General features: G+C 46.5%; 1 protein-coding gene across 2 annotated transcripts; it reads left to right on the top strand.

The window, feature by feature from the left end:
- The first annotated feature begins 165026 nt into the window (after nt 1–165026).
- Nucleotides 165027–430776, top strand: LOC119170038 (uncharacterized). 2 transcript variants are annotated; one of them, XM_075880854.1, is made up of 6 exons: nt 165027–165499; nt 338446–338626; nt 423408–423694; nt 424912–425364; nt 425952–426202; nt 429814–430776. In XM_075880854.1, the coding sequence occupies exons 3-6, from the start codon at nt 423479–423481 to the stop codon at nt 430688–430690; spliced, it is 1797 nt and encodes a 598-aa protein (XP_075736969.1). In that variant the 5' UTR covers nt 165027–165499; nt 338446–338626; nt 423408–423478; the 3' UTR covers nt 430691–430776. The 2 variants fall into 2 exon arrangements, with proteins under 2 accessions (XP_075736969.1, XP_037276961.2); XM_037421064.2 differs by having other exon boundaries at nt 165218–165499; nt 338461–338626.
- The last annotated feature ends 31724 nt before the right edge of the window (nt 430777–462500 follow it).

A 462500-nucleotide genomic window follows, 5' to 3' on the forward strand; every position in this document is an offset into this window, starting at 1 on the left:
AAAGAGAAAGGAAGGAGGGGCATTAAAATAAGGCGACAAGAATGAGGAGGAGGTGGAAGGAAAAACGGAAGTGCGCTTCCGATGCTTCACTCGCGCCGTCGAAGCATTGTTCTTTTCGAAGCGCTTCTGGGGCGCAACGTCAACAGTGTTCGTTTTAAGCCGAATCTCGTGTGTTTCTCAAACGGTATCAGTTTTTTGTTTTAAATTGTTTTTTCTTTCGAATGGATAAACGCCTTTATCTCGGCATTGCGAGTGCCTCCTCGCCTGCGCGTTGTTGCGTTTTGTTTTTGACCCATTTAACGCATTCGCCATATAGCGACAGTAGAAAAAACACAAACACATAGAAAGTGCCGTGTAGTCTGGCCGACTGATCTCGTGATGTTGCCTGTTTCGAATAGAGAGCGGGATACCATAAAGAGAATGGCTGAAAAAGAAAAAAAAAAACCTGTGGACCAAAAGCTTAGCAGCGCATTTAGTCGAACTTTGTTCGGTCCCTCTGCTCCTTTTTTCTTTACGTTTATTTTTTCGTTAACGACGTAAGTACCCTGTGTTTTGAGCGACGTTAATGGCCCGTAACACTGTTTTGCAGGCCGTGCCATGGTTTTATTGATTGAAGACACAGCGGCACATTTCCGAGAACAATATCAATAGAAAAAACATAACTTGGAAAGTAGGACGTGTCTATAGAGCTATACACAGGCAGTACTGAAAAAAAAAAGTAGCGGAACCCCTTTGAAGTTGAAGACCAGGCGTCAGGGCACGCTCACGTGTGAGCTGGTGATTTTCGCTGGTTCACTATTTAGACCCAAACCTCCCCACATCACAAGTAATTGACAAAAATTCTTGGAATAGTCGAAATGTGAACAACTTCAAAGATTGTCGGAACGCCACGCGCGCGGAAATTAGCACGAATTAAAACCCTAATTCTTTGTAAAGTCTTTTGAGACAGTTATACTTTTTCTTCCAATTTTTTTTCAAAGCGGCAGTGAAACTGTTAGTTTTGAAATGATCTGCGTGCAAGAATTTTCGATCTGTTTCGATGGATACCAAGTTCATATCGAATTAAGCGCAGCACTGTTGCGACTTGCAAGCGATACGACTACATCTATTAGTGCGTAGCTATGACTGCATGCTGTTTACCTCCTTTGTCTCGCATTTGTGGTAAGGTTCCTATGAAAATTTATAATCGTAGTCGTTCCGTAATTAATTTTAGTAATGTAACCAATGACCCATCGGAAGCGTCACAACATGGGTCTGGTTCTGGTAAGCTCTTCATCTGAAACGTTGTACCATAATGTTTTTTTACTTACATTAAGCCGGTAGTAGCGGTCACTGAAGTAACGTTGTTGTTATGTCACAACAATGGCGCAAGACTCGCTTGTTGTATACCGTTACGTTAGTATTATTACTATTTTTTTCTGTACGCTTTGTCGTCTTTTCCAATTTGAGAAACGAGGCTATTATAATGGAACTTTGGCCCATGTCGTGAATAATGGAGTGCATGCAAGAGCCGACGAATCGCTACTGACCGCTTTAAAACGTAGGTTGGCGCGCACAACAAATTGCGGGCGACTTCGAACAGAGAATTTGATTCTGTTATCACTGATCTCGTTCTGAGCTATTACAATTCATCAAAACATTGCTTTACTTCGTGAACACAAGTTCACCGAACACAGAATTATCTGATAAGGCAACCTGACTGGGATATTTATATGATAAAATGATTTAACGTGTAAAACGTTTAAGCTTTGATAACATGAACACGGATTAGCCTCTGCGCGATAACTAACGTTCGAAATACTACTGGATACGTAACGGAATACGTTACTCTAAGATACATGCTTCTGTTCCACTTTTACTGGATCACAATAATGTTGAAAAGCATGGATTTGTTTCAGCATGATCTGAGATGTTTTGGGGTCTCTGCTCTTGCCTGCCGAAAGCAAAAAAAAAAAAAATCAGAAGGGACATGTTTGGACTTCTACGGAATATCTGCTCCACATTCATGAGTTATCTGTTTAGTCCTAGTTATAAACATAGATAGTAAAAAAAAAGAGCGCTAGCAACAATGTCAGTTGCCCTCCTTGGAGTATAGTCACATTTTGCTTCATTTAAGTACATTTCTATGTGTGTGTGGAGTAGCTTGTTTTGTACTCACTTATATTGCCGAAACAAAAGTTTCTTGCTGTTCCCTCTTTGAATGCGGCTTCGTTACTCACCCACACCGATTCGGATTTTCTAAATTGATCTATTTTTATGTACTCTACGATCGACGAATTTTCGCAGTGGCTACGTAAATGTTCACATTCGACAATTTGATCGTTGCATCTCGTCATGCGCAAGACGTAAAACCGTACCGCTACTGCCTTCTTCAGGAACATTGACAGTTATAATTGATTTGTGGGGTTTAACGTCCCAAAACCACCATATGATTATGAGAGAAGCCGTAGTGGAGGGCTCCGGAAATTCCGACCACCTGGGGTACTTTAACGTGTACCCAAATTTGAGCACACGGGCCCCCAACATTTCCGCCTCCATCAGAAATGCAGCCGCCGCAGCCGGGATTCGAACCCACACCCTGCGGGTCAGCAGCCGAGTACCTGAGCCACTAGACCACCGCGGCGGGGCATTGACAGTTATAACGTACTCGAAGAATTTATCAAGGTCGATGGTGAAGCGCATTTTTGAAACTTTTATTTCAAAGATAAAGAACGGAACTAAGCTGCGGTTGTGGGGAAGAAAGCAAAATGGTCTGTGTCTAGTCAATCGTCGGGTGAAAAGCATCTTTCTATCATTGTTCTCACTTCTGACACATGCATTACATTGTACTTGTTCCCCATGCCACCGTTTAATAAGGGCTGGATATTTAATCTCTGTTGTAAGAAAAAAAAAGAAGAAAAAACGGATGAGCTGTACTCGGGGAAATTAAAAGAGGCCGATCTGGTTAGCTTTCCGACTTGTTGCGGCTGCTGTGCAACAAAATCCTACTACGCGCCTAAAACGACACTAGGAACACTGGCATGCTTTGCGGAAGCGAACCAACTATCACTTTAACTCACTTTCACTTTTAATTCACTATTACTTTAATATTAAATATGTTAATATTGTTAGTTGATGTTTGACATTCCCAAATCAGGATATCAATACAACGAACACCATAATGAATGGTTTCAGATATTTCTACCGCCAGCGTTTCTTTAACGTGCCTTCAAATCTAAACACAGGAACCTCGAGAATTTTCGCCTACATTGAAACTATTACCACTGCAGCTGGGAGTCGGCCCCACGACCATTGAGCTAGCGGCAGTCGAGCACAATATCCACTAGACCACTGAAACGGGTGTTCAGCATAAGGATGCGGACATCTGTCCACAGTGGCCGCATTTTGATAGTACCGAAACGCAAATAAAAAATAAGAAAACAAAAAGGCCTGTTATGAGCACATACAAATATCAGGATGTGAAAATTGAGCAGGAGTCTTTGACTACGTCCTGCCTCACAATCGCATATTGGTTTCATAATGTGAAATTTCTGATTCAATTTTTTTCTCGCGCTGCAGTTACGTCTGGGTGTGGCTTCTCAGCTTCAGTTTCACCTAGAAGATCACGTACAAATATTGTCTTAAAACTGGACCACACCTGAACGTATATGCCCGTAACTGGCGACTTAGCCCCACGATAATGTTCAGGTGAGGCCGGGACTATGCATTTCTCATGACCATGCCGGGGTCTAAATTTTCAGCGCTCTTGCTTTGTTTTATCTCTGTTCGCTTTTATTTTGTCTGAAAGAACCCAACATAGCAGAATAAAAACAAAACAAAAACTCGTGGTGGAGTTTGAAGCATTCATATCTAGCCTGTGAGTTTTTCGACGTAGCGTTTTGAATAATCTGTGTCGTGGCAGCACCATCGTGGTATTGTGATATTTATCTTTTACTGAATGTAATCATGTCTACCAAATACAGTCAACAAAAAAAGGAAGAAAAAGCATCCTTGGTTTTATTGAGCATGTACTACCCTCCTGTTATGAGGCGTAGCGTGGTGGAGGGATTTAGGCTCCTGCTTTACCGGGTGGGGTTCCTATAACCTGCCCCCCTGGTTAGGTTAACAGATCAATGTAGTTTCATAACCTCTATTAAGCGGCCTCAGTGGGTACGATCACTGAGAGTGCACTTCTCGTGGCACGTTGTGAGGGGCAACCGTGCGATCGCAGAACGCACATCTTACGAGTCTCGTACGGCACCTTTAAAAGTCGTAGATTAGTGTGATGAGAATTTCTGATCGAGTAGACATATAATAAATAATTAAAATAAGACGTATTTGGAAAAGAAAACAACAAGATTGGGACATCGCAAAAAAAAGAATTACTTCAATTACTGTTTTCTTTTTATTTTCTTTTGAAAAAAAAACATTTCATTAGAAACGTAGCGTTTCATGTAATCGACCGCAGAACTTTGACAGTACAAGTGCTTTTATGGTAATTCACGTATTTCGTCTCCCTACACCACGATGGGTGTTGACACGTGCAGCACTACCATGCCGTCAATGGTGTGACGCTGAAAAAAATAACAAATGGAAACTTTAAAAAACACATGTGGTGACAGAGCCATAACGTGAATGTACGATGAGCTTTAATACACATGTAGTACGTGGTTTCAAACCAAGGAATGAAAGTTCCATCGGTTTACAAATACGGTAGCACTGGCTGAGCAATCGATGCCGCAGATTTCACTCTGATAGCTTTGTACAGAACTTTATGCGCTTGGTTATTTTCCGGAAGAAGCGAAGGTCTTTATTGAAGCGTCGTATCTGTACTGAACGACTTTCAAGATCAAGAAAGCCAATACGGGAATCCTTTAATGCACCAGTGAGTATGGTCTCTCAGCAGCGCTTGCACGTCTACGGGCCTACACCGTTTTCCAATTTCCTACATTTTATCCTCGCTGCGATCGAAATTAGGCCACGAGGAAGCTCTTTGAAAGAAGACGTTTTAGTCATTTCAACTCATTCATTCACTCTCGTCTACATGCCTGTCCTACAAGTTTCGTGATAGCATAGTTCGAAAATAGAAATGTTTCAAATATATCGATCCTGCTTGTACAGGAAAATGCCCGCGCTTTAGAAGTTTCCGGACATCTCCCACATTGTGTGGGCATGCCAGTCAACCCCTCGCCTAACCCCAAAGCTGAACGCCACCCAGAAGAACTGGGAGGCAACCCTGCTCGGCTGCTCCAACCTGGCGAGCCAGAAGCCCTGGTCAGTCTAGTCGCGTTGGACGCCAAAGAGATTCTACAATGAGGAGCCCAGCTATTGTTTGTGAGGGGTGGCTCGCACCTGGCCACCTCCCACCTACTCCCTGTACATAGATAGAATGAACCTTTTTTCTCTCTCTTTCTCTCTCTCTCTCTCTCTCTCTTGCGTAACCACGTTACCGTTTTTATCGAAAACTGCATTTGCCACTTTGGCAAGAGCTCGTTGAGGTTCCCCTTTTATAGTGCGTTTATGCTCTTGGAAAACATTCCCTATAGATGTTTCCTCTACATCGCGTTTCCGACTTTCTTGATGGCTAAAATTTGCAATCTGTTAGATAAGTGCCAAAGTAAGCATTCTCCTGGCCTATCTTGGTGTTACATGTAACTATCTTTTTTTTTTCGCTGCTAAGTACTTCGTGACTCAAGCGTTCTGCTAGATGGACGTGTTGTCTTATATACGTATGTATATTAGTTGCACGTGTAATTTCTCTCCTTCTTCCTTTCTTTTTGGGGGGCAGGCTGGGAACGGCCCAGTGGTTACATTTGGTGTGCATTAGTGTCGATTTTTCAGATACCATGGGCAGCGTGCTGGAACTTTTGGGAGCATTTCATAAAGAAAATGTAAATTTGGGTAAGTTTCGGGCTGCACTAGGCGCCAGCTCCAGCCGACAGCTTCGTCCTTCACGAGCTTCTTGTGGGAAGATGAAGTGTAAACGCCTGAGTTCTTCACACTAATTTGGGATGACCGCATACTGACACGGGGCCGGTAGGGTTTCCTCCGAGACATGGTCATAGGGTGCTCGGTCTGCTCTCGCCGCCCCCCTCCCTGTTTGCATCCTGGTTTCCTTTTCAGTCGTATGTGACCCTGCGTTAATATTATCCAGGGCCAGTGTGTAGCGGTGAGAGTAGTTGCTTGCCAGATATAGCCTTGACGATCAGATCAGTTTGATCTACAGGGCCCACAGGGTGGCACCTACCTGTGCCACCATGGAGTACCTGCCACTGGCGGCACAGTTCGTGGGGCTGAAGAGCTATCTGCCCCGTACCAATGAACAACTTACCGTTAATAGATGCTTTCCTTCCTTCCTTCCTTCCTTCCTTCCTTCCTTCCTTCCTTCCTTCCTTCCTTCCTTCCTTCCTTCCTTCCTTCCTTCCTTCCTTCCTTCCTTCCTTCCTTCCTTCCTTCCTTCCTTCCTTCCTTCCTTCCTTCCTTCTTTCTTTCTTTCTTTCTTTCTTTCTTTCTTTCTTTCTTTCTTTCTTTCTTCCTTCCTTCCTTCCTTCCGTGCCCAATGTAGTGTAGCAAACCAGGTACAACATTGTTTACTTCCCTGCAATTTCCATGAATTTTTCTCTCTCTCTTTAAAGCACATCGAACTTTTTGAACATTTCATTATGTCCGCGTTGTTCGGTCGCACGCACTCTAAACACTCTAAACTTGCTTTCGTTGATATGATCGAAGAAAATGACAGAGCTCGCAACTTCTCGGCAGATTGGAGAGGCTTCTTGTTTGCCTCAGACAAGAATAGGGTGTAAAAAAAAAGAAAAATAACGCGGCGTTACTTATTTGCGAAGCGTTCCGATGGTCATTGAAAAGGCCGCCAAATCTGCATATTTCTCAGAAGGCCCGCCCTGGTGACGAGCTTAAGCGAAATGGATTTGGAAGAAGTGTTTTCGGGGAGCCGCTATCAACCGGGCCACGTTCGCAGGGAGTTTGGCGCCCAGTACAAACAGAGCAACAGTATATAAGCGCCTCGGCCCCTGCTTCCAAAGCGGGCGCCCACATCCATCGAGGGCCGCTGAAACACTTCTCGCACTCAATTCATGTTTCGGTAAATTGAACCGGGGTGCGCGCGGAGGAGGTGCTGCACACTGGAATATAATTCTAGCGCTTTAGACGGGCCTTCTCTCTTCGCGAAGAAGGCGCAGTTTTACTCTGAATTTGTGGGCGTTGCTTTCAGCTGCTGTGTTCCTTTGTTTCTGTCTTTCATTTCGGTTTTCAGTCTCTCGATTGTTTAACGCAGAACATTAGCCCGCCGCTCCTCGGAAGAAAGTTGCCTAGGCGGCCCTGGAAAGTCAATGACCCCGCGAATGCCCCAGGGATCGTGCTGTTACGTGGCTTATGGCAGCGAGGCTAGCCTATGATGATGGTGCGCACTCTGCGAGCGAGCGCGAGCTCTCTCTCTCTCTCTCACTATTTTTTTCTTGTTTCCGAAGACTAGCTGATAAGACGGCGAGCTCCACCTCTCCGGAAATGAAGGAAAGTAACTCGAGTTCCGCCACTTCCGAGACGGATGACCCAGCACGGAGTTCTAGCTTGCTGCAAGCGAATCGCTGGAGCTAGGGGAACGCAGAGGTGCACGAGCGCACCACGGACCAGTCGCGTTAACGGCTCGCGCCCTGAGCTCTCACTGCCCAAAATGTTTCCCCGTGCTCCTAGACCCATGCTCCACCAACGTGACTGGGAAAATTGGGGAGGTGGACTGGGGCAGGAGATGCACAGATCCCCGCCTGTGTACGGGCGTGGACTCGCGCCTCTCTCTCTCTCTCTCTCTCTCATCTGAGCCTCCCGAGTCCGCTCCCTCCCAGCTTCTCGATAGCGTGGTCACCGAGGCAGTGTTTACTGCGTCGATGCACCGTGTCCGCCCCTCAGGTGATGAAGGACCGTGGGGATCGGCGCCCGATAATGGTTTTCGTACGCCCCCCGACCTTTTTATCCCGCTGCTTTTGTTTCGACCCCTTGTGTTGCGCTTCCGACTAATCTGCATTTTTGTTTTATGTACGTCACGCGCACGCAATCCTGTGACGCCTCTTTGTTGCAGGAGTTTCATTTTGTTGCAGTGTTTTTTTTTCTGTAAATTGACACACTCATTGTAGATGCACACACACGCGCACGCATGTACGCACGCACGCAAAGCGCAAGTAAAGTACTTTGCAGTGCTTAACTTTGTACATATATTCACTGGCATTCTAGATCACACCATAGGGCTCTCGCTACGCCCATATTAAATTTAAAATTTGCATTTTTTTCTCGTACTTCGAGATTTCTCTTAGTACTTCGAAAGAGATAAATTTGGCATCAATGAAAATCGCAGTGGGTCCAAGCTTGAAAAAAAAAGGTGATGACGAAGACACAGGGGTGCTAACTCATCTTCACTGCTAGAGTTACTCCGTGATGGCGGATCACTTTGACACCCTGGTTTCCCTCTGGAGTCAGGGTGTCGAAGTGATCAGCCATCTTTGGCTCTGCAGATACGTGGTAAAGCCAAACCCAATATGCCATGAGCCAAGCTCAAGTATAGTCCTGTGAGAAGCGCGTTCTTCATGAGACTTTCTATATTTTTTTATTGATCTGTGGATAAACTTCGATCGTTAATGTCATGTTGACGCGGCCTATTTACGTGCATGCATGTCTTCTAAGTAACGCTTGAAATTTACAGTACAACAAACACACATATCGAGGCACACTGGCAACGTTTGGGAGCTTTTGATAATTATATGCAAAGCATTGGATATGATAGTAACTTTACATAGAGTATAGCTACGATGGTCATTGCACGCGTCATGTCTCGCTGGAATCCTGAGACGTTAGTACGCTTATTTAAAATGAGCGCAGTCGCATCTAACATTCAGTAATTGCTTTGAAAGATAAATTTGATTCAGTTTAATTACGCAATAAATTTGTGGGGCACAAATTCGTTTATTTTAACCATTCCAATGTGATCGCCTTTCATACGTCATAGAGCGATTGGCCCAATGTACGGGTCACATGTAAATCTCAACAGGCACATGCATAGGCGAGCACTTCATCGTTTAGGTATTAATTGCATGTTTATAACGAATTCCTTTAAGCAGCTTATTCGACAAAGAAGCAACCGAGAAAAAACCACAGGGTTTCTTGGGCGTTCGGCTAAGACAACTCGAGGGTGAAAGTTACCTTTCTTTTTTCTGAGTTGATGTACTTATTCCCTTCCCCATCCAAAAGGTTTCTGCGTCTAAAGTAGTTTTGTTCTGTCTTCGGAATTCGAGGCATCACAAGTTTTTCGCAAGCTGTGATCGACTTCTTTTTTGACTAAAAAGCAATATCAAGTGATTACGTCATCATGTGACGTTATGATAACAAGGCGACAGTGTCAAAAGTTGTCATATGGTGATGTTATCAGAACTTTGGTGCTTTTTTATGTCACTCGTGTTTGTGCACACGCCGCACGACGCCGATGACGCCGATGGTCAATTATTACGGCTGATGAAGCAACTGAGGCTTCCATTTTGAATTATTATGGTTCTGTTTCTGTTTAGCTGGTCGGATCTAGAGAAGTGTAGCCGTCACTACTAAAGTCAAGTGTTAGCTTCTGTGCTCGACGTGCGATACCACTGGAATCCCAGGAGTGGTGCGAGAAGTACATGGCGCACAGCTGCGAAACATGTGTGCTCTTGACACCACCAATTTTTATGACTAAAAGCAGGCTTTCGAAAAAAAAGCTTCTCCTTCTAGAGAAGCATATCGATTAAAATCGGCAAAGCGCCATTTCGATGAGTTCGACGCTTTTACCAGCAATCCGTTTTTAAATGTTTGTCTTCTCCGCACTACGATAGTCTTTGTGACAGAGCACGCTTTACAGAAACACATAAAAGTAAAAAATGGCGCGGAAAGTCTTGCGACCACCGGACTCGAGCAGGAAGCATTTTAGTGGCGCGAGCACTGATCGATCGCAGTAATGTGTTCCTTCGGCAATCATAATAGAGTACCTTCTTTCTTCTTATTATTTGTAAATGGTCTTCTAAAGAGAGAGAAAGAGAAAGACAAGATGAGGCGAGGTTGGGTGGGTAGCCAGGTTGGACCCAGTTTGCTACTCTACAAGGGGAAGGGAAAAGGGGAAAAATAATAAAGAAGGAGTCTTCTAAAATTGGAAATGATTAGTTCTGATTAAAATTAAAGGTTATACGGGATAATATGATACCGGAACACAACTTTACTTATGTTAACGGCAAAATAGCTCTGAGTAGAATTTATGAAAGCTGAATGATCCAATTCACTGAAAGGTTTAGAGAAGCTGGGGTTGTTGCCGCACCTGGCAAAGCTGGCGTCAGCCACGTCCTTCTTTTTGTGTGGCCTCTGAGATCAGTTTTGGCAGCGCACGAAGCACAATGGGTTGTTCCTAAAGGAACAACTCAAGGTACGCGAACTCCAAAGTGCGAGTGCCGCTACCAGACAAAGTCAATGATTAGAGTCGCCTCTGGACTTGAAATGCGAACTGAGACACACATCCCAACATACTTCGCTCCTCCCAGTTTTTTTACCTTTCTTTCTTTTATACTTTTTTAAGAGGGTCACCTTCACTAGCCTCGCACAAAGCTTCCGATTCACCTAAATCATATGCAGAAACATTTTCCAACTAAGAAAATGTGGCCGATTCCACCTACCTTGGGAATCGACGTTATGAGAAGCATGGAGAGGGAAGGTGACCGTGTTGTATTTTTTTATGAAGGCACGTTATGAAATGACGCTAAATGTATGTACAAACGTTGCACGCACCAACATATGTTGAGCAGTCGCAGATGTTTATATAGCCAGTTGTTTTCGCTTGCGCAACGATGCTAACAGGATTATTAGTTTTAGCAGCACCAGAAGCAATAAGCTGATAAGAGGTGCTGGTGCTTGCGAGGATGGTAGCCATGGACGCTGCTACATAAATCAACTTCAATGCATAGTACCTAACAACAATGGACGTTATCAGGACATGACGGCTGTACTATAAGAGTACATATGTAATGTTAAAAAAATAAATAGCCAGCATTTCAACCACAATTGACGTTTCACAAACACTGGGGTCTATTTGAAAAGTAGTTCAGAGATCTGGCGTAGCTCTGTGGTAGAATGCCTAATATCCACGCAGAAAGCTAGGGTTATATGCATGCTGGTACCCTGACATTTATTTTATGCATTTGTCAGGTCAGCGTGGCCATTGTCACATTTTCTAACGCTCGCACGTTAAAATTACCCATGTGCGTTCTCGCCGTTCCTGGGTAGATACTAAGTGCCAATCACCTGTAGCACATACCCGCATACCAGTGGCAAATACCTGCCCGAGGGTATGTGTCACTGTTCAGCGCGAAGTGTATGATGATGTACGTGTTGGGATTCTGTCCTCATTGGTGTCTTTACCAGCACGTCATATTCGTGAAACCATCTGACCCTCCCATACTAATTCTAATTCACGCCAAGTTAAGGGGGTGATTACGAGAGCATCTAATCATAAGCGGTTAGATAGATAGATAGATAGATAGATAGATAGATAGATAGATAGATAGATAGATAGATAGATAGATAGATAGATAGATAGATAGATAGATAGATAGATAGATAGATAGATAGATAGATAGATAGATAGATAGATAGATAGATAGATAGATAGATAGATAGATAGATAGATAGATAGATAGATAGATGCTAAAATGCTTCACCTTTTATATGCTTGGTCAGCTGGCAAGTGAGCCTCGTTACCATTGCAGTTTCGCTATTGCACTTTTTTTTTTCACTAGTCAGATTGGTGTGGTGCTTTTCTCGTTGTAAATGTGGGCCGACATCACCACTCAGTGCGTTTTCTCTCGTTTTTTAAGGTAAACGGCAAGACAGTCGTCAAACGCTTTCTGTCAAGATCCTGCGCATAACGCTTCATCTGAATGCGACAGCGTGGGGTATGTGGAGGACGCCTTCTGCGAGATGCCTCCACGTGCCGCTTCCTTTCCTTATATCGTCGACAGGGGAGCCACTTGCCCGCTAGTCGGGGGAATCCCGGGCGAGCGACAGCGTTTAGGGGGACAGAAAAAAATAACAAAGATGCTCCTGTGCAGAGGGACACTTAGAAAAAAAGGAAGAGTTAGAAAGCGAATGAATTCAGGGGTGAATAAGCAGATAGCCAAGAGAAAGCGGTAGTGAAGGGGGAGAATCTACCGCATTTATTGGAGTGTGTGCATCGGTGCGAGAAAAGCCGGAGCCGCCAACACAAGGAGGCGTCGCTCAAGTGAATGCTCGTGCGAGCGGTGAAGCGCGATTGGCGCCTCGCTGACGAGCACTCGAAGCGTTCCAGCTTTTTTGTGCCAAGGCTTTCTCTTTGTCAGTCACTGCCTTCCACGTTTTTTTCTCTCCCTCTTCCTTCCTGCTGAACTCTTCTTTTCCTCGTCCCCTCACTAGAGAAAACGATCCCGGCGAATCCGTTCTGGCGTCGGCTCGTTTACGTAGAGTCGCTCTCGTGTTCCGAGAACCGACGCGAGCTTCGAGGTGTCACAAAAGTTGGGTGCAGATCTGCATGCGCTGGGGCCGAAGTTGAGTCCGGGGACCAATGAAAACATCAGCGCAAATGTCTTGCCTGTAGGTTTTTCCTTTGTTATTATTTTGAGTGCGCCTACGAGCTCTGCAGCCCTTACCCAGAGCGTGTATATTGTGACCATTTGTTTTGGCATGGTACTATACCGCCCTTATCGCCAATAGAGCTGGCTTTGGCGATAATGCAGACTGGACGCAAGCTCTGGCCAACTAGGGAATAGAAGAAATTGAAGCAATAATGTTTGACTCTGCCGGTTTTATCATATGAGCTAGTATTACTCGAAGCGTGGTAATATCATAAGTATACTCACAGAATTTTCCACTGTACACGACTTTTGCTTCATATTGCGAACGTACAAGACTATTCATAATGACATGTTTTGGCCGCAAATAACAAACACACGAAGTAAAGGAACACTCAATGACAAGCACAAGCGGTTGAGTGTTCTTTTACTTTGTGTGTGTGTTATTTGCAGCCAAAGCATGTCATTAAGCAAGTACCAACTAGGCCAACAATCAATATTGTTACAAGACTATTCACGAGGGTCTCCATTCTCGTATTCTTCTACCGCCTTTTTTTTCTTTCCAAATCGTCGCAGCACTTGCACCAATTACCACGCACTACGTGAGTTAAGACTGGGCAGCGTACAGTCTCAATTCTCAGGTATACAAGAAGACAGCTAAGCCATTTTACATAACAAATATTATATTTTTCGACCGCTACAGCAGCTATTATCGTATCGACGTTGAGGCATTGTTTTACACTCTTTGTTCAGAATAATGGTTTTGAAAACATATTTGGTTCAGTGCACATTTTATACGAAGATGTGGCTGGTGAGCAATATCACGTTGGCAGGTTTTTTTATATACATGTACACTTCTAGAACTGCAAAAATGTGTGATAGTTACACACCTTCAAGGCAATAAATACCTGATCTGACAGCTTTTTTTCTAGGTTAAACAGCACTGACATATTTCAATCAACGCAGACACTTGTCTACCTGCCTGGTTTGGCAAAATGCGGCACAAGTTCCGCACAATATCCCATCTCAACGTGCACTGAACAGCCAAATGTATGACCGAACAACCAACCATGACGTCCAAATAGGCATAGCTTGGATGAAAAAAAAAAACAGATGGAGTGAATACGACTATGTGGGATATGAACATAGAGAAGTGGTGAGATAGTTTTAAACACGAAGGCGTAGAGAAAAAAAATCATGGCATATCCACGCAGTGAATGATGATTGGCGGGGTGAAGCGTCCATCAGTCCTTCCGTGCTTCCGTCCACCCATTCGTTCTTGCTTCCATCCGTTCATGCGTTCATCCGTGAGTCCGTACGTGTGTCCGGCCATCCATGTGACCATCGCTGCGCCCGTCCGTGCATACGTTCATGCGTCTGTTCATACGTCCAGAATGGACGTATGAACAGTTCCTTCTGTCAGTTCGTCGTCTGTCAGTTTGTCCGTCCGTCCGAGCGTATGTTCGTGTGGCCGTTCCTCTGTCTGTCCATCCGTCCGTCCGTGCGTGCGCGCGTCCGCTGTCTGTTTGTCTGTCCGTCCACGTGCCCATCAGTCCGTCCGTATGCCTGTCTTCTGAGTCAACACTCCAAGTACAGCCATATCAGATCTTTTCATCATGTATTCATCATATACAAGTGGTGCCATCCAGCAAACATTCGAAAGAAAGCTCTTTCGAGTATGTGCCACCGGTGGTTACGCACTACAACGAGGGACGCACAAACCACGCCATAAAGAGCTTCGCCTCTAAAAAAAGAGAGAATTTATGGTTATGGACAGTGTCACGAATTTGCTAGAAGTGCGCAGCTTGCACAAGAAGTGCAATGCTATAGTCTTCGGCCAAGCCAAGTTTATCTAGTGAAGCCAAGCTTTTGCTACAGATGCTAAGTTTTTGCTGAAAAACGGCAGGAAGGGGAAACTGGAAGCTTGCGATGAGAAATCCGTTAACAGGGGTTGTGTCAAGCCGATGTTTCGACATGCGGACTTGTCTTCCTCTAGGCTAGAACGGGACTGATTTCTTTACCACAGGCGTGTCTATTTTTCTTACCCTCTCCTCCATCCTAGCAAAGAAGGGGGAGGGGCAACATTAGATACGTGGATGTGAGAGAGTGGGGGGAGAGAGGGGGGGGGGTGGTATCAGTGAAGAAGCAACAGGCGTTCCGGTTCGACTACCGGGATTGAGCGACTTGTGTACATCCTCATCTTCCCACCACTTCCTTATTTTTGTTATTCACGGAACACCTGTTCCTTCGTCACTCATACAATTCGTCACAGCAACCCCAACCCCCGCTCTCTCACACCCGCGTATCCTATTTTGCCTGTTGAAATGTAGACACGCTAGCAGAAATCAGTTCTGTTCTAGCCTTGAGAAATACAAGTCTGCTGGTCGAAACGTAGGCTCGACACAACTCTTAATTTTTTTGCTAGTATCACTAAGTACGGCTAGACTTGGCCTTAAAAGTAACGTCACTAACTGTTGCGCAGGTTTTCGGCAGGAAAGTATCACGTGACCAGCAATTACGCGATGTTGCGTGAATTTAGTGACGTGATTGACTCTTACGTGCTTATCTAGTCTCGTGGCTTAAGGTTACGTGATGTCAAGTGATTTTTGCCCACGCGAGTAGTTACGTGATGCTACATGATTATAGCCACGGAACTAGTTAGGTGATTATAGTCAAGTGAATAGTTCATATGCGATTTTTAGCCGTGTGACGAGTTATTATGTGACGTCACGAGATCTCTGTTTCGTGACTGGTTGTTACGTGGAGCTACCTGATTTTTAGTCGCGTAACAGACTGGCCCATAATAGCTGTTGATTTCAACGCCGGAAAAGTCGGTGCACGTGTTTGAGAGCGAAGAAGAAGAGGACGAAGCCGATGCGTGCTGGTTTATGATGACGATAATTACTCTGTATAATGCCCAGCGCAAATAAAAGCATCAAGAGCTCTGTTCTTGAAGATTACCTGTGAAATGAACAGAGAGATACGTACATTGTAATGATCTGTTGCACTGTGCTGCACTGATGAGTGCACCAGAAAAACATGCGTGCGCTAGGATGTCTTCACACCTCTTATAAAAAAAAAACGTACACAACTCAGTGATTGGATTGATATTAAACAAGCATAATGTCACTGTTGTAATATCGAATGGACTATATTAGCAGACACTAGCCTCTCTACTGGCACTATCTAAAATGTTTACATTTACCCAATATTAGTCATCCCCAACCATCATTTAGAAATATAGCCAAAATTTTCCAATAGAAAGTCAACACCAAACGCGTTAAATTTAACCATATTGTTTCGCAGAGAATAACTTTACTGGAAAAAATACAGAATGGACTCGGGGCGGTCTAGATGCGTCCAGCTCGCTCGTAGAGACAGCCCACGTCGTCTTTTTTCCTGTCCTCTTCCTTGTTTTCGTCCGCCCGTTACACATTTTCCCCGGTGGCTGGAGCACCGACCCGGTGCTAATCAGGAGGCACTGGAGTGATATGGCTTGAGTCGCGTAACGTGTACCATGTCAGTGCGTGGGCGAGTGATGGCGGGGTCCGTAGGGGCGATATCGTAATTGACGTCAGTTACTTGGCGTAAGATGCGGTAGGGGCCTGAATAGCGTGGTAGTAACTTCTCCGAAAGTCCAAGGCGGCGCGAGGGGAACCAAAGCAGAACAAGATAGCCGGGTGTGAAGTAAACATCACGATGGCGGGTGTCATATACGCTCTTCTGGTTGTCCTGGGAGTCCAGTAGTCATCGTCGAGCAATTTGGCATGCCACTTGGGCCTTCATTACTGCATCCCGAGCGTACTCGGATGTGTCATTTAGTCCAGTCGGCAGAAGCGTATCGAGAGGTAGCGCAGGGTCACGGCCGAACAACATGAAAAAATGAGAGAACCCAGCGGTGTCGTGTCTAGGGGAATTGTACGCGAATGTTACAACCGGTAACGTAGTGTCCCAGTCACGGTGATCGGTGGAGACATACATGGAGATCATGTCTGTGAGATTGTGCTTGGGGCGCTGCGTTAGACCATTTGTTTATGAATGGTAAGCAGTCGAAAGCTTGTGTTCAGTTGCGCAAGAGCGGAGGAGGTCATCAACCACTTTGGAAGGGAAGTAGCTGCCTTGGTCGGTAAGGAGTTGCCGAGGAGCGCCGTGGTGTAGGGTGGCTGTCACAAAACGAGTGCTCAAAAAGGGCGCGCCGCCAAATTTTCGCGACAAGGCGCCGGAAGGATGCCTCGAAGTCAACAATAGAAAAAGAAAACAAGCATCCAAACACTCCCCGGGCGCGCGTCCCTCTCCCCTCGGAAGCGTGGGTTCGCCGACGAACCTCCTCTCATCGGCGACCGAGCAAGCCCTGGAACGTTCTCGATGGAAAGGGGCGTGGTGATGCAGGGTTGCGTCATCCGTCGCAGACGGCCCTCGTACCGTCTCGCCCTTTCCCCAGCCTTCGCTGCGTATCGCGCCGACGAAATTATGAGAACTTTCTGGAATCTCGCGCGGAACGTATTTAACCGAGCAGCGGAGATGGGAGATCAGGAGAAGAAGGAAGTTAGCGCCAGAGTGCGTAGGGTATCCCGCCGCGTCTGTCGTTGAAGGTTTTGTCCTTAGTGACAAAGCAGGAGAGGAAGAAAGTATGCGCCAGAGTGCGTAGGGTGTTCCGCTTTGTGGGCGGAGCCTTTTGTCTTCCGTGACAAAGGAGGAGAAGAAGAGGATTTCCACCTGAGGGGTGAAGACTCGAGCTACAGGCAAGAGTGTGTGTCTAGCGCTATCGAGCGAGGACGCGTGGCAACAGCTGCGTGTGTGAAGCCGACGTGTTTCCGGCGAAGAAGTTTGGAGCCTGGAGAGCGGCCAATTGAAGACGCGAGGTTTCCTGGAATAGAAATTTCGGGGGCAGCGGTGCGACAACAACGCTGGACTTTGAGTGAGTGATTCTCGGAAGAGTATCATCCAGACTTGTGTTCCGAGAACTTTGGACTGAATAAGTTTTCTAACTCCTTAGTCTTCAAGTGTCTTGGTGGTTCAATGCATGCGACTGCATTGTAGTGCGTATTGTTGTCTGTGTCAGTTGTTTCGAGTGTGGCTGATTGTACTGTGTAGCACATTGTTTGATTGGTGACATATTGTATTCAACTATTGTCGAGTGTGCATACTCGTGTATCGTTTTGATCTGCCATAAATGAGAATATAATTTTGTTTTGTTTATCTACTCTCGGCTCTGACTTGTTCTTTGGCCCACAGCCGGCGTCCGCTGGCGCGCCAAATAGGACCACTTCTAAATTGTCCACGCTTTCGTGGTGCGGTTCGGGGGGCCGATACTTCGGCCCTCGGAATTAGCCTGGCGATCGCCTCCCCAATTAACGGTACCTGTGACAGTGGCGTCTGCCAAAATGAAATCACCCACATCAGTTCCACAGGTGGCTGGAAGAGCCCGTGTGACCACGTATCGGGTAATATAATCGGTTGCTCCAGCAATCCACCGATTAGCCGCAGCTGACGTAGGAAAAGGGCCAAGCAGGTCCACGCCAACATGGTAGAATGGGTCTCTTGCGATGTCCAGTGGCTGAAGACGTCCGGCAGGAGGGGCATTTGGTTTTTTCCGTCGTCGACAAGGGTCGCAAGCTGCAACATAAGGGCAGACATCGTGGTACATGCCAGGCCAGAAGAAGCGCCGGTGAACTCTGTCATAATTCCATCACACGCCGAGGTGGCCGGCTATCGGTGCATCATGAAGCTGGGTGAGAACAGTCTGACGCAATTGGAGGGGAACGACGAGAAGTCTTTCGAAGTTCTCAGGACGCATATTGCTATGGTACAATACACCATCATGTCACTCAAACATTCGAAGAGAAGGGTTGGGCGTCACCGATGTTAGCCTTCGGATAATGTCGTCCAAGAAAGCATCCCGTCGCTGCTCGATTCCAATGTCATTAAATGCGAATAGAGAAAGAACGTCGGCAGGAAGGGTGGTTGTAGAGGAGTCATCGTCTGGAGGGTCGACAGGATATCGGGACAAGCAGTCGGCATGTTGATGCAAGTGGCCGGTTTTGTACAGGACTGAGTAGTCCAATTCATGAAGGCGCAGCGCCCAACGGCCAAGATGGTCTGAAGGGTCTTTCAGAGACGAAAGCCAGCACAAGGCCTGCTGATCAGTGATGATCGTCAATGGCCGACCATACAAATAGGGACAAAATTTGCCGACTGCCCAAATAAGTGCCAAACATTCGCGTTCAGTTATCGAATATTTTCTCTCAGCAGGCGAAAGAAGGCGGCTGGCATAGGCAACAAACAGGGTCTCGTCCTTGTTGCTTCTGGGCCAGGACTGCACGGATGCCATAGCCACTTTCGTCTGTACGAACTTCTGTTGGAGCTGAGACGTCATAGTGAGCGAGGATAGGAGGAGAAGTAAGCAGCCACACTAGGTTTCGGAACGCATCTCTTTGCTCGGGGCCCCAGATGAAGCCAGCATCTTTTTTGAGGAGTTGAGTGAGAGGGCGTGTGACGTCAGCGAAGTTTTTAACAAAGCGGCGGCAGTAAGAACATAGGTCAACAAAACTTTGAATGTCTTTGGTACAGATTGGTACAGGGAAATATTTTACTGACCGTATTTTATCTTGATCAGTGCAAACGCCTACAGAATCAACGAGATGTCCGAGCACGGAAATTTCATGACGGCCGAAGTGGCACTTTGCCGAATTGAGTTGCAATCCCGCCGTATGAAAGACAGACAAGATCCGCACGAGTTCAACATTTAGCAGACATTAGCTAACACCAACGACAATTTAGCCAGTGTTAGTCACCATTCGGACAGTATTTTAGTTCACGTTAACGGTAACTGCATTAAACTAGACAACTCGTAGCACCAGACGGTGGAGTGGGTCAGTCTTTACTAACGACTTTGTTGGTGCAACAGCATGTTAGTTTGGCTTTATCTAACAAAAAAAAACGAGACACTAAAAAAAATTCCCGTTTTCAGCATATATGTGTTGTCTAGTATATAACGCTAGGAAGATAAACCGATCGCACTAAATTGCTCAAGAAAATGCCCTACTGCAGTGAATATTAGCCACTGCCAAAGAATGCTGGTAGTGTGCATGAGGTGAGAGCAGATGCGACGCGATTCGTTAGCAGTGCACATAACTGCACAACCTTTACACACGGGGACGAGCAGACTGTGAGCAGGGGGGATCGTATTCGACAACGAAGCCGCGAGCACTGCGAGGCCGCGGACGGGCATCGCAGTGTCTGTGCCGAGGGCCGCGTTCACCTTGTGGTGTCGAGCAGCTGCGGTGTCGGTGCGACGAGGCCCTCTGTTTCCGAGCAGCGATGGTAGCCCGAAGAAGCGGAAAAAGAACGGAAGATCGATGAGTCCCGCGCAAGGACCGGCACCGGTGAAGAGCGTTGGGATACCCGGGCTGTTGGTGCTGCTGCAAAACGATGAACGAGGCAGTCGAAAAAGGAGCAAGAGAAACGAGGCGACGAACACAGGGAGCCCACCGTGCCGGTGGAAACAGGAGCAGTGCAGCCCTGATGCGATGGCGTGCGCGTCTCTTTATTGCGTTGTTGCTTTGTTTGCTTGCCTTGCTCGGCTTACTTGCTTGTTGGCCGCTCGCGCGACTTTGCTCGCCGTCGGCGGTAGCGAGGGACAGGCGTCGGGGATATGTGAAGCGGGTTGGGTTGACGAAACGGGAAGCGGTGATTTGTCAACGGCGTCGTCATCGTCACCGGCGTTTGAAATTCAAATGGCGCGCATTTTGAGTCGTTGTGGCGTCGTCGACGCTGCTACTGCGGCTGCTAAAGGGGAGAACGAGCCGACCGAATACTGAGTGCCCCACTTTGTCGCACCCAACCACCGGTTTTTCTTCCTGCTTTTGTTCTTTTCTTCGGGTTAGCCGGCCTGTGAATGTAGGTGGGATGAGAGGAGAATGCTGACTTAGGAGGGGGAGCGATGCTTGTCTTTTACGTGCTCTGATTCTTCTGAATGCTTCTCTACTCGCTTCCCGACTCGGATATTTTTTTATAAGTACCGAGGTGCGGTTTGGCTGGCAGTCGGGGCGTCTGCTGTTGGCCAGGGCTTAGCTTCTCGGTGTTCGAAAGGGTGCTCATCCCAGCCTTACTCTTTTGTCTTCTCGATCTGTCGCAGTTTGTTTTGAGAACATTTCATGTATGGTTAATGTTTAGTTCTGCATGTATCCCCTCTTGTGTCTTCGTCTAATTTTGGCGCTACCGAACTGAATTTACTTTTGCTCCTACGGATATACGTGCCTAGAGCGGAGTTGTCTCTTTCGACCCTGTGCCACCACCGCCATTACTACTGTTACTGCAGCAACAAAAATAACTATTACCAATACGTGTACTAGCAGTATTCGTAGTAGTAGTAGTAGTAGTAGTAAAAGGAGGATCAATAGTAGAAATAGCCGTCACACAGCCCGCTTGAACAGATGGGGGAGCGAATAATGAAATAGGTACAACAAAATGATAATAATAATGATGACGATGACGATGATGGCCTTTAGCATAGAAAGTCATCATCGTTGTCATCATCATTATTACAACTTCGCTGCGCTGCGGCTTTCAGGGCATTAGACGGGCTGAGTGTTTTATTGCGATAGCAAGTGTATGGACACTCTTTGCCCACGCCGTCATGTTCCGGATATAAATATATATTTATATATATATATATATATATACATATATATATATATATATATATATATATATATACATATACGTGTGTGTGTGTGTAGCGAAACATAATAATAAGTATGCACTTGGCGGTTGAAGGGTGCACTAGGGGCCGGATTTTGCTATCGCGTTCAACTCTTAAAGGCGAAACTTATTGGTCCCCCAATTTGTTTCCCTTACCTCGTTGAAGCTTTGCTTCTAATGCAAAAAGTAGATCCACATTGGTGCAGCAATCTTGTTATAAGCAAACAATTGTAGCATGCCAGAGGGAGCTGTATTACTATAACGTTAAGGTACTTGCCACAACAGGAAATCTGTAGGTCGTTGTAATCGCCGACAAGTATCAGTGAAATTTGTCGTTCTCCAGGTAAAGTCTTATCCTTTCACCACAAAACTGTTTGACCACTTTGTATACTTTAGCCTTCTATTCCGCTCCAGAAGTGTCTATATATGGTGATGTCAAAGAGTTAATTTTTAATATTTAGAGTGAATGCATATGCTGGCTATAAGAAATAGCATAAAGGAACGCATCGGGCATCGGGGTTTAGACATGTTCCCGTTTTTATCTGGCGAAATTAATGCGCGTTTCAACTGCACACACACACACACACACACACACACACACACACACACACACACACACACGCACACGCACGCACGCACGCACGCGCGCGGCTGTTATCACTCGGTATCACTCGGTTAATGGCGACGATTCATTGAGGTTTTTCGCTAATCTCCGGTTACGTCTGTTCAAAAATATCATTCGTTGTTTTGCGCCCGTGTGTTCCCTTGCTCAGTTTAAGGGTACCATTGGTGAGTAGAGGAGCTTGCCTGATTTCACGGCACGTGCGCGCCAGAAGTATTCGTGTGCGTAGGACAGACACATTTTGTTTTTGTTTTTCGCCATATGCAGCTTCGCTATCAAACAACTCACTCGCCAACAGTTCGCCAATCTTTACGAACTGCGAATCTTTAGCCTGGGTTTAAGTTAGCTACGGTGGCCCTGGGTTTAAGTTAGCTAATCACGGCGAATGCCGTTCCGGAAGCGCACTTGTTTTTGGGGCCCACATTCTATGCGCTCTCCAACCGGCCTTTCGTAACGCACACCATTCCGAAAGCCCCGGTAATGCGCACCTTGTATGCATACACGCCTGCCGCAAATGGTCCATCGACAGCTCTTCCGTAAATAGCGCGGTACAAGTGGCAGCACACGTGGCGAAACTCCCTTATTGCTTCCTTGCGTATAGAAGCAAACGCGTCCGACAGTGTAAAGGGACACTCAGGGTCAACGCAAAGGATGCTGTTATTACCCTGCACGTCGTTCTCTGTAGAACGGGTTATGCGAGGAGTGGAGCCTACAAAACTGTACGCGTCCGATACGTTTGTATCGTCTCATCGGCGCGCATTAGTTGCATTCTATGTTTGAGAAACCGGAACCTTCGCTGTATTCAGTATATGCTTGTTTTGTGCATCAAGGGGAACTGCATGAACTTAATAAATGTGAAGCATTTTTTAGCGAACTTCAGCAACTTTGAGCGTATCTATCTATCTATCTATCTATCTATCTATCTATCTATCTATCTATCTATCTATCTATCTATCTATCTATCTATCTATCTATCTATCTATCTATCTATCTATCTATCTATCTATCTATCTATCTATCTATCTACGGCTTTTGGCTTTGCAGGCCGCCTCGATAATGGTATCAATACCGAATTTGGTATGCCATATTATGACTGTATGAAGAACACGGTTGACTAGTCATAACATGAAAATAATGACATGTGTGTCATGAATGTCATGATATACATTTCATGGTCCTGCAGTCCTTGCGTTGGTTTCGTTCAAACGGCATGTTGCAAAACTGGTAGGAAATCACAAGATTGCATGGCAAACACAAGCGACGGACCCTCATGAAAATCATGACATGCGTGACATGTAACAACATGAGTTCACGCAACGCTCATGATGCGCTCGCGGCCGTTTTGCTAGCGTCACATATACCAAATTTGGTATTGCAGGACGTGAATGGATGACGAAGGTATGATACTGCTGCAAACGTGATAAACATGAGATGCGTGTCATGTATCGACATGACTGCATGCTACCCTCAGGAAGCGCTCGCGGTTGTTTCGCTAGCTTCATTATCATCATCATCATCATCATCATCATCATCATCATCATCATCATCATCATCATCATCATCATCAGCCTGACTACGTCCACTGCTGGACAAAGGCCTCTCCCTTGTTCCGCCAGTTAACTCGGTCCTGCGCTTGCTGCTGCCAATTTATAACCGAAAAGTTCTAAATCTCATCTGCCCACCTAACCTTCTCTCTCCCTCTAACCAGCTTGTCTTCTCGGCCGTTTCGCTAGCGTGACATATGCCAAATTTCTTATTACGTGACGTCAATAAATGACGAAGGTATGTGACTGGTGCAAACATGATAATCATGAGATGTGTGTCTTGTGAAAACATGGCTACATGCCACAGTCAAGGCGCCAATACATTTCGACGTGACGTGGTGCGCGTGCTCACCGGCTTCGTCGGGTCACGCCGGCGTTGCCACACCAGGCACCAGTCCTGCCATATACTCGAAGGCGCGCGCCGCGCTGCGTTGCTTTTACGCATGCACGTTTCTGCGCGTCCGGCGTCCCTCCGTCACGAAAAGAGGGAGACGCAGTGTTGTCTGGGTAACGCATCGGCGCGAAATGCAGCATGTCGCAGTTCGCGCCGGTTGTCGTCGGGCCGCGCCTACGGACACTGGTCGCGCCGGTCGCGCCTGGCGTCGGACTATAGAGTGTTCGCATTTTGCTAACGTAGCGTCACTGTGCCCAGCGTGTGCGCGCGTGAACGCTACATTGGAGTATATTGGGCCCTATATAATGAACTCGCGGCCGTTTTGCCAGTTTCACATATACCAAATGTGGTGTTACGTTACGTCATTAATGACGAAAGTATATGATTGGTGCAAACATGGTGCAAGCCGCCGTGGTTGCTTAGTAGTAGAGCATCGAACGCGTTATTCAAAGGTCGCAGGTTCGGTTCCTGCCCACGGCAAGTTAGCTTTCCATGCACTTTTCTTTCTTCACACTTACATTGCAATTCGGTCTAATACCTTCCCTTAAACTTTCGTTGGCATTATTTTCTGTTAGATCTCAATAATATTGTTACGTAAAAATGACACGAGGTGTGTCTATTTAAAATCTATATTCAAAATGATGCGTATGGCGTCGACTAAGATGGAAGCCGCACGCGCAACCCACAGACCACTTCCTCGTTGTCGTCTTCTGACCCCTGATATGTCAGCTACGCAGCATTAGTCCTCCCGGCGGTAAAAGCGCCGTCTCGGTGCACATTAACTACGGTCTTCAGTAGGCAGGTGGTAAGGTTTTAGCCTGCTGACGTGCACAACATCACTGGGTGTGGTTGCAGGCAGGCTTGTGGTCTCAGATGCAGGAATGATCTCATAGGTGACGTCGGTTACCTGGCGGATGATACGGTAAGGACCCATGTAGCGAGACAATAACTTCTCTGATAAGCCAACTCGACGAACTGGGCACCACAGGAGAACAAGAGATCCGGGTGAGAAGTGAACGTCAGCATGCCGGCTGTCGTAGATGGCTTTCTGGGCGGCTTGCGAAGCCGAAAGTCTAGAGCGGGCGATCTGACATGCGTGGTCGGCACGAGAAATAGCGTCGCGTACATATTCGGTTGACGGTGTTGTAGTGGTTGGAAGTAAGGTGTCGAGTGGTAACGTCGGATCACGGCCATAAAGCAAATAAAAGGGTGAATAACCAGTGGTGTCGTGGCGCGAAGAATTGTACGCAAAGGTCACGTGAGGTAGCGCCAGGTCCCAGTCATGGTGATCGGAGGACACATACATCGCGAGCATGTCTGTTAGGGTCCGATTTAGCCGTTCGGTAAGGTCATTTGTTTGGGGATGGTAGGAAGTGGTCAGCTTGTGGTGCGTGGAGGAAGAGCGCAGAAGATCGTCGATCACACGGGACAAAAATGCGCGGCCACGATCTGTGAGTAATTGGCGAGGAGCGCCATGCTGTAGGATGACGTCGTGGAGCAAAAAGTCCGCAACATCCGTAGCGGTGCTGGTGGGGAGCGCTCGAGTGATGGCATACCTAGTCGCGTAGTCTATAGCAACAGCGACCCACTTGTTGGCCGATTTCGACTCGGGAAAAGGACCGAGAAGATCTATACCAACACGGAAGAAAGGTTCGGTTGGGATGGAGATTGGTTGAATAAGTCCAGCCGGGGGCGCAGTAGATCGCTTCCTACGTTGGCATTTATCGCAGGAGGACACGTAACGGCGAACGGACCGGGCGAGACCGCGCCAAAAGAAGCGGCGACGCACGCGGTCGTACGTCCGAGATACACCCAGATGACCAGCAGTTGGTTCATCGTGAAGCTCGTGCAGCACGGTTGAACGCTAATTTTTCGGCACGACAAGAAGGAGCTCAGGGCCATCTGGCTGGAGGCTACGACGGTACAGCGTGCCACTCAGGAGGACGTACATGCGAAGTGACGTGTCGTTCGGAGCAGATTCGAGACGGTCAATAAGTTGTCGCAGAGAAGCATCACGACGTTGTTCATCACCAATCTGAAGAAACTGGGACATTGACATGACGCTGAGGCTAGGTTCGATGTCTGGTTCATCGGGCTGATCAACAGGGTAGCGGGATAAGCAGTCGGCGTCCAGATGGAGACGTCCAGACTTATAAGCAATCGAGTAGGAATACTCCTGTAGGCGTAATGCCCAACGACCAAGTCGCCCAGTGGGGTCCTTCAGAGAAGAAAGCCAACACAGCGCGTGGTGATCTGTGATGACACGGAAAGGGCGGCCATACAAGTAAGGACGGAATTTCGAAACCGCCCAAACAAGAGCGAGACATTCCCGTTCTGTTATAGAATAATTGCGTTCAGACTTAGAAAGCAGACGGCTCGCGTACGCGATTACACGGTCGTTACCCCGCTGAATTTGCGCCAAAACTGCACCAATTCTGTGACTACTCGCGTCTGTTCGCACTTCTGTGGGAGCATCGGGGTCGAAATGTGCAAGAATAGGAGGTGTCGTTAGAGCGGTGATTAGCTGAGAGAAGGCGTCAGCTTGAGGAGGGCCCAAAGAAAATGGGACGTCTTGTTTGAGAAGGTCGGTGAGTGGCCGTGCGAGTGCCGCAAAGTTTTTCACGAACCGGCGAAAGTAGGAGCAGAGGCCCACAAAACTGCGAACATCATGGACAGAGCGTGGGACTGGGAAGTTTGTTACAGCGCGTACTTTCGCCGGGTCTGGCCGTACGCCGGCAGCGTCAACAAGGTGACCCAATACGGTAATCTGACGAAGACCGAAGCGGCACTTGGAGGAATTGAGCTGCAGGCCGGCCCGCCGAAATATGGATAGAATGGTCGAAAGGCGTTCAAGGTGGGTTGCAAAGGTAGGTGAGAGAATGATCACGTCGTCCAGGTAACACAAACATGTCGACCATTTAAATCCTTGTAGGAGCGTGTCCATCATTCTCTCGAAGGTCGCTGGAGCGTTGCAGAGCCCGAACGGCATGACCTTGAATTGGTAGAGGCCGTCAGAGGTAACGAAGGCGGTCTTTTCTCGGTCCATGTCATCTACAGCAATTTGCCAGTAGCCAGATCGGAGGTCGAGAGATGAAAAGAAGGTGGCGCCATGGAGGCAATCAAGGGCATCGTCAATGCGTGGTAGAGGGTACACGTCTTTTTTGGTAATTTTATTGAGGTGGCGATAATCAACGCAGAAACGCCATGAGCCGTCTTTATTTTTTACTAATACCACGGGAGATGCCCAAGGGCTCGTTGATGGTTCGATTACGTTTTTCGTAAGCATTTTGGCCACTTCTTTCTGAATCACTTCTCGCTCAGATGCTGACACGTGGTACGGCCGACGGTGAATGGGCGCAGAGTCACCAGTGTTGATTCGGTGAGTGACAACTTTAGTCTGGCAAAAGGGACGATCGTCGGTGTCGAAAATGTCACTGTATGAGGCCAAAACTTGGCAGAGAGCGTCGGCCTGGTGAGGCGACAGCTCCAATCCAATCATTTTTCGAAACATACCATCGTCTGAGCTGGGTGACCGTGAGACTGCGCTTCGATCAGGAGCAGATACAACGACAGTACTGACATCGTCCTCTGTTATGACAGTTAGCTGAGCTAGAGACATCTGGCAGGGCAACACTTGAGGGGTGAAACCAAAGTTAAGGAGCGGAAGTAACACACAGTTATCCGCTATGGTCGCGATGGTATAGGGCACAGTAACACTGCGCGTCAGCCAAACGTCAGTAATTGGCGTAACGATATAATCGCCGTCAGGAACGGGAGGGGTCGATGACAAAGACACGTACGTGACGGCTCGAGGTGGCAGGCGAACGAAAGTGGTTGGGCTCAAGCGGCTGGTGGGCTTTGCAGAGTAGTCGGCAAAGATTGGTAGATCAAGGCTGAGGGTACCAGACGAACAATCAATTAAGGCCGAGTGTGCCGAAAGGAAATCAAGGCCAAGTATGAGGTCATGAGGGCAGCAGGCTAGCACGGCAAAAAGGACCACGGCGTGACGACCGGCAATGCTGACACGAGCAGTGCACATTCCGATTACTGGTACAGTACCGCCATCGGCAACACGTATTGCCTGCGTCGTAGATGGCGTCATAATCTTTTGTAAGCGGCAGCGAAGAGAAGCGCTCATAATAGACAGGTGCGCACCTGTGTCAATGAGGGCGGTCACATGAACATGGTCGACTTGTAGTTCAAGCAGGCTATGGTGCGTGGGAAGCGTCAGTAGAGGATTTTCGGTCGTCATTGGTATTGCAGCTTCACCTCTATAAGCTGCAATATCTAGTTTTCCTGCTGCGGTCGTCCAGAGAAGCTCGGCGAGGAAAAGCGCCGAGGTGGCGGAGAGCGGGATTGGTGACGTAGCGGCGACGGGGAGCGAGAGCTGCGGCGACCGGACGAAGGGGCGTCAGGGTAGCGGCGACCGGGCAAAGGGGCGTCAGTGGAAGGCTCGTAAGATGACGACGAATAGAAATTGAAGGGTGTGGCGTCTGAACGTCGAGGGCTCGTCGGATGCATGAGCGCCGAGGTAGAGAAAGTCTGACGTGGTTGGTTTGACCAACGGCGGCGGCAATAGCGAGAAACGTGCCCAGGCTGGTGGCAGGAAAAACAAATAGGTCGGTCATCGGGTGTTCGCCATTCCGAAGGGTTACGGAAGGGCATTGTTGGAGGTGAACGGCGAGCATGTCCTCGGGAGTAGGACGGGGCTTCAGGGCGAGGCAAGGGACATGCTGAGGGAAGTCCGAGGTTCGCAAACTCCTGCCTCACCACAGCTTGTATTAACGCCACTGACGGCTGTTGTTGGTCAGAGGCGAGCGTTGCGAAAACGGGTGGCTGAAGAGGAGCCGGACAGGCGGTTTCGATTTCCCGACGAACAATACGTGTGACGTTGTCATACGTGGGGGACTGGCGGGCGGCTTCACACGATGAGGTCGCGGCCGTGTTGGGCAGCCGGGTGAATCGCTGAGTAATACGGCGGCTCTTGGCTGCTTCGAACCGCCAGCACTCTTTAATGATGGCGTCGACGGTGGCAACGTTGTTGTAAACTAGTAGATTAAATGCGTCGTCTGCTATGCCTTTCAGCGCATGGGCCACTTTCTCCGACTCACTCATGTGCTCGTCAATCTGGCGGCATAGGGCGATGACGTCGTGAATGTACGCGACGTACGACTCCGTCGACGTCTGTGCACGGGCCGCCAGTTGATTCCGCGCTGTGATCTGCCGCCCAACGGTGTCGCCAAAAAGGTCGCGGATCTTCTCTTTAAAGGAGTCCAAGCTCGTAATCTCCGCTTCGTGCGTCTCGAACCACACGCGCGGTGGGCCATCGAGGTAAAAAAGCACATTGGCAAGCATTAGAGTCGGGTCCCACCTATAGCTTGCGCTGACCCGTTCGTACCGGTTGATCCATTTGTCAACGTCAACGCCATCCTGACCGGAAAAGACACCGGGATCACGAGCAGGAGGTAGAACGACGTATGTAAAAGTCACGGTAGGGGTAGGTGGCGAAGACGATGGTTGTTCAACCTGTGACATGGTTGGACCTATGATGATGCGGCCGTTGCGGAGCTTCGTGATGAAGACCCGGAAGTACCCAGCACGTCCACCACAAATATGTTACGTAAAAATGACACGAGGTGTGTCTATTTAAAATCTATATTCGAAATGATGCGTATGGCGTCGACTAAGATGGAAGCAGCACGCGCAACCCACAGACCACTTCCTCGTTGTCGTCTTTTCACCGCTGATACGTCAGCTACGGAGCAATATTGTGTTAAAACACAGAAAAACTAGCCCTGAAATCTTCTTTCCACATATATATATATATATATATATATATATATATATATATATATATATATATATATATATATATATATATATATATAACCTGCCTTTTTTTTTCTCTCCTTCTAACCTCAATTAATGTTCACCTTTATCGAGCAGTGTTCATTTCGCGGCTGCGAGGGGGAATCTGGGTGTGAAATCCGGCGAGTAAGGCTGAGCCCTTTCTGCCACGGCGCCAAGTGTCCGTGATCCGTGGAGCACGCGGTTATTAACGTTCGCCGGACGGCAAATCCGTTCGCGTGTTTACTTAACGACGGAGGCGCAAATTGTGGTTGCCTCCGCTCCACACAATTTGACGGAAGCCTGAGCCGTGTTTGCACTGCAGCTGCACCGTTTAGCGCGTGCACGTACGTGGGAACTATGGCCTCGATTTTTTTTGGGAAGGGGATAAGAGAGAGAGGAGGAGGGAGGACGCTTTAAACGTGGGGCTTAACGCTGAGACCTTCGGATAACATTTAAACCCTCACTACTTCTTCCCTTGAAAGAAGCCGTCCTTAAGATATGTCTGTTTTCTCAGGTGGAGGGTACCGTTCGCAGAAGCTACCAGGGTGGGATGGAGGGGAGGGCATTGTGAAATAAGTAAAGGTGAGATCATTAGGGATAATTTAGAATTAAAGTGCGTTTTAATACGCGGCTCTCCTTCATACGCAGGCGTGTACAGGCAGAAAGAAATAGGAATTTCTGAAAATTCCGTCTCCTGGAATGACAACGCGTTTCCCTGTCGCGGAAACTGAGATGGAAATGCTGTGAATCTTTCATTTGTTTTATTATCAGTTAAAGTGACCGTAATTAAAGCCACTTGCAATAATAGGCGATCGACGGTAACTGAGAAGTGGCTCAGCAAACAACGCAGTGTGTCTGTTTCTTTTGTCGGTCATCCTCTGTCGCATAGTACGCGGTTGTATTTTGAACAAAAAGTATAACAAAGCGAATGTTGGAGTGACACGCTGTAAAATTAAGTAACAGAATAAAAAAAATAACTGACAAGCTTGAAAAAAGTATGCTTAAAAAATATCCGCTTTTACGTGGTTTGGACACCGCAGAAGTTATGAATGGCTTGGCAGAGCAATTAAGTTCGGCATCGTTCCTAACTAAATTGTCAAGCACATAACGATAGCATTATTAATATAATGCATACGTCATCGGCCCAACACCTCCTCATTCATGTTAATTAGAACGATTACAGCGCCGTCATTAGCCGTTTACGCTCGTGTGCTTTCGAGTTGGCGGTCCTATTTTAGCTACATAAATATGGAAACTAGACTGTTGCTACTTTTTCTTCTTTTCGTGTTGCAATCTTCGATGTGGAAGAACAGAGGCCAAAAACAAAACATGAACTCGACACGTGTATTACTTATATCTCACCGCATCGATTAATTTGACATAACGTAACATAGCCAGATTACGAATATCGGAAGCAAAAAGCAGTGGAGCTGCAGAAATAAAAAAAGAGAGAGAACACCGTTTCGCTCGTTCCCGTTGATCACGTCGGCTTGCTCACTCCATCTTTCTATGAATCAGCCGCCACTCAAAACTGATGACACCCCCTCCCCCCGCCCCCCACAACTTCTACTCCACCAATTCAGATCACTAATACTAATCTACGTTCAGCACATTTGTTAAAATGTACTCTGCCAAAGACTGCTCCAACACCTATTTGCATCGAAAGGCTTTTGCAAAGTCTCGTCGGCACGAAAAACATGTGCCCTGTTGCATAGGCTCAATAATCCGTCGATGTAGGTTTTCGTTTTCGCGCGTTGTTCTATAACTGTCTGTGTATGTAAATTTTATATTTCATGTCTTCGCAACGTCGTGCTTAACATGTTACATTAGACGACGACAGTTCTTTTTCTTTCCTCCTCCTCTTCTCTTGATGGGACCAAAGTGGCCATTATTTTCCGGCCATCTGAGTTGATTGAATTATATCCATTTCTTTTTTTCGACGATCGTAACGACACGCTTTCGCAAACTGAATTTTCTTTCTCGATCTCGCGGAGCCGCCGTTTCCACCCGAACCAGATAAACGATAAAAAGACAGGCAGTTTTTATCCTACCAAAAAAAAAATAAGCTAAGAGCAACAAAGGAGGCGCACCGGAATAGCTCGGACGGCGTTCAAAGTTGTTACGACATCGCAGAACCGGCAGTCAAGACAATGACTCAAAAGCAGATTGGTTTCGAGATGGGAACGATACACAAAGAGCGAACAAGAAAAAAAAAAGAGGCTTTACGGCGTGGTGGTGGTCCGAGCACGGGAAGTAATGCGCGCTCTACCCAGCGGTGTCACGGAGACCATTATTTTAAATTCTGCGAATGACGCATGGAGGTTGGTCCTCTCGTTGTCTGGCGGCAAAAATCTTGCGCCTCTACACGTGGGCTCCTCGCTTCGTGTTCGTTGTCTGTCGGTTCGCCCTTCTTGCCGTGAAAACAAATTCCTCGGGCGGGCCTCGCTTGGCGCATGCAAGTTTACGAGGCCCGCTGCAAATTTTGAGAGATTTCAGTAGCCTCGGTTGCGGTAAAGCCTTCTCACGTCCATTGTGAAGGCTTTCTTGTGGGAGTGCGTTAGTGGAGGCTTTCCGGTGCTCACTTAGTGTGAGGCAGCCCCGAAGCTACCTTCTAACTTCAACACACACACTATAAAAGGGTTCTTCAGTATCCTTTCTTGTTTCTATAAAAGACGGGGGCATCACGGTAATGTTTGACCGAGTGATGCTTGTCAGAGCCACCGCAACGCCTTTCTGCCAGCTGATTGCATGGTGGGACACAAGGATATGATGTTGGTGGAGGTATAAAGCTATAATTATAGAGAGATTTGAGCAATGGCGGCCGCGTGTTTTGGAGGATGATGCCGCTCTCAACGCAAGCTGTGGACGTCAAGTGAGGGCCAAACAGACAAAGAGATACTCGGGGAAGCTAATCAAACTAAACACAGTTTTCTGCTTTGTGCACAGTCAGGGGCATGACAGCATTCTTTTTTAAAAGTGTGATGCAGCGGATCTACAGTTCACGGCCTTTGAGATGGTTCTGCAATACCCTTGCCCCACACGTCCGCTAATTTCGAGATGACGTTCAGCTAAAACAGGCTGTCTAGTTCGACCTGTAGTGAGGAGAAATTGAGAGCATATCTGAGGAACCGGCGCACAACTCTCACCAGTACTTGGCGTCCGAAAAATTACTGTAAAAACGCGCGAAGCAAACGCGACTGCGAGAAGTGCGAGAAACGCGAAACACGGCAGCCCCGTTGCAAGCTTTGTTGGGCTTCGCCAGATGTTGTGGCATTGAGTACGTTAGCGTTGAAATGGAATAAGAACAGATAAGTAGCGGGTATCTCACTAATCCACGGAAAGGTGAATAATGGCGTAGCAGGTGCTGTCCTGCGTCATAAAAATTATGATTTGTGGCGTAATCGCTCCCTTGCAGTAAGCCAAAACTTCAAACATAAAGATGCGCTCAGAATTAGCACTAGGTAGTATTGTATTCATAGGTGCTTGTGCCCCTATCCTCTATAATATATTGTATGTATGTTCAGTGTATCGCAAATAAATAAAAATTGACAGTGTAGTGATGTTGTCTTCAACCAGTTTTATACACATTTGCTGACTTTCAAATACGTTTTATGAGTCAGTGGATGTCGCTCATTTCTTGACGTCATAACAGCGGGAATTGAGGGGCATGCTGAATAAAGACGTCAAAAGCTAAAATTGCGTACGTCATAATACGAGTCGTATACCACACGCTACGTCGTAAAGGACACCGAAACTTATCGACTTCGACTCAATGCTGTCGCAATGCAGAGACAACATGAGGTGGTCCATGCAGAATTTTTTTTTCTTTCTTCCCTTAGGACCTTGCGCTGCAGTGAGGTATAAAACTTTAGCCATTGCAATGCTGTGGTGATGTGAGAACTAAGTAGCGAATATTTTAAACATCAGTCGTCAGCATCTTGAGGGCCCTGTTATATGCGAAAAAACACTGCTGTGAATATGACCTCTGCACCTAATGGATGAAGAAGGAATCGATCAATAACCTAAAATAAAAACATTGATTGTGCGCGCATTGATTGTGGTTGCGTCTATTAAGATAAACAATGCCCTTCTTCAGTTCTTGGCCCATCGGGTCTTGTACTTATGATGAAAATCGATTTGACCGAGCTCGCGCAGTTTTTACGAGCACCGGCGCTGCTAAACCGGAAAGAAAGCCGACCCCGAGTTGTTCCTTCCTGCCTTATTTCACCATAAATCATCCGTGCTGATGACCTCGTAGCCCTTTTTACCTAACGTCGCCAACGTTGTACAAGACCACATTTCACTTCGATCCTCTCCCCCTACAAAACAAACAATAAAACGTCCTGTTAAAGTTGACAGAGATGTGAAATACAGTGAACCGGGGAGCTAACGATTCATCGTTGCCAATTTGAGCAACAACAAAAACAAAAACAAAAACGTGCCGCCTTCAGCTAGTTGACAAAATGTTGTAGTCGTAATGATCGTTTCGGTTTTAACGACCGGAAAAAATAGTGCGGTTATGAGAGACGCCGTAGATGAGGTGTTCGGAAAGTTCGACCACGTGGAGCTCTTTAACGCGCACCTTAATCAAAGTGCATGGGCGTCAACCATTGTCAACTGCAGCGAAAATGTGGCCGCCGTGGTCAGCATTTGATCCGGTGACCTTCTGATCAGCAGTTGAGCACCAACCCACCCCCCACTCCCCTAGACCACCGTGGCGGGTCAGGTTTGTAGTCATTGACAAAGCGAAGGTGAGAGAGCATTCAGGTCGGTTTCGGGACCCATGAAATGTCAGGGTGCTCTTGAGTCTGTTTCCTACGTTCCATAACTACTCGATACGTGACATGCAGATCATGTTGTTCGCTAAATCACATCGTTATTTCTTTTTGAGTGACAATCGGTTCACGTTGCCGTTTCTCGTTGGGGCCTGGATAAAAATGCATGATCGTCTTCGTTGTTGCTTGTGGCAGCTGAAGTGTTGCGCTGCCTAGCAAGTGCACTGTCACCAACTATTTTCGAAGAATACCCTGAGTCATAGTCACGATTACCCTATGTTACCCCGCAGAACTTTTTTCGTTACACTACAAGTTAACCTACGCCTAAAAGTAGCGTAGTATAATAACAATGGAGTACACATTATGCTTCACTGCATGTCATCCAAAAGTTTAGTGGTCGGAAGCAACTTCAACAATTTGGAAATTAGTTTTGGAGAGAGCAAGAGAGAGAGAGAAAGCATTTCGGTACATGCAGGGGAAGCGGGTTGGCTCAGAGTTAAAAAGGAGAAGAACTAGAAGACTCATCAGCAAGTGTACGGCTGACAGTGTCAGCGATATGGCAACAAAGAGCGTTAAGCGAAACATCACGAAGGCGGAAAAGATGTATCAGATAGCAGCGATGCAGAGAAAACCGGCTCCTGAGTAACTTCCGGAAGGGTGCAGGCGAGATATGCAACGATGCAACGACGAGATATGCAACGTGTGGTTATAAATTGAGTTTAATTAAGGAACACGGCATTTGCGTAGGGCAAATGTTTTGATCGAATGTAGAGGTTGTACGTTTGGGCACTAGCATGCAAGAATAATTGCGTTTTGTGTACAACGTGTGGAAGGTAAACATGTCGGGGATATAACTAAGCAAAATACGAGTAGAGAATTCACGGCGGAAAAGTAGGCAGACAGCAAAAACATGAAACATCATTCGGAGTAACCTCGAATAAAGCGAACAAAGCTGGTCTGTCAATTTATTAGGTTTTTTTATGGAACGAGAACTTTCATTCAACCCGACAACATTAGGCCATAACAGAGTTTTTGAATAGGGATCCGAAAAGTATGGGGCCCCAATTAAATAGCGTCGAGGCCACTGCAAATGCACAAAACTCAAACTCCATTTGAGTTTTTGGTTGCGGACGCTATTTCTCGAATTTAGCGGGAGCCCCAAAGCCTGCCTCAAAAGCTTTGCGTCGGACAAACGTGACGGCATCCGCGGAAGTGACGGGTGTCGTCCACTACTAGAGTGACCCAGAATTGGGTGGGTGTCCAAAGCGTTAAGACCCTATTCGAAAACTATTCGGTCCTGCTTGAGCCAAAGCATGCATATGCAAAGGACTTTGGGACTCCTGTTGGAAAACTCCCTAATATATTAATATTCACGCGAAGGAGAAGAAAATATTGTGCTTGGTGGAGTGCAGGTTGCCACCCCGTTTAAAAGGGGTTCTCTTTCACCCATCCAATCACTGTATTAAAACAGTAAAAACAAACACGCATTTTCGCATGCTTTCTTATGTTTTCTCCAAATATGTCTGGAAGGCGAACGCCATTTACTTTTCTTCTTTTCAGTCGATTGCATTGACCAGTCGAATGTTTGACAAAGCATTCAAGGCTGTCGCTTGAAAGACTGGAACCAACCGCCGTCGCAAAACGAGAATGCTGGCACAAGAATGTGTGACGTATTATCCTTAGTCTTGGCCCTATGCTGGCGGCATCTGATTTTATTCGAAGAAAGATTTCGTTTCTGGATTTTTTTTTTTAGGAAAGTAACCCTCGAATATCTCGTGTGGATCGCCTAAATTTTTCGCTGATTGATGACGAGTGACAACTGAAAATCGACCTGCGTTTTATAAGTAATTCGTAGTACCACCCTACACACCACGCTGGCCAAAAAATTTCGAATATACCCTACAAGTAGGGCAATTACCCTACAGTTGGCAACCCTAACCACGTGGTCGAAAGTCGAATTTCCAGCATGATGCTAATGAATAGTTAACAGAGAGCATTGCGCAAAGCTGCCCCGCCGCGGTGGTCTAGTGGCTAAGGTACTCGGCTGCTGACCCGCAAGTCGCGGGTTCGATTCGCGGCTGCAGCGGCTGCATTTCCGATGGAGGCGGAAATGTTGTAGGCCCGTGTGCTGAGATTTGGATGCACGTTAAAGAAACCCAGGTGGTCGGAATTTCCGGAGCCCTCCACTACGGCGTCTCTCATAATCATATGGTGGTTTTGGGACGTTAAACCCCACAAATCAATCAATTGCGCAAAGCTGTAGAAAGAAATAAAGAAGGGAAAAGGAAGGAGAGAAGAAAGAGGAAGGGAGGAAATTGGAGGGAAAGAAGAAAGGAAACAAAAAAGGCGGGAAGGAAGGAGAAAAAAAAGAAAGGGGGAATGACTGAGGCAAAAAAAGAAGGAAACAAAGAAAAGAAGGAAGGATGGAAGAAGAGAGAGATGGAAGAATGGGGAGGAAGTAGGGAATGAAAGAAATGAAGAAAGATGGAAAGAAAGGCAAGGGCAAGGAATGGGGAAAGAAAGAAGGAAAGAAATAAACATAGAAGGAGTGGGAGAAATAAAGAAAGGGAAGGAAGGATGAAAGAAAGAAACAAAAAAAGAAACAAAAAGAAGTAAGGAAGGACAAAATAAATAAGTAAATAAATAAATAAATAACAATAATACGTAAGGCACGCACGCACCAAGCTTCGCCCTCCCCCATTTTTTTCGAAATAAAAGGACTTCTGAGTGACTTTTTTGTTCAGGATGAGCTGATTTCTGATTATTGGTACGATTGAACTTCTCAATAATGAAAGCCCTCAAGAACAAAATTCTTGCGACAGTTAATAAGCGTTGAGTCCTCCGTCAACGTTCATAGCGTTCAATGCATTTGCTCTCTTTCGACAGTGAAGAGATTTTAAAATAGCACTCCCGAAATAACAAAACTTCCGGGTAATTAGTCCGCAATTTTTTTTCAGCCCGTCAGCTAGGTAGGAGCTCAAAAGTTTCAAAACTGCAGCACCACTCATTCAAAAAGTCCGGCACATAAAATTCTGCCAACAAGCATCGGCGCGACCGTTGCTGCTTACACTAGTTCGGATGTTGATGATAACAATGAGACTGATTCAGGCGATGCTGACACACGTTCAACAATATGCTGTTTAACTGCTTGAATTTTGGTGCCTGAGATAACTGCAAATTGGGCTAGTTGGTGGGAGCTCATTGTGGGCGTAGTGCCACAAACAAAGGAGGGAGAAAAAATAACTACACTGGACAGGCGTGTCGCTGCCTTAGGCCGGTTCAGCACAATATGGTGTACTTATGCCGACCAGTTCTTGCACGAATAGTTCAGTGACGATGATTTATCATCTTAAGTGCGCTATGATTATGAGATTTACGGCTGGAGTGAAAAATTTAACCAAAAAAAAACGTAGAAAAGGCAAGTAAGTCCACGCCGAATACTTCATGCGTTTAAAATCACTCGCTATTTTCTCGGCGCCCACGGTTTCGAGCCCTGAAGTTCTTTCAAAGCAACGCGAAACGGAGCACGCGACTTCTTTGAATGAATTTGGCGGTGCAATGTGATTGGTTAGCATAGTTTTCTGCTTTCTCGACAATTAAATTCTCACAACAACGAATAAAACTCGCTTCCCCGGTGGTTTCGTTTCGGAGGGGTTCGACAGTAATCACGTTTTTCAACAACTGTCTCCGACGGTGTCTGTTTGTTTGGCCGTCTAAGAGCGACATTTGATTGCACTAAAATACGGCCTACTCACAAATAACGGGTCAGATATCAAAGGCAACCACGTGAGGCCGCAAATGTCGTTGTTAATTAGGGGAGGATAAATTTCACGTTGCAATATAGGATGGGCGAATCAGTAAAAATGTATGCGATGAAAGGGAGCGAGACAAAAGCAAACAAGATTTGTGATACTCGATGTTATATACTGACGCACCGTATTTTGACCATTCGACTTGCAGTACGACACATCAGCATTTCTCATTCCTTCGTATTGCATAGTTCGCTGTACATCGCCCCAAATGACACAAGAACTTCGCCTCTACTAAAGTTGTTTGCACCGTGTCACTTGACGGTGAGACAGTCAGATGTATCGTTACATTTCAATGTGATAGCGTTTTGCCTAATGACAGCAGTACAGAATACACACGAGATAAATAGGAAACAAATGAATGAAAAAGTAGCGGTAAAATAAAAAAATGAGCTAGTGAAGCTCGCTATCATGGTTGTTTGTTCTGGTCAGTGTGTTTACAAATGGCGAGTGGAGTCCGTGACAACGCAATGTGTCAACTTGTTTGCAGCAAACAGCAGTCGGTGACAAGATGAGGACAGTTCGCTTACTGCTCTGGGCGAAGTTTGTTCTGTTCCACGCTAGTTGCTTGTGCTGTCATCGAAAGGCCTCGGCGACGTCTCCTCAACAGGTCTTTGCTGCTGAGAAATTTATGAGCTGTTGCTGAATCAAAGTTTGGGGCTTATCGCCACGTCGCGGTCGTTTGCTGTCATGTCATTTACTCAGTGCTATACCCTTATCTGTAATGAAAAAAGAGACAGGTCATGTTCTAGCACCAAGTTCGCAGGGCTAATCTAACACACACGAACAGCGGATTGCTGGTGATGTCTTAATTGCCAAAAAACTAAAATGGAGGGGAAGTAGAAGGTACGCACTCCGGTGTTGACAACGTATTGATATCGATACACGGTCCCGTATGCAAAGGGGCGAAATGCAAACAAATATTTCGCACTTAGATCGGTTGCAGAACAATGATTAGAGGTGAGTGCGCCATAGCGGAGGCAAGTAAGGCACTGCGCCAAACCTTGCTCGCGCAAGAGCTGCAGTTTATGCCATCTCGTGCTCCTCCTCAAAACTTATCGATTACGTTCCTTCAATACATGGGGCTGATTAACGCCTGGTGACAACACCCCTGTGGTCGAGGCGCGATATTTTCATGCGTAACAATCGTCGACTAGGTATGCTCGCTGACTAACATCGATTATAGTGCCACTACCTCCAAGACCACCGAAAACCACAAGACGCCAACGAAGTATACAAGTACAAGTGCAATTGTATACCTGTCTCATGTCGTTCGCGATTCAGGCGCAGAACCTTGGGTACATGACCACTAGTTGTACATCGTAACGTTTTGAACTCTGTGCTGGACCCGAAAGGTCTGGGTTCGACCCCGACATTTCGACGGAGAATTTCGCGTTTCGACGGAGGCGGAATGCTGGAGACCCGTGCATGCTGTGCGATGGCAGTCCACGTTAGAGGACCCCAGCTAGTCGAATGGATGTAAGGCCGCAGAAACTGTTAGTTCGCGTGACACTATTCCTTGCGACAAGAAGCCAGTGCCGCGCACGAGCGTATTCCTCTACTATCAAATCATGTCAGTAATGACACGAACTGTCAGTAATGAACTAAAATGATAAAGAAGTTACTGTCACATAAACCGGCCGCCAAAGCTTTGTTCTTTTTAGTGTGCGTAGGTAAGAACTCTATGAAGAAACGCCCGCGGGTGTGTCATAAAAGAAAAGCAGTATGCCCCTTGTCTTTCTGCTATAATACGAGAAACAATATTTGTTGGTGCATAACGTCTCGAAACCGCAAAATGATCACGAGGAACGCCGTAGTGGAGGGCTCCGAAAATCTCGCTCATCTGCGATTCTGGAACGCGCACCCACATTTAAGTACACGAGCCTCGTAAATTTTTGTCTCCATCGAAAGTACGGCCGCTACGGCCGAGATTAGGGGATTTGATATCGCGACCTTTGGATCAGTGGTCGAGCCCCATAACTGCTAGAACACCCTGGCTTTTCTGACGCAGCTCTGAGACACCCGTTCCTGTGTTTAGCGGCGTCAACTTCAGTGGCCTAGCCACGCAAACTAGTGCGTGCCAAAGGAATTGGGCCAGCCCAGAACAGCGTACAGAAGGCGCGAGTGTCAAACGAAAACGAAGTATGTGCCGCAGGGATTGGGCAAGCAAAGTTGGGCAATGGCTGCATCGTTGGCTGTGTACTTCTCGCACACCGCGCTTACCAAATAAGTCGTGCTCTTTCTGTGCCTCGTGTTAACCGCACACGGACCTGCAGAAAGGTTGTTGTGGCTGACCTTAACATATTTTTTTTTTTCACAATGTAACGATTTTTCCCTTTCCTTCTTTCAGGAAGGTTTTTACGTAGTTGTCTTGATTCCCTTTTATTTTTCACTTCCTTTCTATGATTGTAGCCTTGTCTTTTTAATCTGATCATTTCGCGCTGATTTATTTTTCTGTGTACTTTCACGTTTTATTTGAATTTTGAGAAGAGTGTCTGTATTGTATTATTAATTTGTATTGGTTTATTTATTGTTTAATTTTGCGTGCGGCAGCACTAAGACCTCATGGTTCTTCCAGGGTGCGTTTAATAATAATAATAATAATAATAATAATAATAATAATAATAATAATAATAATAATAATAATAATAATAATAATAATAATAATAATAATAATAATAATAATAATAATAATAATAATTATTATTATTATTATTATTATTATTATTATTATTATTATTATTATTATTATTATTATTATTATTATTATTTCGTTTTCGCCGGCATAATGACCTTATGGCTGTCGTTTTCACAATAAATTAACGATTGATTATTTGATTCTTTGATTGTTAGAAAACACGTGTGACTACGAAAGCCGTTCAAGAAAAGAAACAACACTGTCCGAGAGTCTTGGTGTAGGCTTCGTCTTCAAGTAGTTCTCTTCTTCTCACGCACTAAATTACTGTGACAAAGCACGCTTTACAGGCGCATTATTCTAGATTGATGCATTCAGTTTTGCAGATGACGCCGGGTTGCAAACGCATTTGCACACACACTCTTCATCTGTCATGCTTCTTGTAACTATGTTTTAGGTTACATAATTTAGAGGACACAAAAACAACAGAGATAGAGTTCAACAAAGCAATAAAACCAATATGCGCCTGCAAATTGACATAGCTAGATGGATCTTTAGTTGTTTGAGGCGTAAAGCTTCGCTACCGGTGAAACAAAAAAAAGTATATGCGATATATGTAGCAGTGACAAAGCCATCACGCCATTGAAAAAAGGTCTGAGTTAGCTGTCTAGTGGCTCATATATATTATGTGTATATAATAGAGACTATATACGCTGCACTTCGACTTTGCAGGTAAGACGAAAACTCACCCATTGAAAGATAAGGCAAAACTGAAATCCAGTGACCACATAAAAAATCGACAGCTTTGCCTTAAAGGCGAAGCAATGGATGCGATAGCAACAAATTGGAATGTGGCGTGAAGAATGGAAATCAGATAGCAACTGGCCCCACATAGCTCACGCACAAATGGCGTTCGAAACGTACTCGCAGGTACGGATGAACGTGAATAAGTGTCGCAGTTGTTACTTAGCTGTGTCGGAGAAACGCGCCATTTTTTGCAAACGGAGACTGTGCAGTGAGTGCAGTGACCTTTGTGCACCCGGTAACTACAACAGAACCGTTACAGTGAAAACTAAAGGCGTACCACTTCCCAATGCGAGATAAGCACGCGCCCGCGTGAGCGTATACCTATCCCACCCTCCAAGGGGCAAAAGACGAGTGAGAGATCAACGCATGAGCGCGCGTCACCGCGCCGTGATGATCTGGCGACACGCACTCATTGCGCCGTCTGCTGAAAACACGATAGTTCCCCCCGAGATCGGCTCCGCGTGCGGTAACTAATACAAATAAATAGCTTGCAGTTTTAAATTTAAAGGACGTGCTCTTTCGTGGCTTAGTAGCTAATGCCACGCACTCACAAGCAAGACATATATATATATATATATATATATATATATATATATATATATATATATATATATATATATATATATATATATATATATATATATATATATATATATATCCGTATGGGGAAGAAGACGCACGTACGAAGTGATTTTATTGACGTTTCGGCCACGGGTCTGGCCTTCATCAGAAGGCCGGACCCGCGGCCGAAACGTCAATAAAATCACTTCGTACGTGCGTCTTCTTCCCTATACGGATAATCTTACCCGGACCCAGCATCACTTTTGTTTTCGATATATATATATATATATATATATATATATATATATATATATATATATATATATATATATATATATATATATATATATATATATATATATATATATATATATATATATATATATATATATATATATATATACGGGGAACGACGGTGGTCACCGACGCTGACGACGACGGCAAAATCCAGGCGTGTGCATATAATTAGTATCGCAATAATACTTCAGAGCACACGACGTATAGGATACTGACTCGTTATTTGTAAATGTTGCAAAGGAACCGGTGTGTATGTATGGACCTTTTTTACGGAGAGGAGGATTTCCTCCTTTCTGGGCTGTTGCACGAGAGTACGAAAGCCAACGTCACAGCCTAGGCAGTGCATTTCCGAGTCACGCGCCTCAACAACAGCCTAGAGAGGACTACGTCGGCGCCCAGAACGCCTTGAGTGAAAAGGTCTATTGGGCAACGACGGAGGCGTAAGGGCATACCGAAGTACAAAGGTATAAGACATGATGATGATGCGTTTACTGTATATATGCTGCGTTCACTGTATAACGAGATATGTTTTGGCATAATATACAACCCGCGCCCTAAATACTATGCTAATGTTAAGGTCACGTTAATGTGACCTTAATATCGACATAAAGCCAAACAAGTCCTTCTACCACTTATGCTCGAGAATATCCCGTTCACCTCCATCGTCACTCATCTCATTGACATACATACATACATACATACATACATACATACATACATACATACATACATACATACATACATACATACATACATACATACATACATACATACATACATACATACATACATACATACATACATACATACATACATACATACATACATAAAACACCCGAAAAGTAGTGCTTCGAATTCGCAGTTGGAAGTATCGTAATCATTGGTGATTTTTTTGTTTCTTTATTGCAGTAGACCATCGTGGCGGGTAAACCGCATACTTACTCGTCCCTATAGCTACAGTGAAGCGATTTTACTGTGAATATTGCATTTATTTTTCTTTTGAAAGCAGCTTGCCGTGTGTAAATGTCAGCAAATCGTAGACAAGAATTCTCAACAGCTTCTTTCTATTCACACTAGACGGCTCCTCCTGCGAATCGCACTGACTCGGCTGAATCTCTCGCAGAAAAACTACACAGTAAACAGCAATCGTGACGTCATCTTGGCTGGCTCTTCAAAGCTGAGAGCATGCAGGGTCCCTGTGACATTTGAAGTTGTCACGGTTGACACGCCTGAGCCTGTCAACTTTAAGCAGTCGCTTTTGTTTCTTTCTCGGTTTAGTTAAAACCACCTTTCTTTTTTCGGGAATTATTCTTTGAGGGTTGGGAAACGTCCACCCACCCCTCGCGTGGCGATCTTCTTTGTCATCTTGGCTCGAAGCGCAGCAACTATTACACAGAACACTCAACACAAGCACTTTTGTCCCGACGCTTCGGCAGGGTGCTGACCGAAAGTCAAAGACCTTGGTATTTTTTAAACTTCTTTTTATAGCATTCAGCAGACAGTGACGAGTATTGTTGAGTATTGACGAGTTTGCGAGCGTATTTGCACTTATTGTTGATATAATATAAATTGTTTCATGTCGCCAAAGTTTTTTTTTCGGTATAAACGATACTCCAGGCTAGTTTCTTCGGTATTAATACGCAGCTCAAAGCAGCTTTGCTCTGATCGAGAGTGTATGCTGTAGAAGCCCGTTTTGTGGCCATAAAAAATGACTAAAGACGTACACCGGCCAATTGAAACTTAAAAACAAGAGGAACAAGTGTCGGCTTTAATATATCCGTCTTCCGTTTAATCCCACGAAAGTTCATTCATTGCGGGGTTTTGTAAAAGCAGACTTGATGCCTTAGGTATATTGTGCGTGAGTTTATTCGTCACCTTTCAGCGTGTAATGACATCTCGGGCTAACGACGCCTGCTGCCAAGAAAAAGAGAGTTTTGCCGCAAAGGCGAGGCAATGAATTCGCGTTATCAAGAAATTGGAATGTCACAGGAAGAGCGACAAGCAGCTCGACCCTTTCAGCGCGTCGCTTAAGCACAAAGGGTGCTCGAAAAGAATGCACAGGTGTACACAGGACTAGCGGTGACTAAGAACTTTCACAGTTAATACGCCTTTGTGTCTGAGCAACAGGCTGCAAATGTCGACAATGCAGAACCCAAAGCTTATTCATATTAGCTTTTGTTTTAAACTATACAGCGAGTGGAGTTACTCTCTGCGTCTCCCGCCAAGCGGTGGCGTCTGACACAAGCTGTTGCCGGTGTTTTTTTTTTTTTCATTTTTAAAGGCGAATTTCAATTCTCGTACAAAAATCCGCCGAGAGTGCCCATACAAATGCTCTTGCCATGAAAAAAAGTGTTCCAGACTCGCCGCTATAACTGCCAGGGGCACTGTCTAACACTCTTAGATTTATTTGAGCTTCAATACCCGGCACAAAGAATGGTTACGCTACCACCACCGTAGCTCGATTCGCAGAGCATGGTACGCGTTATATAAAGTTTGTAAGTTCGAAATACACTTTACGACAGGTTGGTTCTTGCTGCATTTTAATTCTTCTTTGTTTATGTCTCAGTTAAGACCCCGCAATTAAAAACTGCAAATTGTGATGCACTGATTCGGGTCACACGAATCCGACCAGGTGAAGACGATGACGACGCACAACGAACGAGACGATTGCACCTGTTCTGGTTTGCATCTACCATAAATGTACTCAGACAAAAATATACAGTTTGTCGCCTCACAGCATCGACACCTGTCAGCCTGTTTCCACAGAATAATTCTCCTCTACATTCATCACCTTCATTATCTGTTGGTCTTCTTTAGATTGTGTGTAACAAAGAAATGAGCCCTCGATCGATCCCACATCTTTCTTTACTTCACAATCAGTATCTTCGCGGTAGCGAGTAGGTAAGGGTCTTCTTTCCGCCTTTTTTTTTCAGCAGTCATAATCGAGTCTCGGTGACCGTGCACGTACAAGCTGTATCCAATCAACTATTGTTCATACACTCTCAGTTCTTTTCCCGATACAAGTAATAATGAAGCGGCACCTGGGCTGTTTTAATACTGTACTATCCGGTGGTGTCGTCGTGTTGGGGTCGCAGCTGCTAGCCCGAAACTCCGGTTAAAGGCACGAGTAACTAAAGGTACTCACGGCATTTCAGTGTCATTTAGAGGCGCAGATGTATATTGGAAATACCCGAAGATAAACAAGATATTCTCCAATTTCACGTGCATCTTTTTTAGCGAAGACTTATCGCATAAGCAGTTGAAGCATGTCTCTCAGATATGAAAATAAAGGAAATTCTTACTGACCTATGCTAAACGCTTCACAATCAAGGCTAAAATGCATGTTGTCTGGCGTCATCTTATGTTTCTTTCGGTGTTTATCTCTACACCTCCTTCACAACACCGTCCAATGTATCTGCATTTTACTTTTTTTCTCCACCGCTGTGTTTGCGCTGCGTGTTTCACGCAATGCGAGCGGCACTCGTTCACTCGAAGACCTAGTTGCTGTTACGCGAGTCCCAACCAATGAGTCCCGACCTTTGGCGGCCACCACGAAAAGGGTGTGTGTATATATAGTGCCTTCACTTGTTCGCTTTATTACCTCATTCAACCTCATTGAAGGCTCGGAGGAAACTTTATATCTGCAAAGTCGAAGGCAGAGTTTTCGAAGCATATAGCATGAGTCCTTGTTGTTTTATATCTTCGTTTCTTTTTTCACTCGTTGAACTTGAGAGTGCAACTCGTTTCCTTTTACGCACCCGATACTTGACCCTATAACTTAAATTGCCCTTCTCTTCTTTCTCCTTCTTTATTTCAAGCTGCTTGGCCACATGAAATCCACAACGGGCTTCTATATTTCGCTTTCTTTCTTTTCTTACCGCTATACTTCGTCTCGCGTGAGGCAGCAGCCCTGCTTAGTGAGGATAATGGGCGCTATGGGACGCATATGGGAAGCCCTACAAGGGGTTTGCCGCCTGTCGCGGCCGATCCCGCCGTTGAAGAGTGGGACTGGGAAGGAAGAGAAGAAAGGCGATAGGGTTCAAGAGGGGAAGCTGCGTTTATGTAAAGGGATGCGTGTTTTCCCGCGAGATGGAGGAAAAAGGGATGCAAGGCCTTCCCTCCTTTCTGGCTCCGAAGCTATAGGCTGCGTCCCCTGAGAAACGTTTGCCGGCGACGAAGCCTCAGGCAGGCAACAAGGGCCCAGCTTTGCACGGACGAGAGAAGATCCAACAGCCGGTGCTCGAAGAGGCTTCACGCCGAAGCTTCACACCAGCGCGACGATGAACGACGCTGGTGGTTCACGCTAGGATTGTGCAGGCCTGTAAAGATGGTGGGTGGGGCGTTGCACTGTAGAAAGTATGATGCGATAACGAAAAAGGAAAGAAGTCACGTATTGCGCTTGTTCTAGAATTGAGACATCGTAAACAGCGATAAAAGGCCACAGATACGAAACGAGAGCGACCTGAAGAGTGCACTGTGTATCTGTGTGCAGGGTCTTTAAGTCATCTTGCGCGTGGATTAAGCTGGTCAGGATAGCCAGAAAATATGCAGCGTTGAAGCGTTGTGTTACCGTGCGTCACACAAGTTCGTTTGCCCCGTCGAATGTTGTCGAGAAAAAGCACGTGACTTGGACGGTCTGCGTCAGCCAAAGTCAACAAAACGTGCACTGTTAAAAAGCATGGCGCTATCTCTGTGTATTCGTTTTTTTACAGGCTATAAAAACATAATCTCTAAAGGTTACGAGTTCTCCATTCTGACGGGAGAGTTGCAGGAACTGTTCGCACCTTCTATGATGATTGATTGATTGATTTGTGGAGTTTAACATCCCAAAACCACCATATGATTATGAGAGACGCCGTAGTGGAGGGCTCCGAAAATTTCGACCACCTGGGGCTCTTTAACGTGCACCCAAATCTGAGTACACGGGCCTACAACATTTCCACCTCCATTGTAAATGCAGCCGCCACAGCCGGTATTTGATCCCGTGACCTGCGGATCAGCAACCGTGTACCTTAGCCACTAGATCACCGTGACGGGGCTGCATCTTCTACGAGGCAGTGGGTCCGAGCATCGGTATTTCTGTGGTTTGTCACATATTTCCGAAAAGGCCGAGGTTATGCGGTGCTGGAGTAAGTGAGATTAGCCTAGTCAGCATCAAACATTTCCTTCTTCTTTTGTTCGTTATATGAAAATAAGAGGAGGAGAACGGGACAGTGCGTGCTCGTGAAGTTTTTCATACAGAACGCTGTGGGGTTTTCTTACGTTGAAAAGCACAGCAGTGGTTCTTCCAGTCGCCGTAACATGCTCCAGCGCCAGTTGTTCTGCGCTGGAGCGTCATCTATGACGTCACACCACCGAGAAAATCTGAATGAAAGGGACCAGTTCTGCATGGCTTTATCTTGCTCCCTGTAAGCATGAAAAATGAAAATCGAAACATGCGCTTTGAACAAAAAAAAACAGTTATAGAATAATACTGCAAATGTAAGCTCTGTAAGTACAAATATCATTTACTTCATAGAAAAAAAATTGCCCCGTATCTGCATGTTTCACTGCGAATTTCGTTGAAAGGCGACAGCCTTACGTCTGAAGAGAAGGAATAAAATATTTACTTGATGTAGGTAAAAGCAGCACTGCGAAGGTAAAAACAAGAAGAAAGCTGGACTGGAAAAATTGTATCTAACAAATAAATTGATTGAAACGGAAAAAGCGAGAAGGGGGTGGGGTGACGTACAAAAAAGAGGGAGCTGACGGCATACGCCGCATGATCTTACTGGGGTGCTACCTATGATGTAAAACACGTGATTTTATTCGATATTATCGTTTTCCTTGCTTTGTACGTGTGTCGAAGATAGCACAAGTGTCTAAAAACATTATATTCGCCTTTCTAAACGTGCTACTTGTCTACGTGTGAGTTCTACTGAACATGTGATAGTGCATGTGCACGATAGTGCATGCGCCAAACTCGGACTCGCTCGCTGGATTCTGTGCCTACCGGTTGTGCCCTCGCGACCTCCGACTACAGCGCAGCTCTGGCCGACCGGGTTGGTCCTACGCCAACTCCTGACGCCGGTCTTCGTCAGCGACGACAGCGTGGCTTTGGCCGACTTGATTAGCCCTGCACTGGCTTTTGTTGCTGACAAGAGCTCCCGCCAGCGGTGCCCCGTCCTCGGACTCGTGCGACCGCGAGTTTCCATCTTTCCTATCTTCTCCTCATTTACGTCGCAGCTGTCCTCCTTCCTTTCTCTCGCTCGCTGCTTCCTCTCTCTCTATCTTCCTATCTCTCTACCTTTTAATCCTATCCTTTTATTTGCTTCTCTACCCCTATTCCTCGTGAGCTACTGTTGAGGTGTCCACCCCCTGAGAGACAGTTACAGGGCTCACTTTTCTCTTCTTTACATTTAAAATCATTTCACTTCCCCCCATGAACCAAACTTCACAGACATCACAAAGTATGCTTCAATAATTGCTCTTCTGAATTTGTCTTTGCTGTTCGCCAAAAGAGCAGATTCCCTGAAGTTTGGGTGACATTTGCAATTAAAGCAATGCTAAAGAATATTCCCTTATGATTGCAAGCCTACTAAATAGATTCTTGTGTTTCTTTCGGTTTTCTGCACTATAAAATTGGTGAATGCAACTCTGGAGGCGCTGCTTGAGACGTTAGCGCCATCTGGCAGCTAGAGATCTTGGAAAACAAAGTAATGGCCTTCAATATAGCGAGCGCGCAGCCTGCGCGCGCAGTCTTGGAGGCCATAATTTGTAAAATGTAAGGCCATGGGTGGGCGGCCGCAACGTATCGTCTTATTGAAGCCTAGGAAACATCCACCTTCTCGTGCATAGCGTCGCATTGTCAGCGCAGCGTAGCAAACGCTACAGTCCGTAGAATTACTCAAGTATTCATTTTCTAGTGTAAACAAACACACCAAAAATACTGACGTGATGATATTGTGCCTCAGATATGCGGGATATTTCTTTTTAATCGACAATGCGTACAAGTATGAACGCAGTACCTAGATCAAGGTTTGTGGGCGTTGAGGAAGTGGTTGAACTTTAGCCGTTTCGGTTCGCAGACAGACAAGTCGACCGACCGACAGACTAAAATTTTTGCGTTGAAGTATACCAAGAATGACTATCGTCTTTGATATACACAGTAGTGCTGCTATAATGCCACCGCGAGTCAGTTTATTGACGCGATGAAACAAAGATCAGCCCACTGTGCTATGGATTTAAAAAAATATACGCATCCATGGATACTTATTTATGTGACCGCACGTCTCGCTGACCATTTCAGTGTTGAAAAAAAATAAGCAAAGAAAACACGAACAAGCCTCCATGCAGCACTTCATTGTGCTAGAACAGAACGGTGACAAAGAGACAAGAAGGACACGAAGGACACTTATTGTCCTATTGCCTTTGTTCTGTTCTCGCGATATAACTATCGTCATGTGATACCAACTAGCCCAAACTGCCACACTCCTAAGCTAGGTCAAGGTCCACTCCACGCTGTTTTCACGGACGGAACTACACTCAGCTGGCCCCGAGTGCTCCCGCTCGAAGAAAGTTGACACCTTGCTGATAACAGCTGTGACCTTTATTTAGTATGCACCACGTACGTTTACATAAACTTGCGGCAGTGATGAAAGGGTCCAGTGAGAGAGTGAAGCTTATTGGAGGAAACCTTCTAATGTCCTGTGGTTGTTTGACGAACTGTCACCGTCCGTACTGAAAGCTGACAAATCTAAGTCACCTTCCGTGTCTGTGTTGCTACCATGAACCAGAGATTGATGTTCAGATGAACACGTCAGATTTCGGCGTTTACGTGTAGCACCCACTAGAGTGGTCGACGCCACAACTGAAACCACGATTTCACATTTTCCCGACTGCGAAGGAGCTTTAAAGATACTCCCGCGTCGAAAAAGTTATTAGCGAAACTGTATAATAGTGCCTATTTTACCCTTTAATTGGCGTTAGCATTCCAAACACGCTCAGAGCACCAATGTATAAACTTTGTCATTGTTAACATACTAAGGGTCAGAATGGGCGGGGACACGAAAGTGTTAAAGAGGCCCTGCAACACCTTTTCAGCGTGGTCAGGAAGCACTGCCAATCAGTAGTCAATGTTCCTGAGAACGCGTGAGCCAAGCATTCGAAGGCAGCACGTGGCCAGAAATTCAAAATGTATGCTCAAAATCTGTTATAAATCGCTCCCCCTTTTCTCTACATGATGTCATATGCCCAAATCGCTGCGCTATACATTGAAATCTACGGCCATTGACTGATTTCAGCATCATGACCTCCATAGTTACCGCGCCCGCCACCAGACGCCGCGACCTGCCTGCGTGCCTCAGGAAACGTGAGAGGACAGCGCCCCGCGCCAATGAGATCCTTGACTAAGGATCTCACAAACCGATCTACTCTAGCAGAAAATCTTATTAAACATTTTATTCCCTCTCTCTCTCTTCCTCTACCAAACTTAAAGTAAGCCACGTGTTCAAAAAAGAAATGAAAGTGCTCAAGGTCATTGCGCACTGACAAAAGGACGAATCCTCTTGCTCCCTTGTCATCCGCTTCCCTGCATAGCTTTCAGCGCGCTCACCGGTACGAGAGGAGAAAAAAAGCGGGTCAGGCGTGCAACACACCCATGTAGCTCCGCTAGTACTTGACGAATTCTAAAAAAAAGTTGTCTTAGCAGTCGATTTATTGAAGCCACTTGATTATTACTTGAAAACGTGTCACAACACCCCTTTAAGTGACGACGTGTTCAGTTGTAAGGCAAAACATCGTGGCCCGTCATCTCGTTACTGATATTGCTTTCTTCAGCCGCTTCACCTGTTTTTTTTTTTTTACCAGAGCGAAGTGGCAACGTACTCTCAAAGAAAAGAAAAAAAAAAGCCTTTTGACTCTCTTTTGAAAGTCTAGACTTGCCACATATTTGACTTTCTATGAGGAGAAACGTTAACTCCATTTTGTGATTTAGACTCTCTGAAGAGAGTATAATAATGATCTTCAAAGTTTGCATGCCTTTTTAAGGAGTAGTGCATGTGCCAAGTTAGAATTCACGCAAAACAAAAAAAAAAGACTCAAAGGACACTTTTTTATTTTTTGAGCGGGTCTAAAAAGCTACTAGTAAGAATTTTGAACTGATTTTACACCTTTAATTATGTTTCAGAACATCGTCAGCTACTTCTACTTTTTATCAGACGAACTTTCTCGCAGCACAAAAACAAAAAAAAAGTCATTGTATTTGTGGTGTCATGCGTCTCCGGATGATACTGGCATTACTTCCTGCCTAATGTTTACGATTCTACCCGGAGCTCATCTTATTAGGCAGTCTGCTTCTTTCCTTTGAGAAAAATAAAAGACTGCCTGTTAATGTGCCCGCGATTCACGAAAAATATAAAACAAAAATTATGTGGTACGGAGCGAAGCAATAAGGGGAATGGTCTCAACGGGAAACACCTATTATAATTCGCCTTGCACAGAAATCTGAAAGTCAGTTGACATTTGGTTGAAACGTTTTTCGTGCGCGTATTTTATTAGCTCTGTGCAGCGTAGCCAAGCACCTGCAAGCGCCAGTAGAAAAGATGAGCCCACATTCATTATACATCGTGTTTGATTTGCGCGAAACCGGTGAGTGAAATGAATGTTAAATATGAATCACTCGGTGGGGTTCTTCTCTCCCGACTCACTGGTGCGATAGGTTTTTCATTCTGAGCGCGTTCTCGCAAAAGCTCACCTTCGTTAAAGATGCATCGCAGCCGTGATTGGATGTTCTTTGTTGATTGAAAGGAAAATGATAATAAAGAAAGTGCCTACACGTTCGTCACGTGCTTTCTCTTTTTCTTTCTATGTCGTTCTCGTGTTATTATTTTATTGTTTCGCTAACAGTTTTCATGGAGACCGCGTATGGAAAACTGCATTTCTATATCGAATGCTGAGAGGGCTTGTTGCTCGTGACAAAAAAAAATCTTGATTTCTTTTCTATTCCCGGCTCGAGTATTCAACAGCCTCGATATCAAAATTGCATTTGGATCTCGCTGTTTAGAAGCATCTGTCGGCCTGCGATCTCGTTTTGAAACCCACTTTACTCACAGAGCTTCGTACCTTTCTACCTTTTTCCTCAAGCACATTCCTATCAATCGAATCCTGAAGAGCCTGTCGCGAGTTCCCGCGTACGTGCGCGACACACGAATATTGATGCAAGCCACTCCGAGCTAAGGAACGCAAAGGAACGTTTGCCGGAAGTTTGATTCACGTCACCCAGAAGTTTGAATATGACGCGGACTTTCACTTCCTAATGCTTTTTCTTCACTTCCTCCTTGATTCGCTTTGTTGCGTGGCGAATTTAGGCACGAACTTGAAACTGAGATGAGGGGGATGAGGTGAAAAGAATGGTAAGTGGTTTGCGGACCGGAACAAGAAAGTCCGAAGTCTCAGGATACAAACCTTTGTTACAACGCATGTAGCCTATTCGAGCTATGTACTGTGCGAGCCCTGACCCGTGCTACGTTTATACATGTTTCACACTGACGATGACAGATGTGATACAGTGATCCAGGAGTCGAGGCCGCTTCTTCAACTCTCTCTATGCCTTTCCCTCCCTTTCTCATTCGCGCTCACCGAGGCAAGTCAGAACCCACGAAGGGCAAAGCTTTACGTCTTCCGGAATGTTATAGCAGCATGCGTTCTCCATGACCCGCAAAAAAGAGCAGCTTCACTCGTCCGAACCTGTCCTTCGTATTTGCTTTTTTTTTCTTCTTTTATTCACGCCTCGATGCGCGGAGAGAGTGGCCTTGCTGCTTTAGTGCTTCCTCTCTTATATTTTTTTCGGCAAGCCGGCGTTGCCATTGCTGCTGCCGCTGGCCTTGGCAGCTGCCTAACGGTGTGTGCTTATCAATAATTTGGGCCGCACCGTCGGGAAGAAGAGGCGCCGGGAAAGCTCTCACCTCGTACAATCTTCGGAAGCAACTAAGGGCGAGCTGTCAAGTTCGGCCATGACGAATGCTCGGTTACTTTCGCCGCATGTTCGGTGGCTGGCTTCTCCTGCACTGCTCCGATTTTGTTACCCTCTTTTCCTAACATTGTAACCTTTTCTTCCTTCTTTTTTTTTCTGCTCTTCGTGTTTCGTATGTCTCGTCTTATGACTGTGTATATACATTCAGCTTGTTTTTTTTTTTGTAGCACTTCGTTATTCACAGGGGAGATCTCCTCACTTTCGAGCTTTCTCTTTTACGTCTTTCCAGAGCCTCGCATGATAAAGTGAGGAGCAGCGGACGGCTATTTTAGTTTTCAACGCGGAGTTGAAGAGGAGCGAACAATGAACATTCGTGTGCGAAAATGTTCTCACGATAGCATGGAGCCAATCCTGGCATTCTTGATCTGTATCGAAAATGGCCGCCTAATTATTGATACTGATCTTTACGTTGTGGCACAAGTCTGCACGTTTTACTTCTACTTAATAAGGTGGAGGAAAGCTTTAGGTGCCTCATCAATCACGAAAAAAAAACCGTCGGCGGCTTCGGCATACACGAAGTGATGGAAACATGTGAGATCGTAATTATGTGACGTAATAGTGTCGTCACATATCGCCGAAACTTGTCATCGCATTACGACGCCATCATGGCGCCTACACACGACATCGTCAATTGGTCAAAGGTGCGCCTATAACGGAGGCTGTGAAACACCAGGTGAGGTGCAGAAGCCTTTCAACGCCTCCGATATTGAAGGCAATGTTAAACTACGTTAGGTGCAGCAAGCTCTGGAAGGTGGGGGAGGGCGGTTACAGTTGACCGAGAAAGGAAAGCGAAGAACAACAATTTGACAGATCCCGTGTACCTTGGGAATCAACGTTATGCGAAGCATGTGGTGGGAAGGTGACTGCGATGTTAATTTTTTTTAATCGAGCACAACATTACGAAATGACGCTGTAGATATGTACAAACGTTGTACGCACAAACGTACGTTGAGTACGCACATATTTTAACGCTATAGCGGTTAAGAGCTTGTTTCGCAGGACTAAGGTGTCAGTGTCGGCATCGTTGGTGATGAGCGAAAAATTATCACTATATGCGTGACTATATAAAAGAGAAGGATGCAATAGAAAGTACTGGAGCAGAATGGGAGCCGAACCAGGGTTGTTTGGGCCCAAGTGGGGATAGAACCCGGGTCGTTTGCGTGGCAAGTTGGTCTTCTACTACATGGCTGCGCCTGTTTTTTTTTTTCATGGTATTTAATCAAGTATTTTCGTAATAAAGACAAAATCAAGCGAACAAAAGTACAATCAAATCGGGAAAGTAAGCGCTCAAACGTTACTCATAAACACCCAATGGCTAACACAGTGTGAGTTCCTGACATGGAGAGTTCTTCACATGGTGTTATGCAAACAAAAAAAAGGGTGAGGTCAAACAGCTCTCTAAGGAGTACCAGTCCGGTCTAATGTCTAGCTCATCGTAAATGTCTTTGAGGTGGATAGCCATTTGAATGAAGTGTGTGCTTCAAGAGGTGGTGGGTTCTGCATTGCGGTCTTGCATTCGTGTCTTCCACAAGTTGAATGTGCATACCCACGAGGAAAAACATATCATACGGTACTTCATCAAACGCTACTGGTAGAAGATAACGCCTTTTGTGAGAATTGATGAAGACACGTTTTTTTTTAGTGCTCGCTGAAGGACACCCCAAAACAGTATGGCATCTTTGCAGCTTGCAAAGCAGTGTTCAATCGTTTGCGGCACATCACATAGACGGTAGTTAACAGACGGAATGAAAATACCCTTTCTTTTTAATCATGTGTTTACCGCCAATGTTTCAGAGTGGAGTTTATAGAAGAATGCTTTTGAATTCGGTGGAATGTATATTTTGCGCATTCGCTTCAACACATCGTGGCCTGGAAGATTGGAGTACAGTAAGCGGTACACCGGAGGTGGGAAGAGTGTACTCAGTAGATCCTTATACAGCACCTTGCGCGATATTGTGTACAGGTAATCTTGAATATATTATCATGACGCATGGACTCAAATGTCAAAGACCATATAAAAGTAGCGAAAATCTGATGAAAGCGTCTGCCGGGAAAACATTGCAAAACACTTCATCTGCTTGAAAATGCAGTGAAAGTAGCTTTGATGCTTCACAAACACACGCGTTTGGTATACATGCTTCACAATGAAACATGAAATATTGCAGTAATAATACGTGTTACAAGCGTTCAGTGCCGATGGGCGTCAAAATATGTGCTTCTCATAATGGCTCTGTGGTTGATTGAAAGTTGGTATTCCTCTACAAAAGGCACACACGCAACTGTACCTGTTGCCTTAAGGTCACGTAGTGGGTGCATTGGAAATTAAAAAAAAAAAGTTTCATGCACCAAGTGTTTGAAGTACACACTAGAAACAGAATGTCACTATTGAATTCAACTCCTAAATGCGAAGCTTTAGGGTCCCCTAACTTTTCGATAAGCAGTTGTCAGTTGCGTAAACAATGCCAGCCGCAACATGGGTATAATAACAGCAGAAGCAGTAAGCGGATATGTATCGCTTGTGCTTGCGAGGATGACCGAAGCGGCTAGTGTTACGTAGACCAAGTTCAGGGAATGCCGCTTAAGTATACAATTGACGTAACTCGATGTGACGCCTGTATCGTAGCAGCGCATATATGTAGTTTAGGAAGTTAGCCAGCACTGCTCCTGCATTCGACGTTTAACGAACGTTACCAACATTCCTTCTGCCTAGTGTCTTACTTAAAGCATTTTAGAGGCCAGGGAGTAATAGCACAAATGGCCTAGTATTTTTTTTCGTTTGCTTATTACTATTTAGAGCAGTATAAATGGGGAAGCCGGACGGTTACTATTTATCTGTCGTGTAGCTCATATTAGCGTGTAAGATTGTATAAAAATTAGATTGATTTACTATATAATTTGAGATAAAGATGGCACATTTGTGGCGCTATATCACTTGTGACACACGTACGGCTTCAACATGAGCATCGAAATTTTTTTCAATGTAACACCTTCAAACTCACGGGCCATTACGCTTCCCGAGACATCGCCCAAGTCGTTCCACTCTAAATGGTGCTCGAAAATCTCTTTCGTATTATGTGGCGTAATTATAATATTACACAAATCATAGCCCCCGAAACAAATGGGATACAATCAGAGGATGCTAGAAAGTTTGAATTTTTACTTAATAGGAGAGAGATAGGGAGAAATCTTTTTATGTGATGCTGGAGATGTTAGCCAGGCTATTCGAAGCAACTTCAGAATTTGGGAAATGATCTTGATATACATCGTGATGAACACAAAAAAAAAGGAATAACATATAATAAACAAGGCAGGTGACCTTGTTTTGCTTTTTGGCTTGATGTTCTGAAAACTTTCTCTTCGTTTTTTTTTTTCACTTCCTTTCTAGACAGCGCGATTCAGGCATTTTGATAACGCGCGTTAATAAGACACAAAGCATTTCGCAATAAAAATCTAACATTTTTTTACCTCGTTATTTCAAGCTCGTCTTTCTCCGAAATTCGCGATTGCAGTCTCTGTCTTTTAAGTCCAGACTACTTTTTGCACGCGTACATTTGGCTCTGTTTCTCTCTCGCTTTTATCCCTTGTGATGGTGGAATTCTCTTCCTTGTGGTTAAGTCTTAGGACTAGTAATTTGCGTGACGAAGAGCGTCGTCAACCCAGTATTACAGGGCGCTTAAAGTTTTGCGCTCGGCGCGTTTCGCTCTGCCGTTTTCCCCTGCGGGATTTTATTTACTTTAAGAAGAATTCAGACGCGCAGAGCGGAGAACACAAGAGGTGTGCGGTGCATTTTTTTTTCTTTCTGTCACCGGATTACATCGCGATCTGGCGAGACATTGCGCTTCTTAAATTGCGCAAGTAGTGCCGTGAGGAGGTGCAAGAATAGAGGGATACGATAGTCTCTCAAACATCACTTCGCTAAGAAGGTTAGCTGTTCTAATCTTTAAAACTTGCAAACTTGCAAACTTGCAACACACACTGGAGAAAGGACGGCGTATTCTTTCTGTTTTTGTTGTCTGAGTGAAAGAGCTGGGGGCAGAGAAGTGCAATAAAGGAAAGCTAGCATCTTGAGTGGTGTTTGATTTTTAGGCTTTCGTGGCAAAGGAATTTTGAAAGGGTTACCTACAGTAAGTACCTGGGAAATAATACAAAAAGAACGATGATTGAGAAAGCGGCTTGAGCAAACATCGTGTCTCGATTTTTAGATCACGCTATCGGTGAGCACGGACAGTGTGGGTTGAGAGAAGAAACGCCTGTTTATTGACACGACTGCGCAGAGTTTTCATGAACTTCTTTTTTTTTTCGATTTTTGAGAACCGAAGGTTTCTCACCTGGCTGCCGTTTCTACTGTGCAATAGAGTTGACTTTAACTTCAAGGACAATGTGGCATTGCATGTGACATATGGCGGCAAAAGACACAGGAGGCCTACGGCAAGATTCGGAAACTGTGCTTGCTTTCAAGCAAGAACTTAGGGTAAAATTGCACAAAAACGATGTCGTAGAGTACGCGGCTGCCTGATCTTGCTTTTGTGTTTCTGGTCTATGGCCCATTAAATGTACCGGTCATGAGTATTTCAGCTAAACCGCGTGCCTAGTACACAGAGACTATTGAACAGTTAAATATTTTTAATCATCTGAAACATCAATTAAAGTGCGTTAAGGGCTAGTTTAATATTTAAACTAAATAATAATATTTTAATAATGGCTTTAATAAGTTTAATATTTAAACTGAATGAAGACTGCGCTCGTCCTGTCTGTTTTTCTATAGTTGTGTTTCGTCCTCTGCGCAGTTATAACTCAGATAAATTATTCGCGACATGTTAATTTGAGCAAAGTTCCTTGATATGGTGTTCTAAACTGAACTGTACGCTCTACAAAGCCAAGCTGCCATCGGACAAGTTCCTGTTTCGTTCTTAGAACGGGTCGCGTCGAGCGCAAATGTAAATGCAGTTGTCACATGTAATCACTAATAACAAGTGCTAAAAGATGGATTGTTAAGTGACTTATAATAATATTGAATTGACTGTTTAAAATATTGAAGTACAACAACTAGTTTTATGACACGTCCAGAAGTGAACCAGCTGTTGAGTGTGCGTGTGTGTGTGTGTCTGTGAAGGAGTGAACTTCTGCTGTGCTCTTGCTGCAGTGCCCCTTTAGACATCTTAAAAGTGGGTTAGCCAATGGCAATGGCTCGATACACTGCCTTTTCTTGCAATCTTTGTTTCCACGTCTCTACCTGGTCCTTCAATGATAACAGGCTTGCTCTTCGCACTGGTCAAAAGCAGTTAGACGCATATTTTCTGTAGGCTTGTAGCCTCACATATCGCAGCCACTGAGAAGGCCTCAGAATCGTCACCATGCTTCATAATGCCAGCTGGATTGCGTGACAGTCTGTGAGAAAGCACTCAAAAAATTTGAATATGTGGACAAGTTCGGCACAAAAACATTTCTGACTTCATTTGCTTTTTTCTTGTAGTAACCTCTCTCTTTTCCACGGCGAAACTAGCTGGACACAACGTTCGTCAACTTCCTCGGCTGTCATTTGTATTTTTCTCTCTCTGGCTCTTTTCTTTTATAATCATATTTACATGACAACCAATCGAGCTCTTCGTACAACCACAGTAGTAGAGACGAAGTTAGTGGTTATCAGAACAGGATGGAAACATCCTTTCCGATCGAGCACACAGAGTGATTAGTGTGATTAAATATTTTTTCAGTGTGTTAAATGTGGAGACAAGATTAACGATCATTGCCGGAGCGAAACGGATGTTTTTGTGCGTCCATTCTTATTTTTTACCTAATGATCGTGATGCTGTCTTAATAGCTAATCTGTTGTACCTGATTACCGAAAGTTGCAATAGATTTTTTTCTGCGCACAATTGAACCTAACGATACGTCAGGAAATAAATTTCGTGAAAGTTGATCGTAACATACACACTATATAATTATACCCCAAAGAGCAGTTATAGGTTACCTTTCAAGGGGTCTCGCGGTTTGAACTCTTCCCAACTTGCTAAATTTACATAGTGCCTGAAAACAACCATCAACACACCTGCGTCATTGTAAGTCGAACACTAAGCGCCGAGAGACAAGACCGAGGAAAGAGCAAATGACCCAAGAGAAGTCGTTAGGTACGCAGCAGTTAAGAAATGAACAGTGCCACGCATTTCGATGCAAGAACAAACTGAAATGGAAGGACCCTGCTTCTAGAAGGCACTTTGGAGAGTAATCAGCGAATTCTAAGGCTCTCGTTCTTCCCGTTTGGCTCGCTACCCTTTTTTCTTCCCCACGGGGAGACAACGCCAGCTGACCGATTCCGTGCCAGCCCCGGTGCACTCTGGAAAGAAAAGAAATCCCAGCAGCTCCACCGAAAACGAGCACCGCTGCGATAACTGCTTGCAATGCGATCCTCCGAGGCGAACCAACAAAAGCCCGAACGGCCCCGAAGAAAAGGAGAAGCCGAAAGTAAGGTAATGGGAAGCGAGGGGGCGGCTTCAACAAAAGCTTCGCATAACGGATCACCGCGGGATTAAAGGATTATCCGGCCGTGCCCCTCACATCTCTTCCTAGTGTCCCCGCGGACCCAGACGGCGGGACCCAGCCGCGCCGTGGCGGAAGTCTTTGGTTTCGCCTGTACGGCGGCTGCTCGTTAGCGGCCGGACCGTTCTTTTGCCTCCCCCCCCCCCCCGCCGGTCTGTCCGCATTAGCGCAGTCAACTGACCTCGGGCTCCACAACTCTCCTCTCGGGGTTTTCAGGGCCCTAATGGAGGAGCCGCGTGTTGGCGAGCGAGCGCGCGCAACTCTGTGTGTATGGAGCTGTGCGTTTGGCTGCGTGTGTGTTTGCGGTGTTCGTGTCTTGCGTGCGTTTTTACCGCTCGGCTGCTTGTTTCTTTACGCAATGTGTACGCGTCGCTGGAAGAGCCGAGTGGAGAGAGGGCGCGTTCGGGAGAAGTGTGTGTGGGAAAAGACGCGAGGAGGATCTAAGGGAAGGAGAACGAGACAGGAAGTGGAGAGAAAGGAAGAGGAGCGCTGGGACCCTTCTGACCGGCTCGTCCGGTCTTCCCCATGGGACCTCCCTGAATGGCTGCCCAGAAAAGCAGCGGGGGCTGAGGTCCGGGGTCGGTCGTGCGCCGTGGTTGCGGCAGGCGGCAAGTCGTGCAGCAACATCACCAACAACATCCAATAGACGCAGTCACTGGGCACCGCTGCACGACGCTGTTGCGAAAAGCCACCCCGTTGCCTACACCACTCCTCTCCTTACAGCCGGAGCTCATCTCAACCCTGGCTCGTCTCCTCGCCTTCGGGCGTATCCCCAGCGGGAGTGCCCAGCGCCTTTTGAGTTAACGTCTCTCCTGGCGGCGCGTGGCTTTGGGCTTTGCTGTGGACGCGGCTCGCGGAGTGGACGACCCCGTGGCCAAGTCTGTGTGGAGTGAGCGGACCCTGGTGTCCGGTTCCGCTTGCCTCGTTAGACTTCCAGCTCGCACGAAATGAGAAGACTGGCTGTTGCGCAGGAAGTGGTGGTTCAATGCTGGATTTAAGTTAATGCGAAAGCTGAAAGGGGAAGCGAGCCTTCTGCTCTTTTATTTGTTTCGTTTGTTTTTGTTGTTGTCAGCGCTAGGCGACGAAGGAAATCGCTGGGAAGCCGTCAGACGAGAGCGCGCCTGGCTGTTAAGTGGAGTCGTCGTTGTTTTTAATTGGATAGATTCAAGTACGGAGGAAATGGCTATACCGAGAACCGACCCAGCAGGCATAGATGTACAATAGAACCGCCAAAACTTATCGAAGCAGTAATAACTTGCTTTAATGAGTGATAAGAACCGAAGAAAACGATAGGGGAGTACTAACATGCTCTTGACTTTATTCTTCCCAAACATCGGCACAGGGCCTATCAGGTGTAAGAACCAAACTTATCATCTACCGATGAGCACAAAGGCACTACAGATGCTGATAGCTCACCTAATGCTCTTCAGTGTGCATTCTGGTATTCATTTTTATTGCCGCGTTCGTTATTGTCTCAGCAGAAACTATTATTATCGAAGTCTTTAGTAGACATAAAAAAACTGTTTCATCCCCCAACATGGCTCTACACAGGACAACACGCGTATATCCAGTCAGTGTATGGTTAGAATAAATAGTAAAAACACTAGAAAATGTGCCTCACGCCAGTGTGATATGCTTCTGATTTACGTAACTAAAAAAGAAGAAGAAGCTCTGTAATTATCTTCACTGCAACAAATATGCTGCTTCAAGTTCATTTATTGCATGAGCCGAATTCATTTTTGCTTCCCCACTGTGCAAAATTCAAAAGTGAATATTTTTTCTTATATTATTTCACTCGTTTCATATCTATCTATCTATCTATCTATCTATCTATCTATCTATCTATCTATCTATCTATCTATCTATCTATCTATCTATCTATCTATCTATCTATCTATTTATCTATCTATCTATCTATCTATCTATCTATCTATCTATCTATCTATCTATCTATCTATCTATCTATCTATCTATCTATCTATCTATCTATCTGTCTATCTATCTGTCTGTCTGTCTGTCTGTCTGTCTGTCTGTCTGTCTGTCTGTCTATCTATCTATCTATCTATCTATCTATCTATCTATCTATCTATCTATCTATCTATCTATCTATCTATCTGTCTGTCTGTCTGTCTGTCTGTCTGTCTGTCTGTCTGTCTGTCTGTCTGCCTGCCTGTCTATCTATCTATCTATCTATCTATCTATCTATCTATCTATCTATCTATCTATCTATCTATCTATCTATCTATCTGTCTGTCTGTCTGTCTGTCTGTCTGTCTGTCTGTCTGTCTGTCTGTCTGTCTGTCTGTCTGTCTGTCTGTCTGTCTGTCTGTCTGTCTGTCTATCTACCTATCTATCTATCTATCTATCTATCTATCTATCTATCTATCTATCTATCTATCTATCTATCTATCTATCTATCTATCTATCTATCTATCTATCTATCTGTCTGTCTGTCTGTCTGTCTGTCTGTCTGTCTGTCTGTCTGTCTGTCTGTCTGTCTGTCTGTCTGTCTATCTATCTATCTATCTATCTATCTATCTATCTATCTATCTATCTATCTATCTATCTATCTATCTATCTATCCATCCGTCTATCCATCTGTCTATCTATCTATCTATCTATCTATCTATCTATCTATCTATCTATCTATCTATCTATCTATCTATCTAGTTGCGTTTTCAAGAAAGTAGCTCGCAGCACTCTAACTGCGTCTCCTGGGCCTGCTCGTATTTACAAGCGGCAGCTCATCTTTATTAGAGCTTGTCATGGAGGCCCCTGCGTTCATCACTTCAGTGCTCGACGAGGCCTGTCAGTGCTGTGCACTCGACGTGTTCGCAGCCATATTACACTGCGTGTGCGCAAAGCGACGTACGTTCTCTTGTTGTTTTTTTTCGGCGTGAGCACACAGGTCATTTGTCACTGTCAGCGACAGCAACATCGCGAACGTCACGCAAAATGGTTTTCCGCATTGCCGCTGTGCACTTCCACTCTAGCGCCCCGTTGCCTTGTATTAAATCTATATCTTCTCGGATCTCTAGTTTTGTCTTATATCGGGGAGCTACATCGAACGCGCAAACATAGCGTCCTTCACAACTGGTGACGTGAGCCCGATGCAACGCAGTGCACAAGCTGGTAGACCTTCTCTCCATCAAAAGCTAGAATAGAAGGTATAGCGTTGTTTGTCTCTGGTATTTGATCAGACTATACGGTACGAACGTGTGTTCGAACGGCTGCTCCTTATATAGCTGCAATGTGTAGATTGATTTTCAACGAGGGGCAGTTTTAGACAGATTTTCTATATAAACAATCACACCAGTCTCAGTCTGTTTTTAAAGTCGTGCCACTGTATTGATGATAGTTTGTGGCAGCTGTCGACTTGCTGACGTGAATACCTGTCGTCACAAACTGTAAGAATTAACGGTGCGCCCAATTGTTCACACCGGTGCTTCATCTCGTCGAAAACAGATGCTCCTACGTTTGTTCAACGTTCGTCAAGCGTACGTAGTCAGTGGACTGTGGTTGACGTAATATCATGTCTGTTTGAAAAAGAGGTCGAGTAGGTAACATTTATTAAAGGGGAAAGTGACGAGGTTGGTCTAAAGGGCGGGTCTATAGATTTCCATTCTTCATTGTTGTGCGGCGCGGATGGAGACATATAGGTATAAGGGGAGACACGATAGCAGGTGACCGGTGTGGCACGTAAAGCTACTTTGCACTTGTTAGGGCGAAATCCTTAGATGCTTCATCAAACGCGATAAATGACCGTTGGCGGTGTCAACACAAGTGGTGCAAAATGTTGTCATAATGTGATGAAGTAACATCACAATTTGTACCGTTATCACGACGTAATGATGGTGTAACGTCACGTGGCATCGCATGATGACGCCGTCAGATGACAGCGTCGCTTTGGGATAACGATGGGCCGATCACGGAGGCCCTACAAGACCCCAAGAAGTGCAGAAAACTTTGAATATCTCCGATAACAAAGGCAGTGAAATACCACGGCGAGTGCGGAAAGATTGCGGTCGGGCTCAATAGAATCGACTGACACGAGAAAGAATAAGATGGCAGGCATCTCCATGTCGTCTTAGGCAAATTCGTAAGGGAGCGTGTGACTCACTTTTTCTGTGCATTTGCTCTACGCGATACGCGCAGGTGTCATCGCATATCATGTGCTCTAGAGATGAGTTGCTGAGTCTTTATTTGCCGTGCTATGGTTACTTAAGAAGAGTTAGGATAATTCGGCTGACGTCACGATAATTTCTGGCGGTGAACGCAATGTTTTCTCGTATTGACTGAAACAGATGTGGAGCATATTGGTCTCTAGACACCAGGTTCTTTTCTCTAAGCCACGCACTTTGCGCTTTTCAACCTCTCGCGACGACGGTTCACGAAACACGATTACGAGACGCTCCACAGGTATGAAACGGCTGATGGAGACGATTAATCTGCGCATTTCGTCTCATACCCGAAACCGAAAGCAAGAGAAGAAATTAGGCGGCAAGAAAAATGAACACCGGTGCCTTCACTGAATCTTTGCGCGTAGTTTGTCTAGAAAAAAATGAAGCGGGCTGAAGACACGGAGGGACGAAATAAAATTCTGCCAACGTTATTTTCGTTACCGCCCCGCAAAGAATAAAAAAAAGCGTTAGAGAGAGTGGGAGACGACTGAGAAAAGAGTGTGGATAAAGAAAGCACTCTTGGCTGTTTCGTCTCAGTACATCTCGTGGAGAAGGCTCGTTTAATTTGAATTCCATTATCATCAGGGGAACAGCAAGGACGGCGTTGCCACACCGGAAGCAAAATGAGTAAAAGCAACGAAAAAAAAAAGAATAGCTCATAAATAAAAAAAAAATACGCTAAATTGAGGAAAAAAGGGCGATGAGCCTACGCGGGTGGTTCGTCGAGAGTGAGCTTCTTCGGCACCACCATGGGGCGTTATGTTCTTTTTCCCCGCTAGGGGCGCCTCTTGCCTCCCTGTGCAGCGGGAGAAGATGAGAGATGACGAATTTGCCTCCGTCACGCCAGCACCAGAAATATATCGTTTGTGACGTCATTAGCGGGGGCGTGGACGGAAGGCTTCGCTTTGTTTTGAGAGAAAACGTAACGGAATTAAGGGGAGGCCGGCCGCGGAGAAGACGTCCGACCCAACCCCGTTTCCTTTCGTTTTTATTTGTTTTCTGTTCATCTTTTTTCTTTTTTACTCGTTGTCAGTTTCCGTATCCACGTTCTTTCCCGCAGCCCACCCGTTCGACGTCCCGCTCTGGCTCTTGTATAAGAGGTTGTTCGCGACTTAAAGGTGCCTTTATTTTCGGGGTAATTACGTCTTCTGTCTGAGGCAGCAGAGAGAACGAAATAGAGGGAAGGCATACCCATTCCTTCGTGATTGTGGAGCGCCGCGCAATAACCGTTTCGTCCGCGGTTCTATTGGGGAGCAGGACAAAATAGGGAGGCCAAAGTACCTGCCTTAAGCGCCAACTGGTCGAACGATGTACAGAGCTTGAGAGAGTGCGTCTCTGTAGGTCTGAGGCACTCACGTTCTCGATGACGTGACAACGCTTCATTTCACCCATCGTTCTGGAAAAATATTTGAGTGTATTTCTTTCATTTTTCCGACCTCATACTCCATCTTAAGCAGTCATCAGCTTTTTGGAAGACCAGCAGAACTTTAGCATGGAGCGTCCCAATAATATCTAGAGGGCTGTTGGTCTTCGTGCATGACGTATAACGTTCATGTCTTATTAGGCGGCCGGGCGGAGAAGTATTTATAGACCACAGCAAGCTAGGTTACGAGGTTTTTGTCTATGTTCTCCAACATTGATTAGCTTATCATGTTTTTAAATGGCTCTTAAACAACCTTTGAGTATACAAAGAAAAAAGAGAAAAAAACGAGAGAGTTGTCTTTTGGCGTCTACCATCTTTTTGGCACAATTAGTGAAACCAGCATAGTGGAGTGTGTTCACGTGACGTCACGATGAAATCAACTCTCAATTGGTTTATATACGAGGGATATTACGTGTGAATTTCCCCCTACCTTACTATAACTTCTGCCATGCAGTCGCACACCTGTTCTGCCCTGTCTCTCATGAATGTCGTGCGCGATCAGCTGGTTCTGGGACTGATAACAGCACCTAGCTTAAAAGCACAAATTCTGGATTCTCGACGCCTATTTCTTACACTGCTCCCATATTTTATAAAGCAAGAGGATGAGAAAACGTCCCCAGGAAGGGCAGATAAGGCGAGAAAGAAACCCTTGAATTTATAGTGGCTTACCGACCCTTTATTGAGATCCACTGAATGCTGTGTGTGTGTGAGCAGGCTGCTGCCAAAACAGCAACCAAAGCTAAGGAGAGTGGGGAATGATAAGGCAGGAATGGGCATAATTACGCTGCCTTCTTGCGACTGGCTTTCAATGAAAACGATGCTTTTCCGCATGTTGATAATAGCCGTTATAATCGTAATCATCATTATCATTTATGTCCACAACAAAGAAGCAGCGGTCCGTTTCAGCAATTTTCATTACTTCTGCGGTGCGCCAGCCGACTTTATTGAAGTTATGCCGCCCGATTTCCCAATATGATCAAACCATGCCATCAGACCGCCTTAAGAGACTTACAACTGTACTAGTAAACACAGAAAGAAAACGAAATGAGACTGGTGTCCATGTAATCCTCTACTACCCCCAGCGTCAGATTCAATTAAGTATGTTTTTTTATTATAATTGAACAGCGTCGAAGTAATCCAAAGCTTAATATATTGCTTTGAGATTTATATAGCTTGTTACACTGTATTTACTTTTTATTGTATAGAACTAGAAGACTGGGTACCACATTTAGTGCGTAACACTCTCCACTGCCTTTTTTTAGGTATGCGCTTATCATTATTCATTCCATCTGGTTCGGCGTGTTCCTTCGTCTATAATCATTCTCCCCGGTGTTCTGGTTTCCATTTGTTAGAACAGGTAAATAAAAAATGATGTTTCGTATTTTATTGGTTTATGTCTCGAAGAATAAAAGGGAAGCTTCCGGTGGAGTTTCGGCCGATTGAAGTTGCAGCAAGCAGTGCAACGCATAAGCAGCAGATATCTGTCCGCTGGATTACACGTTTTCAAAGGGAATGAAAGTCTTACTGGTGGAACCAACGGTCCCTACAATAAAAGGTGCCGACAAGTGCGTGAAATCACCGTTCTATGCAAGTATGTACTGCATATGTACTATAGGAAGTACTCGCGAAATGTAAAAATTGTGTTATTATTTTTTTTCTCAGTCGATGTACCATCTCCCCACCCTTCAACCTCCCCCCTTTTTCGTCCAGAAAGCTTGGTGAACCTAATTAGGGTGGGTTGGAACTGTTTTCAGCGCCGTAGACATTTCAAGCTTTAAGCAGTCCTCAGGTTCCTGGAGGCAACAGACTTATGCCGGTGGTGATAGACTGTGACTGATATGATGACTGTGATGTGCGACTTTGTGTGCACGTGCTCTCTCTCTCTCTCTCTCTCTCTCTCTCTCTCTCTCTCTCTCTCTCTCTCTCTCTCTCTCTCTCTCGCTCTCTCTCTCTCTCTCCATCTTTCGAATCTCCTCATCCCTGTCCCCGGTGTAGGGTAGCATACCGGTCGTTCTAGACTGATTAACATCCCTGCCTTTCCTTTCCCCCGTGTTCCTTCTTTCCTGCACCTTAAGTGGTTTGGAACTTCCTCCGGGGAAAGAGCCATTTTGTGAAAAAGCGACGATGTCTTATGATGATCTCATCACGTGACGTCATGATTACTTCCCAGGCTTTAGCGTTCTTTAACGTTACCATCACGGCACGTGGTTACGTGATCGTGTGACGATTATTTTTTGCATCGCTTGTGCTGAGGACGACGCCGACGATAAATTTTCGTGTTTGATTAGGTATGTAAGGCTTTCGCCCTATAGCGTCTTCAGTATACCAGCGTCCTAGTTGGTGGACGGGATTTCTTAAGCAAACTGTACTACAGTGAACGATCCGGCATCATTGAAAACTGGCACCGTTGTAAGAATGGGTGTTACTTACCCGTTCTTCAAGAGCGAGCAGCAGAAGTCAACATTATCGCCCGGTGTTTCGAACAAAACAAAATGTGTCTGACGAATCACGCAGCCTACAACTTCTTAGGCTATACCTGCTTAAAGGTTAGCAATTAATATTTTCTTCGTGTACGAAGAAGTGCGAACAGAAATTATGCTACTGGCCTTTGAGAAATCATTTCAAACAAATCTGAATCACTTGAATCCTGGATTCGCGTTTTGTTGGCAGTGTTTCTTGTTATATTGCAGTGAGATTCCTCATCAAAGGACACTCCTTGTACCCCTTAAATTTAATTACAAATTTCCGTCACAGTGTTTGCTTTTTCCTGGCACTTGTGGAACCCAATGTGAAAGGATAATTTCCAAAACAGCATCTCCTTTTCTTGCCTGCATATTTGTTTGATCATGGAGATGTTGATATAGAAACAGTCAGCTAGCAACAGAGCTAGATGGAGAGAGAGATAGAAAGAGAGAGAAACCAGATATAGAGAGTGCTCTCCTTCGTTTGACGCCAGAAGGAGTGCCCTAATACTCCCGAGCTGTCCCTGAATCGCGGCACGAAATTGAATATGAAGGCATATAACCGACCGTACACAAAAGAATCGCACGTCGATTTTTCTTCTCGGGAGGTCCTTGGTGCATGTCTGTCTGAAGATAGAACATTGTTCCTCCTTGTTCTCCTGAACACGTGCGACGATCACGCACGGTTGCACCACCAGCGAACGTGCACCCGCCTTCACTCGCTTCGTCGCAGAAAACATTCGCTTCTCTTACGCCCGTTATCCAAAACAGCCGACGCGGTATTCAGCCTCCCCCCGAAAATTGATCTTGAATCGCGACCGCACACGGCTTAATACGCTCGACTCACGAAAAAGTGAGCTCGCCTGTTTCTTCTGGTGCCGTAACGCGTCAGAATAAAACACCAGTAAAACACCGCCTGCATCGAAAGAAAAAGAGCTAAGAGTGCAAGGCCTAAGCAGCCGACTGCAATTCGTGAATTTGTGATTATTAATATCACTTGTTTATCTTTAGTTTTTTTGTTACAACGGGAAATGACGGAAAGCGCACGACGACTCTTGGAGCTTTCAAACCAGATTGGATTTTGGCACTGTTCACTGCAGAAGCACGCCTGGAGAGATGACAAAGAGACCCAACGGAAGGATGAAGTAAACAAAAAGCTCCGGCTTGTTGTTTTCTCTACGGAATCTGTGCGTGTTCATCGACCGCTTCGGGCGGTTAATAAACGGACGGCGCCCAATGGGCGGTGGCAAAACATGGAGGCTATTTTTTCCAATTTATCGTCTGCTCTCAGTCACAGCGAACTCGTATTTTTATAAATTCCCTTCTTTTCGTACTCTCATGTATCAACACGCCACGAACGACGCTGCCGGTAGTTCTGTTTTTATACGAAGACACATCTATACCTTTCTGCCCCCTCCCTCTCCTATATTCTTTCGTTATCCTCTGAGTGAATTATAAATCGGCCTGATGCGATCTGTGTCGTCGACGTTGTTGAGCGGAGTTCTCTGCGTTTGATACGTCGTTTGTCAAAGCGACTAGAGGGGGTGCTGCAGTGACTGGAGCTTTGGGCGCTGTTTTTTTTTCTTATGATATAAACCAAAATATCTGCGACTCTGCAGGCGTATAGTTCGGTTCCTGCAGACGTTTTGAAGTCATGTCGCCACCGCAGTCTTTTCTTTGCCGTCGCCTCGTGATGGTTCTAATGTTTGAAATGAGTAGCTTATAATAAAAAACCCACTGTTGAAGGTTGTATGCACAAATACTTAGAAAACACTGTGCACCCACTGCATTTGTGTACGCCTAAAAGTGCACCAAACGTGACTACGTCACTACTCGCTAACAACAATCCGATTCATAGCTGAAAAATACGTAATCAAACCCATCTTCAAATTGGTGCCTACGAAGAGAGTACTTTTGTGTAATGCGATATTTAAAACGTGTGGCGATGAAATATGCAGGTTTCTCATTTCCCATAACGCTCGAAAATACTTGACACAGCCTTAATGTTGTTGCAGCCTTGAAAAAAATATCCAATTACCGAAATTTTGGCTCCATGGACACACCGTGTTCATGCATTTTTCATCTCTTCGATCTTCCAAATTTCATTGAACTTATGCCTTATCTTTGCATAGGCATGATACAGTCTATTAAATCAACGGATAGTTGATTCAAGGAGAGCATAGATTACTCTTTTTTTCGCTTATTTAAGATAGAGAGATAATACATTGAGAGCAAGGCAGGGAGGTTAACCATCCGGTCCGCTACTCTGTAGCATCCGGTCTGCTACCCTGTACTAAGGGGAGAGGGAATGGGGAAGAAAGATCAAAAGGAAAGTGAAGAGAAAAGTAGACAATAAAAAAAATACAACTACAAAAGCAGGGGTGTCATAGCCTATTCAAAAGGCCAATACGACGCGAAAAGTTGTATGAGGCCTTGACTGATTTCTTTACTGACTGATTTCTTTACTTACTGACAACCTCAACCGCACAGTGAAACGTTTATGATCTAAATTGAAAAGAATCAGCTTGTGCGAAAAAACAAATTGGCAGCTGATCTCACGTACAGTGGGAATCGATGATATGCGAAGCACGAATGAGAAATGTTTATATGTCACTTTAAAATCAGCACAACGTTACGAGGTGGATGTAAACGATGTCGTACATGACTTCTATGTCACAATTATTATGTTTGGATGTGTCGTTTGTTTTTGTCATCTATTCACGTTACGTGATACCAAATTTAGTATATGTAGAGCTAGCGAAACAGCCGCGAGCACGCTATAAGCGTGGTATGTTGTCATGTTCTTACATGACACACGTGTCAGGATTGTCATGCTTGTACCAGTCATATACTTCGTCATCCATTGACGTCACGTAACGCCAAATGTGGTGTATGTGAAGCTAGCAAAACGGCCGCGAGCGCGTCATGAAGGCCCCAATATACTCCAATGTAGCGCTGACGCGCGCGCACGCTGGGCACAGCAACGCTACGTTAGCAAAACGCGATTACTATATAGTCTGACGCCAGGCGCGACGAGAGTCCGTCGGCACGGCCCTACGGCAACCGGCGCGAAAAGCGAAATGCTGAATTTCGCACCGATGCGTTACCCAGACAACACTGCGTCTCCCTCTTTTCGTGACGTAGGGACGCCGGACGCGCTGAAACGCGCATGCGTCAAAGCAACGCAGCCCGGCGCGCGCCTGCGAGCATATGGCAGGACCAGCGCCTGGCGTTGCAACGCCGGCGTGACGCGACGAAATGATTGCCGGCGAGCACGCACGCGCCCCGCGTCACGTCGAAATATACTGGCGCCTTGACTGTGGCCTGTAGTCATGTTCTCACATGACACGCATATCATGATTATCATGTTTGCACCAATCACATACCTTCGTCATCAATTGGCGACTCGTAATACCAAATTTGACATATGTGAAGCTAGCGAAACGGCCGCGGGTGCATCATCAGTGTGGCATGTAGTCATGTTGTTACATGACACGCATGTCATGATTACCATATTTGGATGTGTCACTTACCTATGTCGTCCATTCGCTTTGCGTAACACCGAGTTTGGTACATGTGAAGCTAGCGAAACGGCTGCGAGCTTATCATGAGCGTAGCATGTAGTCATGTTGTTACATGACATGCATATCATGTTTATCATATTGGCACCAGTATCATACCTTCGTCATCCCTTCACGTCCCGTAATACCAAATTAGGTATAAGTGACGCTAGCAAAACGGCCGCCAGTGCATCATGACCGGGGCATGTAGTCATGTTGTTACATGACACGCATGTCACGATTATCATGTTAGGGTCTGTCGCTTGTGTTTTTCATGCAATCATGCCGTACCATACAGTTTTGCAACATGACATGTGAACGAAACCACCGCGAGAGCTGCAGGACCATGAAATGTTGTAGATCATGACATTCATGCCATACATGTCATGATTTTCGTGTCACAACTAGTTGAATATGTTCGTCATACAGTCATCTTATGCCATACCAAGTTTGGTATTGATACCATTATCAAAACTGCCAGGAGAGCTAAAAGTCGTAGGCGGCTGATAGATAGATAGATTGATTGATTGATTGATTGATTGATTGATTGATAGGTAGATAGATAGATAGATAGATAGATAGATAGATAGATAGATAGATATATAGATAGATAGATAGATAGATAGATAGATAGATAGATAGATAGATAGATAGATAGGTAGATAGATAGATAGATAGATAGATAGATAGATAGATAGATAGATAGATAGATAGATAGATAGATAGATAGATAGATAGATAGATAGATAGATAGATAGATAGATAGATAGATAGATAGATAGATAGATAGATAGATAGATAGATAGATAGATTGATTGATTGATAGATAGATACGCTCAATGTTGCCAAAGTTCTCTAAGAAATGCTTCGCATTCAACACTTTTTCCGTTGATAGAGAAAAGAAGTGTAGCAAGAAGGGTTCGTTTTCTTCGACGCTTCCACGTTTAATTCACATATACACCAAAATAAGGTGTATTGGAGGATAGCCGCCATAATAGCTCAGTGGTGTAGGCTCAAGCTCTCTGTGTGGTTTCATAGGCAAGTACAGAAAAGATAAAACAGCGCGATATACCAGTACAGGTTGGCCAATAAGCACATTTTCGCCGAAGGCTTCCTAGACGCCGCCATCATACCCTCTGGGCTGTGGTAATTGGTAGGCTTTTTCCCAAATACGCACTTCCTGGGCAGGGACGTCAGCTTTTTTCTGCAGCGCCACCATCCAGAAAGCAAGTGTTTTTACTCTCGTGTGAAAAGGTCTATGTTCGTATGTGCCTATAATGTTGTTAATTTCACAAGCTTTACTGCCACTTCAGTTGACGCCTTTATTCACGTGTCGTCGACGCTTTATATGATTCAGTCACTTATGGCGGGGCGTAGCCATCACACCGACTTGGTAGTCAGTCGTAATAGAAATGACTGGCAGCTCCACGTGCGACTCAAATGTCAAAAGTCTCGCGAATTGTGACGCATCGCCCCCGTTTAAAATGCAGCCGCCGCAGCCGGTATTCAATCCCGGAACCTTTGGGTCAGCAGCTGAGTACCTTAGCCACAAGACCACAACGGCGGGGCTGTGATGAAAAGGAAAAACACCTCCACATGCAATGAGCCAATTTGAACTTGTTGAAGGTCAATAGTAAAAAAAAAATAGGCTTTTCGTAGCGCTTACATCGGTGGAAAGAAAAGGTAAACACTACTATATAAACGTCAGTCGATTCCACATGGCATTCCGTGGCTTTCTTTGCTACCGCTAATTAAAACACGCAACCACCGCGTTGTTTTCGAGCACACCCTGCTGGGATTTCATTACACATAAAATAAAAACTGTAGTTGTACTTTCGCTGCCCTTGCTCGAGGATTCTGAACTGTTACGTGCGCTCTTTTACGTGCGCTTTGACAAGTGAAATAGCTCTCCGAGAGTAAAAACTCCCATAGTCCTTCATGCCTAAGCCTACCCGAAGTCCACGTGAAAGCCACCTTGCCGTCGATGCATTGATCTCCCGCGAAACGTGGTTTTTCACTATATCCGGGATCGGACAGCACTGGCAGGTTTCTGCACTGAGCGTTGCTTTACAATGCATCCAGGATCGGCGCGCCTTCGACCGAGCGACAATGTCACGTGAAGGTGTCATCATGTGAGGTTGTGACATCACGGTGACGTCACGATAATGGCACGAGCTTTAACAACCCGTGATGTCATTTTATGATGGTGATTTCTTTCGTCACTCATGTGGACACCATCGCCTCTGCCATCGATAGACACTTTTCGCGTTTTGATTAGACATAGCGGTCTTTCTCCTTATAAAAAATAAAAGGAACCGCCTCGAAGAAAAATCTCGTGTTTCTGTTCACCGATGTTTCGGGGTCAACGGCATCTCGCGTCTGCTGCACACCATCGCAACAGCGGTTATATCCGGATCGAGCCCTCGTGCGATTTCACTCTTCTTCTCGGATTCTTCTTCCGGAAAGAACGGTGGAGCCTATTTTTGGTATATAGGTATAGGCTGCTGCCGAGACTCGGTCATCTTCCCTTCAACTTTGCCACTCAAAAGTTTTCACCCTGCGTTTTGTGAAGCTCTTTTTTCCCCTGTCTCTCTATCTCTCCATTTCATCATCCTTCGCCCCGAGCCATTAGTCCGCAATAAATCTGCGGCACCTCGATACGGCGGCGGCCATCTCATCACTCTCCTTCAATATCGAGCGGACTTCTCTCCGGGACGGTCGAAGCCGATCGAACCACTTCGCTTCCAAGCTGCGTCGAAGAGAGCCTCACACACTGCGCTTCTGGAATGGGCCCTTGCTTTATCTTACACGTTTTTTTTCTTTCTGTTCTGCTTATTTTTAGTTTTTTTTTGCTCCTTGATGTGTCTGTATCTGAGGAAAAGAAAAACAAAATAGCGCGACGACGAAGGCGCCAAGAAAAACTCGCTGGCACAGCGCTGTTACAGGAACGACGGCACGTGTATATTGCACTCGGAGCTGAGGTTTGCACCCCAGGTTGGGACGCTGCCAGCCGGAAGAACATCGAGCTGCTTCTCTTCCAGCTGTTCTACGCAGCTCGTGTCTGTACGCGTAATCTTGTAGGTTGTGCGCGACGGCACTATTTTCTCTGTCACGTCGCCTCGGATGCGGGCTGTACAGTTAGATCGCTACTGCGCACAGTGTAGCTGACGCGTAATAATTAATATCTGTTCGAGTTTTATGACCCAAAACGACGACATGAAAATGAGAGACACCGCATAAATAGCTTGCACGTGATCTCATAGACGCTCCTTCATAATGTACCAGTCCTCCAACATGGCGGCTTTGATGACGTAAAGGCAGCATAATCACGTTGCGGTTAGCCTGTTTTCAATATGAGAACAATGTGGCGATTAAGTTATTGGGCTCTGTGTGTCTATAAGAAAAGAACTTGCAAGTAATGTAATGATATGCAATAACGCGACGTCATAGACCATGCGACCCTGGATAGGGTTTCCTAAAATTAACCAGAGAGGGCACTGCCACTGCGATTGTTCAGCGATCATGGGAGTAATGGGTATAGTACACATATATGCCTAGTCTTCATGTTTGTGGGCTTTGAACACACTTGTGTTTTTTGTTTATTGTTGTGTTTTGGCTTTGTTTCGAATAAAAAAAGGCACTGTGGTGAACTTCGTGAGCCGGTTAAATTTAGTGAGCCTAACATAAAGTCAAAGCGATGAAGCGTAACTGCTGAAACTTTGCCAAACTTAGTCTTGTGGCGAAGCAAATTCAGGCGCCACGAAACCAGACGGGGCTGACAAAACGAAGATTAGACAAATCCTTCTATTGCCCATTATTACCATGCTGGTTGAAGCGATGTGCGTTGCCACTCCCATAGACACTAGCGACAGAGTCACCTCTAGTGTATTTCAGTGACGTAAGAACAAGCCACTTCTAGGAGGACTGCGAAAATGTATTTATGTGATTAGTGTTCTTTAACGTGCACCTGAATTTAGGCACACGGGCCAATGGTGTTTTACCTCCATCGAAATGTGGTCAGGATTTGATCCCGCTACCTTCTCGGCAGCTGCCAAGCTCCATAATTATTAGACCACAGTGGTGAGCAATGTAGCTAACAAGAAATGCCAGAACAAAAATATTGACCGGCTACATCGGACAACGTAACCCTGTGCTATACATAAGATGAACTGAAGATGTTAGACGGTAAGATTATCATATACAAGTTAGAGAAAAAAACGATTGCGGCAGAAATTGAGAATATTCAATGGTCAATGCGAGTAGCATAGTGGCGGCGAGACTTCATCGACGTTGTGAAAACCTATAGAAGCGCGGTGGTTTGGGCTAATTGGTAGGTCATGGTGATTGTTACAGCGCGAGCTCAGAACGACGACGAAAGGACAAGATGGCGACTGCCTGTCTTCTTGTCCTTTTGTCGTCGTCCTTAGCTCTCGCTGTAACAATTGTTGTGAAAACGCTTGCTTACACAAGGGGGATTTTCAAAGGCGTCCTGTTCAGCTTGATGAGGCTTGCGCCTAGGGAAAAAAGTCTGTGGTCAGGGCACTGGGCTGCGGTACTGTAGACAAAGAGCTCAAATTCTGCCATTATCACATTTCGAACATCTCGTTTCATGTTCATTTATTTGCGTCCGGCATGGATACTTGTTCTGAACAACCACTGCTGGCGGCTGCATGAAAGAGGAGGACGAGGACGTCGCTCGGGTTGTCCTTGGGCAGTCGCCTTGTTGTGCACAGTGTGCTGTGTGAGACTATAAAGACTACATAGTGTATAAACAGTTGTGTGAATAAGCAAATCTTTTTTTTTACTCTGCCACCTTTATTCTATGTTCGCGCGTTGTGAAACATGCCATCATAAGTGAGTGACTCGTATCATTTTGCTGGTAGGGACGTCATGAAACTGCGTGTGGTGGCAACGTGCTGCGCAACTGTCACTCCTGATTAGACGACGTCACCCACGTCTGTTTGAGGGTAGCGTTGAACAGGAACATTGGTCATCCAAGCATCTGGAATCTGTGGTGCTATCCAAAGGGATGCTACCCGCATATCGAATGTAGAAACGATTGTACACCTCACGTCTACGTGACGCTTACAAAGATGCCCATATGAATTGACGACAATATCGCGACGTAGGTAGACGACGCTGGCGTGCCGACACTGGCATGATTGCGATTGTGAAAGGGTGTCTAAAATACCAAGGTTGGTGGGTTGGCGAATTCAGCCAATCCAAAAAAGACGAATAGGCAGACGAGAGCTTCGCATTGGATTGCATCGCCTTGCTTCTTTGCTGCTTCCAGTGTCATCTATCAGGCTGCTTTATTTATGGCAGCTCAATAAGATAGAGGTTCTCTGGAATAGAGTTGTTCCTTATAGGCCGTAACGCGTTGTACCGATCAAAGTACAGATATACAGTTTAGCATATTCGATTAAGTTACTGCATTAAGTAGTCTGCTTGCGGTCACGGTATCGATTTGTTTACCAGCGGACTCATTCTCTATCACAGTTCATAGATACGACCTGCAGATACCGTATAAAAAATAACAAGTATAACTGCCTTGATGCTGTACTAGAATAACATGTCCAGATATGGCTTGTAGCCAATGTGGTCAATCTTTCAAATGACAGAACGATCACACGTAGAGTCTATTTTTGTAAGCAGCATTAGAGATATATATTATAAAAAGAAACAAGAACGGCTGCAAGGAAAGCAAGCTCCGGTCTTTCTAATAGGCGCGCACTTCGTCAAATTACTCGCAATGCTAGGAATCTAAGCTAAAATCGCAGAAACGGTGGTTCTAAAAAACTAGAACGAGTCACGTCTGCGCGGCTAATTGCTGTCCTTCTATTTCTGACAAAGAGTGCTGTTGGGAGTCGCTTGTGTGTCGTTATGCGAGTGGAAGGTGTTTCAGGCGAACTAATAACGTTGTTGGCTATTTGTTGGAACAACCATTGCCCTTTTCATTTTTAGTTGGCTGGTGGCAAGTATAGCGGGATTTAACCAATACTTTTGGCGCATAACCCTTGTTGCGACAAACCATGACAGTATGACCCGAAGACAATCCGACACCTTAAAGCGGTCCGCCCCTAAAACTATGGCAGCTTCGTACTAGTGGTGCCAACACTGAAGGAAGATCGGAGCAGAGCGACCTTTTGTGTCTCTTTTTTGGTATTCCTTGATTATTTTTCTTTCTTCCTCTTTCTTGTATAGATGTTTTGTATGTGTTTACTCTTATTGCTTTCTTTCTCTCTCTCTCTCTCCTTCTCTCTTTCTACAATTTTTTATTTTCCGTTCTTTCTTCTTTCTATATCTGCCTTTTACTCTTTCGTTTATTGTTCCTCTGTCCTTTTCTCTTTCTTTCTTTCTTTCTTTCTTTCTTTCTTTCTTTCTTTCTTTCTTTTTTGTTGATTCCTTTTTTCCTTTCTTCTTTCTTTCTCTCGCTTTTTGTCTTCCTCTTTCCATTTTTTTCATGTTTTTCACGTCTTGGTTTTCGTTCGCTACACGTACTTGAGAAACACGGTAGTGGGGCTTGACCAATTCCTGCGGCACATACATATCTCAGCAGTTCTTGCTCGACGGAACACAAGGTACCGATAGCTTAAACAGCTTCACCGCTAAATTCGGAAAATAAAAGCTCCCACGATCTACTACGTTCACGTTATGCTAAACCGAGAGAAATAGAGACGAAAAAGTAAAAAAAAAAGTTTGATGAAGGTTGCTCTAAGCTGCGTGATGCCTCGTCGCGGTGGTCTAGTGGCTAAGGTACTCGGCTGCTGACCCACAGGTCACGGGATCGAATCCCGGCTGCGGTGGCTGCATTTCTGAGGGAGGCGGAAACGCTGTAGGCCCATGTGCTCAGCTTTGGGTGCACGTCAAAGAACCCCAGGTGGTCGAAATTTCCAGAGCCCTCCCCAACGGCGTCGCTCATAATCATGTGGTGGTTTTGGGACGTTAAATCCCACATATCAATCTATCAATCTAAGCCACGCAACGCTTGAAACAGCGAAGATGGACGATTATAAAGACTAATCTGGTTGCTTCTAGGTTCTTTTTCGGGCCTTAGCTATAGGAAGGGCAGGTCCTCGCTTGCTTCTGGGATGTTGCAAAGTTTTAGCTAGATGATGCGAAGTTTTTTTCTACTTAGGGTCTAGGCACAAAGTGCTTCGTGTTAAACCATGCACAGACAGACACGGCATGTTTGCTCGAACTCCAAGAAACAGGAACTCGTGCTGAAATCAAGCGTTCGCGTCTCTCGTAGATATGCGGTCAGTTCGTAGTTGGCATAGGCTTTCCATCGCTTCGGGGTCCTGTCACCGCTGCCATCGCCTTTGACGTTCCCTGGTATTCTCTCGTGTGTAGGTACTCGAGGTCCCCGGCTCAGCGCCGTCACATACTCTTATGGCTCATACCAACTCTGGGAGATCGGACAAGAATTGAGTGGGAATCTTGCGATAAGCCCAAGATTGCAAGTGCAGAAAAGAAGACTTGTACTCGGTGCCCAGATTTGTTCGACGAAAATACACGCAAAGTTCAAAGATTCCTTCGTGATACAGTTACGAACCAACCTGTAAGACATATCACTTGAACTTGGAAGACAGAAAACAATGACCTTTAGGAACGTTTTGAAGCGAAATATGGGAATTAAAAAATCACAGCATATCCACGGAGTGAATGATGATGAGTGGGGCGAAGCGTCCGTCAGCCCATCCATGCTTCCGTCCGTCCGTTCGTTATTGCTTCCGTCTGCCCGTGATACCATCTGTGCGTCCATCTATGCAGCCGTCCATCTGTCCATGCATCCGTCCGTGAGTCCGTCCATCCATATGTCTGTCTCTCTGTTCGTGCGTCCATCTGTCCGTACGTCCACGCGTCTATTCATCCGTCCATCTGTCTGCTAGCCTGCCTGTCCGTCCATCCGTGCGTCCATCTAGTGAACACTCCAAGTACTGCCATCTCCCATCTCGCATCCCCTATGGCACATACCTGCTCTAGAGCGGGTATGTGCCACCGGTGGCTACATACTACTGCATACATACATACAAGGGATAGACAGACCCACGCCTAGAGCGGGTATGTGCCACCGGTGGCTACGTACTACTGCATACATACATACAAGGGATGGACAGACCCACGCCTTAAGGAGCTTTGCCCCTGAATTTCTGTAAAAATTTGCCGACATTCTTACGTTCTTGTTAGAATAGATGCACAAACTTTTGCAAAAGAGCAACTGGGCTCTTAAAGCGATGCTGACAACCCGCGAAGCACGCTTGTTAGAGCATCTGATTTCGGCAAACGCGAGTAATTTGATCCACGAATTTGGAGTTCACGTTGAATTGTTGCATGTCTTGCAAGGGTGTTGCGAAAATTTCACTCTCATCTTAGCGGAATTTCTTTGCTTTGTGGGGTTTAACGTCCCAAAACCACCATATGATTATGAGAGACACCGTAGTGGAGGGCTCCGGAAATTTCTACCACCTGGGGTTCTTTAACATGCACCCAAATCTGAGCACATGGGCCTACAACACTTCCGCCTCCATCGGAAATGCAGCCGCCGCAGCCGGGATTCGAACCCGCGACCTGCGGGTCAGCAGCCGAGTAGCGGAATTTCGCCGCAGAGATTTCTACGAAGCATTACAAAGGACCTTTATCCCGTTTAGCTATACTTTTAGGTGCAGTTGTCAGTGTTGCCAGATTTATACTTCAGATTGGTGAAACCATGCAATGCTCAATTATTTTTCTGAGAAACTGGCGGTTTACTACATGCTCATTGGCAGCATCGTATGTCAGTTCCAATTTTTTTCTTCTACATGCGAGAGGGCCTAATAAAAGTAAGTGCCGTTGTTAGAAAAAAAAAAACATTCTCCATTACCAAGTACTCAGATGGGTGCTTCTGATATAAAGCTCGCTTTTTGCGTCACTAATGCTTGCTAATAATTATTGCTGGGTTTTTACGTTTCAACAATGCTTACTCCTGAAATTATATTCACAGAGGAAAATAAGCAGGAAAGGCGTGTTTGGAGGCTTAGTGTCTTTATTTGTTACAAAGCTACGCAGTCCGCCACCTCGACTCGACCTTGCTCGAACTGCGATAGCTATTTTATTCATTATGAGGTGCGGGTCGAACTCTGCGAGTTGGACCTAACCAGCTTTGAAAGGAACAAGTAGTTTCACTCGCCTAACACGCTTGACGAAGTGCGCTTGAACGTTGAAGCACCGAAGCTGGTATTTCTCTAATCTAACCCTATAGAGCACTGAGTTACGAAGCCGCAGAAAACGCCATGCAACTCGCCGGTGCCGTGCGTGGCGCTGCGGGGCCCTTACATAACATCATTTGCAGTATATGCCAGACTGGTTAACATCCCCGCCTTTCATCTCTTACATTTTCTTTCCTGCTTTCATTTGCAGCACGTATTTGGTCATAGATTAAGGTTTCGTAACGAAACGGTGGAAAAAGATGCTAAAAAAGAGGGAAATCGTTGATGTCGTTCCTGTAACTGCTTAGCTCAGTGGGCACATACTGCCCAAGTTACGTTATTGCGGTTGGTTATGTAAGTGTGGAAGCGAGAGAGCTAAGTACAGACTGTAGAATTTCAGTAGGTGATTAGGAAAAAGTGGTCAATAGTTTATGAAAGCGGTGTTTGCAACGTGATTCCAGAGGCGTAGTTAGCGGCCCTAGCGATGTTGACTAGTTAGGTTTTCTGATAGGCGTTATGGATCAGCGGTAAATTTTGTACAGTTATAAAAAGGTCGTAATAAACTCTTGAAAAAGAGAAAAGGTGGTTAATTGACAACTTACAGAGAGAGCAGATAAAAATTAGGGCAGCTTCGCCCCAATGGTGCCAAGCCTGAAAGAAGTGCTGAGCTGGGTGGTCTGGTCTATTTAATTTGTTTGTTTGTTTTTCCTGCAATACATGGCACGTCCTCACTCTGGAGGATTGGCCAATAATGTGACGTTGAGAATTTGAAATTTTGTTTCTCTTTAGTGTTCTCTTTCTTTTCTCCTTTTTTTCCTCTTGCATTTTCGAGTGCATTTGTTTTCTGTTTTTCGCTCTTCATTTCTATTCATTTAAATTTTTCTTGGAAACTTGCATTATTCTTGTTCTTTTCTAGCTTTCGCTCGCTTCCTCTTTCAATTCTTTAGAAGCTGTTTGTGTTGCGTGTTTCTCTAGCCGTAGTAGTAATGCCCGCACTTTAGGTCATTTTCAAGGTGACTGAAAAATAAGGAAGAGAAGACTTATCATTGGCGTGAATGCGCTCTGAACATTTCATTGTTTGCGGTGATATATTTGGTTCTGCCTAACAACGACGGCAGCATAAGAGTGGCTATTCGGGCTGGTCGGTATTGCATTCCTAAAAGAAATATACTTCCTTAGTGCGCAGGGAACGTTTCAGAAGGAAGGGAGCATACGTCCGCCTGTCCCTCAAAAGTGATCCGCTCTCAAAATACTGGCTTTTCAAATTATGCGCTCACGTACTCGTGAGGGCAGTGTTTCGAAATGCACGGCGTGCAGCGCTCCGCCGGTGCCTCCAAGAATCACAGGCTGAGCTGCTCGTCTACCGGATGCAGTCAGCATGTTTCACAAGCTCTCTTGATCTGACCGTCTACGATGATGCGTCAGCTGGCTCGCACATGCGCTCGCACGTGGTGCAACGAGTGCCCACAGCTGCGACCCCAACTATCGCGTTTCAATCGCCGACCTGTGCACGGAGATGCGCGTGATAGCTTTCACCGTTGCCCAATTGGTGGCGCGCGCTACACATGATTCGGAGGCTGCGGATTCGTCTTCCACCAGCGTCGAGTCGTTCTCTCGTCCATCTTAAACTTATCCAATCCTTTAGTTGCTACGCTTCAATTGAAAGCAGCCAATAACGCCACCGATCGATGATTTGCTGGCTTTATTATTAGTTAATGCCCGATGATTGTGTCTTCGGACAGAGCCCTCAGTTGCCTTCGATCAATTTCGCTTATTTTTCATCAAGGATGACTTTGAACAGTAAATCGTGGTACCAAACAAGTTTTTGAAGTAGTTGTCTTGTTTGTACGTACATTGTCCTTGAAATAGCGAAGAAACATGTTATCCAAAGCGTATCTTTAATAAAGAGAAAGCACTCTATATTAGCCGGCCTTGCGCAATTTGGGAAACCACGTTCTTTTCCCCGATAAAACCGAACCAGATCTACACTGACTCAAGTTGTACGCACTATCGACCCACACTAAGTGAAGTTCGGCCCGATTTCTGCTACATCCGGTACACCTCGTTTCCAGCGTCCAAAATGAGCTCTCATTGTTGGTTCTTTATTATTTATTTTTTATTTTGGCCTAGGCGTCCGACGAGGCGTCAATTCAACGATATTCCCAACCTACAAAATTTGCCGAACCTTTGCGGATTAGCTTGAAATTATATGAAAAGAAAAACTGGTCGGGTTGACACGAACAACTTAAACAAAATGTCCCACGTGTGTTTTAAAGGCAAGCAAACTACGACGAGCTATTTACATTGTCGTGGCAACATGTCAAGTGCAAAATAACGGTTCGTCGATTCTTCTGCAATTCTTGCATGATGCTCATTCGGATGTGTTTCTTTGAGTTACATTTCCAAAATATACAAAGCAGAAATCGTAGAAACTCCGTACTTGGGAATCGTCAGCTGACGCGTCAAGATTACATGTGATTATGGAGATGGCCCATGAAGCTATAGTTCCCTATTTTCCTTGTACGTCCTTCGTATTGCAAGGTTAACCTGCCGGGTCAACTGTACTGTCCTGCTTTGCTTTTTCTTTCGTGCCAGCTGCATGATATAACTTGGTTACTTCTTGCGGAAACTCCAGTGACAACGTGCTTTCACAGTATATACTCTGCGGCATGGTTACTTGACGAGGCAGAACTGTAGCAGCCTACTTTGTTTGTGCGCTAACATTACAATATATTTCCTTCCTCTGGCTACCACTCTTTCCTGCTTTTTCAGCTTAGAGGACACTTTTTGTATATTTTAGTAAAATCAATACTAACTAGAATAAAAAAAACCATTTAGTCATTTTCGGTCAATATTAGCGAATGCCAACCAACACCGGATATTAGCTGTATATTATAGTTACTTTAGGAGTAATTACCCCTTACTTTTGAGAAATCAAGCGTATGATTTGTTTACTTATTGCGGCAAAGCTGGAGCATTTTAAACTCTTTCTGCACCAGGTCACTGTTATAGTCAGTAAACAAAAAGCATAGGTAACTGTATTACCCTGGTTTTCTTTTGCACTGTGTGTTGCTGCACCTGTGTGTGTTGTATACGCCTTTCTAAGAAAAAAAACTGATATATGTTGTGCGGTTCATGTTGTCATTTCCTTAGAAAACAACTTTGATGTGCCAAAAAGCAAGAACGCAAGAAAAAGAAGGGACACGAAGAGCGTTACTCTTCATCTGCCGTACTTGTTATTTTTTTTTGGCGCTTCAAAGTCATTTCCTTATGTTTTACAAACTAGCCCACGCTTGCGTGCTTCTAGGCACCTCCTTGTTTCAATGCGAAGGCGTTCTACGGCGACATCCCTCGAAAAAAGCAAATGTCTGTGACGAAACATGTTCCAGTGCGTAGAAGTAAATTGGATTTTATGCATCTGTATACGACAATGCCGTGTGACTACCGTCTACTACTAAATTAATAAAGGCAAGTAGTCGTAAATAGATATTGTTCCCTGGCTATTTCGATAGTTCACGTATTTCTATGACACGTAACGCGCTACCTTAGAAAGAGAAGGGGCAGGCGGTTGTTTCCATAGCTATATAAGCACGTATTTTTTTCACTTCATTAGGTGCGAGCGCATAAACTTTTATTCGGCACATACTACAGAGCAGCCAGGACAATTATCCGGAACTAGCTATGTATATGAGAGTTAAATCAGGCTGCACGAGCTAATGCGCTAATTTAATGGCGCACATTATAACTCTCACTTTTCGCTCTTACAACTACAGTGAGAAGCAGAAAAACTATTTTATTACGGCGAACCATATTCTAATGGTGGGTTATTTCTTTTTTTCTTTGCCAGCCGTCATTTTTCAAACACAAGGTCCGTGCTACGTTCCAGATTACTTGTTGCAAAACGTGTGCGCTTTACTATCGGCGGCGGTACTAAACCCCTGCTTTCGTTTTCTCCCAAAGTGGAGCCTCGGCAGATGCGGACCAACGAATCGGAACAAAAGGGTGTGCGCCCTGCGCGTTTACGACGCCTCGGAGAAAAATTCTCTCGCGCGCCAGATCACGTGAATCTTCGAAGATACTTTGAAGCGCCCGAAAGCGATAACGTCGCGCTGCAAGGTCTCGTCCGGCAATCACCTACAACACACGCTCGTGCAACGTCTCCGAAACAAAATGGGGCAAAACAAAATTAAACTTGTACATCGGGAGAGAACGGAGGCAGGCGCGAAGCACCTTTATGAGGTTCACTGAGCTGCTCCTTTCGCAAGGGGTCATTTCGAAACTGCCCCGGCCCCTTGTTGCCTAAACTAAGAGAGAGGCCACGGCCCTTTAGGAAAGAACGACGGGCGCCAGGATGAAGCCGAGGTCTTCGCGACCGTTTCATCACGCGCGCTCAGGTTGATGAGCAAGGTGGAAGGGAGTTGGCCGGTGGGACCTTCGGGGGAGCACACGCCAACATCTACTCGACGCGTACTGTGTATGTACCGCCTCCCTCTCATCTCAACACCTTCCCCTCTCCTTCACCCCCCCCCCCTAGACAAAACTGATCTGGAGATCTCTAGCACACTCCGTGTCCCGAGGCAGAGATTCTATTCACCCTCTCTTCCCCGAAGTATGACAGCGCGGTCCCGCCAGAAGCGAAGGTGAAGGGTGGCCAGCACGGGGGCCGGACAACGCAGACTTGAGCCCTCGGGACTTCTTTTGATCCCGTACCACCGCGGCCGCTAAGAGAAGATGCGAAGACACCCGCCTTCTTCCCCCAGCGAACAACGAAAGGCCGAGAGCAGTGTGTGGGCTGCCGCCGGCGAAGCTTTTCTGTCTCTACGTGTGACCGCGCTATACGATGACGGACTCCGGATTATCGGCGCGGCAGGCGCTCCTGCGCAGTTATGGTAGAGTCGCCCCGACCCGTGCACGCCGACGAAGCCCGCTCCCCTGATGACTGCTCATCACGAAGGCTCTGAAATTAATCAGGCCGCTTACGCCCGCCCGGCAGTTGCAAAACAAAAAAGAACAGAGAAAGAAAAGATAAACAATGGTGTTGCGCGGAGGAGGGGGGGGGGGCACCATAAGCCCAAAGTGACGCTTTCCCGCGGCCCTTGCTTCTCTTTTGGTGGCCGTGGGAGCGCGCCCAGTTGCCTCCCGACGGCTCCCTGATTGCAATGTGAGGGTCTTCGAGCAGCCAGCCCGAGGTGCCTATCTTGCTCCCGCCCTCCCTTATTTCGTGAATTCAGCTTTGTTTTCTTCGTTTATGTCATACGCACGAATATGGGAGTAAACTCGTGCTCGCGAACGCGAACGAAAGTGTGGCCTCGGGCTTCAGCACGGTCACTAAATCAACGCGTCTGGCAATGAATTTTAGGCAGATGGGGCAGGCTGCATAGACCTTGTAGGCGGACTGTATAGAGATTGCTGTTTGTGTAAGTGGTGAAAGCATTTGTGCCCGTCGTTATTTTATGAGGACGTATAGCAAGTGCTCTCCGAACATGTCGGTATTGTTCGTCCGCTTCCTTGTAGATTGTGTACAATGAATAGGAGTCGACAAGCGTTGCTGTGGTTGGCTTAAGAGAACGAAACTGGTAAATGGACACGAACGACACAAAACAGAAAATTAACCTTCATGTACAAGTTAATTTCGCAACGAAACTGACAGTGCAACCATCCGTCACTTCAAAATTCCTCGGTTTAGACAGTGATAGCTCTATGGCATGGTATACCGTTTATAAACATATTTATTCACTCCTAGGTAAATTTTCACTATTTTGGCAAGTGCTTGCTTGCTACATGTAACGTTCTTTTTAAAGTACATCTTAACCCTCTCGTAAAAGCACATCTTAACCCTCTCGTAAAAGCACATGATAAGGCACATTAACTCTTGTTGTTTGCGGGACTCAGAAGAGGTTATAATGAGTGTCAAAAAAGGGACAACGTTTATTTTTAAAGATATTTAAATGTATAGCAAATTATGACTTTTTAGTGTTGGGGTCGTTATGTCAGGACAAGAAAATCACCTAATTTCTGAGGTCACAAAAGCAGACAGTGATATGGACAAGGTGCCTGGTCTGTGCTACCTGTCAAGTATACCAGCATTACTCGACATATAATATACAGATATTTTTGCTCACAGACTGACCAATTTCTTAAAAAAAGAAAAAAACACCGAATTACATTGGGTTATGTGATAATTGTACACTACTGTACATTCGTCGACAATATTTAGGACTGTAGTGGGGAATTCGCGAGGCAATGACTAGTGGGACCATCGTTGAGTGCGAAGCGCGAGCGGGTGCACGAGCTGTAGACGCTGAACTGTCCGAACATTTGTTTCTGTACCGGCTGTCTACCTTTTACCTGGTGTCGCTATTAAACCCCCTTGCAAAGTGGTGGAAGTGTGCCAGATACGCAAACCTGGAATTTCGAAGCCGGAAGCTGCCCACTGCATCAGCAATGCCTGATCAGACGACCGAGCAAGGCACCACCCAGCAAAGCACGGCCCAATCTAAACTGGTCATCGTGCCTACCACCCTGCGCCAACGAGATCCCCCCTTCTTCAGCGGCACCGAGGACCAAGATGTGGAGGACTGGTTGCAGCTGTTTGAAAAGGTGAGCGCCGCCAAGAAGTGGGACGACCCCTCGAAATTGGAGTATGTCCCATTTTATCTCAAAGACGTCGCCAGCCTGTGGTTCACAAACCACCGTACTGAATTTATCACTTGGGCCGGTTTCAAGACCACCCTCGCAGCTGTGTCCGATCGCCCCGCAGTGCTCAAGCTGCGTGCTGAGCAGCGCCTTCGCGGACGTTGTTCGGACTCCGGGTCCTGCCGGTCTCGTTTTCGGTAGCTGGCCCCGTCGCAGGATCCATCGTCCGACAATTCAGCGAGAAGAAGCGCCCGAACGAACGACAGAGATTTATTTACATGTTGAGAAGTGATCAACTGATCCAAAGAGAGAAGAGAGAGATACAAAACGTCTTCGGCATTTTATAGCGCCGCGTTGCCAACACCGGGCACATTGTCCGCATCGTCAGCCAATACGGTGGCCCCGGCACCTCGGCCACGAGGGAGGGGAAATACAACACATGGAGAGGCACAACCTAACACGATGCCCAAATATGGTCACGACGCCCTAAAAATGCCCAAACATGGTCAGGAACGCACAGCAGATTTCGGAATTTTCCCGGCGAGAGGGAGGAGCCTGAATGGGGAGGTGGGGGTCGACGACACAGTCGGTCAAGCACCGGTTCTCCCCGCAACTCCTCTTGCTTGGTCCCCTAGCTCAAAACCAGTGCGTTGACCTTTGTTTTCGCTTGGCTGCAAGGCCCTCTCAGGTGCAGGCTATCCCGGGAATGCGTCGACGATCTCCCAGAGGGGTTCGCAAACCTTCGGAGAATCCCAACGCTGGGGCCGGTCGTAACAGTCTCTCGCGCGGGGGGGGGGGAAGGGGGGTAAAGATCTCGATGGGCTGAGGTTTGCAGCCACTGTCCGGAGAGATCAGCGCCGGCAGTTGGTTTTGTGACGACCGTCTTTGATGAAGTAGAGGGCACCACCTGCTTCATTGTGGGCTCAACAGACATCACATACGCACATGAAAACACAACTACTCAGCCGGTGAGCGCCGGACAATTCTGCCAAACTCTACCAGGCAATTTTCCCCTTTAACTGATATTAAAAGAAATACACAATTGATTCAAAATGTTACTCATACGTTAAGGTGACACACCGAACCCGAAACCCTGGATGGCCGTGTCTTCAACGTTTTCAAACAAGTACACCTAAAAGAGTAAAAAAAACAATCAATAGGCCTTGTCTAGGTCAGGAAAAAAATGCCAGAGTTCTCGAGACATCCTCTCGCGTCAGGGCATCGACTTAAGCCATCAGCGTTGCCACGGAGTACACCCTTTTTGTAGCGTATTTCAAACGTATATTGTTGCAAAACGAGGCTCCAACGCAGCAGGCGGCCGTTCTTAGAGGACATGGTCTGTAGCCAGGTGAGAGGACAATGGTCCACTTCCACATTGAACTTGCTTCCGGCAATATAACAAGCCAGTTTCTGGACTGCCCAAACCAAGCACGCACATTCCTTTTCGCTAGCGCTGTAAACCTGCTCGCGAAGGGTCAGTTTCCGGCTAACATAGAGGACGGGATGCTCTTCATCCCCCTCACCCCTTTGACTAAGAACTGCCCCCATGCCTCTATCACTAGCGTCGCATTGGACTATGAAAGGCCTCGAGTAGTCCGGTGAACTAAGCAAAGGTTGGCTCGACAAGGCCGCTTTCAAAACGCGGAAAGCCTTTTGTTTCTCCTCATCCCAGTCGACCATTTGGGGCTCGGTCTTGCGCAACGCGCCAGTAAGAGTGCTGGCAATGTCAGAATATCTAGGATTGTACCTACGATAGTAAGCAGCTATTCCAAGAAAAGCCCGAATATCGGTTGGGGCTGGGGAAAGTCTCGGATACCTGCCACTTTCATTTAAGAGGGGCGGCGATGCCCTCGACCGATAACATGCCCGAGATAGAGTACCTCTGCTTGTGCTAGCTGACACTTGGGCGCCTTTACCGTTAAACCTGCTTCGCGTAGGCGTGTCCGTACCGCTCTCAAATGCGCCAAGTGTTGTGGCCAGGACGAGGAAAACACGGCGACGTCGTCCAAGTAAGGCAATGCGAAGTCCTCTTGACCCCGAAAAACCTTATCCATTAAGTTGGAAAAACAGTAAGGCGCGTTCTTTAGGCTGAAACTCAACACTTTAGGGTGGAATGTCCCCATTCGTGAAATAAATGCAGCATACCGGCTCGCCCTCTCGGTGAGCGGCCCCTGCCAGTAACCTCTCACTAGGTCTAGCGTTGATATAAATTCCGCGCTGCTTACCCTCTCGACGCGTTCCTTAATGTGGGGAGTTGGGTATGTCTGATCCTTGGTGATGAGGTTTAACTTACGATAGTCTACGCAAGGACGCGGATCTTTGCCGGGTACCTCCACAAGAATTAACGGGGAAGTGTAATCACTTTCACACGGCTCAATCACGCCCAATTCCAGCATCCTGTTAACCTCTGCTTTTATTAGCTCAAGCCGGCAAAGTGACACCCAATACGTCTTAGATCTTACCGGTTCCGACGAGGTAAGCTCTATGTCATGAGTGAGGACGGATGTCCGGCCTGGCTCGCTTACAAATCTGTCCTGAAACTCTGTCAAAAGACCACGCAATTCCTGCTTCTGCTTCATTGTCAGCTGTGACTGATACTAAATCCTCAACTCTTTTCTCGATCGGGACTTCGCCCGATTCGGGAGCTAATTCAGGAATTTCTGCCGGAACCTCTTCCGGAACATTTAAATTCATGTTCACGATGGCTTCCCTCTCTTTATAGGGCTTGAGTAAGTTGCTATGATACAGAGTCAGAGTCAGAGTCAGAGTCAGAAATGATTTTATTATGACATCAGGAGCATTACAAATTATTAGTATACAGAAGGAGGTCCCATAGTCAAAGACTGAATCGGGACCTCCTACAGTAATGAATATAGAAAAAAAATATATTGAAATAGCAAACAGCAGTAAAAAAAGAAGCAAAAAAATACAATGCAAGCTGAAAGAAGGATAAATTAAAAATACCAAGTGAACGCAAAAAAAAAAAGAAAAAAAAAAAAAGCCAGAAGCAGACAACATACAAAATAAGAATAAATCAATTCTCCTATATGTAGAAAAAATTGCAAAATCAGTCAACATAACAAAGAAAGGTAAAGCAGTGCCTCTAAAATTTTACAAAAAATTCCCAATGAGGTCAAGATAAAAAAATAAGGTAGTTAGGCACATCAATACATCTTTCAGGACAATTCAGTTAAAAAAAAAGAAAAACATTGGAATACATAATGAACAGAAGATCAATGTCACATCTGTTTCAGCAATGAATGGTGATGAAACGATGTTTACACCTATGTTCTGAGATGGTATGAATAGGAAGGAGATTAACGGAAGTGACGAAAGCTACCCGGATCATGAATGTGATGAGAGGAACGTCTTCAGTTCTTTTTTGAATTTGCCAATGGATTGCGATGTTTTGATTGCAGGAGGTATATTATTCCAGAAATGGATTCCATTGAAGTAAATTGTTTGTTTCCCATAATTATTCTGAACCCTTGGTAAGATTAAATTCCGATTGTGGGCAAATCTTGTCAGGTTAGTATTCACTAGATTAGATGGAGGGATAATGGACACAGGAAGCAGATTGTTGATTTGCTTGTACAGTAATATTCCTAGTTTGTATTTGAAAGTATCACAGACCGTGAGGATGTTGTTGGCTTGTAGGAGTGCTATAGCATTACAGCGATGGTGACTATGGGTAAGTATTCTAATAGATTGATTTTGCATAGTTTGGAGGAAAACAAGATGACTACTGTAAGTATTGCCCCAGGATGTGATACAGTAATTAAGGTGAGAATGAATGAAAGCGTAGTACAATGAAAGTAATGTAGGTTGGGAAAATATATCACGGGCTTTAAGCAGAACACGTATGCCGTAAGCCATTTTTCGTCGTAGGAGAGCAATGTGCGAGAGAAATTTCAAGTTGCGGTCAAGTTGTATACCCAAGAAAGTGGCCTCCTCATCAGCTTCAATTGCAAATTGATTTATAAATATTGGCGGGATATGATTATGTTCACGTTGGTGAGAGTGAAAAACAACGAACTTAGTTTTGGTGGGATTGATTTGTAGCTTATTATGGAAACACCAAGCAGTCAAGCTTGAAAGATCATTATTTAATTTCTGTGTCAGAGATCGGAGGCATTTATCAGTGTTAATAATTGTTGTGTCATCTGCGTAAAGTAAGGACTCTGAAGTGGTAAGCGAAGTTGGTAGGTCATTGATATAGATTATGAAGAGAAGTGGGCCGAGGATAGAACCTTGAGGGACTCCAATATTTGTTACCTTCGGTGTAGATTGAAAACCTGACAGACTTACAACTTGACTTCTATTGAGTAGGTAATTTTTTATTAACATTAGTGCAGGACCAGTTACGCCAATGGCTTCAAGCTTCAAGAAAAGAATGTAGTGGTTGATAGTGTCGAATGCTTTGGTAAAATCAATGAAAACAGAACCTGCATATAAGCCCTTATCTATTGCTCTCTTTAGCTTTTCGGTTAAAGATAACAGAGCGAGTTCAGTAGAATAGTCTTGACGAAAACCAAATTGCGAAAGTGAAAGAACCTGAAATTTATGGAGGTATTTGGACAGGCGATTTTCGAGCAATTTTTCGAATACTTTGCTAAAGAAAGGTATGATGCAAATGGGTCGATAATTAAATATTTGTGTACGGTCCCCTTTTTTAAGCACAGGAACAACTTTGCCACTTTTCAATTCTACAGGGAAAATACCAGTTTTGAAAGCTAAGTTAATTATGGATGATAAAATATCAGAAACAGCATGTGCAATTATTTTTACGTTTGTTGGGGAAATACCATCAGGGCCAGCACTTGTTGTGTTCAGGTTTCGAATGACATCATGTACTTCCTGACATGTGGTAGGAAATAAGAAGAATGATTGTGGCAGACGAGAAAGGGGAAGTTGATAATCAGCATCAGGGATGACGTCAGTGTTAAAGAAGTAGTCACTGAAAGCTTCAGCAATCTCTAACGGGCTATCATGCTTAACATTTTTATAATTAATGGTGGTGATGCTAGAGAGACAGCCCTTCCTGTTCAAAAAAGAGTTGACAATTTCCCACTTTTTCTTTATGTTTGAACCAGCTTCATTAACCTTTCGTTCATAATATTGTTTTTTAGCATTTTTCAGTTGTAATGTAAGGGTGTTGCAAAGTCTTTTGTAACGTGCAATCAGGTTTGTATTAAAAGGTTTTCGTTTTGTTTTTCTATAAAGGTTCTCTTTGGCTCTTAGCTGCTTCAATAACTTTTCAGTAATCCAAGGGTTCTGAGGACTGGCGTAAACTTTTTTACATTTATAAACCTGAGTATGGCGCTGAATATAGGACAATAATATGGATGAAAATTCTGTGTAGGCCATTTGTGGATCATCTAAGCATATTAGTGAGGACCAGTCAGTGGACATAACATCGTGAATGAACGACTCCCTGTCTAGAAGTTGCCTAATGAAAAATATGCTAGTTGGCGTAGCGTGGCTGTTGAAGCGCACGAAAATCGGGTAATGGTCACTGATGTCGACCTTAAGAACCCCTGCATCCGGTGCTACAGATAAGTTAGAGAGTGCATGATCGATCAGGGTACTTCCGTTATTGATGCAGCGCGTGGGAATGGATATTAAACATTCGTAGCCAAAACTCTGGTAAACACCGGAGTAGTTCAAAGAACTAGGAGAAGAAAGGTCAAGCAAATTAATATTAAAGTCACCCATGATCACTACATTTGCGTGATTGAGAGCCAATGTGTGCATTACGTTTTGGAGGGCTTCACAGAAATTTTTCACTGATGAAGATGGGGATCGATAAATGCACCCAAAGATGAAGCTCTTGTTGTCAAGTTTAAGAAAATCGTAGTTAAGTTGAACCCAAACACTTTCGCAATCAATGACATCTAACTCTATGTCGTATCGTCGATTATAGTGTACGTTCGACTTGATATAAACAGCAACGCCACCATGATTGTTGTTTGCTCTATGCGAATATTCAGACTTATACGAAGGAAGATCAAATAGATTTTTGTCGTCATCGTTAAGCCAGGTTTCAGAGATACCGATAAGTGAAAAAGGGTTGTCAAGAGCGGATAAAAGAAGTTGTATATCGTCGAAATGCTTCCGGATGCTTCTTGCATTAATATGAATTGCTGAGTGGAACGTAGGCGAAAGAAACCTGTTAAGATTGTCTGTAGAAAAATAAGCAGCCATAGGTGAATCGACCTAAGTGACACAAAGGAGTAAATCAGAATTTATAGTGAATTTCTAACAGATTTTGGATAGGTCGGCTTCACAAGTGATGCGGAGCACCTTACTCTCTGTAGTCCGTCTGGCCTTTATCTGACAGTTGTCTGTCCACAAGAACTTCCAGTTGTTGGACTTCTTTAGAACTAGTGCCTGAGAAAATAGCGCCTTATTTTCGGGGGTGAGATGATCGTTAATGTAGATTGGTTTGTTGGTGACTCCAGATAATACAATATCATTCAGGTGCAGTTTGGCCTTCCGAGCCTTGCTTAGGAATTCTGATTTCTTCGTACGAGAGTTGAAGCGGGCTAGCAAATTCTTTGCGCCAGCTTTCACGGTCGAGACACGGTGAACAACGTCGAGATCAGTGGGTGCCAGTTTACAATCAATCTTATCACCTATAGCTTGCATAATCGCAACGCAGTTTTCACCTCCTGTCACCGGGATTCCCTTGATCTCGACGTTATTAATCCTGGAATATTGCTCCATTTGTGAGACTTTCAGAGATAATGCCGCATTTTGTGCTTTTAACGCCTTGTTCTCAGCAATCAGAGAGGCGTTATCTCTCTGCAAACTTTCTACGACACCATTCACGTACTCGGCAGTAGCTACCAGCTCACCTATTTGTTTATTGATGTCAGCGAAGTTCACACCTGATAGCTGTGCTTTGACGATGAACTTGTTAAAGATGGCATCAACCAAATTATCAGGACATTCGTTCAGTCTAGCCTCAAGATCAAGAATTTTTTTGCTCAGCTCAGCAGTAGTAGGCATTGCCCAAAATCGAGCAAGGCAGTACAGATATGTGCAACACGATTAGACGCAGAAGATGATAAGCGAAAATTATGGCAGCGACGACAGTACAACGGCAGTGCAGACGCAAGGAAAGTGGGTTATTATTACTAACCTGCGTGTACCTTACGACTTCCTAGTAATTTTACCACATAGTTGGTGTCAGACAATTTTCGAGTAATCTCGGCCGGGCCGAGCCATTGCACTTCAAGCTTATTCTTTTGAGAGGGCCTCAACAACATGACCCTGTCTCCTACAGCAAAGTGTCGCACTTTAGCTGTTCGATCGTTGTAAAGCTTAGCCTTCTGCTGTGCTTTGGCCATCGCACTCTCGGTCAGTTCTTGGGCTTTTGTTAGACGATCCAAGAAGGTGAGGACATATTCCACTACTACAGGATCATCACCCTGACCCTCCCACGACTCTCTCTGCATACGAAGAGGAGATCGCAGTCTGCGGCCGTAAACAAGTTCCGCTGGCGTAAACCCTGTTGTCTCACGTGGTGCAGTTCTTAGTGCAAACATCGTTGCAGGTAAGCACATTTCCCAGTCAGTTTTTCGTTCAAAACATAAGGCTCTTAACACTTGCTTCATAACGGAGTGAAGCTTCTCTATCGAATTCGACTGCGAATGGTAGACTGAACTATGCAATAGTTTCACGCCACACCGCTCTAGAAAGGTTGTCGTTAAGGCACTCGTGAAAATGGTGCCCTGGTCTGATTGTATCTCGGCAGGAAAGCCTACCCGGGCAAACACAGACAGAAGTGCGTTCACTACTTCCACGGAACTTAGCTCTTTTAGCGGGACCACCTCTGGAAATTTAGTAGCTGAGCAGATTAAGGTCAGGATGTGACGGTAGCCTGAAGTTGTCTTGGGCAAAGGACCTACTGTGTCAGTTACCAACCGACGAAAAGGCTCCGTGATTACGGGTACCAGCTTCATTGGAAATTTTGCTTTATCTCCCGGCTTACCCACTCGCTGACACACATCGCAAGAATTTACAAACCTCTCTACATCTTTAAAGCATCCAGGCCAGTAGCATTCCTGTAAAAGACAATTTTTCGTCTTCTTTACGCCTATGTGGCCTGACCATGATCCTCCATGCACCAAACTAAGCAAATCCTGACGATACGCCTGAGGTACGACTACCTGGTCAAACTCTACTCCTCGCCTATCTAGATATTTTCGATAGAGTATGCCACTCCTCTCTTGGAATCTCACATTTCGTTTGGCGATTCCCTCTTTTGAACTGTCCTGGAATTGCCTAAGCGTCGGGTCACCCTTTTGTTCGGTTATTAATGAAGCGGGGCTCACCTGCAGCAGCCGACTGAAATTATCCGAAGTTGGCATGGCACACAACTCTTTTGTAGTTCCTAGTACCTGGAATATGTCACCCTCTGTGCTATCCTCTGTACTACCAGGAATCAGCTTAGGAGCAACGGCATTTTCTATTTGCTCGGTCAACGAGGCGTCATTGACCCCTTCCAATTCGGGAGGAGGTTCATCGTCGCCTTTAGGCATGGCTGCCTCCGCGACTACGGCTTCTGCAGCCTGTTTTCGCACAAGTCGATTTGTGACCGTGCTGTCCAGCTCGCAACCAGGTCCGTTGACGATTTGAGGCTTGTTTGCCTCAGTGAATGTTGCTCTCGCAGCCAGCGCACGTGCCTTCGATCTTGTCAGTGCCTGCACTATGCCTTCTCCCAACGTTAGGCCTTTCTCCTTCAGCATTTGATATGACTTATTTGAAAATAAGTAAGGATACTGAGGGGGTAGATATGGCGATACCGCGGCTTCCGTTTCCAACGTACCAAATGCGCCTTTAAGGACAACTTTAGCTACGGGAAGGCACTGACTGTTTGCTTCTACGGCTTGTCTAATCCAGGCACAGTCTCCTGAATACTGTCCGGACTGAACAAAGGACGGATGAACTACGTCCATAGTGGCTGCGGAGTCTCTAAGAACCCGACACTGCTTGCCGTTCACGGTAAGGTCGTACATATAGGGCTCTAACAACTTCATGTTCTCGTCGGCTTCATTTATAGATAAAAAGGACACCTTTTCTTTCGGGCAATGTATCGCGAAGTGCCCTGTTTCGTGGCAATTGAAACAAGCCGCCGGTTTTTTCGCCTCAAATTTTCTTTTGCTTGCCTCTGCCGACGCTCCATGGTTAGATGCCTTGTTTTCCCAACCCTTTTGTGCGAGACTTGTCGGTTGTTTTCTAAACGGCGCCTTATTCGGTAGTAGGAATTTTTCCCTTTTTGGCTCGCTACTTGCCCCGAGGGCGCGGCGCGTAACGAATTCTTCAGCGAGCTCTGCGGCTTTCGTTACGGTGTTCACGTCTGGTCTATCCTGCACCCAGAACCTCACCTTTTCTGGTAACCTTTGATAGAATTGTTCCAGACCGATACACTCGAGCACCTTGTCATGATTCCCATACGCCTTTGCCTCTTTGAGCCACTCCCCCATGTTGGCCATTAACTTGTAAGCTAACTCCAGGTATGAATCATTGTTCTCTTTTACGGCGTTGCGAAATTTTTGTCTGAAACCTTCCGCTGACAACCTGTATTTCTTGAGAAGGCTCCACTTTACCTCACTGTACTCGTCAGCCTCCTCTTTCGTGAGGCACGCGATTACTTCTGAGGCCTCCCCTGGAAGTAGGGACAACAAGCGTTGAGGCCATTTATCCTGGCTGAAACCTTGCCTTCACAAGTTCTCTCAAAGTTGACGAGGAACAGCCCAATGTCCTCCCCTAGCTTGTACGATCTCATTAGGTCCATCATTTTGAACCTGACCCGCTCTGCGGTATCGGATGCCTCGCTGCCTCCTGCTCTACTATTATGGCTAATCTCTAGCTCGAGGCGCTTCATTTCAAGCTCGTGCTTTCGTATCTTATCTGCCTCGGCTTCTGCCGCTTTCCTTTCGGCCTCCGCCGCCTTCCTTTCGGCCTCGGCCGCTTGCCTCTCCTGAATCTCCTCGACACATTCTGACAGCTCGTCATCCTCCGCCCACAATGCGGGAATCGTCTCTATCAGCTCTGGCTTTCTTTGAGAGTCCGACACCTCCAGATTCAACTCCCTTGCAAGTAGCAACAACATCGACTTTCGCAGGGATTTCAGATTCATGGCTGCCTCCAGTACCGCTGTCTCTGTTCCAGAAAGATTCCTGTCCTGCAACTAATTAACCTTGATGGCAACGACAGCTCTAGATTCCTGCCTTGCCTCAAGTTTTCGGTTAACTTAGTCTACAATTAAAGCTTCAAAAAGCTCTTACACGGAATCCTGCCCTATCACTGTTAACCTTGGTGCCACTGACAGAAAGAGCTTAACCAAGCTATCTCACAATTTCTGCCTGACGCAAGTTACCTGTTAACCCAATGACCAAGACAGCCCCTCTCTACCAGCTTTTACTTAACACATAGAGTAAATGCCTGGTAAAATTTAACAGAGAAAGCCGGCACTCACCCAGTTCACAGTCATGTCTCCGGCGTCGTGCCTCTCAGAAGTGCCGTTCGATTCCCTCTGGAAGTCGATGAGCTCGTGTCATCCTTCTCCTGTCGTCCCGTTGTTGGACTTCGGGCTAGCTCCGTCCAGTGGTCGCTTTCGTGGTTATCGGCATCCCGCCGCTGCCATCTAGTTGTTGGGACTCCTGGTCCTGCCGGTATCGTTTTCGGTAGCTGGCCCCGTCGCAGGATCCATCGTCCGACAATTCAGCGAGAAGAAGCGCCCGAACGAACGACAGAGATTTATTTACATGTTGAGAAGTGATCAACTGATCCAAAGAGAGAAGAGAGAGAGAGATACAAAACGTCTTCGGCATTTTATAGCGCCGCGTTGCCAACACTGGGCGCATTGTCCGCATCGTCAGCCAATACGGTGGCCCCGGCACCCCGGCCACGAGGGAGGGGAAATACAACACGTGGAGAGGCACAACCTAACACGATGCCCAAATATGGTCACGACGCCCTAAAAATGCCCAAACATGGTCAGGAACGCACAGCAGATTCCAGAATTCTCCCGGCGAGAGGGAGGAGCCTGAATGGGGAGGTGGGGGTCGACGACACAGTCGGTCAAAAACCGGTTCTCCCCGCAACTCTTCTTGCTTGGTTCCCTAGCGCAAAACCAGTGCGTTTACCTTTGTTATCGCTTGGCTGCAAGGCCGTTTCAGGTGCAGGCTATCCCGGGAATGCGTCGACGATTTCCCAGAGAGGTTCGCAAACCTTCGGATAATCCCAACGCTGGGACCGGTCCTAACAACGTGCACAAAGGCAGGGCGAAAACTTCACTATAGCTATATTGAAGATGTAATCAATTTATGCCGATGCTTTAACCCTGAGATGACCGAACATGACAAGATCAGGCATATCTTGAAAGGAATAGACGATGATGCCTTTCAAATGTTGCTGGCAAAGGGCCCAAGTACCGTATCCGAACTTGTGATGTTGTGCCAGAGCTTGAAAGAGATTCGGAAACAACGTGCAGCAGTTCGGAGGTTGACAACAGCAGACGACTCTCTCGCTGCCCTGGCCGTCGGTGGTGACAGCTCCCTGCTGGAGCAGATAAAAGAATATGTACGCGAAGAGGTCGCACGACAGCTTTCGTGTCTCTCGTATCTGCCGACCACCGAAGCACCAACGAACCGCCTAACGCCGACAATCAGACAGGCTATTCAGGAGCAGGTCTCCGAGACGTTGCCATTACCTACGTCTGCCTCTCCACCAACGCCTGTTGCCGCGCCACTGACTTATGCTGCCGTCGCGGCAATGCCGCCATCTCGTCTGCCAATGTATACGCCACAACCTGTGCGACCGTCCACCGCGCCGTTTCCAGCTACACAGCAGCACGCCGGAAATCCTTGGCGCACTGCTGACAACCGGCCCATATGTTACTTTTTGCGGAATTCCAGGTCACGTTGCACGTCTATGTCGTCGGCGCTTCACAGTTAACGTACCAAGATATCCTGACTATTCGTTTCGGCCTCCATACCAAGCACCTCCACCACTTCGCAAGGGGGTTTAAAAGCGACGCCAGATAATAGGCAGACAGCTGGTACGGAAACAAATGCTCGGGCAATTCAGCGTCTACAGCTCGTGCACCCGCTCGCACTTCGCACTCAGTGATGGTCCCACTAGTCATTGCCAGTTTTTCATTGTCAGTTTCTCTTAGTACTGCGAGCGCCCAACAAATTGAGCCCGTCGCGGCATGTACAGCAAAAGTGGTTATTCGATACGTATTGTACACCATTGAATTTCGCGTGTTGGCTTTATGTTCCCACGATGTCATCCTAGGATGTGATTTCTTATCACGTCATCACGCCGTCGTGGACTGCGCTCGGGCCGAAGTGGAGCTGTTACCGTTTCGTGATGCGCCTTCTGTTGATGCGGCCGTATCTAGTGTGGCTAACCTTGCCGTCACGACGGACATAGACCTTCCTCCTTTCAGCGCCCAGTTTGTCCCTGCCTGCTGTGCTTCACTTTCTGACGCTACCGTCCTATTCACGCCCTCTGACATCTTCGGTAGCCGCCACCACACATCGCTGCCATTCGACGTTCTTGAGTTTTGTCAAGACACTACCGGGATATTTATTTCCAATCCCAACTCGTGCCCCCTCGGTTTGCGCCGCAACGAGACGCTCGGCCACATTCAGCTTATTGATGAAGGTACTATCGTGCCTGCCGATTTCTTCGACACCAAGCCGAATATGGAGCTGAACGCGTTGGTTCCTCACTTTGCGTCGAACAGCGTGTCTACCGATGCATTTCACCGTTCTATTGACAGCCATTTCGCCCCGACTCAACGAGAGCAGCTTGTTACCCTGTTGCACGAATTCAAGCGTTCGTTTGACTTTCCCCAAGCCGTGCTAGGAAGAACGAACACCTTTGTGCACACAATTGACACATAAAAGAGTACTCCTTTGCGCCAGTGCCCTTATCGTGTGTCACCGGCGGAGCGTCGGGTAATTGCAGAACAAGTAGACGACATGCTACAGCGTGGAGTCATCAAGCCTTCTTGTAGTCCTTGGTCTTCTCCAGTTGTACTCGTCAAAAAAAAGGATGGTTCAGTCCGGTTCTGCGTAGACTACAGGCGCCTAAACAACATTACGAGGAAAGATGTGTACCCTCTTCCCCGCATAGACGACGCTCTCGATTGTCTCCAAGGTGCAGAATTCTTTTCCTCGCTTGACCTTCGCTCGGGTTATTGGCAGGTCCCAATGGCTGAGTCTGATCGTCCAAAAACGGCGTTTGTCACACCGGATGGCCTCTATGAATTTACCGTAATGCCATTCGGACTCTGCAATGCGCCTGCCACATTCGAGCGAATGATGGACAGCATTTTACGCGGTCTCAAATGGAACATGTGCTTGTGCTATCTTGATGACGTTGTGGTTTTTCACCCGATTTCACTTCGTCTCTCACTCGTCTGCGTAAGATTCTGCAGTGCCTTACGTACGCCAGGCTTCAGGTTATTCTGAAGAAATGTCACTTCGGGGCTAAACAACTCACCATACTTGGTCATGTCGTCTCGAAAGCCGGCATCTTTCCCGACCCTGACAAGCTTCGTGCTGTTGCCGAATTTCCTAAGCCGACTACTGTTAAAGAACTACGGAGTTTTGTGGGCCTGTGCTCCTATTTTCGTCGCTTTGTCCGGAACTTTGTCTCCATCAACACTCCACTCACCAAACTTCTTGCTGGCCCCGCAGATCTTTCGAATTGAACAGCAGCCTGTGACGAATCCTTCGCAACACTGCGCCAACTCCTTACCTCACCACTCGTACTGCGCCATTACGACCCTACTGCGCCTACCGAAGTACACACGGATGCAAGTGGCGTCGGCCTTGGTGCAGTACTCGCGCAACGCAAACCAGGTTTTACGGAGTATGTGGTCGCCTATGCCGGCCGCGCCCTCACTAAGGCAGAAGCCAACTATTCTGTTACAGAAAAAGAGTGCCTCGCGATTGCGTGGGCGTTAAACAAGTTTCGCCCCTATTTGTACGGCCAAACTTTTGATGTGGTAACTGACCATCACGCACTCTGTTGGTTGGCTTCACTGAAAGATCCTTCTGGCCGCCTCGGACGTTGGGCACTACGCCTCCAGGAATTGGACATACGCGTCGTCTACCTATCGGGGCGAAAATTACTCTGACGCAGATGCACTTTCATGATCACCCGTGAAATGTGATGATACGGACATATCAGCCCTTGACCTTCCCCTCTCTGCCGTCAGCGTAACAGACATGCCATCCGAACAGCGGAAGGACCCTTGGATTGTCTCGCTCTTGAATATGCTTTCTGACGCATCAACTTCCGGTTATCCGCGTGCTCTTCGCCGCCAAGCAACGCATTTCGCCATACGGGATGGCCTGTTATACCGTCGCAACTATCAAGTGGCGGGTCGTAAATGGCTGCTAGTCATACCCAGCCATATGCGCTCTGATATATGCGAATATTTTCATGCTGAGCCGCAACACGCACACACCGGTGCGCTAAAGACTTATGAGCGGATCCGCCAACGTTACTACTGGCGGAGTATGGACACGTTTGTACGCAAACACATTCGCTCATGTTCCCAGTGTCAGCAGCGTAAGACATTCCCTCATTCACCCGGTCAACTGCAGCCTTTGCCATGTACTACACGCTCATTAGACCGTGTTGGGATTGACCTATACGGCCCGCTACCGTGCTTTGTTGGTGGTAATCGATGGGTGATTGTGGCTGCCGCCCATCTGACAAGGTACGCCGAAACGGCAGCGCTACCTTCGGCTGGCGCTCGTGACGTTGCAACCTTCATCTTGCACCGGTTTTTTCTTCGTCATGGTGCACCACGGGAGCTCCTGAGTGACAGAGGTCGCGTATTTTTGTCCGAAGTTCTGCAGCAGCTCCTACATTCATGCCGTACGGTACACCGCACATCAACAGCCTACCACCCTCAGACGAACGGTCTAACGGAACGTTTCAACAGAACCCTCGGAGACATGCTCGCTATGTATATTGATTCCGACCACTCCAACTGGGACGTTGTTCTTCCTTTCGTGACGTACGCCTACAATACGGCGATTCAATCAACAACAGGCTTTTTTCCATTTTTTATTTTATATGGTCGTGACCCATGCAACACACTCGACACAATTCTGCCATACAATCCTGATGCCTCTGAGTTCAGCCCAGTTTCTGAAATGGCCGAACATGCCGAAGAGTGTCATCAGCTTGCACGGTCCTTCACAGCCGATAACCAAGCCCTCCAAAAAGATCGCCACGACCATGATCTTGTTCAGAATACCTTCCCCGTTGGTTCTCTCGTGTGGCTCCGACTGCCTTTCCGCTCTCCTGGACTGACTCCCAAGTTTGCACCAAAGTATACGGGCCCTTACCGCGTCATACAGCACCCTTCTTCTGTCACATATGTGACTGAACCGCTCAAGCCGTCCACGGACAAGTGCCGCCTTGGTCGTGAGACGGTCCACGTCAGTCGCCTCAAGCCCTGTTACGACCCTCCTGTTCTCTCTTCACCTTGAGTCACCAGGATGGCTCGTCTTCGTCGCCGGGGCATTGTAGTGGAGAATTCGCAAGGCAATGACTAGTGGGACCATCGCTGAGTGCGAAGCGCGAGCGGGTACACGAGCTGTAGACGCTGAACTGCCCGAGCATTTGTTTCCGTACCGGCTGTCTACCTATTACTTGGCGTCACTATTAAACCCCCTTGCAAAGACCTCTAATATCCCTCTGCACACCTCCTGTCGAACGCTTAGGTCATAAGGGTGCCTTATGCGGGAAAATCCACGCAACAAACGATAAAATTGACCGTCGCGTGGCGGATAGGTCGCTTGGACGATCGGTTTTGGAAATTAAGAAACAGTCGCTTGTTGCCCGGAAGCGAAAATTAGGGGACCCTAAAGCTTCTCCTTAAGGAGTTAAACGTGATAGCGACATTCTGTTCCCAGTGCATACATCAAACACTTCGTGCATGAAACCTTTTTGATTTGCTATGCACCCACTACGTGGACTTAAGGGAATAGGTGCAGTAACGTGTGTGCCTTTTGTAGTGGGGCACCAGCCTTCCACCATGGAGCCGTTATGATAATCGCATATTCTGACGCCCGCTGGCAATGGGTGCTTGTGCCACGCATTATTACTACAATATTTCTTGTTCAATTGAGGAGCATGTATAGAGGACACGTGTGTTCGTAAAGCATGAAAGCTACTTTCACTTCATTTCCAAGGAGAGGAAGTTCTTTTCATTATTTTCACAAGCAGAGGCGTGGCTGTGTGGTAGCACACGAGAACATCCGCTTGCCACAGAAGCGACCAGGGTTCGATCCCCACTTGGACACAAACAGCCCTGGTTCGGTCCCCACTCTGCTGCAGGATTTTTTATCATTTATTTATTTTTTTTCATCGTTCTTGATTTTTCGGTCACGCGTAGGATGATGATTATACGCTCACAATCGCCGACGCCGACACCAAAGTCGACGCAAGAATTTCTGCGAAATGAGCTCTTCAACACCATCGCGTAAATACGACCACTTTATGAAAAGCAACGAGCTCCAACAAGTCGTACGTGCGTGACGTAGTACGGGCTGTCATTCATGCGCAAATGAACAAACAGCCGAGTGGGTGTGCACATTAGGAAAAAAAAAGCTTATGCAATTCTTTTCAAACTATTTATGTCGCTTTGTACAACTAAACGTATTGCGTTACATTATATGCCGCTGTAATCGCGCCAATGTTGTCACAGAGTGGCCGCTCTCACGTCATCAACGGGGAATATTCGTCATCGAAGTCACCGAAAAAGTCGCGTGCGTGTAGTTTGGCTTTGCAGCAACAGCTTGAGTGAAGGTGATCTTCGCCAAGCAGCACGTCTCTGCCCCGTGTATTTTCGCGCAGGTGCAATTTGGGCTCTATGATGCTGCCTACAATAATATCTGACCGAACCTAACAACCACATTTGAACGAACGCTACCAGTACTTACTAATTCTGGCTAACATTGGCTAAAGGGTGTTCAGGATTGGCTAATTTTTGTCAACTACTGAATTACGCTGCTTGCTGTTGCGAACCAAGTGTTGGAACTGTAAAGGTGTCTATTTGACATTACTCAGTGATAATACGCAATGGCGACAATCAAGGCTGAGCACGGACTCCCAGCATGAGCGGTGCTCTTCCAAAAAGGAGCCGAAGAAGACGACGCACTAGAAGGCACTGAAGAGGACTACCGATTACAGCGTTGCGTCAATTCGTTGCGCAATGTAAATCGCCTTAACGTAATGTCGATCCAATGATCGAGCTATGCATGTACAAAACTTTCGTGGAGCGTCACCTTCAGTTACCGATCGTCATCCTTTAGTGAGCTCCTTTGTATCAACTCCCTACTCAACAAGGAAGCTTGAAATTCCAGCATAACCGTCTGAACGGCGTGTTATGGAAGCCAAGCTCTCTCAACTGGATTCACGACCACTTACAAAAATGAAAATCCTGGGACCACGGCTGACGATTTCACATACGCGCACAGCTACGAAAGCTCTCTTGTGCTTTTTAGGACCACCGGACTTCACGAGCACTAGTGAAAGAACAGTGTGAGACCATGCCGTGTAGTCTAGAGGTGACTATTTATCCATCTCTTTCTTACTCTTCTTCATTCTTCTCTATTTCTTTTTTTTACTATTATTCCCCTTTCCTCCACCCCAAGTGTAGAGTAGCCAACCGAGCCAAGCTTGGTTAACCTCCCTACCTTTCCTCTCTATTTCTCTCTCTCTTCAAGCTCCATCAAGCCTGTCCCACCATGACGCAACATTGCTTTGCCGCTTGTAGTTGAGAGTAGCTTTCACAAACGCGTACTATTTTCGCATATAAATGAAAAACACCTCCAGATGCTACTCATGCAACAGTGACGAAACGATGGGTTACATACTGTGTTTATGCCCCGCCGCGGTGGTCTAGTGGCTAAGGTACTCGGCTACTGACCCGCAGGTCGCGGGTTCGAATCCCGGCTGCGGCGGCTGCATTTTCGATGGAGGCGGAAATGTTGTAGGCCCGTGTGCTCAGATTTGGGTGCACGTTAAAGAACCCCAGGTGGTCTAAATTTCCGGAGCCCTCCACTACGGCGTCTCTCATAATCATATGGTGGTTTTGGGACGTTAAACCCCACACATCTATCATTACATACTGTGTTTGTGTGCTCGTTTTGTAATCTAACGCGACGTTGTACGCAATGCGCTGAACGATTTCGCTGAAAAAATTCGACGACAGACCATTTTCCGAAGAGAAGGTTTTCGGATCATGGTTCTATGCGTCGCAGGGTAACAGAGCGACGCGAGCACTGCTACTGTTTTATAAAGTCAACCGAGTTAAGCAACCACTTGTGGGCTTGGGATGGACAGGCGCACAGATTCACTGACGGTGCTTTCTACCCTCTTTCTTTTTCTCTTTTAAACCCGTTATCCATTCTCGAAGTCTATAGGGTAGCGAACCAGGCGCGCGTCTGGTTTATCTCCCTGGCTTTCCTTCCGCCTCCTGCTCTCCCTCTTTCAATTTTTTTTAAATTTTCTCTTACATCTAGTATTGTATAACACATCGAATGCTCTTCCGATAGACCTCGCTCTTCTTGAGCCGTAGTCTCAGATGCAATAACCTTTCTTCCTTGAACACATGCAGCAGCATTCTCCTGTCCATCCGAAGCCAAAATCAAGGGCGGAATAGCAAAAGCTACTTGGATTTGTCTCCCCCATTAGAAGGAAGCGTGCGATCTATTCACTGATAAATACGGTACATCCCGCAGATCGAGCAGTCCCTGAATTCATGGCACGAAGGTTCTGATTTGCCCAAACCTTATACCTTCCAATCGTACTCTCCATCCAAGCTGATTGGCGTCCAATTTCTCCGAGCAGTTCAGTCCCCTTTTCTCCCGAATTTGCCGCCCTTTTCTATAAGTTTACCTGTTCGGCATCGCACACGTGTATGTGCGCTTTTCTTTTGTTCCTTGTAACGTGAGTTGCATTCTCCAGGCTGCTCACGCTTTGACGCGCTGCGTATAGACCAACGGACAGGCTCAACTCGTTCTGGGCTCGAGGGCCAGGCAGTGGCTTTACGATCTTCATAGCTTCTAACTGCCTACCATAAAAGCCTTCCGAAGCGCGTAGCAGCTTCGTGAGACATATTGGACACGAACGCAAATACATGCCAAGTTAGATCAGAGAACTGCATCGCCTTTGACAGAGACCGGCGTAAAGTGCGCGTGCATGATAGAGACAGAGAGAGAATGAATGAGTGAGAAGTTGAGGGGAAAGGAGTTCAGTGAGCATATTTTGCTTTTGATGTGGGCAACACAGAGCGAGGTGCTCGGTGCAATTCTACTCGCGCCGTTGGTCGGGGTGCCCTTGCGATGGAGGCGGGGTCGGGGTCGTATAACTCTTTCGTTTCGTTGCTCGCCATTTTCCGCCGCTATGTGGCACTTCGTTTCATCCTCTAGGTCTCTCTCTATTTTTTTTTCATACACCCGCAGGGTCGTAAAGGCACTTGCGAAATGTGCCTTTCATCTTGCGAAGAAATGGGGGAAAAAATCCATACAAGATTAAGTGTCCCATATTTTTGAGAAAAATTTGTGGTCTGTCTCCTGACTCCGTGTTAATAGGCTCTCTTTTATACTGGACTTCCAGGCAAATTGCCCTGGGGGTTGTATGAAGTGTATTCATCTCTGCTGGGCACTTTTTTGATTAACGCGTATTCAGTGCAAGAAGTGGCAGACGGAGTCGTACGATTGCTCTATACTGTTCTGCTTCATTTTAAAGAAGAAAGTAGAGACTGTCGAGGTGAATACTTTTCGTTTAGAAGTGATGCATGGTGAAAGAGGTGCAAGTATGTTTCTTTTCGTTGAGTATTAGCAGCACTTCAAAAAAGGTTTTTTTTTTTTGCCTCTCTTGTTACTTAAGGTAGACCTGACAGGCTGGAGCTGTTGAGTTTCTTGCTCCTCATCATGTTGTATGAACGCTCTTTGTTCGCTAGCAATTCTATCATCTTTCGCTTACAGTCTTACGCAGATGTAGTTACATTTTAGGTAGGTGTCACATATGAAGTTGCATGTTACATAGTTAAATAAGAACATACAACAGGTAATATGAAACTAAACAGAGCGCTAAATATGGGGCATCAGGCGCGCACGAGAAAACACTCTCGTTAAATATTTTTTTCTCGTTATTCTAGAGATTACAACGAATACGGAGAGAATGAAAAGTCACATTTACACAACGGTTTTCAAATCACAACTAGTTTCGCTGTTTGAATAGAACGGGAACCACGGGTCACAATGTTTGCTTTTCATGTATTGCAGGGAACTTAAGAAGATAATAACTGAAGCACGTATAGGTTGCTCAGTACTAATTGAGGCGTATGTACGTTAACATAAGAATGCATTGAAATTTTGAAACCCTGAACTGCCTAATTATAGCCGTGATCAAGTTAACAGAAGCAGAAGTACAGAGCTTGCTCTTTAAGGCTGCGATATCGAAACAAACTCTTATCGCCTTGCGTCCTCAATGTAGAATAGGCGTAACAGAGTTTTCGATTGTTTGGTTTGTCGAATGAGAAAAAGAAAAAAAAGGAGGGAGAGGTATTTGAATAAAAAAAGCACTGTGCGAACTACAGGAACGCAACGCTACATGAAACGTATCGTGGTACATAACCAGCAAAGCTAATTAGAGGCTTCTAAGAAAAACAGAGGGAGAAGGAGGAACGAAGGGCGAAGACAAGAAGCTTGACCTAGCTTGAATTCGTTCGGCTACCTTACTTTTGAGGTGCACAAAATGGAGAGTAATAGATAATATAGAGAAAAAAGAACACGGGTAATAAAAAGAAGAATGAACAGTAAATTTGAATGCACACGACACAAGCTCGCGTGAGTAGTTCACAGGTACTTGTGAAGTCCGGCCATTTCAACGTAGCACAATAGGACTTTCAGAGCCTTGGGCATGCACAAAACCATGGACCAACGTCCCGGCATCTCCATTTCTGATGGTGCTCTTGCATCGCGACGATGGTGTTTGGTTTCCATACTATTTCGTTGAGTCTGGTACGATGAGCAGTGGCATGAAATGTGCTCGGTCGTTTCTGCGCAATCACGTCAGTTGCATGTCGCACTGCTGGCTATTCCAGGGAGATAATAATACGCATTAGTAAATGCTACACCGAACCACATGTGCCACAGCAAAGTTGCATCGCGTCGTAAGAGCGCGGATTGACAACGAAGCTGCATTACAGAGTTACTTTACGAGGATAGAAACGGCAGTGGCCTGTATAGATGAACTCTGCATCGTGCCTGTTGTCTACGCATAGGCGATTCGGACGTCGGGTGCTCTTTTACGGTGTGAATACGCTGCAGGGGCCTATTACGTGGTTCATTTATCTATTTCATTTAACTACGCGTCAATATCATATTCTTAGATATTCAATGAGAGGCCTAGTACGTTAAGCTCATTCAACGAAAGATGGTGTGAAAATTTGCGATTACAATTTGCGAAACTACACGTTTTGCGTATCTCGCACATAGGTTCATGTAAGTGCATTCTATGGGCAATGAACGTGTTGAACGCTCAAGACTGAAACATAGGCAAAAAAAAAAAACGCTCTAAAACGGGCCATCATCCTTTTCCGTTTTGCACACCTTTCAACTATACTCAGCGCCGACTACCAGCATAACACGAGAAATGTTGTAAGGTGATTTATAAACGTAGTCACCAGACGTTTCCCATTCTGCCACCATGGGAGCCGAGTGAAGGAATATATCATGGCAAGTAGACGTGCACTCGTGCGTTGGATGCTCTAGTAGCCGAAGCAGGTAATAACCGTGCGGAGAACACCCACAGGACTCGGACAGTCTCATTACCTGTCAAGTTTTTTAGTTAGGCACTCGGGCTGTCGCGTTATTTTTAGTAATCGCCTAGGCGAATGATAGACTAAGTTTGCTTAGTATAAAATTTGTTCTATTTATTATTTGACCATGAAAGCGAAATAAGTATAACACACACCGAAAGCTGTTTTTTTTTCGCGTTGATTTCTGCGGCCACTTCGCTTCGAAAACGCGAATGCGGCCTGCCGTATGTATCATATTTTATGGCGTTCACACAAAACCACAAAAAGAAAAAAAACCCACCTTCCTAATAAATTTTCTGAACCGGTTTGATGCTCACGCCATGTTCGCGGCCTTGAGACTTGATGTAGAAGCCATTTTTATTTTACGCCCCCATCAAACACTCATAAGAAAAAAAAAAACGGACGCCAAGCACATTCGCTATGAGGTGATCCCGTCCCGATGAAAAGTTTTTCCTTCTTTTCCCAGTTTCGAGCCAACCGTCTTAGTGTGCAGACTTCGTTTTTTGCAAGTTTTTTTTGTTTTTCCTGCTTTTTTCGATAGCAAAGCTTGTTCCTAGCTAAGTGCTAGGAAGGGAACCCATTTTGCCGTCGTGGGCATCATGAGCATAAAGATGGAGTGATTTCACGTTCCCGAATGATGCAGACCAACGATGCCTGACGTGCCGCATATATCTGTTCTTCTCTCTTGTTGTATGTATATGTCTGCGCATGTAAAAGTTTTTAAGGAGGCATATATTTTTTTCGCCGTCTTTAGCGGGTCTCACTCTCGTCAAGGTCTCTTTTTCACATTTGCTTTTCTTCTCAGGCCTTGTGACAGCTCGGAAACATTTATGTCCTCCGCTCACCACATATACGCTCTCCCCTCTTCTCCACCCCCTACAACCTTTTTCCCGACAGTCCTCGGCACACATTTTCTCGCGGCGGTGCCTAATAAGTAGCGTTCGCACCGAGTCTGACGTGATGGATTTCGGGGTCGGCCCGCCAAGCGATGCCGCGAGTTAAGTCAAAGCCGGCGGAGGGTGCGGGAAAAGTCGCAAGCCCCGCAACGTGAGAAACCTGTCCCGAGCGCCCTATCGAAAGAACGGAGCTCCGGTCTCGAGCCAGGATCGAGACCGTTACCGAACCGCATATAGATTGGCCCTGTTTTCGGGATTCCTGCGCAACGCCAAGTCGAAGGCTCGCTTGGCTGACCTCGCTTCGCTGCTGGATACAACCGTGTCACTGGTGGATATTATGGCGTTTCGAGCGGCCGCCGCCGCAATGTACCAGCGGCGAAACACCAATCAGGGACTGCTCCCAGAAAAACGGCTGCTGAAGAAGAAAAAAAATCGCTATGCGATCAAATGTCCAAGAAGGCGCCTGATGCAATAAGCAGGAATGGTGGCGCCGTATGCCCGGCCGAAGTGTAGGCGCCTGCTCTTCGCTCCCGTTAGGGACTGCCGTGAAGGATGGCCGCCGAGTTCGAGTCGAGATCGTGTCTGCCGGGCCGTGACGATCGCCGAAAAAACTTTGTGGAGAAGAAGAAATGGGGAGAGAGAGTGAGAGAAAAGATGAGGAAGATTGGTGTGACGCAAGGTGCGGCATGGTTTCTCTTTCCTAGGCCTGTCTCATTTGAGAGCGGAACGCAAAGTGTTCCGTTTTGTGTAGATGGGGTGCGAGAGATGGTTAATTTTTCAATTCACTCCACCCGCTACTTTTGACGGCGGTTTATAAATTTACCTCTTTGGAAATTAGGCGCTCGCTCCGAGAAATCGACTCATAATATGGCTCCGCCAACTTTCAGTGTCGGGGTCGTTGCTTACAATTTATGCATGAAGGATATCTGCCTTTGTAAAGTGAAATTTATGTCACAAAATTGCAGATGATTGTCGGAAGTTGTGACGAAAGCTCTTGTAGCGCCGCCTATCCCATGACTACAACGTACCTGCAATAATAACTTGTTTGCGAATATCGCCGTCGCAGTTCTTATACGTTCACTGTGCATGCCAGGTGTGCTTCACTTCACAAAAAGGCTAGTCTTAAAGACAAGCTTAAGATAGAGAGCCAGAGGCAAAATGTGGAAAAGACAGGAAGGACAGTCAGATTTATAACACTCTGTTCACTGCCCTACACTAAAGGGAAGAGGAAAGAAAGATGAAATCAAAACAGGAGATAAGAAATGAAAGAACAGACCATTATGAGCGGTATGCATGCATATGCTACAAACGATATTTGAAGTATGACAGGCCATGCCTACCGTCTTCAGACTATGGGACCCTAGTCTGTAAAACGTTTCCTTCATTTTATGTATCGTTACTTTGATAATAATGATAAACTTTGAACTTGATAAACTTTATACAGAGCCACAAAAAAGGTGCAGAACGAAAGAGCAGTTTTCTAGCTGACCTACCATTTCGACTGCAGTGTCTCAAGTAAATGTGTTGGCACTTTCAAATTTCCAACTCAAAAATACAAATTTGATGTAAATTCTTGCTTTAGTTCCTTATGGATCTCTAATAATTTTCTCTAGCTTGTCATTACTGAAGAAGCACCTATGAAAGGTCCCTATATTAAGAATAGCTGATTTCAGGAAATTATGGCTTTGTCAAGGTTCACGCTCACAATTTCTGTATTCCTTGTGCTCGAATTATATTTCCTGTGCCTGAGAATACTCGAGAAGGCTTGGCCCGAAGTCTGAAATTTGTACCTTATCGCTCTCTTTCAATGGTTCCTTCTAATAAATCAGGGCACAGAAGTATACTGAGTCATTGAGCAGCGATAGCGTACTCGGGGTCGAGATTGTCTTTAAAATAAAGTTGACTGACTTATATTAGCGCATGTTTGTCGCTTTGAATTTTTCTCTAGAAGCCGCGTAGAGCGCAATAAGAACCAAATGCACCAGGAGTCCATTACATGGACGCACAGAGAGGCCAACGCACCGACGTCGACAAGCTCAGCACGCCGCACGTTTTGGCGAGGAGCGTAGTAACTGCAGCATGTCACCGTTAACGATGCTTAGCGAACAGTCGCGGCGCGTAACGTGAGAGGACAAAGTGCCTCACATTCTTCGTTCAAGCAGAGCGAGTAAATTAAAAACAATACACTTACACGTGTGCTACGCATGGCTCATACAACATTCGCCTCGTAGATATACAGTGCGGCTGCTAATGTGTTGGGATTTTAATGCAGAATGAGGAACACCAGGTGCTAAAAGTTGTTCCGGAATGATACGTTTTTAAAGGTCTACCAGTACGATGAGCGAGAAACATCTGGAACACGAACACTTCTAGACATACCATTTAATATATATATTTTACTCATTTCTGCCCAAAATAAATTCTGAGACAACACATACTAACGCTTCGCATGTAGATCTGTAATTGACTGCGCTACCGTAAAACAGCAGTGTAGAAATTAGTGTCAAAAAAGCGGGGGAAAACACTGACTGCATTCAGCAGAAACGTTAGTCGTTAAGTATTTGCGATAAACACCTAACACCAGTGTCATAGAACAAGCGCGCTGAACTTGACTGTACACTAAAGTCTGATTGCATGGGAACAAATTACGAAAAAAAAATCTAGTCAGTACTACGCCATAACCACCACGAGACAGCGGAGTTGGGCCGTGATAAGCACCTGTCTTTGTAAGCTCGTGTAGACACTGCCGACACGGCCAGCCGAGTCGTGACCGTTCCTCTCCTTGCCAGCGTTAGACGACTTGGACTGCACCATGGCCGTTCAACGAACATGAGAATGTCCCAGCGACCACCTTGGTTTTTTTGAACGTGCACCCAAATCTGAGCACGTGGGTCTACAACATTTCCGCGTCCATCGGAAATGCAGCCGCCGCAGCCGGGATTTGATCCCGTGACCTGCGGGTCAGCAGGCGAGTACCTTAGCCACTAGACCTTCGCGGCTAGGCTCCTTTATTCTTCTTACTGAACTGTTTCGCATGTCATTCAAATAATTCCATATGTTTTCTAAGATTCTTACTCCATAAGCTTACATATGGAACTATTGTAACGGCATACGATACTTTTTACTAGCGTAATCGCATTTATATGCTCCCCCCATATTTCCCTTGTGCAAGCGTAGTTTGTAGCCAAGTGGTTATGATGATTGTGTTTCGAGCCTGACGACCTAGGTTCAAACTTCGACTCGCCGAGGACCTCTCCGGGCTCAATCGCGTGAACGTCTTTCCTTTCCCCTTTCAGGAGGCTCCTCGTTCTTCCTGATCACGTGACCTGATTTTAAAACAATGCCGATAATGCCCCAGTGTTCAGATAGGCACCATCGCAGTAGAAAAGAAAGCTACAGTGAAGAAGGGGAGATAATTGCTACTATTTTGGAAATTCGCAGTCTTATGAGATAGGCTACAGCACCAACTCACTTTCGATTCATCTATGCAGCCAGCCCACCCCCTAACTCCCTCTCTCTTGCATACGGTAAGCGTTTAAAGTTTCCACTCTAAATTTATATGGATCTACTCACTATTTCCGTTTCCTCGTAACAACTCCACGTGATTGGAAAAAAATTTTATCTGTTACTGTAAAGCGTGCTCTGCCTCATGATGAGTTTGCTTGAGGAAAAAGCTGCTGGTGCGATCTTCTTCAACGTGAACGGCAATGAATGTTCCGATTAGGCATTATGCAGCCGTACTATTGCCAGTAAATTAAAAAATATTTTGTTTAATAATGAAATAATTGAAAAAGATATGGACCAAAGCAAATTATTGTTTGAACTTGAAGGGGTGCATCATTGAGTTAGCTGTCTGCTTCATTATGTCTCGAAACAGGTATTGTCGAATAAAAAGTAGCGACTGCCCCTCTCCCTTTTTTGCTCTACCTCCAAAAAGGGCAATAGAGAGGTCGAGAGAGGTGATTCTAGCTTGAATTAGTAGAATTGGAATGAATTCCGTGCGTACTTGCGTTTTAAGACTTCTTTTTACTTGTGCACTTGCGATGTCGGCACGACATAGGCCATTGAGCCATTTCACAACCATATCATTGTTTCAAACCGTTCATGCATTGATCACTCATCGCATTCTAAGGAGGTGAGAACCGTAGAAAACATGCAGTTTTTTAAGAGGATACTCATAGTATCGCGTGAATAGTCACTTGCGATTGTTTCCACAGCGTGTACAGCGTACGTTAGTCCCACTGCTACACACGTAGCTTTCCAAGAGTAGCGTGCGTATCCAACCAACTCAAAGCTTGTAGGCCCACTTTTCAAACTCATAAAGACGATTCGTTTCAGACATAGATAATTAGTGATAGAGAGAGAGAGAGAAAGGTTAAGTGAAAGGCAGGCATGTTAGTGAGAAGAAATTTTTCCGGTTTGCTACCTTGCACTGGAGAATCAGCACTACCATTTAATTATTGGTGTTGATGCTCGAGGCTAAATTTGTGGGGTTGACACCGTCCGCGTAGGGGTAGGCTGAAACGCCGTCATCTGCCCTGCTTCCCGTATTTTAAGTATCATCAGTGCAAAATTTAGCTTCGTAGTAGCCAGCGTAAAAGGATGCACATTATATGCATCAACGAAAGCGGTGCCTTTTAGATGCGGAAGCATCTTATACTCGCGCCTTGTAGTGCGCCGTCCGCGCCGTCCGCACCGCTTCTCGAACATTCGACAGCTGACGCGCGCGCATGCGCCGTCGCGCCGTCGCCCACTCTTCCACCATCTGTGCATCCCTTCCTCCTCTACACACCGCGCGCGCTTCACTCCTCCACCATCTGTGCACCCTTCCTCCTCTACACACCGCGTTCGACATCTACAATTCTCCTGATTCTCCAGTGGACGCGCATGTGGCGTCGCGCTTCGAGAACATTCAACAGCTGACAGTGCATGCACCGTCGCGCTGTATATATACTCAAGGTCGGCGCTCGCTCGCTCAGTTGCCGCTCGTCGGTTGGTTTGTATGGCGCGTCGACGTCCAAGGTCGCGGTGAAATGAATTCCAGCGAATCCACAAACACAATGATCGACGTCCCTTCGACCAGCGCCGCCCTTTCGCATACGTGTGTACGTGTTCACTCATTTAACACCCCCTCCTACAACCACGTTAACCAATTTAGCCATCGACCCAAGTAAGTCGCAATTTAACACCCCATTTCACAACCACGTTAACCAATTTAGCCATCGACCCAACTAAGTCGCACTTTAACACCCCGTTAACCAATTATATGCTCCGCATCCTCCTCAGTGTTCCCCCGAGGGAAGCTGCGGGCAATTTTTTTCTCTGCGCTCGCAAATATGACCATTTTGCACATCGGATGAGCTCTAGATGAGCAAGAATCTGTCACTGATATACGCAAATGGCGCAAAAAATGCAATGGTAAAGCATTCTTCAAGTGAAAAATAAGCTGTGCATAATTTATGTTTACAAAGCTAACGTTCTGCGAATGATTGGAAAGACGTATACACTAGTCTAAAATCTCGGGAGAGGAATAGAAAAATCGCGTGTTTAAGCTATGAAAAATCCATTAACGATCTCTTCCTGAGCGTCGTTTTTCTCTCTAGACAAGCCTACAAATCATGCGTGCCCTCAAAAGAGTGCTATCGACAGCGCAAGCTAAGAGATAAAAGACATAAAGTACTACATGTCAGAAACTGGTAAAGAACGACCAGGATCCTCGGGAGCCAGTCTGTCCAGGACAATTTGTTATTTTCTTTTAATTTACAGCGGTGGAGAGTCATTCCCCCAAGGAAGAGGGCGTCCGTGAATCACAATGGAAATTCCAAACATTGCCGAAATGGCGGGGCTTGGAGACGTTGATTGAAGCAAAGCGCGAACCCCGGGTCCAAGAGAGCCAGGAGAGTTTGAAAGTAAAGGAAGTTAAACGAAGAAGAAGTAAAATTGGGGCAAATATGACGACGACGGGGGCGCTTTTCCTCGGCTTCTTCTCAGCCTCCTCGCGTGTCCCTATTCGTTTCATTTATAAATGTCGCGGGCATTATTGTGCGCGAGTCCTCGTAGTTAGTTCTCTTCCCCCGAGGGTGGAGGGTGAGGGGCAGCTCAATTTATGTTCATAAACTGGCATGCGTAGTTGGAACTGAAAGAGTGGGCAAAACATAATGTACAGCTATTCGAATGAAGTGCCCAGAACGTCTGTCTAGCAGAATTCGTCCGCAGTTCAATGTACCACCGAGAGATGTCTGTCTCTCTTTCCCTCTCTCTTTTTTTTTATCGCGCGCATTCGGTGGGATGGTTGGCACAATGGGAAGCTCTTCTCACACAAAGCGTAGTTCGTGTTGTCTGAAAGAGCGACGCCGCCGGAAACCGATTCACCGGGGCCAGAAAAGGCGGCGTTTCGAAGCGTGAACGCTAATCGACGTGTGCACATTACGGGCGCCTCACGCCTCGTCTATCGATATCGCGCAGAAAAATCTTCAAATGCACCGGTTATACGCCTCTATTGGTCTATTTTTTATCTATAATTCTTGCCTTGGGTAGAAAAAATTGAAGCCTTTGCGGTTTCGCGACAACGTACTTGATAGGGCAAGCAGATAGAGGCGGTGGTGCTGTCTGTAGAGAAAAGGAGCTTTCTATTTGTAATGCAACTTGCGGTGCGAAACTGTGCAACACTGTGTGATGTGCTTGACATAAAACAAGCGTTTCGCTATGCTTTTTGCATTTTTGTTCGCATTTTTGTTCGTTTTCGTGTTATTGTCGTTTTATTAAGCCTGGATTGTGTAAGGTTCTTATGCTAAGCAACTGGTCTCTTTTTCTTCTCAAGAAGCTATTTTTTTGTTAACAAGAGCGCTCTCACACTTGTCTCATAGAGACAACGGCAAGTCAATCAGAACCGTCATTGCTGACACTTTTCTGATTCCCGTCACTTTTCACTTTCGTTACTTTTTTTACTTTGCCACTTCTTTTCTTCATCATATGAAAGAACTCATGTCAGGCACGCCTTCCTTTTCTTCCTCACTTATTCATCGTAAAGCCGAAGACACAGGTAAACTGTGAACTCGCTTGCAGCAATTGAGGCTAGTTTGACTAACGTAGGTCTGTTTCTCAAAAAAAAAACCTCAGAAGTTATAGCTTTATTTAGCGCGCCCAAAACACAATATAACAAAGAGACAGACGAACGTTAACTCACTACTAATTTATTTTGGAAAAATTCAAGGCATATACGTACCTGGTAACCAGCGCAGAGCATTCACAAGTCATGTGACACGCGAACATAAAGAGATAAAGCTAAGCAGAATTAAAAAAAAACAGTACTTCCTATCTGTAGAGCCACCGAAGATTTACTTATGCATTTATTTGTACATCTATTTCTTTGGAAGGCTTCCGTAAGTTTACGTGTTAGTTTAGCTTTACCTGCGAACAAAATATCTGTCTCATGAAAGATGGGATCACAATGGCGAGATTTACAAACATCAGACAAGTCTGAAATGTTTTTTTACCTATGTGAGTTTACAGGCTCTTTTAGACGTTTATTGATGTATTACAAATCTTGCCATTGAGATCCCGTGTTTCATGATACAGATATTTTGTTCGCACATAAAGACAGACTAACACGTGAAGTTACGGAAACCTTTCATATATATAGGCGTACAAATAAATACATCAGTCAACGTTCAGTGGCTCTAACAGATAGGGAGTACAGTTCTCTAAATTATTCTTAGTTCTCTATCATTATGTTCGCGTGTCACATGACTTGCGCATGAGCCATGCTGGTGCCCAGGTACTTATATGCCTTGTTCTTTTCCAAAATAATTTAGTTGAGAGTTAGCGCTCGTCGGTATCTTTCTTGTATTGTGTTTTGTGCGCGCTAAGGAAAGTTATAATATGAATACGTGCCAACTATTCATCTCTAAATTTTACCACCTCAATAGTTGCTTAGTTACCCCCAGAGGCAAAAACTTCCGAGGCAGAGTGACTGCCTGTGATATCCAGTTAATCTCCTTGCTATTCTCCCCTAAACTTTTTTTTCGTCTTCTCCCTCTCTTCCTTGCCTTTTCCCTTTTTTTACTGCCTCAAAACACGTCTTCAACGTTAAACTTGGCCGTGGCGCTTTTACAACGCGTTAGCGGCAAGATTGTGAGAACATACGGGACAACCAGTTCAGTCTCTCGCGAGAATCTCGGCCTTCGGGTCTAAGAATATTATGTACAAGAAGACTAGGATACTTGGCTCGAAGCTTTACGCTTAAGCTCTTCGGTGAAGCAGCTTACTCCTTCCCATCCCGTTCTGTCCTGTGGGCCCTCTTTTCTCCCAATGCAGCAGTCGGAATAGAGACGGGCTAAGGGTCTGCAGAATGCGGGACAGGATTTCTTAGTCGCTGGTGGCGTCGTCGTTTGCCGGACGAGCTGCATGGGCGAGCTTTCTTCCGTCATCTGCTTCCGGCCCGAGGCGCATCTTCCCCGCGAGTAGCAGCCAGGGCCAGCAAGGCAAGGCAGCTTCGGCAGCTCGCGCCATAATCGACTGTCCGCGCGAAGCTGAGCGCGAGGATTCATTCCGTCGAGAGAATGCGGGGTGTTCCGAGCGTGTGGGGTTGTGAGATCGGCAGAAGAAGAAGAAGAAGTAGTAGTCATGCCTGCCCGCCCTGTGGGCATCCGGTCTCGGTTCATCTCGAGGCCGGTGATAAACTGAGGTATGTACGCGTCCGGCTGTGGACCCCGGCTACTGCAGCTCCCCCTGCAAGCACGCCCGTCAGCCACCCCAAACCCTCGTGCTCTCCGCACTTGCCTGAACGCCGCGCGCTTTCCTTCTATAGCCATACTATGCCTTGCTCTCACCGGGGCAGAGCACTGCTGTCCTCACTGGGCGACATCTATCTCCCGGACTGGGATATATGGCGCGCGCCACTATCCCTAGGCTATAGTGGGGCTCTTTTTTAATATCAACCATTCGGCGCCTACCCCCGCCTCAAGAGAAAAGACGCCCTGACCCGTGACGCTGCGAGGGAAGTGCGTGGCTGTTCCAGGTTCGCGTCCCATATAACGATAACCGGGCACTGTTCACGACATTTGGTACCTGCCTTCTAGCGTTGTCCTTCTTCGTTTCGAGAATGTTTTTTATTTGGTTGTTTCGCAGTGTGACGGCAGTTAACATGCCCAGCTTTCAATACGAGGTATTGGGAATGTCAGTGCGACACCCGCGGCGTTGTTTGCCGCAGAGCTATGGGTTTTCGACCAGGCTGACAGTGAAGCCAAGGCAGCCCTTAACAAAAGGCTGTTTATAGCGGCTACATTTCATCGCCTTGATACGTGAGTGAGTGAGTGAGTTAGTAAGCGAGCTAATACAGGTAATATAATGGTAGCGCTAGAGACTAGCTGAAAGCCATTCGTCGCACATGCCACTTTTAGTTACAGCAGTGTACGATGAACAGGTAGAGGCCCACGACTGCAAATACTAGCAATCAGAACGAGAACTCATTTGCTCGAAGTAATCATGCCTCTGCTTGATTGAATGTCTTTCATACTCTTCCAACACTCTCGTCTTATTTACCAAGATCGTCAAAGATCGAATGTTACTTAAAAAGTCTGTTCCACGTATGATCTGGTGTGTGTCCATCCGTCAGCACATCCTCAATAGTGCACTTATAGTTTCACCAATTCGCGTAAGAACTACTTATGAATGTACACGATAGGGAGAAAGCACAAGCGCTGTGTTAAATTTCCCGCATACCATTTCAGCTAGGTCAGCAATGATTGATTGCCAGTCTATTTGCAGAGTAGGGCAGGCAGCGGTGTTCCACAACAGTCAAGCGCAATCAACAGCGTCGGAACAGCTCCGCCATGAAAGTCCCGCCGCTACACCACTCAAACTGACGTTGGCCGCCGCACTTAAGGCAACGAAACTCCGTCAAATACTGCGGAAGTGTAGAAATGGGCTTCCCAAATGGTGTGGGGGTGCACTACAAAGAGGAATTCGCCGAGAAACACAAGTAGGCAAGAACGAGCCGCCGGGCAATCCAACTTTCTATGCGAGCAACTGCTTCAATGCATCGGAACAGCGTTCCCGCTGAATCCCTTCTGCGACCCTAGGCTCACCCCAGCCCCTTCCTCCCGTCCCTCTCTCCCACGCTCGAATCGTCGTCGACGACTGAGTGAGCACGCCCGCTCGGTTGCGAAGAGCTCGCGTCGCTGGCGGGCCATGTAAGAGGAGGGAGAAGGGCGGCGTTGTCGAGCGTGCCATGTCTCTCTGCCACGCGTTGTTTCTTCGCCCCGGGCTCGTGTTCGAGGGAGGTGCGGGGCGAGGGAAGGACAACTGAGGGAAGGCAGACGGTCTATAGAAGGAGGAAAGTTGCGAGAGTGGCACGGTGGAGATGGTGGCACCAGAGTAATGCGATCCGACTCGCGCGCGCTCTGCCTGCTGGCGCCGGTACTGCAGTGTGGTGGAGGGCCGCGGGGTCGCCGTTTATCTACGCCAATGAATGGTCCGCGAACATCCAAACCCCGGGACCGGATTCGGATGGCGCCGTCGCTTGAGCCCTGGCTGCCTGCCCGGTTGACTGCAGCCGCGAGCGACAACGACTGTCACGTTAGGTGTTCCCGGGCACTCGATTGCAGCGCATCGCTGGCTCCGCCGCATCAACTTCTGCGGCAACGAAGAGGGCGAGGGGGATGGCACACCGCCATTGAATCGTCCGAGGGAGAGAGAGGGCCCTTCGACGTCGTCGTGATAAATTAGTGGGCGCTCTTGTAAAACACTGTGTGAGTCACGTCGACCGGGATCGTTCAACGTTCACCGCCTCTCGTTTCGTAACAATAGCACGCCGATATTGCGAAGGTGACGCCGTCTCTCCCGATCATCTTCACCGGTGCTGTCCTTTTCTTGGAGACGCAACTGAGTTGGCATGACGTCGCGAATGTTTGTGTAATTACATTCCTGCTGCTCGCAACCGTCTGTGTTCCGGGCAGGCGGCATCGATTATACTGCCTATCGGAGAGAAAAAAAAAAATCAGACCCGTTCTGTTTATATAAAACATACGCAGGCATTCAGCTCTTTTCATTGTAATTTTGGTGAGAAGCACTTGCAGTTAAATGTTTTAGTGAGAATAAATGTCTTATGAGTTTCATTGTAGGTGGTGAAATTATGACCGGCCCATTTTTTTTTTATTATGTCATGCAAGGGTATATAAAGCTCCACAGGTCAAAACGGGAAAAATTGACATTGAGAGCGAACAACACGTCATAGCTGCTTCTACGTACGCTACACTTTTCAACTCGTAGATGGTACGTGAACAAAATAGCCTCTCGTGTTCACCCTAAAGCGTCAATCACGGTCACAACTCCATAGTAGCTTAAATAGAATGAATGAAACTACGTTTATTGCACTTCGTTTGCATCGAGGGCGCTGTGGTGGACACGGACTGGGCACTATAGCAGAAAATGGGTTATATCTGCCTCCGTTTTAGTAAGGATTTCATGGAAACAGCTAAGTAGGGGCTGCTTGAATGGCTTGAATGAGTCTTGTGGCTGTCGCGGAGCGAATCGCCAACCGATGGTGCAGCCGGGTCCTGCAGGAAAAACATGAGTGCTTGCCAGAACACGATGGTGCGATCCGAGGCTAACGAGGGATCAGGGCAGGCCCAAGTCCACAGAAAAGAAGGCCAGGGTTCCCGTTGCCAGGGCACGAATCCTGGTTGAGATGTAGATAAGGCACCCCAAACACAAGTCGTCGAGATCAGCCCGGCAGTTGCACGTGGAGCAGAAACCTGTCACGGATGGTGATGCGTCACCTCCGTGGAAACGGTTCAGCAAGAAAGGAGTAAGGAGTGTTCCCGTATGAAGTATCCGAAGCCGTATATACTCTCGCCGTGTGAATGTCCTTGAAAGAAGCGACGGTATTGAGAGTAATTACCCACTACTGTGAGGTAGGCGGCATGACGTTCTTTGTTGATGTGTTTGTCTGCCGTGAGATCTGATGTGTTTGTCTGCCGTGAGGCGTCCTTACTCGCGACCAGCATTTGCTGACCGTGGAGCTTGGAGCTGGCCAACGCTTCCTTCGAAAGCTCGCTGGTGTGGTAAAGGTTGGGTGGCTTCACTTAAAGGGCCTCTGAACCACTTCGAGTTCAAACACGAGAGAGCGATTTTAGTAGCGAAGCTTCTCAAAGCCTCACGATATTCATCCGACTTCAATTCGTACTAGCGCCGTTTCATTTGACTTCAATTCGTCTGGGCGCCGTTTTATTTTTTGTTTCCAGTTCACTTAGTGGGCCAAATGTGCGAGTGTAGATGTTAGCCTCTTAGTACTGCCATATAAACACCTGTTATTTGCTAGTTCGAAAGCATTGAACTCTCATTCGGCCTGTTTGTGTGTGTGTGTGTGTGTGTGTGTGTGTGTGTGTGTGTGTGTGTGTGTGTGTGTGTGTGTGTGTGTGTGTGTGTGTGTGTGTGTGTGTGTGTGTGTGTGTGTGACTTGGTATTTTGTTAAACTCAACCTAACAAACAGCTCCCAGAAACAACCTATATCAACTTTGTTATTAGTGTGATTTTGGCTTCAAACGTTTTAAACGCACATGCGTTTTGTATATCTGTCACCTTTCTCTATTGTTACGTTATTTCGCCCTGCTTAAAAGACGAACACTTGAGATGAAAGACTAGATGGACACAAGCGTAACAATGAATAGCTACCAACCCGGACAAGCAAGTAAGCCTTCTCTATTTTAAAATTCTGAGCTGCCGTTTCGTTCATGCTGTGCTTTTAAATGAACTTTGTTTTTCACCAACTCAAGCGAGCAGCAAAAAAAAAATTGCCCGCAGCTTCCCTCAGGGGAACACTGAGGAGGATGCGGAGCATATAATTGGTTAACGGGGTGTTAAAGTGCGACTTACTTGGGTCGATGGCTAAATTGGTTAACGTGGTTGTAGGAGGGGGTGTTAAATGAGTGAACACGTACACACGTATGCGAAAGGGCGGCGCTGGTCGAAGGGACGTCGATCATTGTGTTTGTGGATTCGTTGGAATTCATTTCACCGCGACCTTGGACGTCGACGCGCCGTACAAACCAACCGACGAGCGGCAACTGAGCGAGCGAGCGCCGACCTTGAGTATATATACAGCGCGACGGCGCATGCACTGTCAGCTGTTGAATGTTCTCGAAGGAGAAGCGCGCGCGCGGCAAAGATGGCGACGGCGCGACGGCGCATGCGCTGTCAGCTGTCGAATGTTCTCGAAGGAGAAGCGCGCGCGGCACAGATGGTGGGCGACGGCGCGACGGCGCATGCGCGCGCGTCAGCTGTCGAATGTTCGAGAAGCGGTGCGGACGGCGCGGACAGCGTGGACGGCGCACTACAAGGCGCGTGTATAAGATGCTTCCGCATCTAAAACAAAAAAGTACAGTCTGTCAAACTTTATTACTGTATACTTCGTTATAACTTTCAGAAGCCAAACAAAAATGGTTTACTGCACGCAGTCCCATACCTAAACCTAAACCGAAAACAAAATATTACACGTCCGTTTCGTTTATACGGGAAGATATATGGCTCTATCCGTGGCATGGCGCTGACTCTCCCTTTTTATTCTAGAACTGTCTCGGAAACTTGTCAGGGGGAAACTATCGACATCGGAAGCGAAACGTATGGGCCGAAGAAAGGCATAACTTACTGTTGCAATATGCGTAGAGAAGCCGTGAGGCACTCTTTGATATGCGCCTTGAGGTCCAGGCAGTTCGCATGCTTTCGTCGGTCGTCTAGCTCAGAGGCCACCAGAGCGGCCGTTGACTTCCATTGCATTTACTTCTAAGGTGCCCTTTTTTTTTAGCTTTCACCATGCCATACCGGGGCCCTGGACGCTTACCTATATCATGAAAAAAATGTCTGCGCCCGGAATCAATAGTGTTCCATTACCGTTTCCATCTATACTGTCTTTCTGTTTTTTCTTCTTTTTTTGTTTGACGAGAGATTCTCTAGGAAGTGGATATGCTCACCTGTGGGTGCTCTCTCCCTCTCTCTCTCTTTTGCGAAGTCATTTCTCATTATTGCTTTTGCTTGTCAGACCTCTCGCTTTGAATCTTGATCCGCTTCCATCTGCATTGTCCGTTGCACTATAGCTCCTTTTCTACTTACCCGAACTTTCTTGTTTACCTGGACATCTCCGGCTGTTGTTTTCTTGATCTTATAGGCATATACTTCATACTACGGCTTGTTCGTACATGCTAAGTCTCCTAGGCGTTCTTTTTCTGCGCGGTGCACCAAATATCACTCTCCCTAGCACGGCCCTAATATTGCTTGGCGGCCTCGTCCTCTCTGCAAAATGGGTCGTGGCTGCTTCCATTTGGCAGGCAGCCCTGCCGGGGTGAAACCTCTTCCTTCGAAAGGAGCCCAATTCACTGCATGAAAGCGTCCTTCACACTCGTACCGAGCAAATGCGCGAATCTCAACGAGGTCGTCTTGTTGGGCCTTTTCTTTGAAGGCTCGGCTTCGGGCGAGCACTTACTCCCCTTTTCTGCCAGGTGACGTCATATGTGAGCAACGGCGTTTACTAACGATGCTTCATCTTACATTTGCGGTCAGAGAAGCGGGCTCGCAACCCTACGAAAACGCCCCGGCAGCCCGTAAGGGACGACGTTTACAAGAGATGCGCGGGACGCAGGAAGAAGAAGAAGTGGGAGGAATGGTAGAAAAAAAAAAAAGAAGGAAACAGAATGGGAGAATAAGGCTCGTAAACTGGAAAAGAGGCATTCCCTGCACGTGGCGGCGTTATAGAAAGGGAGCCATAGACTTCGGGGGGAAATGCGTCTAGGCTTTACTTTGGCAGTCTTTCCAACGAGATTGGCTGTCGTGAGATTGAAGCTGTGCTGAGCATACTGAGGGTGCTTAGTGCCGGTCGCATTCAGACTCGCGTCTCTATGCGAAAAGAGCACGAAAAGAGACTGGACACTTTCAGTGCTGCGTTCTGTTGCTAGCGGCTGTGAAGAGTGGGCGAGGGAAGAGGAGGAAGGGTGAACAACTTCTGGTAGTGATTTCCATTCATTTTGAGGGAAACGGAAGCAACGCTATTGCGATTTTGCGAAACAACGGCGCTCGCAAAAAGCCACGCACTGACCGTCCAATCGCTCTGTCGTCATCCGCGCGTTGTTTTCCGGATTTAGTATAAGCGTTGAATCAGTCTCGTGTACTTCGTTCCTGTTGAGCTTTCACAGTGTCCGGCCGTGTGTTTGTAACTTCAATCGCTTACGGAGTAATGTTCGATGATCTAGTTGTACATAAAAAAAGTGTCTAATAAGAGAATCTCGCATTTCTTTACGGAAACGAATCTGTACTTGATCGCGAATCGGTGATTTTAAGGGCATAAAGTTGAGTTGGTGGTTGATTATCATCAAGGAAGAAAAGCAAGACGTGCAGACATGGATACCAGAGAAGACAACCAGATGGCATATTTTTAATAAATAGATTACGCACCACAGCGCGTTTAGTGTTCTTAAAAACGGGCTGTGTGACGATCGAAGTGTTTATAAAAGGTCCTGAGTTATCGCAAATTTCACCACAGGTTGAGCCACGTGATGTGGTAGCTCGAACGTGTTCAGTAGACGACACCGAACGAGAAATACATTAGTTGAATCCGCCTCGATTAATGAAGGTATGCAGTTTGCCTTCGAAAGAGGAGGTTTTCATCGAAAGAGGAGGAAGACGAAGTGATTCGTTTACGGAACACATCTTGCTCGTCTTTGTGCTTTTCTGGATTTTTCGCCGCAGTTGTGGGGTCCATCGCCCCATATATCGTGGTGATGGATGTTCAACCTCACGGGGCACCGTCCGAGTCCGGTGCGACCGCTGGGACTGCTTCGAGGAAGCGAGGAAACGCGTCTAGTGAGAGTGAGGACACTGAGCTATACTCCGCATCAAGCGACGAGTCCTCGGACGACGGCTTCCAACCCGTCCTGTACCGCAAGGCTAAACGACGGATCGTCAATGCATCTTCGGCATCAAGCACGACTACCGTGAAAACTGCCCTTCAGCGATGGCCTCACTCTATCCTGTTTGTGCCACTAAAGGCTACCGACAGTCTACGCGAGCTGAACAGGCAAGCGCTCTCTGTGCATCTCGAGAATATTACGCCAAATCAGATCAAAGAAATACGTCTAAACGCAAGAAAGAACATCTTGGCAATCGATGTGCTGAACCCACGTGCGCTAAACGCGCTTCAGAAAGTAACGCAACTGGGTAACATCAATGTCAAGTATATAATACCAGCTGATAGCACCACTTCAACAGGAGTCATTTATGACATCGCCACTGAAATTCCAGACTCGGATCTTTCAGTGCTAATAAAACCGGCAAATGAAGATAACGTCATTGTGAATGTCAGCCGCCTTGGAAACACACATTGTGTGAGAATTACGTTCAAAGGGGACTGTCTCCCCTCCCATGGGAAGGTTGGCCACTTTCGTCACCAGGTCCGACCATTTATTCCAAAACATATGCGATGTCATAAGTGCCAGAAGATCGGCCATGTGCAGGGAGCGTGCAGGAACTCCGAAGTGTGCCCCCGATGCTCAGAACCACATACCGAGGACAAATGCAGCGCAACCATACTAAAGTGCCCTAATTTTCAAGGTGCCCACAGTGCATCTTCCAAAGACTGTCCACGCATAAAGAAGGAGTTTACTATTTTTAGACAAATGGTGCGAGACAGCTCTACCCACAAAGAGGCCGTGGAAAAAGTCCGGCGAAGACGACGACGTCACCGTCGAAGATCTTCGCGAAGAACGCAGCCAACTACAAGAAGTAAGCCAACGCATCTGGGAACGGCGCCCACTGCAGGGTACGCCGTGGTGAACGCAGACGATGGAAGACAGAAAACAAGTAGATCTCTCTCTACTGAAGATTGGCCGCCACTTACGCGCACGCAACTTGTGGAAGAACCACATCAGAAGCCGCATTCATCAGAGCAAGCTGCGACAACAGAGGAGCAGCGGAACTTGGATAAACAAGTGATTGCTCTTCTACGACCCATAATTAATGCCATTCGCACGGTGTTAAACAACATGCGCACAACGTCAGCAAAAAGTGCACCTCAAGTACTGGACGCTCTGAGTCCAGTACTGGCGGCTCTTGAATAGATAATGGTCCACCAGCCACTGTTTTTCACAGAAGAGGTCAAAAAAGCAACAATTTTTCAGTGGAATGCACGGGGACTGAAATCACGCATTGCAGATTTCCGTCGGTTCGTTTCCACCAATATGTTTCCCATCATCGTCATCTGCGAGCCAAATTTATCGAGCGCTATTAGACTCTCCGGATACGAATCCTTTATGTCGGCTTGTTATAGTGGAAACAGCAAGGTCCTTCTGTTTATTCGACGTGACCTGACCTACATTATTCAGCCTGTATCACCTGACAACGATAACCAATATATATGCTTAACAGTGAAGAAAAGGGGTCTTACTGTCACTGTTGTCGGTGCATACCTGTCGCCATCAAGTAGATTTGAACACAGAAGACTAGGACACATCCTATCATCCACTCCTGGCCCATGGGTGATCATCGGAGACTTCAACGCCCACCATACGCTATGGGAGAGCCCGAAGATCAGCGCAAAGGGTAGAAGTCTGATAACGTTTGCTTCAGACAACGAGCTGTGCTTGTTAAATGATGGCAGCCCAACATTTTTACGTGGGCCTGGATACAGCAGTTGCCTTGACTTGGCTTTTGTTTCTCGAGGTCTCGTCAGATGTGCCGGATGGTTTGCGGACATAGAAACACATGGGAACGACCACATTCCCACATATGTCAAGATCAGAGGATTATCACCTTGCAAGGTACGCGAAACTATCCAAAGAGTGGACTGGACCAAGTTTGAATCTCTCATGGAAGAACGCTGTCAAGAGAACACCTCATTTGACTTAGAAGAGGTGATCAAGTCCACAGTGCAAGACACAGTGTGCACCCTCACATGCTCTTCGAGAGTAACCGAATTTGATGTGGAATTAGAACGACTTCGGGCTTTCCGACGACGTGCGGAACGAAGGTACCGGCGCACGAAAGCAATCGACGATTTACGAATCGCTAGACGTCTTCAGAAGAAGATACAACGCCGCATAGACAAGCTAGAGTCACAACGTTGGGCAGCCTTCTGCGCTTCGTTAGACCCTCGCAAGACTTTATCACACTTTTGAGGACGATAAGAGGGCTCCGGACATCTCCCATTCAGCGGTCTCCATTCAAGGCTCTAGTCCTCTCTCAACAGAGATCGGAGATCAACGTTGCAGAAGAGTTCTGTGCCAACTTATCTGGTCAACTCGCAGATCCCAACATCTCCACACTCTCACGTGGTGGCACGACATCACACGATCACCACATGGACCAATTTTTTCTATTCATGAGCTTAAAGCAGCACTGGCTTTGTGTAGACGGACATCAGCACCCGGGCCTGATGTAATATCATACAGAGCCCTGTGTCACCTTGGTGAGTGTGCGAGGAGTGCCCTCCTCGAGATATACAACGACTCGTGGCGAGAGGGCACCCTCCCAGTTAACTGGAAGACCAGCCGCTTGGTTCCATTACTGAAGCCTGGTAAGTCACCATTGGTGCTCACATCATACCGCCCGATTGCACTGGCTAGTTGCTTGGGCAAGGTGATGGAGAGGATGGTACTTGGACGGCTAGAATGGTTTCTGGAGCATCACAACATCTACCCGGACGCTATGACAGGATTTCGCCGTGGGCGGTCATAAATTGATAGCGTCATAGACCTGGTCAGCTACGTGCAACACGAAAAAAGCCGTAAGCGTCTCTGTGCTTCTTTATTTCTTGATGTTAAAGGGGCGTACGATAACGTCACACATGAAGCTGTCCTCACCGCTCTCAAGGAGGTAGGAGTGGGTGGTCGGATGTTTCAGTGGCTACGCAGCTATCTGTCTGAGCGATCCTTTTTCGTGAGAACCGAGGATGGTGACACTTCGCTACATTACAGCCACCGTGGTGTTCCCCAGGGTGGCATACTTAGCCCTGTACTATTCAACCTGACGCTAATAGCTCTCAATGAGCATCTGCTAAGTACTGTCAAATTGTCAATGTACGCGGACGACATCTGCGTTTGGACATCTGCAGTAACGCGTCTACAGCTGCGAGCGTGAATTCAGAGAGCTGCCACTCAAGTTGCTATTTACCTCCGTCAACGAGGTCTGGAAATTTCCTCTGATAAATGTGCACTAGTGGCATTTACGCGCAAACCAATGCATAACTACAGCGTTCTGATAAACAGCGAAAGAATACGTCACCTCCGATTATACAAGTTCCTAGGTGTTATAATTGACAGAGACCTCTCATGGAACTCACATGTATCATACATGAAAAGGCGATTGACACGCATCTGTCATTTGTTCAAGTTCTTCGCTGGAAAGAACTGGGGAATGTCCACAACTGCTATGTTGCGACCAACGTTTTTAGAACAATTCAGTTTCACAGCTCCGCTCCTGAGGCGGCCGTGGTGGTGGTCACGCGAACTAGTGGCGCTGCAGTCACGCTTTTCTTCACTTGCTCCTGATCGGGCGCGCGGACAGGTGGGTGCTTTGGCGAGCGCGCGTCGTTCGAAGCGATTTCGTTCCCCACACGTGCGCCTGAATCTTCCGGTTTCCGAATGTTCGCTTTTTTGTTGTGAAAATGCCTTCGTGTTTTGCGCCGGGATGTACGAGTGGCTACAGAAATGACGCCGCAAATCATCATTTTTTTACCCCACCACGTAAGGCCACGGAGTTTAAACAATGGGAACACATGCTGCACTGCAAGGACAGGCGCCTCACGCAAAAGTCCAAGGTATGTGAGAGACATTTCGAAGAGCAAGACATTGTAAAGTATTTCAAGCATGTTGTAAAGGGCTAGGAGGTTTTAATTCCCCGTGGTAACTGGAAGTTAGTGCCAGGAGCGTTGCCGCGCCTCTTTCCTGGCTTGGCGGAGCACATATCTAAGCCAGGAAAGACGAAATGCTCGCGAAAATCACCGATAAAGTGGAACGAAATCGGCTTGGAAGCATCGGCGGAAAGTGCGTCTTGTTCGAGTGGCTCATGTGGAGAGGCCTCGTTGTCCTTAGGCGATTCGCTTGGAGCAGTGGGCATCACGCCACCACCTAGCACCTCAGCAACGAACTCCTCCGGTGTTTGTCTGAACGAACTGGTGACAGTGCCGTTACCTAGTAGGGACTGGAAGCTTGAACTCATCGTCGATGAATGTTCTGGGCAAACTTGCGGTGTTTTTTTCGACAGGCGACTTGTGGCAGGGGAGCTCAAAGTGAGCAAGGCCGTTATTGTGAAAAATGATGGTAGCCGTGTTGTGAACGGTTACAACAAGATGCACAAGCAACTGCATAAGACTGTAGACAGCACTGCTAGCGTCAAGCACCTGCTCAATGAGACAGATAGCTTGAAAATCTGTTCAGGCATTCAGGTAGCTCACACTGGTGTGACAGGAAAATTAGAAAATGTCCATCACAAGCTGTGTTCTGTCCTCACAACCCGACCTGTATGTGCTCGGTGCCTACGCCTCCAAAGGCAAATGCGAGCAAGAAAGCCAATGAAGGCAGCGGTGAACAAAAGCAAAAAAAAATGCGAAACTTGACCAAAAAAGTTTTCCGAGCTGCAGCTGCAAGGGAGAAGGGGAAGGAAGAAATCACACTGCTCAAACAGGAGCTTGCGAAGGCTTCCTACCAAGGAATAGAAGAAGCTTTAAGTGGCCTTCCTCACTTGCAACGCCTGGCATTCCTGACAGCACTGAAGTCACTCAAAGCAAAAGCTCCGTGTGGCATGCGGTATAATTCTGAGTGGATTTTGAACTGCTTGCTGCTGAGAATTTCAAGTCCACGGGCATACAAGCTGATTAGCGAGATGAAAATGTTGCCGCCGCCTTCTCTTAGCCGCTTGGCACAAATTTTGAAAGGCTTGCCGTGCAAGTACGGCTTCAACCCCGTTTGCCTGGAAGCTATACACAAGCAGTTTCATGGAAAAGCAGACGAGCAAAGGTTGGGGTCTTTGATCTTAGACGAGATCAAGTTGCGCCAGGCATATGACTTCAACAAATGCAGCTACAAGATGGACGGATTTGTTGATTATGGAGGCGTCACGAATGAAGGAACCAACCAGCTATCCGACCATGCGCTAGTATTGATGTTTATCCTCTGTTCAAATCCTGGGTACAGCCAATTGCAGCGTTCACGACAAAAGGTGCTGTTCCTGGCAAAATTTTGGCGGAACTAGTCCTGGAAGCAGTGGTGCGCCTTCACAAGCATAATGCTACAGTCATTTCCATTGTGAGCGATGGTGCGGGAAACAACCGGTCCATGTGGCAACAGCTAGGTGTTAGTGGCAGCATGGCAGCACCATGCCATAGGATTGCCCACCCGTGTCTCCCTGATTGGAAGTTTGTGCATTTCATTTGTGATGTACCACATGCCATCAAATGTGTGCGAAATCATCTGCTCAAGCACAAGTATGGCCAGGTGGGTGGCAGAACAATAATTTTCTTTTGTGTCGCCTTTTACCTTCGCATATATTAAAATCAGTTCTTTTTGCATTTCCAGGCTGGAGAGAACCGCATTGATTTCTCCCACTATCAGCTGCTTTACGAAACTGAAAAGAAGAAACATCTAAAAGTTGCCCACAAGCTAACTGAAGCTCATGTGCAGCCGACAAACTTCCAAAAAATGAACGTGAGACTTGCAGTTCAGGTGAGCACTAGTCAGTGATGAAAAACTTTGTAATGCTCTGATGGTGTTACTGTATTGGACAACTTCCTTGAAACGTAAAAAAAACTACTTTTATACTGCAGCTTTTTAGCTGGAGTACAGCCATTGGCCTCCGTGTCTACAGAGAAGAGGGCACTGATGGCTTTCAGGACACAGCTGAAACAGAGGCATTCACACAAATGATAAATGATGTATTCAATTCCTTGAATGCTAAGCTCCCTAAGGAAGGAATCAGAGCCAACTCGCCGAAAATCCAGGTGAGCAACACGTTTAAACCGTGGTTCATTCGCCTTTTCTTCAGGTTAAACTGTTTGGGCGGTATTATTTTCCTTGAGTTGATTCATTTTAATGATGTAGCATTCTGTATTTCTCTCAATTTTTCGCAGGTCATCAAGGATTTCCTTGTGTTGCTTGACACCACGGAATTTAACCACAATACGAAGAACACGCTCTTGTTCGCGTCGCGTCAAATCACGGAATCTCTGCGCGTGTCGTTGCTTTCTATCATCGACATAATTCATGAACTACACAAGGCCGGTGTTTCATATGTTCTCACAGCAAAGCTGAACCAAGATCCACTGGAGGTAATGTGCCCTGGGCCTTTGTACCATATGGAGTCGACTCAAATATTCGATGTCAAGAAATGTGCTAAAATGCTTTCTTTCACAAAGTGTGTGAATTTAGCGTCTTGCACTAAATACCATGGCGTCGGCAGGATTTTCCTGCCGTTGCATCGCAGAGTAAGGGGTAGAGGGCGGGAAGAGGGGAAGTGCTGGTGTGGCTTACGGTTAGGGAAAGGTGCCCCTCTTTTGCAATATACACGGGCCAATTCCCTTGTTTATACTGGGCATACGGAAATGTGCTTGATGCGAAGTTTTTTTGTGTGTGCAGATTCTTTTAGGAATCGTCTAATGGCATTTTAAATGCAGGGCATTTCAGTAACTCGCGATGTGACCCGCGTTGAGTAGCGTAGTCCGCAGCCAGGCCACTACACTATAAAAAAATAGCAGTTACCGGCGCCCGGTTTCGATCCCATGACCCTGCGGGCGGAACGCAAGGTGCATGGTGCTCTATCCACTGAGCCACAAAACCGACACAGAATCCAATGCTACGAACGAGCCTTATATCCTTGACTCATTCAAACTACGTCAAGAAGCTACTGATACAACGCATTCACTACCTGTAGGCGGAACGTGAGGTACATGGTGCTCTTCCCACTGCGCCGCAAAACGTTAACGCAATACACCCACCCCCTATGCGACGCATTTACTCAAGTCCCCCTCGCGGGGAGATGGGTGCATACCCACTTGGGGGATTGGCTAAGAAGAGCTGTGGTAGAAAAGAAAATGATGGTTAGGAATATAAAGCGGGTATCGGCGCTCTCTCGTCAGCAGTGTGGTTAGGGCTTCCTAAGGTTAAATGGTGATTGAGTGGGGAGAGATAGCAATGATATAACAACCAACAGAAACAAGTGCAACAACATTAACGTTACGCAAACTACTTAACGTCGTGCACCCCCGGAAATGCTCTGCATTTGATCGTGCCCCTCGCGAGGGGGATGTCTCTTTACATTTACACTGTGCTTACGTGGTCTTTAATTTCTTTTCTTGTCTGTAAACGATGCCCTTCAAAACATTTTTGCGCGATCGCGTTCTCTCTTACGCAAACATTGCTGCCGTTCCTTTGTCTTCTTTTTTATCCCTCAGCGATGTTTAAACGTCTTTCTTTTGCAGAGATTTTTCGGAATAGTCCGGTCATTCCACGGTGACGACGACCACCCCACAATTATTCAATTCAGCCAGATTTATCGCCTGCTGTCTCTTTTTACACCTGTGAGAAACGCCGTAAAGGGGAACTGCTCTGGACCGGCTGAGGGCGTCCTCGTTTCAATTCATGAAAGTCTTGCTGAAAAGGTGAAAGCGGCAGCTGAGCTAAAACTCGCCGTTGAAGCAAAGCTGGATAAGAAGCTTCTGGGGATGGTTTGTACCGAGGACGTTTGCTGTGACGAACGGGATCATGGGTACCAAAAAGCTGGAGCACATGAGATGGTGGTGTACTATCTAGCCGGTTATGTGCACAAGAAAATCACGAAAACAATAACGTGCGAAGAATGCTGTGCGTTGCTCACAGCTTCTCCCGATCAGTTCAACTCCGAGGAAACACAGCTCAACCAGAGGCGCCTGATAGAGTTGAGGTCATTCAAGCCAGGATGCCTTCGAGAGGCCTCATTTAGGCTGTACGCATTAATTAAGAAAGTAGAAGAGGTTGTGCACGATACGCTTGAAACGTCGGCAGTGTTGTGTTCGGGGATATTTTCTGGATGGTATTGGACAGGCTTCATGCGACTGCACTGCCTGCAATTGGTTGTAATGAGCACCATGAATTCCTCACCGCAAAGATCATCAAATGCTATTGTTTGATGTGCATGCACTTCTTCTCTCGAAAGAAGAACCGTAAACTGCTTGTCATGGAAAAAGTTCAAAATGCAAGAAAAAAAGCTAAGCTGCTTTGAGCTGCCTTTCTTGCTCAATGAACGATGCAATACTATTCTGTATGTGCAAGAAAATATATGTTCCTTCTGAATTTGCCATTTTTACTTTCTCAGTATTATTATTCTCACCATGTTATCTTCAAATAAGATGCACGGGAATAGGAAAGGAAAAAAACACCGAAATCAGATTGACGAGTCTGTTCGGTAAACGGCGCATGACTATGTGGCATCAGAAACGAGCACTATGCTTTTAAAAAGTTTTACTGCATCTACGTTTTCTTTGAAGGGTGTCTTTGTTTTTACAGTTATGCTCGCACGAGGCCGCCTATGCCCACATAAGAATGTACTGGCGACGGTAGCTATAGATGGAGCCCAGACACGTAATTCCACCAGATGAAAATGGGCGCAGCAACAATGAAATGCACGTATACGAAGAAACTACTGCTTTGGCACGAACTGTTCCGCCAGCAAAGCGAAACGCTTTGAAATGCGAGCGGTAACACGGCCGCGCCGCACCGCGTTTCCTCCGGTGTAGCAGACGACGCGCAGAGTGCGGAGCAAAGCATGCCTACAGCGCCCCTAGCGGCCGCGACACACTATGCGGCCACGCCGGATAGTGGGCGCCTATGGGAAGCTGTGAAACTGAAATGTTCTAAAAACGTTGGTTGCGACTATACAGGTTTCTTTTCCTTGGATTCCTTCGGTACAGCCTACCTGTGTTAACCAACGCAAGTAAAACAAGCCTACGAATGCTTCAAAGTGTCCAGGCTCAAGCACTCCGGATATGTTTAGGCTTGCCCCAAAGTGCGTCAACAGCGGCAACTATCGCCATCACAAGGGACAACCTCATCAAGACCCACATTAATGTGGAAGTGCTGAGGACACATATACGACACCTTGCTCGAACCCCTCGACATCCCCTGGCCTCTCTACCAGTGGTCCGACCATGCACATCTTACTGCAAAACAGTGACCGCACATGGTGAGTCGATCCCAACTTCGTTCTCTCCTGCCGCTAGACCTGTGACTCCGCCATGGTGCCTCGCTCAACCAATAAATAATATTAACATACCTGGCGTCGAGAAAAAGGCCAATTTGTCGTCACCGGCTCTTAAACAGCTCACACTACTTCTCTTGTATGAGAAATATCAAGACTCCACACATATCTACACTGACGGATTGGTTCAGCCGGACAGCTCTACAGGAGCAGTAGTGATACCAAGGTTGGCCACGACAATTAAATTCAAGACATCTAACGCAACAACACCAACGGCAGCAGAACTGGCAGCACTTCGTGCCGCGTTGCAATTTGTAGTTGATCAACCTACACGCAAGTGGACTATTTTCTGCGACTCGAAGGCGGCACTGCAGTCTCTACTATCAGCCTTACGCCGTGGACCACACGAGCAGCTGGTACTAGAGATAGCAGAGGTTATACACCACCTGACTGAGAAAGGGCACTAAATCACATTTCAGTGGTTGCCCAGTCACAGCGGAATCATCGGCAATGAACGGGCCGATCAAGCAGCCCGCTCAGCCCACACAGAAGATCATAAAATGCGACTACCACTTTCTAGGACGGATGCTGCACGAGAGCTCCGCAGACTTGCTCGACGGCAAACCACATCGCAATGGAATCAGCCGCACTTCAAGCATGCCCGACTGTACTCGTTTGACCCTACGCTAAGTCTTCAAGTCCCGTCGAGGCTTCGCCGAGCAGACCAGACCCTGTTATGTAGGCTGTGGTTGGGCGTTGCATTTACCAACGCCTACGCTTTCCGCATTGGGATGGCCGACACCGCAGCCTGTGGCCACTGTGGCAAGGAGGAAACAATTCAACATGCTCTTTGTGAGTGCCCAGCGTAAAGTAGGTGGCGACTATGCCTTCGCAAGGAACTCAACAAATTAGATGATCAGCCTCTGTCGGAGCAGGAAATTCTGCAGTATCGTCAGGATGCGACTTCACAGAAGAGGGCCCTGAAAGCTCTGCTGCACTTTTTGCGATTGACCGGCCTTGCTGAACGGTTGTAGCTGGGACACCCTTCCTGTGTGTGTTTTCGTTTTTTTTTTTATGAGTGCGCGTGCGTTTTTTTTTCCTCTATCTAATCCCTCTTTCTTGCCCCTACTTCCCCACCCCCAGTGCTAGGTAGCAAACCAGATGCCAATATCTGGTTAACCTCCCGGCCTTTCCGTTCTCACTCTCTCTGTTTTCATCATTGCCTTCGAACATGCAATGAACAGATGTCCTGCCATGTGCCCTCCCCCCCCCCCTTTTTTTTTCTGCTCTCGAAACTTCACCTCGAGTGATCGTCACGGATCTGCCGGGTCTGCTATTAGCGCTGCCTTTGATCGCGACTGACTGGTTCTTCGCACTGTCGACGCGGGAGGCGAAGGAGCATCGCAAGCGTTTCTATTTGTTTCTCATTGGCTGGAAGAACGAAGAAAGGGACGAGAGGGTTGTATCGTCACGGGCATCAGTCCTTCCCAAAGGGAGTGCGACAGCGCGAACGGCTACGCCACGTCGCGTGCTTGATGGCGAAGGACAAGAAGTGGTGCGCGTCCCACACTACGAGACGTCCACGACAAGAGAGCGGTTTCGCGTATGGCGTGTGGTCTCTCGCTGGAAAGGAGTGGCGCCCTACGGCTCGGCCCTGTCCGTATAGTTCGGACAACGGAAGACAGTGAGACACACACACAGATATCGATTGTAACGAAGGAAAGTACGAAAGTCCGCGTTATCCACGGCGTATGTCCGGCAAAACTGCGCTCCCTACCGAGTGCCTTCGCTCTCCTCTGTCCCTTCTTCCCAGTCCTCGTCGTTTTCGCCCGTGCCACGGCGGGAACAAAGCAGCGAGGACATTGCGGATGATAGATGGCCGTCTAAGGGGGTGGAACCACACACACGCGCACTTTTGGGAGGAAAACGTTCCCCGCCACACCGTGCACTCTCGGTGCTGGCACGCAGCCTGCAAACCCTCTCCTCCCTCGCCTGTGGCGCCGCGGCCTGCCTCTCCGTTTCGGGAAACGCTTAGCAGCCGCGCTATACGGGTCTGCCGCGCGATGTTGTACGTACGTGCCGACATGCCGCAATAGTAGCGGCGATGCGCGCCGCGCGCGACTGGGTCATCTCGGCACCCGTGTTCCGACGGACGTGAGCGGAGCTCTGAGAGAGACGGACGACCGGCCCGATCATTTTTCTGCAGTCGTCTCTGCGCGTGTTTGTCCTCGTTCTCCGCTTTTTTCCCCTTTTGCTCGTTCTGCCCACCAAAAGGAAAACCGACCGCGTTCCCACGCGGCAGGACTCGCGGCGTGACAGTGCACTGATTCGTGCTCGGCGCTGCCCCTTTTCTGGTCTGCTTCGAGTGTACAAAGGCGCAGCTTTCGTGCTCCATGTTCTCCTTCTCTAAGTAGGGTTGAAAGCTGGGCTTGTTTGTGATTCATTTCTATACTTTATTGACGCAGTAGTGCAATTTTGACGAGAGCAAAGGGGTCAAGAAAACTACGTGACTTGCTGTAAGTATGGAGTATAAGAAGTGTCGTGTCTGTATTGTATTTATAAGTTGTTCTCGACAAAAGTGTGCTACTTCACCTATAAGGTATGATGACTCCATCTCCTTCAACAGCGCGGTTGGTTTGTGAAGTTCCCACTCACCCATTGAAAACATTATCTGCCTCAACCGCACTGTGCGCTAGCCCTATACCACCCGCCGTGGTGGCCTTGTGGTTGTGGTGCTCTAATGATGATCAGAAGGTCGCGAAATCGAACGCAGGCCGCGGAGGCCACATTTCGATGGAGGAAACTTGCTGGAGGTCAGCTACACGTTGCAGAACCACAAGTGAAATTTCACTATCCCTCCGAAATGGCGCTTCGCGTAATCATGCCGTGGTTCAGGGATGCAAAACTCAAACAAAAATATTATTATTCCGGCTTTTATCATGGTGAGCACAACGATGTGGTAGCCTTGGTGTCAACTACGATACCAAACGGATACAGCTCGTTCGAATTACGTTTTTGACATTACATGTGCTGAAACAGGCACATATCGCCACCACTGGAATTAGCGAGCGTGCTCGCCCGCTCCTGGCATTACTAGATAGTCTAGAGTTGTGTCGTAATGTTGCGTTAGTTAATTTACGGCGGCACGTGTTAGTGCCACTGCTCTGTACGTGATCGGTCCGACAAACCACAGGAACCGTTCTACGGCACACACAGAGATGGTCACTGACTGCATATTGATTATACTCATTTTATGTATTATTTTACTCTAGCGAGTTCGGGGGCGGCAGTAATATTTGCTGTAGTACGCCAAAACACCACATAGGCAATCAAATTAGGCGATTATACAGCGTGCCATATACGCATTCTGAACGTTGAATTTCAAGAAGTACTCGAAATATTGGCAATAGGGCATGGGAATCTCAACATCGTACCGGGTAGTTACTATGGACGTGATAGGGCAGACTTTCCCGTGGCGCAGTGCGACGATGTGAAGAATAGCCTTGGCGCTCTTTGCCCTTAGTCGGCCTTGCGCCATTAAACTCTAAACATCATCATCATCATCATCATGAAGAATAGCCGAAAGTGATACGTGCGCAGTAACAGCGCTATGAAGTCCTACCGTATAGACTTTGCTCTCGTTATTTGGGGCTCCTTCAGCCAGTGAAGACACACGAAAGAAGTGGCGATGACGTTGACCTACGCAAATATGGTGCGTGAGTTGGTTTTGTTTGTGTTTTCAAAAAGGTTTGTGTCGTTGCCTTTGCCACTGGAAGAGTATGCCAAACACGAAAGTCGTTTCTCGCGTATACTGTCACTGAAGCTATATGAAAGTGCACGGCGCCAACTCGGTTCCCATGGTATAGAGCATCTCCTTGCTGCACGCATCGCGTGCTTTCCGTGGGACGGCGCCGGACCCTGCAGCAGATGCGGTCACTGGAGCGGCGAGGCGTGCCATCCATCACCATCGAAGCGTCCTTGTTTCGCGAGAGTCAGTCGACGATGACGACGACGGCGGCGGAGGAGGGAACTGCGTGGGACCTCTTGCTTTGGCCGGTTCATCCGACACCGCCTCGTATCCACAATCTCCTTTATATTGCGCCTCGTCGGGCGTTGCCATTTCGTGGCGCGGCGGTTATGTGAATTGCGCGGCACAAGCGGGCCACATTCCGAACGAACGTGAGAGAACATTTCGGATTGGCCGTTTCTCAGGAAAAAGACCTGGTGTCGTTAGATCTTGCTGGAGATTCGGTGGTCAGCATCTGACGGGCGGCTCCTACGTGCAGCAGTGAATTGATCAGCAGAGCATGGAAATGCCACAAGAGCGAGCGGGAAGATGAAAGAAAAAGGGAATACGACGAGGAGAAAGTTGAAGCATCTATATACATATCAATTGCATTTTCACCTTATTTTTCTAGTTCGGCGTACTTTCGTTATACATATATAGTTAAGGGGCACAGCCATGGTTATAATTTGTATCACTTTCAATAGATGAGGTCCACGACTCAATATAGACGTTTCTTCGCTTCGATGTTCGTTCCTCGCGTCTTTCTCCACCCTGCAAGGTAAGAAGACGACTGTGTAGGAGATGAACAATATAGTAATGACACCAGTAGACGAAGTGCATGCAGCTGAAGCACTTCTCTTGTTCACTCTCGTTACACCGCGTTCATCCCAGACCGAGTTGTGGCCCTGTGATATTACAAAGATGCACGAAACACAAGTAAATTATTTTAAGGGTTCTTTTAACTGTTGTACAAGACGGCCCACTGCCTATACAGCATTTTAAATAATCAAAGGCAGAGTGCAAGACGAAGGAATTAAACAACACTGTAAAACTGGAACAGCCTAGCTTGATTTCAACCAGAAATAGCCTCATGCCTATTTTAGGTGAAAAGAAAGAGCCAGTAGTGACTGCTAATTAACCGCCGTATAAAACGCGCTCGAGCAGAAGCAGCATCGTGTGTTTACGGACCGGGACCCGCTGTGCGTCCATCGACAAGCAGGGAGAAATGGCGATACTATTGTATACAGCGCGTGACTTGCGCTTTCTCTGCACACTACCTCGTTGTTTCGCCCATTTCGACGGCACGCAGTGGCGTCGTTCCCGGGGGTATCGCATCTTCCCAGCACAGCGCGGAGACCGTGCTCTCCGTCATTCGCGTACGTGACCCAAGCAGCGTTTTCTCGCAAACCCAACGCGTGGAGGAGCCCGGGCTCGGAGCGTCGTTTGGGGCCGTGGTGCGCCTTCTTGAACATCCCCCTCCCCTTGCGATGTTTCCGATGGCAAGTGAATCAGAAAGGGGGGGGGGGTGTTTGTGTGTGTTTACGTGCGTGGCCTCCTCTTTCTCTGCCTCGTACGAGGATGTGCGTCTGTGAACGTTCCCGTAAGTATGTCTGTGAGCGCGTGCGCCTAAGTGGGGGTGGGGGGTGGAGCAGAGCTGAGGGGATGTTACGATGTCTGGCTTCCGCACATCAAGTGCGAGCACGTCGTACGCGTCAGGTGCGCGTTCCCCTTCCCGTGTAGCACGGTTCTTTTCGTCTCGCTTGGCTGATCGATGAACAACGCCAGCCCTGTCGCCTGCCATCGCCCGACGCAGCTCTTTGCCGGCGGGTCTGCAGAGGTGGGTGGCCTCTGTGGGGCGCGTGAAGTCGACGCTTGCTGAGCGGGTTTCGATGCCTCTTGCCGTAATAAGCTCAGCCGGAGAAGGGGCGCCTAATGAGGGAACTTCGCGCGCGCGCGCGCTTCTCGACGGTAACGCCCTTTCGAGCCGAGCTAATCTGTAAGCGTCAAGCCAGACTCAATCGGATCGGCGGCGTTCGTCGGCCTCTATGTACGGGACCCTTCGCAGTCGCCGCTCTGTACGAACACCCCACCCTTGCTACAACGAGCTCCTTAACTGGGCTTGCTTCCTCTAAGCCGCCTGCGATGCTCTCCAGGATTGCTTGATTAGCACATCCTTTCCTCGAGAGTCTCGAATCGTTCTTGCCGTTGTATCTGTTCACTTTGCTTTTTCATGGGCGTCACCACTAACGAAGCGCTACGTAAAGTTTCTGGGTCGACACCTCACTTTATTATTAGTATCCGATGAAGAGACTAACTTGTAGCACTCTGTTCGAGCTTGACGAGCTCGTTTGTTGCGAGTAACTCGATAGTAAGCGAACGGCTGCGCAGTGGGAGAACTGCAGACGTGTTACGGCCTCTCGTTGGGGATGAAACGGCGAACGATAGAATCAGCTTAAGCGGTTTTTTTTTTCATGCATGAAAGAGACGAAAGTCCGAGAAACAATGAGACACACAGAAGCGCTATGCCAGGTAACTCGCACTATAGTATAAAATGAGGCGTTGCTGTAGCTATGACATCGCATTGTTCTGCGTCGTTTGTTATGTCGGATCGATGCCTCGACATCACGTTGAAGGCATCTTACTTTCAGATGAAGGAAGCAGTGTCACGTTCAACGCTCTATGTTCAGCTTAACATGCACACATCACCGTCACCGTGCGTCATCTTTCTTCTGCTTCGTGATAGTTCCTGTGCCTTTTACAAACTTCGGGTCATTGCAAATCTGAAGTCCGTTTTACAACTCTGTGCAGTGTTGTCCCATTAAAGAATGGAAGGTGAGTAGTACTGAAGTGCGCGCCCTCACACGTCATCCGGATGCAGTGTTGATGTTATACGGGGGAATTTGGTAATATTCACAAATCACGCACAGGCTCACTAGCTTTACACTACATTCCCTTTTTTTATTGACTTTATTTCAGGACATGTTGACGCACAAACAGGGCGCTGGCTACTCTTTTGCTCTTATAGGTGTCGAACATAACAGCCCTGTGGAACACACAGCATAAAACACGAGGGACATCATGGCACTATGAGATTTCAAAAACAAAAAAAATGCTGTCCCCTGATATGAAGGGCTGAAATCACATGTAATGTTGATGAATTAGCGCGTACAGACTCTCGAAACATCACCGTCGAAACATCACTGTCGAAACAACATATAGTCAATGATCTCACATTTGTATACACGGAGATGTTTAGAAAGAAACGTGACATAATAATGTTATGTGAACTGGTGAAGATGCAGCAGTCGCCTGTATTCTTTCGTTATCATACCGATATCGTACAAAGAAACGAAAACTGCCATCCTTGTAAAAAATTGTTCAGAGAATCAACAAGGAACGATGTTGGCCGACAACTTAGGGGAAGAAAAGATTGATTTGAGATGGCGTTTCCTAGAAAACTAACGATTTTTTTTCTATACCATTAAACGCGTCAACGAATCTATGACAATGTCGAATTCAGGACCAAATTTGTATCATGTTTAACATTCAGGGCATTCAAGACCCAATATTTCAGGAATTTCCGCCTTGCTACGCAGAAATCTTTTACTATAATGTTTACTTAACTTATGGTAATACCTTGTAAGTGTGTCTCTTGATAATTTACTTTTGCTTTATTTCGCGGTCTCATTGATTGAGCTATGGTCACATTGTACTTGGTCCCAACACTGAAAACCTGACACTATCTTTATTGCAACAAAATCAAGCATTCACACTAGCTTTTATCGTTGGTCATGCTCTTGAGTTTCTCGATTCGTTAGTCTGTGGTTACCGTGACCATACTAACTTGTCTTCACTTTTCTTATATATAAGAAGCTGAGCGCTTTGTACATGCTATTGCTGATGTGTAGATATTCGCGGTTCCTGCAGAGCGGTGTCTGCAGCGTTTTAATGAGCAGTCTAGTAACACGCTCATCTACATAATCTCGTACACCCTCCCCTCTCTTATGGAAGTATGCACGTCCAAGTGCGGAACACTTCAGCGTGGTACACTCCACGCCTAATAACTTGTTTTAGCAAACACGAAGTTCAACGTATTTTTTCCTCTACAAGGCACGTTAATTATATTCATGCCCTGACCACTGGCTCCGCAGACATTAATTACCAGCAAGTAATAACAAAAACCACGTCTATGTGAGAACACCTAGTGCTGCAAATTTTCCGCATTTAGGAAGATGCATTCATGGATCTTTTTTGTGCATGTAACTACTCTTATCTATGCTTGATGATAAAGACAACTGGTGCTTGAAGGCCCACGTGGTAATATTATGGTGGTCCGATGAAATAAGCGCGAATCATTCGAAAAGTTAATATTTTGAAAATGTTCCCTGTTCGAGTCGTCCCTCAATGCGGCTAGTCTATACTTTTTACTCTGACTGTTTATTACGACTCTCTTTCAAGAGACACGTTTACTACCCTGCAAGATGATTATACTATCGTCGAAGAGTTGTGACACATTGAAGAGAGTTGCCGTGTGTCTTTATATAGCCCTAGAGACAAGTCCGGACTCAAACAAAAAAACGTAACGCGTACATATTGTCATGTTTCTTCATATACAGTAAGCTAATGCATTAGGTGCCACTCTCTGTGTCGTCTATATCTCGACTCTAAAAGAAAGCGAGAGCAGCCCATTGTTTCTCGTTGTTATAAATGATACTGTGGACTATATTTGTCGTGCTTGTTGTGCGCACCGTTCGAGAAGAAATGGACACAGACGACGCGGTAAAAGACACCCATGACGCTTATGACAAACACGGAAAATTAACTTACAACACATAACAAGAAAAAAGTGTTGAAACAATTGAGGAACAAAGACTGTCTAACCTAATGAGGAAAGCAACGAACGCGAGTCCAAAGCAGATAGTTCGGGGACCTCACAGTGTGCGATGGTCAGCATGACGGACGCTGCAATACAGGAGCAGGAGGCGGCGACAGGCGATGTGGAGCGGGGAGCATCTCGATGTGCGCCGAGCCCTCATTCTCAGGGCCTGGGCTGTCGCAGAGGTTACCGTAGGAGTCCTGGAATAGGGACCCTCCTCGTTTTATTTGAACTTTCATAAAACGTTTTCATCATCATTGATGTGCGACGCTGCGGCATCGTTCACGCTTGACGGCGTGGGTGGGACTATATATATATGGAACAGTCAACCCGCACTAGAGACGCAGTGCTCCATGCAGGGAATGGCCATCCTGTTCAGTGAACAGCTTGCGTCGAGACGTGATGCTCAGCGCAATCGTGACCGTTATCCAGACCACGCTCGTCACTGTGCCGAACAGCTGACCACGAAGACGCCTCGCCGAAATCCGTGATGGCCCCGGCAAGGAATAGAACACCAGGCCAGACCGCTCCCAGAGATGTAGTACTCGTATCGCAGACTCCACCCCTGCTGGTGGTTGGACGGCAGCAACATGGTCGGCCGCTGCTTTGGCTCGTCCCCAGCCACGAAGCTTCTCGCCACGTAATCGCCACACGTAGCTCAATCTTAGCGCGCCACCTCTATGGGCCACCACAGGTCACCAGCTCATATGATGGCTTCACTTGCACAGCTGGTTAGAAAACTCACGCGCCCGGCACTTCACCTTTGCCGTCATTTTTGTTCACTCATTTCACACGTCATTAGCGACTCGGAAGATAATTGTCACTCTCGTACTCACGTTTAGAGCAAACATAAATAGTCTTGTCCACAGTTATCATCAATCGGAAATGTCGGCATTGTGGTTTGGGGTTTGATTCATCCTCTTCATCATCATCATCGTCACAATCAGCCTGACTACATCCACTGCAGGACAAATGCCTCTCCCGTGTTCTGCCAGTCAACTCATGTCCTGGGCTTGCTGCTGCCATTTTATACCCACAAACTTCTTAATCTCATCTGCCCGTCTAACTTTCTGTCTCCCCCTAATTCACTTGCCTTCTCTGGGAATCCAGTAAGTTATTCTTTATAACCAATGGTTACCCTGTCTACGCGCTACATGCCCGGCTCATGTATATTTCCTCTTCTTGATTTCAACTATTATATACTTAACCCCGGTTTGTTCCCTGATCCACTCTGCTCTCTTCTTGTATCTTAAGGTTACACCTACCATTTCACGCTGCGTCATCCTCAATTTAAGCTGAACCCTATTTGTAAGTCTACCAGTCTCTGCTCACTAGCTATATTACCGGCAAGATACTGCTGTTATATACCTTCCTCTTGAGGGATAGTGACAATCTGCCTGTCAAGATTTGAGAGGGCTTGCAAAATGTGTTCCACCCCATTCTTATTCTTCTATATAGTTACTTTAATTTTATGGTTCAGCTCCGTGTTTATTACCTGCCCTAAGTATACATAGTCTTTTACAACTTGAAGTGCACTATTACCTATCTCAAAGCGCTGTTCTCTTCCGAGGTTGTTGTACATTACTTTCGTTTTCTGCAGATTATTTTAAAAACTATCTTTCTGCTCTCCTTGTCAAACTCCGTCATCATGAGTTGCGATTCGTCCCCTGAGTCACTCAGCAATACAATGTCATCGGCGAAGCGCAGATTATTAAGGTACTCTTCATTAACTCTTATGCCTAACTCTTCCCATTCTAGGCCTCTGAAAACATCATTAAGGTCGCGATAAATAGCATTGGGGAGACTGTATCACACTGCCTTACACCCTTCTTGATTGGTATTGTGTTGCTTTCTTTTTGAAGTACTATGGTAGCAGTTAATTCCCTGAAGGTTTCTTCCAAGATGATTATATATGCTTCGTCGATGCCGATTCCACAGTGCTTGCATGACCGCTGATATTTCTACTGAATCCAACGCCTTCTTGTATAATCTTGAAGGCTATGTACAGTGGCTGGCTGTATTCTGAGCATTTTTCTATTACCTGATTGATAGTATGAATGTGGTCGATTGTTCAGTAGCCTGTTCAAAATCCTGCTGTTCGAAGTCCTGCTCCCACATGCATACATGTTTGGGTACGTTACAACTGATGGCGAGTGAACACTAGCGGTTAGCATGTGAATAAAAAAACAGGCCAGACGCTAGAACCTTCCCATCTGAACTGCAGCCCCAAACCGAAGATGGCTGCCCCCTGCAAGCGATAAAAGTTAATGATGTAAGGTTTTCCATCTCAAAACCAAGATATGATTATGAGAGACGCCGTAGAAGAGAAATCCGCAACTTTTGACCACCAAGTGTTTTTTAACGTGTACTGACTTCGCACAGTACACAGGCTTCCACCGTTTCGCCTCAATCAAAACGCGACCACCGCAGTCATGATCGAACATGGTGCCTCCTGGACAGCAGCCGAGAAGCGGTATTCAAAACGCCGGAAATCAAGAGGCTGAATCATCAGTATGCCGAAATTTAAAACACCGAAAAATCTAGACGCTGAAAACATAAAAAAGCCGAAACTGTAAAATGCCGAAAAATGAAAACACTGAAGCATCAAAACGCCGAAGCTGTCACAAAACGAGCGCTCAAAAAAGGGCGTGCCGCCGAATTCTCGCGACGAAGTGCCGAGAGGTCAACGATAAAAAAAAGAGAAAACAAGCATCCAAAGACTCCCCGGGTGCACGTCCCTCTCCCTTCGGAAGCGTAGGTTCACCAACGAACCTCCTCGCATCGGTGGCCGAGCAAGCCCTAGAGAGTTCTCGATGGAAAGGGGCGTGGTGATGCAGGGTTGCGTCATCTTTCGCGGACGGCCCTCGTACCATCTCGCCCTTTCCCCAGCCTTCTATGCGTATCGCGCCGACGAAATGATGAGAATTTTCTGGAATCTCGTGCGGAAAGTATTTAACCGAGAAGCAGAGACGGGAGATCAGGAGAAGAAGGAAGTTAGCGCCAGAGTGCGTAGGGTATCCCACCGCGTCTGTCGGTGAAGGTTTTGTCCTTAGTGACAAAGCAGGAGAGGAAGAAAGTATGCGCCAGAGTGCGTAGGGTGTTCCGCCTTGTGGGCGAAGCCTTTTGTCTTCCGTGACAAAGGAGGAAAAGAAGAGGATTTCCACCTGAGGGGTGAAGACTCGAGCTACAGGCAAGAGTGTGTGTCTACGGCTATCGAGCGAAGACGCGTGGCAACAGCTGCGTGTGTGAAGCCGACGTGTTTGGAGCCTGGAGAGCAGCCAATTGAAGACGCGAGGTTTCCTGGAAGAGAAACTTCGGGGGCAGTGGAACGACAACCACGCTGGACTTTGAGTGAGTGATTCTCGGAAAAGTGTCATCCATACTTTTGTTCCAAGAACATTGGACTGAATAAGTTTCCTAACTCTTTAGTCTTTAAGTGTCTTGGTTGTTCGATGCATGAGACTGCATTGTACTGCGTATTGTTGTCCGTGTCCGTTGTTTCGAATGTGTGGCTGATCGTACTCTGTAGTACATTGTTTGATTGGTGACGTATTGTGTTCAACTATTGTCGAGTGTGCATACTTGTGTATCGTTTTGATCTGCCATAACTGAGAATATAATTTTGTTTTGTTTATCAACTCTCGGCTCTGACTTGTTCTTTGGGCTACAGCTGACGTCCGCTGGCGCGCCAAATAGGACCACTTCTAAATTGTCCACGCTTTCGTGGTGCGGTTCGGGGGGCCGATACTTCGGCCCTTGGAATTAGCCCGGCGATCGCCTCCCGAATTAACGGGACCTGTGACAATAAATCTGGCGTCCGTGACAAGGACCGTTTGGTGCACAGTGTGTCCAAAGTAGTGAGAACGAGCCTCGAGTTGTGTATAGTAATATAGGAATAATTTTGTGTGTTGCTCGGTGTTCTCGTTAACGAGTGCAGAAGAGTGTTCCGATAGACTGATTTAGGCAGATGCTTTCTGCACGCGGCAAGATTTTATTTGCGAGACACCATGGATCTCGAAAAGTTAGTAGCTCTTGGTGAGAAGATGGGTCTTTCTGGCGCCGAACTACGGAAGTGGGTAAGCCAGAAGGAGAAAGAGGTGGTGGAGACAGAGAGGTTGGCAGCTGAGAGAGCCAAGGAAGAAAAAGCAGCTGAGTTGGAACAAGAGAGGTTGGCAGCTGAGAGAGCCAAGGAAGAAAAAGCAGCTGAGTTGGAACGAGAGAGGTTGGCAGCTGAAAGAGCCAAGGAAGAAAAAGCAGCTGAGTTGGAACGAGAGATGCTGGCAGCTGAGAGGGCCGAGGAAGAAAAAGCAGGTGAGTTGGAGAGAGAAAGGCTGGGTGTTGAAATGTCGAGAGAAGAAAGAGAGGCAAAGGAGCGACAGCTGAAAGAAGAAAGAGAGGAAAGGGAACGGCAGCGGCAGCACGAGATGGAACTCGAGCGGCTCCGTTTGCAAGAGCGAAGTAAAACTCCCGTCCAAGCTAGAGTTGAAAGCAGCGAACGGGAAGATCATGGCTTCCGCTTGAACCCAAGCAAGCTGCTCGTAGCGTTTGACGAAAGGAAGGACAACCTTGACGCGTACCTTCACAGAATTGAGACGATTGCAAGGAGCCAGAATGGGCCGGAACATCAATGGGCAACTGCTTTGAGTACTTGCTTGAGTGGTGAAGCGCTCAGTGTGTACGGTAGGCTGACGCCGACCGATGCAGCCAACTATGCAAAGGTGAAAGCTGCTTTGCTGAAGCGATTTAGATTTACTGTGGAAGGTTTCCGGTACAGATTTCGGACAGGAAAGCCAGCTGATGGTGAGACGGCTACGCAGTATGCTCCCGATTTTGCCATTATTTCGACAGATGGATTAAACTTTCAGGAACAGCGCAGGAGTACGATGAGCTTAGCTCATCGTACTCCTGCTCCTACTCTCCTAACCAGAGAACAATTTCTTACTAGTTGCCACCCAAGCCTGTCGCTGTACTTGAAAGAGAGGAGAGCTAAGTTACTTGAAGACATGCTTGAATTAGCTGATCAATTCTTGGAAGCACAAGGTGGCACAAAGTTGGCCAAAGTCAAGAAGGAGTGTCCCGAAGACTCGAAAAATTCGGCACCCGAACAAAAGAAGCGTGCACCGGAGAGTGTTCTGCGATGTTTTCTGTGTAACCGAGTGGGTCATCGCGCGAACAACTGTCGTACCAACTTTACGAGCCCTGCGGTAGTAAAATATTTCAAGTGCGGTCAGACTGGGCACAAAGCAGACGCTTGTCGTAACGGAGTGAGTCAAACTCACGAGGTATCCTGTGTGCTAGCAGCACCGAAATCCGATGGTGATGCCGTCACCAATGGATTCGTAGAGTTGAAAAATGGGGAGAAACCTCATATTGATGTGGGTGCTGTAATGACAAAACAGCCAACCGGTGTTACGAAGGGAATGCCAACGCTGCCTGGAAAAGTTGTGGGCAAGAAGGTTACGGTGTTAAGAGATACCGGCAGCTCCACTGTTATTGTGCGAAAAAAAATTGGTACGGGAAACTGAGTTATCAGGCCAAACGAAACCAGTTTGCCTAATTGACAGTATGGTTCAGATGCTTCCCGAAGCAGAAATTGAGGTTGAAACCCCATACTTCAGCGGGAAGGTTACTGCTCTATGCATGACGACCCCCCGGTACGACCTCGTCATCGGAAACATCGACGGGACGCGAGGGCCGAATGATCCAGAAAGATTGGGAGAAGACCCTAAGATAGAGCCCTCGCCAACCCAGTGACCGCGAGGTACAGTGGAGGAGCATCCCGTGACGGATCTCACTCGAGCCCAAGGTGAAGCCGCGGTACAAGAGACAGTGAATGAGAAGATGATCGTGTTGAATGAGTTCACGTGCTGGGCAGCTGGACTTACGTCGGCACGACCTCAACCGACCGACAGTGTAAAGGTGACGGAGTCGGCCAGCCAGGCCAAATGTTGTGACATGAAAAAGCGGGTGAATAACCGGGCAGGATAGGTTGAGTGTCATGACCCGGTAACAGTGTCGGAAGTGACAACGATGGCTGAGACGCCGCCTCAGACACCGTCGTTGGAAGGGGCTCGCCGGAACAAAACGAGGAAAAACAATAAGAAGAGATGTAGACAGCACTGCAAGAAAGGGCGCAAGCGCCGCTCGAAATGCACAGGATAGGGGTCGAGGTCGATTCGGAATGTGTTTGACAGTGCTATATGCTAAGCTAATGTGGTTGTTATCCTGTGTCACAACTGTATGTCGAGATAGTCAAAATGTTTGTTACGGTGATGTGATTGTACAATTGTTGTAATGAGAGAACTTTGTACATTTGTATTGTCTCGAATCTGTGATGGAGTGTTGTACTCATGCACCTGTGGTTATATTTCATGTGTTGTGAGATTGAATTACAATGTACAATTGTATTGAGTGATCTATTGTGAATTTGACGTGTCATGAGTGACGGACTATGTTACAATCTCTGAGAGTGTGGGGACTGTTCGCGCTCGTTTGTGTGGTTTTGAATATTATGAGAAAATATTCTTAAAGTGGGGGGCAGTGTCACAAAACCAGCGCTCAAAAAAGGGCGCGCCGCCAAATTCTCGCGACGAAGCGCCGAGAGGTCAACGATAAAAAAAAAGAAAACAAGCATTCAAGGACTCCCCGGGCGCGCGTCCCTCTCCCCTCGGAAGCGCAGGTTCGCTAACGAACCTCGTCGCATCGGCGGCCGAGCAAGCCCTAGAGAGTTCTCGATGGAAAGGGGCGTGGTGAGCAGGGTTGCGTCATCTTTCGCGGACGGCCCTCGTACCGTCTCGCCCTTTCCCCAGCCTTCGCTGCGTATCGCGCCGACGAAATGATGAGAATTTTCTGGAATCTCGCGCGGAAGGTATTTAACCGAGCAGCAGAGATGGGAGATCAGGAGAAGAAGGAAGTTAGCGCCAGAGTGCGTAGGTTATTCCACCGCGTCTGTCGGTGAAGGATTTGTCTTTAGTGACAAAGCAGGAAAAAAAGAATGTATGCGCCAGAGTGCGTAGGGCGTTCCGCCTTGTGAGGGAAGCCTTTTGTCTTCCGTGACAAAGGAGGAGAAGAAGAGGATTTCCACCTGAGGGGTGAAGACTCGAGCTACAGGCAAGAGTGTGTGTCTACCGCTATCGAGCGAAGACGCGTGGCAACAGCTGCGTTTGTGAAGCCGACGTGTTTCCGGGGAAGAAGTTTGGAGCCTGGAGAGCGGCCAATTGAAGACGTGGGGTTTCCTGGAAGAGAAACTTCAGGGTCAGCAGAACGACAACGCTGGACTTCGAGTGGGTGATTCTCGGAAGAGTGTCATCCAGACTTTTGTTCTAAGAACTTTAGACTGAATAAGTTTCCTAACTTTTTAGTCTTTAAGTGTCTTGGTTGTTCGATGCATGCGACTGCATTGTAGTGCGTATTGTTGTCCGTGTCCGTTGTTTCGAATGTGTGGCTGATTGTACTGGGTAGTACGTTGTTTGATTGGGGACGTATTGTATTCAACTATTGTCGAGTGTGCATACTTGTGTATCGTTTTAATCTGCCATAACTGAGAATATAATTTTGTTTTGTTTATCAACTCTCGGCTCTGACTTGTTCTTTGGGCCACAGCCGGTGTCCGCTGGCGCGCCAAATAGGACCACTTCTAAATTGTCCACGCTTTCGTGGTGCGGTTGGGGGGGCCGATACTTCGGCCCTTGAAATTAGCCCGGCGATCGCCTCCCGAATTAACGGGACCTGTGACAGAAGCATGAAAATGCCGACATCGCCCAGAAATTGTAGAAAATAACGTATCGTACCAAAATTAAAGTTCCGCCGGGTTTGTACGAGATGCATGCACTTTCACCCTCGTTTCCAATAGCCATCTTCCCATCGCATGTGGTTCAGCCCTTTGGTCGTAGAGTCATTAAAGTAAACAAAAGATAACACATGACCATCAAGATACATGAAGATAACCTTGATTTTTGTAAAACTGTTCCAAGAGTGGCGACACAGTCTTAAATGTTCCATCCATGAGACACGTTGGTGCGTCGTTCAGTTTCCACATGTTTTGTTCGTGAAATAAATGAGGGGTTAAGCTTCATCTGCGCTGGTGCACTCCCGTCGCAGAAATTCACGGCCATCTAAGGTTGTTCGGTACTCGCCCTCGATAACAGTCGGCCCATGTGGAAAGTCCGTTTTCCTTTTCCTTCTTAAAAGCTGGCTCAAGGCTTCATCACTCGAAAGGCGTTGCCTTGAAGACGTTTGTAGTACATCTGCCGTAACTTGAGCTTCACGGGGGCCTTACACGAGGCCATCGCCACAGCTTTGATCCGATCTTCAGTGCGAAGAACTGTCACTCTATAGACATCCGGAGCATGGCTTGCGTGGACTACTTTCTTTCGAGAGGACTTTGTGAGTACCTTGTCTATAATTGTAAGAAATCAGATTGCATTACATTCGCCTCGCCTCGCCTCTCGCACCTCCAGTGGTGTCTAGAATGTACTTTTTGTCAAGCACGTACACATAACCGCCTTTCAATTGAAGTTTTTTTTTTCATTCTGGGAGCACGCCACAACAGCGTATTCTTCCATTTCCATTGAAATGACAACTCTCTTACGTTGCTGCTGCTTTTGCACTCCGAACGCTGGACAGCACTGCTATTTTTTTTTTCTGCTTACCCGTGAGAGCCACCCTGTCCAACTGATATACCTATAGCTTCACAACAGATAATAAGCCGATATTCGTACATTTGAAGAACAAGGTAAACAGCTAGGTCAGGGGACAGTGACACGGTCGAAAACGAACAAGTGGTTGTCGCAAAGAGCGTCATTTATTTTTCACGTGGTTCAATTTGTTGCCATGTGGTTTCGGCGTTGTCTCTTCGGGGTATTGGTTTTTTGTCAATTTTTGATTTTTCAGGGAGCAGGTTTGGGTGCACGTTAAAGAACCCCAGGTGGTCGAAATTTCCGGTGCCCTCCACTACGGCGTCTCTCTTAATCATATGGTGGTTTTGGGACGTTAAACCCCACATATCAATCATCGATTTTTCAGGGAGTTTCATTCAACCGGCCTGTCCAAATGAGTGTGATCAGAACTCCCTGAATGTGTGCGCATGTGGTTTTTTTTTCTAATTTATTTTTTATCTCTCTATATCTATCCTCTTTTCGACCTTTTCCCCCACTCCCGTACAGGGTAGCAAACCAGTTCGTCTAGGTTAACCTCCCTGTCTCTTCCTTTTATTTATTTCTCTCTCTATCTTTGATTTTTCGCCATTTCAATTTTTTGTCGTTCTGACTTTCGGCCTTTTCATAGTTTGGCTTTTTGATTTTCGCCGTTTTGATAGCCGAGCACCCGCAGCCGGGCACTATAACCACTGACCCACCGAGGCGGGCAAGCGATGAAAGTTCGGGACTATCGATAAGCCTAAACTCGAGTCCTTCGGTTGCATTGCACCGGCAAGATGGCGCTGGAGATGACTTTGTTGATCACACCAGGGTTGCCAACGCCGATCATTAGAAGAGCGATGAAAGTGAGATTGCATGCCTCATACTAGCAACATGTGCCTTATTGCTCGTCTATTCGTTACACGCCTTGCTTTGCCAAGCTCCAGAAGATGTACGCCGCTCTTATTTAGATTGTTAACACGTTCGAATTAGGCGTATTCTGATAGCCTCGCTCAGTGTAAACTGTTTTCTTAGGCTTACATGACCTGAGGTGTCGTGTGGGGACGTGTGCGCGTTTGTTTTTGTGTGGTATAAATATATATATATATATATATATATATATATATATATATATATATATATATATATATATATTTATATATATATATATATCGTGTACAGTTATGCGCCCCTGGCACGCCCGCTTCACAATACTGTGAATATAATAGTGTTTCGAAATATCGGCTTCTTTTGTTGCCAGGGGTATAGTTCGAGGCAAGAATCGAATAAATAACAAGAAAGTTATGACACATGGCGCACCGACACGTCGAGAGGGACGAAGCAGCGCGTCCGGTAGACGCAACACTTGCATGCTCGCGCTCGACAAGGTGCCCCGAGGGAGAAGGCCGTGTCACAATATCCTCCCTAGCTGCCTCGCTTGTTTGCACGCCAGCAACGGCGGCGCTACGCGAGATGAAGACGAACTTCTTCCCGCGTTTCCTCTTTTTTTTTTCTCTTTCTTCGGCTTGTTTCCTTTCAAGAAAACTCCACTTCTTTTTTCTCCAAAAGCACAAGCGAGAGGCGCTTCGCTCGGAAGGGCCGCATTTTTCACGTCCGATAGCATCTGCAAGGTGCCAGTGTTCGAAGGGAAGGGCGGCCATCTTGTTACCGCGCTCTACACGCTACAAGCGGATGGGAGAAACGAGATCTTACAAACTCGGGGCCGCCGCGCGGCTGCTCGCTCGCCGACGTGAAGCGTGACACCTCGCTCGCTTAGAAAGCACGGGGGGCCCCTTGGCCGCCGCCTTCATCGTCGACGCAAACTTGTAAATGGACCGGCGCGCCCGTAACGTGCCGATAAGGGAAGCGGCGCAGCCGCCGTCCGACGTGTATAGCGAACGACGCGGTGAGGAGCGCCGCCGCACGACGCCAGCGGGAACGACGGAGATCTTCCCCTCCTCTCGGAACGCGCGGTTAACGTCGCCATCGCGCGTCTGAACGCACAAAAGCAGTAGCGCGCCAGAAGCTTCGGCGGCCGTGTTTGGCGTTGCGGGTGGGGCTTTGGTGGGAAGGAAGATGAGGCGATGGAGGACTGCTTCTGGAGAAGCTGGCTGCACACGAATCTGGCGCTGCAGCGAGCCGGCGCCTGTTAAAAGAATCACGCCGCTCTCACGCTAAAAGCCTCACTCGAGCCGGCTGCGCCGCATGCAGTGGCCATCACTGCACGCGTTGCGCGAGGGTGTTGCGAGATGCGGCGCGTGTTGCACGCTGAATCGGCCACAAAAGCTCGCCACTATTCGAGTCGAAACCTGTGTGTCTCTCCTCCTCTTTCCCAGCACGCAGGCGCGCTTTGTGGCTAGCCACGAAATGCCGATTCAAGCGCAACAGCTTACTTACTCGCCAACTGCACTCGTTGCTGCTTTCGCGAGTCGCCTCGTCAGCTCGCTTTTAAAGTCTTGCGCTACAAGACAGCGGTGAGGTCGCAGTCGTGAAACTTCCTGCGCCGTCCCGCCGGCCATGGCCGCAGAAGCGCAACGAACGCAAGCTGGCGTGTGTAGTTCTCGTGTGCCGTCGTATTGCAACTCCGTTTTACTTGACCACAGGCTCAAATTTTTTTCTTCATATTCTTCTTTCCGTTTTTCTTTCCTTATGCGACTTGTGGCAGACCATAGCTGCACTCAACACAGACGCTAATACTAGTAACAGCCACTGCAAGAAAAAAAAGTGTGGTTGAGAAATAGCCGCACACTGCGTGCCAACGATTCTGTTTTATATTGGTGGAAATGATACACGTGTATTTAAGATGGCGAAAATACAGACAACTGTGCTAAAGAAGTTTTCTGAGCTAGCTATATTAATTTGATGTAATCTATACAGGCCTTGCTGGTCATCTTTCTTGATTATTACGTATAAGCCGAGGTACCACACCTTTTGCGTAAACGTAAACTAGGTTATGTGCCATATCTTGCCATGTAACAAGCTATTTGCAAGTTTGAGATAAACTGCCACTTTTTATACTTTGCTCAAAGTTGCATATTTGGCGGGTTGATGTAGTACATTGTAGGATGATGCCTGGTTATTGCGCTCTAGAAGTGCGATGCGACGAGCAATTTACCATGCCGCAACAGGAGCTTCTCTGAAGAGTGGCAGTGCCAACGGCATACAATGATATTGGTGGTGTGCCGAGTATGCATCTCTGTTGGTGCTGTATAGTTGCCGAAAACTCCACGTCTATTTGGCAAAAAAAAAAAGGCATGGATTCAGAACGACCAGGGAAATGTACTTCATTACGACTTATTTTGCCATTTAGCCAACCACCAATATGAATTGTGTGGGCAGTAGTAGACTAGGATCAAATAAGATTGATCTATCTGAGAGTGTGAATACGACATAACATTGCGCTTGGTTTCTTTAGTCCACATGGACGAAAGCAAATTAACTACAATCTTATCGCAATAAGTATACGGTTGCTAAAAGCGTCTCTACAAAGTGAAGGTGTGGTCCTTGGCGTCAGAGTTACCTACTCCTTTAAGCGTGCGCATAATACGTCCCACAACAATGTCTATACAGTGCGACTCACGAGAACGGTCAGACTACGTGCTAGTCATTAGACGTAGTCCTACGATGACGCCATTGTAGACACTATCGGTGTAGCCCGCAATGACCGCTAATGTAGTCCCACATTTCAGTCCTACATTGCCTACACGCACGTAGTACTACACTGCATGATGTAGCCTAACAATGACTACTACGTTGATGTCCAGAGTGTGTCCTATGCGCACGTCCGTAATTTTGAGAGAGACGCTTTCTGACAGGCGTTCTAGTCTCTGACAAAAAACCTCGGTGAACTTGTTGCGTAAGGCTGCCCTACAAGGTCGTAATTTAGTTTACGCGATAGTATAAACGAAAGCCGTATTCAGTGTTGTGGCAGCTGGCAGCCCGCCTAACTTATCACAAAGCGAAATAGACGTTCGTGGCGTACATGGAGCTCTGGAAGGGAAGCGTTCAGCACTTCGGCAATCTGACTTTGCCGTCGCACCAGGCGCAGCATCATTTCCGACTCGGTCGTGAGGAGGTGATGCCATCCCAGCGCATCCAACAAGCCCTCCGCACCGAATTCCGCTAGCTAAGCGCTGCTGCCTCTGCTGGTTTCCTCATTTACGCCCTCAGTTTGGCGAGTACAAAGGGGGACGCAATGAAAACGCGCTGTGTATGGGAGGATTTTCGGTGGCAGCTTGCCGTTCTTCGTCGTGTGCTGATTGCGAATTCCAGTACGAGGCCGCGCGTTCTGTTTTAGCGTGCTGGCATCACTCTAGAAGCCTTTGCATCATTTTGAAGCGCTCACTATACACACACAACCAGCGCAGCGAGCACATTTGCATGCGTGCGTGCGAGTTGTGCAGTCTGAGCTAGGAGACGAGGAACTTATTACGTTGCTGCTGAAGGCTGCGTGACAGGAGGGTTCAGCGGCCACGATTCTGTTGGCAGGCGAGCGAGCGTTGGTGGAACGAACCTCTCGTGCTTGTATACTCTGAAATCCTGTCACCACTGCTCAAGTCTACGTAGATATATGAAAGGAGACGTGGTTTCGCCATCGTTAAACTTTAGCTCGGAGCCTAACCTGAAGACTGCACCGTTGCACGTGGAAGGCTTGTCACCATGCTTGCACAATAAAAATAATACACCTGTGTGCTCCACCAGATGAAGTACAACACTGAATCATAAGAAAAATCTACGCATCTCCACGAGTGGGCGAAGCACTGGAAATCGTCCTTACCGTGAATCACCCGTGACATTGTCCACTAGCGCATGTAAGTGAGTGACAACGCGTGTGTACACCACGTAGAGTGTGGTTTCGCCGTTGAGCTGCCACTTCCCGTGCCTTGTACTACGGAGTAGCAGTTTGCTGTCGGCGTTTTCGTTGAGCCACTGCTTTCTGAGCTTTCGCCCACATGGGTAGCTTGCTGTCTGCGTCGGCGTTGCCTTTCGGGGGTGAAATCAGGTTCCCGTTCATTTTCACCCTAGTCAGAAAGAGAATGGTTGGTTGGTTGGTTGGTTCCTCAACACCTTGGCGCAGCCCACCTAGGGTGATAGGCCATGATTGGGACGGTGCCTTGCTTTTCAAATTAATTCACTTCTTGACAGGGACGGTTGGAATAATTAGGTAATATAGGTAATATTTTAAAGGTGTTAGATTTCTAAACAAACAAAAACCTCAAAAAGACAATGGGTGGCATGAAACACTTATTCTTCATCGACTTCAACGTCGTCGGCATGGCGTATAGCGGATGCCATGCATCGTCATCAGCGTCACTGTCACCGTGAGCATGGACAATACACAACAACGAACAAGCCCATCGGCGTCATCGTGAGGGGCCATAGTGGGTGCCTTGCAGCGTCACCTGCGTCATCATCGTCGTCACCGGGAGTACGGAAAACGCACAACGTACAAGCATAGACTCTAAGGAGCTTCGCCTCTAAAGCGCAGCTTACACTATAGTGGCATAAGACTAACCAACATTGCAGCTAGTGTTCGACCTAGCTTTTGAATTATTATTATTATTATTATTATTATTATTATTATTATTATTATATAACCTTCTAAAAGTTTGTGCTAGGGAAGCCATGTTGTTCCTGTGACGTTTTTGCTATTAGTACTAAGGGTGGTTAGGCTTAGCTATCCTCCGCTTCCGATCGGTTCCTCACACTACACGCGCGTCACGTGGTTTCAATGGCAACATGTCTCGAGACTAGCTGTTACTTGAGATTTTACGTTGGAATTTTAATCACGTGACAAGCTGTTACGCGGCTCTTGTCGGGAGCATGTCGCGTGATCAGGTGTTAGGTGGATTCAGGGCCGTGACAAGCTGTTACACGATGTTACGTGGCTTTGAGTAACGTGACAAGATTTCTCGTCACGTTGGGTGACTTCAGTCACATGATTTGGCGGCGCATTATTTTTGTAGGAACATGTAACGTGACTAGTTGTCATGTGATTCATGCCAGGAAACCTCCCACCCCGACGATAGCTGTTACCTGATGTTACGTAATTCTATAGTGTCACAAACGAGTGCTGGAACCACCCTCAAAAGAACGCGTCAAAAAACACGGCGCCAGCCAGCCGATCACGCGCCGCAATTCAAGGCGCGCGCAACCGTCGCTTCTCCACAGCGTGCACCCCTTCAGCTCCTCCACAGAAAACGCGTGCCGTGAAAGCGAACACCGGGACACAATGAGACAAAGGCGTTGATTCAGAGAATTCGAGATGCCAACATTTCTGGCAACCGGTGCGCGTTCATCTGCACAGTAGAACATACTAGAACGAGTAGTATGGGTTCCTTGGATTTCGAAGTGCTCCTGCGCACACGTAACGGTGTGGAACATTCTCGAACTCGGCCGTGGCGGCGACGGAGAGTCAGCCGGTCGGTGGGAGCCCTCGGAATCATCCCGGCGATTGCCTTCCCAATCATGGGATTAGTGACACTTGACCTCGTGATGTTACGTACGTTACGTGATATTAGAGAGTTTTAGTACTGCGGAATGGTGCTACGTATGCATCACGCAAGCGCCTTGCGTTACGTGGCGTCGTTTGCCACTAATCGGCTTTTAGTACGCCGTAGTACCCGCGTACGTAACGAGCGTGAAGCGTGTTGCGTCATCTGGTAGATCAAAATAGAAGCACGTGTTGTTGACAGCCCAAGTGAGCCAATCCAAGTGTTATAGCCAGATTATGGCCATATTTTAAGCCACAGAGCCGGTCGGTGCTTGCCTTCGATGCCGCCATTTTGCAAAACAAAGTCTCGCGCTGTCGCGAACTTGTTCGAGAGCGGCGCGATCAGCTCTACGTACGCACGCACGCATCTCATGCGTGCGTACGTAGCGGCTGCGTACGTAACGCGATACGTGCGCGTTGCGGTCTGCGCATGTGCACTACGCAGAACGTGGCGTCCTTACGTACGCAACGCCGCCACGTACGCAGCGTACGCAGTACTAAAACTCTCTATTTAGTTACGGGATTCGTAACGCGAAGTTGCGTGATTTTTGATACGTGATAGATGTTACAGGATTTCGGTCACGCGAGTAGTCGTTTCGCAATGCTTTGAGATTTTAGTCGCGTGAGCAGCAGTCACGTGATGTCAGGCGATTTTTAATCACCTAACATACTCACCCGGAATCACAGCCATTTCATTCAACGGCCGGACCAATCGGCGACGTGTTGTGAGAGTGAAGCAGAAGGCGAAGAAGAGGACGAAGCGAGTGCATGCCAGTTCATTTTTGTTCGCATTACACGTACGGCGCAACGAATTGTTGGAATTTGATGCAAAGTTTTATGAACACGGAAGACACCTCCAGATGTGACTCGTGCAACATTGACGGAACGGTATAGTATCTATACTGTGTTTCTGTGACCGTTTAGTGAGCGAACGCAATGTTATTCGTGCCGCGGTGAACCATAAGAGGCTTTGATCGAACAAACTAGATAATTAACAGACTGTCTCGGAAGAGCTCTTCGGGTTGTGGCCATACACGTCGTATAGGCCACCGAAGGGACGCGGTCATTGGTGCTTTCCTAAAATAGACTAGGGGAGGCATGGAATGGACAAGCGAATATGTACTCTCACAGTATTATCTTCTTCCTTCTTCTTTCTCCTAATATCTTCATCCCTTCTCACAGTATAGAAAACCGCAGTGCAGCAGTGAGGCAGGGTAGCAAACCGAAGGCGTTGTCTGAATTAGCTCCCTCCTCCTCGGTGCACGTGGCGAAAAACTTACAGAAAATGCATTATAATAGGGAGTTTTAGCTTGTACGTATACTTCTTTACGTTAACGTGTTACCGGATACCGTTTCGCGTTTACCGTCTTACCGGAACGGATATCTTTCAACGTGTTAGCTCCTCATACGTAAATTTTCACGTACGTACGTAAACGCGTATACCTTTACGTTTTCGCAAACCATAAATGGTGATGCTAACTGCATATAAACTGCATTCACCTTACATATGATTAAATCACCATTGTGGTGAAATCACGAGACGTTCTTTTATTGCGTACAGCATCCTCATATGCGCGAAAGAGTGAAAAATACAAGGCTAATGCAACGATGGTGTCGACATCTTGTGACACTTCGTGCAACCACATTCATGAACACGTTCTTACGCGTAATGTTTTTGAGGTGAAAATGATTAAAAAGGTAACTCATTTGTAATAACGGCGCTGCGCGTTTTTTGCATCAGACGTGCAATGCTCAATGTTTCTGCAATAACAATTTTGTGATTACCTGGTTCACTATCGCCCCGCTAGATGGCACCACCTATCCAGCTTCTCTGGAATTCGCACGTTTACTGCATTTATGTCCTAGACCATTCTAGCTTCGGTAATCCGGCTGAAACAATGTAATGGCCATTGGCGCTCGCACTTCAGCTACTTCTGCTTATAGCAACTCGATGGTTCGAGTCCCCGCAATGCGCATACCACGAGTTTCTACGAACGAAGGCGTATTTGCGAGATAAGGTTGTCTATATGGCAGGAAACGTAAACCTTTAAACCAGATCCGGAGGGAAACGTAAAGGTTTACGTTCCGTAAAGACCCGCGCATGCGCAGATTCTATCCGGTATCCGGTAGCACGGTAACGTAAAGAAGTGTACGTACAAGCTAAAACTCCCTAATAAGACGGCGATAGGTGCTAGTTTGTACGTCTCCCCGCCTGTGATGCGCTGCAAGGAATTGAAAACGGTAAACAACACAGGGTGATACGCTAACTAACAACTACTAAGGGAGAAGCGGCAACATTGCGACTATTCACAGTGGAGGACGACATATATATATAGCTGCGTTTACCAATTTTGATCTTACTGAACACCCATTAACGTTACTCAGGACGGAAACATTCTTACTGGAACTGTCGGTCAGCATAGGTAGATTACATAATCACGCTTGTATTTGGATTCAGTGCACATATGATCTTCCATGTGCATACCTTAATAAATACATCTTCTGGAAGGAAGTTATCGAAAGGACAGCGTAGTCGTCTGTGCAGTTATCTTTTTTTTTTTGTTTTGATTTTTATCACCTTTTGTTACTATATTGATTTTGTTCTTCAGTATATGTGTACATATATGTATACAGCAACCAATCTGTATCCTTCTGAACCCACTCCTGTAAGAGCCCGTGAAGGCTTACAGTATGAATAAATAAATAAATGAATAGATAAATAATAAATTTTAACCAGGCACATGTTCAGGACTGTCTTGAAAAATAGATAAGAGGAATAGAAAGGGGCGAAAAAGGGGAGCGAAGAAAAGAAAGGGAAGAATCAACCCTCGTAGCTAACTGCAGTAACGCCATAACCAAATCCTAAGCTTCTGCGGGGGAATAAAGCCTCGATTTTAGGGTTCTCGGCATTTTACGTTGCAGACCGCACAATTGAGGAGTCCTTCTTGAGGTCGGAGAGAGCGCGATGACGGTCAAGGACACGACTTGTAAGTTATTTGAAGAAGCAACTGTATGGTTTACTACATTTCCAGTATGAATAGAGTAAGGGAGATCAATAGCGGTAAAAAAATAGAGATAGTGAACGCAACGTTCTCGCAAAGAGATGTTCAGACCATAGAGTTTTCTAAAATACACTAGAGGGCACTATGGCGCTGTGATCGTTCAGTGACCATGGGAATGATGGGTAGCACACACATTTGCCTAGTCTTCGTACTTGCGCCCGGCGAATGGTACTTGCGGCTTCGTTTATTGCTGTGTTTCGGTTTTGTTTTGAAAGAAAGATTGAACCCTTTTGAACTTCGTGAGCTGATTTGGAAAGTAAGTCTAAAAAAAAATAAAATGGTGAAGCGCAACCGCTGAACATTTGCTAATACTTGCTTCGTAAGAAAACAGCTCCAAGCCACACGAACACACACGGAGCCAAAAGCAGGCCCGAAGTACGAATATTAGACAAATGTGTGTACTACCCATCATTCCCATGCTCGCTGAAGCGTGGTGCGTTGCAGCTCCCTTAGACACTTGCGCCAGAGTTCCCTCCAGTGTATATTAGGAAACTCTATGATTCAAACCGTCACTCAAGATCATACACTTAACATTGTGGGAATGTTCAATGAACCCTTTCCATAATTCGCAAGTGTGCTTCTCGGCGCTGCATATTCGCCCAAGTAATGACGCCACCTGTCGTGCTTCAAGTGGAGATGCGGTTCCAGTTAACTGTGTTCGGTCTGGTCTATTATGAGTGCTTAAATCACGAGGGCCCGCTACACATTTTCCACGTCATTGTGCAAGCAAACAGCGTTTGAACAGGCTATATATTTGCAGTAAGTGACTATAGCCGCCATTAGTAGTTTAAACTTCGTAGCAGGAAAGCTAACATTAAAATTTTGAAAAAGGGTCTACTTGCTTGCTTCTGCTGTCCGCTGTGAATATAGGATTGCCGAAGATGGCTATTTCGCGCCAAAATGACTACTTTACGACCTGGTCTGGAGATGAAAACTTTGGTTTGCGTCTGTGTCTCCTCTCCGGATACTTTGATCATCTGTCACGACGCATTAACTATACCAAGTTTTCTTATTATTTGCATATAGAGCGTCAAGATAGCATAAAGGCTGTTCGTTGTTTTCAAGCTTTTTCGACTTGTGTTAGCAGACGCAGGCGTTTGTTTTCCCCATACGTGCGGGATAGTGTGCTTGGCTGTATCACAAGGCTGTTTGCGAATAATTTTGCAGGGTCCGTGTGTCAATGATGGGGAGAGAGGGCAGAACGAATGGCGTACAGATGTTTTGTTGGTTCCAGTTCACATCAAAAGCCGATTCAAGAACTCACTTTTTGGCTTCGAGCTGTGATTTACGCAGAATTTTGATGGCGGTGGGGGAAAGCGGGTGGTTATTGCCCGCACAGCTTCTTAAAATTAACAAGAGGGGACGCTTGCGCTGCGATTTTTCAGCGACCATAGGAATGAAGGGTAGTACGCGAATTTGCCTATAGCTTTCGTTCTGGCGGGCCTCGGACGCACTTTCGGATTTGTTTCTTGCCTGCGTTTTGGTTTTGTTTCGAATGAAAGAAGGGACGCTTATTGACATCATGACCGAATTTGAATTGGTGAACCTAAAAGATCATGGTAATGAAGTGAAACTGCAGAACATTTGGTGATTTGTGTTTCGTGACAACGTAGCGAGCTCCAAGCCATGCGAAGCCAAATAGTGTCGAAAGTACGAAGATTAGACAAATCCATGCTGGCTTATCATTCGCATGCTGACTGAAGCGCCATGATTTACAGCTCCCATAGAAACTAGCGGCAGAGTTCCCTATAGTGTACCCATAGGAAACTCTATGATTATCCGTACGTATGTAGATGATCTGATCTGTTGCGGATTTTGTGTGTGCGTGTGTTTAAGTTTGTGCGTGCGTGCGGCGGGGAGTGAGTGTTAGAGGGTTAAGGGGGTTCTGTGCGTATATATTTGGCTTAGAGCTGGTCTCGCAAGAAAACAACTTATCGATATAGACCCCAAGAGAAAAGGAAATGAAAACGTGGCACGCGATTCACCAACAGGTCTCGTCAAGCTGCGCCGCGGGTGTTTCAACGTTCTGCCACGGGGCAACAGGGGGGCTTCGCTGTCGGGATGGTTGGCGGAGGGAGGATGTCATCCACCGCGAAGAATGAAAGAACGAACAAAACGGGATGAAGCAAAGGGGAAATAGGGAAAGAACGCACAACGTTTACGGGGGGGGGGGGGGGGGGCGTTAGACTGGTGCAGAGAGGAGAAACAACAAAAAAAAAGAAAGTGTGCGGGAAAAGAATAGGGGGCATCGGGGAGGTGCTGCGGAGAAGAGATTTAGCGGATCCCGGGCGTCGTACAGTGATGAAAAAAATGTGCGAGAAAAAGCGGTGATCCGGTCGCAGGACAAAAGTCCCGCCGCGCCACCGACGTGCGAGAGAGAGGAGGAAGCGAACGCCACGCGCGCTGGCGCGCGCGCGCTCGCGAGGGTATATGCGCAGCTGAACCCCTCTTTCTTCTCTCTCGCTCAGGCTCCTCTCTCTCGCCTCTCATTGCCACGCGCATGCGCCGAGCGGCTCCTCAATGGAAGCCGGGATTCAGTGCGCCCCGGTCAGCGCAGCTCTGTGGATGTGGGCCGCAGCCGAAGGAGCCGAGTAGGGGGTGCAGCCGTGGAGAGCGGCGTTTTCCTCGTCACTGGGTCGTCCGACGGCCGCATCGCGTTGCGCGCGCGTGATCGGCGTTGTTCTTTCGTTTGTTCGCTTCCTCAGCGAAGGATGTTGTCGCCGTCTTGTGCTCGTCGACAGTGACCTCAGCCAGCGGTGTGCACCGTTTGGAACGCCGAGAGAAGGATTCCCCCGCCGACCCATGCACTTACTCTGAGGTGGGGGCCTGTTGTCAGCGGGACGGGCCGTTGTGTTTCCGTCCGGTGTCGGGATCGCGCGTACTTGTCGACGGCTCCGTGCGTCGGCCTCTTTTTCCCACGGGTTCGCCTTCCTGTCGCCGGCTCTTTCTGCAGCGGCTCCGTTCCTCGGATTATCTTTCCTGCATTTCCGGACGTACACTGCGGTGCATTCTGAAAGTGTCCCAAAGCATCGCTGGCTTCTCTCCTTCCTGTGCTCGTCTCGGCATCTTCCGGTGAGTATTTCCAATATGTGGTACTACTGAATGCACTTAGTTTCTTTATAAAGTTAGTCGCAAGTTTTAAGTTTATTTCACATATGTAAGCAAATGCAAAACGTGTATTAACGTTGTATGGCCCCTTAGCCGAAGGCTAGTTGTGTGTACCAACATACACAAATACAAATGTGTAATAGGTATTAAGAAGTCAAGGACACAAAATTACGGGTAGTGAGCACTGTAAAAAACAGCGCATATAAATCAGTTTCAATAAAATATACAGTGCATTTTCATGACACAGCATCTGGATATGTCTTGTAGAGTGTCGGTCACTATAACGCCAAAAGTTCTGTAGCTTTATGTCTGATTCAAGTTCCTTACAAGCAAAGTAACATTGTACGGGCAAGAAGATTGCACGCTAATTATTCACTCAAGAAACTAACGTGAACATGAATGCGTAGCATTTTTTTTAAAGCAAGCTGAGCAGAAAGTTTCTAGTTTCGCTATAAATTCACAAAATCAATTTCGACGCCTAAACTCAGCTGCGTAACTTTAGAAATACGGAGTTCAGGTCAAAGCAACCTTTTCTAGCTTTTTGATCAAACTCTTTGCATACCAGTATTCCACTATAACATTTAAATAACAAACATTTTTTTTAGATGCAATTCAGCTCGTGTTCACCATCTTCGTACCAAAACGCGCAAGAAATTTTCCGGTACATGTTTTCTTGTTAATGCGATGACGTCATGCCCATCAATCGTGCCATGAGCGTAGCATGTATACGTCATCGGCAATTCATGTGTCACCTGGCAAGTTCAATCAGTATATTTGATAGGCGAGAAGTGAGAATCGGGAAGTCGTGCTTGACACTTAGCCGCGTGTTGATATACCAATCTTGTCTTATGCTTTCTTTAACCCTCGACACTCTACTTGCGTCACAAAGGCGCACAATTGGTGACGGGGTAGAAGATAACTACATTATTTATCTGGGAAAGCGAATTTACCTTGCTTATTAAACTGACGAAACGGGTAAAAAAAAAACGCCAGATCAAAATAAGGTTTTTATGTGAATGTGGTTCTTGGATTTTTTTCTCCGTAAGTCAACCGACCCGTTGATCTGACCCCCAGAATTGAGACACGAAACATTCAAGCCGGCATCAAAGTTCAGCTCGAAAAATAGAGCTGAACGCTGTTCCGGGAGAAACATCATTTCTGACCAGTGCCACCACAATTTTATTGGCAAAAACTTTTTATGAAGTTAGTTTTTAATGTAGTTAACAATTCATGACGTGGTAGATGGGTGAAAGAGAAATATATAAAGAACTCCCTTTATATTAGTGTGTCTTCGCGGCCCTATGTCGTGGATTGATTGATATGTGGGGTTTAACGTCCCAAAACCACCATATGATTATGCGAGACGCCGTAGTGGAGGGCTCCGGAAATTTCGACTACCCGGGGTTCTTTAACGTGCACCCAAATCTGAGCACACGGGCCTACAGCATTTCCACCTCCATCGGAAATGCAGCCGGGATTCAAACCCGCGACCTGCGGGTCAGCAGCCGAGTCACTAGACCACCGCGGCGGGGCTGCCCTAAGTCGTTATGTATTACGATTAAAAAACTGTCCTTATTACCTCAAGTCGAAGTTTTAAGCTGCAGTAATAATAGGTATGTTAACATTTCGCAACGCCTGTTCTTCGTGGCGAGTATAAGCCAGGTGTCCGCCAGTCCTGCGAGACAAGTGCTGCAGCAGTTACGATGAGCGAAGTTCTGTGTAAAGGGTACGCAAATAGGAACTTTTTGTGCCGCATTGAATGTGTCTGCGAATCGAATACTTCTTGAAGTCAGTCCCTTGCCGTATAGCGGTTCCGGTTCTCGGCTGCTGATCCACAGGTCGCGGGTTCGATGTCCGCAGCGGCGGTCCCATTTCAATGGAGGCGAAACGATAAAGAGGCCTGTGTACTGTGAGATGACAGTGCACGTCAAAGAACACCAGACGGTCCTAATTTCGGGAGCCCTCATTTCACAACAACACGCCCACATTGCAAGTCTCGTTCAACACGGCGTCTTTCACATTCATATTGTGGTTTCAGGACGTATATACAACCCCAGAAATTGCCACTTAATACTTTTTTTATTGTATTTGGAGTGTCGAACAGCCGTTTTTACGGTCAATACGAAATCATCTTCCCGCCTATGTATTCAATATTTTTTTTTTAGAATGGAAGCACCAAAGTGGCAGCGAGAACAACTAAGATTATTCGCTTGCGTAAAACGCTTCACGAATCCCGAAAAATCGTAGTACAGCCAGTAAAGTATGGCTTTTCCAGCGACGTGCAGCCGGCCGGCTGCCCGTCACTGCAGGGAAAAACCGGGATTTGTCGCCTGTATAACGATAATTCGAGATTTCTGACGCGTTTGGTGCGCGCGGAAGCATGACGTGTGGGCGCCCATGTTTTATTTTTATGCTATCCTGCGTAAAATAAATTTATGGCGGTTTTCCTGGAGCCTCGTGGTTTCTTAGGCGCACTTGACGTACTAAAATATTCTTGACTTTCTCACGTCAATATTTGTGTATAGGAACAGCGTTTAATCGATAAGAAGGTTCAATTGAGTAGAACACATTCTGATCATATTTCCGAATCATTCGAACACCCGTAAGACGAAACGCTACACGCGCGGCTGAGTATGTGCGACAGGAAACAAGAAGCATTCCGAACGTTCCTTTGCATTTACACGTGTGTGCAAGAGAAAGCTCGGTGTAATCAAACTGGATGTTAGCCTAAGATAACAAACAGCAACAGAACAAAAAACAAACACCAGAAGTCGCGTGCCACACCGAAGATATCACCATTCCTTTCGCAACAGCTTGAGCGGGACGCTTTCTTGCCGCTGGCGAGTTTACTTCAAACACGCTCCACCAACGCACTCCTAGAGCAGGAGCAAGTCTTAATTAAACTGGAAAGCCCGCCTCCCCCGGGCTCCTTCGGTTCAGCAATCCTATTCACAGAACGAACGCCGGACGGATTTCGCGAGGTTCTTTGCCGCCGGAGGCGTTATGCAAGAGCGAATTCTCTAATTGGCCCGGAGCCGAGTCCAAACTATAGAGCTGCCGGCTATATATGTATACGGAGAGCTGCACGCTTAATCTCGTTACTTTTATTATTCTCTAGAGAATCAGCGAGTCTATAGCGCTGTAGCTTGTGCGAGAGCGCATAGCTGCTGGTCCTGTCCCAAGGGGTGGACAAGGTGCGTTGGCCGTCGGCCGTGACCGTTTCGGTAGCGCTGCCATTTAGTTAGTAAAGGGGTTGGTCCAGCTGATGCTCAACTCCACAGAACGTTCGGAGCTCTTTGGGACTTGACTGTAGCTGCCGAGGGTGCCACAAATCTGTTTTGATGGTCCAGTGGGGCTTGTGGCGTGGGCTGTTGATTACGAAACCGCGCTCGGACAACATTTGCTGCTGCGTCGAATAAATGAGCTCTTCATTAGCAAAGAGGAAGAAAACTTGCATGTGACCCAGTCTGACGGGCACGGTCGCTTCACGAGATGTCCCTCCCTAAAGGTCAGGGTAACTTATCTCAACAATTCTGAGGATGCCGGCATCCCAGATGAACAAGCCGTATTGTGTTAGACTACTGAGCGGACAGTCTATTTCGGGGCACGCTGACTGGATGAAACTCTATACATTCGATGGACTCGATTGGCGCCGCCTCTCGAGCATTGTGTGCACGATCGATGCGCTTTGAAAGACACGTCCCTTCAGTCGACCACTGAATATGGAGTACTCCTTGTGGTTCTTAAATTAAAGGGGGAAAGAATTTCGCTTCGTGCTGAGCAGGCTTCAAGACGCATGCTCGTATGTGAGCACTGTGCCGTTTCTCCCAAAGGTTTTCGGGTTATCTATAAACCGTTGGAACAGCTGAGCCGTCATATTTAAACCTTTTCAACTGATAAGCAGAACGATATGCAGTGGCACGCACTTTGATCTTCTCCTAGCACCACGATGAGAGTCCCATGGTAGATTAGGACTCACATATTCAGGAATCGATTTTTAGATGGCGTGGAAACTTTTTGAAGTATCTCTGTGACTTGATTAGCTCTTTGTGTTGTTTATTTGTGTAGTTTTCGTCTTCGGCTTCAGATTCGTCGCTTCTTTACGTTCGTGGTCTACATAATATGTTCAATGATTCATAAGGCATCGAGCTTTATCGACACACGCAACTGAACATCCCTATAAATGCACCAGTTACAACACCATACAACGTACATAAGGTATAGGAAAACAGACGCTTACCTCCTCAAAATAAGCTTGCTGTGCAAAGTAAGAGCACATAACCATTATTTATTGCTTGTTTATTTATCAGTTTATTAAGTATGTTTGAGTACATGGTGCCGTGGGCTAAGACTATGTCGCGCTTTGTCATTGACAGAGTAGCATGGTGCAAATGCTGCAAGCGCTGATAAGAGAAAAGAATAAACATGATGACATCAGTTCGAAAGCCTACTCACGCAGTGCACAGAATAAGGGGTACGGCCCTGGGAAGACAACAACGTAAATATGTTCCTGTCTTTTTTTTACGTCTTCTTGTTCGTTGAATTATATATGTTCGTCTAAACAAAAACAACTATGTCGTTCTTTTTTTTTTCTCCTGAGACGAAAGACAACTCCGAAGGTCAATAATGGCTCCACATGATTTGTCTGTACACGAGGTTCCCTTCGAGGTAGTATAGCCTTGCGTTGAAGTATGAATAGATCGATAACACTGAAAAATGCAAGGAGTTCGTGATCTTAGCAGAGTTTCAGAAGTCACCATTCTGCAGCAGTTAGCGAGGCTGTATACACACGGGATATTGACTGAAAGCGCTGCTGCGCGCCACCATAAGCTTTCGTCGCAACAAAGCAGCGCAGTAAACTGTCAATGGGACATCTGAAAAACCGAAATCTTGAATTGGGGCTGTCACGTTCAGTACGAACTATTCTGAACATGGACTCTGTCGAGCCTTACGGCTTCGCAAATGTTTTCCCTTCGTTCGCGTTAAATCAGGTTAAGCTCGAAGAAAAGATCACTAACTGCAATAGGAACGTATGTTCTCATCTTGCAATGTTCTTATGAGTCTCGCTAACCAAAGTGTAAGCAGGCTTTCCACACGCCATCACCTGCGAAAATAAGAAGAAGATACTCTTAACAAGCCAGGCGAGTGGAGATGCTCCTCCGTGGTGAGGGAAGGCACTGGAAAAGGAAAGAGCAGTTTTACGACAAAAAAAAGAGGAGAGTTTACGAGGTGTTTATATGCTTCTTTGCGGCAGAGTTGTGCTTGTGCGAATGTACACGCTTAAACGCGCGTTGCGGACGTGTCGTAAAAACGAAAAAAAAAAAACGCGAGAAATCACATGGCTCACGAATGCATGTTTTATGATTGCTGCGAGCGAGTTTATTCCCATTGATTGATATGTGGTGTTTAACGTCCCAAAACCACTATATGATTATGAGAGACGCCGTAGTGGAGGGCTCCGGAAATTTAGACCACCTGGGGTTCTTTAACGTGCACCCAAATCTGAGCACACGGGCCTACAACATTTCCGCCTCCATCGGAAATGCAGCCGCCGCAGCCGGGATTCGAACCCGCGCCCTGCGGGTCAGCAGTCGAGTACCTTAGCCACTAGACCACCGCGGCGAGGTCTGAATTTCGACTCTGAATTTTCGACTTCGCACAAGTAGACAAAAGAAATTTGGGGAACTGAAACCGAACGACCGCCCCAACCGCAGCGCACACGTTGCCTGTACAGTTTTGGAACGCGGGTTTGAAAAATTAATGCAAATGTTCTCGCACCGGGTGTTTTATCGATCTTTTGAGCATGGTTAGTAATCAATTCTTTTTAACTACAAAGCAAACTATAACCGATACTGCGAAAGTATAGGCCCTCCTGCTGACTTTGGTTAAGCGGCTTTTATTGTCAGACGTATCTAACGGATAAAAAAAAAAACCTTTTTACGTTTTCTTCCCCTTTTTCTTGTATCAGGTTTCGCTTTATTTGCGGGCGGTCCACATTTTGTCAAAACTACGCGCTGCAGCAGATTTGCAGATCAGGGCTCCTCGTCTTATATTACATCTAGCGTAAGCACGTGATAGCATAATGAGATAATAAAACTATGAGCTGATAGCCGTTATTTCGTTTTGTTTACTCAGCGTAATCTACTCCCCGGCTGAAATTCGTAATGAAAATAAATTCGCCGTCCGTATAGTTATATATGACAGTTAGCGAAGGCAAAGGTGTGTTGCTACCCTATAATATTTGCCTGCGCAGCGAGTTGAGCACTCTTCTGAAGCGATTATGTTTTTTGTGTGTCTTTGTCATTATTACGTGCTTGAACTGTTAGCTCTGACTACGCTTACATTATCCAGTGAGCTGAAAAAAGACTCGCTGATAGTGGTGTTTATTTTCCTTACTAGTTTTTTTTTTTGTGCACTGTTATCATTAGTTTGATTTTTAGTGAGAGATTTGGATGAACCGCAGGCAGTTGCGTAACTATTTTTCGCCTGGATCTCATTTTCTCCTCTCAACATGGCGACATGGGATTCGGTTGCGCTTGTGAACTCGACTAATAAACTGCTTTTTAATTGCATAGTTAACAAATATACTATTCTACGCTTAACACATCTGAAGTAGAAGTATTGATTTTATTTTTTCCGTTAGACAGCTTCTCGCAATAGACCACGTACGATATAAAAAAAAAACTGAAAGTAGAGGTATAAATGAAGTTTGCGAGGTGCCGCTTCTCCTCTCTCAGTAGCAGTACTGTCTCTAACACCACACCAAGTAAGGCTGGAGGGGAGCTTGCATTGCATTATTGCCGATCATTACATCCGCATCAACTTCGCTAGCGATTGGCTGACTTGGTATATACCGGTTCTTGGTCTATACGGGTGATTATGTTATGTGGAGAGAAAAATATTCTCACTCCAAATAACATATTCGATTCCTCACAGGTGTATTGACAGAGTGTGCTCTATTGGCGTAAAGAGGGAGCCATTCTTTTTACTTATAAATATTAAATTTATAACGCACAAATAATAAAATATGCTCGAGTCCGACAGCTTTCATCTTTTTTGTCGGGGGCTCATTACGATAACGTGCACACTCAGTTACCGCTAATCTACTGGTAGGCAGACAAAAAAAATCTTCCTTTTCCCCAGTTCCCACCGTCCCGCCTTTTTTATTTGTGATAATAATTCCTGCTAACAAGCTTCCGTAATGGTTTAGTCTCGGCTTTCTGTAACTACGATGCAAGCTTTTTAAAAGCGACCCGGCTATGCAGGCGAGGTGTTTAAAAATAAATTTAATACTGCACGGTATTACTGCTTGTTTACAATACCTGAAAGATGATTAATGAGTCGGCTGAATATCGGTGTTTTGTAGACTGATTAGTTCGAACGGCCATTCTGCGGAAGGCCAGTTTCATATCAGCTTTTGCATGTGGCCAAGCGCGCTTTATTATGCTTATTTTTTAAATACTGGAATAGGCGGATGATTTCTGCCTAGAGTAAAAATTGTGCTAAACGGCCGCAAGATTGACCTATCAAACATGGAGCGAATCACTCAATATTTACATCAGCGTGCTGCTTGCCTCTTGTCTCCTGATTGAGAACAGCCTGTTGGAGCTACTGATCGGGATTAGCGCATTAACAGCCGAACTGGGAAGTTGATAGGTATAAATTACAGAGGCAACCTGTCTTTTTCTTCATTTCGATATTGTAGTTAATGAATGATAATAGGTAAAATTGCAGCGTTGCGATCGTGCTGTCACGCTTTTTCAGTTGCACCAGAGTTTCTGTACAAGTTAAAAAAGTTAAGTGCAAGCGTAGTGTAACTTCACAGCTATCTGTTTTTTTAGTGTAGTTATGATAAAAACTCTGCTCGTTTTTTTTTTTGTGTAGCATTTCATAGCAACGTTTTAGTATTTTCTTCCATAAATGGTCAACTCGAGAAATGTTGGCCGTAAATCTCAATTTAATTTAACAGGTGAAGCTGTAACAACAACTTGATGGCTTTCGGATGATATAGATGAATTAATGAAGTTCAAGCTGTTACTGTAACTATTACAACCCGACCAAATAACGTGCTCGTTTATCCTCGGTATACACAAACCAGAGCAATTCGGCAAACTTGACTATTATTTATTTGATTCAGACATCGCGAATTGGATCGAAATGTAAATTCGTTTTGTCAGTCGAAATTTCCCAGTCTGCACTTCCCTAAAGCCTGTTGCATGAGCGAACCCAAAGAGAGAATAAAAAAGTCACAAGAAGAAAAGGAATATCGAAGCCAAGAAAGCAAAGGCCATACTGCAACGCTGCCTGTTCCATGCACGTCACAAGATCGAGGAGGCAAACATGAAGTGCCGGCATTTTCGAAACCCTTTTAAGCAGGCGTTTACTGAGAGAGGATGGCAAGCTAGAGCACATTAACTCTAGTTTCTATTCCAAGCATATCGGGTCGAGCACGGACTTCCTGTTACCCGAATATTCAAAAAAAGTCTTCTAAAAATATAAATTGATAGTCCTTGTTAAAGTTTGGAGTTGTATGGAAATATGATATGGGGGTAGCACTTCACTTAAAACAGTGGCAATTACATGTCAGCAAAAATGAATAAAGCTAATTGAGTTCATTGAAAACATTGTGAGCAGCCTAGGGGAGGCAATCAGGCGCACACCCGAGGACTCCCTAGAGCAGCTGCGATTGTTGCGGCACCTGGCGGAGCCGACCTCAACCATGCGCTTCCTTCTAAGTGGCCTCTGGGATCTGCTCAGGTGGCGCGCTTAACAGAAATCCAAGGAATACATCAGGACATACGTATACGTAAACGTGCGAGTACCACCCCAGACACCTAGAATTAGTGTCTTCTCCATATTTTATTACTACTATTATTATTATTATTAATATTTTAAGTTCAGAATTATGCACCGAGTAAGTGTCGTCTCCACTTTTCTACTTGTACTAAGTCTGAAGGTTGTTCGAAGCGAACTAAATAATTTATACTAAGGTGGTGTGGATTCCGCCTCCCCCCCCCCCCTCATAGCCGCGAGCAGTGAGACATATTATGAAAAGTAATGCACGGTGATGTAAAGCGCGTACCTTTACGTCTCATTCTAGCCGCGTATGCAATCTGCCCATTCAAACGAGGCGAATCCTTACTGACGTTTAATATAGAAGTGTGACGTTTGGAGGTGCTGAAGTGACGGGCACACTGCACGTACCATATAAAAAAATTGCGATAAGAGAAAAAAAAATTCTTACTTTTACGTGGAAGAAAAGTAGTAGACTGCGATTTGATATTCTGTTAGAATCGAGAACGTAAACGGGAGTCAAAATTTAGAACATTGATGTGTACTGCGTTTTGAACGATGCGTTACCCTTTTCGTTTTGCTTATTTTATCGCTCGGTGCTGACTCGCCGAGTCTGTGGACTGTAGTATACGTAACTACACAGATGTCCCGTGCAAGTTCACATCGGGAGTGCTGTCACTTAGTGCTTCAGAAGAGAGCCAGATGCGGATGAATTCGTAGGTGTCACGCGACGAATCCGCATATATATTGTCAATTTCCATTTTAAAACTGAGGAACAGCGCAGTATATAGCCGCAGGAAGGACGGGCCTTCGAATGCGACATGTGCGTGACAGGGACATGCTCGACTGCTTCACTTTGTAGTGTATATACACGTATCTATATATCGAACCTGTGATGACCAATACCATCTCTTCTTCCTTTTTTTTCTTTCTGCCAATTTAATTTTATTGTGTCCGAGTTACTCTTTTCGACCAAACGCACGCCTTCATCTCACGATCTTCCTTCCCTACTGGCTTGACTTCATAGCGATGTATGGCGGGAAGTTTTGGCATGGTGGGTTTGGAAGCATATAAAAGGCCGTTTCCGCAGCGCACAAGTAAATATACATGTTTCAACAGACAATCTACCCCCGTTCATCAAGAGGTTATAAGGTGCATTACGAAAATTTCACAACACTACTACGAAAATTTCACAACACTACTGTCTTAAGGGCCGTTATATTGAACTAGTTTAGTTAAGTTTCGTTTTTAATGAAATAAAAAGTGCTGTTTAAACGTAAGCGAATAAGTTGCCTTTCGTTTGTTCCGTTCCAATGTCACTTTTCTCGGCGCAGTTGCCTTGCAACTGAAACGTTTCACATAGGACATCCGGAAACTTGTCTTGAACCCTATTGGGCGTGTGTAACCAGTGGCGATGTTTCAGCATTGCGCGGAGGGAAGACGAATTCGACAAGAACAGCGGCCGTCATTCTAAACATTAGATCGCATATGCGCTCACAAGCACCACATGGAACTTCTTCAAACTGACGTGTTCCAAACTTTGCAACCTTCCGTCACGCAGCAAGCGAACCAAGATGAAAGAGAGGCGAGTGATATAAACGAAACAATAAAAACAAATGGAATCTCATTTTAGGAGTGTATACAGTATACGTATATAAAGTGCTCCCGATGGAGAGATGCTTTAAAGCCGGCAACGGGGGAAGTATCCGCGGCCATAAAGCGGGCCCTTTTAGAGAGTTTGGGGGAGGCGATGTCGGCAGATGCGATGACTGTTTTACACAGAGCCTGTCATTTCGGTGGCGCGCTTACGGGTAGGCGGGTAACGACGCTAATGCTGCCAGCCGCTTCGGGGGCTTCAGTTTTGATAGAGCTGCGTGCGACGCCGTCGACGTCGCCTCTATATACGCGCCGTAATGCACTCTGGCTAATTGTTCACCACCCAATATGAGCACGGCATGCTCGTATGGTCTTACGCAGTGATAAGACCAGCGCCGTGTTTTCACGTTTTTGTGTGTTTTTCAATTTTTGTCTAGATGTTGCGTATAGTTGCGGTTTTGTTAGTGCGTCCCTTTCCTTCCATAAGCTGTGATTGATCGGTGTTTGACTCCCTGCTTGGTTTCGTAGTTTCACCGCAAGGCGTGCGTTAGGGAAGAGCATCTGCGGAAGACTCGCGAGAGAAGACGTCTGAGGAGCTCTCCGGCGTCTTTAGCGCGGCCGTCCGCTCCGCCCCTCCTCCCCTGAAAAATGGTTCCGCCGCGTCGGCTTGCGGTGGCGTCGGCGGCCAAAGCCTGCCGCCGATTAACTCGAAAAATTAGTATTCACGTCACTCCTCCGCACACCCGTCAGCGTGCGACGCGAGCCCCGAGCTTTATATATACTATACGCGCTCTTAACTTGCTTCACCCCATCTCCTAGTCATGCCTCGGGCGTGAAGGCGTTCGCGGTGCTGTGGCTAAAGTCATCATCCTTCTCAGATGCCGCGCTCCGGGCGAGGAGAGTTTGGTGTATTATGTATACACGCAGCGGCGGGCGAATAGGCGGTGCCTCGGCGTGTTTCGTAATTGCGCCGTTAATTGAAAGCGCGGGGCCCAAGGAGTTCGTATATAGAGTGCCGTTTTCTTTATCCTGTTTTTCTTCGAGGTGCGATATGTTTTTATATAAAAATAACCTTGAAACAAAATGTTTTTTTACGCTGAAAACTCCTCAATTTCTGTAATAAACGTAAAAATTGTTTGTGTATTTTGTACAGCTGGAAATTACGCTCTACTTCGGCTGCTTCTTGGTGCCTCGACGACTTCGTTTTCAGATGTAGATATTAAACACGATTCTTCAGAAGACATCACAGCAGTTCACAGAGAAAGTCAGCTGCTAGAATATTTTGTGCGCACTTACGGGGACCAATCGCGTAGGATTCCCTGCAAATCCCACCGAAGCACACGAAATGGTTCGTGATCCGCTGATCAAGTTGGCTGTCCACTGGAAATGCTGAACGAACTGGCTATTCGAGTATATATACGCCTTAAACACGAGCGTGTGCAGGGTTTCCTTTCAGGAGGAGGTTCGTCTCGGCGTCCTCCCCTTATTAAGTCAATCTGTGAGCCCACCCCGCCCTATTATGTGACTGAGGGGGAGGGGTTGGCTGCCCCCTCCTCCCACAGTGTGCACGCATAAGTCCTTAGGATGAGTTATAAGTTAATCGCGACAATTAAAGTGTAACGTAATGAGTAAGTCGTGATACGGCACGTCTATTGCAGATGAATGAATGCCTCGTGCAAATTTTGCAACTCCACGACATACTCTGCGCATTCGTAGCGCTATTGATCCGGTGGGAATTGCGCCTTCCTGGCAATATTGACCCACAACGTCTGTTTAGACGCAGGAAATAGTCTGCCGCGCGTGCTTGACCCGGCGGGGGTCGTTACGAGACCGCAGGGAGAAGGGTTGCTGCTGCGGCCTCCACAAGGCTCCACTCTTTTTTTTTAACTCGAATATGCGGCGACTGGGAAACCACAAGAGGTGGGCGCTTGCAGTCACGAGACGCGACAAGGCGTAGTACGTACACACTACGTACGCCGCTTCAAACACCATCACGACGCATTATAGGTGAAAAACAAAGCGTAGCTACGATAATAGCCACCTCTTCTTCTTTTTTATCATGTGTGTTCTTAGTAGGTGGCTCGAAACCGGTGGTCATCTCATCAGGAACTAGGCATTTACGGGCGTGTCTGTCTCCTCCACTTTTTCTTTTCTCTTTTTTTTTTTTGCTGGCTGCTGATAACAAGCGTAGAGGAGTGCGTGACCGCGACATCGCCTCGATGTGCTTACAAAGGGGGGGGGGGGGGGGTCCTTAAGACGACGCCGCGTGTGCCGTCCGCTTAAACAATGGGAGAAGCGAGGCGCTCAGGTAACGACGAAACGAAAAAGGCGGAACCAGCCTAAAGCGTCGCCGGCTCCCTTTGCCACCAAATGTCTTTTTCATTGCGACGCCGGCCCGAGTCTCGAATAACGTCTCGGACGCGTACATGGCAGCAGCAGCTTCGCAACTGCGGTCTTCGGCCACGTTGGCAATCTCGCGGCGTGTGGCCAATGATGGCTGTGATGTTTGCTAAAGAAGGAAAAAAAAGAAAAAAAGTAAGAAACGAGAAGAATAAAGGAGGAAGCATATATGCAAGCCGGCAGGCCGGTTCGGGTACGGCACTCCGCGAGAAGAGTTCAACTGCGCGCCTGGTTCGTACAGCCGCGCCCACACGCCGCCCTCTAGTGCTGGCGGCGAGCGCTTCAGTCTCCGCGTGCCTACGCGCTTTGAGGCCCCCTCTCTCTCATCCGGATGCGCCGAGTCTTTGTATGCCTCGTGGTGTACCGCAGCGAGACTGGTCTCACTCTCCCTCTAGAAGAGAATGAAGGCCCTTGTGTATCTGCCTTCGGTCTCTCTCTCCCACTCTTGACGTGGGTGTGTATCTACTCTTCTCTCTTGTTTCCTCTGTGTGCTTCGTGTTGCGAAATTCACCCAACCAAAGGCAAAGTGAAGAACCAGCAACAGAGCCACCATCAGTAATGTTGGCTCAGTCGCAATTTTTCGCTGGTCCGCTTTTGAGGCGAAAGTTCACGGGTTCGTCTCCCTCTGGGACCGTACTCGTGAATAGATAAACAATGCAGAAAAATAGGCAATGACGAAATCGTTAGCTAGTCCTCATCTTTGGTTAGCGAAAGCTAAAACTGCCAACAACAATCACCAACAAAACAGTTCATAAGATTGGCCGCCCGAGTTATAGAGTGTCTGCTGAGTTACAGAGCGGGCGCATCCTCAAAATTCGGTATCCATCGATATTCGTTACGATGCTTTACTATTGTTATTCTGTTCGGGCCTGTTACTTGTGAATAGCTATATATGGTTCGTGTGTTTTGGCGCAATTGTTCACAAATATACCCCTCCCATTTTTTTGATCATCTCAAATGCACCATATTAAAAAAAAAACACAAAAGCACTGTGCGCACTGCGGATTGTCTGTCGTTTGTTTAGAGTCAGGCGTACATACCATTTTGGCGTGTGTGCTTACGCTGTGATGATAACTATGTCGACGGCTCTAATAGGGCGTCTGCAGCAGCTTCAATGGCGATCTGCGTCCGCAGGTCTGCTGCGAAAGCTCAACTGCAACTGTCCAGTAATAGAGAAAAAGCCACGAATGACCGTGTTCTAAACGCTCGCACTTAGTAAGGATATAATGTACAGAAACTGTAAATCGAAGCGCGCCACTTTTGGACTGCATCCTTGAGGAGTACCTCGGCCGTGCGACCTTCGCCGTCCTACGCGGCCGCCGACGCACCAAGTGAAGGGCGACCAAGTCAGCGAGCGGGAATGAGGCGCAAACTCCGGCGCTGTCCGTGCGAATAACCGTCTACGGAGACTATTAGCGCAGAGGGGGAGAGCCTAGAGAAAGAAGCGAGCTGTGCAGCAGCTCCAGGATCAAGCTGCGAACGGAAGCAGTAACAAGAAATATTCGGGTGCACACTCTGCACCAATTGTAAAGGCGAAAATGAAGAGTGAAGTAATGAGCCACACTCACGCATACTTTTCACATGTGAACTTGTCGGGTGGACTCAGCATGGCTCGTTGAAGTGGTTTAGGCGCTGGAACGAGAAATGTTGCAGGCTTTCGAACACTGAAGCCGCATTCACAAAATTTCGTTTTCGTAAGTGTGTTTCGCTATGACCCACGGGATTGAATGAAATATGCGAAAATTTTTTTTGCGTGAGATGTTTTTGTGTGTACAAGCCCTGGTATTTACCTTGTCATACTAGTTAGGTTGTGCCGCAATACTCGCACGTACGTTGCAATGTTTAGAAATTAAGCCAAGAAAATCGTGGTCACCTTGGCTATTGACAAGCATCAACAGTAGTTGAAATTTGTTCTTACGGACAATGCATTGTAACAAGCTTTATTTTGTCAGTTCGAGGATTTTCTTTTAACGCTTATTTTTGGCCTCGCAAAAAAGTTACAACCTTGAGGTCGTAATTAGTAGTTATTCGCCTTCACATATGAGAGTTCAGGGTCTAATAAGCTATCTTAAACAGCATATACATGCTGCCATATCAGGTGTTGTATGGCCTTATGTGGACCCTTATGTGGTATTATGTAGTATACTTTCATACGTGCTAGTAAATGACATTATATGCCTACCCTTATATATACCCTTATATATGGCCATATATAACGCATATAAGAGCCATCTACAGACTCTTCATCAGGACGTACACACAGGAGAAATAGCTTTACTTACCGGATTTCTTTCTTGGGCTATTTTACAGGCTATTTTACAGAATATAGTTATCATACTTACGTGGTGGATCAAAAGGAAGAGGTATTTGCTTAAAAGAGGAAGACAGCAATGTGAAACATGTCTGCACAAATTGTCTGCACAAACATGTCTGCACAAATGCACAAATTACCACTCGATATAACCCACCATATGTGCGCAATGCAACAACAAAATGATTGCCCATGGTACCACTACAAGACAAATAATAAAAGTAATATACTATAATCTGGGTTTTCACCTCCCAAAAGCACGATATGATTAGGAGAGACGCCGTATTGGAGGGCTTCGGAAATTTCGACCACTTGCACCGTGCACCGATATCTAAGTACACTGGCCTAAAACATTTTCACCTCTATCGAAAATGCAGCCGCCGCAGTGGAGATTCCATTCGATGACCTTCGGGATAGTAGTCAAATGCCATAACTACTAGACCACCGCAGCGGGACCAAATAGTAATAGTTACAGGGAAAAGAAACGAACATGAAATCGTTAGCTTAAACCCGGAGGGTTGCGAGGAATACTTCAGTTAACCTCCTGCGTTATGGCGCCATTAGGAACCCTTACTCAGACTTGATGAGGTCACTTTGTTTTCGTTCCCGAGTTTATCGATCCATGAATGTTTATGGGGGCACCTTGATAGTTTCGCAATAGGGAGAATGGTGCATCCAAGGATCGTTGTGGGCGCCCTCTCACCCACTCGCCGCTTTTCTCCGCGTAAACAAACTCGCCATCCTTGCGCCATCCCCCGTTCTCTCTGCAAACTGTTCGAATCGCGAAGCCCTTAAGGTGAAGCAGTCAGAGCGGCCTGCTTCCTCTATTGGGTAGGCTTAAAACCAAGGTGAAAATGCGAAAAAATGCCAGTATGTGCTCTGGTCAGGTGCATATACCATATACGCGCGTACTGTACTTTGCCATTGGGATAAAATAACATATATATATATATATATATATATATATATATATATATATATAGACTTGGTGCCTCTAGGTTATATACGGGGGACTATTGGTCAGCTGCCAGTTAGTAATAAGTTCACGTGCTACGTGACGCCAAACAGGCTCATAAAGAGTGTGCCACACTCGCCGCCATGGCTACTAGTGGCGCTGACTGACGCTCACACGTTTAAATTGACATAGATACCCAATAAAGTGGCTGGGGGGATAGCTGTCGTGGTAGCTCAGTGGCAGAGCATCGAACGCGTTATTCGAAGGTCGCAGGATGGGATCTTGCCCACGGCAAGTTATCTTTTCACCCACTTTTCTTTCTTCTTATTTACATTACAATTGGCCTAATAACTTCCCCTATACCTTCCTTGGCATTATTGTCTGTTCGATCTAATTAATATTGTGTAAAACACAATATTAATTCCCCTGTACATTCCTTCCCCTGTACATTCCTTGGCATTACTGTCTGTTAGATCTCATTAATATTGTGTTAAAACACGGAAAAACGAGCCCTTAGGTATACACTTCTTTATATATATATATATTGTTACACGCAAGAAGTACACGAAAAGGTTGAAAAACAGGCGAGCCTGGATGGTTCGCGTTTACTTCCACAAGGGGTCTCGAGACAGCACACCCAACGTCGTCTTCCTTCTTCACCTTTTTTCTGAATGTTCATTCGCGCTGTATGCGCCGTGCATTGCAACCGCTCGTGACATTTCCCCGTTGGCAGACGAAGCCCGCCGGGCGAGTCACTCAGTGGTTCGTGCATTGCATAGCTTCATGCGAGCGACGTGCGCCACTTCTGTTTTAGCCGAGCGCCGTCCAGTGCTTGTGAGCCGTGCTATGCGGTAGTTGACCTCACTGAGGCGTTCGAGGATAACGTAGGGCCCGACATAGTGAGCGAGAAATTTCTGGTACAGGCCACGTTTCCGTAAAGGCGTCCAGAGCCACACCTGATCTCCAGGATTGAAGTGAACATGTCGGTGACGGTCGTCATAGCGGATCTTTGACCGGTCTTGCGAGGTGACGGTGCGTAGCCGAGCGAGGCGTCGCGCTTCTTCTGCTCTACAGAGAATCTCGTTGATCGGCTCACTGTGATGAGCAGAGTAGGGAAGCATAGTGTCAAGATTATAGCGTGGTGGACGAGCATAAAGGAGAAAGAAAGGTGAGTAACCAGTGGTCTCATGTCTTGCGGTGTTGAAAGCATAGGTGATGAAAGGCAAAATTGTGTCCCAGTTTTTGTGCGCGGAGTCGATGTACATGGACAGCATGTTGGCAAGCGTTCGGTTCGTGCGTTCCACTAGACCATTAGTCTGTGGATGGTATGGAGTGGAATGGCGGAAGCTTGATGAGCACAGACGAAGGGTCTCTTCGACAACATCCGCGGTAAATTGCCGCCCACGGTCGCTGATTACGATGCGAGGAGGTCCGTGTCTGAGGATAACTTGAAACAGCAAGAAGATGGAAACGTCTTTTGCTGTGGCCGACGGCAGTGCTGCCGTCTCACAATAACGGGTTAAGTGGTCTACGCAAACGATGACCCAACGATTGCCGTCTGTGGATCGCGGAAAAGGGCCCAGAAGATCTATACCAACTTGCTCAAAGGGGGTGCTAGGAGGCGAAACAGGCTGAAGGCGACCAGACGGCGCGTCAGTTGGTCGCTTGTAACGCTGACATTGGGTGCAGCTGGCGACGTACCGTTCGGTATCATTGCGCATCCGGGGCCAATAAAAGCGTTCCTGAGCACGGTAGAGTGTTCTTGTGCATCCAAGATGTCCGGAAGTTGGTTCGTCGTGCATGGCAGATAATACGTGACTGCGAAGGCTCTTGGGGACAACCAAAAGGTAGCGCGCACCGGTAGCCGAGAAGTTCGTCTTATATAGGGCGCCGTCACGTAAGCGAAAACGATTGTCTGCAGCGGACTCCCGCGCGGCCGCGAATAGCGGCTGTAAGCTGTCGTCTTTCCTCTGCTCTGATATGAAGGTATCCATATCCGGAAATCCCGTGGACACAAAAGCGATGTATTCATCAAAGTTGTCCGCGTCACATTCAGTCGTTGGGAGTGGCAGGCGAGAGAGACAATCAGCATCAGCGTGTCGCCGGCCGCTCTTGTAGGAAACAACGAAATCATACTCCTGCAGACGGAGCGCCCAGCGTGCTAGTCGACCAGAGGGATCCCGAAGATTCACAAGCCAGCATAGAGAGTGATGATCCGTGACGACAGTAAAGGGGCGCCCGTAGAGATACGATCGAAACCGTTGCACAGCGAAGACGACCGCCAGACACTCTTGTTCGGTGACAGTGTAGTTGCGCTCGGGGCGACTCAATGAGCGGCTAGCGTACGATATCACATGCTCGCTGTCGCCGACACGCTGAACTAGTACGGCGCCAATGCCAACACCACTAGCATCGGTATGAACTTCTGTCGGTGATGACGGATTGAAGTGGCGAAGAATAGGCTGGGACGTCAACAGTAGCTTTAGCTGCCGAAACGATGAGTCGCATTCCGAGCTCCACTCGAAAGGAACACCTTTTTGGAGAAGGCATGTGAGCGGATGAGCTATGTCAGCAAATTTGGGAATGAAACGGCGAAAGTAGGAGCATAACCCTAAAAAACTTCGTAGCTGCTTCACAGAGCGAGGTGCCTCGAATGCCTCCACAGCTGTTGTCTTTTGTGGATCTGGTCGTATACCTTCTTTGTCGATCAGGTGTCCCAGCACAAGTGTCTGTCGTTCACCAAAATGGCACTTTTTAGAATTAAGCACAAGGCCGGCCTTCCTCAAGCAGTTCAGTACCAAGTCCAGGCGCTCGTTATGCTCACGAAATGTTCGGCCGAAGATCACAACGTCGTCTAGGTAGCACATACAAACTTCCCACTTCAAACCGCGAAGTATAGTGTCCATGAACCTTTCAAACGTTGCGGGGGCGTTACAAAGCCCGAAAGGCATCACGTTGAATTCAAATAGTCCATCGGGCGTTACAAAAGCGGTCTTCTCTCTGTCATCCGGGTGCATAGGGATTTGCCAGTAACCTGATCGTAAATCCACAGAAGAGAAGTAAGAAGCCGCAAAGAGGCAATCGATGGCGTCGTCAATTCGTGGGAGTGGGTATACGTCTTTCCTAGTAACGGCATTTAGGCGACGGTAATCGACACAGAATCGCCACGTGCCGTCTTTCTTCTTCACCAGTATCACTGGAGCTGCCCAAGGGCTAGACGATTCCCGAATTACTCCTTTACCCATCATTTCTTCGACTTGAGCGCTGATGATCTTTCGCTCCGCAGAGGACACACGATATGGTTTTTGACGAATCGGTTCAGCGGATCCTGTGTTGATGCGATGGCGAGTACGGGATGCAGGAATCGATGTGGGGCCGTCGTGCTGTGCAAAGTCGAATATTGAAGAGTGTTTCGAGAGCAGGGCCATCAAAACACGACGTTCATGGTCACTGAGCGATGTAGCTACCATTCCGAGCATGTGTTCGTTTGCGGTGTGCGAGACACTGGTTTGTGCTGTATCCGGTAGTTCTGTAAGCACTGCCATAGGTATAAATGACTCTCCCTGAAACGTAGCAAGTTTTAGGCCTTGAGACAGCACTACGGCTTCAGTGGAGCAATTTAGCGTCCATAGCCCTGCGCATCCATCGGTAACTGAAACCATACAATACGGAACCAACACATTTTTCTTAAGACAGTTTCTATGGACCGGTTCCACCGCAACATCGAACGAAGTACTAACAGAAGACGAACAAACAACAGGAACGCGCATCGCGGATAAAGCGGGCACAACAGTGTCTTCAGAAACACAAAACACACTCTCTTGCTGGGATGATTCTTCTAAGAGCGCAGAGGACACACTTCCGCAAATACTGAGTTCTCCTGTTCGGCAGTCAACATTGGCGCCACACAATTTCAAAAAGTCAATGCCGAGAATTACATCGTGTGTGGAACGCGGAAGCACGGTAAACTCAGTGTTAAAGGTTTGACCACCCAAGGAGACATCCACGTTACACACACCAACCGGGTATAATGAGTCCCCACTCACTCCACGAAAGCTTGTGCTGTGGTCCCAATGAAACATAACCTTGCGTCCCAGCAGATTTTTGAACACCACACTCATGACAGAAACAGTTGCTCCCGTGTCGACTAAAGCCATGGTAGAAACGTCATCAATAAGTACATTAACCTTATTCTTCAGCATGAAGATAGGTGGAGGTATCCGAGTCGGCAGCAAAGATTTTCCAGCGACCTCACCTCCATCGGCCGCGCTGGCTAGTTTCCCGGCGGTGGTGACGCGAAGCGGCGTCGAGGAGATGATGACGTCACACGCCGTCTGGGAGATGGAGATCGAGACGCTCGGAAAGCTGGTGGTGGTGTCAGAGTACGTTCGGAGGCAGGAGAGCGGTAACGGTTTCGATACCTTTCTTGTTCTCCAGAGTAGCTGTCCAGAGGGAAGTGACGGCTTCTTTCTTCTCGGAAGTAGCCTTCAAAAGTGGTGTTTCCTGGCCTATTAGTGTCCATTGCACGACCACCGTGTTGCATAAACGATCCCGACTGTCCATTGCTGAATGCCCGACGTCGGTTACAATACCTAGCTATGTGGCCAGGCGTGCCACAGTTGTAACACACGGGCAGAGGGCGAACTTCCGGACGCTGATTGAAATATTCCACAGCGGCCACAGGCTGAGAGTAACTCATCCCCTCCCCTTGGATGTCGTAGGCAGTGCTGGGTCTTCGTGGGCGAACGTCGCGTGGATGCTGATCAAAACGCCGATCAATCGAGTCGTAATGGCGTTGTTCGGTCTGGCCATAATGCGGGTCGTGTCGGTAGCTGTTACAATCCGCAGCATTCACCGAATGCTGCCAAGTAGCCGGAGGAGATGCGCAGACGGCGTCTCGGAAAGCGACGGAGGCGCAACGCGGCACCGCATAACGCGTTTGTTCTTCGTGCCGCAGGAGCTCCTCACGGACAATCTGCCGAATGGTAGCTGAGAGGTCTGTCTGCGGACTCGCGTCAACGCTGGCCACAGTCGTGACATTGGCTAGCCGTCCAAACTTCGGCGTGATTCGGCGAGTTTTCAGCGCCTCGAATGTGCGGCAGTGCCGAATCACGTCTGATACGGTGTTCAGGTTGTCTTTTCCAATGAGGAAGTTATAGACGTCTTCCGCAATACCTTTTAAAAGGTGTCCCACTTTATCTTCCTCGGGCATTCGAGAGTCGATGGTCTTACACAGCTTGAGAACTTCTTCAATATATGTCGTGCAAGTCTCGCCGATCACCTGAGCTCTCTGAGCTAAAGCTGTTTCCGCTCGTTTCTTCTTAGTGTCCGAGTCGCTAAAGCACTTCTTCATTTCTTCAATAAGACTGCTCCATGTAGTAAGCGTGTCGGCGTGGTTTTCATACCAAACCAGGGCCGTGTCCGTCAAATAAAAAACGACATGCCTGAGCTGGCTGGCCGGGTTCCAGTTGTTGCATTGGCTTACCCTTTCGTAATGGGTCAGCCATTCATCGAAGTCTTCCCCTGGCTTTGCTGAGAACGGCCGTGGCTCTCGGTAATGCTGATATAGCGGTGGTCTTGCCGAGGCATTGCTGAGGGGGTCATTTTGCTCCAGAGACATGTCGGGGCGCGATGGCGAAAGTCCGGCAAGGCGACGGCTTCTACGAAGTTCTGGTGCTGACGGCTCCGTCGTAGGTCGTGGGAGGTACCCAGCACAGCTCCACCAAATGTTACACGCAAGAAGTACACGAAAAGGTTGAAAAACAGGCGAGCCTGGATGGTTCGCGTTTACTTCCACAAGGGGTCTCGAGACAGCACACCCAACGTCGTCTTCCTTCTTCACCTTTTTTCTGAATGTTCATTCGCGCTGTATGCGCCGTGCATTGCAACCGCTCGTGACAATATATATATATATATATATATATATATATATATATATATATATATATATATATATATACTACGAAAGAAAGACGCAGATGTTTCAGCCAGCCTTCATCAGGCAGAAAAAAAAACAGTAGGTCAGAGTTTTTTTATCTGTTTCTTTCCTGATGAAGGCTGATTCCCGGCTGAAACGTCAAAAAAAAAATGCAAACTTTTTGTTCTGCACGTCCTCTGCCTCATAGTATATATATACGTACCAATATAAAGGCATTCCCGCGTCGGCGCATGTTTGTTCAGGAAGCCCGGCGCTGTGTACACACTGGCTTCTCTCGTGTTTGCCATTTCACGTTCGCAAGGACTTGATTACGGTAACGGATTGCCCTCGAATCTCGGGCACGCACCCGCCCCTGTAACAAAACGAAAGTCGTTTGGGTAACCAGAAACAACTGGTGCGTGTTTTCGACCGCGCAGCTCGATCCGCACGGTCTCTCTCTCTCTCTCTCTCTCTCTCTCTCTCTCTCTCTCTCTCTCTCTCTCTCTCTCTCTCTCTCTCTCTCTCTCTCTCTCTCTCTCTCTCTCTCTCTTTCTCTCTCTCTTACTCTCTCTCTCTCTCTCTCTCCTAGCAGCGAACGTACTCTGATTTCCCGAAGTTCTTTCTTTCTTTAATCGTTTAGCTTGCTTGCTTTCTTTCTCCGTGGCCTCGGCCAGCGAGCTGTTGTGTAGCCGCGCGCTGCACCGTTGGGGAAGGAGAGAAATGAGGGGGGGCCTAATGGTCACTAGGGCGCAAAATTGGTCACGGCTCACGGTACGTCGAGGCGCTCACACACATATATAAGGCGCGGGTCACGGCTGCCGCCGCCAACAGCCGCGCTCTGCGACGCGGCCGTGAAAAAAAGCGCGTATAATCTGGCTCGTGTTAAAGTCGACGGGCACACGCGAGCACGCCTGGCCCCCATGCGGCCGCCCCGTTCGCAACGACAGCGCAGCGCCCGCATGAATGAATGAATGAAACCATGTTTATTCCACTTTGTTCGCGCCGAAGGCGCTGCGGTGGACAGTCAGGGCACTATAGCAGGGGGGGGGGGGGGGGGTGGAGCTGCCTCCGTTTTATTACCGGACGTCATGGAGGCAGCTAAGTGGGGGCCGCTTGAATGGCTTGAATCTTGTGGCTGTCGCGGAGCCGGTCGCCAACCGGTGGCGCGGCCGGGTCCTGGAGGAACATGATGAGTGCTCGCCAGAACTCGATGGCGCGATCAGGGGGCGAAGGCTCCGGGCAGGCCCATGTCCGGAGAGAAGAAGGCCAGGGTCCCCGTTTTATGGTGGCCAGGGCACGGAGCCTAGGCGGGTTGTACACAGGGCACTCCCAGCACAAGTGGTTGAGATCAGCCCGGCAGTTGCACGTGGAGCAGAGACCTGTCACGGGTGGTGGCGTGTCACCCCTGTGGAAACGGTTCAGCAAGAAAGGGGTAAGGAGTGTTCCTGCCTGAATTCTCCGAAGCAGGACAGACTCTCTCCGTGTGAATACCTTCGAAGGAAGCAATGGTATCGAGAGTGGATTACCCACTGCTGTGAGGTAGGCGGCGCGACGTTGTTTGGTAATGTGCTTATCTGCTATCGGATCTGCTAGCTCGGGTGGGGTAGCCAGAAAAGTGGAAGGAGTATCGGAAGCTCTGGCTAGCGCGGTGAGGAGATGAGCGCGCGCTAATCTGTGAGCCTTCTCGTTTCCGGGGATACCGCAATGCCCGGGGACCCAGTGGATGGTAACGTCATGACCACATTCGCGGAGCAGGCGCGTCTGGTGTCGGATCTTCTGGAGTACAGGATCTGTGTAAAGAACATTAGCGCATGCCCGATGGGCAGCCTGGGAATCAGTGTACACACGATGGTGAACAGGGTCAGTTTGAGGTGACATTTCGAGGGCCCACTCCAAATAATCTAAGATGCCCACTAGCTCTGCTCGAGTGCTATACATCGCATCTGCTGAAGCATGATAACGTCGGCTCTGATTTCTGTTTGTCTGGTCGTACCACGCAGTGGCATAACAAGTGTTACTGGTACCGTCTGCAGGAAGTGCAGCGTCAGTGTATACGACGCGTTCAGTCATGGGGAGTGAACTCGTGGCCCTAGCATGTCTCTTGGCGTAGTTAAGGCGCCGTGCTCGCTGATTAGGGTCCATATTCAACGGAAGTGGCTTGCCGTCGGTGAGTACCGTGATTTCCCAAGGCGGCGTTTTGTTAGGCAGCATGGGCAGTGTGTTGATGTCATACCCGAGAAGCATAAGCGTGTATCGCCCGGCATTTGTTGCGCGAAGCCTCGTTTCCTGTGTGTGGATGTGCATGTCGATGAGCTCGGTCAGATTATTGAGCTTGCTGCAGCTCTTGAGCGCATCCAGGCGTGTGTACCTTGGTAGTCCGGTAACCATGCGTTTGGCCTCGTTAAGCAGCCGGTCGAGTTTGATTATCTGCGTACGGTTGACCGGATGATACGGCAGTCCATACATGATACGTGAGACGAGAAAAGCTTGAACAAACTGCCGCATTTCGCGTTCGTTTACTCCACGAGTGCGATTAGAGATTCTGCGTAAAGCATGAAGGATTTGTTTGCTAGTCTTCGTAACGCGTTGGAACCAAGTGCTCGCTGTGCAATTCTCGTCTAAGTGCATTCCTAATATTCGGATAGTGGATTTCCTCATTATAGGTTGATTGCCAATGTGAAGTTTAAAACACTTCTTTTCTTCCTGCTTGGCAAACGTGGTTCGGCCACCATGAATGACGACAAACTCTGTTTTGTCTGGAGCGGTGTGTAAACCTGCTTCCATTGCGTAGTCGTGAATAATGTTGAGGGCTCGTTGTAAGACATCCTCCTGCTCACCGACGGATCCTTGATGCGTCCACACGGTTACATCATCTGCATACACCGCGTGTTTCAGGCCCGGTACGTTCGCAAGGCGTCTTGGTAGCTGGTACATGGCTATGTTAAAGAGGGTGGGTGAAATCACCGAGCCCTGGGGAACACCTACGTGGTTGGTTCGTACGGTACTGGCGTCTTGGCCGATTTCGACTTGGTAGCTTCGCCCTTCGAGGAAGCCCGCTATGAAGTTATACATTTTCCCTTTAATCCCAAGGGCACGTGCTTTCGTCATGATGGTACTGTGTGGTACGCCATCGAATGCTTTGCGTATGTCCACTGCTACAACAGCCCGTGGGTGCACCGAGTTAGAGTCGAGGACGTCTTCTTTTAGGCGAAGGAGTACATCTTGAGTTGATAGGCCCGCGCGGAATCCGTACATTGTAGGGGCCAAAAGGTCGCGATCTTCAAGGTACCACATCAAGCGTGTGTTAACCATGCTCTCCATGACTTTGCAGACACACGAGGTTAAAGAGATCGGGCGGAGGTTGGATAAGGTATGGGGTGGTTTACCAGGCTTCGGTATGGGCTTGACTACCGAAAACTTCCATGTGGAGGGCAGTATTCCGGTATCCCAGACTGTATTAAACTCTTTGAGGAGAGCGTGTTTGTACTCAAGAGGCATATTGCGTAAATGAGCAACGCATACTCCATCGGCTCCTGGAGCACTACGTGTGTTAGCATGTTGCAAGGCATACTCCAGCTCGAGCATGGTGAAAGGGCTATTAAATGGCTCAGTGTCTTCAGAGCTTGCATCCTTCCGGTACGTATTGGCTGTGGGGCGAGATGTCTGCGGGAAAAACACTTCAGCAGCTTGTTCGGCGAGCTCCTGTGTGCTGATGCCCTCCCGGAGGGCCACACGAGCCGCGCCATTGTAGGTCTTGCGTTGGCCGAGGAGAGAGCGCAGGATGGTCCAGACCTTTGACGTGTGGGTCTGCCCATTCATGGTTTCACAAATTGCCATCCAGCGGTCTGACGCTAACGTGGTCGTATATGTCTCAATAGAACGCTGTATTTTGCGCAACCGTGCTTTGTGATGCGCAGCGTGGCGAGACCGCCTGTACTGGGCCAGAATACGTAGCCTTCTATTCCACAGAGTGAGAAGATGCCTATCAGGTTCTGGGTGGTCAAAAGGAACCCGTAGGTTCTTGGTGGCTTGCCGTTTCGCTGCGCATAGCTGAGAAAGCAGATGGTCAATATTCTTGGCTGGAGGCTGTTGCTGTAGTAAATCGCGATATTTGTCCCAGTGTGTGATGTGGCTTAGCCGTGTGCTGGCGCGTGACTTCGTCTTCGTAATGGCGTCACCTGTGCGAAATCGTATAAGTATGGGGAAGTGGTCGCTTCCCATGCAATCATCCAGCACCTCCCACTGAAATAGCTGTGGGCGGGTGCTCCAGGTAAGGTCTGGGGATGTGTCTGCTTGGTGAACTGTCTGTCCCAGCCTCGTGTGTGTTTGGGGCGTATTGAGAAGCGTCAGCCCGTACGCCGAGGCATCCTGCATGATGCGCCTGCCACGCGGGCTGCATTTGTTGTATCCCCAGGCGACATGCTGAGAGTTGAAGTCTCCGCACAACAATATGACATCTTGTGGATAAATCTTCCTGAAGTGCGGTATGAAGCTGAGATCAACCGGCGCCTTATTGGCTTTGTTCCTGGTGCTTTCAGGAACCACGTAAACGCAGAAGACAAGAATTGTACGCTGAGGTGAGACTTCCAGCCGGCAACCGACAACACTAAGAGTAGTGCTGCACCACGGTTGCGTATCTAGCTGCACGTGCGTAGTTCCTCGTCGCACGTATAATGCTGTCTTCGTGGATGAATCTTGTTCTTCAGTCGGGGCGTAGCCATCATAGCCCATTATTTTCAGCACAGGGCCGTTGACTTCTTGAAGGGCAATGACCAATGGACTGGTATCGTCTGTCTTGCTGGAGAGCCAAGTGGTCATTTCAGCCCTCTTGCGACGAAGCGAACGGCAATTCCACTGCAGGACAGTTGTCCATGGCGATGATTTTGATAAGCTAGCCATGGTAAGGCTTTGTTGCATGAGGAGCGATAGAGTTTGACGGTACCAGAGGTGTACGCATCACAAGTGCTCCTGCGGTTGTCGTCGAAGTTGTGCCAAGAGGGAGCATGCCGGAAAGCATGATGCGCTCCATGGTGGTCTGGACGCATTTTTCAATGGCCCGAGTGATAAGCTGTTCAACTCTTTCATGAATGGATTTCTCTATTTGAGCCATACGGTGTTCTAGTCGCCGCTCGAGTTCTTGGAAAGTCGTTGGGGCGGGAGGACGTGAATGGTCACTGGTAAGCGGAAGCCCCGTTGACTGAGCTACGCCCCTTCGAGGATGCTTCGTCCCTCCACCCGAGGCGGGCTGCGGCGCGCAGGACCCCAGTGTTGAGTTTGATGGATGTGGTATACCATTACTAGAAGCAGTTAGCGGCACGTTCGCTGGTCGAACTACATCCGCGAAGGTGGTGCCCCCGGCGCCTTCTGACTGTGCAGCAGGTGGTGCTGGCGGCCCGGTGTAAAAACCCTGGCGTGTTGGTTTGAGCATGGGTCTTTGTAGGCCTTGTGTCGCGGAAGGGCGGCGCTGTTGCTCCTGCGTATTCACTCGCTTGCGTTGCCTTTTGGCAGCCGGCTTGCGTTTTTGTTCAATTTTCTTCTTTACTTCTCGTCTTTTTGGACAGTTCGTGGCTGTGGCCAGGTGAGACCCACCACAGCTGCGGCACTTTTGTTCTGTGTTCGGGCATTGCGTACCCTCTTCGTGTTGCCGCAGACCGCATGTCGAGCATCTAGCTGCCGAAATATTGGGGCATTGCTCCTTGCGATGCCCTATCTTGTGGCATATGTCACAAACGGTCACTCGTGCACGATACGGAAAAACACGGATCGTAAATGACCGCAGGCCAACCTTATAGGGTAAGCTGTTACCTTCAAATGTGACCATGGCAGTGCCTTTGTCACCAAGTGGGCGTGCCTGCAGGATTTTGCACTTGCGGCAATGTAATGAGTTCATTAGTTCCTCAGAGGTCATGTCTCCAGCATTGCGAATGATGCCTCTGATTTGATCGCGATTAACCGCTTCATATGCTTGAAAAGGTACTTCCTTTCCTCCGATTGGCAGAGACGCTATCGCGAGAAGGGCGTTGCACACCTCCGGTTCAGCCGCGTCGACTGCGAGCTGGTTGCTATAGCCTAAATAGCGAACCCGGAACTCTGGAAGTGGGTCTTCCTCAGGGATGTTGAGATGAGCCGAAATGCGGCGAGTTATTACTCTATCTAGTCGTATGAATTGCTCATCCATGATGCGGCATGGTTGCTTAGGCCGAAGAATGACGGTGTGCTGATAAGCGCGCGGGGCACCTGAGCTCGGCGTCACCGCGACCGCCGCATGGTTCTGCTGCTTTCGGCGATAGCTGACTGGTATCCAACCATCCTCTTCGTTTTGGTAACTAGCGGAAGCAAGGAGCGTGTGACGTGCACTTCTCATGTGGGAGTGATCCCTGGGTATGCTAGTGTGCTGTCGTTCGGGCGTCGGTATGAGCGAGCCTCGCGCACGTTTCTCTCCATTCGGTGCGGTAGAAATTATGCGAGCTTGATGAAAAGTATTTTCAGACTTGCCTTCAATGCTGTTCTGTTCCTCGAGCTCCCGGAGTGGGGCGAATGGGTTGGTGTCCGGCAGGAGCAGCACCCGTGAAGGCATGGTATCGGCAGCCGAATTGTTCGTTGAAGTCGGCGATGTCACCGAGGCAGTCAGGTCGTCTGAAGTCTGTAGGTCCATATCCTCAGGCAGCGGCACGTCGGCTGGGAGCACGCAGGACTCTGGAGAGGCCATGAAAGCTCGAAACCCGGCGGGTGATACTAGCGGCAATGGCCGCCGGCAGCTAGCCGGGCGGCGGTGCCGCCGACGAGCTCAGAAGGCAGCCTCCCAGTATCAGCTGCAGCCGGTAGATAACGAGCGAGCAAGCAGCTAGCGCAGCAACAGCTGCGGCGATGGCTTGGCAGCGAAGCGCCGGCCAAGTGTCGATATCGTCGGAGCGCGCTCGAAACACGTCCGTTCACATCGGACGCTCCCGAAGCCGCAGCGCCCGCATATAGCGTCGGCTGCAGCGTTGACCGAATTCCGTGTTCTAGCGCTTCTTTTCTTTTTTTCTTTTCTTGCTTTCCTGAGGCTCGCACTTCGTCTGTGCTATTTCGAGTCCTCCATTTCTTTTGCTGTGTATGTAATGTGTGTGTGTGTGTTTTTAATAATGTCTCTTTTCCTGGAATCCTTCCTGTTTCATTGAGCAGTGAGGCAACGCCAGCTAGGAGTTGCATGAACGAGAAGGCGTCTCGTTCATAAAATGATATAAAGAGAGAGAGAGAGAGAGAAATTATGAAAGAAAGAAAAAAAAATGTTCACAGGAAAGACACTGCACATAAAAGTCTCGAGCATTCCCCTTAACGGGTTTGCGGCCATTAGTTTGGGATGGGTTGTAAAGGAAAATAATGACCTTAACAGAACTAGAGATATGTCGTCCAGGGCTCTTCTGTGGCCACAATCCAAAAAAATAGATGCAGAAAACCAATCCAATAAGCTCTAAACAACCATTATTTTGTGCGACTTTGAGCATGCTCCGCCGATCGCTGGCCTTGGGCGCGCGTCAGCAGTAATAATTGATAACAGTCGGAGCTTAACGTCTCAAAACAGCTGCATGATTATCAGGGTGGCCATAGTTGAGGGCTCCGAAAACTTCGACCATTTTGTGTTCCTTAATGCACCTAATTCGATAGAAACGGGTCTCACGCCAAAATATTGCTCATCTGGACTCCGGAGCTCAGACTAAGGCTCACGGCTCTGACTCTGAGTGAGTCCGAGTGAGTAGATTCATGAGTGAGTTCGCTGACCTATGCCCTTCACCTTCGCCTCAGCATTCGAGCGCCGTAGTTACTATAAACAACCGTGGTGGGGGCGCATTTGCAGTGAAACCAATCAACACATTATTCAAGCTTCTGTGACTGACGTATGATACACCGCTGACTCGTAATCCAACATCTAGACGGGAGCCGACAGATGGAAACACGTAGTGGGATAGTCAGAGTGAACAGTGGAAGTGCCTTAGACACGCTGGCCGACGTGTCGATATGAGGACCTATCTTTGTCAAAGGCCTTTGACAAAGATAGGTTCTCGCATCGAAACGGGAAACGTCGGCCAGACTGTCTGAGGCACTTGCACTGTTCAGCCTGACTGTCCCACTGTTCACTCGTGTAAGATAAAATAATACAGTATTTACTTGCGTACCTTTCTTTGTTTGCTCACAGTACAGACGTGGCTATCGCTGTCGTATATGGGATACGTACGTTATCACCCGACTCATTTGATAGATGCCGCGAGAATTGGGCAACTTCGCATACGGACACATCGTGGTGCTATGTGCATTAAAAAAGCAAGTATATCAAGCATATCGCTTGCTGTTATTCCACTCATCCGTTCTATTCTTTCTCCTGATGCGTTTACCGTACGCTGCCGCTTCTAATTGTCACTTCGGAAGGCATTTCGCGCTTAGTGTTTCATACATGCACTGTTTGCTGTTTTAGGCTTATCCCCAAACACCGGCATCCATTCGTATTCAAGTTCGTCGAATAAATCAGCCTCGGGCTACTAAGCACCATCGCAAGGACGAAAAGCAGTGAGATAAGGCATTGCATTTTTATATACATACCCTGTTCGTAACGTGTGCGTGACTCTTCGGGTTCACCCCTTAATCCTGGCACACGAACGGCCGTGGAGGAAAAAAAGAAAAGGCTAACGGAAACGACACTGTGTCTGCAAATAAACTGGAGGAAAATCGTACGTGTCCGCCAAAAGCCACGCACGTTTCATGCTCCGATGGTCGCGTGGCCGTTGCCCGCTATACGACAATATAAACCGGGGCAAGCCCTAATGCATTTTTTCCGCAACCGTCGTAAAGTACTTAGCGACGAGTTTGCGCTCCAACGATGGCATGACCGTGCACCACCGAAAATTGCGGTTTGCCCGGTCCTTGGCAAACAAGTTATAACGCCGTCCACGCTGCCAATGCGGCGACAATAATACGCAACAGGAAACAACGCATTGCGGAGGAATAATACCAATATATGGCCCGATCACCCTCGAAGGAAAACGTGGTGCAACTCACGCAGGAACCGATGTGCACGCTATAGCATAATACAGAGCATTGATCGGGACCGTCTTTTGCAAAAGGGGAAACAATCGATTCCTGCGCGATCTATTTTCGAGTTCGACGGCTGTGCACGCTTCCATGTACGAGAGCCCCAAGCCGGGAGGCCCCAGCGAGCGGGCAGGCGTTCATGTTCGGCTGTCCAAAACGCATTTCGCGCCTTTATCGATCCCGGCGTTGAAGTGTGCGCGCGCTATAGTGTCACTTGTATTGCAAACACTTAAGCGTGTGTGTTCCGAGCGAGCTTCCGCTGTACGTGTCGCTAAATGTGTGCAGCGCATCGGAAATCTATTCGAACGGTGTGTCATCTTGTGAAAAAAAACGTTGCAGTCGCGTTATATAGACAACTTACAGACCTCTTATTGTATATACACTACACTCGTAGACTACAGGCAGGTTATGCTGATATACAGCGAAAAGTTAAACTACGTTTCTTGTGAAAAGAGCATATACTGCTCGGGCCCTAATAGAAAGCTTGTAGACGTCTTATTGTTGATTCCCAGTATAGACCATACCTATATGGATTCTCTGTACTCGCTTTATAAGTGCATCTCCACTTGCGGTTACGGGAAGCAGAAGTGTGCAGTGGTGCACTGTATACGTGCGTAAGGTCGTGAGTACATTCACGTAGTCTGAGGCGAATGGTACAAACTCGCACGCTCGTACAGTGGACAGTTACAACTTCCACCATTCTCTTTGGCATTTTCGTGCTATAGTTTCGCGATGTCGCAGGTATCATGTGCGCAGTCGCAGATGATGAACAATCTGTGGGTAGTCAGAGTGCATACATTTTGTAAACGTTGGTTTTAATCGGCCTTTATATGGTATGAATTAACTTCCATGTGATAACATCTCTATTATAGTTTCTGTGTGCTTATTTCCCAAAACACCATGAAAGCGTTCGTGTGCATTCAGTATTACCAGCGATAGACAGGTAAGGGCGGTACTTTTATCTTTCTTTCACTTACATAATCACTTAGAGAAAGTGTCCCCCCCCCTCCTTTTGTCTTTTTTTTTTTTGCACAACAGCTGTTCAGGCTTGCGTGCGAGTGCTCAAGAGGCCGGTACAATTGTCGGCACGTCAAACAGAAAGCGGGTAAACATATATAGGTGGATGACACGGATGCGAACCAACGAGATATAAACACAACGAGATCGGTGAGTGCTATACGGTATAACCGCTGACGAGCGCATTGGAGAACGAAATTCTGTTCCACATTTCGCTTGCTCCGAGTCGCTCATATGCGCCTATAAAGCGCCTATACTCGCTGCACAGCATTATTAGAGCGCATATTTTACAATGGTACATCAAAAGAGCAAACTGCAGTAGCAGTAGAGAGAGCTGCGTGGCTACGTTTATTGCTGATGCTCGTGCGTGATTATCCTCTTTCGGTCGCTGCAGTTGTGCGCGGAAGTATACGTGGCGCACTGCATGGGCGTGCCTGGTCCGCGTATAAAGCGCCCCCGAAAGCGAATCGGCGGTTGTTGTTCCGGCCCGAGTGCCTCGCACGCTTTCTGTTCCACGTACGGAGCATCACGCAACGAGACAGTGGAAGGCGGCAGATGCCACACGACACATTGCGAACTATGCGACGTGGACAGGAGGAGCTTCGTTTGTTGTGCACCCGCAAACAGAAGCATCGCATGAGCGAAGCACTGTTTAGAACAGAGTTTTTTAACACGCGGTCTGTGAACCTTTTGCTCCTCGGCTAAACAATAAGCTTTTGTCACTTTGATAAACTGTATTCGCGTTATTTTTTTTCTTGCCTATATCGATTAGTAACGCTTTGTTAGGGGGAGGTATACAAAGATTGGAGAGGCTGTCTATTTTTTTTCTGAGGCACGCCGTGTGTTCACTGGGTGTTGAAGCATCACCGTAGAAAAAAAAAGCTATATTGCAGGGTTTTAATCAATCAGCAGATTGGTGTCGATATATTTATTGAAACGCACGTGATATGTCCTGCAGATAAGACGCATATATGAGATCTGGGAAAGGAATCCTTTTAAATGGCAACGTTAGGGGACGTTTTGCTGAAATTTTCCTGCGCTCTGACTTTCTTCGCTCTACCGGCACGATCACTAAACTTTGGGGATGTGGCCCGAAAGATGAGGAGAGTAGACTTTTCGGTTTTACGGAATGAGGAAGTGTTTTTCTCAACGTTCCTCCAGAGTGATATGTATGCATGAGACTTATGGACGGATAGACATAATAAATGAAATTATTTATTTGTATAATTAATCTGTTGGTGGTATAAGGGCCCTTTAACATCATTGCGTGTTTGCGCCACGAAATTTTCTGACCGACAAGAGGTGCACAGCTTGGCTGTAAGAAAATAAATAAGAAAGAAAGAGAAAAGAAATAGCCGCTGTCTTTTTATGTATGCGTGCTGTGCAAACATTTATATCTGATTTATATCAGTGGCATATCTGCTGTGTCGTGTCTTCTGAACAAGAACGTTCTGACGAAACAGCAGTGCGGTACAGGTACACTTCAAAGTTTTGCCGGTCGCATTGTTTATCGCTCTAAGTGCATAAACGTAAAGCTTACCGGAAATTGCTTTTTGCTCTTTTTTTTTCTCGACTAAAACACCCGCCATTCAAATGGTAGGGGTTATTTATCGCACAGCTATTCCCGCTGTTGCCACCATTATTTTTGTGAACTTTGTATTGAAGACCCATGGGTCATTTCTCATGGTGTCTATAGCGACAGAACTTAATTAGCGCCATCATGTCTTTCGGCTTGACTCATTATTCGTGAATAAATCGCGTGTTGTGTCTGAAGCTTTCGCCATTAGTAGATCACTAGTAATCGCATTGTGATAAAGTGCGAACTTGAGACCGCAGGTGAATTCAAAAGCTTCCTGTCGTTTTCAGTCTACACTGCTTACCGTTCGTATACTTTCGCTGTCCCACACCCGATAGTAGGGTGTTCAGTTGTGGCTGCTATAAAAAGTTCGCTGTCTCATCGACCTGTGATTGAGGCTTGTAAGAGCCAGTCTTAGCCAAAATCTTGCGAAAACTCTGTACGTCTATTGTTCATCATCAGCTTTTGCGGCACACTATCTAACGGCCCCGCCGCGGTGGTCTAGTGGCTAAGGTACTCGGCTGCTTACCCACACGTCTCAGCCGAGTAACTTAGCAGCCGAAATCCCGGCTGCGGCGGCTGCATTTCCGATGGAGGCGGAAATGTTCTAGGCCCGCGTGCTCAGTTTTGGGTACACGTTAAAGGTGGTCGAAATTTCCGGAAACCTCCACTACGGCGTCTCTCATAATCATATGGTGGTTTTGGGACGTTAAACCCCACATATCAATCAACACTATCCATCGTCAAAAGCACGCCACACGGCATTTTTATCTTTCTTTTTCGCGCTTGCGTGGACGCACTTGAACTGCAGTTGGCGCGTTAGCATGACCGACAGCTGGAGGAACGAGCTTAAGTAGCTATATGTTCATGTATTGTTATAGATGATCTTTACACAAGAGAAAGGCAAATACGTGGAAAAGAAAAAAAAGTAAGTCTTCATTGGCTTTATTTGACCTTTTCGTCACCTGCTTCTTTCAATTCTACGTTTCCCATCAATTCTCCTGTTTTCGTGATTTGTCTTATCACTCTTCGTTTTGTGTGTGTTTTTAAAGAAGTGAGAGGGCACAGTCTGAGCGTTTTCATCGAACTTTCGAGGCCGGAGCACATTTGCGGGATTTCCCGGAGGCCCGTTGACAGGTTACAAAGCACCGCGATTGCAGCGCTGATGAGCCAGTCCGCGTGAGGTCGCCACCGCAGCTCTCACGGCGGGTGGCAGGAGGAGGCCGACCGCTCGTACGTGGGCGGTGCCTTTGGATTATGGATCGCGTCGTGTCTTATCGGAGGCTCACGAGAGTTCGCGACCGGACCTACTCCGTGTTGAATAGAAGAGACAAACATATAAATTGCATCGAATAACGAGCAAGAAGATGGTATGCAAAAAATTCTCTGCGGGTTTTGCTGGAAATCCAACAAAGTGTTCTTGCCCGAACGAAGTCGCTTTTATGGCGCTGAACCAGTGACTGGATATACTAAGCCACCTTATTTGTCACTTGCTTTTCCGCTTTTTCACGCGTAAGCATCAATAACGTATCTCGTTTTGATGAAATGGCTGAGAGTACAGCACACTATCAAAGTAGTATTAGTAGCAGTAGCTTTAATAATAATAATAATAATAATAATAATAATAATAATAATAATAATAATAATAATAATAATAATAATAATAATAATTCGCGATTGGTCGCACTTGTTAGAAGTCACGAACACAGTGACATGGAAGATGGTTGCTTTACAACATTAGGAAAACATGTCTAAAACCAGTACAACACCGAAAATTCCTGCTCGAATTTCGATATGACATCGTACATGTTATTCGGTTCACCCATAAAACTTCGAAATAAACGTGAATTCGGCCCCTGTATCTGAGACGGCCATTTGCTCTGGCACTGTGCGATGTAGGAGCAATTTCGGGAAATCAGTGCGTGTCTGTGTGTGCAGCGTCGGCATGTGTACGTGCGTTGGACGAAAACAAAAGAAAAATGCGCAAGCAGAAGCGAAGGAGGAGTCGAGTGCCTGACCTTAAGTGCGACGGGCGCGTGCCACAGCTCAATGCCGCTTCGGCGTCCCGGAAGGGTGGTGGACGTACATCGACTAGGCGTGGCTGTGATGGAGAGATGTTCTTCTCCCTTACACCCCCTTCTATTGATGATCGCCGAGGCGCGCCGCATCGGAACCCTCTCGCCTGCGGCAACGAGCCGGTGAACGGGATTCTTTTGCCGAAACGCCTACGACATTGCCAGCGGCAGCGCCAAACATCAAAAACGCTGCCAGCCGCCGCAGAAACCACCACGCAGCGACCGCGATAGAGCGCCGCCGGCTCGTTTTTTTTTTTTCTGTATTACTTCGTTAGCCATAACTGCTCGCAATTTTTTTTTCATCTCCCCGAGACTCCGTCCTTCCCAAGACTCGTTCTTTCGTGCGATGTTCGGCCGGCTCCGAAATCAAAATGGATGAAGGACAAATGGCGATCGCAATAGACCATGAAATGACGTTGTTTTTTCCGAGCCGACAAGAGAAACACGCCGTGTAAGCAGAGAAACTTCGGGCTTTGCCTTGTGCCGGGACTATAAGGTCTATAGTACCATTTTTTTTTTGAGTCCCTCGATGGAATCATCATTGAAGTCCTTAGCGAAATAGAGGTTCGGATGAGATACACTAAGTATTCTTCTCATAGTCCACTGTGGGTGTGTCGTTTCATTCCTCATGGTTATCTGTAACACCACAGACATGAGAAATGTTTGTGAGGGCTACAAGTACTCATATAACTGTTTAGTAACATGCCGACTGCAAATCTGCTAAGTCTACCTCTCTTGTTTTCATTGGGGCTAAGTATGATCTCTAGTCTTTTGTTGTTTTTTATTAGCGCGGGAAACCTTGATGATTAGCAGAGATTTTATATCAACCGTCCTTCCAGGAACGGAAAGTCGCTGAGAACAACAGGTCCACTGAGGAGCATACATCCTCGAACTGCTGCTTCTGCACGTTACATATTCGAGTTATATTAAGTCACACAGTAGCGAGATATTCAGTATATATGTATGCATAAACAAAATAAACCTATATATGTGGAGTATATGGCACCTAGCACTGAGGCTTTCCACTGCTGGCTTACAGATAACGTGACTTGGATTACCGTACATAAAAGTGCAAGTGAAGAGTAGCGATGAATATTCACAATTTCTCGTTATTTCGTTAGCCACAGGCTTTGAAAGCGTCCCAGATGCCTTGAGCTTCCTTCCGGGTGAACTTTCTCCGCGAGCTTACAGCCTTCCGAAGGAGTGGCCAGGCGTTGTGCCCCTGTATGCGAGAGTTGCCAGCGGGCTCCCTGTCTATTCCTTCTGTGTATTTGTGTTTTCGTGCATGGATGTCAAATACTAAAAGATGAGTAGAAAAAAAGAAAACGTGCAACATTGATCAACCTCAGTTTGGCAAAACCCGGAATGTAATGAGTGTAGATGTGATGAATAGTAAGCCGCTGGCATGCGATGAATAGTAAGTTGTTTCCCTACTGTCGACGTATCAGTAGAGAACCTGCCGCCACTGTGGCGTGATAGTTTAAAGGGTTGTCACGCCTTTTCCCCCATGCAAATAGAACGCCTGTACTTGTAGGTACAAGGTGGCTTACAAAGGTCGATGGTATACTCTGCGCGCAAATCGCGCGGTTATCTTTTCCTGAAACGGATTCGAGACTGGTTTGTCCTCTTCCTCCTTACTATACCGAGCCTTCCATTAGAGTAGTTTTCATTCCCCGGTATATTTTAGGCTCGTAGTTACGGTATACGTCGTTGGGGTCCGCTCTCCTTGGCTCGCATGTACAGCACTCGTGTCGCCTGCGCCAGTTTCGTACCTGCAGCGTTGTTCCAGCGGACTGGCGCTGGAGTTTCTAACGACCTACCGTCGTACGCGCCGCTGAGCTTCCTCCGAGAGCCGTTTGGCTTACCTGAAGGACAAGAAAGAAAAAAATAATAATGTCTGTGTGTGAGAGAGAGAGATAGAGAGACGCCTGGGACTTCGGCGCATGCCACTGCGGATCCAGCGAACACGGCAACCATTGAACAACGAGGCTGCGCGCTTCTTCCCCCGCACCTTTACCTCTCCTCCTCCGCCTCCCCCTTCCACTTTATGCGGGGGAGGACTGGCCGCGTCGTCCGGCGTTGCCTCCGCTAATGAGCCTCTAACGAGCGCCTGTCTCCGTAGCCGCTGTGTCCGCTCCATTTGTGTCCTGCCTCCTCTTTTGCCAAAGTGGAAGAGAGGAAGGAGGAGGGTGCTATCGCTCCATCTTTTCTGGACCGTCCCGCGTCGACTTTTGCGGTCTGTGCGGCACTGTTTTACCCTTCTTTCCCGCCCCTTGAAAACAAGCACGCTTGCTTCACGAAGTAGCCAGTAAGAAAAAAGAAAGAGAGAAAGGGTTAAGCAAAAGAAAGAGACTGGAGGAAACACAAGGAAGGGGGGGGGGTGGCATACAAAAGACGGCAACCAGCTCTAAGCGTCGTGTTTGTGCCCTTGTAACGGAAAGATAATTTGACCTTTTTTGGTCCGGGCCTCCTCTTGTCGCGCTGCGGCAAATAACCTTAGAACAATGCGACGGTGGCACGCTTTCTTCATATACCTACCGCTTTCGCTCTCCTCGTTGTTGCGGGGCTCCTTTTATTATCTTCTTTAGTGCAATCTGTCAAGGCAACTCATTTTCTTAATGTAAATACTGGCGTATAATACCCCTTTGTGCTGTAAATGGGGATGTTACTAGAGAATAAGGAAGACTTGCCGGCTGTGGTGTAGCGAGGGTGGTGGTTTGGATATCAATCCTACCTCCCCCTACCCCGAAATGTTCACACTTTGTATGTGTGAACACACATACTCGTAAACACGCACACACAAACACATAAAACACGCACTACAAACACGCACACACAAACACATAAAAATCGTAACCACCCCCCCCCCCCCCCCTAAAAAAAAATCTCTCTTATGTAAGTGTTGTCACGAAATAACTCATGGATTTGACGTTTCTTACGTGTTCACCGTCATTGAAGGCGCGTTCGCCGCGAGAATTATCTGATGATTCGCAGGAGCGGTCCGAGACACAAGTTAAAGTTATTAACTTCAATTGTGCGATGAAATCGTTTTTTTGTTTAACACTTTGCTTCATTCATATAAAATATAATTGCAAATTCAATGTTGTTATACCGCATATAATAAGAAACACTTAACTCTCGTGGTCTTCATTCAACGGTGGGGTTTCCAGTCGTTTACTCCATCACTTTTATTCGAAAAGCTGATTTGGTAGAGCTGTGGGACTAAAGTAACTTGTTAACTTCTCGAATTACTCACATCCAAACTACCCTCGTCCACGGCCTGCATCATTTTGTTCGTTATAGAATTATTCAGCATAGCACAGGTAGCTGAGTGTAGTGCTCGTGATATTCTTTATTATAATGCATCTTATTCATTACAATAAAAGCGTACTCTAAAATTTTGCGATTGCGGAAAGTCAGTTGCGTAGAAGCTTTAGAGCTGATTGTTGGAAAGTTCATCAATGGAAAAATAAACTATGGATCCGTTTATAGCACGAGTTAACAGAGGAATTCCGTAGGCATCCATCAGCAAGAAACTTTTTTTAGCTAAAGAGAAATTCGTGCTGGCCCGCAGACCGACAGACCATCTTTTGTGAACATTGATATTTTCTTTCTAAGCAAATCGAATAGATTTATTTCGTTTTTTTGTAACACCCATATGCTGCCGGTGGAACAGGGGTGATGCTGCTCGGCCTGACCCGAAAAATGTGGGTTCAATTCCGGCTGCGGTGGTCGAATTTCAATGAATGCAAAATTCTAGAGGGCCGTGCACTGTTTCATGTAAGTGCAACTTAAAGAACACTAGGTGGCCGAAATTTCCGGAGCTTTCCGTTTCGGCGTGCCTCGTAATCATATCGTGGACTTTGCACGCGAAACACCTTACGGTTATTATTAAGGCGACCGCATTAGAAGCCTCACGATAGCCTTAGATGAAAAGCGACCAGCGTCCCGCGTCGGCGGCGTCAACACGAGTGATGCAGAAAATCATCATCACGGGATGACGGCCCAATATGACGTCAGGAGGATGTTACAGCTCACTGGAATTTACTGTCATTATGACGCCATAATGACGTCGAGTGATATGACAAGTCATCACATGGAATTGCAGCTTGGGAAATGGAGGTCCGATCACGGGGTCAGTGCAAAACCAAATCAGGTACCTTCGATCTTGGAGGCAGTGCAAAACCACCTAGAATGCTTTTAAGAGCTTGCTCGCCAAGTTTCTGATGCCCGCACCTCGTCCATCGCGCCGTATCCGCTAGTTCTCATCGCTCCCGCTGAAGGCGCAGATGTACTCCCTCCGGGTGATTCAAGCGCGCTCACTAGGTGGCGTGCCGCCGGACACTGGGCGCGTGTTCGCGTTAAATAGGTGACCGCTATCATGTATGGTGCTATCAAGCACGCCACCGTGAAGCTTTCCTTCGTGATCCTAGTCATGACCATGTACTTGGCAGCGAACCTGTCCGAAGGAAATGCCACAAAACAAATCGAGAAGGTGATGCATCGATACAGAACCAGTATGTAGTGTGTATATATAAAACAACAGGGTTGCGTGCTTACATGACGGTCGAGGAAAGGAGGAGGAGGACGAAAGAAATAAGCGGAAGGACAGAGAGGTTAGGAAGCTCGAGGAATTTGTACGAAGGATTAACAGGTTACCCGATCATCTAAGAGCAAGCTCCTCTAACATCATTCACTTCGGAGATATGGCGTAATTTTGATAAGGGGGAGGTGCAGCATGAATGCGCCGAATGAGAAAAAATAAATAAAGAGTGCTTCCAGCTTTGTACGTACGTGAATGCGTAAGAAATATATATATATATATATATATATATATATATATATATATATATATAGATATATATATATATGGTTACCTGCGCTGCGCTTTTTGATTCTCTAATCTTGGAACTTCCTATTCTTCCGTCCGAAGGCAGTCGAACGCGCTTTGTTTGGGTTCACCTTTTTCGTTCTGCCTGTCGAGCTCGTCGCTTTCATTAAGTTCCTCTATTCACGCATCCTACGTGTCGCCCACGTTCTCGGCCGAGCTATACTCGAGTGTTTGTTGCCGGGGATTGAGCCAACCTTTGTTCTCACGTCCGACAGTACTCTTCGCACGCAAAGCATACGCGCTTGCAACGGCGGCTGCTCGTTGCTTACGCAGCATGGAGGAACATTTTCCGCACACAAACTACTTCTTTGGTGGGTGTATCTACTCATCAGTGCGCCTTCACTTCGTGCTATCAGACTTACATAATGGAACTGTCACTCGTGAACATTTTTGCAAACAATACGTTGTCGGTGAAAAAAAAACTTGCGTGCACTGCCAAGGAAAACAAGTTTTCCGTAACTACGCCCATGTACATAGCCGTGAAGAACAGCGATGGCATGCACGTTAATTGACTAGGGTGTTTTGTTGATATCCGGAAGACGTGCGCCTGCTGTTTCAATAGATCGTTGTTTGAACTATAGTTTCGGCAAAGTAAGGAAAGGAGGCGGGTGTGTGTGAGGTGGAAAGCCGTCGATTGACTATATAGTAATGTCTCCTATGATGAAAATACAACGTTATTCATACGTAGGCAGAGGTACAACAGCGTACACAAGCCACAAAGCTTATGCGAACTATATATGCATATTCATTTCTACCTAAACGAACATTCTATTTGACATGTTTGTGTACAATGATCAATATGAGTTAAGTGTAATGGTGTACACTCTTACCAAACGTAACAGTAAATGGCTATTCACAATTAGCAAGTTCAGTTCAAGAGAAAAGAAGAGAAAGAAAGAACATATTTATGGAATGAAAGGAAAATTACGAAGGTTAACAAGGCTGCATCTAGTTGGCTTACGAACGCTACTGTAACGCACGTGCCATAACTTTCGATCAGCTTCACTCAAATTCATATAAGATACCCCGAGACGACACGGGCATCAAGTCGTTTTGCTAAAAGCGAAATGAATATGAATAATGAATGTAACCGCAAAATAATTTTGGCCCATGACGCTTGATTGGTGTTTGTAGGTGTTTTTTTATACCAAACTGCGCTAGCATGACTTCATGGGCTAATCATCCTTTTATTTGATCGTCGAATTCACTGTTTAGAGGTGCATAGATGAACGAATTTTTATACATTCAGTGTCGCACAGATATTTAGAGTTGCACGCGTGAAACATTATCTGTTGCACATGCACATTGGGCAATTATTATTTTTTGTTGCAAGCATGGTCTTTTTTTTCACATTGAGGTGTTGGCAGGAGCAACTAGAGTTGCAATGTGGGCTTATTGAATGCAATTTAATGAATTTTTTTGTAACGCGAGGTGAAATCCATAAACACAAAGGGATAGGTGGACATGACAGGGAGCTTTGTTCCCTCTGTTTATCCCTTCGTGTTTCCGGATTTCGCCTCGCGATACAAAATATTCTTTCAAAGGTATAGGAGCAAATCATGAGTCCCGCGTAGGTCAAGTTGTTTCACACTGGCTTCCCTTGGATGAGCTGGTTCAGGAGCTCAGCTAAAGTGTTGAGTTAGTTGGCTTCGACCCATATGCCGTAAGCCGGTCAAACGCATCGGGCATGCCGGAAATCCGCGTATTACACAGCAACTGCTGCTTTATATGCCGCTCGTTCAGCCTCCGACGTCCAACGTGCACGTATGACGTTCATTGCTCGTTAACGCTCTCCGCTCAACTACAAGCATCGGCGGTGAGGCACGAGCTCGTCTTTGCCTAGTCGCCTAATTGGGTGTAGCTGGCTCGAATTACTTCAGGAACGAAATCGGACTGTCAGACTCACCATTTTGTGCACAATGTAACGTCGTAGAGAAGACATCAATCACGTCCCCGGTGAGTGCACGATATACGCATCAGAGCGACAGTCTCTGAAGATGGCCTTAAAAATACAACAGGACACAAGCTTGGAGTTGAAAAATATTCTAGGCCCATGGTAGAGCAGCTCCAGGGCGTTATACTCCACAAAAGCGCTACTGACATTCTTACGGGTCACAGGCTTGAACGAAACGTGGTTAATAGGGCAGTGCGTGTGAGTGACTGTATGTGTTATGTGACTATTATGCGTGTACGTAAATGTCTCTGTTGTGCGTTTATCATTGTATATATTATGGTCATCCCCCGGCACCAGGAGTATAACCTGTCAGGTGAAAAACCAGACAAACCTCTCCAGCTCACCATTAAAATGATTCTCTCTCTCTCTCTCTATTGGCGGTGAGTTGCGTCCATGGTCGCTCCTTCAGTGACCGCTCCGCGGTTGCAGCGATGAGGAGTAAGCTTCGCGCTGCCGGCCAAGCGCATCGCTCTGCGCGGCTGGTGCGTGCATACCGGCCCCACCATGGTGCCGTACGCGCCCTGTTCTCGCTGCGTGCAGCCGCGCCGCTCCTGATGGGGTTGCCCCTGCAGGGTCACGGACGGAGAACCAGTTTTTGGGAGCGGTCCGCGCTCCGGACCTCATTGCGGCCGATGGACTGACCGGCCCGCTTCACTCGGTGTCGGCCGGTGGCGGCCCGACGATCCAGCTCTTCGATGCTCCTCTACTCGACTTCGCGCTGCCGAGAGCAGCGGGGGGTTGGTTCTTCGAGTATACTGTCGGTACAGGCGCTCTCGCAGAGTAAAAGCGTGCAGCGCTGCGCAAGGTGCGGATTAGTCTCGAAGGAAAAGTTACAGGGCCAAGTTTCAGACAAAATATTGATCAATGGCTCGTTTCTTTTGTTAGATATACAATGCCTAATGAAACCGACAGACAAGGAGGCTAAGGGAAGTATAGGGGAGACTTGTTCTTTTGTTAGATGTGCTATACCTAATGAAACCTACAGACAACGAAGCTAAGGGAGGTATAGGGGAGATTACCTGTTTATTTAACTGTAATATGTACTGTAGGACACAACTATAAAGAAAGCATAGAGTTAACAAAAAAATCGACTTTCGGCAAGTAGGAACCGAACTTACGACCTCTGGATAACGCATCTGACGACCACCGGCACGTTGTCCGAACTTGTGAGTTTGGTTCCTACACGCGCGAAGTTCACGTTTTCATCCACTTGACTTCGTTTCTATTTGTGTCCTAATGAACAGTAAAGCAAACGGGTAGTCTGCCCATTTATCTTCCTCGGGGGCATTATGCGTCGGTTTCACTAGTGTAGTGCTTAATTTCAGTACTTCTTGGTAGCGCAGAGTAGGGCGCCCGAGTCGTCTACACGCAGTTCCCATCGAAGCAAGCGAAGGTATATATACTCGCGATGGCTATGGCACACGCTCGAATCCGTCCTGATTGGAACGATGGCTAGCCTCGGTAGCGCTGCACGGATTTAGCGAATCGCAGCTCACACGCATGCATCCAGGTAGGGGCCCCCTCCATCCTGAAGTTGCTGTCTGCGACGAGCCAATGAAAAGCGCAAAGGCGGCAGGAGCCAACGCACAAAGGCGCCAGCTCCTTTGTATGCTTGTTGGTTGATGCATCGACGAGCACCGACTCGCTCTTCTTGTTGTACGGGCATCTAGCGCGTGCGGTTCGGGCGTTGCTAGGATTCCCGGCGGTTTTCGGAATTCCGTGAGAACGGTGCCAGCTCTTGGCCTGCCGAGTGCGTGTGCGTTGCGTACGGCAGATGCAGTTTTCGCTCCTCGAAGCATACGTTGCCTGTATTGCGTGTTGCTCGGCATCTGGCTGCAGGAAGCCGTCTAATTAAGCGCTGGTTATTCTTGGAGCGAAAGTTTTGTTTTGCCGCGAGATTTCCGGCGTGGTTAGAGAGAGCGTGTCCGGAAGGAGAGAACTCGGAACCTAACTAGGCTTTTTCTGCAGTTTGCTACCTTCCACGAGGGGAGTCCCGCCGTGGTTGTCTATAGTGGCTAAGGTACTCGGCTGCCGACCCGCAGGTCGCGGGATCGAATCCCGGCGGCGGTGGCTGCATTTCCGATGGAGGCGGAAATGTTGTACGTCCGTGTGCTCAGATTTGGGTGCACGTTAAAGAACCCCAGGTGGTCGAAATTTTCCGAGCCCTCTGCTACGGCGTCTCTCATAATCATATGGTGGTTTTGGGACGTTAAACCACACACATCAATCAATCAATCCAAGAGGAGAGTGGTTGGTAGAGCGAAAAAAATTTCGGCGGGGTTATATGCGTTTGCGCGTCGAGGCGTAGGGAACGTCGCTTTATTGCTCCATGGTTATTCAGCAAAAACGTTCGCCCGTAGTGTTCACACTAATACACAACCACATAAGGAAAAAAAAAACTGCTGAAAAAGAAAGAGGTCCAGAGAGATGCTTTGAGGCTCGCGCAGCATCAGGCAATGAATTCACAGTTGGTTATGTCACCGCTATATGCAGCGGAAAGGGGCCTGCCAGTGTTATGTAAAATTTGGTTGAATGCATGTTAGGCCCAGAAAATTGCATATAATAGAAGTTGTTCAGTTGCTCTGCCGCACAAAACAATATAAACACGTGCGTGCCACTCACGTGCGTTGTGCTTTCTTTTGATTATAAATACTTCGTTTTATTTATCGCATCTATGTCAGTCGATGCCATGGTAAATGTGAGGTACATGATGAGGCAGATAGATGCATTATTGATTGAAGAGTGTGCCTTTTATTCTTGTTTCACAAAACGGAAAGATTATGATCCAGCCGACAAGAATCTGAAGCCATAAAAAGCAGCAGATGAGGGTTTCCTCAGAAACAGGAAGTCGCAGTTGGAGAAAAATTCGTCTCATGACCTGTCCCGGTGATCAAACGGGCAATCAACATCTCACCCAATGGACGTGGCTCTACCGTCTTATTTCACCAGAAGGCTAAACAACCACCGAAGGCAAAGCTGAGCTAAACGACAAATTTAATCTATGTCAGGCTAAACCCGCCAGTCCAGGTTTACGTGCTCGTGGGATTGAATGCCGGCCGCAGCAATCGAACTTTCATGACTACAAAATGCTAGATGCTTTTCTGCTTAAACTTAAATGGACGTCGAAGAACTCCAGGTGCGCGTAATTTCCGAAACCCACCACTTCGGCATTTCTCACAAGTCACACAGTGGCTTGGAAACGTAAAGCCCGAACAACTATTATTATTAATATTAGTTTAAATGTACACTAAAAAGGGGTTTGTGATAAGCATCTCACTCTTTGAAGGTGGTGTTGGCGAGCTTCATCTTTATACCCACTCTGCAATAATAACATTATTATTATCTGGGAATGTACGTCTCGAAACGTCGATGTAGTTATGAAGTACGCCATAGTGGAGGGTTCCGAAATACTATGCCCTCTCAGACCAACCCAATGTTCATACAAACCCAAAAATCCAGGTTCCTCACCTATGTAACCAGACTCGACTCGATATTGCCATGCTAATGCGAATATACACCTATAGTGCTCTCCCCGTTTAAGGTGAAGAAATAAGACGGTGTCCGGATCGGTGAGGAGGCGACCTTTCTCACCTCGACGATATCTGGAGCGTGCCGCAAACAGGAGGCGCGCAGCATCGACCCGTCTTCGGAAACGCCGTTGCGGCGCGGCTCGCGCCAGATCTAGAAATCGCGCTCGTTGCCCCCCGCAAAGCTATCGACAGCGGCATCGACGAGACCGGCGGTCCAGGACGACGGCAAGAGGTGCACATCGATTGCGCCTCCGCCCACTGTTCGTTAGTGGCTTTCCTCGCCGCTCCGCCAGTGCCCGAGTGCGTCTGTGTGCACAAAGGACGGCCGCTCGACGCCTGCTTCCGACACACGCCAGCGGTCGTCGCCCCATCGCCGCTGTTATGAACTCCTCCTTCCGTTCGAGCCTTCAGGTGTTGCGTTGCGCTCGAGCTAGACTTTGCGACCTTATACTGCGCTTCTCACCATTTCCGGGTTGCAGAAGGCCGGCTCAGTGGAAACGATGCTTGAAAGTGTTGGATATGCTTTGTATACCGGTTAACAGCTCGAGAGAGACGAGTTGAAAAATCGTTGGATACGAGACGGGCATTGCATGAACTCTCCCACCTCGCCTTTTAACTCAATTTACCTTGCGCTCTTGCTGAATAAATTCAGTACGGGTTTTATGTTCAAGAGAGAGAGAGAGAGAGAGAAGGAATGTAGGAAAGGTAGGGTGGTTAACTAGACTATGCGTCCAGTTTGCTACCCTACACATGGGGAGGGGAAGGGGGGAGTAAAAGAGAAAGAGAAGGATAGACACATGTCACATCACACACACAATGCCGAGTTTCACAGGCGGTCCCTCAATGAAGTTGCTGACAAGTATCTCAGGAGGGCTCGTGTGGCTTTCTGTGCTGATGTGCTGCGCGACCAGGCTCCTAAGATCTTTGCTTCATTAGATGGCCGGTCATCGAGTCTTTTCAAGGCACACTGGAGAGTCCGGCGATCTTCATCAAATTGGGCACAGTGGCAAAAGTTTGACAATGTTCAAAAGCCACAATACGATTGCGGGGCGGGAAATTGTAAGGGCTCCGGAAATTTCGACCACCTGGGATTGTTTAACAGGCACCTAAATATACGCGCACGGGCTCTAGCATTTCCCATCCATTGAAATGCCACCGCCACGGTCAGGACTTGAGCCAGCGATCTCTGGGTCAGCAGTAGAGCACCATTAGAAGAAAGAGACGGTTTAGCGTGCACGTCGAAGATGGAGGGATTACGCCGTTGTTTCAAATGCACCATGCAAGTCGAGGTAAATATACATACGACTGTTCGATTTAGCCTCGCACAGATAACTGAGAAGTTTTGCTCAGGGCACGTCGAGTGGATGGGTTCTCAAACTATTCCGCTGCTTTATACTCCTCTAACCTTGTTCTGTTCACCAGTCGCCCTCAAGGAGAGTACAAAAGAACGCAGAAGCTTGACTATGCAAGACAAGTCGCGCCACTAAAATCCTCTATTGCGGTCCTCGCTCATTTAAAGGTAACAATCTTCTCTATTCACATTTGGTGTACGAAATCATATTGATGTTCCACGTTCAGTCTCTTTAGATCACGCCGAACCTTCGTCATTTCCTATTAACTAATGTATTCTTTGAACCCTGCACATATATGTTGTTTAATATTTCTGTACGGTGGAAGGCAAGTGCTATTTATGAGCGCTATAATATTCCTCCCTGGTGTACGGACGTTAGTTATCACCTATTGTTATTACTTATCATGTAGAATCGGGGAACATTTTTTTTTCTACTTTCCTGGCTCTCGCCCTTGTACTTTCCCATCGGTTTCCTCCGTCGTTCTATATAGTTGCTCGCTGCACTGAACCCAATACCATGGCTTTTATGTTTCAACAACCTCTGCGACTCTCACCTACAAACGGAGTCTCATTCTTCTCACATGAAAGCGGAAGCATTTGGACCGGTTATATATAGTTCATGACTCGAGTGCCTTTTTCACTCCTTAGGAAGCGTATATTATTCTTATCGCAAAGATTTCGTTCCGTATATGTGACTAACACGCTTGCTCTTTTGCTGTTCTATTTGCAAAAGCAGCACAGTATGTTTATATGTGATATGTATATGCGTCGCCTGTACTATTCTTATGTCTTCTTCAACAGCAGTGCATCCAGCCGAACAGGAGGGAAACAAAAATTTGTCCGGAAGTGTATGGGTAACAGAGCGCGAAACATGCTCGTGTTGAAAGTCATGTCTTTGTAGACACGAGTTCCCGTTCTTGCCGGCATGCATACAAAATCGTGGACGTCTGATCCCGAGGCGCGTGTATATTTCTTTACGGCGTGTTGTTATACGGCGGCGGCTCGGAGCCGCTTTGAATGTGAAACGAAGTTCGCCACGGAGATCCGCCGATACGAGTTGAATTGCGAATCTGCGCCGAAACCTCTTCGACGCATTTTGGTTTCCGCAGTGTCGATCGTGTCGCGCCGATTTCAGAAGTCCATTGTAAAGGGTTCATATTGTGATTTGACGGCGGCGTACGCGTGTAGTATTCATCGTGAGATGCACGCACGTCCTCGACACGTGCACTGCATGCACTAAACACACGCGCACACAAGCGTATGCAGGCAAACGTGCGAGCGCCCTATTAAACTAGTAAAACGCACACGCGCAATCATATACGCACTCTAACGCGTGCGCAGAATCGCATTCGAACAGATGCATACATACGTAAACTTGGGGAAACATTCATTCGCACTCCAAATCGCGCATACACACGGACGCACACAAGCACGAGCGTCGTAATTAAAGCACGCAACGTTGTCAAGTACCCTCTAAGCCGAAATTCGGCAAAGTTGAACTAACTACAACCCTTAGGCCAACGGACGAACGGTTCGTCCAACAGGGACTAAATGCGTTACAGTGTGTGTCGTGCGCAAAACGCCTGGCAATGAAGGGACCAACGGAGGGAGTAACTGCGCGATCGCCTTCTGTCGATGCTGCACTGCAATGCTCGACGTGGTCGGCGGTCACGAAAACGAGTTATACCGGCTATAAGCCACTGTGTATAGCCGATATGGGTAGCCATTTTTTTGTTATTTGTCCAGATGGTTTAACTGTTAGTCCCACTGGAGCATTCTACTTAGACCAACATTTAAACCAAGTGGAGTAAGTGCTTGGGGGTAACAGTTGAACCCTTACACTTGCTCCCGCAGTTAGTCCAAAATTGGTTCGAAATCTGTGGCAACCCATTTAGTACCCAAGAGGACTAATGAAATACTCCCCTTTAGTCCTTTTCGGCTTAGAGTGATGCTGTGCTCGAAGTGCTCAAAGGGCCACTCACCACCCCGCGTTTAAAGACGAGAGGGTGATTTTCTCCTCTCCTTCATACACACGATGCATTCTCCTCGACCCTTAGTTCTTGAATGCACGTGAACAATATCAGCACTAAGCGCTAGAGCCTATCAGGATTTCGCGCTTCTCCGCTGCTGGCTGTTATCGCCGCTTGCGCAGTTTTAAACACAAAAAAATAAAGTTCCATCGGTTGATTGTGCCCGATATTCATTCGAGACAAAGAAGAACTGATGGGCGGCTGCATGGCAAAGCAGTGCAAGAGACAAATTACTTGCGATATTTCGCGTATATCAACGATTCGAGAGCATGTGCGCTGTAGACGTCACGGGAACTACTGTCTACGTCACAGTATGGCGCCACGAATGACGAGAAATATCAGGAAAGAATATAGCATGTTTCTGTTGCATTTTGGGAGCCTGGTGAGTGGCCCTTTAAAGGAAGCCCTCCAGTGCCTGAGCAGCCGGCCGTCCGCGCGACGGCATAGCAGGACACGGGTTTCGCATGCCTAATGCGCGAGTTGTGGCTCAAGCGCAGTGCGATCTCAGACACGATAAGCTGTTGTGTCTACGCATATGCGCCCATGTCTTCGCGCGCGATGTATATATACCGTACCACCCATAGCTCGTACGCCTTAGCCGTAATCGAACATTGCCTCGCGCTTGTGCCATGCGATGTATCTATTCATCCGAATGCATTTGCTCTCTCTCTCTCCCGTCCTCTTATACTGGCGCTGTGTTTGTTTGGTGGTGCTTTACTGTACTATCCTGTGCAGAATCTGCGCCGAGCTTTCCGCGATTCCGCTATTCTCAGTCGCCCTACATGTTGTATCTGCCATTACATCAGAGAAGCTACGACATCGCAGCCCGTGGCTGATGCTCTGCTCGCTGTCTTTAATTCGCCGTGGCATGGCGCGAAGGGGGGGCTGGGAACAGCGCAGGGCACTTTCTATCGGTGTTCGCTGAAAGCTATCGATCCTGTACGGTGGACAGATACAGGAAGCTCCACATCTGTTCGGGATCGATGGCCTGAGCGAGCGTCTCAGTGTCAATAACGGGCTGGCCAGGCTGCCTCGCTTCGTGCGTTGCCGCTGTAAGGACAAGGTGCGAGATCCAAAAGCGTTCTCTTATAACATAGCAGTGGTGCGCGTATGCGGTATATAAGAAGTGCACGCGTGTATGCAGCTCGAAGGAATCAACTATAGCTGCTCATGCTTGGGTGGAGATTCCGGTGCCTAACTAGTAAGTTTGTTTGATTAATAGCCAGTAACCCCTGTCACTACAAAATCTATCTATCTATCTATCTATCTATCTATCTATCTATCTATCTATCTATCTATCTATCTATCTATCTATCTATCTATCTATCTATCTGTCTGTCTGTCTGTCTGTCTGTCTGTCTGTCTGTCTGTCTGTCTGTCTGTCTGTCTGTCTGTCTGTCTGTCTATCTATCTATCTATCTATCTATCTATCTATCTATCTATCTATCTATCTATCTATCTATCTATCTATCTATCTATCTATCTATCTATCTATCTATCTATCTATCTATCTGTCTATCTATCTATCTATCTATCTATCTATCTATCTATCTATCTATCTATCTATCTATCTATCTATCTATCTATCTATCTATCTATCTATCTATCTATCTATCTATCTATCTATCTATCTATCTATCTATCTATCTATCTATCTATCTATCTATCTATCTATCTATCTATCTGTCTGTCTGTCTGTCTGTCTGTCTGTCTGTCTGTCTGTCTGTCTGTCTGTCTGTCTGTCTGTCTATCTATCTATCTATCTATCTATCTATCTATCTATCTATCTATCTATCTATCTATCTATCTATCTATCTATCTATCTATCTATCTATCTATCTATCTATCTATCTGTCTATCTGTCTGTCTGTCTGTCTGTCTGTCTGTCTGTCTGTCTGTCTGTCTGTCTGTCTGTCTGTCTGTCTGTCTGTCTGTCTGTCTATCTGTCTATCTATCTATCTATCTATCTATCTATCTATCTATCTATCTATCTATCTATCTATCTATCTATCTGTCTGTCTGTCTGTCTGTCTGTCTGTCTGTCTGTCTGTCTGTCTGTCTAATTGCCATCCCAGAAAAGTGGCTAATGCATGACTCTGTTTGCGCCGCCATTTTGTAAATGCGGAAGGTGGTAAGGGTCACGTTCTAGGCACATACAACTGTTGCGAACTGTTGCATTGGAAGCATTACCTTCATCATCAATTCACAATGTCAGAAAGCCGCTCGAAGGACGTTTCCCGCGTCATTGCCACGTGTAGTGACTATAGCCACAATTCTCACGCGCGTTGTATGAAACACCATGCTTGCCACCATAGCACAAACGCCGGGGCCATACTTTCCTGAAAAAATAGTTTTTGTGTGAAGATATGGCTTTCAGCTTTTAGTTTCCTTTTCGCAGCGTGTCTAACCAAACGTGTTGCGCAGCAGTGACGCGTTTACGCGAGGCGCTTTCGCCGCTCGGTTAACGCTCGCCATAACGCCATGGGCACTTCAGCGAATCGTGCCTTGTTCGCGACGAGCCTTATACGCACCTGAGCGGCGGCGGCTGTGCACGATGGCTCTTGGCGTGGCGGCCACTTGGGCGCCCTATTTAGGGGCCACCGCCCCTGTAGGCTGCTGCCGAGGCTTCTTTTGTACGCCTCGACTTTTTCGGCGCCCGGTGCTGGTCCCATGGGCAAAGGCTCGTCCCGCGAGGGCTTCTCCAGTGCAGACATCACGCACATGCAGGCGTGTACGCATAGGCCCGACGAACGCACGTTTCCGAGCCGTATACGCTTGCTCTACTGCGTTTATACTAAAACCGTGCAGTGCAGCCGAGTCTGTGAGGTCCTGCGCGCATGCCACTTTGGGAATCGTATATTCACGAGCTGAATGTATAGTTGCTAAATTCAAAAATAGAAAATGCCTTAGTTCTGTTTTACAGCGTATGGACTGCATACCGAGGCAATTGGCGTAATTGTATTTCAATACGCCTGACGGAGGCCCAACTTTCCTTAGGCAGTTCAGGCACTTGTTGCGACACGAATTTTACAAAAGTGTTACACAAGACAGTGAAGTGCGTAACGTAAAATGTATAGCAATTTATCGCATTGTATGAGGTCACTACACTGAATGAAAACATGTGCCATTATAAAAGGAACAATAACAAACACAATATGAGGTACACCACAGCACTCACATATACACACCAGTAGTTTAAAACATACCTTAATAATGACTGGCAAATGTTTATTAGACACAAAAGATCATGACAAGATTACCTCATGTAGGTGACAAGACGAGAATATTGAGTAATTTTACATTTCTTAAGCAAGAACAGGCTAATCGATGGACAGTATTCTGCTATTCAAAGGCGGCTCTACAATGTCTTTCCTCGCCACTTCGTCGCGGGTCGTACGAACAACTGGTGTAGGAGATCAGAGAAATGCTGCGCTATGCGACTGGAAAAGGACACAATTAAGGTTGTGTTCCAGTGGATAGCAAGTCGTTGCGGTAACTCCGGTAACGACCTCGCCGATGAAGCTGCTAGAAATGCCGCGTACAAACAAACCCTGTACATTTATCTAGGATTGACGTGGCTAGATAACTAAGTAAGCTGGCGCAGATCACGACACTCCAGATGTGGCTGTCATCACAGTTCGCACACCATCGATTGTATTTTTCCCGCCCATCTCTATGACTGCGGCTACCCTCTGGTCTTTCCCGGGAGGAAGGTACAGTGTTCGTGGCGTCTGCGTCTGAGCGTGGCCTTCACCGATGCATATACTCGGGTAAGATTGGGACGGCCGACATCGCGTAGTCCGACGACTGTGGTGTCGGTAAGACTATTGAACACCTTTTGTGTTCTCCTCTGCTACAGTAAAGGTAACGCCACAGGTAGCACGCAGTTACCTCCTTTCTGTAATTTTTAAAGTTATATTTACATTTATAGATTTCTTGAAACACCTTGTATAAGCATCCTTTAGCGACGATAATGCAGCCCGACTCTCGAAATCGTAACTCACTTACGTCGTGATTTACACGACGTTATTTCTGTATATAAAAGCTGTGAAACAAGTGGTGCAAGTATAAATTATCAGAAATGCGGCACATTGCAAAGCATGGCTTGAATAGTGCTTTTTTGTTTTTTTATTTTAAAACGAAGCCTTCAAGGTCTACTCTGTGCTGGTGCCGCCACCGTCATCGCAGTAGTAAGAGCAGTATTAGCAGTAGCAGTCAGCCTCATGCCGGTCGCATGATTATAGGGGAAGCGCAGTTCAGCTAAATGTAAGCCTTAGGGTTTCCAAATATACACTAGAGGGAACTCTGGCTCTAGTGTCTAATAAAGATTCAACGCACGGCGCTTCAGCGAGCATGGGAATGATGGGTAGTACACGTATTTGTCTAATCTTCGTACTTCTGGCCTGCTTCCGGCTCCGTGTGTGTTCATGTGGCTTGGAGTTTTTTTTTTTTCACGAAACAAAAATGAGCAAATGTTCAACGGTTGCGCTTCACCACCTTATTCTTTTAGGCTTACCATTTCAAATTGGGTCACGATGTTCAAGAGCGTTCGTCGTTTCCTTCGAAACAAAAGCGAAACACAGCCATAAACGAAGCGGCAACAAGGATTCGCCACCCTCAAGTACGAAGACTAGGCAAATGTGTGTACTACCCGTGATTTCAATGGTCGCTGAACGATCGCAGCGCCAGAGTGCCCTCTAGTTAATTTTATCAAACTCTGTGACGTAAGCGACGGTCAGCTTAATGTGCATATCAATGGGCGTTTTGGGCGAGTAAGCTGAATTAGTGGGCCGCGGCTGCACTGTAACGCTACCGCGTAGTTTACCAGAGCGGCCGTGAAATATAGCACATCATCGCGCCGGATCCATACGACTAAACCCGCCGAGCAAAAGAAACGACAAGGACATTTTCAATGAATACCGTGGCAAAAAATTAGCGGCGATATACAATGAATGACGACAGAGGTAACAGTTTTTCCCCCTCATGCTCGTAGCCCTGTTCGCCAGAGTACACGCTGCAAAGCTTTCCACAATGCTGCGAGGATCTAAAAGAAGAGACCGGGCGCATATATATATATATATATATATATATATATATATATATATATATATATATATATATATATATATATATATATATATCAGGGAAAGAGGTGTATACCTAAGGGCTCGTTTTTCCGTGTTTTGACACAATAATAATGAGATCTAACAGACAGTACTGCCAAGGAATGTATAGGGGAAGTTATTAGAACCAATGGAATGTAAATAAGAAGAAAGAAAAGTGGGTGAAGAAATAACCAGCCGTGAGCAGGAACCGGCTATATATATATATACATATATATATATATATATATATATATATATATATATATATATATATATATATATATATATATATATATATATATATATATATATATATATATATATTCAGTGGATTTTGAAAATGCATTGGACGGTTTTCTTTGTAGTGATGCGTGCTAAATTCTGTTGTCAGTTTATATTCGTTCATTTTTATGTGTGTAGTCACTGTTGTTTGTTTCTTATTTTTTATTGTTGGTTATTGATCTCGTATTTATATGCGCTTTTGAACTTTCCTTCTTTGTGCGAGCGTTATGTACTTTGTGACACCCTCCCTGTAATGACCACAAGCACGGGGTTGACAGTATCAAATAAATAAATAAATAAATAAATAAATAAATAAATAAATAAATAAAATATACGTATACTAGCTGTGCGTGAGCGAGCGCTCTCTCCGCGTGCGGGTGGGGCGTGGTTCGGTGCGACGAGTGGAGGCACGTAGCGCAAGTCTTGAGACCACCCTGCGGGAGCCTTTCACAACGTATTGGCGGTGACAACGCCACAGCAGGCGCTGTCACGCACGCCCGTGCTATGCAGTTTGCTTCGTCGGCCGCGTCTCTAAGGAATTCAACGCGCAGTGCTAACCCAGCAAAGTCACCGTACAAAGTGTTCGGAGTGATATCTAACCTGTTCGTCTCCGCATAGTATTATATTATATTATAGAGACCCTCTATTATATATAGTTCCGCTGGGGACGCATGCTAATTGTCTTCGCTTCGACCTAGTTGGCCGAGATTTGTGGTGTTGGTCGACGTTCGTTCTGTAGTAGTCGCGTTAAGGCGTACCGAACTGTTATAGATGGAACACTTGTTAATGTTTGAGGAAATGCTACACTCGACTATCCTATTTAGCATGGAACTTGACGGCTCACTTCGGAATATCGCGCCAGATGAGATGAAGTACATTTGCTTTTCCTGCTCACTTTTTCAGAGCTGTTCTTTCTGGGCTGATGTCAGACACGTCAATGTCGACAAAGTTCTTCTCTCGTTACATATTTTACACATTTCTCTCTCTTTCTCTCTTTTCTTTTTTTGGAAACTAGGGGATAGATCGTCAATGACTACAAGAAAGATAGCCTATACTTCATCTTCTTTTTTTGACAGATTGTTTTCAAGAACGCCCGTGCGAGTGCATTAAAAGCCAGCTTAGTATGAATAACTTAGTTTCGATATAACATAGTGTAGTCAAGTTTCATTGTACGCAACAGGCTTTGGGAGGATTGGCTGATTAGATGTTGGTAGATAACCTATTAAGTAGACGTCACGAATTTCTACAGTGAACCATGAGGGGCACCGCACCTTCAGGCTGATAATCCTCGCAACCGATATTTCTCGAACATAAGCTCGAAGCACATGACCATTCTTGCGGTCAGCCACTTTATGGAGGAACGCCACCGTTCCCTTGTTCAGAATTAAAACCACGACATTGTACTTTCCAGGAGGACGTCGTGGCCACTGAGACACTCCTGCAGATTCAGGACTGAGACACTCCTGCAGACTGCGTAGAAAAAGAGAAAGAAGGGCAAAATAGAAATAGAGAAAGGAATAATACACGCACTTTGCACAAAAGGACTCGACTAATTGAACTATTTAGGCCATTAAAGAAATTATATTCTGTATATATTCAGAAAAATATCGAATACATTGTCCCACTTTTAATAAAGAAAAAAGGCGTTTCTTTTTTTAACGCTAGTTTCATTTTAATCAACACATCCTTGATAGCCTTTCAAAACATATTTTCAATGGACAGCTGGTAAACAAACTAACCAATAAACAAAGGCAAATCGTAGGGAAGAGAAAGAAGATACGTTGGGGCATATCTTCTTTCTCCTCTTCACTACAATTTGCGGGAGGTGCGGGGATCGATACCCAGCACCTCCACCAAATGTAGTATGGCGATTTCTTTTATTGACGCGATGTGAGGAGCTGTTGAATACTTACTAATGAAGCGCAGTCAAAGTAGCGCCGGTCCAACAGGACCGCATATGACGTGCACAGTGACAGACGCCCGAGAGTGTCTTCTTTTCACTGTTCACTTCAAAAACAAACAAACAAACAAACAAGAAAGCTCGCCAATGGCACTTTCATGCATAGTCTTGAATGATAAAATACCAAAACAAATGATAAACTGTAACGTTCGATTTAGAAATCATATTTCACGTCCAGGAAGTATGTTAGTATGAGACTCGAAACGAACAAGGTCGCCAAGGTATTATCATGGAATTGGTCTGTGATTATCGATCTGACATTCTAAGTATACCTCTCTTCATAGTTGGGGCTATGGGGCTAACGTCTGATAGTTTAATTAGAAAACAAGAAAGAACTAATGATGAGGCAGAATGAGTATGGTTCGGCAGTAGCGTGCAGCTTCGCTCTCGTGTTTTAACCAGTCGCGTATACCTACTCGTAACTGGATTATCAGTAAACGCTCGGGCCTACATAATGTCATAATGTGTGCACGCTCCCGCCTAACTCGCAATCAAGGTAAGTAATAACGTTATTGTGTGCCTGCGACGGTACCGGCCGTTCATCTTCTTATTTCCCCTGGTGACCACAAGGCCGCGAAATGTTCCTTCTATAGCTAATAAAATCGGCCCGAGAATCATTGAACGGGCGCTCGATGAGTGCTTCGTTTCCGGGCGCGCGCACCTTTTCCCTAATGCTAAGAACAAGCGGTGTGCCCGCAGCTTCAATGCTCGGGAAATTCGATCGCTCTATATAGGGAACCACGCAACGCATTCGACTTCCTCCTTTTTTCCCTATACGCCTCTTTAGCGTCGACCGATTTCGATTCACCTTGCCGCTGGCCTATTTTATTATGCAGTGTGTGACTCCCAACATGATCTTGCCCCTGCTTCGCTAACTCGAGTGACCTTCACCAATCGCTACGGGAATTTATTTATTTATTTATTTATTTATTTATTTATTTATTTATTTATTTATTTATTTATTTATTTACCCTCAGGGTCAACAGACATTACTGAGGGGAGTGGTAAAAATGCAACAACGAAACAAGCTTGTAAGTACAAGAGCCAATGGTTATACAACAGCAGATTGAAACAACAACAAAAAATGGGAAATATCAAAATGGCATGTAAGAAAATAGAATGATACATTCTTGTACAGAAAAGATAAACATAACGTTTATAAGTATACGATGAGCGTTGTTACACTTCAGTGCAACATATAACAGATACAACAGGTAACAGTGAAATCTTAATTACAGAAATGTATAGGATGAATACTACTACCAGGCATTCAAGGAATTGCTAAATACAGTCACAAATGCGTCCCGATCTGAAATTTTTACAAACGAATCGGGAAGGCAATTCCAATCGCGTGATGTGCGTGGTACGTATGATTGTTGAAATGACTGTTTGAGACGATGGGATAAATGCGATCATAGAAATCAGTTTGCAGAAATTACGTCGCATATTTTATATAGTTCTATTGTGGTAGAGATGATCACGGGAACACTACGGGTGAACTTGCGTCGTCGTCGTCGTCATGATGGCCCACCTGAAGTTGCATGATGCTCTATCCTCCTCCTTCCGCTGAGGGTGCAAGTAAGACCGCGCGAAGGTGTTCCGACGAAGGTTGTTGATGGGTTAGCGCGCGTCGACGTCATAAAGTGTATTCTGCAGGAAGTAAAGGGGGCGGGGTGCTACACTTATACAAATGCGTGTAAGTGTATAGCACAGTTTCACTCGTCCATGCAAGATTTGCTAGAACCAGGACAATTGACGAAATTATCGCTAGAAGAGGAACTTGGGCGAGTGAATTGTGATTCATAATTGATTACTAGTACAGAAATTCTTTTATTTTGATAGCAAAGGCGAGCGAGGTATAATCGAGTCGTCTATCGTCCTCAGCTAGAGAAGAAAAAAAATTGCGATTCTCTAATGACAAGTTACCAGGTGACACTATTTTCGGCTGGCGTACGAGACTGTTCTCATCATTAGATGTTCTTGCTCGTCCTTGTTGTTGTTTTTTTTTCAAATACGTTGTTTTTGTTTCAACTGGCTTGTATCTGTCAGCTTGTTCTTCAACCCAATGCACGTTTGTGTTATCGCCATGCTGGCGTTTGCATATATTAAATATTTATCTTGTGCTTTCACTTACCTAACACCGAGTAGCAGGTCAGAAAATTGATTTAGGCTGGCCTCTCCGCTTTTCTCGCATAATAAACCTCTCTCTCTAACTTATAGTTGTGGGTAAGCGCTTGTGTCGTGATTCTCAATCTATATCATCGACCTTCAGTACTGTACCTGGCCAATCATGAATTAATAACACGGGGTGTCGCTTTCAAATTATACGCCGTCATACCATGCTTCTTATAAAGGAACTTGCTGAAGCACTGCCTTGAAGGCTTCCGCGTGAAATTCATGCAGCTTCTTTGAAAGTAAAAGGTGGCTATAAGGTTGGCTAAACCCAGTATAGTGTATATAACGTTTACGGCGCGAATTCGATTGAAATATTCAATCTCGTGAAGCCCGTATTCTATTCAGCCGTTTCGTCTCATTCATAATTCATATCCCTGAATAAGAGCAACGGGTACATATTATTGTCGGGTGTCCTGGGCGCTTAATTTACCTGTGCCGTGTGATATGAGGGGGAAAGAAGGGAGATGGAACACGTTTCAAGTGGTGTTAGAGGTTTTTGTTTCGTTTTTCAGTATTTCTTTCATGCTTGAATTCACAAATGCCTGGCGATATATATCGCGCGCTTTTTGATACTGCATGAAGACGCCCGTTTTCCCGGGGGTAGTGGGCATGTGTTCTAAGTAGAAAAACATCAATACTTCATAGACAAAGCGTTAGGAACTGCCTATTCGTACGTTTTACAAACTGATTTACATATTTTTGTATGGAATTTACGGCCCAGCTTCGTTGTTTCAAAAATAGGTAATTAATCTTACCTAATTAGGCAGAACACACACTCACACATACACTCAAGTGTGCGACTTACTTCATGCAGTAAATATCTGGTCGCGCCGTTTTAGCGTGCGTCCGCGTTTTTTTAAACTCTAAGTTGGGTTCATGGGCCACCCTGTGGTAATCAGAAAACCCTGGTATCGACTGAACGCTTCCAACGAAATGTAAGCGTAATACGCAGAAAGCGGGACCAGATTTTGTAAAAATATGCCGACACGACCAAATGCGTGTTGGTGACAACTGCGCGGAGCAAGTTCTGCTTGAATTAGGCAAGTTGTAAATCAATTTAAGAAACATTCGATTAGATACTTCCTAACCCTTTATTAGGTATTACTGTTTTTTTTTTTGCTTACACACCGGCGAACTGGAAAAGAATAGTATATTTTTTAAAGCTCTTCCTTAGTTAGCTGGGGCATCCTGTATAAAAAAGGCTGACAAAATGAGCGCGCAGTCTGCGTCTGACGTTGCCATTTATGTTTAAAATGAACCCACATTCACCAATACCCACGGCAATGCAAACGAACGCATGTAATACATGATGACCACATGCCAGGCCCGCAAACAAAAGGGTTGCGCTCCCACCCGTTCTGAAATTCGGGTGATTGGGGTGTTTTATCGAGAACGGTTAATCGAAATTGGGGCTTTTCAAGGCCTCCAACAATTGCTACCTCCTCCCCCCCCCCTCGCCGATTTACTCCGAAAAATGTTCTGCTGGCTCCGAGCCTGCCAAACGCACGCTTGTTTCGCTCACTCTTCAAGTATTGCCTTTATAAATGTTACGACAAAAAACGTCACTCTCGGCTTCGCTCTATACGGTCGCACTCTGCTCCTTCGCGCATGCGTACATGCCCTATAAGCCCCGGAAGCCAATCCAAGCGTAGCCAGGTCCTTCCAAGGCGGTGCACCACAGAGGAAAGAAGCGCCTGTTCTCTCGTATTCATGCATGCGCTCGTACAGATACGCAACATCTGCGTACGAGAGCTAAGAAAGAATAAAATGACGAAGGGAAGGCGCCTATCCGAAACCAAGAGTGCCCATTCGGCCCGCGCCTCCTCCGCGTCTTCCTGCGTCCAACCGCTGAGCCGTGAACCAGTTTCCTGTGTGCGATTAGCCACAGTCTCGCGCCAGTTCCCTCATTGTCTCTGGGTCTCGCAACGCGCGCTTTGGTTGCCTTCAAGGAGATCCGAGGTGGCACCGACAGTGTTGTCGAGTGTCCGGCCGCTTTTGACTTGCGAGGCGGTCTCTCCTTGCGTCTGTGCGTGCGTGTCTATTGTGGCGTGTTGTTGTACTAGCCGCATCTCACTCTCAGGAGCGCGCACACACACATACGAGAAGCGGCGGTCGCACTCGACTTGCCTCACTCCTCGGACTACGTCGCCACGGCTCCTCACGGTCACGCTTCGGCGAAGTAGGCCCGGAAATGGGCCTCGTGTTTCCTTCCTCGCGCGCCGAGCGTAACCAGCGGAGGCGAGAGAGAGAGAGGAGGGGCTTTCCTCTGAGCAAGAGAGAGGAGGGAATTTCCTCTGAACAAGAGACGACGCGTGCACACACCGTAGGCACTGCGCCGTGTCGCCTATAGGCAGACAGAAATTAGGTGCCTTCTTCCTTTTCCTTACGAACCACTACCACCACCACACACTGCGAGGAGCCCGCGGCCGGCCAGCACCATCTCGAGAGCTCGCGTACGGTTCGTGGGCGACTAATACGCGAGTGCGCAAGGGGACTGACTCCTTCTGTGCGGGCTCTCGGCCATCACACTGAAGATGCGCTCAAGCTCACTTCCTTCCCTTTCACGGAGTAGCTTGACGTACGCGATGGCCCGGTAGAATCAGCGGTGCCCGCAGCGCACTGGACGTCGACCGCGCCTCTCGCTTCGCTGGATATTGTTGTGTGCGGGGGAGGACGTGGTTAAAGTTTCTGGACGAGACGCTCTCATTCTTTTTTTCCCACGATGCCAATCTCCGTACCGTACGCGCGCCTTTCTCCGCTCCCTATATGTACTATACTACGTAAAGAAATGAAGGGGATCTTTTGTATGGTAATCGGAAGCCAATCCAAATATCGCGTGGGAGGGGGAGTGGGAAGGAAAGCAATCTACATAACAAGAAAGAAATAATGCCTTCCGGTAACGTTTCCCGTATAGCATCAACCATTTGCGTCTCTGTCGAGCGAGAGCGCGCTAATATGTTGTAGTTATTGGTGGACTAGTAAGTTTGTCGCTGTAAAGAGTTGGACCACTCTGTGAGCGAAATTGGCCCTGGATGGAATGCCAGTGCGAACTCTTGATTCTCGTTTTACTACGTAAAAGAAGTGGATGAAACATCAACAAGCTTTTCCGAGTTCTGGTGTGTGGGTGTGCCTATACAGGATAAAAGCATGGCTGGCACGTATGCCTAACGGTGTCTGAAATTAATATACTTCCTGTATATATTGACCCAGCGAAGCAGTTGATAGTTATTTTTTTTCTCTTAACATTCAATTTATAGTGAAAACAATCTCTGTACGTGCAAATGTAAAACAGAAAGAGAATGACAGAAATATCAGTAATCAGAGATGAAAGTGAGACGTAAGCCCTATTTACTGCGCTTGCTTGAGCTCTTCAACCAATTAAGAGGTGTAATGTTCTCATTTGTGATTGTGTTAGTCGCTCTCAGATTCGCACAATCGGCAGCCTTTTTTGGCAATTCTTCAGAGAAACAGGAACGATGTTCCTTTTGTAGCTTACTTCTTTCCTGCAGATATAGAGCCCGATACAGGCCTTTGAACTAGCTGCCTCTTCTATCTTTATCTCACCCGTACTGATTGAAATCAAGCGACGCACCGATTTCGCGTCACTTGCTCCAATCAGAAACGAAAAAGCAGTAATTATATCTCAGGTTTCGCCTGCTAAGACCACGATATGATTATGAGGATTGCTGTAGAAAAACCTTCGGAAATTTCGACCATATTGCGTTTTTAACGTAAAATGAAGTCGCACAATGCACAGACCTTCAACATTTTACCTCCAATGAAGCACGAGTGCCGCTGGCGGGCACGAACCCAGAATATTCAGGTTAGCAGCTCAGCGCCGTAACCGTGCACTGTACCTTCACAGCGGGGGGGAAAAAAAAGAAAGAAAAAACGTACAGAACGTAAGCGGTCCTTCCATCCAGTCCGTAGTACGAATGTTGTGTGCTGGCACATGCGAGGTATTCTAGCGTTGCGTAGAAAGCAACTATAAACCTAGGCATCGTCATAAGAGAGTTGCTTCTTACTACACGCATCTTTCTCAACGAAGAACGTTCAGATGTTTGATGAAAGATGCAGAGGATGTGTGAAATAGATAGGAAAAAAACGCATTTCCTGTTTCCGAATTTCGTATATTTCTGTTCTGTTCCGTCACCACTCCCCACCCCGATACTCCTTGTCTCGATGGTTTCCGTTTGCCGAGAGTCAAATCGAGTCTCGACGAGATTATACACCACGTCGCATCCGAAAGTGTTGGTGGTGCTGCAGCCGCTTCTACTATATATGCTTCTGTTGCGTGAGAGGTCGAAGTACGCACGAGGTTCCAGCCCCTTTTCCAGCCATAGGCACAATCCCCGGAGCCAACAATTGCGCGGTCGCGGTGCTCCTCCCTAGGAGCCCATAGCCGGGGCATGTCGGAGCGGAAACACTCCGGAAACTCACACCGAGATGACAGTTTTCTCCCCGCTAAACCTCATGCCTTCTTCTTTAACATTACGTACGTGTTTCCACTCAGTCGAGGAACGTCGTGCTCTTTTTATCTATTTCTGACTCTTTCTAGTCACCTTTTCTACCTTCCTCGTTTTTATAATCCGCTTTTTTGTCCCTTCTTTGCGTTATCCTGTGGACTTGTTTGTGCTTCCTTTTCGTGTTACCTTCGCATTTTTTTTCCCCTCAGTCATAGTCGGTTTTATTCTTTGCTGGCCTGCACCCTGCAGAGTTGTCACCCGAAGTGCTTTCCCAGATCGCTTTCTCGCGTCTGGCGTCAAAAAATAGAGCAGGCGCGCGCGCCACGCCACGTGCTCAAGTCAGGCGCTGCATGCGGTGCGTCAGGCGAGTGCTTCCTGACGAGAGACGATCACAGTGTACTGAAGGATGGAGATAAAGAAAACGGATACAAACAGGGACAGATAAAGAAAGCAGCTGAGAAAAAAGAAGGTGGAAGAAAGAGAGAACACAACTTTATTGTCGTCAGACTTAAGGAGGTAGGTGACCCGCCAGGCTGAGCTTGGTGGCCACCTCCTCTGCCCTTTGTACGGCCTGGAGCTGAACGGCCAGGCTGGTGGAGGTCAGAACTGCCTCCCACCCCTCTGGCGAGGGAGCGGCTAGGAGATCGAGAGAGGGGGGATCTTCCCTGCAGGCCCAGAGAATGTGATTAAGTGTGGCTATTGAGCCACAATGCGAGCAATGCGGATCAATCGAGTCGGGGTATATACGTGCATAAATGTATGGGCACGGAAATGAATGTGTTTGCAAGCGGCGCCAGATAACCTCCTGGCGCTTAGTTAGCTTATGGTGCGGGGGTGGTTTTGTCTGCCTCGAAAGACGGTAATATTGTGTGATGTCATGGTAGGATGTCAAGGCTTCACCAGGGTTTTCCAAATCAGAGGCGGGTACCACCGCTCGGCTGACGAATCCTCGAGCATATAGGTGGGCCGCCTCGTTCCCTGGGTTCCCCGCGTGAGCCGGCACCCATACCAGCGCAATGGAGGATAGTGCGTCTTCCTCAGCATCTGTAAGGAGACTGGGCAAGAGTAAACGCAGAGTTGTGGGGGCCACAATGCCACGTGCGAAGTTGGATATAGCAGCCTTTGAGTCACTGAGTATAGTGGTGAATCCGGATGCTGCTGCTAGCGCTATCGCCGCTTCCTCAGCTTCTGTCGTATTAAGCACACGGACAGAAGCAGCCGCTTTAATTTGAGGTGAATTGGCGTTGTTGCCGGGGAGAGTGATTACGCTTATTGCATATGCTTTAGTAAACTCTCGGTATTGGGCGGCGTCAACGTACGCAACGGTTGGGTTGGACGCGTAAGTTTTTTGCAAGAATTTGGCCCTCGCTTTCCTTCTACCGTCGTGATGGCTGGCCAACATGTTCTTTGGCAGTGGTTTTATGAGGAATTTCTTTCTGATGTTGGGGGGGATGACAGCCGGATCGTTACCCGTAGGAGATACCACATGGTCAATTTTAGCAAGGATCCAACGCCCCGTCCTGCTTCCCTGTAATCGGTGAATTTGCGCCGTAAGATGCGCTTCAAGAAGTTCTTCTAAGGTGTTATGCAGCCCAAGACTGAGGAGGTGCTCTGTCGATGTGTTTCGGGGGAGACCCAATGCCACCTTATACGCTTTGCGTATGAGCCGATTTAGTTGGGCTCGCTCAGATTGAAGGAGGTGCAAATAAGGAAGGGCGTACGTGAAGCGCGACAAAACGAAGGCTTGAATTATCTGTAGCAGTTCTTTCTCCTTCATGCCTCGATTGCGAGCGCTCACTCGAGATATAAGATGGGCCGTCTGGTTCACGGTTACGGTGAGACGGTCTAGCGTAATGTTGTTGTGGTGGTTTGTTTGCACAATGAGTCCGAGTACTCTCATGTGAGCCACCTGCTTAATTGGCGTGTCATTGACATACACGTTAATACTAGGAAGTGGAGTCTTAATTTTGCGGCGATCTGGAGGTCGCAGTAATAGTAGCTCCGATTTGCTCTGGGAACACTCCAAACCCGCTTCTGACACGTGCTGAACGACTACGTCGGTTGCTCTTTGAAGAGTCTCCTCGATTTGACCATCGGATCCCACCGTCGTCCAGAGCGTGATGTCATCTGCGTAGAGGGTGTATCGCAGGCCGGGTATCGTGTCAAGTTTGGGAGGTAGTGACCTCATAGCGAGGTTGAAAAGGAAAGGGGACAAAACAGCTCCCTGCGGGGTGCCGCGATCACCGAGTGTGATGAGCTTAGAACGAAGGTCACCCACTGAGAGTTCAACCGTTCGATTAGATAAGAAAGCACGGACGTAGTTAAATATGCGTTCCCCGGATCGTAGTTCGGACAGACTGCCTAAAATGGCACTATGCTTCACGTTGTCAAATGCTTTGTGAAGGTCCAGACCGAGCAAAGCCTTGGTACTAGTGCCACTCTCAGGTCGTAGGAGATCGTGATGCAACTGGATGAGCGCATCCTGAGTGGATAGATGGGCCCTGAAGCCCAGCATTGTGGGGGGAAGTAGGCGGTGCTCTTCCGCGAAATTTTGCAAGCGACAGAGGACAACATGCTCCATTAGTTTGCCCAGGCAGGAGGTCAACGAGATTGGACGAAGATTCTCCAGGTCGAGTTTCTTGCCCGGTTTCGGTATAAACGCGACCCTTGCGTGTTTCCATTCTGATGGCAAATGGCCGGACCTCCAGCACTCATTCATATATTCAGTAATGGCCCCTACCGACTTTGGATCGAGGTTGCGCAGCGTCTTATTTGTCACCCCGTCAGGACCGGGTGCCGATGTTGTACGCAGTTTATGTAGCGCTATGCAAACCTCACTTTCCGAAATGTCGGCGTCCAACTGTTCGTTGGCTGTTCCAGTGTATTCAGGCAACTGCTCTGTGCTGTTCTGTTTCTGAGATGTGTTGATGTAGCGGGTGATGAGCTCCTCCAGCAGCTCTTCGTTGGTGCCCGGGTATTGATGGACAATTCGCGCGAGCTGTTTGCGTGCGGCCGACTTGGAGCTACCAGGGTCCAGCAGGTGTCGCAGAAGATGCCACGTTTTCTTGCAGCCCATCTGGCCATTGAGGCTGCCGCAAAGTTGGCCCCACTGTTGGCGTGTTAGCACAGCGGTGTGGGCTTCTAATTCACGTTCGAGCCTCGAGATGCGGCGGCGGAGCCTTGTGTTGTGACGTTGGCGCCGCCACCTACGCATGAGGCTTTCATGCGCCTCCCACATATGTAGAAGGCGTGAATCTGTTGATGGCTGTTCCGGAGTTACGTCTGCTTGGTATGTTGTAGCGTCCACATCTCGACTCAAAGAAAGTATCCATTCGTTCAAGTCCAATACCGAATCGGGTGCCGTTTCTTTGCGCAGTTGGCGGAATTTATCCCAATCTGTAATGCGAGCTGTGGCTCGTTTTTTTACATTGCTTGTGGTTAACTCAATGGTTACCGCTAGAATGAAATGGTCACTTCCTACGGTGTGACCTGTGTTTTGCCAACGGGCACCCTCCGTGTTTTTGCAAAGGGAGAGGTCTGGGGTAGTATCTCGACATACGCTGTTCCCGATTCGCGTCGATTGCTCCGGATCATTGAGGATACTGAAACCTAGGTCGTGTATGATGCTCCATAATCGGCGACCCTTGGGGTTGGATTTCGGGTATCCCCATTCGGGATGTTTTGCGTTAAAATCGCCTAGTACGAGCAGCTTTGCATCCTTCGCCAGATTTGTTGCTTTCCGAAAGATGTAAGGTAGATCCGCAGCTGTATCTCTTGGAGGGCTGTATATATTTAAAATGAAGAGTGGCTTGTCTCCTCGTCTTTTTGGTATAATTTCCACCAGTGTGTGATGAATACTCGTACCCTCAATTTCATGTTGAATGGCTGTGACATTCTTGTGTACTAAGATGGCAGTGTGGCATTGTGCGCTCGCGGACATGCCTATTTTCTGATTATATGATGCGTATCCGGGCAGTTGAGCGGCAGTGTTCGTTTCTTGCAAAACTATGATGTCCGGCGAACATTCCCCATTTGGTGCATGGTTTTGAATATGCTGGATATGTTGCTGCAGATGGCCCTTCTTATTGCGGAAGCTCCTGCAGTTCCACTGCCAGACGGTGAGCGTGTGGAGAGCCGCCATGACTATGTTATTGGCGTAGGGGCCGGTGTTTGCCGGCTATTGGATGGTGTGCGGTGGATGGCCAACTGCACACTGAAGTCGGCCAGTGCAGCTTCGGTCGAGCTCTTTAACACGGCGAATGAGGTGGTTGTTTCCCGGATGGTTTGGTGGATCGCATTAAAGCGCGTTTCTATTTCAGCTTTCAGATGGGATTTCAGCGTTGAGATGGCTGCCGTGACTGCCGTCGTTACTTTTGTAGTGATGTCGGCGTCTGCGTGGAGTGAAGCTGTGGGTGTAGCTGCCTTGCGTTTATTAGCGTTCTGAAGTTGAGGAACTGGCGATAACGCCGGGTTTGGTGCCAGGGGGTTCAGATGTGCGTCTTGTGTTTCGGATGATGTGGGTGTAGTTTGTTTGTCGATACTGAGTGCTCTATCTATTTTGGCTTCTAGAGACTGGATGTAGCTAGTCAATTTAGCTATCTGGGACTGCTGGGCCGAGATTTGAGCCTTAAGGGCAGAATTCTCCTTTGCCAACTCCCTCACCTGTGAATCGGAAAATAGTAGTGATGCCGGGGCGCCCCGCTGCCAGGCCACCGACTTGGACGCTTCTCCGGGACCTCGACTGGATGAACGAGACACCGATGGGCTGCGCCTGGCTGATTTGGACCTTGAGTGAGATGAGGGCCTGCTGTCTCGTCGTTGGGCTGAGCGTGACCTCGGGCGCCTGCTGTGGGATCGACACCTGCTGCCACGTCGTTTAGCTGAACGAGACCCTGAGCGCCGGGTGTGGGATGGGGACCTGCTCTCTCGTCGCTGCTGCTGGTTGCTGCTGTTCCCGAGTGGTGGGAAAGATGCAGAATGGTCTCGAGGTGATGGTGAGCGTCTGCTGGAGGAGCCATTGTGAGATGGGTTGCAATGGATGTTCGACGAAGGTTCTTGCGCTTCTTGCTTCGATTGCGGGGTGGGTGGCGCCTTCTTGATAAAGCGATACTTGCAGTTTGAGCTGCCGGTGTTGTGTGCACCATTGCAGACGATGCAGCGTGGCGTGCATGCGGGTGTTTCGCCCTGTCCTGGTGTGGGGTGTTCCTCTCCGCAACGGCGGCACCGCTGCTTACGTGGCATCGGGCAAACATCCGTGCGGTGACCAACCTTGCGGCAGTTAAAACACGATTCCACCCTGTTGTAGAACGGGTACAGCCTGATGTCGGTTCCGTGGTAGAATATCCACTTTGGAAGGTTCGGCGTCATTAGTGCAACCACGACGTGCCTAGTTTGGCCCAAGCGTCTTCCACTCACGATAGGAATGTTGGGGTTGCTGGCTTGTAGGTCTGCCAATATCTCTTCGTCTGAGAAGTCATCGTATGCATGGAACATGATGCCTCGTATGGCGTCGTCTGGAGGGGGGGCGTAGACATGGAGCTCGATAGTAGCAGCGCCGATGGTAATCGACTTCACTCGAAGGTAGGCTTGGGCGCGTTGCGAGTCGATCACGCTCAAGGTAAAGGTATTATTGGTGGGGTGCGTCCGAAGGCGATCCCGACTTGCTGGTGGCTGATCTGGCAGTGAAGCTGCCTTGAGCAGGGCGTCGTGCAATTGCCACGGCGGCACTTTCGTCAAGTCGATGGGCGTTCTTGGACGTCCTACTATATGAATGGAGTCTTGCGGCAATCGGGGGAGTGGTGCCCGCCGACGTAACCGAGGCGGACGTGACTTGACCTGGGGTTGGCGTTCCGGCACAGCGGCGCGGGCATTCTCCGACGTACACGGGTGAAGAACGGGCTTGCCTTGGTTTTGAAGTTCCCGTCGGCGTCGTTCCTGGGCACGATAGCCGGGCGATTGCCAGGAATCGTCGGACCACTCCTCTTCAGAGATGGTATGACCTTCTACGACGCACTCCATTCCGGTGGGCGGCTGGGCACGACGATGTGAGTAGCGTGAGACGCTGCACCAAGCTTAGGCAAGGAGCCGGACGCGCGCTGAGCCAGCTAGGCTCAGAGCGGCGAGCGGCGTTGGTCGGGTCAGCAGATGCTCCTGGGAGAATCTTGATAAATCCAGTGCAGAGAGTGATATCCACGCGTTCCCAATAACCTCATGCACCCACTCATACATAAATTATTGGTCAGTAAGCACGCGTCGCAGCGAAAATGCCGAAAGGCTCGGGAGACGATGTACAGTGCGTCCTACTGCTCCGAGCGTCTCCCGGGATCCCCCAAGGTGGAAGAAAAGAACAGGGACGAAGAACACACGGCGCAGGCAGGCGTCTGCAGGCACGAAAAAAAGAGGCTGGCCTGGGTTTGCGTCTCTTCTTATCGTGTCACCCAAACGGGACGCGTATGGATGCGAGATGAGCACTAAGGCGAGGAAGACGAAGAAGCATAAAGCTGTGGGGGCTGAGTGTTGATGTCGAGGAGCCAGAGCTGGCGTCTTGCTCGCCACTCGATGGGTCAGTCCTCCCTGGCTGTTGTCCTCAGTTCGCAGCCGGCTGCAAGTATATATAGGTTTTAACGATGGCTTTCTTTCTTTTTTTCCTACGTGCTTCTTTTTCCGAATTTAAGCCCTAGAGACGTATGAGATACTTCGGATGCAACACTCAGCTAGTCTGTGACAGTCACCTCGGAGCAGGTATAACGCTAAAGCGAGAGTGCACTAAGGCATATAGCAGCGCAACTTTAGCATCACGAGATGAGTAGGGGGCGCTCTGGAGAGCAGCAGCGGAGGGGCGTGCCAGGCACGCCTGCGTGATAAACGGGAGTTATTCTGTCTGAATGGAGAAGGATTCGCGTCGTGATGCTATAAGCAGACGCCCAAACACTGCCGTCGCTGTAAACCAGGCAAAGAAAGTTCGACGGACTAAACTACATCTACAGCGATGCGTACTATAATGGAGGGCAAGATAAATACGTGAAAGGAGCTGTTGAACGATTCCGCTTTGTTCCACAATCGGCTAGCGTCATGCCGGCAGCCCATACTCCAAATAAGACTAAATACGAAGCTTTGTTTTTATTCAATTTCATTTCAGTGATCGAGCTGGTTATAGCTTATGTGTGTTAAAGTACAGGTGCTTACCTGCGTCAATGGAAGAAACCACCACATATTGCTTCTCAAGTGAAAGTTTTGTCCACCCCATACATAAGTCGAAGTTCAAAGCGAACAACGTCGCCATAGCACCCTAAGCGACCGTCACAACTGATTAATAAAAAAGAAAAGGAAAGGATGAACAGAAACCGAACGGGAGAGAAACGGCTGGCCTGAGCCATACCGGGGAGCGTTGGCCTGAGGAAACGCGTTGTGCCTCCAAAGCGGTCGCGTCGTTTTTCGAGGCAGGTCGAACCGGAGTCCAAACTCGCCTTCCACCCGCGAAGCAACGCAGTCCAAGAAAGGAGGCCTCGCTGTATGGCCGCCTTTCTTCCTTCCTTCGTTCCAGGGCGCGCGTGTGTGTATCGGCATCGGACTTTGATCAATTGGGCGTCACGCTAATGGACGCATCACGCGGGACGAGCGTTTCCTCGAGGCCCGTGGGCGACGCGCTGTGTTTGAAAAAGGGGGAACGCGCCGGGAAAAAAAGGCGGCCCAAGAAAATGATGGCCGAAGCTGGGTTCCTTCAGCACCCCTCAATTTCCGCCCATCGGCCGGTGATCGATGGCACGCCGGGCTATCGCTCTGCCATCCTTTGTTTCGGTCCGGAGACGTATACTTGTTTCCCCCTTCTCGCAGCTGAGTCCACAGGTGACTCAGCCGCAGAGTGGGCCTGTGGGTGCCACGAGTTGTGGTAGCCTTCCCATCGAATACGCCGTGCGCACCGAGTGCGGCTTCTTTCGTCTGTTGGCATTCGCGTTGGGTCATATATACACAGCACACCGTTGTTGACCACACACCGGAGGAACACTTGTGTTGGGAGTATGAAGGAGGTTGCTCTTGATTTAAACGATCATCGTTACTGTCGTTAATAAGGTTACGATGGTGATAGTAATAATCGTATTGCTACTTACGTCTACTGCAGGATTGATCACTTGTGTACCAGGTGAAATGATCTTGTCTGCATGCAAAATGTTTTCATTTCATTACAGAAAATTTTTTATTGTTTGTTTATTTTTAAATACTTTTGGCCGTCATGGCTGTTACAAGGTAGGTACAGTAAATTAGCGCTGAGCACTGAAACGAAGTAATTGGAACGTAGTATAATCAAAACAAAACTGTAGAAATATACACAACTTCAAAAAACATGAAACTGTGGAGAAAGAAACATAATACAGACATTGTGACGGTGGTAGGGTATGCAACATGAAGTACACGATGTATTTTCGAACAACATGACAATGTAAGTACACCACTAGCAACACTATGTTGTAACACTCGACATTATGTAAAACATCGCAACGTAAACAAGGACAGCTAGACACAAGACATTTCGCAATGACTACCAACTGCTTTGGTTTATCGGGGATACACACTCATATACCTTAAAAGTGTGGAAACATGGGAGGAAAAAATATAAACACATCTAGCGGCGCATGTTCCAAGTAAAAAAACTTGCTTAGTGAAAAAAAATATCAGTCAGACGTTCTTTGCTGTTGAGCCACACGAACTAGTGCATTTCAGGCCTAGAATCGCGATGTGCTTTCTCTAGTGACCTGTTGTGTAAACCAATCACCGCCTTTTATCCCTACTTATATTTAACAACATCATTCCTCCGTGTTAATTCCAACTAGATATCGGCTGCTTTGACCTGCTGTTTAATTCACGTGGTAATCTTCCTTTTCGAGTGAGGTTAAACGTGTAATAGACTGGCTATTCTTTGACCCAATAAAAGAAGCAAAGGAAAGCCGACGTGTTGTTGTTCTGTTACAAAACAGCTCTTCATTAAGCTTTCATTGCCGATGCAGTAGGTATTCTGCATCAAAGAGAAGTTTATTGACTTCCAACCAAGGATAAAGTACATGACAAAAACATCGAGCTTCACGACTACAAAGGGTGCATGTACAATCAGGAAAGCACCACTACCGAGGTACAATGTATGTAGGGGAATGTACCCCTCTATTTACTGTACAGCGCGTGGTGCTCCAGAAGGCTTAATCATGCGCGGCGGTAGGTCTTCTCAACACGCGGTGGGAACAAGTAGCGACTTAGCGCTGTACAACTCTAGGTATTATTTCTTTTTTGTCGCCTAAAACAATGCTGCTTTCGTACACAGTAAGTGCATGCCCGGAGGTATAAAAGAGGCCTTGAGGCTGGGGGGGGGGGTTACAAGGGAGTGGGGGGGGGGCGTGTCTCCCTCCAAATAAGGCATCAGCAACAATCTGCGCGTAAAAAAACTGACTGAAGGCGCCAATCAATGAAGAAGGCGCTGTACAAAATTTAACTCAAGTGTCGACCAGCACACTTTGCCCGAATCGATTACAAATAACAACGACAATGGGGTGATGAAATGAAAAAGGTGATACAGGTATACAGATATATATAGATATATATGTGCATACAAGTCCCCTTCTGTATGTGCTAGACAGCGGGAGGGGGGTCACCAGGTAGTGATTGGGGCGGCTAGCTTGCCATTCCTCACAAAAAAGAATTTGGTATGCCAGCGACGAAGGAAGTTTTCCTCGCCGCTGGCCTCGAGTTCGCCGGATAGGTGGGCCCATAGCAACCGCCGGATACGCGAGACTACCGGAAACGCGCTCCGGACAGGCTTTCTACGCGCCTCCGCTAGCGATCTCCTTTGCCAAATAGCCAGCATCGTGAAGATCAGCACAAGTTGGCCGAAGGCACCTTTGTTGCGCTTGTGGTAAGGAGGTGGGCGGATACCAAAGGAGCGGGCTACCATCCGCCACACGGGTTTCACCGCCACGCATTGGAACAACGCGTGATCCTGCGATTCAACTGCGTGACAGTTCGGACAACGTGCATCCGGGACTATTCCAAATTTATGCAGGCGTTGTCTGGTGGGGAGGACGGCCCAGGCCTTTTTCAGGAGGAAATCGTGTGCTTCACGGGGGGTGCCGCAACGGAGCGAGAGTAATTCGCGCTTCGCGCGCTCGGCTCGTTTTTGTTCAGTGTCGCTCAGCTGCTTCCGCGTGATGGCTTCAACGATGCGCGCTGGCTGGTCCTCATCTACATCGCCTTCGGGCACTTCTTGCCTCAACATGCGCCAGGTAGCCGACGCCGTTTTATAGAAGGGCGCAGGTGCCTCAGCAAAGGGCCCAATGTGGTGGCCTGCATCCAGCCAGTCGTGCTTCACTCCACTCCAGTAGAGGAGTAGGTTGCGCCCTACATAATCACTCGCGCGCGCGAGCATGCGGGCGGTTTTCAGGGCCAGGACTCTGCTCGTGGTCAACACATGTGGTAGGCCGAGGCCCCCTTCTGACACTGCCAGTTGTAGCAAGTTTTGCTTCAATGGTGGCGGTTTCCCATCCCAGAGGTATGCGTTAATGAGTTTGGTTAACTGGCTTGCTGTTCTTGTGGGCATCACCGCTACTCGGCTCGCATGCGAGGCTAGGGCGCAAATGCTTGTTTTGACGGCTACTGCTTTCTCGCAGAGCGTCAGGCCTTGTAGGCTGGCGCTCTCTGACACTTGTGCAGCCCTGTCCACGACTCGGGACCACGTAGAGGCCGCAACTCCCTCGCGGGAAAAGTATATACCGAGGACCTTAACAGCGGTGACCACCTCGAAGTTGCCGATCACGTGCGCCGGGAAATGGCCGAATAGGAGGGCTTTACACTTCCTCTCATTTAGCTGTGCACCGGATGATAGGGCGTATGACGCGAATACCTGGTGAAAGCGCTCGAGACTGCTTGGATCTCGCACAAAAAGGGAGATATCGTCAGCGTATGCGAGGACTTTCAGGTCCGCAGTTCCTGTGAGAGGAAGGCCCCGGATGTGCGCGTCGCTTGCCAGGGATGTAAGTAGCGGCTCTATCGCGAGTACAAAGAGGGTGGGGCCAAGCGGGCACCCCTGCCTGATCCCTCTCGTGTACTGAAAGGTGTCCGTCGTGGAGCGATTAACTACTACATGGCACCTGAGGTCTGAGTACAGGAGCCTTATCACTTGTACAAAGTTTGCCGGTAGGCCAAACTCTCGCAGGATTTGGAACAGGTAGGCGTGCCTGACCCTATCGAAAGCCTTGGCCTGATCAAGTGAAAAAAAGGCTCCAGTGACTCTTTTCTCTGAAGCGTACTGGAACACGTCCCTTGTCGTGGTCAGGTTGGTAAACATTGATCTGCCCGGGACTGCGCAAGCCTGGTGTGGAGCAATAATATCCGGCAGAAAGATCTTTAGTCGGCTGTTCAAGATTGACGCCACGATCTTGTAGTCTACATTTAACAACGTGATCGGGCGCCAAGAGGCAGGGTCGTTCGGCGGTGCACCTTCTTTAAGAATGAGGACTACGCGTCCCATGCCGAAGGAGGCAGGTTTCGCGTGTCCCTCTAGGACCGTGTTGACTATGGCTAGGAGCGGTTCACATAGGCTCTCGAAAAAGGTGGCGTAGAAGCCCGCAGTGAGGCCGTCCGCACCGGGAGCCGAGTTTGGTGGCATTGACTGGATAGCGGCCCTCAATTCTGATAACGTCGCTGCGCCGCACATAGTCAGGCATTCATCCTCTTCCAGACGATTAAGGAATTTACACAGCTCCGACAGGGATGCGGGCTCCGAGGCGATCATTGTGGCGTCCGGCTCGTGAAAGGCTGTCTCGAAGTGGTGCAAGAAAGTCGCCTCGATCTCGACCGGGTCTGTCGCTAGGGTACCATCTGGCCGCTTTACCTCTGCAATACGCACAGAGCCGTTTCCCCTTACTTCTCGCGAGACCACCTCTGGCCGCTCGCTCGAGGTGGCCCAAGTCGCGCGCTTTTCGCCAGTAGCTGCCCGAAGAAGCCGTTCGTACTGCACCTTGAGCGAGGCCAGGTAATCTCGTGTACAGGAGGTGAGGGTGTCAGCACTCTGAATGATACGCATTCTGCGCAGTAACTCGTTCATCTGCGACGTCAATCGCTTTTTCCTTTTACGGCCTTCGTCTTGGAGGAGGACCTTCCAGGCCTCCTTGAGGTCGTCCCAGGTAGTCGATGTTACGCGGGGGGATGCTCTAATCGAGGCCTCTATGAGAGTCTCGATCTGTGGTACAGACACCGGATCCTTTAGTAGTGCAGAATCCAGGCGCCACGATGCGTCGGCTGGTTTGGGGCCAGGCTTTGCACGGAGGGTTGTTCTGCAGTGTCTGCGAATAATCTTGACCTATCATTCCAAGCGAATTGGCCATGAAACATAGAAGGATGAAATTATGAGCGTAACATTTATATCCGGTTTAGCAGTTGTTGTTTTTGCAACTAAGTATGTTTAAGCAGTAGGGTGGTGCATATAGATGGGGCCCCGAATACTCCTCTTCTCCTGCATCAAGACAGTTGTCCATAATTGCAAAAGAATACAAAAATGATGCATAAATGGACATTCACAAACTTAATCCCTGTACTGCAATGCTTGCTGAATCGACCTTTGCGTACGATCAAAGCATAATTGTGCACGTAACAGGAATCTTCGCATTCCATAAGTGTTGCCGACACTAAAGAGGGAAAAAGAATTCGTTCTCCGAGGAATTTGTGTTAGAGGTAGACATTCGAATGAATTTTAATACCATCGTGAACTCAGCCGCACGTGCACTTGAAGAAGTTTAGGCGGTGCTGTTCCATCTGGATGCCGTGTGGTTTTTAAGTTAGTACATGTGGTAACTAAACCCAGTACTTTTGAAACTTAAGAACCACGGGTTATTCGTGCGTAATGGTTAAAGGTCAAGGTTTGCGACGAGCGACGCTGTATGCATTTGCACTGCTCGTAACTGCAGAATGACGTGCTTCGAACACTTACTAACCCACGAAACTAAGGTACACTTTCCGGTACTAGGTTTTCCATGTAGGCCGGGGAAATAAATAAATCTTGAAGAGCAACGTGTATCATTGCGTTCTTTCTGTTCAGTGCGAGTCTTATGACTTTGCCACACGCTCAGATGTCAGTGATTCCTGAGACAACCACGGCAGGACCACACTTATGCCTTGTGAAGACAACCCAGAGAAATTGATCCCGCAGCGTAGGGTTTCTGTAACTTCGTTGTGTAGTGTATACATATATATAGTGAACGAAATCGCTACTAAATATTCCGTACCTTTGCTACTCAGCGTCGCGCATTTCGCGAGCAGTTCTGTCATGGCAACTTTGCCGATCAATTATTCGGAGTTGCTTAATTCGCGAAACACATACAAAGCAAGGAGGAACAAACGAGACGGCCGGTAATGATGTGGAGTGCTGCAGTATAGTCGTCAATAGTTCCACGAATCAATGCGTGGCAAGCGAACGGCTCGCGTTCGCTTTTCAACGCACAAAGATAAATTAACACAAATACACGTATGCGTGCTAAAACTGTAAGCTATGTAATGAACGTGAACTAGAACCATTCAGCAGGGGAGAAACTCTGGCTCACTGGCTCGTTGCTGTGTTCTGCGTTTGACTCGACATCGTACTCGTTTAAGGGGAGGGGCTTCTATACTGCAGGCTTATCTGCATATTAATGCGTGCGATTCAACGACGCTCAAGTTGTGGGCATGCACGCATGCAAGTCCGAGCACGAGTCGCATGCCGCGTATTCAGGAGTGGAGTCCTTCAGCCCCAGCTTGATGAAGCGCAGAGGCTCGCCCCGCCTGATCTGATCAGCAGGATGTTTCAGGCCCACTCGTTATTGCGGTAGAAACAAATCAATGAACTGTCTAGCTCATCAATACAGCCCGTGGAGGGGCAGGAGAGTGACTTGTAGTGAAATTGCTTTTCTTTTACTGATTATAGCGCAGTGGCTGATTTATGATGAGATTGTTCTCTTTTTCATTGTACTGCTGTTCAAAGCTCAATCGAAACTGCTGTTTATATCCCGTCCGACCATGTACGCCTCCTGTAAACGACTTAACATGGAACGACGAGGAACATAGAATAGAGAAAGCAGGTTCCTACACGCAAAGAAAACAAAATAGGATGTGTGTTATTCGTCTCGTGTCTTCACACGTATATGACTGTTTTTTAGAGGCGTCAGATATTCTCGGAGATCATTATACTCCCGTGCGAGAGTCGTAAAACCCACAAGAGAGCTAACGTTTATCCTGAAAAAGAGACGTTACCCTACTTTTTCATTGACATGCCGACACTTCGTTTTTAACTCGCATGCCCTTTCTAAAACGTTAGGAGGAGAAACGATGCAGGCAGAAGAAGGTGGCGAGGCAGGGTAATTAACTAGTTGGAATAGCTGATGTGCTACCTGTCACTGGAGAAAGCAATTCGGAAGCAACAGGTGTGTTAAAAGAAAGAGAAAGAGACTTCAATAAGAACATAAATGAATGTATCCATATGGTAATCATGCAAGACAAGCATACGAGATAGCACTTGCACGTGCCCTTTCCCAGAATTATGAAGGTAAGCATTCCGAAGGTAATCTGAAATTTTCGCCTCTTAAGGCTAAATCTCAAATAAAGGAAAAGAAGCAATATCGATATTCGAGTCAGTTATTCCGTAGACACAAACTATAAAGCCAACAGTTATTGATACTAAGGTAAACGCAAGCGATCTTGTTTGTAGCTTGAATTAAAATCATAAAGGAAGTATAAATGAAGTGAAAGTGAATAAAGAGATCACCTTGCCGGCGTCTATTGGATCTATAAAAGGAGCTAGTTGGCGTTCATTCTTTCTTTTTTTTTTTGAACATGTGCGCATACTCGTATGGCATATCCCGTTGTCAGGGTCATGTTCTTGCATGTAATAAACAAGTTGGTATAGTTTGCGCTCAACGTCGCGCGTCCTGTATTTTTTCGTCCGGTGACGTGTCTTTGTTCTGTTAGCGCACATTTTAAGATGACCTTACCAATGGTGGGAGCTGAACACACAAGCGGCTGCCTACATGGCAATTTCTTCCTCGATAATTTCTTCGATAATTTCGCTAAGTAGAGCGTGGCTGGTAGGCCGTATTAAAGTGAGCGACACTTGGACAGCAATGCGTGCTAGGCCTTATCTAAAGTCGAAAAACTAAAGAAGTGACGTCCGAAGAGCAGCCCGAAACACGTTTGAGTGGGCGTGTGCTCGGCGACACGCAACCTTCGATCGCACGTTCTACATCTCGAGTCAACAGCGGCGAGATGGCTCACTGCGCGGTCCCCGAACTCCCAGTTGTACCACTGTCCACTCCGCTGGCCGAGCTCTCGCACGTTCCAGTTTTAATGAGGGCATCGCTGCGTGCTACACTGCGTCAACATGAGACGCGCCCACGCGGCGTTGTGCATAGTCGTCTGGCACTCACACTACACAGCTGTATCTTGCCGGTACTTAGCTACGGAGCAGAAACCTGGAGACTTACAAAGAGGGTTCAGCTTAAATTGAGGACGACGCAGCGAGCAATGGAAAGAAAAATGGTAGGTGTAACCTTAAGAGACAAGAAGAGAGCAGAGTGGATTAGGGGACAAACGGGGGTTAAGGATATCATAGTTGAAATAAAGAAGAGGAAATGGACATTGGCCGGGCATGTAGCGCGTAGACAGGATAACCGCTGGTCATTAAGGGTGATTCCCAGAAAAGGGAAGCGGTTTAGGGGGAGACAGAAGGTTAGGTGGGCAGATGAGATTAAGAAGTTTGCGGGTATAAATTGGCAGCAGCAAGCACAGGACCGAGTTAACTGGCGGAACATGGGAGAGGCCTTTGTCCTGCAGTGGAAGTAGTCAGGCTGATGATGATGATGATGACTCACACTACTGCTGACCACACAATAGGCGTTCGAAAGACGTTGACCTGTGCCTGAGATGAAACTGATGAGGAAAACTACGCATAATAACTGAGTTCTGAGAGCCCCGCCGAGGTGGTTTAGTGGCTAAGGTACTCGGCTGCTAACCGGCAGGTCGAGGGATCAAATCCCGGCTGTGGCGGCTGCATTTTCAGCGGAGGCGAAAAGGCTGTAGGCCCGTTTGGTCAGATTTGGGTGCACGTAAAAGAACCCCTGCAGGTGATCGAAATCTCCGGAGTCCTCCACTACGGCGTCTCTTATACTCATGGTGGTTTTTTGGACGTTAAACCCACCATATCAATCAAATCAATGTGAGCTCAGGGAACGGTTGGAAAGAGTTGAAAGGTTATCAAACACATCGTGTTCCTTTTTCCTGTTCTGATTTTTGTTCTCGCCTTTTTTTTTTCTATCTTTACAGACAGATCGGAAAACAGAAGGGAGAAAAGTGAGAGATCTGATAATCCATGTGTCTTTGCCGCATTAATAATTGTCGAGGTTTCGTCACTCAATACCATGATGTGATTATGAGGGGCCCGACATAGTGGAGCGATAGGGAAATTTTGACCACCTGGGATTTTTTAACGTGCATCTTAATCCTAATACATGGCATTTTGCTTCCGCCAAAACGAAATAGTATAGATGCACGCGTGTTCGATGATTTAGGGACACTGTGTCGTAATTGTAAGGGCAAAATTTATATAAGACAGAACATAAGGAATTGCCGAAAAATGAATGTTGTCTGGGTGAGTTCTCGCGTCAATAGGCAGCATGCGTACGCTGAATGTTTGTCCCGCAGTCAGTATGTTTCCAGGAAGCGAAGACACGGGGTGATCTTGGTTGGTGTGTTATAGGATCACGCATATAAAATTACCGCCTCAATTCGTCTTTCAAAGTCGCTGCAGTCCAAGTGTATAATTTTTTTCACGTTAATCTACGGTAAACTTTATGAAAAAAACAACAACAAAGCAACAGCAATAAAAACCCCGAATTTTAGAGTAGCATTGTGTTCAAGGAGAACGCTTGCACGACACGATGGTCCCTAAATAGCGTACTCGCACGCAATGCTGGTGCGTATGCGGTCAGAGTATTTCGCAGATATGATTTCGCAACTCACGCACGCACGCTGAACTCCCACGCTAAGGCTTTGCGTATGCGCGTGTGCGTCTATTGTGTGTTCGTGGAGTTCTTTGGAACACGCTCCAGTTTAATTTACGTAGCTGTATGATAAGTTCGTTAGTGACAGGAAAATAATAAATGCCTGCCACGTCGAAGTTAATGAGCAAAAAAAAATTTCTAGAAGTTCATTTCATGGGCCATGCTCCGACTGTAAGTTTTAAATTCTGAAAATCTAATTTGTTTGTTTTTGTTCACTTATTCACTGAGTACTTGTCTTTTCTTCCTTTTACACGTTCAGAATCAAGATATGCGCAATCTAACTCCTTGAAACACGCGGGACAGTGCCTTTTAAGATGCAGCATTGACATTGTGTATCTTAATAATCTGTGGATCGTCATCGACATAATAAACAGTGCACTATTATTTAATACAGAGTAACGCATTCGCTACTGAAAGGGCACCGTATTTAGTCTTGAGTTTGTTATTAAGGTATCGTCATTATTCTGAATGAATGAATATGTCGCTTCTCGTTTTAAAGCGAAAGTCGCATTCACGACTTTCTTTTTTCTCCTTGGCGCGGTACTCTCTCCGTAATAATACGGTAAACGCAATACTTTGCTTTTCCCGGTATGCAATAGCCACAGACGCTGCGCGTGAAGATTGCTTCACTGCATCAATTTCACGGGCACCCTCTAACCTCGATTCAACAAACAACTGCGCTTTATATGACCTTTTACGTAAAGTTAAACATAAAGATAAACAAATAAACAGTGAATAAACAAAAGAAAGAAACTGCACACGCTGTGTAGAGTTTCTCCGTATCACAAATGACGTCACACGGTCATGCCTATATATAGGGGAATCGTGGATGCGGTTTTTTTTTTTTTCTGTGTGGCAGCACTTTACCTCCGGTGTTCGCTTCGCCGGTTGTCTGGCGATTCGAGCCACTGGGACCGAGTGCGTTTGCATTGGCGGCGCTGCCAAAAGCAGGCACTCGTGCGCCTCCACCCGCATATTGTGTACCGTATATTTGACGTCTCGGCCGTATAAACCTCACACGTCTAGGCAGAGGCGAGTGCCCTTTTTTTTTGGCGGGCGTCGTCGAAATATGATGGAAAACGTATCGGCGCCCAGCCAGAACCGCAAACAACTTCGCCTGCCCTTTCATTGTGGCGCGTCGCACGCTTCCTTCCTTCTTCTTGGCCATTTCATCCGCCCACACAAACCTCGTTGCGCGAAAGGCCGATTTTCGAGAGAATAACGCGGCGCGCGATATCGACGCCCTCCTCCTCCTCTTCCTCCTCCTCCTCCTTCCCATCGCTGCGGGTCACCCTTCTTTTCAAAAAAAAAAAACAACTCTTTGGAAACCACCGCGGGGCCTCAATTCGATCTCTTCCCTCGATGTATATAAATATACAGCCCCCCAGTGAAGGCCTGCGTTGCCGCCGAGTAGGCGATTTTTGATGACGATGCCCTTGCTCCTCGACTTTGTTTTCTTCCCTCGTCAGTTTTCTTTTTCTTCCATTTGTTCTTGTTTCTCGACACCTTTTGTGACCCCCCTTTTTTTTCCCGAGGTCTTTGTCGCCGCTTTCTCAGGCTTCGCCTCGAGGTGTTCCTTTGCCATACTCTCTCTCCAGTGCTTTCTTATATTTTGGAGCACTGCCCGAGGCGCCGTGGTGTGATTTATACCCGACCCCGTTTCTCAGCCCCGGGCTTCAACTCCTGCGAACGAGGTGAATCCAAAAATTAAATCAATAACTGTTTTCGCTTTCTGGAAGGGGAGTGAAGGGGCTGGACGGGTGGTCGTGCACGTGGAAGTCTCCTGAAAAGGCGTACGCCTGCGGAAAATTTGATCTCGCGGCGAATCGCTTTTTTTCTCTCTTTCTCTCTCTCTCCCTCTTTGCAGCTGTTATTTGCTTCATTTGTTACTTCTTCGCAACTTTTACGCTACAAGGCCAGAATATATTTTTGTTCCTTCACGAATTTTTGTCTCTTTGCCCTTTTTTTTCCTGATGCCACAAGTGCATCAGAACGATCAGCCAATCTCCTTCCTGCAGGGGTCAAGCAAAGTTTGCAAATGATCTGGGCTAAACATGACCTTTCATTTTTTTTTTTACACCGTCTACTTGCGGAAGTACAACGGGACGATGGTGTTACGCGATGATTGGAAGACACCGATTCGATTTCACATTCCACGCTATAGAAGCGATTCCTCTGACTTTTCGTCAATGGTACATAGACGGCAGGGCGCGCTTACCGCATCAGCAGCATTCGCTTGCCGGTGAACTGAATCATGATGCGGGAATAGGATTCTGCGAAGAGATTGGTGTTGTTCGGGGTAAGACGATAAAGAGAGATCCAACCTTGGCCTGCATGGTTTCTTTCTTTCTTTCTTTCTTTCTTTCTTTCTTTCTTTCTTTCTTTCTTTCTTTCTTTCTTTCTTTCTTTCTTTCTTATTTATTTATTTATTTATTGTTTTGTGGCGTCCAGTTAGATTCATGTTGATGTTCGCGAATATGCATTTTCTCGTCCAGCGTCTTCCTGGTTAACCTCTTGGTCATTTCTTTGCCCTTTTCTCTCTTTTTCTCCCCTATCCCATGACGTCGATACGAAGATAGACTTAAACGAATGCTAATAGCTTAATCGCTGAAGTACATGCGATCCATGAACTCGAAGCTAGAGAAAATTAAAGGAAGTACATATATAAGAAAGGGTTGGATTTTTTTTACAGGACTCGTTCACAGCAAAAACTTTGAAACGTTTCATTATAGAAAGATATGCATCGTTCAGAGCAAGTCTTTGATACCTTCGCTCATAGAAATAGATGCAGCGTTGATGGAGGGTAAAAAAGAACACGCGCACAAAGAGCAAGAGAGTGATATAGAGAATCAACGTAGGAAAGTCAGGCAGCTTAACCAAGCTAGGCTCAGTCTACACATGGGCAGGGTAGTAAAGCTGTAAAAGAGGGGGAGATAGAAAAAAGAACTGCACTAGACCAAGAAAGCCTCTGGCCTATACCGGTGTCTACGTTGATGGAGCAACCCGCAGGTTTTGCCCTCTGGCCGTAGTTTCTCTGAACCATATTAAATTTCTTGCCATGTCATGTCATGCATGTGTGTGTTAAAGAAGATAAAATCTGTTCCAAGGCTCTCTTCAAAATATGCATACAGTGAAGCTTCGTCTCGTCTAAGACTTTCATCTAATGCTCTTATGTTCGACGCGACGTCTATTCCTATGACTGTCTTTCATCCACATATGATATTCACTACGTTGAGAGTCATTTCTTATTGAGCTTGTCGAAGAGGCGTTATGGGCTGTAACGGGAAGTTGAGAGGAGTCAAGAAGCGAAAATAACGGGCTTCTTGCTGACGTCATTTCCGTGATGTAAATGACGTCAGCCAGAAAGAATGCTGTCTTGGGATGTAATTTTCAACGCTGGTTCGATCAGTGGCACAAAACGAGGCACAAAAAGAAGACAGACAAGGACGTCTCTGTTCTAACAATTAGAGTGCATTTCTCTTTGTCCCTTATTTTCAGTTCCACTGGTCAGACCACCGTTAGCTATGAATGAGCAAGCTCTGTTGAATATTGTATTGCCGTCCCTTATTTGACGAAAATTGCGTCACAATATTGTTGGTGGGGTCTGGCGTAACACTTCAGTATCAAACTTTTGTAAAGTGTTTTAATGAAAAGAAGCACAGTGAAAGTCTACATGACTAGATGTCAGCGAAGAGACGCAAAGGCAAAATGCGTGACCGTGGACGCCGTGAAAGAGGACTAATGACGTAGAACTTTACCGTGCTTCGAGAGTCTTGTAGCAAAAGGAAAGCTTAGCGCCAACTATGTTGTAAGGTTAGTAAGGTACTAACGACTTGTTTACTCGGTTGCCTTCGGGCTACGCAATTCTTAGCTTCCTGGTTGCGTCGGTCCTCACAGTGGGTACTCTTGTTAGGTTGTAGTCCCAGCTGAATCGATCCCTGAAACAAGAGGAACTTTCCTTTTGAGCGAACCGCGTTCTTCCGTCGTTACACAGCGCATTAGAATTTCTAATGGACCCAAGTTTTCTCTTTCACAAAGAACGAACCGTAAACGAGAGCTGTATGGTGACAATTTACTTCAATTGTTTCATTTATCTTCTAGAATTTATTAACCGAGCCTACTGTGAAAGCGTATATTGCCAAAGCGTAGCGAAAACTTTTACAATCAAATAATAAGCGTCGTTGGGAAAACTTTGAGAAAAGTGATAAAGAGAGGAAGTAAAGCTTATTGCAGAATAAGGCTGAGGCATCTTCAATAAGATGAGGCATAAGACACAGTTTTTTTTCATTTGTTTCGGAGTAATTACATGGCGTTATGGAGTGGAGCAGGAGCCTGTAATGTTAAGCGTATATCCAAGTCAATAAGCCTTTTTTTTTTAGTGGTACAGGCACCAAGTGGCACTCTAGTTTCCCTTCCAAGCATGTCTGGTCGAGCACATACTTCTGGTTTTAGGAAATTATATTCGTACAAAACTCTTCCAAAAAATATGAGTGCATGATTCTTGTTCAAGCTAAGAGAGATGTTCGATGCATATGAAGTCGGACTATGCATTTACTTAAAATAGAGGCCAGTTACCTCTGATAATGTTAGATGAAAATACGGTGCATTGAAGGATTGCGAGGATCTGGGACCGTTGCGGCACCTGGCGGAGCAGATTTCAACCACGTACTTCTTTTAGGGGCGAAGCTCCTTAGGGCGTGGGCTGTGCGTCCCCTGTAGCCTGTATGTAGCCACCTCTAGTTTAGTTCTTGCAGTGGTCACTAGATGGCGGTACCATCCCCTGTATGTAGCCACCTCTAGTTTAGTTCTTGCAGTGTTCACTAGATGGCGGTACCGTCTCCTGTAAGTAGCCACCTCTCGTTTAGTTCTTGTAGTGTTTACTAGATGGTGGTACTTGTAGCTGATGATGAAAAGATGCAAGATGTTATAAACTAGAAAGCGGTACTTGTAGTTGATGAAAGACGCGAGATCTTATAAAATAGGAATGATGTCACATATGGCGCGTGTCATTGGTTGAAGGCAATCGTTCGATTTAGTGCGGCGACGTACGCTAGGGGGAGCGATGTAATAAAATCGAGTGGGCAAAATGTACAGAGGATTCATGGTTTACCAGGTTTACCTCCGGAGCTTCGCCCACTCATCATCATTCACTTCGTGGATATGGCGGGATTTTTTTGCATGACCTCTGAGATCCGCTTTGAGAGTACGTTAATCACGAGGAATACAACAGAGCATATATGCAGGCTCACATGAAAGTGCCACTATACCACACATCAAGGCGAAAATTTGGGTCTCTTCCAGTTCTTTTCTTTTCTTTTTTTTACTGTGGCCTTCGCAACACAATCTTCCATAAAACAACGCGTACGCGAATAGCCATTCTTCGAATGAAATGCGGCTTCCTATTTTGGTAAGTGCGTCACCGTGGAATCGATTGAATGCATGTATGCATACACAAAGTGAGGCAGTTAGAGAGGACAAACCAGGAGCCATTACCAAACGCGGAAAAATTCGATCCATGCAGGATCTCGAGGTACGCGTGGTTGTGTCACCGTCATTGCGCACAAAAGGTGGCCAAACCGTGGAACACTTGTTTCGTTACTCCCATAAAATATGCAGGTTGCATGTCTTGTGCGAGCTGTTCCATGATTGCGAAATTTCCCATCGTGTACCTATACGAATGCGGGAACAACAAACGAACGCGACACGCAAACGTTCGAAATCGAAAAGTCGCGCGAAAATATGACTCGTTCGCAAGCGACGACACAGGAACAAGCGCAAAAATTTGCGCTTGTCCCTGTGCACTCGCTTGTGAACGTGTCTTATTTTCGCGCAACGTTTTGATTTCAAGCACGTCAAACGCACCAGGCCAAGAACGAGTTTTACTAACACAAACGTTGATCTTGATATGTGGGGTTTAACGTCCCAAAACCACCGTATGAATATGAGAGACGCCGTAGTGGAGGGCTCCGGAAATTTCGACCACCTGTAGTTCTATAACGTGCACCCGAATCTCAGCCCATGGAGCCCTACAGCGTTTTCACCTCCATCGAAAATGCAGCCGCCGCAGTAACACAGTTTGTATTTTTGCCCAGGCGTAAGCGCGCTTTTTCTCGGCTGCAGTTAATTTGCGCACGTGTGCGTGTGTTTAAGGATGATGACTCACTGCGCACGCTGTAGTAAAGATCAAAACGACTTGTCCATTTCAAGGCCTATTGTGTCAAATCAAGTGTACAGAACACTCCTTAATTTTTTTTTGTTCTTTGTGCTTAGAAATGCGCTTGAACCCGCTTTTGTGTTGGCATTCTTTGTGCCTCCATTCTGTCACGATTACAGAATAAAACGCGAAACGCAATGAAAAGCGTGCCGACAGGCTCTTGTACTGCTTCCCTCCCCCCCTTTTTTTTTCATAGTTCAAGACATCTTCCTCTGACTTGTGATGCTCGATATAAGGTAAATGAACTGATTCATGTGGCCTGAACGCATCAAAACGTGCATAACGCGGGGATGGCAGTGATTTAAAGTATGCACATTTTGTAGCTAGTAAGCCCATTTATGAAGGGCCTCTATATAACGTGACGTAAACGTTGATTTATTATTTATGATTTTCTCTTTACCAACACGCAGGGTTACTAGGCCGCTATGGCGAAAAGACTCCTAGCTTGCACTTATGAATGTTGTTAGACACAACATTAATCAATAGAAACAGACAATAAGGCCAATAAAATTGTAGAGAGCACTATTTGTACTCGGTATTGTATTGAATATGACACAAAGGCATAGATTGTAAAGGAAACGAAAATAGAACTTGCCAGCGGCGGAGATCGAACTCGTGACCGTCAGAGTCAGGTCATTTATCAGGCACGGTTTTCAACGAGCACATTTTAGTCGTAACTTTGGCTAATAGAGTAAAAAAAGGCGAAAATGAGTCGAATTGTAATATTAGGCATCATTTACTATTGCGACCCATGTTTGCTGAAAACGCTTCTGCAAACCCGCACGTTATGTCATTCGTTGGCGCAGCAGTTGACACAACACGATATCTTTACCGGGGGATAGAGAGGAGGGGGCAGCACCCGCGACTTTCGTGTTCCTTGAGCGGGTGGGGTGGGGTGCCAATTTGTTCCACCGAAACCTCAACCCCCTGGCGAGGGGTTTAAGATTTTGGCACCTCTGCAAGTTTTTATGCGATTTTGCATGTTGATTTGTATATACGAGCACACATGAGCACACGCACGAACAAGGGTTAGTTGAAATACCCCGCCCTCGCCCTTCCGCGAAACATATTTTGTTGCCGAGTCCCCGATCTCATTATATCTCGCGAGTTCACGCGTCGACAGGAGGACACCTTCCCGGCGACAACGCGCATTCCTGAGCGAAGGCAAGAAAGAAGCGCGCAGATACGAATCAGCTCTACCGAGGGCGCTGGACGGGGGTCGAGGCGGCTAAAGGATGTGTGTCACTTCTTGCTTCGCCGTCGCACCCATTTTCGCTCCGCCCATTTGCGCCTGTCTCGACGAGTTTCCGTCTCCCCGGCAACGAAGACGACGCCTCCGCTGTCGGCACGCGCTCTTCTTTCTCAAGCCGCGGAAGGTGGCAACGCTCTTCTAACACTCCAGCCGCTGTTCCGAGAAAGGCGAGCTGGTTATAAGAAGAAGGCGTGTGTAAAGGGGAGAAAGAGAGTGTAAGAGAAAGAAAAAGGGTGGCTGCCTGTGCGCCCGGTGGCGAACACTGCATCATCGCTAATGACTTGGAAACCCAAGAATCATCGGAATGGATCCCGGATCCGGCAGACGCGAGAGTGCTACATAGATGTAGCCTGGCGGGGCAAGAAGTGCGAACGAGACGGCACAATTCGAGCAGCAGTGGCAGCAGCAAGTATACCCAGCAGTGGCAGCATCGGGAGCTATACCGGTCGACAGGTTCGTCGGAATGCACTACGCCGGGTGGTGCTGTTAAGAAAGGGAAAAACTTGAGGAAGGGAGGGAAGAAAAAGAGAACCGAGAAGTGATCCCGGATGGCTGGCTCTCTCCTATGGCGCGTTCTCATATCTTCGTGCCTGACGCTTCTGTTACCACTGCTTCCAGGCGTATGTAGTGCGGCAGAGAATGGATTCGATGTATCTTGTTACGCGAGAAAAATGGTGCGTCGGCAGATGAAACATCGCCGGAGTGCCAGAATGGGTGGCACGAAATGAAAAAAAAAAAAGAGAGAGAAAGAATGTGGGGGAAAGAAGGGGGTAAGAAAACAGGAGCTGTATTACACCGGAAGATGACGGCAAAAAGCACTATAGAGGGAGTGAACAACGCTGGCTCTACGAGAGGCGCGATTCCACGGTAAGAAATGCGCGCTGGTGCGTGAGCGACAATGGGGGAAACGGCCCGACGCCCGGTGTGATTCTCTTGTTCTCACTTCCGGAGAGCCCGACCGGCGGTGCAGCGCACGCCGCTTGCAAAGGACGCGCGTTTGCTAGCGGGCGTCCTAATGCACCGCCCCATGCATACCCGGCTCGCGCCTCCGAACGGTGGTCCATTAACGTGGCGTGTGCATATACTGATGCCACTGGAACCACGTTAGAAGCTAGTCGGTAGCCTTGATGGCTTTCTGTACCTATGCGGCGAAGGGGTGTACGGAGCAAGACAGATGCCTCTAAAGGAGGGTCTTGCTCACATTTCTGGAGGGAGTTGTGTCTCTACTTCTTTTTTTTTTTCTGTTTCACACAATTTCTACGTACACTGACTTCTAATTCACGCGTGAAGCGTCTGCGAATCCGTATTTAATTTATTTCACAATCCTGTCACATGGTGAAACTCTCGATAGTTATAGCGCGAGAACAAAACGACGACACAGAGACAAAAAGGACACGAAAGACGCTTCTTGTCTCTGTGTCGTCGCTCTGTGTCGTCGTTTTGTTCTCGCGCTATAACAATCGTCATGCCATACCGACTAGCCCAAGCTGCCACACTTCTATGTGAAACTCTCGTCTCGTGGTCACTGTAGATATTTGTATGAAGTGTTTGCAGGCTGTTTTTCTACGAGATTGTCTTCTCCAGCCTACATCTGTTTTTTTTTTCTCGTCACACTGTTTCGATTTCTCTTAGCTCCGCGTTTCGGCATTTGTCTATGCTGTGTGTTTTGTGCGTGCCGTGCCACTATAGGTGCATATATCACTCGCCAAAAGTGCTAGGAAGTGACTGTGGAGACAGGCCGCTAGGGAAAATTCGACGTATGCTTCGCTCAGCAAATCTTAAGACCGTTCAAAAGGCTGTTACTCGTATCAATTGAATGACAGATGCCATCCTTCCCAATGTTGTGAGTGAAGTGAGTGATGCCATCATTTAGATGAAAGCATAAATGGTGGCAATGACTGTGTCGCTGATATTACAAGCAAAATATTAATCACAAGCCGACATTTAGACAGGCTGACATGTCGTCTTCGAGGCTTGACAAGTCCGTTTGTTGAAATGTCGACTCTAGTTGCATCACGTGTTCGGAATTTTTTTCAGAACTTTTCGTTACCTAAATCTTCCATCTTCCTCTGAAATTCTGCCTTTGATGGGGCAGACGAAGAGGAGGATTTCCAGCAATTTAAGGGCTTTAAAATGATGTCATATAACGCATTGAGTCTGACGACAGTGACCAAAATGTACTTACGAAAATTAGTAAGCGAAACAACGTTTACTTGCTCAGCAAGATTCTAAAACAGCGCTGCAGAGCATCCACACTTTCCATAACACTTAATATTACAGTGTGGCTAGTCGAAACTCATTGCCAACGCCGTCGAAACGACGGTGTTATAGAACGTCCTTGCGAAGGCAGAGGTGCAAAATAATGCGTCGTTAACCTCGCCCGTCGACGCTCATTAATTCAGGTAGACGCTCGAAACGAGCCACTTTGTTCGCTTTCGTAATCGGAGGCGGCCTTGGGACGCCGGAAGGGCAACGCAGCGTGGAAACAATAACCAATGGGTGTTCCAGCGTACAAAACGGTGGCCGCCTAATCCTGTATGCCTATAAAAGCCGATCGAAACTAATCGATGCGACTGCTTTGGGCGGGTCGTTTTGAGCGCAGGGCGAGCGATTTTGCGGAGCCATAACGGCCAGGTACCAAAGTGCTGTTTGTAGCGCGCTCCGCACCAGCGCGGGCACAAAGGTTTGGTGTGCAGTGGTGCGTGAATCCTTAGAATACAGAGACGCAACATGAGCTATAAATGCATAGTAGAGGTTTCCACGTTTACTCGAACTATAAGGAATACCTATGGGTCGACCTACCGAAATGCTCGGCGATGATGCGTATTAAGAACGATGAAACGCAGAAAGGTCACAGGGAGCAACTTTCCTGCTCTATATTGGAACGAAAGGGGAAGATGCAATTAGAGATATTATTAAAAGATAGAGAAAGAAAGAGAACACCTACGAACAGAACCTGCTGTTCACAACGCAGGATAACAACTCGCTGTATTACGGTCAGCCTGGCAGATTTGTCTGTGAGAATTTACGCATTTCATTGTAAACAGTTCTGTGGAACGCCGTGAGGTGGCCGAAAATTAAGAAAGCGAAACTGACAACTTCTCGCTTTTGTTGCCAGACTACAAAGAAATCCATAGACGTTTTTTTTTTAATTACGCTTCTACTGGTTGCCGAAAAATACGACCCTGGTCCGGGGTTTGAACACGGCACCAACGCCTTCCTGGAGTGGTCCGTACGGTCCTTCTTTTTTTATTTCGTGATGTAAGAGGACTGATTGTCAGTTTCCCGTTCTTAATTTACACATTTGTAGCCCTCTGATGCGATGCTTTGTGAATACCGATTTTTATAATGGCGTCTTCCGACAGCGGCCTGTAATCAATAATCAATATGTGCTTGCGCAGCGGCGAGCACTTCTCTCCGCAACACTGCATCGAGGGCAGTCGTGCAAAGCACGTCCAAATGTCGCGATACAACTATTTCACGCAGTGTTGTGAGGTATTTCAGGGCTATGTGAAAGGTTGTGTAAGCTGACACAAACTCTGTACCCTTCTTTTTTTTCGTGGCTTATTCCGGCTTATTTCTGGCTTATTCTGGCTTATTTCGTGGCTTTTTCGTGGCTTATTTCGAATTACGATTGTTCAAGCGCGAAGCAATCCGACCCTGAAACACTTGACAATAAAACGATGTATCTAAATGCGAATTTCCGGAATTCAAGAACCACACGGGCAAGAGTTTGCTTAAGCCTAAATGTTCTCTTTACTGTCGACGTCCTTCTTGTTTACTTGTTTGTGTGTATATTGTTTTTACCCACGGTAAGATACGCGAAATAAAAAAAAAACGAACCCGAACGCATGTACCACTGGCCACGAAACACGTGTACTCTTCTCGATAGCCGCACTTCACCGCAAGGCGTATCTATAACACGCCAAGCACAAAGTGAGCACCCGCTGGCGCTCACTTTGCATTTGAGCTCTTCAACAAAACGGCAGTCACGTCCTGTGATGAAACGCACATTCGTAATATCAAACGAAACGCTCCATCATGGTCGTGTATAACTGGCTATATACAACACGGCTATATACGTCGCTACACAGAATGCGAGCAGCTCACCGTGTGCTCCGCGTACGACTTGCGGCCACCGTCTACGTTCTTTTTTTCTTTTTTTTTTGTATCTGTCTCGATGCTCGCATTCGCCGCTTCGTTTCTTCTCCGGGGAAGCAGAGATCCTCGTGACAAGATTTACCAAATCGATTTCGGTAGCCACGTATCTTGCTTCTGCGCTCAGCCGCCACCAACTCGCATGCGATGCTCCTTTTTTTCTCTCTCTCATCTCTCTCTCTCCCTCGACGTTCTCCTCCTTTCGTGTGCGTCCAAACGCAGTAATGCCGTTTGTAAGCGCCTGCGATCATCGAAAAAAAGCTAACTGCAGGCGCCGCGCGCAGACCCTGATGTTTCCTCGGTTGAGATCAAAGTAACAACTCGATGCAGGCGGCTTATTGGCAGTGTCGTCTGCCTCCCATCGCGCATCGTACCAGCTTCACCGCTCGATTGGAAGAAAAAAAGAACGAAAGAAAATTCGGAGGCAGTCGTTACAAATACGGCGTTGGTTATTTGTATAGATTTCAAAGTTTATTTTTTTTGCGTGGATTTGCCCCGGCTTTTGCAAAGAGGTCACGCACGCACAGTAGCACAAAGATTCGAAGCGATAGAACGTAGACGCGACGCATCCAGTTGACGTGCTGTTAGCGGCAGGCCTAGGAAAAAATAAAACGACATCTCAATCTCCGACGCAGACCATATACTTCTTTGGAAACGTGCGAATAGCAATTGCACGTAACGGAGCTTGGTGTGCAATGTAGTATGGTAATGTAGAATGAGAATTCGTTGATGCATAAGGTGGCATACGAATAATAATAATAATAATAATAATAATAATAATAATAATAATAATAATAATAATAATAATAATAATAATAATGTCCTACTTTTCATCAATAGTTTGATGAAGAACAGCTGCAGGTAAAAGCTGCTCTCCGACAGAGGCAGGCTTGACAAAGGCCCACAGCCACCTTTTAGCACGACAGCAGTGGAAAACAGTCAGCAATGTGAACTCAACAACAACAACAACAACAACAACAACAACAACAAATAAATGAATGAATAAATAAAAAAATAAATACAAAGTATGAAAAATCAAGCCCAAGTTCCAAAAATAAAAATAGCAACCATGATAACATAGCAACTGCAAAAAAAAATCTTAAAAACTAAACATATGTATATCGCGCAATTGAGTAAAAGGGAATTCATCGAAAGGCTCGTTTCTTTGTGAGATATCAACTAATGTAACCAACATACATTTAAACCAAAGGAATCACACAAGAGTTTATTTATTGTTTTCAACTGTAGTGCAGCGGTTGGGACCAAAGATAAACAGATATCAAAGTGGACGAAAAGGCTTATAAAAGGCAGAGGAAACGCGCACACGGAAGCACACGTGCGTGCTTAATCAGAACTATGCAGTGCTTCAACTACATTTTAGCGAACTCTGAAGGCATAACATCTTCACCAAACCGCAGTGTTTACTTAAGTTGCTGTCCTGTGTAATAATTTTTGTTTACATGCTTAATGGTGTGCTTCGTGAAAAATGAGCATGAACAGTTAAGAATATAAGCGCAGCATGTTGACTATACAGGTCGATATTCTGTTCTGTTTTAACTGTTTTGCTGTGGAGAGGTTGAGGTGCGTATTGCCTCGGCTACTCCATATCACAAAGTTCTGCAGCGAGAAATAAATTAATGATACAGAACGGTACCCAAAAATTAACGAAAAAAAAACATAATAGCACACTGAAACCAGTTCAAATATCATTCCAATACACAGCTTTCCTCGCGCAGTTCACGCAGTCATAAATACACGCACACCTTACTATTCTACTGTCAGTATATAAATGACCACATTTTATATATACCCATCTCTGGCTGTCTGTCATAGGCGCTTGTCCAGTCCGGTATCCACTAAAAAGTCTGTCAGGAAGATTATTGCCTTTTTCTGGAGATGCATCTCAGGCCATGGTCCAAGTAGTTTCTTTATTGTGAGGGGCCGTCTGTCCAAACTTGCTAATTTGTTCTTTAATTTTTCTCTTTCATTCGCGTATTTAACGCACTGCAAAATAATATGGCGAACATTTTCTTCTGCATGACCACAATGGCATTCCGGTGAGTTGGATCGATGTATCTTGTGCAGGAATCTGTTTGTGTATGCTACTTCGAATCGAAGACGGTGAATTAATGTCTCTAGGTGTCGTGGGAGGTCTGTAGCTATGGAAAATTTTCTGTGTGGATCAACTTCATAAAGTACCGTTTTCTTTGATTTAGGGCTCTCAAACCACTTCTCCATCGAACAATGGTTACCTCCTTGTGATATAAAATGTCGAATATCCAACCCTGACATAGGGATTGCGCAATCCCGTCCTTTCTTCAATGCTTTCTTCGCGAGACTATCAGCCTCTTCATTTCCCTTTATTCCAATGTGGCTGGGTATCCATTTTAATACGATGTTGTGACCCTGCGATGAGGCATATTCCACAGTTCCTGCAATACATTGTGTTATTTCACCATTTTTGCAAGGTGATCTCACACTTCTGATTAGCTGAAGAGCAGGTTTGCTATCAGTGCATATCACCCATTTTAGTGGCTCAGGATTCTCGCAGATAAGCTTAACTGCTTCAAAGATAGCCACCAATTCTGCTGTCGTCGATGAAGATTTGTGCGATAATTTGTACATCTTCTTTTTCTGAATTTCCGGTATAAAGACCGCACAGGCTGACGCTTCTTCAGTGCATGATCCGTCTGTATATATCTTCGTTTTTTCATTATGTCGATAAAAAATGTTTTACAGAAGTTGTCACAGGACATATGTTTTAGATGCGGAGCATCTAATACTCGAGGCTTGTAGTGCGGCGCCGTCCGCAAGCTTCCTCCTCCTTCTTCCAACATCTGTGCATCCCTTCCTCCTCTACACACCGCGCGCGCTTCACTCCTCCACCATCCGTGCGCCCTTCCTCCTCTGCACACCGCGTGCGCTTCTCCTCTTCACGAACATTCGCTAGCTGTATAATGTAGCGCGCATGCGCCGTCACGCTTCGAGAACATCGGCAGCTGACGCGCGCGCATGCGCCGTCGCGCTTCGAGAACATCGGCAGCTGACGCGCGCGCATGCGCCGTTGCGCTTCTCCCCCTTCTCGAACATTCGACAGCTGACAGTGCATGCGCCGTCGCGCTGTATATATACTCAAGGTCGGCGCTCGCTCGCTCAGTTGCCACTCGTCGGTTGGTTTGTACGGCGCGTCGACGTCCAAGGTCGCGGTGAAATGAATTCCAACGAATCCACAAACACAATGATCGACGTCCCTTCGACCAGCGCCGCCCTTTCGCATACGTGTGTACGTGTTCACTCATTTAACACCCCCTCCTACAACCACATTAACTAATTTAGCCATCGACCCAAGTAAGTCGCAATTTAACACCCCGTTAACCAATTATATGCTCCGCATCCTCCTCAGTGTTCCCCCGAGGGAAGCTGCGGGCAATTTTTGTGTGCTGGGTGATTTGATAGAAATTTTCTTAATTCGGTCTTGCATGTAATTAACAAGAATTTAAAAACCTGTAATCTTGGTGTTTTTTTTTTTGCATTAGCAATTCTGCATGATAGCGTTCCCAGGAACCGCATTTATCCGCGAAGAGTTCGTTTATTCTATGTTAAGGCGTTCTTGTTTGCCTCGTGCAAGCGTTATCGCACGTTGTCTACGCAGTTTCAATAGCCCACTAACCTGACGCTTCGCCCGACACATTTCTTTGAATATTGCCTTGGAACATTTCCCCGTTTATTAAGGTCAATTCATTTGTCCCGTTTATGTTTTCACGACAGTGTAGACACAGACAAAATGATCGCACAAACTGTTTTGCGGTCAGTGTTTCTTCTCACGCCATCTCCCTCCCTCTTCCATTTGCGTCGCGGATCGTATTTTCTGCCATTAGAATGGCCCGTCGAATCGCATAAGCTGTCCGCTCACCACGGCGTCGGCGATCCTCACATCAGCGCCAGCTCATTTGTGTATAGCAAACTCCACCCATTACCGCGATTCGCTACACGCGCGCTATAACCGAATTATGCCACCAGCAGTTGGAAGGAAGAGCGAGTTCCCTTTCGGTAGCTTTAACAGCAACGACGAAGAGTGAATCTAGTTAGGATGCGCGTGTTCCTGGTTATTTGATGTGAGTGACCAGCAGTATACAGTGTCGGCTGTGTCCTTAGATCCGGTATGGGAAACGCAAAAAAGAAGGTAAAATAATAGTGGTGAGGCACGAATCTCGTGACGTAGTGAGCCTGATAGGCACCGACGTCGCACTAAGCGAGGAGGAAGAGGAGGAGGTGGAGGAGGAAGAGGAGGAGGAAAAGGCGTTAATGCCTGATGGAACGGGGAACAAAATAAAAATAACAAATGGGGTGTACGGGGCCTCCATTAGGGCGCGTGGGCAGGAAACGTGGCACTGCATGCGCGTGCGCGCTCCTTCGCATTATGTGCGAGTCGGGGCCATGAACGGGAGATTGACCACAAGCAGTACGTGAAAAGGCCGCAGGAAAGAAAAAAAAAAGTGCGTGGCCTTTATATGCTATCCTGCAATGGCTCTTATGCGCGAGAAAAGAAATAAAGAAAATGTGAGACCTAAAAGGACGAAAAGCTAGAATAACGCGAAAGAGACGAATGAAAGCAACGACAAAAAAAAAAAAAACAAGAGGTGGCGCAGTATGCTGGAGGAGTACAATTCGTGACCATCGGAGACTCACGACCAAGCGTCTGATGCGGCCCACGCAGATCACTGTTTTCACCAGCGAACGCGGCTGCCTCCATCCTCTGGGCTTCTCGTTTCTTTCTTTTTATTTCGAAAATGGGACTCCCCTGTTATTACCATTATATATCTGCGCCCTTCTTTTTCGATTTTTAGCGCGCTTCGAATATATAGGACGGCCTCTTCCTTCGACGCCGCTGATTCTGTAAGGCACGAGGACGCAAAGCGGGCACTTGGATTCTTTTGGGTGTACGTGTTTTGTTAAACGCGTATAGGTGCCGGGTTTGGGAGCAGAAAAAAATAAACGACGAGTACACACGCTCGCACAGGAGGAGGCATGGAGCTGAGAGGGAAGCAGAGTGAAGCGGCGCGCGATTGCATGCGGAGTCGTGCAATTAAGGGACGGCTAATGCTAGGCCTATACGGCTCTCAACGGCGCCACCCACGCGAAAGAGAAAGAGGGAACGAGAGTCACGTGATTTACGGGTGAAGCCGTCTGCGGCGGCGGAGCCATCGTGCCACCCCTGAAAAAAAAAAGAAAAAAAAACGGAAGAGAAGAAAGAGAAAGCGAGCGCTGCATCGCAAAGGGGAGGCGTCGTTTCTCCGCGATTTCTCTGGTAACGTTGCGACTGGAGCGCGCCCCAGCGGCACCGTCCAGATCTGGGCGAGATGGCTCGTTCGGAGACGGTAGCGGGTACACATCGTCCCGACGCGACGCGGCTTCTGCTGCGCCCGACGAAATGCGCCCGTTCGCGTCGCGGTGGCGAGATTGGATTTGCACGACGACGTTGCATACGCGAACGCACACTCACAGACACACACACGCCACTATGGCTCGCTCACCCCCCTGCCAGGCGAGCAGCAAGGGGCCGGGGACCCGTCGTGTCGACGGTCGTCCTTCCTTGTTTATGCGACCGCGCTGGTTGCATTGCCACAGCTACTCTGAAAGCGTTGGTCGGGGGCCGATCTGGTTTTGATCTTTTTCTTTTTCCCCTTCGGTGCCCTGTGACGATGACGCCGTGGTCTCAATGGCGACGCGTGTGTAAGCGGCGACTGGAGCCTTGCTGCGAGGATGTAGTACGTGCGCGGCGTGATTTGGACGGACGTGCTTCCGGGTGCATAGCCTGCTCGCTGGCTCGCTTTGGATTTTGCATGCCAGACCACGCGTCAGCGAGCGTGGCGCTTGCTCGTGGCGAATGTTCGTATAGAGATATCACGCAGCCACGCCGTAAACGAGCCGTCTCTGGTTTCGTCTAGACTTTAGCGAGGCGCGTGCGAGATTTACGGCACGCGCGCGAGGGATTTTGCGGCCCGGGCGTCTCGACTGAGAGTTTCGATGTAGCTTTATTTATTTTTTGCGTAACCTGTTTGCGAACGTGCGATTTGAGCATTTTAGAAAGCACGGGGCTTACTTTCGCCTCAGTATAAATGTTCGGTGCAGTGGCAAAAGAGATATGGAAGCGGTCATAAGCCGTGTGTAGCAAATTGGCGGGCTAATCACGTTATATGACAGGAGTGTGTGCAGGATAAACTACGCATAATGTGCGACGAACACCACTGACGTCTTGCAACAGACTACCTCTATCGTCCAAGCGGTCGCGTCCACCTTTTTTTCGTCCTAACCGTTTTATATGCTTTATTACTCTTTTCTTGCGCCGAAATTCCATTTTTCCTGCCTTACAAAGTCATCGGACGCAGTTGCCACCGGACGCAGTTGCCACCGGACACGTGGCGTCCCCCTTTACCTTGTACCGTGACTGGCAATCACCACTTCATCTGAGGCAATCAGCACCACACCGGCGCTGCCATTGCTTACCGCTTCGACTGCTCATCGCTTGAGGGTGCTTCTAGCACCCTCAGTTCAGCCCCGCCGTAAAAAGGATCGCTCACGCCGACCGAGTGGGGATTTGCAGCCAAAGCCTCAAGCTAATAACGTGCTGTTTTCTAGGTCATCGGACGCAGTTGCCACCGGACGCAGTTGCCACCGGACACGTGGCGTCCCCCTTTACCTTGTACCGTGACTGGCAATCACCACTTCATCTGAGGCAATCAGCACCACACCGGCGCTGCCATTGCTTACCGCTTCGACTGCTCATCGCTTGAGGGTGCTTCTAGCACCCTCAGTTCAGCCCCGCCGTAAAAAGGATCGCTCACGCCGACCGAGTGGGGATTTGCAGCCAAAGCCTCAAGCTAATAACGTGCTGTTTTCTAGGTGAGTGTGTAGCTACTTGCTTGCCCTTGCTGAACTTCTAGCTGGCTGCATATCCCCAATTGCACACTGTCTATGTATGACTAAGTATGGGTATTGATTTGTGCACTTACCGCGCCCGCATCGGCTGTTTCACTCAGCCAAGAAAAAATACGGGTTCATGTAATCTTTTGTGGCTCCGTCCGTGTTCATTAGGTCGCCGTCACTTGCTGGGTGGACGCCTAGTGCTTGTGTTTTTTTCGCTTGCTCATTTGCTCATTTGTGCGGGCGACGTTGAGCTTAATCCAGGTCCTGACAAGGTTGACCAAGTGGTGGCACTGGTAAAGGAATTCACTGCTTCAAATGAACGTTTTCAAAAGGAAGTGACGAACAAGCTAAAAGACATTCACACTACTGTAACAGACCTCAAAAGGCGGCTCTCCAAAATAGAGGAGCGTCTTGAGAGCGTTGACAACTTAAGTGAAAGCGTCAAGGCTGTCGGCTCTGTTGTGCAAGAGTCTCAGGAACAGTTGAAAACCATTGAGCAAAAACAGACCCATCAAGCCAACCTTGTTGTAGATGACCTGAACAATCGAATGAGGCGCAATAATCTCGTGTTCAAGGGTGTTCCTGAGCAAGCCGCTGAAAAATGGAGCGATACAGAAAAACTCATTCATGAATTCGTCACGGAAAACTTGGGAATTCAACCAGGTGAAATTGAGCGAGCCCATCGGGTCGGGCAACGCAAACCCGATCGCACTCGACCTGTTGTTGTCAAATTCCTAAACTTCAAGGACAAAAGCAATATTCTGAAAAATGCGTTCAAGCTGAAAGACCTGGCAACCCCGCGAGTGTGGATCGAGGAGGATTTTTCACCTCGTGTGCAGCTAATTAGAAAAACGCTTCGTGATTTCGCGCGTGCGAAACGACAGAAAAATGAGAAGTATAAGTTGCAGTTTGACAAGCTTATAATGGGCAACGTAATTTTCACCGTCGATTCCTCGAGCAATAAAGTGGTCCCCATCCCGAGACAAGACGCTCCCGCGATTTATGAATGACGCCCCATTGCAACCGAAGTTAAAAAGCTATCTATTATTATAGCTAATTTTAGAAGTATTTTTCGAAAACAAGATCACCTTTGTGCGTTTGTCGAATCCTGCTCGGCAGACATCATAGTGGGAACTGAAACATGGCTGACGAGTGACGTGTGTAACCATGAATTGTCTTTTACTAAAAACTTTATCCTGTTTCGAAAGGACAGAACGGAAACACGAGGAGGTGGTGTTATGATTGCAGTAAAAAAAGAACTTCAAGCGCGTCTGCTTGATACGGGTTCCTGTATTGAAATTTTGTGGGTATTGGTCCAGCTTTCATGTGTAACTTGTGCCGTTGGGGTTTGTTACCGTCCGCCTGACTCAAAAGAAACCTTCGTTAATTGCCTAAACGAATCATTGAGCCTCGTATATGACAGATTTCCTGGCTCTCCTGTGATTCTCGCGGGCGACTTTAACTATCCTGGAATAAACTGGCGGACGGGCACAGCCGATAACGGCGCAAGGAAAGCTGAATGTAAGGACTTCCTTGACGTGATTTCGTCTTACGGTTTAAGCCAAATAGTTTCTATGCCAACACGGGGGGATGCTATCTTGGATCTTGTGCTTACCACCGAACCGTCAAACATGTCTGTTAATGTGTTAGACTGCATCAGTGACCATAATGTCATCCATTGTGAATTCGAGTTAACGCGTAAAGAAAGCGTGCATGAAAAGAAAACAATTTATGATTACGCACGTGCAGATGTTGAAATGATCTATAGCGAACTCTCGTCCTTTTGCGTAGAATTTTTCAACGGCATGCAGCATCGCGACAGCAATGAGAACTGGATGATCGTCTGTCACAAGCTAATCGAACTCAAAGAAAAATACATTCCAAAAATACACATATCTGTGTCTACAGGGAGCGCTTGGTTTACCTCCCACGTGAAGCGATGCATTAACAAGAAGAAGCGCTTTTATTCAAGAGCTAAAACCTTGCAATCTGACGATGCCTGGAAGGCTTATCGCGAACAGTCGCAGTTATGCAAAACCGAAATTGAGGCAGCAAAAGACAAATTTTTCAACCATGACATCTCCAACATGTTAACTGTCAACACAAAAAAATTCTGGAAAGTAATAAACCCCAAGCCGTCGTCTTCATGTTTCATATCGATAATGCAAGGCAACGAGTTCCTCCCGCCTTCTGAAGTCGCTACTGCGTTCAATTCCTTCTTTTGTTCTGTTTTTTCTCGTGAGCTTCCTATTACCGACAATATTCACCTCGGCTCCGTTACCTCCATCATGGAGGACATCGTGATCACTGAAAAGGGAATCGAAGCTGCTATTGATCGTCTTTCTAGCAGCTCTGCTCCTGGTCCAGATGGTATTTGTCCTAAACTGCTAAAGTTAACTAAACCTGTTATTTCTCCCATTTTTGCATGCCTTTTCCAGCAATCGATTCAGTCAGGATGCGTTCCTGACGGATGGAAAGTTTCTAAAATAGTGCCAATTTTTAAATCCGGAGACCCGTCATCTGTCACCAACTACAGACCAATCTCGCTGACCAGTATACCATGTAAATTATTAGAGCATATCATATCATCGGCAATCATGAAGTACCTAACAAAGCACAACCATCTTTTCAGCAACCAGCACGGCTTTCAACAGGGTCGCTCCTGCGAGACGCAGTTATTCGAGCTGGTCTCTGACATTTACGAAGCTGTTAATGACTCATCGCAAATAGATGCCATATTTATCGACTTCGCCAAGGCGTTCGATAAGGTAGCTCATAACCGTTTATTACAAAAACTTCGCTATTTTAATATACATAGTCAGGTTGTGAATTGGATAAGGAATTTCTTAACCGACAGGTACCAATTTGTAACTGCCAATGAATTTTCTTCCTCACGATCACTGGTCAAGTCAGGGGTGCCTCAGGGCTCTGTATTGGGGCCTATTTTATTCCTGTTGTATGTAAATGACATCAGCAATAGCATTTCATCTACAGTTCGATTATTCGCAGATGACTGCGTAATTTATAGACGAATAACTACCACCTCTGATAGTGACGCTTTGCAATCTGACCTTGCGAAAATTGCAGATTGGTGTGAACAGTGGCAAATGGAGATAAATACTTCGAAAACTAAGGCTGTAGCCTTCACTAGAGTGTCTAATCCTACGCTTACTCATTATTTGATAAATGACTCAGTCATCGCGCGTGCGCATACAATAAAATACTTGGGAGTTCATTTATCTTCTAACATTTCATGGAGTGACCACATCGAAGCAATCTGTAGCAGTGCATGCAAAACTCTTGGTTTTATCAGGCGTAACCTTTATTTGGCAAACAAGTCTACTAAATTATTGGCCTATGCGACGTTGGTTCGCGCAAAACTAGAATATGCATCTTTTATTTGGAACCCGCACCAGTCTTATCTCATCAACAAACTCGAAGCAATTCAAAATAAAGCAACCCGCTTCATTACCAAAGATTATTCACGAACATCAAGCATAACTAACCTAAAAAAATCTCTGAATCTAAGCACCCTAGAGAATAGAAGAATCATAGCACTTCTATCTCATTTCCACAAACTTTATCACTCATCATCATCGTTCCGCGCACGCCACATCACGGCCGCCCATCGTATCTTTCCGCGCCTGGATCACCCCTTTAAAGTACAACCCGTTTTTGCTCGAACAAACTTCTTAAGTAAATCCCCCCTCTTTCTCGCAATATATCACTGGAACAAGCTACCTGCCGACGTCGTTTCTTCCCAAAATCATGAAGATTTCATGAATAAACTTAAAAGTTATTTTAATGAAAGTTAATATTGTTCTTGTGCATATCTGTTTTGTTGTACTTGTCGTCGTTGTTCTTTGTACGCGGTATTTCAATGAACGTGAATTATCCTTTCTTTGCATCCTTTTGTTGTTTTGAACACTGCGAAAATTTTCCTTAGAGTTTTGTTGTCCTGTTCTTTTCTTTTTTTTTTGTTTCTTTTTTAGTAGTACTTTCTTTATTTCCTCCACGTAGCATCTCTGTTCTGTTAAGTAATAATATCTCTACATATGTATAGCGTATGTGCATATTTATATATAATTGTATCAATCGTTTGTATTTGTTATTCAATTTGTACACTGTAATTGTAACAGCTTTATTGTGCTACAACTCCCCTATGTAATGCCTACCCAGGCCTTTAGGGTACTTGAATAAAAAAAATATAGTCTAAATATGCCTTCGTGGATACAGAGCTCCATCTGTATCCACCAATATGCAATATGGTACACCAATACGCATAATATCGCAGCAGCAGCAGCAACAACAACGACGACAACGACGACGATGACGATGAAAAAGTCGCATTACATATTGTCTCATAGCACTCAGGAGTTAAAAAAAAAGTTAGAACCTAATACTACTTCTTTGGCGAGTTGAAGCCAAAAAGCCAAAAATAAAGTATATATATATATATATATATATATATATATATATATATATATATATATATATATATATATATATATATATATATATATATATATATATATATATATTATGTACAAACTGATCCTTCAGACACCCTTTTGCATTTAACGTTTTCTGTTTATACTACACTTTACTAAAACCCTTACTGCACGGGCAACCAACGGGACGTCTACCTCGATTAACCCGCCATCTTCCATTCTCAGTTTTCCCCTGACGAATGGGAGTTTGAAACTGACCGCTATATAAGCGCGCTGTCAATAAGAACCGCCCCCGCTATCGCGTGCTAGAGGTCCTGTGAACTTGTAAACCAGCTAGAAAACCTGCGCAGTCTTCATGAAGATCTTCGGAACTTTTGTGTTCAACTGGTAGTGCGCAACTAGTGCTCTAAGTAAAAAGTAAATAAATTAGGCTTCCCGAACATCCATCGAAAAATAATATGAGCCAGAAAGGCAAAAGCAATTCATCTGAGCTGGTCCTGCAGAAAGAAAAAAAAATACAGTAGGCAGCAACAAGGGCACAAAGTACGCGTATACTATAGAACTCGTTTGTTTATCACGATGGTCTGTGTGTGTCTGTATAGTGGACCGATCGAGATAGTGACACGACCGGATGTTGAATAGCTCCCGCCGCAAATGTGTAAATGACCCCTGTGTGAACTCGTCCTAAAACGTGCCTGGAATATCGCGTCCTGTATATAAACGAACCGCTCGCGCAGTTACACTGCAGCGTAGCGTCGCGCCTGCGACACGTACTTTTTGTTAACAGTTCTGAGCAGTGCACCATGTGACCGTGCGAGCTGCGTTTGTCTCGTTGGGCATCTGCGGTTTCCCGGGTGTTCTTTATCGTTGTATAACACACAGGGAGAGGAGCTTCGGGGCTTGTAAGGATGCTAACAAGTCCTTCGGCGTATACATTTGAATAAATATACGCGATGAAAACACGGTGGAAGGACGCGGAGGGAAAACGTTTAGAAGGTCTATAATTGGCGTGTTAGCCCTTGGTGCGATCGCTTTTTTTTTGTTCTCAACAAGCTCAGACAGATCCTCGACCATACAGCTTTTCTCGATGCGTGGGTCTATATAGCGCGTTCCCCGTTCGCTAATTGTTTTGCCTCGAAAGCCGTCGCGTAGCCGGGGTTTGACAACTCCTTCATCCTTCATCACTAGGCTTATATGTTTGCACCGGCATTTTGCGAACAAAAGATCTGATATATATATAGTATCCGCAGAACCTGCCATACTCATAGCTTGCATGCTCGCACGGACGTTCTCATGCAAACCATTCTCGAGACCTAGCTGCACGTGTAACTGATGAGACTGTGGCCGTGAGGGGACGAGAAACCAGTGAAGCGTGCCCGGCTGCTGCCGCATCTCCGGTGCGCGGAGACCCTTTGTCCCGGTGTGCAGGGCCGTGTCCAGGAACGGCGCTGTCCCACACGCTCCATGTCCACAGAGAGAGAGGCATGCACAGCCGCCCTGAAGTGTATCCTTTGGTGCAGCCGGAGTGTAAATGCGTATACACGTGTGTACCTAGCTGCTCTCGACCCTTGGCCTTGCGTGGAAACCACGTCTCTGTGGGGTTCTTTCGTTTACTTCGAGTCTTTTGTCCATGGCTCGGCCGACTTCTTGGGGACACGCACGTGGGAACCACCTATATAGACAAAGACAAAGACCAGCTCGCGTCTACGTTATCTTACTCATTTTGTTGTCCACATGTGTTGGCGCGGGGGATTGGCCGCGGTGCTAGTAGTGAAGTTGACTGCCGGACGCTTGATGCGGTCGCCGCCTTATAGAAGATCGGTCTGTGACGCGCTGAAGCGCGTCCGAGGAGATCCCCCTTTTGTGTTCGTTCAACTCTGCCTGTAAGTTCGTGGACCTTCGCCTTATACATAAATGAAGGCGAGTCCGTATAACGAAGAATTCGTTTCGTCCGTGCCGTCTTCTGGTCGAAATGAATGCCTAACTTTCCCGAGGGTGGCGGGGCAGATTCTATGAACTTATTAGAAGGCCATAGCTTTGTGATTCATTCGCACGATCACAAGTGCTTTGTATTATAGAAAATAATGAGTAGTTGAAGTCATGGGGAAGTAAGCCATCAAGTTTTAAGAAATTGAATCACAATGCTATCACATCTGCCTCAAAAAGATATTTGGCACTAATCGGTATCATGTGTGCTTTGAGTGGTTTGTGACTGAGATGTTGGTATGCGATAATTATTTCGCACTCAGTGCATAAGCTTGGTCTTACAGGACCTGGTTTTGCGTGACCTAACGGGCAACTGCACCTGGGGTCTACGAGATTATTCTATTCACTCAATAACCATGTCTCCGAATATTTGCTGCATTTTCGGCAGTGTCATACACTGCGTAGTAGGACCTGGTGGGCTATCATCTTGCGGAAATAAACTTCGTAGACACGAAATACAAAAGTAGGCAACTTAAGCAAGTCATTCCTCCCACTGTCGGTTACATTTGAAGCATATCTATAGATAATAAAATAGAAGCCTAATGACTTTCGTGGTTTTGAAATCTGTATACATATATCTGCATATACAGCTGTACTCAGTAGAACTTCAAGCTTTAGGATTTAACTACGCTTGTTAGGACTTCATACATAAACTGGTATACCCGAAATATAATAGTAACCCCGATCCAAGGCAGCAAAGTTGGCACATATCTGAGCCTGAAAACAGAAATGTGTTTGTGGGCTTTATTTTGCTGGAACATTAGTAAATTTCGCGAGAAAGTGTAGGTAGATCATTTTGAAGATATTCTTGCGCTATGAAGTCTGTCGTTCAATGTTCGTCGTAGAGTTGAGCTTATGCACCAGTCCGCACATACGGTCAAGCGATCAAAACTGCTGAGTCTCCTTCTCAGCTGTAAAATGTAGACAAAGAGAGAGAGAGAGAAAGGCCACGTATAGAAGAGATGCTACGTTACTACGTTGGTACCCGGTTTTCAGCCATTGTTAATCGCAGCGCACAAATGACACGTGAACATTGGCCAACATTCTAGATACTGCCAAGCCACCACTCAATCTTCCGGCCTCTTAACTCGTACGCTCCCTCAGAAGACGCGAGATACCTGTCTTTCATCGCCATATATATCACATGTTGACGTGAAGGCCGCCGTCTTGGTTGGTGAACGAAGTGCCTCCCACAACGAAAGCACTTAGCTCCTGCTCTGCACTCACTGCGTTTCTGGCTTTCTGCGACAATGACCGCTGCTTTACTGCGGTGGTGCGAAGATTGGGGGGGGGGGGGGGGTGCGCTGAAGTAAGCCTATAACGGAGAAAGCGAAGTACGCTCCGTGTTGACCGAAACCTTTGTTTTATGTCCGGAGATAGTTCCCGGCGCTCCGCTTTTGGACTCCAGAGTCATACTGCGGAGTACAGTGTCATGGTTTCGGTTCCCAGCTGCTTTGCTAACTCGTGCGTTTGGACCGAGGGACATCGTAAAGAGTTCAGGGTGGTGTCGTAACTCGGAACTCATGCTAGGATCTCGCTTTACTTGCTTGTGTCAAAATTATTACAGTTATGAAGCCAATTTTATGTCCAATACAAAGCGAGCGGCCTAAAAATAAACAAACAAAAGAAAGAAAAAAGCAACTACGATTATATCTGTGTTCAGCGAGCTAATTTAGTTTTCATTTTTGTAAGTTCCATAATTTTGTAACGCCCTGCATGATTCTCTACGTTTTTTATGGCGCTTCGAAGTAAAGCCTGTTCTTTTCAAGTTAGTAGACCACTGATTAGGATTTATATGGATTACAAGAACTACCCGACTCATTTTTTTCTCTTTTCAAATGTAAACTGTGTCATATTGGCTACCTTTGTTTGCTCGCTCATTCGCCATTTTAACTTCGCGTCTCTTAGCGTTAATTCTAACATGTTTCGTTCGATCTCTTGCTGCGTAAAACTTCAAGTTGCCGGCGAAGCTCAAGTGCCGGCATGCGTAAGTGCCGGCAAAGCGCAATGCGAACATAGGCGTGCGCACGAAGTGCCCCCCTTCCTGGTCACCTAAGGGGGGGGGGGGGTGCAAAGTTTGCTCCATACATTAACTTATATGGGGGGGGGGGGCTGCGACGAACCATTGCTTCCCCCTCCTGAAGGGCAACCCTGCGCACGCTTATGATACGATGTATATCGTAAATCAGCGAGTCCCCGTACGGGTTGATCAGCTTTACGGGCTTTGACGAATCTTTATTATTTTACTTCCTTCACTGAGCACCCAGTTCGACCAGGTCTGTATAGCAGATGCCTCGCGTGTGTAGAGCAATCAGATTGTTTCTCACCGATGGAGACGATTGTACACTGAGCTTTTCGGAGTTTGCGACAGGCAGCTTGGCACACCTTGCGTCGCGAGTCAGTGCTCCCGCTCTGCACGGAGCGGACGAAGTAGTTTATAACACGCCGGGTCTGAGTTCGTGGTGGATTCGCGCCACACACAGTGGCGGACAAAACGAAAACAGTTTTCTTTTTTTTTTGTTGGTTTCCGTCCCCACGGATAGTCGGGTCCGAGTATATGGGAGAGTCCGCCCAAGGAAAGAGAAAAAGGCAACAGGAGGTTGGAGAAATTGCTTCGACCTGTGCGGGAGGGGGTGTAATAGGGGTTCCTCACTCGGCACGCTTGAAAGAAGACCCCCCTCCCCTCTCCTGCTCTCTCTATTTGAGTCCTAGAGAGATGGGTCCGCAAGTTCCGTGGTCCTATTCGTCTCACTAGATGTACGCAGTGTAATGTATAGAGCAAGGTTAGCTTCAGCGAAGAATAAGTCCTCTAGTTCATAGAGGCGTGTTCTGTCTTTTGAATGGATTGCGGAGGCTTCAAGGTAAAGTAAGTTGGGCCAATTCATTTTACTGTCTTCTGTGACAAAGTGAAGAACACCATGAGAGGGCAAGGGATAGAGAGAGATGGAAGGAGCGAGGGGAGGGGCTTGTAAGGAAATGCGAGTAGTAGAGAAAATAAGAGTATGCCCAGATCTGCACGCTAACAAATAGCTGACATCTCAACCCATGCCGACACATATATGGCGAGTGCTTTCATGTGTGTAGCATGTAAAACGATCAGGAACCAAAGGTTTCGGATCGCTTTACATACTAACCGCATTAAATTTATGCTACGTTATAGTGCTACAGAAATTCTCTGTACAGCTGCTGTACATTTGTCGTTCTTTGTCATCATCTCTACACCGTGAGCGATTTCTTCAGACCATACCAGGCCCTTGCTACGCCCTTTTTCGGTGAATTATTCGAGTTAATCAAAATGGACTAAACCGACCAATCTATTTGCTAGCTCAGTCACTATATATCGTCTAATATTCGCAGCCACATTTTCCTCCGGTGCAGGATGCATCAGCGAGATTCGCGAGCTGGCCGACAATGAATTTTGATCTATTGGCGTATATATATATATATATATATATATATATATATATATATATATATATATATATATATATATATATATATATATATATATATATAATCAGTAAACAATTTTTTTCGAAATCAACACGGGTAGGCGCTGAGTTGCGCTGAACGACGCGAAGTTATCTTTTGTTGTTGTTGTTGGACCTGCTAATCAGCTTCTATTCGTCGGTCAAAAGGTAATAACATTTTCTTGCACGAATCGATACTTTCCGTATGAGGCGACCTCGCAGCGTCATTAAGAAACTTTGAAAACGTGCACTATCGAAAATGTTAATTGCGCTACAGTGTGCGCAATATAGAATATAGAGAGTGTGGACATAGGTTGGTTGGACTTCGACATGATAAAGCGCATGACTGACTTACAACATTACTCTTCTCGTGGAGCGCAGTCGGACGAACCTAGCAGTGTCACTGTTCCGCTACGCTGCACCGATTTAAGGAGCGGCAACAGTGTATATACGTCTCCCTGAGCTGGGCCCCATCTCGGGTAAGCGCCGTTGGTCTCGCGCCTGGCGTTGGTGAAAACAGCGAAAAGAAGAGGGGACGGAGGGGGGACGGCAGCGTTGCGTGTGTGTGCAAAACCGGTTTTCGCGGCTCACGATTGTTGTAGAACGACGGGATGATGCCGGCCGCGCGCCTTCGTCGAAGGTGTTCACCGTACCGCCGTCGACTGTTTCTCCCTTCTTTGCGTTTGTATGCCGCCGGTGCTCCAGCTCCTCCGATGCGTTGGAGTTGACCAGCGAAGAGAAAAGCGCGCCTTTGTGATGCAACTGCCGCCGGCGGCCCGTCAGCGGAGCCGTGGGGGACCTGGCGAATTCCGTATACGTCACAGAAGGCGAGCGGGCTTGAGCACGAGTAGAGTGCTGTCCAGGGAGGTTGGCTTGGGGTGGGGGAAAATGGATCTTTAGGGGGGGGGGGATCAGGTATGGGGCAGCGATGCCTCATCAGTGCGGCCGCCTAAATCCGGTATCGCATTTTTGCACCGTGGGAGTAGGAGGGGAATCACTCTGCGTGCACGCACGCTTGGATCACGTAACTCACGAGCTTTGCGTGTGATTGCCCATTTACAGGCGTTTGTAGCTTAAAAGATTTGGATGGCCCCGCCTTCATGCTACACCGCTATCTGTCGGGTCATGTCCTCACGGTGAAGTGTCGGGTATCGAATAATCGGCCTGACTGTCCGTTGCCTTTTGCACATTGTTGGACAGTGCGATACGTGCACAAGCTCTCGTTGTGGGGCTGTGTGCACAACGAGCTGTGCCTGGTGGCAAAAAAACTACTTCCCCAAATTCGAGAAACAAGACCAGTTCTTATAAAAGCGATCATATAGCAGCATAAATAGGCATTAATAATCCGTAAATGCGTGGAGGGTGTCGCTCAAGTCGCGCCTTATCCACTAAGTATAGACGGGCTGAAGTTGTCCCGGTTAAATGCTAATGAAGTGTATTCCTCAAATTTGAAGGACCACATGGCCGGGGTTAAAATAGCGTTGATACAGTCGACGGGATTTTTCATCTTCAACAGCAAGAAGCTTAGTTTCAGCACCCAACGATGGTTAACAGGCTATTTATTGAGGTCGCCGAAACTGTAGAATCTAATATACCCTATCTAATGATCAAGATTCGATATTACGTATTCGAAGGGTTATTTATTGCTTGTTTGATTGATTGATATGTGAGGTTTAACGTCCCAAAACCACCTTATGATTATGAGAGACGCCGTAGTGGAAGGCTCCGGAAATTTTCACCACCTGGGATTTCTTAACGTGCACCCGAATATGAGCACACGGGCCTACAACATTTCCGCCTCCATCGGAAATGCAGCCGCCACAGCCGGGATTCGATCCCGCGACCTGCGAGTCAGCGCACGAGTATCTTAGCCACGAGACCTTGCGGCTGGGCAGATTATTTATTGCTGATAATCAAGTAAGGCAGCTTCGATCAAACAGTCATTCTGCATCCATCAAAATAGAAGTGCCCCTGCCATCAATAATTCATTAGGCATCAGCACTTATTCAGTTCAAATTAATCTGTGGCTGTCCGCAGACATGATTCGACCTGAACGCAGTTCATCCGCGTGTGTCAGCCTTGTGCCGCCGGTATCCGGCACTATAATGCAGCACTGTAAAACTGTAAAAATTTCAAAGCAACGTAGTACGCATGCATATTTCCCAGGACCAGATTGCAGCGGAGAACACTTTAATATCACGAAGGTTAGCTAACGAAAAACAGAAAGGCATCTGATACTCCAGCGAGATGAAAAAGCGCGCACGCGGCAGCGACAGAAAAGCGTATCCAGTGACCCCGAAGTGCTCGGTGCATGGGGCCCACAGATGAATTCACAGGTGACAGCTTAATATATGGTCTGACCGAGGCGACCGCAAGTAAAGACAAAGAAATATACAAGCACTGAAAGGTCCCATCGCGCGCCGCTCCGTGGCTTTTTCGAGAGTATTACAAACAATTGCACTCGCAAGGATAAAAACGTAAGCCTCAATATTACCGCTCTCCGTTTGTTTCTTTTGTTCTTATTCTTCTCCACTGATTGCATACAAAAGAAGGTTACAGGAGAAAAAAAAGTAAAATAAAAGAAGTAGGAGCTTGGACTTCGTGTTTTCATCTGACGACGTGAAAGTGTGCGCACAGCCTTCTCTCTAAGCGCCAACCCTTTCCTTTTTTTTTCGATGGCGAAAGAATGAAGCCCCGTTTGCGCACGACACGCTTGTCCCACATGGCGTTTGCGCCAACGTCAGCAAAAACGAGTATGAGGAGAAGCAGACAGATTGTTCTTGCATTGTTCTACCTATAGCTGCTACCAGTGCGGTAGCCGTCGTCGATGCGTCGAGGCGAGGTAAATCTCCGGAGAATTCTTGGCATCCACCTTTTCTTTTTTTGTTTCTAAACAAGCCGTGCTGTGTTGGATGCAAGAACTCTTGCCTTCGACTATTCGAATCCCCCACTTTTCCTTTTTTTTCTCTTTAACCCAATTCTTTGTTGCTCTTCTTCGCCTTCTTCTTCTAGAGAAGTTTAACTCTTTTGTTTATTTTTTTATCGTTGCTCCTTCAATATTACTCGTCGGACGCGACACGGCGTGCGGGCTCACGACAGTCGATATTATGCAAATCAGTGTCCGAGCGGCGATTTCCATAAATCACCGGCAGGAGCGGCTCGCGCCCCTGCAGTCACTGCAGCTTCTATGCGGCGCGACTGGCAGCAACCACGCAGGGTTTCGTCCGTCGCGCACGTGCCTTCCTGAGGAGAGACAATTTACATATTGCCCTAAATCGATATTGATGGCCCTCGTCGCCTTTCGCGCCGATGAAAGGAAGAGGACAAAACAGTACACTGCTCTCCCTTGCCTGCGCCCTGCCCCACTTCCTTTTTTTCTGTGTGTGTGCGCGTGTGTGAGCTCGTCTCAAAGGTCTGTAGGAAGTGCAGTAAACGATGGTGCGCCTGATGCACTGCCAATGAACAACGAGAAGCTACGTGGGGCGCGTGTTCCGGGAGTTGCCTTACTTTGCAGCTCAGATTTTAGGGGGCTTGTGTACGATTAAAACGCGCTGTAACGGCAACAACACATAAAACACTCTCGCCGATAGTTTTGCAAAATGAAGAGATATCAGAGATGTGTACTGAAAGCATTGGAATATTTTGGGTGATGGGTTTTTACAGTCTCAGCGATGGACGGATGACCTAAATTTGATCACCGAGTCTTGCTAGACGATGCACTCATATCACAGAGCGGGGGTGCTCTATATAGTTTGCTGTCGCATTACACCTTTGCTAACACTTATGTAGAGGTGAAAAATTTGTCCGTTCACTTTGCGGTGCATGTAGAAAAACAGGAGCGTTGAGCACACATTCGCACATACACGCATTGCAGACTACTGCAGTTTTGAGCTCGTATTTCTTACCAAGGCATTAGAGTTTCGACGCGGTGTTTGAGTTGGCTTCGCCGTTCGTATAGGCACTTGGAGCCTTTCGTGCGAAGTTAACTGTAATTAAGTGGGACAGAATATTGGAATGAGCAAGGGCTTTGAAGCATATTCAAAGCAGCGTTGGGCAAGGGCACGTAGCGACATTTTCCCTATGTTGCGCCCACTACCGGCGGTAAAGATGGGAGGTTATTCATCCTAATAGCCTGCAGCCCCCAAAACCAGCAGCAAAACAAATGGAAACCCATTTCGTACTCGTTTTAGTTGTGATTATCGGACAGCAAGCATGGAACTCTCAGTATATAGCCTCTCTCCTTTTCAACTTTCCAGAGGTACGAAGCACACACTTCTTCATCACACGCAATAAAGCATTCATTTACGAGAGTATCGAGGAACGGGGTAAGGGAAATAAAACATTTGACTTCGACGCAACGCCTGCCGTGGCATGTGCCCTGGTCGTTCCGCCGCTTTGCGCCGGGATGCTTGCAAAGGTACGAGCGCGCACGGTCGGGCCTCCTTTCGGCATAGCTGGCGGCCGTCGCTCCGCACCGGATGCTGCAAAGGCGCAGATTTCCGCCAGCCAGTATTAAATGATGCGCGAGAGAGACCGACTCGCATCGCCTCCTTTTAGCATTAGTGCTTTGAGCGAAGGAGGAGAGTGCGAAGGGTTGGCCTGTGTGTCAGTGGGAGCGTGGAAAGCCTCGATTGAATGGGACGTAAGAGAGGAGCAGGTTCACTGGAAAAGGGTGTATTGGCTGCACCACCCACACCTTTTGGCGGAGCGCACGTGTCTACTATCTGCGGAATGCAGAGTCGCCCTGCCTGGAACGCTCGACGGCGCCAGTCGCATTCCTCGCCGCCTCTTCGTCGGCGACGCGAGACCGGCGAAGCCGCGAAGAACCAACATGCGAGAAGCACAGGAACTTCCTCCTTCCCATCGTTCTCCCTTTAGTGTATGTGCGCGGCACGGGTGGGTCTGGCAGTTTGGGCCGGAAATACAACGACGGCGTTGTTTTGGCGAACGGACCGCGGAGCGTTTATAGCAATCCCGGTACCTCACAGTTTGAGAGAGGGGTTTGAGGATAGTCGACGAGGATGGGGATGTGACTGCTTTGCTGGCTTGATGTATTTAGATGAATAGAGGCGGGACTAAGAATAGGTGCGAATTAGGGATGCTCTTAGCAACCACTTCTATAACTTTATGTATTACCACTTTTTTTTTTGTTAAAGCATGTTGGAAGCAATAAGGCAAGCTGCATGACTTACTGAAACCAACAGACTCCTCTAGCTGCGATGAAAGCACTTTCTCTACTTTCTCTGTGGCTTTCGCTTTCATTTTCACTTTCTCCAAATCTTTAATGTCAGGAACGAGTGGGCGAGTGTCAGATGGTCATCAATGAAAGCGTCTTTATTCGTGGCGCGCCAAAGAGATTTCGAAACGAAAATTCTTTCCTGAGTCCGGGCCTGGGTGCCATTAACGAATGTCTCCAATCCTGCGCTTCGCTACTGCCATTAACGAGGACGTTAGGGATAAGTGACATTTCTCAGTTTAAAACGAATATTCATTATTCAAACCAACCGAAATCTCCGAGAAACCGTAAAGGAAGAAGCATGCAAACATATGCAGACCACTCAGTCAAAATACAGCCCAGACAGTGCATACGACACCATTTAAAAGAAAAAAAAGAAGACTTGCAGTGTATTTGCGATGCATGGCGTATACGCACAAAAGACTTTCCTACGATTGACTTCGAGTTAACCGATGGTGCAATGTTCCAGACGTGCGCGAGAATCTCTTGAGACGTGCGCACACTTTTCTTAGGTTAACGGACGTATTGCTGCACGATCATTAACCAAACGCGTGGAGGCCATATAGGAACAGTTACGTTGCTACGGGGCTACTTAGTGCAGCAGAAAATAAGGAATAAAGAAAGCCTGGCATTTAAAGGGAACTATGCTTCTCGATGTTCTTGGTTCTTTTACCTGTGCTGCCTCCAAAGGCCTGACTACCCGGACATGGGATTTTGTTGATACCGCTTGGATAAAAGGCCTTTAGAATTTTTCTCGGATTAAAGCTGGATGCTCATTTTTAATGCGCCACTGTAGAGTCATTCTGGTTGCAATCCCCTATGTTTCTAGAACCTTGCACCATCCCACTTTCTCAGCCTTTTTAGACAAATAAATAGAAAAAAGGAAGCTTAAGAAATTATCTTCTCAATGCTGAGGCCGGGCCCTTTCAATCTATTCGCTGCGTCGAGGACCAATAACTTGGCGCACGTAAAAAAGAAGGTAGGCTTCCGAACGCCACACTGGCATCGATTTGTGAGAGTGACTTCGATTTGCCTCTGGCAGCAACAATGGCCGGCTCTTCAGAGCGTGAAATTGTCTGCTATCTCTCTTGGTGGCTCTCTTGTAATGCTGTCCCCTTTCCAGCCACTTTCCGTTCGAATCTCCCTTCTCCCCATTCAGCACTGCGGCGGGCCCTGTCGCCTTCTCCTGCCGCATCGATTTCACTCCTGCATTATCGCGTCGACTGGAAGCCATCTCCTGTAGTAAGGCGTCCCTTTTAAATCGTCCCGCGTAATGCGTCATCAATGCGTTTTCCGGGATCACCCTTTTCGACTGGAATCGGCGCCACGAGAATTTGGATTTTCGGCTGATAGGCAGTCCACTCAACCTGTTCATCGCGATTAGGTAATGGAAGGAGGTGCATCCAGGAATCACATGAAAGAGGGAAAGTGAAGACAAAAAAAATAACCTTTTATAGGCCCTTCGTTAAAGAGAATGAAAAAAAAAATCAATCGAAGAGGTATGAGGAATTGTGAATCTCACGTGCAGGGTGAGGTACAGGTGGGGTGCATACGTGGCGCACATAAATAACAAAATGTACATGTGGCGCTGCGCATATTCCTTGTTGTTATTGCGGAACGAAACAAGGGTAACAGATCGAAAGAAAGAACGACCACAATTAGGAAAACAGATATTGAGACCGACGAAAGTATTGGAGGCAGTAGTGGTAACAAATAAGCAATAGGAAAACGAAATGAAGTGGGTGAAAGAACCTCTCGTCGCAGATATGCATAGAGCCTTTTTTTTTCCTCCTTTGCTACGCATTGTGCACTTCGAAAGGTTTCCATGACATGTATTTATTTAAAAAGTAGATAAATCTCGTCATTGTATAATGTACAGCATGGGACCGTGCACACATCCCAGAAATTATATAAGCTAATTTACAAAGTGTACGCATGGACGAAATGGTACAGCCAACATTAGGGTATTCTATATATTTCACAGACATTCTACAATCTACGCACACGCGTCATTCTACGCATGCTTTGCTAATTTGTCCATTCTTCGCTTGCTACCATGCAGTGACAAAAAGTCGTCTACTTCCCGTCACATTACAAGTAAGCCCAGTGGAAGCCAAAGTTTCGAGTGTGTGTCGCCTTTTCTCGTACGAAACGGGTGACATTATCTTCGTGCTATGCCTTACGGCCACTCTGAGAACATCGACCACTCGTCGTTCAACTGACATTCGCATGATCTGCTGAGTCGAGTATTTCTCAGCGCTGTTCCGAGGATCGCACAATTGTCAGGCAAGCGAATAGTTGCAACGGCGTCCTTCACGCTCGTCGATCCACAGGGCCGTTGTTGTGCTTTAGCGCTTGTTACAAGCGACTGGCCTGTGAGGCTGTCATCGAAAGTGCCCAAAGACATTCGATTGCCGCATGTGCGCGCCTATATAGGCAGCGCGCTTTTTCCCCCCTCTCTTCTATCTTTTCCGCAGACTAGGCTCGCTAACGGTAGGTTACACATACTTGCACGGGTTATGTTTAATGACGAGACAACACAGCGGCCACGGCGCAAGTTGTTTTTTTTTTGTAGACTTCAGGATTTATTAGGCAGGGCGGAACACATCTTAGGTGAACGCATATCTAGTGTTCAAGCTGGTAAAACTGGAATATTTTTTTTTCCACTTTATGAAGGAAACATCCCTTATATGAGGTCAATAGGTGCAATATTAATTTCTCGAATGATGCATTAAGCTTAAATTTCTATGTGGTCTACACTACATACGAGGTGTTCACTTTAGACATGGATGACTCTGTACACATGAATTAACCGTTAGTTAATCAGTTGAGCAGAGACTGATATCGGCCAACCAGACGCCTTCGTGGTTGATACCCTGTCCATCTGTCTCGTTTTGTCAATCTCCAAGGCTCTTCGAAGGAAGGCACACCACGCTCAACGATTGTGGTTACCCGCGATCGCAGAACGTCGAGTCGTCTCCGCCTTTAGAAGAAAGGGTTCTAAAGTCAGAGCGCTCGCCTTTCCCGTACGTTCGACGTGTTTCGAGGTGGGGCGGGGGCGTGTTTGCTTGCACGAGGCCCCGTCCACCACGAAGGAACCGAGCAAAAAAATCACGGCCGTGCTCAAGCAGATCGATGTTGACAGCCGTGGTGGTGGACCGCTTTGTTGCGGCGTGAGCTCACATATTTGCGAGCCGGTGACGTCTAAGCTCGCACGTGCCCTCGCAAATTGGGCGCCATTGTTTCCGAGTGTCGACGCTGGCCGCACAATGGCAGCCGCCTTTCTCTTCCTTCTCCGCGGTCGAGTTGCTCCTATATAGCGTTGCCGCTTCGAGCCGCGTCGGCTTTCAGCGTTGGCGCCTGCGAAAAAGGTGGCGGCCGCAGTGCAAACAAGCAGCGTCGTGTAACCGGAGGGGACTTCCTTAGCGTTGCCAAAAGGAGCGTAGCTAGGGTAGACGCCTTGCTGTTTTTGTATATACATGTCGATTGATATGTGGGGTTGTAGTGGAGGGCTGTAGTGAAGAGACAGTGGAAGGCTGCGGAAATTTCGACCACCTGGTGTTCTTTACGCGTACCCATATGTATATACATGTCCTGCAAATATGGTGTGTGGCGGCGGGATTACACGCCGGCTTTCAAGCCAAAATCCGTGAAGCTGTGTGTGAGACACGTATACACGCACTCTTGCACATCCGCGACCTTTGCTAGAATCGCTAATCTGTATAAAAACGAGTATAATGAGGGTTTCGTGCTCCAGCTTTACATTTGCTTCTTCAATTTTGGATCGCAGCGGTGGTAACCCCAAATTTACGAACGTAGGCAATATCTCGGACTATTGCGTCACAGTGTGAATGGTCACAAGATCGCTATTTGGACTCCTTCTCTCGGTGACTGTCTGAATCATGTATAAGCGGGAACACTTGACTTAATCACGGCTAACGGTGTGACTAATATGGGTAAAAGAAGAGGCATACACGGCCCAGCGCGGTGTCGTGTATCCTTTTCTTTTCTTCACGATCGTTGTCACTGTGTTGTACACGACAGATTTACACAAACTGGCTCAGTATTCCACCCTACTTGACTTTATCTTTCCCTTAAACTTCGTACAAAACATCAGTGGAGGTATCAGCCATCCGTTAAAGTCCTGAACGTCTCTGTCTTTCTTTTTTAAATTTTCTTCCTTAAATTGTCTGTTAAAAGGAAAATTGGTTTACTGGACAACTCCTCTAGAGCCTTCTGAAGGTCGGAACGACAGCACACAGAGTTACGCTACGATAGTGCGCCGAACTCGACAGCAGTTGCACTGACGTACAACACAGAGGGCAAACTTTGCCCGCCAGGTGTGGGCGAGCATAGCGTGCACGGTCGCTGCGTCCGTTCCGTATCTGTTAATGGCACGGAGTCCTCGTCTTTCCGCTCTTCCAACGTTGGGAGCTTTTCACCACGGTGCGCGCGCGCTCGCGTTGGGGAACTTGCGCCCGAGTGGGGAAGAGCCGTGCCGTTAATTAGGGACTCATTGTGCGCCGGCGTAAAGTGCTGACTGTTTGTGTTCGGTCTCCCTTGCCGCACACTGAAGGAGAGGGGCACTGCGGCAGCACGCTTCACCAATAGCTGCGTTCAGTGCTGGCGGAAAGCGAAAGCAAACTACAAACTGTTAAAGAAATTCTCTCCCTCTTACTCGCTCGCCATTCTCGATGGTGGCGGTGAGGATCGGCTATGCTCTGCCTCAATACAAGAAAACAAGAGCATGCAAGTCTGTGGGAAGAGAGAGAGAGAGAAAAGCAGAAAAAGTAATAAAAAGGCAAAGTGGATCGCGTTAATTTGTTACCGGCGAAACGAACTGGGACCTTTCTAAAAAACGACGTATTCATTAGCAAAACGCGTTATGAGCGCGGTACTAATCGGCGCTTCGTTTCGTAATGTGGGTAACAAAGGAGTGTAAAGACAGAGAATGCGCGTGGTATACGATGGTTGTTACGACAGTTAGTTTACAGAGAAGAATGATATGCAAATTAGTATTCTCGCCATAATGGCGCAGTACCGCATACTCGCTCGCGCATTTCAGGTTCCGCAATTATTTTTTGTTTTGCATGTGTTTATCTAATGCCGCCTTGACTGCAACACAACGCTCCCTATACCGTATACGGTAGACAAACGGACGCTTTTCCAGTTAGCCCCCTGCCAATCTGATTTGTTCCTTTTGATGACGCAAGTGTTATGGAGCGCGCCCCGGGTAATTTTACTCCTCTGAGCTGAAATAGAACGATACGCATGTCGGCATCTTCAAAAGGCACCAAAGCGAGCGCACGCTGAGAATGGCTACGATGTGGCACTACGAGCATTCGTGCAGACACGCAGTTAAACTCCCGAACCAGAGGCTTTGCACAATCCGCATTGTAGATAGTCAGCAACGGTAGTTACTTGACGCCGCTCAAAAACAGTACACACGTGCTTTAAAAAGCTGAACACCGGAATTCTTTGGCCGTTTCTCTGCTGCCCTAGTGACAGTAGACTTCAGTGTTAAATAGCAAAGGTTAGGCCGCTTATAGCTGCATATACACCGCCCTGATTTGCGCGAATTCGGTCACGAAATTTTCCAATCACGATCACCGCATTTGTTCAAACCTACGCAACCACTAGCAGCAAATAAATACTTTCATATGAAGACACGACAAAATTCCGGGAAGGCCTTTCCCCTAGCGGCTGCATTTTATCTCGTCGAGTCTTTTTTTTTTTTCGCCCCTCTTCTCGAATTCATAAGCAGGGTCGCATGCACGCAGCCTCCACTAAATGTCTAGTTTCAAAAGAGAGACGGAAATCATGCATAACTTGTCGTTTCGTGTAGGCGAAATCGGCGTCACAGCGCAGTTGGCGGGCGTTATTTTTATTGGCGCCGCATCCACTGCAGGAGAAGCAAGCAACAGAATTCCTGGCGAGACGTTGGAAGGAGGGAGAGCGAACCTGAACAGCCGGAAGCATCTTTCCATTCTTGCGTCCGGAGCAGACGCACGGTAGCCGTAGGGTGTGATGATGAGAAGGAGCGGGATTTCCTTTCTTCCTTTCACGAAACTGCCGTCTTCTAGCCCCAGGAGCCCCGGGCGAATGCTGCAGTGGAGGCAGCAAGGCGAGCTAGCGTATTTCCTTTACGCCACCCGAGCCCCCCCTTTTTTATCGTTTGCTTTTGACGAAGAAGACGATCCCGCCGCGCGAGGTCTCTCGCCCAGGAGGAAGGAGGCTAAAGATTCAATTTCTCGTTGTCTCCGAGCGCGTTCGGCGTCGCCGTGCACCGCTGGCGCCGTCATCGTATATAGCTGCTCGCCCGTCGCCTCTTTTCTGCGCGCTTTGATGATCGCGAGTCCGTGTCGTCTTTCGTTCCCACCGCCGATCCCTTTCTCTGGCGCGGAGGTTTTTTTTTCGGCGGCCCGCTCTGCCAACAGCGTCTTGGCGAAATGCCTCCGTCGGTCGCCGGAATCGATGTGCGAAGCGAGCGAGTTTTTGTCCCTTTCGGTTTTATTCTTGCAGTACTGTTATCTTTCTTTCATACTATTACCCCCTCCCCTTTCTCGCTCTCTCTCTAACCTACCGTCGGCGGCAATCGCCCCCACTAAATCTATGCAGTGTAGACGAAGCTGAGAGATCCGGTCAGCCAATTGAGAACGATGAGCAGAAACAGAAGGCCCGGTTACACCGCTTGGTCGCTAACCGGGACTAGCTTGTGATACGTAATCTTAGGCTTACCACTATTGCCCTCACACTTCTTCGACGTCCATGCTCAACCCGTATGGTCTCTGTGTGCCGCTAATCGTTCCAGTTGTGGAGCTCCATTTGGACGCCACATACAAAGAATTGGATGAAAAGAAGTAGGTTGTAGCGCCAGGAGAAATTCCATAAAGATTTCATGTGCACGCTTTTGTTGCTTCCTTATGTTTCAGGGCAGGGTAGGGTTTGGGCAGCTTTCTTATCGTGCTGTCACCTTCAAGTGAAAGGCCTTCAAAAATACAGACGACACCTGCACTAAATTGTGCAATCCTTACACGGGGGAGGGGGGGTGGACAAGTATAGCCTATATATATTTACGTGCAATATCAACCGCGAACAAAGCGTATGAAAGAGGAGGAGGAAAAAGTTTATTGGTGACGGTGGGTGGAAATCCAAACCAGAACTCTTGATTGTTAGAGCAGTTCTGAAACATGCACCCTCGAGCGTTTCCCCTTTGGGTACCCTATAAAAACGCGTATACCGCGTCTTGCTTCGATTCCGCATTTTCGTGCTCAGCCGTATGGCATCACAAACATTCGTCATCTTGTCTCGGTAAGTTATGTTTCACAGAGTGCCAGATAAATATCGCATTCTTTCGACAAAAAGTTATGTATATTTGCTAAGTTCAGCAAGAATTCTCGAAGGACATGTGGCTATTGAACCTTCTTCAAGCTCCTGTATTCGTATCACCACGGTGGCACAGTGGTTATGAATCTCGGCTGCGGACCTAAAAGAAACAATGGAAAGAGCTTCTAACCCGGTCACGGCGGTCTCGCTTCGACAAAGGCCGCGTTCTCTTAGAGAAGCTATTGCGGTGTAGTGTGATTTCACTTTACGGAACCACGGGTGAACAAAACTTCCGCAGCCCTCCGGTAAGGTGTGTCTCATAATCATATCTTAGTTTCGGCATGTAAAATCTCAGAAGTCACTGCTATTATTAGGCTCCTCCACATTGCTGCAGTCTTCCCATTTGCAAACTTTATCACTTCTTTTGCTGTGGATATAATCCCGTTTGAAATGAAAAGGGGAAAAAGAAAGAGAGAAATGGATATTTTCCCCTTCTTGACCAACCGTAGCCACACTGAACGTATGGTCTTTCCAACTGCACGGATTTCGTGAGGTGCAGTGTCGCGTCCTTGCCTGGCTTTTTTTTATCGAGAGCATTTCGTCGCGGCTGTTTTGCCACTTTGGCCAGAGCTTTATAGGACGCTTTGAGCAAGAGAAGGCGTGCCTACAGACACTGGGAAAAATACGAAGGCGCGATTGGCTGTCTGCTGATCAGAGAAACCGACTCTGCATCCCCGTTTCCCTCTCTCTCCTTCCACGCACCTCCTCTCTCCGGAAGCGAGATCTCTTTCCGCGAAACACGCCCGAGATCTGATTGCTTCCTTCGGTGCGTCTGTGCGCTCACCATTAATGCGTTTTCCGTCGCACGCACGAGGCTGCAAAGAACTTTCCCGATTCGCAGCAATGAGGGAAAACGCAATTCTGAGCCCACCCGTACAGTGCTTGATCCGTAGAATAATACGGTCTGTAAGAAGAGTTCTTTTTTTTGTCGCATGATAAGTACAAAAAAAGTATAAGGTTCAGCTTACTTGATCACTCTCCTCAAGTTTCAAGACATGTCTTTGGAGAGCAGGGTCTAGCGATACGTTAAAGTGCGCTAAACTTGTCAGAGGGGTGCGAAAAGTTCGTTGAAGTGCAACGCAGAACTGTTAGTGGTCGTTTTATCAGCTTCTGTACTCCTGGTGTGAATGTACTAATAAGTTAGCATGAGTGACTAAAGATATGAAAGATATAATATTTACACTTACTAAGTAGGTGAACAAAGAAATAAACATTAGAGTATGCATAAGCACGCTGCTGATGAAGCTTAATCTCAAGAGATAATTAATTAATGGGTGACTGCATTGTCAAGATGGGGGTGACACTTTGTGAAAATACATAACGTAGCGTCATTTCCCGTATTTTACATAAATAAATAAAAAAATAAATAATTAATTAACAAGATCTCTTGGTGTATGCTCAAAGTTAGGCTTATTACAATCAGAATTGCTTTTACACGCTCCAAGAATGTAAATTGCAGGCTGGGGACTTGCGAGAAATTGCTCTCGTAACTTAGGTGGATGATTTGCTCGACGCAATAACACCAGGATCTTGGACGTGTGAGGAATTAGGTTCAGGTCGTTTGATAAGGTTGGCTTCCGTCCACCAGACACCTGCAGCTTACGCGCGTTGCCTTTCTGCATGAAACAAATGAGGCACAGCTTCGCAACGGTTATTGCAACTGAGGCCTCTCACATAACCGACTCCCCGGGTAACCTTTATTGATAGGACACCAAGAGAAAACTGTAAGTCGACCGGCATTAAATCAAAACGCGAGGCTGCAATGCCAAGGCCGCACCGGTCAGAGAAGTCTCAATAAAACCAGAAAGGTCATGATTTACGCCACCAGCGGAGCGTGACGCAACGCCTTTTAGATGACGTGCGTCGTTTCGGGACTCGTCAGTTATTCGTCGGTGAAAAATTAGACGGCACTGTTCTATAAAAGAGTAAAATACCGAAGTTGGGGTAACCTTTTCCGTCGCTGTCACGACTTGTGTGATGCGTACGAAAGGCTTTCTTCGAGCCTTCACAGAGCAAACTTGAGGAAAGCTTGCCCATAAAAACAAACTATCGAACTTCTTCTGTAGAATACCAATAGTTAATAGGAATAGCAATGCCGCTACTGGATAATAATAATAATAATAATAATAATAATAATAATAATAATAATAATAATAATAATAATAATAATAATAATAAGAATACATTCTAAGGCTAATATGTCAGGTACTCATTAGAGAGATTGTACCTACACCGACATTGATGATGATGATGATGATGATGATGATGATGATGATGATGATGAGAGTCACCTGCGTGCAAAAAGTGACGGGGTAGCGAGCATTACGCAATCCACTGCAAACGCGACTGTTCATCATGTCACGAGACTACGCACATCACGCTACCTTGTTCACCCATGTTCACGCCATCTCTCTTTGTCTCTCTCTCTCTCTCTCGTCCCACCGTCAAAAAGTGACACCATTCACAAGAAGCATCACATTGCAACACTGTCATGTCTTGACCCTTACTTTGAGTTTGACAGCAAACACAGCACGCCTCTGGTCTGCTTGAGATCTCAACTATTCAGCGCGATCGTGTAACCGCTCCTGCAGCCCCAGCGGTTATCCTGGAATGGGGTGGATGAGAAAAGCCGATACACGCTACATATCCAGGACAAAGAAAAAAGAAATTGCCAATGAAGCGTTACAAGACATTTCACTCTCGTTGCATTCGTCCAGCTGTGGACATGGCCATCTCAATTCACCGATTTCGGCCACTCATTTTTTTGTTTTCGCAGGACTCGCTTGTCAGTTCTCTGTCTTTTTCCCTCTTTCGGGTCCGAACAACGCCATGACGCTCTCTCATTTCCCCGTGGGCAAGCGGTGCATTTCCATTAGCGGTCCATTAATGCGGCTCCCGCGGTGCTGTTCTTTCTGAAGCCCAGTGGGGGCCGTATAACTGCCAAATAACGCGCGAGATGAAGCAACCAACCACACGAGGCAGGCGGAAATGATTGCTCCTCGTTTGCGGCGCAACAACAGGAGTCGATGGGCACTTAGTGTTAAGTGCTCTTATTTAAATGAATTGGTCAAGAACGCGTCCGCACGATATGTATGTCATCTTTTTCTCTGCCATTGCGAGGAAAGCACCGTAAGCGGTAGCATGCTGTTGCTATTACGTACAAACCTAGCGGATGATTTATTATGTCTACATATGTGGCAACTCGGTGCTTGTTTGCATTTGCGGCGAGAATCATGAAATATTACCTATACTACGATGAGTTTTTTAACACGGAAGTGTTTTATGCTGGGGTTCTCTACGTCATTAAACGTATGCCACAGAGCATACGTCGTTTGGTACGCTAACGGCAAGCCATTTATAAGCAACTTAAACCGTTTGGCCGTCCTCAGAGCTTTAGGGCGTTTTTGTTATCAGTGGCGAGATGGCGCGACGGTCTCGCGTTGGGCGCGCTCTTAAGGTCGTCGTTAGTGTAGGTCACTCTAGTTGTCGTCTCCGCGAAGCGCTGCCTCCACGGAGCGTGGCCTTTCCTGCGCGCGCTTATCAGACCCGTAATTCCGGAGAGGACGAAGGTCATTTCGCACGCTGCCGCGGCCGTTTTTACGAAAGCAGCGTGCTGCTGACACACGACGAAAAAAGAATTGCGACAGTTGTTCGCGCTTGTCCTGTGTATACTTGTCCGCTCGTTTCGTGCGTCTTTCTTGTTGTTAGTTGTTATTTCGCGCTCGCTATCTGTATGGTAATTTTGGGCGTGCTTTATCATTGAGGTGTGTGCTGTAATTTTCCAGCTGCTTGTTACTCTTAACGTGACTTTACAATGTCTTGCTGTCGCTGAAACAACGCACAATAGACGCTCAACTAACTCTGAAATTCCGTTCCACTTTTTCTACCAGTTCCTATATAGGGGGATCAGCCACGTTTTTTTTTTAATTTTTGATAACTTGGCGAAGTGAAAAGTCGCGAAAGTCCGGATCGTTTGGACATTCAGTGCGGCTAACGAGGAAACTATACTGTGGCTAGCATAAATAGCAAATATTTAGGGCGGCCTAATTTCTAAATTGTGTTGATGTTTTGTTGTCGACAGCTTTGAAAAATGACATTGTAGAGGAAAGAAAGAGGGGGCTGCGGATGCATGAACCAAGAAAAATATGTAAAAGCGTATACACATGTGCAGTCTTATTTTCTATTATGGTGGCTTGTTGGGCAAATTGGTACATAAGAAAACCAGTAGCAACAAATGAGACAGAAAAAACAGATACAAAAAAAAGAGACAGGAAGAAAAAAAATGCTTATTTTCCATCTTGTAACGGTATTATTGATGGCCTCACAATTGCGAGGTTTAGGCATGTTCAATTTTACGAAAAGTGAAGGACGCTGATAGAAGTGATATTTGAAAGTCTGATGTATTTTCTATGCCTTCGAGAGAAAAACGATAGAGAAATGAGGAAACAGACACTACATGATAGCACGAGAGAAAGATGATGTCGTGTTATCTGTTTGTGTTTCTTATTTCCCTGTTTTGATTGAAAGCCATATGGGTTTACAAAGTGCCATGCATATCGCGTATATATAGCTCGATGTTGTTGTTGCTGTTGTTCTCTAAGAGTGGCTAATATCGTCACCCCCGGAAAATCTTTTCAGGCCTGCGCCCAGCAATTTGACGTCATTTCCGGCCGGCCGACTCTCGGGGAAGCCGCAGCGGCTGCGAGCGCAGCGCGGGCGGCGGTGGTGACGGTTCGGCGGCGTGGTGTTGACGGTGTTTCACGTTTGTTGCTTTCCGTTGTTGTTTTGCGGCAATTTCGTTTCCGTGCGTGATGCTGGAGTGATGCGACAATGCCGAATAAGTGTTGTGTACCCGGATGCACCGGCAACTACAAAACAGGAAAGAAGATACAAGTGTTTTCCTTCCCTTAAGACGCCGACGCTCTCAAACAATGGCTACGCGCCATTCCTAGGAAGGACTTCGTGCCGACTTCGTGCACTAAGGTAAGAATTTGAGATGCTCCTGTTCTTAGCTTGTCGTTGCTTGTTCGGGTAGAAATCACCTATGATGGGAAATACTTGAGCGTGTGGCCGCCGGGCCTCGCGAAGCGCTGACGCCAGCAGCGTTCGCAGCAAGGATGGTCAGCTGCGCTTTGTTCACTAACAGTGCCGTGGTGTCGTCCATTCTTGCAAGCTCTCGGTGGAAGCGCTTCGTGGAGTGCGGTGACATCACGCTCCCGTGTTTCCTTTCATGTTGCTTGTACCGCTTAGCGCAGCGCTTTTATTTAGATGCTTGCGAAACGTAGGTAGACTTTGTTTTAGCTACACGGACTGTAAACGCGGTCATGCAAACGGGAGCGCATTTTTTTCTTTTGAGAAGTGGCGTCTCAGACGTTCTTGAAACGTTTTTGCAGGTGTGCGCGAATCATTTCGACGCTTCATGCATTGAGAAGACGACATCGTAGACGGATCCAAGGACAGGGAGAGTTATTGAAGTTGCACTCCCAGTACCACGGTTGCGTCCTGGATCTGTCCCAACGGTATTTTCCGGCTGTCCGTCCTACCTATCAGTACGAGACCAGAGCACGAGAGAAACCCCTGACGCCAAGAGGAGCCGACAAGAAGCCTCCCAACTCGCCCGTGCTGTAGAAGAGTCGCTGGCGTCATATGAAGCGGAGCAAAAACGAGACCGGTTTTCGTCCCTCGAAGAACTAAGGGCTCGCCTGCAAGGGGTGTCAGTGTCTCCAAAGTGGACTGTGATTCATAAAGAAGAGTGCTCCATGTTTTTGAACATTATCGACTATCGTGAACCTTGTTTGAATGCGTCATTGACCGTGTTTGCAAACCTTGAAGTCTTTGCCTGCTATCAAGGTTCACCAATCAAGAACCTTGGTAGCGCTGTTGTACCAGACTCAGTTCAAAAAGTAAGTTCCTTGTTGGAAATTTTGAACAACCTGTCGATGCTGTCTGAGGAGCGCTGCACTTATTGCCACCTGGCTCAAGCAATACATTCCCTTGTTTGAGCCTTGTTTCCAGTTTTGTATCTCTTTACAAGTTGTTAGCTTTTAAAAGTGCTGTACTTTTTTCTTTTTTTTTAACTCGAACTGCCTCGGTGCCCACTGTAGCAGTTGTACAGTCCGTTTTGGTACCTAAGCTGTGTACACTTTCCTTGTGCACTCTGTGTACAGACATGTTGTGCACTGTGATTTGTTTTTTTCTTAGATTTTTGTTTGATTTTTTCCCTAGGACATGCACCTACCTGTGGCAGTACAATTACTTTTCTTTCTGTCATTTATCATGCTGTGGACCACAATTTAGTCACCAGTGTTCTTTTGTATTGTATTTTTTGGCAAGTGTTTGAACCTGATACCTTGTGTTGCTACTGCTACTATGATAAACGAATGGTATGTTTTCCTCTAACCTACAATTTAAATGAAAGTGTGCTTTTTCTGTTCCAAAGCTCGGGGATGTTTTTGCTGTTACAATCTGTTTTGTTTTCTGAGTTTTATGTGGCAAGATATTGTGTTTTGTACTTTTGGCATATTTTCAGCATTAAGGGCAACATCTTGTGTTGCCTGTCGTCTGCCTGGACCGAGAACAATGTGCACTGTGATATTTGTACAGACGGCGTCTGGCTGTGATAAATAAATACGCATTATTCCATTCACGATATTCATTATTTCTTGATACCTTGATAAGTTCCCCCGCAACGGTGGCTCAGTGGCTAAGGCGTAGCGCTGCTGAGCACTAGGGCGCAGTTTCGATACCCGGCTGCGGCGGCCGCATTTCTGATGGAGGCGAAAAGCAAAAACGCCCGTGTGTACGAGATTTCGGCACAAAATAAAGATTCCCAGGTAGTAAAACTTGATCCTGAGCTCTCCCCTACGGCGCGCTTCATCGCCTGCATTGCGTCGGCGCGTTAAACCATACAATCAATGGATACCTTGATAAATCGTGCGGACATGGTGTCAAGGAACCTCGCCCGAGTCGGTAGGCGTGAAGGGCGCTCGCGGCTGGCGCAGCCACCCAGCGAAGGGCGGCCGGCCGGCCGGCGCGATGTGACGTCGTCGACGTCACGTCACGTGACGCGCAGGCCTGAAAAGCTTCCGGGGGTGACGCTAATATGCAATTCAGAGGAGTCGTGGATTAGTGGGTGGATTTCAACGATATCAGAAAGCCTCGTGTTCTGTTTATTGTTTCTAGGGTCTTATGTTCGTCTTCGTGTTTATCATCTGTCGTCTCTGATTTAGTTCGATGAAACAATGCTGCCAAACTGAACGGTAAATGTTTGCCTAAAGAGCTAATCGTAATGGTTACTATATAATGAGGTGCGTTGTATTTGTTTCGAGACATGCTGGTTAAACTTGTCACGTGACCTTCATCACCTACGTAATCATAACATAGGCGGGCGCAGTGTTTCCCTTCAGGGGGCGGGGGTGGTGTGCCAAGGTTCATGACAGCGCCCCCCTTCCCTATTAATAGGTCTGTGTACGAAGCAGAGTTGCCCCCCCCCCTCTATTAAGTGAATGTTTGAGGCAGACTTGGCGCCCCCCTTCTTAGGTAGCCGCTCTAATGTAATGAGGCTCGTTGTATTTGTTTCGAGACGTGCGAGTCAATTTTGTCAGGTGACCTTCATCACATAATGCTCCCATATCTGAAAAATACGGAATTTTAGGAATGACTAGGTGCAACGAATACCAGCTACTGTCAACTTTCAAATCAAAAATACGCAGAGGAAGAACCCTTTTACGTACTGGCCGCCTTGCAATCAAATCCTGCCAGTCGAGTGACTCTGTATGCGGAAACTTGGCATGTACCACGTACTCGCACTAACTATCGATTTGAAAAGTTACATTACCGTCTTTCAAGTGCGATGAACAAATGTAAATCAACAATTGACAATCTACGTATATTGTCTAAACTTTATATATTGAATTGGATGCGCTGATTGTGTTGTTTATGAATGTTGGCTGATTTCTGTTGTATGGTTACTTAGTTTCATTCACTCATATTTTGCTTTGTTACGAATGGTCTTGTATGTATTCAGAGTTGTTATTTTATTATTTGCTGTGATGGGCCATGCAGGCGTTCTTTTTGTATTGCCGCTTTTTGCTGCCTGTAATGTTGTGTAACTTTGTAACTTAGATTTTTTTTCTGGTTAAGGGGTCATTCAAGTTGTGACATGCAGCTTTTTTTCCTTCGCACCAAACCACTTATACAATCTGCTTTTCGTGTATTTGTCACGTGGCTAAATAAACCCAAACTAAAACCTATGTAATCATAACATATAGGAAGGGGAGGATTCAGCGACTACGAGGGTGGCCGCCCCACCAACCCCCCTTGTGCGCACGCCTATCATTATGATATGAAGAAGGACATTAGAGAGCTGCACTTGTTGCCCTTAGCCTTCGCACTTGTTTACCGGGAACCTCCTCGTCCTCCATCGCCTGACCGATCCAGAACTCAATCCGGTCACCTCTTTTCGCGAGATTACAGTAATGTACAAATCGAACAGGCTCCGATTTCCGCCTCCGGCGACACAAACACACTGCAGTACTGTGCCCGCAATACTTAGGCTTTTCAATTTAGTCTTCTCCAGGGAATGCCAACACTGTGATCATCCGCTTGCGGATACTTTCCACATAGTCTGGGCATGCCCATCTAACCCGGCGGTCCCCCCTATCACTGCCGTTCACCCCCTATCCCAGAGAGCTGGGTAGCTGTCCTGTTCGGCTGGTCAGCCTTGGAGGGTCATTGAGCCCTCGTGGTGAGGACGCGTGCCACAGCCGAAACCACAGAGGTCCCAGGCTGAGGACTCCTCCTAGAGTTTATATACATGGTCGGCCCTTAAGGCTGCCCTTATCACTCACTTGTAGATAGTTTCAATAAATGTCTTTGACCACCACCACTGCCTTATATAGCCAAATACCTGCCGCATTATTCAGAGAACAGTGAGGACGTACCTTTGATAACTAACTTTTATCTGCTTGCGACCACTGAGCGTATACTGACGCCAGGTCCATAAGAACAAATTCAGACTCTAACGAATGACCTTAAAATTACACGCCTTCTAAAGCATTTGACACCCTACCCTACACAGAGCGTTTTCTCATAAATCTGGGATCTAAGAGTACACTGGAATTTTTCGGATCCCTGCATATATGTCCGAGTCCAAAAGCGTTTACGATGTTTGCACCATGCACACCCACCGATTACCTGTCACTTTAGTTATAGTATGGCTTTAAGTCACGTATATCCCGGTTGGTTTGAATAGAGAGAGACGTACAGACAAACAGACAGAGAGAGAAAGAGAGAGAGAGAGAGCGCAGCAGGTTTAAAGTGATGGCGCGTCACACCACTCCTTGCCAAAGCGAGGAGAAGGAAGAGGAAACAAGATGGAGGTACACGCGCTATTTTTGCGCTCTTTCGTGTGTTGGGTCGTGTACTTGCATTAGAGGGGGCACAGTTTTTCCAAGCGTCATCCTCATTCTGTAATAGCGGTTCCACATTCTAACGAGTCGGCTTAACCTATAGGCCACGCACGGGTGCCTGAACGAAGCGCCACAAAGACTTCCTTCCTCGTTTTGTTCCTCCCGTCTCGCATGCCTTCCCGACAGGAGTCCGAGCTCAGCTGCATTACTGGCGTTAGTCTTTTAATTTTCTAATTTATTTTATATCTCTACATCTCTATGCTCTTTCCGGCCCTTTCCCCATCCCCGTACAGGGTAGCAAATCAGTTCTTCTAGGTTAACCTCTCTGTCTCTTCCTTTTTTTTATTTGTCTCTCCTTCCTCAAGACGCGATTTTGGTCCGTGCGCCAGCTCACTACCAGATTGTGCGCGTGCGCGCATGTTTGTCCCGACGGAGGCGTCTTGCGAGGCTTTGTCCTCGCCTCGGCGGGGCGGCCCCCTTGTAACTGCTTGGCCGCGGAAGCCACTTGCCGGCGAAGCTGGACTCGGCAAGCCTCTTCCTAATCCTGGTTGATCGAGGCCGGGGATGGCGAGGACGCTGCGTGGGGCTATCCGCACGCAACCCGCGTACTTGTGTATACGAGCTGCGAACGACTTAATCCGGTTTTACGAGTGCCGCCCGCGGATTACTGTGTACACTGCTGCCGTTGCTGTTGCTTCTTTGCTCGAATCACCGCCCCGCTGTTCAGTTTGTTCCCGCGTGAAATTGGTCACGCTGGTTGGCCGCGCGGAATGCGAGCTCGTACGCTCCACGTCAATGATTTGTAGCATTCTTTAAGCGGTTGCTGTCACTTTGAACGTGTCTTCATGGTATGTCGTTAAGGCCTGGGCCACAACACTACTGCCGCAGAACTGTTTTCGAATATATATATATATATATATATATATATATATATATATATATATATATATATATATATATATATATATATATATATATATATATATATATATATATATATAGTGGGAGTAATAATTCAATGGGCCAGTTAGTCTTCGTGAAGGTATGGGATATGGCACAACGGGAGCGTTGTCAACAAGGATAAATATATTTATTTCCCAACAGTTTCGGGAGGGGACCTCCCTTCATCAGGGGATGAGTTATACTAACATGAGTTTCCAAACTTCCTTGCTGCCGCGTCCCTCTCGCCTTGAAAGACGTTTGCGAGAGTGAGAGGGAACTGGAAGAAGGAAAAAAAGGAGAAAAAGACGAAAAAAGAAAGAAAGTAAAAAAGAGGAAGAACCACTGTCAACACTGAGAACGAAGCCAACTGTCCGTCTACATCCACCTACGGTGCACCGCGGCGACAATCTTGGGTGGCCCGACACACGCCAAGAACTGAACAGCACGTGATATGAACCGTAGGTGGATGTAGACGGACAGTTGGCTTCGTTCTCAGTGTTGACAGTGGTTCTTCCTCTTTTTTACTTTCTTTCTTTTTTCGTCTTTTTCTCCTTTTTTTTCCTTCTTCCAGTTCCCTCTCACTCTCGCAAACGTCTTTCAAGGCGAGAGGGACGCGGCAGCAAGGAAGTTTGGAAACTCATGTTAGTATAACTCATCCCCTGATGAAGGGAGGTCCCCTCCCGAAACTGTTGGGAAATAAATATATTTATCCTTGTTGACAACGCTCCCGTTGTGCCATATCCCATATATATATATATATATATATATATATATATATATATATATATATATATATATATATATATATATATAAGTTATAAACTTCGAGAATAGTGCAGTATAGGAAGCAAAACAATAAATATTTATTTAATCCTAACAGTTTCGGCTGGTGGACCAGCCGAAACTGTTAGGATTAAATAAATATTTATTGTTTTGTTTCCTATACTGCACTATTCTCGAAGTTTATAACTTTTATTACGGTAGCCGGAAGGAACTCTGATCATCTATATATATATATATATATATATATATATATATATATATATATATATATATATATATATATATATATATATATATATATAATATATCATCATCATCAGCCTGACTACGTCCACTGCAGGACAAAGGCCTCTCCCATGTTCCGCCAGTTAACCCGGTCCTGTGCTTGCTGCTGCCAATTTACACCCGCAAACTTCTTAATCTCATCTGCCCACCTAATCTTCTGTCTCCCCCTAACCCGCTTCCCTTCTCTGGGAATCCAGTCAGTTACCCTTAATGACCAGCGGTTATCCTGTCTACGCGCTACATGCCCTGCCCATGTCCATTTCTTCTTCTTGATTTCAGCTATGATATGAGCAGAATGGATTAGGGAACAAACGGGGGTTAAGGATATATATATATATATATATATATATATATATATATATATATATATATATATATATATATATATATATATATATATATATATATATATATATATCCGACGAAGTATGCTGAAGTAGAAAGGGCACAGGACGTGTGCTGATTTAGAAGTGTGCATACATTCCGTCTCGTCCAGATTTGAAGGTGAGAGCCTTATATGTCTCATCAAACGCAAAAAGTGACCGTCGGATCCAGCAAGAAGTGATGCCATGTACTGACCTCGCCACATATCATCATCGAAACGTCGCCAATCACCAAATTTTCTAAATTCATCATGAAGTCGCACGAGGGCGTCTTCGCATGACATCGTCCATTGAGCTTAAGTGAACCTTTACCGGGATCACCGCTAAAGCACGTGGTGTACGGACAGCCTACAGGTTGAGAGAATCCGTGCGAGATCGACTGCAAGGAGAAAAAAAAAAGATGGATTTAGCCTTCTAGTCGTTTAGAGCTATTGCAAAATGGATCATGTGACTTTTTTTATATTCCTGCTGAATTGATTGATTGATATGTGGGGTTTACCGCCTCAAAACTGCCATATGATTATGAGAGCCGCCGTAGGGGAGTGCTCCGGAAATTTCGACCACCTGGGGTTCTTTAACGTGCGCCCAAATCTGAGCACACGAGCCTACAGCATTTTCGCCTTCATCGAAAATGCAGCCGCCGCAGCCGGGATTCAATCCCGCAACCTGCGGGTTAGCAGTCGAGTACCTTAGTCACTAGGCCACCACGGCGTGGCTTCCAGCTAAATACGTTTTTAGACATCTATAGCTCTAAAAGTAAACACGTGTAATCATGACCAAGCATCACAAAACGACTGTATGACGTTCGGTGGTTGATATAGTTGTTCCCTTGAACGTGCACAAACAGGTTATGGGCTGTCGTTGAACTTTCAGGAGGGCTGGTTGTTCCGGAATGACCCTGAACGTATATAAAAGATTGAAGAAGTTGCTCTGGCTTCACACTCATCGATGCTGGTACGGCCAATACGTTACGAACGTGTCTATAAACTTATACCCTCTTGGCTGAGCATCGACTGTTGAAGACCCTTGTTTTTTTTTTATTGCTTCCAGGTACGAGGTTCCGGGTTTCCAAGTAGAGCGTTGCAGAGGTAGTATTAGTGGATCCCCAATCGCGTAAAGTCAAGGTAAAAGAGATAATACTTTCTGAAATTCAGAAGAGCAAATAGTTATGGCCAACATTTATTTCTCTGAATCTTCCCTGGAAGTCATCATTCAACAGCAGTCGGTGTAGTTCTCTCCTGGCCAAAAAAGCTTTTTAGAGTCGCGCAACTACCCCCCCCCCCCCCCCCCGTCACCCGCTTTTTATAGCGTTACACCAGCTTTCCTTTTATTTATTTTCAGGAAAATATTTTTACGTGTAGTGAGGATGTCATACAGTTTATAGCAGGCCGGGTAACATGCATGGAGCTTTAATGAAGGTTCGCTTAATGAATATCGTCGATCCGCGTCGTCTCCCTCACCTGTTTTCTATTTCTTTTGTAGAAATAAAGCCGCAGTTTATAGCTACTGTTTTTTTTTTTCTGTGCCATCTCGCTCCAAGCCCACGTTCACTAGTGACTCTAGTCGGTAAGCGCCTTGCCTACTTCCAACTGGTCAATCGGTTCATTTGGTAACGGCATATTTTCTTTATGCATGACTCCTATGAAATAAATTCAGGTCAATTCTAATAAATATATTATAAGAAGTGTGTTACCGTGTGGTAGGTAGATATTTAAAATTTAAAAATGTGTACAATTACATTTAATCAAAAGAACACGAAATCGCAGATATTTTTTTCCGAGTGACCTTTACCTCAACCACCACGTCAAGTATACAGTGTTTTTCGCATACGAGGCTAATGAGATGCCTAAGTTATCCACACTTAAGTGCTAATTAGCGTTCATCAGAGAATCGAGGTATCGGCTATAATTCAGATTGTTATAGTTTAATCGAATGACGAAACAATCGCAAATGCTTTATTCTTTTGTTCAAGGCTACAAAGTATCTGAATATACGAACAGTGCAACTTAAAAGTAGGTACAGTGTAAGTACAGAAGAAGAGATAAGGACCGAAAAGAGCGCTCTTTTCTGTCCTCATTTCTTTGCTTCTGTAGTTACCCCGTAACTATTTTTAAGTTGCGCTGTTCGTGTATTCATTTATGTCCTATTAACTTGCCCAAGTTTCCATTCATTTATGTCCTATTAACTTGCCCAAGTTTCCACGCTACATAGTATATTAGCCTTTCTGGAGCGAGAAGCGAAAGCAGCTCTCAGTTTAGAGCTTTGAAACGAGCCTGGAAGTGATTTCTTTCATTTCTGTCTGCCTATATTTCACCTTTATTTGGTGGCCTCCAGCACGCTGTGACGAAATGCTTCCCACGTCATCGGGCTCAGCGTTGCCCGACGCGACGCTATGTGTGCCGGCCAGCACCGCGAACGCAATTCTCACCTTCGCACTTGCCACTTTTCTTCTTCGCCAAAAAGAAACGCATCTCTCTGTCGAGTCGTATCAGTTATCGGCCGGAAGTCGGATCACAGACAGCGCTATATATTAGACGCGACACGCAGGGACAGGTACACACACCAACAGGCCGATCACTTTCTCGCCAGCACGTATACGAACACACACAGACACGCGGAGAACTCCTCAAGCGTATACACAGTTAGCCGCTATATCGGGGCCGGAGCGAAAGGAATAGCCGGACCGCAGCGAAGGGGTCCGCTGATGGAAACGTCTTTCTCGCGAGGAGAGCTGCTGGGCGAAGACATCGCTTGGCCGCAGGCTTCAATTACGACGTCTGGCGCTGTCGCCAGTGACGTTTATTAAAAGCGCGCCGCTGGCTCACTATATACCATCCCCTTCGGTAGCTGCGGCCGACTTCGAGAAGGAGGCAAGGTCTAGCTCGCGGCTGATTAAATTGACTCTGCAACTCGACCGAGCCGCGCTTCTGGCCTCCTTTGCCCGCCAACGTTGCGCTGGGCGTGTTGAGTGCGGTTTGTGTGTGTGTGTGCAGTATCCTCCAAGTCCTCCCTATCGCCACCCACTCCTGTGCTTGGCACGTTGGGTGACCGCCAGAGCTGGGCGTGATGCGCTTGCTCTTTCGGCGCTCGTCTTCGGAACCGCTGGGCTGCGCTAATTTAAGGCGACGTATATACACCGACGTTGGCCACGGCGCTGGGTTTCTGGACTGACGCGGTTTGTGGCCGCCTGGTCGGATGAGCACAGGCCGCAGGGCCCCATCTCCCCCAACGTCTCGTCTAGCCATCTGTCTTAATAGTATTTATTGCGGCCGCGGTGGCGCGTTTCTTGTTCTTCTTTTTTTTTGATATATTGCTTTCTCTGTGTACGACAACTGAACGCGAAGGGTTGAAGTGTGTGCATTTTGTAGAGGTTGAAAGAAGTACGGCACCAGCAGGTGTGCCAGTTCTGTGATTCGTAGAAGTCAATTACGCTTGGGGATATCAAATAAAGGATTCTTTATTTATAAAGTATCCTCAGCACGTCAGTTAACGTTTTGTCAACACAACTTTTAATCTCAGGATGTTTTATTCTCAGTGATGTATGATGTAGTATGTGTGATATGTTACCGAAGCATCCAAAAGAGCAAAATCATCAATAGAGAGGTTGGGTAACAAAACATAAAATAATAACATAGTTAATCAACAAACAAGGCAGCGGTAAATAAATAAAAAATAGAAATGTGACGTGCATCTTACACAACCAAAAGACAAAAAAAAACTGTGTTATTGTCGTTTGACCTTAACTGAACGGCCCCGCCGCGGTGGTCTAGTGGCTAAGGTACTCGGCTGCTAACCCGCAGGTCGCGGGATCGAATCCCGACAACGGCGGCTGCATTTCCGATGGAGGCGGAAATGTTGTAGGCCCGTATGCTCAGATTTGGGTGCACGTTAAAGGACCCCAGGTTGTCAAAATTTCCGGATCCCTCCACTACGGCGTCTCTCATAATTGTATGGTGGTATTTGGACGTTAAATCCCACATATCAATCAATCAATCTTAACTGAATGTGTCATTTGCCCGAGAGTTCTTTTTATTTTTTCCTGTTCGACCTTCTAAATCAGAACAGGATGCCTTATTTCTTCGTTTTTTATAGCACTATACACTTGCCCTGAAGGTTAAATGTTTTGTGAGTACGTATGTATTGGACGTGCGGCGTTAGGCCAGTGTTGTGTACAAAGTGTGAAGCAATGTCTTGTAAAATCTGCTATCATGTATCCAGCGGTCATAACTGCTCCTGTTACAGTAGCGAAGACCGGCTTGCAAGAGGTGACGGGCGTGTTTCGAGTCTTCCGACTGCACCCCTCAGAATGTCATTATTATATGGTAGGCATCTGCTTGCACTACTCGAATAGAGCACTATGGACACGTAGTATCCAGTGGTAAATGCGACCATTTACATGCTGAGGTGCTTGAGCAACCTTGAGTATGAGCAGACTTGCAATACGATGGTGGAGTTTTTCCCAAATGATGCCGCATAGCAGCCTAGCTTAAAGAAAAAAAAACAACATAAACAAAGTTAAGTTCTGAATCTGCTTTTCCTGTAAACAAATATGATTTAGAAGCTAAAATGGTCGCTTGCATCTAGATGAAACTTTTATCGCATTGGCTCCGGGAGATCTGAAACCTCGCAAACACACCAATTACGGAACCACAAAAACACAATGGAGCTAATTAGACCCAACAGGCATTCAAGCTAGGGAAAGTATTAGGGGTGTCGTCCGTAGAAATTGGGATATATATGTGAGAAATTCAAGGTACCAGAAAAGATAACCTGCCGCTGGCAGAGACCGCGAACCAGCGACCCTCGAATAACGCGTCCGATGCTCCGCCAATTGAGATACGGCGGCGGTCATCCTCTCTCGCACTTTAGCAGGTGTATCTGTGCATTTGAACCTGAGAGTTTTAATCACCACTGCTCGTAACAATGATGGCGAATGCTGGACTCTCTCTTTTTGCCCCCTTCCTGCCAGCGTCGCGTTGCACGTGAAGGCGTCCCGTTACCGATTTCTTTTCGGCCCCCTTAATTTATTCTCCTTCATATCACGGTTACTACAAGTAACACCCCCTATTCTTTCCCTGGATTGATAATTGATTGATTGATATGTGGGGTTTAACGTCCCGAAACCACCATATGATTATGAGAGACGCCGTAGTGGAGGGCTCCGGAAATTTCGACCACCTTGGGTTCTTTAACGTGCGCCCAAATCTGAGCACACGGGCCTACACCATTTCCGCCTCCATCGGAAATTCCCTTGATTGATTGTCTGTTAGTTCTCACTAATGCTGCCTGTAAGGAAGAAAAACGAGCCCTTAGCATTCCCTTTCCTTCATTCACGAGCAACACGGGACGTTTAATCAGATTTCGGTCGCTCTATTTTTCGATTCTACCATTGGAACAGAACACACGCTTTATCTGTTCTGAACAAGCTTATAGCTGTGAGGCTATTTTCGAGTGACCATGGCCGCACGTGGAAATGTTTTTGATTGTTGGTCTAATGCATTTTTTTTCCACTGACGTTTAAAAAAAAAGGATCTCTATGGTAGTTAGCAGGTTGTCTTTCACAGTGTTTTTCTATCAGATGTACAGGCGTTTTTTTTTTTTTTCAGGCACGTGTCGTAATTTATTCAGCACACCTGCCTGATGACGTCAACATGTCGCACGACGAATCAGGAGGATTGCACACAAAAAGAAAAGTAACTAAAAAGAAGATGTAGAATAAGCACCATAGTTCGCTGCCGAGAGAGGTTATATTTACAGCTAGATCGAATAAAGAAATATTTTCGTGAGAGGCTCCTTTCTAAGTTCCACACAACCTATTGGATCCAATGGACAATCAACCCAGATGAAAGCTAAGGGGCCATTGATTGATAGTTTTCTTTTAACTGTAGTGTAGTTATAAAGACGTCAAATTTAAATTCGAATCTAATGGGTTGAGGTCCCGCTGGCGGAAAGGGTAATTTTTTTATTATATTATCTCTCTTTCTCTCTTGTGCTCCATTGGACCCCTTGTGCTCTATGTTAGGCACCTCCAAGCACACAGGGCCCAATGCTCTCGACTATTGCAAATCATTAGAACTTTCACTGCACTCTATATCGCTGTTTGTACAGTACAGTGTTAAAGAGAATGCTTAGTGGCCCATATGCTTACCCTGGTCTAATTGTTTTCACTGTCATTTGTTTACATAGGGCAATGTTGTGTGAACGTTAGGCGCGTTTAAATGCTACTTGTAGCCACTGTTTACCCTTTAAACGGGATGCATATGTACGTAGCATTCTTTCAGCTGCAACATCCCGAAGGGATGTGGAGGGTCGTCGCTAAATTACTGCTGCATCCATGTCTTAAGTTTTGCGCAACCACGAGTACTTTTTGGTTTCGTTAAAGAAAACACAGTACTCTAGAAAAACAAAGCTTGGGGCGAATGTTTCTCTTAGGTTTTGTTTTTCGGGTGCGCGAACCGTGTTACGCTTTCTTGGTGGCTGCAGAAAGAGAAGGAGAGCTAGTTCTAAAGAAAACAGCTTGGTTCGGAAAACTCCACACTTCGCGGGATTCAAAAGCAAACATTCGTATACAAAAGGAAAGAAGAAAAAAAAATCTAACGCAACAAGGTGAATGCGGAATGGAAGCAATCAGCGATCGACAAGCCGCGTTGTCTGGACTCGGGCGCTCTCCCTCGCTTCCCCCTAATTTTCGTGGCACTCGGGAAATTTGTGCACCGGTCGCCCCACAAGCTGCTAGCGTAAACTTCGATCGGGCGTCATGCCACGAGGCGTCAGCAGGCAGCTGCAGGATCGGTTAAAACGACATTAAAGCTTCGTTTTCGCCCAGCAGACGCGCAACGCCAGGGAAAAGGCTGGCTAGAAAATATCCCCCCTCCCCACACACACACCTAATAAGACTGAGCAAAAAATTAAATTAAAATAACTGTTTTATATTTTGTGGGCTTACCCGTGGCAGTCAAGTGCACTGCCGGCTGTACGTGGGTTTCCTTTTTTTTTCCTTCTTTTTTTTGTGCGTCTGGGTAGGGTTAGTGGCGGTTGATTGATTTGCTTTGCCGGTCGGGAAGGGTTGTAAATCACGGCTCGTTGAAGAGAACTTTGCTGGGACGCGGAGCGACGCTTTAATTTTTGGCAACCTTGGATGCGAGCCAACGGGAATAAAATGAAGACGCGCGCATGTATGCATATATGCAAACACACATGCCATACAAATATAAGCGCACACTGCACACGCCAGCGCTTGTACACCACGCCCACGAACGATAGTTCAACGAAGGATAAGGTGTACGCCATCGTGCTGAGTATTGATACGGATAGGTCGCCAAAGAGCTGTAGTGGTCGCTGCCAGAAACCGTCTGAATATCACCTCTCCGTGAAAAATCCACTCTCACAAAATGAAGTTCTCTCTCTCCTTCTCTCAAAGTACTTACTGTATAATTGACCAGCGGTTGTGTACTGACAAACGTGAACAATGAAAACCATAAATGCAGGAGATACTTACGTAACATATAACTTCAGCTGAAAGTACGTTAACTTGTACTCTAGTGTGAACACCGCTGATGCAGCTCGGAGCTTAAGAAGCCGGGACCATATATGTAGTTACCCACACGCAAGCGTATCTCGCGTATTGTTTTAAAAGTAGGCACTCCGACGTGATGGGAGTGTTCTCAAGGTTAAAATTGAAACTACTTGCGTGACCCCGCCGCGGAATTTCTCAAATTTCGTTACACAGTTTATTTTTTTACGCTCGTTCAAGGACTGTGTAATTTAGGGATTGATTCCGGTTATTAGTTCCTTTAGGTGCCAGCTTTACACGTGGAAATTGACTGTCGGCGTGATGAAAAAAAAACAGTAACCTGATTTTCTCACCATATGACATCTACATGACGACACAGATCGCAAGAATTTGGGACGTCATTGTAATGTCACCCGGATACAATGTGATGTCGCATGATTGCCCCGCCGCGGTGGGTTAGTGGCTAAGGTACTCGGCTGCTGACCCGCAGGGCGCGGGTTCGAATCCCGGCTGCGGCGGCTGCATTTCCGATGGAGGCGGAAATGTTGTAGGCCCGTGTGCTCAGATTTGGGTGCACGTTAAAGAACCCCAGGTGGTCTAAATTTCCGGAGCCCTCCACTATGGCGTCTCTCACAATCATAAAGTGGTTTTGGGACGTTAAACCCCACATATCAATCAATCAGTGATGTCGCATGATTAAGTGATCACACGTCGCTTGGTGAAAAGTTGACTGATAACGAAGGCAATGCTAAACCAAGTGAGGTGCAGAAAGATTGCAATGTGCCTCTGTTCCTGGACACAGTTCAAAACCTCGTTAAGTTCAGAAAGCATTAGCACTCGTCTGGTGCATCCGTTTTTTTGCCGGTTTTCTTGTTTATTTGCGCTGTCTGCTTCAAAATGGAATCTTAAAAACGCGCCCAGATTTCAGTTCTTTTAAAGAGAAAGCTTACGGAAGAGGTTGGGGGAGGCTCAATATGACGACTGAGACGTAAATGATTATTGCTTTCGTAATCAAGCCGTCTTAGAGTAATGCATAATGGGTGAGTGTTTTTTTTTCTTTAATTCATCTCGTAATTCTGAACGTCGGCAAGTACAGTTACAATGGAAGCGGGGATCTGCGCCGAACGAGGAATCATCGAATACCAATATCCACAGCGCCGAGTCTGTTTACTTGAGTAGGGTGTTGCCTACACCATTGTTAAAGCGAAGCGTGCGCTAAACGAACGACATTATAGAACGGAATCGTCAAGTATATACCTGGCCCAGATACCACACGTGTGTTGGCTCATCGGGTGTAGCCTATGTATGCGGTTGCTACGCTCACTGTCACTTACCAGCGGTTATGTTATGTCGCATAATGTACCACAGAAGGTGGACCCTCCAGTGAACGTGTGTATTAGATCGATACCCATGAGTAAAAAATGTAGAGCAAGAAACGCCATTGTTAGATGAAGCAAAACGCTCGTTTACTATTTGTAATATAATTATTATATGCAAAAAACACATATTGATCGTACGTTCCATAGGTCGTGAATATTTTCATTTAGATTTGTTTGCTCTTACTAATATCGTATTTGCTTGCATAAAGAGCTTCTCCCATCCTCCGGGAAAAAAAAAATACTATTTGCTCTGGTAGCACGTTTGTGTTGTCTCAGCTCGTGTCGGCAAAAACAGAAGCCTTTATAACACGCGCATGCACTGTTTTCAAATTCTGGGTGCTTACTTATAGGCCGCATGCAGGGCGTGGTGTACACAAAATCTATCAAACGCACCTACCGCATAATATATGATGACACTCATCGCAGGCTATAAAGAGTTTTAAACTGTTAAAGTAACTATCGACTTTTGTGTGTGTGTGTGTGTGTGTGTGTGTGTGTGTGTGTGTGTGTGTGTGTGTGTGTGTGTGTGTGTGTGTGTGTGTGTGTGTGTGTGTGTGTGTGTGTGTGTGTGTGTGTGTGTGTGTGTGTGTGTGTGTGTGTGTGTGTGTGTGTGTGTGTGTGTGTGTGTGTGTGTGTGTGTGTGTGTGTGTGTGTGTGTGTGTGTGTGTGTGTGTGTGTGTGTGTGCGCGCGCGCGCGCGCGCGCGCGCGCAGAGTGGAGTGGAGTGGAGTGGGCGGGTGTCCTCACAAGTTTGATGCAGGAAATTCGCGCCTTCGTTTTAAAAGCAATAATTAGAATCTTCTTCCCACACTTGTCGCTCACGCTTTGGAGCCAGAGCACCTTTATGCGTCTGCATCGTTCAATTGTCAACAGGCTATATTACTGATGGGTTTCGGTGCCACCCTTATGGGCTGTGTACTGACTGTTTTGTATTTTTGACAACTATACAAACAACAGTGGCGAGCATGCCAGAGCTGTTTGCGGAGGCCACGCAAGTGATTCGGTTCGCGCATGCCAGTGAAAACGGTTGGTTTGGTGTATACGATGTTTTGTAACCTCATTAACTCACGTCGTGGTACAAAAAAAAAAAACCGGAAACATTCATTTACCTTTCCAAAGGGGCTGACCCGGTGGCTTTTTGGGAAAACGTCGGCGGCTGCGGTGTAAGGGCGGCCGTGATTAGGAACCGAGCCTGGTTTCTGTCCGTTGGCCATTTGGCGTCCGCGTGTGACGATGCGTCCTTTGGCGTGCTCGGCTACAAACTGGCAGGACCATGCACAGTCCTGCTGTCATTTTGTCATCCTTCTACGTGCATCCTTTCGACGCAAGTTCGAAAGAGTAATCGCAGTGCGCTTGACCCAGCACTGTGTAGTTTACTCGATGCCCACCAGGTGACGTGGTGACGAGTAATATTTCGCGATGAACTGCGTGTAATGCGTGTTCTAATGCCTCCGGCTCACTGGCACGCTCTGCATGGTTGACCGCGGAGTTTTTCGAAGCGTGGTCTCAACAAAGTCTCGGATGTTAAGCAACGTTGGTGTGGCAATGACGCAACAATACTACAGCTTGAAGTCAGACGAAAAAAAACGACAGTGCTGCAGACAGCGTTAGAGTATGTGTGCTCTCTCGTTTACGTTTTTAGAGCTACTAGCTGCCCCGCCGCGGTAGTCCACTAGTGGCTAAAGCACTCGGATGCTGACCTGCAGGTCGCCGGATTGAAACCCGGCGGCTGCATTTTCGATAGAGGCGAGAATGCTCTAGGCCCGTGTGACCAGATTTGGGTGCACGTTAAAAAACCCCTGGTGGTGGAAATTTCGAGAGCCCTCCACTTCGGCGTCTCTCGTTATCATTGTGGTTTTGAGACGTTAAACCACAGAAATCAATAAATTAGAGGCTACTGGCTTCCTCTTTAGGCTGAATAAGTGCAGAACACAGCGCATGTGACTTCATGGATATTATGAGCTATAGTCAACGCCGCATGAATACTTCAATGGCGATCTTAAAAGGTCTAGCTGTTTTGTTGTAACGGAAAAGATAATGGAATGTCGTTTTCGAGTTTACATGAAACTTGTGGCGAAGCTGCATAAGTCCTTGAAAAGTCGAAATGGTTTCATCTTGAGATGACGGCGCCATCAAACGCGAACATTGACCGCTGTCACGCGTTGGTGGCGTCCCGCCACATCGGTGCCAACACGAGTGTTGCCAAGATTATCATCCCGTGGTTACGTCCATATGGCAGCCTCACAACGTCGCGCATAACCAATGTTTGTAACGTCATCATTACGTCACTATGACTTCACATGACGTGTCGGATCATAATAATGTCATCAGATGACACCCAGTCGCTTGGTCAGATAATGTGGGTTGATTGAGAAGGCATGTGCAAAACCACGATAGGGTGCGGAAAGCTTTAAATGGGTGTGGAGGCAGGCATAATGCATCGAACTTCGTATAAACAGCGCTACAATGGGACGAAGAAGGAAGGGACAGCACCAAGCGCTGACTGCCAACGATGAGGTTGTATTTCGCCGGTGCAGAATATATCCGGTGTTCAGCATGTTATGCAAGCGTTTATATCAGTCAGTACATCGAGTTAGAAGAAAACAAGGAAGGTGGCTTTGCAAATTCGAGTCGTCTTCGGGGAATGCCCGAGGAACCCGGTGGTTTTTAGCTTATTCTACGTACGAGAATTTATGCGCTGGAAATTTCCGAGGCTCGTGTCTTTTTAAACAATTGTTTCGGGCCAGTTAATATGAATCGTTCGTGGTAGGAAGCGCAGCTACTATTACACAGAACACACAACACAAGCGCTTGTGTTGTGTCTCCTGTGTAACAGGGGCTTGTGTTGTGTCTTCTGTGTAATAGTGGCTGCGCTTCCTACCAGGATGAAGACGTATCTTATATTACTGAAAGCTGACTAGCGCGGGTCGATAACAGATTCAAGTTACACGAAATGTGCATATGCTTGGGCTTAACGAGTGCACTAAACCTGCAGCAGCAAATCACGCCGTCGTCGGATGAGCCGTTACGTTTCGTAATAGTAGTAGCTAGAATATTGCCTTCAGAAACGGTTATGTGCTCACGCGGCACTTCTTAGTGGACGCTGCGGACTATTTTTGATCACCTTTGACCCTTTTATGTAAACCTGATGTGGCACAGGTGCCTACTTTGCTTTTCTCCCCCACCAAACTGCGACTGCAGTGGTTGGAAATCGAACCCTCGAGCTTAACAGCACTACACCTTAACGCAAAGCTACTACGGCATCTCGCGTACGGCCCGCATCGTTTACCGCTGCTTCTTACCGGTGTACTTACCGCCGCACGAAGCTATAGCGCCTGAGCGCCTTTTCATTACGCGCAGATGTTTCCGCCTAAGGACCAAAAGTGTAGCTACAGGATTTTCCAAATCGCTGTGTTGCTTGCGAACACATGTGCTTGCGAAACAGCACGGTGGTATTAGGTCACCTTTGCCAACAAAGAACAAAAGAAGATGCGGTATTAGCGCGGGCACAAGGTAACAAAACGGCCTCACCATGCAAACTTCCAACGACCGCTCATAATCTGGGCTTTGTTGCTTGCATCGCGCGCGCGTTTTTTTTTTGTTTTTATTTTTTGCATGTCGTTTACGTGTGCTCGCGCTCAACCAAACGAATAGCGTGCAGCGCATCTGCGAGGTACGCGTCAGCCGACCAGAAACCAGAACTGGAAAAAAAAAGAAAAAAACTTGTGGCTCGGCTTTGGTTGTTCGCTGCTAATCTCCCGGACGTACGACGTCGGTTTTACGGAGGGATCAAGCATCCACGGGATTACCGTGGCGCGCGTCAGCCGAGCCTTTGTTCTATCTCCGGAGGCCATAGCTCGCGTTCCTCGTTGGCCATAGTTAGAAGGGCTCCCGCATACTTCGCTCTGCACTGCACGCCTGCTCCGCGATTACGACGAGCTAGAGTGTGTACAGGCGCGTCGCCGCCGCTTTGCTAAGCCCAAGTCCGCGGACACTGATAGCTGCAGAGGCCAGGCCCTGCAGCTCCACGGGCGTTGCACGCTTGAATGAGCTTTTTCGCGGCGTCGTTCGTTGAAGGCTGCGCGGCGCTTACGCTGGCCAAGAAGGGAGGGCGTCCATTAAACATGCAAGCGCTTGGTGTCAGCCGCTATTAGAGCACGGAGCAGGAAGCGATGTGGTCGCGTGGCGAAGTGTCCGCCTGTCCTCGCCAGGGCGCGCGCGGGGCCGCAGCATGACAACGCCGTACTCGGCGACATCCTCTCTTTTCTTTTTTTCAAGCTTCCGCGAGAGATGACCGAGACCGCCCTCCTTCCTATTCGTTCGTGGGTGGGTGCAAAGTGGGGCACACAAGGCCCAGATGTCGGCGGTCGCGACGCTGTGCACGGGTAAACATAGTTGGCGCTCGGGCTTTAATGGTGGCCGACGCTGCGGGAAAAACTTCCGCTTCTTCCGAGCTGCAGAAAGGCCGTTTCCGCACGTTTGGGTCAAGGAGAAAGCGTCAACGAGCAAGAGTACGGTCTGAGAGCAGCACCCTGCTTAACCAACTGAAAGTTTTCACTATGTAGTTTACGATCTCAGCAGTGCACTCAAGCGCTCTTTCTCTCTCTCTCTCTTTTTAATGTTCAGAAAGTTTTGAAATTTCGCTTGGCCTTTAACACCCCGCGCGGTCCTTGGAACGTTGCCTAATGTGTCTTTTTTAACGAGCCTGACTTTTTGCTCTCTCTCTCTTTCTATTTAATGCTTCGTTATAAGGTTGTTCCAAACATGTCCGCTGCGAATGACTTTTTCCCGTGCAGCATACCTGCTTAAAAGCCAGACTCTTTTGACGCTCATGTGCGATAGTAATAGAATGGTCCATGGGTACATGCCTGGAGCGCCTTCACCTTAGATAGTTTGTTACTGTACGTGACCAATGAGCGGACGGCCACATCTTTGGCTTGTTCACAAGATTTACTCAAGTGATTGAGTTATATTGTGTGGAAACTGACGTACGTTCACCAAGTCTCGCAACAGTAATGGTGCCCTTCTAAGCCTAATGAATTTCAGAATTGGCAAGTGCGGAAGAACACACTAGGTGTTAACCTTTATAATTTGAGGATTTCGTATACAAAACTTTGACAAGCATGGTGTCCAGTTTTTTTCTTTTTCCTTGAAGTCTCCCTATTATTTCGGCTCCTCGTATTCAGCTTTACGAAAAACCGACATGTAATTTAGTTACACGTACCTTTATAACCATGTCTTGAATAGCAACCGCTGTACTTCACCCTATGTACTGGAACCGTGTCTTTCATGGTCACCATGCTATACCAAGTCATTAGGTTCCTGCGTATGTGTGGGCAATGTTCACACCTGCCGGAACATTGGTTCCTCGGTACTTTATTAGGTCGGTACACGTCTGAAAAGCCCCGCTCCTAAGGTTCAGCTCACCTGGGGTATCTAATAATAATAATAATAATAATAATAATAATAATAATAATAATAATAATAATAATAATAATAATAATAATAATAATAATAATAACAATATCTGCAGTTTTGCGTGCAGGAGCCAGGATGTGATTACGTGGCACGTGATAGTGGAGGGCTCCGGAAACTTTTCCACCATCTATTCTTTGACGTTCACTGACATTGTAGCACATTTCGCCAACTTATTTACCTATTCGAGTATGGCGGTACATCGAGTCATGTTGAGTACATCAGACGATCATCTCTTTCACTTTTTACTACATTTTCTTCCTACAAAAATGACCAGCCTTTCTTTTGCTTCTTATAGTATTCTTTTAGGAAGGAAGCATCAGCCTTTCCACCAAACCTCAAAGGGTGCGCGTGCTTCCACTTTCAAGTGGTCGCCGGTTGCTTTCGGGAACTTCGTAGGCGCGAGTGAAGGACTTTGGCGACGGGGTCCGCTTATATACAGGAAGGCGAGCCTTGTCGCAACTTTGCATCGCAACGCGGTGGCACCCCGGCCATACACACAAAGCGGGGACGCAAACACCCAGCCGCCGCCGCCGCCCAAGGAAGGCCCGTCGAGAAGAGAGCGAGGCGAAAGACAAACACCGGAGAAGCAGCCAGCTTCCGGTTCGGGGCCCCATCGGCAGCGTGCGCAGTCGGCGCCATAGCGAGAACCTTGCTCTCTGGCTGCTGCTGTTCGCTCGAGCGCGTCGAAAAGGGGGGAGCCGCCTGTTGGCGTTTCCCAGGGACACGGTCCACTGACCTTTGACCGTCGGCGACTGCCGACACACACGGCGCGCTACACACATCACCGGCGGTGGCATTCCCGATCGCAGTGCCCGCAGAGTTTCCCCTCTCGAGCCCTGGCTCGCTTGTTGGGCCCTCTTCGTCAGCCCTGCTTCTGGACCTCGCGCGCGGACTCTTTCCTTCCTGCGAGGGACAGCGTGTGTGTGCTTCGCGATCGCCTCTCATGCGTACGCGCAGGGGCTCCTAGCTATCGCCCGGGTCTGCGTCCTTTCCGCTGGGCGACGACCGAGAACTGCCACGGAAAACGCAGCTCGCGCATGCAAAACACCGAGCGTGGCTGCCAACCCCCTTGTTTATTTTTTTGCTGAAGGCGCGCCCACAAGACGCAAAAGTTCACTTAAGAAAGACGTTGAAACTTGCGTGGGGGCGGTGACTTGTTAGTGGAGGCCCCCTCATTGCAATACACACGCCGCGCACAAACGCATAGTCCTGTTCTTGTTGCTATTGTGCTTGTCGTTCTTGTTATGCGTTCTGGTGCCGACGTTTGCGATCGTTCTCGGCTGGCTGCGTCGCTCGCTGTTTCTCGCTGCCTTGAGGCAGCGGGGTTTTCGCAAAGGAGGGCCGGTTATTCTAACGCGGGTCGGGGTAAGGCGCTCCGATAACAACGCCACACACAGTGTGATTGTGTTTGAGCGAAAACGACGCGCACTTTCCTCATCTAGGCTTGTCTCGAGCCGCTTAACGGCACCGCGCTGTTACTGCTAAGAAAATTGAAGGGAAAACGAAAATAAACGGCAATTAGAAGCAAAAAAGTTACAACGCACCAGAGATACATGTTTAGTGCTTCAAATGCTTTTCTGGTTTTCATGAAAAGTAAGTTGCCGTGCATTTATGTAGCATGTCGGAATGCAACACATACAAGCCATTTCCATGCAGAATAATATTCTCTTGGAGCCTTATTTATTGGTTATATTATACCCGCAAAAGCAGGCCGTACGTAAACTACCCAAATAGGTTCAAAAGCACTTGTTATGAAAGAGTACCGGGGCAAACTTCACGCGAGATTTGTTTCAGCTTCATTTTAAATACATATCTCGATTTATTTATTTTTGTTTATTGGCAAGTAATGGGTACGCACATTCAAGAATGGCACGCAAACTTGTTCCCGCCACTGTTCATTGTTAAAGCTGTGCCGATGCCACGCATATACGAACCAAAGCAGGGCTGAAGGTGTGGGATGAAAATACGTGGCGTACCTCTTGATCAGTCTTGAAAGCCGGCGTGTCACGGAGACTGTGCTAAGGCCAAAAACTCTGCGTGTAGAATAGAGCCTGCCGAGGTTTCCGAGGAGACAGGCACTCAAGTTTGTCGGCTGAGTGATAGTAAGTTCTGTTATCTCGGCCGTTGCCTTCTATAGTGATTATATTCATTTTTATCATAATCGTTGACTGTGTCACATTTAAAGTTTACGAAACTATAGAGAACAGAGAGATTTTAAGAAAAGTGGTGGAGGTTAAATATAGCTAGCAGTCGTTCTTTATCGAGGTACACACGGGCATTTCCATATTCCAGCGTTTTCACAAAGGGCTCCAGGACGAACAGACCGACAACGTCAATATCCTTTTCTGAATGTCGTCAAGAGAGGTCATCGTGGATTAAGGTGAAGAAGGCATTGCTTAAATTCTTTATCACGCTAGACATGAACCGACTGTTATAGACTAATGATAACGTGTTCATTCGGTAGGGGGTTCTAACCTCCTCCTGCCCCTGAGTTCTTCAAACTTGCATGTGTATACATGCACGTACACTTACGAATGCTCGCATGAACATTCGTAAAGCATTGATTAGCGCCTCTCCACCTTCGAAAAAAAAAAAAAAAAGGTCTGCCGTGTGGACTAAAATACTGAATAAAGACGATATTCGGACTGAGGAGTGTGACCTTGCGCGCGTGCCCTTTTAAGTCCCACATCTCTTTCCCCACTGTACGGTATGTATCATGCAAGAGACTCTAGATTGCTAAACATCTTTGCCTTTCTTCACTCTTCTGTTCCTCCTTTCACACTGGCACTGTATATAGCATGCGTGCCTGCATGAAGTTATCGAGACCGCCAAACCAAGTCTGCGGCATGTGTTGGAAGCGAGGCAGCAGCAGCAGCAGGCTATCTCGCTGCTCGCGACTTTTCGAAGAATGTCGAGGGAAAAAGGAGCAGTTTAGGATCCGTCGCAAGTGTCTGCGCCGGAGACAAACGAAAGGAAACAAACGAAAGCAACGTGAAAACAAGGGGAAGGGGTTGTCTTGGTCTGGGCGAGAGGATGTACGGCACGGGCTTTCGCTGGGCTGCGTTCATTGTGGAAGCAGCAGGTGCGCTTGATGTCGCCGGTCTCCCGTCCTGCAGATGTCGCCCGAGCTATGGGAGCGAATTAAGGCCTGCTCGGTCGGCTTCCCTGGTTAAACAAAGCAAAACAATATCTACAAAGGAGAAGCGCTTCATAGAAGACACAACGAGGAATGTTTTACGTCCGACGTCTAGTTCGAGTCAAATTTGTGTGTCCTATACTTTAGGTGTCATCACTCTCTCTCTTTTATTGCGTAAACAGATGGAATCTTAGGGAGGACGAGTTACACGTAGGCCCGATGTAAAAGCACTTCCTGTCGCATCTTGAAACAGCGAAGTAGGCCACATGTGGGCCGTATGGCCGACTCGCCGAACGTGGAGATATAGAGCAAGTTTCCGTCAGCGAAGGAGAGAGAGCGAGGGAGCAAGGGAGTGAAGAAGGGTAGCGAACATTGTTTATTCCCGGTACACTCGGGCTATAGTGCGCCGCATGTTTTGTCTTCGCATAACTCTTTCTTTCTTTCTTTCTCTCTTTCTTTCTTTCTTTCTCGAAAAATACAACATACCCCCTCCCCCCACTTCTTGGTACTCCCCTCATAACCTGTTTTTCATTGATATCTTCTTCCTATGCGCGTGTTTGTTTTCCTTCGCAGCACTTTTTTGCTCAAGTCGGACGATGATGCGCTTCCGCAGCGACCTCCTGTGATCGTTTCGAAACGCGACTGATCTTTCACGGTCTGAAAGATGCCGCGGCTGCGTTTGTTATTCTTTAGGACGGAAACTGCAAAGGTTGAAAGAGGGCCGGCGAGACGAGAAGTGGTAGAAGGGAGGGTGAGAGGGCGAGACTGCAGTTTCGAGAGGCTTTTTGCATGCAAAACCGGCGGCGCACCAGCGTTGTTCCAACAACAGATGGCGGTGAGGTTAAGGCCTCTCCTCTCGTTATTACATCTTTCCGCTCGAGAGGAAGAAAATTAGGGAAGAGCGCACCGGCAAACACGCTTCGGATGCAAATTGAGACCGAGAGGCGCCGTGGCCGCGCGTGAAGTTCTCGCTCTGCCTGGCATCGAAAGGAAATAGAGAAGTTGCCCCAACGTCGTATTTTATATCCGTGGTCGATCTTTCTTTGTAGGTGCGTGAGAGGTTCGCGCATTTCATGCTCCTTTCAACGCCGAACGAACGGAGTGTAATGGAGGAGGAAAAAAAATACTGAAATGTATAAACCGGGAATTGAGCGTACACGTATACTTCTGTACGTCTCAATTTGTGAGAAGGGGGAAGCGGCGTGCGAAATTACATCTTGATTCGCATTGAGTGGCTTTAGCTGGTGGCCTGCATTCTGAAACACATAGCGCAAAGGAGGTGAATAGAGGCTTTTCATATATTTTTAATAATGTTTTTTCGTCTTACAGTTTACGTCGGCCGACCTTTGAAGGTCGGATGGAGGTGTAGAGGTCACTAAAGAGCTTCAGAAATGTAATTTTCTATGTGTTTCTTTGAAAGAGTGGATTGTTCATTTATGAGATGTAAAATAAAATGGAGCACGTTTAGTGGAATGAGTAAAGGCGGGTTTATTTTCGGAGCCGAAAAGATGTAATGCGCCTTAATGCGGCAACGCCTTGCTGTGTTCTTGGTGACACATTTACCATTTTTTGTTGTCTGATTTCATGGTTTTACACGTGCACCCAAAAAAGTTTGGAAATGCATTGTGGGTTGGAAAGTTTCACATCAAATTGGAACGCTGTCTCACATGTTTTTTTTTTATTGGTTCAGGAGACTCCACTTAGCATGATTTCATACAAGGGCCTCAGCTCCACGTAGCAAGAGCTCTTCACTGCCGGTCAGCTTAAGCGGCTAAAAGTATCTTTGTTTGTTTTTTAACACGAAAGTTTTATGCTGATGTTCAGCAGGAATTTAGTGACGTATTTCCGTCACGGATACGACGTTAATAAGATGAATGCCACTAAATGGGAAAGAAAAAGAAAAAAAGCTAAGCAACACTTTTTTCACCAGGAATCGAACCTCCGCCTCCTTGGCGCGCGATTATAAGCACCCGGGGATCCACCTACGCTATCGGGGCAGACACAAAACTCTGTACAAACGCGCCTTATATCTCATACATTCTCTCTCAAACAGTGCTCTCTGTTGGTGATCGGGGTTGTGCCACCATCTGTGAGCGTCGATGAGAAGTAATGTGGCATGACGCTAAGCGCCGATAGAGAACTGTGGGTATATAGAGGGCGCAAATCGAGTTCCGAGTGCACTTCAGTTCATTTACTTTCATACAAAACATACATGCTTACAAATACATACAGAAGGAGGTCCTAGAGCACTTCGCTGCAGGGGCACCTTCTCTCAGAAAATGTGTTGAATATGTACAAGTAAAATGCAAGAACGTTGAATAAGTAAAAAAAAAATGAATGTAGTACAAACTAAAGAGAGTCAAATTTTAACAATCACAAGCACAACAAAAACACTGCTTAGAACATTAAAAAATAGAGAAAAACTCGAAAAATATTGACTAAGTGAACAAAAAAATGAAAACAAGCAAGAAAAATATCAGTAGCTGCGGCACAATTTGAAATATATGAATAGGAACAGGTGGAGATACATCACACACTTTAAAATTCTAAAGTATCTAGACGGAAAGTGAATATAGTGTTTTCAAAAAGAGCTAATGATGAAAAGACTGCTTAATCTTAAGAAGAAGACTGTACCAGGTCGATAACGATGTGAAATAACCGGAGTGTTTCCCATAATTAGTATGAGCTAATGACAATAATAAATCACTCGGGAGCGCTCTTAGTGCCGTTCCTCTTCTCAACCGACGACGCTTTGAAGAAGTGCACATCAAGTATCAACGTTTATTCTGCGCTTGTTGATGCCATCTTTGCGCGACATTCGCAATACGCTGTGTCCAGGTATAGGCTACCAACTTCAGCTACCACAACGGTTGAATCATCATCATGGGTGTGTGTTGTCGTAATGGGTATGTGCCACTATACACTTTTTCACAGGAAGAAAAAAAAAACACCGCCATGATGGGCTGTGTGCGGGAGTACAAAAGCTAAGGGCGCAGCGTTGTCAGTGCATTTTCGAGGGGACGCGCCAATTTGCACAGCCCAAGGAGGGCTATGGCGGCGCCTAGGAAGGGGTTTATGGAAAGGTCAATAGGCTTCAATTCAACATCAGTGCATCCTCGTGAAACAGTTATAGCTGCTAAGCACCGTTATATGTACAGACTCTCACAATTCCTACACAATAAGCGCTACTGATTTATTGGCTGATTACAGCTTTATTTTGGTCCTGAGAAGACGCAGGGGAGACCCCGCGCCACCCGGCTAATCCCTCGTAGGGACCGTCAAGCCGAGCTTACTTCTGGGAAAACAGTTTTTCACTTTTGTGTTATACCGATTCCCATGACAGAGGAATCAGCCATTCTTTCGCCCTCTCCCTGACGACTAAGCTAGTGAACAGCATGTCTTGTCGTGGTCAATATGTGATGGAGCACTGAAATTAGGTTTTAATAATAATGCTCGTTAAGTTTTTACATCCCTAAAGCAGGATAAGAATATGAAAGACGGAGAAGTGGAGGGTTCCGGGAATCTGAACAACGTGGGGTTCTATAAAGTGCTGCTCCTAAATCTAAGCTCACAGGCTTACTGCGTATGATAGGAATGCGGCCGACGTGGCCGGGATTCTACCCCGTGACCTTCGTATTAGTAGTCGACACTAATGTCATCTCCATAACCACCAGATGACATGGTATTGATGCTGCCTTTTAAATGTCATAGCGACAAAGCTCAACTGAAAAGCTCGAAAAAGCACGGTATAAAGAATTCTCGAGTCTCTCTGGGAACTGAGTACGCCAAATTCATATCAGTGCATTTGAAAAGATTGATCAATAAGCACGAATATTGTGTTGTAGCACATATTGATCGACATAGTATAGACATTCGGACAGCTGCTCGTTCTACTTAGCCAATTGTTGTTTTCGTTTCAGAAACTGGCTGAACATTGGTATTTGCGCAGCGGCGAGCACACGCGAATGATGCCTATAATTTGTTCCGACAGGAATCGTGTCCGGTTTGCTTCTACCAATTCAGAAGATCGAAGTATATTGATGCGTTCAGAGAGAGAGAGAAAATTTTAATGCGGAAAGGCAGGGAGGTTAACCAGAAAACATATCCGGTTTGCTACCCTGCACTGGGGAAAGGGTAAGGGGAAAGGGAGGAAGAGAAGCACAAACACACATACACACACTCGCACACAGTAGTGTCACAATCGTTCTACGAGGCGGGTCGCTCGCAGAAACTTCATCAGCGCCTTCGTTGCTTTCTGGCGTGAAGCTCGATCTTTCCGACATTCCAAGATTGACTGCTCAGAAAATGGCTGGTCGTCGAGGCGAGCAAACACTGCTGAGAGGGACTGTCGCTGAGAGCTGTACTGGGGGCACTGACATAAAATATGTTCAATTGTTTCGTCATTGTCGCAATGGTCGCATGTAGCGCTGTCTCTCATTCCGATGCGGCAGGCAAAAGCGTTCGTGAAAGACACCCCAAGCCACATACGGCAGAGAAGGGTCGTCTCGGATCGGGGTAGGCCAGATGGAATAGTAAGTCGTAGGCATGGGTCCAGGCGGTGAAGACGGGTGTGGAGAAAACCGGGCGTATTCCGCATAGACCTTGCGACATCCTGCGCAAGCGTATTAATCTTTGCTGCTGCGTCGCTTCTTGATAGTGGAATAGGTTCCATCACTCCATTTTCGTGAGCATTCTTAGCTGCATTGTCGGCATGCTCGTTACCGATGATGCCGCAATGGCCTGGTAACCACTGAAAAGATATGTCATGTCCTTCGTCTATTAGGTGATGGTACAGTTGTCGTATTTCGAGCGCCAATTGATCTTGAGGTCCACGACGTAGAGTATTGTGTAGACATTGGAGAGCTGGTTTCGAATCAGTAAAAATGCTCCATTTTTGTGGTGTCTCTTGGTCAATCCTGCGGAGTGCGCTGCGGAGTGCCGCGAGCTCCACGGCTGTCGATGTCGTCTTGTTGATGCGTTCAAGTGATGCACTGGACTATGGGCGTGCTGAAAATGTCTTCCCATTGCCGCCTTAATTGCCACCATTTACATTGCCACCTTTTCGGTGTTCCTCCTGAAAACTTGCGTCGGGGTGATTCAATTGAGTTCGTACCTAATGGCAGTTGTATACTCCTGCAGTCGCACACCAGCTAGCATTGTCGTGTAGTATACATTCCTGCTATAAATTCGCCCGTGTGTTCGCGCTACTGTCGTGAAGCCGCACGACTTCAACTATTCATTATTTAGGCGTGATTCAAAGACGCTTTCGGTGTAAACACAGCATGGCGGACTCGAAAGAAACTACAAAAAAGTCCAAATACCCGCTTTTGTGCGTCCAACGGGTTATTAGGTACTGGTGATACAAGAATCAATGGGGGAAACCGGTGGCACTGTTGCGATATTAAACAGGTAGTCATGATTCCGTGTGGGAAACTGTTACTATAGTAACAGTATTCACTATACTGTGTTACTACAGTGTTACTACAGCGTTACTATAGTAACTATAGCTACGTAACAAGCAGTTCTATAGAACTGCTGGTTACGTAGCTCGCGGCTGCTTTCGATTCTCCCAGCACACCTATAGAGTTTATCAGTGCTATTTAATCGGAGAAGGCACTTTCGATGAACACTTGCAAAAATTTAGTCAACGGTGATGCGGAAGAGGTATATCTCCAACTATAAACGTATACAGGAACGCCGTAGTGCGTGGCTTCGAAAATTCCGACACATGTTTTTTTTCACGTGCAGGTAAATCTAAGTAAACCAGACTCTAGCCTGTTGCCTGCACCGAAATGCGGCCGTCAAGGCCAGGATTCGATCCCGTGCCCTTCGGGTCAGCAGGCAATGTCACCATAACGACTCGACCACCACGATGGGTTCTACGCTTTCCATGCCAATCGGTCGAAGCCTTCGGCGCAAATGGTCATTTAAGGTGATCGCTGCAGACGTATACGATCTGTTTGGGATGAAGTGGCCCCCGATGAGATATTTGCGCTAAAGCTCCTTAATGACCTGGAGAGATACACGTCCTAAACAATAAACATGCCAAAAGCAACAACAACAACAACAACAAAGAAACACACGTTCGTGCGGAAGTAAATGCTGTATGAACGGGCGCATTACGCTTATGGCGACCCCGACAGTTCAGTTTTTCAGTCGCTGAATCTCGGTTCATATATCGCCTTCCAGATTCGGAGTCAAGAGAAAGTGTGTGACGAAGCATTGATCCTGCGCCTCAACACAGCTACTTGCCCTGCTTAACATTCTTTTTATGGCTCCACTGCGCAGCCTCTTTGATGAAAACGCGCGCCGTTCTAAACGGGTGGGCAAAATAAACTCATCTTAAATTCAGTGATGGAGGAACAGAAAGAAAACGCCAGCATCAGGCGTCATTGAAGGGCAGGAGAACAGGGACGGAGGGGAAAGACGTTGGCGTAATACTGTATCCAGAGGCATTCTCGCTTGAAAATAAAGATTTCATGCAGTGGGGACGTTGCTAAAATGGTTAACCCATTATGAAAGCTGGAAAATAAGACCAATGTTCCAAGCTTTGAAGGAGCCCTTTGTGGTGCTATAGCGCATCTTATCATGCCGTTCATATGTGTTAAGGAGACACATAGTTGTATATGTTGCGATAGTCTACCCGGAGCAAAGGCCATATGCGCATGCGCTGTTCGCCACACATTTGTTCTCTTTCCGATATTTGTTGCCTGCTTTTTTATTTTTTTTGTCTTGTGTGCTTTAATTTTGGAAGTACTGGTTTGTAGTTGCCGCTTTTGCTATTTTCTGGATTGTTTGCGTTTGTGCCTGTATCGCGACATGAGCTGGGAAACAACTTGGCTCCGTTTTTCTGCCCTTGTTGATGAAATCTGTAGGCACAGTGATATTTTTCGTTGTCTGTTTCCCACTTGGAAGTATGTCACTACTTGTCTGCAAACTGACAGCACTTCTATGTTGACCCATAATAATCAGCAATGACTTTATCTTGTATTAGTCCAACCACACTCAAGTCGGATATTGTTGAAAAGTGTAAATCACCATTAACATTTTTACATATGAACATGCAGTCGTTACGCCAAAAATATGATGACTTTTGCATTTTAATAAACGAGTTCGGCTTTTCCTTTTCGGTTATTATGCTGACTGAGACGTGGTACTCTGATCTTGATACCATACATTTAGACGGCTACAGTGCCGTTTCTTTGAATAGGAAATTGAAAAGGGGAGGCGGCGTATGCATGTTCACAAAACTGGGATTTACCTATGACCTCCTCGATGACTTTTCTTGGTCCACAACGGACATTGAGATAATTTGTATAAAATGCAACAATTTTGTATTTGCTGTCGTGTATAGGCCACCTGATGGTAACTTGAGCGAATTTTTCACGTTTCTAGAGGCTATTTTTTCGTTTGTAAACATAAACCAATACTCTTTAATTTTAGGAGGTGACCTAAACATAGATATGCTGACAAAAACTCCTAAACAGGGCGAATTATCTGCGATTCTCGATTCCCATTTTTTGTTTAATGTAATAACCACCCCCACACGTATCACTGCAACTAGTGAAACTCTTATCGACCTTTTTATTACTAACCTAGCAATTAATGACCTATTCTCTGGTACCATTAATGTGACACTTAGCGACCACTTGCCTATCTATTTAGTAACTGATACGTACAATACGGCAAAAGAATTCACTGTAAATATAATATATCAAGACATCAATGCGGTTACACTGTCGCAGTTCCGAGATGAACTCGCCAGAACAGGCTGGAACGCAGTTTTTGCGTGCTCTACGGCTGATACCGCATATGACCATTTCATAGAAATTTTTTCTTCGGTATATAAAAAATACTTTCCGTACAAAGAAATAACTAAGCCAAAACGCGCACGTAAGCCTTGGGTAACGTTAAGTATATTGAAAATGATACGTACGAAAAACAGACTGTACCAGGTGTTCTTGAAAAATCGCGATTTGAATGCACTGAAAGCGTTTAGGGCCTACAGAAACAGTCTTTCAAAAACTTTAAGACAAGCCAAACGCGACTATTACCATACTATTTTTAACGGTATCGTAGATGTCAAGCAAATGTGGAAAAAACTAAACACAATCATATCTTCAAGTAATAGGACGCCTGGTGTCGACGAAATTACAATTGATAATCATATATTTAAAGGAACAGCATTAGCCAATAAATTCAATGGGTACTTTACTTCTTTGTCAGAAAGTACTTACGACGGAAATGCATTAAGTTACATGCCAACACCTATAGCCCCCTCAATATTTATTGACCCTACGGAGCAAACTGAGGTAAACAACGTTTTCATGAAACTTAAAAAAAGCAAAAGTGAGGACATTGACGGCATAAAAATGGAACCGGTTATCTTTGTTATTGATTTATTATCACCCTGCCTGACGCATATTTATAATATTGTTTTAAGCACAGGTATGTTCCCTAAGCGGATGAAAAATGCCAAAGTTGCAGTGCTTTTTAAAGGTGGTGACAAAAATGAAATGAGTAATTACCGGCCAATATCGGTATTACCTATATTTTCAAAGGCTCTAGAAAAAATCATTTTCACTAGATTGTATAAATTTTTGGACTCGCATTCTGTGATTACAACAGCACAATATGGGTTCAGGTCTGGCGTATCGACGGAGACAGCGCTGTTGCATCAAAAAGAGTTGATACTGGGCAACATTGAAGCAAGAAAGCTAACATTAGGCGTATTCATAGACTTTACGAAGGCGTTCGACAGAATTGATCACCAAACCTTGTTAGAAAAATTGTTTTATTACGGGATTAGAGGCATCGCGCTCGATTTAATAGGAAGCTACCTTAGCGATCGGTACCAGTGTGTGTCTATAAATAGGCAAACATCTATGCCCAAAAAAATCAAACGCGGTGTACCACAGGGAAGCATATTAGGACCTCTTCTATTTAACCTTTATATCAATGATATTGTAAATGTGGATCACTCAATAACCTACATTATTTATGCAGATGATACAAGCTTATTCTTTACGGGAACAAATATAGACGATTTGATAAAAGCAGCTAATAAAACGTTAGTCAATTTTTCGAAATGGTCCTGCCAAAATTCGTTACAGATCAACAGCTCTAAAACCAAGGCCGTTCTTTTCCGTGCGAAAGGAATAACATGTACGTACACACAAAAACTGATGCTAAATAATTTCAATATCGAACTTTCAGAGACTGTCAAAACTTTGGGCGTCATCTTTCATCAACATATGTTCTGGAATTCTCACACTGAACAATTGTGTATTAAGCTAAGAAAAGCCCTTGGCGTGCTGAGAAGGTATCAGTCGTTTCTACCGCTCCCCCAGAAACTTCTTATCTTTAATACGCTTTTTTGTTCTCATCTACGCTATTGTCAGTTGGTATGGGCTTCTGGAACTGAAACATCAAAACAAAAGTTGTATACACTTCAAAAAAACGCTTTGCGGGCTGTTGCAAATATAGGTTACAGAGAACACACATCCCATTTATTTGTCAAGTTTAAAGTTTTAAAATTTTGTGTGGCATATGAACATAACTTGTTGTTGTCTTTGAGGTCTGAAATTCGAAAGAATTGCGCAAACCTGAGAGGCTTAGCACATTTACAGCCGAAAATTTTGTTGCGTCCGATGCGGAGTTCTGAACACTGGCACATCCCCCGACCGCGAACAAATTACGGACTCCAAATGCTAAAGCACTCTGTTCCCCATATACTAAATAAGTTCAAGCTCACAGAACAGCAATTGCGTCTCCTTTCAAGTAGTGATATATTAAACCTGTTTGTATAAGGAACTATAAATCCAGAAAAATTACACCCAGTACCGGTAAATGCATGAAATTTTTAAGTGTACCCCTTTCTGTTATAGCGTCTTATATTGGTTGCCTTTTTTCCCAAAAATTGTTTGTTTGTAAACACCCAAGTGTGCATCTATTCTGTACTTCATAAACAACCACTAGAATGTTATTTTCTTTTCTTTTTTCTTTCAATCATACGTGAGCACCGTATGGAGCTTGGTGTGCCATTGTTTCTGTTGCCTTGTACAAATGGGAGGTGGGGCTAGTCAAGCTGCTATAGCGCAGCTTTTTTCCTACTTTCCATGCCACAATTGTTTCTTGTTTGTGTAAATCACGGTGTATCGTTGTGGTGAAATAAATTTCAAGTTTCAAGAATAGGGGCTTCAAAAAAGTATAGGCTGCTTCGGGAAAATTCATAATAAAAACACAGGTTCAGGAACATTCGCCTTACGGGAATGGAACGAAAAAGAAAAATGGCCTCGCCATTGGTCAACACATAATGGAAGACACAGAAGCCCAGCCATTGCTTCTTTCTCTGTCGCCCTGTAAGCGCTTATCTTTCCTTCAAGGTCTGCGGACTTTTTTTAGGACTCAACATTAAGGCCTTTCTAATAGTTCGGCTTTAAAACACACACCTATATATATATACACACACGCACACACACACACCTATATATATATACATATATTGGTCAGACCATTTTTAAACCTCACACAGGCGGACCTCATGCTTAAAGAATTTCCCCGTTTTGGTGCATTGAAGTGTTCGTTCGTTTTTGGCGCCGGTACTCGCACCCATTCAAGCTTTCATATATTTTTCGAACGCCTGTAAACGAGCGCTGTTCACTTTAAGTGCCAACCACTGGCACGCGTTCGCTCGCGTCTACGCGTCAAAAGCGTCAAATGCGCCTCTCGGCGTCGGCTTCGGAGGGGAATACGCGAGCAGGCGCGAGGGATCAAGCCGGGCTTGATATTTCGCCTCGCGTACGCTACGTCACCACGCGTACAGCGGCGCCAACCAACCAGAGGCCGCGCGCCAACCAACCAGAGGCCGCGATGACTCCGGATGCTGTGCCTAATGGCCGCCGCTTCGAAGGCACAGCCGAGTGCTGAAAGCAAGCATGAAAACTACTCCTAACGTTCCTGAATGACCGCTCCGTAATCTAGAACGACAACGAAACGACGAACGACTGCGAGTGCTACCAGCGTGACGCGGTTTCGTGCCGAGTTCGAGCGACGCCGACAAATCCAGCGAATGCCGGCCGGCTATGCTAGCGCCGGACCCCTGTGCGATCGTCGGCCGAGCGAAAGGAGCATGTCGGTGTTCTTGTGCTTTCATCTGTGACTTTCTGTGCTAAAAACGAGTGCGAACATACTTCGGAGGTTCGAAGGTTTGAGCGTGAGCCCTCGCCTACCGCGGAGGCAATTCAGATCGGTGTCATCTGCATCCAGCGCAGGCCTCTACCATCTAGTTCGTATGAACCAGCACATGTGAGGCACATCGGCTGAAAAAAACTCTACGGTAGTTTCCGTCGCAACATAGACACCATATACGACGACCGAAATATCGCGTAGGTCATACGGAGGAGTTTTTATCTGCACTGTGTTTGTGTTTGTTTTCAACATCAATATTCATCATCGCTGAAAGCGAACCTCGCACTAGCCAACACATTTCCGTGATGTGAAAACGTACGTACTTATATAAGTGTATTCGCGAATTGTATGACGCGGAAACATTCGTTGGCTTCGGTGCTAATCGTTTTTGTGTGTTGCCAAGCGAATCATAAGCGTGCGCTGGTTGGTAGCAGTGAGATGCGACTTCGTGTCGGGTACCAGCGACGCTGACACACTGGGCTGTCAGCGGTCTCATTTCCATTCACGTACAAGACAGAAACTCGAGCGTGCGTCGCTGTGGTGATCGAAAAAGAAAGTTGCATGATTAAGTGCTGCTGGTATTGCCTGCTATTTCACTTCTCGCTTCTTCTGCTTCTGTGCTACGCTCAGTAGCACATACGTTGTTTGGAGGCATTCTAACACACACATTCTTAATTTGTAGTTCATTCTGATACTCATAGCTATAGGCATACAATGGCGCTTCTCCGTCATTTTACAGTTTACTATAACATAACGCGCGATCTGTTTACAGCTGGACAGATAACTGAAAACCTTGTGAGAAGCACCTGATTTGAAATCAGCTGCACGATGACACGATTGTGGGAAGAGAAGATCACCACATGTATGCACAGAATGAATGAAGGTACACTAGTATGGTACTGCACTTTGTGTAGAAGAAATGCAAAAAGTACCTCATGTGACTTATGAGTCCTTTCAGAGCTGTGCTTGTATTTATCTGTGCCTCCAGACTATAATGAGCTCAATATATTCGATGGTTCTGAACATTGAATATTTGTATGTGTTTCCAAGGAGTCCTTCATTTCTGGTCGGTTTTTTAGTATATGCATTAACTTGGATTATATATACGCATTCACTTAAGCATATTCTGTGTAGTTCTGTTGGAAAACTTGCCAAAACTTCTGTACGGTGCTCTGGTGCAATCCTTTGATCAGTATCTGTCCCATCAAAAATTTTTGGCATGCTTTATTGCATTATAGTGTATTTTGACAATTAATGACATGCTAAAGCCACAGTGCTTGGCTGTAATCTCAAAACCAATGTCTGTCTCATCAAGAAGTGTCAGATGCATTTTGTAGATGTTAAAGGATATTTAAACTACCAGCAAAGTGCTGAAGTCTTCAACACAGCACTGATCCGCAATCACCACCCAGCTTAGAAGTCATTTGTAGAGTTCTCTAACACGTTCAAATAAAGTTATCAAACACTGGATTAATCTACTTGGTTTGATTCCTAATCCCAGTGTGTCTGACTTTTTGGAGGCACTTGTATTATAATAATGTCCTATTTCTCTCATTTATTACAGGGGTGCACTCAAGGGTAGTGATATTTGTTTACCTTGGCACACTTAATGTGATATTACTGTTTATATTCTTTCATTTTGTATATATGTATGCCACTTTTGCAGTAGCCTCACAGTGAGCAGCTGTATTTGAAAATAAATAAATATACCATCCGAAAGTGTTCAACGCTGTGCTCGGTTCCAATCTAGTCGCTAATATCTGTTGCATCGTGATGTGTCGGGTATATTTATTGCATTGGAGAACATTTTGGCTGCCTTCCATGCAGGGTTCACTTCCAATATTATGACTGATACATTGACTTTATGAACAGTTGGGTGCGGTTTGTCATTTTAGAGAATAATTTGACTAAAGAGAACGTGCAGAAGTCTTCCATACAGGGTTCCGTTCCAATATTATGACTGATATCTGTGACTTCATGAACAGTTCGGTGTCGTTTGTCGTTTTAGAGAATACTTTGACTAAAGATAACATTCAGAAGTCTTCCTTACAGGTTTCAGTTCTATAATTATGACCGATATCTGTGACTTCATGAACAATTGGGTGTCGTTTGTCGTTTTAGAGAATACTTTGACTAAAGACAACGTCCAGAAGTCTTGTATTGAGGTTTCAGTTATAGTATTATGACCGATATCTGTCACTTCATGAACAGTTGGGTGTCGTCTGTCGTTCTAGAGAATACTTTGACTAAAGACAACGTCCAGAAGTCTTGTATTAACGTTTTAGTTCTAATATTATGACCGATATCTGTCACATCATGAACAGTTGGGTGTCGTCTGTCGTTCTAGAGAATACTTTGACTAAAGACAACATTCAGAAGTCTTGTATTGAGGTTTCAGTTCTAATATTATGACCGATATCTGTCACTTCATGAACAGTTGGGTGTCGTCTGTCGTTTTAGAGAATACTTTAACTACAGACAACATCCAGAAGTCTTTCCTACAAGGTTCAGTTGCAGCCCTATGGCCAATATCTGTCTTATTATGAAAACTTCAAGTACAGTTAGTTGCATTAGAGCATATTTTGACTACAAAAAATGCCCAGAGGCATTCTACGTAGTGCTTGGTTCCATTCTTATGACAGTATCTGTTGTATCATTAAGAGCCAGATGCGGTTTCTTGCATGACAGGATATTTCCAATACGCTTATCATTCAAAGCCCTCTGAACAGGGCACAATTACAGCCTCATGACCTAAATCCGTCACATCATGAAGAGTAGGGTGTGCGTTGTTTCGGCTGCAGACAACGTTCATTTTGGCTGCAGGCCATTTCGGCTGCAGACAACGTTCAAAAGCCTTCTATACAGGGTTCACTTCCAATATTATGACTGATAACATTGACTTTATGAACAGTTGGGTGCGGTTTGTCATTTTAGAGAATAATTTGACTAAAGAGAACGTCCAGAAGTCTTCCATACAGGGTTCCGTTCCAATATTATGACCGATATCTGTCACTTCATGAACAGTTGGGTGTCGTCTGTCGTTCTAGAGAATACTTTGACTAAAGACAACGTTCAGAAGTCTTGTATTGAGGTTTCAGTTCTAATATTATGACAGATATCTGTCACTTCATGAACAGTTGGGTGTCGTCTGTCGTTTTAGAGAATACTTTGACTAAAGACAACGTCCAGAAGTCTTGCATTAAGGTTTCAGTTCTAATGTTATGACCGATATTTGTGACTTCATGAACAGTTGATTGTCGTCTGTGGTTCTAGGGAATACTTTGACTAAAGACAACGTCCAGAAGTCTTGTATTGAGGTTTCAGTTATAATATTATGACCGATATCTGTCACTTCATGAACAGTTGTGTGTCGTCTGTCGTTCAAGAGAATACTTTGACTAAAGACAACGTCCAGAAGTCTTGTATTAAGGTTTCAGTTCTAATATTATGACCGATATCTGTCACTTCATGAACAGTTGGGTGTCGTCTGTCGTTCTAGAGAATACTTTGACTAAAGACAACATTCAGAAGTCTTGTATTGAGGTTTCAGTTCTAATATTATGACCGATATCTGTCACTTCATGAACAGTTGGGTGTCGTCTGTCGTTTTAGAGAATACTTTAACTACAGACAACATCCAGAAGTCTTTCCTACAAGGTTCAGTTGCAGCCCTATGGTCAATATCTGTCTTATTATGAAAACTTCAAGTACAGTTAGTTGCATTAGAGCATATTTTGACTACAAAAAATGCCCAGAGGCATTCTACGTAGTGCTTGGTTCCATTCTTATGACAGTATCTGTTGTATCATTAAGAGCCAGATGCGGTTTCTTGCATGACAGGATATTTCCAATACGCTTATCATTCAAAGCCCTCTGAACAGGGCACAATTACAGCCTCATGACCTAAATCCGTCACATCATGAAGAGTAGGGTGTGCGTTGTTTCGGCTGCAGACAACGTTCATTTTGGCTGCAGGCCATTTCGGCTGCAGACAACGTTCAAAAGCCTTCTATACAGGGTTCACTTCCAATATTATGACTGATAACATTGACTTTATGAACAGTTGGGTGCGGTTTGTCATTTTAGAGAATAATTTGACTAAAGAGAACGTCCAGAAGTCTTCCATACAGGGTTCCGTTCCAATATTATGACCGATATCTGTCACTTCATGAACAGTTGGGTGTCGTCTGTCGTTCTAGAGAATACTTTGACTAAAGACAACGTTCAGAAGTCTTGTATTGAGGTTTCAGTTCTAATATTATGACCGATATCTGTCACTTCATGAACAGTTGGGTGTCGTCTGTCGTTTTAGAGAATACTTTGACTAAAGACAACGTCCAGAAGTCTTGCATTAAGGTTTCAGTTCTAATGTTATGACCGATATTTGTGACTTCATGAACAGTTGATTGTCGTCTGTGGTTCTAGGGAATACTTTGACTAAAGACAACGTCCAGAAGTCTCGTATTGAGGTTTCAGTTATAGTATTATGACCGATATCTGTCACTTCATGAACAGTTGTGTGTCGTCTGTCGTTCAAGAGAATACTTTGGCTAAAGACAACGTCCAGAAGTCTTGTATTAAGGTTTCAGTTATAATATTATGACCGATATCTGTCATTTCATGAACAGTTGGGTGTCGTCTGTCGTTCTAGAGAATACTTTGACTAAAGACAACGTCCAGAAGTCTTGTATTGAGGTTTCAGTTACAATATTATGACCGATATCTGTCACTTCATGAACAGTTGGGTGTCATCTGTCGTTTTAGAGAATACTTTGACTAAAGACAACGTCCAGAAGTCTTCCAGTGCAAGGTTCAGTTGAAATATTCTGACCAATATCTGTCACATCATGAAGTGTCAGGCACAGTTAGTTGCATTAGAGCACATTTCAGCTATGGAAAATGCCCGAAGGCATTCTACGCAGTATTTGGTTCCTATCTTATGACCAATATCTCTTGTGTCAATAAGAACCGGGTGTGCTTTGTTGCATTAGAGGATATTTCGAACACACACATCAACCGAAAGCCTGCTACTCTGGCCTCAATTGTAGTCTTATGACTGACTTAAATCTCTCAGATCATGAAGTTGCAGGCGTGATTATTAAGTTGACTGATATAAAATATGTTGTGTAAATATACTGAAGGTACCAGCATATACAAGATATTGTTAGTAACTTTGGTAGTGCAGGTATAGAAACCCGGTGGTTTGTAAACCTGATCAGGAAGGCAGCCACGCCTCATTCACCGCAGAGAGGAGGGGGGGGGGGGGGGAGCTCAATGTCAATTCCATATATTAACATAATAGGGAGGGGGTGCTAAGTCAGCCCTGGGGAGGGGCACTGGGACAAACTTTTGCCCCCCCCCCCCCCCTTAAGGAGAGCCCTGCACACGCCTATGATAGCCGTACAGTATGCTAGACGCGAATGTTCATTCGCGGGAGCGGCACACGCACCGATGTTGATTTCTGGTGCTACCGCTGTAGTTACTTTGGGCACTGAAATGTCAATTACCTCTAAAATAGTCTAAACTGTGGTGGTTGAAGCACTATCAACTTGTTAACGTGTTCTCATATCCTCTGAAACATACATTCCCGCTCCAGTTGAGAACGTGCCGTTCTGTGCTGAACTTGGACAGTTCCAAGCCAAAAGATCAAGCAACATTGCGCATCGGCCTTGGACGCGTGGGCGTCAACGTGGTCGACGCGTGCCAGTAGTTGCACGCCCTTTTCCTCCACAGGCGCGACTAGACGCTTTTGACGCGTAGGCGCAAGCATACGCGTGCCAGTGGTTGGCACTTTACCCTCTGTCTTCGCAAACTCGTCTATTGTATAACCCGAGGGCACACCTTCTTAAATCGCCAGCGATGTTCAGAAGAAAGAACAAAGGAAAGAAGTAATGTTGAAAGAAAATAAAAGGCAACAAGAGAAAGTAGCTTGGTGAAAACTGGATGCCGCGCTCGCATGAGCAACATTTTGTTTGCTTTTCTGTCTCTTTCATTTCCGAGCCATAAGCGACGAAGTCGAACGACAAACAAGTCGAAATAAAGAAAGGCAGAGAGCGTCAGAAACACGCGGCGGACAGGTAAACACGTGGTGCGCGCGCAAAAGTCGATAAGGCGGTAAAATAAGCCGCCAGCCTATAAGGGCGTCCTGCCCTTTTCGGATCGCCAGGTTCGCCACTATACCGGCCGCCAGTCTTCCACTGTTTTCTTTTTTTTTTTGTTACGTCTGTGTAGCTTGATTTCTTCTGTTGTCTTTCAGAGTTTTCACAAGGGGCGCAAGGGGCACTTTGAAGTCCGCTTTAATGACATTTTTTTGTTTCTTTTTTCTTCGGATCCCCTATGCACTCCCCTACGTGGTTTACTGGAGCTGTGTGCGGCGTCGCAAAAAAAAAAAAAAAAAGCGGGGGGGCGGGGAGGGGGTCTTGCTTTTGAACTGTGCTTAAATGGAAAGTCTACGCGGCGTCAACGACGACTGGGTGTGACTTACCCGCTAGATTCAAGGCAATTCCCGCGGCAGCACACACAACCTTTATTTTACTTGTTCCATACTGGCTGCGATCATTCTTCTCTCTGGAGTCCCCGATGTGTCACTTTGGGCTTCCGTCTATCCCATTTCTTTCTATCTATCTATCTATCTATCTATCTATCTATCTATCTATCTATCTATCTATCTATCTATCTATCTATCTATCTATCTATCTATCTATCTATCTATCTATCTATCTATCTATCTATCTATCTATCTATCTATCTATCTATCTATCTATCTATCTATCTATCTATCTATCTATCTATCTATCTATCTATCTATCTATCTATCTATCTATCTATCTATCTATCTATCTATCTATCTATCTATCTATCTATCTATCTATCTAATCTTCGACCCCGCTCCTCACTCTCTTATTTATTTTCGACGCGTATATCTATTCCTTTCTTCGCCCTTACGGATTATTGCTTTTCCTTCATTCCTTCTTCTCCTCGAGCCCAAACCGCCCCCGGAACCAGGGCGAACTCTTCAGCTTTTGATCCCCCCGTGGCACTCGATACAGAAAAATAAGAAAAAAAAATTATAAACACAGAAAAATGCAAAAACAACAAAACGAAACCGAGAGAGTAGGTGAAAGACGAGTTTCAGTGTTGCTGCAACAAGATCAGAAACCACTATGCATTGAAGTCTCGGCCTACGCTCTCTCATTCGTTTATTATACATCCCCCCTTCCTTATATTCGCAGGCTTTATCGGTGCCCGACACCTTTGTGTTGTTCTTGTTGTTTTTTATTGGATATTAAGGTTCTCCGTCTTTCTCGATTTCGTCTTGCGCAGCGCTCGCGTGCCATCCGGGGAGTCGCGTTTTCCCGAAAATGCAAGGCTCTCCTCGGGGACGACGCGGTGCCGGTTCGTCTGTTATAATGCGGAGAAGCGAGGCGCGGCTCGGGGGTGTTCGATCTTGGGATCGCGCGGCTGTCATCGCGCTGTTTGTTTTCTTCGCGCCACCGACGCTCACCATTCTCCGCTTTCTTTTTCTGTTTCTTCCTCTCAATATTTCGTATTGTTTCGCTCAACAAAGGAAATCAAGAAAAAGAAGGACGCGTCCACCTTTATACGTGAGGAGAATGAGATTCTTCCCTATACTGTTTTACAGCGTGCGATTGGCAGGAAGCGAAACTTAGCGCTTCGTTCTGTAATCTTTCCCCGCCTTATTTTTTTTTTGTGTGAATAAAGGAAGTCCAGCGCCACTTCTGTTTACCGTGAAAATATAACGCGGAACTTGGTTAACTCCGGTTTTACACCTTCACATTGAGGCTTTACTGGGAGCGGGGAAAGAAACAACGTATCCATTCTGCTTTCTTTGCTTTATATTCTCTATATTTTTTTTTGTGCGGGTTGGAGTTTACGTTTGCGAGTTTTGGGGAATGGGAGTGCTGAGTGTAGAAGTACGTGTCTGTAAACGCACGAGTGCTGCAGCTTTGTACGTGCAACTGTTTTGATTTGCTCGTCACGTTCGGGGAAGCCCTGGGGTCAGCAGAACGGGCTTGAGCCGCGGAAAGAGTTACCGAATAGCGTTGAACAAGTGGCTGTGCGAGAAGCTGCAAATAAACGGAAACATATTAATCAGCTAGATGCAGGATGTACAGTGAAGATAACGCGAGACGCCTAAAAATGAACCTATACTAAAGATGGAAAGCGAAAGGTGCGTTTTTCCCATACCACATGTCACTTGTGCGAATGTGACGTAGCGTGATCGTGGAGGTTTCCTGTTTTCCACATACTAGGGCTAGGATCTACGTCAGCGCATGCCACGACTTTGAGCACATCCTCTCGATCACTAAATCAGCCAATATCGTTCAGTTCGTTGTCGTATAGCCATGCCCATCGATACCGCGATTCACCAAGTGATGAAGGACAAGTGATCTCTAGCCCGGTTTCTGAAAACGGTATTGCTAACTCCCCGCTGCTTGCAGTGCAACAACATTCGGCTCACACGCTAACACGATCCTCGAATACCGAGCGGCAACGTTTTGTAACCGCGCTACAAATGTGTTGCAGCTGCCCTTTGACGTCACGGGTATTCGCTTAGTGGTACACTGAGTCGTTTTCTCCGGATATGAGCCGTACATCCGTAATCAATCGACTTACGCCTGTTTGTTGAGGGCGGAACGCGCTGACACAGTGCTTCTGTTTGAATGATACAGCCTGATCGCGCAACTGCGCTGTTTCCCAATGCAGATGCACTGCGTGAATACGAGACATTTTTGCAACGACACTCTAGTAAAGCAAGGTTGTGCGTTCAACGACCTGCACGCACTGTATCCCATTTCTCGCAGAGTGTAAAAGTACGCTTACATACGCTGGCTAACCACACTGCTTCTAAATAATTAGCTTTCTTTTTCTTCCTCGACGGCAAAGATAACGCTATTGAGACATTACGTAGGTGGTCCTCGTATGACTAACTACAATAAATAATTCTTTGGAATATCCAACTAACTATATTCCTTTATTTTTCTTCTTTTTGTTGCTATATCTCATCCCATCTCCCAGGAAACGACCGCGAATGTATAGATAGATGACTACGGCACGAGCGCGGAATCTCTTTTATTCTGTATCTCCTTTCATCTGCAACCTCTTTTCTCCCCTTAATCCTTTCCCCAGTGCAGGGTAGCAAACTGGATGTGCGTCTGGTTCACCTCCCTGCCTTTCCTTGCATCTTTATCTCTTTCTCTCTCTCTTTCTCTCTCTGTTCATTTGCGGCTCACTCGCTTTATCCAGTCTTGCTTTCACTTTCCATTCATTCACGTAACCACGAACAAAAACCAAACCAACTCAGCGTTCTTGATTACGTGATCCTCGTGTGGACTGAGGTTTTCCTTCCCTGCCTCGTGGGTCCTAGGATGCAGAGAAGCCCATCGCTCATAATTACGGCCACGCAAACGACGCTTCGTCGTCGGATGCATCGTATTTCCCCGGAGAGAGCGTCCGCCGATTGCCATGCCGACGACTTTGCCTAATACAGAGGCGCACAGTGTAATATCTATACATACACACACAGAAAGACGACTCTCTTTCACGCGCCACTGTATGGAGTTAGTTACCGTTGTTTCGCGTTTCTTGGTTCTTTATTTCTATAGCTCTGCCCTTCTTACGTCTTTTGCGTACTCACTGACGATAACCGGAGCGTGAACCGGAGGATATGATAATAATAAATAGCCGCGCACCTATATACGCAATTCGCTGGCGCGTAGTGACGCTACCGGGGCGCTCCACTAGCGCCTCTCGGTGACAGAGGCGAAACGGATCGCACGCAATTTTCCTCTCCGGTGTCAAATCAGTCACGACCGCCCGTAAACACGAGAACGCGGCCTGCTAGAGAGCGCGTAATGTTTCCTTTGTACAAAGAAGTAAAGCCCCTCGACTGAGAACCATGCATCCGTCATTGAATATCTCTCTCTTTCTCTCTCTCTCTCTCTCTCTGTCATATATATATATATATATATATATATATATATATATATATATATATATATATATATATATATATATATATATATTATGAATTGTAGAAATAGGGGCTCGTTTCTCCTTTCTTATACAGTATTAACTGAAACTAACAGACAATAGTGTTAAGGAAGGTATACGGAATATTATTAGAAGTAATTCTAATGTATATGTCAAGAAAGAAAAGTGGACCGAAAGGTAATATGCCATCAGTAGGGACCAAATCTGGCACCTTCAAATAACGCGTCCGATGTTTTGCCACTGATCAACGGCGGATCCTATCTCCTGACCCCTTTATATGGTATACATGTGTATTTAAACGTAGGAGCGCCAGTCAACGCCGCCAGTATAGCAAATAAGGCGAGCTTGGAAAACTCTCTTTTGCGTGTTGGCGTTACGTGATCTTGTTTGCGAGGTGGAAGCTGTCCAATTATCCCTCGCATCGGAAAGAAATTTTGAAGTGAAGAGTGTATAGATTGCGTAGAATGATTTACTGCACGCATTCGTGCAGTAATGTTCACTGAGTTTCAGTTAGCTCCTCACTGATGTGATATCGCACTGCCGGCTAACGGTTGCATATATTTCATGGTAACGTTGACTGTACCCGTTTATGAAAATAAAACCAAAAAAAGTCATAATGTGTTAGACGTGTGCTGCTGTGTGTCTTCCTCGTTATCTAGCAAATTATTCGCATGCTCCGACTCAACGGTAAAACTTGCCGCGTTTTGTCTTGAATCGTCACGAGCTTTCCTAGGTCTTACCGACTTTTGCAGAGTTTGGACTGTCTGCGAGGTCGAGTACAACAACTGTTCTTTTGTTCTTCTAGTTTACCGTTTTCCAGGTGAAGTTCGGAAGGCCTACAGCCTGGCTTCGTAAACCGATGCTAAGAAACTGTTCTTGACGCAGCAAGCGTCGATCGCCGCTATTGTGCTTCATCGGGAAGGCTCTTCGCCCGTCAGGCCATGCCAGGATAACTGGCTGTGACGACCTCTATCCGCACCATAAACGTAAGTTTATCCCTCACCTTTTTTTTGTAAAATGTATACTATAGGTGTATAAGGGACGTCAGAGCTGGTAGCAAACACTTACGAGTCAAATCAGTTTAACTCATTATCCAGAGATGCTGTTGGTTTTTTGGATGAAATATTCATATGGAGCTCGAAAATTTTCAAATAATCAAGAATGCAATATAGGGTTGTCCAGTCGGTGCGTTGAAGTAATGTGTTCTGCCAGAACAAAGAACTAAACAGATAGCTTGGGACCCGGTTTGTCATCGCTCTCTGCACACAACAGCACCGCGGACAACGTGCTGAATCGCGCCTATGAATTGCGACTCCCGATTCTACAATAAGATTGCGACGTAATTGCCGTGAACATCTGCAGTGGCGCCGTCTTTGCCACCTTCACGCAACAGAGCTCAGGCCAAGCCTGGTCGACCGACCATCGAACCTCGATAGGTTCACAGACGATTCCGCCGCTTACTTCATACATGAAGGAACTTTTTATGTGTACCTATGACAGAGCGTAGTTATATGCTCAAGAGAAGGCTTTGGATAAAAAAAAAGAAACTCGGAGGACGTTTAGCTTCGTTTTCAAGAGTATGAGGTGATCACGCATTGCGTTCTCTATTGCTCGCCTAACTTCGGCTGTCGTTTCACGTCTCAACCGTGCCGCAAGGAAATGATCGTATGTGTGCCTACCATTGGTCGGGTCAAACTATTCTGTAGAACGTCTACCGCAAGTATGGTTGCGCAGTGGCCACTATGCCGTAATTAGAGAGATTTAGAATAACGTTTGCAGATGTTACGGGCGGTGCTTTGGTTGCGGGCGCCATGTGAGATTTAGAATAGTGTTTGCTCACCCCAGAGAAAAGTGTAGGAGGCTTTCGCCCCTACCGCAAACCCAAATGCACGGAAGCTACACACAGTACTTTGCGGGCCGCGATCGCCGCACGCTATTTCGAATTTTCTGAGGGCGGGCGCCTCAAACGTGAACGGTGGTTTGCGTTACGACGCATGCGCAGTGGCAGCGACCACACTGCAAGGGCTCGAGGTGCGCTTTTCTAAAGCTCCCTATTCTTCCTTTTGCGAATCGGGAAGGACACACTGCGCGTCCGTAAGGCAACGTGCGAACCTACGCAGCTGCTGTATTTGTTGATGCTTTTGTGGATGCTAATGACAAGACGTGCGTGAGTGCTCTGTAACGAGTGGGCCTTTAATGACAAGATATGCGTGAGCGCTCTGTAATGAGTGGGCCTTTAATGACAAGATGTGCGTAAACGCTCTGTAATGATTGGACCTTTAATGACAAGATGTGCGTGAGCGCTCTGTAATGAGTGGGCCTTTAATGACAAGATGTGCGTGAGCGCTCTGTAACGAGTGGGCCTTTAATGACAAGATCTGCGTGAGCGCTCTGTAACGAGTGGGCCTTTAATGACAAGATGTGCGTGAGCGCTCTGTAACGAGTGGGCCTTTAATGACAAGATCTGCGTGAGCGCTCTGTAGCGAGTGGGCCTTTAATGACAAGATGTGCGTGAGCGCTCTGTAATGAGTGGGCCTTTAATGACAAGATGTGCGTGAGCGCTCTGTAACGAGTGGGCCTTTAATGACAAGATCTGCGTGAGCGCTCTGTAACGAGTGGGCCTTTAATGACAAGATCTGCGTGAGCGCTCTGTAACGAGTGGGCCTTTAATGACAAGATCTGCGTGAGCGCTCTGTAACGAGTGGGCCTTTAATGACAAGATCTGCGTGAGCGCTCTGTAACGAGTGGGCCTTTAATGACAAGATGTGCGTGAGCGCTCTGTAACGAGTGGGCCTTTAATGACAAGATGTGCGTGAGCGCTCTGTAACGAGTGGGCCTTTAATGACAAGATCTGCGTGAGCGCTCTGTAACGAGTGGGCCTTTAATGACAAGATCTGCGTGAGCGCTCTGTAACGAGTGGGCCTTTAATGACAAGATGTGCGTGAGCGCTCTGTAATGAGTGGGCCTTTGAAACACCCACTCGTTGCGCGGTGCACATGTTTTGACGCCTGACGCGATCTTACGTTGGTTGTGCGCGAAAAATCAACGTAAACCGTGAGCGAAAAATCGACAAATGTGAAAAAAAAGTCAATACCAACGAGCTCCGTCGCAGGTCAAGACATCACGCAGTATTGTAAGCGTTATATTTAACATGGCATTTTTTGGTTTTTTGGAGCATTTTGAAGTGATGGCATGGCTCTGTGATAGAGCACCTGCTTGTAATGTCATCAACCTGTGTTCGATTCTCGTAGGAACCGAGTATTTTTTATTATTTATCTCATTTCCGCATTTGTCGATTTTTCGCTCATGGATAACGCTGATTTTTTGCTTACAACCAACGACGCTACATCGACTCCAACGCTAACATCGGATTTTAAGTTAAACGAGTTCTTTAAAAGGCGTCAGTGAGGATATAGAAGCAAGCTTCTTATAGAAGCAAGGACGCAGGGAGTACGTGACACGCTAATAAATTGTGTGGTTTCACGCGCTGAAGAACCGAGATAAGATTAACAGGCATGCTTTAGGAGGAGCTTCGGATTAATGCGTACATTAAGGAGTTCCCTAAATTGAAGCTAAAATGAAGTAAAAAAACGGGTTTTCTTGCACTTCGCGCCAATCGATGTGCGGCCACCGTGGAAGGGTAGCAAATATGTGTCCTAGAGCTTAATTGAATCTAACCTTAGCTACTTCCCTGTTAAGATGTAGCAGTATAAGGGTGACCTATTTTTGAGGAGGACAGCTATATAAAATATCTCTAGGAGACTATATTGGGCTTTTGCAGTTAGAATAGTGACGGTGGTTGCGCGAAATGCATGAGATGACGACAGTGATAGCTAAGCACACGTACTCATTACAACTGGAAGGGCAAGAGAGCTCCCGACAAAAATAAGATAAAAACAAGAAACAATGAGAATGATTTTTTTGTTACTTTCGATTATTTTTGTCGGTCGAAGTAACTAGCTCAGTTAATTTCGAAGAGGCGACGCATGTTTAAAAGCTACCATTTTACGAGTGTACGATCGCTGAAAAGTGTGACGACAATGCTTCAGAGAAGAAGGAGGCGTTAGAACCTAACATCATGGCTATTTATGAGTGAATGAATGAATGATCGAATGAATGAATGAATGAATGAATGAACGAATGAATGAATGAATGAATGAATGAATGAATGAATGAATGAATGAATGAATGTCGCATTTGATAGCAGTTCATCGCTCGGTCCATTTCATGTCGTTATACGGATTGGTCGACGCCGCGTTTATTGAAAGCACTAAACGTTTTATTCGTGGAATGTGCCTTTTAAGGCTATGCAAAACCAGGGAATTTCGGAGCGCCTCTTTGATATTTCGCCAAATCTCGGTGCGAATTCACTATCTCAATCCGCACTGATTCAATAGAACCTTCGTTGCCCAGAAAAACCACCTGAATGGTGTAATAAAAAAAACGATCACGTACACAGCCGAGAGAGGGTGCGAAACAGAGTTCGCAGCAAAAACCACTTAAACAGAGAGCCCTTTCCTTTTTTTTACCAGCAAAACAGAGCATCTTGTTGGTCCAGGATAGAAACTTGCCATCTTCACTCTGCAGGCGGCTTCGTGTGGCTCTAAAACGCTTGCCCAAGCCTGCAGGGGCCTCGCTGCGAGATTATGACCGCGAATTGGTTTGAATGCGGCCGTTGCTGGTCGCGATTCACGAGATAAACGGGCCGGGGTTTTAGCGAATCAAGGCGCGTCCGGACCCCGGGCGCCGGAACACAATAGCGACGCTCCGGAGCGGCTGAGCCACGCGGTGGCGAAGAAAGAAGCGCCACGAACGAGGACGAGGGGAACGAAGTTGGGAGGGAGGGCTGTTCCTGTTGGAAGAGGCCACCTCGGCGAGCCCGCAGCTCCCAAGTAGGTTTTCGTCTTGCGAGGATTTGTAGGCTTGCGCTGTCCCAGACCCCGGCCGCGCGTACTGATCAGTATTCCGGAGACACGAGGCCCGCTTTGCCCTCTGCCGCTTTTTCCCCGTCGTTCAGCTCTTCTCCTTGCTCTACTTCCTCGTCCGCTGCTTCTGTCTTTGTTCTTAGTCCTCTATGCCTGAGGGTTCTGCCGGCACCTCTCTCAATTTCTCCCGTATCCCCGCCACTACTGCTGCTGCCCTCTGGAGAAGGCGATTGGCCTCCCTTTTCGGTGGGCCGAATTCTCTTCGGCCTTTCGGTTTTCTCGTTTTCAAGCAAAACCAATGAATCTGGAAACCCTGGCAAGTGCCAAGGGAAGTACAGAAAAATGAATAGAAGCAGGGGTGGGGGGGGGGGGGCGCACAGAAAGGGACGCTATCCACAAGCGGCGGCAGAAGGGAAGCGGAGAGTGGAGGGGCTGAACGATGGAGACCCCGCAAAGACTTCGAGATCCGTCAAGACAGGCCAAACTGCCATTGTGCTCTTCCGTATTGCCTTATATTCGCCGATAGCTTTGTTTCGCGACTGAGAATTTTTTTTCTCCTTTCTACCGGCCATTCGGTTTGCCGCGCAAACGTGTCAGAGGTAGGCGAAAAAAAAAAAGTTTCGCGAGCTGACATCGACAAAGCGGATGCGGAGGAAAGTGGAGAAATCAGCTGAACCAAGGTATAGGAGGATGGAGAGAGGTTTCCCTATACGAACACGCTCTAGCATGTAAAAGTAAAGGAGATCCGGGCTACTTTTTGATGCTTGTCCGTCCCTCAAACCGAAATCGATGGCAGCCCGTTAGGAGATGGCAGGGCGTTTGTTCTCGTTTCGAGTAAGAGCAGAAGACGGGCGTTGGTCTTAAGGGGATTCGCGCTATTTCCCAATGCGAGTGCTTTTCTTCCATGTTTGCACCCGGCACGCTAGAAGGATACGTACGCTTGTCGAATTCGCGTACTTTTCAGCCATGACCATGTTTGGACGCTGTCGTTCGGCCGGCACAGCTTGAGAGCGGCGCAGATCTAGGAGGTCCAGTCAATGTTCTCGCGTGGCATTTGTATAGAGCTGTTTCCAGTGGGGTTCATGGTACGCTGATGAGGCATAAGTGCAATGGGGCTTTCAGGCAAAGATGAAACACGCCTATTGTGAAAAGAAGTAGCTTAAAAGGGCTATGATTAGCTTTGGAACGAAGACGTGAGGGGTAAGCTGATGCTACAGTCAGCTAAAAAGGTCACTCTACTCGTACCATATAACGATCTGTAAAAAAACGTGGCGCTGCTATACATGCTGTAAGGAAAGGACTTAAAGACGCCGAGGAACGTCAAACCAGAACTGAAGAAAACGAGCGGAGGGCAGGTGGCACGAAGGCGACAACAAGAAATGAAGAAGAAGAGAAGAAGGCACGTGCGATTACGAGGAAACTGTGCGCCAATCAGCTGATGACCAGTGGTGGCCCATAGAGGTGGCGTGCCACGATTGGGCCACGTGCGACCATTACGTGGCAGTAGGCGGTGTGGCTGGGGACGAGCCGGAGCAGCGGCAGACGGGAGACAGCGGGCCGAAGCGTCGGACGCAAACGATCCAGGTTCCGGCCGGGGAACGCAGCTGTCCACGCTACTGCCGTCCAACTACCAGCTGGGGTGGCATTGCCGGCACGAGTACTGCATCTCGGGGCGCGGCCTGGCCTGCTGTTCTTTTCCTTGCCGAGGGCATCGCGGATCTCGGCGAGGCGTCTCCACGGTCAGCCGTTCGACACAGCGATGAACGTGGCCTGGCTAATGGTCACGGTTGCGTCGAGCATCGCGTCTCGGCGCACGCTCTTCGCTGGACGGGCTGGCCATTCCCCGCATGGAGCATCGCGTCTCCGATGCGGGTTGACTGCTCAGTAGTCGCACCCATGCCATCAAGCGCTGGTGTCACCAGAGCGTCGCACATCGGAAAGCGACGAGCGAGACGTTCTGCCGGGCGAGACGCGGGCGTGTGCACGGAGGACCACGGAGCCGGGCGAGGTCCAGGGTGGCCGAGGATCGAGGTGCCAGGCGAGTGGCTGGCTGAATCGAGGATCGCCAGCGGTGCCGAGCCGTACCGAGAAACGTGCGAAAAAGAGAGCTCGAGGGCTGAGGCCAGGAAGGCAGAGGAAGCGGTGCGCCGCTCGAGAGGACGAGTTCCTGGGAGCGTTCCTGAGCCGGACGTGGGACCCGTACGTGTCGGCCAGGTCGAGCTCCGGTGTGTCGGTTCGAGGTCTAGTCCGTCGGCCTGTACAAGGTTCAAGGACGGGGCCTGCTGAACGCCTCCTGCCTGGGTGCAGTGGCCGCGAGCAGGTTCGTGGGCGAGGCCTACCGGGTGTGGTCCTCGTGAGCCGTAGCCTGATCCTGGACCTCGGGAGTTGCGACCCAGGCTGCTGGGTTAATCGCGACGTCCGATTAAACGGCGCTGCACACGGTAGCGCATCCGTGTGCGGTCAGCCATTCCAGCCGTGCCACCTTTGCCCTCGCGCACGTCGACGACCGCATCATGTCGGGACGACGGGGACCCAAACTGCGACGTTCCCATTCCTGGACCAGGAAGTGCAGAACACCAAGAAGAACAAGGTGTGCCTGTACAAGTAGGTGTTTCCGCCGCACCTGCCGCACCCGACGCTGGCCTTCATCGGGCTGCTGCAGCTGCTTGGGGGCGTGTTCCCCGCGCAGGAGGCGCAGAGCCATTAGTTCGCGCAGCTCATCAACAAGAAAGTGTCATTTCCTACTCTAGTGTGCAATAAAAAGCTTCTTTTGTTCGCATCAATTGTTGATGTTAATCCTTTTTCGTCCGCTATAGGCAAACATAGTGACGAACGTCCGTAAACATCACACATGCTAAAGAAGCGTGCCGGTTTGTTGCTCTAGTTTCTATACGTCAAAAGTGGATGCCTCGTCTGGCGGACAAACCTTTCATGGCTACTCGATGAAAACACGCGTGTTTTCATTCAGTAGACCTGAGCACGAAAAATAAACACTTCATCAATGACGAGTTTGCAGCGTGGCGTGATTTGTTCTTGTTCGTGTCAAACTCGTCTTTTTTTTTTACTGCCTAGAGCTGTGCACGTAATAATGGTGAGAAACTCCGATTGATGGTTTCTGCTGTAATTTATTTACGTTGAGGCCGCAGATGTTAGGGGGCAGCCGGTTTACTTTTGCGCACCGCCTCGCAATCAGTATGTTTGTCTGCTACCTTCGCGAACCTGTGTAATACAAACGCAGGCAATGCTCGTTCGAGTGAACCATCATTAATCGTCTGTTATCTTCCCCGTATACGAATCATTGGGCAGTAGCGCAGCGGTTGCGCTGATGCTCACAATTGACATTAGCGTCACGAAAATACGTTCCGTCGTGTCAGTATGTGGCTTATCGTCTTTCCTAAGAGTTCCTCAGTGTAACAGAGTAAATGCGTATTCAGGTATACATTTTGCGACCTGAAATAAATTACCCTTTATTGGACGAGCATATATGTAGAGTGAGAGGGGTAATAAACGAAGCCGGAGATCAGCAACGATACGACGTTTATGCAGCCGAGAGATGATGAATGATTTATTACGTTGCGCTCACGCTTATAGCTGTAGCAGTCACGGACAAAGTATAATCGAAATTCAAGCCAGGCAACCTTGAAAGGAAAGTAAGACTCTGGCCATATGAATTTGCCCCCCCCCTCCCCACACACACACTTTTTTCTTTGAAGGCATCGTTCACTTATGTGTTCACCCTTGCAACACGCCATATTGTGATTTTAACTTGTTGTCTTATCGAATGATTCTAAAGAAAAGGACTCTTAATAAACGCGCTTTGGACCCCCCCCCCTTTTTTTGTTTTGTTATGAAGCTGACCTGATATATTGCGAATTATCTGAATATACGCGGACAAGTTTGCAAAATGATTGCTATAAACATATAAAGCCAATAGATGAAGAAAAGGGAAGCCAGGAGAAGCATAGGAAAAAGTTCGAAGCGACGGATATATTCAAATTTATATACCTGCTTAATCCAGGAGTTCCGTGTACATATTGAATATGTTAACGAGAAAACGTGAAGTCTTTCTCTTTTAATAACGGGAGATAGAAGTGCATGTGGAAGTAACGAGAAATTTCCGTTGGTACAGAAAGCTGATCAATGAGCTCGAGTGGAGATCTGGGCTTTCTTTATTCATAGAGCGATGACTACTTATATTATCGTTCTCGGTTACAATCAATTATTTCGTTCCTTTCCCGTGTTTTACTCAAAAATGCAGCTAAAGTGTTTTTTTTTCCAATTTATTCATAAACTACACATTATTATGATAAGTGGAGCCAGTTGGTTTGCGTTCATAATTAAATTTAGTGCTCAACTCACGAGTGTAACAAAGAATTCTATTTCTTCCATTCTCGGTGTTTCTTTCGTTCTTCGTGCCATTCATGAGCGTTGTGAAAAATTTCATAATAAACCGCACAGTGCAATAAAATAGAAAATTGAAATTTCCGCCCATGATTCACTCATTTGCATCATCGGTTTGTCTAATTACATCTCCTTTCCTTTTTTTTTTTTGCTCCTCATAAAAAAAAACTGCCTGTATATCTTGTCTCCTGCTTGTGTTGTCTGTCTATTAACGCCCCTGTGATTGCATTTCTAATTCAGGTGTTTCTGCGGGCTATGATTCTATCCAACACCACATGAGGCAAGTCAGGCTAGCACCTCCTTCATATCACTAAATGTTGGCCCGCTCTTCTCTATTCCATTACACGCGAACATAATTGCCCCAACTTAAAGCGCCTTGTGTCGTATCGCAATCACGTAATCGAACAACCTAGCGACCATCGCACTCCATGAAATAACAATTGCCTACGTTAAGCCAGCTGGAAAATCTGAAAAATTTTCTTTCGTGGAAATGATTGCTAGGGTTTGACTTTCCAAAGCCGCGATATGGTCATTCATTGATTTGTGGGGTTTAACGTCTCAAAACCACCATATGATTATGAGAGACGCCGTAGTGGAGGTCTCCGGAAATTTCGACCACCTGGGGTTCTTTAACGTGCACCAAAATTTGGGCACATGGGCCTACAGCATTTTCGACTCCATCGGTCAGGAGACACATATGGTCAGGAGACACCGTAGTAGAAGGTTCCGCAAATTGCGACACCTGTGGCTTTTAGACTCTCGCTGAAGCCTCAGCACGCCACCCTCTGGACATTTTAGCTTCATTGAAATGCGGCCGCCGCATTCGGGATTCGATCCCACGACCTCGGGGTCAGCGTGGTCAAGGATTCTCTTGAAGTATATGCATAGCAAGTGCAGAGCGCTGAGGATCGCGCTGCTGTCAGAGAGCTCGGCTTGGAGTGACACGATCGAAGGCAGTATAACGCTAGCGAAGCCACAACACTAGAACCATCTTGAGAAGCTCTCGCTCAAGAGCGGTTTACTCGTCTAGTGAGCCTCACAGCTTTGGCGTACAATTGTGTGGTCCGGCTCACAATGGGCCCGAAGGATTTCCGCCGTGTCTTAGTGAATGGACGACCGCCCACGGCCAAGTCTCGTAATTACCGGGTTAACAATGCGTCCCCAAGATTCGGATCGCCGTGGAAAGAGCGGTGCACTCCATTCCCGGTACCGCTTCCGAGAGAAAGGTCTTTCCCTGGCATATGCCATCGCATATGTCTGTATACGATGATATATGGTAAACGTGCGGGCGCGCATTATTCGCGCTGATAAGTGAGTCGTTTGTTCGTGGTTTATAGTGTACAGAGTTCGCAAGTATTATACGGTCTGCACTTAGAAACTTCACATTCGGAAGTTTGAAGTATGGTCTAAAGAAGGATGACGCATTAGGCACCGGGAGCGACTCGAACAACAGCTTAGTTTTGCGGATTCAGATTACACAATCTAATTTGTCAAAGTACTAGGCAGAAGAGCACGAAGAGTGCTGTGGAAGCACTACTTCGATTTGACCGTTCCACCGACCCAAGGAAAGGACCGTGCAGGGTAGCAAACCGGTTCCTAATAACAGGTTGACATCTTTGCTTTTTTCTTTTCATCACTCTCTCTGTATTTATTCATACCAGACCAATAAGATCTGTCCAGCACTTCTTTGAAGACACTGATATTTGCATTGAGTATTATAACTGGGCTGCACAGTGTGTGTGCGTGCCGTGCATCTGTGTCCCCCAGGCATCGCGGCTTTGATAGAACTCACTGCATTCAAATATTTAGCTTTTACAGCGAAAGTTGTTACGAGCTCACATCAACAGCCGGGATTAGCATTCAATACATCTAGATTGTTATCGTCCGGAGCCAGTCAGTCGGGGGCAGGCTGCAGTGGTGTTCTGCCTGCGTTACATAAACTCATTCAGGTAACCGTAAGGATATGTTTCTAGTGGATCCGCCTGATTGACACAATTCTATTCTTTCCCTTTTTTTTATCTTTTTTGTGTGGCTTCTCTAGTTCTTTTGCCTTTTTCACTTTTTTGTGTACGTTACGCATCGTACTTTTCTGTCTGTTTCTCTCTTTCTTTGTCTCTCTCTCACTGTTTTTTTTTCAAGTGACATTGCATTTATTTTTTTATGAGGTACAGTGTGGCCAATCTGCCTTGCGGGTATGAGCCAATATCTTCTAGGCGACAAACCAAACCCAACAAACGAATTGAGAACGTTCGAGCTTTGCCTTCAAAAGCAGATTACGATGGCGCAATCGAGACACGCGCGCATCGCCTTATGAACTGCTGTCCTGCTTCGGTCCTCGGTGCTTGTTTCAACCGTGCCGCAAGGAAAACGACTGCGCGCATAACAGCGGTCGTTTCCAGGCATCACCGAATGCCTACTGCAAGCACAGTTGTTAAGTGCCCACTACGCCGCCCCGCCGCGGTGGTCTAGTGGCTTAGGTACTCGGCTGCTGACCCGCAGGTCGCGGGTTCAAATCCCGGCTGCGGCGGCTGCATTTGCAATGGAGGCGGAAATGTTGTAGGCCCGTGTGCTCAGATTTGGGTGCACGTTAAAGAACCCCAGGTGGTCAAAATTTCCGGAGCCCTCCACTACGGCGTCTCTCATAATCATATGGTGGTTTTGGAACGTTAAACCCCACAAATCAATCAAGTGCCCACTACGCCATAATTATTCCTTCTGCGAATCAACGCAGGATCCGCTACATGTCTGTATAGGGCAACACTGAAACCTACGCAGCTGTTCAAGTCGTCGATGTTTCTGCTCCTGATGATTAAATATGTCCGAGCACTATGTAATGCGTGGGCCTTTAAAACACCCACTCGTTGTTCAATTCAAAAAATTTTTAGCGACTTGCGTGATTCTACTCTTCTGGCACAGAATAAATGATGGGTTAACGAGACTTCTTCTACAGCATAATATTCACGTAGTGGTTTTTTTTTTTCAAAGGAGCTTCAAAAAATATCGCGGCTATGTAGTCGAACACGTTCTGGCCACGCCGACGGCCTGAGTTCAATTCTCACGCAGACCAGAAAAGCTTTATTATTTGTTTCATATGCACGTTTCTCGATTTTTTCGGTCACGGACAAAATGATCTTTCGCTCACAACCAACGATTCCGACACCGGCATTTTCGCGAAACGAGATCTTTAGCCCTGTCGCGTAACTCGGTCGAAAGTGGCCGCTACTGGAACATTTGCTGCGACTGTTCCGCATGTTCCGCGCAGGCCTGACGTTTTTTTTTTTTTTTTGAACTGACGCAAGTGGCCGCAACGAACACGTCTGTGTAACATACCGCAGGCAAAATTGCGTCCTCTAATTAAAGGGCATCGTTGGATACTTACAAGTTGTCCCATCGCCGGCGTCCTGTCTCTCTCGAAGAGGGTCGCGGACGCCCCACTAACGAAGGAGACGTGATAACAAGAGGAAGCGTGGTCGTTGCTGCCCCGAAAAGCTTCCTTTTGTTACGCCAGTTTCCGCTGATCCATCCAATCGGCGGCCGCCGGAGCGCTGAAAATGACATCCCGTGCAAAGCGATCGATCCAAGAAAGGAGCCCCTCCAGGGCACAACGTTCGGCTGCCTTACGGCGGCGATTGAAAATTTCTTCGTCACTGGCAGACGACAAACCGTAGTTTAAGTATCGCTACGGGCGTCGTAAACAGCGTCCCACTCGTCAAGCCTACGCTAAGAAGTAAAAAAAAAAAGATGAGTTAGAAGCATAACGCAAATATAAGGAAAGCATACACTATCTGTAAAGGACAGTCTCATCTGTAATTCTCTGTAGTGGTTTGTAATGGTTTCTAACAGCAGCGGTACATTAGGCATTATATCAAGCTGATTCGACTGTCCGTTTTGTCGCTTGTTCAACGTTTCCTCTGGTGGTTTTCTGCTTTTGCCATAATGACCCTCCAACCACGTCTGCTTTTGTGTCGGAGCATACCCTCACCTAATTTGAGCTTTCAACTTAATGGTTCTTTTTATGAGTTAAGAAAAACAGACATTTTTTAAAAAGCAATACTTGTCGCAGAAAGGATTTGTTGGCAAGTTATATATGTTCAGAAAGGAAGCGATAAAACGAAATCGGAAATGGAGGTCCACTTTTAAAAAGGGAATATAAATTGACCGCTTTTAAAAGCGGGGTATAAGTTGAGGGACTTCCCACGCGCGAAAAATAATAACCGACACGTTGGTGCCTGGTAAGTACACGTTACACTGGAAACAAGTGGGTGAACATACCGAGTAAAGAATGTGGAAAAAATTGTAGTGCTTGGTTTGGTTACATGATGTGGACGGAAGATTAGCAATTTCGCTGATCGTTGAGATAAACAAGAACAAGAAAAGCTGGTCATAACTTCCTCTACTTGGCGCAAGGCCTGAAGGCACAGCAGGACCCGCCGCGGTAGTTTAAGTGGTCATGGTGCCCGACCGCAGGTCGCGAGATTGAATCCCGGAGGTGAAAATGCTTGAGACCCATGTACTTTACTAAATACCTCAGGTATTTAGGTACACGCTAAATACCTCAGGTGTTGAAAATTTCCGGGCTCCCTCCCCCCGTTCCCCGCTATAGCGTCTCTCGTAACCATATCTTCATTCTCGTAACCATATCTTCAACGTTAAACCCCGAACTATTATTATTAAAGGAGCAACAGAGCTGATCGGTTCTCAGCTGGTCCTGCCCATACGAAGTGATGCCCAGTGATGCTAAGTGATGCTAACTAATACCAAGGGATACCAAGAAGCGCGCGCACAGTTGTGCAACCGGTTGCTAGGCAATGCGCCGTGACGGCACTGTGGCGCTGATATAGTTTCGTTTAGTTTACGCAGATTACGGCTGGAATAAACAGCTCCGGGGGCAAAAAAAAAAAAAACAAGGAGCATAACATGCTATTAGACTTTGTTATGATCTAAACTCGCAGTGTTACATATCGCGTTTAAAAAATACACTGTCCAGTGGCTTATTTCCTATTTAGCTGCTGAGAACGACGCCACAGGCACGAGTTCGTGTTGTGGTGGCCGCATTTAAATGGAGTGAATTGCTATAAAATGTGATCTAGTCGACACATTAATAGGCTTTACAGCATCTTATGGACTAATAAAGCTTGTTCTTTTCTTTCACCAATCCTCGAGTCACTTTAAACCGTAAGTGCAACAGTAGTCGCAGCGCATCGTAAACGCTCTGCGTGCTTGATTCGGTAAGCTTGAGCTCTAGCGAGGCATCCCTGTTGTCCATGGCAGGCCTGCGTAGGGGCTCTAGGCTTCGGAGGCCTCCCTTCATTGCGGTGTCGTTGATGGCCGTCGTGTTGCCTTGCGACGCCATATCTTGTAACATATTAGTGGGTAGATTTGGTGTTGCAGCTGCTTTCAGCTGGCTATAGTGTCGCCTTGTATAATAAATACGGTGACAATGTCTCCTCCACGACGTTATCATTCACATATAGCACCCTGCCCTTTTTTGTTTTCTCATAGGACACTTCTTCTTTAATAAATGTCAAATATCGAAAGCGTTCGTCGCACAAAAGCGAGCCCGGCATGCCCAGAAGTCCTGCTAGGAAAGTCGTAGACGCCCTTCTTTGACCACACTTTCAAGAGCGCCAGCTCAGACGTAGAAAATCCCCCGTTCCTTTGTCAAAAAGGCGAGCCTCAGCGTTCACTCGCGAGCATCGAGGAAGAATGCGATAAACGTCCTCCCAGCGCCGTCGTTCACTCGTCCTTGCCGAGGAGACAGTGGTGGTGCTGGAGAAGGGCCAGGCATCGCCAATATATCTCCTCTTCACGGTCACGACCCGCGCTTCAGTGGTTCTGAGCGATAAAGAATAGAAACGGCGCGGACGCATCAAGAGCTATGAGGGAAAGAAACAAAAATGAAAAGACTCCAGGAATGAAAAGAAAACAAAGCAAGTTATCTTTCAAAGTCTTACTACTACTGGCGAACACAGTCGAGGCATGAGGACCGAATCAGGGAGGCAGTGGACAGAGAAGGGAGGCGGTATAAGGCCGCACTCTCCTGCTTTTGCCATCTCGGTCAGCTTTCGCTGAGCCCGAGTCAGAACGCAGTGGGTGTATACATACTCAGCTAGCAGCGATGGGGCAGGATTTCCGGACTTCACGCCACCCCGACCGCGAACAGGAGAATAAGTCTAGGCCGTTTGGTGGTGCTCTCTTTTTTATGTACGTCGGGTGAGAATAGGGCGACAAAGTGGAAAACAGAAGATGGTGAGGAAGGGAAGTAAAGCAGAAGAAATGAGAAAAGGGAAGTAGCGAGGTGTAAACTTCCTCTTTTCCTTATTTTCGAAGGGTCGTTGTTTTTCGGTTCAGTTTATTACGTTTTCCTGTCGCGACGGACGGATTTCCCTGTTCTTCAGCCATGCGCTGCAAAAGGGAGAGCACGAAAAAGATGGGTCGAAGGTGATGAAAAAGAAGCTCTTTTGGCAGCCATTGCTGCTCAGCTTTTAAAAATAAAGAGTGGAGGAGAGAATGCTATCTCTCTCTATTCTTGGGCGAGAGCTGAGCGTTTTGCCAGTGTCATGCTCTCGTCTTTTTTCGGGAAACAAGCGAGCGACGAAGTTTGTGATGAAAGTAGGAACCAGAAGGGAGTGGTATCTGGGATAGTGGGCAGAGGGGAGGCGAGGAGTCAATTGTTGGCTCCCTGTCGGAGAACACGCGATGTCGAAGGAGAGAATGAATGAGCGGCAATGTACGGTAACGACGACGAGCTCGAGCAGCGGTAGCGACAGAAAGACGGTGCGGGCACGGTGAAAGAACCGGAAGCGACCGAGGTGCTTGACTCCTGGTGGCGGCGCCGCTACGGGATGGGATGGTAGAACTTCCGGCTTTGCAGGGAGAGAAGGAGTAGGACGTGTTGTCAGCGGAATGGTGAGACGCACGACTGGATCGGCTTCGAAGAAGAGGGCCGTCGGTGTTCGGCCGCGACGTATCTTCAGCGGATGGCAATGTGTCTCGATTATGTGAGTCGTGGACAACCGGAGACATTACAGCTAGTGCGGAGGAGATGCGGATGTTATCCTCCAGTGAGGCAAGTGTGTAATGAAAACATTCGGACTCCATCTGCTGAAGAGGCACGTTATCTGGAACGATCAATAAACTCCCGTCGGTGCACCATTCAATAGACAGGACCAATGGAGCTATTTCTATGGCGATACGGATTTTGATGAGTTATTTGGTTATTACGGAGTTTCGATATTCCGGTCGCAACAGTCTCCTTTCTTTTTGTTTCCTTTTGCTCAGTGTAGGATAGTCTGCCAGGCACAGCTCTGGTTAACCTCACTGCCTTGTTTGTATCCTTAACACGTGATTCTGGTAAAAAGCTACACATATATTCACTTAAGCATGAGTGAGTGGATAGGGAAGACTACAGGCAATGACAGGAACCGAACACACGAAAAGCAAATGGAAACCTAATTGCTGTGCTTAATTGAACCGCAGGTATGATAATTTAATCGAAAATTAAAAGCGGGTAAAAAGCAAACCGGCAACTAGCAAGGTCCTGACCCACATCTCTTTCACTGCAGGACTTTACTACAAATTGTAAAATGCCGTAACACCATTCTTCCGGTAAGTATGTTGGATATACTCCTATAGATCAACTTTAGAAGGTCATCATCCGCCGTGGTGGTCTAGCGGTTACAGCGCTCAACTTCTGATCCGAAGGTCACGGTAATAAATCCCGGTCGCGGCAGTGGTTTTTAAATGGCGACGTAATGCTAGAGGTCTGTGTACTCAGATTTAGGCGCACTTCAAAGAACCACGGGATGAAGAAATTTGCCAAGTCATCTACTGCGGCGTCCCTCATAATCATATCGTGGCTTTAGGACGTAAAACCCTAACAATTTCTAATTCTGGGAGTGGGAGTTAGCAAGCGCTTCCTGGGACCAAGTCGCTAGAGACGTGGAATGCAGTGACGTGACATAGCGTGCGTGCGAATCTGAAAGCCGTTTCCCCCAGAGGATGCGTTGTTTGTTGCAGTGCTGATCTTGACACAGCAAATTTTCTGCAAGTGTTGTCCGTATATAGAGACCGGAACGATTTCGAGCAACAAACGAGCCTCGTTGAAATAAATGAGTAAATAGACTAAGGGTGCTCGGCGTATAGGGCGGGCCGTCCGTGATATACGGCAACTTTTGCCCCGAATGTTTGCGCGCCCGTTAAAAGGATGTCAAGTGAAACTTTCGAAGCGGCACCGGCAGGCAAAGTCAATATTGACTGCGATTTCAGGAAATGAAGGGATGCGGTGAGGAAGAAAACAAGCGGTGTGCCATAGGGCTTTAGGCACTCGTTTTTAGCGGCGTGCGTGTTTCCGGAACCGTTTCGCCGAAACTCAGGCGGGGTACAAAGTAGGCTCATCCTGTTTATGATGCCGAACGCTTCGTCAAAGGACACTCAGGTCGAAAACAAGCCGCATCGCTTTAGCTTTCACAGAGAAATGGGATGGTGCTAACTCGTGCGTCTGATGGCGGAGTGTGTGTTCGTCGAATGAAATTGTGCAGCTTTGGAAACTCTGCATACCCCATACACCAGGCATTCCACACATGCGGAGCACTCGGTGTCCGCTTTGAAGTTTCGATGCAAGAAAACTTCAAATAATTTAGGCAACTGCGGCATTCGTATAACAGAAATAGGAACAGTCGGGAAATGAAAGGCAGGGATTTCAACCAGTCTAGAGAGACTGGTATGCCACCCCAAACTGGGGACTGGGGATAGGGATGAGTGAGTTTGAAAGATGGAGAGAGAGAGGAGAGCGCCCTTCGCAAGAGTTATGTCCTGAAGCCAAGTGGTTTATAGTGAAGAAAACCGATAAACGGGATGAGTTACTACGCCTCTTTGTCAACGTTTAGTTGAGCTCTAGCTTTTTCCGAAGAGACATCGGGACAGGCTAATTGATATATCATGAATATGTAAATTCGACATTGAAGAAAATAACTATCTGTTATCCATGCGGGGCTTCGCGGTTAACGTTGCTGGGGTTAGGGGCACACGCGTGTTTTGAGAGTTCAACGTCGTCCATCTAATTTAGTAAGGTTTCTACTGGGAAAAGTTTTGCTTTGCTTGGTGAAAGTGTCGCCCACTATTTAAGGGTGAATGTTTTTTCTCTTTTTTTTTCTCCCTCTCTACGTGCGTTTGCACACATGCGTGCGTACACATTAATTACCGCGCATCGTCAGCACATTTGCATCATACGTTCACCTCACAGTGGTGAATGTTGCGCAATACGGGTGGTCACTATGGGGGCGTCTTTGTTTGTTTGTTTTCTCAGCGCGAACAAATCACACCCATTGTGCAATGGATTGGCTAAGAACCGCATAGATAGTGCCTGTTGAATATTCATCGCGTTCCTCGACCACCGCCTCTCTCGAACTCATTTCAGAACGCCAGACACGAAACCGACGCCATTTTTTCCTCGACGATTGCTTTCTATTTAGATATGGAAGCAATGAATGCTTCACGAATGCTGCCTACAGGCAAACAGGGTGGGGCACTGCTGAGCGCCTTGCTGGTAATTGTGCTCGAACTGATTCTTCTCGGATGTTGTTGAAAGCATGACGAACCGTGCTCCAGACATGGTGTCACGAAAGCAGTATAAGGCCAAAACTGTGTAGTTAGCTGTATTCGACTCCAGGTTTCACTACTAATGCAAAGTAAAAGAGGAATCATGGCGACAGTCACTCAGGTTTAGTCTCCGCTTCAAGTACAATCGCCGCTCTACAGCACTCACGGACTGAAACGCGAAAATGCTGGGCTAAGTAATACGCGTATAGTTTCGTTTCGCGCGTCTACAGTTCGTGTCATGTTGACGTAGTTTTGACTCAAACACAGAACCAATTCTACCATTCGTGGTCAGATTTGCTACGAAATGACGCTATTATCACCAAAAACTCTTTACAGCGGTAGTTATACAAAACTATTTCTTTTTATTTTTGTGCGTTTCAATCCGTGAGCACTGCACTTTTTCAAGCTCACTCCACGTTTCTATTTTTTTTTTTACGCCGTGTGTCATCAATTTTATACAATGAATCAAGAGCCGGAGTACCGGAATGACGACAATGCATGAGCCGAAGCCGTGAAAACTGAACAAGATTATCTCGTCAAAGCTGACTAGGGAGAACTAGTGCGGCAGGGCCATACGGGCACGCACATATCTGAGTGGCCACCATTTTTTTCGTTCTCTATTACGCACTAAGAGATCGAAGGAAAAGCCGAGACTGCGTGAGTCTAGGACCGCAACAATCTGATTGCGCCTGGGCACCGCGGCCGAGGCTCACGTCTGGCGGCGTTTGCCTCTTCTGGTCTCGGATTTCCTGGACGCCGCCAGCCTTCCACACTTTCCTGCTCGCGCACGAGCCTCTAATTAATGCTCGCGCCGTTGTGTCGGGAGTGTCTCTCCCCCGCTGTTCTTCCTTCTCCCGGAACAGCCAGTTACCTAGCTCAGCAACACGTTCAGCTTAAGTCGCGTGTCCTCTCAGTCTCTGCCGGTGGCAATCACGTCGCCTAATGGCAAGCTAATGAGTCTGATCTCATTAGCCTGTGCCCCGCGCTGTTCCTTACACAGAGACGCGCGCATGCCTCGGCATCCTGTCCGATTCAGTCCTCGCACAAGGAATCCTCCCCTCGATTCCTTGTGCAGGCACCTCTCAGTGCTCTCAAGCCTGCGGCAGACGTCGTTACGAACGGCCCGACGATAATGCTTTCAACGACTCTCAAAGGCGGCCGGTGCGCCCAAAAACGAAGTCATTTTCAACTAAGGCGATAGCTTCGAGCTATGGCCTGCCTCTCGTCTCCGCCGCAGGACGTCGCCGTGTCTTTTTCTCGTTTTGTTTTGTTTTGAGTCACGCCGCCTTTTCGTACAGCTTCTCCGGTCCTTGAGGTTCGTGCCTTTGGTATCACCCTCTTTCAACACTCTATCGAACCCTTTTCTTTATGAAAAAAAAAGAAAAAAAGACACCGTCTGTTCTTTCAAACGGAGGGCGCCCCCACTTCAATATGTTTTTCGGGCCTTCGGGGCCCAAGATCCATGCCGTCGACAGCTGACTGTGACCCATTGTGTCGCTAAGACAAAAGGCTTCGACGTGTCGAGGGGTTTTCCGGGAGGGGGAAGAGGGGGGGGGGGCGCAATGCATGCGCGCCAGCGTCTCCAATGTCGGAGGCCGGAACTAACGGGAGAGGGTTCGCTTCTTCCTGCGGAGCTAGAGAGATAGAGAAAGGGAGAGAGAAGGAAAGAAAAAAAAACAGTGCCGCCTCGCGGTCGAAAATAAAGTGCCCGTGGCGTTCGGTGCTCTTGGCGCTCGTGTTTTCGTGCTGCGCACGCGACGATAATGAATGCTTCGCGCCCATTTCTCACACTCCTGTATAGGCAACGTTTTCTCCTGCATTCTTTCCGGTCGGCGTCACCGTGTTGGCCCACATATTCTCGCTTTTCTCTTCATCGTCTCTTCTACGCGCCTTCCATTCTTTTTTTTTTTCGACATATCGAAAGCAGCAAGGCCGTGCAGATACACACGCAGAAACGTTTTTTTTCTTCGAATTCGCTGTTGACAAATGCTTGACGAAACGGTGGGGATCTGCCGGGACAGTTGGTTGAACATATTGTAAAAATATGAGCGGAAAAACAGCGATAACAATGATGAATTGACATGACAGAGCTCACGATTAAAACATCTGACCTGTCAATTTCTTTCGTCTGCTCTTGTGGTTTATCTACTCATAACTTTCCTGTAGTTTGAATATTTTTTTCTCTTTTTTTTTTGCCTTCTTTACGATTCGTTTACTCTCCTCTTCTTTTTGGACCACGTTAGTGGTGCTGATTTGAAATGGTCTGTACTGAAAGCAAAAAAAAAAAAAAAACTTATGTTGTTTGATGTTTTGGCAGCCATTGGTGTTTGCTGTGCACAAACTCGCCATATTTCATGAGGAAAGTTGTAGTTTTACAGCGAAAAGCACGGGGGACCAGCCTTCGAAAACGAGGGAAAGGGGCTACTTTCGTGATTTAAGTAACACGGGGCAAGAAACAACAATATTCACTTCAGTTTCAAATTGATCATTTGTCGTCACTTCGGACCACAGTTAGTTGTGTGAAAGAGGCTAATCTAGCAGTTCCCGCAGTGAAGTGAAAATTAGCCCAACCGCTGTGACAGCACTTACGCAATCGCGGATTCTGCGCACTCCTGTCATCTTGGAGGTTCACATTTTGAGTACGCAATCATACCAGCGCGTTTGCAAGATGTCATTAAAAGCCAATAGACTGCTCCCCTTAAGAAACATCGTGAAAGAAGTTTATGGGGAAATGGACGCTAAGAAAGGAATCGAAGAAGGTCATGGAGAGTTGAAACAAGGCGAGAAAGGAGTCGGGAGGAATAATAACCCGTACGGGACAACACAAATAGCTTTACTACTGGAGGCTCGAGCCGGTTGCCTGAGGGAGAAAGAAAATACTCCATAATTAATTCACATCTATGTGAAAATTATGTCTGGCGCAGCAGCGTAACTGCGCAAAATGATTGAGCCAGAATATTAATCTGCCATTCAGCAGCGATACCCGTTCGAAATGCCCGCCTTGCTGAAGCGGTGAGGTTAAAGCGTCTGGTAACTATAACTGGAGAGCGGTCGAGACGAAGATTGGAGTTTAAATTATTGGTGTCGAAACAACAGGGAAGCGTTAAATGGCACCGAGTCAATGGCATGCGTAATTTCAGTGCTATGATACAGCGCTACAGTTATGCTGCTCGCTCTGCAAAAAGGCGAAAAAGAAGGGTGTGGGGTGGGCGTGGTTCTGCAGGGTGAACTTTCCCTCCATTACAGAGTACGGTTCAAATTTGATAGAAAAGATGGAAGAATATAGACATGATGTCAGACTGTGATAGCGTAGCGAAGATTGTATTAAAGCAAGCGGAATAAAAGCGACCATTTGTGCCACTCCATTTAAAAAGAAAGTGCTCATAAATTGAATCATCGTCGTGCACCTGAGCTGGCAGGAGGAAAGTGCGCTCAAGCTGCTGCTCGTTGTCGATGCGAATGTTTTAGTGAAGGCCGGAAGCAGTTTTCAGGAACGTTCTGAAAAAGGAGGTGTAGAGAATAGGGAGGTTAACTAGGCGCAAGTATCGTTTCCGGACCTTTAGAGCGGGCGCAAGATTAACGAAGAAACGAAGGAAAAGAGGAACCGGATATGACTCCGGTTCAGCTTGCACACGACAATACGCAGCAAATATACTATACATGAGTGCAGTGACCTCTCAGTTTGATGTGCAGCAGCCATTTTCGTGGTGTTTCTTGCATTAGTAGTATGCATGACCGTGCTATGAATATATTTCTTTGCTAAGAGCCACGAGGCATATTGAAGAGGTGCGAGAACTCAGTGCAGACCGTTTAGTATTCACAAAGAATGTCAAGCTAGGGCGTTTGCAGCCTATTAGAAAGCATACGACGAACGCCAACAATAACAATTGTCAACGTGGTATGACGACAACCTGCCGGTTTTTCTATCTTGAGAGGTGACTGGGGGTCCAAGATGTCGCTTGGCTTTGAAAGTACCCGCGATTTTATCCTGCCCAGATCAACGTGTACAGAACAGAAAATCCCAATAAAACTCGGAAAACTATGTTCTTGTTGCATTGAATATAGTGCGAATCACAACTAAAATGACTTGGAAGGGAGTCTTACCTTATGACGGTTTGATACGCCATGGTACAAAGGGGGAATCGGAGAGGTTCGGACGCCGATTGTATAGCGTGAGGAGTTCACGAACAAAGAAGCCATATCTCATATCACTCATGTCTTATCTCATATCACCGTACCATAGCTTACACAGATACGTACGATTGGAATAGAACTAACCAAGAAGGAAATCTAGTATCCGGCGTAGGCCAAGCTTCAATGAAGACGGAGAAGTATGATAATGCCATGAAATGAAGGGATGTCCTTTCTTTAACTTCGTGAGAGCTGTTTGCATAGTGTTTCCTTAGCTACGCTGTTTTCAATAAGCTTTTGTTTTATCTCTTTGCCAACGTAAAAACAACAAAACGAACGATGACCTCTCAAATTACCGATATCCCCACTACGAATTGGGCTCCCATAGTTTGTCTTTCGTCCCTTTCTTCTGCGTGCGTTCATCTCGTCGCATATCGATTGCGAAATTAAGTGACGGACAGCTACAGCTCCGCGGAATGGTCGGGGTCTCGGCTCGTCTCTACTCTTGCTCAACGATCATAGCGCACTCTTGCAGCGCCCGTGGCGGTGGTAGAAAGAGGCTCGCATCAGTAGCAGCAGCCTGTTGGAAAGGCCGGCTGCGTTTGGCCCAACTGCCTCAACACGGTGAGCGAAGCTGGATCGCCGAGGCAGCCCGACGTTTTCCCCAGGGGGGTAGTTCTCCCCATTTTCTCGAAGAAAAACTGCCTGCAGCGCGGACCAGCAGCCAAGGGAGCTTCTTCTCCTTGCCAATCCGATAAATATGGAAATGAAGAAGAGCGTACGGGGGAAACACGCACATTGCCCGGCGCGCGGACCCGTCATACGCCGGCCTGACTTTGCATGCCGCCGCCGAAACCCCGGGCGCAGCTGCTGCCTTGACGGCTGCGCGGGAGGACTTCTCCTTCAAAGACAAAAAAAAAAGGGAAGAAAAAGTAAGGGAAATGGAGAAACACCACTAAAACATTGCGGGAGAAACAAAGGAAATGTTTCTCTAGCTACGGCGTGAAAAAATGAAGGAACAGAAAGAAGAGAGATGGGGGAAGGAGAAGGGAACTCGTTGCGGCATAACTGACGCATAAAGGGGAGAAGAAGGAATGGCCAAATCAGGTTTTGACTCCCTCCGGTGTCCTGCTGTCGGGACTGGGAAAGAAGAGTGCTGAAGAAGACGATGACCCTGTGTAGGAAAAAAAGAAGAATGATAAAGAAAGAAGGAAAAGGGGGTCTCTAGGATCTAGTAAAAGGAAGAAGCTCCTCGAGAGGCGTGTTCTCCCTGCCGCTAAGACAAACAGAGGTCCTTGCACCGCAGACTGCATGCCTCTGCACATTCGGTGGGTCCTTTTGTTTTGCTGGCTTATCGTACGCCCCCCCCCCTTCCCGCACCCCCATGCTATCTTCAATGAAGCGAGGAGGAGTCGAAGGAGCAGCGTTCCTTCCCACCCCTGATTTGGTCCTCGCATTGCCGTCTACTGTCATCTAGTTTTTTTTGTTCCTTTCTCGTTTTCCCAAAAATTTTTCCCCTCTTCTTTGTATATCTTGTGGATCCCTCCAGCGCGCCCCCTTGGATCTGGCCTGTTAGACCGTGAAACAAGGACCGGCTGCCTCCAAGACCACTGGCCTGGCAGCGAGGCCTGACAAGGGAGGGTTTCGGAAGCGGGTTGGGAGTTCCCGTTAACTCCGCCGTGCCCGACTTCTGGAGAGCACTTTTTTACATTGCCCTTTCCACCCTTGTTGCCCACGTCCGCCTCGCTTTCTCTCTTGACCCACAATTGTGCGCTGGTCGGTGAGGCTATATACCCACCGAACTTACATCATTTGTGGGGTCTGTCGCGGCCGTGTCTGTTTGATGAAAATTTCGCCCCCTTTCACTCATTTCTTCCCCTTCCATTCATTCATTCCCGAGGGCACAAAGAAAAATGAAAGTGCCTCGTCGTGTTGAGTCCTATGAAAGGTGGTGGGTCGAGCGCGCTAGGACGAGGAAATAAAGTCACCCATCTGTTTGTTTTGCGGGAAGAAAAATGGGCTTTGTTTGCTGGTTTGCTTGGCTGACGTGATTTCAAAATCCGTGCTTCGTTTTCCGTGTGTGTGCGGAAAAGGTTAGTGAAAAAAAAGTTTGACGTACATGCGGCGTGCCTAAAACGACAAGGACTCCCGGAAGAGCTCCAACTCGGTGAACGAGGAGGTGCTGTGCAGCAGTCTTTGAATGCCGCTTTTCATATTATGTTCCAGAGATTGCGGCGGGGAAACGTTTTTAACGACAAACGTGTGTAGAAAGATTCCACTGGCGTTTTCTGTGAAGTTTAGTATTGCGCCAATGTTTAGTCTTCGTTCTATAATTCACAGTTTTTTTTTTCATTAAAGGGCCACTGCAAGTGAATTTATTACATGGGCAAATTATCCCTCATGTTCCCTTCTGTCATGCTTCCGCATTTTTTGACGTCATGTGACGTTATTGCGCGAAATGAGACTGCATTTCCAAACAGCGATACTGTTTAAGGTAGCCGTAATTTGTGCGGCCTTTTCTGTGTGACCTACCCTGTGCGGCTTATCAGGTATGGGCCACGGGAACGGCTAAGCCCCATTTTACACCGCTAGTTCTCTAATAAAAATATTATTATTTAGTTCGTGTACACAGAAAACAGGCTTACACAGAGAAAATAGGTAGGGAAGAGGCTGACAACTGCCACCTGTAGTGGCGCGATGCCTGCCTGCTCCTTCGGAAAGGAGACAACTGTTGCAACAACGCAAGCGAACAGTAAATGCAAGGGTGGCTGCAAGGAGATTTTGACGCTATGAAAGGACTACGCTAACGACGACACGTCGATAGATTCTGCGAGAGCTGCGAAAGTTTGACTTCGGTGCCAGCTTCTGTCAATGGAGTTTGCACATAAGCCTCGTCTCTGTGACTGTATGTATTTTAACCCAAACATCCCTGCGCTAAGAATCGACGTAGAAACAACCCAGCATCGCCTAGCTAAAGCCCAGAAACGACCGAGCAGCGGGGCCTTGAAACAAGCCTCATCACCTAAGGCCCAGAAACAACGTAGGAGCAACCAGACTAGTCTTTATAATTGTCCAATTTCACGCTGTCAAGCCTTACGAGGCTCATTGTTAGCTTCGCCAACTTTTATGCATATATTTTGTCTCAGAAAAAGCAGGACATTGACCCCAGCAACGTTCAACAATAGGAGATAGTTCAGTTAGTTTTCCCGTCTTGGTATACTTCGTTCTCGTTTCTCAGAGCAGTTGAAAACGGAAACGTTGAACGGTGCGACTATGTTTTCACTGTAGCTAGTGGATAATGCAGGGAGAGGTTAACCAACACCAATAAGGCATCACTGCTAAGTAAGGGCCAGAAAAAGTACATTGCGAGTGGAGCCGAGAAATTCTAATTGCATTAAAGCGTCCGTTACACTGTTGTCATGCGGTGCACTGCTAATTGTGATTCACTCCCACCTTGAACAAACGTTCTGACTGGTATTGACTACCTGCTGAAGCTTGGCTCGAATCACCCAATCGTAACCAATAAACTTGGTCAAAATCACACGCGATCGTCATCAAAAGTGTCGTCTTGGTATTATTTACCCCAGAATGGAACATTTTATTACTAAACCTTCACTGGTCCCTTTCTCGCACAAACAAATAAAATGCACGAAAATATCACTATGGTTGTGATATTACTGTAAGGGTGTTATAGCTCGTTGCTAAATTAGATAATAAAGCTAAACCTTCGTTTCCTCTCGCAAATGCGCTCTGTTTTGACTTTTGTTTTCGAGGAATGCAGGTAATGTTTTCAAAACACCATTCACACCGGTTTAACATTCTTCCCTAGCTTCGCTCTCGGGAATGTAATTTTACACCTGTATAGTTGAAAAGTAGGAGAAACAAAATTGCGCCTACTATCCCGCCGCGAAAGCGCTGCACCCGAGTCGAACAGGGCATTTGCAATTAGATGGGAATCACACCTTAATTTAAAGCGCCCACTTTCGTGCATGTTCCCTTCTTCCTAATGGGATGAACCGGGAAACTGCCTGCGCATGGTCATAGATTTTCGTAGCCAGCTATAGTACTTTGTTTCGCTTGCTGCTGTAAGCACGCCAAGTGGTCATTAACGTTAACGAATGAAAAAACTATTTTATCTTTTTTTTATTTTTTCGGAAGTGAAGCGATACGAAAAATGGTGAAGTAAGAAGTCTTTACGTTTCTATGCGGTTCTGAGTTGTTACATGGCTGAGGCGGGATCTAAATAGGCCGAGCAAAAAAGACGTACACCGAAACACTTATACAACTCGGAAAATTCACATGTCTATATTCGTGACCTCCGAACGAAACGTTTTGATACAACCTCTTTTATTGAAAGCGTGTACTTAATTATGTCGTCCTGCTTTTATGAACAATATAAATAACTACACAATGGGTAATACATAACACTCAGCAAATTATTTTGCTGATGGTGTCTTGGTTGTTATTGTTAGGCGTTGTAACACAGATACTCTTTCACTGTGACGTCACAGCTACCTCATGGAACGACCGAGTGGCAATGCATCATTGAGAATCTTAGCTCGCAGCAATGGAGTGATTTCAGAAAAGAGTGAACCAAGGTAACTGAAAATCCTTGAAAGTAACCCTGTAGCGAGCTCATGTTGACAGGCCATAGCAGTGGTGTCGATGCTGATTGTGACGATGACGACGACGATAATGATACGGATGATGATGATGATTGTGGCTAATGTTGTGATTAAAACGATACACTGATGTTATCATGGTAATATTGCGTTTATACGTGATCACCTGATTTCAGTACAAACCGCAACATACAAATTTTGTCGATTTTTAAAGCGGGCTTTCCCTCATAAAGAGTGTGCCTACAGAGAAACAAGCTCTGCAGGTGGCAGCTTTCAAAGTGCGCGTGTATGAGCAGCTTTTTGACGCCGCACGGCAAGTGCGCATACAGTACCGGTACGCACCTTCCGGGTGTGTAAACAATAAAGCGGAAACTGAAACGTGCTTCTTGCATCACATGCACAGACCTAAATTGTGGCTCTTACTTACAGCTCAAAGTGTTACCTACCCTTTAAAGTTTCACGTACTTCGACGCGGAGGACACCAAATTTTATCATTAGGGAACGTTGCACACAGTTTTGGTGTTTTTCTGTTGTGTGAGTCAAATCACTAGAAGCAATAAACTATGGCACTAATACTTTCCCCGTCTTGTTCACCATTGTTTATTTGTTCCATTCCACATCAGCACTTGTTAAACGAAAGATAGTGACCACTACCACACAACATCTACAGCGTGCTTCGCAGCTGATGTAACCAAGATCCAGCTTCTTCCAGCCTTCGGCAACGATCCCAACCCTCCATATTGCAAGCGGACTGGATTCTCGGGAAATAATACCGGAACCTCGTTCGGGGCGGGTTCGCATTCTCTGTATGTATAGTTCCTTCAGACGTTTCGCTCGCTTGTTCCACAACAATGGCCCTCTCGCGGAGCTTTCAATACTGGTGGATCGCTCGAAGACCGCCGCAGCTCGACGTCTGCATGCGTCATCGTCCTCAGAGCGAGCTCTCCTTCTGGCCTTTCCTCGCGCATCCGTGCGTTCTAAGAATCGCTTGCATTGAGAACTAGCCGGCGGACTCGGTGAGTCTTCCTTCTTCCCTTTCATCAGAACTAAGGGCTCTCCGAATGATCCGCTCCCTCGGCTCCCTTTCTTTCTTTCTTTCTTTCTTTCTTTCTTTCTTTCTTTCTTTCTTTCTTTCTTTCTTTCTTTCTTTCTTTCTTTCTTTCTTTCTTTCTTTCTTTCTTTCTTTCCTTCTTTCTTTCTTTCTTTCTTTCTTTCTTTCTCCTGCAACATTGCATTTGTTTCTTTTGCTCTAAATTTCTTCTACTACATTATCATTATTTCGTTCGCTCTTTTTTTTTCTTCCCAACTGTCGTACGATGCCGAGCTTTGCCCCACTGCTACAAACGGCGCACAGTTCAAATGAGCTTCCCCCTAGTTACATTGATTCGGTTCCCATTTCGCGTTCGTCCCAAACTCCAGTCTCTCTCGCCACGCACTATCCGCGGCTGCGCCGTTTTTTAACTTAGCTTGTATTTCGGTGCCAGCCAAGCAAGCGATACCTTTTAGTGCTCCCTTCCCCCCCCCCCCCCCCGTTCTCCGCTTGCTCGGCTCTCTTCTCCCCCTCTCTCACACTTTTTCCGAGATCATTTTCTCCGAGCTATCCTCCGGGGGCCAAGACACCGGCAAGTGTGTCTTGTTCACTCTTCCGTCCGTCTGTCCACGTTTATATACGCACACGAACAGAGAAGCGAGTGCACTTCCAGCTTCCTTACTTCGCATACATTTCCGCTTTTCTCTTCTTTTGTTTTCGTTTCGTCGCGTCTTGTTTTCTCCTCCTCTGTATCCACACTCGCTGTACAGCAATGCTTTCACCGACATTGCTCGCTCTGCTCTATACACCACCCTCACGCCTCCTCTGTCAGCCTTGTCGATGCAGCACTTTCGCATATCCTTCTCCCATGGCACAGTTTCCGTTCTTTAATTAGCTCGTCTCGGCGGGAATATTCTTCTTCGCAGCGGAGCCGTTTTCTTTGTCCAGTGTTTTACGTGTTTCCTGTATTTTTTTTTTCTTTTTTAACACCCTTTTTTTCTATTCTTTGCCGCGTGTATTCCTAATTCGTTCCTCGAATCTCACGCTGCTCGCCATTGCAATACTTTTTTGTCTTCTTTTAGCTAATTCCGTTTCTGAGTCGCGCGCTTCCTCTTAATCAGAGCCTCCTCCGTGGACCCTTCCTTTGCTCTCTGCTTGCCTTATCTGTTTACTTCTGGGGCCAGAGGAATACCCAACGGTACTTTAGTCGTCAGTTTATATACTATGACGTTTATTTTGCATGTTGTTTTGTGTGTATCGTAGAACTAACCGTAATATTTAGTGGTGTCTCCTTGCGTTTACGTACTCTATTCTGGTACGGCAGTGTTAATTTCTAGTTTTGCACAGACGATCTTTTATTTTCTACTTTCTTCCAAAGATTACAGATGCGCACTGTAAAAAGCGAGCCACGTTAACTTCGCATCTCCCGCGAGAACGTCTCGGTGGATACCAAAGTTTTCGGCCTTTCGAGGTGCAAGCTAGAGACGGTAGCGCCACCCGAGAATATGAGGAAATATTTTACAGCGAGGAATGTGGAGCGTACAAGGAGTACGAATGACGTCGAATTCCATCTAGCGGACAGGGCAACCGATGTATGCACGTATTTCACTTCTAGCAAACATGAAGACAAAAAAAGCACAAAGAAGGAAGGCATTTTCGCGGTGCTGTCAACTTGTATGAATAATGACTTGAGCTTCTTCTCTGGGAGCGCGACAGGCGCCGGTAGAAATATACGGCGGCAGATGTTTATGTGTCGAACATTAGTAGTTTCGTTTCAAATGTTGGGCTTTTTGTGTGTGGTGTATCTGTCCTCGGAAGTCACTGAGCTGTGCCTGTTTTTATACGTATGTATTTTCGTGTTTCCAAAGGTGCATGCAAGCATGATAATGCAGTACTCTTTTTTTATTTCTTGTTAAAATGGGGCTGTTACTGTAAACCGCAAGATACGCCGTGATGTTTTTGATTGCTCACGTACCACATCGCACATGTCGAACGTAACTTTACGCATGGGTTCTTAATTATGGAGTGAACTACGGTTTTACGAATAAAAAACCACGGCGATATCACACTCATATAGTGTCGAAATTGTAGTCCATGAAGAGGTGTTAAAGTTACGCTTGTGGGCTAATCAAAAGTACCCACGAACGCATGCCCGTACTCACACAAGCACGCAAACTTATAGTACGCACACGCACATGCGCACGCACGAACAAACTCGCACCTCGGCTCGGAAATTTAAATTGCCTCTCTTGTCACTGATTTCCGCCGCTCTCGAAGCTTCTCCTTTAGTGGTAAGAGACAACAATACGCCCCTTTCTTCATCGACTTCGATTAAAGCGCGCGCCTGCGAAACAAAACAAAAAATTGCATTTGCCTGGATGCGCGCCTGCCAACTTTCGCTACGATGATCTCGTTCTCCATCTTCGCGGCACTCAGTGTTTTTTTTCCTTTCGCGTCACGGCAGCTTCCGTATTGTCTCATTTTTCTGGGGACTCCTTGCATCTCCGGAGAGACGCGCTGCCTTCACCTGCTGCTGATGGTGGCGCTGTGAACGCTATACGCTCACATGCCACAGTTTTGTTCGAACCACTGTTCTTCGAGACGTCTTTGCGTATACCGCATTGGTTAGCGCACGCATATAAAGACCACCGCTACTGTTTGTTGTACCTTTATTTTATCATTTTTTCTCGCTAGGCTCCCATCTGTAATTGATTTCCTTCCCCACATTACTGCTCCTTTTTCACACAGTACGACATCTCGACGAGCCGACCTTCGGGCACGTTTTCAGTTCACTCGTTTCATTGGATTTCGCCACGCTATTTAATTTCTTTCATCTCTACCTCTCTCTAAACTTCGCCCACTTCAAATCTCACGTACAGTACACACCTTTGCGGCGCGCTCACAGCGAACGTGTGCGCATGCGTGTTTGCTCACTTCCTCCTCGTCTTTAGCGCGTCCGCAGCGTTCTTCGCGTAAACGACGCTTACTGCTATACGCAAGCGAGTGGCGCCTGCAAAATATATGCCTATCAATTAGCTGTGTTTTCAATGCCTCAGCCGCACGGGGCGTCGCTTCAGCACCCTTGTGTGCTAAGAAACCATTGTAGACTGTCGATAGAGGCCAAACACTAGAGGGCACTTAGGTTTAGGCGCACTTTATAATAATATCTGCGGTTTTATGGCCCAAAACCACAATACGATTATGACTGAGAGACGCCGTAGTGAAGGGCTCCGGAAATTTCCACCACCTGGTGTTCTTCAACGCGCACTGACATGGCACGGTACGCAGGCTTCTACCATTTCACCTTCGTCGAAATTTGACCACCATCGCCAGGATCGAACTCGCGACCTTTTGGTGAGCAGCCGAGAACCGTAATCACTGTTTCACTAAGGCGGATGGTTAAACGCACATAAAAGAACCCCAGGTGGTTGAAATTCTTGGAGCCCTCTAAAGCGCGCCTCATGATTATATCGGGATTATATCGGGATATATCATCTGTACATACCTTTTCATCTGTACATACCCAGCATCTGCACCACTTGTAAGATGGCGTCCAGTACCCTCAATACTCTCCTTTATTGATATCTCTGGTTTAATGACCCAAAACCACCATATGATTATAAGAGACGCCGTAGTGGAGGGCTCCTGAAATTTCGACCACCTGGGGTTCTTTCACGTGCACCCAAATCTGAGCACACGGACCTACAACATTTCCTCCTCCATCGGAAATGCACCCGCCGCACTTGGGATTCGAACCCGCGCCCTGCGGGTCAGCAGCCGAGTACCTTAGCCACTAGACCACCGCGGCGGGGCTCTCTTTTATTGTCTCGTGTATGTGCCTCGCAACCTGAACTGGAGTGTTGATGATGAGTATGTACAGATGAAAAGATGGGACGCATGCGCATAAATGATGCTCACAATATATATATATATATATATATATATATATATATATATATATATATATATATATATATATATATATATATATATATATATATATATATTTGGGAAAGAAGTGTATAGCTAAGGGCTTGTTTTTCCGTGTTTTGACACTATATTGATGAGATCTAACAGACAATAATGCCAAGGAATGTATAGGGGAAGTTATTAGAACCAATGTAATCTAAGTAAGAAGAAAAGTGGGTGATAAAATAATTTGCCGTGAGCAAGAATATATATATATATATATATATATATATATATATATATATATATATATATATATATATATATATATATATATATATAGATATATATATATATACATATATATATATATCTATATATATATATATATATATATATATATATATATATATATATATATATATATATATATATATATATATATATATATATATATACATATATATATATATATATATATATATATACATATATATCAGAGATACAGTACATAGGTAATGGTACATAGCAGCAGGCAGAGGTGCCTCCTAGAGTCCCGTCCTTGTCTTCCTTGCTTTTCTGTTTTGCGCCCCTACGCCAGCGATCAATGCGCCCAGTGCGACAGGGCCAATAGTTGAACGAGCCTGCCGAGGACCACTTCTCTCTCCTCCTCTCCCTCGCGGCTGCTTACTGCATTAGCGACACGCAGTCCTGTGTGTTTCCCTCGAGCAGCCTCGGGCGGGCTGCGCGAGCCTTGATTGCTTTGATAACCGAACGGGACGATCAATGATTTTTCTCGATGCTTTTTGTTGGGTTTCATTCCTCTTACGACACTCCTCGCTTCGTCGCGAAGCTTTCTTTCTCGGCTTTGTCCGCTCGCCCACCTCTCTGCACTTCCTTTTGTTCCACACCTTAATTTCCCGCTTTTTTATTCTGCATTCTCTTTTTCCCCCTTTTTTATTATCAATTTTAATTTCAGTGCGTAACAGTTTCTGACCCACGCCTGTAGTCGTGAAAGACACACGAGATGCTCAGTTTTAAGCTTCCCCTAAACGGTCTCAAAAAAAAAAAAGGAATCGGCTTTCTATTGATTCTCTCTCAGCGTTTTCCCGTCTTTTCGGTAGAATTCGAGACGCCTTCAGTCGTGACGTTACGAGGAAATGAACTCTGGCTTTGTGCATATACGAGAAACTGTTTCCTATGATGTTTTGCCATACAGTCGCACACAATTTTTGCCTTTTTTCGCATGACTATCGAGTGCAATAGTCAAGCACGAGCGTATCGCTTCGCTTTGTGCGTTTTCGACTGCGCAAGTGGAGTCAACAGCCTGTCCCCCGAAAGCGCTGGAATCGATGCTTAGTGTCGATGCTTAGCGAAAGACAGGAAGAACCCACTTCGTTGTCTTTAGGTGACCCTGACAGCGACATTTTCGTTAGTGACCTTCTTACAGTATAACGTGTAGCTTTGCGGCTGTTAATTCTGATATTAAATCGTAAGGACTCTTGTGCATCGTATTATTAATGCTAGCTTCGTTAATTCAGAACCATTTTGCGTCAGTTCAAATGCCTGTTCAAAACGCTCGGCTGCTTGGAGGGTGTCTTCTTCAGAAAAAAAGAAAAGCATTTCGGGCGTAAGCAGCCAAAACTGTCTTGAGAGCGGGAGGCGTGACAAACAATACTCCTTGCTGCAGGTGCTATGCAGTCGAGGTATTGTGCGCTACCCGCAAATGCTCTGTATACGTCAAACCAGAGGAGATGTCAACTTGTGCTGATAACTCAGATGAGCACACATCCTTGTTTCAATACTACATTAATCTATCCTGTCGAGAACTATCGTCACTGCATAGGAAGGTCAGAAGTGCCTTCGCATGCAGGACTGTCAAACAACACAAGCATCTCGAGTTCCCATATTTGGTGTCAGGGTCCCTTTAAACGTGGGTGAGGGGCCCTTTAAGGCACAATCACATTAACAGACTAGCTTTGATCATGCGACCAAATGATTGTGAAGACTGGTCGCGAACGGTCTCTCTCTATAGTCGCAAAACAACTGCTTTGGCTCAGTCTCGCTGCGAGATTTCTCGGTCGCTCCACTACAGCTCCAAACGCCAGAACCAATAAGATGCCCAGGAACAGGATTTCAGCTTACTTTTCCAAGCTATGGCATCGCAAGCAGTGACGAATTTGGTGTGGCGACGGGTATATATTTAACGAGCACTTAAGAGCTAGTGTGATCTCACTAACTAGTATGATCGTACAAGCAGCTCTTAGCGCCGTTCGCCTTGAGTCGCTCGTTGGTCGTCTCTCTGAAGAAGTCGCGCAACCGGGACGGTACTCGTATGTATGGTTTAAATTTTATCTTGTTGTTGTGGCTAGGCGCCTTCGAGTGTAGCTCGCGCCTCCTGGGCATCTTATGAACATATGAATACTGCAAAAAAGTTGTAAAAAGGTGTAGTGGCTGCTTTAGGTGCAGTATGTCGAGAAAACGGTGATTTAAGACGCCTAGACTTACTAGGAGGCCTTTAATCCTTCTGGAGTAATATTGGTTAGTTATCCATCTTGCTCCAGAAAAAGCTGTGTAATTCACGTGGTTTAATCTTTTCATGCCGCATTCAAAATACAGAAGGACTATCAACTGCATTAGCGGTTTTGTCTAATTTTTTCCTTGCACTGTGGCTGGCGCTCACTGCTGCTCCTTCAAACCGGTAGCTTGCACGACATGACCAAAATAAAATAAACCTAAATGAAATATAGCACGTGCAAACAAGTCTTTCGACCCTTCGCTACGATTACACAGGCTCACGCAAAGTAAACAGGCAGTTCAAGAGTGTACAAACAAAAGAAATAAAAGGCGAAAGCTAACAATGCACGCAGGAACCGTTTAATACACTTTATCGAAGACTCCGCCAAGAGTGTAGCGAGCCTGCACTGGGTGGGCTCGAAGTTCTTGCGAGCCCGCGCGAGCGTGGATGTGGAGATGAATAACAATGAGCCTACGCTCCATAGATCAAAAGAGGGTACGAAATAGAGTAAAATAAATTGCGGAAAGCAGCATAAAAAAGACAAAAAAGACGAAGCGCTTGCGCGGTGTTTCCCCAAACTTCTTTTTTTGCGAACGACACTAGCAGCAGCAGCGGCGGCGGTGCCGAGTTCGGTGAATTGGCCCGCTTGCTTTTCTAGATGCTTCGAAGAAGCAGCGCGCCATTTTGCTCGCCCATCGGCCGAATGCCACACCGCCTGTTCTGCGAAAGCAATTGTTGGACCAACGTCGCAGCCAGCGCCGCCTTTTTCCTTACGCGACAGGAGAAGCTCGGCTTGATTCAACGGAATAAGGCAAGGCGCCTGAAAGAAGAACATACAAGGGTTAGGCGCGTGCGCGTTCTGTGCCTGCCTCTCGCATCGTGATCCATGAGTGATTCCTCTCGCCGAGCCACCCAGCGTGGGAAGCCTTGTTTGAGTCGTGGCAGTCGGCGGCGTTAAGGTTCCCAGCAGTGGCCAGGTTTCCATATCCGCTGCGGCGCGGGGCTTCTTTCATTTCCTGGCGCCGCCAAGCTCCGGGGAAACGCTGTACTGCCTCCCCACGCCTGTATATACAACTTGTACACCTGTGTCTTCGCCGCAGGATATATAGGTGCTCCTCGCGCGCCAACGTATCCGCCAGCTATCCCGTACTGCGTTCCTCTGAACACTCAATAGACGCCTAGTTCTTATTGGCTGTCTGTTTTCTCGACGCGACAGGCCTGTGTTCTCTATCGCTTTACGTGTTGCTTTCGTTGCCCAGCGTGCGTTATACAGAGGCCGTTTCATGTATGGCGAACCAATCTGGATGTGGCAAGAGCTAGCAGTTCGCTATACCCGCAGCTTTACAAGAAGCTTTATAGTCACCAAGGAGTGTCTTCAGCCGAAATAATAAATGTTTTCCGAAACCGATAGGAAATAGGGCTACACGTAGACGCTGTGTTGAATATTTTGATTTACTCCGCATTAACGAAGACAACATGCACAATTTTCGTGCTTTGACGAAGAATATTGAGCATACATATTGCGATAGTGTTTTGTACTAACATTTTATCGTTTCATGGAGGTTTACTCTTTTATATCACAAGTGCGTGATATAGAATAAGAAATGATTGGTTGATAGCGGTTGTCTCGTGTGCTCAGTAGCCCATACCGGACATCCTGTCTCATCAGGTTAACTACTTTCTTGTTTTCAGTCTTTTGCGGGGGTCTAGTGCTTGCGGTGCTCCTCTGATTGATTGATTGATTGATTGATTGATTGATTGATTGATATGTAGGGTTTAACGTCCCAAAACCGCCATATGATTATGAGAGACGCCGTAGTGGAGGGCTCCGGAAATTTCGACCACATGGGGTTCTTTAACGTGCAGCCAAATCTGAGCACACGGGCCTACAACTTTTCCGCTTCTATCGGAAATGCAGTCGCCGCAGCCGGGATTCGAAACCGCGACCAGCGGGTCAGCAGCCGAGTATACTTAGCCACTTAGCAGCTGAGTATACTTAGCTCGGCTAATGACAAGAACGACGCGGGTTTGATTTCGGCTGTGGTGGTCACTTATTGATGACGGCGTAGTGCTACAGGCCGATCTACTGGGCAGCGCACGTTAAAGAACTTCATGTGCCTGGAATTAGTCGGAGTCCTCCACTACACCGCGTCTCCCTTAGCCCGAATTTCTTTGGAGCATCAAGCTCCATCAACCAAGCGGCGCGTTCCTCCTTTTCTGCCCAATCCGAAACTGTGAACTTTTTTTTGGTGAAGCAAAAGGTGAAACTGTGTTCAAATGACGTCTTTTGTTTCTTTTTCTGACTGGACGTGCACTTACTCCGGTTACACAGGTTAGATCTTGTAGCTATATCTTATTGTTGCGGAGGAAAATAAACGACATCAGGTACTTGGAAGTACTTACCTGTACGCACTTATATAACCGACAACAGAGCTTATGAAATACGTTGGTTTGGAACGGTTGGTAAAGCTTATGAACACTAGCGTCTAACTTTCATACTAAGATCATTACGAAAAGAAAGAAAAAAGTGAAAAGAATTGAAACCTCTGACTTTTTTTTTCACGGAGGGCAGTAGTGAGTTTTGTGGTGCGTATTGACTTTATTACATGAGTGAGTGAGTGAAACAACTTTATTCGGTCCACAATAGACGCGAGTAAACTCAGCATCACCTGGCTAGGCCCACTCGGGGACCATCAGGTTAAACCTGACGGCCCTCGCGCGGGCCCTCTGGACGGCCAGGATTTGAGAGGTCTGGTCGTGGGCCTTAATGAGTCGCTTCATTTCCTCTTGGGTGAAAGGGGGACCGGCAGAGGCGCAGCCCCACAGTACATGCTCGAAGTCCGCATAACCCCACACTTTATTACCTGCAAGAATTTTTGAGGCACAGAGTAAAGGTCGCGTGGACACCATTCGAAGAGTATTCGTCAGATGCTTAGACAGTGGGTAATGGTGAACCGAAACCTCATTCGTTCTTGTTCTACTTTTTCTTCACCTCCTTTACGTTGTCGTTAGCCTTCCATTCAAGACGTTAACACGTTTTCAACGCAGGTGGTCGGTCTTTCATCTCTCCCAAGCCACTAGTTCCGCCTCATGCGGACGCGGGAGAAGGGCTATCTTTTACAGATCGTGGCCTTTCAAGAAAATTTGCGCGTACAAAAAAGAGAAAAAAAAAGAAACGCAGGTGTAAGTAGCTTAGTTTCCAGCGCTAACGCTCTCTTTTTCTTTATCTCTCTACGCCAGCTTTCCTTTTTAGTTTCTTTTCTCTTTTTCTCTCTTTGCAGCATCGCAGAGCCCGTGACAAATGATCTTATCGACGGCTGCATACGAGTAGCGCGCGCGCGGCCATCTTTAAGCACCTCTAGGCACCGTGTCCGCCCGAGTTTCAAGCGTGTACAGCGTTGGGCAGGCTGGGGAGGAAATCACTTCCGTGACTCGTGGCGAAGCGCGCCTGTCGGTAACGGTGTGACCGGTCGCACGTGCTATACTCGCGCGCGCACCGAACACGTGCGAGGACGCCTCCTCCTCGAGACGCGGGCGATGGGACGATCCGCTGCAGGCGTGCGCCGCTCGCAGGGAGAAGGGTGCGCTGAAACCCCTTTTATGCAAGGCGCCGCAGCGCCGATTTCCACACACACGGTCGTCACGCTGCGCCCCCCATCGTGTGACGAGCCGCTGATGGTCGCTGCGCGGGCGATCACCGTTGTCGGCGTCGTTTGACGAGGCCGCACGCCGTTGCCGGACTGCTTTTAATGACGTCCCACGGACCGCTCGCGGGAACGCTTTGCACGTCAGCCTCTGCGTGACGACCTGTCCCCGCGCGCTTCGCCTCTGCCCACTTCCTGTATCGAGAAGATAACTCAAGAAAAAGAGGCGAAAAGAGCAAACTAACGGGTTGACGCACCCCGTCCGACCCTTTAATTGCGGTGACGTACTGGCGACGCTGCGCCGGCTTTGCTACGTTTTGGTGCCCGTTATTTGGGCTTATTGCCCACTTCTCATTCTTTTATACGTACCGTCTTGGTTCTGACTGTCGGAGGATGTTGCCGCCATCTCGCTGCATGCTCGGAGTCGTTGTTGTATTGCTTTCTTGTTATTGACTTCCTTGGTTCGTTTGTTTAGAAACGGTTAGCTGAAATAAGACGCCACTCGTGGCGCTTCCGGCCGGTGAATTTCCTCTTCCTTTATTCTTTTCTCATTTCCAGTGGGTTTCTTCTCATTTGAATGTCGCTCCGAGCACACTGCTTAATCTGTCAGCGGCTTAAAACGAATGGGCGAATTCGGAAATCGAATTTCTGAGACGGCCGTGTATAATGGTCGCTGCCCCTTTTTTGTTATTGTTCTTTTTTCTTTGTATTTCTCATCCGTCCTCCCTTCGGCGACGGGCTACATAGAAAATAAGAAGAAAATGTGACCGTTTGATGTACGCTTACGAAACTGCGCGCACCGTTGCATCGACGTCACCGTGTGCGAGAAACGGCATTGGATAAATTCAGTGCCACCGAAGGGTCTAATAAAACTTTGCTGGATGTATGTCCTCTCTTGTTCGAAGCCTTCCCCTCCTTGTCCAAAGTGAAACTAGATGTAATTTTTTATTTTTGTTCTGGCGCTTTCGTATCGAGGGTGTCTCCTGGTAATGAAAACAGGATCTTGGCGCGTGTAGTAATGGCGGGGTGCCTGCGGCGTGCCGCGGGAATTTAGGAAATTTGAATAGCGCGAGCTCTCTCACAGCGTGGGCAGATAGCGAATACAGTAATCGAATGAAACATATGACTCCCTCGAATAGGCTGCCTTTTGTGCTCTGTCTCACTAACTCAGTTCAGTGCAGTGAGGGCTATAGATATTGCGTCTTTCAATACAGCGACGAGAGCCATGTTGAGTTTTTCAGAGATGTGAGATGATGCACTCGACCATTGCAAGGTATTTACTAATGATTTTCTGAAGTCTCCATTCAGTCGGCGCTGCTCGGAGAATGGTTTAAGGTGTACAACGGTAGAGCTTCTTCGCGGAGTTTTTTGCTTGGTGTTTCGGTACGACCAATAGCTTTTGCTGTATTGCACGCAATTTTTTATAAGGTCCATAGTAAACAATACGCCGGAAGAGCATGAGCAAACGGTCGCAGTCGGTGGATGTTTCGATCGGCTTCGCGACATGTCATTGTCAATGCGCATTTGATTAGCGTGGCACTGTGGATCTTAGTCTGCGGTGTTATGGCAAGCTTCTCGAGACTAAGGATTGTTCGTAATTTCATGCCATCGTTCCTATAATTTCATCGGTTTGTTCCTATATGTAGAAAGTCACCAACAGAGCACATCCTCAAGTGAACTTCTCGGTATTACAATTGCTTGTCTCTTTCTGGATCTTTTCGAAAGCATAGGAGAGGCGCGTTATCTCTAGAAGGTTCGAGCTATGGTGATACTATATATTTTGTCTATAACGCCTCACAGGAGGAAGAATCATGCGAGTATCAATGGTGACGTGATAGGAAGCACTGACTCAAAACGAAAGCTTGCTTGTAGCGCTATTTCACACTTCACACGACATTAGCAGACCAAGGAACGTGGTCAGCTAATACGCACGCCTCGATTCATTCAGATGCCGCCATTCACACGAAAGCATGGTTACAACTAACAGTACTTGTATGGCCAGGCTGCGAGACCAGCTGTAGCGATGGCCGATTAAAAATTTTAATAGAATAATTGGTAATCAATAATTTACTGAGGCTGTGATCGATGAATTGCTTTTGATATGGTGTTTTAGTCGGTTACTTGATGAATTGACGTCTTTAATGAGTGCTTTAAAAAGGCTATCACATTGCTTGAGAAGCATACAGTTGGTATAAGAGTGGAAGCTTGAACGAGTTGGTGCATGCGTTCATCCTTGTTGATACAGCGCAAACGAGAGGAGGATGATGAATAAGAAACATACTGACCTCGAAACCTGTCTGCTCTAGTGCACACTTGTCAGCACCTGTCCTGTGTTTTATACTCGTCGTCATTGTCTCATCTGCACTGTGTCGACCAAGATGAACGCATAATTTGTTTGATGTAGACTGAAGTCTTTCAGAAGTGCTAGAGTGCCCATGTGAACATGTGCGCCTTCGCGAAATTTGCGCTTTTTGATTAATAAAACAATGTTTTATCGATTAATTCTAATAATATAATGGTAAAAATCGCTTATGAATAATAGAATAATTGTGCTTTTTTAATCCATTAAATGTTCACTGATTTTACCATCCCTAATGCAGTTGTGTGTGCTCCAAGTATGCCATAACTTCTGGAGGATTTTTGACGGAGCTTGTGCAGTGATTAATCACACCAAGCGCCCTTTCGTTGGCCACGTTCATTGCATATTTGAATTAACAATGCGTGTTAATCAGCAGCACAAATTGTCGTCAAATGGGCAATATCACTGCAGCCCATGTTTCGAAAAGAACAATTGTTTTTGTTGACAAAGACACGACAACTTATCTACTAAGAAGAGCGTATAGTTATGGGATTTTAATCGCTTTAATAACCCATGATTACAGCGTCACAAAACCTTACGCAATATTTCAGTGAAGAATTAACAAATAACTGAGTGTACGTTTTCAGCTAACGTGACTTATCAGCACATTGTATGTTTTCGTGTGTGTTGAGTGTGCGTGCTTTTCGGAGTGTTACACCATATATCCGACCCTACCCACTTTCTCGCAATACATTTATCTGTAGTCTCTGTGATGTATATAAAAAACAACAGCAAGCTGGCGACCCCCGTTGCGTAATCCCGCAATCTGTATTATATACAGTGATAGAAAGTTGTGCCTCCTCGGGGAATACAACAGGCAAACAAAGTAAATAGACGAGCGAAAGAAACGCGAAATCATGAAGACCACCACTGAAGTGCCAGCGTTTCTTTTTTTTTTATATACGGTATCCGAGTGTTAGCGACGCATAGAGCGAGGCGCTCATTAATGAGGGTACTGTACTTCGACGGGCGCAGCTCTTGTAGGCTGATATCGGGCGCTGCGCTGCACTCGGTGGGTTATGCACGTTCGTGCGGTCGAACTGCGCAACAAGGCGCTTTTGGCTTCTCGCAGTTTTTACTGCCCCGTAAAAACGATAGGACGACACGGCGGGAAGAGTAGCTTGTGGTCTGTGTGCCCCCCCCCCCCCTCTCTCTCTCTCTATCTATCTATCTATCTATCTATCTATCTATCTATCTATCTATCTATCTATCTATCTATCTATCTATCTATCTATCTATCTATCTATCTATCTATCTATCTATCTATCTCTATTTCTCTATGTGCATGTGTGTGTTTCGTGTGTGTGGGTGGGTTCGCAAGAGAGAGAGAGATGGAAGCAGAGCTGTCAGGCGAAATTGTAGGCGGCAGTGTGAGAAGGTTCGGATTTTCGTGAGGCTTCTGCGTCGTGGAACTCGCCGAAGCCGCAGCGCCGCCTGCCGTGGCACCTCGGAGTCTGGCATGGGCGGGTCGCTGCTACATACCGAAGTCCGAAAGCCGGGGAAGCGCGTTTTCCCGAGACCGGAAGGTGAGCTCCGGAGCGAGCCCGGAAATAGAATTGTTACCGAGCTTACCAGTCGAAGAGACCCACCTGCCCGGGATTGCATTTGTCGCCGAAACGGAAATGATGCGGGTTCTCTCGCCTCCACGTGGTGTGCCCTGTGCTATATAAACCCTGTCGGCTCGGCCTTTTCTTTGGCGACTAATGCAGTGAATACGCAAGCCGCTTAAAGTGGAACTCTGTGCGCTATATACTCCGACGTTACGATTAGAAAAATGCTGTAGTCTTTTCAATATCGATGTATCGTATAAAACGTCCAACTTGAATGGAAAGAATCGTCACGCACACGTGAAAAGAATCAACAAGGAGGAGTGCTACTATGGAACACAGGACAGTTTCCCATCACTAGAAATTTCCTACTAATTGGACGCTTCCGCGAGGCTGATTCGCATTTTGCATATAGAAGTTCGCAACGATCCGTGAACGAAGAATTAATATCTCGCACTGCCAGTGCAAGATCTCAATTGTTTCAGAGCAGTTGTCGATCCACCCAAGTACTCAAGATTATTTATTCGACGGGTGCGATGTCTTCGCTATTCCTATCTATCTATCTATCTATCTATCTATCTATCTATCTATCTATCTATCTATCTATCTATCTATCTATCTATCTATCTATCTATCTATCTATCTATCTATCTATCTATCTATCTATCTATCTGTCTGCCTGTCTGTCTGTCTGTCTGTCTGTCTGTCTGTCTGTCTGTCTGTCTGTCTGTCTGTCTGTCTGTCTGTCTGTCTGTCTGTAATCTATCTATCTATCTATCTATCTATCTGTCTGTCTGTCTGTCTGTCTGTCTGTCTGTCTGTCTGTCTGTCGTCTGTCTGTCTTCTATCTATCTATCTATCTATCTATCTATCTATCTATCTATCTATCTATCTATCTATCTATCTATCTATCTATCTATCTATCTATCTATCTATCTATCTATCTATCTATCTATCTATCTATCTGTCTGTCTGTCTGTCTGTCTGTCTATCTATCTATCTATCTATCTATCTATCTATCTATCTATCTATCTATCTATCTATCTATCTATCTATCTATCTATCTATCTATCTATCTATCTATCTATCTATCTGTCTGTCTGTCTGTCTGTCTGTCTGTCTGTCTGTCTGTCTGTCTGTCTGTCTGTCTGTCTGTCTGTCTGTCTGTCTGTCTGTCTGTCTGTCTGTCTGTCTGTGTCTACGTGCATACACACACACACACACACACACATACATACATACATACATACATACATACATACATACATACATACATACATACATACATACATACATACATACATACATACATACATACATACATACATACATACATACATACATACATACATACATACATACATACATACATACATACATACATACATACATACATACATACACAGATTTCAATGAAAAAATGCCATTGCGGGTGCCTTTTTTCAGCTTGCAGCTGTTTTAAGGGAGGTAGGTGGTGCAGCGAAACCCGTGCTTAATGTACCCTTTTCTCTCATTAGCCTCCCATAATATGCTATGCTCATGTGCTCTATCCGCTGAAGTAAAACATTAAGTAAAAACGCAGTCGAGAGTGGGTGCGGATATATTCCTATGTCACAGTGCAGTCTCCGTCACGAAGAAGGGTGTCGCTTCCAGGTCGGCGCAGCAGCTGTACACAGTGCCTAGCTGCCTCCTCACGCACCCGCGTAGGCTACAGGCATGATTAATCACTCCATGCGGTGCCCTTGAGGAAGTAACGGTGGCGGCTCATCAGTACTGCAGCTGCTTCGTGGCAAGGAACCTTAGATACCACACTACCGCTGCCTTAATGCCCTCGAACCACGTCACTTATCCTGAGTCAGAATTATGCAAATTGTTCTCTGTTGAGGAGAGCGATTGAAATCAACAAAAAAAAAATGCTACTCAGACGCATCTTATCCTGCGAAAGTGAATGCGGCGGCACACAGTACGTTTTCCTAAATCCCACTGGGCTTCTCCTTCATTCTGCTTCGTCGCACTTTTCTCTGTTTTATTGAGGCAACCTTTCAAATTTCTGCACCAGTGGAACACACTGTGGGTCACAGCTGGGCCCGTCAACCAGGGTAAATGCAGAAGAAAAAAAAAATGGCGCGCCTGAGCAGACAAGATATAAGAACGAAAGAGGAAAAAAATGTAATAAAGGCAAGGCTCTCAGTGTTTGCTCTGAGTGGTTGTCAAGAACCTACAGGAAGGGCAAGCACCAGGTTGACGGGCTCTGGGCCTTAAGGGAAGGAAGGCAGAACGCCGTGGGGCTGGCAGTAACGTGTATACTGAAGAGAGTGAAGAACGAAGCGAGCGAGGGTTCGGGGTGTGATGTTAGGAGCTGAAGCGATCGCCTCTTCAGGAGAAACGTGCAGCAGTTTTTACCGCGCCTCATCGAGTTCTGGATCCCGATCTGAACGTTTCAGCTTGGCACCTTGCACGTCGTCGTCTTTCCCCCCGTTTCTCCTGGTGCCACCTTGGCATGGGGTGTACTTTCCGTTTTTTTTTTTTTGCTTTTTTCTCTCTCACAGCGTTCTCTACATCGCTGCTTTCACTACTACCATAACGCATGCAGGGGTTCTCCCCGACACTACGCCCTTGAGGGGGCGAAGCTCTTCAGCGTGTACCGGGGTCCCAGTAGACGTGCGCTGTCTTTTGGCGCGGGTTGCTTGCTCGCCGTACTCGGCTTGTGCTGCATGGTCTGTGCTCCGGCTCAAGTCCGGCAACCATCGATCCGTGTACATTTCTGGGCGCCAAGACCACCAACGAGGTCGACGTGAGCCTGCTGGTGTGGCGCTGCTAGCTATGGAGACGTGGCGTACTCTCCTCCCCGAGGGAATCGCCATCCATCAGGAAAGCTTGTCTTCGCGAACGCGCGTCTGCTCCCTTCGGCTGATCCCCTTCCTCCCCATACTAGTAGCCTCTCCTTTTCTCCCCTACTGGCCACACCTCCCCGTTTTCACGGAGGTAATGGACGAGCCGTGAGCCCCGTCTCGGGAACGTCTGCAGTTCCATGCAGTGACGTTGAACTGGCAATTCACGTCGTGTCCAGTCGGTAGGAAAGACGAAATTGGGACGGTTGTTTGTTGTGTCAATGTCGGGCGAACGGGCTTCGATTTTCGATGGCGCTTGTCGTGTGTGTGTTGTCGAACGGGGCTGTATGGTATATTCAACGTATTATATTTGTACGTCAAGTCGTGTATGTGCTCTGAAATCTATCTTAAGGCTGGTCACCAGAGAGTTATCGGTGACTATTGAGATATGCAGGCGCAACAATTATCGTCGGATAGAAACGGGGTCGAAACAAGTCTAAGCTCATTTATATGCCTCGTACTAATAAAAAAATAATAAACTTTGCATGTGATTTTAGCACGTCGGAGTTTTCATTCACAAGCTCTGCGTTTTTGAGATATAAGCTAGAAGCCACATGTAAGAGGCCAAAACTCTCATCCTTTCAATTGTCCGAATTAGTTACAGCATGCTTAGTCTACTGTAATGGAAAGTTAAAGATGACCAAGAACTAGTGCAAGTGGTGGCAATCACGTCGTGACATTGCATGGCAAAACACTGAAGGTGGTGCACGTGGTACTTGTTCATAAGTTCATGAGCACGTGGATGCTCTAGTAGTCGGTTCAGTGGTACGTGCCTGTGACAAAGTATTATGTCTAATATTCTGTCAAAAAGCCCACGAAAGTTGATTGTTGATTAAGGTAGTGAAGATAGAGAAGTAAAAAACAAAAGGACTAATAATAATTTGTTTAGTTTTATACGCAACACTTTAAGAGAAGAAGGAGACAATAAATGGCAGTATGCATGAGTCTAGCTCCTGCGTTGTGCATTTAGGCAAGCATTGTGACGCAGCTAAAGTCGCCCACGTTTGCAGCAATAGCACACAGCGCAGCTTCTGTACGTGCAAGTAGGACACTTCATGCGTCTTCGTACGAATGACAGAGGTATAGCAGACATGTTACGTTGGCACATCGTTGGGGACAGAACAATGGAACTCATTAACGCGACATTGCGTGAGGTGTGTCAGACAAAGAGAAAAGAAAGAAAGCTCGTCGTCATCGTTGTCATGTTCCCACGGAGGTCTCGTCGATTCCTCCAGTGGTGGCCCCATTAGCTGACAACCGAGTCCGCGAGTGTACTGAGGTGTTAGAGGTAGCAGCAGCTATGTACGTGCGCACAGTTCTGAAGGAGTACTTGAACTTCACTTAACGTGTGCACACGCGTGCACACGCTAACTCAGGCTCCTGGTAGTCCGTTTTAAACGTTAGCGACGTAGTCGTTTCGTTAAGTCACGGAAAAAAGGCGTCACAGCACCACCGACTCAACTCTTGTGGAATGACAGGTGCCATAACAACCCAATTAATCGGAAAATTAGGCTAGAGAGAGCGTAGAGGACGTTGATTGTTGTCTGTAACTGTACCGTACTAAACGCAGTGTGCGGTAACAGCACTGTGCCAGATCTGCAACAGTATTGTAATTCATCACAGCGTACATTAAAACGTACGTCAGAATTAGTACACTACAGATGAAAACGACAATAAACGTCATTTGTGCATTGCCTGGCCTAACTTTATGTTCGGTTCATTTGGTTGTGTCTAGCATACTAACGGGCCTCTCGAAAAACTAGTTCTTTCATGTGGACGCCATAACACATATAATAGGGATAACAGCAGCTACATAAGCAGTAGCTTTTCAGGCAAGTGTGGTGGCGCTACTACCTCGAAGAAACCAAAAGCGGTTGTTGCATCACTACCGGAGTGGTATAACGTAACCCGAAAAAAAAAAAGCGTAGTATACGAGTATATCAGGTTGTTCTAGAAGCAGGAGCAATACGAATCGGCAGCTGCGTAGGCATATCGGAGGAAAGCTTTCTGTCCAACTTTCCTGTTTGTTTTTGTTCGTTTCCGGTGCAGTCTGTTTTGCTCGTTTCCGGCATGCCTGTCACAACACAAGTACGCCGCTGACACGACAGACCGTTCTGGCGTTGCGCAACTGCGCCGCAACTGAATGTATCACGCACACAACCTTGGCGACATATCAGCTGGTCGAACAGTGCACATCTACACCCGTTGTGATGGTGTGAACAGGGTGCGAAAAGGGTGGGTGATGAATGCTTTATGGATGCGCAGAAAGGGGACCTCAGTCGTCTCCTTCCGTGGTTCTTGAGGAAAGCCTCTCATGTTCGCGCATTACGTATGTACTGCGCTGATATTACGTGTGTACGACACCAGGGCAAGTCAATGAAAGTGACGCAGTCGACCCACGCACGGGGTGTGCCAGGTATACCTTGGCCTGAGAAACAACGTACGTGGGTGGCTTCAGTGGGAGTAGTTGCGTGCAATCTGCCGGAAACCACAATGCACAGTGTGTCTGTGAAACAATTGAGCTACCACACAAAGGGAAAAGAAGGGCCGACTCATCCGGTCGATTGAATCTACTCCGTGTTATTCAGATATGTTTGCAGTGCAGTTGAAAACGTGCCTTTGATCATCAATTGCAATAACAAAAAACATCAAAAAAGTCACGAGGCCTTTTATGATGTCGTCTAAGATGAATCAAAGGCGATTAACGCCCTCTTCTCAGTCGATGTATCGCTCCTCCTCCATGCACCTATAGCTCTCCCGAAACTCCCCTTTGAAACATTTATGCATTTGAAGTGTTCTTGCATGGTCATCAGAATCGGTGACATCACAAACTTTGTCCACTTCACCCGCAATTTTCCCGCATTTGAACAAGCGTGGCGCTATTTGACGACGACATCAAGTGACGTTGTGTGACGCCATGGCGATTTCATGGTGACATCACTAGTTCTGGTGATCTCTGACGTCACGAGGACTTCATGACGTGATGACGATCTTTTTGCGTCACTTGTGTTCACTCGGACGCTATGGGACGACGGTCGAAGCCAACGGCCAATTTTCGCGTTTGTCAAAGGATTCTTTGTAGCGTGAATGACGGGACATACGTAGGTGCACACGATTTTCTTCTATTAACGTGTGGCGATTATGAAGGGGGAGGGGGAAAGGAAGAGAGGGAGACGACACTATATGTGGTATAACCTACAGATCACCAGCGCGTGCGTTGTTGCCTCTCGCAGCGCGTGCAGGGCAATTGCCTACAAATTTTGCCGTGCTAGATCCGCCGGCAAACTAGAACACTCTCAGTCTCTTCCTGAGGCTTTCGCCTTGAAAGCTTTAAAGGTGCGTTCGCCTTAAAAGTGCTCGAATACCGTAGTTCTCGTTCTCGACGCGATTCGCAGCCTTCGCCGTACTGCACGGTTGTGTTGAGGCGGAGAACGGAGTATCGCGCCGGCCAGACGGCCGTCTTCGCCGGCTGGTCGTTGGTGCCTGGCTGCGAAGGGAAGGAACTGGGCCGAGGACGCGGCCGACTTTCACGGCTCCCATTCTTTTCCCTTATCGTTTTTTTTTTTTTTGACTCAGCCGTAGTTTTCTGGTTTTCTTACAGCGTGGGACCTCTTCCGCGATAGAGTGGTGCCGGCAGTTTCTGTACGTAGTCGTGGTGACCTTCGCCTCGGCTGCTTCGCAGTTGCGCAATCGCGTGCCCCGCCAAGTTGGCAACTGTACCGGTCTTTTGTTTTCACAGCGCACGCGGCGCTGCCTTGACCGTCGTGCAGTAGTTTCGCATCGCCGACGGCTCACCGCGATAAAACGTCGCACCAGCTTTTGCGCGAGTCGGGGATGATAGCGCGGGAGAGTCATCGGAAGCTTACTTTGGGCGCATTGGCGAGATTCGCGTATAAAGCCACGTTCAGGTGAGATATGAGAAGAAAAAAAAACGCGGCTTCAGCATAGCTTAAGCAGTAGACTATATATATATATATATATATATATATATATATATATATATATATATATATATATATATATATATATATATATATATATATATATATATATATATATATATAGTTTCACATGTTGTTTTATTATACACATGTTTTTGATTAAAAGACTACTCCAATGAGCCCACCTTCCTCAACGCCCGATCGGGCCCAGTGGAAACGTTCAGATAAATAAATGTTTACATACAGGCAACACTCGATACATGAACAGTTTCATTGTTTCCTGCCCAGCGAAATGCCCTGAGATGCAAATTTATTTCCAGTTGCTACTTAAGGCTCGCTTTTCTGTAGTTGCTCAATGAATAGATCATCGCATACTTTCACTTGATTCGAGGAAATGGTCTTCCTCTTTTGTTTTTTGTTTTTAAATCGCGTTTCCTGTCGGTCTTTTGCGTGCCACGTGGCGTGGTCATGTGAATTAATTATTCATTTATTCTTTGAAACGGTGCAAGAAGCACGCAGCTGAGCTGGATAAGGGGCTGAAAGACACTCGCCTAAATTTATATATCCCAAAGAAGATCGATAAGTTGAGGAAGTCGGGAAACGAAAGGAGGCAGAACGGGGAGGAGCGAGCGTGCCTGTGTAAAATTGACTTGTTTCCGGTTGAATTGGAGAGCCGCCCATTATGCCTACATGCGCAACATGCTGGGTACTTCAATAGATGCACGTGTGTGGTGGTGTCATTGGCCTACTTGCATAAAATCATCCGTATCGATCACAGTGACGTGTAGTAATAAAACGCGTTTTGTTTATTTTTTTTTGTTTTCATGAAAATGACGCTCTCAATTATCTGTCCAGTATTTGCAGTATTCTGCCGTTTGTTGTTTTGCTATTCAAACGGTCCCCGATTTCGGCAGGTCATAAGAGCTTATGTTGCAATCACGAGATCCAGTGACGTGGCATAATGTCTGGGTCGTGCCTTTCTGAAAACAGTTTGTATTGCAAAACAAGAAGTCTGTGGACATTTGTGTACAAGTAAATAATGTTACAGTGGTGTATCCTGATGGTATTCACATATATTTATTTATTTATTTATTTATTGAAAATACCATACAGGCCAGAAGGCATTGAGTAAGGGGGGTTACAGTGAAAAATCGCATGTAAATTTCAAAATAAAAACGGTACAATGTCGGTTAGTAATAACAAAAAAAAATTAACAAAGCAATAAGTCAGCAATACGTAAACATGGCGATGAAGTATATAAGAACACTCCGTAACATAAAAACCCTCGGAAAAGAAGTAAAAGAACGTCAAGATGAAATATTAAGGAAATGCGTCTGAACTTTTTGCCGAAACGTGTTGGGGTTGCTATCAGAGGCGATATCGTCGGGAAGATCATTCCACATGCGGATGGCTTGTGGTAGTGCGGATGTGTTGAACGCGTTCGTGTTTCCAAAAATGCGAGTGAAGCTGAGATGGTTATGTAATCTGCGTGACGTGTAGAGCGGGCGTTGAAGGTGCAACGACGATGTTTTGTTACTGTAGACGTACTTATGAAATAGGCATAACAAGGACACGTGACGACGAACATTTAATGCTTGGAGGGAATGATGGAGTTTAAGCTGAGTCACACTGGAATTGATGTCATAGTTTCTAGAAATGTAACGGGTGGCTCTGTTCTGGATTGTTTCCAGCATGTTAATTTGATACTGAGCGGAAGGGGACCAAACAGATGAGGCATATTCAAGTTGCGGGCGGACGAAAGTTAGGTATGACATTTTGCGAATGTTAGTGGGACAACGACGAAGGTTTCGGCGTAAATACCCCAATGTTTTGGAGGCTTTTGCACAAACGTTAGTGATGTGATCAAACCAGGAAAGCCCTGGTGTAAGGTGGATGCCAAGATACTTGTAAGAAGTCGCCGTGGAGAGCCTGTCACATTGCATATGGTAAGTGAAGTTAGATATGACCTGTTTACGTCCAAAAGAAACAACTTTACACTTATTAGTATTCAACCTCATAAGCCAAGTGCTGCACCAGTTAGAAATAGTGTTCAGATCATCTTGAAGGATGGAGTGATCGTTAGGACAGTTTATAGGTCTGTAGAGCATGCAGTCATCAGCGAAGATTCTGATATGCGATGATATGTTAGTTGGGAGGTCGTTGATGTAGATAAGAAAAAGTAATGGGCCAAGAACGCTCCCCTGTGGGACGCCAGAAGAGACATACGAAGAGGGAGAGGAAGAATTATTAACGATTGTGAACTGCTTGCGAAGTGACAGAAAATTGCGTAGCCAAGATAAAGTGAGGGAGTCTAATCGGAGGGCAGATAATTTTGAAATAAGGCGACAATGGGCGACACGATCGAATGCTTTGGCGAAATCAAGAAATATGCAATCAGTCTGTAGGCCATTATTTATGTTGTAATGAATGTCTGTAGTGAATTCTAGTAACTGTGTTTCGCTTGACATGCCCTTTCTGAATCCGTGCTGGTTTGAAAAGAAGAATTTGTTAGTCTCGAGGTGACTGTATACGTGGGAGGCGATTATGTGTTCGAGGAGTTTGCAACATATGCATGTGAGCGAGATTGGGCGATAATTTTTAGGTGAGTTCTTATCTCCGGATTTAAAAATGGCTACTACTTTGGCTATTTTCCAGTCGTCTGGAAGTTTTCCAGACGATAGCGACTGTCGAAAAATGTGGTATAATGTAATGCTAGATATGGAAACAGTATTTTTAATTACCTTAGAGTTGATATCATCTATACCAGCTGATGAGGATGCCTTAATCTGTTTAATTCGACACGCGATACCCTCCACCGTAATTTCAATAGGCTGCATGTATTGGAAGTTGTAATCAGGGATATGTGGTACGTCAGAAGAATCTTCTTGGCTAAATACAGATGAAAAAAAGGTATTAAAAGTAGTGGAGCACTCGTAGTCTGAAAGCGGAATGTTGTTTTCATTAAGTAATGACAACTGGTTGGAACCGTGGTCAGGGGATATGAGGCGCCAGAATTTCTTTGGATTATTTTGCAGAAGAGAAGGTAGGTCGTTGTGAAAATATTTTTCTTTGGCGTTGCATATTGCTTTACAGTAGTCAGTCAAGTACTGCTTGTATTTTTCCCAAGCGGAGGGCGTAGCACTGCGTTTGGCATTGCAGTACAGGCGTTTTTTCTTGTTTCTTTGCTTACGGAGGGATTTAGTGAACCAGGGATTAGATAGATCATTAGAAACAGTGATAACAGGGATATATTGGTTTATCAATGAAGACATCTTGTCTCTAAAAAGCACCCAGTTTTCATTTACAGACCTGTTGTAGAATGACGGAAAGAAGACATTGCTAAAAAATTCTTCGAGCTGTGCACTTATTTTGTCAAACTCTGCTTTGCTGTAGTCCCGAATTTTCTTTTTGGATATTCCTGCAAATGGTACAGGTAAGTCCAACGTTACCTCGATTAAATTGTGATCACTGAAGCCCTTTAGGCAAGAGACTGTCCTCACTGAATCAGGAGCATTAGTTAGTAATAGGTCTAACGTATTTAAACCACGGGTTGGTTGATCAATGACTTGCGAGAGGTTAAAGTCCAAGACTAAGTTAATGAATTCTGTGGAAAGGCAGCATGGTGATGAGAAGTTTGTCCAATCAATCAGCGGGAGGTTGAAGTCACCGAATAGGTAAACTACACCAGTAGGGCAAAGATCTTTGGCATTTTTGATGCTATGACGAAGATCACGTACAAATGTGTTATTATAATCAGGCGGACGGTAACAATTGCCAACCAGAATTTTAGCGTGTTTAGTCACACACATTATCCAAATTATTTCAATGGGTGAGTCAAGATTCAGTACATACGAAGAGATTGTATTTTTTACACCAAGAAGTACACCACCACCTCTCCTGTCGACGCGATCTTTGCGGTATATGTTATATCTTTCACTGCCAGCAAGAACTTCGTTATTTGTGATTGCAGGGTATAGCCAAGTTTCCGTGAGCACGAGTATATCTGAATTGTTGTCTTCCAGAAAAGAGCAGATTGTATCGCGCTTGGGTATTATGCTTCTAATGTTAGTAAATGATATCAGAAAAGAAGGGGTCGCCAAATGTGATTTAGGTTTCTGGTGGTGTTTAGGTGGACATGTTTTGGTTGCGAGCTATCTTTCCGATAGAATAACGGTTTTGCTGGCATGATCAAGTATGTAGGTTTTGCCATCCATGCGTAGCCTGTCAACTGAGAGCTTAAACGGTTTTCTTTGCGTTTTAGCGAATTCAATTAGGCTTTTTCGTGCCTGTCGCGTAGCTAGAGAAAAATCTTCTCCGATAGAATATTTCGACCCTTTTAGTTTTGGAGCTGACGCAAGAATTTGCTGCTTATCTTTAAAGAAAGTCAGTTTGGCTATTATAGGTCTCTGTTTGCTGTCTCTGAATTTCCCCAGCCTGTGCACACGCTCGAATTGTGCGCCAGTCAAAGAAATGTTGAATTTTTCGGAGCAGAATTCGATTATTCTTTTTTCAGATGCTGCCCATCCCTCCTTAGGGTCATCTTCTATTCCAAAAAAAAGCAAGTTAGACCGCCTCTGTCTGTTTTCGGTATCGTTACACCTGGACGTAATCTCGGTCAAATGATCCGAAATTTGGTGCAGGGAGTTATTAGGCGTACCGGTACCAGTTGCCGAACGTGACGCGACAGATGATTCAAGCGCTAAAATGCGTTCAGTCAAACGAGCCACTTCGTTCGTAGAAGCCGTCAGTTTTTCAATGGTCTCGCTTAATTGCGCTGACAAGGCTGCATGCCCTTCCTCTAATTTCTGTATGGTTAACATAGCTGCGGCGAAAGCCTCAGACTCGATCTTGCTCATAGGCCCTGGGTTCGATTCAATATCACCCGACAGCATGAGCAGCATATCAAAGATTACCAGACAGAAACGAGATATTCGTGACAAAGATCGCTTCAAAGCATCACACCATTCGGCTGGGCACGACACCGCAATCAAACAGTAATTGCTACTCCTAACACAGACGGCGTATTTGTAGTCACTGACCTGCAAATTGAGCGGTTGAAACACATGCATCTCTGGTGCGGTGCCGTGCCCGAGGTGATCTGCTGGTGATTCCCTTAAATATGCTGAGCCGGTTCCGTCAGGCGTAGTCGTCGATGCCCCTAGCGGCCAGATGTGCGTCCAGATTTGCTTGTTCAGCGTCGGCATGAAAAATGCAGACGCAGGCCAAGCCGGTGAAGTGCCATCGGGGACCAGTGCGCACGTGCCAGCAAGGTAGGAGCAGACAGCCCAGGTAATCGTGGCCTGCAAATTGAGCGGTTGAAACACATGCATCTCTGGTGCGGTGCCGTGCCCGAGGTGATCTGCTGGTGATTCCCTTAAATATGCTGAGCCGGTTCCGTCAGGCGTAGTCGTCGATGCCCCTAGCGGCCAGATGTGCGTCCAGATTTGCTTGTTCAGCGTCGGCATGAAAAATGCAGACGCAGGCCAAGCCGGTGAAGTGCCATCGGGGACCAGTGCGCACGTGCCAGCAAGGTAGGAGCAGACAGCCCAGGTAATCGTGGCCTGCAAATTGAGCGGTTGAAACACATGCATCTCTGGTGCGGTGCCGTATATGAAGTATATCTGATATATTTATATGTGATACAGGTATATTTGATATACATCTTCAGATTAACAGGGCTTCCGGACGAATAACCACTGCTCTCAAGGGGATATCACGTAGGTACTCTGGTGTCTTGCTTTCAAAAGAATCATAGTATAATCTGCTATGGTCTCTGAAGACATCGGTGGCATGAGTGAATGAATGAATTAGTTAATAAACGAATAAATAACCTTACATTTTATTTTTAACATATAGTGTATTTACATACTTTGCTTTTGTTGATAATTGAAAAGCCATTGATTGAGTGAACCGTGTCAAGACTGCGAGCATTCGTTCCTAAATACGCAAAAAGAATAAAGTATGAAACGAAAACCAGACACAGAGCATGTGGTTATTGTTTTCAAACAAGTTTTTCGAAACAGTCAGCCACTTTTCTGTTGACAGAAGGAATGGAATGCCATAAGAGCGTGCGGACTAAGGCACAAGAATTTTCAGGGCCGCACTCTTTGCCTCACTTCCTTCCTTGCACATGCCTGCAGGTAATGCAAAATGATGAATAAAGCTATACAAACATCCCTAGCATCGAAGAGGTTGCGCGGGTGGTACTTTTCATATTTCGAAGAGACGCGGTGTTTACCTTTTTTCGACGTGTTTTACCCGTTTTTGAAAGATCGCCATCGTGCAAGCGCGCGGCTTTTTCTTTTAACCTGGAAAACTGTGCAGCACTGTGGAGGCTATACTTGAATACCGTCATTTCACGAGGAAATAGAGTATTTATAAATTTCCCGAATAAATAATGTACCTACCACTCGTAATGTGGGTAGCAACACCGTTACACCAGAAATTTTTATATATAGTTTTGTCAACGAGATTTGCGCCAAGTTGTCAGTATTTCTGTCAGGTGACGTTTGCTGCATTGACAAAAAAGTTTTTTTTTTGTTTTTTAATGTGACGGCCGTTCATCAAACGTGAAAACTCACCGCCAGTGGCTTTTCAACACAAAATGCAAAAAAGAAAAAAAAACATCATCCCGCAATGATGGGGCCACACGACGTCAGAATGACGTCAAAGATCGCCGAAAATTGGGACGTTATGATGGTGGGACTATGATGTGACAATGACAAAACATAACGACGTCATCACGGGACATAGTTGCTTGGTCAAATGTGGGCCGGTCACGGAGGCTAGATTGCTGCCGCGCAGAAAGCCTGGAATGCCTTCAATCCCGGAGGCCGTGCAAAACAACATTAGGTGCGGAAAGCTTTCGAAAGGGTGCGCTGGAGGATCAATACAACGGCTGAGACGGAAACGAAGAAGGCCTTCACCTTTCAATAGTCTGAACCAAAAATGCAAAGCACACCGAGTTTCTTAGCCGTATAATAATAATAATAATAATAATAATAATAATAATAATAATAATAATAATAATAATAATAATAATAATAATAATAATAATAATAATAATAATATTAATAATAATAATCAGCTTGATTACGCCCACTGCAGCACAAAAGCCTCTCCCGTGTTCCGCCAGTCAACTCAGCCCTGTGCTTGCTGCCGCCACTTTATACCCGCAAGTTTCCTAATCTAATCAATCCACTTAACTTTCTGTCTCCCCTTCACCCGCTTCGAATACAGTCTATAATCCTTGATGAACAGAGGTTATCTTGCCTTCACGGTACGCGCCCTGCCCATCACCATTTCTTCTTCTTGATTTCGAGTGTGATGTCCTGAACACCCGTTTGTCGCCCCGCCGCGGTGGTCTAGTGGCTAAGGTACTCGGCTACTGACCCGCAGGTCGCGGGTTCAAATCCCGGCTGCGGCGGCTGCATTTCCGATGGAGGCGGAAATGTTGTAGGCCCGTGTGCTCAGATTTGGGTGCACGTTAAAGAACCCCAGGTGGTCAAAATTTCCGGAGCCCTCCACTACGGCGTCTCTCATAATCATATGGTGGTTTTGGGACGTTAAACTCCACATATCAATCAATCAATCGTTTGTTCCCTGATACACTCTGCTGTTTACTTGTCGTTCAGGGTTATACCTATCATTTTCCTGTCCATTGCTCACTGCGTCGTCCTCAATTTGAGTCTAAACCTCTTTGTGATCATCCAGGTTTCTGGTTACCAATTATATTCATAAGTAATATAAAATCTCAATTGACAGTTTTCTATTGCATCGTTCCCCTGTCTGTCACACGGCTTGTGGCCTATACGCCCTCCAGTAAATTGTGAATGCTTTTTACGACTCAACCACGTCTGTAAGCAGGCCTGCTGTTCAAGCGATGGTGCACCGTTTTATGTAGGCATACAGCGGGCATTGCAGCTCACAGCTTGACAGTTGAAAAGAAATGATCGTAGGGTGCCAGCAGGCGCTCGATGTTTGTAAAGTAATGACGGATAGAGAATAGTTCGCGCGTCAGTATCGAATTCGCGCTGCCGGCCTTTCACCGATGTGAGCTCCAGGAATTTCATGCAGCGAAGTGAAAGCTTGGCCGTCTTCTGGACAGTGCTTGTATTTGAAGAGTTCGCTGGTGTTTGTCGGGCCACTTCAAACCGAGGATGGTACTTTGCCCAATACTTTGCCCAAGTTTGGAGGCCCGCCTCCAAACTTGGGCAAAGTATTAAAAAGTATGACATGTTCTGCCTAAAGGTTCAGTGCCTGAATAATTATGTAATGACTCCGTACGACAACGTTATGTGATTATACATATTGTGGTTTTTCATATCAGAGTGTGTCTTAGCTGATTCGGGTCAAGGCTTTTAATTAAAGGGGCTGAAATGTATGAAGATTAGAAGATGTTTGTTAGTAGTCGCCTCGTATAAACGGGCCCAACTTTTTGTGACGTTATTGATTAGTTTGTTTGTCGAAATAAATTACGTCAAGTATAAAGAATGTGTTGCTCCACAAACTAGAATGTGTCATCGCGAATCAGACACACAACTCGTCCACGCACATGCGCGCGCACACGTAAGCACTCTTGATGTATTAACATATCATTACCCCATCTAGTATTTTCAATACACAATGCCGCTTCGGAGAGCCATTTGTTACATCCTAGCATTGAGCTGAATAGCCCATATTATAGCGCAAACACATGCGGTACGAGAAAAAAGCCTACAGATCACAACCAGTTGCGGCAGACTTGAATGATCCGTCACGGTCCTTATTCTGCTGAGACTCCCCAAGGTCGCAGGATTAAATACCGGCCGCGGCGGCTGCATTCACATGGAGGCAAAAGAATTGATACCTGTGTGTTTTGCGTGTTAAAGAATCCCCAGTTGGTAGAAATTTCCGCAGCCCTCCGCTACAACGCCTCCCAATACCCCAATGATTATTATTGCTATTTAAATTACTTGGTCCTTCCTTTTCTCCTTTGCTGCTTTCTTCCGTCTTGCTATTCGATATTGTATTCGTTCTATAATTCGCGGGTTCAACTAGTTTGCCCTGTACGATCATGTAAAAAAGAAACATGCTTCAGAGTGTTACAATTCAGCTTAAGATAACGCAGATTCCTTCATTGTAACTATCGCAACACTTTACGAAGGACGGAACGCAAAGGACAAACCACGAGCACTTTCTGTTCGGTCTTTCGTCGAGTCATGCGCTCTCTAGAATGGTTTATCATTACTAACTAGCCCAATCAAACAATTTGTTGGGCTCTCTCCGTCGCGGGCTCCAGCTCCCATGAGGAGGCTCAGCGGTTAACCCCTCACAGCAACAACCCGTGTGCTCAGATTTGGGCGCACGTTAAAGAACATCAGGTGGTCGAAATTTCCGGAGCCCTCCACTACGGCGTCTCTCATAATCATATGGTGGTTTTGGGACGTTAAACCCCACATATCGATCAATCAATCATCAACCCTCACAGCAACAAGAGGCCCCACACGCTGCACCAAACACACAGCCACGAGTTGGTCGTCCTCGGGAAGGAAGCCGGGAGCGGCGTCGGTGATCTGTCAGACGGCTTTCCCGCGGTCCTGGGCGGGAGTTTTTCACCGGCGCTGTGCTGGATGCATCCTCTGCAGATTTTGGCTCAGCTCCAGCCGTTCCGCTGTGCACCCCTTTAGCGGCAACTCCACGAGATTTCTTTAGCGGCTGCTGTGCCGTGCCTCCACTTCCCCTTCCTCCGAATGGCGTCGTCTCGTCGTCGGCCTGACCTCAATTTGGGCGCCTCCCGCGCACACGCATGCCAGGAGCACAACGCGGCGCTTTCATTTAATTACGGACATCGTTGCCATATTTCACGCTGTGGGGCGACGCTTTCCGCGGCTGACTTCCTATCCCCCTCGTTTCGTTACGGAAATGTCGCGGTGCGTTGTTGCAACCACCTCCCATCCCTTGCCACTCTTTCAACTGTCTCCCACTCTCTACTCTTTATTCATTTCGACGGCGCGCTTCATGGACGCCTGCGGTGGACAGGAGAAGATACTCCGTCTTCCGTTGTTTCCCCGTTCTATCACTTGTTATTGTTGGTTTAACGCCAGAGATTCTTGCAGGGTCTGCGTAAGTGACATTTGCTCCGTTACTTCAGGGATTCTCCTGCGAACAGCCGGTGTCTGAGCGACCCTCGCACGCATCTTAAGGCGGAGTGATTGCACTTAACCTCCCCATATTGCACAAGGGACTGTGGTAGACGCTTTAGTAGACGGCCGCTGATTAATCTTTAGATCACGCGGAGTTCGTCGTTGCGCTCGCGTAACCTTCTACGTGAGGTCCTCTGGACACGTTTTTGCCATGCGTTTCTTCAATCAAGTGGTATCATAAAAGGCAATTATCAGAAAGCGAGAGGTACTCCCGCTGTTCACAAAATATTGTCAGTATGATCGTAATTTTCTAAGAACGTCAACTGTCATTCTTTTTTTTTTCACGTGACATGAACCTGCACAGTCGTTGCACTCTCGGTTTTTTTTTTATAGTATAGTAACTTTCAGGTTGTACTCAAGAAAGAAAAGAAAAGGAGCTCTTATACCAGGATTGTCCGTAAGAAAAAATTCCTAGTGATGCACATATCGTCAATGTGCTTGCTGTTTGTTTGCAAACAAGAAACAAGCCGTTTACAAAAAGGAATTATAATTATGCGGGTATCGACCCACACAATGCTGTAAAGTAACCGTTCCACGCTGCGTGGAAGCCCTAGCTGTATATCTGACTGCGAAAAAGATTTTTTTTTTTCCACGAGCCATGTTGTTCGTAGGGGCTGACATGTCCAGTATCACGACTGGCAAGAATTTTCTCCCTAAGCACAGTTGAAGCATAGGGTCCCTTTGTGAATACAAACCTATCTTTTGTGTGCAATTTGCCAACAATGTCAAGAAATGGGCAACACTTATGGCAGAAGCGCGGTGCCTTTCTTTACCTTTACTTGTTTCGCTGTACTTGTTTTCACGCCGTTTACCTAAGCATCAACAATATTTAGGGACCAATGGTAACAGGTGCAACACGTTGTGTTTGACAGACACCAATCATTGATAGGTGATTGATTGATATGTGGGGTTGAACGTCCCAAAACCACCGTATGATTATGAGAGACGCCGTAGTGGAGGGCTCCAGAAATTTTGACCCCCTGGGGTTCTTTAACGTGCACCCAAATCTGAGCACACAATCATTGATAGGTGTAATTTGATGGTGTGGTTGCAAGATGGGATGAGTTTCCTTTCGTATGGCCGTTATGACTTTGAGAGATGTACGTGGAAGGTACCCAGGGAGTAAGAAGCTCCTTACTCTACTGAATACGTAGCGGCGGTGGATCGTTTGCGTGGCAAGTGGATATTATACCACATGGCCACACCTCTGCTTGTGAAAACAGCGAACAAAAAAAACTTCCTCTGCTTGGAAATACAGTGAAAGTAGCTTTCATGCTTGACAAACACACGCGTCCTCTATACATGCTTCACAGTGCAACGTGAAATATTACAGTAATAATGCATGGTACAAGCGTACATTTCCAACGGGCGTCTTAATATGTGATTATCATCATGACTCCGTGGTGGAAAGCTGGTACCCAGCTACAAAAGGCATACATGCTACTGCGCTTGTTTCCTTAAGGCTACGTAGTGGGTGCATAGCAAATTGGAAAAGGTTTCGTGCACTAAGTGTTTGAAGCACGCACTAGAAACAGGATGTCACTATTGCGTTCAACCCTTAAAGGTGAAGCTTTCGGGTCCCCTCATTTTTATACATATTTTTTTAGTCATGGTGTGTACAAACGTTCACGCCAACTGCAATGGCACGTCACACATCGCGTGTTTCATCAAATGGCTCGAAACTTAGTGTGAACGTTTGTGCAAGCCTCCTGAGTGGGTAACTAGCAATTATTTAGCCTCATCAGGCTGTGTATTGCTGCTGAAGATCGGATACACTACCATGCCGAACTATTGTTCGCCCTGACGCGTTCTAGAACCAACGTGAAAATTTTCTTCTTCACTCGAAATAAATATAAGTTTAAAAAGTTCAACAGCATATCCACGGAGTGAATGATGATCAGTGGGGCGAAGCATTCATCTATGGACGGATGGACGCTTCGCCCCACTCATCATCGGATGGACGGATCGACGTATGCTTCGCCCCATTCATCATAATTCAGTCCGTGGATATGCTGTGAATATTTATACGAAAAGCACTAACTCCATTAAGTGATATTATTTCCAAGAACATATACACAAAACGTCTTCTAGTGACTAATTCTTAAAACTAACTAGAAACGGCTACTACTACAAGATACTACTACTACCAGTACACTATAACTACGAGGTAACGACTCACACCCTAAAAAGCTTCGCCCCTAAAACAAACTGTGCATGCATTTTGGGCCTAACAGTGGATAATTTATATGCGAGTACTGAAGCTGACTTGTGGCTGAGTAATTAGGTAATTAGTTACACTCTCATTACATAAATTACTAAAACTTATACAAGACGGCGCTGTCTTCTTTATTGGCTTACTTGGAATGTAATACTTAGAATTATGCCACGCGAATTTGACGCGTATGTGGCAGCGCATCAATAAAGAATCTTGAAAAATGACAAACTGGTTTCAGCTAATGTCGTGTACGTCACCAGGATTAACTTTCTTTTACGAAGACTTATTTATGAACATTGGCCGTGTCTCGCGTACGTGCGTCATTTTTCACCATTTCCTCTTCTGCACTTTCACACTGGGAAACCAAGCACCGTTCTTGCCTGTCACCACCAGAATACATTTTCATCTGCGTCATTTAACCATACGCAAGCGCCGTTTAACTATACCTGCCACAACAATCTGCTAAAGCCGACGCAAACAATAAACATCCTATACTCGAACCGTGCTTTTAGCTGTGCATTATTTTCAGACGGCTAAGGCGTTTTGCGAAAGGCGTCATCGCGCAGCTTTTCGAAATCCATGGCAGATTTTTTTTCTCTCTCGTTTTTTTAGCGAAACAACAAGAACGGGAAAGAAAGACCAAATAAAAGCACAAACCCGAGGCGTCGAGCTGGTTTGACTTCGCGCGAGCGCGTCACACGTCTTCGAGACACACACCGAACGAGACCGCATCGAGGAAGACAACGGTGGACCGTGTCTAGTGCTCGCTTGGTTCGACTCGCTCGACTGCCATACAAGATTCGCGAGATGATTTCTTTTTTCCATTACGAGGAAACCGCGTATGTGGGAGGCGCGGCTCGCAAGCGTGAGCTTTGAGTCCACGACAGCTCGGCACGGAGGCGGCAGCTGCGGTTGCTTCGGGCCGCGGTGGTGGATGCTCCTGACTCGGATTACTTTCGCTCCTCTTCTATTTTGTTTTGTTTCGGATTACCGCGAAGCTGGTAGGGGACACTTCGTGGTCCCAACTGTATGTGACAGGTATACCTTCCCCCTTTTCGGAAAGCGGAGCTGCGATGCATCTGTTCCGCGTTCCTTGATGCCCGGGCGAGGGTTAATAAATCGGAGCTTGATACGAACCGGCGGCACCACGTCGCGTTGTCGTTCGGAAAAGGACGTAACCAAAACGAAAAAACAATCGCTTGGGAACAAACTGTTTCCAGATTCGTTTCGAGACGCGCCGGTCTCAAAACCGGGTGGCGTCAGGTGCGACTGAACGGGGAGACAGGCGTTGCGTCGTGGCACTTCCATACCAAGCCACGGCAGTGAAAGTTGTACCCCTTCCTGCCATGAAAGTTGCGGATGAGGCGGTGAAGGTGAATCGGGAGAGCGAATTGTAAATGAAGAAAGTTGCAGCAACGTTTGTATACGTCTGGGTATCTCTGCTTCAGATCGGTCGTGCGGCTGTGATTCCGTCTCTAAACGAGAATGGCTTTCCTTGCGAAACGTAGGTGAAAAGCTTTGACTGATTTTCGCGGATCGTAGAGACAGAAGACTTTGTGAAATCTGCCTACGCGTCGTGGCTTTCTTCCTCTACAATCTTTTCGAAGTCATTTTGTCATTTTGTCGGGCCATTGCCGCTCTTGTGGCGCAGTGCAGCGAACCGGATGTTTGCGTTCTATTGTTAAACTTTTCGGGTGTAAGGTATCGTTTGTGAATGGCAGCGTGAAACTCGAAAAAACACTCGAAGAAACACTCGAAGAGCGCAAGATGTGTGCTTTCACTAATTTAGTGTTTGTTCGCAGATAAAAAAAAACGCAAAAAGGCGAAGAAGCTTGCATTATTTCGCGCAACGCATGAAGCAGCGAAGCTGTTTGAACTTTAATCTTGTTGCTTGTAGGCTGTTGCTGTGCCTTAGCTATGCCATGATAGGTTGTTTCTAGGTTATCTCTAGGTTGCTGCCAAGCGTTAAATAGGGGATACTAGGTTGTCTAGGAGGTTGCTGGGCCCTTAGGTAGGTGATGCGAGGCTGTTTTTAGGTAGCTCCTATAGCTATGTTTCCGTTTTCCTTACTTTTTCTGTCCCTATTCCGCCTTCCCTACAGTGCATCCACGTTATGCCGTTGAGTTACACATCCACGATATGCGGTGTAGTTACAGTGTTTTGCGTGTTCTTTATGGATGACAGCTCTTTTTCATCTATCTGATAGTGTGAGGCACGAGTCAACAATAATAAGTACGTTGCTCACAAGTGATGAAAACGGCTTATATACTGATTTGGGCCCACACTCGAAAAAAAAACCTTGTAATATTAGCTATATTACGCTGTAGTTATTCGTCACAGAGATTTACGACCAGTCTTTATAATATATAGGCTGAACATGTCATTCGCGAAGGGAATCGCGTGATTCCAAACCACGTTTACTGAACAAGCACTGTGATTCGGGCCCCACTGTTTTGTGGGATGAAATACGTTACGGCTATATCCCGCGAATGTTGATTAGAATGAAAGTAGCGAAGCTTTCGTGCCTGTAAGTGTTACGCTGCAGTCGCAACTCTCGGCAACGAGCGCGGAATAGCACTGTTGTGCTTTTCAATAAATTCTCGTGATCCGTGATCGAACTCAGGAACCCGTTTTCCCGATGTATTCCGTGCGCTTGAGGTTGAAAAATAAAGGAAAAAAACTCACAGCATACCCACGGAGTGAATGATGATTGGTGGGGCGAAGCGTTCGTCAGTCCGTCCGTGCTTTCGTCCGCCCATTCGTTCTTGCTTCCGTCCGTCCATGCGTTCGTCCGTGCGTCCGTCCGTGTGTCCCTTCATCCGTGGGACCGTCGGTGCATCTGTCCCTCCATGCGTCCGTCCGTACGTCCGTTCTTCCTTTCGTTTGTCCGTGCATCCACCCCCCTGTCTGCCTGTGCGTCCATCAGTCCATCCGTTTATCTGTATGTTCATCCGTTCGTCCGTCTATCTAGTGAACACTCCAAGTACAGCCATCTCAGATCTTTTCATAATGTATTCATCATATACAAGTGCCGCCATCCAGCGGACATTCTAAGGACCGCTCTTTCGGGTATGTGCCACCGGTGGCTACACACATCATCAAAGGATGAACAGACACACACCCTAAGGAGCTTCGCCCCTAAAAAGCGAACATTGTCATTGAATAGACAGAGAAGAGAGAACGAAAAAAATTATCCGCCGTCGTTGTGTAAGGCTTACAGTGCCCACGGCTGCCGACCCGAAAGTCACTAATTTAATCCCGGCCGTGGTGACCGCATTTCGACGAAGTCGAAATATCTGAAGACCCGTGTGCTGCGCGACGCCAGAGCGAGTTGAAAACACCAGATAGTCGAAATTTCTTGCGTCCTCCACCATGGTGACTCTCCTAATCATATCCTGATTTCGGGACGTAAAACATCCAAGAATTATCGTCAATGAGGCGAAGGCCTTAAATGACTCTTAAAGCGTGAAACTTGACCTCCGACGTCGACGTCCCGCGGTGTCAGGGCCAACACGATTGATCATCGCAAGTGATCACGTGATCCCCGCCGTGGTGGTCTAGTGGCTAAGGTACTCGGCTGCTGACCCACAGGTCGCGGGATCGAATCCCGGCTGCGGCGGCTGCATTTCCGATGGAGGCGGAAATGTTGTAGGCCCGTGTGCTCAGATTTGGGTGTACGTTAAAGAACCCCAGGTGGTCGAAATTCCCGGAGCCCTCCACTACGGCGTCTCTCATAATCATATTGTGGTTTTGGGACGTTAAACCCCACATATCAATCAAGTGACCGCGTGATGGCGGGCCCATATGACATCATCAAAAAGCCACACATGCCGAAATTTAATACGCCCCTATGGCATAATTGAGACGTCACATGATGACGTCACCACGAAGGTAGCGGAAATAGAGGTGATACGCAGGAAGTTTCCAGTGCCTCTGATCCTGACGCGAGAGCAAAACCGCGCAAAGTGCTGCTGGAAGCTTTTGTTTGGGGCCGGAGGTGAATAGATGCATCAAACGAGAGGAAGACGACTTTTGTCTTCGAGTGGCCTTAGACGAATTCGTGAAGGACCCTGTCAGTTTTTTTGTTGTCAGACATGTCCGTTATTGAAAACAAAAGGAACTACTTTGATATGCACGGATGACACGAGCCTGAAAAGCTGCGAATGGTCCGTAAATGACGACAGCGATAGCTTATAACCAAAAAGAAGAAAGCTAAAAGCAGAGCGCAACGTCCATCACGGCTAGTCGATCAAAATTTTCGGGGTGACGAGGCAGACTTTCTCGCTTGGCGTGGCATAGAATTTCTCATACGCCGTATATACGTGTATGCGCTCGTGGCGAAAAAAAAAGAAGAAAAAAGAAAAGAAGGCAAGAAAAGGCAAAGGCAAAGAAAAGAGGCCGCGAAGACCGGGATCAACGTTTTCTTCTCGGAAATACCTTTTCGGGCGCCGGACCCTTCTCGTGACGGACGTTAGCCCTCGTTGCAGGATATTGGAAGGGCGTGACGGCTCAATATGTCTTAGTCTCGAATTCGAGAAAGAAGGGAAAGAACGGCCATCAGCTCGAAGGAAACGGTGGAGTCCTCCGAGCTGTCTCTAGTTCTTCACTGTTTTGTTTTCAAAGAGGCGGCAGATGTGGAGAGATAAGGTCCGCGCGTGGCAGGTCAGAAGAGGGAGAGAGAAAGAGAGGGGCGGAAGTGAGCTGGGTGAGAAAGAGACTTTCGAAATGGAGAGAGAGAGAAAAAAGTGAGTTATACCGGGACCTTTGTGTATCAAAGGCAAGTGGGGTGTTCCTCCCCCGCTATGGCACACACTCCGAGCTGCCTGGGCGCTTATAGTGTCTGTCCAATTCTTTATTCCTTCAATAATTATTACTTTTTGTTTGTTTTTACGGCCGTTCGTGGCTTCGATTTTCGATGCCCTCCCCATTCCTACTTTAAGCACCCTGAGGATGCTGAGAGCCCCCGCCGCTGACTGCTTGTCAATTTCCTGTGTTTTTTTTTTCGTCGTAGTGTTACTTTTATTTTGTTCCGATTTATGTTATAAAGTTTTCGCTGGAGTCTTTTTTATATCCGCCGCCATTTCCGTTCACTTTTACTGCGCCGATTTCATATCATGTCTTTCTTTCCTCGTCTATTCGAAGAAAACCCCTCGTTCAGAAGAATGATTGTTGGCCATGAAGCTGTGATGTTATTGTTAGATTATTATTATTATTATTATTATTATTATTATTTCATTATGGCAGCTTCGCAGCGTTGCTATATATATATATATATATATATATATATATATATATATATATATATATATATATATATATATATATATATATATATATATATATATATATACTCAGTAACGAAGAGTCACGCGGGGCATCCTCTCCAGTCCTACCTAGTGGGCCTCTTTTTTCCACGTGTTGCTCGTGAACGCCACTCGTGCCCAGCCTCCGTGAATTGAGTCGCTGGCTTCAGTTACTGGTTGACCCCTACGCCGGCGTTGCCGGCATTCAGTAAACGCCCTTGCCCGTCTTACAAAGTTAATGAGCGAAAACAATAAACGCATGACCACGTGAGGAGAGTCAGGTCACAGGTTGAGCTGTCAGCTTCGGTGACAGTTGCGAGGAGGGCTTATTGGTATGGCATAATTGAATAACAATAATAGTGAACGGGATACAAGATAGTAACACGGAGAGAGTAATGCTGTATGCGTGCCTCCGTGTTACTATGTTGTGTCTCGTTTCATTGCGCTACCTCTATTATTCAAGCTTCGGTTTGTTTTGTGTTTTGAACCGTAATTCTAATACGTCTCTGTGCACGTCACTTGGGAGGCTGCTTATATAGGTTTATGGTCACTCATGCAAAATACTCGACTAACTGTGCAGCTTAACGTTTAACCTATTTAATTAATCATACCCAGCCCATTTCTCGTTGCACGTTTACTCGACTTGAGCCGTCATTTCAAATAAATCATTCTGTCTCCCTCATTTTAAACTACGGTGCTTGCGTTTGCGTTTTATCGAACGTATATGGCATATCACCAGACCTTTCAAAATTGTGTTCGTGTCCTCGGGCTACCGAGTTCTACCACTGTGAACATGTTTCAGTATGATGAAACAGAGAAATAAGATAAAAATACAGAAACCTTAATCGTGTACGGTGCAACTGCCAACTCTAGCCAAAGTTTAAATTAAATTATGCCAACGCAATTTATAACGATGTGACCAAATGCTCTTTGCTGACTATTGCGTGGAGTAAGTCACATTGCTTTCGTTTTATGCCTAACTGTATAATTAGACAATTATAATTGATTTATTGAACAATGAAACTGGGCAAGTAATATCAATGAGGCGTATTTAATAACAGTGTTCTCACAGGACATGTTCTAAGATAACATACCTACCACAAAACTAGTCCTAACGCACACTTTTCTAACAAGAAAACATGTCCCTGTATTTTTATTATCTTTATTTTTTTTTACTATTGTAGAGGCGCACAGCCACTACAACTCTTGTGGCAGGCAATGTCGTTACGTAGGAGGCTCAGGCGCGTCTGCGAAATGGTCTGCGCGCGAATGTCAGCCGCCAAAGCTAAAGAGCCAGCAGTAGAGGCTTTCCCACGCGACACAGACGCGGCCCAGCGACGCCCGGTCAGCGTTCGATAGAAGATCGCGCCGATAACGTGAGAAGAGAGAGAGGGGAGGGGTAGAGAAGGTGGCAGGCAGTAAAGGCTAGGCGGGAAAGGAATCGGAACATTACGGTGCAGCCACCGCCCCCACGGGTCGATCTGCGCGGCGCTTATCTGATGCGTTTTACGGCGTGGCTTTTCTGCAGTGCAGCTAAGCCACCACAATGCAACTTTTTTTTTTTCAGATTGGGGCACATCGGCCCGCTGCTTGCACCTAATGCATCGTCCGCTACGTGATTACCTTCCTTTATCTTTTTAAAATCTACTTTTAGGATGGGTTAGGTTATAGTAATCGTATCTATCAATACGATTGCGCAGGCCCACATAACTCGAAGGCCTGGAGAGAAAGGGCGAAGGCTTTCTTTTTATTCTCCACGCTGCTGTTACGCAGCCGAGTTATTCTTCTCCACAAAAGATAGACAGTATTAGATCTTGCACGCGCTTTCCCCGAAGGGGGCGACAATATCCCCTGCCTAACGAAGCTGCAGAGCCAGGTTTGCCATCAGTGCTCGAGTCTTTGTTTAACTCTGGTATTGCGGGACCGCTGTGACCTTCCCCCGTCGCGGTTACTAGCCTACCGATTATCACACCGTCAATGAAATTGCCATAGTGGAGCGTGTTCTATTGTTCACGCAGCGTGGGTTGGGTCGTTATCCATTTCGCCCCTGTTGTCTCTTTTTTCTTTTTGGGCGGGGTCGGAAACTGTCGATAAATTAGAGCGGGGATACGACGACCCCGCTGCTCCTGTAGCGCCGGTCAGGGCAGCTAATTACTTGCTACCGATATATCACAACGTTCGCAGCTCTCGTGTTAGAAGAGGGCGCCGTCATCATTTTCAGTTTATCTGCCCGTTCCTTCTCTCCGCGTGCTCTGCTCTTTCGCGTGATGTGCGAGTAATCACAGAAAGTGGGGTCGTACGGTGGGGCTGGCGTGATTAGTGATCTATAGGAATCGAGATAGAACTCGCTGAAGACTCGCGTTTTCTCCTGCGTAGCTTGGCTGTTCCTATCCTCACTTCGCGACCTCGTCCCGCTCGCTGTTTCATCAATAAACGTTTCTTCATCTCTGTCAGTGAAGCCAGAACGTGCTTTATTGCTTTATAGCCATTTTTTGTTCTCGAGTAGTTTACAAATTTTCGAGCTGTTACATTGGATTCTGAACGAATATTCGGGAATATTTGCAGTGGAGTCGAAATGAAACTAAGGACTATAGGCACGCATGGTGTTGTGTCTATGTCAGTGAGATAATTAGTCGGTTACGGTAAAAAACTAACAATCACTGCGTGTCGGCCTTGATCAATACTTCATCACTTTTAAACGAAATTGTAAATGAAGGTTGAAGGTCAAATTGCGCTGTTACTTAAGGTAGCTAGAAATTTTGACGAAACAAACGTTGTAGGAGATAGAACAGCAATTCTTCTACATTTCACACTGATGAGAGAAAAATTTTTTTACGGTTATCAAGGAAGAGAAAATCAATAACCTTACTACCTTACTGCGTGAACAGTGCTTCGGAGCTCACAGAAAAGCTCTTACTGCGAAGCCGTTCATAACTATAATATACGCGCCTTCCGCAGACAAAAGAGTATGTTCCCCAGACATTGGGCAAACCTCATTACTAATCACTGTTCAGCTCAAAATGAAGCAGTCGGTGCCACCTGGAGCAACCGTACGAAATAAGTTTTTTTTTTTTTTTCATCATGGGTGTTGCTACAGATGATAAACGTGTCTGGTTATGCCGCGAACGTGTACACAAATACTAACCGACCCGCATGGGTAACATTTGTAAACGCATTGTGATACCGTGTATGCCGTGTATGCTACGACGAGTCCTGAGTTTGCGAATGTCTTGTTGAGCTCATGCCTGCTCCTTTTGAGAAAGAGAAATATTTTAATGGGGAGCTGAGAGGGTTGCCTGGTTTTTTCATCTGACAGGCTACTCCAGGCGCCGGTTGATGACCATAGTATATACAGTGATAAACACACAACACATACAGTTACGTACGCGCGTAACAGTCACATAACACATACAGTCACTAACATGCACTGCACTATTAACAACGTTTCGTTCAAGCCTGTGGCCCGTAAGAATGTCAGTAGCGTTTTTGTGGAATCTAATGCACTGCAGCTGTTCTGCCATGGGGATAGAATATTTTTCAACTCCAAGTTTGTGTCCTGTTGTATTTTTAAGGCCATCTTCAGAGACTGTCTGATGCGTATATCGTGCACTCACAGAGGACGTGATTGATGTCTTCTACGAAGTCACATTGGACACACAATATTGAGTCTGACAGTCGTAATTTGTTCCTGAAGTAATTCGCATATGCGATGTTTAATCGGATGTGGTGTAAAGATGCTTCGTCTTGCTTGTTGAGGTCTCGCGGCATCCTGAAGTGACACGACGGATCGATCTTCTACAGAGGGCCATACTGTAGGCTAGGGTCTCTCCAGAGGGATCGCTGGAGGCGCCAAGCGTGTGCCGACACTAGCTTTACAGCGTCTTGCCTGGAGAAAGGTATCTCGACGATTTCAGCCGATGTCCAGCTTTGGCAGCGTTCAAGCTCAGACGTTGCCTTGTATTCCGCAGTGGGCAGGTATCCACTGCAGAACAATGCGGAGATAGAGGTCACAGGCTTTCTTGCATAGACGCTTGATGTCTGTAACGAGTTGATCCTGCGTGCATGGAGACTTCAGCGACTGCAGCGCTGCTCTTTAGTCAGTGAAGATGACCCAGGACTTAGCTGTCTGGTCCACGGTGTGCTATCAGTAAGATACACCACATTATATACGTGCAGTCAAAAGACAGACACTCTCTGTTATCACGGAAACTGTTTGACGTAAACGTGTGAATGCTGTACTTCGTTCGGCAGACTACTGAGAAATGTATTGTATATCTGATTTAATTTCCGTCGGCTCGTATTTGACATGTATTCAACCCAGTCTAAAAAAAAATGTTCCTCTCACACATCTACTCTGTAAACAATCGCACCATCGCTCGTCGCGATCGCACTGCGCATGAGAGGCTGCTTAATTAGGAAATAATGTGAATGGTGGCCAACATCGTGAGCTCTGTTCCACGATAGTGTCGACTTAATGCACTTAGTTTGAAAGAAAGTAGGTTGAGAGAAAGATGGTATTTCAACGGGCAGTCCGCAAGAGCTTCGAAGAAACAAGCACTCCAGAAACAACAGTCGCACGAAGCACTCAACGCTGCGTACACGCTTTTCTTTTATTTTTCTATGGGTGAAGTTCGATGACGACAGCGCCAGCCGAAATCAGTCACAGCCGTGCGTTAAACAACTGCGCGCGTATAGTCACTGCGCGCTATCCCCATTAGCCTGCTTAGAGAGCGAGTGCTGGAGGCTGGGATTGCTTCGGCGGCTGGAATGGGGAGCGACAATCCTCGCCCGCTGACGACAGTGGCCGCGGCTGAAGCTCACCGAAGCGAAACGGGCCCTGCTCGCTGAGTACGAGACAAGTCCGCGTTCCGACTATTGCTGGCCTCGCGTAAGAGAGACTGGATGCGCTACAAGGCAAAGTAACTCGACTCTCTTTAAAAGAACCAGCAGCAGTATCAACCAAGGCGAGGAGGGACAGAGCAGCGTGTGGCGACGACAACTACAGCAGTATAGTGACGCCGGTAGCGGTGAAAGCTTGAAGGAGGACCGCGCAGACTTGGTATGAGAGCTCGTGGAGGGTTTTTTGGCGCCGGCACAGAAGGAACAGTGCGTCAGCTCAACTGCTGTACGCCTCACTGGTCAGATCCCGCCGAGTTTAATGGACTTGCCTGGTTGGGGGACGCACGGCTTTCCTTTTTCCTTCGCGAGGGTGGTGGGGCCTTATTAGGCACTCGCACACTGGCGGCACTCTGAAGTTATTTTCCTTTGTTACGATCAAGAAAGAAAAGAAGGGAGAAAGTTTTTCTGTCTTTCTCTCTCTCTGTCTGTCTATGCAAAAGCACCGTTCGTAGCTCGTGCAATTGCGTCATTGCGTGTGCGTACAAGGAGGCCAAAAAAAGAAAAAAAACGTTGCCTTGGGAAATGAGGGGAGAATACGTGAGTTATCTCGGCGAGGCTGCTGAGAATTAAAGCGTTAAAAACAGAGAAAGAGAGAAAAAAAGGAAAACCCGAAAGAACGGTTTTTAAGTCGTATGCATGTGTTGTCAGAAAGCATTAGCTCACGCATATCAGGTTTTTGGTTGTCCGCGTGAGAAGATATAGACGCGAAGAAACAAAAAACAAGAAAAAAAAACCAAATACACAAACGATCTTATGCCCGCTTCCTGCTGTAAAAAAAAATCAAGAAACGTTTTATTGGAACTGAGGTGCCTCACGTCGTCTCCCGTGAAGTGGCACTGAGGGTTTATACGAATGAGATAACTGAGTGGTGCTTTAACGTGCATTTGCGCCTAACCAGGTGTTAAATGTTTTCAGAAAGCCTAACCATAACTTGACTAGTGCAGTGAAATTTCACTTCTTCGAGCGACTAAGTTTTTTTTTTTTCTATGTAGACGCCAGAGGTAGTAAAGCATTTCACCTTTTTTTTTTCTTTTGCGGGCGAAGCATTGTGTTGTTTCTACCCGCGTCCAGCTCACGTCGCCGGCCGGAAATTTTCCACGTGAAATTGAGTGCAGAGGACCATGATTAAACGAGATAAGCTGCTGCTCGTACGGTAAGCTTGGGGAGGCTGTAAACGTAAAATTTAGCACGACAAGCTCCAATCCCCCCCCCCCCCAAGCTCTTGTCTTAATAATGTTTTTCATTTCATACCAAGAACGGCTAAAGTGAGAACTTCTTTCGATATTGAATATTTAAAACTGAATAAGCAATGGCGTACTGGAGCAAGTAGCATGAAAAAGAGACGCAAGCGAGGAACAAAGACCTCAGATGAAGCATATACATGAGATGGCAGATGTCTCAGGTCTCTGTTTCTCGCTTCTGTCTGTTCTTTTGCGCAACGTGCTACAAAATGCAATCGTACAAACTCGCCCAAATTTCAGTTTCAAATAAGCGCATACGAGCAAGCATTCCAAGTGACTGTAGTAGATTTCTGTACTCGTTTGAAGCTTACCTTGAATACGTAGCATCTACATGGAAAACGCTTGATTATGTTTGATTTGGTCTGATTCGAGTTATTTGTTCATCACTACGCGTAGAATGGGAGATGAAGAGAAAATCCATTCAAGGATAGCTTCAGTGAGGCCTTCGTCCCTGAGTCGATAAATACAGCAGCAAAGTCACTGACGTTTGCTTGCTTAGTGGTACATCATTATGAGTACCTCATTTTTGAGCACTTTGACGAAATCACCAAGTTCACAAGACATATTACTAGTTGTTTCCTTACACAGAACGTCATGAATTAGCGTACATCACTTCTGCAGGATACACCAGCACAACACTAATTTTCAGCGTTTGTATTATAGTAGAGCTTAGCATGATTCATCTATATTTGTGGACGTGTGTCACCTCAACGGATGGAGTTATCTAAGTCATGGCATAAAATCTCCTTTGGATGGCACTGTCATGTGTTTTGTGGCATAACTCGCTGTTACTTATTGATATTACGTGAGTGTTTATACCCTGGGAAAAATAAATTACCGTTGCGATCATGTACACTGGCAGACAAGACGGCAGTCGCGGACACTTTGAGCATATGAGTCACGCCACGTGAATCATAAGGCCTCAGGGATTGGTATTCCTTGCTTTGACGTAAGCTGAAAGCTCCGACGCTCTATAAACCTCAGCAGTCGATTCTGGAGATTAACACTCTATAATGGTGAAAGGTGGGCCAAGCCTGTGCAACCAAGCACAATTTTGGAAAGGGAGGTCTGGATTAGTCCACTTTATCAAAAGAAATCGTACTATTTGTTTAGCGTATTTGTTGTTCAACACATTCATGTATATTTTTCTCTTGTTTTGTTCAAAAATTGCGCTCATAAAAGCTTAGCGTCATCAACCAGAACACCATTGGAGGCCCTTCAGATGAACCTAAACGTAAGTTTTGAGATAAAAAAAAAAATTGGACAGGAAATGTCATTTGACGCGGCAACACACCTTCTGTTCAAGTTAATAACTCTTCAAGCATCCACTTTTTTTCTGTACTTTTGTCACGCAAGCCTCGAGTGAAGCACACAGTGCTACGACTTTTACATTACGCAAAACTCAAAAAGTTCCAGTCAAATTACATTTGAAACTACTGGTATACTGTAGATGGTTTCATCTCGCGACGCTAAAACTACCACGCTGGAGTACCAACGTGGTGGGACGCGAGGTTTGTGATGTCACGTCAAGGTTGTTGGCAAATTACATAAATACTTTTACAGCGGAAGATGTATATGGTTAGGAGAAAGGAAAAAAATTAACATCTTCCCAAAGGGAACACTGATGGAATACGAAGCGGCAGCGTTGCGCATGGTGATTAGGCGGGCCATTCGGTGGGCGATTCGGTGGATGGCGTGTGGCACTTTCGAGACGTTGGGGACGACGTTGCCGACGACGTCGAGGATCCACCGGCATTGGCCTTCCTGTGTCAGCGCTTCCGCACGGCTTCCTCGGCGATAGTTATAGCGCGAAAACAGAACGACGACAAAGGGACAAGAATTAAGGAGACGAGCGCTCGTCTCCTTCTTGTCCTTTTATCGTCGTTCTGTTGTCGCGCTATAGCTATCGTCATGTCATAGCAACTAGCCCAAACCGCCACACTTCTAAGGCTTCCTTGGCTCGCGTCTCGTCGGTGGTACCCGCGCACCGTCTCCATTCTCGAACGTGATCGGCGTGCTTGACTCTCACCTTGTTGGTATCGTTGGTCTTCCACTGCCGACGCTTGCGTTCGGCTTTCCTGGATCACGCCTCGTTGGTGTTGCTGGCGCGACGTCATCATTCGCGAACGCGATTGGTTCTGCTAACCTTCGCAACGCCGGCGACGGCCGGGTGCGTAGGCTCGAGGTTGATGAAGGCACGGCGGGCTTCATTATGGTAGCTGGCTTTCTGCCATCTTCCGGATATCCAATGCTCGCCAGTGAGGAGACGCGTTCTCGGGGATAAAACGAAGGGTTTATTTACATGTTGGAAAGATGGAACTGAACAGAGATTCAGCTCAGATTAAGCTGAGATTCAGCAGTTATTTACAAAAAAGTCTTCGGCTGTTATAGCTCGTTGTTTACTTACGCGGAGGTCCGAAGCAGGTGGTGACCACTGTTGCCGCGAATTAGCTGACGTGAAGTCTCAGTGGTCCACCCACCAGAAAGGGTGCCGAAATTGGGCCACTCGTGAGAAGAAGAACGTGGATGAAAATGTCCAATGGTTAGCACGAACGCACCACACAATGGCTCACCTGGCCCACGCCTTGAAGGCATCACAGGGCGAGGAGGTAGAGTCTGGTGGAGAGGGAAAGTCAAGTTCCTCTGGGGAGAATATGGCCGCTGACACGAACGTCAGCAGCGGTCCATGACTGCATTCTGCGACATTGTTCCGGAACTTTCTCGAACAAGGCCGTCCAGGTGCTTGATTCCTGAGAACGGCCACTGCGACGCCTTCCCACGCTTCCGAACTGTTGGTTCTTTGTCACGACTTCGCGAATGCGACAATGGCTGTCTGCAGAGGTTGACTTCACGAGAACTGCAACAATGACGCCGTCTCACGCTGGGTTCTTCGTAACCCGACCACAGCGAACTGCCTGGCCTACCTGCAGGACAGCCTCATGCGTGGTGCTTTTGACCAAGCGCTGATAGGGTTGAAAGTATTCTAGCAGACCGGCTTACGCACAATGGGGTCTGCTGAGACGAACTTCCGGGCCAAACGTAACACGGGTTAGGCGAATTCGCTTCGGCGCATGTTTCGGCGGGCGAAGGAGCTTCGCTCTCCGGCGTCCTCTCCATCGCAGATAAACGAGCGTTCACTCGATGTGCGCTCGAACGTGGCGAGCAGTGGAGAGGGTGAAGCGAGAGAGAGGTGACACGTGGGGAGCACCTCTTTTACAGGTCGTTATTGGGCGAAGTTGTTCGGCTTCGTAAACGGCTCATTTAAACCTGATCAGTCTACTATAGGCCGCAATTATTGTTCTGTAATGGGAAACGGTTTCTATTTACTCCGCCTTGTTGACATCATGCCTAAAACGCGCCTTTCCCTTTCTGTATGTCTCTTTCTTATGTACCGAACGTGTCTTTATCAAACCATTGATGGTTACGCAAGTGCGCTACGTGACGCGAAGTTCGTAAGTCGTTAGCATTGGAGGAAGCGTGCACACCCGATGCACCGCATCGTGCAGGTGCCACTCCAGTTGTTGCAGCTCGGCTACTAGAGCACTCCTATACGGCCACATTAGTGCTTCGCATTTGTTAGTTTGTTTTTCTTTCGAGCAAACGTGCGCAATTCTAATTGGTAGCAAGAACCACCGAGAGCGCGGAAAGGCAATAAAACCTGATATCTGCTTAATGAAGAGCATTAATAAGCCAGTAGTGCCTCGCACAATCTTCAGCTTTTGTTCTCACCAGTTACGGCCCCTTCCAGACATGGATTCGTCGCGCCCAAAAAGTGATTTGCTCTTTCATGCCGTAGCAGCGTGCAGTAGCGGCGTTTCTGTATAGTAGACGAGAGTTGCGTAAACGACAAACTTGCCTTAGCGGTGATTTGGATGGGCGATTTGGACCCTCTTGTAATGACGCAACTGGAGGAAACCTGATTATGAGAACCTAATCACGCTGTCTGTTATTAGCACTGCATTCTCTACTGCCATGCTATGCTGCTACTAGAAAAGAGGGATGGGGCAGTTCACCATTACGTTCCTTCTATCCCCCCACTCCCTCCCCCCCCCCCCGATGCACTGAACGCGCCCCTTTTTGGTATTTTCCTCTTCGTTTCGTGCTTTCAGGCAATGTGAGCTGCGCGGTATGCAATCGCTATGCCAGTCTTGCGCCGTATAGCGCGTTGAAAAAGTGCTTGCTTTGGAGCTATTTGCCTAACAAAGTATCTGAATTTGCTTTTTCGCATATAATAGGTTATTGCTCTTTTAGGGTTAACGAACTTTCTAGAGGGAAGAGGGAGCGTATTCAAAAGCTCGAGTTAACAGACTTGCTTCTATCGATTTCTGGTATCAGGGAACAAAATTTTGAAGTTATTTACTAGCAAGCGCATTTGTTGGTTAGCAGCCTGCCTTAAACTCCAGAACAATAACGTAATTACTCTTCAAAGTGGTGTGTTACATGCCTAACGTCTCAACCGTTAACCAAGGATCAAGACGAATTTCTTATGTGCGCAATATTTGGTAATAATTTGTATACAGGAGGAAACATACGACAGTGAAACTGCGCGAATCATACAGTAACAAAGGTGACCAAAAAAAAAAAAACATGTGAAACGACCTTTCATAGTTTACACTATTCTGCTAATGTTTACGTATTTCGGTGCATCTGCTCTTCTGTGCTGTGCTACAAGATGGGCGTTTGCAGATATACTGATCCGATTGCGCTGGATAAGGCATAATACTCGTAGACATGCTTGTTTCTTGTGGCATCAGACTTGTAGGAAACAGATTAATTAGTCAACACTGTTGACCTTCTTATCATAGGGTCATTACTGCTTTGAAATCATCGTAATGTGATTGCTACTCATTTTGTTCTCATTCAAGGAATTATGATACCACTTTGATCAAATCTTGTCATAACATGACTAAAGAAAAAATGACCATGAGAGATTGACTAAAAATGACGTGCCTACGTGAAAAAAACGGCTTTGGCGATCCCGAAATAAATATGTTATGAGTAAGCAACCGTTCTTCATTCTTCATGCAAGCGCCGTTCTTGTTGAGTCATTACAACGTAAGTTGAAATTTTCCGAAAGGCAGGAAAGCGCGAAACCGCCGTGTTATATACTAATGCAGACCACAAATCGACTGTAAATTTGAACGCCTCATTCTCTCTGTTGTATTACAAATCGTCAACCAACGAAACGAAACTGTGCGTGTGTACCACTGGAATGCCCTACTTTGGAAATTATACTCTACTTAACGTTAACCGAAGTTTCATTTCGCTGATAGAGAGTAAGAGATGCTTTTGAATTTCCCTGCTTCCGTTTTGAAATCGAACGCACGCATTCTTCAAGGGATGGCATCGTAGTACCCACTTTTTTGCTTCGTGTGAACTGTTCGGCTTTCGTCTTGTGTATTGTGACCTCACCTGGGTGTAAGACACGCAGGACTAAACCAAATGGAGTGGTGGCCCCATCCTCTTCTTGCATACATAGCAATAAAAATACGCAAGTTATACCTAAGTAAAAACTCAAAGGGTCCTTTAGGCATCGCCGAAAGTGACTCGAAGGCAAAAGCCATCTTGTTTCTTTTCTTTCCAGCCAATGTGTTGATTCTAAGGCTCCCTCCTCAGAAGGGATCCTGCACCTTACGTGGTTTTTCATCGCCTCTAAGATCGGCGGCATTGCAAGCTCGTGTTTTCCACTGCCTCCGTGATCTGCCCACTTTTGACCAAGAGACGATGTTGTGTGATGACGCCGTCACGTGACGTCGTAGTGAGGTCAACAAGCATTGATAATTTTTGGCATCACTCGTGTGGACGCCGACGAAGCCTACGGGGTATTTTCGCGTTCGATGAGGCAACTACGGCGTTCGCCTTTGTAAGCATAATCCCCTTGCAAGTGTTGTCCCCTCGTCCTTGCCTAAGCTGTGCGTTTTCCCGCTTCATATAAGTGTAAGAAGCTCAGAGAGATAGAAGTATAGATTATATATTGATGTTTAAGCAAACAAGGAAGCAAGTGAACACATACACACACACTCACACACACGCTGCACGAACTGATACGAAGAGAGAGAGAGAGAAAGCGGTCGTGCCTCAACTGTGTGGGGGTAAATATTGTGCGTGACAAATGACTGACCGGGTATCTTATATTAGCTCGATGCCGGCTTCTCAGCGGCTACTGTTTGTTTGTTCGGCGCCTGTTACAACGCTATCTTGCATATGATATCTCCAATGTGTTGGGTGCTTGGCGAAATTGAACGTTTGTACAATTCTTGAGAAAAACATTATTGTGCGACCGCCTCTGAAACCTGACTTGTGTGTGCATGTTATGTGCAATGTGTATCTCCTCCTCTTTCTCTTAGTCTAGTTAACCTCCTTACCTTTCTGATATTTTTTCTTCTCTATCTATTTGTGCGCATGTGATTTTTTTTTCTAATTTATTTTATGTCTCTCTATCTCTATCCTCTTCCCGACCCTTTTTCACCACCCCTGTACAGGGTAGCAAAGCAGTTCTTCTAGGTTAACCTCCCTGTCTCTTCCTTTTATTTATTTATCTCTCTCTCTTCTTCTCTATCTCTGTAACTCCGGCCGAGTCCATTAAACACTTCGCTCTCTGGTTCGCTCACTTCTGCGTGGCTTCGATATTTACTGTACTCTGTTTTATACATCAGCAGCGCACTAAGCATTTTATGCATCAGCGCTACGGAAGCTAGCGAGACTTCTTGCAGTAGATGCGCTTTGACACTCTAAAGAAAGAGCGAGTAAAAAGGGTGTCTTTTTGTCCCACAACAATAATCGTCATCTATATTGCGTTCCACCCTTGCGCTATCGCCCCGCGCCCGGTATACATTCCGGTCATGATCGACATGCCCATTATCAGGGTTACATTGCATTCTCGATAGGAAAGTGGCCAGCGCCGAGTTTTCAAGAAAGGAAGCGCACGCAAGCCTGATGACGATTATTGTTGTGGGACAAAAACACACCCTTTTTACTCGATATTTTTTAGAGTGCATTAATATTACCGCATATTATGTATTTTTTTCACTTTTGTCTTCCTTTTTACCTTTTTAGACTGAATAATAAGTGAGGACGCTTTGCACCTTCAAAATAATACTCGTGGTCTTGAACATTTTCTGACCGTATATATATATATATATATATATATATATATATATATATATATATATATATATATATATATATATATATATATATATATATATATATATATATATATATAGTAGAGAGAGAAGGACACAACTTAGTGGTTGTCTTAATTGACAAAGTGACCGAAATATAGTTTTAGATGTTTTCCTCAAATATGTGGGTTCCAGATGTCACTGCACACAGCCTGATTAAAATAAGGAGAACTCCTAATTGCTTCACCGCACTGAATGCATTCTTCCTAACGTTGAAATTCGAATTACCCTCCACCACAAACGAGCGGCGTGAGCACTTCCACTTTTGCGACCACCGAGCCTTGAAATCGCGCCAACACGCGCAGCGCAGCAGAGAAAGACAGCGCAGCAAAACACCAGATGGCCGGCCTGAGGCCTTGGCAAAGGCCTGCGCTGTAGATACGGCACTTGCAGCGCGTGGTGTAAACTAGATCGGATATGAAAACTCGGCAAGCTCGCTCGCACAAAAGGCGCGCGTCGTATACAGTGCCCATTTTCTGTTTAGCGCAAGAGGGCCCTGCCGTTGTTCCCAGTCCTTCAACAAACCCTACAGCCTGCCCCCGCGTGCAGATTGTCCCTCGCTGTGGACCGTGATTTCGTTCTCACGCAAACGAGTGGTGTGTAAGAAGGCTGGTGTAAGAGAAATGGTATATGGGAGGAGGAAGGGCGGGGGGGTAGCATTAGAGCTTCAGCCATTCAATGTCGAGAGGCACGCACGGTCGCCCTCCTCTACTCTCGCCCAAGCGCAAGGCCCTGGCACAACCGCATGCAGAGAGGCAGGCAGGGTGCAGGCCGGCGTTCAAACCCTTATCGCCGCTTAATTTGGAGGCCAGCCGTGGTTAGGTCCCATGCGCTAGCGGGTTGCGTTTAATTAGAGGCCCCTGCTTTCGGGCGTTCAACGCGGTGGCTTACCGGTCGCATCGCGGGCGACCGCGCAGCGTGAGGAGACGACGTCTAGCTCGCCGCCGGCTTGCCTGCGACTCCGCTGTGGTCGCCTCCGCACTGCCAACTGACGCGTCGTGCGTCAGTCGGCGCCCCGCGTAGCTCGCGATAGCGGCTGTAGCAGGCGTGCTGCGCTGCAGCCTGCGCTTCTCCCGCAGTGCCGGCCGTTTCTGCCGTCCCGATTGAGAAACAGTCGGACACGACTTCTCACTCACTATAGCTGAACCCCTCCACTCCACGAAGCATGTGCCGCTCAATGAATGCATATTGGTGCGCGCCGGAGCTGCTGTAATAATGGGAGGCGGCAGCCATCGAGCAGTTGTTGCATCCTATAGTCAATCAACTGGAGATATTTTCCAGTTTTTTTGGTTGTTTGTATAAGCACGTGAATTACTTAGCGGATAAAATGGCTAATCGCGGCCAGATCACGATAATATTCAGCCTTACAGGTGCAAGGACAGAACCCACGCGGCAGCGGTGTCCCACATGTGCCATATCTTCACCACATACTATGTGGTGAAGAAACTCAAACTAGCAGTGGCGTAGCCAGAACGTGGCACGTCAAACACGTTCCACTGAAGTTTTTTTGCTGCCGTGTGCTACAGCAGGAAATGACACTCGACCACACTTGCCTGCCCGGTCCGCACTTCGAATCGAAATTGCGCATCTCCCCACCCCCTCTCCAAAACAAACTTCTGCCTATACGCCTCTACAAGTGCGCGAACTCTCAAAGTGTAAGCGCTGGGAATGCTGGTCTCCCACTCGTGGACTCCCGACTTCGCCCGCTTACTATTGCCAGCAGTCGGCGTAATATAGACGGCGAGATTTTATTGCAGCTCAATTAAAACAACGACTGAGACATTCACTTAGCTCTGTCATCTACGTACACAAGTTTTCAATGGGTGCAAGTGCCCTTTTGCTGTTGTAAGGGAGATAATACCCGATTTGCAGGAAAGCGCTCTTTCAATTAACGAAACACACGTAAGGAACTCTTTTAGTTCTCCCTAAGGAAGCACGTTAACAGCTGACCAGCCAAATTAGAGCTGCGCTGATTCATAACACCCTGAAAATTTCTGCGCTCAGTAAATAGGCTTTTGTCAAATAACCATATAAAATCCACGTTTATTGTGACGTCGCACAAAATTCGTCAATCCGTGGCAAAAACCTTCAGTGAACTACTGCCAGTGGTATGCACATCAACGATTATCAACGATTCCTGGGGAGTCGGATAAACCAATAAGAACGCCGAAGGTGTTTTTAAAATATTTATGAGCATTCTACTAGTAAGTATGCTTAAATTGTGTACAACTGGACAACGGTCTAAAGAGAAGACCCCCGGCTTTTCTATTTCGCGCACGAAGAAAACATGAATTTTCTCCAGGTAAGCGGCACCAAAGTACCTATGAACAAAGAAACGTTATATAGAAAATCTATTCCTTTAAGTGCACAACGGTAAGCAATTAATGCAAAACAATACCATGGGACACCGACACGACAAAGACCCCTGGTCACTGCGTAAAGAATAGTCATCTTCATATCCAAACGCACGTTCGTATACTTAACTAAAAAGAAGTATTCTGCTGCTTTGAGAGCTATGATTTCTAGGTTCCTGAAGTTAGCTATGGCCTTGCTACGTTGTGTGTAATATCGGAAAGCATGTCGTACGCGGATTATTTCACTTCTTTTTTTTCATTTGCCTTCCTTCTTTTTCTTCTTGGTACAATTAAACAGATGAGTAATATGTATGCAATTATATTCTAAAACGCTATGATTCAATCGTCCGTTACTTATACGCTTACAGCTAACCAAGGAATGAATGCGGGAGCTGTCGCGTCTTTTGTCTCGCTTCAGCTCACGTAAGCTCACTCAGCGCTGCATCCTTTTAGCGAGAAAGTGGTAAACACTCGCGCGGCGCTCGAATGCGCCCAGAATGCTCGCGATGATGATGCGAGGGGGCAGAGCAGGTCGCTCGCGGTGGTGGCCACCCTTCTAGCCCAGCCATGAGCGATTGCCTTTGTGTGTCAGGGGCTTGGAAAGGGGACCCGCTACCCCCGTGCGCCACCTCCCTGTCAGCGCATCTCCATTCTTCTCACATCCACGCGGCCCCACGTGTCTTGCTGCTGCTTCTGCTGCTGTCAGGGCGCGGAGAATGTCTATGCCCCTGCAGGACTACCATGCATGCAATAGCGCCAGGGGTCACACCGCTGCTGCCGCCGCGGTGCGGTGATTTTGATTGACAAGGAGATAGGGAGACTATCGCAGGCAAGCCTGCGCCGTCCGGGGTGTACGTGCGTTTCAGACAGGGCTGTGGTACGGCGTTGGACGTGCCGTTGCGCGATAATATAAACGACGTTGTCCGACCGCGCTGGCCGGTCGATAAGAGCGCGCCAACCTCTTGGCCCGTGTACAGAGTCGCGGTTTCATGCGAACTGCCAGTGGAAGACTGGACTAAAATTCGATAACCGCTAAATGAATGGAACAGTGATGTCTTTAATATGAACGTGGCTTACAACGACTTGGGTGAAATAAAGACGCGAGCCGTTTGTCTGTATCTGGTGTCATTGTTTTCGAAACAGTAGGCAGCAAGCAACGAGGACCGGCATGAGCAGCAGCTTTTCTGGCTATTTTTTTAAAAAGAAAGTTGGGGATTGCATGCGTGTGATGTCGCGAATGCAGTGCAAAAGAAAAGTGCAAAGCACGGTGTATTTGACCTCTTTTCACCTTTCGATATTCCTTGCTAGTGGCAGACTCACGTCAACTTTAAACGATATAGACCATTACATTTTTACCTTGTTTGACGACCGAACTTGTAGAGAATGCAGGGGCAGATGAACAAGTGACAGCGACAAAGAATGTTTCTGTCGCATCGGTGCAAGTCTTGAGTGATTATCTCATGCGACTAAGGCGGCCAATATGTCTCTATACGACATGTTTTGTCTGTTCAGACTGATAAGCGTTAAATGTTTCTTTTTGTCGGCTAGCACTTGGTTCTTAGACACTTTGCTTGATTACGGATGCGCTATCCACATATGTTGAAGGTGCACGGCCGTTGAGTATTTTTGTCTCTGCTATAAGCCGTGCACACCACCACAAATACGAGTGAGTAAAAATATTTTATTATGGCCAAGAAATACCTCCGGCAATGATGGCGCCCTCAGTCCAGGGCACCCGAGGCCTTTACCGTCTTCTTAGCGCTGTCGATCGGCTTGAGCTGTTCTTCGTGAAGCTTCCAGCAGAACAGCGCAGCGTCCCAACACTGTTCGAACGTTTACGTGTTGTTTACTTTCACTGCCTTTTGATTTTCAACGCGGTGAAGAGCTCGTTTCGCAGAAGTTCTGGTGTCGGCGTCGTTGCTGGTGGTTGTGAGCGAAAAATCATCTTGTGCGTGACCGAAAAATCGAGAACGATGCAAATAAAATAAATAAATGACAAACAATCACGGGTAACAGTGGGGACTGATCTAATGTCGTTTGGGTTTAAGTGGGATTCGAACCCGGGTCGTTTACGCGGCAAGCGGATGTTCTACCACACGGCCACTTGTCTGCTTGGGGATGCCGTGAAAAGAACAAAGAGCTTCCTGTGCATGCTTGGAAATGTAGTGAAAGTAGCAACGAACACATATGCTTTACAATCAACATGAAATATCGAAGTAATAATGCGTGGTACAAGCGCCCATTGCCAGTGGGCGTCAGAACATGTGATTATCATAATGGATTCGGGGTTTAAACCTGGTAACTCACTACAGAAGGTACTCGCACACTACTGCGCGTATTCCCTTAAGGACACGTAGTGGGTGCATAGCAAGTTCTTAAAGGTCTTATGCACTAAGTGTTCGAAGTTCGCACTAGGAACAGGATATGGCTATCGTGCTCAACTCCTAAAGGCGAAGAATTAGTGTCCCCTAATTTCTGGCAGTACTATGCTAGTAAAACGTTGGACATTCCTCGCATAGCGGGCTCTTATTGTCGTATATGTTGCCGTATATATTTTGCTAAGTAGACTCCGATTAGAGTGCGTTAGCAGTGGTCTCCGGGCCACTGACAAGGAATGTTTGAACGTATACGTCGTTGTGTCTGGTACATAAATCTGTTTCGATTTCACTGTAACCTGTGCTGTATTGAATGCGTTTTCCGTATTTTTTTCCACAATTTTAGCTCTTGCAGCTATTATGCACCTTCTATGTAAACCTCAAATGATAAGAAGGTCCCCTGGCAGTATCACACTTTGGGGCCTCCTGATGCTGCATGTATCGTGTAAGCCCGTATTTGTACATCCAATAACAACGAATTAACTTGACCGCAGGTGTGTCGCCTTCACGGTGAGAGGAGAGTGACGATGGAAGGAGGACAGCGCTTACCGACGAGTCGCACGTGATGTCTCCGGCCGCAGCCATGTGGTGCGCAGCGCTGGCCTTGCTGCTGTGTGCCGCGGCAGCCTCGGGTCTCGAGTCTCCGTCGGGCGCGGCCACCTCGTCGTCGGGTCATTGTCCCAGCGCTTGCACATGCAAGTGGAAAGGCGGCAAGCACACAGCCGAGTGCGTCAGCCAGGGTCTCTTCTCCGTGCCTGTGGGTCTGCCCCAAGGATTGCAGGTTAGTGAATACCATGCGCACAACCGTTTTTTTTTTTTGCTAATGTCCTACAACGTAGAAAGTGACTCGCAGTGATTTTCTGGCAACCTTAGCCTACTAAGTCTAGCTCCTACTAAGAATATTGGTCTTATATGCACCGTACTCAATGCAACGCCGCCTCTCGACAAGAAAAAAAAGAGAAACTTAAGAAAAACGCCGTGATTTATAAAAATTGCAAAGGAGCGTCAACGAACTGCGGGACCACTTCCGACTAAAAGGCGGCGTTGCCATCCGTCTAGCCTACGTTGTGAATAATATTAGAGCTTACCAGTCCTCAATCGTAGAACAAAGATAACATTATACTTTCTGGAGCTCAACATGCCGAACCTGCGATATTATTATCGAGTGGAGGGTTCCGGAAATTACCATAACCAGGGATCTTTAGGGGCGAAACTCCTTATGGTTTAGGGCACTCCATCCCTCCGGCGTTGCCAGCACAGCATATCCACAGACAGACAGACAGACAGACAGACAGACAGACAGACAGACAGACAGACAGACAGACAGACAGACAGACAGACAGACGGACGGACGGACGGACGGACGGACGGGCAGACGAACGGACGGATGGACACAGACAGATGGACGGACGGACGGACGGACGGACGGGTAGACGGACGGACAAAGACAGATGGACGGACGGACGGATGGATGGACGGACGGACGGACGGGTAGGTGGACGGGTAGGTGGACGGACGGATGGATGAGCGAACGGACGGTTGGACGCTTCGCCCCAGTTATCATCATTCACTCCATCGATATGCTGTGATCGTCTTTTAACGTGCACCGAAGATCAAATTCACGGGCCTCTAGCATTTGCGCTTCCATCGAAAATGCGGCCTTCTGCAGCCCGGATTCGATCTCGTATAGCAATGGGGCACCGTAATCTCCGGACTACCTTGACGGATAGTGACAAAACTTTACATTCAAAACTTTAAATTCACATGCTGGGGCCTTTCCGACTGGCAGGCTTCTCTAATGATATGCCAAGAATACTGATTTGCTCAGAAGTGAGTGAGGGAAACAGCTTTATTCGGTCCACAACGGGCGCGAGTTAACTCGACGTCACCTGGCTAGGCCTGCTATATTTTAATGAAGTTTAAATTTTATAGTACATCCGCGTTGACCGTCTCTAGCAGTACTTTCTTAAATGACCTCTATTGGACCGTGTTTCGCAGGTGATCCACTTGGAACGGAACAACTTCCACTCGCTGCCCGGCCGCACGTTCCAGGAGCGTGGCTTGGTCGACCTTCAGCGGGTGTTCCTCTCTCAGTGTCGACTCGGACGCGTGGCGCGGGACGCCTTCCAGCAGCTCACCAACCTTGTTGAACTGGACCTCAGCTGGAACTTGCTCACGGCCGTGCCCAGTGCCGCGCTGCGGGGTGTGCCCCACCTGCGCCGGCTGCAGCTGAGCGGCAACCCGATCGCACAGCTCGACAACGGCAGCTTTGTGGGCCTCCAGCACTTGACGTACCTTCACCTGTCGCGGTGCCAACTGCGATCCATTGAGCCCGGCGCACTCGACGGCCTACCGGCGCTGGAGTTTCTGTTGCTCGACTACAATCGACTCACGACGCTGCCGGCTCAAGCGGTGTCCCCACTTCCGAGACTCTCCACGTTGCATCTGCAGGTAATGAATTGGTAGTCTGACCTGTACGGATGGAAGGATATTTGTACGTATCACTTATAGCGATGAGCTTTAATCTTCTTTTTCAAGATGTCTACGCAAGACATAATATTAGGGGGACATGGCGGTTAATTACATGAGAATAGACTTGTTTGTTTCGAGAGAGCCTTAACTGAATGGCGCACTAAGTAGAACTCGGCTTTAACAACGTAGCTGTCATGGAGCTAAGGTTTTTCGTAAGCTACAAACTGACACTCAGCCTAATTCTAGACATATCTATATATACTTAACAGCCCATTTGATCGTACCAAAGTTGATAATATTTCATAATGGTGTTCCTTAGCGCATGTAATTCGTGTTACCGTGTTCCCGTGTGCCTGTAAAATTAGTGATATACCATATGTTGTTTTTCATCCATCCACATTTTTCATTACCTCAAACAACAATTGCCCCAAAGCTTAGTGCGCTTCTAAAACTGTAGTCACTCCGGCACAGCAGTGCGGGGAACGTCGTACACAGAATAGCAGGTTCTGCTTACGTCGCATCCCGCCTTTTCTCGTGCCAACGGCAGCGTTTTCCGTCCCACGTAGGGCAACCCGTGGCAATGTGACTGCCGACTGAGCAGCCTGCGGCGATGGATGCGCACCCGCAACATCCCGCTGGGAGAGCCGCCGCGCTGCGCGGGTCCACCGCGGCTCGAGTCGGCCTCGTGGGACGAGCTCGCGCTCGAGCAGTTCGCCTGCCCGCCTCAGGTGCACGCCGATTCTCTGGTCAGCGTCCAAGAAGGACGCAATGCCACGCTCGTCTGCCGAGTCCGCGCAGACCCGCCCGCTGTGCTCAGGTCAGTATGCTCTACTTGACTAGAGTATAAAGTTGGACATGTTGGTAAGACATACTTAATCGACGTAGCGCGTTTTGAAACATAGGACAAGGGAAGGGACAGAAGGGAGCGCTTACTTCCAACAAAACTTTATTTCGAGGAGCGTACATATATATGCTCATGAAATTCGAAAACAACAGACAAACAGATGAAAAACCTTCTATTGCCACCCTACTAAACTCTCTAAAGCGCTCCCTTCTGTCCTTTTCCTTGTCCTATGTTTCAAACGCGCTACGTCGATTAAGGAAAAAATGCCCCACTTCTATCGGGACAATGAAACAAAAAAATATATGTAAGAGATCCCAAAAAAATGACTTTAATGTCGGGTAGTGGCACTTGCACGTCGGCGTTTGTGTGTTCAGGTTTATTCACTTATTTGACTTCGTGCTTCACGCGCTTCCTTAGCGGATCTCAGAGGCCATGTAGAAGGAAACGCGCGGTTGATATCTGTCCCACCAGGGGCCGCAACACTTCCCACTGCTGACAGTCCTTAAATGAATTGTATAAATTATTATAATAATTCTTCTAATAGGTAAATGACATTTAACCTAAATAAATTAAGTGGAATTCTGCCCCAATATTTTATTTGTCCAACATGACCAGAACTAGAACCACGGGGTTCTGTTTTAGAAGGCGTTTTATTGATATGCAGCAAACAGCAAGCAATTGTTCGACTCGAAATAGACTAAAGGGACATCTGGTGCTAGCTACTGTGGGAGCAGCAGTGTGGATTTGCCTGAGCAGTGTTCGTTCGGCTTCGTGTGCTCTATTGCAAGACGAAGTTCAGTACTAGATCAGCTACACACTTCACCGTCCAGGCTGACCAGTCCAAGTTAGCTAGCGATATTCGCAGCGAGTACTCGAAGCGAAAATTGTGGAGAAGTAGCATGTAAGGAAGGGTGTTTAAACTCCCATAACACGTAATCTGGGATCGGGTGGAGGATGCAATGTGTATCGGTGCTTCCCACAGCGAAATCGTCGCTAATGAACACCGAGAGACAGAAGACGATTTTGTTTTAATTACGTACACATGTACATTTATTTACAATCATACATGGCGTAGTGTGCGTCGGCTCTTTCCACGTCAGGTAGATGGCGTTCTCGCGGTGAACTTCTTAAGCCCCTCTAGAACCTTTACTTCTGCTACTCGAATTCACTTGTCTGCACTGGCGTTTGGCTCTGACAAAGATTCATATGAGCTTGTCGTTTCTGATATGTGTTCTGAGATTCGTTTTTAGTGGAACAGTGGCGAGTAAAGCTAATAAAGCATTATCACTTTGCAGGTACGCTTCAAGGAGAAGTGTTTTGAACAAATTATTTAACCGTTGAGATGCCCGTTTGTGTCTTGTTATTGAGAAGAAACTTGGGTACCTTGGTAAATTTCGTCGGAAACTCTACCACAACTTCTAAGTCAAACAAAACGTTTTAGGCAGTAACGAGACGACGAACCATCAGGTTGTAATTCGGATACTATACATATTCTAGTGACGAGTTCTGGAATGTACCCATTATCTGTGTCGCATACTCATCTGCGATTGACCATGACGGCGACATGACATGACGATAAGCGGAGACCCTAAGGTGCTTAGTTCCTAATATTCTTCAAATAGTGATAAACGGGTCACTCGGTGCTTATGCGATTGAAAAATCTCTGACGACGTAACAGCGTTGGGATTCGCTATACACCATCCAGTTACCGCAAACGCCGATGTTTGCCGTGTCATGACTTCTCGCATCCGTGTTGGTGCGGCCTGTCTCTTTTTTTAATAAATGCTCACCAACTAGTTCGATTGTCTGTTAAGCGAGAGAATAACAAGGAGCGCGAGAGGCACGGGCTGCTGCGAGAAGGGCCCCACGAACGACAACGCGCATCTGCAAGAAGTGCGAACGCTTCGTTTCAGCGCGAGGTTGTGTCTCTGCAGTTTACACCCGCGTCGCGTCCGTGACTGACAGGGTTTCAACTCGGACCTCTCTGCGCGGAGAATCAACGTATCAATGTAAAAACAACGTAGCATAGCATAGCTAAAGCCTAGTAATGACCTGTACAAGCAACCTAAACGAAACATGCACCAGCTATAGCTAAGGCCCACAGACGTAAAAGCTTTCACAATAGTCTCCAGAACCGTCCAGTTTTGCTGCTCGAGTGGCTTAGTGCAGGCGTTGCGATCTTTGTTTTTTTTTTTCAGTTTCAGTTTGCTGTCAGTCCACGTTGTGTGCTGCCCTTTTACGCTCGTGTTACGTCCCGTTCTATACCGTTGATGACGTTGTTCACGTATTCAAAATCGCCTTTTTTTTTGTACGCTCTTGTGGTCACAGAGTAGACAATAAAAATGCTAACTATATGATGAAGTTTCCCTGAACACGTAAGTTATGTAAATCTTTTTTTTTCTCATTCTTGATATAAGTGCATGGTCTCGCTTTTCATGTGCCCTTCTTTCTGTCCACTGCCGACAATGACGACTACGTAAGATAATAATCCGGCAAACAACAAAGAGTTAAGCCCACATACGCCGTCCATGCGCTAAGGGGTTTTAAGTCGTACGGACCGGATAATCACTTTAGCCGAAATAAATGAAATTCCGCTACGAAACTTAGAGTTTGATTTCGTTTTATACTTTTCGATCGTTTTAGCGGTAGCACACGGAGCACAGAATTTTCTAATTGAATAATGCTGTGGAGCTCCAATCGCCGTTAGACGAAAAAAAAAAAAAAGCAGTCCTCCATTAAACAAGAGATGGGCCCCGCTTTGTCTCCGTAATTATTTCCGTCTAATGCCACGATTGAAGAGTTTTTCTCTAATGGGGTTCTTATTATTAGAAAAGCTACATTAAGTAGCGAGCCCATTTTAAGTGTACCTGTTTTGCTCTGTAGGCTCGACTTTCGCTGACATGCACACATTGGGGAATATCTACTACTATTATTCGTTATTAATAGTGTCGTCTACCCGTACGCTCCATCAGCAAGCAGCGGTTGCTTAAGAGTGTTCACATTCATTCCATTTTCCACTCATTCTGCTGCTCTCCCTTCATGCTTTGAAGCTAAATGAAGTTGTCAGGTTTCTTTTCTTGCTGTTTCTATTTAACTATTTACAGTGGGATTCAGATTCTTCTTTTTTTATTTCCTTCTTTCTTGCCTTCTTTCTTTCTTTCTCTCATTCTTTATTTCTTGTTTTCCTTTTCTATTTATTTATTTATTTATTTATTTCTGAAACGCTGGAGGCCCGCGTACTTAGATTTAGGTGCACGTAAAAGAACACCACATAATCAAAGTTTTCAGAGCCACCCAGAACGGTGTCCCTCAGGATCACATCGGGGTTTCGGGATGTAAAAACACAACGATTGTTATGTAATGATGAATGTAGTGGGTCATGCAAAGCTCGGCAAACACATTGTCAGTGCTAAGCACGAGACGCTCGACCCGGATGTTGTCGCTGATTTCGCTGGCTAGGCCTACGCTCCTACCTGGTCTCGAATAACAGTTCTGACTGTCTCAGTTATAGTTACATTATTGTTTTCAAGAAAGTCATGTTTTCGCGATAACGCATTGTATCTTACGCTTCCTTCCTCATCCAGATGGGAGGCGGCTGACTGGGGTGCCAACGCCTGGAACTCGACGGATGGCACGTCGGGTCCGGACTTGGACTCGACCCGCTTCCAAGTGCAGCGTGAGCAGAGCGGGCCGTTCCAGCTGAGCTGGCTTTCCGTGGCTCACGCGGGTCCCTACGACGCGGGCGTCTACATCTGCGTCGCCGAGAACCGCGCCGGACTGCGGGCCGCCAACACGACGCTGGCCGTTGTGCAGGCGCCACCGGTGGCCAGCGGCCTTTCGCGCACCTACAAGGTGGTCATCGTGCTGGCCAGCTTCCTGGCGCTGGTCATACTGGCTCTCATACTGTGCTTCGTCGTGGCTCGGCAGAGGGCTCTGGCTGCCTCTAGGGCCAAGTTTCCAGGCATGCTCAAGCAGCTGGCGCGCAAGGCAGACCTGGTCGAAGTGGCAACGCCGAGCGACACGAAGGCAGCCCAGCTGGCCGCCATGCAACAGCAGTCGCCACAGGACGGCTCGGCGCAGTCACCCGGAGACCGGACGACGCCCGACCTGGTTCACGGCAAGAGCGGCGCGGGGCTCGACTATTCCAGGCAACCCAACGGATACGGGCCCATTGGCAACGGCTATGCCAATCCAGCTGACCCCTGTTACGGCCAGTTCGCGCTGCCCGACCGGTACCTCGAAGAGCCACCCGAACCGCCGTACAGGCACGACCTCTACTCGCCGCCGGAACCCTCAGCGGCAGCCGCACAGTGGAGGGTAGTCGAACCCACGGCGACTTCTTGGAAGCGCAACGCAGTAGTCGCACCTCCGGTCGCGGCCTGCGTGGCGGTCGGCGGTGATACCCGATACTCTCCAGACGAAGGGTACGGCGAAGGAAACTACGAAGGCACCGAAGTGTGAACGATATTTGAGATGTAGGATTGAAAAAAAAACGCTAACCGACAGACCACGAAGTGCAAGACGTCGGGCTCCATCAAGAAATCTTTTTTTAAAAAAATCAAGGTGGGATGTTGCCTGGAACGACAAGGGCACCCCCGTTTAGTCCCCGGTACCATCGGGACCTAAATGCACAACGGTAATAAGAAATGACGGAAGAAGCTATTGAGAACGTCTGACGAATAACGCTGTGCGTTTTACGTGGAACGAGCTGGCATCGTCTCCCTTGCAGGACAAGAAGCCAGCACTCGGCTGTTATGCTCGAACGATGGAACATTTTTGTGACAACGAACTGCTGCCAAAAAGGTGTAGAGATCTATTTTTCACTGCGCGAAAGAAATGGCTGGACCAGCGACTGTGGCTGAAGAAAGAACACCTCGCAAAAGTATGGCGAGCTAAGTAACTAAGTTCGAGCGCTTAAAGAAGCGTTTTCGGGCTTACTCGAAAGAACAGCCCTCTCGCGTTGTGTGTACACTGTTCTTGAGTCCCTAATGTTTCCAGCGATATTTCATTGTTCTCGTTTCCTTATCCTGTGTTCCTTTCGTCTCATGTGCAACGGCAAGTCAGTGCAGTAGCAATGGAAAATACCCGGAGTGTGTGACCCTTCGCGAGTGATTTTCTTTTTCAACTTTTCAAGATTGAAAAAACTGTTCTTTGTGATTTTTTGCAACGAATACTAATTTATGAGTGACTTATCTTCAAAACGCGCTTCATCATTTCGTGTTTGGCACATTCGTGAAGAAACTGTTTGTGTTTCACAGACACAAGACTCGGTCGCGAGTGAATGACGAATCCCATGGTGACTTGTGGTTCACTGAACACGGTTCCTAACATGCCCTCCAGATGGGGCGAGCTGTAATTATGGAAGACAATATGCGAGTCACTTGGGACTAACGCATGCACAGCGCTTGCCCGTCCACGAAACGCTGCTAACGCTCGCGTTCACACCAAGGCTGCAGAGATCTAACGCATACCAGAACAAAGTGGCGACGACAAGCTGAACAACAAATGTGGCGCCTCGAAGTGAGTCGCGGGCTGAACTTTGCTTCAGTGTCCACGAGAACACTTCGGTGAATCCCTATACATACACTTATACATACATATATATATTATTTCTTGTGAAGACAAGCGCCCTTGTACATATTTATTACCAAATGTTTGTTGTGACAGTGAAACTTCCGAAGGCCTCAAAATGAAGGCCAATAAAGCTGTTGTGCCAGACGCACGTCGCATTGTGTGACCATCTCGGTATTGTGAACATAATGTGGAGAGTCATGTAAAATGTGGAATAGCACTTCGGTTATTACAATTGGGTGAAGTGTAGTGCATGTTAGTATAGCGGCCATAGTATTATATAGTACAGTATAGTAAAGTATTGTGAGGACTGTGAGAAGAAACATGACAATTAACTGATGCCATGTCACCACGAGACTATGTCATGATGACGTCACATCCTGGCTTATCGTACAACTTATTCCTGTTGACACTGACAACTGTTACGATGGACACTACTCCCATTTGATGAAAAATACAAGGCTTCAATAATAAGTAAACACTTCGATGGGCTAGATAATGCCCTTGCAAACACCTCTAGTTAGCGAATTTTTGTTGTTGTGAGTACTGGACTAGAGGTTAATCGATTCCGAATGCGTGCGGGAAATGATGTTTTGTACACATTTAGCGCTACACCATGATCGACAGTGACTGCGTGGCTAATGGCACGGTCACTCATACACATGAAGAGCATAACTGCCCCATTTCTCTGACTTACTGTATGTACCGCATGCAACCCGTGTGCGTCTGAACAGGTAAAATCGAACAGCTTGTCATAACATTTGATTGATTGCAGATGGCCTCATGAAGCGACGACGGCCACGTTGCGCTTGATTCGGGAATTGAAGGGGTTTTTGGAGTGTTGCTTCAGGGAGAGTGCATTACGTGCTACTTACCAGGCATAATGTAAGGCCGCCAAACAATCACACACAGACAAGAGTAACTTAGACTTGAGTTAAGCTTTAAAAAAAATCCTTGGCTAACCTTAGCACGAGACTTATCATTGTCAAAGATGGGCGAACATTAGGAAAGAGCCCTAAAGGACGAAAAGCTTCGCGTATACCAGAGTTTTAAAAGGAAACAAAATTGCAGCAAAGCACGCGACAAATATATTGAAGCATAACGACCGGCAAGTTCGAAATACTGATGCTAAATATACAGGTGAAAAATAGTGACCAAAACAAGAAGGTTGAATAAGGATTTTTTTCTTGAACTATTTCGCAAATTGTCGGCAAAGTCGAGAGTCGCAAAAAGTGTTTCTATATATTTGATTATGAAGATAATTGAAGATGTAATGCGCACAACTTGTTTTATTCATGGCGGTCATACGTTAAACTTTGCCGACATTTGCATTCAGCTAAAAATGGTGAGCTGAAACTTACAATATACGTCCTCGTTGGCAATCAATACGCTCGTGCATTTTAATGATCGGCCGAACAACCCTCCTTCTATCGGAGTCGACGACACGTGCAGCCGGCAAGACACGGTCGATTTCGTCACCTTAAGCTTCTTCGTTCATTTCGTAATCTTGGCCTAGCACTAAAGGTTGGTGTACCGGCATGTTAAATTTGCACCGACATGAGCTCCTCGCACAATTGTGTCTGGCTTAGAGCCGTACCGAAGTATCCTCACAATTATTTCGAGTAAGGATGGTTCTCCGGAACGACTTACCGCGTGCAAATTTTCTTGCTGGCTTAAAATTATGTGCACCTATTCCTTCCTGCGCGATGAGATGCATTAAATTAAACAGTAATTTCATTTATTCCGCGAGAACCACAGTGGCTCACTACATCTGCAAGCTTAGGAAGGTTCGTACCTGTGGTACAAAAGCCCCTTTTACAATTATTCGTTTAATTATGCAGAGTTTCCCAATTATCGCGCAGCACAATTTCAAAGAAGAGGAACTGTGTTACGTGAACCAAACCTAGTGCATATTGCTCCCAGCGTAGTGTAGCAAGCACTACTAATTTTTTCGTTAATGACAATTGAGTAATTAGTCATTATCCTATTTGCAACTGAAAAAGTACTCGTCTATTTATCTTAATCTGAATGAGGCAGATGTGCGCATGTTTAAACGACATCTGTTTTTGCTACTTCCAACAACGTACTAATTGCGTGCCCATTTTTTCATGCTGATAGAGAATGCCCACGAAAAAAAAAATAACACATGGCTAGACTGTTGCGCGCATCTAAAAGCAGCGCCTTCAAACAAGCTCACTTTGAGGTGGCCTGTATGCATAAAAAAGTGTAGAACAAAATACGGATCACACCATCAGCCACTTCCCGTCCGAAGAAACACACAACTGTGATCCTATAGACAGTCAGGCTGTAATAAAAGCAGTGTTCCAGCCGCTTTATCAATAAAAGCAGTTGACTATGAGATATAGATTGTAATCGTGACGCAAAATCACGCGAAAGGAATCTCCGCAAGATTGCAGCACATGTGTTTGGCGCCCGACCTGTGCCCTTGCAATTTGCGGAACGCTGTCTATGGAAACCGAAAAGAGGCAAAGTGGTTGGTTGCTGTAAGTTTATTTGAGGGCGATGTTTTTTCTTCTTTTTTTTTGCGAATGGAAGCGCAGTCACGCTCTTTTTCATATTTTGAGGGCTTTTTTAATTAACAGAAAAGAATGAACACGCAGCTAGTACTCTGGTCAAAGTAACACTGACAGTTGTCGTTTCAATATGCACACATCTGACTCATTTACATCTTGATAATTAGGCAAATACATTCAGAGATACTAACATAATTAGGACCAAATAGTAGTGACTACTAAATAGTAGTGACTACTAATTAGTAGTGACTACTACAACATAATGGGAACAATATGCACTATATATCCTTGGTTTACGTTACTCAGTTTCTCTATTTTGAAATTGTCCTGCGTGATATCTGGGACACCCTGTATAATATGCATATTTCTGGGTGAATTACGACCTGCCACGGTGGTCTTGTGGTTACAGTGCTCGGCTACTGATCCGCAGGTCGCGAGATCAAATCCTCGCCTTAGCGGCAGCATTTCAGAGGCAGCGCAATGCTGGTGATCCGCATAGTATTTTGATTCCGAGTTCTAAAGCTAGTTGTCAATAAGTAGCACCACTACACAAGATATGCAGACACTCAATTGACAGAACTAGGCCACAGTTATTGCGGCAGTGAGCAAGTAGCTTCGTGTAGCCAAGTTAGTGAATAGACAACGGTTGCAAATCAAGTCTGCTGTATGACTGGTACTATGTACTTAAGTGTCATGTATACTAGACTGACGTCATATGGCGGTTCGCGAAAGAACTTACTGCTGGCGATCTGCTAGAGTGATCTCACCTACCACATTTGCCCACTATTGGGTGTGTCCGTGCACCGGCCCTTGGCACCAACGACTGCTGCAGTAAAGAAGCGACTACGCCCTGATACTTCGCACAAGGTTTGTCTCTTGAAAACATTTGCATTTGCTAACCTATCTTTAACGCTGCTCTGTTGTGATAGCTGCCTCTTGTCTTCGTTTGATGATGCCATTTTGTGTTTAGATAGCGGAAAAAAACAGTAACGCTAAGTGCCGAAATGACACCGATGCAAGAAAGACCAAGTAGGCTAAATGAATTGTGTGAATCTGTGAAAGTATAAAATGAGACCATTGTTTGTTAAAGGATAAGAGATTAGATGTGTCTGAACATCTGATGCTTTTTGAGCAGTATTCTCGCCTGAATAATATAGATAAAAAAGGTCTTCCCATCACGGAAGCTGACAACTGTCTGGACTAAAAACCTGGCTGCGCTGTGTATCTGTGCGGGTGTGAAAATGTTGTTGTATGTTCTTGCACTAGGCGTCATGCAATAGGTCCCTCGGCATTTCTTTTTGTTGACACGTCACACTATATCATCCCTTACTGCCAGACTTGAACACCTTACGGAAAATAAATGACCGGTAATAATTACAAGTATTTAGTTTAATACGTAACTGATTATTGCCGCCAATCACACCTCCATAAAGGTAACTGAGCAAATACAAAAATGTATTCGAGTAGTTTTGCGTGATTTTTGTTCTATATTTCATCGTCGTAACGTAACAATACAAGTCTACTCAGGCTACAACGTACTACTGTGGCTCTAATGCTATGGAAAAGGCTGGAATCTTGAGAGAATTCAGCGAGGCTTACTGCGACTGCCATGGTATAAGTCTTAATGAAAGCCAGCCTGGCTCCATCATTTTCTGGCCTAGATTAAGGTTTTGTCAAACAAAAAGAAAGCGAGCCCTCAAAAGTTCCGTCCTTCTACACTGTGATACAGTGTTAGCTGTCATTGACTTTCAACAAGAGCTGTTTTATATTCTTTCGCAACTGATCCTTCCACAACGGCTCGTTATGAGGTCAGCTGCTACTCTGATTAAGAATATTGCAGGTATAACGTTGCAGCACAAAACACAGGACCGGGTTTATTGGCGGACCATGGGAGAAACATTTGCCCTGCACTGGGCTTAGTCAGGCTGATGATGATTATAATGCTACACTGAAAACGCTCCCACTGCATGTGCATGAGGTAAGGTTGGTATTATAACGTATAAATTTGCATATCTGCTCATACTAACCCATTGCTTCTCTGCTATAGTGTACATGTCCGCTATGAAGCGTACATCTTCGCTGTTGCTAGCTAAAGTCACTAGAACGGCAAAAGTACCGTATTCGTTTTCTCTTCGCCACCGCAGTCACTCAGCGATTTCACCGCATGAATGGTCCAGCCCTCGCGCCTCACTATAGTGTCTCGGGGCACTCGCGACCGTTTAATTAAAAAATGTGTACCCATACTGCTACGACGAGATACATCGCTATACAGCGAACACGAATGACAGGTGGTAAAATGAAAATCGTAACATGCATGTCATGTATGGCATGACTTACGGGCCTATCTCGTGGGCGTGCTCGCGGCCGGTGGGCTAGCTTGACATTGATAAAAAGTGTTGTCGCGTGAGGTTACACTATGCCGAACATGGATGACAGGTGGTAACATGAAAACCGTGACGTGCGCTTCAAGTACAGCATGACTTACGAGCCACGCTTGTGATTCGATTGTGGCTGGTTCACTATATTGATTTGATACGTGGGGTTTGACGTCCCCAAATCACCTTATGATTATGAGAGATGCCGTAGTGAAGGCTCCGGAAATTTCGACCACCTGGGGTTCTTTAACTTGCACCCATATCTCAGCACACGGGCCTACTGGTTCACTATATTGACACACATCAAAAATGATATATGGGGACACGACTGTATACGAAGAACATAAATGACAGATGGTAACATGAAGATCATGGCACGAATGTCATTATTTTTTTTCATGTTACCACTGGTCATTCATGGTTGTCGCACGGTGAAATTATGAATTACCCATGTTGGTGTATACCAGGCTAGTGATCCGGTGGTGAGTGCACCACGTGCGTGGCACGTAAATTATGCCGTATCGAACATGCAAATCCTGATTTTCATCTTACCACCAGTCATTTACGTTAGTCATACAAATATATTTCGTCATAGGAATTTCCGTATACATCCACTTAATTAAACGACCGTGACGATTCGGAGACCATGTCATGTAAATCAGTTTGCATATGACATGCGTGTCTTGATTTGCATGTTAGGAGCAGCCCCTACTTTCATCATACACTCATGTCACGCCGTACCAATCATGCCGTATGTAGAAAGTTTACGAAGCGGCCGACAGAGCACAAATGCAGCGGTGTGGAAAACATTCGGATCATGACATGCGTGTTATGATTTTCGTGCTATGTCCCATCATTTATATTCGGTATGCCATCACGTTATGCCACACCACGACCACTCGATGAAGATAGATAGATAGATAGATAGATAGATAGATAGATAGATAGATAGATAGATAGATAGATAGATAGATAGATAGATAGATAGATAGATAGATAGATAGATAGATAGATAGATAGATAGATAGATAGATAGATAGATAGATAGATAGATAGATAGATAGATAGATAGATAGATAGATAGATAGATAGATAGATAGATAGATAGATAGATAGATAGATAGATAGATAGATAGATAGATAGATGCGTTCAAAGGCGCAGGCATTTAATCAATGCCGACAGCTTAGTGCGTAAATGCCGTGCAGTTCACAATTTTAATCGTGTTAATACGCGTGCGTGCCAGTGCAGGCAAGTGATAACTGTCTCCATTTCTTTCCTAATCGGATAAAGAACAACAGCTTGGGTCATGCTGGGCTGCAAATGGCGCCTGCGATGTGCAAAACGTGCGTTACTCATCGTAACATCAACCCCACTCCACCGCAAGCAACTTCAGCTGCCTGGAACCAAATATGGCGGCGGGCCAGAAGGTCGTGGTACTATTCAAATTGCAGTGATATTATTGCGGGCGCTCGGATAAGGCATTTCATGTAGGTCGAACCAAAGGGCGAAAAAAAAGAAAAAGAACTCTGGGGGAACCTCTTGATTTACAGGAAGAAAATTCCCTATATGTGGTCGCATATTTTTGGGTGCCGTGAACTGGCGTAAAAATGAGTTAAAACTTCAATGTAGAAAAAAGCACAAAAAGGCCTTAGTTATTACGGGCAATAAATCAGGAGTAATGATAATTGAATAACTGGCATCATTAATGTTTCCAAAAAAGTAAATTACTGTATTAGAAAATTATATGAAAATGTAATTGATTACAAGTAATCGATTACTCGTAACGCGTTACGTACAACTCTGCCTACTAGTGACCCGAAAGTCAGGGGTTAGATTACTACAGTGGTAGTTCCGTTCCGATGGAGGCCAAATCTCGGTGCGCGTTGAAGAACATGACATGGTCGGCATTCCAGAGCTCTCCGTAAAGGCGTACCTAATTATCATATCGGTGTTTTGACGCGCTGAGCCCCCTAAATTAATTTTTTATGTTTGCAATGCTTTTGCGACTCTTATATACGACGAAAGTGTCGAAACAAACTCCACTTGTGCTATTGAATTGCGAGCTTTTTGAAGAACATGCACTGCCTTCATTAAATATCAGCGTAACGCCTGTGCCATGGAAACACTATCAGTCACAGTATGCGCTCAGCCGGCTATTATATCCTGGCAAGAACAAGAAGTCCCAGCCGGTGAACTCTGTTTCCGATCTCTCAACGATTTCGGCCAGAAAAACAAGTACAAAACTTTCGGAAGTGAAAAATAACATCCCATTCTTCTTCTTTATCAGGCTAAATGATCACAGAAAATATACATTATTTCTGTTGGTTAGCCTCATTGATCACAGGGGATGGAAAGGTTTGTTGATGCAATTAAAAAAAAGTAGTTACAGGTTCAAGTGGCTGAAACGATAATGATTGAGCGGTTTGCTACGTTTACTGAAAATACTGTTCTTCATTTGAATGAACAGAAAACACTGGTAATTAGGATAAGAATAATGATGTAGCCTCAGCCATGTACCGCTTCCGCCTGGCATTTTTTGATGGAAGAAAGAAAGCCGTTGCGCGTATGAAATAATATACACAACATGCTCATATAATCTTAAGCTACTGCAGTACTTTGTTTCAAGCATTTTCTCAGTATGGTATCATCGTTTTTTTCCTCGTTACTTGTAATTTGGCCAGGAAACGGAAATTGTGCTGCTGAAGCAGTCGGGCTTCCTCAGTGCTGCATCAATGTGGATAAAGCTGGTTTCGGAAGGCATTTTCTTAAGGAAAATGATCGTTTACGTTCGTTATTTTGGTCTTGAACAACTGCCAACGTAATGATGTTGAATAATATTTGAAGAATGGAGATCAAAAGAAAACGGCTGTGTGCGAGACACACCGGCACACGTACACGCACACACACACACACACACACACACACACACACACACACACACACACAGAGAGGGGGGGGGAGAGGGAGAGATAAGAGAAACACAGTCGCGTCAGGGGGGGGGGGGATGAACAACAAGAGGGAAGGCAGGGAGGTTAACCAGGTACATATCCGGTTTGCTAGCCTTCACTGGGGGAATGGGAAGGAGGGCATAAAGATGACAGAGAGAGAGGAAAAAGAGAAAGAGAGAAAAAGAAAAAGAGGATTGTCAGTCAATCGGCTGGTGCGTATGCAGCGGTGGCACTACACAAAAGTTGAAGGTGGTCACGTAGGCCTGGTGTACTCAAAAAGCACTAGACAGCTTTGACTGCTTTTTGATCCGACGAAAGGCGATGACGGTGTTCCAGTAGCATCTGCACAGAGAGTGGCCGATCGTCCAATTGTCGCAATGCGTTCGAATTTGTCGCAATGCGTTCGTGGTTGTTGTACATTTTGTGCAGAAGGCTCAAGCTCAATTGTTTTAGGGCTGATGAGGGCAAATTTGATTTTTTCTGTGTTCCTGGAATTGAAACACGTACTTGTGGAAGTCTCAGGCACCACGGAAGATACAAAAATTAAAAAAAATACTTATCTGGGATATAAAATAGATCTGTAAAAATGGGACACGTGCTGAAATTCCAATCTTTATAGTTCACTGGCTTTGCGCAGCAGTCGAAAAACACTGCACTCAGTTTATACACGCGTAAATATTACAGCGAGTATTCCTTTTGAGAAAGGTAACATTTACCCCATTCAGGTAGATAGTAACATACTTGCCAGCCAATCTTCCAGCGTGTTTCAGAAAGTAGTGGTGCAGGTCATTTATGGTTCTCCTTTAAGCCCAAACTATTAAAACTAGTTGAGAAATATGCCTCGACAGAATTTCTTGCGACAAAGAAAACATACAAATCGTGGTTTAATTTTGAAAGCCGCGGATTGATATAGACCTCAATAAGTGCGTGCAAGAATGTGTAACAGTAACACTTTACTTAACTGCCTGAACTTAAAGGATGTAAACGGGATGCTAAAGCTAGCAGTCGAGGAAAGAAGAGACTCCTTTTTTCCCTCAAATTTAACGTATGTCTGAAAGAAAACCGTAAAGCCTTCTGGAAACACATAAGAACAAGTAGAAGTGTCAACACGACAATTCCAGCTTCAAAATTTAGTGGAACGACCATATCGACAGACCCTGAAAGTATTTAAATGTATAATCATTGTTCGAATCGGCGTTTTCAGACAGATTGATCCTTTTTACAGCTGCATCTCTTCCCGCTAACTTTGCCTCGACTGATGAAATGCATCAAAGAATAAACATGTACGTGAACGATATTTACTCTCTCTTTCGAAATAGTTCATGCTCATCACCAAGGTGGTGGCACCAAAGCAGGGCCACTGAGTGTAGAACGCGACAGCATCATCGGGCCCCATGTGAACTGCTTTCAACCATACCACAAGCAAAGGAACATTTGTGCCCATAACATTGGCTGTCTCAAGCTGTCCTAGAATGTATACTGTATGTACAGTTGCTAAGTACCCACTAGGCCATAATTCTTTCTTTCGCCGCTTGGCAAAGTACCCACTAGACTTCCGTAAAGTACTCCACGCACCTGCGCGTCTACAGGACTTGTAATCGGTGGGCAGCTTTAAATGACCCACTCGGTGTGCAGGTCACCTTTCTTGACACCCGGCGCGATTTTCCAGTTCTGCTACGTAATGTTACGTGCGTAAGGACACCTCACACGTACCCTAGATGTACAATTCTTGAAGGAAACATTACTGAGTGACCAGCTGTGAAAACCTGCACTGTGTGGTGTGCAGCGCGCATCTCCTTCTCTCTCTCTCTTACTCTTTTATTTCCCTTTCCCAAGTGTAGGGTAGCAAACTGGACGTAGTCTCGTTCACCTACCAACCTTTTTTTTTTAATTAAATGTATGTAAGGAGAGGTTGACCTACCAACCTTTCTCATATTCCTTTTTTCCTCGCGCACTACACTTTAATGGCGGTTTTTTTTGTTTTTTTTTACGAAACAGTTTTCAGCACTGGCGTTGTTGTATGGCAGGAAACCTGCTTACCCCGTAAAAGGCTTACGGTCGATTCTCACCTGGACTGAAATTTTTATAGTTCATATATTTGCATCTATTTCGATAGCTGGTCACGAGCAGCGCCAGTGTTTTTATCAAAACCAGATACACTGATGCCGGAACTTCCACCTAACGGCCTTCTTTGAGATTATCGTGTTAAAAATTGACACCCAGTAAAAAGAGGTAACAAGCACTACTCTGTAGGCTGAGCCGGAAGTAAACATTAACGCCACAATCAATAAACCACGTGACCCTTCCTCTACATAACCCGATCTCTGGCTGGCTAGGCGGGCACCACTTAACGTCGTTGCTCGAAAGTGTTGTTGACAGTGGCTGTCCTTCATAGGCGCTTATTACTTTTTTTTCTGGGGAAACGCTGTCCATCATCATTTGTCGTGCACGGTTGGCGGGCGTTCTCTGCTCGATAGGAAAAACACAAGCTCCTAATATTGTTTTTGTCTTTCAGGGAAACGATAAAGGCAGTTATTTTGAAAGACTGGGGTTTACTCCAATTTTTTCACAATACTTGCATAATTGCATGAGCTGCCGGTATATTAATGGACCTTAATTTTCTATCATGATGGGCCGCCGCAAATTTTATGCTAGCTCCTTTCTTAGATGCCACTTACTCTCGTAACTAAAACTTTAAAAAATGGGGTCGATAAAGTATTCGCTTGATTTCTTTTCTCTCCACGCGCAAGCTCGCTTTCGCGTTTTATCGTATTACAACTCTTTAAACTGCCATGACTGCAGTTTTTGCGCTTGACTGCAGCACTCAACTGTGCCGTGAGAAAGCAACACCTGCTTATCGAGCGCCTTGAAGGCGTTTACCACTTTTAACACGGTATTCGAGGCACGAAGAGAATTGACTAGTGACTCTGTATACGCAAGTTTTTTTTCCCCCTTGTCGTCTATAGTGCCCCAGTATCAAGCATGCATGTCCCATCATTTTCTATTCCCCTACAACGGCGTCAAACGTACAAACATAGCTGATCGATGAGCAAGTCTGATTGATTAAATCGATCAACGTGCATCTCCTAGCATATTTGAGTTCACCGAATGACTGAATATATAAAAAAATGTCGCGCTAATCGTTTTCACCTTTCTTCCAGATCAGGTCAGCCTGTATTAGCCCTTTAATTTCCAAACACAGTTTCAGTTCATGAACAATGCATTTCGAAAGGCACTGAATTCTAGTTCACTCATGAAATCCCTCTTTGCAAATATAAATTTTTATAGAAAACATAAGAAACTGTTTTCGACTAATAACGCAGACGTCTGAGATATCATGTTTATTCAAGTTTTGACTTAGGTTTAGCGTTATCTCAGCTGCTTTCTGCGTCAGTTCAGCTGAATTTTGCCGGCGCCATATTTCATTCCGCGTGAACTAACATTTATTGTCATGTTTTTGATGTGCGATTTTTATCGCGGTAAGCACGTGACGGAAGAAAAAAAATTGGCAGATCCCACGTACAGAGAGAATCGATGATATGCGAAGCACGAGTGAGAAGTATTGATATGTCGCTTTAAAATCAGCACAACGTTACGAGGTGGAGGTAAATTATGCCGGTCATGACTTTATTGTCATGATTATCATGTTTGAGTGTGTCGTTTACCTTCGTCACCTATTGACGTCACATAATACCAAATTTAGTATATGTGCAGCTAGCAAAACGGCCGCGAGCACGCTATGAGCGCGGTATGTTGTCATGTTCTCACATGACACGCGTACCGTGTTTGCACGAGTCATATACCTTCGTCATCCATTGACGTCACGTAACACCAAACTTGGTATATGTGGAGCTAGCAAAATGGCCGCGAGCGCATCATGAAGGACCCAATATACTCCAGCGTAAAGCTGACGCACGCGCATGCTGGGCTCAGCGACGCTACGTTAACAAAACTCGAGCACTCGATAGTCTGACACCAGGTGCGACCAGCGTCCGTCGGCGTGGCCCGATGGCAACCTGCGCGGGCGTTTAAATGCGCATGCGTCAAAGCAACGCAGAGCGGCGCGTGCCTGCGAGTATAAGGCAGGACCTGCGCCTGGCGTGGCAACGCCGGCTTGACGCAAAGAAACGAACGCCGGTGCGAACGCGCACCGGGTCACGTCGATATGTATTGGCACCTTGACTGTGGCATGTAGTCATGTTCTCACATGACACGCATCTCATGATTATCATGTTTGCACCAGTCACATACCTTCGTCATCTACCGACGTCACGTAATACTAAATTTGGCATATGTTAAGCTAGCGGAACGACAACCAGCACATCATGAGCGTGGGATGTAGTCATGTTTTTACATGACATGCATCTCATGATATCATGTTTGCACCAGTCACATACATTCGTCATCCATTCACGTACCGTAATTCCAAATTAAGTATATGCGATGCTAGCGAAACAGCCACGAGCGCATCATAAGCTTTGCATGTAGTCATGCTGTTACATGACAAGCAAGTCATATTTTCATGTTAGGGTCTGTCGCTTGCGTCACCATGCAATCATGTCATAGCATACCAGTTTTGCAACATGTCATGTGAACGAAACCATCACAAGAGCAGCAGCACCATGAAATGTAAATCATAACATTCATGTCATACATGTCATGATTTTCATATTATGACTAGTCGAATATGGTCGTCCTACAGTCATGTTATGCCATACCAAGTTTGGTATCGATACCGTTACCGAAACGGCCAGGAGAGCCAATCATCGTAGGCCGCTAGATAGATAGATAGATAGATAGATAGATAGATAGATAGATAGATAGATAGATAGATAGATAGATAGATAGATAGATAGATAGATAGATAGATAGATAGATAGATAGATAGATAGATAGATAGATAGATAGATAGATAGATAGATAGATAGATAGATAGATAGATAGATAGATAGATAGATAGATAGATAGATAGATAGATAGATAGATAGATAGATAGATAGATAGATAGATAGATAGATAGATAGATACGCTCAAAGTCGCCGAAGTTCGCTAAGAAATCATTTAATAAAAGCGACTCACTCATGACGTTCATTATAGACGGAAAAATGTAAACAATAGAAAGTAACATTTTTTGAAGACGTTACTTACTGTGCGAAAATGTATGCAACCTGCAATTCTCACTCCGACGTGGAATTTTGTTCACTCGGCCCTTTATGCATGACTGACAGCAATGTTCTCCTTCCGCTATGTTTGCTGGTATTAGAGACAAAATTCTGGTGCGGTACAGAGTGCCTCACTATTAGCGGTGGTTTTGTGTATCACTATGACCTCACGAAAGCGCATGAGTCGTAAGCGAGTCTTGCTTGGAGAAATGTTTACATTTGCGAGATTTTAAAATGGTACTTAGCATGAATACTATTTGAAAAAAAAAACAGTTGAAAGAAAGATGACAGGCATTTTAGCCAGTCTAGAGAAACTGGTATCCTAGAAACCTTACGCTTGATAAGATAAGAGGGTAGGCTGAAAGTTAGAGAGAGGGCAAAAGAGGGAGCTCACACACACACACACACACACACACACACACACACACACACACACACACACACACACACACACACACACACACACACACACACACACACACACACACACACACACACACACACACACACACAACACACACACACACTCTGTCTCTCTCTCTCCCTCTCACTCTCTCTACTGACAGTCACTATATTGCTATTGGTCCAATATAACATTTGAAATTATGTTTAGCATGAGTTGTGAAGCAATTACGAGATGTGTGCGCAAGAGCAAGAACAGGTCGCACCAGTTTTTTAAGGCACATCACTGTATTAGAGACCACACAATAAGCTGCTCGTAGTGAGTGCGCTGCCCTGCTTGTGAAGGAAAATACATCTCGTCAGCCAGCTCAGTTTTTCTTGTGATGCGTGTGAGTACGACCCGATCATCCCTTTTCCTGGCGCCCTATTGCGAATGTTCTTCGCAAGTCACACCAGTTCTTGGTAAAACGACGCTCTGTAGTAGCAATGCGATATGCATCTGCCACATTGATGTAAACATGCCCCTTGTTTGTGTTGTAAGATTGCATGTGACCTGTAAATCGCTACGCGACGACTGAAAATAGCTGATCTTGTGACCATATTGAAGGTTGCATCATGATTGGATGTGCCAGTTGTCGGAGAAAATTCAAGACACACGCAAACAGGGACCCAAGAGGGCGAGAAAAAAGATACGTCGGTTCTCAGGTTCTCTTCTATGGTACGTTTGTTTGCATGTCCTACTTTCTATCACAACAAACTCCTATACCAACGAGTTTGTTCCATCGTTCTGAAGATAGATATCTTTCGTGAAATGTATCCTTCGGGAAAATTACATTCACGTGTTGACTCTATAGGACACGGCATGCGCAATGCGAATGCTGGGCGATTGAGAAACATGTTCGAGCTTTATCGCGCCGTCGTCAGCCGATACAAAGTTTGAATTGTTTCTATCGCCCAGCCTTTTTTTTCTCGCGTTCTAAGAAATTCGCTTAGCGAAAACGAAAGAAGTGCCGAGTTGATTCCTCGTGACCCGGGACACAAAAAAACGCGCATCCTTTTGCTGTCTCGGACGTCCTTGCGAATTCCGTCGGTAACGAAGAAGCAAAACAGCGCGACGACAATGCGTTACCGTAGATTGAACCATGGGACTCGGCAAACAAGTGCACGAATGAAGCAAAGAAAAAAACGCAAAGAAGCACACTTCAACCAGGAGCACGCAGTACGCGTGCGCGCGAGGCCACTCGGGTAATCTTTTGTTTTGCTCCGGGCTACCGATATTTCCATCGGTTTGATTGGACTCTTTTATTCCGATACGACCACACCGCTTCGGCAATATCTGTGACGAGAAACGACAGCTTTCTCGTCTCGTCGTTCTCGTCTTTTTTTTTTCTTTCTCTATACCCTTGGTGAGACGAAAGCAGCAAGACCGAGTTTGTTTCTGCTCGGATTAAGAGGTGGGCTGCGCACGGGAGAATAAAAGCGAACGCCAGGAGACGGAAACATTCTGTTTGATTTTCCGCCTTCGATACGTCTTACATACTCTCATTTCGTTTATTTCGTGGAAGCGCTCCATACATTATTCAGTACACTTGTTTTGTTCCGCAGCTAGCGAGCTCGGGTGCCGCATACCGCTTTGCCATCCAGTGCCATGCACTCCTCCTCCACCTTTCATTCTCTAAAACCGTGTCTGAGTTTCCTCTGCTTTCCCTTGCCTCCTTTCCCTCTTCTTCTTTAGCACGCGTCAAAACTCTGAGAAGCAAAACGGAAAGCTTATCGAATGCGACGTGCCAAGTCGGCGCAAGCCAAGTCGGCTTCGGCGCAAGACTTGTTTGTCGTGCAGTGAAGGCATTTTTAAAGGGTGGCGCGCGCCTATTTGTGTTTCCAAGCATCAAGGGGGGCATCTAACTTTTCCTCCCTTTATTGCACGTAGTTACGTTGCTATTCTGTGACACGTTTCAAAGCCCTCTTCGAAACAAAAGCCTCTTTTTTTCTTTCTCTGTTCCGCATGACGCCCCAAACGTACCGCCGATGCGTTCCTGGAGTCCCTCATTTTATGTATTCGGCTCGTTATTAACACGCATAGTATATCCGCGTTACTGAGCCCTCTCCGCTTTCCACCAACGTTTTATTTTGTAAGATTTTCTTTTTTTTAAAACAAAAACAAACGAATTTCGCGGGACTCTTGCTCAAAAGCCGCCCCGCCGCGCCCACCTGGAGCCGAAAAGCAGTCATCGATTTACATTTTCGCGCTATGACTCGCCGAGCGCGTTCTCCTTCTTTAACGTCACGAGCGCTACGTTCGATTTATGGACGCTTGGGAGTCGTAGGTGCATTACACCCGCATAAAGCTTGGGAAGGTGGTTACCCCTATTTTTCGAGCCATTTAGGTTTATGCCAAGCTCGTTCATAAAATAATAATACTAAAAGGAAATCCGCGCTCGTGTTGGATGGTGTTTAGATTTGTGCGCCGGCGCAAAAGGTCGGCAATATACATCGTGAATCTGCCATTATGCGTGACTCCCCTACACCCTCTCTGTTTCACGGCGACCCATGAAGTCGTTCGACATGCCTTTCTGGGACTTATGCGCACGACTAATGCACCGAAGTATTCCGATGTTGGGAATAAGCCGGCGCAAATGGAAAGTGTTCAGTTGGGCTCACGTTTTTTTTTTCTTTTAACAGTTTCTTCCACTTTACTCGTAAAGGCAAAAACCGGCTGCGAGGAAATTCTCACTAACAGAACTCTATAAGCAACATCATCAAGTTCGGTTCGTAGTGCCCGGAGTAGTATTTCTTCAAAGGCTATAATTTGGCAGCTTCACACAATGGTAAGAAAACTTATCGTACTAGCCAAGGAAATGAAAACCTACGTTAATTTGCTTCTTTCGCGCTCTAGCCCAAGCGTCGGTAAGACAAACTGACACCAAATATTGAAAAGCATATTTGTTCATCTCTTTTTCTGCTGAATGTATTTCTTTAAACTTCGCTAGCTCCAGTGAATCCTTCGCAGAAATTTAAGGGTGCACCAATAACAAGGTTCATTTTATATATATATCTGGAGTTTCATGTCTCAAAACCAATAAAAAGGTTTGTTAATCGAAATAAACACAAATTTAAAAAAGGTAGACAAGCTGTGAAAGTGAAAACGAACTTAGAAAAGTACTAGGCATTGTGCTTTCCCAGCAAAGTGAATGATAAATGTGGCCGTGAAATATCTTGGTAATACGAGGAAGTGGTGGAGCGAGATAAGTTTAAGAAAAATCACTATTTCCCTCGAATCTATACCACAGCACTACTTATACATTCTTTATTGGTGTATACGTAACTATATTTGAACGAAAGCTGAGAAAAATGACGGCAAGTGCTGGGGTTGGCTGCAGCGGGAAGACTATGTTTGAAGCCACCCTTATCTTTTTGTGCTTCCTTTGTCGCACAGCCCTACCAGCACAATTATGTTTTTTAATATTGACCTAAAAGTAATTTGCCCATTGATATAAGCTTATATTACCCCAGTTATCTCCCAAATAAGTGCCCTCATAAAACTGCTTACTACAAAAAGCATGAAGAAAGCGATTACCTCAGTGCACAACAATGACTGATTCCACATAACCTGCCTCGAATCGAAACGTTGCTGAATATAAATTAAAGATTTCTTCATGACAACTTCCTTAATTAAGCATCATAACTGGAGTAAACCCTTTTCACGATAGCTGCCACATACGCATTACAGATCGGTCGAAATGTATTCCTAACCACTACCGCTATGAAACGATGCGCTATGCAGTGTTCTCGAGCACTTTGCGATGATGGCGCAGGATTGATAGCCGTCTCTTGGGCTGTTTCCCGCTCATCATTAGCGTAACCATAGATCTGTTTTTTTTTCGCGCTCAAATGACAATTATCGTACGAGTTCCGGGGTTAGCTTAAATTTTGTGAGTTGATCTACGGCTTGCCTGCGAGAACACAGAAGGTGTCGTGTTTCAACTGCTAACGACATAATTGTGCGTGGCTCGTTTCACTGCCAAAAAAAAAACGACACCAACCAGATCGTCAGGTGAGAGCTGATGACTCTACGTGAGCACTACCTTGTTGGTGAATTCATGCAGTGCCGAACTAAAGCACTTCGACATTGCACGTACGTGAACTCCTTGCCTCGGATGGCCTCAAACGATACCACAGAGACGTTGCACCAGAGGTGAGCACGTACGGGTGAACTTGTTAAAAAGGGGAGAGACAGTAGAGACATATTTTTTGTTCGTGATTGATGGGCCTAATTAGCAGCAAAAGTGAAGAGGACTCGACTTATTTCGACAATTATTGTGGGAAATGCATGATGGCGCCCGATCTGAGTCACCTTTGCGACCTTGGCTTTGTGTCCTGACGAGACCTGGCCTTGATTCCCTGAAGGTACGTCAGAAAACAAAGTTAACTATTACGAAGCTCTCACTCTATGATATTTATTTATTCATGTACTCTAAAGGCCCGAGGGCATTACATAGGGGGAGGGGGTAATGGTATACATATACATAAAAATTAACACGAACAATACACTAATAAAAGGTACGAAAAAGTAAATAACAACGTATAAATAATACACAAAATCACAGAAAAGTAATCATAAAGACAAAACTACACTAAAAAGGAAGGCGTAAAACAAGAACAAGCGAGGCCGAACATTTATATGCTAAACAATGCTGATCATATTCAAGTAAGCGAGTTATACAGCGTGCTAAAAAATCATTAAAAAGCACATGTACATCTGGGTCGGTTATACTGGGTCATTCAAACACCAAGATGAAGCTTTAATTTGTGAGTGAATTCTTCGTGGTTGTTACTTCAGGTTAAAGAACGCCACCTTAATAGATTTGAATCTTTACTGTCTCGGACCATCAGCCGCAATGATGCATCAGTTACAGTCTCAGCGACGGTCGTGGGTACGATCACCGCAGTCTCATTTCGGTGCCAAGCGCAGTGGTAGAGGCTCGTGTACTCTGCGATGTGAGTGCACGTGAAATAACACCAGATGGCCAGAATTGTCCGAGGCCTCCCCTATGGCGTGCCTCGTAATCGTGTAGGGGTTCCGCCCAGTAAAATCCCCACATGGTATTTTGATTATTTTCATGTCTCGAGCAGAAACGTGGGTGGAAGGAAAATCTGCTGTAAATCAGATTCACAAGCTCCCACTGCCTACGAAAGGGCAGCAAAAACAGTCATATCTAAAGAAAACAAAAGGGAAAAAAATTGACAGATCCCACGTACAGTGGGAATCGATGATATGCGAAGCACGAGTGATGGAGGTTGATACGCCACTTTCAAATCACCACAATGTTACGAGGTGGAGGTAAATTATGCCGCGCACAATTTCAGTGTCATGATTATCATGTTTTGATGTGTCGTTTACCTTCGTTATATATTCACGTCACGTTATGCCAAATTTAGTATATGTGGAGTTAGCAAAGCGGCCGCGAGCACGCTATGAGCGTGGTATGTTGTCATGTTCTTACATGACACGCGTAACAGGATTATCATGTGTGCACCAGTCATATATTCGGTGATGGATTGACGTCACGTAACACCAAGTTTAGTATATGTGGAGCTAGCAAAACGGCCTCGAGTGCATCATGAAAGGTCCAATATACTATAACGTAACGTTGACGCGCGCGCACGCTGGACACAGTGCATTACGTAAGCAAAACGCGAGCACTCTATAGTCTGAATCCAAGTGCGACCGGCACAACCAGCGTCCTTCGGCGCGGCCCGACGGCAACCGGCGCGAAATGCGACATGCTGCATTTGGTGCCAATGCGTTACCCAGACAGCACTTCGTCAGCCTCTTTTCGAGACGGAGGGACACAGGATGCGCTGAAACACACATGCGTCAAATCAACGCAGCGCGCGCCTGCGAGTATATGGTGTTATGATCGGAGTTTGCAGGCTTCGGAGGTCTGGGATGAAGTTGTCGAGGCAGGAGGAAGAAAGACATGAAGAAGGTTTATTTGCGTTATGTACATGGTGAGCTCTCGTACATGACGAGCTCTTTCTTACATGGCGAGCTCTCGAATATGGCGTTCTTCTGCATGGCGCCCCTTCGAATGAGCCGGGTGGCTCATTATAAAGGGTATATTCTCGCCAGATCCCTAGATCAGGGAACACGTGCAGATGGTACTGTCCAATCACAGATCACGCACAACTGGCGAGGGGGACAGGCATCCATGGACCACGTGAACGTCCATTATTGAGGCGTGATCACTGCACCCCAAGGTGGCGCCAACGGGGCTCTTCCTCGTCGTGTGCGTGCCGCTGGTAAAGTGGTTCCAAGCTCCTGACAGCATACATCAAAGGGTCCGCCGAACTGCTTGCTTAATTAGCGGGGCGATTTGCGGCTGCCGCCGCGGTCTCTTCCAAGGAAGATGCTGTATTTGTTGTCCTCTCTCGGACGGCTTACGGCGTCGTGGCGACCCGACGTCTCACCCTCCGGCTATGAGGGACAATACCTGGTGGGCATAGGCAGCCGGTCGTTCGGCTACTTGTGTGAGATTAAAAGAGCGCCGCTCCCTCGTCAGCTCTGGCGCCATTCACAACAGCTTGTCCGCCGGTGGGAGATTCGAGCTGAGGGTGACCAGCTGCACAGGTTGCCCGAAGTTTCGTTGTGTGGTGCCGTCTTCAAGGCCACTGCCGATGACGCCCAGCCAAGGACTCTTTCCCGCTCGTTCCTTGTGGCTCTTTTCTGGCAAAAGCATTCATACACACCACCACAGGCATGAGAGAGCGCCCTGCCCACACTAAGACGCATCGAGTCCGAAAAATTCCCCAAAACAACCTTTCTCAAGTAGCATTACCAAACATAAATCAGCAATCGGAACGTTTCTCTGAGCTTTCGCCGAAACTCCCAATCCTGATTTGAGAATAATCTTCCCATTAACTGCTTTCAAATAAACTAACAGTCAAGTGATGCGCACCTCATGGCATACCTGTGTGCTAGCGTGAGTAATCAGCTGTAACCTACCAGGCCTCATACTCTCAAAATAAAGCCTTTTGCTTCACGCTATCTTTAGTTCCCAAAATTTTGTGCCGCCAAAGCTAATCATCAAGTCCCTCTTCCTCCTGCCTCGACAACTTCAGCCCGAACCTCCAGTGCCTGCAAACCCTGATCGTAACAATGACAGGACCGGCGCCTGGCGTGGCAACGCCGGCGTGACGCGACGAAACGAACACCGGCGCGCACGCGCACTCGGTCTCGTCGAAATGCATTGGCGGCTTGACTGTGGCATGTAGTCATGTTCTCACATGACACGCATCTCATGATTATCATGTTTGCAGAAGTCACATACCTTCGTCATCTATTGGCGTGACGTAATACCAAATTTGGCATATGTGAAGACAGCGAAACAGCCGTGAGTGCGTCATGAGTGTAACACGTGGTAATGTTGGTACAAGACAACCATGTCGTGATTATCATGTTTGGATTTGTCATTTACTTTTGTCGTCCGTTCGCCTCACGTAATACCGTATTTGGTATATGTGAAGCTATCGAAATGGCAGCGAGTGCATCATGAGCGCGGCATGTAGTCATGTTGTTACATGACGCGCATCTCATGATTATTATGTTTGCACCAGCCAGATACCTTCGTCCACCATTAACCTACCTTAATACCAAATTTGGTATATGTGACGCTAGCAAAACAGCCGAGAGCGCAGCATGAGCGTGGCATGTAGTCATGTTGTTACATGACATGCATATCATTATTTTCAAGTTAGGTTCTGTCGTCTGTGTTCGCAATGCAATCATGTCATATACCATACCAGTTTTGCAACATGTTATATGAACGAAACCTTCGCAAGAGCAGCAAGACCATGAAATGTAAACCATGACATTTATGATATACATGTCATGATTTTCATGCGATGACTAGTTAAATACACTCGTCATGTAGTCATGTTATGCCATACCAAGTTTGGTATTGATACCACTATCCAAACGGCCAGGAGAGCTAAAAGTCATAAGCACATAGATAGATAGATAGATAGATAGATAGATAGATAGATAGATAGATAGATAGATAGATAGATAGATAGATAGATAGATAGATAGATAGATAGATAGATAGATAGATAGATAGATAGATAGATAGATAGATAGATAGATAGATAGATAGATAGATAGATAGATAGATAGATAGATAGATAGATAGATAGATAGATAGATAGATAGATAGATAGATAGATAGATAGATAGATAGATAGATAGATAGATAGATAGATACTCAAAGTACCAGCAGTATGCAAAGAAATGCTTCTCACTTAGCAGATCAGTTACATAATAAAAAAGACGTATTCTAAGCGTTAAAGTAGCAGCGATTCAGCATTATTACGTAACATAGAAGTTAGCAAGGTAGTACAATATATATTGATGTATTAATTGTCGGAATTATGCACCCCAAAAAAACAGTATGATCACGAAGGACGTCGCAGTGGAAGGCTCCGGAAATCTTCACCATCTCGTTCTTTTTAACGTACGCCTCAATCGAAGAACGCGGGCCACTAGCGTTTCACCTCCATTTAGGTGCGGTAGCCGAAGAAGTGAATCGAACTCGCGACCTCCAGGATAGCAGTCGGCCACCACAATCACTGTACCACTGATGTGGCTACAGTATAGTTACTCAAGAAGCGTCACAAGACAGAACATACGTGTGTCATAACGACATCGAAATACCTCACACCGACCCACTCGGGCAAAGTACGCACGTAATAAATAACCGGCGCACACAGCTAGCTCAGAAGGAACCCAGGGTAACCTCTAGCACGTGATCGCGAATCCCATCTGTCGCTTGAGCTGCGAAAGAAAGCGTCAGCCTGTGGGAAGGGAAAACAAGGGGTACGAAAACGCACGGGATTAGTCGATTGATTGCTGTGCCGGCAGCAATATTAGACAGGCTACTTCATTCTTTTTTGCAACATTGGGGCAATAAAAAACAACACAAAATATGTAATACTGGATAGTGGCGTGAGCTTATGAAACATGTTTATAAGAACATCAGTGAACAGGATTGCGTTAGCTGGAACTTCATAGAGAGGTGAAACCTTGACTCATATATCCTTTGGTTTTATGCAAGAACAACCTTGAGTAAGCATATATACACATCACGTGTACGTGTATATATAGCCTAGCCATCGTTCAATAAAACGCTCTCGGTGATGTCAACGGGTGCTTATTCTGATTATTTTTGCATATTTGACATCGAAAGGATTGAGATTTTTTTTTTTCAGCTATGCCCAAAGTAAATAAATTTCGTTTTAAATGAAAGGCAATGACTTCATGTATGTCAGTTTTATCATAGAAGTATCTAAATGCCGTTCCCGAAGTGGTTGAGGTGATGTTATGGTCGTAAAAAGAATGATACGACTAAGCGAAAACAAATATATAAGTTCCACATGAAGACATCACTGACTTTTAGCCCATAGAAAGAGAGAAACGTCATTGTTTGAAGTAGTACTGATATGGATCACTCTAAATACTTAATCTTTATATTGATTTAGTATCTAATCAGGATCAACTCAACTTACCGTTAACAAAATGATCCCACTTATCCTCTACAGTTCATTTTAGCACCTCGCACAAGAGTGACGCCGATGGTCGCCTTATCCGATGCATGGCAGAATTCGTCATTCCTCATTATAGGCGCCTAAGCTTTTGCTGTCTTCTTCGCTGAAAGTGTTGTTAGAATTTAAAAAAAAAGCTTGCTTCCTCTACGCTGCTTAGTAAAGACCGCGAAAGACAGCTCTCTTTTAGAACGCCTCGGAGTGGTTCATCTCTTGTCCGACAAACTACGACGACGGCTTCTTCGACTTCGGGAGCTTTGGGTCGGGGAAGGACTTACAAGTCGAGCCAAAGCCGACATTTCAGCCAGGCGAGCAAAGCGGATTCTCCCCCGAAAGGCCAGCGAGTGGGGTGAATGCACTTTTTTCCCCTTCAAGACATGAATCAAGAGTAAGTGTCGAAGAAGCGCGTTATATTGAACAACAAAAGAATTGAAAAAGAAATGAAGAAGCAAAAGGGCAAAGTGGACTTTTACTGATCTGAAAAGGGTGAGGATTACTGCCGCATTTGTTTTCTTTCTTGTATTTGAAGCTAAGCCGCGAAGGCGTCTGCGTGATTCTCTAGTACAGCAATCAAGCTGAAGCTTGATTGGTGGGATTTGTGGGGTCCTGTCGGGCCTGGACGCATTGGCGCTTGTCAAAAGCACAGGGCGTCTGTTTTCTTTTTTTTTTTTGTTCTTATCTTGCTTATCAATGCTTTTTTTTCTTCAACTCCTCTTTTCCGGAATTTCTTTCAGCATGTGCCAGAATGGTTTGCATTTATTGCACCAGGAAGGGGCAGCTAATATAAGTAGAACAAGCCGCTCCTACTCCTATAAATCCCCTGCTGGCTGAAGACAGTTACTGCAGCATTGTCCCGTTGGCACTTTCTATAACATTACTCCTTTCGTAATCTATGCAAAACCCTCCCTCCACTGCTCGTTTCGTTTCTGTGAACTTGCAAACCCAGCTTCGCCACACACTACTTCTTTACCCTGTGGTCGCCATTTTCTCTGCGTGTCTCAACTGTGCAGTGGTAAAAGCTGCGCACGCGTAAAGCAAAGTTGAACTGCTTTTATTAACGATCTCAAGAATAATACGCGTATTTCTTCCACTTAGTTCGAGCAGCGTGCCAGGTTTTTTCTATTTAAAGCAAAGAAACAAAAACGATTACACTGCTCAGCAAATATCTGGTAACATTAACGAAAGCAACGAGTATAGAAGTAAATGTGTTACTATGATAACTTCCTAATGCTGTCGTACACTATAAACCAGTCCCCTCTGCACACTTGTGCACTCAGGAGAAGTGGGCTCATTCTTTCTCATATAAGCTTTGTTTCAATGCAAGCGGTTCAAAAAAGACTCTTTCTTTTTTCATAGATCTCTATGTGGCTTATATACAGGTAACTGTTCTATTCCTTCAATCTTTTCACGTACCTTCAGTGCCACGCGCTATTCTGTCGTCTTCTCTCTCACTATTTCTTGGTTTCACGTTTTTCATTGTTTTCTCTTTCATTGGTATAGCGACACTAACGTGTTTCCGAGAGGCTTGGCTCGACGAACTTAGCGTCAAGATTTAACCCTCTCTCTTTCGCCCTCCTCACTGACCTCACACCAGTTCGCCTATATATACTTTTTTCTTTTCTCTAGCGCCTTTCAGGACCCCGCGTTGCCTTCACGCGCTGCTGCCTTTCGTAATTTGCGATGATCTTTCAGCCGTGACTTGGCGGCCCCGTTTTCATTTCTCGAGCGCCGCACACGACATCTTTGAGAACGCCACAACCACCGCCACCGTTCTCAGTGCACCGACGCTGTCACTTTATTGAAGCCCGCTTTTATCGTTTCGTTTCTTTCTACGCGTTTGTTGGTTACACCGCTTCTGTTATAGTTCCTCTTTCCCACTTATCTTTACTTCCGCCAAAACGACGCCCTCATAACAAGCACCTCTTCTGCGCCACCTCGGTGCTAGCCCAGTACGCCGAGTTACCTTCTTGTCTCCTTTGAGGTTATTTGCTTCGCAGTTCCTCAGTTTTATCTTAAGCGGGGAGCGCTCCGTTTGAAGTCGGGCTTCCGAGTAATTCACAGTTTAAGGGGAATGAGACAAAGAAACAACGCGTGTGAAGGAGCAAACTAACACGCTTCGTGGCGCGTGTTCTGTTTCTTCCTTCCGGTTCTGTCGCGAGCCTATCTTTTCTTCCATATATTTTTTTTTTGCTCTTATCACACTCTCGTCTCACAAATGAGCATCTTTTTTTGTGTGTGTGCCAACCTTGCCTCCGTTTCTTTCTTAAAACCATTGAAGGTCAGAACATAAGAAACGGTTATACTAGGAATGACAGGTACTACAATCCTCATTATATTTTCAAACGTACCTCTAGCGCTGGAGTACTTTTAAAACTTTGCGCAGCGCGGTGCCAATCGCCTAAGGCGGAAATGAAACTGGCAGAACCCGACAGGTGACACGAATCTGTGCGGGCGTAAATTGATATGCTGAATTGCGGGTTCATTAACTTATCGGGTTAATACACTTATCGAACTTGGCGAGCAGTCTTTTTTTCTTCTTCAGCTTCATCAGAGAACTTGGCTGAGCTGGCGCAACGAAGCACCTCCTTTCATCCAGAACGTCCGAGATTTAGAAACATTTCCAGAAAAATAATTACGATAATTGTTTACGCTTTACGTCCAACGAAGATGATATCATTATCAGAGAGGGCTTAGGCGAGAGCTCCAGAAATTTCGGCCACCTTGAATTCTTGAGCATTCACATAGATCTAAACATGCGGGCCTGTAGCATTTCACATCCGTCCAGGTGTGACCGCCACTGTTTGGACGGAATCTCTCCACCACCGGCTCAAATGAAGTGTCCAGAATAGATATCCTCATTGATGTAGCACAATTGTGAATAAGTAGGAAGATGCAACGAAAACTTCACTGTGATGTCTTAATAGATCCAAGAGCTGCGCCAGAACAGAATATGGGGGCTCCAGGGGATCGATGAGAATGTAATTGAGCATATGTTTAGTTAAGAGCTTCCATAGTTACTTTATAAAGCACCTTCTTTGGTCGGGTTGAGAGCTGGCAGGGCTAGTTAGTGAGATATCATTTTACCATATAATGTAGTAGCGCAAATACGGCGGAACACAAAGACAAGAAGGTAGCGAGTGTCATGTTTCTTCATGTCCTTGTGTCCCGTCGTATTTGTGCTACAACACCATATGGTAAAATTTTGACCTTCTTTGATACTATACTATATAAAATCTCCATAGCGTAACAATACCTCTAGCATCATATTTTTTCGAGTAAGAATTGATTTTCATTCGACCTTGCACCCACGAAAAGATTACCTAGTTCTTGTAGAACTGTCAACATCTTAAGCGTACTCCACTGAAGGCTTTATTTGTTATCATTACCTGTATACGTAGAAAAGGTTGGGCGCTACACTAGGCGGCGCTAGTCCTTCTTGTTCTTTTGGGGTTCTGTTTCATAACACTCACTAGAGTGGAAAAACAACCAGAATACACCACTCTCGACTGGTTTTCTGGGTCACTTCCAAAGTGGCAGCGTGTGGGAGTGAATAGGCGCGCGAAGAAACTCATAAATTTTCGGTGCTACGACCCTGTCACGTTCCCACGATGGTGTGGCTAACATAGCCCACTGCAACTGCGATACGCTCGACCAAGCGTGACTCTTTTGTTTGCGTGGAAGAAAGTAAAAAAAAATGGTGTAAAAAGAAACGTGTTATTTAGCGGACTCGTCAACACATGCGAATTTACAGAATCGAAAATTTCCCGCCACCTTTTTTCTTCGTATTCTCTTTCTCTCCTCGTTACTACTGCAAGATATACTACTCCTGCTGCTGTTGAATATCGTTAACTAACACTTAGCCCTCTCTGGCCTATAATGATTTTGTTTCCTGTAGTAAAATAAATACCTAGAGAATAACAAGGAAGAAAAAGGCGCAGTGTGTCCTCATGGCTCTCTCTCTCTCTGTCTCTCTCTCTGTATATATATATATATATATATATATATATATATATATATATATATATAGAGAGAGAGAGAGAGAGAGAGAGAAAGAGAGAGAGACAGATAGATAGATAGATAGATAGATAGATAGATAGATAGATAGATAGATAGATAGATAGATAGATAGATAGATAGATAGATAGATAGATAGATAGATAGATAGATAGATAGATAGATAGATAGATAGATAGATAGATAGATAGATAGATAGATAGATAGATAGATACACTTTCATGAGTGTGTTCTTATGCCTGTTTTTGTCGGAAATGGATCAGGCATAATTAGGCCTCACTCAGGTTTCGTAACACTTCCGTGCTGTCAAAGTAAGTGGATACGTAGCTTACGAAACGTTATCAACTCACTGCATAACGTGAGAACCTTCGCGGAAAGATATGCCAGTCGTACTTTGCGCGTTGAAAAATTTACTGGACTCGAACACTATGCGTAGCGAGCAACGACATACAGTATTTTGTTTTCAGAGCTCGCATAATTTCTTTATCAAGCTCTTCCAGAAAGCACGCCGGATTCCGGGCTGCATGACTTAATGAAAGTCATGCATGGTAGATGGTTCTCCATTCTCCGTGCGTGATGCATCACGTGATGTGTTGAAAGCTTGTACGTGACGTCAGCGAGACGCAACATGACTCAAATATGGCGGCTTAGCCGACGTCAAGGTTGCATTAGAGCCGTGTGATAAAGACGCCACTGGAACGTTGTTGGACCTCTGTACATTAACGAAGGAGACAGCATGCGATGTATATCTGAGAAATAGTTTCCTACAATATTTACTAGAGGGAACCCCGGCACTGCGGTCGTTCAGCCACCATGGAAATGATGTGTAGTGCACAAATTTGCCTAGTCTTCCTGCTTGCGCCACTCACTTGTGAGTTCGTTCATTGCTGTGTTTCGGCGCTTGTCTTGGATGGAAGAACGGATCGTCGTTAACTTCCTGAGCTGGTTTCAATTGGTGAGCCGAAATAGGTTATGGATGTGAAGTGTAACGGCCAAACATTGGCTGAACTTTGTCTCGTGACAAAGCGGCTCGAGACATCACGGAGCCAAACGGAGCTGAAAGAACAATGGTTAGACACATCCACGTACCATGGCCATGCTGGCTGAAGCCCCGTGTGCTCAACTCCCATAGACACCAGCACCGGAGCTCCTTTTAGTGAATTCATAGGAAACTCCACGTTATATAAGACCTACGTGATACCACAGTTTGCATACTACCCTGTTGGTTCTCCAACCTGCGCGACTGTTTCACCGACGTCAAAGCAAGCTAGCTATCACCATCATCATCAGCCTGTCTACGCCCACTGCAAGGTAGAGAACGGAGATCTCCTATGATCCGCCAATCAAACTGGTCTTGTGCTCTCCGTTGACACGTCATTCCTGCGAACTTTTTAATATCATCGGCCCACCTAGGTTTATGTCTCCCCTTCGTGCGTATGCCGTCTCTGGGAATCCATTCGGTATACCCTTAAGGAGCAGCGGCTATCCTGCCTACGTGCTACGTGCCCGGGCCATGTCTATTTCTTCTTCTTGATTTCAACTAAGATTTTCTTAACCCCCGTTTGTTCCCTCACCCACTCTGCTCTCTTCCTGTTTCTTAAGGTTACATCTATCATTTTCCTTTCTATCGGTCGCTGTGTCGTCCTCAATTTAAGCTGATTCCTCTTTGTAAGCCTACAGGTTTTTGCTCCGCAGGTAAGTACTGGCAAGATGCAGCTGTTATTTCCCTTCCCCTTGAGGGTCGGTGGCAGATTACCATTATTGATTTCAGTATACTTGCCGAACGTGATTCACCCCATCCTCATCCTCTTAGTTATTTCCCTCGTATGTTTTGGCTCTATGGTTACTACCTGTCTTAAGTAGACATTTTCTTTCAAAATTTCCAGCAGCCCCGCCACGGTGGTCTAGTGGCTAAGGTACTCGGCTGCTGACCCGCAGGTCGCGGGTTCGAATCCCGGTTGTGGCGGCTGCATTTCCGATGGAGGCGGAAATGTTGTAGGCCCGTGTACTCAGATTTGGGTGCACGTTAAAGAACCCCAGGTGGTCGAAATTTCCGGAGCCCTCCACTACGGCGTCTCTCATAATCATATGGTGGTTTTGGGACGTTAAACCCCACATATCAATCAACAATTTCCAGCAACTCCACCTACCTCAAAGTGCTGTTTTCTGCTGAGACTGTTGAACATTACTTTAGTTTTGTGCATATTAATTCTAAGACCTACTTTTCGGCTTTCCGTGTCCAATTTTGTAATCATGAGCTGTAATTCGTCCCCCGCGTTACTCATCAAGGCAAAGTCATCAGCGAATTGCAGGTTACTTAGATACTCTTCATCAACTCTTATTCCTAACTGTTCTAAATCTAGGGTTCTGAAAACCTCCTGTAAACATGCGGCGGATAGCAAATAAAAGATCGTGCTATTCAATGAAGTAAAGTCACAGTATAATATTCTGATGGGCAACTTTAATGCCAAAGTTGGCAAGAAACAGGCCGGAGACCATGCAGTGGGGGAATGTGGCGTCGGCTGTAGAAATGCTAGAGGAGAGTTATTAGTGGAGTTCGCAGAACGCAATAACTTGCGGATCCTGAACAGCTTCTTCAGAAAACTATTATTTTCTAGGCACTCACCTTCGGTATTTATTGCCTGATGTGCGCCTTAATCAGGGCCCGCAATCATTAGTACTTCCTTCGTTTTATGCAACAGCTGTCGCGTTTTTTCGTCATATCCAGTCGACTTGCCCTGATTTTATTTATTTATTTATTTATTTATTTATTTATTTATTTATTTATTTATTTATTTATTTATTTAGTGAATACTGCCGACTTCTATGCGAAGTCGTAGGCAGGAGTGGGTGACTTGATTGGACATTTTCCAGGGCAAGAAAACAACAGAAGCTTAAAACAGAAAAAAAAATATGTCGGGGGGAAATATAGAAGAAAAACAGGGATTTACAAACATTGAAGTCAATGCAGCGCTTCAGAATGAGCAAGTTTTGTTGACTAAGATGTGTTAGACAATCCTATCGTTGACACAACAGCCGCGTTGTTGCTCCCGTTAGTTCCTCCAGCACGCCGCACCCGCTCTAGTCATGTGTCTTGGAGCACGCTGACAGCATCATTTCTACCTGGCCACCTCCGGGACTTCATGTGGTGGCTTGGGTGGGGCGTTCTTCCTACCCTTGACCGCCTAGAAAGGTGGAGAATGGTCCAGTCATCAACATGTCTGAACTGCTTCCTACGGGAAACAAATCAGCATGTGTTAAGGCAATGTGTCGTTGCTCGTGTTTTCTGGAGGGCTGTGCATGCAGGATTTCGTGGCCTCGGAGTAAACCGCTTTGTTTCTTCTGTACGTTGTTCTCGAGGCCGCTTTGCTTGCCTTCTTATTGTTGCTTGTGCCTACTGTCTTTGGCATAACCGTTGTGAAGCTGTTGCAGCAGGTCGTCGCCGCCGTGCTCTCTTCCCGATTTTGGAGCGACTGTACAAAGAAATACTATCTGTGTTGTCGGAGGAACTCTTCTTTCTGGGTGAGGAGGAATTCCTTCGACACTGGTCCTGCCGTTTTGTGTTCATCTGTGAGAGACGTGTAAGGCTTGTTTTCAGGCCTGCCTGGTATTGGTAGGTTAATCTTTGTTTAGTACTAATACAAATACCTTGTAAATACTATGT

This window comes from Rhipicephalus microplus, chromosome 2, assembly GCF_043290135.1.
Source record: "Rhipicephalus microplus isolate Deutch F79 chromosome 2, USDA_Rmic, whole genome shotgun sequence".
In the NCBI taxonomy this organism is placed as follows: domain Eukaryota; kingdom Metazoa; phylum Arthropoda; class Arachnida; order Ixodida; family Ixodidae; genus Rhipicephalus; species Rhipicephalus microplus.

What these genes read in the sequence shown, in the direction of transcription:
- LOC119170038 (XM_075880854.1), top strand. Translation starts at nt 423,479, where the DNA reads ATGTCTCCGGCCGCAGCCATGTGGTGCGCAGCGCTGGCCTTGCTGCTG. An exon ending in GTCTGCCCCAAGGATTGCAG is followed by an intron (nt 423,695 to 424,911) that starts GTTAGTGAATAC and finishes CGTGTTTCGCAG; the next exon opens with GTGATCCACTTGGAACGGAA. An exon ending in TCTCCACGTTGCATCTGCAG is followed by an intron (nt 425,365 to 425,951) that starts GTAATGAATTGG and finishes CGTCCCACGTAG; the next exon opens with GGCAACCCGTGGCAATGTGA.